General features: G+C 44.0%; 36 protein-coding genes and 8 long non-coding RNA genes across 112 annotated transcripts; 25 read left to right on the top strand and 19 right to left on the bottom strand.

Moving 5' to 3' along the window:
- Positions 1-790: 790 nt before the first annotated feature.
- LOC144082606 (uncharacterized) lies at positions 791-1,893 on the top strand. Its single transcript, XM_077609860.1, has 3 exons — positions 791-978; positions 1,057-1,404; positions 1,535-1,893. Exons 1-3 carry the CDS (start codon positions 930-932, stop codon positions 1,891-1,893), a joined length of 756 nt encoding a protein of 251 aa, XP_077465986.1. The 5' UTR covers positions 791-929.
- Positions 1,894-1,923: 30 nt separating this feature from the next.
- On the top strand, positions 1,924-2,494 carry LOC144081993 (uncharacterized). The gene is made up of 3 exons (XR_013303099.1): positions 1,924-2,063; positions 2,132-2,172; positions 2,247-2,494. It is a non-coding gene; the product is annotated as an uncharacterized LOC144081993 (long non-coding RNA).
- A 4,358-nt stretch (positions 2,495-6,852) lies between these two features.
- On the top strand, positions 6,853-12,170 carry LOC144082518 (uncharacterized). Its single transcript, XM_077609743.1, has 4 exons — positions 6,853-6,955; positions 7,033-7,368; positions 7,873-8,205; positions 10,014-12,170. The coding sequence occupies exons 1-4, from the start codon at positions 6,913-6,915 to the stop codon at positions 10,100-10,102; spliced, it is 801 nt and encodes a 266-aa protein (XP_077465869.1). The 5' UTR covers positions 6,853-6,912; the 3' UTR covers positions 10,103-12,170.
- On the bottom strand, positions 10,560-44,749 carry LOC144082520 (uncharacterized). The gene is made up of 3 exons (XR_013303272.1): positions 44,435-44,749; positions 28,639-28,713; positions 10,560-11,124 (listed from the first exon to the last, which is right to left on the bottom strand). It is a non-coding gene; the product is annotated as an uncharacterized LOC144082520 (long non-coding RNA).
- LOC144082521 (uncharacterized) lies at positions 34,346-35,155 on the top strand. Its single transcript, XR_013303273.1, has 3 exons — positions 34,346-34,435; positions 34,514-34,651; positions 34,786-35,155. It is a non-coding gene; the product is annotated as an uncharacterized LOC144082521 (long non-coding RNA).
- On the top strand, positions 35,784-50,134 carry pcdh10b (protocadherin 10b). Of its 2 annotated transcripts, XM_077609738.1 has the most exons (5): positions 35,788-38,796; positions 40,739-40,797; positions 40,992-41,098; positions 45,162-45,319; positions 48,922-50,134. In XM_077609738.1, the coding sequence occupies exons 1-5, from the start codon at positions 36,241-36,243 to the stop codon at positions 48,973-48,975; spliced, it is 2,934 nt and encodes a 977-aa protein (XP_077465864.1). In that variant the 5' UTR covers positions 35,788-36,240; the 3' UTR covers positions 48,976-50,134. The 2 variants fall into 2 exon arrangements, 1 of the variants encoding a protein (XP_077465864.1); XR_013303270.1 differs by lacking the exons at positions 40,992-41,098; positions 45,162-45,319; positions 48,922-50,134 and having other exon boundaries at positions 35,784-38,631; positions 38,697-38,796.
- A 5,022-nt stretch (positions 50,135-55,156) lies between these two features.
- LOC144082651 (uncharacterized) lies at positions 55,157-64,389 on the top strand. Of its 2 annotated transcripts, XR_013303291.1 has the most exons (5): positions 55,157-55,277; positions 55,641-55,736; positions 61,102-61,179; positions 61,303-61,433; positions 63,740-64,389. It is a non-coding gene; the product is annotated as an uncharacterized LOC144082651 (long non-coding RNA). The 2 variants fall into 2 exon arrangements; XR_013303290.1 differs by lacking the exon at positions 63,740-64,389 and having other exon boundaries at positions 61,303-62,875.
- A 6,602-nt stretch (positions 64,390-70,991) lies between these two features.
- On the top strand, positions 70,992-72,767 carry LOC144082986 (uncharacterized). 6 transcript variants are annotated; one of them, XR_013303430.1, is made up of 8 exons: positions 70,993-71,272; positions 71,841-71,905; positions 71,986-72,064; positions 72,140-72,190; positions 72,269-72,335; positions 72,411-72,435; positions 72,530-72,588; positions 72,664-72,767. It is a non-coding gene; the product is annotated as an uncharacterized LOC144082986 (long non-coding RNA). The 6 variants fall into 6 exon arrangements; XR_013303427.1 differs by having other exon boundaries at positions 70,994-71,272; positions 72,140-72,164; positions 72,411-72,461; XR_013303428.1 differs by having other exon boundaries at positions 70,995-71,272; positions 72,140-72,164.
- A 401-nt stretch (positions 72,768-73,168) lies between these two features.
- Positions 73,169-84,476, bottom strand: LOC144082706 (peptidyl-prolyl cis-trans isomerase FKBP3-like). Of its 14 annotated transcripts, XM_077610018.1 has the most exons (12): positions 84,433-84,476; positions 76,481-76,607; positions 76,200-76,295; positions 75,458-75,532; positions 75,267-75,376; positions 74,924-75,033; positions 74,591-74,690; positions 74,248-74,357; positions 73,915-74,014; positions 73,575-73,684; positions 73,315-73,375; positions 73,169-73,234 (listed from the first exon to the last, which is right to left on the bottom strand). In XM_077610018.1, the coding sequence occupies exons 1-5, from the start codon at positions 84,459-84,461 to the stop codon at positions 75,284-75,286; spliced, it is 420 nt and encodes a 139-aa protein (XP_077466144.1). In that variant the 5' UTR covers positions 84,462-84,476; the 3' UTR covers positions 73,169-73,234; positions 73,315-73,375; positions 73,575-73,684; positions 73,915-74,014; positions 74,248-74,357; positions 74,591-74,690; positions 74,924-75,033; positions 75,267-75,283. The 14 variants fall into 14 exon arrangements, with proteins under 14 accessions (XP_077466144.1, XP_077466145.1, XP_077466133.1 ...); XM_077610019.1 differs by lacking the exon at positions 84,433-84,476 and having other exon boundaries at positions 75,470-75,532; positions 76,481-76,752; XM_077610007.1 differs by lacking the exon at positions 84,433-84,476 and having other exon boundaries at positions 76,481-76,742.
- A 40,314-nt stretch (positions 84,477-124,790) lies between these two features.
- LOC144082705 (peptidyl-prolyl cis-trans isomerase FKBP3-like) lies at positions 124,791-131,276 on the top strand. 7 transcript variants are annotated; one of them, XM_077610005.1, is made up of 9 exons: positions 124,791-124,834; positions 128,497-128,623; positions 128,809-128,904; positions 129,572-129,646; positions 130,071-130,154; positions 130,481-130,513; positions 130,744-130,853; positions 131,053-131,113; positions 131,194-131,276. In XM_077610005.1, the coding sequence occupies exons 1-7, from the start codon at positions 124,806-124,808 to the stop codon at positions 130,834-130,836; spliced, it is 537 nt and encodes a 178-aa protein (XP_077466131.1). In that variant the 5' UTR covers positions 124,791-124,805; the 3' UTR covers positions 130,837-130,853; positions 131,053-131,113; positions 131,194-131,276. The 7 variants fall into 7 exon arrangements, 6 of the variants coding, with proteins under 6 accessions (XP_077466131.1, XP_077466132.1, XP_077466129.1 ...); XM_077610006.1 differs by lacking the exon at positions 124,791-124,834 and having other exon boundaries at positions 128,334-128,623; positions 129,572-129,634; XM_077610003.1 differs by lacking the exon at positions 124,791-124,834 and having other exon boundaries at positions 128,335-128,623; positions 131,076-131,113.
- A 386-nt stretch (positions 131,277-131,662) lies between these two features.
- LOC144082721 (protocadherin-18-like) lies at positions 131,663-155,632 on the bottom strand. Of its 2 annotated transcripts, XM_077610044.1 has the most exons (16): positions 152,992-155,632; positions 152,215-152,270; positions 151,212-151,381; positions 147,747-150,047; positions 147,533-147,622; positions 141,238-141,373; positions 140,252-141,116; positions 140,090-140,164; positions 133,783-133,902; positions 132,525-132,589; positions 132,366-132,444; positions 132,240-132,290; positions 132,095-132,161; positions 131,969-132,019; positions 131,842-131,900; positions 131,663-131,766 (listed from the first exon to the last, which is right to left on the bottom strand). In XM_077610044.1, exons 1-4 carry the CDS (start codon positions 155,440-155,442, stop codon positions 149,122-149,124), a joined length of 3,603 nt encoding a protein of 1,200 aa, XP_077466170.1. In that variant the 5' UTR covers positions 155,443-155,632; the 3' UTR covers positions 131,663-131,766; positions 131,842-131,900; positions 131,969-132,019; positions 132,095-132,161; positions 132,240-132,290; positions 132,366-132,444; positions 132,525-132,589; positions 133,783-133,902; positions 140,090-140,164; positions 140,252-141,116; positions 141,238-141,373; positions 147,533-147,622; positions 147,747-149,121. The 2 variants fall into 2 exon arrangements, 1 of the variants encoding a protein (XP_077466170.1); XR_013303317.1 differs by lacking the exons at positions 133,783-133,902; positions 140,090-140,164; positions 140,252-141,116; ... (4 more) ...; positions 152,215-152,270; positions 152,992-155,632 and adding an exon at positions 133,158-133,437 and having other exon boundaries at positions 132,266-132,290.
- A 14,680-nt stretch (positions 155,633-170,312) lies between these two features.
- Positions 170,313-179,088, bottom strand: slc7a11 (solute carrier family 7 member 11). Its single transcript, XM_077609235.1, has 12 exons — positions 178,744-179,088; positions 176,654-176,780; positions 174,962-175,077; positions 174,671-174,796; positions 173,978-174,077; positions 173,702-173,746; positions 173,236-173,359; positions 172,963-173,066; positions 171,935-172,031; positions 171,537-171,686; positions 170,898-171,075; positions 170,313-170,594 (listed from the first exon to the last, which is right to left on the bottom strand). The coding sequence occupies exons 1-12, from the start codon at positions 178,991-178,993 to the stop codon at positions 170,539-170,541; spliced, it is 1,473 nt and encodes a 490-aa protein (XP_077465361.1). The 5' UTR covers positions 178,994-179,088; the 3' UTR covers positions 170,313-170,538.
- Positions 177,053-181,756, top strand: LOC144082238 (uncharacterized). Its single transcript, XR_013303195.1, has 3 exons — positions 177,053-177,341; positions 180,361-180,456; positions 180,892-181,756. It is a non-coding gene; the product is annotated as an uncharacterized LOC144082238 (long non-coding RNA).
- LOC144082237 (nocturnin-like) lies at positions 179,925-184,793 on the bottom strand. Its single transcript, XM_077609237.1, has 3 exons — positions 184,441-184,793; positions 183,049-183,321; positions 179,925-181,699 (listed from the first exon to the last, which is right to left on the bottom strand). The coding sequence occupies exons 1-3, from the start codon at positions 184,637-184,639 to the stop codon at positions 180,870-180,872; spliced, it is 1,302 nt and encodes a 433-aa protein (XP_077465363.1). The 5' UTR covers positions 184,640-184,793; the 3' UTR covers positions 179,925-180,869.
- Positions 184,794-185,546: 753 nt separating this feature from the next.
- On the bottom strand, positions 185,547-190,493 carry LOC144082753 (ETS-related transcription factor Elf-2-like). 4 transcript variants are annotated; one of them, XM_077610150.1, is made up of 10 exons: positions 190,309-190,492; positions 190,159-190,231; positions 189,145-189,228; positions 188,680-189,001; positions 188,257-188,361; positions 188,040-188,159; positions 187,877-187,960; positions 187,555-187,747; positions 187,247-187,468; positions 185,547-187,110 (listed from the first exon to the last, which is right to left on the bottom strand). In XM_077610150.1, the coding sequence occupies exons 3-10, from the start codon at positions 189,217-189,219 to the stop codon at positions 186,615-186,617; spliced, it is 1,617 nt and encodes a 538-aa protein (XP_077466276.1). In that variant the 5' UTR covers positions 189,220-189,228; positions 190,159-190,231; positions 190,309-190,492; the 3' UTR covers positions 185,547-186,614. The 4 variants fall into 4 exon arrangements, with proteins under 4 accessions (XP_077466276.1, XP_077466277.1, XP_077466278.1 ...); XM_077610151.1 differs by having other exon boundaries at positions 190,382-190,465; XM_077610152.1 differs by having other exon boundaries at positions 188,040-188,156; positions 190,159-190,493.
- Positions 190,494-190,821: 328 nt separating this feature from the next.
- On the bottom strand, positions 190,822-196,543 carry mgarpa (mitochondria localized glutamic acid rich protein a). Of its 2 annotated transcripts, XM_077609514.1 has the most exons (7): positions 196,351-196,543; positions 195,457-195,557; positions 195,147-195,252; positions 193,804-194,034; positions 192,220-193,301; positions 191,917-191,963; positions 190,822-191,745 (listed from the first exon to the last, which is right to left on the bottom strand). In XM_077609514.1, exons 1-6 carry the CDS (start codon positions 196,424-196,426, stop codon positions 191,928-191,930), a joined length of 1,632 nt encoding a protein of 543 aa, XP_077465640.1. In that variant the 5' UTR covers positions 196,427-196,543; the 3' UTR covers positions 190,822-191,745; positions 191,917-191,927. The 2 variants fall into 2 exon arrangements, with proteins under 2 accessions (XP_077465640.1, XP_077465641.1); XM_077609515.1 differs by lacking the exons at positions 190,822-191,745; positions 191,917-191,963; positions 192,220-193,301; positions 193,804-194,034 and adding an exon at positions 194,041-194,848 and having other exon boundaries at positions 196,351-196,525.
- A 389-nt stretch (positions 196,544-196,932) lies between these two features.
- prpf19 (pre-mRNA processing factor 19) lies at positions 196,933-200,925 on the bottom strand. The gene is made up of 16 exons (XM_077609516.1): positions 200,706-200,925; positions 200,385-200,534; positions 199,929-200,005; positions 199,639-199,780; positions 199,492-199,565; positions 199,352-199,417; positions 199,240-199,281; positions 199,091-199,165; positions 198,907-198,982; positions 198,739-198,848; positions 198,505-198,660; positions 198,321-198,390; positions 198,062-198,235; positions 197,874-197,956; positions 197,620-197,725; positions 196,933-197,547 (listed from the first exon to the last, which is right to left on the bottom strand). Exons 1-16 carry the CDS (start codon positions 200,722-200,724, stop codon positions 197,450-197,452), a joined length of 1,518 nt encoding a protein of 505 aa, XP_077465642.1. The 5' UTR covers positions 200,725-200,925; the 3' UTR covers positions 196,933-197,449.
- A 217-nt stretch (positions 200,926-201,142) lies between these two features.
- On the bottom strand, positions 201,143-210,771 carry LOC144082790 (uncharacterized). Of its 10 annotated transcripts, none has more exons than XM_077610194.1 (14): positions 210,475-210,771; positions 209,339-209,431; positions 209,125-209,225; positions 207,378-207,506; positions 204,983-205,040; positions 204,638-204,652; positions 204,418-204,548; positions 204,209-204,344; positions 203,731-204,015; positions 203,334-203,660; positions 202,891-203,084; positions 202,595-202,696; positions 202,396-202,518; positions 201,143-202,032 (listed from the first exon to the last, which is right to left on the bottom strand). In XM_077610194.1, the coding sequence occupies exons 5-14, from the start codon at positions 205,032-205,034 to the stop codon at positions 201,811-201,813; spliced, it is 1,587 nt and encodes a 528-aa protein (XP_077466320.1). In that variant the 5' UTR covers positions 205,035-205,040; positions 207,378-207,506; positions 209,125-209,225; positions 209,339-209,431; positions 210,475-210,771; the 3' UTR covers positions 201,143-201,810. The 10 variants fall into 10 exon arrangements, with proteins under 10 accessions (XP_077466320.1, XP_077466319.1, XP_077466324.1 ...); XM_077610193.1 differs by having other exon boundaries at positions 209,339-209,434; XM_077610198.1 differs by lacking the exon at positions 204,638-204,652 and having other exon boundaries at positions 209,339-209,434.
- Positions 206,489-212,613, top strand: LOC144082791 (uncharacterized). 3 transcript variants are annotated; one of them, XM_077610205.1, is made up of 10 exons: positions 206,489-206,587; positions 207,422-207,558; positions 207,740-207,872; positions 208,435-208,704; positions 208,979-209,287; positions 209,362-209,522; positions 209,595-209,720; positions 210,337-210,387; positions 210,490-210,697; positions 211,145-212,613. In XM_077610205.1, exons 3-9 carry the CDS (start codon positions 207,761-207,763, stop codon positions 210,664-210,666), a joined length of 1,206 nt encoding a protein of 401 aa, XP_077466331.1. In that variant the 5' UTR covers positions 206,489-206,587; positions 207,422-207,558; positions 207,740-207,760; the 3' UTR covers positions 210,667-210,697; positions 211,145-212,613. The 3 variants fall into 3 exon arrangements, with proteins under 3 accessions (XP_077466331.1, XP_077466329.1, XP_077466330.1); XM_077610203.1 differs by having other exon boundaries at positions 206,492-206,722; XM_077610204.1 differs by having other exon boundaries at positions 206,492-206,722; positions 211,813-212,613.
- A 357-nt stretch (positions 212,614-212,970) lies between these two features.
- Positions 212,971-216,401, bottom strand: LOC144082792 (BRI3-binding protein-like). 2 transcript variants are annotated; one of them, XM_077610206.1, is made up of 4 exons: positions 215,501-216,401; positions 214,802-214,861; positions 213,487-213,589; positions 212,971-213,423 (listed from the first exon to the last, which is right to left on the bottom strand). In XM_077610206.1, exons 1-4 carry the CDS (start codon positions 215,753-215,755, stop codon positions 213,056-213,058), a joined length of 786 nt encoding a protein of 261 aa, XP_077466332.1. In that variant the 5' UTR covers positions 215,756-216,401; the 3' UTR covers positions 212,971-213,055. The 2 variants fall into 2 exon arrangements, with proteins under 2 accessions (XP_077466332.1, XP_077466333.1); XM_077610207.1 differs by lacking the exon at positions 214,802-214,861 and having other exon boundaries at positions 215,501-216,396.
- A 416-nt stretch (positions 216,402-216,817) lies between these two features.
- On the bottom strand, positions 216,818-227,109 carry rnf20 (ring finger protein 20, E3 ubiquitin protein ligase). 3 transcript variants are annotated; one of them, XM_077610189.1, is made up of 22 exons: positions 226,969-227,109; positions 224,051-224,237; positions 223,890-223,958; positions 223,690-223,788; positions 223,463-223,610; positions 223,111-223,296; positions 222,919-223,034; positions 222,685-222,831; positions 222,338-222,412; positions 222,151-222,270; positions 221,607-221,786; positions 221,007-221,142; positions 220,818-220,939; positions 220,321-220,477; positions 219,651-219,945; positions 219,451-219,568; positions 219,206-219,355; positions 218,381-218,593; positions 218,141-218,266; positions 217,621-217,761; positions 217,417-217,521; positions 216,818-217,297 (listed from the first exon to the last, which is right to left on the bottom strand). In XM_077610189.1, exons 2-22 carry the CDS (start codon positions 224,225-224,227, stop codon positions 217,121-217,123), a joined length of 3,057 nt encoding a protein of 1,018 aa, XP_077466315.1. In that variant the 5' UTR covers positions 224,228-224,237; positions 226,969-227,109; the 3' UTR covers positions 216,818-217,120. The 3 variants fall into 3 exon arrangements, with proteins under 3 accessions (XP_077466315.1, XP_077466314.1, XP_077466316.1); XM_077610188.1 differs by lacking the exon at positions 226,969-227,109 and adding an exon at positions 224,570-224,697; XM_077610190.1 differs by lacking the exon at positions 226,969-227,109 and adding an exon at positions 224,469-224,536.
- Positions 225,789-229,268, top strand: aldob (aldolase b, fructose-bisphosphate). Its single transcript, XM_077610209.1, has 9 exons — positions 225,789-225,945; positions 226,988-227,100; positions 227,174-227,385; positions 227,520-227,574; positions 227,682-227,842; positions 228,263-228,346; positions 228,423-228,597; positions 228,684-228,883; positions 229,026-229,268. Exons 2-9 carry the CDS (start codon positions 226,989-226,991, stop codon positions 229,119-229,121), a joined length of 1,095 nt encoding a protein of 364 aa, XP_077466335.1. The 5' UTR covers positions 225,789-225,945; position 226,988; the 3' UTR covers positions 229,122-229,268.
- tmco6 (transmembrane and coiled-coil domains 6) lies at positions 228,242-234,773 on the bottom strand. Its single transcript, XM_077610208.1, has 13 exons — positions 233,664-234,773; positions 233,378-233,484; positions 233,198-233,310; positions 232,462-232,645; positions 232,281-232,385; positions 231,685-231,776; positions 231,456-231,572; positions 231,251-231,365; positions 230,938-231,118; positions 230,459-230,553; positions 230,214-230,381; positions 230,026-230,150; positions 228,242-229,404 (listed from the first exon to the last, which is right to left on the bottom strand). The coding sequence occupies exons 1-13, from the start codon at positions 233,752-233,754 to the stop codon at positions 229,299-229,301; spliced, it is 1,599 nt and encodes a 532-aa protein (XP_077466334.1). The 5' UTR covers positions 233,755-234,773; the 3' UTR covers positions 228,242-229,298.
- Positions 234,774-234,825: 52 nt separating this feature from the next.
- On the bottom strand, positions 234,826-238,898 carry LOC144082365 (uncharacterized). 2 transcript variants are annotated; one of them, XM_077609488.1, is made up of 6 exons: positions 238,605-238,898; positions 238,200-238,264; positions 238,062-238,117; positions 236,766-236,815; positions 236,530-236,689; positions 234,826-236,188 (listed from the first exon to the last, which is right to left on the bottom strand). In XM_077609488.1, the coding sequence occupies exons 1-6, from the start codon at positions 238,710-238,712 to the stop codon at positions 235,140-235,142; spliced, it is 1,488 nt and encodes a 495-aa protein (XP_077465614.1). In that variant the 5' UTR covers positions 238,713-238,898; the 3' UTR covers positions 234,826-235,139. The 2 variants fall into 2 exon arrangements, with proteins under 2 accessions (XP_077465614.1, XP_077465615.1); XM_077609489.1 differs by lacking the exon at positions 238,605-238,898 and adding an exon at positions 238,349-238,373.
- Positions 238,899-241,728: 2,830 nt separating this feature from the next.
- LOC144082571 (arylsulfatase I-like) lies at positions 241,729-243,956 on the top strand. Its single transcript, XM_077609815.1, has 2 exons — positions 241,729-242,170; positions 242,499-243,956. The coding sequence occupies exons 1-2, from the start codon at positions 241,854-241,856 to the stop codon at positions 243,898-243,900; spliced, it is 1,719 nt and encodes a 572-aa protein (XP_077465941.1). The 5' UTR covers positions 241,729-241,853; the 3' UTR covers positions 243,901-243,956.
- Positions 243,957-244,472: 516 nt separating this feature from the next.
- Positions 244,473-253,063, top strand: LOC144082669 (uncharacterized). Its single transcript, XM_077609954.1, has 9 exons — positions 244,473-244,704; positions 244,778-245,122; positions 245,678-245,788; positions 245,868-245,944; positions 247,141-247,213; positions 247,654-247,959; positions 251,181-251,495; positions 251,977-252,513; positions 252,589-253,063. Exons 1-9 carry the CDS (start codon positions 244,656-244,658, stop codon positions 252,720-252,722), a joined length of 1,947 nt encoding a protein of 648 aa, XP_077466080.1. The 5' UTR covers positions 244,473-244,655; the 3' UTR covers positions 252,723-253,063.
- LOC144082970 (uncharacterized) lies at positions 247,121-249,517 on the top strand. Its single transcript, XM_077610482.1, has 5 exons — positions 247,121-247,213; positions 247,654-248,279; positions 248,449-248,532; positions 248,608-248,709; positions 249,098-249,517. The coding sequence occupies exons 2-5, from the start codon at positions 248,006-248,008 to the stop codon at positions 249,160-249,162; spliced, it is 525 nt and encodes a 174-aa protein (XP_077466608.1). The 5' UTR covers positions 247,121-247,213; positions 247,654-248,005; the 3' UTR covers positions 249,163-249,517.
- A 1,644-nt stretch (positions 253,064-254,707) lies between the features above and the next one.
- On the bottom strand, positions 254,708-257,429 carry LOC144082670 (homeobox protein CHOX-CAD-like). Its single transcript, XM_077609955.1, is given in 3 exon segments — positions 254,708-254,926; positions 255,334-255,479; positions 257,087-257,429. Coding segments are annotated over 3 exon segments (708 nt in total).
- Positions 257,430-261,964: 4,535 nt separating this feature from the next.
- Positions 261,965-284,178, top strand: pdgfrb (platelet-derived growth factor receptor, beta polypeptide). The gene is made up of 23 exons (XM_077609109.1): positions 261,965-262,114; positions 270,345-270,405; positions 271,029-271,346; positions 271,417-271,674; positions 272,685-272,815; positions 273,138-273,303; positions 274,125-274,305; positions 274,417-274,532; positions 274,640-274,763; positions 274,836-275,047; positions 276,132-276,226; positions 276,305-276,437; positions 276,664-276,768; positions 276,900-277,010; positions 277,533-277,692; positions 277,867-278,033; positions 278,229-278,341; positions 278,723-278,845; positions 279,994-280,105; positions 280,878-280,977; positions 281,060-281,165; positions 281,518-281,759; positions 282,386-284,178. The coding sequence occupies exons 2-23, from the start codon at positions 270,363-270,365 to the stop codon at positions 282,531-282,533; spliced, it is 3,264 nt and encodes a 1,087-aa protein (XP_077465235.1). The 5' UTR covers positions 261,965-262,114; positions 270,345-270,362; the 3' UTR covers positions 282,534-284,178.
- Positions 284,179-284,322: 144 nt separating this feature from the next.
- csf1ra (colony stimulating factor 1 receptor, a) lies at positions 284,323-294,122 on the top strand. The gene is made up of 22 exons (XM_077609110.1): positions 284,323-284,558; positions 285,480-285,603; positions 286,015-286,302; positions 286,386-286,673; positions 286,751-286,887; positions 287,197-287,362; positions 287,466-287,667; positions 287,771-287,886; positions 287,977-288,088; positions 288,639-288,838; positions 289,113-289,204; positions 289,291-289,417; positions 289,664-289,768; positions 289,849-289,959; positions 290,053-290,215; positions 290,284-290,366; positions 290,662-290,765; positions 291,302-291,424; positions 291,521-291,632; positions 291,826-291,925; positions 292,581-292,692; positions 293,011-294,122. The coding sequence occupies exons 2-22, from the start codon at positions 285,522-285,524 to the stop codon at positions 293,200-293,202; spliced, it is 3,015 nt and encodes a 1,004-aa protein (XP_077465236.1). The 5' UTR covers positions 284,323-284,558; positions 285,480-285,521; the 3' UTR covers positions 293,203-294,122.
- Positions 294,123-294,204: 82 nt separating this feature from the next.
- LOC144082024 (uncharacterized) lies at positions 294,205-303,239 on the top strand. The gene is made up of 3 exons (XR_013303113.1): positions 294,205-294,564; positions 299,065-299,278; positions 303,155-303,239. It is a non-coding gene; the product is annotated as an uncharacterized LOC144082024 (long non-coding RNA).
- On the bottom strand, positions 296,197-304,763 carry hmgxb3 (HMG box domain containing 3). Its single transcript, XM_077608722.1, has 21 exons — positions 304,496-304,763; positions 303,852-303,987; positions 303,605-303,779; positions 303,022-303,357; positions 302,824-302,931; positions 302,607-302,741; positions 302,001-302,239; positions 301,857-301,930; positions 301,708-301,779; positions 301,534-301,598; positions 301,002-301,103; positions 300,794-300,928; positions 300,099-300,406; positions 299,870-299,997; positions 299,349-299,480; positions 299,059-299,243; positions 298,626-298,848; positions 298,391-298,524; positions 297,494-297,613; positions 297,188-297,397; positions 296,197-297,036 (listed from the first exon to the last, which is right to left on the bottom strand). Exons 2-21 carry the CDS (start codon positions 303,980-303,982, stop codon positions 296,506-296,508), a joined length of 3,543 nt encoding a protein of 1,180 aa, XP_077464848.1. The 5' UTR covers positions 303,983-303,987; positions 304,496-304,763; the 3' UTR covers positions 296,197-296,505.
- LOC144082020 (SLC35A4 upstream open reading frame protein) lies at positions 304,450-306,022 on the top strand. Of its 2 annotated transcripts, none has more exons than XM_077608721.1 (3): positions 304,450-304,602; positions 305,314-305,412; positions 305,825-306,022. In XM_077608721.1, the coding sequence occupies exons 1-3, from the start codon at positions 304,600-304,602 to the stop codon at positions 306,020-306,022; spliced, it is 300 nt and encodes a 99-aa protein (XP_077464847.1). In that variant the 5' UTR covers positions 304,450-304,599. The 2 variants fall into 2 exon arrangements, with proteins under 2 accessions (XP_077464847.1, XP_077464846.1); XM_077608720.1 differs by lacking the exon at positions 304,450-304,602 and adding an exon at positions 304,758-305,046.
- Positions 306,023-306,136: 114 nt separating this feature from the next.
- On the top strand, positions 306,137-307,240 carry LOC144082018 (putative UDP-sugar transporter protein SLC35A4). The gene has a single exon (XM_077608709.1). It carries the CDS (start codon positions 306,137-306,139, stop codon positions 307,079-307,081), a length of 945 nt encoding a protein of 314 aa, XP_077464835.1. The 3' UTR covers positions 307,082-307,240.
- Positions 307,241-309,007: 1,767 nt separating this feature from the next.
- LOC144082019 (uncharacterized) lies at positions 309,008-313,897 on the top strand. 11 transcript variants are annotated; one of them, XM_077608717.1, is made up of 11 exons: positions 309,008-309,169; positions 310,645-310,697; positions 310,764-310,817; positions 310,912-310,965; positions 311,060-311,113; positions 311,208-311,271; positions 311,348-311,421; positions 311,496-311,630; positions 311,697-311,738; positions 311,836-311,889; positions 313,059-313,897. In XM_077608717.1, exons 2-7 carry the CDS (start codon positions 310,669-310,671, stop codon positions 311,351-311,353), a joined length of 261 nt encoding a protein of 86 aa, XP_077464843.1. In that variant the 5' UTR covers positions 309,008-309,169; positions 310,645-310,668; the 3' UTR covers positions 311,354-311,421; positions 311,496-311,630; positions 311,697-311,738; positions 311,836-311,889; positions 313,059-313,897. The 11 variants fall into 11 exon arrangements, 9 of the variants coding, with proteins under 9 accessions (XP_077464843.1, XP_077464842.1, XP_077464845.1 ...); XM_077608716.1 differs by having other exon boundaries at positions 311,348-311,401; XM_077608719.1 differs by having other exon boundaries at positions 311,208-311,251.
- Positions 311,959-351,900, bottom strand: ndst1b (N-deacetylase/N-sulfotransferase (heparan glucosaminyl) 1b). The gene is made up of 15 exons (XM_077608708.1): positions 351,647-351,900; positions 331,714-332,727; positions 330,205-330,687; positions 328,736-328,823; positions 327,880-328,034; positions 326,999-327,184; positions 325,954-326,082; positions 315,328-315,510; positions 315,082-315,178; positions 314,698-314,821; positions 314,420-314,594; positions 314,155-314,325; positions 313,951-314,060; positions 313,717-313,819; positions 311,959-313,460 (listed from the first exon to the last, which is right to left on the bottom strand). Exons 2-15 carry the CDS (start codon positions 332,263-332,265, stop codon positions 313,341-313,343), a joined length of 2,676 nt encoding a protein of 891 aa, XP_077464834.1. The 5' UTR covers positions 332,266-332,727; positions 351,647-351,900; the 3' UTR covers positions 311,959-313,340.
- A 1,649-nt stretch (positions 351,901-353,549) lies between these two features.
- On the top strand, positions 353,550-356,812 carry rbm22 (RNA binding motif protein 22). The gene is made up of 11 exons (XM_077608573.1): positions 353,550-353,702; positions 354,337-354,390; positions 354,479-354,508; positions 354,597-354,729; positions 354,821-354,921; positions 355,053-355,225; positions 355,317-355,517; positions 355,596-355,760; positions 355,852-355,934; positions 356,100-356,234; positions 356,316-356,812. The coding sequence occupies exons 1-11, from the start codon at positions 353,649-353,651 to the stop codon at positions 356,531-356,533; spliced, it is 1,347 nt and encodes a 448-aa protein (XP_077464699.1). The 5' UTR covers positions 353,550-353,648; the 3' UTR covers positions 356,534-356,812.
- Positions 356,606-371,316, bottom strand: myoz3a (myozenin 3a). 7 transcript variants are annotated; one of them, XM_077608576.1, is made up of 13 exons: positions 370,914-371,316; positions 370,680-370,814; positions 369,711-369,821; positions 368,090-368,267; positions 367,827-367,930; positions 367,604-367,714; positions 365,049-365,136; positions 361,095-361,255; positions 360,624-360,724; positions 359,746-359,909; positions 359,474-359,555; positions 358,817-358,991; positions 356,606-357,370 (listed from the first exon to the last, which is right to left on the bottom strand). In XM_077608576.1, exons 8-13 carry the CDS (start codon positions 361,211-361,213, stop codon positions 357,187-357,189), a joined length of 825 nt encoding a protein of 274 aa, XP_077464702.1. In that variant the 5' UTR covers positions 361,214-361,255; positions 365,049-365,136; positions 367,604-367,714; positions 367,827-367,930; positions 368,090-368,267; positions 369,711-369,821; positions 370,680-370,814; positions 370,914-371,316; the 3' UTR covers positions 356,606-357,186. The 7 variants fall into 7 exon arrangements, with proteins under 7 accessions (XP_077464702.1, XP_077464704.1, XP_077464701.1 ...); XM_077608578.1 differs by having other exon boundaries at positions 367,791-367,930; XM_077608575.1 differs by lacking the exon at positions 367,827-367,930.
- LOC144081960 (soluble guanylate cyclase 88E-like) lies at positions 362,350-370,265 on the top strand. 2 transcript variants are annotated; one of them, XM_077608568.1, is made up of 18 exons: positions 362,350-362,623; positions 362,848-362,988; positions 363,146-363,285; positions 363,519-363,653; positions 363,837-363,960; positions 364,055-364,174; positions 364,296-364,413; positions 364,865-364,951; positions 365,081-365,198; positions 366,052-366,181; positions 366,267-366,413; positions 367,053-367,199; positions 367,258-367,414; positions 367,625-367,734; positions 368,229-368,318; positions 368,999-369,151; positions 369,410-369,547; positions 369,666-370,265. In XM_077608568.1, the coding sequence occupies exons 1-18, from the start codon at positions 362,504-362,506 to the stop codon at positions 369,816-369,818; spliced, it is 2,328 nt and encodes a 775-aa protein (XP_077464694.1). In that variant the 5' UTR covers positions 362,350-362,503; the 3' UTR covers positions 369,819-370,265. The 2 variants fall into 2 exon arrangements, with proteins under 2 accessions (XP_077464694.1, XP_077464695.1); XM_077608569.1 differs by having other exon boundaries at positions 364,296-364,380.
- Positions 371,317-371,469: 153 nt separating the features above from the next.
- Positions 371,470-386,865, bottom strand: LOC144081965 (ADP-ribosylation factor-like protein 3). Its single transcript, XM_077608582.1, has 8 exons — positions 386,677-386,865; positions 384,383-384,543; positions 373,875-375,937; positions 373,130-373,273; positions 372,680-372,796; positions 372,520-372,570; positions 372,169-372,354; positions 371,470-372,064 (listed from the first exon to the last, which is right to left on the bottom strand). The coding sequence occupies exons 3-8, from the start codon at positions 373,914-373,916 to the stop codon at positions 372,017-372,019; spliced, it is 588 nt and encodes a 195-aa protein (XP_077464708.1). The 5' UTR covers positions 373,917-375,937; positions 384,383-384,543; positions 386,677-386,865; the 3' UTR covers positions 371,470-372,016.
- Positions 375,741-383,977, top strand: LOC144081962 (regulator of G-protein signaling 14-like). Of its 3 annotated transcripts, none has more exons than XM_077608572.1 (15): positions 375,741-375,994; positions 377,869-377,890; positions 378,019-378,173; positions 378,260-378,352; positions 379,003-379,146; positions 379,225-379,401; positions 379,543-379,621; positions 379,691-379,782; positions 380,005-380,211; positions 380,331-380,407; positions 380,591-380,717; positions 380,862-380,943; positions 381,514-381,560; positions 382,479-382,572; positions 383,220-383,977. In XM_077608572.1, exons 3-15 carry the CDS (start codon positions 378,027-378,029, stop codon positions 383,477-383,479), a joined length of 1,626 nt encoding a protein of 541 aa, XP_077464698.1. In that variant the 5' UTR covers positions 375,741-375,994; positions 377,869-377,890; positions 378,019-378,026; the 3' UTR covers positions 383,480-383,977. The 3 variants fall into 3 exon arrangements, with proteins under 3 accessions (XP_077464698.1, XP_077464696.1, XP_077464697.1); XM_077608570.1 differs by lacking the exon at positions 375,741-375,994 and adding an exon at positions 377,003-377,141; XM_077608571.1 differs by lacking the exon at positions 375,741-375,994 and adding an exon at positions 377,003-377,141 and having other exon boundaries at positions 380,334-380,407.
- On the top strand, positions 384,448-388,256 carry LOC144081966 (uncharacterized). 2 transcript variants are annotated; one of them, XR_013303076.1, is made up of 5 exons: positions 384,448-384,572; positions 387,631-387,690; positions 387,774-387,851; positions 387,927-387,980; positions 388,040-388,256. It is a non-coding gene; the product is annotated as an uncharacterized LOC144081966 (long non-coding RNA). The 2 variants fall into 2 exon arrangements; XR_013303077.1 differs by having other exon boundaries at positions 384,477-384,572; positions 387,628-387,690.
- Positions 388,257-399,290: 11,034 nt separating this feature from the next.
- On the bottom strand, positions 399,291-401,350 carry LOC144082964 (alpha-2Da adrenergic receptor-like). The gene has a single exon (XM_077610470.1). It carries the CDS (start codon positions 401,073-401,075, stop codon positions 399,774-399,776), a length of 1,302 nt encoding a protein of 433 aa, XP_077466596.1. The 5' UTR covers positions 401,076-401,350; the 3' UTR covers positions 399,291-399,773.
- Positions 401,351-404,751: 3,401 nt separating this feature from the next.
- On the top strand, positions 404,752-415,488 carry cnot6a (CCR4-NOT transcription complex, subunit 6a). 2 transcript variants are annotated; one of them, XM_077609619.1, is made up of 12 exons: positions 404,752-404,876; positions 407,200-407,321; positions 407,855-408,041; positions 408,522-408,607; positions 408,718-408,822; positions 408,933-409,001; positions 409,392-409,549; positions 409,652-409,806; positions 410,046-410,200; positions 410,277-410,510; positions 410,810-411,012; positions 411,876-415,488. In XM_077609619.1, exons 2-12 carry the CDS (start codon positions 407,210-407,212, stop codon positions 412,089-412,091), a joined length of 1,680 nt encoding a protein of 559 aa, XP_077465745.1. In that variant the 5' UTR covers positions 404,752-404,876; positions 407,200-407,209; the 3' UTR covers positions 412,092-415,488. The 2 variants fall into 2 exon arrangements, with proteins under 2 accessions (XP_077465745.1, XP_077465746.1); XM_077609620.1 differs by having other exon boundaries at positions 404,790-404,862.
- Positions 415,489-435,690: the final 20,202 nt, after the last annotated feature.

Genomic DNA, 435,690 nt, shown 5'->3' on the forward strand with positions numbered 1-435,690 from the left:
TTCAGCAACACGCTTATTTATTTATATATTTATTCATGTATTTATTAATTAACTTACTTATTACCTATCTATTTATGTCTAAAATGTCTTTTACTGTGTCTGTATTCTCACCCTCTTGCTACTGTGACAACGAAATTTCCCGAATACGTGATGAATAATGTTATCCAATCCAATCCAATGTCGCGGAAACTGCGCTACTTCAGATCTTGCCCGGACGTGACTTTTTTATATTTTTATATTACTTATTTATGTTTTTACTGGGAAAACGCACTTTGTGGCATCGCACCACCAATTTCGTTATATGCAGCTGTGTATAATGACAGTAAAGGCTTTTGATTTGATTTCAGGAGGTCAGCAACATAAATAATAAACAAAAATTGCCTTAATCGTTTGGTACTCAAACGGTTGGAATGGAAAAACAACGAGAATTTGGAAAAGCAGCCCAGATTTCCAATTGCCGACTGGTTCAGTGACGACCAAGTACATCTATCTGATTTAGGGGAGCAAATCATCATTAGTTGTCGTGTGTCAAAAATTGAAAAGATAACATATGAGAAACTGGAGGCAAAAACATACGGAAATCCAAACATATGGAAGGTACCCCCACCCCTTGTGGACTTAGTGTGTGGCTCCAGTTTCTTGGCTAGGTCTACAATGTCTTGTGTGTCTTGCTACAGCAACCAAGAAATTTCCCCAATACGGGATGAAATCAAATTCAAATCTAATTCCAATCATCTCTCGGTTAAGATCAAAGAATGTAGTAGAAGTGAAAAGAATCTTACTCAGGGCGGCAACTCGCTGAGAAACCAATGATCTTTCCGTCAGCCAAGTAGATCCCTCCCCTTCGCTGCGATTGGATTCCAGTCCATCGACCGTGCGGCGCCGTCCTCCTCCACGGACTGCTCTTCACTCGCCCAAACGGCCACAAAATGCGGCGGATGGCGCGTTGTCTCCTTTTCATCCTCATCCTATATGGAGGCAAGTGCAGATACTTACTTAAAATTGTGCTGTATTTAACACTTGTGAACAGGTTTTTGATGTGTGGTTTTTTTTCAGGGTACGCGGAGCCTCCCAACTTCTCCACAAAGACGGCCGTCGTGGGCCAAAGTGTCCATTTGACGTGCCTCCGAGAAAATGAGCTTGATTTGAAGTCTGATTTGAATATTTTTATCTTTTGGCTTCGACTTTCTTCGGGAACCCTCCCTCAAATGTTCATTCGCAGCGTTAGCGAATCGAATAGCGCGGGCAGCGGGGATCACATCATTGCTGAACATGCCAACGGAATGTTTGTTCTAAGAATCAATCAAGTGCAAAAAAGTGACACGGCCGTCTACTACTGCTTCAAATGGACTAAATTTAAGCCGAGTGTGACTTATTTGTCGGGAACATTTCTGCAGGTGAAAGGTAAATATGACAAGTCACAATATTGAATTAAGAGCAGCCATTTTAAAATACAGAACCTGACCAGTATAGAATATTTTGGAGGATCTTATCACATTTTCAACGACTTGACGGTCGATCTATGTTTTTTTAGATTCACCGGATGCCAAACCGTCCGTCATTAGCGTGACGCGAACCGGTGAGAGCCCGTCTGTGACCTCGCAGTGCTCGGTCCTGCCCCCTCTCGACAAGCAATCGAGCAGGGACGGCGGACACCAGGTTTACTGGTTCCAAACGAGCGCAAACGCCTTGCATCCCAGCTTGATTTACAACCTCCGCCATCAAGGCCAAAATCTTAGCGGTTGCCCAATGCGGAAATGCGCCTTTGTCAACTCCTCCGATTCCCAAAATTATTTATGTGCAGTGGCCACCTGTGGGGAGATTCTAATGGAAAGTGCAACGAAAAGCACCCATGCAGGTATGGCAGAAAAAAAAAAGTCAAAGTCCCAATGACTTGAATTCTTGACGAATGTGCCGTTTTTAAGGTGAAAATTCAGATGGTTGCAAGTGCGCTTCCCAAATATGGACGATGGTGGCTTTGGGTGCTGCTTTGGCTTTAAGCTTCATTCTGATGGCCTTTCTTACGTACAAACTCAAGACAAAACAAAGTGGTTGCTGCCAAGGTAAGACACCCTTTCGGTTAGTTCAAGCCAGTGGTTGTAAAATGGCATTTTCTTCCTTTAATGACCAGCTTGTCCACAAACACAAACACGAGATGAAACATCCAACCGGGTGAGTGGAAAAGTTCCCATGGCCTTTGCTCAAGATCCGCTTTCTTGTCCTTAACGCGGCGACTTGTCTTCCAGAGAGACGAGGGCGCGTTGATTTACTCGGCCCCGACCTTTAGCGCCAAAAAAAGAAGCAAGCGGAACGCGACCGACGGGGAATTTAGCACGTACGCCGACGTCAGACTACGGGAATGCTAACGCCACGAAATTCGTCGCCAATCGTCTCTGGGAAATGTTGTCTTAAAACGATATTCATGTGAGATCTACCGCGAAATCTTGCTTCTCTGGTTTTTTTGTTTTAGTTGATGCGTATCATCGCAAGAAAAATAAAAAAATAAGGCACAAAATGAGGGCTGGATTTGTCTGTTTCGATCAGTTGCGCTTTGAACCCAGTCGGCACTTGGACAGGAAGAACTTTTCTTTCTTTTTCAACCACAACATGGTTTCCACTTTTCGTGCACCATTTCTGGCACCCAGAAATGTGTAGGTGTTTTTTTTTTTTTTTTGGGTGGGGGTGGGGGGGTGTTTTTTCTTAGAATAGTGCTCCTCCCAACTAACAGTTTAAGAGGCCAGAAAGACCAAACACAATGGCACAAAATAATGTCGCAGAACTCTGGCAAAAATCACAAATGGCTCGCGGATGAAAAACCATTGCAAAAACATAACAAACTCAAAAGTCTGAGGGAACAACTGTTTTCATTAGAATGTCACCGTGAATCTCCTGAATACATGTCTTTCATTAAATATGTCGTGGAACCTTCGCTACAAGGCTGGAAGACATTGCCAGCCCTCGTTACCTCAGCAGAGCCAAGAACATCATAGGGGACCCTTACCACCCTGGTCACAATCTGTTCCAGCTGCTGCCCTCTGGCAGGCGCTATAGGTGCCACAAAGCACGGACAAAATGGCTTAAGGACAGTTTTTTCCCCAAATCCATCAGAACTCTAAATTTGTGGTAACATAACACACATTCCCTTCTGAGGTAATATGAAAAGATGTTTGGGTGGTGATCTGCCTCCTACTAGCTGACTGAAGTAAGGTAAGTGAAAGACAGTGAGAGGTAAGCGACCTGTATCCACAACAGCAGAATGCCAAATTACAAGTCCGTAACTTACACTTATTTAGGTCTTTTGCCGAGTAAACGCAGCTTATGGAGAAGCACCACCAATTTCGTCACACGCAGTTTCTGGGTGTGATGACAATTAGGCTTTTTTGTTGTTGATAATGACGACAGGGCCTATGTCCGATTATTATTATTATTATTATTATTATTATTCAGATCTTGCCCGGATGTGACTTTTTATTTTTTTATATTACTTAGTTATGTTTTACTGGGAAAACGCACTCTGTGGCATCGCACCAGCAATTTCGTTATACGCAGCTGTGTATAATGACAATAAAGGCTTTTGATTTGATTTCAGGAGGTCAGCGACATAAATAATAAACAAAAATTGCCTTAATCGTTTGGTACTCAAACGATTGGAATGGAAAAACGACGAGAATTTGGAAAACCAGCCCATTTTTCCAATTGCCGACTGGTTCCGTGACGACCAAGTACATCTATCTGATTTAGGGGAGCAAATCATCATTAGTTCTCGTGTGTCAAAAATTGAAAAGATAACATATGAGAAACTGGAGGCAAAAACATACGGAAATCCAAACATATGGAAGGTACCCCCACCCCTTGTGGACTTAGTGTGTGGCTCCAGTTTCTTAGCTAGGTCTACAATGTCTTTTGTGTCTTGCTACTGCAACCAAGAAATTTCCCCAATACGGGATGAAATCAAATTCAAATCTAATTCCCAATCATCACAAGCATGTAGTAGAAGTGAAAAGAATCTTACTCAGGGCGGCAACCTGCTGAGAAACCAATGATCTTTCCGTCAGTCAAGTAGATCCCTCCCCTTCGCTGCGATTGGATTCCAGTCCATCGACCTTGTGGTGCCGTCATCCTCCACGGACTGCTCTTCACTCGCCCAAACGGCCACAAAATGCGGCGGATGGCACGTTGTCTCCTTTTCATCCTCATCCTATATGGAGGCAAGTGCAGATAATCACTTAATTGTGCTGTATTTAACATTTGTGAACAGGTTTTTGATGTGTTTTTTTTTCAGGGTACGCGGAGCCTCCCAACTTCTCCACAAAGACGGCCGTCGTGGGCCAAAGTGTCCATTTGACGTGCCTCCGAGAAAATGAGAGTCATTTTAAGTTTGATTTGAATATTTTTATTTTTTGGTTTCGACTTTCTTCGGGAACCTTCCCTGCATTGTTCATTGGCAGCAGTAGGAAATGGAATAGCGCTGGCAGCGGGGATCACATCATTGCCGAAGATGCCAACGGAATGTTTGTTCTAAGAATCAATCAAGTGCAAAAAAGTGACACGGCCGTCTACTACTGCTTCAAATGGACTAAATATAGCCCGAATGCGACTTATTTGTCGGGAACATTTCTGCAGGTGAAAGGTAAATATGACAAGTCACAATATGGAATTAAGAGCAGCCGTTTTAAAATACAGAACCTGACCTGGATGGAATATTTTGGAGGATCTTATCACATTTTCAACCACTTGACGGTAAATCTATGTTTTTTAGATTCCCCAGATGCCGAACCGTCCGTCATTAGCGTGATGCGAACCGGCGAAAGCCCGTCCATGACCTCGCAGTGCTCGGTCCTGCCCCCTCTCGACAAGCAATCGAGCAGGGACGACGGACACCAGGTTTACTGGTTCCAAACGAGCGCAAACGCCTCGCATCCCAGCTTCATTTACAACCTCCGCCATCAAGGCCAAAATGTTAGCGGCGGCCCAATGCGGAAATGCGCCTTCGTCAACTCCGCCGACGATTCCCAAAATTATTTATGTGCGGTGGCCACCTGTGGGGAGACTCTACTGGAAAGTGCAACGAAAAGCACCCATGCAGGTATGGCTGAAAAAAAAGTCCAAGTCAAAGTTAAGATAACTTGAATTCTTGACAAATATGCCGTTTTTTTGGTGAAAATTCAGATGGTAGCAGGTGCGCCTCCCAAATGTGGACGACGGTGGCTTTGGGTGCTGCTTTGGCTTTGAGCTTCATTCTGATGGCCTTTCTTATTTACAAACTCAAGACAAAACCAAGTTGTTGCTGTCAAGGTAAAAGACACCCTTTCGGTTAGTTCAAGCCAGTGGTTGTAAAATGGCATTTTCTTCCTTCCATGACCAGCTTGTCCACAAACACAAACACGAGATGAAACATCCAACCGGGTGAGTGGAAAAGTTCCCCTGGCCTTCGCTAAAGATCTGCTTTCTTGTCCTTAACGCGTCAACTTGTCTTCCAGAGAGACGAGGACGCGTTGATTTACTCGGCCCCGATTGTTAGCGCCAAAAAAAGAAGCAAGCGGAACGCGACCGACGGGGAATTTAGCACGTACGCCGACGTCAGACTACGGGAATCCTAACGCCACGAAATTCGTCGCCAATCGTCTCTGGGAAACGTTGTGTTAAAACGATATTCACGTGAGATCTACCGCAAAATCTTGCTTCTCTGTTTTTTCTATTTTAGTTGATGCTTATCACCGCAAGAAAAATAAAAAAAATAAGGCACATTTGTCTGTTTCAATCAGTTGCGCTTTGAACCAAGTCGACACTTGGACAGGAAGAACTCGCAGACTTTTGTTTCTTTTTCCACCACAACGTGGTTTCATTTTTCTAGTCTTAAGTCTGTTTGCGCAGGTGAGGGTTTTTTTGGGGGGTTGGTTGGTTGGTTTTTCTTTGAATAGCGCTCCTTCCAACTAACAGTTTAAGAGGCCAGAAAGGCGAAACACAATGGCACAAAATGTCACAGACTCAAATGTATGAACACAAAATAATGTCGCAGAACTCTGGCAAAAATCACAAATGGCTTGCGGATGAAAAACCATCGCAAAAACATAACAAACTCAAAAGTCTGAGGGAACAACTGTTTTCATTAAAAAGTCACCATAAATCTCCTGAATTTTGGTTTAATTTTAACCAGCTGTATTTTGGCCCAGAAGTGAATACAATCAAGCACGTCTTTCATTAAATATGTCGCGGAAACTGTGCTACTTCAGATCTTGCCCGGACGTGACTTTTTATATGACTTATTTGTGTTTTTACTGGGAAAACGCACTTTGTGGCGTCGCACCACCAATTTGGTTATACGCAGCTGTGTATATTGACAATAAAGGCTTTTGATTTGCTTTGATTTGAGATCTTGCTCCAACACGAAAAAGGCCAGGTCCACCGATAGAGAAAATGCTAGCATCTCAATAAAGCCTTCATCGTAAAACTCCGATGTTGCAACAAGTAGACAAAGTACCGTGACAAGAAATCGACGAGCGCTTAAAAAAAAAAGTCATGGAAAGCAATACAAAAGAAGGAATGGAAACTGCTGTCAGCTTGCAGTTTCGTGCAAGTCAAGTCTAATTGGTGCACAAATAAGCCGTGCGTAGCCCGGATCCAGTCGTCGTTTTTGGAGCGACAAATACGGCGTATATGCGAGGAAATACGGTATTTCCCGAAAAAGCCAAAATTGAATCCACGCCAAATGGACATTTTTCATTGCGGAAATACCAAGGCAACGGAAGAAGGCCCCTTTTGAGGACGATTGCGCTGCCTCGGGGGAAGTGGGTCAAGTCGTTTGTACAGAAAAAAAAAAAAAAAGATGCGGCGGAAGTCCTTTTTCGCCACCCGGTCGCGACAGAGCGGAAAGACGGCAGTCGCGCAGCGCAAGCGGGACGACGCGTCGCGATGACGGCCGGACTCGCCACGCTCTGGCTCCTCAGCACGTTGGGTGAGTATTAACCGGCTCTCTTGTCGTTTTGGATCCATTTTTGGGCCATTCTAAAAGCCACTTCTGATCGACTTCAGCTCCGATCGGAGCGCCGAAGGCGGTGGCGATGGTCACGGCGGAAATGGGCGCCAACGTCACCCTTCTTTGCCCGCACGGCGACAGAATGGGAGAGATTTTTTACTGGTACAAGATGAAGGCGGGGCACAGCATCGAAACCATCGCGCAGGGCTATTTTGGAGATCTTTCCCTTCGAGATGGCTTTAAGGACGGCAAATTCTCCGGTGGGCGGGGGGGCGATGTCTACTTTTTAAACATCACAAGGGTGAGCAAAGAAGACGAAGCCACGTACACCTGCCAGGCCGGGACCTCCTACAACATGAGGTTCATTGACAGCACGCATTTGCTCGTCCAAGGTACGACTATCCTCTGTTCTTATGGACGGGAGAGAAGGATGGGGGTGTGGGGGGGCATCAGTTCAGCCAGAAAAGTCACCAAAATGGTGACTTCAAAGACAGATTTCTGAGAATCAAGTCAGAATTCTGACTTGATTTTCTCCAAGATTTTGATTCTAAAGGAAGAATTCGGAATCGGAAGGGAGAAACATAGCCACATATTTTGTAGCAATAAAAAAAAAGTGGCCAAAATTCTGACTTGAGTCAAAATTCTGACTTGGAACTGAGAAACATGGCCACATCATTTGTGGGAATAAAAAAATGTCACAATTCGAAATGTAAAATTCTCACTCTAATCTCAGTCTCACTTTCAAGTCTGCCAAAACTGTCAACCGTTTGAGAATCAAGTCAGAATTCTGACATTAAATTTCCACATTTGGCCACTTTGCCCCCACCAAATTCTCTTCCCTACTTTTGTATCCCTTTTTGTTGCACCGATTATTCACTAGCGTGGCCTCCGACCAGATCCCACACAGAGGTCCTTCTACGTGAGGCAAAGTCCTTCGTCCGAGAAGGTGGAAGCGGGCCAATCGGTGACGCTCCAATGTCGGATCGTGTCGACCGGCCGGGACGCCGCCGGCTGTCCCGAACGACGCAGAGTGTACTGGTTCAAATCCGGATCGGGGGATTCTTACCTGCACGCCATTTACACGGAGGGAGATGAGGAAAAGGTCAACGGCAGCTGCGTCTACCGTCTGTCCAAAATGGTACGCAACTCCTCGGATACCGGCACGTACTACTGTGCGGTGGCCGCCTGTGGGGCCATCGTCTTTGGACAAGGAACTCACGTGGAGACGCGTAAGTCCTTTAAATCTTTTTTTTTCTTTGACCGTAGCTTGTAGGATTCGAGAGCCGTCGACGTGTTTCATTCAGCGTTTAGCAAGTTAAGGAGCATAAAATGTCATGACACCGTTCGGGAAAAATGCAGAAAAGAAGAAAAATCACCTCCCAGAAATCCCAGATTTTCAGGATGAAACAGCAAAACAGAATGTACGTAAAAACGTGCAATCAAGAGAGAAAAAATAGATATAGAGAGGTAGAGAGAGAGCGGTAGAGAGAGAGCGGTAGAGAGAGAGAGGTAGAGAGAGAGAGAGAGAGAGAGAGAGAGGTAGAGAGAGAGATGTAGAGAGGTAGAGAGAGGTAGAGAGAGAGAGAGGTAGAGAGAGAGAGGTAGAGAGAGAGAGGTAGAGAGAGGTAGAGAGAGGTAGAGAGAGAGAGAGAGAGGTAGAGAGAGAGGTAGAGAGAGAGAGAGAGAGGTAGAGAGAGAGAGAGAGAGAGGTAGAGAGAGAGAGGTAGAGAGAGAGAGAGGTAGAGAGAGAGAGAGATAGAGAGAGAGGTAGAGAGAGAGAGAGGTAGAGAGAGAGAGGTAGAGAGAGAGAGGGGTAGAGAGAGAGGTAGAGAGAGAGAGAGAGGTAGAGAGAGAGGTAGAGAGAGAGAGAGAGAGGTAGAGAGAGAGAGAGAGGTAGAGAGAGAGAGAGGTAGAGAGAGAGAGAGAGGTAGAGAGAGAGAGAGAGGTAGAGAGAGAGAGAGGTAGAGAGAGAGAGAGGTAGAGAGAGAGAGGTAGAGAGAGAGAGGTAGAGAGAGAGAGAGGTAGAGAGAGAGAGGTAGAGAGAGAGAGGTAGAGAGAGAGAGAGGTAGAGAGAGAGAGAGGTAGAGAGAGGTAGAGAGAGAGAGAGAGAGAGAGAGAGGTAGAGAGAGGTAGAGAGAGGTAGAGAGAGGTAGAGAGAGGTAGAGAGAGGTAGAGAGAGGTAGAGAGAGGTAGAGAGAGGGGTAGAGATATATAGATAGATATATTACACTGGTAACAATAACAGAAAGTTATCAGATGAAAAAGTGCCATTTTTCAAGTCACGTTCCTTTGTATTTTTTTTCTTTCACGTTGCTTGGTACTTGATATTTCCTGTTGTGGTCTGACGGCCATTTTGACACATTTTAGGTTCGCCTCTTACCTCAAAACATACTCAAAAAAAACAAGCAGACAATGAGTATAGAACTCATTCCCAACCACTGTGCCGTTAAAAATGTTCTGAGAGAAAAAAAACTTCATAGTATGAGAATAAAATTAAACTTTTACCACATTAAAATAGAAATAATGACCAGTGAATGATAGACTGTATTGTTGCAAGATTCAACTCTGTAAGGAGAAGCGGAAGTTGTTTGGCTTGATGGTCTTCAACTTTTGTCGACACAAAACTGCTTTTTGTGTCATATTATGTGATTGAAGACATTTTCTTGTTTTTACGTGATGTGAACCAGAAGTTTTGGGGTTTCTGGGCCATCAACTTTTGCCAACGAGTACGCATGTTTGCGACATTGCTTTTCACGCCATATTGGGAGATTTCAGTAAGATTGGGAGTAAAAGTCATACAATTATCACTATTAAAACGTTACATTATTTTACGGTCACTTGAACCGGGCGGACGGAGGTTGTTCGGGGTCCGCAGACCTCGACTTTACTGACATTAGATTGGGCTGAAAAATTGGATGATCGATTCATTTGTGGGATTTATTTGATTCCTGTTGACAAAACTAGGATGAGAATGTCTCATTTAGGGGACATTGATTTAAATACATTCAATACATATGTGTGTGTTTTTCGGTTTTAGGTCCAGACCTGAACGGGGTGGTGGGCATCGTACTCGGCGCCCTGTTGGCTTCCTCCTTCATTTTGGCCACGGTTCTTGTACTCTGGTGATTATTCACTCATTTCCCCTTTATTCTATTCACAGACAAATGCTCAGTCAAGTCCAAATATGAAATAGCGTAGAAGAAGAAAAAAAAATGGATGTCTAGGGTTGTAGGTTATGGCTTTCATCTTTTTGTATGGCATCCCCCAAAACTCATTCCCTTGTTTACTTTAAATTTTGGCATCAAGTATTTCCAATTCCCATCCTTCTTTAGCATGACTTTTACGTTCTCCTTACTCAGAAACGTGACTTGTCCTTCAAACCCCATCCATCAAATGAGCATGATTACGTTATGAATAGTCAAAATCACAAGTGATTGAAATTACACTTTTGTGCTTACTTCCTATCTTTATTTAGCATTCTTTATTTCGATGAGATAAGATTCAACTTTATTCATACTACTACTTATAGTCCATATTCAATTTCCCCATGAATTCAAAATGAAGCTGTGCCTTAATCTGCGTAAACGATTTTATTTTTCTGAGAATGTCGGACACGCACGCACGCACGCACGCACCTGCTTGTTGACGCACATACGCACGCACGCACGCACGCACGCACGCACGCACGCACCTGCTCGTTGACGCACATACGCACACAAACACTTGAAACCTCACGCCACAAATGTCAGAATGGAAAATAGAAGGTCTGGGGCGTTTTTGACGTCAAACAAAGTGCGTCCTTCCTGTCCAAGTCATTCTTTCAAGTTGAAACGCGCTTACATTTGGTCTAAAAAATCAGCATGGACGCCAACATTCTTGAAATCACGGCAGCTCCACCAAATGATTGCTGCAAGACTTCATTATTTGCACAACACGAGTTCATTTGAGCAATTTGTAAACAATGTTAACAATGACGACACTCTGAAAGGGAAAAAATAAGGCGAAAGTCTTACCGTCACAAAGTTTGAATCCCACATGTTCCGTCCTCGTCCGTCTCTCGTGAAATGTCCGTCCTTCCATGTGATGGGAAAACGCCAAGTGGATGTCAACTGCAGTGCTATTCTTTACCTGACGGGGGAGTTGTAGCTCTGTGTGAAATTGGAACCAATCAGTTGCATTAAACTACAAGATGAACCCTAATGATCGATCCCATTAGAGAAAGTGAAGGCTATAAAGAACATTTAATAGAGAGGTTCGAAATTAGAACTGATTTTGTCTTTTAAAAAAAGCGACATATCAAGTGTGTGAATTTCCTAATCTGTCTAACCACGTCTAATAAATAAGGCCCTTTCAGATAAACGGATATTTCTCTTATCATATACACGCTAAAATACGAACATGGGTCTTCTTTCAGGTAGTATCATTTTAGCAAAAACACCTTTTGATTTGGGTAAAATTTTACCCAATAAATAAAGTCCAAATGTGTAAACAACAATGTGCATGGCACAAACTTTGAAGCAGAAAAATCTCCGGCACTAACTTGATGTGGAAATGGGGGTTAATAGTGTACACAACTGTCAAGATAGTTAGGGAGTAAAAATAAAAAATGTGTGCGCCCCAAAATGGATGGCGCCTGGGGCTGATTGCCCCAAGCAAAAACCGCCCCTGTCCTTCCCTAAAGGCACTTGGAAAATATATACGAACGTACCTAAAGCTTTGCCTTAAAGGCACTGCGGCAAAAAAAGGAGAGAAGTAGGACGTGATGATGACAATGACCAGATGGAAGAGGGGAAACGGTGGCATGTGTTGGCAGATGGTTAGCTCCAAACAACACAAAGACCGCCACCCAAAAAAAATGGGCTTGGAGGAATGCTCGCTTGCTTCTCAGCTGTCTGGCTTATTGAATCGTTAACCTCTCGGCTCCGTCGCTGATATTACAAAAGAGCCGGTGTTTGCGTACAGGTGCCAACGTGCTCATTATTCCGTTGTTTCGTACGGAGAATTTTCAGGCTCGCTCGGTCGGGTGGCCTGCCCGGAGGCTGCCGCTTTCATTTCTAGGCTCCGCTAGCGTGACTGCCGCCCGCTTTCATAGACGCATTTGCTCAAAGTATACATCCCATTAAATCTTGTTATTATTAAATACCTCGTGATGTGAATTCCCGTTTGTTTTCAAATAAACACGACAACCATTTTATATGTCTGTTTCTTGTTGTTCCTGTTCACTTTGTGGCTTCAAATCTCTTATTTGTACCATGACAATTAAAACTTTCAATCCAATTATTATTTCAAGAGATGGCATCTTTAATTATTTGATTTGTGTGTTTAATTTCAGTTCACTACTTCTTTTTGACTAGGGAAATTATTCATTCCTTCTCCCTTTCGCTGATCCTTGCGAGGTTCGCGGGGGTGCTGGAGCCCATGCCAGTTCACAATGGCCAGCAGGCCGATGTGCTCGCCCCGCCAATGGCATGGCCAAATGAGCCTATTAGCCATTTGGGCTAGCGCGTTCGTTATCGGCGAGGTGGCAAACTTGGCACGGGAAGGTCGTAAGGTCGCCAACCACTTTTTCACCGCAATCATTTTTATTGAAGTATCCCCTCATTTTCAGGGGTGCACCATGTAAGGAGAAATGCCCGATTGGATTGCAATTAGAGTGTTAAAATTAGTGTGACCGCCCCCCTGTTCGCAGTCGCCGCGTGACACACAGAAGATATCCGATTTAGCGAAAAGGAGGAGGCTCGCCGCCTGGCGCTAACGTCGCGTGGCACTGCCGCGTTGGACAGAGCACGCCGGTGCTTGAGATTCCCAGCTTTGTGGCGGAGTTGGCCGCGTAGGTCCGCAGCAGTTGCTTAGCAATTGTTTCAGGGAGGGAGAAAGCAAATGGGCGCCGTGCCAGTGCAAACTTTTACAAGCATCGGGATTATCTGCTTGCATTTCAAACTGTCCTAAAGTCATTTGGAGCGGGATTTGGACCTTACGGTGAGACCTGCGTGTTGCCTCAAATCTGTCCGTAGCATTCCATTCGATCACAATTTGTCCCGGTACGGCACTTTAAGACGATAATTGCAGTTGGAGTGTTTTGTTTGAGTAATACGTAGCCTTGGTCGTAACATTTTCTCAGTTTTTCGTGCACGCTTTATTCGGTGCAAACCATCTGTAGTCCAAATCGATTTAAATGCAGCATTTTAAAAACGTATACAGACGCTCCCCTACTTACGAACGAGTTAGGTTCCGAGCGATTGTTCATAAGTTGAAATTGTTTGCCTATTTCCATGGATAACTCGTGCGTCAAAATTGATTCGGATGGATTTTGAATTGACGCGAGATGAGATTAGAACTTTATTTCATCCCGTATTTGGGAAATTTCCTTGGTTGCAGAGAACCGTGCAATGGGATATCGCAGAACGCATTCTTTTGAAAAACACTTTTACTTACGGTCTTCTTGGCAACTTGCAGAAAGGCCAAGGACAAGACAGAAAAAATCTCTTGTGAAATTGTTCCGAGAAGGCATAAGCGCAAAATGTGTTTTCCCCACAGTTACCAGACAGCTTGGCTACGCACCTGTGATCATTCTTCCGACACAGGAGCCCGTATTTTCTCTCAAAATCAAGCGTGGGAATAAGAAGGAAGCCCTTTCCAATCCCAAATATCTGACGTTCTCCGTCAACCGTCTAAGACGTCACTCAGATGGCAAACTTTGCTTTTCTGCATATACTAGCAAAAGCGAAGCGAAGGGAAGGGAAGGGGGGGACTGTCAGTCCCCGTGTTTTCTGGTCTGTCAGCAACCTGCGGTGTTTTATGATGAGGGGCTGGAATGACCCAGAAACGCAAGAGATTTGCCCGGCTTTTGGAATAAACAGGCGCCGCCGTGGCTTTATGAGGTTCTATTGAAAGCGCATCTCGCAGCTCCCGGTCCATTCCGCCGCACCGTGGAAACCGAGTCTCCCGAGCCTCTTCTGCCTTTGTTCCGTCTTGTTTGATTTACCTGCCAGGGCTATATTAACGTGCGATATTGTGGCGCAAATGGGGAAAATGCCGGGATCGGGATGGCGTTGCTAGCATGCTGCGTGTGTTTGGGCTTTCCACACAAAACACGGCGGATGAAAGGGCCCTGCGTTTTGTTACTGTGTGAAAGCATCAGGTTATTAGGCGTGCTTTCGCTTTATCAGAACATAAATGATAAAAATATTCTTGAGACTGTATCTGTGCGACATTAGAACAAAATCAATGTGTATTGGAACACGAAATCCGATGCTGCATACACGTAAAGAAATGGGCGAACTGTCAAATGTCTTTTTTTTGTCCTTTGGGTTGAGTTTTCTGTTGTTTACTGTTATTTACACTTTGCATATTTTGATATATTTTACTAAGAAGTTATTTTTATGAGCAAAAGCAGTTTTTTAAAATTCTCTATCAAAGCTAAAAGTCATCACAAGTTATAAATGATTTCAATGATTTTTTTTCTTTTCATTGTTTTGAAGAACTCAGTCATTCTCAACTTAACTTCTTTCAGGAAGCTCTTTGAAATTAATGCGAGTGCAAAGTGAAAATAAAAAATAAAAAAAAAAACAACAACAGCATCCCGCATTCTTACATGAGTGGTGGCAAATTATTAAAGAACAATCAACAACATGACGTTATAGTGCTTGACATGTGATACTCGACGCAGCCTGTTGTATGAAATATAAATTGTAACATCTTGTCAAACGTCACGTCTCGCTTCGCTCGCATGGCTGTGAGACACTAAGACCCGCAGACAGAGGTTTTTGTCCCGTGTTTATTAGTAAAGAAGCCAGCGCACCGTTGTCATCAACAAAGCGCAAATGCCATTTGAAATTGGCACTTGAATCAAAGCGATGCAAAACCGCTACCCTGCGAATATCGAAACCGGGATCGAATGGCCCACCCCTCTATTGCACCAATTCCACTATAGGCAGTTCAGGACGTACATTACAGCTGGGAAAGGCTCCGGCACCCCGTCACCCTGGAGGACTAGCCATGTGTGGCTAATGAATGAGCAAATTTAAGAACACAAAGGACAATAAACCCTCCATTCAAGTGTACACACTGTATTTGTTCAAGTCATGTTCAATTTTCTCTTGCCACAATGTGCCTGCAATCTTTCCATTAAAGGTTCATCTTTGGGTGCTGATTAATTTTTGAGTGGAATGAGTTCACATGAGATCAGACAGCCCCCAATGCGTGCATGTCAATGTATATGCCGTTTGTGTGTGGGTGTGTGGGTGTATGTGTGTGTATGTGTGTGTATGTGCGTGTTGCGCCTTTGCTGGAGTAAAGGCGGGCTAACAATGGCTGACAGCCCGCATGAAAGTGAGCCGTTTAATTTTGTACAATGCTCACGCCCCTAATTCACGGATCAAATTGTGCAGCCTCGCGCTGTCGCAGTTCATCCCTCTCAGACAGCCGTGCACTTTTCTCTTCCACTCAGCAAGGCGGCGTTAAAAGCATGTGATGGGTGTAGTCAACCCTATGCTCTTTGATTTTGAACTGCTGTGAAAAGGGTAGAGGGAGTCGACTACGACCGGGATCCGGGCTCAATTCAAGACGGGGAGGGAGGAAGGACGGGATTCCAGTAAGAGAGGCTTTTTGGGATGGAGGGAGGAAGGAAGGAAGGAAGGCTGGGAATGGCTCGCCCAGCCACACGTCCCATTGGTTCTGCTTGGGCAAATAGCCGTGCCTTGGCTAGATTCACCTAAAGTCCCCATTTCCAACATGGGAGCACATCCGTTTGGCTTCTGTCCCCCCACTGCGGTTAGCACGTCCACCTCGCAGTTCTGAGATGGAGGCTTCCGTCCCTGTTTCTGACCTTGCATGCTCTCGTGCGTGGCTGGGGTTTCTACCCGGGCATTTTGGTTTCCTCCCACGCCCCATGGAATATTGGAAATGGTCCCGAGCTGTCATTTGGTCCTTTGTGTCCTTGTGCCCCGCGAGTGGCTGGCGGACAGTTCAGGGCGAGCCCCACCTACTGCCCAGAGTTGGCCGCTATTGGCTTCGGCACCGTGAATCCGAGTACCCTTTGGCACCCCACCCCACGACCCTTGTGAGGATGAGCGGCAAGACAAATGAGATCCGTTTTGTTGTTTAAAAATGTCGCTCACTGGCAAAGGAAATGCGGCACCCCGCTGTCTGAGAAATATGAACTGGAAATACGTATGTTTGCTACTTCTGCCCATGTGACTCCTCCCCTGGCAACCTGGCAACCGGGCAACCGGCATCCAAACCAATTTAGATCTCAGACACAAACTAAAAGGGCAAATTAGAGCAAAACAAAGTGACAGTCAGCTCACTTGACACGATGACATATCATCTCATATTCGTCATCTGTTAGCCTGACGTGAACTCTGTTAAATGCTACCTTTACAGAAAAAAAAATGTTCGGAACAAAAGCGTGAGGTGCGAACACGTAGATCGTCATCGGATCAAGTATTTGGAGGACCCATGAAATCAGTGGCTCATTCGAAATTGAACTCAAAGGAGGAACTTTGCACACGTTAATTGTTTCCAGCGCTAATTCAGTGGTGTCAAACTGGTCGGTTGTCGGGCCACGTCCCGGCCAACCGCGTCGGCCCCCCTAGCGGGCCGCGCGTTTGACTCCCTGGCCTAATTTCTCTAATTCCGCAGCTCATTCTCCAAGCAGAAATAATTAAACGGAGACATGGCCCGCTCCTAATAGACTCCTGCCCCCCTTTCGCAGTCGCCCGATGGAAAGAAAAAAAAACGTGGCGTTCTTTCTAGAATAAGGACGGCCAACTACTCTAAATTCTGGGAGTTACGCTTTGCCGCGGCACCAAGCGGATCGCATCCAGCGGCCATCTGGTGTGGTGGACTGGCACCCTGGGCAAATGTCAAAGTCTATGAAGCTCCTCTCTGGTCCTCGGTCAATTGCGTGGATCCTCTCGGCTGTCAAGTCAGCAAACGGCACATCTGTAATGTGAGCGAGCGAGCGAGCGAGTTGCCCCCTCGACAGCTCCGTCCGTCCCTGTAGACGTCCTTGTCAGCGACAAGTGAAAAATGCTAATCCTTTTGACATTTCAAATATTGCACGGCGCCCTGGAAAATTTGCAGGCCAAACATTTGTCCACACAAAACAAGGTGGTGGGACTTTAACCCTCAACAATTGACTCTGCAACGTGGCGTGTCAGTTGTTTGCTACGTGACTTTCCTCTTTATCTTTGTCTTTTTTAGTGCACCATCAGACCAGATCTGGCCAGGGTCAAAAAAATAAAAGAACACTGCGAATATTAATTGGCAGCCTTGACAGGATCAAATTATAATACAACCTCATATTACTGCATTTTCTGGACTAAAAATCACACTATTTGTCATATTTTGGACTAGCCCGTGACTCATACTCAAGTGCAATTTATCGTATTTTCCCAACTATAGGTCGCACTTATTTTGTAGTTTGGCTGAGCCTGTCACTTAAATGTGTCTTTTATTATTTTTTGTCCATTTTGACCGTCAACTTTTGTTCTTTTTAGGCTCCAGATGATCCAAAAGAAAAATGTGAGTTCCATTAGCATGATATCCGCATCTAATGTCTTTTTCCTTTTTTTTTGTGAGTAGCATCTAACGTTCAAGGTGCGAAGCCTACGTACTAGCAAAGTTGTTACGTAAAGTGTTACGGATGTGTGGCGTCGTACTTGCACGCAAATGCAGGGAAGCAATCGAGGACGTGGATTGGCGAGCTTTTTATAAAACGTGACCAGAGTATTACAAAAATAACAAGGACTTAGCATCAAATAACAAAATCAAGTCAAACAAGGTAGACGATCCGACAGTGACTCGGAAACACACAGGGTTTAAATAGAAACACAAGGGCTGATTACCATGGTAGTACACGAAGCTGGTTACAAGAAGAAGGGAAGCCAGGAGAGACACAAGATGCGAAAAGCAAACAAACCAAGCTAAAACCCCAAGTAACCCTAACAAAAGATGCTATTTTTAATATTAATCTTCCGTTCCGCTTATCCTCGCAAAGATGCGACGATACACCGTAAACGAGCGACTGTCCTGATTATTAAACTTGTGAATACGGAGATAAAGTTGAAACTTGATATATTTTCACGTCCGTTAGCTGAAAAAAAGAGTGATGGAAAGCATCATTTTTCAGCACAAGGACTGGAGATGAATATATTTTAACATCCTTTAGTTTAAAACAAAAGTGACGGGAACAATTACTTACGTCAGAGATTTGGGACGCGTGTGAAGGAAAAGGATGGTGGGGAATAATAAGCCCCGCTGGTAAATACTTGGAGATTGACAGCAAAATCTGTGAGAATGTAATCGACTGGGCTTAAAGGCTTAGGCCTTCTCAGCGAACAATTTGCAGAGTGCACTGGGGTAAAACACAGTTAAAGCGCGCTCTCTCTCGGGGATATACTTGACGGGAGAAAGGTGTGTGGGTGTGTGTGTGTATGTGTGTATGTGTCCATGTGTGTGTGTGTGTGTGTGTCTGTGTGGGAGGGGTCTCGGTACTTGCGCTCCTCTAAACTAATGGAAAGTAGCGGTCGGGGTCCCCAGAATGGAGCAAGCTGCCAAAAGGCTTCTCCGTTTGTTAAAAGAATAATAATCACCCGTTCACCACGTTCCAGTCATTCCATTTTATATTCTGAATCCTTGTCATTTTGTCGGAACATTTATCGGGTCGGCATGCCCTTCTACTCAACAACAAATATTTTATTATATTTAATCATTCTGCCTCCTGCTTTTGAAAATTGGTCGCCAGCAGATTTTAGGAAATGTGTGTCTAGGTGACACGATTAAGTATGTATTTCAGAATTATGTTTCAATCAAGGGATTGAGTCATTTATTTTGGCTAAAAAAAGGCGTGTGCGGTCGTTTTGTCGCCAGTCTTTTGGTCGCCGGACTTTTGGTTACGGTCTTTTGGTCGCCCAGACCCAAACAACGGGCGACCAAAAGACCGGCGCCAAAACAAGGTAAAACAACACGGTCTACGCATGAATAAAAGCCAACAATGGCCATGAGCAGTTTCACTTAGCCAACGTGTGAGTGTAGAAGAGTTTGTATGTACATGCGTTGTCCCTTTAAGAAGCGACGTCCGTCAGGGTCTTAACAAGTTCTCCAACAAAAACAATAAAAGTCCGGGAAATTTGGAGCTTTTCTTTAGCCTAATAATTACTAGGGCATTAAGTATGACTAAATAATAATTCGCAGTTTGTATTTAGGGAATTTGAGCAACGATTTAAATGGTAATTATCAATAACCTTCCGGGCGACCAAAAGACCGGCGACCAAACGACCGAGTACCAAAAAAAGGTCATGGTGCTAGATTGTACTACTAGATAGATAGAATACTGCATAGTGTGAAAAGAATTCAGGCTGGAAGAATATTAAGAAGAAAAAAGAGCTCCTTAAGATAAATGGGGGAACGTTCTAATGAGAACATTTAAGTATTCCAATTGGTGCTGTGAAGATGGATGCAGAGGCCAGAAGCAGCCAGAAAAGATCGATTTCTTAAAGCAACACATGAATGGTCCCTGTTGCTTGCAGAGGATCACGCTTGCCTTTTCAATAGACTTTTTGTATTTTCACAGCATTTTACAAAGTATCATGAGGATCATTCTTGCCCTTTTCTTAGATTGAATGTGGACTTCAAAGTCAGGCGCATATTGCTTGGCTATATTAAAATGAAGTATGCCTCTTTCTTGTTGAAGGATCTCAAATATTACCTCATTTTCTGGACTATAAGTCGCGCTTTTATCATAGTTTGGCTTATATTTTTTGTTCTTTTCCAGCACTCGGGCAACAGCTTATGTTGTCCAAAAACTGTTAATATGCTACATTGTTTTGTCTGTTGTACCATATCATACTATTAGTGTAACATATTTTGTTTTGGTTTCTTATCAATTAAGAGCCTGGAAAAAAAAATCCATTTTTTTCCCCATTTCATTGTGCATTCTTTGTCTCATATATTCCCACATGATTTCTATTCCAAAAAAATACGATATTCTGACTTTTGAAAGTCTCTGCTGTTTTTAAACCTTTAAACTTTCTCCACTGCAAACTTGCGCTTCAATTTATTAGCTGGCACTCTCTCTGGCTATCTTTTTAATCAGCTAAAGAAGAATAGAGACGTATTAAATTGTCTTTTGAATACGGCGCTGAGAAACCATTGGACGGGATTGAATAGACTGGCTTCACTAACTAATCCCCGGCTGCTATGCTAATTTGACTTAACCGGTGGGCGTCAGGTTCCTCCTCTGGGTTATCTAGGGAATCTGTTGCTTTCATTTCGTCAACATTTTGTATCGGAGCGGCCGAGTCTTGTCGGTCATTCTTCGTGTCGGACCGTGACCGGATGATTCGCCTAAAGACGTTTCACCGACGGACGTTTGACAGACGGACAGGTCGGTGACCTGTCAGCGAAACGTCTTTAGACGAATCATCCGAGTACCGTGTCGGACGTGAAAATGATCCCGTGAACGGGTGATTATTTCAACTTTTTTTTACTCCCTTTTTATAATGAATGCTAAGTTCTTGGTTAGTGATGAATTTCAAACATTCATTCTTTGGCGAGCGCGACTCGTGCCCAGCTGGGACGTTTAGTCGGAAAAAAATAGGGTAACGTCGCATCCTGTCCTTCTCTGATTTCGATACAGGGAGCGTTGAAGTATATAAAACAGAATATCACAACCAAGCGTGCATTCGTGCGTGGTTTGAACAATGTGAATATGAAAATGTAATTGGCTTTGACGGGTGGCAGCTGTGTCGGAACGCCACGGTGCACTTGACCTCTGACCTACGCCAGAAGAAAAAGAAGAAAGAATCTTTGGGAAAGAAGCATCTGTTGAGGTACTATTTTAACCTTGCTTTGCCACCAAAAGCTCTTGTCCGCTGAACAGGTGGGCTCGGGAACAGATAAATTCCCTTTATTTATTTTTTTCTCTCTTTGGCCGTGGCACCGGCGGAAATAAAAACAAGGACTGGTGACGCTTGCCGACTGTTTACGAGGGGAACGTGGAAACATTTCACCTCTGGAGTTGTGAAAGACGCAGTTGCAGTTGGTAAAAAAAAAACTCATCAGCATTCAGACATGTGGCTTTTTTTTCTTTTTTTCTTCTCTCCCCGGGGCAAAGAGCCTCATCACTTTGTCATTTGTTTGTTTTTCTGTGTGCAGAGCACAAGGTGTAGCCTGAATGTAGTTATAAAAAAAAGAGGCTTTTTTCTATTTAACAGTTCTTTTCTTGTCAATTCAAAAGTCTACTATATACATATACGTATATGTTTTGGGGGATTTTAAGTCACACTCTTACAAGAATAAAATGATATTTTATGGAATATTTCAAATGAAGGCAGATCGGTGGAGAAGTGGTCATTACGCCTGCCTCACAGTTCTGACATCCAAGGTTTGATCCCAAGTTTAGACCTTTCTATGTGGAAAAGACGAGTTTGACACCCCTGTCTTATGTTATAGTACATAGGTTTAGGCCAAACCATGGCAAAACAATAGCTCATAGGACATTCCACTTTTTAATTTGGAATGAATTAGCATGTCAGACTAACTTTGATTTTAAATGTCTAAAAGTGCCGAATCTTTTGCATGCCTCTTTAACAAAAAGCAAGTCTGATTTAAAGTTGATTTGACAGATTGTCTGAATAATTTAGCAGGCCTAATTATCTAAGCAGAGTTAAACATCAAGTTGTATAGCGCATTAAAATGCGAGAACTTCTCAAGGGCCTTCTTTATTTCGAATGTCTTCCTGCCACATTGGGAAAGAACAATGGCATATTTTAACTCGAGCAAATGTATTTGCATGGAATAAATTGCCTGCTTTTTCACTCACTTTGACCAAGGGCACCAGTCGGCCACCTGGCCCCAGACATTCCAACATATTGTGTTTCAAAGAATGAATGCGGGTGTGTGCGCCCCCGTGTGTGCGCCTGTGTGTGTGTGTGTTCCATATTAATGTATAAACTTGAAATAAATCCAACTAAAATGCAATCTCTGAGGAAACAGCGAGGTCAATTAGGCCGATCACAAGAAAAAGTCCTTTTGGAATGCTAAGGACCGCTTTATCCTCACTAGGGTCCCAGGGGGTGCCGGAGCCTATCCCAACGGAGGACACCCTGAATTGGTGGCCGGCCAATCGCAGGGCACGAGGAGACAAAAACCCATTCACGCTCATATCTAAGGCCAATTTATATTGTCCAAGCAGCCTACCATGCATGTTTTGGGAATGCGGGAGGAAACGGAGTACCCGGAGGAAACCCACGCGGGCCCGGGGAGGACATGCAACCTCCACACAGGTGGACCGACCTGGATTTGAACCCCAGAACTGTGAGACCGAAGCACTAACCACTCATCATCCGCCAGGCCGCAGGTAAGGATTATTATTGTTATTATTTTTCAGAGCAATGGAAACTACTCAATGGGAGTCCTTAACTTGCTCCAAAATGTCACTCAAATTGACGCTAGAATAAGCAAACAAGTCAAAGGTGAAAGAAAGGATGGTCTTAAGTGGTACCCACACAGTAGTGGAATTTCCCCGCCACCCCTGGCCCGGCAAGGCCTCATTATTCTGTTTGTTATTTTTGTCTCTGTTGCATTGACGCCGAGCTAATGAAGTGTGCTTTCACACTGTGGCGACTGCGCTGCATTTATCATTGACTTTGAGTTAAGTTTGCAATGTCTGAATAATTGAATATGTATGAAGAGGGGTTTAGAGCCTATCCCGCTTTGATAATGTATTCCTCCTTGAAGCCTCCCCCGAATCTCGATGAGACAAGTCAGGCCTCCACACTTAGTACATCTATACACATACGACGATGCACGGCGAGCGTATCAACGCAGCTCGTGTGCTTGGCTTGAGTTGGGAAGTCCTCGCATGCATTCCTTCCCCATTCCATTTCCTCACCAGAATTTCAAGTCAATATATACACACATATGGTTCTCGCTGTCTCTTGAACTGCAACGTCTCTTGACCAAACGATCTTGTTTGACATTCTTGCCAAACAGCCTGGATGAAAAACAGAATGTTGGCGTCGGCTAGACTTAACATTCCAATCAGTTGTGTTTGGTTTTGTTTTTTGTGGTGAAATACTATCTCAAGGCTGTCACTTCAATTTTACTCATCTAGAAAAAAAACAACTATAAGCTTCTACGCACGCTCCCCTTTTTTTCGTGTTGTCATTCTCTCCGCCACCACCAACTTCTCCTACCCACCGCCGTCCAAAATGTTTCTCTGCCTCTCCGGTTCACATCCTACCCGGGGGCGATAACGACGACTCGTCCATCACAGAGCACCTTTCATTTAAAGTTTCAAGCTTATCCCTGGGACGCTCTTTTCACCTCGAACACACTTTTAGCCAGCGTGGCTTTTCAAATAAGCCCTATTTCATTCCTCCCTCCCGACATCAGGCCCAGCGTAAATTCATTTCAAACTTGCTTCCTTTCCCCCTGCACACACAGTAAATATATTCTATTCCTCCCGATCGTCACGTCAAGCAACTTTCTAGCTTTTCCTGTCACAGACACCGACATCCAAAGTTGCCATTTTCATCACGCGGGACTTTCTCTTCCTCTTTTCTTTCTGGCGGTGAATCCAAAAATAAAAAGCCTAGTCAACGCAGATGTTAGAGCAGAAATGTATTTGCTATTTACAGCACATCTCCCGATTGCCCTTCGCCGACAAGCATCGGGAAGCGAGAATCCCGCTAACGTATTCTCCAGGGATTAATTAAAAAAAAAATCCTAAAGCCTAATCATTGTTAGCATTTGTTATATCATATTGACTGGGCCTGCTCTACAAGTAAATGAGTCATTAAAAAGAACGAGGGCAACGTGTTTTTCCACTTAATGACTGTATATACAAACAGCTGTGCTCCTATTCTCTCTCTTATTCACTGGCTTGTTGCTTAATTGGAATCTTCTACCGTATTTGGAAAGCACTAATGGAAATGTGCGCGAAATGACGTTTTTGGAAGGCTCAGTACAAACAAGTGACTTCAACAGTTGTGAAGTTAGTTTATGTGTCATTTACGCGGTACACGGTCGATTGGTCGCTAGTCTTTTGGTCGCACGGAAGGTAAGTAATAATTACCATTTAAATCGTTGCTCAAATTTCCTTAACACAAACTGTGAATTACTATTTAGTCATACTTAATGCCCTAGTCATTATCTCAGTGAAACTGCTCATGGCCATTGTTGGCTTTTATTGATAAGTAGACCGTGTTGTTTTACCTTGTTTTGTCGCCGGTCTTTTGGTCGCCCATTGTCGCGGTCGGGGCGACCAAAAGACCGGCGACCAAAAGACCGACGACCAAGAGACTGGCGACCAATCGACCGCACACGCATTTATGCAGCCCCAGTCCTTAAATGAATGACAAAAAAACTAGTAGAGCTTTTTAGTACACATGGGATGAGTCACTTTCTTTCAATTTCGGTCTTTCAAGTTGACCCAGCTAGCGCTGAAAATGTTACCAAAAAAATTGGGATGCTCTTAGTATAAAACGGGAAATGGGCTTTCCTGTTTGAACAGCTGAAAAGGCTGAAAAGCACAGACATCGTAGTTTGAAGCGGTGCTGCTCAATATGTCGATCCCGAAGGTGGTATGTGCTTCTCTCAAATGGCAGGACAAGCGATTTTGTTTTTATTTTACGAAACGCATATCTAGGATTTCCTCTCATGTGTAGCGCCTACAACCTCAACATTATCGAGCTGTGACAGCTGCTCGTTAAGTGATACATTGATCTTGAACACTTCCACCCAAGGTCCCACTCTCCTTTCGCCTGCCAATAGAATCATCACGGGGACTTTTTTCCCGGATCAACCGCAGCCACCCTGACCCCCTTAGCACCCCAGCGCTTGGAACTATTTTTCGACACAGCGGGGCTTACTGAGTCAGCCGCAAAGTCATTCGCCTGTGACAAATCACACTTTGATACTGCCTTGTTAAATGACTAATTGAATGACACGCGCTCGGAAGCCTAGGCGGCCGGCGTTCATTCCATCACTGCAAAAACCAAAGCGTACGGACATGGAAGGAAACGCTTCCGACCGCATTTTAGACTGGCGACGGCTCCGGCGGTTTGCTCGCGGGAATGGGGGCGGTCCGTCGAGAGTGACAGAATTAACCTAGTGAGGATGAGTGGCTGAGGAAATGGATGGATTAGAATAAAATCAGGCAGGGGAAAAAAAAGTGAAAATTGCATTTGCTTCATGATTGATGTGAATAAGTAGCGGATAGCCACCAGGCTCAGAAGCCCTTACATATTGAGTGGGAAGAGAATCCAACACGAGTGTAGGTTTACAAGGATGGAGGATGTAAGTGGGGTTGCAGGAGGCAGCCTGCGTGTGATGGCAGGATTTCTGTTGAAGGAGGAGGTGGCCTTTGGCACATATTTACAGGAAGAGACCAGCTCCACATTGATTTCTTGCTTTCTCACACACTACTTTTCCAGCCGAGTTTAAAACTGCTGGGATAAAAAAAGCTGCCAGGATGGATTTTGACTCGATATTGGAACTGTTTTTTTACCTCGATTTTGCCCCGCTGCATGGTGGTGGAGTGCTTGGCACCACCGCCTCACCAAGACCGGATAGTTTGGTCGCCGGACTTTTGGTCGCCAGACTTTTGGTCGCCGGACTTTTGGTCGCCGGACTTTTGGTCACCAGACTTTCGAGTACCCCGCCTCTTAGTTCTGAGATTGAGGGTTCCGACCTTCCTGTGTGGGTTTTGTCCGGGTGCTCCGGTTTCCTCCCACATCCCCCAAAACGTGCATGCTAGGCTAATTGGGCACTCTTAATTGTCCTTAGCTATAAAAGTAAGCATGAAAGGTCTCTTTGCCATTGGCTGCCACCGGCCCACGGTTGGCTAGGACAAGCTCCAGCACCCCCACCACTCTTGTGAGGATAAGCAAAATGAATGAATGAGCTTTCTTCAAGTTATCCACAGCCACAGCCAATAAAATTGGAAAAGTAAGAAAAGTACATTTGCCCATATTACTATCATAGGGAAATAATCATGTGATTACAGATCATGTGATGGATCAAAATAAAATAAAACAAAAATGAATGAATGATATGGCCTTGCTGAAATAGAAATCATCCACCAATAGCATTTGGGTAGCAGAGAAATTGCTCTCACATCCAATTGGATTTGATTCGCCTGGAAGCCAGAAACAAGGGAAAGGCTTGTGTAAAAGGACTAGTTATGAAACTAGTTTATGTTTTCGTTTCGATGCGACAGCGACGATGGGACGCCGATGTTGCCGGGCCTGCGGGTGACGCCTAAATGTGTACTAATGCACTTTCCTCTAAAGTTGCGCACGATTCATTAATATACATATTTAAAAAAGGAACATTATGCAAATCCTGCTCCAGATGAAATGGCAGAGCTGGTAATTTGGTTTAAAATATAATTCTGCACACATTAATGAGTCACCTTAGGCAAAACGCTACACTTGGACTTGATTTAATCTAATTATAGAGCAAACATTAAAACTCCATTTGGGTTGCCACGCTTCTTTTCTGCGGCAGGGCGGCGGCGGCGGCGGCGGGATGCCAGCCTGCGGAAAGTCGACAAAATCCAGCCACTTAAAAATGATCGCACTTACCTTTGTTGCGCCGTCAATTTGAAATCCCAAAACCTGCCTTGAAAATCATTTGTGGCAATTGCCAAGACTACGACTAACTAACTAACGGGGCTTTTTACAAATAAACGCTGGGCTGCTTTACGCTCCGATAGACCGAGTGGCCTTAAATTGACGTCCTCTGCTATTTAATGATGTTTTTGTTTGTTCTTCCTTTCCCTTTGTCTCCTCGCCTAAACCAATTTCTGTCCGCTGCTTTCTCCTATTAAACCAAATAATATCAACAACCTTAATAGGAGTACAACAAAATGTGGGTCGTTTTTGAAGAATGTTGCACTAATACATTAAAAACAATACAAAAGACCTAAACATACCTGTCAACCTCTGCCGATAACTGCCCTTATAAATGATTATGATTCCCCTTACAAACCCCCCAAAAACCTTACAAACACCGTACGACTCGTACAGTGTTTGTAAGGTTTTCTGAGGGTTTGTAAGGGGAATCATAATCATTTATAAGGGCAGTTATCGGCAGAGGTTGACAGGTATGCAATTTCGTCATGCGCAGTTTCTGGGTGTGATGACAATTCGTTTTTGTTGTTGTTGATGATGACGACAGGGCCTATGTCCGATTATTATATTATATTTTGTTAACAGTTAGATTCTAATCCCATTCCACCAGGTTACTCTTAATTATGACAAGATGTGGAAATGGTCAATCCGTCGGGAGTGGGAGGGATGGCAGCAAGTGAAGGAATGTTCCGTGCAAGACCTGCGTGGGCGAAACTCACATCGCAGTACGACGTGCAATTCTGTGATTTATTTATTTTCAATGCGCATATCTGGCTCTTTTAACGAGGTCTCTGCACGGGAGGCGTCTCAGCTTGCCCCACCTGCCAACTTGGTGCCAAACGAACGACCCAGACCACGAACCCCCCCCACTAGCAATAACTTGGATCCGGGAAAATTAGAATATCTTGCACGCCGATAAAAAAAAAAAAGCAAAGCAATCCAAATAAAGTGTGTGGTGTTGCAAAGTACATGAAAATAAGTGGTAAGAATCAAATATATGGCTAAATCTTTGCGACTTGATCATTTTGGCGTGCTGAAAATATGCTTTAGACCAGGAAATAGAAGCAAGTTAGCACGTGTTGATGAGTCGCTGCGTCCTACTTTAACCATTGCAGCTCAGTGAGGAAATATGCAAAGGAGCAAGCGGCATAAATGTTTCAAAAACAAAGTCCTCCGGGATGAGATTTGTTTCCGAGGTAGACTCCGGAATGAGCGTCTCGTGCTTAAAGCACAGAAGCCACTCAGTTGAGAAGCCGCGCTGCTTTGGAGAGGCTCCCAATCGAGCGGGACTTTGAGGACCACATATGCCTGGCAGCCATATTTCTATTATTTAAGCGTTGACATGTTTAGCGGAAGTAGGAGAAAATGGCGCTGGCCAAACTTTTCTTTTTAGCCCTTTAACACTAAAGATGCGCTTGTGTTTGACCTCATAACAGTATTTTCCAGGTTTTTTTTTTTACCTATAGAAAATCTCGCTTTCCCCAACAACCCATTATTATCCTCAGATGGTTCATAATTGTATGAGAAAATAGGATTGTTCAAGATAACCCCCTTTTTTAGTAATAACTGCTTAACGCAATTGCATACCTGTCAACCTCTGCCGATAACTGCCCTTATAAATGATTATGATTCCCCTTACAAACCCCCCAAAAACCTTACAAACACCGTACGAGTCGTACGGTGTTTGTAAGGTTTTTGGGGGGTTTGTAAGGGGAATCATAATCATTTATAAGGGCAGTTATCGGCAGAGGTTGACAGGTATGCAATTGCGTTAAAATGCCTAAAACGTCAAGGTTATTTCAGATTTTATTTCGTCTCATGGCAAAAGCACGTGTTCTGTTTCATATTTTCATCTCCCGATGACGACTCTTGACGTTTTTGCATGAAAGTACATTTGTAGGTTGAAATGTGACATGGTGGAATTGACTTTGAAATTCAACTTTGAGCAGCAGTGTGAGGGAATCTGACAAACGGGATTAGATGTGCTTCTTGGCCAAAAGCACAAGGAGAATTTCCTACCTTTCTGGGGATGGCTTCTCTTTGATCATCTCCACCGCGCCGGAACGCCCGCAAATCTCGGTTTGTGACGACAACCTGCGAGGAAAAACTTGGTTACACCGCATCTCATCATTTGTCTGCAATTTTAATGGCGTCCACTTTGAGACAGAAATGCCTCCCTGAGAGTGAGCTGGTATATTTAAGACAAAATCATGAAATATTAGACGTGATTGTTTTTGACGGAGATGCTAAACCGGACAAAAAGAGGAGACCCCCCCCCCCAAATACCAGGCATTTAACAGCAGATATACAGGGGGAGTCTGGCGTGCTCTTTGAAGAATAATTCTCATTTGAATATTAATAAAGCTGGGTCATCTGCAGAAGGGCAGCGGGCTTTTTAGTCGGCATGCAGATGGCATCAGATTGAAAATAAAGATCAAAGAAAAGCAAAATCCCATTTGTTCCAGCGGGCGCGTGGTGCCAAGCTTTTAGGAGTCCGTCTCTCTGCCTGCCTCAATCTTTTGGAGGCTGGAAAAGAAGGGCAGAATGTGGAGATGCAGATGGCGGCTGCTGATACCGAGCCAGCCAGATCGGGAACATCCTCTTTGCGAGCTGCTAACTCTCTTAATATATCCCATCTCTTTCCACTCGTTGCTCTAAGAATATGTGCGCAAATGTAAACGTACGTAAGGTGCTTTGTGGCTCCACCAGTCAAGTTTGCTTGCTTCTTCAGCATTCATTTATTATTATTATTTTTTCATTGGATTGAAATTTAGACCTACTTCTGTACTTCATTTCTATTATTTGCATAACTCTAAACAAAAGCTCCTTAAACTGACAAAATCATAGCTGTCAACCTTGGCCAATTGTCCCCCTTATTAATGATTGAAATTGCCCTTCTTAAGCCATAAAAAACATACAAATGCAATGCGGCATATATTTACTCACATAGGGCGCACTTAAAAGTCTCAATTTTTCTCCAAAGTGCCCAAAAGCACTAAATTTTGTAGACGTCGCTGTATGACGCTGACAGCTTGACTGTCTGGGTACATTGCTTGCTGACGCGCTATATAGTGAAAAAGCAGACGTTTGAAAGGAGAATGTGCGTGCGCATAGCATGCTTAAAGTATGGCAATATTAGCAGTCGACGATGACGATTTCGTAAGCTGCCAGTGACCGAGACGATCCGAAATGGGTAAAAATGAGATTACGAGATTAGTTTTACAAAAAACCTTCTTACACAATTTGAAATGATCAAAAAACATAGAAAAGTTTGACAGGTAGGAAAAATTCCTTCATTTTCTGTACTGCTTACAGGGTCGTGGGGGTGCTGGAGCCTATCCCGGCACGCTGGCGGCGGTAGACCTGAATGGGCCGCCAGCCAATCGCAGAGCACGACGAGAAAAACAACCAATCGGGCACTAGAGGAGAACTCGGAGTGTCCGATTCGGCTAGCTTGGCGACGGGGGAGCTCAAATTTCGAGCAGGTCGTCCAAGTCGACTTGGAGCAGGTAGCTCAACGCGCCAGAACGCGCGAGACGCTCAAGGATGGAGACGAGCAGCCAAGCAATCCTCCAAGCAGTGCCAACAGCGGCGCTTGGTGTGCAAATAAACAGCGCCGCGGGGAGCTCTCGGCACACGCCGACCATGCCAATACCAGCGACGCTTTGCCAGGCATCGAGGCCTTCGAGCGCGAGCGCGAAGCCATTCTTCGGGAGCCGACGTTCCCCCGAACGAGCTTCCCCAATTTTCCACGGAGGTCAAATTATCATCTCGTCCTCCTCCTCCTGGAAATGAGAAAAGTGGCGACTTGAACACATTCAAAAGACAACCGACTCCGTTATTTGGTGGTTAGTGGGGCTTTTTTTGTAGCTGAAGAATGCACAATGAAGACAGAAAATAGACAGGACGTCTAATGCCGTCAGTGGCAACCAAGAAGTTGACGTTCTGGCCCAAAAATAGGTACGAGATGGGGTGGCGGTGGAACGCCAAAGCAAAATCTGCCTAAACTGAGAGTCCTGCTGAATGTTTGTAGATGGGAAGAAAGAGATGAAGAGTAAACAAAGGAAAAGGACATGCGATTTAGACCAATGGGAAGTCAGAAGAAGGAAAAGTCTCTTGACGTCTTCCCTGGAAAATGAAAGAACGTCACCCGATGATCCAGATGGCAGCCAACACTTTCTTACCACCTTGACATGAAATATTCAGCCGGCGTTTCAAATCTTTATGCCTGTCTTGAAGACGGAAAGATCATGCGCACAGCTGCTTCTCGTTTGGGGCCGCCGTGCCGTCAAATATTCTCGCTTTGCTTTGGTTTTTATTTGATTTTTTTTCACACTTCCTTTAAATGACACTTGTAGAAATCTGTATATAACATTTTGAATTGTCTATTTCAGATGTTCCTGAAACCCTGACTGAGGACAGTCTGCCTTTTGCCCAAAGTTTGGTGGGATAATCTTTCTGGCACCCCGCCACCCTGACAAAGGTAAGCAATGTTGAAAATCAATTCTTTTTTTAGTAATTAATCATGAAAAGACACTTGTGCAGTTTGGATCGTACCAAACTAGGCATAAAAATATCAGCTATGTTTCTTATATGGACTAAAGTCCTGTTTTGGTACTTATTGTTTCCTAATTACGATTTCTGCAAGAGTCGAGTTCATAGATCGACTCCCGTGTATCGCTTTAAGATTTAACAGTTGTTTAGGACTGACACGCACGCACTCACTCTGAGCTGTTTACGAAATGCACGTTTTCCAAAATAATTAGCGATATATCCGCTGGATGCTTCTCAAAAAAGTGACATTTCTGCCTGCGGCAAATGGAAGGCAAAGATCAATGAGCACGTTTATGTAAAGTAACAGGAAATTTGGGGCATTTCCCCTCAAACTGCCAACCATGCCACACAAAAAGCAGAAGAAGATGGATGGATAGCTGGCATTTTTTGTATTTATCTTGTGTATGGTCAGCATTTCTTGCTAAATGCAATCTTTTTACACACAAAAAATAGGGCAGGTGAAATTTAACCAGCTCAAGTTGTAAGTCTAAATGTTATATTGGACAAAAGCATTTCATTTCTAAAAAAAAAACAATTAAATTGTGACTTGTTTATATGCGGTATTGCCAGAACCTTTTAAAAGAAGTATTTGTAGTACTATTCCGTCCGGGAAAAAGTATTGGCCCAGTACAAAGAATAGCTTTAATTTCTAAATGTCCTAATGACATTGTCACAGACTTCATTTGGAAGAACACAGGGAAGAAAAAAAAAGAAATCTATTCTTTCTCATTTGCTATTCATAATTAAAATGCCTCAGAGGACATGAGCACTTGACTGCCCCATTTCTATGTTCACACACAAAGAAAGGCTTCTTTTTTTCTTTTTTTTCTTCTTGTCAGAAGAAATCACGGCTTTTCTCCTTCATAAATGGTGTCTCGTGATCCCTGCAGAGTTGAACGCGTCTCCAGTGGAGGACATGCTCGGATGAGCCGGGCCACGTTGGCCTGTTTTCGCCGGCTTTCCGGGTTGAGGCCTCCATAATGTTCTTCTGGCGTTCTGCTTTGTGTCTATTCCATTATTTTACGCCTGCATTTCCTGGCTTTACTCCAGGATGTCACTTCAAATAAATATAAACAAAAGAAATCTATTTCACCTGCCAAACTAAAGCCACGGTCGCTTTCCCGTAAGATTTGATTTTTTTTAAAAATGCAGCACTTTTGTGTCTTACTAAAAATGAAACAAAATATTCAGACGACAAAAAAGCCGCTATGGGAAAAATCATTTTGTCCCGACTCACGCAAACATTCCAAGTTAGGAAACGGCAAATAAAATCAAACATCCATACCCTTCCTGTATCCGGTGGGTTTTTTCCCCCTTTTCCATTGGCTATCTCCCAACACCTCACTGGCCTCCCATTGGCTAAGGGGAGCTCCAAACATACATACATACATACATTTAATGAGTAGGAGTAAAGATGGTGGAATGAATTCTTCCAATTTAATGTAAAATATGTCTCGATTTGTGAAAAATCCAAGTCACAAAATTGCTTCTGGAACCAATGAATGTCCCAAGTAGATGAACCACACTATTATATACATTATAATTCCTTTCTTTAAGCTGTCATGAAGATCAGATCAGTTGTTTTCAACCCTTTTTGTTCAAAAGTATCCCCAATGCATATCCTTGAATTTGCCTGATTCATTTGAAATGACTTTTTGATAGATTTATTATTAATACACTTTCAGCAAAACAGGGAGACATCTTTAACATACTCTGGCTACAACTTGCAAGAAAAATCACTCCCAACTCGCCTTCGTCCAAGAGGATTCTGAAGAAACGGCATCCTCCTCTGTCCATTTAGTCGCGCCATACTCAAAACATTTAATGTACTCTGATTCAAACAATTGCATAAGCTAACCGAATAACACCATTAAGGTCAAAAAACAACTGCGATTATCGCCGTCTGCCGGAATCCAAGTCAAAGCAATTTAAGAGTCCCTTGTAGATCTTCATTGCCAACTCAGATCAACAGTCTCGGCCTGGAACATGGTGTCCTGTTCAGTCAATAGTCCTAAAAACATTTTAGTCGGACCGTGAACATGGTGACAACCATCGTTAATAGAGTTGTGGGACAAAGATCTGATGCTGTAATTGGGCCGAAGTGGAGGGCCAAACATCCCTTGTAAAAACAGAATCAAATCAACTTTTCGGTAATAACAATCCACTTGTAAAATGCTGAAATTGGAATGTCTGTTGGAATACTCGGGCCGTTGAATGAATAATTGAAGTGCAAATCCTTCATCATGCTCCTTTGAGCTTGTTATGGTCATTTTATCTCGGCCTTTTGTCTGTCAAGAAGCCAGAGAAAAGGACTTTAAGATCTTCAAAAGACAAATAAAATGGCAAACCTGACGACAGCTCTGGCCTTTTTCAGAGCGTGGCGTGGCATTTTTTTTCATCGGATGCCTCCCAGCCAGTCAACAATCAGAAAATGGAAGAAAACTCATTCCACCAGACGTATTAGGAGCAGATAACGAGGCCCGCGTACGTCAAAACATTCCAAACGCGGGAATTTCATTGCCGGGACTGGCGGGGAAGACGGAGACGGCGACGCCTCGGCCTCATTAGCATAAATATGCCATTAATTAATTTTCCAAATAATTAAAGGAGATATTTCAATGGAATAGGGAGTCAATTAATTAAGGCAGTGGTGGAAGGAATGTGAGTAATTAAGACAGATATTAAGTGTGTTGATAATTAGTAGATTCATCGGGGGGAAAAATGATGAGAACGGGAGCTGGAAAAGAGACAAAAAGAGACGTGGACTAGTTGCAGTATTAATGAGGGACTCTTACTACTAATGGATGCCAATGGATTTGTTTGGAGCCCAGCCATTCCGGCTGAAGACCAATGAATCACCACCGCCTGCTTCTGACCTTCAATCTGTCCCGAGAAACCAAAAAAAAAAAAAAAGAGAGCGATATTGCGCCACCGAGCCGTCATGGCGACCGCGTGTTAATTTGCTTTAAATTTGCTCTTAGGACAAATTGTCATCCGACATTAATTATCTGTACAGTCAATGATGGGACGGCTAATTTGGAGGCATTTGTTTCTCGTCTCTCTCTCTCTCTCTCTCTCTCTCTCTCTCTCTCTCTCTCTCTCTCTCTCTCTTTCTGTCTCCCTCTCTCTTTTCGTGTCTCGACTCTATCTGTCTTCCACTCGTGTCCAAGAAGTGGAAACATAGAAAAGCGGCATGGTACACAAGCACCGGTGCCATGAGACTCCAACACTCGTGCTACTTGACTGCTGACAACGTTAAAGCGTGAGTCCTTTTTTTTCTTCTTTCCTCTACTTTGGCATTTATAGATACAAGAGAAAGTAGCTTTTGTTGTATTTGCAGCTGTGCTACAGAGTTGATTCGACCTTTTCCAGTCCATTTGAGGAGCATTTATGATGCCTCGGTGGGGGGCCGTAATTACGGTCAATACCACTTGGCGGCTACAAGCATAACAACAAATGCTATCTTTTTTCCACAAAAGTAGGAACTCCTTCTTTCTGATGTTACCTTAGCCCGTGGGTTATCACTGGGTTATCATTTGACTTTTTTCTTCAACATGTTTGACAAAATGCATCCTTTCACGCTTTCACGTTTTGTTGGGGTATTCTGTCAAGATCTGCCTCGGGTGCAAAGCAAGAACAGAACTGAGGATGCGAGAAGCGGAGAAAAGGGCAAAGGAAGTGCTGGTGCACAATTTAGGATTTTAATACAAAAATACAATAAACACGACTAAACCGGGGGAGACGCACGCCGATGAAGAGGCAAAATCATGACTTACTACGTGAAGAAGACCAAAAGAAACACTAGGTAATACTCCCACACCAGACGTGTCAGACACAGGGGTCACAAGGAAAAACATTCACACATTCACCCAAAAACCGCAACAAAACGTGACCACACGCAGGCCTCGGCTATGCAGCTCGATGAAAAAAAAGGGCCTGATATAAAGACATTTTAAACAGATTTAGGTATTTTTCAGCCTTACAGTGATGTGGCATTTCAGTTGATTATTATTTTGTATTTTTGGGGAAGAGCAGTTCGTCTCACCGTTCTAAAATTGAACGTTTCAATCCCGATGTGTTCCGATCTTACCATGTGTAGTTTGCATGCTCCCTGTGTGCCTGCGTGGGTTTTCTCCGGCTACTCCGGTTTCCTCCCACAGCCCACAAACATGCATGCTAAGCTAATTGAACCCTCTAAATTTCCCCCAGCTGCGATTGGTCATTTGTCTCCTTGTACGCTGTGATTACCATCTCCTGCCCACAATTGGCTGACCTAGGCTCCAGCACCCCATGACGGAAAATGGATGAATCACAAATGCCAATTTCTTTCCTCACTAGCCCTTCTTGCTTTTGCATATTATTTCTCTAGTGAAAAACCTCACTAAGGTCGAAATGTGCAACTTGCAGATCTATATTTCATCACGGTATGTAGATATAATACATATAATATAGTATATTAGTACGTATTTGAAAGCAAGCCAGCCACAGTTGGATGTAAACCGAGATGGAGAAGTGGGCGGGGGGCATCATGGGTGTGCAATCCAGGCCGACCAATAGGGAGCCATCCCGGAGTGATTTACAACCGCAGAGGCTATGGGGAGGCGTGCGCGTGCGAGGGTGCGCGCGTGTGCGCGTGTGTGCGCGCATGAAGAGGGGAGCAAACAGCAGACAGAAGGCAGAGGACGCCGAGAAAAAGCAGAGTGCAAAGCGGCGAGATGGAGCCACAAAACTAACAGGACAAGTTAGCACTATTTCGGGGGGAAATGACTGACTTTTCTTTTCCTTGAGTGGATTTCCTATTCTTTCGAAGCCGAGACCATTTCCCTTCCATCCTTCAACCGGCTTTTTATTTTTTTTCTTATTTTTTTTTACTGGAATGCGCATGGCAATCATTCCATGACGAAAAGCCACTCGGAAATATCAAACGCATTTTTGTTGTTGTTGTTAAGATGTTCCCCTGTTAATGCGCACCTCGGTCAGATTTGTCCCGACCTTTTGCGCGCTGCCGCGGCGAGTTTTGTGCGCGTTTCCCGCAACGTTTGGTCCGCTTGAGGTTTTTTTTTCCCGATGTTCTCCTCGAGTGCGCTCGGGCCGGCGATGATCGCCTTTTTAATCGCCTTGTGCCTGACGCATGGAGCGCTCGGGCAAATTCGCTACTCCGTGCCGGAGGAGGCGGAGCGCGGCACCTCGGTGGGCAACATCGCCGAGGACCTGGGACTGGACCTCACCAAACTGGCCTCGCGACACTTCCAAGTGGTGGCCGGCTCTCGGACGCCTTACTTGGAGGTGAACACGGAGAACGGCGTGCTGTTCGTCAACGAGAAGATGGACCGGGAGCAGATCTGCAAGCAGAGCGCCAGCTGCCAGCTTCACATGGAGGTGTTTCTGGAGAACCCCCTGGAGCTCTTCCGAGTGGAGATCGAGGTGGTGGACATCAACGACCACCCGCCCAGCTTCCCCGAGACGGACATGACGCTGGAGATCTCGGAGAGCGCCACCCCCGGCACGCGCTTCCCACTGGAGGGCGCCTCGGACCCGGACGCAGGCTCCAACTCGCTGCGGGGCTACGAGCTGACCGCCAACAACTTCTTCCGCCTGGACGTGCAGAGTCAGACGGACGGGAGCAAGTTCGCCGAGCTGGTGCTGGAGAAGCCGCTGGACCGCGAGCGCCAGGCGGCCCACCGCTACGTGCTGACGGCGGCCGACGGCGGCCAGCCCCCGCGCACGGGCACGGCGCTCCTGGTGGTGCGAGTGCTGGACTCCAACGACAACGTGCCCGTCTTCCAGCGGCCCGTCTACGAGGTGACGCTGGCGGAGAACGCGCCGGTCGGCACGACGGTCATCCAACTGAACGCCAGCGACGCCGACGAGGGGCCCAACGGCGAGATCGCCTACTCTTTCAGCAACCACATCTCCAACCGCGTCCGGGACCTGTTCGCCATCGACCAGCGCACGGGTCGCGTGGAGGTGCGCGGCGAGCTGGACTTTGAGGAGAGCGCCCTCTACCAAATTTTCGTCCAGGCCAAGGACATGGGGCCCAACGCCGTGGCGGCCCACTGCAAGGTGCTGGTCACGGTGGCGGACGTCAACGACAACGCCCCGGACGTGGCCTTCAGCACGGTGGCCGAGTCGGTCCGCGAGAACGCCGCCCCCGGCACCGTGGTGGCCCTGCTGAGCGTGACCGACCCGGACGCCCAGGACAACGGGCAGGTGGACGTGGAGATCCTGGGCGACGTCCCCTTCAAATTGAAGTCCTCCTTCAGGAACTACTTCACCATCGTGACGGACGGGCCGCTGAACCGGGAGAAGGCGGAGTCCTACGCCCTGACGGTGGTGGCCCGGGACCGGGGCTCGCCCGCCCTGACCACCAGCAAGTCCATTCAGGTGCGGGTGTCGGACGAGAACGACAACGCCCCCGCCTTCACGCAGAGCGTCTACGACGTGTACGTGACGGAGAACAACGTGCCGGGGGCCTACATCCACGCGCTGAGCGCCGTGGATCCCGACCTGGGGCCCAACGCCCTGGTGGCCTACTCCGTCCTGGAGCGTTCCATCCAGGGCATGTCGGTCAAGACCTACGTGTCCATCAACGAGGAGACGGGCTACCTGTACGCCCTCAGGTCCTTCGACTACGAGCAACTGAAGGATTTCTCCTTCGTGGTGCGGGCTCAGGACGCCGGCACCCCCGAGCTCTCGGCCAACGCCACCGTCAACGTGGTGGTGGTGGACCAGAACGACAACGCCCCGCTGGTGCTGGCCCCCGTGGGGAAGAACGGCACGGCCCGGGAGCCCCTCCCCCGCTCGGCCGAGGCCGGCTACCTGGTGACGCGCGTGGTGGCCACGGACGCCGACGACGGCGAGAACGCCCGCCTCTCCTACAGCATCCGGCGGGGCAACGACAACGGGATGTTCCGGATGGATTGGAGGACGGGCGAACTGCGCACGGCCAGACGAGCCTCGCCCCAGCGGGACCCGCGTCAGTTCTACGAGCTGCTGATCGAGGTCCGGGACCACGGTCAGCCTCCGCTGTCCTCCAGCGCCAGCGTGCTGGTGGCCCTGGTGGACGGGGCGGCGGTCGGGCGCGGCGCCGCCGACCGAGGCAAGACCTCCAAGGCCAAAGACGGCGTCCTGGACCTCACGCTCATCGTGGTGGTGGCCTTGGTCTCCGTCTCGCTGGTCTTCCTCCTGGTGATGATCGTGCTGGCCGTGCGTTTCCGCAAGGAGAAAAAGGTCAACGTTTACACGTGCCTGACCAGCGACTACTGCCTGGGCTGCAGTTCCTGTTGCTCGCGACAAGGCCGCGGCGGCGGAGGCGGCCGGCAGAAAAAGCTCAGCAAATCCGATATCATGCTGGTTCAGAGCGCCGCCAGTGTCGGCGGTTCGGCCACGGCTCAGGTCCCCGTGGAGGAGTCGGGCAATTTTGCCTCGCAGCACCCAAATCAGAAATACTGTTACCAGGTATGTCTGACTCCCGAGTCGGCCAAAACTGACCTCATGTTCCTAAAGCCGTGTAGTCCGTCCAGGAGCGTGGACTCTGACCACAAGCCACGCGGAGCCGTAGTAACGGGCTACTCGGACCGACAGCCCGACATCATATCAAACGGAGCGATCTTATCCAACGAGGTAAGGAACCGGCGTTCGGACCCGTGGCGGTTGGCTTTGCGGCGGACGAAAAGCACCGCGCTATGAAAGCACATGTGATGATTGGGTTTTGGGAGCGCAGAAGATATTCCAAAAATAGCTGTATCAGGAGTATCGGATTGGGACATTGCTACTTGTAGGATAATGACCGTGTTTTGGGACTATAAGTCGCGCTAGCCAAAGAATGCACGTTGAAATGGCAAAAATAGATATCATATGTAAGTCACACTTGAGTATTAGTCGCAGCTAATAGTCCGGAAATGTGCCACTGTCAATAAGGTAAAAATATGTTTGTTTACCTTGATTTCCCCGATTCGTCTTGTGCGGCGTCGGGCGTGGAACGTAGTCGGACTCAAATGCAGGGAAGTGGAGTGCTCGAACAAAAACTTTCCCGACTGGAGCTGGAGGGCCGTTCACGAAAATAACCACGACTCAAATCAAATAACAAAAAGGAAGACATGAGGAAACAAGAAACACTGAGCATGGCGTGGTTACTTGCCATGAAACAAACAAAGCCTAACAAAGGACTGACAAGGGTTGATTACAAATGACACACACCTGATCACATGAGAGAAGGCAAACCATGAGAGACAAAATAGGCCAAAAGCAAACCTTCCAACCAAAACCCCAACTAAACCCAACCAGTTATTCAAAGTGGCCTAATATCACCAAAAGTTGACCCTGAACAACTTCCAATTGGAATGATGCAAAAATAAGTAATGGCATGTTTTTAATCGCCTCATTTTAGGACTTTTGCCCAAATATGACTTCAATCTCCTAACAAATAAATGTTGTGCTCACACAGACTTTACGTAGAAAGCAAACCACTTCCGGTTCATGTTTGAGAAAAATAAGCCACAAAATGACTGTTTCACAATTTGAATCTTGTCATAGTATAATCTTTAATTTACCGTTCATCATATGTTGATTTCAAACTGGTAATAGTTCCTTTTTAATCCCGTTATATTCCGATTTTCTCTCTGAATATTCCATTGTATGAGTGACTTGCTGCAATTTCCCGCGGCACACCTGACCAGTTGCACAGTGGCCTACGTGTTAAAGGCCAACCTTTTTATTTTCTCACGTATTTGCCCTCATTTTGTGCCGTGGCTCTTGTGTGGGAATGGATCATGTGCAAATGAACGGAGCAAAGAGTGGAAAATTGAACTCAAACATTTTTAATGAACTCTTTTCATTTTTATTCATCCATTAAATGAGAAGCCTTTCCTATTTGCATTACCAACAACTTGTGAGCATTTGACTGAAAAGAGCAACAATGATTGGTACATCATTTCTCACTAATCCTTTCTGTATGTTGGGGAAAGATGTGTTTTTTTATGATGGATTCCAGTCTCACTGATATATGATTTATACCAGGGGTCGGGAACCTTTTTGAAAGAGAGAGCCATAAACAATTCATATTTTCAAATATTATTCCTTGAGAGCCATAATCACAATTTAAAAGTCAAAACACATGAAAATGTGCTTTTTTTTTTGTCATTTTACAACTTTTAAAGTACAAAAAGTCTCTTAATTATTTTGATAACATTGTTAAGCTGTTGCTAATCAATGAATGTCAATGAGTTCAATGAGTATCAATGAGAGAATGAATACAGAAGACTAATGGGAAAAAAATCAATGCCACAATGCCAATGTGACGTTCCTATTGGTGCGTTCAAGACTCTTTTCTCTCACCACCGGTTTCCATATTTTAGCTCAGAGCCATATGCACCCATCAAAAGAGCCACATGTGGCTCCCGAGCCATAGGTTCCCAACCCCTGCTTTATACTCTTAGATTTGACTCCCGTAGAAATATGATTGCTTGTATTTTTATTCCCAAAACGGGCTTGATGGGATCTAAAAGCGTGTTTTAGCACCCCATTGCTTTTCATTTGATCCAATTTTGCCCCCCTTTTTTTCCAGAGCAAACATCAGCGAGCAGAGTTAAGCTACATGGTTGACAGGCAAAGACGCGTCAATAGGTAAATAAGCCCAAATACCTGCATTCCTCTCACTCGTCCTCCTGTAATGAAGCGCTTATCTAGCCATAACTCTCGATGATTGCATCGGCGCGCCGGACGACGAGATGCAGCGGGAGAGATAAAAACCTCAGTTGTTTGGATACGTGACGCTAATGAAAAAGCCCAAAGCCAATTAACCCTGCGTGTGCTTCCAGCTCGGCCTTCCAGGAGGCGGATATGGTCAGCTCCAAAGACAGCGGCCATGGAGACAGCGAGCAGGGGGACAGTGACCACGACGCAACTAACAGAGGCCCTTCCTCCGGTAGGAAAATGACGTCTTTTATGATTTTCTCTGGCTTTGCGTGGACCTCGGTTCACGTTCCTGCCGTTTATTTAAGAGCCAAATCAGTGACTGGGTGGCCGCCACTGACGGCGCACGATTAAATTGTATTAATAATGAATCCATCAGAAACCAAACCACAGTGACCTGTTTTACCCAAAAATGATACGGAAGTGACGCAAATCGCCATCATCGACACTGCCGTTGGTTAGCGAGTTCATTTTGCATCACTTCCGTATCATTTTTGGGTAAAAACAGGTCACTGTGGTTTGGTTTCTGATGGATTCATTATTAATACAATTGAATTAACATGGAGACATCTTTAAACATACACTGGTTACAACTTGCAAGGAAAATCACTCCCGATTCGTCTTCATTTAGGATGATTCTGAAAAACGGTATCCTCCTCTGTCCATTTTGTCGCGCCATACTCAAAACATTTAATGTCATCTGATTCAAAACAATAGCATAAGCTAACCGAATAACACCATTAAGGGCAAAAAACAACTGCCACAACAATCTCATATTAGATCGAAACCAAAACAACTGTGTAAGAATTTGCAGAATAAGCATAATATTTTCTTTATAAGGTAAACTGCCGGCGTCCAAGTCAAAGCAATTTATGAGTCTCTTGTAGATCTTCGGCCTGGAACAAGGTGTCCTGTTCAGTCAATAGTCCTGAAAACAATGAACTGGCCTCGAATGCAGCTGTGGGGGAAAGTGTCCTCGTGCTTACTTTGTCCCAACATAAAAAACTAATTAATTTATAGCTTCATTACCTATTAAAATGCTTAATGAACATATTCTGACATCCCAGAATAAACCCAACAGTCTCTGCTCATTTTGGAGGTTTTCTTGTTGGTTTTGGGGCATTTCCAAATGACTTCCTGTTGGTTTGGGGAAATCGAAGGCTCCTTGTTAACTCATTGGCCTTTGTGGAATAGTTTGCCCACCCCTGATCTAACCTGTGGTCAACCTTTGATTGATTTCCTCAGATCGTTGTTATTTGACTAACCCCGCCCTTGAAAAATGGACAACATTCCCATAAAATGAGTGTGTGTGTGTCTTTGTTTTCCCGACGCCACATCGGCGGCTTGAAAATATGCAGGAAAGTTAAGGATGAGGCAGCTCCCCGCGAGCTCAATCACTCGTTGCCAGAGCCGAGCCGACTGGATGTGACGTGCCTTTTAATGAGGCTGCGTCAAGTACACACAATATTGAGCCTTTTGCAAACAAAACGGCCGCTTCATCCGTGCATGAAATGAGTGGTGTGGTCATCGTGGATTTGCCCCACAAAAGCACCGCTTTCCACCATGACTAACTGGCCCAAAAGCTCATTTGTAAAATGCTCCAAACCTTTAAAGGAAGATAATGAGCTTGTACAAAAGACCCATTGTTACCAATTCTGTTTTCTGTCTTTATTTAGTGTTACGCATTATTATTATTATTTAGTGGTGTGCCTTCGGCAGACATAGCTTGTATACCTTCAAGTCATACAGTGTGTCTCTTTAGGACGCCAAGTATATACATCCATTTTTTTGGTGTTTTGTTTTTTGGGAACAAATCCAGAGCATCATTTTTAATTTAAGCCACAGCAGCTGTTGCTTGTCTCCGGACACATCCTGTTTCCTGCGTATTAGCATTTTGAATGTGAGCCCCCTCTGTCGAACAAAAGAGGGAGGCCGGCGCGCCGTGTTCCTAAACACGCCGAGCGGAATTAATTGACTAAATTTAGCAGTCCTTTGAAAATGTGTCATTTTCTGATAAAGGATTCTTATCAGACCATCTATATTCCGCCCGACTCTTTCGATATCATCAAAAGTTGGGGATGAAAATTGGATCACGGAACGAGGTCACGTTTCTCTTCTTTTCGCTTTTATACACATTGATTTAGTTTATTTCCATTTTTATCTCGGCGCCACGTTATCGCGGCCCCCCCTCGCAGTTCGGAGAGCGAGGGTTCGATACCCGGTGGGTTCCGACCTTCCCCGGTTTCCTCCCGCATGGCAAAAACATGCGTGGCAGACTGCTTGAACGCTTGAAATTGTCGACGACAGATAAGCGTGATGGGGTGTTTGGTCTTATTTTATCCTGCCATTGGCTGCCAAAAAAGTCAGTGTTAGCTGTTGAACCCCCCAAAACCATTTTGGGCGTAGGATTTCCATATGGAGAGCCAACTTCCAGTAAAGTACACCACTTGGTGAAAATGAGTAAAGGCTCTTATCTGCGTTTTAGCACGACCAACACTTTCCTCCTAATTTGACTGCCATCTTTCTCCCTCTCTCTCTTTCTCTCTCTCTTTTTCTCCCCTCGGCGCCATTACTAATTCCTCTTTAGAGCCACAGTTCACGTTATCGCCGCGGTAGCAGCTCGCTGATCAGTAATTCATTTTTCAGACCTCTGCATACCAATTACCAAATGAAGGTTATTATCAGGGATTTGCTTTACCCCCGCACCGCCATCACATGGGACGCTAAAACGAGATGAAATTTTAGACCAAACCAGGCTAAGCGCCCCTCCCCGCTATCTTTGCATCGGCCCCTCCGATGGCATACGAGGGAAACATCGGTGTCATCCCAGGACGGACGCTTTTGTCGGCAGCCCGTGCCGCTGCCGCTCTACCCTGAGATAATCGTCGGGACTATTTCATTCTGAGATAAAGGTGGAACCGACCCAAAAATTCATCTTTTTTTTTAAAGCACATGATTTATTAGGATTTCTTCCTCCTGGTTGGCTTGAAAGTGCATGCTGTGCATTTTCCAATTTTACTGAATTGTCAAGAAATATGAAAAAAGCTTTATCTAGCTGTGTGGGTGAGTGGGTGAGTGAGTGGGTGTGGTTGTGCGTGGGAGGGGGCCACACCCTTGAAGCCACTTTAAAGGAGACCCATCGTCCCTCCATTTCATTTGAACGCTAACTATTATAGCTTTGGGATTCACACTTGGAGATATACAGCAATACCTTGAGATACGAGCATTTCGGGACCGAGCTCGTATGTCGATTTACTCGTATCTCAAATTAAATTTTCCCATAGAAATGAACTAAATACAAATTATTTCATCCCCACTCTCTGAAAAAACACCAAAAACAGGATGGAAAAACCTATTTTTATTGGTTCTAACTCCCCATCTACTAACAGAGGTAATCTCGTGGTTATGATTTTCAAAACTAAAATGAGACATTGTTCAGGAGGGGTGTTGAGGCATACCCCAGCCACGCTGAATTGGTTGCCAACCAATCGGAGGGCACAAGGAGATGCTCGCACTCATACCTTTAAAGTGTTTCACATTTACATATTTTATATATATACATACGTACGTGTGGGCAGCGTGGGATGGCTTTCCACTCGATGGCGGTGTGAGTGTCTACCTACTGGCGACCAGTCTCGGGTGCCGTCGGCTGGCATACGATCCAGCTTGCGTTGGGTTTTCTCCGGGTACTCGCCTTCCCTCCTTTCCACCTCACGAAAACACGGCTGGACGGGCAATTAGAAGTAAAATATACAGCAGTTTGTTGCTTCCTCCCCGCGTTTAGTGCCACATTAAAATGCAATGTGATGCATTCAAGCCGTGTTGGTTAATATTTAATAAGGAAACCTTCTTATTAGGGAGCCGGGCTCTTTTCCAAGCTGTTAGCGACGGCAAACTAAATTAATGGGCTTGGTAACAAAGCAAATTCCCCCCTTGCTGACCGCTCCAAACACACACGCACACACACACACACACACACACACACACACACGCTCACGCGCCTACTCGGATGTCAGCGGTTTTAGCTTAATCGGACTGTTTGGGTAGGATTAGCCGCAGATAGCTTGAACTGTAGCGTTCAGATTTTGCTCATAAACAGGGACTCAGACACAAATACAAAGCAAGAGGATTTACGGGGAAAAAAAAGAATAGACAGGTTTTTGACCCAAAAACATGCGCAGTCATAAATAACATTTGTGTATGATTGACTTCCGATCCGTAAAGCAATCCCGCTTGTGATGTTTATTCCAATTTCTTCCACTTTTTGTAACGTCTTTTTTTAAATATTTTGCTAGCTACGGATCTGTTCTCCAACTGCACGGAGGAGTGCAAAGCCTTGGGCCATTCGGATCGCTGCTGGATGCCCAGCTTCGTGCCCACCGACAGGCGGCAAGCCCCTGACTACCGCAGCAACCTCCACGTGCCGGGCATGGACTCGGTTCCGGACACTGAGGTATTTCAAAGTTCCCAGCCGTCATTCTTCACCTTGGGCAAGGAGACACCACCTGTCAATCACCAATACATACTAAACCATCACCATCTTGGTCTCCACCACCATCACCATCACCATCACCTCAGCCACCACCGCCACCATTATGGAACCCCAGAGAGCAAGGGTGTCAGACTCGGTCGGGTTGGTTTGCGGGCCGCTTTAACGTCAACTTGATTTCACGTGGGCCGGACCATTTTAGATAGAACATTTAGATTTTTTTTCTAAATGGATTAAAAGAACTGGATGAAAAGTCCTGAATATTCAGTTTTTTTATAGATCTAAAACAATGTTTATTTGAGCTTTTTTTATATATATTTTTTAGATTTTACAAAATTATTTTTGAACTAAAAACACAGAAAAAATGGATTCAAAAAAGACAATTATTGATTTAAAAGGGGGAAAATCAGGACATTTAATGTATATCTATACTCTTCATTTTAATTTCATCTTAAAACAGAAAGTCGGCACTCATTGACTTTCCCGGGCCACACAAAAGGATGCGGCGGGCCAGATTTGGCCCCCGGGCCGGCACTTTGACACCTGTGCCATAGAGGATCGAGTGGGAAACATTTCTTCCTAGCTCACAATCACCGTATGCCTCAGCAAATATACCAGGGGTGGGGAACAAGTTTGACACAAAGAGGCAAAATTTGAAACTGCGAGAGTAAAAGAGCCACAATTTGCCTTAGAAGCAGCATAAAAAAATTCAATCTGCCAAATTATTTTTTAAATCTGATTTATTATTTGTGTTTAATGGGCCCTGGTGAATTAGAGCAGAGGTGGGCAATCCGGTCCTCCAGGCTTTTTGTTCCAAGCGATCCAAGGCAGACAGAGTTATGGGTTGGAATGAAAACCTGCACCCACTACAGCCCTTTGTGGAATTTATTGTAAAAATAAGAGCAACACCAACCGACACAAAAGGCCACAGGATATACCAGATCCGATAAGAGGCAAAGAGACGCATCAAAAAAATCAATAAAGTGGGCTAGTTGGCACAAATTTGGCTCACCAACCAAACTCATTTGGACTCCCCTTCACAAGGAGGATTAAGAGAATGGCATTTCATCCCTGAATTGGCCAATGGAAACAATTGAAAGTCAAGTCAATTCCTAATCTGACCCACGTCCCGACTTTGGTCTTTTACTAACTCTTCCCTCTCCCTAAATAATCTTTTATTTCTAACCCACCTCCCCAACACATTCCATGCAATACTGTTAGACCGTTTGTCTTTTTCTAGCGACCGTATTTTGCAGACTATAAATGAGTGGCACTTTTTTTTCATAAATAGGCTCAGCCTGGGACTATTAGTCAAGAGCAACTTGTATTTTTTATTCCTCTCTGACCAACAAGAGCCCGTGATGTTGTTGTTTTTAGGCTGTAGTTATTTGAAAAACGCTTCTGTAAACAGACTATTTAGCCCATCTAACTCGTGTCGCTCTCACATGTGTTTGTTCTCGGTTTCAGATGAAATAAAATTTGCCCTCGAAAAAAAATGTGAGTTATACTCCAGTGCAATTTAGATTTTTTTTCCCCTCTTCATTGTTTATTCTTTGGCTGGTGTGATTTATAATCCCAAGAAATTTGGTATATGCCAAAGTACTAAAATAAACGTAAGCCCCTGCGTCAGTCGCCGAGCCGTACGCGAAAAAAAATGTCTTTTTAAAGGGTGGCGAAGCATCTCATTGTCATTCAGTGGTCGTCCGTGGAGCTCGGGAAAAATACAATTAAGAAAGCATCTTCAGACGATTGAGGCTCGGAATAAAAGGTGAGAAAAGGGCACATTTCTATGGAATTGCTGTTTCTAAACTGTCATTCAAAGGCCACAAAGAGATCCAGCCTCAAGAGCTGTAATTATGTGATAATACTAAATTATAATTTTGTCAAGCGGCGACTGAAGAGCCTCCCCCCATGCCCCCCCGCTCCCCCCCTCATCAGCAGACGTAGCTCGCTGGAATTATCAGACTGTCAGACTCCCAACTGTTTTCACAGCGCCATCATTTAAAACCGCCGTCTGCTGTTATAAGAGCCCAGAAAATGTTTTCTTGTTCCCTTTTAATGAATGCCTTTTCCTTCTCCGACATTTTTCAACCTGAATACATTTATTTTCAAAGATAAATAACACTTTTTTCCCCATTTGTTTTGAATGGAAATCATTATATGAGCATTATATTTGTAAGACTAAAAGGGTTCACCGTGAAAACTCACCTATTCACGGTTCAGTATTGAGAGACTCCATTCTTTCATTCATTTTCTTAACCGCTTATCCCCACAAGGGTCGCGGGGTGGCGAGGCGGGGGTGCCGGAGCCTATCCCAGCTGACTTTGGGCACCAATTGCAGGACACGAGGAGACAAAGGACAACTCATCATTATAGCTATAGTTAGGCCATTTTAGAATGTTCAACCAGCTAGCTTAGCATTCTTTTGCAATGTGGGAGGACAGCAGACTACCCGGAGAAAACCCACGCAAGCCCAAGCAGAACATGCAAACGCCACATAGCATTGTCCTTTTTAGGGCCCTAATACCGCCTACGCATTTACTTATTCGGCTATTGTTTTATTTAACGAATGACCCGTAAATATGGGATTCCGTGAGTACGTGGTGAAAGGCTCTCTCGATGGTTGGCCTTTCGAACGTAGGACGGAAAACCCGATGCAAATGAGCGTGGTGGTGGCGGCGGGCCGGAAGAGTGGGACGGCGTGGCACTGGCGCCCATTGTCAAGTGGGGAGGGTAGCCAGAAGTACTATATAGGGGAGGAAGGGAGAGAGAGCATAATGAAACACGGGAACCAATCCCACTAATCTGATCAAGTCACTGATACACAGACTCTTTTGTCCCGGGAGAGACGGGGGTTAGGGGTGCTTGGGGTAAACAGAGTTAGGGCTAGGATGATAGTTTGGAGATTACCATCCTGAAATCCAGACAATATGGAGCCGGGGGGGAGATCCGGGGGAGGGGAGGGGAGGGAGAGGGCTCCAGAAAAGCAAGGGGATACTACGCTGAAAGAGATGTTTTCCACTTTATTTTAGTGGCCCTCTCAAATTGGCGTCCTCCGATAAATTGGCCGTCACCAGCTCGACCCGCCCCCTCCCCCCTCGCCAACACCATTCACATGGCATAATTGCACACTTATTATCCGTGAACCCTTTCACAAGAATGAAAAAAAGCCCTTTGCTAAGGATGCTGGAATGTGACACATCCTAATACTCATTGTGCGTGCGTGTGACCTGTGTGAATGAGGCCATAATTACCGTAATTTCCAAACTATCCCAAAGTGGGACTTGTGTTTTTTTTTCTCTCTAACCCAATGACGATCTGCTATTTTTTTTTAACAGATGCCTATTTAGTCAATTGTTCTCCATTTTACTATTACTACTTTAACTCGACCTACTTTCCCAGTTTCTGATGAAAAAAACTGTTTTCTTTGCCTGACGTATAGTCAGAAAAATACGGTAAATTCTTTCATCTTTGTTTTTCCTCATCTGCCCCAGATTTCACACACAAACCTCTTCTCCACAACATATCACATTTCTAACGTGTGTATTTTTGTATTCTTCTTCTAGAGAGGAAACGAATTCACTAGTTCTTTTCTGGTCGACATTCCGGAGACCGCCTGAATTTGCACAATCGTCGCCCAACGGGACCCCCAAAAAAGGAACCAAACACGAATACCCAAAACAAGGATAGTTTACGTCCTTTTTCATCTGGTGGAATTCATTGAGAAGAAGGCTTCGGGGGAATGCCACCATTTTGCTTACAAGACTTGAAGATGGGACGAGGGTGGGGGGTGTAAATTGCTTGGGGCAGGTGGGTAAACGCCCTTAGTGAGGGGCCCCGTTTGTCTCAGCAGGACTGAGGAACTGCAAATAAACAAATGGCGGCAAACGTTGAAAATGGACGTGTTTTGTTCCCTGTGGTTGAGTCTGTTGACAGCAGCCATGTTTATCTTTGAGGATAATCAAAGCAGGCGTTCACCTGGGGCTCGGAAAGCGCAGCGCTTGTAAACTCACAGTGGCTAAACTGTACAGGAGATTACCACGTGAGTATTTGGACATGCAATGCCATTCTTTTCCTTCCTTTTTTTATTGTGTTTCTATATTTTTTTCAGTGGTCGGGCGTCTTTCCAATCCTTTTTAAATGTGTGGTATAATATTGTTTTTTTTTCAATGACTGTATTCTTATTTAATGTTTTTTTTTTATTGTTTTGAGGTGGATTTTTCACTATTTGGCAAGGGAGCAGGAACAAAAATGGATGTACGTTTTTCTCCACCACTTTTTGGGGTTGGATATCGAGTAGTTTCGATCACTTAGGAGAAGTGTTTACTGTACTCTTTAAAAAAAACTTTAAAAAAATTTAATGCTCTATATATGACTATAGAAATGTGTATTTACTTGTTATGGAGGCGCGTCACCTGTTTTCTGAATTGCCAATTCAGCTTTGACTCTTTCTCTATAGTATATGTAGACATCTATTTTGAAGGACCCTGCCGAAAGCTTCAACGTCCCCGATTGAGACAAATGTCGACTTTCTCAAATCGTTTCATAACTTTTTTCCACTTTTAGATATGAGTCAAAACAGTGTAAAAAAAAAGGGAGACGGTAGTGTAAAGGTCATTTTGTGCTAAGTTTGTGTCATTGTAATCCAAACTAATCATTATTTCATAAAGTAACAGAAAGATGCTAAATATGTTGTACACAACGCAGTTGGATTCAAGCAACATGCTTCTCTTTTAACACGTGAAAACAACACACACACACACGCACACACACACACACGCACACACACACACACACACACGCACATCAGTATGACAACAATAAACTGAGGAAAAAGCAAATGATGGCATTATTTATTTTATATATTTATTGTAGATATCATTTTCCCCACACCTTAAAGAGAAATATGTAAAACATAGTGATGCCATTTTTGACAAAAGGTTCGTTATTTGCCTAAATGTTGTTGTCACTTTTAATTCCAGCAGAAAAACAATTAGTGTGAATTATGAGACATGCTCATAGGCTTAATCCGACTTATAAAAAAACAACAAAAAACAGTGGTAAGTATTATCCGAAACATATGATAAGAAGTGTGACCTCAATAGATTTGGTGTGTTGTATTACAAACCAGGAAAGAAAATCTCCTTTGACACGTGCCATAATCCTCTCATTCCTTTTTTACAACAGTTGTTTGGATTTAGCAAATCTTGTCTTTTCATTCGGAAATGGATGTTGCAATCATAGATTATGGTATTAACAGAACTAATAACTGGAGTCATATCAGATAAAAGCCTAACACACTGGCAAGGGCAATAAAAGTTCAATCCGATTTGACTGGGAGGGCTGGCAGCGACTGTCGTATTCGCGGCCACCGTCATTTTCGCCTTCGCCCTTTTTGTCTGTTTCAAAACCGCGACCAAAAGACCGGCGACAAAAAAGACCGGCGACTAAAAAGACCGGCGACCAAACTTCCGGGCGACCTAAAGACCGCGACCAAAAGACCGGCGACCAATCGACCGTGTACCGGAGCGTGGAATCGAGGAGAAAAATTGTTGAACGAGCTAGCGCGCTGGCTTTTTCCTTTTAAATGTAAGCTGTTATGATGGTACACGGTCGATTGGTCGCCGGTCTTTTGGTCGCGGTCCTTAAGGTCAAGTGACCTCCACTTGAAACAATCAGCAGCCCAAAAGGTTTCAGTCAAACAAAAGACTCTCCTGGTGGAATAGTGGGCCATATTTTGAGAGGACTGACAAATATGGAAGGCTACAGTGTGAGGATTTTTCAGTGAATTGCCAGGATGAAGATGGTGCAAGCGGGCGGGCGGGCGGTTTGGTGGGATTCTGTGATCGTCAGTTTCAAAGTGACTTTCCGCACAAAGGCAAAGCAGATTAAAGGATGTAACTTTCATGTCGGGGGGCTCCTCTGCCAGCTCTGCTGGACGTTACCCCGCATAAAAAGAGCCGGGGCTTTCCATTCCCCGAGGAATAGCAGCGGCAAAGAGTGAGAATTGTGAGCGTGAAGGTTGATGACGAGCTATTGGACGGATGAATGTCCGACTTTGTGGGAAAACAAAGGAGTGTGACGATCGACCTTTGGAGTTGTCATTATCCAAATCCAAGGCCAGAGAATCGACTGACGCATTTTTAGACACCGTTTCATATTTTCTCCATAGAAACAAATCGCTTTGTCTTGTTCTAATTTCCTACACGACACATATTAACCATTTGCTGATAAAACCATGGGGGAAAAGGATTGGCCACTACAGTAATGCAAGTGTTTTTCCATTTTTTTCCATACATAGTAAATCGGGATCCTATAGTTAAAAAATCTGATGAGTTTTGAATCGAATGCTTTTATTGTCATTATAATGGGACTTAAAGCTTTGACAACGTAGTGCACAAATAACAACAACAAACAGGCCAATAAATCATCAATAAATAAGTAGTCCAAGTGAGGCAAGTTGTTGAGCGCACCACAAACACATAGATAATCCGTTTGAGAATTTCAATTTAAATCCATCCATTTGAGAAAGACCGAGGATGGAGGACCCCAAAATGAGTTGGGAACAATTGTCAGATGTCAAATAAAATCACTTTTAGACAACCTGATGCAAGGGGTTAAGGGTTAAACATGCCATCTCAACACTAAACCCTATTAATCCTTTTGGGTTTCTATAGCTAAATGTATTAGCGCATAGAAATTTGAATAGTACAAAATGTTGACAATGAAGCCTTTGCCGGTCTCCACATTGAAACGTTGTAAGAAGCCTCTCTCGCCGCTTGTACGCCACACGTGTACCGACACGCTAGCGCTTAATGGTTCCGAGAACTGGCTTCCCTCACACGGGGCCGCTCATCCATTATTCATTCTCCATCCTTTATCCCGTGCTTTACACTTGAGCTTCAAAGTGTGTAATAGTTAGTTTTACACTACTGTTGAAGAAGTGGGTGAAAAAAAATGAAAAATCCCAAGCTTTTTTTTTCACCGTGATTGTTATAGTTTTACCAGGGTCGCAAACTGTTGACGTGAAGATGGATGTTTGTATTTAACGCTTTTAACAACGTTTTCCTCAGTGTGTCTTGGCCTCGTGATCTCACCTGTGGTGGTCTGGCCCCCCTGGCGTCTCAGCCTATCCGCTGCCTCCCCGTGTCGCCCACCTGGTCCTCATCTCGTTAACTCACATCCGTGTATTTGAACCTCTGTGCCCCGGTCCAAGCCGTGTTCTTGTTTGCGGTAAGTTTTTTTTTCGCTACTCTGGCTTTTGATTTACATTTTGTTTTTGGTCCCCTGCTGATAGGTTTATTAATAGGTATACTTTAATAACATATAAACAATACAAGGTGGACATCAGGCACATCTCTGGCGTTATCTTGCAAGTGAAAATCGTCCTGGCTCGGCCTCGCCACCGAGACATTCTGCAGAAACGGCATCCTCCTCTGTCCATTTAGTTGCGCATAATCAAAACACTTAAGGTAATCTGATTCAAACAATTGCATAAGCGAACCCAATAACACCATTAAGGTAAAAAAACAACTGCCACAACAATTGCATATCAGGTCGGAAACCAAAAACAACTGCGTAAGAATTTGCACAAGCATAATAATTTACATACAAGGTGAACCGAGCGACAGTATTTTTAAACAATACGCGAGTATTTTCGGAAGTTGATTCGATGATCGCCATCTGCCGGAATCCAAGTCAAAGCAATTTAAGAGTCCTTCACAGATCTTCATTGCGAACTCAGATCTACGGTCCTCGGCCCGGAACATGGTGACCTGTCCGGTCAATAGTCCTGAAAACAATTAAATGTCCTCGAAGCCAGCTGTGGGGGGAGGTGTCCTTGTTATATCGAGCCTTCGTCTGCTTCGTAAGAATGATTTAATAATATGCACATATTCCATATGCGCCCCAATATGCACATATATAATAATATCCCAGAATAACCCCAACACCTGTACTCTGCTTTTTTTCAATCTGGACACTTTGATTTAAAAAAATTGCATTGTCACCATCCCTCCTGCCGAGCCTCCCCGTTTTCCCCGCGTTTGTGTCCATCTTTTGGCGCTGGCTCGCCCGCCAGACGCCAAGAGGACGCCACGGACTGGCCCGAGCCGAGGCGAGCGTGGAGGGAGGACGGGGATCGGAGGGAGAACGACAACTAGAACAAAAAGTAGAGAAGAGAGCGGCGCTCAAAGCCAGCGACTTTGGTCTGCGACTCCTCGGAGATGCCGAAGCCGCCACGCTGATTTACAGTCGGCAGTTAATGAGCTGTCACTCACGCAAATGGAAGAAAGGGAGAATTGAATGGAAAAGGAAATTGTCACGGGAGAAAAGGCGTCGTATCGCCGCACAGAAGAGTGACAGCGATGGCACAGATACGCAACGCTTCTGCGACCCAGCCATAACTCGGCGGCGCTAGAATAGCGCAATTCATAGCAAATGTCATTAAGCGCCAAGCTCATGCGTGTCATCTACTTAGTCGTGGCTCTGTTTGGGTTGGCAGACTTGTCGCCTGTCGGGATGTTGTTGGGATTTTTCATCATGGCTGCCTCGACGATTTCAATTAGCAGACTCCGCCCCGTGATCAAACAGAAACGGCCAACCAGCCTTAACGCAGAAAATCTTACAAACTATATCAAATACAGGCTGAATTTCCTTGATCCTTCCTCCCATCAGCTGTCAGGCTCTTTAACAAAATAATGGCTGAGTGTTAAGACCTACCGTATGCATGCATCTATGTGTATGTATGTATATATGTGCTTATGTGAGTATGTATAGGTTTATGTACACGTATGTATATATATATATATATATACTTCAGCGACATGCTTATTTATTTATATATTTATTCATGTATTTATTTATTAACTTACTTATTACCTATCTATTTATGTCTAAAATGCCTTTCCTATTTCTGCATCCTCACTCACCCTCTTGCTACTGTGACAACGAAATTTCCCGAATACGGGATGAATAAAGTTATCCAATCCAATCCAAAAATAATAATAAAATAGACTTTGTGTTTGTAACCATTATCCTAGCAGTCCAAAAACAGTGCAGCCCTCCCATCTTAGTCTCTTTTTACAAGTTGTCAACACAAAAATATATTATTAATAATACTGATCAAATTCAAGGCGAAATACAAACGTAGGTCTTCTTTCACATAGTAATATTTTAGAAAAAAAACATTTTGATCCAGTACACACCCATATTAGAGTGTCCAATCAGTCCAATGCAGGAGGAAACTGGAGTACCCAGAGAAAATCCACACATGCCCAGGGAGACAGGTGGACTGACCTGAAATTGAACCTACAACCCCCACTGTGAAGCCGCCAGGCTGCCTGCACATTGAATGTAGAAATATAGATTTCAAAAGAAATACAATAGTAAAAATTCCTTTTGAGTAGCATCATAATACAGATTTGCTAAGAAGCTCTATTTTGCTCCAAATTTGTCTCGTTGCTCTATTTGTTGTTTTCCACAAAAGGGATTTAACAAGCAGCCATTTAGTTGTAACACGAGCACACGCTTAAAACGAAATAGTCAATAAATGTGAATGAAGTGTACCCATACAAATGAGTGCAACTAATTAGTTGACGTCGGGTCACGACACGAGTTTAAGGAGGCGCTCGTCTCGATCTGCGACTCAGCCGTCGACATGTCATCTCACGGGAGGGTGACAACCTCACATGAATGAACAGAGAATCAGACACTATTTGTCTTTTTTTTCTTTTTTTTTTTGTTCAAATGAAAGGCTCGCCGAACAAGGCTGCGCCGCTTTATTATTCCCACAATGACGAGACGGGCGGTCTTCATCTGCTGGCAGAACAATGGAGTCTTTCATGTGATGTGCTGGAGGGATGCTGCCTTCTTCTCATGGCTCCCTCTCCACGTAATGAGGCTGCATTTACCTCGCAAATAGGTTACAGCGGCATTTTTGTCCTTCAGGGCTTCTGCTTTCCATTCCCAACAACATTCAATCTTTGTGTTGATGTTGTTGTTGTTGTTTTTTTGTGTAACTGTCGAGCAGGTGGTTATTTTATTTATTTATTTTTTTCTCTTGCAAGTTGACACTTGCCTTTTTTGTCAAAGCAAGAGAGTTTGGACTTGATAAATGACGGCGGTGAAGATGTTCCTCCTCTGCTGTTTGCCACGCTCACCTTCTATAAAACAAGAGGGCATTTCTTTGTCATGTTTTGTTGGAGTTTTGATTGCTTGGGTGTGTTCCCTTGTGTGATTGTGTATGACTTTCACCTGCTGTGTCTCTTTTGGCCCTGATTCGCAGGCGACCCAGGTGTTTTGGATTGTCATCAACCCGGCGCATTCACTCTTATGTTGGCCTTTCGTCGGCGTGCGCTTCCCCCGTTTTCATCCTGCCTGGGTAAGTTTGTGTTTTGCTATTTTTTTATTTTTGTTTTTGCCAAAAGAGACCCAGCAGGTGAAACTCGTACACAATCACAGGACACACAAGCAAACACACGCAACCAAGCAAAACTCCAACATAACATGACAATTTCAGTTAGTTTGTTAGAATTGAGTGACCCATTCAAGAAGGAATGAGGGTGCAGTGTTTCTTTTTTTTCTCCATTTTTTTGTTTTTTTTCAGTCTGTCTGATGCAACTCCATATTAAATCACGCTTCAAACCCATTTTACCAACACACAATTGAACCAAAATGGCAGGGCTGCATCCATTATGGATATTAGATCAGTTCAGATTGTGACATGAGTTTTTGGGGGGAAATGGTGGCTTTCAGATTAAACCAACTCGTGCTCTAATGCTTATTAATAACTTAAATAGTAAAAATGGAAGAAAGAATGGAGTCCATTCTTTCATTTAGCAGAGAAAAGAATTCAAAGGCATTTTTTATGGCTCAAGAAAAGTCAGTGGAGAGAAGCAAATCTGGGCTGAAGAAAATGGATGCCTTCTTATTAAATATGCCTGTCGTGATGCTATAAAACACACAAATAGTAATGATTTTGCACACAATGACAAAGATGTACACTCACAAAGCTGCGTTGCCCTTCAGCCAGTTTCTCTCCGTGAACATTCTCAAATGTTAATTAGTTCCTACCATATATTAATGGCGGGACCATGTCGTTGGAAATATTTACTGGCTGATTTAGTCAAGATTTGTAGCCGACCTGTTGCTCCTAATTGCTTGCTGAAAATGGCTTTAATCTTTAAGATGGGGGTTGGCGCTCTCTCTCTTGGGGTCTCCTGAAGACCGCATGAACGCTTCCAGTCGAGCAAGCCCCTGGGGTGTCCTGCTCGGGAGAGGATGTCTTTCCGCCTCTGCTTTTCGCAATGGCCCGTCAGTTTCCAGCGTACTGCGAAACCGGGAGACGGGGCTCATTAAGGTTCCCGTGAATTTTTCACTCCAAGGCCAGCCCTTTCCACTTGAAGCCCAGATGCTCCAAAGCGCCTTCCAGATTTGGCTAATGTTCTTTTAGTGATGCCATCAAACACAAATATCTTACAAATTGTCCACCAATGACGAGAAAGGAACGTCAAAAAAAGTCTGTATGTTTTCCCAAACTCAGTTTAATAATAATCGGACATAGGCCCTGTCGTCATCATCGACAACAAAAGCCTAATTGTCATCACACCCAGAACTGCGTATGACGAAATTGGTAGTGCTTCTCCATAAGGTGCGTTTTCTCGGCAAGAGACCTAAATAAGTGATAGTTTCGGACTTGTAATTTGGCATTCTGCCGTTATGGATACATCGCATCACTTACCTCTCACTGTCTTTCACTTACCTTCAGTCAGCTAGTAGGAGGCAGATCACCACCCAAACATCTTTTCATATCACCTCACCCCGAAGTTATTACACAAAAGGGATTGTGTGTTGTGTTGCCGCAAGTTTAGAGTTCTGATGGATGTGGGGAAAAAACTGTCCTTAAGCCTATTTGTCTATTTGTCCGTACTTTGTGGAACAGTATTTGTTTGCCACCAGGTTTGCTTTTTGGCAAGGACCAAATGTATTTTCGGCGCGGACAAAAATCGGGCCAAATTATGACTCCGGTGAACAGCACCCCCAAACCCCACCGCCCGATCTACTCGAAGCTTTTCCCGCCGCCGACCATAATTCAATGTCGCCTCCCTTGATATTTCAGCGTTTAAGCGTCTTGCCTCGCTCCCTTTTGTCAAATAGTCGGCCTGCATGAGTTTTATTAATTAGTGTAATTAACTCATGAAATGAAGTTCAAGCTTAGATTTTTTTTCTCTCCTTTCTCATGCCGCTTCTCAGTAATTATGCCACACCAAATTAATAATCCTAATTAATAACTCTGACAGTCAAGAAAATTAATCTAAATACTAATTACAGAGCACAGCCATATTCAGGCTGCATTCACGGTGGTCGACGGCTTGGCGCATCAAATGCACATTTTAGAGGTCGCGGGTTCCCATGTGCGGTCGATTGGTCGCCGGTCTTTTGGTCGCCGGTCTTTTGGTTGCCCCGACCGCGACAACGGGCGACCAAAAGACCGGCGACCAAAAGACCGGCGACCAAAAGACCGGCGACCAAAAGACCGGCGACCAATCGACCATGTACCGTGGGTTCCAATCCGCTCTCCGGCTTTCCGTACTTCATCCCTTCATGCCGGGTTGCGTGGGTTTTCTTTGGGCACCGGCATTCCAAATGCATACCTTTTACGATTGGCGCCCCGTGCAATGGACCGGTGGTCAGTTCGATAAGCACCCCGGGTCGATACCTCACCAGTGGTTTCCAAGCCCGCATTTGAGGTCTTTTGTCTTTTTTTGATTCCGAAATGAAGCTAATCATTCCCTTCGGTCTGTTTATAACTTTGCACTTTTTCATCTTCAGCAATTCTACTGAGATAATTGCCTTTTCTCCATATAGAAATGTGAAAGCCTTTTGGAAATGGAGGGTGAAGTCATAGTATTGATGGGGTGCTAAAACAGGGCGTCCAGATGGTCCATTTGCACTGCAGTCTTTTCCTTCTATGGCTGAGAAGATGAAAATATATCACTGTCCACATTTAACCACCAAACACATTACCTAGGATCATTTTTCTGCCCCCCCACAAAAGTTTAAAAAAAAATGTGAGCGAATACTCAGTACCTAGCTTCCCCGAATTCAGCGGGACTCTTTCTCCCGCTCCTCACGGGGGTTACCACCCAATCACAGGCCACCAGACGACAACAACCAATCACTAGCTAGCTAAAATTTAGATTTAAAATGTACTATTTAAGAACCCGGAGAAAACCCACACCGGCAGGCCTGGGAGAACATGCACACTCAGGTCGAATCCAGCCGATATTGAACCCTCGATCTTCGAACTGTAAGGCGGACGTGCTAAGCAATTTTCCCTCCAAATATCCTATATTTATTTACTTTTTTCCTTCGCTGTTTCCTTGCCGTTGCCACAAGTGCAATAAAAAGTCTTTTTTTTTGTGTATTTTTCAAGACAACTATCACTCCCACTTATGTGCGTTGTCTCTATCTCTGCCTTTGGCTGAAATCACTCTGGCTAACGGCGTCCACGCATTCCAACCCTGGAGGCGGCAGTCACTAATGGCCTGAGCGCATCTTTGGCCCAAGGTCTTCTCTTTGTGATCCACTCGCTCTTCTTAAGACTTGTAAAAATGGACCTAGGGTCCTCCGAGTGGAGCTCCGATCACCAGACCGAAGCTTCTTCAAAATTCCCCTTGAACAAACATTTCTACCAGAAAAGCTTCACTTTTGCAAGATCTTTTTAACTCATGGGCCACGGATCGGACACGTATCGCCATCAATGCGACGGCAACGTGGTCGTTTAAATGCATGGGATGTCTATCGGCATGGACGTCGGCCAACGAGTTGATTAAGGTGTAATCCCGGGCAAAGCCATGACTCCTCCACTAAGGTGATTCATCATCGTAATTGAATCAGCGATTGGTAAACGTGCCGTGATGCTTTTTCAAACGGAGCCATTTCCTGGGCATCAATTACCCCCTGTTTTTCGCTGAGGGTGGTTTCATAAATAAAGAAACGCCTGCGGTTATTAAGAGCGAGACCGAGCCAGCGTCGACGAGCGAGAGAGTGAGTGGCTTTTGCCAGATTCCGCGTGTCACAGCACAGCTTGCGTCTAATGTGTGGTGTCTTGGGAAAACTGTCCAAACACTTGGCCCTGCTGTGTCACACGCACGTCACTTCGTCATCTCGCCGACATCTCCTCTAAAAAAAAAAAAAGGAAAAAAGGGACCTCTACTTCCAAACGTCTCGACTCGTGAAATATTCAGATGGGAAAATTCCGTTCCAAGATATGACTCGAAGCCCAAAGTTTCCGTCACCAAAGGGCCTTTGTTGAAAGACTCACTGTGGTTCCGCCGGTCTGCCCAGCGGTTTTTACTTTTGGTGTCATGTGCACTCTCTACGGAAATCGAGCCCTGCGTGTATATATATTAGTGACTTTAAATACTACTTGTCAGGTGAGCGCTTCTTCTTTGAAACCTAGTGGGACTCACTCATGTTTAATTAGCTGACAATCTCCGACTCCGGAATGCGGTGGCATCGGCCTTGTGAAGAGCTCATTAGACAGGCTCTGTTTCTTTTTACACTTTCGCACATGACATCGCCAGAAAAGATGACCTTATCGCAGCGTTTACACGACAATACTGTGCCTTCCTTTATTTTCCGTAGCGCTTGTCGTGACAAGACTTGCAGGGGGTGCTGGAGCCTGTCCCAGCCAACAGTGGGCACCAGGTGGGGGGACCGTGTGAGGTCGATTGGTCGCCGGTCTTTTGGTCGCGGTCTTTTGGTCGCCCCGACCGCGACAACGGGCGACCAAAAGACCGGCGACCAAAAGACCGGCGACCAAAAGACCGACGACCAAAAGACCGACGACTAAAAGACCGACGACCAAAAGACCGACAACCACTCATACCTATGGACCATTTATGTAGAGGACTAAATTAGCCTAGCATGCATGTTTTTTTATGTGGGAGGAAGCAGAGTATCCACAGAAAAACCCACCCAAGCCCAGGGAGAGCATGCAAACTACACGGGAAGATCCGAACCCACTGGGATTCAACCCTTGAACCTAGAACTGCGATGCGGACATGCTAACCAGTCTCACTCCCACTATTTCTACCGTTAATTATCTCAAGCAAATCATGAATGGATCCATTTTCATACCACTTGTCTTTGTTAGTAATCTGTATGGATTTTTGCCCGCAGATAGGGATTTTAAACTTTTAAGCCAAGCTTCAGTAGTAGGCTGGGACACATAAATATAGATAAGCAATCATGGCACGGGTTTTAAATGAGTGGAGAAAAACGACTAGTGGGTTTTGAACTCACAACGGCTTGGCTGTGAGGCGAATGTACAATCCACTCATCGTGCTGCACTTTAAAAGGATCAATTCCTTATAGGCTAGGTCAATTTGGTGCAATATATGGCAGCCCTTAAAACCAATATGTCTGGCACCTTTTGAGATTTATTGCTTGGATCCCAAAGGCTGCACTATGGAGCTAGATATATTTATTTATTTTTCGATTTGATTTTACAAGACAGAAACTTCACAGGATAGGCAACGCGAAAATGGATGGGAATTAATTCCCATCAAACTTCAGCAAGAAGGTGCAGGTATGACAGTGATTTACCCCCCAAAAAAACATTCACCCCAAGGGATGCCGGGCTCTCCAAGTTGCACGACAACGTTTGTGACAAGTCGCCTCCTCCTCTTTGTTTCTCTTCTTTCACCATGTGTGTGTGTGTTTGTGTATTTATATTTCAGCTGATGCAAGATACTGCAAATAGTGATGCAGGCCAAGGTCTCTATGGTCCACTGTAACATCGACTGGGATTTGAAAAGGTAATTGTGCAAGCGAAGGGAGGCGTCGGTTGCTGGCCGTGTTTGCTGACGGGGGAGCGCCGAGGAAAGTATGAATAAAGAGAGATGCGTGGTTCACAAGCGATAATGTCTTGTATTTATCAGGCTGGCAAGCTGGCGTGCCAGGATTGAGTCTTGGGAGACTCGTCTTTTGGCAAGGAAATCTGCTTCCACTGCTGACTGGGAACTTTAATCAGATGTGATGCACTCATCCTTTACCTTACAAAAGGAATCAGGTGGAAAAAATTGTCGTGGCAAATACAATTCTAGCTTGGAAAGGCCAAATCTCAATGGATCAGGAACCCAGAACAAACATATATTAAAGTAACAAGCTAAATAGGCTTTTGTTAACATAACTCTTATTCAAATGACTGCAGCTTTAAAAAAAAGGCTTACGGTGGTCAGAGGAAGGAAAAAAAAACATGAGATGCCCGGTCAAACTCTTTATAGTCCGGAAAATACAGCACAAATTGCATCTAAATTTCTTTGATTTTGTAATCTAAATATGAAACTTCACTGACTAAATTGTAAACTAACACAGTAGTACTCATAGGATCTCCTTTCAGGATTGAGTCTTTTGTCACCTTTTTTGAAGGATTTGGGTCATAAAGATGGTTAGCTCTCATTTTCACGTCACTTGTTGTCGCATTTCGACTTTAAAGGAGTGCAGCATCGTAGAGTTGTCATGCAGGTCCATCCATTTTTTTCTTTATTTCCCGCTTATCTGAGCTTGCAGTTTTATTGATTCTTTTTTTAATTTGGGGAAGTTCCCATTTCAATCCATTTAGAAAATACCACGTGGATTATGCCTTTATCCGCATCCATCTTGGGCAAACCTCCAGATCTGAACACGTTGACTACTTTATAACGGATGTTGTGGCTAGAATATTCCATTTTCGAGTGAAAGAAATGTCCCGGTCTTTGACACCCAATAACATCAATCTATGGCAGATCGCTTGATTTATTCCGCAATCCTACATTAGCGAATGGATGTTGCTATTTGCAGATTAAGTTACATTAATCAGGGCAGCACAGGAAACACACGCGGGAGTAAACAAGCCAGACACTGCCACAGGAATCAATATGCATAATTAAAAGGCTAAAATGGAATGGAGTCATCCATCCGTCGCAACGTTATTTGGGATTTCCACAATAAGATGTAAATCAAGGCGATGGAAATTTAGGACTCCGGACAACAAAAGATGGCTGGAAAGCATTACTCGAGTACTATTACTTTTGCAGTTGCGTGCTCCGTTTACTTCAATGAGATGGAAATGAATTCGGTAGTGTTAAAAAAAAAATAGGTACACGGTCGATTGGTCGCCGGTCTTTTGGTCGCCGATCTTGTGGTCGCCGGTCTTTTGGTCACCCGGAAGGTTATTGATAATTACCATTTAAATGGTTGCTCAAATTCCCTAAATACAAACTGTGAATGACTATTTAGTCATACTTAATGCCCTAGTAATTATTAGGCTAAAGAAAAGCTCCAAATTTCCCGGACTTTTATTGTTTTTGGTTGGAGAACTTGTTAAGACCCTGACTGAACTGACGTCGCTTCTTAAAGGGACAACGCGTGTATACATACAAAGTCTTCTACACTCACACGTCGGCTCAGTGAAACTGCTTATGGCCATTGTTGGCTTTTATTCATGCGTAGACCGTGTTGTTTTACCTTGTTTTGTCGCCGGTCTTTTGGTCGCCCACGGTCGGGGCGACCAAAAGACCGTCGACAAAACAAGGTAAAACAACAACACGGCGACCAAAATACCAGCGACCAATCGACCGCACACGAAAAAAATATAAGATAAAAGCCACACTTGTACTTTTATTTAGCCCTGAAAATTGATGATTTAAACGACGGCGTTGCTTTTCCCAATTGTCTGTCGCACTGGATATCGAGCAGTCCTCCCGTCTTTGCGAGTGTGTCCTGCCAATGACCGAGTCCAGGCTTAAAAGTTGAACGTGGTACGTTTCACCCACGCCGGGCGCCCGTTAACGAGACGTGAGGATTGTATAACGTTGGCTTGGTTGGGTTTCACGTGGCCTTGATTTTTGATCATGTCTCTGCGTCCTTCTGCCTCTTTCATCTTCTTCCCGCTTCTCTCCTCAAGCCCTAAAGTGTCCAGTTGACATCTTTCAAAAAGTAGCTTATTATAAAAAGTCTAAGAGTAGTACTACACGGAGACGGACCCCCGCGCGAACCATCACGCTTCAAAGAATTCACAATCTTTATTCTGTCTGGGGCTAACTAACCGAGACAAGTAACCACGTCAATAAAATAGACTTTGAATTCCCCTTTTTCCACCTCACGGGGTGGGCAGTTGACTCGGATTCGGGCTCGATTCCCGCCGGTATGATCGTGAGTGCGAATGGCCGTTTGTCGTTCTCTGTGCCTCGAATTAGGTTAAATAAGCGTGCAAAAAAAGCAGTTTTAATTCACATTATGACCATTAAACAATGGCGTCGGTCGGCACTGCGTATTGACTCTTTTCTACTTGGCTTTTTTTTTCTCCCTTTTCTATCTGTGCCTGTGATCTTCTAGTTCCTATTCCTTTCGAGTCTGCAAGCCATCCACCCAGCCAGCCAGCCACCCACGCACAGCACGGATGCTCGCAGGCTTGGAGTTGACAGTCCAAGGAACCATTAAAAGTGCTCATTACACTAAGAGAAAAAGAGGATCAAAATCAAAGAGACAGGCACTTTTTCCCTCACGTGTTGTGCTCCTCATATTTTGACTGCCATCCTGCTCCTTGCCTTTAGTACTTGTCTTTGTTGTGGCGCTTCAATTAAGCTTTCCCCTCCAGTGCGCTGCTGTAGCAGGCAAGTCGTGCCATGCGCCTTTGTTTCCTTCTCTCCTACTGGAAAGAAATAACAAATCAACCCAATCAAATAAATAAACCTGCTATCTGTTTGAAAATACACACTTGCCCTGATCGTGCAGCTACCCTTGTTTGCGCGAGACAAAAAAACACACACAGAAATACTTTTCAAAACCAAATATCAAAGTGAATCACTGTTTCAACTCTTATTTGAACACGCACTTTGCATGAGCTGACCTTTTGACCTGTGAGGAGTTTGACGTGTTCTCCCTGGGTGTGCGTGGCTTTTTAAAATAGCGACACCTTATTAAAACCATATACAGTAATCTCTCCAATATCGCAGATCTAGACCAGACATAATCGAAAAACCGCAAAGTAGGATCACTATTATTACTACATACCATACTAGTATCAATTCTTGGCGAGGGCATATCGATCGTACAAGAATCGCGATATATCGGCATTTTCACCGATGATCACCATCCTACCTACTTTGAAATATCTTATTTATTGGTCGTGTATTTTGCTGATTGAATATTTGATTTTTTTTTTCATCATTTGGCTGCAAAAACAGGGGAAAGAAATGAAAATGTGTTGAGTTTGGAGGCTTCACCAAGGCCAAACTTCTTCACGAAGCAATATTGATATTTTCAAGCCGGTCTCGCTGCCGCCATTCCGCTCTCGATGCAAACTTCAACACATTCGCCGGTGATTAGTCTATTTTGTAAAGCAGAGCGCAGTGGGGATGGAAGTAGACAGAGTGTGATCTTTGCAGTAAGCTTGTTAAGGCGCAGGTGAAAAGACGCCAACACTCCACTCCCCCACTGGCCTATTTTTCCCCATTCATTGGGAAGGAAGTGTGATGTCAGGATTGCTATATCTTTAGTCACCGGAAAGCCATCAGTAAAATACTTGGCTGTATGTTTAAGCACCGGCGGCGGAGGAGGAGGAGGAGGAAGACGAGGACGAGGACGAGGAGGAGGAAGGGAAATGGAAAGAACCAGACTTGATGGTGAAAAGACAAGACGGTGAAGAGGCGGGACAGAATTGCTCATCCCTGAAATAAATAGCATTGCACACTGAACAGGCAAAAGAAAAACAGCTGCACTTATTCGAGAAGGGGGGGGGGGGCTAAAAACTAACTCGAAAAGTTAAAGTGTGAAAGTGAGACTCTACTTACAAACTTGTCTATGTACCAAATACGGCGCTACCTCTAAAAACAAAATATTCAGGTTACGAAAGGACTTGATGGTAACATTTTGTTTCAAGATACGAACAAAATTCCAATGATGAAAATACACCTGCATTTAAAATTGGCATTTCGCGACACCTCGCTGGCCTCCCATTGGCTCACGATGAAAACTAGTCAACGGCATTCGTCGTGGAATCGATATTTCAATTCTAAGTTGTATGTGTGTGGTCAAAGTTCAGCTTTAGAAAAAAATGAGTCGACGCAATAACTTTGTTTCGTTCAATTGAAAAAGTGCATGTTTTTCTGTTCATTTTCCTCCACTTTTGACGCATTTTGCAGCGTCTTACTAATCGATGCTAGCATTCTCAATTCAATTCTTTGATTTCTACTCATGGCTGTAACAACACGAGCCAAGAAGAACGATCTTAGAGTTGGAAATAGATGAGATTCTTCCCTGAAAAGAACAGAGATGAAATGAAGGACAGTCAGAGGGTTGTTGTTTTTTTCTTCTTCTTTCATTTCCCCTTCTGGCGCATGGCAGAAGGAGACGCTGGTGACATTCACACCTCGCAGGATGTTTTCCTCTCGGAGGAGACTTTCGATTTTTTCCCTCTGGATATGAAGCTGTGGTGTAAATGACACGCCAGGAAACGCAACGTGACAGCGTTGGCTGCGTGCTCCGAGGTTGGCTGCAATATACGTGCAATAAATTTCATGTTAATGATGTTTTGGAAAGTATGCCCGTGTGTCGTGGGGGCTTTAAGATGCATGTTGTTGTGACACGAGACCCTGATTACCGTTGGAGGCTTTTTAATTGAACGGGGGCCGAGATGTCTAATGGCTACGCTGGCATTCACCATATTACAAACTCATCTCCAAACTAGAAAAATGGGATTGACAACCATTAAGGCCATGGGGGGGACCATTTGAGCGGGACCGTCCGACCAAAATGCTCGTCGTCTTCCATTTTTGAATAAACGAAAGAAAGAAATTGGTTGGTGAGATTTTATTTTATTTTTTTTATGGTGACTGTCCACTCAGAATAGAATGTGCTACTTATGTATCTAATAATAGCATGGTTATAAAAAAATCAATCAAGTGGGTTGATATATTTTTGACAGTTGATTTGTGTGCCATGTTGACAGTTGATGGGAGAAGATATGAATGTATTTTGGTCCAAATTTATATCTTTTTCAACCCTGACCATAAAACACAGTGGCGTCACTATAACTATTTTAGGGGTTTTCAGCACCCGTTTTCATTAAGAAAACACACCATAGATAGTATGGCTTTTATTTATTTTTTTAAAATGACCGTGTATAGTAAGGCTTTTTTTCTTTAAAAAATGATCATGTACAGTAAGGCTTTTTTACAGAAAAAAATTGACTATGTATAGTAAGTCTTTTTTTTTTCTTTAAAAAAATGATCATGTATAGTAAGGCTTTTTTTCTTTAAAAATGATCATGTATAGTAAGGCTTTTATTCTTTAAAAAAATGACCATGTATAGCAAGGCTTTTTAATCTTTTTTTAAATGACCATGTAGAGTAAGGCTTTTTTTCTTTAAAAAATGACCATGTATAGTAAGGCTTTTTTTACAGAAAAAAATTGACAATGTATAGTAAGCCTTTTTTTTCTTTAAAAAAATGACCATGTATAGTAAGGCTTTTTTTACAGAAAAAATTGACAATGTATAGTAAGTCTTTTTTTTTTCTTTAAAAAAATGACCATGTATAGTAAGGCTTTTTTTCTTTTAAAAATGATCATGTATACTAAGGCTTTTATTCTTTAAAAAAATGACCATGTATAGCAAGGCTTTTATTCTTTAAAAAAATGAACATGTATAGCAAGGCTTTTTAATCTTTTTTTAAATGACCATGTAGAGTAAGGCTTTTAAAAAAAGATGACCATACATAGTAAGGCTTGTTTTTCATTAGAAAAGCAGACCAAAGATAGTAAGGCTTTTTTTCTTTAAAAAATGATCATGTACAGTAAGGCTTTTTTACAGAAAAATTTGACAATGTATAGTAAGTCTTTTTTTTATTTAAGAAAATGACCACGTATAGTAAGGCTTTTTTAACAGAAAAAAATGACAATGTATGAAAGTCTTTTTTTTCTTTAAAAAAAATGACCATGTATAGTAAGGCTTTTTTTTCTTTAAAATGATCATGTATAGTAAGGCTTTTATTCTTTTAAAAAATGACCATGTATAGCAAGGCTTTTATTCTTTTAAAAAATGAACATGTATAGCAAGGCTTTTTAATCTTTTTTTAAATGACCATGTAGAGTAAGGCTTTTAAAAAAAGATGACCATACATAGTAAGGCTTGTTTTTCATTAGAAAAGCAGACCATATATAGTAAGGCTTTTTTTCTTTAAAAAATGATCATTACAGTAAGGCTTTTTTTACAGAAAAAATTGACAATGTATAGTAAGTCTTTTTTTTCTTTAAAAAAATGACCATGTATAGTAAGGCTTTTTTTTCTTTAAAAATGATCATGTATAGTAAGGCTTTTATTCTTTAAAAAAAGACCATGTATAGCAAGGCTTTTATTCTTTAAAAAAATGAACATGTATAGGAAGGCTTTGTAATCTTTTTTTAAATGACCATGTAGAGTAAGGCTTTTAAAAAAAGATCATACATAGTAAGGCTTGTTTTTCATTAGAAAAGCAGACCATAGATGGTAAGGCTTTGATTTTTATTTCAAAAATGTCCATGTATAGTAAGGCTTTTTTCTTGAAAATATGCCCATGTATAGTAAAGCTTTTTTATTGAAAAAAAGGACCATGTATAGTAAGGCTTTAAAAAAAAAAGATGCCCATACATAGTAAAGCTTGTTTTTCATTAGAAAAACAGACCATAGATAGTAAGGCTTTGATGTTTATTTCAAAAATGTCCATGTACAGTAAAGCTTTTTTCTTGAAAATATGACCATGTATAGTAAAGCTTTTTTCTTGAAAATATGACCATGTATAGTAAAGCTTTTTATAGAAAAAAGGACCATGTATAGTAAGGCTTTAAAAAAAAAAAGATGACCATGCATGGTAAAGCTTGTTTTTCATTAGCAAAGCAGACCATAGATAGTAAGGCTTTGATTTTTATTTCAAAAATGTCCGTGTATAGTAAGGCTTTTTCCTATAAGGCTAAGGTAGACTTAGACACGCAGCCCTTTTCCCCATCATCGTAGTAACACTGTGGGGTAAAGAAAAATCCTTCATGTTTTATGAAAGACAGCCAACAGGAAATGAAATAGCCCCGGTCCAAAAGATAAATAGAGAAACTGAGGGGGTCTTAGGGGGGAGCCACTGTAGCGGGAAATGTACTTCATGGCTACTGGAGCTATGTGGTCAGGATCCCATATCATCTACCTCCTCTCTTCTCGGGTTGTGCATTTATACTCCGTCTGCGGGGCCTCCATGCTACTTAACAATGTTAATAAGATGAGTTTTGGAGTTTTTTTCTCCCCCCAACAGTCTTTCTCTGTCTACTTATAAAATGTTGTCATCTCTCTGGAGGCAAAAGATTAAAGTGGAGCTTTAAGGGCCAACCCGAGAGCTCGTTTGCAAACGTTACAGAAAAAGCGCCCAAAGCTTGACGTGCCGCCACGCGCAAATACGCGTCAAGAAAATACTAGGAAACAGAGCAGCGGGGATCAGAGAGACTCAAATCTAATGGAAACTGAACAACGACCCGCAGCAAAAGATGAATTTCAACTATAAAATAGAACCTTACGGATTTATTGGGGAGGAGAGCACGTTTTGATGGGCACTCTTCACGCTATTACGGGACCAGCCTACCAAAAGGAGTCCAAAATTGTTGACCAAACTCAGTCTGCTGGGTGGGCTACGTTCATGCTCACCAGATCTCAGGGTTTTTTTCAGCCCTTAATGTTGACTTACTGGTTGCCATTGACTTTTTTATTGAAAAAAAACAACATAGTATAGTGAGGCTTTTTCTTTAAACAATTGACCATGTATAGTAAGCCTCATCTCATCTCATTTTCTGAACCGCTTTATCCTCATCAGGGTAGCGGGGGATGCTGGAGCCAATCCCAGCTGTCTCCAGGCCAGAGGCGGCGGACATCCTGAATCGGTGGCCAGCCGATCTTAGGGTACAAGGAGACGGAAAACCAGGCACACTGTATAGTAAGGCTTTTTTCTTTAAAAACGACATAGTATAGTAAGGCTTTTTTCCTTAAAAATGACCATGTATAGTAAGGCTTTTTTTCTTAGAAAACGACATAGTATAGTAAGGCTTTTTTTTCTTAAAAAAACGACATAGTATAGTAAGGCTTTATTTCTTAAAAACGACATAGTATAGTAAGGCTTTTTTTCTTAAAAAACGACATAGTATAGTAAGGCTTTTTTCTTAAAAAAACGACATAGTATAGTAAGGCTTTTTTCTTAAAAAAACGACATAGTATAGTAAGGCTTTTTTCTTAAAAAAACGACATAGTATAGTAAGGCTTTTTTCTTAAAAAAACGACATAGTATAGTAAGGCTTTTTTCTTAAAAAAAAACGACATAGTATAGTAAGGCTTTTTTTCTTTAAAAACGACATAGTATAGTAAGGCTTTTTTCTTTAAAAAACGACATAGTATAGTAAGGCTTTTTTCCTTAAAAATGACCATGTATAGTAAGGCTTTTTTTCTTTAAAAACGACATAGTATAGTCAGGCTTTTTATCTTAAAAAACGACTTAGTATAATAATGCTTTTTTTTTTCTTAAAAAACGACATAGTATAGTAAGGCTTTTTTTCTTAAAAAACGACATAGTATAGTAAGGCTTTTTTTCTTTAAAAATGACATAGTATAGTAAGGCTTTTTTTCTTAAAAAACGATATAGTATGGTAAGGCTTTTTTTCTTAAAAAACGACATAGTATAGTAAGGCTTTTTTCCTTAAAAAAGGACATAGTATAGTAAGGCTTTTTTCCTTAAAAAACGACATAGTATAGTAAGGCTTTTTTCATAAAAAACACATAGTATAGTAAGGCTTTTTTTTCTTTAAAAAAACCCACATAGTATAGTAAGGCTTTTTTTCTTTTAAAAAACGACATAGTATAGTAAGGCTTTTTTTCTTTAAAAACGACATAGTATAGTAAGGCTTTTTTCTTTAAAAAACGACATAGTATAGTAAGGCTTTTTTCTTTAAAAAAACGACATAGTATAGTAAAGCTTGTTTCTTTAAAAAATGACATAGTATAGTAAGGTTTTTTTCTTTAAAAAACGACATAGTATAGTAAGGCTTTTTCTTTAAACAATTGACCATGTATAGTAAGCCTCATCTCATCTCATTTTCTGAACCGCTTTATCCTCATCAGGGTAGCGGGGGATGCTGGAGCCAATCCCAGCTGTCTCCAGGCCAGAGGCGGCGGACATCCTGAATCGGTGGCCAGCCGATCTTAGGGTACAAGGAGACGGAAAACCAGGCACACTGTATAGTAAGGCTTTTTTCTTTAAAAACGACATAGTATAGTAAGGCTTTTTTCCTTAAAAATGACCATGTATAGTAAGGCTTTTTTTCTTAAAAAACGACATAGTATAGTAAGGCTTTTTTTCTTAAAAAACGACATAGTATAGTAAGGCTTTTTTCCTTAAAAATGACCATGTATAGTAAGGCTTTTTTTCTTTAAAAACGACATAGTATAGTCAGGCTTTTTATCTTAAAAAACGACTTAGTATAATAATGCTTTTTTTTTTCTTAAAAAACGACATAGTATAGTAAGGCTTTTTTTCTTAAAAAACGACATAGTATAGTAAGGCTTTTTTTCTTTAAAAATGACATAGTATAGTAAGGCTTTTTTCTTAAAAAACACATAGTATAGTAAGGCTTTTTTTTCTTTAAAAAAACCCACATAGTATAGTAAGGCTTTTTTTCTTTTAAAAAACGACATAGTATAGTAAGGCTTTTTTTCTTTAAAAAACGACATATTTCCACTTTCAATATGGCGGGGCGATGTGGGCGTGGCCTATCTTCAAGGCAGCGGTATAAATCAAGTACATGCGCAGTGCCTCGTCTTCTCCAACAGCCATGTCCATGCTGATGGCCGTGTAGCACGCCAACGAGGTATTTACTGGCCTACGTGCATTTTTATCACGCTACCGGCAGATTTTTTAGGAATCAATTGAGCAAAACCGCCAACAAATCTGTAAGTTTAATGCCAGGTTGACCGCACCGTCGACGATTTAAGTTTGGGCTCTGTGCCACATGTGACAAGCTATCTTAGCATTAGCGTCACGACAACGCTTTCCATTTGACCACGTCAAGCGTCGTCTTGATGTTAATACTAAGAGATCTACAGTCTGTTTTCTCCATTGTCGAGTCGTGTTTAAAAGACTTTTAGTGGATTCAAACAAAGCCGAGATATGAACGGACAGTTTGTTAGGTAAAGGCTCACTCAAAAATGATGTATGTACTGATAGTTTTCACTGCGAGTGCTAAACAAATCATTTTAATCAAAAATTGTTAAGCCAACTTTTTCCTAGCTGTTAACTTCAGTCTGTATATTTAATCGCCTTGTCTGGAAAAGGGAAATTAGCACGGAGCACTCACTAACTTATTTTCATTCTTTAGCTTGATCATTTATTGTAAGATTTCTCTTGCATGCAATAATTGTTTGTGAACTCCCAAATAGCGTGGTTAAATCAAGATGCAGCTCTTTCCGTGTGCCCCAGGACACTCAAACCCTTGAGGTTACAGGTAAAACTAATCTCATCTGTTGAATCTCCATTCTCTGTATATGACAACTTTTGCTTCTTTTTTTTTTTTGCACACATCAGGTCCATGTCCAGGTGATCTTCCCAGGTTGCCCACTTGAAGATGATGCCTCTCTTGCATGATGTGGCGTCTCTGAACTCTGTAAGATTTCTCTTCCTGTATTAGTTGTTTGGCAACTCCTAAATAGCGTTGTTAAATGAAGTTTTCTCCGTTTAGCATCATCTTTGGTCTTCTCATCAAGGTAAAACTAGATTTAACAACAAAAATGTAAGTCTATTTGTTGAATCTCCAGTGTCTATATATGCTAACTTTTGCTTCTTTTTTTTTTGCACACATCATGTCCAGGTGATCTTCCCAGGTTGCCCACTTGAAGATGATGCCTCTCTTGCATGATGTGGCGTCTCTGAACTCTGTAAGATTTCTCTTCCTGTATTAGTTGTTTGGCAACTCCTAAATAGCGTTGTTAAATGAAATTTTCCCCATTTAGCATCATCTTTGGTCTTCTCATCAAGGTAAAACTAGATTTAACAACAAAAATGTAAGTCTATTTGTTGAATCTCCAGTGTCTATATATGCTAACTTTTGTTTTTTTTTTGCACACATCAGGTCCAGACTTTGGAGGGTCTCCAAGTGATGCCTCATCTCTGAATGCAGTCTTCTGAGAGGTTAGTTTATTGTCGAATATCCAAGTATTTATCCAGATCTATTTTATTGACTAAATTTACTCTCCCTCCTCTTAGGTAAAGTCCAGTTTTCTGGCTCATGGTGACCAGATCCTTAAGGTAAAGAGGATCTCACTTCTTTTCTTCAGTCAGAAATTTTAATAAAAGAGATTTGAGTGTCATTTGTCTTTGTTAAAACACTTGGAGAAAAAAGACCCAAGACCCTCAATGGTCTTTTTTTTCCTTTAATTTTTGGTGGTTATATTCTAAGTCTTTTATAATAAACCAATTTTTTTTTGCCTAAGTGTTATGTTGATTTTTTTATTATAAGTCACGTTGAAATTTTTCTAAGTCTTTTAATTGATTAAATTTTTTTTTGTGACTAAGTGTATGTTGAAATATTTCTAAGTGTTTTAAATTTAAAAAAACTGTTTTTTTTGCCTAAGTGTTAGAAAAATTTCAACATGTTTTACTCTTGTTGATACAAATGTATATTTTTGAATAAAAACTTTCAAATGTCAAGCCACTTGTTTTTTCTTCATATAACTAGCAAAAAAGAATGCAAATGTACATTTCAAGAACTTATTTTTCCACATAAGCCAGCTAGCATTTCAATGTGTTCATGGACAAAGAATCTCTTCTTGGCATTCTGGAAAATAAAAAAAGAGGGTCAACACACAATAGACTAAGTCCAGGATTAGTTAAGTAAAAAAAAAAGTTATGTTTTACCAACATCAGAAAGGCTCTCTTTTCCTCAGTCAGCAGGCCTCCATCACACAATATTAAAGGCCTAGGAGGAAAAAATATTAGGTGACTTAAAAATGTCTTTATAAGAGGGATCTCCAACTGCAGTCCTCAGGGGCCCCAGTCCAGTTTATTTTCCATGTCCTCCATCACACCTTGATCATGTGGTGGGAGATATGGAAAGCATACTGGATAGGGACCCTGAGGACCAGAGTTGGAGACACCTGCTCTATAATGACAAGTACCTGAGGGGATGTTGCTGTCAAAAAGTGTGCCGTCCACCAATGTCACCCTTTTTGGGGAAGTTTGTCTGGTCATCTTTCTTCAGCGTTGATTTGGTCAACTTGGGTGGACACTTTAGAGAAGCAACATACACAATGAGTAGGTTTAGTACCCATTACAAGAAAATAAATAACCAACTGCAGTCCTTGAGGGCCCCAGTCCAGTTTATTTTCCATGTCCTCCATCACACCTTAATCAGGATCTTGATCATTTGATTCAAATGTGGTGGGAGATATGGAAAGCATACTGGATAGGGACCCTGAGGACCAGAGTTGGAGACACCTGCTCTATAATGACAAGTACCTGAGGGGATGTTGCTGTCAAAAAGTGTGCCGTCACCCTTTTTGGGGAAGTTTGTCTGGTCATCTTTCTTCAGCGTTGATTTGGTCAACTTGGGCGGACACTGAAGAGAAGCAAGATACACAATGAGTAGGTTCAGTACACATTACAAGAAAATAAATAACCTCCAACTGCAGTCCTTGAGGGCCCCAGTCCAGTTTATTTTCCATGTCCTCCATCACACCTTAATCAGGATCTTGATCATTTGATTCAAATGTGGTGGGAGATATGGAAAGCATACTGGATAGGGACCCTGAGGACTAGAGTTGGAGACACCTGCTCTATAATGACAAGTACCTGAGGGGAAGTTGCTGTCAAAAAGTGTGCCGTCCACCAATGTCACCCTTTTTGGGGAAGTTTGTCTGGTCATCTTTCTTCAGCGTTGATTTGGTCAACTTGGGTGGACACTGAAAAAAAGCAAGATACACAATGAGTAGGTTCAGTACACATTACAAGAAAATAAATAACCTCCAACTGCAGTCCTTGAGGGCCCCAGTCCAGTTTATTTTCCATGTCCTCCATCACACCTTAATCAGGATCTTGATCATTTGATTCAAATGTGGTGGGAGATATGGAAAGCATACTGGATAGGGACCCTGAGGACCAGAGTTGGAGACACCTGCTCTATAATGACAAGTACCTGAGGGGATGTTGCTGTCAAAAAGTGTGCCGTCACCCTTTTTGGGGAAGTTTGTCTGGTCATCTTTCTTCAGCGTTGATTTGGTCAACTTGGGCGGACACTGAAGAGAAGCAAGATACACAATGAGTAGGTTCAGTACACATTACAAGAAAATAAATAACCTCCAACTGCAGTCCTTGAGGGCCCCAGTCCAGTTTATTTTCCATGTCCTCCATCACACCTTAATCAGGATCTTGATCATTTGATTCAAATGTGGTGGGAGATATGGAAAGCATACTGGATAGGGACCCTGAGGACTAGAGTTGGAGACACCTGCTCTATAATGACAAGTACCTGAGGGGAAGTTGCTGTCAAAAAGTGTGCCGTCCACCAATGTCACCCTTTTTGGGGAAGTTTGTCTGGTCATCTTTCTTCAGCGTTGATTTGGTCAACTTGGGTGGACACTGAAAAAAAGCAAGATACACAATGAGTAGGTTCAGTACACATTACAAGAAAATAAATAACCTCCAACTGCAGTCCTTGAGGGCCCCAGTCCAGTTTATTTTCCATGTCCTCCATCACACCTTAATCAGGATCTTGATCATTTGATTCAAATGTGGTGGGAGATATGGAAAGCATACTGGATAGGGACCCTGAGGACTAGAGTTGGAGACACCTGCTCTATAATGACAAGTACCTGAGGGGATGTTGCTGTCAAAAAGTGTGCCGTCCACCAATGACACCCTTTTTGGGGAAGTTTGTCTGGTCATCTTTCTTCAGCGTTGATTTGGTCAACTTGGGCGGACACTGAAGAGAAGCAAGATACACAATGAGTAGGTTTAGTACACATTACAAGAAAATAAATAACCTGAAACACTTGGGTCCTACATCGTCCACAACCTTTGCCTTGACTTCTTGACAGCTGTCACCTCTTCCACCGTGTACATCCGTGGCTTTAAACCTCTACAAAACACAGCATGATTATAGAATTGCTCATTTAACCAATTTGACCAGTGGTCCGCAAACTATTCCAGAAAGGGCAGTGGAGGGTGCAGGTTTTCATTCCAATCTGGTATCCTAGTAGTACAATCACTGGATTGCATTCAAGTGATTCTTTTTTTCAGCAGAAACCTCATTGGTTAAACTGTTAATGTTGGATCTGTTGGAACCAAAATCTGCACCCACAGGAGCCCTCGAGGACCAGTTTGGAGACCTATAATGAGGGAAAATTGTTATTTTATCATATGTTTAAACTCAAGTGAAAAATGGCCCCTGCACTTTTGTTGACTGAATGCCTCAAACGCATTTAAAATAAATAATAAAAATGAAAAGGTCCAAGCCCTGAGGTCTTCCTTTAAGAAAGTGAAGGGAAATGTCTATATTCTATAAAAGTGTACCGTTTATTCCTTACACTTCCACTGATGGCATTTATGTGGGTGTGAGTTATCCACACAAGTTGTTGCTATTTAAAAAAATAATCAATGCCAAGCCAGTTAGTGTTTTCATTCAAAATTGGAATGTACCATAATGAAAAACAAGCTAATTTAGCAAAGCCGTGAATACCGAACGCTGATTTAATGATTACACGGATATAGTAAATAGAAACTACTATTTAAAAAAAATGACTCACTTTGCTGACAAACAGCTCGTTATGACCAAGTTGCTCCTTTTTGGCTGTTATGGCCCCATTCTTGATGTTTCCCAGCAATCCGTGTTCGTTGAGGAACTGAAACACACAATGGAATGAAACATTAAGAGCTGTAGGTAACGCAATGTAGCCAATTTGTTTGCAAACATTTTACTGTCTGCATCCACGTTGGGCCACATCACGCGATCGAAGCATGCTACTACCGTCATAAAGCACTCTTCAAATGAGAACTGGGGCTTCGAAATCCCCAAATGACAACGTACCGTGTCCTGTGAGAACTTTATCGGGTCTTTCTTCGGTAAATCGTCACTTCTGAGCTGCCTGCAGTCTACCAAAGGACTGGCAGCTGGCTCATTTGCCATTTTGAAGGGTGGAGCCGACCTTTGAACTCTGACATGGGTAATACGTATCAAAAATAGACACATAAAAGTACATTGTTTTCATAATACTAACGTGTATTATGCGACACATATAAAAATGCATCAATAATAACCTCATACAATTGAAATATTATTTAGGAATATAGCCACATTTTACTTACCCAAAATATTTTTTTTTTGTACATAAAATCCATCCACCTTTGTTTCCTTCTACCCTAATGCGGATAAAGCGGTTCAGAAAATGAGATGAAATGAGACTATACATTTACTTATTTTACATGATCATTTAAAAAAAAGTCTTAGTATACATGGTCATTTTTAAAGCCTTACTATACATGGTTTTGTTTTTAAGAAAAAATCCTTACTAATCATGATCATTTTTCATTTTCATACAGTTTTTTTTAAAGAAAAAAGCTTTACACGGTCATTTTTTTAAGAAAAATGACTCACTATACATGGTCTTTAAAAAAAGCCTTACAATACATGGTCATTTAAAAAAAAATCCTTACTATACCTGTTCATTTATTTAAAAAATCACGTCGCCCAATTTCAAATAGCAACAGTTTTACTACCTCATCATCAGCCCAGCATCTCATATCACCCCGATGGCTAGAGATAGAAACAAATTGAGTAACAAGCCACTAACTGAAAGAAATTCCAGTGAAATAAATCACAGCATATCATTGTAAGTCCCTAATAGAATGCTTTGGGACGATTTCACGATCACTAACTCGTTGCTTTTTTACCTGCTGTCGACTTTATTTTTGGTTTTGAACAACAACTCAATGAATACCTAAACTCTATTTTTATTATCATCAATTTGTTGCAATGCTGTCAAAACCAAGCACAACAGTAAAGAAAACCTCTTTGGGGCACAATTACAACAAGTGTAAATGTTAGCCACTCTTGTTTATCCACGTCCGGTCAGAATCAAACAGTTCCAAAATAACTGCAGTGTCTTAAAAAGCCTTACTATACTATGTCGTTTTGTAAGAAAAAAAGCCTTACTATACTATGTCGTTTTTAAAGAAAAATAGCCTTACTATACTATGTCATTTTTAAGGAAAAGAAAGCCTTACTATACTATGTCATTTTGAAGAAAAAAGCCTTACTATACTATGTCGTTTTTTAAGAAAAAAAGCCTTACTATACTATGTCGTTTTTTTTTAAGAAAAAAGCCTTACTATACTATGTCGTTTTTTTAAGAAAAAAGCCTAACTATACTATGTCGTTTTTTTAAGAAAAAAGCCTTACTATACTGTGTCGTTTTTAAGAAATAAAGCCTTACTATACTATGTCGTTTTTTTAAGAAAAAAAAGCCTTACTATACAATATCGTTTTTTAAGAAAAAAAGGCTTCCTCTACTATGTCGTTTTTCAAGAAAAAAAGCCATGCTATACTATGTCGTTTTTTAAGAAAAAAAGCCATACTATACTATGTCGTTTTTAAAAGGAAAAAAGCCATACTATACTATGTCGTTTTTAAAGACAAAAAAGCCTTACTATAAAAAGCCTTACTATACATGGTCTTTTTTAAACAAAAAAGCCTTACTTTACATGGTCTTTTTTGTAAATAAAAAGCCTTACTATACTGTGTCGTCTTAAAAGAAAAAAGCCTATACTATGTTGTTTTTTAAGAAAAAAGCCTTACAATACTATGTCGTTTTTTTTAAGAAAAAAGCCTTACTATACTATGTCGTCTTTTAAGAAAAACGCTTTACTGTACATGGTCGTTTTTTTTAAATAAAAAAGCCTTACTATACATGGTCATTTTTTAATAAAAAACCTTAATATACATGGTCATTTTTAAAGAAAAAAGCCTGACTATATATACATAGTATTTATTTTTTAAACAAATAAAAGCTTTACTTTACATAGACCACTTTTTTAAAAAGAAAAAGCCTTACGATGTCCAGCCATTCAAGTCATTTTGCATGCCAGCTTTACGTTTGTACCAAATCTCGGGGTATTCTTTGCTCAGTTATGAAGCACGTCTAATAAGATGAATAAATATTTGACATTATCGTCGACAAGGAAAAAGAGTGTCTCAAATTGTTTATTGAGGTAATTAAAAGGATAAATATAACTTCCAATCACATCATTTCAGAAGACACTGTGGTCCAGTGGCAAGAACAATGGGTTGAAATTGAAGTTGGACACAAGTTCAAATCTGGAGTGAGTTCAAGTCCACTCTTTGCAATTCTCAAATTGTTTATTGAGGTAATGAAAAGGATAAATATAACTTCCAATCACTTCATTTCAGAAGTCACTGTGGTCCAGTTGCAAAGACAAACGGTCAGAACTGCTGGTGGACTCAAGTTCAAATCAGGAGTGAGTTCAATTCCAGTCTTTGCAATTCTCAAATTGTTTATTGAGGTAATGAAAAGGATAGATATAACTTCCAATCTCATCATTTTAGATTTTGATTTGAACTTGAGTCCACCTGAAGTTCTGACCCATTGTCTTTGCCACTGGACCACAGTGACTTCTAAAATGATGTGATTGGAAGTTATATCTATCCTTTTCATTACCTCAATAAACAATTTGAGAATTGCAAAGAGTGGTATTGAACTCATTCCTGATTTGAACTTGAGTCCACCAGCAGTTCTGACCGTTTGTCTTTGCAACTGGACCACAGTGACTTCTGAAATGAAGTGATTGGAAGTTATATTTATCCTTTTCATTACCTCAATAAACAATTTGAGAATTGCAAAGACTGGAATTGAACTCACTCCTGATTTGAACTTGAGTCCACCAGCAGTTCTGACCATTTGTCTTTGCAACTGGACCACAGTGACTTCTGAAATGAAGTGATTGGAAGTTATATTTATCCTTTTCATTACCTCAATAAACAATTTGAGAATTGCAAAGAGTGGAATTGAACTCACTCCTGATTTGAACTTGAGTCCACCTGGAGTTCTGACCCATTGTCTTTGCCACTGGACCACAGTGACTTCTGAAATGATGTGATTGGAAGTTATATCTATCCTTTTCATTACCTCAATAAACAATTTGAGAATTGCAAAGAGTGGTATTGAACTCATTCCTGATTTGAACTTGAGTCCACCTGGAGTTCTGACCCATTGTCTTTGCCACTGCACCACAGTGAAGTTGGAAGTTGTATTTATCCTTTTCATTACCTCAATAAACAATTTGAGAATTGCAAAGAGTTGAATTGAACTCACTCCTGATTTGAACTTAAGTCCACCAGCAGTTCTGAACATTTGGCTTTGCAACTGGACCACAGTGACTTCTGAAATGAAGTGATTGGAAGTTATATTTATCCTTTTCTTTACCTCAATAAACAATTTGAGAATTGCAAAGAGTGGAATTGAACTCACTCCTGATTTGAACTTGAGTCCACCAGCAGTTCTGACCGTTTGTCTTTGCAACTGGACCACAGTGACTTCTGAAATGAAGTGATTGGAAGTTATATTTATCCTTTTCATTACCTCAATAAACAATTTGAGAATTGCAAAGAGTGGTATTGAACTCATTCCTGATTTGAACTTGAGTCCACCTGAAGTTCTGACCCATTGTCTTTGCCACTGGACCACAGTGACTTCTAAAATGATGTGATTGGAAGTTATATTTATCCTTTTCATTACCTCAATAAACAATTTGAGATTGCAAAGAGTGGAATTGAACTCAGTCCTGATTTGAACTTGAGTCCACCTGGAGTTCTGACCCATTGTCTTTGCCACTGGACCACAGTGACTTCTAAAATGATGAGATTGGAAGTTATATCTATCCTTTTCATTACCTCAATAAACAATTTGAGAATTGCAAAGACTGGAATTGAACTCACTCCTGATTTGAACTTGAGTCCACCAGCAGTTCTGACTGTTTGTCTTTGCAACTGGACCACAGTGACTTCTGAAATGAAGTGATTGGAAGTTATATTTATCCTTTTCATTACCTCAATAAACAATTTGAGAATTGCAAAGAGTGGAATTGAACTCACTCCTGATTTGAACTTGAGTCCACCTGGAGTTCTGACCCATTGTCTTTGCCACTGGACCACAGTGACTTCTGAAATGATGTGATTGGAAGTTATATCTATCCTTTTCATTACCTCAATAAACAATTTGAGAATTGCAAAGAGTGGAATTGAACTCAGTCCTGATTTGAACTTGAGTCCAGCAGTTCTGACCGTTTGTCTTTGCAACTGGACCACAGTGACTTCTGAAATGAAGTGATTGGAAGTTATATTTATCCTTTTCATTACCTCAATAAACAATTTGAGAATTGCAAAGAGTGGAATTGAACTCATTCCTGATTTGAACTTGAGTCCACCTGGAGTTCTGACCCATTGTCTTTGCCACTGGACCACAGTGACTTCTGAAATGATGTGATTGGAAGTTATATCTATCCTTTTCATTACCTAAATAAACAATTTGAGAATTGCAAAGACTGGAATTGAACTCATTCCTGATTTGAACTTGAGTCCACCTGGAGTTCTGACCCATTGTCTTTGCCACTGGACCACAGTGACTTCTGAAATGATGTGATTGGAAGTTATATCTATCCTTTTCATTACCTCAATAAACAATTTGAGAATTGCAAAGAGTGGTATTGAACTCATTCCTGATTTGAACTTGAGTCCACCTGAAGTTCTGACCCATTGTCTTTGCCACTGGACCACAGTGACTTCTGAAATGAAGTGATTGGAAGTTATATCTATCCTTTTCATTACCTCAATAAACAATTTGAGAATTGCAAAGAGTGGAATTGAACTCATTCCTGATTTGAACTTGAGTCCACCAGCAGTTCTGACCGTTTGTCTTTGCAACTGGACCACAGTGACTTCTGAAATGATGTGATTGGAAGTTATATCTATCCTTTTCATTACCTCAATAAACAATTTGAGAATTGCAAAGAGTGGAATTGAACTCACTCCTGATTTGAACTTGAGTCCACCGGCAGTTCTGACCGATTGTCTTTGCAACTGGACCACAGTGACTTCTGAAATGAAGTGATTGGAAGTTATATTTATCCTTTTCATTACCTCAATAAACAATTTGAGAATTGCAAAGAGTGGAATTGAACTCAGTCCTGATTTGAACTTGAGTCCACCTGGAGTTCTGACCCATTGTCTTTGCCACTGGACCACAGTGACTTCTGAAATGAAGTGATTGGAAGTTATATCTATCCTTTTCATTACCTCAATAAACAATTTGAGAATTGCAAAGAGTGGTATTGAACTCATTCCTGATTTGAACTTGAGTCCACCTGAAGTTCTGACCCATTGTCTTTGCCACTGGACCACAGTGACTTCTGAAATGAAGTGATTGGAAGTTATATCTATCCTTTTCATTACCTCAATAAACAATTTGAGAATTGCAAAGAGTGGAATTGAACTCACTCCTGATTTGAACTTGAGTCCACCGGCAGTTCTGACCGATTGTCTTTGCAACTGGACCACAGTGACTTCTGAAATGAAGTGATTGGAAGTTATATTTATCCTTTTCATTACCTCAATAAACAATTTGAGAATTGCAAAGAGTGGAATTGAACTCAGTCCTGATTTGAACTTGAGTCCACCTGGAGTTCTGACCCATTGTCTTTGCCACTGCACCACAGTGAAGTTGGAAGTTGTATTTATCCTTTTCATTACCTCAATAAACAATTTGAGAATTGCAAAGACTGGAATTGAACTCATTCCTGATTTGAACTTGAGTCCTCCAGCAGTTCTGACCGTTTGTCTTTGCAACTGGACCACAGTGACTTCTGAAAAGAGGTGATTGGAAGTTATATTTATCCTTTTCATTAACTCAAAAAACAATTTGAGAATTGCAAAGAGTGGAATTGAACTCATTCCTGATTTGAACTTGAGTCCACCAGCAGTTCTGACCGTTTGTCTTTGCAACTGGACCACAGTGACTTCTGAAATGATGTGATTGGAAGTTATATCTATCCTTTTCATTACCTCAATAAACAATTTGAGAATTGCAAAGAGTGGTATTGAACTCATTCCTGATTTGAACTTGAGTCCACCTGAAGTTCTGACCCATTGTCTTTGCCACTGGACCACAGTGACTTCTGAAATGAAGTGATTGGAAGTTATATCTATCCTTTTCATTACCTCAATAAACAATTTGAGAATTGCAAAGAGTGGAATTGAACTCACTCCTGATTTGAACTTGAGTCCACCGGCAGTTCTGACCGATTGTCTTTGCAACTGGACCACAGTGACTTCTGAAATGAAGTGATTGGAAGTTATATTTATCCTTTTCATTACCTCAATAAACAATTTGAGAATTGCAAAGAGTGGAATTGAACTCAGTCCTGATTTGAACTTGAGTCCACCTGGAGTTCTGACCCATTGTCTTTGCCACTGCACCACAGTGAAGTTGGAAGTTATATTTATCCTTTTCATTACCTCAATAAACAATTTGAGAATTGCAAAGACTGGAATTGAACTCATTCCTGATTTGAACTTGAGTCCTCCAGCAGTTCTGACCGTTTGTCTTTGCAACTGGACCACAGTGACTTCTGAAAAGAGGTGATTGGAAGTTATATTTATCCTTTTCATTAACTCAAAAAACAATTTGAGAATTGCAAAGAGTGGAATTGAACTCATTCCTGATTTGAACTTGAGTCCACCAGCAGTTCTGACCGTTTGTCTTTGCAACTGGACCACAGTGACTTCTGAAATGATGTGATTGGAAGTTATATCTATCCTTTTCATTACCTCAATAAACAATTTGAGAATTGCAAAGAGTGGAATTGAACTCATTCCTGATTTGAACATGAGTCCACCTGAAGTTCTGACCCATTGTCTTTGCCACTGGACCACAGGGACTTCTAAAATGATGAGATTGGAAGTTATATCTATCCTTTTCATTACCTCAATAAACAATTTGAGAATTGCAAAGAGTGGAATTGAACTCACTCCTGATTTGAACTTGAGTCCACCGGCAGTTCTGACCGATTGTCTTTGCAACTGGACCACAGTGACTTCTGAAATGAAGTGATTGGAAGTTATATTTATCCTTTTCATTACCTCAATAAACAATTTGAGAATTGCAAAGAGTAGAATTGAACTCATTCCTGATTTGAACTTGAGTCCACCTGGAGTTCTGACCCATTGTCTTTGCCACTGCACCACAGTGAAGTTGGAAGTTGTATTTATCCTTTTCATTACCTCAATAAACAATTTGAGAATTGCAAAGACTGGAATTGAACTCATTCCTGATTTGAACTTGAGTCCTCCAGCAGTTCTGACCGTTTGTCTTTGCAACTGGACCACAGTGACTTCTGAAAAGAGGTGATTGGAAGTTATATTTATCCTTTTCATTAACTCAAAAAACAATTTGAGAATTGCAAAGAGTGGAATTGAACTCATTCCTGATTTGAACTTGAGTCCACCAGCAGTTCTGACCGTTTGTCTTTTCAACTGGACCACAGTGACTTCTGAAATGATGTGATTGGAAGTTATATCTATCCTTTTCATTACCTCAATAAACAATTTGAGAATTGCAAAGAGTGGAATTGAACTCATTCCTGATTTGAACTTGAGTCCACCTGAAGTTCTGACCCATTGTCTTTGCCACTGCACCACAGTGAAGTTGGAAGTTGTATTTATCCTTTTCATTACCTCAATAAACAATTTGAGAATTGCAACGAGTGGAATTGAACTCACTCCTGAATGCTGTCGAAACGATCTAAATGCTGTCTAAATGCTGTTGAAACTATCTAAATGCTGTCTAAATGCTGTTGAAACGATCTAAATGCTGTCTAAATGCTTGTCAAGTCAACTATGGAGAAGATATGTCTACCCCTCCTCCAGACCAACAGGTGGCAGAAAGGAAAACTCAATCAGACTCTCCTCACCTCATTTCCTGCCTGAGGTCATAGGTCATGAACCAGGATATAAATTCAGTAGGCCAGCCTTGAAAGAAGACAGGCAAAAAAGGTCAGTAGTCCAGCTTTGGAAGAAGACATGCAAAAAAAAAAAAGGAACAAGAACTTACCCTTCAGACCCGAGTTGTTACTGCTGTGAAACGATCGGGGCCCCTTTTCAAGTTTGGGGCAAAATTTGAAGAAAAGTAGAGATAACTTGACAATGCTGTTGAAACGATCTAAATGCTGTTGAAACGATCTAAATGCTGTCTAAATGCTGTCAAAGCGATCTAAATGCTGTCTAAATGCTGTCGAAACCATCTAAATGCTGTCTAAATGCTGTCGAAACGATCTAAATGCTGTCTAAATGCTGTTGAAACGATCTAAATGCTGTCTAAATGCTGTTGAAACGATCTAAATGCTGTCTAAATGCTGTTGAAACGATCTAAATGCTGTCGAAACGATCTAAATGCTGTCGAAACGATCTAAATGCTGTCGAAACGATCTAAATGCTGTCGAAACGATCTAAATGCTGTCGAAACGATCTAAATGCTGTCTAAATGCTGTTGAAACGATCTAAATGCTGTTGAAACGATCTAAATGCTGTTGAAACGATCTAAATGCTGTTGAAACGATCTAAATGCTGTCTAAATGCTGTCAAAGCGATCTAAATGCTGTCTAAATGCTGTCGAAACCATCTAAATGCTGTCTAAATGCTGTCGAAACGATCTAAATGCTGTCTAAATGCTGTTGAAACGATCTAAATGCTGTCTAAATGCTGTTGAAACGATCTAAATGCAGTCTAAATGCTGTTGAAACGATCTAAATGCTGTTGAAACGATCTAAATGCTGTTGAAACGATCTAAATGCTGTCTAAATGCTGTTGAAACGATCTAAATGCTGTTGAAACGATCTAAATGCTGTTGAAACGATCTAAATGCTGTTGAAACGATCTAAATGCTGTTGAAACGATCTAAATGCTGTTGAAACGATTTAAATGCTGTTGAAACGATCTAAATGCTGTCTAAATGCTGTTGAAACGATCTAAATGCTGTCTAAATGCTGTTGAAACGATCTAAATGCTGTTGAAACGATCTAAATGCTGTTGAAACGATCTAAATGCTGTTGAAACGATCTAAATGCTGTTGAAACGATCTAAATGCTGTTGAAACGATCTAAATGCTGTTGAAACGATCTAAATGCTGTTGAAACGATCTAAATGCTGTTGAAACGATCTAAATGCTGTTGAAACGATCTAAATGCTGTTGAAACGATCTAAATGCTGTTGAAACGATCTAAATGCTGTTGAAACGATCTAAATGCTGTTGAAATGATCTAAATGCAGTCTAAATGCTGTTGAAACGATCTAAATGCAGTCTAAATGCTGTTAAATCTAAATGCTGTCTAAATGCTGTTGAAACGATCTAAATGCTGTTGAAATGATCTAACTGCTGTCTAAATGCTATTGAAACGATCTAAATGCTATTGAAACGATCTAAATGCTGTTGAAACGATCTAAATGCTGTTGAAACGATCTAAATGCTGTTGAAACGATCTAAATGCAGTCTAAATGCTGTTGAAACGATCTAAATGCTGTCTAAATGCTGTTGAAACGATCTAAATGCTGTTGAAACGATCTAAATGCTGTCTAAATGCTGTTGAAACGATCTAAATCAGGGGTAGGGAACCTATGGCTCGGGAGCCACATGTGGCTCTTTTGATGGGTGCATCTGGCTCTTGGCAAACCTGTGAGCTAAAATATGGAAATCGCTGGTGACAGAACTGAGATATTACATTTAGAACTGCTTTAATCTTCATTTTTTTGTTTTCATCTTCATTTTTTTGCTTTAATCTTCATTTTTTCTGCTTTAATCTTCATTTTTTCTGCTTTAATCTTCATTTTTTTGCGTTAATCTTCATTTTTTTGCAGTAGACTTCTGGAATGCATCCTCTCATTGATTACCAACAGCATAATAATCTTTTTAAAAATATTCAGTTTTTTCCACTTTAAAAATGGTGAAATTACAAAGAAAATTGAAAAGGCACTCGTTTACATGTATTTTGACTTTTACAATCGTAGTATGGCTCACAAGGAATAATATTGGAAAATATGAGTTGTTTGTGGCTCTCTTCGTCAAAAAGGTTCCCGACCCCTGATCTAAATGCTGTCGAAACGATCTAAATGCTGTTGAAACGATCTAAATGCTGTTGAAACGATCTAAATGCTGTTGAAACAATCTAAATGCTGTTGAAACAATCTAAATGCTGTTGAAACAATCTAAATGCTGTTGAAACAATCTAAATGCTGTTGAAACAATCTAAATGCTGTTGAAACAATCTAAATGCTGTTGAAACGATCTAAATGCTGAAATGATTCAAATGCTGTCTAAATGCTGTTGAAACGATCTAAATGCTGTCGAAACGAACTAAATGCTGTCGAAACGATCTAAATGCTGTTGAAATGATCTAAATGCTGTCTAAATGCTGTTGAAATGATCTAAATGCTGTTGAAACGATCTAAATGCTGTCTAAATGCTGTTGAAACGGTCTAAATGCTGTTGAAACGATCTAAATGCTGTTGAAACGATCTATATGCTGTTGAAACGATCTAAATGCTGTTGAAACGATCTAAATGCTGTTGAAACGATCTAAATGCTGTCTAAATGCTGTTGAAATGATCTAAATGCTGTTGAAACGATCTAAATGCTGTCTAAATGTTATTGAAACGATCTAAATGCTGTCTAAATGCTGTTGAAACGATCTAAATGCTGTCTAAATGCGGTTGAAACGATCTAAATGCAGTCTAAATGCTGTTGAAACGATCTAAATGCTGTCTAAATGCTGTTGAAACTATCTAAATCAGAGCTAGGGAACCTATGGCTCGGGAGCCACATGTGGCTCTTTTGATGGGTGCATCTGGCTCTTCGCAAACCTGTGAACTAAAATATGGAAATCGCTGGTGACAGAACTGAGATATTACATTTAGAACTGCTTTAATCTTCATTTTTTCTGCTTTAATCTTCATTTTTTCTGCTTTAATCTTCATTTTTTTCTGCTTTAATCTTCATTTTTTTGCAGTAGACTTCTGGAATGCATTCTCTCATTGATTACCAACAGCATAATAAACTCTTAAAAAATATTCAGTTTTTTCCACTTTAAAAGTGGTGAAATTACAAAGAAAATTGAAAAGGCACTCGTTTACATTTATTTTGACTTTTACAATCGTAGTATGGCTCACAAGGAATAACATTGGAAAATATGAGTTGTTTGTGGCTTTCTTCGTCAAAAAGGTTCCCGACCCCTGGTCTAAATGCCGTTGAAACGATCTAAATGCTGTCTAAATGCTGTTGAAACGATCTAAATGCTGTCTAAATGCTGTTGAAACGATCTAAATGCTGTCTAAATGCTGTTGAAACGATCTAAATGCTGTCTAAATGCTGTTGAAACGATCTAAATGCTGTCTAAATGCTGTTGAAACGATCTAAATGCTGTCTAAATGCTGTTGAAACGATCTAAATGCTGTCTAAATGCTGTTGAAACGATCTAAATGCTGTCTAAATGCTGTTGAAACGATCTAAATGCTGTCTAAATGCTGTTGAAACGATCTAAATGCTGTCGAAACGATCTAAATGCTGTCTAAATGCTGTTGAAATGATGTAAATGCTGTCTAAATGCTGTTGAAATGATGTAAATGCTGTCTAAATGCTGTAGAAACGATCTAAATGCTGTCTAAATGCTGTTGAAATGATCTAAATGCTGTCTAAATGCTGTTGAAACGCTCAAAATGCTGTCGAAACGCTCTAAATGCTGTCGAAACGATCTAAATGCTGTCGAAACGATCTAAATGCTGTCGAAACGATCAAAATGCTGTCGAAACGATCAAAATGCTGTCGAAACGATCAAAATGCTGTCGAAACGATCAAAATGCTGTCTAAATGCTGTCGAAACGATCAAAATGCTGTCTAAATGCTGTCGAAACGATCTAAATGCTGTCGAAACGATCTAAATGCTGTCGAAACGATCTAAATGCTGTCTAAATGCTGTCGAAACGATCTGAATGCTGTCGAAACGATCTAAATGCTGTCGAAACGATCAAAATGCTGTCTAAATGCTGTTGAAACGATCTAAATGCTGTTGAAACGATCTAAATGCTGTTGAAACGATCTAAATGCTGTTGAAACGATCTAAATGCTGTTGAAACGATCTAAATGCTGTCTAAATGCTGTTGAAATGATCTAAATGCTGTCTAAATGCTTTTGAAATGATCTAAATGCTGTTGAAACGATCTAAATGCTGTTGAAACGATCTAAATGCTGTTGAAACGATCTAAATGCTGTCTAAATGCTGTTGAAACGATCTAAATGCTGTCTAAATGCTGTTGAAACGATCTAAATGCTGTCTAAATGCTGTTGAAACTGTGCTCTGCCCATTTGGCTCTGCCCATTTGCGCTCTGCCCATTTGCGCTCTGCCCATTTGCGCTCTGCCCATTTGCGCTCTGCCCATTTGCGCTCTGCCCATTTGCGCTCTGCCCATTTGCGCTCTGCCCATTTGCGCTCTGCCCATTTGCGCTCTGCCCATTTGCGCTCTGCCCATTTGCGCTCTGCCCATTTGCGCTCTGCCCATTTGCGCTCTGCCCATTTGCGCTCTGCCCATTTGCGCTCTGCCCATTTGCGCTCTGCCCATTTGCGCTCTGCCCATTTGCGCTCTGCCCATTTGCGCTCTGCCCATTTGCGCTCTGCCCATTTGCGCTCTGCCCATTTGCGCTCTGCCCATTTGCGCTCTGCCCATTTGCGCTCTGCCCATTTGCGCTCTGCCCATTTGCGCTCTGCCCATTTGCGCTCTGCCCATTTGCGCTCTGCCCATTTGCGCTCTGCCCATTTGCGCTCTGCCCATTTGCGCTCTGCCCATTTGCGCTCTGCCCATTTGCGCTCTGCCCATTTGCGCTCTGCCCATTTGCGCTCTGCCCATTTGCGCTCTGCCCATTTGCGCTCTGCCCATTTGCGCTCTGCCCATTTGCGCTCTGCCCATTTGCGCTCTGCCCATTTGCGCTCTGCCCATTTGCGCTCTGCCCATTTGCGCTCTGCCCATTTGCGCTCTGCCCATTTGCGCTCTGCCCATTTGCGCTCTGCCCATTTGCGCTCTGCCCATTTGCGCTCTGCCCATTTGCGCTCTGCCCATTTGCGCTCTGCCCATTTGCGCTCTGCCCATTTGCGCTCTGCCCATTTGCGCTCTGCCCATTTGCGCTCTGCCCATTTGCGCTCTGCCCATTTGCGCTCTGCCCATTTGCGCTCTGCCCATTTGCGCTCTGCCCATTTGCGCTCTGCCCATTTGCGCTCTGCCCATTTGCGCTCTGCCCATTTGCGCTCTGCCCATTTGCGCTCTGCCCATTTGCGCTCTGCCCATTTGCGCTCTGCCCATTTGCGCTCTGCCCATTTGCGCTCTGCCCATTTGCGCTCTGCCCATTTGCGCTCTGCCCATTTGCGCTCTGCCCATTTGCGCTCTGCCCATTTGCGCTCTGCCCATTTGCGCTCTGCCCATTTGCGCTCTGCCCATTTGCGCTCTGCCCATTTGCGCTCTGCCCATTTGCGCTCTGCCCATTTGCGCTCTGCCCATTTGCGCTCTGCCCATTTGCGCTCTGCCCATTTGCGCTCTGCCCATTTGCGCTCTGCCCATTTGCGCTCTGCCCATTTGCGCTCTGCCCATTTGCGCTCTGCCCATTTGCGCTCTGCCCATTTGCGCTCTGCCCATTTGCGCTCTGCCCATTTGCGCTCTGCCCATTTGCGCTCTGCCCATTTGCGCTCTGCCCATTTGCGCTCTGCCCATTTGCGCTCTGCCCATTTGCGCTCTGCCCATTTGCGCTCTGCCCATTTGCGCTCTGCCCATTTGCGCTCTGCCCATTTGCGCTCTGCCCATTTGCGCTCTGCCCATTTGCGCTCTGCCCATTTGCGCTCTGCCCATTTGCGCTCTGCCCATTTGCGCTCTGCCCATTTGCGCTCTGCCCATTTGCGCTCTGCCCATTTGCGCTCTGCCCATTTGCGCTCTGCCCATTTGCGCTCTGCCCATTTGCGCTCTGCCCATTTGCGCTCTGCCCATTTGCGCTCTGCCCATTTGCGCTCTGCCCATTTGCGCTCTGCCCATTTGCGCTCTGCCCATTTGCGCTCTGCCCATTTGCGCTCTGCCCATTTGCGCTCTGCCCATTTGCGCTCTGCCCATTTGCGCTCTGCCCATTTGCGCTCTGCCCATTTGCGCTCTGCCCATTTGCGCTCTGCCCATTTGCGCTCTGCCCATTTGCGCTCTGCCCATTTGCGCTCTGCCCATTTGCGCTCTGCCCATTTGCGCTGCATTTGAAATGCTGTCTAAATGCTGTTGAAACGATCTAAATGCTGTCTAAATGCTGTTGAAACGATCTAAATGCTGTCTAAATGCTGTTGAAACGATCTAAATGCTGTCTAAATGCTGTTGAAACGATCTAAATGCTGTCTAAATGCTGTTGAAACGATCTAAATGCTGTCTAAATGCTGTTGAAACGATCTAAATGCTGTCTAAATGCTGTTGAAACGATCTAAATGCTGTCTAAATGCTGTTGAAACGATCTAAATGCTGTCTAAATGCTGTTGAAACGATCTAAATGCTGTCTAAATGCTGTTGAAACGATCTAAATGCTGTCTAAATGCTGTTGAAACGATCTAAATGCTGTCTAAATGCTGTTGAAACTATCTAAATCAGGGGTAGGGAACCTATGGCTCGGGAGCCACATGTGGCTCTTTTGATGGGTGCATCTGGCTCTTCGCAAACCTGTGAGCTAAAATATGGAAATCGCTGGTGACAGAACTGAGATGTTACATTTAGAACTGCTTTAATCTTCATTTTTTTCTGCTTTAATCTTCATTTTTTCTGCTTTAATCTTCATTTTTTTGCAATAGACTTCTGGAATGCATTCTCTCATTGATTACCAACAGCATAATCATCTTTTAAAAAATATTCAGTTTTTTCCACTTTAAAAGTGGTGAAATTACAAAGAAAATTGAAAAGGCACTCGTTTACATGTATTTTGACTTTTACAATCGTAGTATGGCTCACAAGGAATAACATTGGAAAATATGAGTTGTTTGTGGCTCTCCTCGTCAAAAAGGTTCCCGACCCCTGATCTAAATGCTGTCTAAATGCCGTTGAAACGATCTAAATGCTGTCTAAATGCTGTTGAAACGATCTAAATGCTGTCTAAATGCTGTTGAAACGATCTAAATGCTGTCTAAATGCTGTTGAAACGATTTAAATGCTGTTGAAACGATCTAAATCAATCAATCAATCAATCAATCAATCAATTTATTTGGCAAGAAAAAGCACCAGGCTAAGGGCCATGTAACAAGATACAAGAAATGTGCACAAAACGCGGTGTAGTCACTGGTTCACGGCCAAAAAGTCATCCAGAGCCCGCTTGAACTGGGCGACCGTCGGCTTCTCGACCACACCCTGCGGAAGCCGGTTCCAAGGACCGGCGATGCGCACTGAAAAAGCAGCCTTCCGCCGATTCAACCGGAACCCGCGAGGGTACAGCTTCCACGGATGACCCCTCAGACCACGGTCTAAATGCTGTTGAAATGATCTAAATGCTGTCTAAATGCTGTTGAAACGATCTAAATGCTGTCTAAATGCTGTTGAAACGATCTAAATGCTGTCTAAATGCTGTTGAAACGATCTAAATGCTGTCTAAATGCTGTTGAAACGATCTAAATGCAGTCTAAATGCTGTTGAAACGATCTAAATGCTGTCTAAATGCTGTCTAAATGCTGTTGAAACGATCTAAATGCTGTCGAAACTATCTAAATCAGGGGTAGGGAACCTATGGCTCGGGAGCCACATGTGGCTCTTTTGATGGGTGCATCTGGCTCTTCGCAAACCTGTGAGCTAAAATATGGAAATCGCTGGTGACAGAACTGAGATATTACATTTAGAACTGCTTTAATCTTCTTTTTTTGCTTTAATCTTCATTTTTTTGCTTTAATCTTCATTTTTTTGCTTTAATCTTCATTTTTTCTGCTTTAATCTTCATTTTTTTCTGCTTTAATCTTCATTTTTTTTCTGCTTTAATCTTCATTTTTTCTGCTTTAATCTTCATTTTTTCTGCTTTAATCTTCATATTTTTTGCTTTAATCTTCAATTTTTTGCGTTAATCTTCATTTTTTTGCAGTAGACTTCTGGAATGCATCCTCTCATTGATTACCAACAGCATAATAATCTTTTCAAAAATATTCAGTTTTTTCCACTTTAAAAGTGGTGAAATTACAAAAAAAATTGAAAAGGCACTCGTTTACATGTATTTTGACTTTTAAAATCGTAGTATGGCTCACAAGGAATAACATTGGAAAATATGAGTTGTTTGTGGCTCTCTTCGTCAAAAAGGTTCCCGACCCCTGATCTAAATGCTGTCTAAATGCTGTTGAAATGATCTAAATGCTGTCTAAATGCTATTGAAACGATCAAAATGCTGTCTAAATGCTGTTGAAACGATCTAAATGCTGTCTAAATGCCGTTGAAACGATCTAAATGCAGTCTAAATGCTGTTGAAATGATCTAAATGCTGTTGAAATGATCTAAATGCTGTCTAAATGCTGTTGAAACGATCTAAATGCTGTCGAAACTATCTAAATCAGGGGTAGGGAACCTATGGCTCGGGAGCCACATGTGGCTCTTTTGATGGGTGCATCTGGCTCTTCGCAAACCTGTGAGCTAAAATATGGAAATCGCTGGTGACAGAACTTAATCTTCTTTTTTTGCTTTAATCTTCATTTTTTTGCTTTAATCTTCATTTTTTTGCTTTAATCTTCATTTTTTCTGCTTTAATCTTCATTTTTTCTGCTTTAATCTTCATTTTTTCTGCTTTAATCTTCATTTTTTCTGCTTTAATCTTCATTTTTTCTGCTTTAATCTTCATATTTTTTGCTTTAATCTTCAATTTTTTGCGTTAATCTTCATTTTTTTGCAGTAGACTTCTGGAATGCATCCTCTCATTGATTACCAACAGCATAATAATCTTTTCAAAAATATTCAGTTTTTTCCACTTTAAAAGTGGTGAAATTACAAAAAAAATTGAAAAGGCACTCGTTTACATGTATTTTGACTTTTAAAATCGTAGTATGGCTCACAAGGAATAACATTGGAAAATATGAGTTGTTTGTGGCTCTCTTCGTCAAAAAGGTTCCCGACCCCTGATCTAAATGCTGTCTAAATGCTGTTGAAATGATCTAAATGCTGTCTAAATGCTATTGAAACGATCAAAATGCTGTCTAAATGCTGTTGAAACGATCTAAATGCTGTCTAAATGCTGTTGAAACGATCTAAATGCAGTCTAAATGCTGTTGAAATGATCTAAATGCTGTCGAAACGATCTAAATGCTGTCGAAACTATCTAAATCAGGGGTAGGGAACCTATGGCTCGGGAGCCACATGTGGCTCTTTTGATGGGTGCATCTGGCTCTTCGCAAACCTGTGAGCTAAAATATGGAAATCGCTGGTGACAGAACTGAGATATTACATTTAGAACTGCTTTAATCTTCTTTTTTTGCTTTAATCTTCATTTTTTTGCTTTAATCTTCATTTTTTTGCTTTAATCTTCATTTTTTTGCTTTAATCTTCATTTTTTTTGCTTTAATCTTCATTTTTTTGCTTTAATCTTCATTTTTTCTGCTTCAATCTTCATTTTTTCTGCTTTAATCTTCATTTTTTCTGCTTTAATCTTCATTTTTTCTGCTTTAATCTTCATTTTTTCTGCTTTAATCTTCATATTTTTTCTGCTTTAATCTTCATTTTTTTTTGCTTTAATCTTCATTTTTTTTGCTTTAATCTTCAATTTTTTGCGTTAATCTTCATTTTTTTTGCAGTAGACTTCTGGAATGCATCCTCTCATTGATTACCAACAGCATAATAATCTTTTCAAAAATATTCAGTTTTTTCCACTTTAAAAGTGGTGAAATTACAAAAAAAATTGAAAAGGCACTCGTTTACATGTATTTTGACTTTTAAAATCGTAGTATGGCTCACAAGGAATAACATTGGAAAATATGAGTTGTTTGTGGCTCTCTTCGTCAAAAAGGTTCGCGACCCCTGATCTAAATGCTGTCTAAATGCTGTTGAAACGATCTAAATGCTGTCTAAATGCTGTTGAAACGATCTAAATGCTGTCTAAATGCTGTTGAAACGATCTAAATGCTGTCTAAATGCTGTTGAAACGATCTAAATGCTGTCGAAACGATCTAAATGCTGTCGAAACGATCTAAATGCTGTCGAAACGATCTAAATGCTGTCTAAATGCTGTTGAAATGATCTAAATGCTGTCTAAATGCTGTTGAAACGATCTAAATGCTGTTGAAACGGTCAAAATGCTGTTGAAACGATCTAAATGCTGTTGAAACGATCTAAATGCTGTTGAAACGATCTAAATGCTGTCTAAATGCTGTTGAAACGATTTAAATGCTGTTGAAACGATCTAAATGCTGTTGAAACGATCTAAATGCTGTCTAAATGCTGTTGAAACGATCTAAATGCTGTCTAAATGCTGTTGAAACGATCTAAATGCTGTTGAAACGATCTAAATGCAGTCTAAATGCTGTTGAAACGATCTAAATGCTGTCTAAATGCTGTTGAAACGATTTAAATTCTCAAATTGTTTATTGAGGTAATGAAAAGGATAAATATAACTTCCAATCACTTCATTTCAGAAGTCACTGTGGTCCAGTTGCAAAGCCAAATGTTCAGAACTGCTGGTCGACTTCAGTTCAAATCAGGAGTGAGTTCAATTCAACTCTTTGCAATTCTCAAATTGTTTATTGAGGTAATGAAAAGAATAAATACAACTTCCAACTTCACTGTGGTGCAGTGGCAAAGACAATGGGTCAGAACTTCAGGTGGACTCAAGTTCAAATCAGGAATGAGTTCAATTCCACTCTTTGCAATTCTCAAATTGTTTATTGAGGTAATGAAAAGGATAGATATAACTTCCAATCACATGATTTCAGAAGTCACTGTGGTCCAGTGGCAAAGACAAACGGTCAGAACTGCTGGTGGACTCAAGTTCAAATCAGGAGTGAGTTCAATTCCACTCTTTGCAATTCTCAAATTGTTTATTGAGGTAATGAAAAGGATAGATATAACTTCCAATCACATCATTTCAGAAGTCACTGTGGTCCAGTTGCAAAGACAAACGGTCAGAACTGCTGGTGGACTCAAGTTCAAATCAGGAGTGAGTTCAATTCCACTCTTTGCAATTCTCAAATTGTTTATTGAGGTAATGAAAAGGATAAATATAACTTCCAATCACTTTATTTCAGAAGTCACTGTGGTCCAGTTGCAAAGACAAACGGTCAGAACTGCTGGTGGACTCAAGTTCAAATCAGGAGTGAGTTCAATTCCACTCTTCGCAATTCTCAAATTGTTTATTGAGGTAAAGAAAAGGATAAATATAACTTCCAATCGCTTCATTTCAGAAGTCACTGTGGTCCAGTTGCAAAGCCAAATGTTCAGAACTGCTGGTGGACTTAAGTTCAAATCAGGAGTGAGTTCAATTCAACTCTTTGCAATTCTCAAATTGTTTATTGAGGTAATGAAAAGGATAAATACAAATTCCAACTTCACTGTGGTGCAGTGGCAAAGACAATGGGTCAGAACTTCAGGTGGACTCAAGTTCAAATCAGGAATGAGTTCAATTCCACTCTTTGCAATTCTCAAATTGTTTATTGAGGTAATGAAAAGGATAGATATAACTTCCAATCACATCATTTCAGAAGTCACTGTGGTCCAGTGGCAAAGACAATGGGTCAGAACTCCAGGTGGACTCAAGTTCAAATCAGGACTGAGTTCAATTCCACTCTTTGCAATTCTCAAATTGTTTATTGAGGTAATGAAAAGGATAAATATAACTTCCAATCACATCATTTCAGAAGTCACTGTGGTCCAGTGGCAAAGACAATGGGTCAGAACTCCAGGTGGACTCAAGTTCAAATCAGGACTGAGTTCAATTCCACTCTTTGCAATTCTCAAATTGTTTATTGAGGTAATGAAAAGGATAAATATAACTTCCAATCACTTCATTTCAGAAGTCACTGTGGTCCAGTTGCAAAGACAATCGGTCAGAACTGCTGGTGGACTCAAGTTCAAATAAGGAGTGAGTTCAATTCCACTCTTTGCAATTCTCAAATTGTTTATTGAGGTAATGAAAAGGATAGATATAACTTCCAATCACATCATTTCAGAAGTCACTGTGGTCCAGTTGCAAAGACAAACGGTCAGAACTTCAGGTGGACTCAAGTTCAAATCAGGAGTGAGTTCAATTCCAGTCTTTGCAATTCTCAAATTGTTTATTGAGGTAATGAAAAGGATAGATATAACTTCCAATCTCATCATTTTAGAAGTCACTGTGGTCCAGTGGCAAAGACAATGGGTCAGAACTCCAGGTGGACTCAAGTTCAAATCAGGACTGAGTTCAATTCCACTCTTTGCAATCTCAAATTGTTTATTGAGGTAATGAAAAGGATAAATATAACTTCCAATCACTTCATTTCAGAAGTCACTGTGGTCCAGTTTCAAAGACAAACGGTCAGAACTGCCGGTGGACTCAAGTTCAAATCAGGAGTGAGTTCAATTCCACTCTTTGCAATTCTCAAATTGTTTATTGAGGTAATGAAAAGGATAAATATAACTTCCAATCACTTCATTTCAGAAGTCACTGTGGTCCAGTTGCAAAGACAAACGGTCAGAACTGCTGGTGGACTCAAGTTCAAATCAGGAGTGAGTTCAATTCCACTCTTTGCAATTCTCAAATTGTTTATTGAGGTAAAGAAAAGGATAAATATAACTTCCAATCACTTCATTTCAGAAGTCACTGTGGTCCAGTTGCAAAGCCAAATGTTCAGAACTGCTGGTGGACTTAAGTTCAAATCAGGAGTGAGTTCAATTCAACTCTTTGCAATTCTCAAATTGTTTATTGAGGTAATGAAAAGGATAAATACAACTTCCAACTTCACTGTGGTGCAGTGGCAAAGACAATGGGTCAGAACTCCAGGTGGACTCAAGTTCAAATCAGGAATGAGTTCAATTCCACTCTTTGCAATTCTCAAATTGTTTATTGAGGTAATGAAAAGGATAAATATAACTTCCAATCACATCATTTCAGAAGTCACTGTGGTCCAGTTGCAAAGACAAACGGTCAGAACTGCTGGTGGACTCAAGTTCAAATCAGGAATGAGTTCAATTCCACTCTTTGCAATTCTCAAATTGTTTATTGAGGTAATGAAAAGGATAGATATAACTTCCAATCACATCATTTTAGAAGTCACTGTGGTCCAGTGGCAAAGACAATGGGTCAGAACTTCAGGTGGACTCAAGTTCAAATCAGGAATGAGTTCAATACCACTCTTTGCAATTCTCAAATTGTTTATTGAGGTAATGAAAAGGATAGATATAACTTCCAATCACATGATTTCAGAAGTCACTGTGGTCCAGTGGCAAAGACAAACGGTCAGAACTGCTGGTGGACTCAAGTTCAAATCAGGAGTGAGTTCAATTCCACTCTTTGCAATTCTCAAATTGTTTATTGAGGTAATGAAAAGGATAGATATAACTTCCAATCACATCATTTCAGAAGTCACTGTGGTCCAGTTGCAAAGACAAACGGTCAGAACTGCTGGTGGACTCAAGTTCAAATCAGGAGTGAGTTCAATTCCACTCTTTGCAATTCTCAAATTGTTTATTGAGGTAATGAAAAGGATAAATATAACTTCCAATCACTTCATTTCAGAAGTCACTGTGGTCCAGTTGCAAAGACAAACGGTCAGAACTGCTGGTGGACTCAAGTTCAAATCAGGAGTGAGTTCAATTCCACTCTTCGCAATTCTCAAATTGTTTATTGAGGTAAAGAAAAGGATAAATATAACTTCCAATCACTTCATTTCAGAAGTCACTGTGGTCCAGTTGCAAAGCCAAATGTTCAGAACTGCTGGTGGACTTAAGTTCAAATCAGGAGTGAGTTCAATTCAACTCTTTGCAATTCTCAAATTGTTTATTGAGGTAATGAAAAGGATAAATACAAATTCCAACTTCACTGTGGTGCAGTGGCAAAGACAATGGGTCAGAACTTCAGGTGGACTCAAGTTCAAATCAGGAATGAGTTCAATTCCACTCTTTGCAATTCTCAAATTGTTTATTGAGGTAATGAAAAGAATAGATATAACTTCCAATCACATCATTTCAGAAGTCACTGTGGTCCAGTGGCAAAGACAATGGGTCAGAACTCCAGGTGGACTCAAGTTCAAATCAGGACTGAGTTCAATTCCACTCTTTGCAATTCTCAAATTGTTTATTGAGGTAATGAAAAGGATAAATATAACTTCCAATCACTTCATTTCAGAAGTCACTGTGGTCCAGTTGCAAAGACAATCGGTCAGAACTGCTGGTGGACTCAAGTTCAAATCAGGAGTGAGTTCAATTCCACTCTTTGCAATTCTCAAATTGTTTATTGAGGTAATGAAAAGGATAGATATAACTTCCAATCACATCATTTCAGAAGTCACTGTGGTCCAGTTGCAAAGAGAAACGGTCAGAACTTCAGGTGGACTCAAGTTCAAATCAGGAGTGAGTTCAATTCCAGTCTTTGCAATTCTCAAATTGTTTATTGAGGTAATGAAAAGGATAGATATAACTTCCAATCTCATCATTTTAGAAGTCACTGTGGTCCAGTGGCAAAGACAATGGGTCAGAACTCCAGGTGGACTCAAATTCAAATCAGGACTGAGTTCAATTCCACTCTTTGCAATCTCAACTTGTTTATTGAGGTAATGAAAAGGATAAATATAACTTCCAATCACTTCATTTCAGAAGTCACTGTGGTCCAGTTTCAAAGACAAACGGTCAGAACTGCCGGTGGACTCAAGTTCAAATCAGGAGTGAGTTCAATTCCACTCTTTGCAATTCTCAAATTGTTTATTGAGGTAATGAAAAGGATAAATATAACTTCCAATCACTTCATTTCAGAAGTCACTGTGGTCCAGTTGCAAAGACAAACGGTCAGAACTGCTGGTGGACTCAAGTTCAAATCAGGAGTGAGTTCAATTCCACTCTTTGCAATTCTCAAATTGTTTATTGAGGTAAAGAAAAGGATAAATATAACTTCCAATCACTTCATTTCAGAAGTCACTGTGGTCCAGTTGCAAAGCCAAATGTTCAGAACTGCTGGTGGACTTAAGTTCAAATCAGGAGTGAGTTCAATTCAACTCTTTGCAATTCTCAAATTGTTTATTGAGGTAATGAAAAGGATAAATACAACTTCCAACTTCACTGTGGTGCAGTGGCAAAGACAATGGGTCAGAACTCCAGGTGGACTCAAGTTCAAATCAGGAATGAGTTCAATTCCACTCTTTGCAATTCTCAAATTGTTTATTGAGGTAATGAAAAGGATAAATATAACTTCCAATCACATCATTTCAGAAGTCACTGTGGTCCAGTTGCAAAGACAAACGGTCAGAACTGCTGGTGGACTCAAGTTCAAATCAGGAATGAGTTCAATTCCACTCTTTGCAATTCTCAAATTGTTTATTGAGGTAATGAAAAGGATAGATATAACTTCCAATCACATCATTTTAGAAGTCACTGTGGTCCAGTGGCAAAGACAATGGGTCAGAACTTCAGGTGGACTCAAGTTCAAATCAGGAATGAGTTCAATACCACTCTTTGCAATTCTCAAATTGTTTATTGAGGTAATGAAAAGGATAGATATAACTTCCAATCACATGATTTCAGAAGTCACTGTGGTCCAGTGGCAAAGACAGACGGTCAGAACTGCTGGTGGACTCAAGTTCAAATCAGGAGTGAGTTCAATTCCACTCTTTGCAATTCTCAAATTGTTTATTGAGGTAATGAAAAGGATAGATATAACTTCCAATCACATCATTTCAGAAGTCACTGTGGTCCAGTTGCAAAGACAATCGGTCAGAACTGCTGGTGGACTCAAGTTCAAATCAGGAGTGAGTTCAATTCCACTCTTTGCAATTCTCAAATTGTTTATTGAGGTAATGAAAAGGATAAATATAACTTCCAATCACTTCATTTCAGAAGTCACTGTGGTCCAGTTGCAAAGACAAATGGTCAGAACTGCTGGTGGACTCAAGTTCAAATCAGGAGTGAGTTCAATTCCACTCTTCGCAATTCTCAAATTGTTTATTGAGGTAAAGAAAAGGATAAATATAACTTCCAATCACTTCATTTCAGAAGTCACTGTGGTCCAGTTGCAAAGCCAAATGTTCAGAACTGCTGGTGGACTTAAGTTCAAATCAGGAGTGAGTTCAATTCAACTCTTTGCAATTCTCAAATTGTTTATTGAGGTAATGAAAAGGATAAATACAAATTCCAACTTCACTGTGGTGCAGTGGCAAAGACAATTGGTCAGAACTTCAGGTGGACTCAAGTTCAAATCAGGAATGAGTTCAATTCCACTCTTTGCAATTCTCAAATTGTTTATTGAGGTAATGAAAAGAATAGATATAACTTCCAATCACATCATTTCAGAAGTCACTGTGGTCCAGTGGCAAAGACAATGGGTCAGAACTCCAGGTGGACTCAAGTTCAAATCAGGACTGAGTTCAATTCCACTCTTTGCAATTCTCAAATTGTTTATTGAGGTAATGAAAAGGATAAATATAACTTCCAATCACTTCATTTCAGAAGTCACTGTGGTCCAGTTTCAAAGACAAACGGTCAGAACTGCCGGTGGACTCAAGTTCAAATCAGGAGTGAGTTCAATTCCACTCTTTGCAATTCTCAAATTGTTTATTGAGGTAATGAAAAGGATAAATATAACTTCCAATCACTTCATTTCAGAAGTCACTGTGGTCCAGTTGCAAAGACAAACGGTCAGAACTGCTGGTGGACTCAAGTTCAAATCAGGAGTGAGTTCAATTCCACTCTTTGCAATTCTCAAATTGTTTATTGAGGTAAAGAAAAGGATAAATATAACTTCCAATCACTTCATTTCAGAAGTCACTGTGGTCCAGTTGCAAAGCCAAATGTTCAGAACTGCTGGTGGACTTAAGTTCAAATCAGGAGTGAGTTCAATTCAACTCTTTGCAATTCTCAAATTGTTTATTGAGGTAATGAAAAGGATAAATACAACTTCCAACTTCACTGTGGTGCAGTGGCAAAGACAATGGGTCAGAACTCCAGGTGGACTCAAGTTCAAATCAGGAATGAGTTCAATTCCACTCTTTGCAATTCTCAAATTGTTTATTGAGGTAATGAAAAGGATAAATATAACTTCCAATCACTTCATTTCAGAAGTCACTGTGGTCCAGTTGCAAAGACAAATGGTCAGAACTGCTGGTGGACTCAAGTTCAAATCAGGAGTGAGTTCAATTCCAGTCTTTGCAATTCTCAAATTGTTTATTGAGGTAATGAAAAGGATAGATATAACTTCCAATCTCATCATTTTAGAAGTCACTGTGGTCCAGTGGCAAAGACAATGGGTCAGAACTCCAGGTGGACTCAAGTTCAAATCAGGACTGAGTTCAATTCCACTCTTTGCAATCTCAAATTGTTTATTGAGGTAATGAAAAGGATAAATATAACTTCCAATCACATCATTTTAGAAGTCACTGTGGTCCAGTGGCAAAGACAATGGGTCAGAACTTCAGGTGGACTCAAGTTCAAATCAGGAATGAGTTCAATACCACTCTTTGCAATTCTCAAATTGTTTATTGAGGTAATGAAAAGGATAGATATAACTTCCAATCACTTCATTTCAGAAGTCACTGTGGTCCAGTGGCAAAGTCAATGGGTCAGAACTCCAGGTGGACTCAAGTTCAAATCAGGACTGAGTTCAATTCCACTCTTTGCAATTCTCAAATTGTTTATTGAGGTAATGAAAAGGATAAATATAACTTCCAATCACTTCATTTCAGAAGTCACTGTGGTCCAGTTGCAAAGACAATCGGTCAGAACTGCCGGTGGACTCAAGTTCAAATCAGGAGTGAGTTCAATTCCACTCTTTGCAATTCTCAAATTGTTTATTGAGGTAATGAAAAGGATAGATATAACTTCCAATCACATCATTTCAGAAGTCACTGTGGTCCAGTTGCAAAGACAAACGGTCAGAACTGCTGGTGGACTCAAGTTCAAATCAGGAATGAGTTCAATTCCACTCTTTGCAATTCTCAAATTGTTTATTGAGGTAATGAAAAGGATAGATATAACTTCCAATCACTTCATTTCAGAAGTCACTGTGGTCCAGTGGCAAAGACAATGGGTCAGAACTTCAGGTGGACTCAAGTTCAAATCAGGAATGAGTTCAATACCACTCTTTGCAATTCTCAAATTGTTTATTGAGGTAATGAAAAGGATAGATATAACTTCCAATCACATCATTTCAGAAGTCACTGTGGTCCAGTGGCAAAGACAATGGGTCAGAACTCCAGGTGGACTCAAGTTCAAATCAGGAATGAGTTCAATTCCACTCTTTGCAATTCTCAAATTGTTTATTGAGGTAATGAAAAGGATAGATATAACTTCCAATCACTTCATTTCAGAAGTCACTGTGGTCCAGTGGCAAAGACAATGGGTCAGAACTCCAGGTGGACTCAAGTTCAAATCAGGAATGAGTTCAATTCCACTCTTTGCAATTCTCAAATTGTTTATTGAGGTAATGAAAAGGATAAATATAACTTCCAATCACTTCATTTCAGAAGTCACTGTGGTCCAGTTGCAAAGACAAATGGTCAGAACTGCTGGTGGACTCAAGTTCAAATCAGGAGTGAGTTCAATTCCAGTCTTTGCAATTCTCAAATTGTTTATTGAGGTAATGAAAAGGATAGATATAACTTCCAATCTCATCATTTTAGAAGTCACTGTGGTCCAGTGGCAAAGACAATGGGTCAGAACTCCAGGTGGACTCAAGTTCAAATCAGGACTGAGTTCAATTCCACTCTTTGCAATCTCAAATTGTTTATTGAGGTAATGAAAAGGATAAATATAACTTCCAATCACATCATTTTAGAAGTCACATTGGTCCAGTGGCAAAGACAATGGGTCAGAACTTCAGGTGGACTCAAGTTCAAATCAGGAATGAGTTCAATACCACTCTTTGCAATTCTCAAATTGTTTATTGAGGTAATGAAAAGGATAGATATAACTTCCAATCACTTCATTTCAGAAGTCACTGTGGTCCAGTGGCAAAGACAATGGGTCAGAACTCCAGGTGGACTCAAGTTCAAATCAGGACTGAGTTCAATTCCACTCTTTGCAATTCTCAAATTGTTTATTGAGGTAATGAAAAGGATAAATATAACTTCCAATCACTTCATTTCAGAAGTCACTGTGGTCCAGTTGCAAAGACAATCGGTCAGAACTGCCGGTGGACTCAAGTTCAAATCAGGAGTGAGTTCAATTCCACTCTTTGCAATTCTCAAATTGTTTATTGAGGTAATGAAAAGGATAGATATAACTTCCAATCACATCATTTCAGAAGTCACTGTGGTCCAGTTGCAAAGACAAACGGTCAGAACTGCTGGTGGACTCAAGTTCAAATCAGGAATGAGTTCAATTCCACTCTTTGCAATTCTCAAATTGTTTATTGAGGTAATGAAAAGGATAGATATAACTTCCAATCACTTCATTTCAGAAGTCACTGTGGTCCAGTGGCAAAGACAATGGGTCAGAACTTCAGGTGGACTCAAGTTCAAATCAGGAATGAGTTCAATACCACTCTTTGCAATTCTCAAATTGTTTATTGAGGTAATGAAAAGGATAGATATAACTTCCAATCACATCATTTCAGAAGTCACTGTGGTCCAGTGGCAAAGACAATGGGTCAGAACTCCAGGTGGACTCAAGTTCAAATCAGGAATGAGTTCAATTCCACTCTTTGCAATTCTCAAATTGTTTATTTAGGTAATGAAAAGGATAGATATAACTTCCAATCACATCATTTCAGAAGTCACTGTGGTCCAGTGGCAAAGACAATGGGTCAGAACTCCAGGTGGACTCAAGTTCAAATCAGGAATGAGTTCAATTCCACTCTTTGCAATTCTCAAATTGTTTATTGAGGTAATGAAAAGGATAAATATAACTTCCAATCACTTCATTTCAGAAGTCACTGTGGTCCAGTTGCAAAGACAAACGGTCAGAACTGCTGGACTCAAGTTCAAATCAGGACTGAGTTCAATTCCACTCTTTGCAATTCTCAAATTGTTTATTGAGGTAATGAAAAGGATAGATATAACTTCCAATCACATCATTTCAGAAGTCACTGTGGTCCAGTGGCAAAGACAATGGGTCAGAACTCCAGGTGGACCCAAGTTCAAATCAGGAATGAGTTCAATTCCACTCTTTGCAATTCTCAAATTGTTTATTGAGGTAATGAAAAGGATAGATATAACTTCCAATCTCATCATTTTAGAAGTCACTGTGGTCCAGTGGCAAAGACAATGGGTCAGAACTCCAGGTGGACTCAAGTTCAAATCAGGACTGAGTTCAATTCCACTCTTTGCAATCTCAAATTGTTTATTGAGGTAATGAAAAGGATAAATATAACTTCCAATCACTTCATTTCAGAAGTCACTGTGGTCCAGTTTCAAAGACAAACGGTCAGAACTGCCGGTGGACTCAAGTTCACATCAGGAGTGAGTTCAATTCCACTCTTTGCAATTCTCAAATTGTTTATTGAGGTAATGAAAAGGATAAATATAACTTCCAATCACTTCATTTCAGAAGTCACTGTGGTCCAGTTGCAAAGACAAACGGTCAGAACTGCTGGTGGACTCAAGTTCAAATCAGGAGTGAGTTCAATTCCACTCTTTGCAATTCTCAAATTGTTTATTGAGGTAAAGAAAAGGATAAATATAACTTCCAATCACTTCATTTCAGAAGTCACTGTGGTCCAGTTGCAAAGCCAAATGTTCAGAACTGCTGGTGGACTTAAGTTCAAATCAGGAGTGAGTTCAATTCAACTCTTTGCAATTCTCAAATTGTTTATTGAGGTAATGAAAAGGATAAATACAACTTCCAACTTCACTGTGGTGCAGTGGCAAAGACAATGGGTCAGAACTCCAGGTGGACTCAAGTTCAAATCAGGAATGAGTTCAATACCACTCTTTGCAATTCTCAAATTGTTTATTGAGGTAATGAAAAGGATAGATATAACTTCCAGTCACATCATTTCAGAAGTCACTGTGGTCCAGTGGCAAAGACAATGGGTCAGAACTCCAGGTGGACTCAAGTTCAAATCAGGAATGAGTTCAATTCCACTCTTTGCAATTCTCAAATTGTTTATTTAGGTAATGAAAAGGATAAATATAACTTCCAATCATGTATCGGCGGGCCGCCTCGTGGTGTAGTGGGTAAGTCACCTGCCTGCGACGTGGGTGTCGAGGGCTCACGTCCCGGTGTCGCCAGTCAACGACTGTATGGTGTCGGCAGTCGGCCGAAGGCCGACTGTCGAACACCACCAGGAACCACCCCTCCCAACTGTTTTCCGGTCAGCCGAAGGCTGACCGGAAATATTGTTTTGCTGAAAAAAATGACTAAGTCTTTATTTGAATGAAAAAAGGATTACCCATTTACTGAACTACTAGTGTAGTGATTAGTCAAACGAGAGCGGGATTCGAACCCCATCTCCCACATGGCAGTCAAACCCACTAACTTGAGGTCTGTCTGACCCAGTGTCTTTGCCACTGGACCACAGTGACTTCTGAAATTAGATGATTGGAAGTTATATTTATCATTTTCATCACCTCAATAAACAATTTGAGATTTGCAAAGAGTGGACTTGAACTCACTCCAGATTTGAACTTGTGTCCAACTTCAATTTCAACCCATTGTTCTTGCCACTGGACCACAGTGTCTTCTGAAATGATGTGATTGGAAGTTATATTTATCCTTTTCATTACCTCAATAAACAATTTGAGAATTGCAAAGAGTGGTATTGAACTCATTCCTGATTTGAACTTGGGTCCACCTGAAGTTCTGACCCATTGTCTTTGCCACTGGACCACAGTGACTTCTGAAATGATGTGATTGGAAGTTATATCTATCCTTTTCATTACCTCAATAAACAATTTGAGAATTGCAAAGAGTGGTATTGAACTCATTCCTGATTTGAACTTGAGTCCACCTGAAGTTCTGACCCATTGTCTTTGCCACTGGACCACAGTGACTTCTGAAATGAAGTGATTGGAAGTTATATCTATCCTTTTCATTACCTCAATAAACAATTTGAGAATTGCAAAGAGTGGAATTGAACTCATTCCTGATTTGAACTTGAGTCCACCAGCAGTTCTGACCGTTTGTCTTTGCAACTGGACCACAGTGACTTCTGAAATGAAGTGATTGGAAGTTATATTTATCCTTTTCATTACCTCAATAAACAATTTGAGAATTGCAAAGAGTGGAATTGAACTCATTCCTGATTTGAACTTGAGTCCACCTGGAGTTCTGACCCATTGTCTTTGCCACTGGACCACAGTGACTTCTGAAATGATGTGATTGGAAGTTATATCTATCCTTTTCATTACCTAAATAAACAATTTGAGAATTGCAAAGAGTGGAATTGAACTCATTCCTGATTTGAACTTGAGTCCACCAGCAGTTCTGACCGTTTGTCTTTGCAACTGGACCACAGTGACTTCTGAAATGATGTGATTGGAAGTCATATTTATCCTTTTCATTACCTCAATAAACAATTTGAGAATTGCAAAGAGTGGAATTGAACTCATTCCTGATTTGAACTTGAGTCCACCTGGAGTTCTGACCCATTGTCTTTGCCACTGCACCACAGTGAAGTTGGAAGTTGTATTTATCCTTTTCATTACCTCAATAAACAATTTGAGAATTGCAAAGAGTTGAATTGAACTCACTCCTGATTTGAACTTAAGTCCACCAGCAGTTCTGAACATTTGGCTTTGCAACTGGACCACAGTGACTTCTGAAATGAAGTGATTGGAAGTTATATTTATCCTTTTCTTTACCTCAATAAACAATTTGAGAATTGCAAAGAGTGGAATTGAACTCACTCCTGATTTGAACTTGAGTCCACCAGCAGTTCTGACCCTTTGTCTTTGCAACTGGACCACAGTGACTTCTGAAATGAAGTGATTGGAAGTTATATTTATCCTTTTCATTACCTCAATAAACAATTTGAGAATTGCAAAGAGTGGAATTGAACTCACTCCTGATTTGAACTTGAGTCCACCGGCAGTTCTGACCGTTTGTCTTTGAAACTGGACCACAGTGACTTCTGAAATGAAGTGATTGGAAGTTATATTTATCCTTTTCATTACCTCAATAAACAATTTGAGATTGCAAAGAGTGGAATTGAACTCAGTCCTGATTTGAACTTGAGTCCACCTGGAGTTCTGACCCATTGTCTTTGCCACTGGACCACAGTGACTTCTAAAATAATGAGATTGGAAGTTATATCTATCCTTTTCATTACCTCAATAAACAATTTGAGAATTGCAAAGACTGGAATTGAACTCACTCCTGATTTGAACTTGAGTCCACCAGCAGTTCTGACCGTTTGTCTTTGCAACTGGACCACAGTGACTTCTGAAATGAAGTGATTGGAAGTTATATTTATCCTTTTCATTACCTCAATAAACAATTTGAGAATTGCAAAGAGTGGAATTGAACTCACTCCTGATTTGAACTTGAGTCCACCTGGAGTTCTGACCCATTGTCTTTGCCACTGGACCACAGTGACTTCTGAAATGATGTGATTGGAAGTTATATCTATCCTTTTCATTACCTCAATAAACAATTTGAGAATTGTAAAGAGTGGTATTGAACTCATTCCTGATTTGAACTTGAGTCCACCTGAAGTTCTGACCCATTGTCTTTGCCACTGGACCACAGTGACTTCTAAAATGATGTGATTGGAAGTTATATCTATCCTTTTCATTACCTCAATAAACAATTTGAGAATTGCAAAGAGTGGAATTGAACTCATTCCTGATTTGAACTTGAGTCCACCAGCAGTTCTGACCGTTTGTCTTTGCAACTGGACCACAATGACTTCTGAAATGATGTGATTGGAAGTTATATTTATCCTTTTCATTTCCTCAATAAACAATTTGAGAATTGCAAAGAGTGGAATTGAACTCATTCCTGATTTGAACTTGAGTCCACCTGGAGTTCTGACCCATTGTCTTTGCCACTGCACCACAGTGAAGTTGGAAGTTGTATTTATCCTTTTCATTACCTCAATAAACAATTTGAGAATTGCAAAGAGTTGAATTGAACTCACTCCTGATTTGAACTTAAGTCCACCAGCAGTTCTGAACATTTGGCTTTGCAACTGGACCACAGTGACTTCTGAAATGAAGTGATTGGAAGTTATATTTATCCTTTTCTTTACCTCATTAAAAAATTTGAGAATTGCAAAGAGTGGAATTGAACTCACTCCTGATTTGAACTTGAGTCCACCAGCAGTTCTGACCGTTTGTCTTTGCAACTGGACCACAGTGACTTCTGAAATGAAGTGATTGGAAGTTATATTTATCCTTTTCATTACCTCAATAAACAATTTGAGAATTGCAAAGAGTGGAATTGAACTCACTCCTGATTTGAACTTGAGTCCACCGGCAGTTCTGACCGTTTGTCTTTGAAACTGGACCACAGTGACTTCTGAAATGAAGTGATTGGAAGTTATATTTATCCTTTTCATTACCTCAATAAACAATTTGAGATTGCAAAGAGTGGAATTGAACTCAGTCCTGATTTGAACTTGAGTCCACCTGGAGTTCTGACCCATTGTCTTTGCCACTGGACCACAGTGACTTCTAAAATGATGAGATTGGAAGTTATATCTATCCTTTTCATTACCTCAATAAACAATTTGAGAATTGCAAAGACTGGAATTGAACTCACTCCTGATTTGAACTTGAGTCCACCAGCAGTTCTGACCATTTGTCTTTGCAACTGGACCACAGTGACTTCTGAAATGAAGTGATTGGAAGTTATATTTATCCTTTTCATTACCTCAATAAACAATTTGAGAATTGCAAAGAGTGGAATTGAACTCACTCCTGATTTGAACTTGAGTCCACCTGGAGTTCTGACCCATTGTCTTTGCCACTGGACCACAGTGACTTCTGAAATGATGTGATTGGAAGTTATATCTATCCTTTTCATTACCTCAATAAACAATTTGAGAATTGCAAAGAGTGGAATTGAACTCATTCCTGATTTGAACTTGAGTCCACCAGCAGTTCTGACCGTTTGTCTTTGCAACTGGACCACAGTGACTTCTGAAATGATGTGATTGGAAGTTATATCTATCCTTTTCATTACCTCAATAAACAATTTGAGAATTGCAAAGAGTGGTATTGAACTCATTCCTGATTTGAACTTGAGTCCACCTGAAGTTCTGACCCATTGTCTTTGCCACTGGACCACAGTGACTTCTGAAATGAAGTGATTGGAAGTTATATTTATCCTTTTCATTACCTCAATAAACAATTTGAGAATTGCAAAGAGTGGAATTGAACTCAGTCCTGATTTGAACTTGAGTCCAGCAGTTCTGACCGTTTGTCTTTGCAACTGGACCACAGTGACTTCTGAAATGAAGTGATTGGAAGTTATATTTATCCTTTTCATTACCTCAATAAACAATTTGAGAATTGCAAAGAGTGGAATTGAACTCATTCCTGATTTGAACTTGAGTCCACCTGGAGTTCTGACCCATTGTCTTTGCCACTGGACCACAGTGACTTCTGAAATGATGTGATTGGAAGTTATATCTATCCTTTTCATTACCTAAATAAACAATTTGAGAATTGCAAAGAGTGGAAATGAACTCATTCCTAATTTGAACTTGAGTCCACCTGGAGTTCTGACCCATTGTCTTTGCCACTGGACCACAGTGACTTCTGAAATGATGTGATTGGAAGTTATATCTATCCTTTTCATTACCTCAATAAACAATTTGAGAATTGCAAAGAGTGGTATTGAACTCATTCCTGATTTGAACTTGAGTCCACCTGAAGTTCTGACCCATTGTCTTTGCCACTGGACCACAGTGACTTCTGAAATGAAGTGATTGGAAGTTATATTTATCCTTTTCATTACCTCAATAAACAATTTGAGAATTGCAAAGAGTGGAATTCAACTCACTCCTGATTTGAACTTGAGTCCACCTGGAGTTCTGACCGTTTGTCTTTGCCACTGGACCACAGTGACTTCTGAAATGATGTGATTGGAAGTTATATCTATCCTTTTCATTACCTCAATAAACAATTTGAGAATTGCAAAGAGTGGAATTGAACTCATTCCTGATTTGAACTTGAGTCCACCAGCAGTTCTGACCGTTTGTCTTTGCAACTGGACCACAGTGACTTCTGAAATGATGTGATTGGAAGTTTTATCTATCCTTTTCATTACCTAAATAAACAATTTGAGAATTGCAAAGAGTGGAATTGAACTCATTCCTGATTTGAACTTGAGTCCACCTGGAGTTCTGACCCATTGTCTTTGCCACTGGACCACAGTGACTTCTGAAATGATGTGATTGGAAGTTATATCTATCCTTTTCATTACCTCAATAAACAATTTGAGAATTGCAAAGAGTGGTATTGAACTCATTCCTGATTTGAACTTGAGTCCACCTGAAGTTCTGACCCATTGTCTTTGCCACTGGACCACAGTGACTTCTAAAATGATGTGATTGGAAGTTATATCTATCCTTTTCATTACCTCAATAAACAATTCGAGAATTGCAAAGAGTGGAATTGAACTCATTCCTGATTTGAACTTGAGTCCACCAGCAGTTCTGACCGTTTGTCTTTGCAACTGGACCACAGTGACTTCTGAAATGATGTGATTGGAAGTTATATTTATCCTTTTCATTACCTCAATAAACAATTTGAGAATTGCAAAGACTGGAATTGAACTCACTCCTGATTTGAACTTGAGTCCACCAGCAGTTCTGACCATTTGTCTTTGCAACTGGACCACAGTGACTTCTGAAATGAAGTGATTGGAAGTTATATTTATCCTTTTCATTACCTCAATAAACAATTTGAGAATTGCAAAGAGTGGAATTGAACTCACTCCTGATTTGAACTTGAGTCCACCTGGAGTTCTGACCCATTGTCTTTGCCACTGGACCACAGTGACTTCTGAAATGATGTGATTGGAAGTTATATCTATCCTTTTCATTACCTCAATAAACAATTTGAGAATTGCAAAGAGTGGAATTGAACTCATTCCTGATTTGAACTTGAGTCCACCTGGAGTTCTGACCCATTGTCTTTGCCACTGCACCACAGTGAAGTTGGAAGTTGTATTTATCCTTTTCATTACCTCAATAAACAATTTGAGAATTGCAAAGAGTTGAACTTAAGTCCACCAGCAGTTCTGAACATTTGGCTTTGCAACTGGACCACAGTGACTTCTGAAATGAAGTGATTGGAAGTTATATTTATCCTTTTCTTTACCTCAATAAACAATTTGAGAATTGCAAAGAGTGGAATTGAACTCACTCCTGATTTGAACTTGAGTCCACCAGCAGTTCTGACCGTTTGTCTTTGCAACTGGACCACAGTGACTTCTGAAATGAAGTGATTGGAAGTTATATTTATCCTTTTCATTACCTCAATAAACAATTTGAGAATTGCAAAGAGTGGAATTGAACTCACTCCTGATTTGAACTTGAGTCCACCGGCAGTTCTGACCGTTTGTCTTTGAAACTGGACCACAGTGACTTCTGAAATGAAGTGATTGGAAGTTATATTTATCCTTTTCATTACCTCAATAAACAATTTGAGATTGCAAAGAGTGGAATTGAACTCAGTCCTGATTTGAACTTGAGTCCACCTGGAGTTCTGACCCATTGTCTTTGCCACTGGACCACAGTGACTTCTAAAATGATGAGATTGGAAGTTATATCTATTCTTTTCATTACCTCAATAAACAATTTGAGAATTGCAAAGAGTGGAATTGAACTCATTCCTGATTTGAACTTGAGTCCACCTGAAGTTCTGACCCATTGTCTTTGCCACTGCACCACAGTGAAGTTGGACTTTGTATTTATCCTTTTCATTACCTCAATAAACAATTTGAGAATTGCAAAGAGTTGAATTGAACTCACTCCTGATTTGAACTTAAGTCCACCAGCAGTTCTGAACATTTGGCTTTGCAACTGGACCACAGTGACTTCTGAAATGAAGTGATTGGAAGTTATATTTATCCTTTTCTTTACCTCAATAAACAATTTGAGAATTGCGAAGAGTGGAATTGAACTCACTCCTGATTTGAACTTGAGTCCACCAGCAGTTCTGACCGTTTGTCTTTGCAACTGGACCACAGTGACTTCTGAAATGAAGTGATTGGAAGTTATATTTATCCTTTTCATTACCTCAATAAACAATTTGAGAATTGCAAAGAGTGGAATTGAACTCACTCCTGATTTGAACTTGAGTCCACCAGCAGTTCTGACCGATTGTCTTTGCAACTGGACCACAGTGACTTCTGAAATGATGTGATTGGAAGTTATATCTATCCTTTTCATTACCTCAATAAACAATTTGAGAATTGCAAAGAGTGGAATTGAACTCACTCCTGATTTGAACTTGAGTCCACCAGCAGTTCTGACCGTTTGTCTTTGCCACTGGACCACAGTGACTTCTGAAATCATGTGATTGGAAGTTATATCTATCCTTTTAATTACCTCAATAAACAATTTGAGAATTGCAAAGAGTGGTATTGAACTCATTCCTGATTTGAACTTGAGTCCACCTGAAGTTCTGACCCATTGTCTTTGCCACTGGACCACAGTGACTTCTAAAATGATGTGATTGGAAGTTATATCTATCCTTTTCATTACCTCAATAAACAATTTGAGAATTGCAAAGAGTGGAATTGAACTCATTCCTGATTTGAACTTGAGTCCACCAGCAGTTCTGACCGTTTGTCTTTGCAACTGGACCACAGTGACTTCTGAAATGATGTGATTGGAAGTTATATTTATCCTTTTCATTACCTCAATAAACAATTTGAGAATTGCAAAGAGTGGAATTGAACTCATTCCTGATTTGAACTTGAGTCCACCTGGAGTTCTGACCCATTGTCTTTGCCACTGCACCACAGTGAAGTTGGAAGTTGTATTTATCCTTTTCATTACCTCAATAAACAATTTGAGAATTGCAAAGAGTTGAATTGAACTCACTCCTGATTTGAACTTAAGTCCACCAGCAGTTCTGAACATTTGGCTTTGCAACTGGACCACAGTGACTTCTGAAATGAAGTGATTGGAAGTTATATTTATCCTTTTCTTTACCTCAATAAACAATTTGAGAATTGCAAAGAGTGGAATTGAACTCACTCCTGATTTGAACTTGAGTCCACCAGCAGTTCTGACCGTTTGTCTTTGCAACTGGACCACAGTGACTTCTGAAATGAAGTGATTGGAAGTTATATTTATCCTTTTCATTACCTCAATAAACAATTTGAGAATTGCAAAGAGTGGAATTGAACTCACTCCTGATTTGAACTTGAGTCCACCGGCAGTTCTGACCGTTTGTCTTTGAAACTGGACCACAGTGACTTCTGAAATGAAGTGATTGGAAGTTATATTTATCCTTTTCATTACCTCAATAAACAATTTGAGATTGCAAAGAGTGGAATTGAACTCAGTCCTGATTTGAACTTGAGTCCACCTGGAGTTCTGACCCATTGTCTTTGCCACTGGACCACAGTGACTTCTAAAATGATGAGATTGGAAGTTATATCTATCCTTTTCATTACCTCAATAAACAATTTGAGAATTGCAAAGACTGGAATTGAACTCACTCCTGATTTGAACTTGAGTCCACCTGAAGTTCTGACCGTTTGTCTTTGCAACTGGACCACAGTGACTTCTGAAATGATGTGATTGGAAGTTATATCTATCCTTTTCATTACCTCAATAAACAATTTGAGAATTGCAAAGAGTGGAATTGAACTCACTCCTCATTTGAACTTGAGTCCACCAGCAGTTCTGACCGATTGTCTTTGCAACTGGACCACAGTGACTTCTGAAATGAAGTGATTGGAAGTTATATTTATCCTTTTCATTACCTCAATAAACAATTTGAGATTGCAAAGAGTGGAATTGAACTCAGTCCTGATTTGAACTTGAGTCCACCTGGAGTTCTGACCCATTGTCTTTGCCACTGGACCACAGTGACTTCTAAAATGATGAGATTGGAAGTTATATCTATCCTTTTCATTACCTCAATAAACAATTTGAGAATTGCAAAGACTGGAATTGAACTCACTCCTTATTTGAACTTGAGTCCACCAGCAGTTCTGACCGATTGTCTTTGCAACTGGACCACAGTGACTTCTGAAATGAAGTGATTGGAAGTTATATTTATCCTTTTCATTACCTCAATAAACAATTTGAGAATTGCAAAGAGTGGAATTGAACTCAGTCCTGATTTGAACTTGAGTCCACCTGGAGTTCTGACCCATTGTCTTTGCCACTGGACCACAGTGACTTCTGAAATGATGTGATTGGAAGTTATATCTATCCTTTTCATTACCTCAATAAACAATTTGAGAATTGCAAAGAGTGGAATTGAACTCATTCCTGATTTGAACTTGAGTCCACCTGAAGTTCTGACCCATTGTCTTTGCCACTGCACCACAGTGAAGTTGGAATTTATATTTATCCTTTTCATTACCTCAATAAACAATTTGAGAATTGCAAAGAGTTGAATTGAACTCACTCCTGATTTGAACTTAAGTCCACCAGCAGTTCTGAACATTTGGCTTTGCAACTGGACCACAGTGACTTCTGAAATGAAGTGATTGGAAGTTATATTTATCCTTTTCTTTACCTCAATAAACAATTTGAGAATTGCGAAGAGTGGAATTGAACTCACTCCTGATTTGAACTTGAGTCCACCAGCAGTTCTGACCGTTTGTCTTTGCAACTGGACCACAGTGACTTCTGAAATGAAGTGATTGGAAGTTATATTTATCCTTTTCATTACCTCAATAAACAATTTGAGAATTTAAATCGTTTCAACAGCATTTAGACAGCATTTAGATCGTTTCAACAGCATTTAGACTGCATTTAGATCGTTTCAACAGCATTTAGATCGTTTCAACAGCATTTAGACAGCATTTAGATCGTTTCAACAGCATTTAGACAGCATTTAGATCGTTTCAACAGCATTTAGATCGTTTCAACAGCATTTAAATCGTTTCAACAGCATTTAGACAGCATTTAGATCGTTTCAACAGCATTTAGATCGTTTCAACAGCATTTTGACCGTTTCAACAGCATTTAGTTCGTTTCAACAGCATTTAGACAGCATTTAGATCATTTAGACAGCATTTAGATCGTTTCGACAGCATTTAGATCGTTTCGACAGCATTTAGATCGTTTCAACAGCATTTAGACAGCATTTAGATCGTTTCAACAGCATTTAGACAGCATTTAGATCGTTTCAACAGCATTTAGACAGCATTTAGATCGTTTCAACAGCATTTAGACAGCATTTAGATCGTTTCAACAGCATTTAGACAGCATTTAGATCAGGGGTCGCGAACCTTTTTGACGAAGAGAGCCACAAACAACTCATATTTTCCAATGTTATTCCTTGTGAGCCATACTACGATTTTAAAAGTCAAAATACATGTAAACGAGTGCCTTTTCAATTTTTTTTGTAATTTCACCACTTTTAAAGTGGAAAAAAATGAATATTTTTGAAAAGATTATTATGCTGTTGGTAATCAATGAGAGGATGCATTCCAGAAGTCTACTGCAAAAAAAATGAAGATTAACGCAAAAAATTGAAGATTAAAAGCAAAAAAAATGAAGATTAAAGCAAAAAAAAATGAAGATTAAAGCAGAAAAAATGAAGATTAAAGCAGAAAAAATGAAGATTAAAGCAGAAAAAATGAAGATTAAAGCAGAAAAAATGAAGATTGAAGCAGAAAAAATGAAGATTAAAGCAGAAAAAATGAAGATTAAAGCAGAAAAAATGAAGATTAAAGCAGAAAAAATGAAGATTAAAGCAAAAAAATGAAGATTAAAGCAAAAAAATGAAGATTAAAGCAAAAAAAGAAGATTAAGTTCTGTCACCAGCGATTTCCATATTTTAGCTCACAGGTTTGCGAAGAGCCAGATGCACCCATCAAAAGAGCCACATGTGGCTCCCGAGCCATAGGTTCCCTACCCCTGATTTAGATAGTTTCGACAGCATTTAGATCGTTTCAACAGCATTTAGACAGCATTTAGATCATTTCAACAGCATTTAGATCATTTCAACAGCATTTAGACTGCATTTAGATCGTTTCAACGGCATTTAGACAGCATTTAGATCGTTTCAACAGCATTTAGACAGCATTTAGATCGTTTCAACGGCATTTAGACAGCATTTAGATCGTTTCAACAGCATTTAGACAGCATTTAGATCATTTCAACAGCATTTAGACTGCATTTAGATCGTTTCAACAGCATTTAGACAGCATTTAGATCGTTTCAACGGCATTTAGACCAGGGGTCGGGAACCTTTTTGACGAAGAGAGCCACAAACAACTCATATTTTCCAATGTTATTCCTTGTGAGCCATACTACGATTTTAAAAGTCAAAATACATGTAAACGAGTGCCTTTTCAATTTTTTTTGTAATTTCACCACTTTTAAAGTGGAAAAAACTGAATATTTTTGAAAAGATTATTATGCTGTTGGTAATCAATGAGAGGATGCATTCCAGAAGTCTACTGCAAAAAAATGAAGATTAACGCAAAAAATTGAAGATTAAAGCAAAAAATATGAAGATTAAAGCAGAAAAAATGAAGAGTAAAGCAGAAAAAATGAAGATTAAAGCAGAAAAAAATGAAGATTAAAGCAGAAAAAAATGAAGATTAAAGCAGAAAAAATGAAGATTAAAGCAAAAAAATGAAGATTAAAGCAAAAAAATGAAGATTAAAGCAAAAAAAGAAGATTAAAGCAGTTCTAAATGTAATATCTCAGTTCTGTCACCAGCGATTTCCATATTTTAGCTCACAGGTTTGCGAAGAGCCAGATGCACCCATCAAAAGAGCCACATGTGGCTCCCGAGCCATAGGTTCCCTACCCCTGATTTAGATAGTTTCGACAGCATTTAGATCGTTTCAACAGCATTTAGACAGCATTTAGACAGCATTTAGATCGTTTCAACAGCATTTAGACAGCATTTAGATCGTTTCAACAGCATTTAGACAGCATTTAGATCGTTTCAACAGCATTTAGACAGCATTTAGATCATTTCAACAGCATTTAGACCGTGGTCTGAGGGGTCATCCGTGGAAGCTGTACCCTCGCGGGTTCCGGTTGAATCGGCGGAAGGCTGCTTTTTCAGTGCGCATCGCCGGTCCTTGGAACCGGCTTCCGCAGGGTGTGGTCGAGAAGCCGACGGTCGCCCAGTTCAAGCGGGCTCTGGATGACTTTTTGGCCGTGAACCAGTGACTACACCGCGTTTTGTGCACATTTCTTGTATCTTGTTACATGGCCCTTAGCCTGGTGCTTTTTCTTGCCAAATAAATTGATTGATTGATTGATTGATTGATTGATTGATTGATTTAGATCGTTTCAACAGCATTTAAATCGTTTCAACAGCATTTAGACAGCATTTAGATCGTTTCAACAGCATTTAGACAGCATTTAGATCGTTTCAACAGCATTTAGACAGCATTTAGATCGTTTCAACGGCATTTAGACAGCATTTAGATCAGGGGTCGGGAACCTTTTTGACGAGGAGAGCCACAAACAACTCATATTTTCCAATGTTATTCCTTGTGAGCCATACTACGATTGTAAAAGTCAAAATACATGTAAACGAGTGCCTTTTCAATTTTCTTTGTAATTTCACCACTTTTAAAGTGGAAAAAACTGAATATTTTTTAAAAGATGATTATGCTGTTGGTAATCAATGAGAGAATGCATTCCAGAAGTCTACTGCAAAAAAATGAAGATTAAAGCAGAAAAAAATGAAGATTAAAGCAGTTCTAAATGTAACATCTCAGTTCTGTCACCAGCGATTTCCATATTTTAGCTCACAGGTTTGCGAAGAGCCAGATGCACCCATCAAAAGAGCCACATGTGGCTCCCGAGCCATAGGTTCCCTACCCCTGATTTAGATAGTTTCAACAGCATTTAGATCGTTTCAACAGCATTTAGACAGCATTTAGATCATTTCAACAGCATTTAGACAGCATTTAGATCATTTCAACAGCATTTAGACAGCATTTCAAATGCAGCGCAAATGGGCAGAGCGCAAATGGGCAGAGCGCAAATGGGCAGAGCGCAAATGGGCAGAGCGCAAATGGGCAGAGCGCAAATGGGCAGAGCGCAAATGGGCAGAGCGCAAATGGGCAGAGCGCAAATGGGCAGAGCGCAAATGGGCAGAGCGCAAATGGGCAGAGCGCAAATGGGCAGAGCGCAAATGGGCAGAGCGCAAATGGGCAGAGCGCAAATGGGCAGAGCGCAAATGGGCAGAGCGCAAATGGGCAGAGCGCAAATGGGCAGAGCGCAAATGGGCAGAGCGCAAATGGGCAGAGCGCAAATGGGCAGAGCGCAAATGGGCAGAGCGCAAATGGGCAGAGCGCAAATGGGCAGAGCGCAAATGGGCAGAGCGCAAATGGGCAGAGCGCAAATGGGCAGAGCGCAAATGGGCAGAGCGCAAATGGGCAGAGCGCAAATGGGCAGAGCGCAAATGGGCAGAGCGCAAATGGGCAGAGCGCAAATGGGCAGAGCGCAAATGGGCAGAGCGCAAATGGGCAGAGCGCAAATGGGCAGAGCGCAAATGGGCAGAGCGCAAATGGGCAGAGCGCAAATGGGCAGAGCGCAAATGGGCAGAGCGCAAATGGGCAGAGCGCAAATGGGCAGAGCGCAAATGGGCAGAGCGCAAATGGGCAGAGCGCAAATGGGCAGAGCGCAAATGGGCAGAGCGCAAATGGGCAGAGCGCAAATGGGCAGAGCGCAAATGGGCAGAGCGCAAATGGGCAGAGCGCAAATGGGCAGAGCGCAAATGGGCAGAGCGCAAATGGGCAGAGCGCAAATGGGCAGAGCGCAAATGGGCAGAGCGCAAATGGGCAGAGCGCAAATGGGCAGAGCGCAAATGGGCAGAGCGCAAATGGGCAGAGCGCAAATGGGCAGAGCGCAAATGGGCAGAGCGCAAATGGGCAGAGCGCAAATGGGCAGAGCGCAAATGGGCAGAGCGCAAATGGGCAGAGCGCAAATGGGCAGAGCGCAAATGGGCAGAGCGCAAATGGGCAGAGCGCAAATGGGCAGAGCGCAAATGGGCAGAGCGCAAATGGGCAGAGCGCAAATGGGCAGAGCGCAAATGGGCAGAGCGCAAATGGGCAGAGCGCAAATGGGCAGAGCGCAAATGGGCAGAGCGCAAATGGGCAGAGCGCAAATGGGCAGAGCGCAAATGGGCAGAGCGCAAATGGGCAGAGCGCAAATGGGCAGAGCGCAAATGGGCAGAGCGCAAATGGGCAGAGCGCAAATGGGCAGAGCGCAAATGGGCAGAGCGCAAATGGGCAGAGCGCAAATGGGCAGAGCGCAAATGGGCAGAGCGCAAATGGGCAGAGCGCAAATGGGCAGAGCGCAAATGGGCAGAGCGCAAATGGGCAGAGCGCAAATGGGCAGAGCGCAAATGGGCAGAGCGCAAATGGGCAGAGCGCAAATGGGCAGAGCGCAAATGGGCAGAGCGCAAATGGGCAGAGCGCAAATGGGCAGAGCACAAATGGGCAGAGCCAAATGGGCAGAGCACAGTTTCAACAGCATTTAGACAGCATTTAGATCGTTTCAACAGCATTTAGACAGCATTTAGATCGTTTCAACAGCATTTAGACAGCATTTAGATCGTTTCAACAGCATTTAGATCGTTTCAACAGCATTTAGATCGTTTCAACAGCATTTAGATCATTTCAAAAGCATTTAGACAGCATTTAGATCATTTCAACAGCATTTAGACAGCATTTAGATCGTTTCAACAGCATTTAGATCGTTTCAACAGCATTTAGATCGTTTCAACAGCATTTAGATCGTTTCAACAGCATTTAGATCGTTTCAACAGCATTTAGACAGCATTTTGATCGTTTCGACAGCATTTAGATCGTTTCGACAGCATTCAGATCGTTTCGACAGCATTTAGACAGCATTTAGATCGTTTCGACAGCATTTAGATCGTTTCGACAGCATTTAGATCGTTTCGACAGCATTTAGACAGCATTTTGATCGTTTCGACAGCATTTAGACAGCATTTTGATCGTTTCGACAGCATTTTGATCGTTTCGACAGCATTTTGATCGTTTCGACAGCATTTTGATCGTTTCGACAGCATTTAGATCGTTTCGACAGCATTTAGATCGTTTCGACAGCATTTTGAGCGTTTCAACAGCATTTAGACAGCATTTAGATCATTTCAACAGCATTTAGACAGCATTTAGATCGTTTCGACAGCATTTAGATCGTTTCAACAGCATTTAGACAGCATTTAGATCGTTTCAACAGCATTTAGACAGCATTTAGATCGTTTCAACAGCATTTAGACAGCATTTAGATCGTTTCAACAGCATTTAGACAGCATTTAGATCGTTTCAACAGCATTTAGACAGCATTTAGATCGTTTCAACAGCATTTAGACAGCATTTAGATCGTTTCAACAGCATTTAGACAGCATTTAGATCGTTTCAACAGCATTTAGACAGCATTTAGATCGTTTCAACAGCATTTAGACAGCATTTAGATCGTTTCAACAGCATTTAGACAGCATTTAGATCGTTTCAACAGCATTTAGACAGCATTTAGATCGTTTCAACGGCATTTAGACAGCATTTAGATCGTTTCAACGGCATTTAGACCAGGGGTCGGGAACCTTTTTGACGAAGAAAGCCACAAACAACTCATATTTTCCAATGTTATTCCTTGTGAGCCATACTACGATTGTAAAAGTCAAAATAAATGTAAACGAGTGCCTTTTCAATTTTCTTTGTAATTTCACCACTTTTAAAGTGGAAAAAACTGAATATTTTTTAAGAGTTTATTATGCTGTTGGTAATCAATGAGAGAATGCATTCCAGAAGTCTACTGCAAAAAAATGAAGATTAAAGCAGAAAAAATGAAGATTAAAGCAGAAAAAATGAAGATTAAAGCAGAAAAAATGAAGATTAAAGCAGTTCTAAATGTAATATCTCAGTTCTGTCACCAGCGATTTCCATATTTTAGTTCACAGGTTTGCGAAGAGCCAGATGCACCCATCAAAAGAGCCACATGTGGCTCCCGAGCCATAGGTTCCCTAGCCCTGATTTAGATAGTTTCAACAGCATTTAGACAGCATTTAGATCGTTTCAACAGCATTTAGACTGCATTTAGATCGTTTCAACCGCATTTAGACAGCATTTAGATCGTTTCAACAGCATTTAGACAGCATTTAGATCGTTTCAATAACATTTAGACAGCATTTAGATCGTTTCAACAGCATTTAGATCATTTCAACAGCATTTAGACAGCATTTAGATCGTTTCAACAGCATTTAGATCGTTTCAACAGCATTTAGATCGTTTCAACAGCATATAGATCGTTTCAACAGCATTTAGATCGTTTCAACAGCATTTAGACCGTTTCAACAGCATTTAGACAGCATTTAGATCGTTTCAACAGCATTTAGATCATTTCAACAGCATTTAGACAGCATTTAGATCATTTCAACAGCATTTAGATCGTTTCGACAGCATTTAGTTCGTTTCGACAGCATTTAGATCGTTTCAACAGCATTTAGACAGCATTTGAATCATTTCAGCATTTAGATCGTTTCAACAGCATTTAGATTGTTTCAACAGCATTTAGATAGTTTCAACAGCATTTAGATCGTTTCAACAGCATTTAGATCGTTTCGACAGCATTTAGATCAGGGGTCGGGAACCTTTTTGACGAAGAGAGCCACAAACAACTCATATTTTCCAATATTATTCCTTGTGAGCCATACTACGATTGTAAAAGTCAAAATACATGTAAACGAGTGCCTTTTCAATTTTCTTTGTAATTTCACCATTTTTAAAGTGGAAAAAACTGAATATTTTTAAAAAGATTATTATGCTGTTGGTAATCAATGAGAGGATGCATTCCAGAAGTCTACTGCAAAAAAATGAAGATTAACGCAAAAAAATGAAGATTAAAGCAGAAAAAATGAAGATTAAAGCAGAAAAAATGAAGATTAAAGCAAAAAAATGAAGATGAAAACAAAAAAATGAAGATTAAAGCAGTTCTAAATGTAATATCTCAGTTCTGTCACCAGCGATTTCCATATTTTAGCTCACAGGTTTGCCAAGAGCCAGATGCACCCATCAAAAGAGCCACATGTGGCTCCCGAGCCATAGGTTCCCTACCCCTGATTTAGATCGTTTCAACAGCATTTAGACAGCATTTAGATCGTTTCAACAGCATTTAGATCGTTTCAACAGCATTTAGACAGCATTTAGATCGTTTCAACAGCATTTAGACTGCATTTAGATCGTTTCAACAGCATTTAGATCGTTTCAACAGCATTTAGATCGTTTCAACAGCATTTAGATCGTTTCAATAGCATTTAGATCGTTTCAATAGCATTTAGATCGTTTCAATAGCATTTAGACAGCAGTTAGATCATTTCAACAGCATTTAGATCGTTTCAACAGCATTTAGACAGCATTTAGATTTAACAGCATTTAGACAGCATTTAGATTTAACAGCATTTAGACAGCATTTAGATTTAACAGCATTTAGACAGCATTTAGATTTAACAGCATTTAGACAGCATTTAGATTTAACAGCATTTAGACAGCATTTAGATTTAACAGCATTTAGACAGCATTTAGATTTAACAGCATTTAGACAGCATTTAGATTTAACAGCATTTAGACAGCATTTAGATCGTTTCAACAGCATTTAGATCGTTTCAACAGCATTTAGATCGTTTCAACAGCATTTAGATCGTTTCAACAGCATTTAGATCGTTTCAACAGCATTTAGATCGTTTCAACAGCATTTAGATCGTTTCAACAGCATTTAGATCGTTTCAACAGCATTTAGATCGTTTCAACAGCATTTAGATCGTTTCAACAGCATTTAGATCGTTTCAACAGCATTTAGATCGTTTCAACAGCATTTAGATCGTTTCAACAGCATTTAGATCGTTTCAACAGCATTTAGATCGTTTCAACAGCATTTAGATCGTTTCAACAGCATTTAGACAGCATTTAGATCGTTTCAACAGCATTTAGATCGTTTCAACAGCATTTAGATCGTTTCAACAGCATTTAGATCGTTTCAACAGCATTTAGATCGTTTCAACAGCATTTAGATCGTTTCAACAGCATTTAGACAGCATTTAGATCGTTTCAACAGCATTTAGATCGTTTCAACAGCATTTAAATCGTTTCAACAGCATTTAGATCGTTTCAACAGCATTTAGATCGTTTCAACAGCATTTAGATCGTTTCAACAGCATTTAGATCGTTTCAACAGCATTTAGATCGTTTCAACAGCATTTAGACAGCATTTAGATCGTTTCAACAGCATTTAGATCGTTTCAACAGCATTTAGATCGTTTCAACAGCATTTAGACTGCATTTAGATCGTTTCAACAGCATTTAGACAGCATTTAGATCGTTTCGACAGCATTTAGACAGCATTTAGATCGTTTCGACAGCATTTAGACAGCATTTAGATGGTTTCGACAGCATTTAGACAGCATTTAGATCGTTTCAACAGCATTTAGATCGTTTCAACAGCATTTAGATCGTTTCAACAGCATTTAGACAGCATTTAGATCGTTTCGACAGCATTTAGATCGTTTCGACAGCATTTAGATCGTTTCGACAGCATTTAGATCGTTTCGACAGCATTTAGATCGTTTCGACAGCATTTAGATCGTTTCGACAGCATTTAGATCGTTTCAACAGCATTTAGACAGCATTTAGATCGTTTCAACAGCATTTAGACAGCATTTAGATCGTTTCAACAGCATTTAGACAGCATTTAGATCGTTTCGACAGCATTTAGACAGCATTTAGATGGTTTCGACAGCATTTAGACAGCATTTAGATCGCTTTGACAGCATTTAGACAGCATTTAGATCGTTTCAACAGCATTTAGATCGTTTCAACAGCATTGTCAAGTTATCTCTACTTTTCTTCAAATTTTGCCCCAAACTTGAAAAGGGGCCCCGATCGTTTCACAGCAGTAACAACTCGGGTCTGAAGGGTAAGTTCTTGTTCCTTTTTTTTTTTTGCATGTCTTCTTCCAAAGCTGGACTACTGACCTTTTTTGCCTGTCTTCTTTCAAGGCTGGCCTACTGAATTTATATCCTGGTTCATGACCTATGACCTCAGGCAGGAAATGAGGTGAGGAGAGTCTGATTGAGTTTTCCTTTCTGCCACCTGTTGGTCTGGAGGAGGGGTAGACATATCTTCTCCATAGTTGACTTGACAAGCATTTAGACAGCATTTAGATCGTTTCAACAGCATTTAGACAGCATTTAGATAGTTTCAACAGCATTTAGACAGCATTTAGATCGTTTCGACAGCATTCAGGAGTGAGTTCAATTCCACTCGTTGCAATTCTCAAATTGTTTATTGAGGTAATGAAAAGGATAAATACAACTTCCAACTTCACTGTGGTGCAGTGGCAAAGACAATGGGTCAGAACTTCAGGTGGACTCAAGTTCAAATCAGGAATGAGTTCAATTCCACTCTTTGCAATTCTCAAATTGTTTATTGAGGTAATGAAAAGGATAAATATAACTTCCAATCACTTCATTTCAGAAGTCACTGTGGTCCAGTTGCAAAGACAATCGGTCAGAACTGCCGGTGGACTCAAGTTCAAATCAGGAGTGAGTTCAATTCCACTCTTTGCAATTCTCAAATTGTTTATTGAGGTAATGAAAAGGATAGATATAACTTCCAATCACATCATTTCAGAAGTCACTGTGGTCCAGTTGCAAAGACAAACGGTCAGAACTGCTGGTGGACTCAAGTTCAAATCAGGAATGAGTTCAATTCCACTCTTTGCAATTCTCAAATTGTTTATTGAGGTAATGAAAAGGATAGATATAACTTCCAATCACTTCATTTCAGAAGTCACTGTGGTCCAGTGGCAAAGACAATGGGTCAGAACTTCAGGTGGACTCAAGTTCAAATCAGGAGTGAGTTCAATTCCACTCTTTGCAATTCTCAAATTGTTTATTGAGGTAATGAAAAGGATAGATATAACTTCCAATCACATCATTTCAGAAGTCACTGTGGTCCAGTTGCAAAGACAAACGGTCAGAACTGCTGGTGGACTCAAGTTCAAATCAGGAATGAGTTCAATTCCACTCTTTGCAATTCTCAAATTGTTTTTTGAGTTAATGAAAAGGATAAATATAACTTCCAATCACCTCTTTTCAGAAGTCACTGTGGTCCAGTTGCAAAGACAAACGGTCAGAACTGCTGGAGGACTCAAGTTCAAATCAGGAATGAGTTCAATTCCAGTCTTTGCAATTCTCAAATTGTTTATTGAGGTAATGAAAAGGATAAATACAACTTCCAACTTCACTGTGGTGCAGTGGCAAAGACAATGGGTCAGAACTTCAGGTGGACTCAAGTTCAAATCAAAATCTAAAATGATGAGATTGGAAGTTATATCTATCCTTTTCATTACCTCAATAAACAATTTGAGAATTGCAAAGACTGGAATTGAACTCACTCCTGATTTGAACTTGAGTCCACCAGCAGTTCTGACCGTTTGTCTTTGCAACTGGACCACAGTGACTTCTGAAATGAAGTGATTGGAAGTTATATTTATCCTTTTCATTACCTCAATAAACAATTTGAGAATTGCAAAGAGTGGACTTGAACTCACTCCAGATTTGAACTTGTGTCCAACTTCAATTTCAACCCATTGTTCTTGCCACTGGACCACAGTGTCTTCTGAAATGATGTGATTGGAAGTTATATTTATCCTTTTAATTACCTCAATAAACAATTTGAGACACTCTTTTTCCTTGTCGACGATAATGTCAAATATTTATTCATCTTATTAGACGTGCTTCATAACTGAGCAAAGAATACCCCGAGATTTGGTACAAACGTAAAGCTGGCATGCAAAATGACTTGAATGGCTGGACATCGTAAGGCTTTTTCTTTTTAAAAAAGTGGTCTATGTAAAGTAAAGCTTTTATTTGTTTAAAAAATAAATACTATGTATATATAGTCAGGCTTTTTTCTTTAAAAATGACCATGTATATTAAGGTTTTTTATTAAAAAATGACCATGTATAGTAAGGCTTTTTTATTTAAAAAAAACGACCATGTACAGTAAAGCGTTTTTCTTAAAAGACGACATAGTATAGTAAGGCTTTTTTCTTAAAAAAAACGACATAGTATTGTAAGGCTTTTTTCTTAAAAAACAACATAGTATAGGCTTTTTTCTTTTAAGACGACACAGTATAGTAAGGCTTTTTATTTACAAAAAAGACCATGTAAAGTAAGGCTTTTTTGTTTAAAAAAGACCATGTATAGTAAGGCTTTTTATAGTAAGGCTTTTTTGTCTTTAAAAACGACATAGTATAGTATGGCTTTTTTCCTTTTAAAAACGACATAGTATAGTATGGCTTTTTTTCTTAAAAAACGACATAGTATAGCATGGCTTTTTTTCTTGAAAAACGACATAGTAGAGGAAGCCTTTTTTTCTTAAAAAACGATATTGTATAGTAAGGCTTTTTTTTCTTAAAAAAACGACATAGTATAGTAAGGCTTTATTTCTTAAAAACGACACAGTATAGTAAGGCTTTTTTCTTAAAAAAACGACATAGTATAGTTAGGCTTTTTTCTTAAAAAAACGACATAGTATAGTAAGGCTTTTTTCTTAAAAAAAAACGACATAGTATAGTAAGGCTTTTTTTCTTAAAAAACGACATAGTATAGTAAGGCTTTTTTCTTCAAAATGACATAGTATAGTAAGGCTTTCTTTTCCTTAAAAATGACATAGTATAGTAAGGCTATTTTTCTTTAAAAACGACATAGTATAGTAAGGCTTTTTTTCTTACAAAACGACATAGTATAGTAAGGCTTTTTAAGACACTGCAGTTATTTTGGAACTGTTTGATTCTGACCGGACGTGGATAAACAAGAGTGGCTAACATTTACACTTGTTGTAATTGTGCCCCAAAGAGGTTTTCTTTACTGTTGTGCTTGGTTTTGACAGCATTGCAACAAATTGATGATAATAAAAATAGAGTTTAGGTATTCATTGAGTTGTTGTTCAAAACCAAAAATAAAGTCGACAGCAGGTAAAAAAGCAACGAGTTAGTGATCGTGAAATCGTCCCAAAGCATTCTATTAGGGACTTACAATGATATGCTGTGATTTATTTCACTGGAATTTCTTTCAGTTAGTGGCTTGTTACTCAATTTGTTTCTATCTCTAGCCATCGGGGTGATATGAGATGCTGGGCTGATGATGAGGTAGTAAAACTGTTGCTATTTGAAATTGGGCGACGTGATTTTTTAAATAAATGAACAGGTATAGTAAGGATTTTTTTTTAAATGACCATGTATTGTAAGGCTTTTTTTAAAGACCATGTATAGTGAGTCATTTTTCTTAAAAAAATGACCGTGTAAAGCTTTTTTCTTTAAAAAAAACTGTATGAAAATGAAAAATGATCATGATTAGTAAGGATTTTTTCTTAAAAACAAAACCATGTATAGTAAGGCTTTAAAAATGACCATGTATACTAAGACTTTTTTTTAAATGATCATGTAAAATAAGTAAATGTATAGTCTCATTTCATCTCATTTTCTGAACCGCTTTATCCGCATTAGGGTAGAAGGAAACAAAGGTGGATGGATTTTATGTACAAAAAAAAAATATTTTGGGTAAGTAAAATGTGGCTATATTCCTAAATAATATTTCAATTGTATGAGGTTATTATTGATGCATTTTTATATGTGTCGCATAATACACGTTAGTATTATGAAAACAATGTACTTTTATGTGTCTATTTTTGATACGTATTACCCATGTCAGAGTTCAAAGGTCGGCTCCACCCTTCAAAATGGCAAATGAGCCAGCTGCCAGTCCTTTGGTAGACTGCAGGCAGCTCAGAAGTGACGATTTACCGAAGAAAGACCCGATAAAGTTCTCACAGGACACGGTACGTTGTCATTTGGGGATTTCGAAGCCCCAGTTCTCATTTGAAGAGTGCTTTATGACGGTAGTAGCATGCTTCGATCGCGTGATGTGGCCCAACGTGGATGCAGACAGTAAAATGTTTGCAAACAAATTGGCTACATTGCGTTACCTACAGCTCTTAATGTTTCATTCCATTGTGTGTTTCAGTTCCTCAACGAACACGGATTGCTGGGAAACATCAAGAATGGGGCCATAACAGCCAAAAAGGAGCAACTTGGTCATAACGAGCTGTTTGTCAGCAAAGTGAGTCATTTTTTTTAAATAGTAGTTTCTATTTACTATATCCGTGTAATCATTAAATCAGCGTTCGGTATTCACGGCTTTGCTAAATTAGCTTGTTTTTCATTATGGTACATTCCAATTTTGAATGAAAACACTAACTGGCTTGGCATTGATTATTTTTTTAAATAGCAACAACTTGTGTGGATAACTCACACCCACATAAATGCCATCAGTGGAAGTGTAAGGAATAAACGGTACACTTTTATAGAATATAGACATTTCCCTTCACTTTCTTAAAGGAAGACCTCAGGGCTTGGACCTTTTCATTTTTATTATTTATTTTAAATGCGTTTGAGGCATTCAGTCAACAAAAGTGCAGGGGCCATTTTTCACTTGAGTTTAAACATATGATAAAATAACAATTTTCCCTCATTATAGGTCTCCAAACTGGTCCTCGAGGGCTCCTGTGGGTGCAGATTTTGGTTCCAACAGATCCAACATTAACAGTTTAACCAATGAGGTTTCTGCTGAAAAAAAGAATCACTTGAATGCAATCCAGTGATTGTACTACTAGGATACCAGATTGGAATGAAAACCTGCACCCTCCACTGCCCTTTCTGGAATAGTTTGCGGACCACTGGTCAAATTGGTTAAATGAGCAATTCTATAATCATGCTGTGTTTTGTAGAGGTTTAAAGCCACGGATGTACACGGTGGAAGAGGTGACAGCTGTCAAGAAGTCAAGGCAAAGGTTGTGGACGATGTAGGACCCAAGTGTTTCAGGTTATTTATTTTCTTGTAATGTGTACTAAACCTACTCATTGTGTATCTTGCTTCTCTTCAGTGTCCGCCCAAGTTGACCAAATCAACGCTGAAGAAAGATGACCAGACAAACTTCCCCAAAAAGGGTGTCATTGGTGGACGGCACACTTTTTGACAGCAACATCCCCTCAGGTACTTGTCATTATAGAGCAGGTGTCTCCAACTCTAGTCCTCAGGGTCCCTATCCAGTATGCTTTCCATATCTCCCACCACATTTGAATCAAATGATCAAGATCCTGATTAAGGTGTGATGGAGGACATGGAAAATAAACTGGACTGGGGCCCTCAAGGACTGCAGTTGGAGGTTATTTATTTTCTTGTAATGTGTACTGAACCTACTCATTGTGTATCTTGCTTTTTTTCAGTGTCCACCCAAGTTGACCAAATCAACGCTGAAGAAAGATGACCAGACAAACTTCCCCAAAAAGGGTGACATTGGTGGACGGCACACTTTTTGACAGCAACTTCCCCTCAGGTACTTGTCATTATAGAGCAGGTGTCTCCAACTCTAGTCCTCAGGGTCCCTATCCAGTATGCTTTCCATATCTCCCACCACATTTGAATCAAATGATCAAGATCCTGATTAAGGTGTGATGGAGGACATGGAAAATAAACTGGACTGGGGCCCTCAAGGACTGCAGTTGGAGGTTATTTATTTTCTTGTAATGTGTACTGAACCTACTCATTGTGTATCTTGCTTCTCTTCAGTGTCCGCCCAAGTTGACCAAATCAACGCTGAAGAAAGATGACCAGACAAACTTCCCCAAAAAGGGTGACGGCACACTTTTTGACAGCAACATCCCCTCAGGTACTTGTCATTATAGAGCAGGTGTCTCCAACTCTGGTCCTCAGGGTCCCTATCCAGTATGCTTTCCATATCTCCCACCACATTTGAATCAAATGATCAAGATCCTGATTAAGGTGTGATGGAGGACATGGAAAATAAACTGGACTGGGGCCCTCAAGGACTGCAGTTGGTTATTTATTTTCTTGTAATGGGTACTAAACCTACTCATTGTGTATGTTGCTTCTCTAAAGTGTCCACCCAAGTTGACCAAATCAACGCTGAAGAAAGATGACCAGACAAACTTCCCCAAAAAGGGTGACATTGGTGGACGGCACACTTTTTGACAGCAACATCCCCTCAGGTACTTGTCATTATAGAGCAGGTGTCTCCAACTCTGGTCCTCAGGGTCCCTATCCAGTATGCTTTCCATATCTCCCACCACATGATCAAGGTGTGATGGAGGACATGGAAAATAAACTGGACTGGGGCCCCTGAGGACTGCAGTTGGAGATCCCTCTTATAAAGACATTTTTAAGTCACCTAATATTTTTTCCTCCTAGGCCTTTAATATTGTGTGATGGAGGCCTGCTGACTGAGGAAAAGAGAGCCTTTCTGATGTTGGTAAAACATAACTTTTTTTTTTACTTAACTAATCCTGGACTTAGTCTATTGTGTGTTGACCCTCTTTTTTTATTTTCCAGAATGCCAAGAAGAGATTCTTTGTCCATGAACACATTGAAATGCTAGCTGGCTTATGTGGAAAAATAAAAGTTCTTGAAATGTACATTTGCATTCTTTTTTGCTAGTTATATGAAGAAAAAACAAGTGGCTTGACATTTGAAAGTTTTTATTCAAAAATATACATTTGTATCAACAAGAGTAAAACATGTTGAAATTTTTCTAACACTTAGGCAAAAAAAACAGTTTTTTAAAATTTAAAACACTTAGAAATATTTCAACATACACTTAGTCACAAAAAAAAATTTAATCAATTAAAAGACTTAGAAAAATTTCAACGTGACTTATAATAAAAAAATCAACATAACACTTAGGCAAAAAAAAATTGGTTTATTATAAAAGACTTAGAATATAACCACCAAAAATTAAAGGAAAAAAAAGACCATTGAGGGTCTTGGGTCTTTTTTCTCCAAGTGTTTTAACAAAGACAAATGACACTCAAATCTCTTTTATTAAAATTTCTGACTGAAGAAAAGAAGTGAGATCCTCTTTACCTTAAGGATCTGGTCACCATGAGCCAGAAAACTGGACTTTACCTAAGAGGAGGGAGAGTAAATTTAGTCAATAAAATAGATCTGGATAAATACTTGGATATTCGACAATAAACTAACCTCTCAGAAGACTGCATTCAGAGATGAGGCATCACTTGGAGACCCTCCAAAGTCTGGACCTGATGTGTGCAAAAAAAAAACAAAAGTTAGCATATATAGACACTGGAGATTCAACAAATAGACTTACATTTTTGTTGTTAAATCTAGTTTTACCTTGATGAGAAGACCAAAGATGATGCTAAATGGGGAAAATTTCATTTAACAACGCTATTTAGGAGTTGCCAAACAACTAATACAGGAAGAGAAATCTTACAGAGTTCAGAGACGCCACATCATGCAAGAGAGGCATCATCTTCAAGTGGGCAACCTGGGAAGATCACCTGGACATGATGTGTGCAAAAAAAAAAGAAGCAAAAGTTAGCATATATAGACACTGGAGATTCAACAAATAGACTTACATTTTTGTTGTTAAATCTAGTTTTACCTTGATGAGAAGACCAAAGATGATGCTAAACGGAGAAAACTTCATTTAACAACGCTATTTAGGAGTTGCCAAACAACTAATACAGGAAGAGAAATCTTACAGAGTTCAGAGACGCCACATCATGCAAGAGAGGCATCATCTTCAAGTGGGCAACCTGGGAAGATCACCTGGACATGGACCTGATGTGTGCAAAAAAAAAAAAGAAGCAAAAGTTGTCATATACAGAGAATGGAGATTCAACAGATGAGATTAGTTTTACCTGTAACCTCAAGGGTTTGAGTGTCCTGGGGCACACGGAAAGAGCTGCATCTTGATTTAACCACGCTATTTGGGAGTTCACAAACAATTATTGCATGCAAGAGAAATCTTACAATAAATGATCAAGCTAAAGAATGAAAATAAGTTAGTGAGTGCTCCGTGCTAATTTCCCTTTTCCAGACAAGGCGATTAAATATACAGACTGAAGTTAACAGCTAGGAAAAAGTTGGCTTAACAATTTTTGATTAAAATGATTTGTTTAGCACTCGCAGTGAAAACTATCAGTACATACATCATTTTTGAGTGAGCCTTTACCTAACAAACTGTCCGTTCATATCTCGGCTTTGTTTGAATCCACTAAAAGTCTTTTAAACACGACTCGACAATGGAGAAAACAGACTGTAGATCTCTTAGTATTAACATCAAGACGACGCTTGACGTGGTCAAATGGAAAGCGTTGTCGTGACGCTAATGCTAAGATAGCTTGTCACATGTGGCACAGAGCCCAAACTTAAATCGTCGACGGTGCGGTCAACCTGGCATTAAACTTACAGATTTGTTGGCGGTTTTGCTCAATTGATTCCTAAAAAATCTGCCGGTAGCGTGATAAAAATGCACGTAGGCCAGTAAATACCTCGTTGGCGTGCTACACGGCCATCAGCATGGACATGGCTGTTGGAGAAGACGAGGCACTGCGCATGTACTTGATTTATACCGCTGCCTTGAAGATAGGCCACGCCCACATCGCCCCGCCATATTGAAAGTGGAAATATGTCGTTTTTTAAAGAAAAAAAGCCTTACTATACTATGTCGTTTTTTAAAAGAAAAAAAGCCTTACTATACTATGTGGGTTTTTTTAAAGAAAAAAAAGCCTTACTATACTATGTGTTTTTTAAGAAAAAAGCCTTACTATACTATGTCATTTTTAAAGAAAAAAAGCCTTACTATACTATGTCGTTTTTTAAGAAAAAAAGCCTTACTATACTATGTCGTTTTTTAAGAAAAAAAAAGCATTATTATACTAAGTCGTTTTTTAAGATAAAAAGCCTGACTATACTATGTCGTTTTTAAAGAAAAAAAGCCTTACTATACATGGTCATTTTTAAGGAAAAAAGCCTTACTATACTATGTCGTTTTTTAAGAAAAAAAGCCTTACTATACTATGTCGTTTTTTAAGAAAAAAAGCCTTACTATACATGGTCATTTTTAAGGAAAAAAGCCTTACTATACTATGTCGTTTTTAAAGAAAAAAGCCTTACTATACAGTGTGCCTGGTTTTCCGTCTCCTTGTACCCTAAGATCGGCTGGCCACCGATTCAGGATGTCCGCCGCCTCTGGCCTGGAGACAGCTGGGATTGGCTCCAGCATCCCCCGCTACCCTGATGAGGATAAAGCGGTTCAGAAAATGAGATGAGATGAGGCTTACTATACATGGTCAATTGTTTAAAGAAAAAGCCTTACTATACTATGTCGTTTTTTAAAGAAAAAAACCTTACTATACTATGTCATTTTTTAAAGAAACAAGCTTTACTATACTATGTCGTTTTTTTAAAGAAAAAAGCCTTACTATACTATGTCGTTTTTTAAAGAAAAAAGCCTTACTATACTATGTCGTTTTTAAAGAAAAAAAGCCTTACTATACTATGTCGTTTTTTTTTAAGAAAAAAGCCTTACTATACTATGTCGTTTTTTTAAGAAAAAAGCCTTACTATACTATGTCGTTTTTTTAAGAAAAAAGCCTTACTATACTATGTCGTTTTTTGAGAAAAAAAAGCCTTACTACACTATGTCGTTTTTTAAGAAAAAAAGCCTTACTATACTATGTCGTTTTTTAAGAAAAAAAAGCCTTACTATGCTATATCGTTTTTTAAGAAAAAAGCCTTACTAAATATACTATGTCGTTTTTTAAAGAAAAAACCCATAGTATAGTAAGGGTTTTTCCTTTAAAAAAACGACATATTATAGTTAGGCTTTTTTCTTAAAAAAACGACACAGTATAGTAAGGCTTTTTCTTAAAAAAACGACATAGTATCGTAAGGCTTTGGATTGGATTGGATTGGATAACTTTATTCATCCCGTATTCGGGAAATTTCGTTGTTCCAGTGGCAAGAGGGTGAGGATGCAGGAATAGGAAAGGCATTTTAGACATAAATAGATAGGTAATAAGTAGGTCAAGAAATAAATACATGAATAAATATATAATTAAATAAGCGTGTTTCTTAGCACATATATACATACATACACATAAATGTACATGCATGCATACGGTAGGTCTTAACTTTTTTCAAAATAAAAAAATGACATAGTATAGTAAGGCTTTTTTCTTAAAAAAAACAACATAGTATAGTAAGGCTTTTTTCTTTTAAAAAGTGACAGTATAGTAAGGCTTTTTTCTTAAAAAATGACATAGTATAGTAAGGCTTTTTTTCTTTAAAAAAAACGACCATGTATAGATGCAAATTTTGACAAAGTTTTCCTCTTATGGCAGAAATAATAAGCAGCGAGAAGATAGATCCATTTGTGTTCATCTCTTTCCAAAGCTAATAATAGCCAAATCAATAGAAACTGCCACGTTGTAAAGGTATTCTAAAAACAAAAAACAAAACAATGATTACTCCAGGACAAATTTGCACCCCGCATTTCTTCCGGCGTAGGCCTGGCAGAGCTCTGGAAGGCGGCACAGACATCTAATTAATTGCTTGTCGCGTGAAAAGCTTCGTCTTTTGTCTCCTCGGATTAAGGGGAGATCAACGCGCAAGTACACGGCGAGAAAGGCTGGGGAGACAAATGAGCAGGAATACCTGCGTGCCAAAGAGGGCTTTGTGGCAAGTCGCAGCATTCCTCGCCTCGCCTGGAGTACCGAGTTTACAAACAAATGGCAAATATTTCAAAGAGTCATCTGACATTTACAGAATGGAACGCACAACGTGCCATGCTTTCAAGTTCCAGTTGGAGCGAGAAGTTGTCGTTAAGTTTTAATTCCTTTCTGTATCTAAAATGGGGAATTGATGTTTTTGGTGCACTGAATTAGATGGTTTTTTTTTTTAAATTTTAATCAGCATCCAATTGCATTTTTCTGTTTGTGTGTTTCTTCGGTTTTGTCTGTCAATCATTTCTGGGAGATATTGCTTTATTTTGAAAACACCTCATTTACTGTAGCTGCGTAAAAGAGTGAAAATATATGTAACATACTTAGGATTTTGAAGTACTTTATCTACTTGTATACCTCTAATAACATGATGCAGTGGTACCTCTACTTATGAATATCTACGAGTCGTACGGTGTTTGTAAGGTTTTTGGGGGGTTTGTAAGGGGAATCAATAATCATTTATAAGGGCAGTTATCGGCAGAGGTTGACAGGTATGCAATTGTATGAGGTTATTATTGATGATTTTTTTATGTGTCGCAGCTGTAGCTGCTGTAGAGGTTTTATAGGCATAAAATAGTTGAGGGTTGGATTGATTCCGATAGAAGGCGCTACCCCAAAATGCACGGACCGCCACTGGTTTCAAGATACAAAAGAAATGCAAATTCTCCCCAAAATCAAAGTTCCCTCAAAACTTAAATAGAAGAAGAATTGGAATTATGGGATTTCCCGCTCTGAACACGCCTTAAGAGAGAACGCCCAAGACGGATGCTCGCCGACCGTCTGTCTCCGACTCAATGGCATCAGGTGACGCCTGGACTTGAATAAATAACTCGCGTTCACTAAACGTCCCGTTCTCTTCCCGTTAGCGTCGTATTTAAGGTGCACTTTGAGGACAAATGCATCCGACACGACGTCCTCCTGCATTTTTAAATAGCGGGGGGAACTTAACGGAGGTTGGCCTTCGTGAATAAATGACAAACAAAGTCCGTTTACGTGTCGACGTGTCCGCGAGCACGGGGTGCCGGCGAGACCAGACCATGCGTGGCTAAAACCCAAACAATGTCTCTCTGTTTCCAGGTTGCATAATTCAGAGCCCATCCTGTTGCGTGTTGTCTTCCACTCGACTTCACCGTGGTTTTAAAGACACTTAGCGCGTCACCCGCGATCAACGCATGGTCGTAGAGCCGACGAGACCGTGGGGGGCGATGGAGCCGCTTTTGTCGGGGCAAATCACGGTTTCATGTTTACTGCATGGCCGCCGTTTCAGATTCTTTTCCCAAAACACGCTGCATTTTAATGAAAGCCTGCCCCGCATCCTCGGCGCACATTAAGCCGGTTCTGCGGGGTCCGATCGCCGTTAAATGAGGCGCTGCTCCTGAAATTTTAAAATAAACAAATGCTAAAAAGCTTGAGTGGCTCTGGAAAACAGCGCGCCTTTGAGGAGAGGCTCCTATTGACTTCAATTTAAGTGTTTGGAGAGGATGCCACTGTTGGTTGGGGAACGTTTGATGCAGATGGAGTGCAGCGCACTAGAAAGGAAGCTTTGGATCAAGCACATCACACTAGAAAGAATCTTCTTCAACAATATGACCCCCTTCCCAAAAAAAAAACGCTGCAGTTCATTTTGAGGACGTTATATAAGTGGGGGAAAAGCCAATATTTTGAGAAAATAGACAATGGCTGTGAGCAGACCATTTAAAATGCCAGAACGGTTTTAGCCTATGAAATACCAGCATTTCTGTGATGTCAGTTGTACCCAAAATGGCATGCTTGCATGCCATTCGTCGTTGAAATAGTGGCCTTTTGTCACCTGGATATTTCGTAAGTGGGGGTAGAACTGTATTCACATGGAAACTTTTGAGGCATTTTAATCTTGCGTCGATACTTTGGAAATGACACAAATTAACTTGCCGTTTAGAAGCAACGTTGTGTGGATGGTTGTTTAACCTACATTTGATCTATCTTCCCCCCTAAAAACAATAATAATAATAAAAAAACAAGTCCTATTTGAACATTACATGCATGACCTTTTGATCACCCCATTTTGTACTTTCACAGAAGTTCCTCCCAGCCTGAGCGCACGCAAGCATTTCTATTATTTTGGCATTCCCCCTCTCATTATTCTTGCGGCGAGCGATTTCATTATAAATGGCCGTCATTGCGCTCGATCCTTTGATTTGATTAGATGAGCTTTCATTACAGTAATGGTGGATCAAGAACAAAGTACTTGGACTTATCAGAGGGGATCTATTTTGCTGCTAAACATGGATTTGGATGTTCTACTTTCAAGCTCGCAAATGCCAAATAGCACAAATTCTTGGGGGTGTTTTCAGGCATATTTGGACCGGATTGTCTTCATATTTGTTATGAAAAAAAACACTCGTTTGCCTAAATTGGAGCAAAAAATATCCTCTTTGTTCACGGCGTATATATCATAACTGGAATTATGACTGCAAAAGGAAAATTCAAACTCTTGCTCAATAGGAGCCAGTCAACATTTTCTTGCCTTTAATCAATGAATGCAATTTAGTAATAAAATCAGATAATACTCAAATGCAATTGTGAAATTGCCCTCAGAATCCAAATTGAGGATTGCAGGTAAATTCTCTCAAATGGCATTTGGTTTTGATCAGATTATGGATTAAAATAATCCCATGAACACAGTGCGTTTGTTATGCATGTGGATACAAATATGCAGTACTCAATCACTGAATTCAAACAAAGTAGAACAAAGGCTTAAGTAGAACAATTGCTGAAATGGAATATTCACGTCGGGTAGGCTCCAGCACCCCCACCTCAAGCTAAGCGGCTCAGACTATATATAATAAAAATGTTGCTAAATTAGAAGACGCAATATGAAAACAATGCTGGACAAAGCATTCGGTCTTTTTTCTGCTGTAGGATTTTTTTTTTCTAGTATATGTATTCCAAGATTCATACAGCAAATAGAGACAAAATTAACCATTTTGGCTGATTGCGCAGCTCGTTATTTCTCAATTTCCCCCGAAAGATAGATGCGGGTGACCTCGTCAAATCCGTGCCTCCCAATAATTGCTGCTTTGAAAGAGTAAATAAACCAGTGAACGTTCCGGGCCGTCCTTTAACGGAGCATCAACTCCGCCCGCCATCGGGCCCCGGGCGTCCGCGGGGTCGAGCGCAGTGCGGCGCTGCGGCAAAATGAGCTACGGTCTGGGCAAACAACAAAAGGCAAGGTCAGGAGCAAAAAGGCTATCAAGTTTAGTGGAGCAGAAAAGAGGGGAGCTTGCCAATTACAGATGGGTCCAGAAGGCAACCTTGTTGTTCAAATGATATTTAGGAAGGAAGCGCATCTTGATCGATGGATTCATTCATATTCAACGACACACAGAGATGCTTATGCTGGCGGATTCCCTTTACAGCCTAAATTAAAGAAAAGCTCATCACGTAAAAGCAAACACTTGCACACGGGGCTCCGATGTACCATAAAGTAGATCACGTATTACATGATTAAAATACTATACCGGACTTTGTTTACAGTGCCAGAACACCGTTATCGCTTGCAAATCTGGTTTAATGCGAGATACGCTGGCCGCGGTATCATATTTTTTATTGTAATTTGTCTTTGGGGGGCGAAAAAAAGGAAGATATTCTGTTTGGGTTTCATGAATATACAGCAATTAGAGTTTACTCTGTTAACCATTATGAGGGGAAGAAACAAGCCATGTCTGTTGTTTTTTTTTTTTCATCATTATTTTGCTTCCTTTTGTTTGTTTTGAACACTAACAAGACAACATTCTTAAAAGGGCAATGGTGCCGCGTGCCTTTTTGGAATGTGGCAAACTACAGTGCAAACTAGGATCCATCAAATCCAATACGTACACTGCAACTGGTCAAAAATGGCTCATTTTTTCCCCCATTTTAATCCAAAATGGATGACTTCCTGGTGGACTTTGGATATGGCTGAAAGAGATTTTCTTGTGCAGTTCGGCACGAGGGATCGATTCGCTAAATTTCATAGCAGTCTGTTGAAAAAACTGAATGGAGACGCCATTTTAAAGGTTGTGAGGGGGCGCTGTTGATGGTTAGGGTTTTTGAAGGTTTTTTGAGAGACTGTAAAATGTTCCAATTTTTCACCAAGCTCTATAGGTCTGCAAGTTTTGGTCCATATTTCAGCATGTTAGGCCCTTTAGATTTGCTGGAGACAAAACAGCAAACTTTACTGCATGACTTGAACATTTTAAAATATACTGCATTTTCTAGTTGAGTAATAAATTAAGAAAAAAGGGTGTAGGATTATTTTTTCCTGATCTCAGTTAGTTGTATCTGAATATCGGAGACATATATAGTATTGAAAATATGACAGGCAGATCTCCAACTTTGATTCCTATTCAACCTCAACTTAAAAGCGCTTTGATTTTGCCTTCTTTGTACATCTTGTTTCTGATTTACCATAAATATAGACGTGTCTCTTGGTTCAGTTTGAAATCAAAGTTTTCTTCTTTGGTTCTCAACAAAACAGAAAAAATATTTTTTTTTCTTCTCCGCTTTAAACTTGCGTTTTTGATACGCTGTCACTCGTCTGATATTGCGAATTAGCTTTTCTTCCACATTGGAGAAAATATCGTGTCAAGCTACATTCCTTCTCATGCTATCCGCCCATCTTTGCGTCTGGAAAATCCAACCGTAAATGCCCATTGAATGTCAAAAAGTTAACTTACCCTGCCATTGTCATCCAGCAGCGTCAATGGCACTGAACGATGAGCACCCACAGCCTGTCTTATTGAATTGGACATCTATATTTGTCAATGGCAGGCAATGAGTCACTTTCTTGTTATTTTAGGGTACTTACAGGTCACTTTTTGTAAATTTTAGATTCTTACCTATTGGTTTTGGGAAGTTTCCGGGCTGCTTCCTGTTTATTGGTTGATTTTGGGCCATTTCCAGGTGATTTCCTGTTCGTTTGGGGCATTCTAAGGTTCTTCGTTAACTCGGTGGCTGCTGTTGACGTGCTGTGTTGACTGAAATTAATAGAAATTGAGATAAGGGCAGTAGAGCGTGACTCTGGTTTCAAGTGCCCTTGTAAAAATCAAATGAAAGTATGTATACGTATATTACGAATAAGCGACAATGTGCTTGTCCGGCGGAAAAACCTCGCGAACCCCAACGTCAGACCTAGCGAGCCACCGCTAGCCCGCCGGCCGTAGATTGGCCATCCCGGCTTTAAAAGGCACAAACGCTTGATGGCGGGATAAAACAGAAGCAGGGGCAAAGGTGATGAGGAAGACGCATTTTCTCGCCGCCACCCGCTGCATCCGGGGCCCCGGTTCAAAGGCGGAGCAACTAAAGAATCGGGATAATGGATCCCCAGGGTTTCTACATATGTATTGGGCCTATCATTATAAATGGATTGAAATGGCTTTTGATCGGGGACGACAGCGAGCGGTCGACCTGCTGTGGGCCAGGAGCACGGATGAACCCGCCCGCCCGCCTCTGATCAAACCGCCAAAGGCACCATCACCGTAGAAAAGCTGCAAAATCGAAATGGTGTTGTTATTGGCTCGGACACACGAGTGGAGCCGGGGATCGGCGGCGACACATCATCAGCGGCGGGCTACTTGAGGGTGCTGGCAAAAACTATTTCCCACTCATTGACACTTAAAAAGAAGGCAAAATGCTGTTGGTGCCGGCTGTCCGTCATACTGCAGGCGCTCGTTAACGTTGATGCTGGTGACTATTCCCGTGATCCTGTTTCATAATACAAATCAGGCACGAATGCAGACCATTTAGATCGGGGGTGGACAAAATAAAAAAGGCCAAAGTGAATGTGGCTTTTCCTTCCAAGCCATAAAGAAGACACTGTTCTTACCAATGTGGAATCAAGTGGATTGCAGTCAGGTGCTTCTTGTTTCAGCACAAGCCCCGTCGCTTCAACGGTCCGGCTTGGATCGCTTGGGACAAAATCCTGCACTCAGGATCCATGGCTTTGTCCACCCCAGCTGCATCTAATTTGGGATTTATTTTGAAAAAACAATGGTGTATATTTTCCCTCAGCACAATGTCATCAGTGAGAACGTACTTTTGCACAAAAGCCCATTTCTGTTAAGGAAGGGAAGCACTGAGTATGATGTCAAATTCATTTCCAAAGGCCACCATTTTTTTCCACCTTTCCCAACCCAATATTTCACTTTCATACTGATTCCGTAGCACCATCAAGCGTGGCTGTATTGTAAATTAATCTACGTATATCATAACTATCCGGCTACGCTGTACGCTGGAATCCATAGTATGTGTATGCATGTACAATGACAATAAAGCTTTCAATTGAGTTGAATATAGCTGCTGTCTTTCCAAATACAGAGACATTGCTAAGTGAGGTGACTCGTATCCACGCCTTTGATGAAGGCAGGCGCTTTAGAAATTGGCTCCATGAAAAGTTGTCATGTTTTTTCCTGCTTCTCGTGTGCGGTAACGACGCTCTCCCGTTAGCGAGCGCTTCGGGTCTGGCCCGAAAACAAACGCTGCATCTTTTGCATTTACGTTCTGTCACTGCGCAAGCACGGGGGCCCGTGGGGGCCCGCGGGGGCCCGTGGGGGCTGGAGGGGGGGCCAATGAACAAGGACTTGACTAATTGAATGTGATGAACACTAACTGGGAACAAGAAAGCATGGAAGAAATGTCCATTTCAAGAGGAGACAGAATGAGGGCAATGAATTAGACATACAGGAGGGGATAAGCTGTCCGGATAAATCAGCGCTTCGCAAATACCTTCGATATGGCACTTGAGAGAAACAAAAATGCAAATGCCTTACCGCTAGAAAGCTAGTTTACATTCCGACGCTATTGTACATTTAAAGGCCATACAAATATTGGGATTTAGCTTTGACATGAATAAACAGTGTCTCCATATTCGCTTGGTTTTCTGAATGACAAATGAATTCACTGCAAACAGAAGAATACACGTATAAAGTTAATTCATTCATGCCATGCCTACATGATGCATAGAAAGTGTATAAAAATAGATAATGTAGTCATTGCTGTTAAATGTCTCTTTGTCACCAAATAAAAGAAACGAAGAGGGTCGGTTTTTGCGATGTCACATTTTATGACACACACACACATTCCTATTTAGAGATGGTAATAATAAACCAATCAGCAGACCAAAAATTTAATATAATACATATGCCTTGTTGTTTTTTAAAAAAAATAGCATATAATGTTTGTACTGCCAAAACAGATGGAGAAAAGCAAGCAACTCGATTTATCCTAAATATATGTACTATAATCTTCCATTCCAACTTGTGTCATGTCCAAATAATTCATAGACAAGACGACAACGTCTAAAATAATTGGTGATTTACATTTTTTTTAATGAGGAGCTGTTTTAAAAGCGCCCCAAAAAATGGTTGTCTTCCCTAAATGTTGACAGGCTTTCATCATCCTTTTTCAGTGTTCTGACAGGGCTTTGTGGGAATCTTGTCACCTCCCATCTGTCTCTTCCAGCTCTTTTCCACCCAGAGTCCACCGCACACTTGGCTACGACTTAAAAAGCGGCTAATAATTCATAGAAGATAGGACGGGATGGCGTAGGAGACACGGGAAACATGACAGACAGCACGTGCTTTCTAGTGGCTGACAGCCACGAGTCCGACTGACGTCGTAATTGATCGTTAGCGCCGAGCGCTGACTGACACTAATCCTTGCTGATAGCCTTTTCCTTTCAGGTTTGTCGTAACCTCATTTTGCCAATCAACGGCGAGAAGCTGCAAAGCAGGGGCGGCAAACTCACTTTTCAGCATTCACGCCAACTCCATCTCATGTTAGATATTAAAAAAAACCACAAACGGCTGACCTGGGACGACACTACAGTATTGCATTTTTAACATGCAGATGCCACCTTACTTTACAAAATCTTCCGTCACGTAGCTCCTCCTCTACGGCGAGATTTTGTACCAAAAAATTCCAACACATCAACAAGGGCTGGCTCTAGAGGTGACTGTGTAGTTCCCTTTAAAAAAAATGAGTGCATTCAGCCAAAGCCTCACATACATGGAACTCGATAGCAAATACGTTCCATACGTCAACTCCCGTCTTTGAGACCATGAATATGGAGGTGAAAATTGTGAATCACGGGGCGTCTTATACGAGAGAAATTGTCAAATTCAACTTTTGTCAGGCAATTTTAAGTGTACGGCTTATACGCGGAGGCGGCTTATATGCGAGAAAATACGGTAAGCGGGGCCCGTTTGTGATGAAATCAAAACAAGCCGTTTCCTTCCTGCCGGCCCTCCTTGGAGTCCGAGTTAGCAAGCGCGATCGGATTTTCTACAAGTTCAGTCCAGTCAAGCGGCCTAAGAGGATTTGAGCTCCGATATCAATTGATTGGGCTTTAGTGAATGAAGTAAGCGGCGTTGTGGGTCCCACAGGGATTTCCACGGGGCTCCGCTGGAAACGTATACGCTTTAAATCCGCAGCGCCAAACACCCCGTCGCGTGCTGTCGGACTTTTTATGTAGAACAGGCCAAAGAAGAAGACGCCGGGAGTGTTAAAATATTATAAACTTCACTCTGCCGCCAGTAAGCCACGCCGAGTATTTTCACTTTTACTTCAGAATACTTGCATCATTGATTTTCGGTACTGCTTTTCCTCACAAGGGATATCAAATGAAAGAGAATCAAATAAAATATGAACATGGGAGGAATAAAAGATGTCTTTTTGTAATGCATTTTCATACTAGCTGGAGAAAAAAAGGGTTTTAACATGTTTAAAAATGAGAACGGCAATTTAGTCATTCTGTCCGATATATATTTGCGACATTAATATGATACAATGGTCGTCAAGTGCGACTTATGTTTGGGTTTTTCTCTCTGGCTTATGTTTTTTTAGTCTATAGTTATCCAAAAATTGTTAATATGCTACATTGCTTTGTCTGTTGTTCTCTGTTTTACCATTACTTTAATGTTGCTCTTGGTTTTTGATCAATGAAAATACAAGAATGCAACTTGTGATTTGCATCTTTTTCCCTGTTACATTGCGCATTCTTTGGCTAGTCCAAAAAATACAGCATCTCTCCAAACAAATTTTGCAAAAGCGTGCGCCTCATCTATCTCAGCCCCTTTACGGGCTCTCCCGGGCGGGGTCTGTTTGATCATTCATCGCGAGATGATGTTATGGCATAAGATTAAGTTCCAAGAGAGCAGCCATCCCAGGTGTGTCTTTTTGCGCCCTAAGAGGCTTACGCGAGAAATCCGTCCACGGTGGTTAACAGCTCATATTTGGAGCTTATCTTTAAAGAAACAATCAGATTTCCCTAACCCGTCTCAACCTCCAAAACCTTGTGATGCAGACAGAAACGTCATGTAATGTGTTTGAAGACGGCGCCGCGGCGTTGGCATAAGTATGACAACACCACAGTAGACAGGCTTTGCACCGCCACAGGGGTGTCAATCCCTTATTTGTGTAAATCTTGGATTTGGCCTCAATATCATTTTAAGCCTCTCTCGCTCTCTCCATAGTGTTCTACCTGCGTGCAGCTTTTTTATGACTAGCATATTTTCTGGACTATAAATTGCACTTTTTACCAGAGTTCGGTGGGCCGGCGACTAATACCCAAGTGCCATTTTTATGGGTTTTGGGGTTTTTTTGTCCCTCTCTCGCTGTCTGCTATGCTATTTTTTAGGCTATAGTTATCTGGAAAACGGTGATGTTAACAGATGTCCATTTTACTATTGTTACTTTAACCTGAACTTGTGAAATGAATTTCTTCCGAAAGTTGTTTCGGAACGTGGATTTTGAGACGCATTTTACATTGAATTAGCCTCATTTGTCCCAAAAATGTTCAATACAAGACCCTAAACTCCTTTAAAAATAATCAACGTCAACCAATGTTATATGAAATACGAACAAAACATATTCTGTTGTTGTTGAAGTCGAGTTAGGAAGAGGAGGAGTCAAATGTTTGGTAACTGAGAAAACATATGCACGTCAACACACAACTTAACAATTTCAAATGAAGGCCCAAAATGAAAACGAAATAATAAAGTGACTTTAAGCACACTGGGAAAAACTGCTAAATCTTAACAATGACAAACGGGAGTCAAAGGCACACAAAAAATATTCATGATCTTCTAGCCAATGGGTGAGCAATTCTATCACGCCAAATTCAAAATAAAATGCAGGAAGTGCGTTTACGTTTTAGGTAGATGTTTGATTTTTTTTTTTTGCATACGTTTAGGTACCTTGACTTTCTTTCATATCTTGGAACAAAATGTTCCCTTTGGTTTCTTTCTGCGATCACATGTTCTCCACGGCGGAAGCGACACCACCGCCGAGCCACGGAACCCGCCCCCACCCCTATTAAGGGGCCCACTTTGATCAAACGACGGCTGACGAACGAAAGTGGGGGGGGGGGAAAGGGAAACTTTTTCCCTTCAACCTATCCAGGGAGTTGCTTTGTTTACCTGTGTGGGCTCATTACTCGCTGCAAGATAAGCATGTGTAGAAAAATCTGCCACATAAAAGTGAAGTGGCGCTTTATTCTCAGCCAGAATCATTCACCTCCTTCCCTTTTAAAATGTAGAATAAAAGTGCGCACAGTTTGTTGATGCTCAGGTTTATTTATCTGTTAAACAGCCTGCCATATTAGCTTTTATTCCTTTGTGGTTTGGCTGTGGTTTAAATAATTGAAGTGATTTGTATTCTTCTAAAGACGCTCGCTCTCAAGAGGACCTGAGGGAACGTTCGCGATTGAAAAGACACCGGGCCCAAAGTCTCCTGCCATCTATAATAGCCCTTCTTTTTTGTTGTGGCTGCTGTTTAAGTATCTCGTCTGAGGTTTGCTTAAGTAGCAAAATGCCATAAGATGAGCCCCAGAAATAAATGACATGTTGTTCTTGCCGTGCGCCAGATGAAAAGCCCTTGATAAACATTTGCAGTAAAAATAAACCCACTTTCCTTTGACTCTAAATATAGAGATTACTGTTTTGAAGTCATCCTCTGCTAATTGTATACGGAGCTGTGACAGGGTTTTGAAAGTAGTAAATACTAATAAGAAATAAATACTATTTATTTGTGTTGAATTTTATGATCTGAAAAGGGTTATGTTAACAGATGCCTGTTTAGCCTGTTGTTCTCCATTGTACTATTGTTACTTTAACCTATGTTGTTCTTGGTTTCTGCACAAAGAAGTGTTAGATTCTGCAAGTACGGTAAGAATGAGCAACAAAGTGGTTGTCGGGCAGAACAACCTCAGGATTGGATGGGAAAACCCAAGCGCAGGGGTGCCCAACGGCGGTCCTGGACCTGAATTAAATAATCAGGTCATCAGCAAGCTATCCAGAATCTTGATCACTATCCTAATCATTTGATTCAGGTGTGTTGTTGCAGGGAGAAAAGAGTTATTGTAACAGCTTGCTGTCGAAAAGAGTGGATAACCAAAAAAAGGGGCAAAAGTTATGCACCCCTGACCTTGCGGGCCGTTTTTATTTTCTTATTTGAAATCAGAATGGGATGGAGTGGGAAAATCCAGTTTAATAGGCTGTAATTTTGAGACTTTGATTATTTTCCCCCAACTAGGTTTTGGATTTGCATAGAAAAAATCAATCTGAAGGAATTGAAGAACGTCGTGGGCATAAAAAAGAAGGTAGAAGAGTCATAAAACCACTGAGGTTGATTTTGTGTCAATACGACGAATGTTTCTGGTCCGCTACTGCCACACACTGGCCAAATGGAGGACGTGCACATGAAAAACATACTATTTTGGAGCCCCCAATCCGGAAAATGGGTAAATTCATAAATATTTTGGCCGTTTATTATCAAGATAAGGTCAAACAGTAGTTAGCTCCCCCATTTCACAAAAATAGAAGTATGCTAATGACAATATTAAATAAATAAATGAATTAGGGCATGCCTAAAAAGTACTACAATCACCCAGCTTTTTTTTCTAATGAATGTAGTTGCATTTTATTAACTAAGTAGCAATAGTTTTATTCCATTCTATGAAGTAATTCGAAACGCCACTAGATGACAGTGCAGCTTCACAATGCACAAGTCTTGTGGGGAAGAATTTGGATGCAATTTTTCAGGATATTGCATCCAGACATGGTGCAAATAAATGTTTGTTTTCATTCGAAACACGTGTGTATGCGGCAAGAAGCTTGACTCACGTGATGCGAATCCATTTGCCCTCAACTTGCTTTGTCTTTATATAGTGGGGTTGGGGGAGCAGGGTCTTGGTCACCACATTTCATTTTGAACTGGAAAAAAAAAATCAGAGAAGAGTGATCAAGTCATGAGCAGCTGCATCTAATTTGGGATTTATTTTGAAAAAAACAATGGTGTATATTTTCCCTCAGCACAATGTCATCAGTGAGAACTCACTTTTGCACAAAAGCCCATTTCTGTTAAGGAAGGGAAGCACTGAGTATGATGTCAAATTCATTTCAAAACAAAAGCATTGGTGTCGGAAATCACGAAGTAACAAATAAAAGTGCAGAGTTATGGCAATGCCAGGCAGGTATTGCAGAGCTAATGAGGAACAGGTGTGGGACGCCAGAGGCGGGGATTGGCTGAGGGCGGACCGCCACAGTCACGTGATGACCACGGCGACGTCTCATTGGTGGTGAAGGTGCAATCGAATGCCAATCAAATGAAACAATTGTTTAGGCAGGAAATTCATTAATTTAGGGCATTTTATTTGCAGGACGTCTCTTTTTTTTTCCACAGGCTGCACAATGACAAAAAGTAATACATTCTCGTATAGATAATATCACAATATATTAAGAAGGAAAATAAATTGCAGTACAAAAACCGTTTAAATAAGCAGAATGTCCATCACAGGTTAATCTTGATTCGATGCTATTGGCCGAACATGCATTCCATATATAGAAATAGATTTGATTAAATGTATTTACATGTTTTGTATAAATAAGTTACAAATGTATTTTTAAAATACAAAGATAAATACGGTGGAATGATGTACATTGTGTACCATCCAATAATTACAAACATTTTTGGGATCTTTAGCATTCAAACATTGGAAATTCAACTTGTACAACAATTCTATTTCTCTTTTCCTTATTATATCTCAAATAAAACACTTCCCGCAGCTCTTTCGTCGAAGGCAAGGGTGTCAAACTCAGTTGGGTTGGTGGGCGCTATTCGGGCCAACTAGATCTTGCACCACTTGATTTTGGGCCCAGAAAGTTCACTTCGTGGCCATTCCATTGACGGCACTAGACGTCAAAACCATCCATGGCCTGTTTAAGTCACTTGGACATCTATCTTTGTCAATGGCAGGCATTTTTCACTCCGTCCTTGTTATTTTAGAATACTTACAGATAACTTCTTGCCAATTTTGGATCATTTGGGGGGATTTCTGGGCCATTTCTTATAGATGACTCGCTTTGGGCTGACTTCCAGGCCTTTCCAGGTGACTTTCTGTTGGTTTTGGGGCATTTCAAGGTTCCTTGTTAACTCATTAGCTGGCATTGAAGACGCCATTTTGACGCCGAGCGGGATGAACAACAAATAGGACTGTGGATAGGAAACGGGTGCACACCCTCGATCACACAACTCACAAAATTCTGTTTTTATCGGCATCCGTGTCCAAGTATTAAAAGCATGTATGTACAGTAAGAACGAGCGACAAAGTCCTTGTCAGGCAGAAGGACCCTGGGGCCGCTCGACACCCCTGGTCTAGGATTAAAGATAGCCACGGGTGTCCAGCAGATTTCCACGCCAAACGGGAGGGGGTCTAGCTCTGCCGAACTTCCTGGAGAAGTTTATTGATCTCGGCCACCAGCTCGCTGGCGTCCACCGGCTCGTTGGGTTTTCCCTGCAGATGGCTCAGCGCACAGTCAAAATCATCCTCTTCGTGGTTTTCCGGGATTTCCTCCATGGCGGGGAGCCACTTGGAGGCCGGGATTGGCACGGGACCCTGGGAAGGCTGCATCGCGGCGGGCCCGGCGCCCACTGAGCCGCCGCCGCCGTGAGATTTAGGGTTGTGGTTGTCGTTCATCTGCGGCCCGGCTTTCGCGGCCTGCGAGTTGTTGGGACAGCCCAGCTTGGTGCCGGGCTTTAGCGTGTGGTATCCCGGATGCTGACCCGGTGGAATGACGCCGCTTCCCGGGTTCTGGAAGTGGGTGTTGGCGGCCCAGGCCGCCACGCCTTGCTGGTGGGCGGACAGGTTGGCCTTGCCCGGAAGATGAGCCCTCCTTCGGTCTAAAGATCCGGTCATGGGCACGCCGATGGGACCCGGGGAAGCCACCTTGCGCTCGTCCTCCACTTGGACGTACGAGTCCAAAGCCCGGGGCAGGAGACGCTGAAAAACCCCGCTCATCTCCGAGAGCAACGACGTGCTTCCGCAGAGGTCGTCGTCGTCGTTGTCGTCTCCGGCCTCGCGGCGACCCCCGTCGTCTCGGGCGTCCCCCTCTCCGCCGCCGGCGCCTTTTCCGAAGGTGGAAAAACTCCGGTTGCGGCCGCGGCCGTTTCGGGCGCACGGCCGGGGAGCCGGCTCGGGAGGCTCCTCGGCGTGGCGATCCTCCGGGATGTACAGGTTGCTTCGATAGTCGGAGGAAGAGGAGGAGGAGGAGGGCGACGAAGCCGGGCGAGCGCCGGGGGGCATCCAGCATTTGTCGGAATGGCCCAGCACGCGACACTCCTCCGTGCACAGTCTCATTCCTGGAAATACAGTGGCAAATATTTGGAACAAATCCGGAAATGTGGCATATTTTACAAGTCGTCATCGAGCACAAGTTACGCCGGCCCAAGAATACACAAAATGGGAGCGCCATTTTGTATTTGAATAGAAAGCAAGAACAAATATGCATTCAAGTACCAATGGTAAAATGGACAACAAGGGGCTAACTCCACAATATTTAACAGTAAAGCCTTAAAAAAACATAGGCTGTCGGTGTTCAGAAAAAAACAAACAAAGTTACACTTAACTACTCTCTGGCCCAGCCAAGCTATGAAATAAAATACAACTTTTAGTTGGGAAAATACGGTAACTGAAATATACGAACAGTACAGTACTTCAGGACTATAGTGTTCCACTCTTGTCATTTATTTAACGATGAAATCTTTTGAAGAAGTATTAAAAAGCAATTCGAAATACTGACACAGATCCATGGCCATTAAAATTGAGTATTCCAATATTTTGGGAGCAAAAACACGCACAATCTCAAGGGTTCGCGTCCATTGAAGCCCTTTGCAATCTTTCTGCTGATTATGGGCTATGTTAATAAACATAACGTGACTCAATACTTTGCTCTTGTCAGGTATTTTGTCGAAATCTTATCTCATTAGACTAATAGCCAGCCCTGTTTAGAGACGCTTAACATGGTTGTTCAACGCTCATTAGCCATTCAAAGTTAAAAGCATCGCGCTTTTATGTCAGCCTTTTAAATAATACATCGAACGGAAAATATCAGAAGAATACATTAGACAAATCAAATATGCCAAGTGAAAGCCCTCATTAAAGCGTGTGCTCTTCTCACTTCTGCCTTGGAGGCTTTCATTATTCCCTTATTAACATGAAATACACATTTATTATACATCTTAGGGCGGAAAAGTGCAAGGCAAGTCTCAGTGTGCCCATCTGAAATATTCAAAATCAATGATTTTTGTTTTGCAACGCAGTGACCGAGGGGGGGGGGTGCCTTTGTTATCCTAGTCACAACATCTCCTTTTCATCACAATGTCGTCTTAAAGCCAAAAAATGCAAATGAATAATGAGTATCAGATGTGTATCTATATTGCGGTCATGGGTAAATAAATAATAGAAGTAGAAAATTTGACAAGAGAGAATAAAATTGCATGGCGAGTTGGGGTGAAAGAGTGTACCTGCATGTACTCTATGATGGACGTCGGGGTGATAAAGCTCGGCCAATCCCTCGCCAAGGAGTCGATCCAGAGGCGAGTCTCTGCCAGCCTCGTAGTCGCTGTCACCGGCGTCGCTGTCGCCGCGACCGCTGTCTTTCAGACTGAATTTATCCATCTCGTTCAGAGCATATCTGGGTTAAACAAAAAAACCAAATGTTCATATTTGGGGACTTTTGTGCATTCCTCACCAGCAATTAACATTTTTATTCCAGGTTGGGTACCAATGGCAGAACCTTAAACCCAAACACCGACAGGCTTCTGAAACGACCACCAAATATATTTCCAATTCATTTGTTTATTTTTGATGCCTAGTCAGGGTTGGGGATATACTTTTTTTATCAGAAACCCAGAACATGTTAAAGTAATAGTAAAAAAAGGGAAAATTAGACAAAAAGGCACCTGTTAGTGTAACATTAGCTATTGTTTGGATAACTCTAGCCCAGGGGTAGGGAACCTATGGCTCGTGAGCCACATGTGGCTCTTTTGATGGGTGCATCTGGCTCTTTGCTAACCTGTGAGGTAAAATATGGAAATCGCTGTTGACAGAACTGAGATATTACATTTAGAACTGCTTTAATCTTCATTTTTTTGCTTTAATCTTCATTTTTTTGCAGTAGACTCTTCTGGAATGCACCCTCTCATTGATTAGCAACAGCATAAGACTCTTTTAGAAAGTATTCAGTTTTTTCCACTTTAAAAGTGGTGAAATTACCCGCAAAAATTGAAAAGGCACTCGTTTACATGTATGTATTTTGACTTTTAAATTGGTAGTATGGCTCACAAGGAATAACATTTGGAAATATGAATTGTTTGTGGCTCTCTTCGTCAAAAAGGTTCCCGACCCCTGCTCTAGCCTAAAAAAAACGGTGGGAAAAACGTACATAAGTCGAACTTGAGTCACAGGCCTGAAAAAAGTGCCACTTAAAGTGAGCAAAATACGGCACGTTAAATGTTTGTGTATTACCTGTAGCTCCTTGTGTATTTGTTGCCTCTGAAGCTTGGCCGTGGCTGGTACTGGCCCTGATGGAGCATGGACAGAAGCTGTGAAACTTGCTACAATCCCCCGACAACAAACAAGGACAAACAAAACAGAACAAAAAGAAAGGAAAAAAATGAAGAGGGACAAATGAATGGAGTCACACAAGCAAGGCCACATGACAATGTTACATGAAGGTGCGGGACAAAAAAGGGGGGAAGGCTCGTGACTGGATGAACGGCGGGCGGGCGGGCGGGCGGTGGGGAGGTTAAGACAATGGCTACGTTTGAGTCCGTCTGTCTGCGCGGAAGACGGCTCGAGATATAGCACCTTTTTAACTTTAACTCAACTCAAATACTCGGCAATGATTATATCTCGTCTCATTTTTCCAACCGCTTTATCCGCATTAGGGTCGCGGGGGGTGCTGGAGCCTATTCCAGCTGTCTCCGGGCCAGAGGCGGGGGACACCCTGAATCGGTGGCCAGCCGATCACAGCTTATTATATGGCATTTTTCATATATGGCTCGAGAGCCATAGGGTCCCTACCCCTGATTTAGCATGTTCAATCAGCCAAGCATGTTTTGGGATGTGTGGAACCCAGAGTGCCCGGAGAAAACCCACACGGGTCCGGGGAGAACGCAGCGAGGTCATGACCCAACGGGATTCAAACCCTCGATCTCAGAACGTTAAGGCGAGTGCGCTAACCACTCACTCGCGTTATTAAAAGACTGAGGTCGACGTGAAAAAAGTAGTGGCATTCCCTACCTCCACGGGAGGCGTGGCGTGCGCCAACTCCAGGGCAAAACTCTCCGGCGCGTGATTGGAGGAAATGGTGACCAGGCTGTTAAGCGACTGGCGGCTGTGGTGGCTGGGCGCGCTCCCCAGGGCGGGGGAGGCCGGCGGTGAGCGCGGGTGAGACTGCGCCGCTAGAATCCCGTTGACGGTGGGAACCAGGGTGATGTCCGCCTTGTGAATATGCCGCGTGGGCATCTTGGGGTGTTTCTCGTAGCTGTTTTCCGCCACTCGGCAATTGTAGTTACGCTTGGGGTCTTTCCTTTCCTGGCCGCAACGCGCCATGGCGAACGCCACCATCACCATCAGCAGCAGGGTGCATATCGCCCCCAGGGAGATGATGATGATGAGGGAGACATCGCCAGAGGTGGGGCTGCTGCCCGACGGGTGCGGGGGCGGGACAATGTCCGCCGTCTCCCGCAGAGTCAGCTTGAGGAAGGCCCAGGCGCTCAGCGGAGGGACGCCCCGGTCGCGGACTTCCAGGACCATCTCTACGGCCTCCCCCGGCGCTCCCTCCAAGCTGCCGTTGGTCCGAAGCTCGCAGCGCCGGGCATCCACGGCGAACAGGCCGTCTTCGTTCCCGCTCGCGATGGAGCAGACGACTTCGCCGTTGGCGCCGGAGTCACGGTCGGTGACCCCGAGCGTGACGACGGACCGGCCGGGGGGCGCATACCTCCACACGGGGATTTCGGCGGAGCGGTTCCGGAGGGGCGGGGAGCGGATGACGGGCGGGTTGTCGTTCTCGTCCAGGACCGTGAGCAGGACGCTGGTGTTGGCCGACAGGGGAGGGGTCCCGCCGTCCGAGGCCCGCACGGTAAAGGCGATGCGGCCGACGTCTTCGTGGTCCAGGCTCCTCAAAGCGTAGATGGCCCCGTTGGAGGGGTCGACGGTCACGTAGGTGGAGACGGGGCTCCCGTTCACCGGAGCCTCCACCAGGGCGTACGTCAGCTGGCCGTTGGCGCCCAGGTCGGGATCGGAGGCCGCCGCCGTCATCAGGTAGGCGCCCGGGGAGTTGTTCTCCGACTTGAACACCTCGTAGCGCTCCTTCTGGAAACGCGGAGGGTTGTCGTTTTCGTCCAGCACCTGGACGGAAAAGTGTTTGATGGTGGAGAGGCTCGGCGAGCCGCGGTCCTCGGCGATGACCGTCAGGCTGTACTCGGATCGCTTCTCGCGGTCCAGCGAACCGTTGGTCAGGATGGCGTAGTTGTTCTCGTAGGTCCTCCGGAGTCGGAAGTGACCGTGACCGTGCAGTCGGCACGTCACTTCGCCGTTGAGGCCCGCGTCGCCGTCGTCCACGCGCACCAGCGCCACGAAGGTGTCGGCGGCCGCGCCCTCCGAGACGTAGGCCACCTCCTCCTTGCCGGGGGTCATCAGGTCCACGTTGATCTCCGGCTTGTTGTCGTTGACGTCCACCACTCGGACCACGATTTTGCACAGACCCGGGATGGAATTGGGCCCCAGGTCCTGCGCCTGAACGTCCAGCTCGTAGGACGACGCCGATTCGTAGTCCACCTTCTCGATCAGCGTGACGCGGCCGTCGTCCGGGTCGATCCGGAAGGCGTCCGAGACCTTGGCCGGGATGTGACTGCTGAAAGAGTACACCACTTTCCCGTTGGGGCCCTCGTCCGGGTCGGTGGCGTTCAGGTCCACCAGGAGGGTCCCCGGGGGCGCGTTTTCCGGCAAGTCGATCACGTACGCCTGCTCCCCGAACGCCGGGCTGTTGTCGTTGGAGTCGCCGATGCTGATTTTCAGCAAGGTGGAGCCGGACCTGGGCGGGGCGCCGTTGTCCGAGGCGGTCAGCTGCAGCTGGTAGCCGGGCTGGACCTCCCGGTCCAACTCGCGCGTGACCACCAGCTCGGCGTACTTGGCCCCGTCGGTCCTGGTCCGGACGTCGATCTCGAAGAAGCGGTTGGGGCTGAGGGCGTAGGCGTGCAGCGAGTTGTCGCCCACGTCGGCGTCCGCCGCGCCGTCCAGCGGGATCCGCGTCCCCACGGCGGCGCTCTCGGAGATCTCCACGGGCACGATGGCCCGCGAGAAGCGGGGCGAATGGTCGTTGATGTCCAGCACCTCCACGGCCACGTGGAAGAGTCGCAGGTGCTCGGTGGGCAGCGTCACCACGTCGAACTCGATGGAGCAGTTGACGTTCTGCTGGCACAGCGCCTCGCGGTCGATCTTGGAGGAGATGCTGATCTCGCCGTCCTCCTCCCGGACGGACAGAAAGGGGGCGCTCCCCCGCTGCATCGCTCGGAAGCGCAGGGGAACCGAGCTCGGAACTCGGGATAAAACTTCAGCCGCGTCGTCCCGTAAGCGTGCGATCACCGTGCCGAGTCGCTCTTCTTCGTAGACTTGGTACTTGAGGGTATTCCCGTGGAGGCACTTGAAGACCGACAGGAGAAGAAAGAGTTGCGCCAGCGCCAGCAGCATATTTGCCTTTCTGGGGTGGGTGGGCAAGAGGGGGGGAAAAAAAAGAAGAAATCCTCGTTCATTAAGCGAGTAACATCTTGGATAATCCTCGTACTGTCCTCTAAAAGTCGGACGCGTAGAGGAAAAAGGGAAATCTTTCCAAAACGGGAGAAAGGCGAGCGTCCTATCGCACCGTGCGCTCCTCGCCGCTGGCTGAGTGGGAGTGAATCCGAGGGACACCAAAAAAGAGGAGCCGAGTGAAAGCGAGGGCGCGTGCGCGCGTGCGCTCCTTCCAGCCAGCAGCCACCCAAGCGTCGCCCCCCTCCAAACCCTCCCCCCGCTCCACGAAATGGCGTACTATATAGTACTACAAGCGTGCGAGGACGCCCCCTCCTCCTAAAATAGGCAGCATTAAAAGTGTGCCACAACAATGGAGGAGCAAAAGAAGGGTTCCGGGGGCTCAGACACGTCTCAGACAAACGCTTATTCGCGACGTGTGCCACCACAACAACCGGGGGGGTGCTTTGCTTCTCAATGCATGCGTGTGCCCTCCAAATAACTTTGTTGGGTGTCACTCAGTCTTTGTATAACGAGGCGACAAACTTGAATGTTAACCACCACTATGATACCAGGATTTGTTTGGAATAGGACCAATATAACCGCAACTATTTGGGCAACCCGCAAACCTATTTTCAGATTTAAAACAGCTTTACAGACATTCCACGTTATATCGTTATACAAAACATCCGGAATGTACATTCCATATTTCAGATGTAGAAAAACACTGGAAAGAAGTGTTGACACGATGGTACCAAAGCGGTAAACAAAATGATACCTTACACATTTCCACATATAAGTCGCACCCGAGTATAAGCCGCACTAGCCAAAGAATGCAAAATGAAGAAGGAAAATGTCTATAATATATCAATCGTACTGGGGTATAAGTTGCATTTTGTAATTGATCAGAAACCAAGATTTTATACGTTAAAGTACCAGTAACATTTGGAGCAACAGACAAAATAAGCACCTGGTAATGTTAAGATATGAACTGCTTTTTATAACCATAGCCTAAAAAACACAACATCATTTTCTCTTTGCAAAAAAATGGAAATCCTAAAGAGAATTTAGAAAGACTAAAATTTACATCACCAAATGACCGATCATCTTGAATTTTGATTCATTTTTTAAAATGACTATACTGACATTGAGGTCTCAATCACTAATAGAGATCTTTTGTGCGGTCTTTATGTCGTCGTCACTAATTAGAATCCAATTATTAATTACATTCTCAGATTCACTTTGGAAAGCTTCCATTTAATTCCAGCAAATCAGCTTCTTTTGGGGGTGTGAGTCCCATCTGTGAACACCTGTTCTTATTGCTCTCCGCTGGGTAAATAATTGGGGGTCTTCATCTCTTAACCCGTCTTTACTGTGATGGATTTTTGGGGGAAGTTTTTATCTTATTTGTAGAATTTCTACCCTTCTTTATGGGAGCCTCTGAGGAAACACACACGTGGGATGCTTCACAAAATACCTTTTAAAAAAAACCATCAAAACAAGTCATGTTTTTAGCTCAGACAAGAGTTTGAAGCCACCTTTGTTTTTCTTTTCAAACCCGCGCCATGAAAAATAGTCTAAATAGAAGGTATAGTCTGACGGAGTACATTTGTTTCTGCGTTAATAATATCACAAAGTGTTGGAGACGACAAAGAGGGTGGCGGGGAAGTGAAGCTGCCCCGGGGGGAGCACCAAATTACAAAGAAGAGCTCCAGGGAGTGGGGGGTGTCGCATGAAGGCCTCAGAAACTTTGTCATTGAAATTAGGCAGGAGATCTGATGACAAAGGAAGCCTAGCAGGTGGAGAGGCGGCGCGAGGAGCCCCTAACCAACCCCCCTCACCCCTAAGAGAATCTGTGCAGACTAGGTTGACGCCAATGGAGGAGTCATGTCGGAATTTGAGAACCGTGCAGCACGCTTCGTTGGCAAAAAAAGAAAAAGAAAACGGGAGTACGTTCATGTGACCGAATCATTGGCGCAGTCGTTCCCATAGCCTACACTATATCCATTTTCTATTTATTGCTTTAGGAGGCAGGGGCCCATGGAGAATGTAAAGGCACGTGAGCGTCCGTCACCCTCAAATTGCCATTGGCTTCTGGGAGATGGGAGGGAAGCGGGGGGCTTTAATGGAGCGTGCTCAGTCAGGCAAATACAAAATGCCAGCCCGACTCGCATTGGAGCGTGCAAACTATTTGGAAAAATGCTTCCTTCAGGCTCAAAGTCAAGTGGCAAAAAGTGGAAAACAATCAAGGATAAATGCCCTGCAGCGTAGCGCCTATACATACGAAATTAACGGCTTGCGCAAGTTTCGTAACTTGAATTTGTCAACAGTAGAAGCATATTTTAGATGGAATTAGCTTCATTTGTTCCAGCATTGTTAATACTCACCCTTAAATCCTTGTAAAAGTATGTGCATTTTGTATTAAATAGAGAGGTATGCAAAAAGGAAGCCCCTAACCCTAACCCAAAGAAAAACAGAAGGAGGATTTGTTAATCCATTAAACTGAATAAGAACTGCAAAGACCTTTTATTTTTTATTTTTTTGGCTAATGCTGTAATGAGGGAAGGCTGTTCTTTTCTTCTCCTTTTTTTCTGTTGCCTGAACTCATGTGAGTGCTTTTGTACATTTTCCACAGTGAAGAGAAGCCATTTTCAAAGTCCAAAGCAGCATTTTTCTTGGCCGAAAGCAAACGGCACAAGCGGGTCAATCCCCAAATGTTGACACCACAACTCAAAAGCGGAGAAAGATACGAACGGAAAAGAATCTCCAGTTCGGCCTTTTTGGAAAACGTTCAAAATACTTGCTACGCTCTTTGGAATGTGTGTTTTTGCATGTGTGTGTGTGTGTGCGTGCATGTCTGTCGCTCTCTCGCCCACCGCGCGTTGCATAAAACCCAGGTGTCAAAGCAATTCCACCATGTGCCGATTTTTGTTCCATTTTTGTTCCAGCCCACCAAGACGGCACTTTTTCAAGCAATCCGATCTTGTTGCCAGAGAAATCGCTCAGGTGCCGCTTATTCATGACTTCAACGATCCGCTCCGAGCCAAAATGGGGACACTCTTGCCCCTTTTCTGGAATTGCTTTGACACCCCTGCTCCAAAAAATATGACAATATGTCTTTTAAATAAGCCGCGGCGACGCCCTCCTCTTCAACGGACACACGTGTGGCATCTGCCGTGTCGATACCTGATACCGCTTGTTATTGGGGCGACACAATAGCATATCCTGGCTGTTTTTTGGGCCGCACAATCGCGCGTCCTTGCTGCCGCGATCTGGTCATAACGGCAGAAAGACAAAAGAAGCCAGCCATCGCCCGTTGCCACGCCGAACGACATGTGTCGCAATGTTACGGGATTAAAACGGTCATAAAATGGCTCATTTTGAGGTGACGTGAATCGGAAGTTGTTTGGCTTGACCAAATGCTTCTCTTGCTTTTTGTTTGATTTCTTAAAGGCAAAAAGCTGGTAGCACTTCTGGAAGCCATTCTTTTCGAAAGTTGAGGGATCACTGCATTTTGGAACAAGAACTTTCTCCATTTCCTCCAAAATGGCACGTCTAAATCAATGTCCTCCAGAAGGGGCAATTCCCTAACTTTTGCCAGATTTGGTGCTTTTCCATTAAAAAAACATCTGCTAGCTTCCAGTGTTGCTGCTGCAAAATGTTGTGAATATAACCGCCAGTGAAAAATCTGTGTTTTGTACAAAGCAGAAACAGAACTATAACTGCTTTCCATTAAGAGAAAAAAAATCAGAATTTGAGGTCGTCAGCAAGAGAGAGAGCCAAAGGAGTTTGTATCAGCTCACTTAGCGAGGTGGCAAACAAAGGGCGAGTTGAACATGGACTAGCACAGACAAATGGCAGGCCGGCATGGTGACATATTTTTGGGGAGCGCACGATCATTAGACTGATTTCACCCCGCCTGAGCCACTGAGCCACTGAGCCACTGAGCCACTGCGCCACTGCTCCACCCACCCGCCATCCCACCGCCATCCCACCGCCATCCCACCGCCATCCCCCACTCCTTTCTTTCTGTTTTCCTTGGCAGATGTGAGACAGGCGCTGGCTGGCTGGCCTTTCTTTCTTTTTATTTTCCTTTTGAGCGTGGGGGTAGTGGAGCTTTTTGCTTTTTGCTTTTTGCGTTTGCCGGAGACGACGCAGCGCCACGTGTTTTGCATTTTGCTGCCATTGGTGTGGGAACGCCGCTAAGCTCCCTGGCTCGACTTTTGGAGCCCCTTTCCGTGGGCTCCTTTATTTTTATCCCCAGCGCTATTTCCTTTTCGTTCCCACATTAGAAGAAAAAAAGTCACCACCTAAAACATGTGCATGAGGCACTTCAATAGTTTGTGGTCTGCTTTAAAAAAAAGAAAAATGACACATATGCAACAATAACAATTGAGCGCAAATAAATACCAGCGCGGGAGTCCAACATTCTTGTTTACAGAACTTTTGACTTTTGAGGCCCACGCAACTTTTTAGACGGGCGCAATGTAGGGCAGTTTCGGATCCAGGATAAACAAAAAAATACCGCGTGACGCCGAGGCAATTTTGCATTTGATAAGCAAATAACGGGCGGACGAGTGGTTAGCGTGTCGGCTCACAGTTCTCCGGTCTTGGGTTCAATCCCAGGTTGGTCCTCGTTTGTGGACTTTGCGTGTTCTCATTGGGAGTGCGTGGGTTTTCTCCGGGTACTCCGGTTTCCTCCCACATCCCCTAAGCAGGCATGCTTGGTTAGCTGGTTTAAAGCTTTAAATTGCCTAACCTTAACTATGACTGGTTGTCCTTTGTCTCCTCGTGCCCCGCAATTGGTTGGCCACCGATTCAGGGGATCGTCCGAAGTCAGCCGGGATAGGCTCCAGCACCCTCTGCGACAACACAGTAAAGTATTTGAAATATTTTCCGTGTAAAAACAGCGCCCGGGTCAAGCATTTGTTCAAAACATGTGTTAGTTATGCTAGCAAAAACCATCCATTGAATCAGTGTAATCTGTTCAGCATTCATTTTTGCAATAAAGGGAAAACCAAGGAAGAATTTGGAAGACATGTGGCAGCAATAAATAAAGGTCGCAGTGGTGTAAAAGTGAAGAAAAAAATAAAGCCTTTTTTAAGGCAGCTAAAAAAGCAGGCATTTACAAGCTGGTGATCAGCAGACATCCACGCGAAAACATTGAGGAAGCCAGTCCAAGAATGTAGATGAAAAAGAGAAAAAAGAAAGGACGGCAGAAATGAGGTGTCCAAAAAGCTGCCTGCTGGATCAGTGTTCACATTTTGCTTGAAAAATCTCAAACGTGGACCAGAGTACGTGCAATGGATTTCAATGATTTGTTGACGGGAAGGAACTCGTTAAAAGCTTTCACAGTTTTGCCAGAGTCTATCTCCAGTCAGTGCAATATAGCATATGAATTACCATATTTTCCGGATTATAAATCGCAATTTATTCACAGCTTGGTTGGGCCTGCAACTAATACTCAAGTGTTTTTTTTGTTTTTCTAACCACCGGCAGCCTGTTATGTTGTTCTTCTATGTAGGCTATTATACAAAATAAATATTGATTCGATCAGAAACCAAGAATAAATACATGTTAGTGCCAAAATACTTACTAAATAAAAGTGTCATCGTTCGATAGTACGTATCACAGACTAGACAAGGTCCTCCCCAAATGAATGGATTGAGGTTTACGCAGATGGAAAATAGCCTTAGCAAGCAAATTTGCCAAAGGTTAACAAGATGGACTGCTCTTGGCCATCTACAGATGTCCGGCACCCCCACCTTGCCATCAGGACTTCCCGCCCACTGTGGGATAAGTGTCACTATGTCGGGATCTACAGATGCTCTCCTATCATTGTTGGAAGGACGGCAGCCCGGCAGCCCGGCAGCCCGGCAGGCAGGCAGGCAGGCGGGCCTGCGTTAATTAACCTCCTTCTTGGCATCCCCCAATCCACGGCCATTTTTCTTTCTTTTTAGGGCGTGGTGTCCCTTTTAAAAGGCAAAATGACCCCTGACCTCATCTTTTTTTTTCCTCTGCGGGGAACACAAAAAGCGGCAGCCAGAGTCACAAATGTTAACAGGTCATGAGAACACACATTTTGACACTCGTACGTCAACATTCATTGAAAATTGTCCTTTTGGCGTCACTCTCTCTTGGGTCTAGATCAGGGGTGGCGAACAAGAGGCTAAATTTGAAACCGGGAGAGCCAAATCCAATCTGCCAAATTATTTTTTTATATTAGTTGTGATTTCTTTTGAATGGGCCATGATGAATTTGAGTGTGTTTTAAGAAGGAATGAAAATAAGAGAGATATGAATCGAGGCAAAAAGTATATAGAAGCAAATAGCCACATTCATTTTGGCAGGGAGCCGCATGTGGCTCGAGAGCCACGTGTTCGCCAACCCTGCTCTAGATGAAAGACAAAGGTTCGTCTAAACTGGGATTTTTTTGACGTGTGCGTACATATTTTATTTTCCAATATAGTCGGGTGGTCCACACTCAACGGCCGTTTGATTAGGAACACCTCGCACAATTTTTTTTCTGGTGAACAAATTCTTTTGCTGGCAACAATTAATTTTTGCGAGCGCAAAGCGTCTGGCGTGATTTTGACCCCGTTCTCGCATGATTCATAAACCCCGTCCGCTTTGCAGAGTAGAGCACAACATGCGGCCCTTCGCTATGCACTTATTATTTATGACAAATAAAGATCTTGAGTGGTGGAAAAGGAACGGCGAGCTTTTCTGCTGCTGCTGCGGCGTTGTTTACATTTCTTTTCTTATTTATGAGTCCCTAACGTAAGCCTCAATGTTTTTTTTTTCTTCAGAACTGACATTTGAGGGGGGAGCAGTGAAAATATGTCTATGGGTGCATCGCATAGGAGTATTTTCTGTAAAGTCTGAAAAGTTGAGGCATTATTTACTAACATAAAGGGAAATATTCCCAGTTCTTTCTTATTATTTAGACGGACACCGCAACCAACGTGAAGGACGTGGCTTTTAGATGACGGAAAGGTAAAATTCGGACTCTCCAAAATGTACAATATGAACAAAGACCAGTCAAAAAAGCATATTTGTCAACTGGTCCCATATTTTCTATTTCATTTTAGTGCCTTTTTGGTGATATCAAGTCAAGATTTGGCTAAGTTATTGCAAAAAACATTGCCTAAAGTGATGTTAGTGATTCAAAATTTGGAGTGTTGACTGCAAAATATGCATTTTTCTTGATGAAATATCTTTTTAGGGCAATGTACCTTCTCCCAAGATCTTTTCTTTTCCACACAAAATGAAAATAACACATTAGTCTTATAGAACGTATTTTGATAGCTGAACCCTACTTCATCACCACATGTGTCTTTAATCACGCTTTATGTTTATCTACATTTTTTTTCCAATGCATGTTTGAGGTGACCAGCAGAAAGAATGGTATTTATTTTGGCAAATTCATTCTCTCCACCTTTCTGCTGTCCCAAAACCCCTCCTAACGGCTTGAAATATAATATCCGCTCCATCTAATAGCTTCCATTTTCCGACAAAACAAAGGGATCTTTATACGCCCCGTGTGTGTGTGTGTGTTCAGACACCAGACGGCTCTTTACTCTGAATATTTAGATTTGAATACACACGCAAACAAGCCATATATTTACCAAAATAAACGTTAAAACCGGCATGGCATTCATACATTCATTTTTTTTCTTCAAGTTGCATCGTGTGCAAACAAGTGGAACGTATTCTCACGCACGTGTACTACACTCATTTTAGCAACATACGACACACATGGCACAGAAGGATGGCTAAAATGTGAACGGAGACCGCCCGCGAGCTCCCAATCATTCTTGAAAAGCGGTCAGGTTTTGATTAGTCCCGGATTTTGCCGGTGCGCTGGCCCCCAATTTTTGTCTCCCTCTTCAATCCCTTCATTTTGTGCGATCCATCTTAATCCCCACATCTAGCGTCCCTACTTCCGTTGGCGTTCTGACACCACGTTAACGGCTCCAGACCGCAAATTAGACGCAGAGAAAAGGGAAAGACGTGCAGCAAAGTCACACCCTGGCTTGGCAGTTGGAGCGCAACAAAATGAAATACAAATGGGAATGTCTGGCTCTGCTATTCAAATCTCCAACCGCAATATTTCTTCAAACTAGACAGCGTAGCACTCCATACCAAATGAATTGCTTCAAGAACTCGTTTCGTAAATAGAGACACATTTTACACATAAAATCCTTAAACCGTTCCAGTACTCCCGACGAAAGCTTTTAAAAATGATCAAAGTGCAGCGGTTTTGCATGAAATATGTGCAAGATATGAGAAAAAAGAAGAAAATAAAACAATGTATTAAGCCCTTCAAATGACTATCAAACACGTTCTACTGTTGAAGACGGTGGCAGCTGAGAACACACACGCACATAAACACACAACTTGACAACGTTCAAAATGAAAACTAAAGATAACGCATTCAAAAAAGACTGACGACGAATGTCAATCTAAGGCCCAAAAAACATGGGAAGAGACCCATGCGGATCCCACCTAGCCCGTGACCGGACGTTTGGTCGCCCGGACGTTTGGTCGCCCGGACGTTTGGTCGCCCAGACGTTTGGTTGCCGAATGTTTGGTCGCGGACATTTGGTCGCCCGGACGTTTGGTAGAACGGACGTTTGGTAGTTTGGTAGAGCAGGTTCAAATTATGACAGAGAGAGGGAGAGTTTAATATCTAAATACTGTATTATAGCCAATAGGAGGCCAGCCAGGTGTTGGGAGAGCAACTCTATCATGGCGATTCCAAAATATGATACAGGAAGAATCTCTTTACGTTTGGGGGGATTTTGCCTTTGGTCACTTGAATTTCTTTTGTAGCCAAACGTTCACCTTGTAGGCCTTTCGGAAGCTGAACATTTTGTATCTACGTATGGTTGGGGGACGCTAAGAACTTGAACATCCATTTTGGAATGTGCCAAACAACAATCTGGACATTAGAAGTGAGGGTTTAGCTTGATATTTTTAGGCCGAGAACGGTGCCAGTGCCAGTGCCAGGGTCTCCCTCTGGCATTTGTTGATAAAGAAAGCGGAGAGCGAGAAAATCCCGCAAACGCCTCGACTGGGGAGCCCTTAAGAAGGGCTCATTTTACTCCCGCCAATCCCTCTTTGTCTGGGACTGCAGGGGGAAATATGGTATTTAAAAAGTGGGGACGTCGTATTTAAAGTTGACACCAGCGCAGGGGGTTGATTTGCTTCTTAATGGCTTCCAGACACTTGGAAAGAAAGATGTTGCCCAGATGCTGAAAATAGAAAATAGGAGGGCTTGTTTTTTCAGTGTGCGGGGTTTCCTTCTTTCATCTCAACCAAAGGAAAAGACTTCCAGCTGAAAAGATACTTTCAAAGTCAACTCTTGGATCCAGCAAACACTCCACCATCGCAAACATCAACCCATATGCTACTTTTTTTTTTTTTAATCAACTGACGGAGTGGTTAACTTGAAAGGATAGAGATAGATGATTTGCACTTTGCTTCTTTTTTTTCTAGATGAGGATTCACTTCAAATAAAGGAACCTACTTTAAAAATCCCCTATTTTCCGTGAGAGACCTTCTTCTTTATTTTTCATTTGGAACGTTGGGAAGTTGTGTGTTTTTGTCAGTTGGCGACCGTTTACTTCCTTCTCTCTCGCCTAAGCTCTTCAACAATAATAGAATGTGTTTGATAGTCATTTTAATGGCTTAATACAGGGGTAGGGAACCTATGGCTCGGGAGCCATATGTGGCTCTTCTGATGGGTGCATGTGGCTCTTCGCTAACCTGTGTGAGGTAAAATATGTATTCAAACTGCTGGTGACAGAGCCGAGTCCCGAATGCACCAATAGGAGCGTCACGTCGGCACTATGGCGCTGACACTTCCTCTAACATCAATCCTCTTTTTTTTAATTAGACTTTTCTGCATGCATATTTTCATTGATTAGCAACTGGGTAACAGTGTTGTCAAAATAATTCATTTATAGTACTTTAAAAGTGGTAAAATTACCCCCAAAAATCACATTTCATTTTCACATTTTTACTTTTTGAGTATGGCTCTCAAGGAATAAAATTTTAAAATAGGAATTGTTTATTGCTCTATGTGTCAAAAAGGTTCCCGACCCCTGGCTTAATACATCTGGACGACAAGTCGCACTTTTTCATCCTTAGATCTATAGTTTCCCCCCCAAAAAAAATCTGAAAAATCGGTATACGGTAGACATACATGGTCTACCAAGAAGTTTGCACGGCATCTTTTAGCTTTTCCAATTGGCTTGTTTCATTTTTGATAAAGACGTGCAGAACTATTTCAGACAAGAATTCCTTCCGAATAGTTATGTCGACATTTATCCTATTTTATTTTGATCTTTTGGCATGTCAAGTGTCCTTGGCTGTCTGGTAAGGCGCTTCCAATTGAAATGTAAAATCCTAACGTTTGGAAGTAAAGCAATACAAATCATGAGAGAAGGTATTCAATGAACTTCTATTCATTTCAAACAAATCACTTGATTTTCTGTGCCTGGAAGAATTTTTCATTTTGCATTGAGCGAGTGGCACAGCAGTTATGTCTTTACAAATATGTCAAAAATGCATACCTGTCAACCTCTGCCGATAACTGCCCTCATAAATGATTACAATTCCCCTTACAAACCCCCCAAAAACCTTACAAACACCGTACGAGTCGTACGGTGTTTGTAAGGTTTTTGGGGGGTTTGTAAGGGGAATCATAATCATTTATAAGGGCAGTTATCGGCAGAGGTTGACAGGTATGAAAATGCAAACAATTATAAATCCCTAATTTGAAGTTTTCTTTTCTGTTTTCAAAGCACTGGAGGCCAACCATGGAGCAATGAACCCTGCCAGCCTTCCCACTTCACATGAACTAGTATCCGGTATATTCACCCAAAGATTGTTATTATTTTTTTGCACCATTTAATGTCACACTCTCTCCACGCCCCACTCGCCGTGGCACCCTGACACGAGCGTAGACGAGAGCCCGCGGCCATTTTGCCACGGCCCCGACCTCCCCGGGACGGACGGCGCGCGTCGGTGCCGAGGGGGAGGGGCCCGCTTTCCCAGCGCGTGGGCTCCGGCGAAAGTGGCAGACGGCGGCTGGGGGAGCAAAAGAAAAAGGCGGCAGATGCCTCTTTTTGCAGCCCGCCCGCCCGCCGAGGTTTCGACGGCAATTGGGGAGGTCAAAGGTCCTTTTCAATGCAATTCGTGCGATGGAGCAGATGCCAGGACCATCCGACCGTGAGTGACTTTTACTAGAAAACATCATGGCGGACACGCACAGGTGGGTGACATACAAAAAAAAAGAAGACGAATTGAGCCTTGAATGTGGAAAAATAAAGCAAGGCCTCAAGGAAAATCAAAATACACTCATACCTTGAGATACGCGCTTACTGCGTTGTGGGACCGAGCTCGTATGTCAAGTTACTCGTATCTCAAATGAATTTTTCGCATAGAAAATAACTCAATATAAATTAATCCGTTCCCAGCCTCTGAAAAAAACTGCTAAAAACAGGATATTACAATGGAAAAACATGTTTTTAATTGTTCTAACACACTTTTGTGACACGACGTGACATAACAGAAACTTTCAATTGAACTTGAACTTTGCTTACTATACACATACTTAAAAATGGATGTAGCCTTGTTGTGCTATAACCGAGGCAAAGGTGTTAATGTATTCCGCCGCAACGATTTAAATGGTAATTATCAATAACCTTCCAGGCGACCAAAAGACCGGCGACCAAACGACCGAGTAGCATCAAAATATCTCACCCCACTTACAATAAGAAACCATCCCTTGAGGAGTGAAAAATCCCTAAGATACGACTAAGCGAGTGATTTTTAACCTTGCTAAAGATACCGAAGGGATCAATGGGCGGGGATTTGCCTCGGTCAGTCCGCCCATTTACACGTTAGCGTGGAAAGATAAGCAATATGGAGCTTTTTGGGCGAGGGGGCTCACATGACTCCATTTATTTTTAGCTGCTAAACTGGGGGGAAGATGGCAGAGTTGTCATTGGAGAAATGCTTTTGGAGATAAAAGAGCCACAATGAGAAGCTTCTGGGCTGCAAACGCCAAATGAGGACAAAAATGGGGAGGGGGAGGCCAAGGAAGGCAAAGAGAGAGAAGAGAGCTATTCAAAGCGATGGAGTGTGTCAGCTCCGGGTGTTTCTTGTCTCTCCCAATGATATGGAAATGGCCCGTGTAACGCTGCCAGTCAAAACGCGGAGGGAGGCGCCACGTGATCGCCGTGATGGATTTCAAGCGGCGCACTGAGCCCCTTTTTCTCGTAATGCCCCTTTCTGGTCAGGGCCCATGATTGGGTGGACTTCTTGCTTCCGTCGCGGCCGCTCTTCGCTGCCAACTCCCTCTTTTTATCTGCCAATTGCTCAGTCAATGGAATCGAGCGCTCTCTCCGCCAGCTTGCTCTTCAAATGCCCAACTGCCCCCCCCCCCCCCCCCCCCACTTTCATTTCATTTCTTGCCATTTTTGGAGGGTTTTTGTCTCCCCTACAATCTTGTCTGTCTTTTACTATGAACTTACTACAGTTGTACCTCGTCATACGACCGCTCGTCATACAAAAAAAAAACGTGTTTTTTCAGAGGGCTGGAACGAATTCATTTGTTTTCCATTCATTTCAATGGAAAACGTCCGCTCGAGTGACGAGAATCTCGTCATACGATCTCAGTCTCGGAACTGATTACCGTCGTATGTCGAGGTACCACTGTACTTCAATGGATGTAAGATTGGAGAACCTGTTGTCAAATAAGGAGTTCTCTGTTAAAAATGTAAGCTGAGCCCTTCCAATATTTTCGATGGATCTAAATGTGAGCTCAGAATTCGGAAAATTCAACCAATGACCATTTTGACCACATTTTTTGCCATTTTGAAAATGGTTTGTTATTCACAAGAGTGCATTCTAAGTCTTTTCTATCGGAAGCGAACACATCTGTGCAACGGTTAATGGCTTGAAAAGGAGGCTGCCATTTGCATTTAGAGAAAAAACAGGCACGCACACGGTCTACTAAACCTTGTTACAAAAAGGGGAATTGTCTCAAAGGATGGAGAAATGTCGTAGAGGTGGACCTGAAGGGGACTTGTCAAAAAGGATCTCCATCCATGTTGAGGAGCACCCAAGTGTTGATGAAATGTCAGAAGAAGGTGAATTCCCGGGGCCATTTTTGATAACAAACATTGCGAGCGAGCGTCCTCACCTTTGAATGGGTTGAAAGCCGGCCAATCGGTGACAACAACCTGCGGGTTCCAAAGGAGAATTCATGCACAAAGAATTTTTCCTGTTGAGAGAAAACATTACCATTTGTTGTTGTTTTTGACATTGCTTTGTTTGGATTTCCCTGCTTCCAATTGGTTTTGCACATCAATACAACCAGCATTGTAACAACAACAAAACAATGGACTCCTCATTAGGCCACAGCAATATATTAAAATTCAACCCCTTAATTATTAAATAAATAAAACAGCTGTGCATTGGTTACCGCTACGCAAGTTGTTTTGATTTTAAACATTAACCAAATCGTATCCCTTTTTTGGAGCGATATGATATCGAATTGGACCGATTCCATACACAACCGGATCCTGATCAAACCGTTATGGCTTAAAAACGCAGAATTTGTTTACAGAAAGTTGTCGGCAAATATATACACACATCTTTTTGGTGCATTTTTTCCCCATCAGATCTGTCAAAGCACTTGGAGAAAGGCATTGTGGGAACCTCATAAAGTCAGAAAGCAAACTTGAAAGCAAATTTGAATTGGAAGTTCTCAAGAATGTGTTTTGCCGATGAAAAAAGGCCCAACGTTCCTCGTATTAAACATTGGAGATGGTAAACATGCAGTTGAAATTGTTTTCCTGACAATAGATTGATTCCTTTTTGATGTTCTCTGTCCCTTTTTTGTCTTCCCACAACAGCGAGGAATGGGAACGGGAATCCAAAGTTTGGGGTCAGAGAGGTAGCGGCGTCTTCAAAGACCCGATTGTGTCACGCGCCATTTGAAGAGACGTCTTGCGTGGCGGCGACGGCGGCGGCGGCGGCGTCACCCGCATCTGCTCCACATCTTTCTTTCACTTGCTCTTTGATTAGCGCGCCACTGGAAGGAAGGAAGGAAGGAAGACTTTTTCACTCAAGCTACTCTGATGGTCTTCAAGGGAGACTTTTTCAATCTGGTCTTCCTCGCCACTTCTTTCTCAGCTTGAGAGGAGATCCAGTTTCTCCCTCGGCGCTCCGCCACGTCTTTTTCCAATTTGCCGCGCCGTCGTCGTCGTCGAATAAAGATAGCGCCTCGGTTGCCACGGGGACGGCAGATTAGCAGCAAAATCTAGCCCGCCGTGTGAAGCGTTCCTTTCTTAATGAGGACATTCTTGCCGCTTGCTGGAGATTGGCCTTATTTTAGCAACGGCTCAATTTGACACAATAATGATCTTCTGTCTATTGTTTGCGCATTTTTCACAAAGAGAGAGAGCGACTTTTAACTTTTATTTCAGTTTTCTCTGGTCGATTGTCATCTGAAAAATGGTGATGTTGACAGATGCCTATTTTGCCTTTTGGACGATTGTTACTATTATTCATGTTTGTTGTTGGTCTCCCAAAAATGCGACTTATATTCCAGTGTGACTAATGTGTTATTTTTTAAAAACAGGCTAAATGTTAACATAAGATGTTTACAGGTTTCTAGACGTTTGTGGTCAAGGCGACAATAACTAAAAGATAAATGGTACGCTCAGTCAACCGATGAAAAAATGATGACTAATATAAATACGGTGCATTTACTAATTATTCACGAAGAGTGCTTCATGTATTTAAACTCAGCGCACAGAAATTAAGATGTTTTTTAATTCATATAGGAAGAAAAAAGAACAAAAAACATCCGACAAAATACAATAGTAGTACCTTATTTCCATCAGACTATTGCAGATGTGTTTTTAAAAAATGCCATTCTTGCCGCCTGCTGGTTGTGGACGAAAAGTAGAACTATATGACACAGACAGCAGACTAATTGTAATAAGTCATGTGACTAAAAAATGATGGGATGCTGGTAGACTTATTGTTCAACAGGAACCACTTCCAGAAGAATCTGCAAGCTTCTGTTCATAGAATCTACAAGAGAGAGGAAGAAAAACTGCTTGAGCCTGTGCTGTGTGTGAACAGGGGTGCTAGACTCTAGACTCCTAGAGGGATCCTATCCAGTCTCTTTTCCATGCCCCCCCCCCCCCCCCCCCCATCAACACACCTGAATCCCATCATCAGGATCGTTATCAAGTTCCTGGACGGCTTGCTGATGAGTTGATCATTTGGTTTAGGTGCGTTGGAGAAGGTAGACGTGGAAAAGAGACTGGATGGATGGGGACCAGAGTTTGGCACCCCCGCCTTAAAACTTAGTGGTAGGCAGGCACTTATTACCTAAAGCCTTTTGTAACCATTTGGGCCTCCAATTGTCGTACACAAAGACGTAGTAGGCCGGGATGCCCGTCAGGGAAATGGCAAATCCGATGCCCGTGTTGACCGGGTCGGAGTACAGCGAGAGGAAGACCATGAAGAAACAGGTCAGGCTGAACACCAGCGGGATGAAGATGGGCACCTGGACGGGGAGCGCACAACCAAAAGGCTCACGTCAACCACCGGGTCGTATTGACAATTTTGTATTTCGTGCCGTCTTTCTCGTCGTTGGGGACCCTAACCCAAACCCTTCCCATACTATACGATATGTATTCGAAAAGGAAAAGTAGAACATATGTATTGTCCTAACAGGCTGCCAAATACAATAGTGTCGAAAGCAAAAGTTCCAAAAAGTGTCACCCGTCATGTTGGAGCTTATTTCTACCCTCTGATAACAATGTGGATAAAATATCACAAATTGTGTCAATAATTTTAAAAGTGTGTGTGTGTGCGTGTGTGTGTGTGTGTGTGTGTCATCATTTACCTTCAACCTGTACTAGGGACTAAAAATGGAAATGAGCCCTCGGCTACAATCTTACATATTTACATATGTTGATTAATATGTAGTGTGACTTATTCAATAAATCAAAGTCAAATACTAACCTTGAAGGGACGCGGGAGGTCGGGTCGGGTGTATCGAAGATAGACCAGACCAAGTACCACGACGCCAATAGATAGCCAACGTAGAAAGCTCATGAAGTTGAGCAGGCTATAGATGTCCCCCAGAAACAGCTGGAGCATGGTCATGGGGTACTGCACGCAGATTTTGGAAAAACATTTTAGGGCAAACCCGCTTTTGGGCCGGGATTTTATCCGCTTTGTTTGGTTTTGAGGCTCATTTTCCTTCCCATTTTCATACCCTCGGCCAATTGCTCCCCTTATAGATCATTCCCTTTATTAAGCCATAACAAAAACGTACAAATGCAAAGCGGCACATAGGGTTAGCACGTCCGCTTCACGGACTAGAAATGCAAGTTTGAATCCCCGCAGGGTGAACTGACCAGTATGAGGACGGCAGGAATCGGAGTGTTTCTGCGGACGTGAATCATGGAGTAAACTTGGGGTAGTTGTCCTTCACGTGATGCCACCAAGAACATTCTGGACAACGACAACAACAAAAACATGCATGGGCAAGTCATCCAACGGATTTGTTTACTTTCTGCACAAGCGGAATGCAACATGAACGGACGCTATTATACTCCAGTTTGAATTCCATTCAGGAGAGCCAATGCTTATCGAAACTTGCCCGATGGCGTGGCGCAAAGCCATTTCAAGGCCTGACATTGTTTGTCAGGGATTATTTGGTCAACGCCTACTAAATGGCAAGTCCATTCCAATCAGATCATTAAAAAAAGATGGTGTTGGATTTATTCTGGGATGTTTTTCTATGTTCATTAGGCATTTTAATTGTATTAATGCTATAAATTAATTTGTGCTTTATGTTGGGACCAAATAAGACACTTTCCCCCACAGCTGCTTTCGAGGCCAGTTCATTGTTTTCAGGACTATTGACTTAACAGAAACACCTTGTTCCAGGCCAAGGATGCTGATCTACAAGGGACTCATAAATTGCTTTGACTGGGACGCCGGCAGTTTACCTTATAAAGAAATTATTATGCTTATACTGCAAATTCTTACTCAGGTGTTTTGGTTTCGATCTAATGTGAGCAGTTGTTTTTTGACCTTAATGGTGTTATTCGGTTAGCTTATGCAATTGTTTTGAATCAGATTACATTAAATGTTTTGAGTATGTCGCGACTAAATGGACAGAGGAGGATACCGTTTTTCAGAATCCTCCTGGATGAAGACCAATCGGGAGTGATTTTCCTTGCAAGTTGTAATCAGTGTATGTTAAAGATGTCTTCCATGTTAATTAAATTGTATTAATGATTAATCCATCAGATGGGTTCCTAAGAATCATTGGGCCAATCGTCCTTGCTTGTTGACAGAAAGAAGGCAGGTGGTGAAAAGTTTATGGATCCACCGATTGATGAGTGCACGAGAGCAAGAAAGGTTAAGGAAAAGGTACCTGGAAATGACCAAGAGGCAACCGTTCATGGAGCCGTAGCACGACAAGGCCACAAAGACTGGCACTGCAAAGGAAAAATTCCCCATCAACTTCTTTGCAAACGTCTGCGAATAAGGAAACCACGTTGAAACGGGGAAATCCTTCATCGCCGCTCCTTTCCGCCGGCCCTTTCCGAGCGCGCCACTTTGATCGACGGGAAGTCGAAAGCGACCGGAGTCGTCGAACGTCCGCTGACGTACGAGCAAGTACGGGTCTGGAAGATGGTTTTATTACCACAGCCACCGCTTCAGAGGCCAGGATCTCCTCCACGGACATGACGGTGTGATAGGCGACGTTGGTCAGCACGTAGCAGACGGATACAATCGCCATGGAGATGCAGATAGCCAAGGGAACCGTCCTGGAATAAAAGAGCGTGTTCTTAGAGCCGTGCATCCAATTGGACCTGGACGCATCCATTTTTAAGTCTTGGATAGATCTTTTGCTCAGATTCCCCACATGCGGAGAAGAAGAAGAAAAAGCTGGCCTTTAAAACAAAGGAAACCTCAAATTATAAATGAGGTTGTGAAAAAAAAATAGCAGCTCAGAGAAGCTAAATATGCAAATCACGAACTTCCGAGAACAGAGAAAGGAAATGACTGACATTTTCTACATACGGATATGTGCTAAAAACTTTAGAAGAATTCTGAATGAATTGAAAATAATGATGCAGCATGTATAAAAAGGTGGGAGTTAAACTCACCTCTCCGAGCGATCCACTTCCTCTGTGACAAAATTGAGGTAGAACCTGCAAAAGACACGAGTTTTAAACCCAAAAGCACATCTGCTCAACCCCATACAAATCAAATGGACACAAATTGGGATGACGACATGATGCAAACTTCCTTTGGATTTTCAGATTTTAATTTTAGACCATTTGTAAAAAAAGAGTCTATGACAGAAACCTTGCACCTTCTACGCAGCTCAACGTTTTGGGGAAAAATCCCTCGAAGAATTCTTTCGGTATTTTGGAACCTACCAGCCGGAGTACGCGTACATCCCAGAGTACAAGGCCAGAGGTAAAGTTGACACCTTCACGTCGCTGAGCTCAAAGGAACTCTCAAAGTTGTGCGTCTCCCCTAGACACATAGAAGAAATCAATCCAATCTACTATATTTCAAAGACGTAAGAAAAATAATGCCGACGGAAAGGGTACTCGGATGATTCGCCTAAAGACATTTCGCCGACGCACGTTTGACAGACGGACAGGTCGCCGAATGGACGCTCCGCCGAACGTTCATTCGGACGAACGGCCGTTCGGCCGAATACGTATTTACACAGCATTTTTACTTGGAAAAACAACAAAGAGGCCAATTTGAACGATAAACGTGGCCCTCCTCAAACGGCAGCAAAAATGATCACACGGTTGCTAATTTTGCCCAAAATCAATCATTTGGGGGATTTTTGCAAAGTAGGATTAAAAAAGAATCATCCGGTCACGGACGGGGTCGGAAAGCGACAATGGAACCCCCACAACTCTAAGAAAATCCAAAGAACAATTGGACCTCTTGGAAGAAGTCAAACCTTGTACATTCCCAATCATCTACTAGAGGACACGTCTAGAAGGTCCGCACCTGAGAGCTTTCAGGTGCGACGGCCCCTCAAGGGACGGGACAAAAGTAGACGGGACGCGAGTACGCCGTGCTCTGAAACTTGCCGAAACTTGGCCTACCTTTGAACAACTGGTAGAGTCCGGGAACGATGATGGTGGCGATGGCCAGCAGCTTGGAGATGGTGAAGAAGATTTGAATGCGCGCCGTCCACGTCACGCTCATGCTGTTGGTGAACATGACGGAAGCTAGGGAAATGACAAAAGAGTCAGGTGACGTCCGAGCGCCCGCGAACGCCAGCGGATTGCTCGAAAGCTCGATGGTGTTTGGGTCTGGGTTTGTCTGCCGTCGCCGAGCAAAGCGATGTATCTACAGTTATTTTGATATTGTGAAATGTTGAATAGCATACATACTGAGACCAATGGCTGTTACCAGTTTGACAGCAGCAGGTGAAACATCACAGGGCATGAAGAAGGGTTCCAGAATGTATTGTCCGAAAGCCAGACTGATGACTGCCATCCCGGCAGGCCTGTTTGTACGCAAAATGGGCGGAGCCATATCAATAGGATGGTTACTAATGTCATCAGATTTAAAAACTCTTGCACACGGACGGACGAAGACATGTTAAAACAACTTCCATCCATCCATGGTCAAGGTTGAGGGGTGCTGGAGCCCTAAACTAGTAATTAGGATCTCTGCAGTCATCTTTACAATATTTATATATACCGTATTTTTCAAACTTTGCTGAGCCTGCCACTAATACTGTGACGCCCCCAGGCTATAGGCTATATATATACATACATATATATATACATATATATACATATATACATATATACATATAAATATACATATATACACATATATATACATATACATATATATACATATACATATATATACATATATGTATACATATATACACATATATATATATATATATATATATATATATATATATATATATATATATATATATATATATATATATATATACATATACAGGCTATATATCTGAAAATGCTAAAAGCCTTGCATTATTTTCTATTTTCCTATTCTTACCTGAACCTTTGTTTGTTCTTGATTTCTAATTAAAAACAATTAAAATGCCCTACCAAAAATGCTGCATACTCCAATGCAGCTTTTTTTCCTCCTCTTATTGTAATTGGCTGGTGCGACTTAAAGTCCGAAAAATATGTTGTATAGTTCGACAAATGTAACTGACTAATATTAAATCACAGATTGATGATGGATTGGATTACAAAGAAAATGACAGGGAAAAAGTTACCATGACCTTAGCTCGCTTGACCTATAGAAAAGTCTATCTATCAACCCAAAATACATTTTTACCACGTATGGAGCCGTGTTCTTCACGAGGCTCCTCTTTGTTTTCGTCGCCGTCGTTTGTTTTGCCTGCTTTTTTATTGAACGAAGATAGCCCGATTCTAGCAAAAAGCGGCTGACTGGAGTATTCCGACAAGGGTGTTTATACAGCTTGGTCACGCATAGACACGCATACGACACGGAGCCTACAAAACGGATGAATCCGTGTCAGTCAAGGTCCACTGCTCCAGAAAGCGGGAGGAAAAGGGGGGGGTGGAGGGAGAAACAAACATTGGGATGAAAAGATGGCGGGGGGACGGCTGTTGCCATTTAAATAAGATTGGAGTTGGAGTGCAAATGATTTCATGAAGGGACCAAACTATACATTTAAATAGAATGTAAGATTATAGCAAAAGGCTCATTTCCATCTTGACTTCACTTGGGCAGGTTGATGTTAAAAACACAACATCAATAAAGCAACAGTTGGGAGGAAAAAAAGAAGATAAAACAGGGCAAAAGACTAGAAAACAGCATAGAACTTTGTGGAGAAGCACCACCAATTTGGTCATACGCAGCTGGGTATGATGACAATTAGGCTTTTGTCAAGTCAATGATGATGACAAAGCCTATGTCTGATTATTATTATTATTATTAGAAATGATGAGATATACACAAATATTACAGGTCTAGGCAGTGTTGGGATGATTTTTTTTTTAAAACCCTTGAGGACAATGACCTTTCTGCCAATTAAATGAATGGCAAACTGGATGAAATATTAGTACCTGATAGCGATGAGATCCGTCCATAGTTTAATAAAAGCCAAATGTGGACCGAAAGCCTCCAGTAAGTATGTATAATGTCCACCGGATTTCTTGATGCAAGTTCCCAGTTCAGCATAGGACAAGGCTCCTACAGGAAAAACATTGCATCCAGGTGAGCAAAACGACTTTTCCCCACACATAGTACATATTTGCTTTTTATGGCCATAAAGTGGATACATTCATAATTACAACGCTGTTTTAAAAATCAGTATCGTGCCTTCATTTCATTTCATTAAAATGAAACAGGGAAAAAATCTATAGTATGTAACTTTTTTCCCTGTATCATTTGAATTCGTAATACATTGAGTGGCAGGTGTCCAGCCAATCATTGGATACGATGCATCCACGCTACGCAGCCAATCACAGCATTGACAATGTTTGTGCATGAGGCTAAAGCTAACTCGGCTAACGTGTACGTGTTTCGTCGACTCCCGAAGCCAGCGTTAAAGAGAACGGTGCATCTTTTAAGTTAGAATGGCTGTCGGAGTATGTGCAAATACAAGAACAAGCGTTCCAACTGGGAGGCATCTTTTGTTTTTCGAGTGAGAAAGTTTTCTTCTGCAAAACGTGCAGCGAAGCTAAAGTTGTGAGCGAGTTTTCTGGACTCAATGGTTGCCAGACTTCCTCTAGGACAGACGTGACAAATAAGGTAAGTCAATTTGTGCATATTCTAGTGCCATCTATTAAGATGTTTTATGTATGGTTATTAATCATTAAGGCGGCCCGACAGATGGGTGGTTAGCGCGTCGGGCTCACAGTTCTGGGTTCGAATCCAGGTCGGTGCACGTTTGTGGAGCCTGCATGTTCCCCCCGGGCCTGGGTGGGTTTTCTCCAGGTACTCCGGTTCCCTCCCACATTCCAAAAACATTTATGGTAGGCTGATTGGACACTCTAAATTGCCCCTAGCTATGAGTGATTGGTTGTTTGTCTCATTGTCCCTATTGAAGTTCGAACAACAAATACTCTGGCCCGAAATCAGCTGGGATAGGCTCCAGCACCCCCACAACCCTAAACTTGGTGATACTGCTGAGTGGCCATAGCGAGCACTTCTGATGTTGCTCACAACAGGTGGGTTGTCTTTATGCCCAGATATATGAAAAAAAATAGAGGGAACATTGGGGCAAAAAAGAAAAAATGGATTTTTGTATTTAAACTAGGCTTTAGGCTCGAGTCTCGTTTTTAACTTTATACTGCCTCCTTGTGGCCAAAGAGGAACTTGCGTGCATAATGCGTTCATCCGCCTGATTTGAAATAAATAAATAATCGATAAATAGAGCTCCATGCTACGTCGCTATCAGGTTTAATGATTAATGATACATGTTTAATGAATGACAGAGAAGTAGAACTTTAAAGTAAAGAGTCAACAAGAACATCAACAAACCCAGTGCTGATTGTAAATATCTGTAAAAGGTGTGTTATAAAAATAAACCACCGCCACAGGTATCAGAAAATAAATTTTCAAAATTGTTACTGCCCAAAAAAATCATTTTGTCATTTTTTTGTGACGTGCCTAAATGTTGTAAAACTTACCGTAGGCTCTAGATTGCATTATGAAAAACACAAAAGAAAAAAATACATAGATAAGGCATGAGAGTATAAATTAGATTTTTTGGGGTGGGGGCAGTTTTTTTAATTGATCAGAAACTAAGAATTATTAATTATCCATCACCATCTAAGTCATAGCAAAATAGAGAACAAGGTCCAAAAAAAGGCACCTGTTCATGTCACATACTCACATTTTTTTCAGATAAGGATAGCCCCACGCCAAAAAAACATCACAAGCTGTTGGAAGTCAAATTGAAAACAAAAAAAAGACAAATCTAAAAGTGGAGCGTAGGTCGCAAATGTGCGACCTCCTGCTGCTGACTACACAACAGCAAAAGGTTGCATCATGATTTCCCCGATGAAAGAAGGGAGAGATTTTTCTGAATGAAAGTCATTAGAAATTTGAAAAGGCCTCTCTTGGCTGGTGATCTGACGACCGACTTCACGACGCTCCTCCGTTGGAACCCGGGAGAGCGCGGTGACGTCGTCCGACCGGTGCCACTTACCAAAAAGCGAGAGCACGCCGCAAACGATCCACACGATGAGAGACATTCCGACGCTGCCCGAGTTCTTCAGGATCCCTTTGGGAGAAATGAAGATCCCGGCGCCGATAATGGTCCCCACGATGACAGAAGTCCCCGAAAGTAGCGTGACTTTCTTCCCCAGTTGAACTCTTTTCTCCTTTCTCTCCCCCGGGGGAAGCTCGCGGCATCCATACTCGTCTTCCCTGGCGTCCCCGGCGGCCGAGCGCTTCATCTTTCAATGGCAAGTCTCTTTTGGTGAGAGGACTTGGTTTTTTCCAAGACACTTAGTCACTCACGCAAACAAGTTGAGGCATTCGCTTTGCGACCATGCTGTTACAAAAGCGCATGGAAATTCCAGGGAGGGCGGGGGCAAGTACTGCCCCCACACTCCCCCTTTACTGCGAGCACATTATCATTCATGCCAGCTTGCCATTATGTGCCGTGACGCCTGCCGTGCATGCTTAGGCAGGCTTTATTACGGCGGAAAAGGCTTCCCTGTCCATTACGAGTATTGGTCCTGAAAAAGAAGGGTTTTCTTAGCAGTTGGTGGAATGACAAGGATAAAAGGTCATCCATCACATCATCAAAAAAGTAATGTTTCTTTGTCGTCATTAAGAAGAAAAAAAAAGAGTAGCTCCTTTTGCTTCCTGACAATTTGTTAATGATTCAATTTTATGACTCCTAGTTTTCATATCCAAATGAAGGCGTGCATTCGTGAACGGGTGCATAACAGTAATACTTTGTTTATCCCGGTTAATAGGTTCCAAGCATCCCAGGTGAATAACAAAGGATATAGGGTCCATGTTTTTATGGTGTCTATTTATGATTATTTGGACTTTTAAAACTGTGTACTAGTATTTAAAAGACTTTTTATGTATATATATTTATCGGATCAAGCCGCCATGTGGTGAATCCGCAAAGTGGCGAGGTATTACTGCCACTTCCGTTTTTCACTCTAATTCAGGCGTCAATCAGGAAAACTCATATGGGCCATATTTATTATGATAACGATTGGCCCACCGGGTCTGTCATTTGAAGTTTTTTTTTTTTTAAATGTATATTGCCTGCCCTCCGCTGGCCAAAATAATTTGGCAATTCATCTGCCCTGAAGAACCCAACACTACTGCAACATGGATGGCAAAAATAGAGAAGCAGAACAGAGATTGAATTTAAGACCAAAGTTTGACTTTATTCCAGGATGGAAATAGTGCTTACTTTTGTACAATATGTATTCAAATGAACACATCATGCAAGAGAGAATGAAGGCTCAATTTTTTCCTATGACCGATTACAAATCGGAAACAGAAAATGATTGGTCCCCGTTTTTCTCATAGCCAACAAAAATAAATAAGACTCGTTTTTTTTTTTAATTTCCCGAACCTAGAAGAAAACTAGATGGCAAAAATGTCCATACACCCTCTTTTGTAGTGAACGCTAATACGTGACTTTGTTATAAGATAAACATTTTCCAATGGCAGATCCACGTGTAGAACAGCAAAACAGAGTACAAAATTTAAATTTAAATATGACATTAAACTGAAATTTCAATATGACATTTCTAAACTCATCTTATTTTCTGAACCACTTTATTCTCTTTAGGGTTGCAGAGGGTGCTGGAGCCAATCCTAGCTGTCCCCAGGTGGGGGACGCCCTGAATCGGTGGCCAGCCGATCGCAGACTTAAACTGAAATTTAAGTATGACATTTTTTTAACTGAAATTTAAGTATGACATTTTTTAAACTGAAATTTAAGTATGACATTTTTTAAACTGAAATTTAAGTATGACATTTTTCAACTGGAATTTAAGTATGACATTTTTAAACTGGAATTTAAGTGACATTTTAAAACTGAAATTTAAATATTACATTTTTTAAAAGAAACCAGGCGGCCACATGTGAGAGAATCCAGCTATTCGCAGAGGTATGTATAAATAACGAACAAAATAGCTCGAAGAAAATAAAGGACAAATAAAATTAATGTGAGATTTAAAAATTAAGGGGTTGGGGAGAAGAAGAAGAAAAAAAGCCAAATTTGATTTTTAGCCAGCCAAATTCTGGTTTCTGGCGGGCGGCTTCCGGCCCACGGGCTTTAGGTTTGTTAACCCCCCCCTATCTTATGCTCTCTCCCCAGAAGCTGATGTCACAAATGAGCGACAAATGATCGGAAGGGTAGTGAAAGGAAGGTAGTCGGTCGGGACCTATCTGCTCTTCGCCGGGAATGTCCAGCAGGCCGTCCACCCTCAAGGCGCCCCGGCTGTACCAGATGTAGTCCAGGGTGCCGCGGCTCTCGCCGCTGGGGCGGATCTTCCAGCTGGTGTAAGGCGGCTCCGTCCGTCCGTCGGCGCTCAGCAGTTTGTACGCCGAGTGCAGGCCGAGCGGCGAGGCTCGGAAGCGCCGGTGGACATCCTCGGAGGGCTCGGCGTTGAAGTCCCCGCACACCACCAGGGGGTGAGTCCTGGCCGCCGACAGGCCCCCCAGGCGCCGCAGCAGGTCGGCGCCCTGCGCGCTGCGCAGCCTCTCCCAGCCGCTTCGGGCTTTCAGGTGCGTGACGGCCACGCACAGCTGCCGCCCCGTCAGCCGGCACTGGAGCACCTGCGCGATGGCCACCTGGTTGGTGGGGATGGCGGCGGCCGACAGGCGCAGGTGGGCGTGGCTGCGCGGGGAGAAGCGCGAGCGTCGGTAGAACAGGGCGCAGCCGTCCGGCCCGTTGTTCTTCTCCACGTCCAGGCAGGGCGAGCGGGGCTTGGCCAAGAAGCTCCCGTGGTAACCCAGGCCGGCCATCACGGGCTGGAAGGTGTCGTAGTAATGGTCCACTTCCTGGAGACAAACCACGTCGGGGCGGCGGGTGAGGATCTCCTCCAGGATCAGGTACTTCCTCTCCTTCCAGTTGAGGGCCTCCAGAGGACACCGGACGAATCCGTCCTTCCCTTCGCCGAGTGCTGTTAAATGGGAGAATGCTGTAATATTTAATAAATATACACTTTTTGATAATTGTACTTGTGTACTTGTATTTCTGTATAGGCGCGAAAACACGTATTGTGCTAGTCACAATGGCGGTGATCCTACTTGCCGGTTTTTCATTTATCGCGGTGTGTGTCATATTCATTATTGCCACAAGAGGGCAGAGCATTCTCCCGATTCAAGAAAACTAAATTCGCTACTTTCCAAACATTACAACACCACAGTAATGATCATCAAAGCAGCAAAATTGAATTTGAAACTTTCTAATTAAATGCCTGGTAGTAGTATGACTGGTTATATTTGTGTGCAATATTCATTGTTGCCACAAGAGGGCAGAGCATCTTCCCGATTCAAGAAAACAAAATTCACCACTTTCCAAACATTACAACACCACACTAATGATCATCAAAGCAGCAAAATTGAATTTGAAACTTTCGAATCAAATGCCTGGTAGTAGTATGACTGGTTATATTATGTGCAATATTCATTGTTGCCACAAGAGGGCAGAGCATCTTCCCGATTCAAGAAAACTAAATTCACCACTTTCCAAACATTACAACACCACACTAATGATCATCAAAGCAGCAAAATATATTTTGAAACTTTTTCTAATCAAGTGCCTGGTAGCAGTATGATTGATTATATTTATGTGCAATATTCATTGTTGCCACAAGAGGGCAGAGCATCTTCCCGATTCAAGAAAACAAAATTCACCACTTTCCAAACATTACAACACCACACTAATGATCATCAAAGCAGCAAAATTGAATTTGAAACTTTCTAATCAAATGCCTGGTAGTAGTATGACTGGTTATATTTATGTGCAATATTCATTGTTGCCACAAGAGGGCAGAGCATCTTCCCGATTCAAGAAAACTAAATTCACCACTTTCCAAACATTACAACACCACACTAATGATCATCAAAGCAGCATAATATATTTTGAAACTTTTTTTCTAATCAAGTGCCTGGTAGCAGTATGATTGGTTATATTTATGTGCAATATTCATTGTTGCCACAAGAGGGCAAAGCATCTTCCCGATTCAAGAAAACTAAATTCTCCACTTTCCAAACAACATTACAGCACCACACGAATGATCATAAAAGCAGCAAAATTGAATGGTGAAGCTTTTTTTTCTAACCGAATGCCTCAACTTAACGGATGATTCGTTGCAGGCCAAAGTATACCGTACACTTGCCGAAGAATCGTATCTTGCCTCGCTCTCGCCAAATGCACTAAAGCGAATTATTCAGAGGTGGAAAAAAAAATTGGAGCGACACATCTCTCCATACATTGCTAAAAGTGATTTGACAGGCGATTGATTACCTTGCGCAAGTATGTTCCACTGCATTATTCGAACGGAGGGGCCGAGCCGGTGGCCGGAGGAGGATGGGTCTTCCTCGGGACGGATCAGATTTCTGCGGGGCCTGGTCGGACGACTCTGTAGGACCTCCTGGCACTCTCTGAGCAGCTGGTCTGGGTCAAGCACGCTCAGGTCCTCCTGCTCCAGATGCTCCACTCTTTGCTCCAAGGTGCTGCTGCTCAGAGTCTGGGCCAAGGCACTAAACGGCCTGCTGCTCTTGGCACCCATTGGACAGGCTAAAGAACAAATGAATATGTAGACACAGATGTTTTTAGTCGTGGTTTTTAGCAGGAACCCGGTTATGAAAGTCCTTGATTGCCTAACCACAAAATTATCCTAATAAAAGCCTTCTATATGTCGACACATTGAAATTCAATGTTTTACTTTGCTACTGTATATACAATGGCACACACACACACACCAAAACAGAGTATACAATACAACACACTAATAATTAAGGTCATGTGTGGTCAACGTCTCAATTGTTAAAGGTTTCAAATTGCTAAATAAGACTTTTCCCCCCAGCTTATTTAATTTAAGGACTTGAATGTTACACATCAGCTTAAATCTGTTGCGTAGAAGCGTCCATTGTGTCAGGAGATTCTCATTACATAAGAATTTCCACAAAGTGCCATTAAAAAAACACCACTGATAACTAAATTACTTACTTGTATACTTGGCCATATATCTGGCATCTTAGTTGTAGGTTGTCTCTTTTATTGACATTATGTTATTCTTCTAACATACATTGGGTGGTCAAGTTTAAAATAGCAAAACCTATCAAACTGTTTTTTGATCTAAACATATAGATGCAAAATCCTATTTTTCTCCTGTTTTTCACAGGCTTCACACCTGATCCAATGTTTACTGTTTTTCTATTAGCAGTGAATAGGAAAACCAATTTCAGACTTTTATAATTCAATTTGGATCGCAAGAAGAGTATAATTTACCTTGGTGGAGACTATTGGATCCTACCAAATAAAAATGTAACTTTCATGAAATCATGTCTGAATAGTGTAATAATTATGTGAACTGCAAAGTTAAAAAAAAAAAAAAAGTAATCCGGGTACAAGCAGTAAAATAGTAGCATACACATCATCTATGTACAAGTCACGTGAAGTGGACGGCCCCAATAATTACTCTGCTTATAAAAACAAAATCCTTCAGGCACTTCAAGTTGAAAAATAAATACATTTTCCCCAACAATAAAGAAGTTTTTCTCCATTCCTTCAGCTGCAAAAAAATACGAGCATATCCAATAACACCATGTGGAATTTGAGTCCAAAATAGTCTTGGCAATATCTTTATAAATACAATTCTTTTAAAAGAAACAAATATTGGCAAGGACAAATTACCTGACACAACTCCCGTAATGGATGTCCCAGCCGACTTGACTTGTAAAGCACTTTTGTCCACTCCCAGGTTATCACGCCGGATCTCCGCGGCAGGTTTGACGGCAGGAGCCGGTGAAAATGCTCTTCTGCTCGGACTTCCCTCCAGCGATGACATACACATTTGGTTCAGAAGAGTTGAATACCGCCGAGTTAAATTCATGATTCAATCAACTTTGTCAGACAACTGACACAATGACAGCGTGTCACGTTCTAGCGAGAGAACAATTTAGCGATTCAAGCCCCAAATGACGTGCGTTCCCCAAATTACCTGTTGACTCATGATTATGACAAAGTTCGACAGAAAGCCGGCGAGTGTTACATCATATAGGGCGAACGGAAGCTCGGGGGGGCCCAAACGAAATCGGAAATCCGATTTAGAGTTTTAAATTGGCAAATAAATCATTTTAAAGTCACCATTGGTCGCAGGGCCTCGTGTTGTAGTCCGTCATTATTTTTTACATTGTGTTCGATTCGCATATTTTATTTCAAACAACGTTTGCAACAACGGAGTTCCCCTCCGCGACATGTTGGAATGAACCATAATGACGCAGGCTGGGGGGGCGGGACCTTCGTCACGCGGAACAGTCAACTGCAACGTCTCGCCGTTGTGGCAGAGCCAATTAGAAAGAGAGTTAGGACACTCCCATAGAGACCAGTTAGAATACGATTTTACTTCCGGGTTATGGAGCCTCGAATAGCTCAAAATATGGCTTCGTTCATATAGATAATATTTGATACAGATGATTAGAGGGAGAAATGAAAAAAATCTCCTCTATTCCTTATATGTGAAATATGAGTTACTCTGTTACTGCCAAGTTTGACCATATATTGGCTATTACAGGGACTATGCCTAAATGATGTCAAAGGTCAAGTGCTCAGGTCATAGGTCAAGTACGTGAGATTCAGGCAATAGAAGTTTATGTACTAAACATTCGAGTTAAGACATAGATTGATATGTGACTTCAAAAAATGAGTCCACCACATTAATATTTCATACCGCTTATCCTCACAAGGGTGACCACATGTTCTCGTTCACCGATGACACCAATCATTAAATAAACAAGTGATTTCTTCAGTCAGTCGTTTATTTGTTCTGCCAGGACTTCCCGTTTGCGCACTAAACAAATAATTAACGAATGAAGCTGCTTTCAGTCAGCCAGTGATCGGTGGTTCTGCCAACCTTCCCATTCCCGCATGAGCCGCCCAATGAAAGAGTTTTTTCACTCAAGTCATTGTCTGCCATCTTAGAGACTTTCCATGGCGTCTTTTCTCCCCCGTGCTAATAGCTAATATGGAAGCAAACCACAAAAAAAGCATAAAGATGTAAAATAAAGTTAAATAGAAAAATATGTTATTTCAAAAAGGTAGGCGTCTCTAAGCATAAGGACACATACGCATAGCATTAGAAGGATTCGGTGAACTTCTATTTTATACAAATCTTTTAGTGATCGTAGCCTGGCTAGCATAGACTTGAGTCTTCATTATCCGAGCGGGCCGAGGTTGTTGAAATGTTGTCCAGCGGAAGGGGCCATTGAACTTGACAAAGTCTCATTCATATATTCAAAACCAATCCATTATTGTTTATCTAAAAACTCCGCTGCACAATCCATAACGGCTTCACCCACATTTTGCCGCTGTGATGATAAGGCGAAAGCCAATTCATTTCATCAAAGCACTTTTTTTTGTTTGAAATTGTACAAGAAGTAACATAAGTATGTTTGAAATGTGGTGCACAAATCTCTATTTTTGTGGGGGGTATAAATGTCTTGAGTCCCTTTTCAGTTGCAGCTTTAAAAAAGCAACATTTTTAATAGTGCAGGGGAAAAGGCAGAAGTCTCGGGAAAGGAATAAACGTGTAAAAGAAAGATGATGTCAAAAGAACAAACTCAACCTAAAAGAAACATACCTGTGTATCAAAATGCTTTGTACATTTCCATTTACAGTCTTAAGTTGATATGGCGTGTTCACCGCCAACGCCACTTGATTCATTTGCATTCTAAGGCTGCCCTTCTTACCGGAGCTCCCGTCGTCTATTCACCTCATAATTTCGCCAGTGCGACAGGTAGGGTAGGGAGGGATCTAGGTAAGCTCCTGCAGCATTTACAGTCTGTCACTAGAGTTCAGGCTCCTCCTCCTCACGAAGCCGGGCTTTCGTCCGCCACCGCCGCCGGGAGACCGGGGAGGGACGTCGCCTCCGACGAAGTCGCTTGCGCCTGACTAGCGGACCACTTCTTGAGCTGGGTGGGACTTTGGATAGGTTTAGCCAGGATGAGCTGCGGCAGCGGCGCACCCGTCGCTAGGCGGACAGCGGGGGCGCCGGTGGACTTTGCCAGAGTCTGAGCTAATTGCGTGGCCACGGGTTTGGCATGGATCAGCTGGGTCAGCTGGCCCGACGAGTTGGCCTGCATGAGCGTGGCCAGCTGGTTGGCCGGGATGGTGATGATTGTTATTTTCTCACCTGCTTTGGAAGCAGACGGGAGCATGGTGGGCAGGGTCTGGATGACCAATTTCTGCGGCGCACCAGCCAGTGTGACGGGGGCTCCGCCGGCGGCGCTGGTTAGGATGGAGGAGGAGTTTAATGTCACTTGGCCCAGAGAGTTAGTCATGACCATGGGCATGGCGCGGATGGGCCTGTCGGAGAAGGAAAAAAAGAAGACTCAGTGCAAAGATAGCCAGCGCTAACGACTTTGCTCTTTTTCAATATGCATGCATAGAAGCTTATAATGGTGGGTTTTTTTGGCTCCATTTTTTTTCAGAAGAGCGAGACCTGGCAGTGCTGCTGTTTGGGATGATAGTGACGTAGGTTTGCTGAGTTTGGAAGGCGGCGACCGGGTTGGCGCCCAGGATCTCAGAAGCGTGCTGGCCGGACAGCACGTCTTCCCCTTCGTCGTCATCCTCGATGACCCGAATGTTCTTTGGCATGTCTTTGAATTGGTAGGCCAACCTCTGACCCTCCACCTTTGCCAGGATGCCGCGCTGGTAATAATACCTGCACGTGAACACACTGGGTTTACTCCAACGTATCCCGCGCGCTGGCCGGGTATCGGGCTTTTAGGTGGCGTCGCGTTGGCTGACCTCAGGGCTCGGCCCATTGTTTCGTAATTCATATCGGGCTTATTCTTGTGTTTTCCCCAAAGTTTGGATACGGCTTTGGAGTCCACCAACTTGAAGATGCCTTTTTCCCTCTGCATCCACTTAATGTACTTCGGACATGTGTTCTTGTCCTGCAACAGCTCCAGCAAAAACTCCCACAGGTAAGTGGTGTTGCCTAGGAGAAAAACATAGCGGCTCACATTTGGAAAAGCACCCACAAAGTTGCCACAAACGTAAATATTTTGATGGTAAACAATAAAGACAGACGGGAAGTCATCAAAACAGAAACACCATTTTTTTTTACCTTTCCCTTCCCTTTGTCTCTTTTTAATCCCCAGTTCAAAGGAGCCATTGGATGTAGGTTGGTGCATCTTTGTTTTTCGTCCACCTAGTATTAAAAGAAAAAAAGAAAATAATAATTTAACAGACAATTCCACTGCAGGAGCAGAAAAGTGGTGGACACTGACCTCCTCTCTTCTTTTTGGAAACAGGTTCACAATCAGGCGGGATGGGGAAGGGTTCTTCCTCCTCTATGGGCCCACACTCTGTAGAAACCTCCACCACAGTCTCCATCATCACGTCCTCTGCTGGAGGCAATTCAAATAATATTCCTCATCGTCACGGATAAATGCAGTCACGTGAAACTAGTCACGCTAACAGCTAACGTAATGCGAGTGTTGTTACCGGTGTTGCGGTCTTGCAAGCCTCCCGGAGACTCCATATGCAGAAGAGCTTCCGCTGCTTCAAATGTTTTATCAAAACACACCATGTCCTGACTAGAAATCTCCACTAAAAAAAAGACAAGAGGATGTGGCATTTCAGAGAACTTCATCCAACTACCAGACCTGAAACACTCAAACACACTCCTGTTATCGTATTTTTCAGACTGCTAATCGCACCTGGGCTAAAGAATACGCAAGGCGGAGTAAAAAAAAATAAGTACAAAGTGCATTTTTGTCAGGGCCATTTTATGATTTGACTGACTTACTGCCATTAAAATAAAGCATTTAGACCCAACACGCCGTGCATTCCAGAATATGGGCACAGCGATGTAATATTAAGAAGCTAAATGAGTTGGAAATGGCTTATTTTGCAATACGATCTCACCCGTCTCCGTGACAACCTCCTGCTCCTCGGCCACATCCTGCATCAGGTAGGTGTCGTCGTCGTACACCAGCACCTGCGCAGAGTAGCACTCCTCCACTTGGGCGCTGGCCACCTCCTCCACAATGACGGCAGGAGAGCCATCCTCCTGGATGGCCACTTCCGTCTCGTGACCTCCTTCCACAATCACCGCCTCCACCTGCTGCTGAATGACCTCCTCCTGCTGCTGAATGACCTCCTCCTCACCTTCTCCCACGATCACCGTCTCTATCTCCTGCTGAATGACTTCGCCATCTTCCTCTTCCTCGGTAGCCTGCTGCTCACACTGCAAGTTGGTGAGATTGAAAAAAATGGTGGTTTCCTTGCTCGACTTCAACGTGACATTTATGCACACAATTAACAAGACTTATTGGTTTAACTAGTGCGTTTTCCAGCCCTATAACGCAAAAACGCTGAGGAATGTCATACTTGTTGAGGCTCCTCCACCATGGTGACATACTCCACTATATTTCCTCCTCCATCTGACACCACCACAGAAGTCATCACTCATTCCTTGGAAAATAAAAGTTAATGAATAGCACAATTCATCACTCAACCGTAACATCGGTATAGCCTAATTTAAGATTTAAATACATAGACAAAGAAAAATGTCAATATTTTCCAGGATTTTGGCGTGGCCAGTGGCTCAACCAAATAATGTGGGATTGGTTGACAACATGGCAACTTTACCGAATTTTCATTATTTCATTATATAAAGTGGATAAAAACATAGATAAATAGATGAATAGAGCAAACGTCAATTAAATGGTAACTCCCCATAAATATATACAGCTAGCGCAGGGGGGAAATAAGTAAAAAGATTTGGATTATTTGCGTTTGTGCATATAATTTGATAGTAGCTACCACGTTCATACACGTTACTTCATCATTAAGCAATAACAATAATGACCATAATTCTATGAATTGCACTTTTTGGACGCCCATCACAAATGCATACATACAGCGGAAGACCCCATGACGGGTGAACGGTGTTTATTTAAATAAAAAATTCACATTTGTCGACGGAGGAGTTGATTTATTAAGAATTACGTACGATCACAAGTCCACAAGCTCCGTATCAGATAGTTCCGAGTGCGTCGCAGGCTAATGTTTACTTTCTGTGCGCGGTATTGCAACGCGACACTGAGCCAAAATGAGAAAATACTTTGTCCACGAAAATGTTTTGTCCACTAAGATACGATTGCTAAAAAACGGCATTTGTTGGCTGAAACATTTGAGAAAAGACGCGTGTATTAGTTAGGTCTGCAATTGCATTGACAGGAAAAAGTAGCTCATGTAGCATTAGCCAACTAGCTGCACTCTAGGAGAGTTACCGTTACATAGGGATAAAGGTTCTTGATTCCCAAGGGTAACAAAATACTTTATTTGTGGAATGAAGACAAATGATTGCAAGCCACTGATGTGCATTTAGTTTCATCTTACCTTGCTTTTCGGTGCAGTCAAATACGACGCGCCACGGCTAATGCTAGCTGGGCCTGATTTAGCCGTAACTTGACTGGTCAAAAAAGGAAGAGTTGGGAGGAAGAAAACCAATTGCACGTTTCCAAAACAATAATTTGTAAATCCAGTCACCGTCAAAACAGTTCGCTGCTGACTCTTCAAATCGTGTTTGAGTCCCGATTATAAAGTCGCGTGCATGCCGTACGTGTGTTTTGATCTGGGTCGATTGTAAGCTAGCTAGCTAGCATGTAGCTTTCCGGCGCGCAGTCTCGTAAACTACACGGAAACTGCGGGTCAAAGCGTCGACCGCTATGACGTTACCCGGACGCGATATTAGAATACAAATGCAAATGATAGCAGTCCCTATGTGCAGAAATGTACAGAAAAGCTCCCGAAATGGGAGCTGGGGAAAAAAACCAATTTAAATGTAAAAAATAATAGCTGCGACAGTAAATTAACTATCAATTAAATACATACAGGGGAGACCAGGGCATGTTGTCACAATTTTTATATTATATATAACTGGAAAAAGCTCACACACACATGAATATATGTTTTATATATAACGTGGTATTTACCCTCTCCGAAATCGCGTTGCCCCTGACAAGGATAAGTGGTGTTGAAAATGAATGAGCAAAGACAAAATATTTATACATAGCTCTTTTTAATGTCATATGACCCAATTTAAATTATATTAGTGGCCTAATGTTTTGCTTAGTCAACATACTGTATCTTAAATGTCTAGAATGAAAACAGGAGAAACAATTGAGGTAGTTGTCTGCTACTGGGTCGAACTGTTTTCCCTTTCTTCTACACTGCATTGTTGCTTCTAATAAAGGTAAAAAGAAAGGTAACATCTGGATAGGAATGGTACAGTAAAACAAGAACACTGCTGTGACAATAAAGTGAAATTCTGATGGTGTATATCGTGTAAACGTCCCGCCCAGAATGAATACTTTATCATTTTAAACATGTATCACTGTTTAAAAAACAAAAATGCAGCCGATCTGACTAAAGTGGGCTGCCAAGCGAATGAAGCAATGCATCTACAACGAATTGGAGTGGTTCAACTAAGAGTTGATGCGTGCGAGTGGATGTGAGGGTGAGCTTTGAAAGCTAAGCAAGCCATTTCTACAGCATTAACAAATCCCAAACTGTTAACAGTGCCGAAATATGACAGTGAAGAGACGCACATTTGACCTAAAGACAGCACAATGCTCCTGAGGTTTCAATTCCCTGACAGATACAAAACATCCTATACATGTAGTAAGTAGTATGTACTTTTTGTTTGCAGAGATGACTTGTGTATAAAAATAAAAGCTCCAATTTAGTGTCCTATTCTCCCAGATGGTTTGTGACTATTCACTAGGTATTTGAGCCTATTATTCTTAGGCTGTGTTTGAGATATATAATAATAATAATAACGATTGCATATGGCGTAGTGTAGTGTTGTCCTCAGAATGGTCAATGGAGAACACCCCTCTATCCCATTTGTGCATTTTATGGATAAAAAAGGCACATTCCTCTTCTCCTGCTCGTACACAGGAGCCATCATTCCGAGACCATTTGCTGTGATGGAGGAGACAAATACAGAGATGAATATTTTCCAGCTTGTATAAGTACGATATAATTCCTTATTACCACTACGACGCAAGGTATCATTCCAAAAACAAACAATTTTTCAATCAGGTCTTACTTAGACCAAGCCAATGTATGAAAAAAGTGTCCTTTGTACAGTACCTTGTTTGAATTTACTGCATTTGGATCCTAAGAACATGTCGATTATCCTGCGGAGCACAATGTCAACATTGCCGTTAGTTTACATTGACCAAATGGCAGTGACTGATTTTTTTCCCATTAAATTGCAAGCCATTCATCACAGCATTGATTCTCGAGTGCCATTTATCGTTTTACTCAACACTAGAATCGTTCAGTTTGATGTATTTTTTTAAAGTCCCGATGAGCTTCAATTTTGGTGAAAACACAAACAAATGACGGCATCGAATCTTACTTTCAACAATCAATGCAATATCCAGTAAGTACCTCATCTTCTGGTCCAGGGATGATTCTTCCACTCAACGGCGCCACTCCGAGCACTTTGGGAGACTTATCCGCCTTGGGTGTTCCTTCCAAAACCACAACAATGTACTCTTGCTTGGGATCTTTTTGCACACTTTCCTCTACCGGTGAGGGAGCAGGCTCCAGATTTGCTTCTTCTGTTGGAGGAACATCCTCAACTACCGCTTGGACTTCAACCACGGGAGCAATCTCTGCAAGGACTGCGACATCTTGAACCACTACTGTAGGAACAGTTGGGGACTCTTCGCTTGCCGACAAACACTCTACACGCGCCGGGGCCTCTTCGGGTGTCGGTTCTTCCACCACTGGTGCAGCTTCTACAACCGCCAGGGCCTCCTCAACCACTGGTACAAGCTCCAGTGGGACCTCTTCCATTGGTGTTGAGGCCTCCTCCGCTGGCAATGGGTTTAGCGCCGTAAGTTCTACTTGTATTGGGTCATCCACCGCCGTTGCCGGAGCCTCCAAAGATGCCGGGGCCTCCTCGACCGGTGGGGCTGCCTCTGCAGATACCAAGGTCTCCTCACCTGCGACAGTTGAGAGCACTGGCTCAACAACTGGCGACTCCTCTACTGCTGGGACCGCTTCTACCGGTGTTGATGCCTCTTCCACTAGCTGCGAGTTTATGACCTCCAAAGATGCTGAGGCCTCCTCAACCGGTGGGATTTCCTCTGCAGATACCAAGATCTCCTCAACAGGTGGGGCTGCTTCTCCAGATACCAAGGTCTCGTCAACTGCTACAGCTATGAGCACTTTATCAACAAGCGCTAGCTCCTCTACTGGTATTGGGATATCTTCAACCCCTGGTGCAATGTCCCCTAGTTCTAGACACTCCTCATCTGCTCCTGGGGCCTCTTCCACGGGTGGTGCAACCTGCGACGGTGTCGGGGCCTCCTCCTCCAGCGGTGCAACCTCTGGAGGAGGCTCAACTGCCTGCTCGACCACGGGTAAAGCTACTATTAGCGTCGCTAGGGCTGCTTCCTCATCCACCGTCGCCACTTCTTCGTGAACTTCCGTTATCTCCGGCAGAGGGCAAGGGGTCGGCACCACTGCAACATAAAATCCAGCCACCCCAACATCAATGACGCTCACGTTCTAGATCGTCGTGTTCGGCTCATTGGAGATTGCTAGCCGAGGTGAGAGCCTATCATTCATTTTGCGTGGTGGCTGGAACCCAGGGGTGCTGGAGCACGTTTAACTCTGAAATTTGGACCACAGCTACCTCTGACGCCGCGGCACGAAGGCAATTTCGACAAATTGATGACAATGGTAAGCATTGATGAGATAGCAGCTTTATTTCCAATCCAATATACAGTAAGTGTTCACAGTTACAAGGATAATTCTCAGCATGGAAGTACTGTTGTTAGCTACGACCATATCCAAGGAATTGACGCAATTTTTGCACTCCCCATAGACCTTTCAGCAGGCGTTAAGTTCAATTTAGAGCCATCTTTTTACGAACGTGTGCGTGTGTGTGTGTGTCCCTTGAGAATGGGAAAGGACCCGAGGCCTCGGAGGTAGCTGTGGCCTCCTAATCGGAGGAAGTCATACCGTTGCTTTCGGGGTCCTCGGGAGCAACTTGTTCCTCTGCGGCTCCGGCGCTCTCCTCAACAACTTGGACCACTTCTTGGGCAACCATCTCCACTTCCCTCTCCTCCGCCACCTCGGCGACGACCTCGTCGCCCTCGACAACCGATTCCAAAACCGCGTCCGACACGCTATCGGCGGCTATTTCGGCAGCAACTTCCTCGCTGGCTTCTTCCGCTGATCCCTCTTCATCCCCTACGACACAAGGACCAGATTACATCACGGAATGCCGTGCCGATTGATAAACGGACATTTGCGCTAGTGCCGGGCAACACGGAACGAACGGAAGTGAGCGAAGATCGGCCGGATCGTGCTAACCGTTAGCCACGGTGTACATTTTTAATGATTTGCCGAAAAGATTAGAAAACGGTTCACGACAGCTTTTTTGTTTTGAATTGTCCTGTCATCCATGTAAATGTCATCAAGAATTACATAAAGACAATATCATATGTAAACAGTCGTAGAATGAAATTTGGGCACAAGTATAGAAATATCTACTAGCTTCGTACATAGTAAAAGTCTCTTACTATTCAGCCGTGTCACCCGTACAGAGATATAAAAATACAAATATCAGGTTGTTGGTAAACGATATCGCCCAGCACTAACCAAACCGGCCTCAGTGAAGAGACAGTTGGTTTAAACCTTGAATCTGGACATGCGGGGTTCAAAAACAGCCTGTAACGCAATGAACAAAGCCACATGCTCATGACTATTTTCAAATCAAATAATTGTGAAAGTGCTATTAGGAAGAATGTTCTTCCTATTTAACTTTTCAGAACTGAATGTGAAAGGTGGTGTGAAGCTGAGCCCGTTGCAAATCAAAAAATACACTTTTCAAACTCCAAAATAACCTCAGTAAAAACAGATTTCACAACATAAAGCGCATGCAAGCATAATGGAGACAAGGCAAGAAAGAACAAAAGGAAAGTATAGTATTTGCTCAATGAATGACAAAGTGGGATAGTTGAATATAGTTTCTTACCATTCCATTTTCAAGCTATCGGGATTTCTGGAAGTGGTGAAGGATTAGTGAGGACAAACACTCAGAGGAGTAATTGTGGAGGGATGGGGAGGGGGGGTCTTTGGTCCAACACACACTTAATAATCCAAGCTTGCCACCACAACTCCCCAATATCATGCCATCATATTTTAAAAATCATTCTTATTGATTAAAAGCACAATAATGTGGTCTACTTTTGCAGTCAAACGCAGGTCTGTGAATATATAAATGAGTATGTATCTCAGTTTTGGTGGTGCAGTTTAGTTGGGTGTCCCCAATTGTAGTATGTACGCTATATAGTACTTACCCTGAGGGGGCCATGGTTTAGGCGTCCATTCTTGCCTGGGCCTGGCTTTGATTTCATTAATGCGATCATTGAACCTGGCACTGTCAGTAGACACGGTATTGACGGCCTATGGAGACAAATCACACTGCGTTAGTGCGCTGTCATTTTGACCAAAACATTTATTTTCACAAATACATGGAGCACATTTACAATTATTACAAGGACAACTCGCCCCACTTTTTTTGACTGACATGCAACGGAGTCGAACAGATGACCCTCCATTGTGGCCAATTGGATTAAAAATAGCGAAATTGAAAATTCTACAACTCACATATGCCACAGCACCAACGAAAGCTCCTCCGCACAGCACAGCATAGACTATGTTTTCCCCAGAACCACCAGGCATTGATGACATGGGCCTCCTTTGCAAGCCTGGAAAAGCAGGGGAAAAGGGTTAAAAAATTAATTAATAAACAAAACAATAACATAAAACTACAATACCAAAGGCACGGACAGACGACTCTCAATCCACTGGTCACCAAGTCAACAATGCAAATCTTGTTAAGCGCTACAAGGCAAACTAAGACGAGTGACCTTGCCATAAAGCAACATGCACCAATGAGAAGTTGAAGAGTAGCTTTCTCATCATCCGATTGGTTATTTTCCTCGGCCACGGAGCTCATTTTTTTTCAACGATGTCATCATCCGTGCAATTTGGTGGGCTGAGCTAGGACATGGCACGCATGTTATTCGTAAAGCTGCTATAATCTCCCCTTCCTCCTCGAAATGAGAAAAGTCATGGATGTCTTCTGCAACACTCTTATTTTATTTAGTACACATATTTGTCTAGAAACAAGAAAAATGTGCTTAAAATGGGGAAAACCTAATTTTGGAGCCATCAGGTCAACGTAGGTTTCATTAACCTTGGAGCATGAAAAATAAACATTGGGCTCCAGTCACGCACATGTACCACGTGACCCTTGGTGGCCATCGTTTCTATAGCGTTGGGGTCAAGGTCAAGTAGAAACCAAGCGAATTTTACCTGACCCTTTAAATGACCTCGTAAATATTGTAAGCGTGCCAAAACAATCATATTATAGAACATGTCATCATCAGTGCTGTGGACGGGGATTCCTCCGGAACAACGTGTACTATTTCAACGGCGGCACGACACGCGTCCAAAACGACCGATTTAGTTTCGCTTTAGCTGCTTTAATGGGCTCACCATCCCGAGGCAACTTGAACGCCGTTCTCCTGGCTAGAGTTCCGCACCTTTGCCACACGGACCTGCAGGCAAACATCTCCGCGTTGCGTGATGTGGTGGATGGAGGGTGACTTTCTCGCAAGTGTCTTCCTTGGCTGCACGGCAACGTGACAAGGGGGCGGGGCTTCGCTCGTCCTCTTCTTCTTCTTCCTTGCATTTCCGGCAGACTCGACATCCGTGTGGCGTAACGCTGCCTTTCCCTGACATTGGTTTCGCTTTCCCTCAATTCTTCAGTTCATATTCGGCGCTTTGTTTCCAATTGGTCTATTTTAAAAGACTGTTTGATCAAATATTGGGCTACTTCGGACAGAATTTGGACAGTTTTTGTCGGGAAGCGTTTTGATTAGTTTGAAAGGAGCAAAATGGAAGACCGGTGGATAAATTTGGTACTGCAGCAAGGATTATTCAAGAGCTTTGGGTTGCCAGATAAGTGGTTCACAGTGGAGAATCATTGTGCGTGATCTGAACCGCAAGGGTAGCAGGGGGGTGTTGGAGACTATCCCAGCTGTCTTCAAAACTTAATGATAACACGGCGAGATCGGGTAAATGGGATAAAAAAGATATTTTATTGTAAAAATGCACAGTTTCAATAGGTAAAATAAAACATGGTGGGTGTTTTGTTTATTTTGATTAGACAGCCATTAAGAAAAGGGAACAAATTCCCAATGGAAACAAAGTGGGAAGGACAAGAATTTCTCTGTGAATGTGTTCCTGCAGATGAACATTCATTAAAACAATTTCAACTTTCAGAGGCAGAATGAACACAATCATGCCCCACCTTCCAACGGTTACACATAAATTGAAAATACAACTAATAATGATGCTAGATAGAAAAAAACATGGCAAGATGTTGCTTATGTGCCTCATTTCACAATGATTGGAAAAAAAGGGTGAAATCATGCTTTCAAAGATATTTTACAGACTTGTTTCACGCACACAAGCACTACCAAATGAAGAAGCTGACGTTTTATTTATACTACAAATTATTTTGATGCCAAGTCTGTAGCCTTTGTCTTGGACGAACCTACGCGAATAGACTCCCTCGAATGTTGACGTGGTTTTACAGGCTGTAAAATTTGAGACTTCGATCCATTCCCGCAGAGCTGAGGAAACGAGCGTTCTCGCCGAAGGCCACCCCGCTCACCAAACCTGTGTGGTCTACAAACGCAATTCATGAACGACTGTCCCAAACGTCAGACGTCGGCCAAAGCGTCCAAAGCGGCCTCTCACCTGTGAAATTGAGGACCTCGGACCACTGTTTGCAGATGTAGACGCGGATGTCGGACCCTCCTACAGCCAGGTACGTACCACTCTGGTCAAAGACCAGGGATTTCACCTGGAAGAGCGAGAAAAGGTGAACTGTGGTCATCGGCCCAACATGACGTGGACGTCGCCGGTCCTCTTTCATGACAAAATTCCATTGAGAAATTTTGAAATAAAAGAAAGCAATGCCTTCATGACTGAAGTTCTTTTGTGCTTTCTACCTCATAGTTGTTGTCCAGTGTAATAGTCTTGAAGTTTTTCAATTTCCTCAAATCCCAGAGTTTTAGAGAGCTATCCTGTGCACCTAAGATCACAGCAAAAGAGGACAAAATATCATTTTTTAAATCAATTTTGGAGAATAAAACTGATGAGCATTTGAGGGAGGGGAAAAAACAGAAGTGGTGTTCACCAGTAGCCAGATAGTATCCGTTCTCCGAGAAAGCGATGGAGGTGACGGGACCAGAGTGACCGGGGAAGTTGGCCACGTTGGTGCGCTCCTTCAGGTCCCAGATCTTGATCTGAGAGTCAGCGGTTCCGGTACCAAAGATGAGACCGTCAGGGTGGAATTGAGCACAGGTGAGGGCTGTGAAAAATGGGAAAGTTAATACCCGTTGAAAAAAATAAAGACATTTTTTTTAAATGCTCGATTCAGAATGGCCAACACTCACCACAACCCGCACTTTCGTCCGTGACCTTTGTAAGGACTCGGCCAGTCTGGATGTCAGAAAAGGCCCAATACTGGAAAACAACAACAAGCCATTCTTTCATCCTGGCAATGAACATTTGCGCCCTCACTATATTTCACACATTATTCCATCCCGGCTACAAAGTCCGTGCTGCCCGTGAAAATACCTGATCCTCAGAGGAGCTGAGCAGGTAGTCCCCAGTGGCATGCAGGGACAATCCGGTGACGCCCGCCTCATGGGCACGCACCACTTGGACGCAGTTGCCCCCAGCGACCGACCACACGCGGATGGTGGTGTCGGGAGATGCGGAGAACACCACGGACTGACAGAGGGAAAGCACAACTCCGATAAATACGCCAGAGCGATCCCTCCAGATGTGGAAAAAGAAGACGGTAGCAACCTGAGATGGATGGTAGATGACAGATGTGACCTTCTTGGTGTGACCCTTCAGCGTGGCCACAATCTGCTCCTCGTTCTTGTCGAACACCACCACGTTCTTGTCGGCGCCGCCTAGGGAACCGCGGCGTCAGATCTTTGTTTTCCCGCAACCGAGCGAAGACCGTCTTACCGGTGAGCACTTTGTTGGTGTCTGAAGGACACAGATCCATTGCGAGAATCCCTGGCACGCTAGCACTGTGAAGACCCTGAAAGCGGGAAAAGCGCACACCTCCGTCTCAGGTTGGAAGACTTGGCCACGTGGGCAAATATTCTATCGGCGTCCAAACGGATGAATTTCACCGACGGGGACTTACGGCGTGAGAGGCCACTTGGCGGTATTTGCCCAGGTCTTCTGATCTAACCAGTTCCTCTGGAACAGTTTTTCCTCTCTGGAGAAAAAGATCATCGACGAGTTGAGACCACAACTTGACAATGATTTCCATGGCCATATTGTGCACCTTACCTTCTTTCTCTCTGTGGTGAGAATGGTGGCTTTGTCTTGAAGCTGGAAAAGCACCACAGCACTTCAGTCAAATATACCCGTCGAATCGGGGGAGGAGCCTTGACGAAATTACCTTCTGAATGATCTCTGGAGTCATGCCCACTTGCTCCCTTATCTCCATAGGTTCTCCAGCAGCACCCTGGCATGCAAAAGCGACACAAAAACAATCCGTGAGGGGGAATTTTAGCGCACGCCGCAAAATTGTTGACTCACCACGACGGCGGGTTGAGAGGCGGGCGCTGCTTGAGGCGTAATTAAACCGGCCTGAGGTTTGAGCGTGGCAAGAGCTGCGAGGGTGCGACAAATGGCGGTCACTTTTCATAAGAACGCGAGGGAACGCGCGGCTCAGGCGAAAGCTACCTTCTCTGGCCGCCGTGACCTCTTTGGTGAGTCGGGCGATGACTCTGCACGCCGCGTCGTGTTGGTAGAGGGCGTGCGACAGCTCTTGGCGAGTGGTCTGCAGCTGCTGCCTTAGGGTGAAGCTGTGGAGCATGACGGCATCCTAAAAGAGGGCACAAAGTGAGGCCGTTTCATTCAATTGCACTCTAATGACAATGTTAACGAGAAACTTTCGGGGAGTGTGGCTTGGGAGAGGATCAAATGAACAAAAGGTGACGTGTCATAAGTGAAAAGTCTTTCAAAACACATACCCATTCGTCTTGGAGGGATTTTAGAATGGCAGGAATGCTTGTTGCCGATGGTGCCTTTGGTCGGATTGGATGGGACACTGGGAGAAACGTTTCACAATGTCAGAAATCGTAACAAATAAAAAATATATCTATATACGTAGGCTTCTTATTATTCTCATCAATATTGCCACCCGGGGAAAATGTTGTCAATTGCTGTTTCCATGTAAATTCCCTTCTTTTATTAGCCACCACAAAACTGCCAGTTAATGAGTTAAGCTAAGGCTAACTTTTGAATAGAGGTCCACGGTAGCGATCGCTGTCCCCGAAAGGGTTAAATATTCCTTTCTATTCTGTGGCAAAACCTATAAGTGCCACATAGTTTTAATTACACGGCAAGGCGCAAACCAGTATCAGATGGATAACTATACCAAATTTGACCGAAAAACGGATGATCCCGAAATTTGAAGCTATGTTTACCTTTGATATCGACAAGTTGTTCCTCCGACAGCGGTTGTCCATTCATCGGGTCGGTCCCATTCTCTACGATGTACTTCTCGATGAGCCGGCGTTCAAACACTTGGCTGGAAACCGGAGAGACGCACGGGTGCTCCGGCACCTCGTTTGAAACTGAAAATGCAAGCCATTCACCATTTTGTCACTATTTGGAACCCACGACCAAAATGAACGCGGCCCATGTTGGAGTTTCGGCAACACTGCATGGCCGCTAGCCTCGGCTAATTTAGCTACTAGCCTTAGCACGGTCGCACAGTAAGCTTTTGAATACTTGCGTCAACTTACTTGCGCAAACCAACGACATTCTCCCGGTGAAGTCTTTCAAATCCCGTGTGATGAAGGTTTGGGGTGCGTTTGGTTAGTAGAATGCCGTGCGGGGCTCTTAATGTTGCGAATACTATATTTTGTGCAAGTTGGAGTTAGCACGCTCTTCTTTCATTGCCGCTCCGACCGCAACTTCTTCGGGTTGGATATCCTTGTGATTTAGGTGCTGCACTGCCACCCTGTGGTTGGGCGTAAAAACGAGGTCAAAGAAAAGCAACAACATTGGCCTGCATGAATGTACGTTCATAAAATTTCAAGATATTTATAGTGTAGCACTGATATATGAATTTTCGTGAATTCTCGAGTCTTATACATGTTAAATCTACTAATTCAAAGATACAAAGTAAAATAAGGACATTGGTTGATGTGCTAGACAAAATAATCAGTTGTGAAAGTGGTAACTTGTAGTACATATTTATTTTAAAAGGAATGATACCAGATGTCATTTTGCAAAAATAGGACAGGTTCAGCCATTTTTATCATTCGGAGGGATTTGGTGATCAGTAGTTTGTTCTTGGTTTACAGGTTACAGCATTTGGTGTGATTTCCATCCAACATTAAAACAGTTGTACATTGGCTCAAGAATGATGATAAAATCACATTGTCACATCACAGCCATTTACTGATTATTCATTGCAGTTAGACGAAAAGAACAACTTTCTTTCCTAAATTAGTAGTCAGTCAATGTTCTCTTTTGCAAGCACATATCAAATGGCCTAATAACTACTGACTACAGTCCCGTATGTACATATATAAATATCGATACGCAGCGAGCTGTGCGCGCACGCAAACACTTGGACAGATTCGGCAAATTTACAGTAACACAGTGCATATCAGGGTGGTCCTGAGGGTCTGGAGGTAGATCGCGGCGGAGAATCTCTGGCTGGAGAAACGTGTGGAACGGGAAGGATAGATAATACAGTATTCAGCTCATGCTGCAAAAAAATAAAAAAAAATACCATTCACTGACAAATAATGGCATGCGATATGGATGTCAAACCACTGGAGGTACGATGTAGGTTTTGTGGTGAAAGGCACAGGTGAGTATTTTTCTTCTCTGCCACCATCAGAAGTTGAGCTTGTGGGAAGTGTAGGTGCTGCAGGTTTCCGACGCGTCTTCGTCCAGCGGCAGCGCGCTCAAACATTGGTCGCTCCTTTTCCCATCCTTCTGGATGTGAAATTGAACGCAATCCTCGGAGGAGCGCAGGCAATCGGACGCTCCGGCCACCGGGAACAAAATCTTCCTCTCGTCCTCCTTAGACGTTTCCTGCCAAAAAGCCAATACCATCTTGGCCCGAATATAAGACGATAGGTTTTTTTTGCATTGAAATAAGACTGAATGAGAGGCAGTCGTCCTAAAATCGGGGTCTAGACGTTGTACCCATTCACAACACTATATGGTGCTAGAAACCTTTAAAGTGAATGCTGACCACTTTGATGGTTAATTAAATTGAATATCATGCTGATATTGTCATTATACAAGTATAAGTCGATTTAAAGCTTCACCATGAAGTGCACACATAAATAATCCATAAATAAGTATTTTTTTCAAACTTGAGTCTTGAAAAAGAGGTGGTCGTCTTATCATCGGGCTCGTCTTATATTCGGGCCAATACGGTAGTTGATTGGTTGCAGAAAATATCTGCATTACCTGAGTGGTGGAATTGCGACCAGGGGAGCTCAAAGTCGCCGATCTTTGCCCGTCGTTATTTTCAGCTCTGGCGTGAGCGGGAGAAAGCCGGGCTGGAGTTCCTACCACGACGGGAGAGTAACCCTGGAGAAACGACCGGCCATGAGGGGAAAAAATAATAATAATGTCGGGTTGAAAGTACGTATAAACCTCTCCTTACAGAGTGAAGCGGACTGGCCCTCGGTGTCCATTTGCTGGGGGTCCCCAGCTGCTGCCCGTGATTATAATATCCTGCGGGCTGAGGGCTCGGCGGGCTGTAGTTCTAAAAACAATAATCAGGTGAAATATGCTTGAGAAAAGAGAAAGAGAAAGATCTCCAAATAAGAAGCAAAGACTTTCAAGTGGGCCGTATTCTCATTTCGCTTCACAAATGGTGCCTCAATTGGAAGGAAATATTGAAGGAGAGGAAAGAATGGGGTTGAATGTCAGCCACCTGGCTTGCGGCTGTCGGCCCACCTGGATGTTGACGCTCTGGGCTTGGGCTTGGCCTTGGCCTTGGGGGGTGCGCTTGGCCCTCAGGCAGGCGATGATCTGGGACAGGCTGCAGTTGGGGTAGCGCTTCATGAACAGGATGAAACCAGCCAGCGACACAAACATGCCAGAGGGGACCGTGATGGACTTGAGAAGAGCTCGCCATTTGCCTCCCCTTTCTGCTCAAATCACAGAGACGCACGCCAGAGTTAGCCAAAGAGCCTTGGAGTGGAGCCTTTCGTAAATCAAAGATGAAAAGGGTCATGAACGGGTGGCTCCATGGAGTCATTTCAGCATTAGAGGGTGGAAATCAGGTGGAAAACACATTTTTCATGTTCATTGTAATGATCGAAATCTGGCAGATCCGGGTTCAAAAAACACGTAAGAAAGAAAGATTTGTACGACGAGCCACGTGGCGCGCTACTCACCGATCACCTGCAACAAGGTGGTGGACACCAGGTTGCCGTTATCGTCTCGGATCTCGTAGACGCCGTCGTGTCTGGAGCTCAGCCGGGCGACGACCACCTCGTGGACCGAGCCGTTCCCGCCCAGGGTGACCAGGCCCCGGTACCGCGCGTCGTGGTCGGTGATGTGGCCCTGGCGCATGAGCTGCACGGGGCCGCGCGGAGGCCTGGACTCAAACGATTCGTCCGAGTGTCGGGCGGGGGTAAAGATCAGGTAGGCGCGTGGCGTGGGCAGGAAGAGGGCCAGCTTCAGGGACTCTTTGGTGTAGCGGGTCACGTTGAAAGTGTACCCTGTGCGGGAAGAAGAAGAAGAAGGTGGTTCAAAGCGGGCGGCTTAACGGGCTCGCGGGCCGTCTCTCACCGCGGACGGTGAGCGTGCTGCGGGACAAGACTTTCCCCTCGGCGTCCCTCACGGTGTAGTTGCCCTGGTCGGCTTGCGTCACGCCGTCGGCCAGCCACACCTTCTTCTCCGGCAGCAGCCGGCCCCGACCGGCGGCGCCGTGACCGGCGTCGGTGCGGTTCCACAGGACGATGGGCATGGCCTCGGAGGGGGCGCCGTGGGGAGCGAACTCCAACACGAATCCGTCGTCGGGGATGCCGTGTTCGTAGGTCTCTCCGTAGCGTCGGTGGTAGGACTTGATGCATTCTGAGGGGTGATGGGAAAGAAGAAGTAGGCCTCACTGCCTGTGCGTTCTTCATGAAAACGGAAAGATGATTTGACTGAGGGGGTAAAAAAAAGAAGGCAAATTTCTCGACCAAAAAGATGCCCTATAAGCCCTAACTTGGACCAGAAGGTATTGCGCATTTTGTTCAAACTCCGATAACGAAAAGTGTCCAACCTGAAACTGTCAGACGAACCGTCTCGTAGGTGAATCCAGAAGACAGCTTGATGGAATAAAGACCCTGGTCGGCGTGGGTGACATTTTTCAGGACCAGCATCTTATCTTTGGTCCATTCAAATCGAGGGTCATTCACCTAGAAAGACGCAAGTTTATTTTCTGCGTTCACCAGAACAAAAAGAGAAACTGCAACTCCGTCCGGCTCTCACAACGGTCTTCTCCAGGAGGACCCGCCTCGGTCCCGCCGAGTTCTGCGTGAAAGTCACGGTCCTAGACGTGGAGAAGACCGGCAGACGGAATTCCTTTCCGGCACAAACCATCTGGACATCTTCTCGGTCACCTGCCAGAGTGGAGAAGGACGTCACAAACGGGCTTTGCGGATTTCCTGCTAGAAAAAGTGAAATATGGTGACATTTTGTGTGGGCTCACCCAGTACCACCCAACCTGAAAAAAAAAACAAAATGAGGTTTACTGTTTAATGATGTTTTCCATGCGCCGTCATTCAGCATACATGCAAAAATGTGGTTCTTCACTGACTCTTAATCCATTTCCCAAACCTTATTGAGCCAAACCACCTTAAAAATGACCATGGTGTTCCATGATGTTCTTAAAGTCACTATAAATCCTAAAATATTATAGCGTGACAGGGAGTCCATCATCTCGAGCAATTTATTAATGAGCGAAATCTGAATTCCACTAGAGGAGAAGCAAACGCTAACAGGTGCACAATGTGAGCCCCCTTGTGCAGACAAGATGATTTTTAGGAGAACTCACCAAGAGCGAGGGGGACGCCGCAGAGCCCTGCGAGAAGGACGCAGGGAGACATCTCCACCTATAGGACAAACAAAGAATGCCTTCAAAGATGCAGCGATGCATGGCATGGATGCAAAAGACCACGGGACGCATCCCTTCATCATCGAGCAAGGTGAAGCCACCATGTCTAACGGGCGTGAGTGACGTGCCGGCCCGATGGCTGATGACGCCCCGCTTACACAAACCACGTCCACCGACCATCCCGGACGATGACTTTTCGATGATCCATAATTCAAAACAGTTGGCACCCACCTGCAGAATACGCTGGTAGCGAAGCCTCGGGAATTTTTCCACATGAATAGTAAGGAGAAAAGAAATGTGTAAGGTTGATACGATGCGCGCATGCGCAATGGCTCGCTCCTGTTATTTACGGCGACGTGTCGCTTGTATTCTCCAAAAGTTTGTACGCTAAAAGAACCGAGCAATTCGTGACGGCGTTTGAATGAATTACGCAGCTTGCGTAAATACGGATTCACGGCGCGGCGTACTCATAGAGTATATATCACCACATCAATAGCAAAACAACAACAACAAATCAAATCATCCTAAAATATCATACAAAATACTCATATCCGGACATTCAGACCAACAAAAGCCCCATATTTACAAACAGGGGAATCGAGAGTATGCCCCCAAGCCTGGATAAAACAGTGGGCGAATTTACAATGCATGAAAGGCATAAATGTGAAGTTATTGAATTGAATGCTTTTATTGTCATCATACAAGTATAATGACATTGCTGTACAAATAATGTGCTATTTGGTTTTTAGCAAGCATTTACAGTCTGAGCTGATACTAAAGGCTGAAGCCTGCCCTCTATTATTATTATTCTTTTAAAAATTATATTACAATAAACTACAAGCGATCGATAACGTAAAACACCCAGCTTGTGAAACAGATTCTAAAATAGGTATACTACGTATATTGTTCCGATTCAAGATGGCATTACGACCAAGCCTTGCGAAATGCAGTAAATATTGTTCATTTTAACCGAAAAGGTGAAGCACGACATAAATTACGCAGCGGCTCATTCAGCTACATTATCCGTCATAATATTTAAAAATTCATAGTACTATTCCCCAATCTTTCTTTGGCTGTAATACTCCCTCCCTCATAAGAAAACTGAAATTGAACACACAACACTCACTTTACGGGCCACACAAACTGATGTGGCGGTCAGGATTTGGCCCGCGGGCCGTAGTTTTGATCTAGGATTTGAGCATTTAATTTGTGCCTGTTACGACACGTTACTAATAAAAGAACAGGCATATACTACACATTATTTAACAGTGTAATTTAATAAACAATGAGATAAAATGAGGTCATTTTGTCGAAATGTACCATACATATAAAGTGATATCATTAATGCATCTCTAGATATAATCACAAGAATGATCCTCATCTGATTCACATATTAATAATAATTGTGTCGTGTGCAGTTTGCGCATGTTTTTACGCAGACGTGACCACGCCCATAGAAGAAAAAAGCCTCGCCCAATTGTTTTTTCCTGACTGTAAAAATCCATTTGATTCGGATCGCAAAAGGCGTACGTATGGCATAACCGAGTACAAGTTGGAGTCCAATTGCCCAATTTGACTGGCCCTTTTTGTCCGCCTGCATTGAATGAAGTCCGAGTCGCCGTGTTGTTTCTCTCAAGGTCATGTTTCTCGCATTCCTTCTCCTACCATGTTTTCTCTGTGGTGAGTTAAAGCAGCTGTCTCACACACACACAGACACACACAGACCACTACGACTGCATCACGACTAGTTCTACAATTGTCGTTGTGATATGAATGTACGTATACGTCAAAGGTGGAGTTGCTTCGTCCCACAAGTGGCCTTATGTCATAACTGTGCATGACACACACTTTCTAGTTGGTGTTTTGGGTTTAGCGAGCTAGCAGCATAAAAATGCCTACTAGTTAGTATGGAAAAAAATCCAGATACATATACGCAAAAAAAGTCGTGGTACAGTTGAAAAAAAACAAGTTTAAAACGGAATTATTCTACCACTAGCTCTCTCTGCTGGCTAAATTGGATCGCGCAGGCAACCGTAAAAAATAATAATGGAATTAATTGAATTTAGTCAGTATATAAATGCAGGCAACCGTAAAGTTAATTAATATAATTACTAAAAGTTAGTATGAAAAAAATCCATATATGCAAAAAAGTCGTGTTAGAGTTTAAAAAAACACGTTTAAAAAGGAACCATAGCACCAACTAAGTCCCTCTGCTGGCTAACTCGGAACGTGCAGGCAACCGTAAAGTTCATGGATGGAATTAATAGTCAGAATTTAAAAAAAATCAATATGTAAATAACAATAATCATCGGTATATAAAGGCGTTAGGGCTTACGTGTTGACGTTCCGACTTGACCGTCCTTTTGTTTCCAATTGCAGGCACCTTGGCGTATGAAGTGTGCTACGGTGAAGCACTTCGCTTTCCACGGCAATATTCCACCGATGTATTCAAAGGGAAGCTTTACTTCACTCCCAAGAATGGTCAAGGAAAGAGACTGGTGTTAGAAAATGGCACGGTGGGGATTTTAAGACCATGTCAGATTTCAAAACATTGAAAAGTCACGTAAAGCACCCCAAAAATACAATTTAGGTCACTTTTTGCCGCAGTCTCAATTCAGCGATACGCTAATGATCCAAATTGCATTTAGGAAAAGTGAAAGAAAAAGAAAAACGATGTAAAGTGTCTTTGTTTTTCAGCCTCTCGAGCCACGACTGAAAATGAACTCCGGAAGTCTCACTTTGTTTCACCTGACGGAAAAGGACAGCGGATATTTTACCGTTCCGTTCAGCACCATCATATATATAGGACGTCTCACACTGAAGGTTTTAGGTAAGCTCCGCCCACATTGACACTATCTGTTTAACAGAAAAAATACCTTTCTGCTACCTACTGTGCAAATAAGTCAACACATTTGTAATGACCATATTTTTGGACTATAAGTCGCACTAGCCAGATATAAACAATATCTACGAGTCACACTGGAGTACAAGTTGCAATTTTGGGGGGCACCTTTTTTTCAATCAGAAACCAAGAACAAATATTATACATTTTTTCCACAACTCTTGCCAAAAAAAGACACAACGTGACAAGCTGTTGGCAGTCATAGTGAGAAAAAAAATCAAAGATACAACCAAACTATGAAAAAGTGCAACTTATAGTCCAGAAAATACGGTGTGTAAATGCCCACAAGAGGGTCTTTATGGCTAAATTTTAACCCAGATGGCGCTAGAATGAAAAGTGCAATGGTCAAGGTATTTTCGGCCAAAAGTTTTTTTATTAAGAGACGGAAACGGCAAACAACAATGGCGGCTGCTCACAGTTGTGGCAAAAATCAATGTTTTTTTCTGGGTGGGTGATACTAGACTAACAGTTGTTTCCCATCTTCCATTAGAATGCGCCGATGATGTACAGATGCTTTACCACCATAAGTATCGCCTCAATCTTCCTAGCCACGCGGAAATCGTGGAATTTTACAAGATTGAGCCGGCGGCGGACCAAGCCGTGACCCTTTGGAATCGGAGCGACCCCCAAAGCTCGTCCAGGGGCCAGGTCAACGAATACGGCTGGGAGATGTCCGACCTGACGCAGGCTGACAACGGCTACTACAACATTCGGAAAAAAGACCACACTTTGCTGATGAGGAAAAAGATCACGGTGCAAGGTGGCTATCGCTAGCAGACATTTACAGTAATACCTCGCTTACGGTGGTGAAAACGCAGTTTCCCAGACCTGCCGCCATAGGCCGATGACCGGGTGTTTGTGGGGTCGATTTCATATTATTTGGACTTTTAAAGCCCTCTCTGCGTTATTATTTAACCCTCGAAGGTAGACAACGCCCCCTATCGGCGGCTGAAATTCTCTCCGACGGCGACTTGCCCTTCGTTGCTCGTATTATCGTTCCTGACCCGACTCCTTCCCTTCTCTATCCCGCGCAGAGCACACCAAAACCTTCCACCCCCCGGAGGAAACTCATTTCAAGATGCATTTCCCAGTGGTCTTCATGCCGTGGGATGTCAGCTTCGAACCCATCGTGGACGATTACGACGAACCCAAATATCTCATGCACGGCGGACGTGCTCACCAAAACAGGGATCTACGGTCCGCCTCTTCACTGGAGGAAAGATTATTCTTCGAATACGACCGCCTGGAGATCGTTCCGGTGAAGCTCGGCGATTCCGGCGTCTACAAATTCCGAGACGCCGAGGGAAACATGGCGTTTCGGGCCAACGTGCAAGTGGAAGAGGGTGAGAGTCCGCCCGGGTTTTTCCCCTTCCCTCCGGCGCGACTGGACTCACCGGACGCGGCTCCGTTTCGACAGTACCGACGCCGGCGTACGTCTACGTGGTGATCGTGGGGGTTGTGGTTGCCGCCGTGGCCATCTGCTGTTGCTGCTGCAGGAAATGCTGCTGTAAAAAGAAATCGGCCAAAACTCCCGCCGCGGCGCAGGAAGGGGCGCCGGCGCCGGCCACGTATTACCACGTAAGGTGCACGTAGCGGTCGCGTCGCACGGGCTCTGCTGTGGCTTTTTAAAAGTCCCCCTTTTCACGGCAGGGCACGGATCCGGCGACGGGACCATCTTACTCGGCGCCCCCACCCGCCGTCACGTACTCGTACCAGCCCGCCAACCCCGTCTTACCGAGGGAACCCTCCCCCGCGCCCCCATCTTTTGGAGCTCCCGTAAGGTTTTTTGGGTTGCAGCACCATGTGACGTACTGGCTTTTTCTGGGTTTTGGGCTTCAAAGAAAATAAGCCTTTAGGTCACATGCCTCGAAGCGATTCCGCCGAGGGCCGCAGTGGGTCCTGGTCTTTGTTCCAACCGATCCAGTGCCGACATTTTAACCAATCAGGTGTCTTCTAAAATAAGTAGCACCTGACTTCAATGCATACCTGTCGACCTCTGCCGATAACTGCCCTTATAAATGATTATGATTCCCCTTACAAACCCCCCAAAAACCTTACAAACACCGTACGACTCGTACACTGTTGACAGGTATGTTAATGTACTGATTACACTTGCAAAAGGTATCCTCTTGTTGGAATGAAAACCTGCACCCACTGCGGACCTTTAAGGACCGGTTTGACAGCCCTGCTTTAGGTCATAATCTAGCAGGTAACCTTTTGTACCGCAAAATGATTGACATACTTGTCAGAGTGACAGGCTTGCAAAAAAAGTTGCAACGGCATCTACTCAAGCCGAATACTTCAAGGAAAGCATTTTAAGAGATTGACTAAAAAAACAAGTATTTTCTTCCCCTAAACACTCCTTAACACACACATTCTCTTTGACTTACAGGCATACAACAGAGTGGATGTCCATCCCGACCCAACCCCCACACAGCTGGAGGTAAACACCCACTGGACACGTGGCCATTTTGTTTTGTCCAAATCTAATTTGTCGACAAATGGTGAGCTATTGTTCAGTGGTACTTACATTTTGTCTTCCCAGGCGGCTCCGGCTCCGAATCCCACTTGGACTCCGTCGGCAGCGCCGGCTTTGCCCCCCGCGGACGTCGACGACGGCCCCAAGTTTGAACTGAAAGGTCTTCGCTTCTTTTCGGCTCCTCCGCTCTCGGACGATTCCACCTTCGTCAGTGTTTACACCTCCAATAAACTCAACTTCTGAGGAGCGTGCCACGTCCACGGCACTACTGCAGGTACGTACTGTACTGTACCGCACGCACGCCCCGGAGAGCGGTGCAAGAAAATTCCCATTTGAGTGTTGTTGAGGTTTTTGCCTTTGTGTCACTTGTCCGTGTGATTAGCCATTCATTTCACCTGGTGTCACCCAGCTGTGCTTCATTGTCTTGTCAAAAGCTGCCTCGTTAAGTACGCTCAATTCCAGTCACCGTCTCTCTTAGTGCGCTAAATATGCTTTTTTTTTTACAATATACCTCAGGATTGCGTCGTCGTACGTAGCCCTTAAGTCAAATCCATTTCAAGTGTAAAAGCTGGCATGTTTCAGCGCCATTGACGGCCATGGACGTCCCCTCGGGTTGGATTTGGACTTTGATCAATGGCAGCCTGAGCTAGTACTTCAAAACAAATGACTGCGGTACATCTGGAGTGAGCAGAGCCTCACGTCCGTTGCTTTCTTTGGACAGGGGAAAACGAGGCGTCAATTTGGCGGAGCCCCGACGGATGAAAAGCATGGAAAGGAACGCCGCCCGTGGCCTTTGTATGGTCCATCCCGCAAACTCATCTCACGGATGCAGAACACAATTCCTGCGCATGTTCCATCAGAAAATAGATTAAGAAATCATTCGCAAATGATCGCCCCGTGAGAAAGGAAAGAGAAAATCGGCCCCAAATTGAGATTCCGACGGTATTAAAAGGTGCTGCAAAATGGCGACCGCGTCCCCAAAAAATGCACGGGTCTAAGTTTAACCGTAGAGGACCAATTTAGCACTTAAAGCGGCTTCCTTTTGCCATTTGCTCGTTATTCCACTCAAAACAATGCACGCGGGAACGCCCACTTTTTCCCAGTCATTCTGGTTGTGACATCACAACGACAACCAGTGTTTACAGAATGTCCGATCACGTGGCAATAACAGAATTGTTGGAAGCGACCCAATGTGCTGATGACACCCAAACAAAATTGCTCATTAAGCCTTTTCTGTCACGTTTTGGGATGAAATATGGTCCCAATATTTCATTTCAAGTCTTTCTGTCCATGGTTTGGAAGGATTTGCATCCAAAATATGGCCTCCTATCATTTGAAAGTCACTCATTGTCACGCTGTTTTTTATATTATTTTTTTTTTTTAACACAGCTAAAGGCATCAGTTGACTCCAAGTCATTCTGCGTCATTGACGTTTGAAGCTGTCGACGGCTGGGGACGCTTAAGATCAAAATGGCGACGAGCCAGTGTAATCACGTTACCGTTAAGTGTTGCTTCGTGTCGGCATGTAAGACGCGCTCTTGTTCACGTGGCGAGGCCTCAGGTCACATTCGCCCAGGCCAAAATGGCCTCGGCGCTCGGGGAACGTCGCACGTCGCGTCTCGCTAACTTCATCTAGATTAGAATATAAGAATATGCACGGCGTTTGATGTATGCTGTTACTAATGCTCTTTCATAACTCAGCTTTAAATGAGTCATTTTAGAACCAATGTCAAATGGTGTCTGAATTGTGTCATTGTTACTGGTTTTGATGTCAAAGGCAAACTCCGATCACAGGACCAATCATAAGGCAAAAAAAAAAAAAAAAATCAAGCAAAACAACACTTCTTGTGCCTATCATTTTAGAAAGCAAAAAATAAATAAAATGTAGCCGATAGCTTTTTCGAGTCCTCCTGTCGCATTGAATGGACCCAAGAATCTTTAAACAGAAGCTCAAATCACCCATTTTAAGGTCAGGGTGAACATACTACCTCATTTTTTGGACAAGCTTAGCGCTGTTTTTTCGTTGAAATCCAAGCCAAAACTCACACCGTACTGCCTTTTCATAACCGGTGTTGTATGTTATGTTAAATCTTCCTGCACTTGTCTTTTCTTTTCCTTTGCATTTTTTGTGGAAATGGAAAATTGTTGCATCTAACTCCAGTGTACATTAAAGCCACTAATGCCTGTTGACTTCTCGCCATTCTTTTTGACATGATTCAACCCTATTTTATTCTATTCACTCGCTTAACTGGTTGACAGGGTAGGCCTTTTTCAAAAATATTTGGAGCTGACGCCACAATGAATTCACTGGATTTGCATGAGTGGAATTATACCAGAATTTGGAGAGTAAACGTGGGCCGTCCTAAGAGCGAGAATGCCAAGTGGGCTCGTCTTTGCTGCATTTTTAGGTCAACTCGAGCGCTCGCGCTGTCCAAACAACAGCGGCCGCAGCGGGGTCACGCCGACCTAAACGTCCGCGCCGGTTGCTATTAAGCTGACGATGCCGGAATCTACGGAATCGCGAAAGGCACTCACTCACTTGTGAACTCGTGATGGGAAATCCACTTTATTGCCCACAAGGCCACGGGATGGCGTCGGAGCTGGCTCCGTTTTTTTCCCCTCGCCGACGACTTCAGTTGCTCTTCTTCTTTTCCACCGCCCTGACTCGGCCCTCCAGGTTCTTGAGGCGATGCTCCACGGCGGAGGCGACCTTGACGCCGCGGTCCGAGCCGGAGGTGAACATGCCCACCAGGACGTAGCCCAGCACCAGGGCGCCCAGCCGCACGGCCGTCAGGTCGGAGCCGGCGCCGGCGTCGCCGACGATGGCCAGGAAGAGCCACAGCGCCGCCGCCATTTTCACCAACCAGAAGACGTGGCGCAGCGTGTCGAAGGCCAGGCGCAGGAGGACGTTCAGGAACCAGTAGGCCAGGAGGGCCAGGACCCCCCACTGGGCCGCCGACGTCACGCCCTCCGGCGTGAAGCGAGGAAGCGCCGAGGCCGCTGAAAGGTCAAGAGGTCAGCGGCACACGTTGGGGACGGAAGGGCCGTCGGTCGGCGGCTCACCGTCAAATCCCGCCACCCTGAGGATCTCGGCCACGTACACGGCGATGACGTTGAGGCCGGCGGCCACTCCTTCGGCCAGAAAGCGGACCACCGTGCCCAGGAACTGAAAAAAAAAAAGATCCTTTTAGCTCCACCTGGATATCATTCATCAAAGCGTTAACGATAACCATTTATTTTGAACCAATTGAGGGGACTCATTTGGCTCCCATTGCTGGAGATGTCCAATCCGCTTTGAACGGGAAGGGCGAAAGAGCACCCGCTATTCGCCCTTCCCACTCAAAATATGAATATTTTCAAAGCAACGGAGTTTGAAGAAGCAAGACGCGTCGACTTGGGCCAACAGCTGTGCTTGTTCGGAGTGAAAACAGCTGCCGCCATCTATTCCTGTTCTCACACGCCGTCGCCGTCACACACACACACACACGCACACACACACTCAGGGAAGTGGCATTGCTCAAGGTCAAGGCTAGCTAGCTAGCTAGCCTTGAACCGCTTCCACTTCCATAAGTCAACTTCAATTCCCCCAAAAAACATGTTTTTCTTTTTTCTTTTTGACTATTCTCCTTAGCATGAAGCTAAACAAAGTTTAACATTAGGATCAAACTGTTGTGTAGCATATGAATCCCAATTTGCGACTTAAGGCCAAGCGTTTGCTCCATGTTGTTCTCCAGTAGTCGGCTGCTATCTGATACTTGCGTCCCTCTCACGGCTAAGAACACCATGTGGTGACAAGGTGCCCTTGCTCAAAATTAAAGCCAGAAGCCCCCCGGAAAATACCATATACTATACACGTCTTTAAAATACTCTATAAACAGAAGGACAAGTGAGGCCTTCGTTTAGCAATCATATCCTACGCCACAACGTTCCCCGACAAAAAAACACAAGAGGAACAAAACAAAGAGCTTTAAGGGAACCAAAAAATAGATATGTAGCCTATTTAAATGTCATTGATATGTAAGAAAACATTTCTCCCTTATATCAATATGACGTCCCATTAACTAAATGGCGCCTTAGGCAACCGCCTAGCTTGCGTATGCTATTCACTCTTTCACAAGGTCGGTCGGGGCAGCCACATGGCGAGGAATAATGCCTGGGTCGGATTTCAAATTTAGATGTGATCGGAAATGTTCTGTCTTGTCATGAACGTATCGAGTGGCATAAAAATAAAAAATAAACGGAATGGCGTCACCTGAGCCTGCGGTGTGAACATAGCCTAATTGTGTGTCCAATTGAAAAGCACTATCCAAATCCAAGTCAGTATTAACCTGTTAATGAGCACAGATGCTCAAGTGGAAGCCAGTAGGAGGATTCTTACCATGGCCACAGAATTGACGTTCTCCTGACCCAGAAGTGACACTAGAGACAACAGTGCACGCTGGGAATGGAGTGCGGTGCAGTGAGTAGATGAGAAAGAGAACCCAAGTGAGGAGGAGGAGAAGGGGAGAACAAAAAACAAAAGGGAAAAAAAAAACAAGCACGTTGCACAGGACACATGAAAGAGGTCTGATTAGTGATCAGGTGAGCTGGCATCCAACAAGAGGAGCCTCAGAGCCGGCCAAAGGAGCACAAGATAACATTTTAGGCACAAACTAACGGGATCTTTAAACCTCGGATGAAATATTAACTTAAGTCTAGTCATTTTTGCTTGACAAGTTAAAGCAACAAATAAATGAAGTGAGGCCAAAAGTCTTGAAACAAATGGGGCGGCGTGCAAAAGATGGTTGAAGATGGAAGACCCCTGTCCAATATGAACGTCAGCAGTTAAAGAATCAAGCAAGCAAATAAACTTGCTGCTTAAAAAGGGCAAATGCAATAGTTGGACTTTTGGAAAGCAAAGCGTACGTATCATTTTTGGATTTTTGATGCCAAATACCGTTGAGAAGGGGCATTTTTTTTCTCGGGCCGGCTCTGTGGCACAAGTTAGTTAGTTCCTTATTAGTTAGTTAGTACAACGGAGTTGATTAAAAACCAAAGAATGAGCAGACATATTTGCTAAAGTAGCTGGTCCTTTTACCTCTGCGGTTGATCGGACGACGCCAATTCCAACGAGGGACTCCGCGTACCGGTGGAACTCCTGGCTGCTTCCGTGGAGGATTCCCCGCAGGCTGGCCGTCATCGGTCGGCTCTCTTTTCCAGTCCCCCCCGCCGACGCCGACGACGACGACTCCGACTTGTGCTCGGCTCCGACATGGACGATCGCCGAAGCCACGAGAAGTAGGATGCAATACGGCCGCAAAGAAGGGAGCGCAAGGCGGACAAGAGACGTCATCTTCGCTCAGTTTTCCAGCAGGAAAATGAGTTATGAAGATGCCAAATGGAAAAGATGCAGAGCCGGTCGAGCGGGCTGTGTGACTCAAGTCGAACCCGACCCAGGCATACAAAGTTGCAAAGCAAAAATATATATATTAAGCAACGGTCGAAAGCAGTCAAGAACACAAGGGAAGTTTGTGTCTTGAAATAATGCGTGTTTAAGAGTCGCCTATTTAATTTTAAACCTTGGCGACGTTGCAGATATCCTAGCTTACTTCTAACCGCTAAGCGCCCGCTTATTTGGGGTTAGAGAACTTTCTATTTTGGGGCAAACCTAAACAAAAAAAACAAAAAAAAGACTCAAGTTGGCTGATTTATGTTTCAAAAGTCTTGCCGAAAACGACGCCAAAGGGAAAAATAGCCGTGGCTCGGAGCTGACCACGAGTCTACTAAATGTGATTTTAGCTCGGAGCCGATAAGAATAGTAAAACAAAAAAATCAAAATGAAGCTGCTGAGATATGAAGTAAAGCGGCAGCTCCAGTAAAGTCGAGTATATTCCAACCGTGGCTGCGGTGGTTAGCCGTTTAATCACACGAAACGAAGGCGACGTGTGACTCCTCGAAGCCCAAGGATTGACACAGAGGTGCATTGTGGGACTTGCAGTCTGTATTGCGAACTCATCTTCCGGCCACGTATCATGACGTCATTTATTACGTTGACAAGCAAGTCGGAAACTTCTTTTCAATTGCAATTATGTACTCCGCAACAAAGTTTGTTGGGAAATTTTATCTGCAAGATTAACCGGGCCATAAAGACATGTTTTTTTCTTTTAAAGCTAAATCTTCCTTTGAGAAAATAATTGGAATTCGGAGCAATTGTTACACCCAACTACGCTTGAGTCTATAGTAACAGTTATAGATATTAGTGCCAGAAAAATGACGGCGCCCATGTTTCGCTGTTTTTGTTAACGTTGTTTAAACGCGACTTTCTTCAGTATCAAAGATCTAAGAAATACGCACTCCTAAATAGGCAGCCTTTTTTGTGTTGCCTTGTCTTTTAATAACCAGGGACAACAGTCACTTGAGTTTCAGCAGTTTTCAATTTTTAAAAAACAGACAGCGACAAAATAGACACAAAGACATGACAGACGGTTAACTTTGTAAAGAGGAATAAATCCGGCTGGTCTTTTCGAGGGTGCCGTACACGCCGAGCATTCGAGCGTTCGTTCGTCCATCCTTGCGGGGGTGCCGCGGCCTATCCAGCAAGGGGGGGCGGGGTCCGCCCCGAAGCGGTTGCTGGCCAATTGCACGGCAACGTAGTCAGTTAAAAATAAGAAGAGCAAAAGTGGTCTCTGCTCCGCCCAGAGCGCGCGGTCCATCCAGCTTAGCCAATGTAAATGCGATGGAAGTCGTTGGCCCCGAAGGCGGCGTTGCACTTGGGGCACTTCCTCTGCCGTGTGTCGTAGCGCGTTTTCACGCACTCGAAGCAGAAAACGTGGAAGCACTTGGTGAGGACGGCGTCCTTCACCCGGGAGTTGCAACAGGGACACGTTAGCCGAGCCTGGGGGTCAGAAGACAAGACGACGGGGGAGGTTTTTGCTCTGCGTGGAAATCCGGGGCACACCGCTTCCACCCACCCAGAAAGGAAGACACCGGCTCGTTCGGACGCCATCGACTCACCTTGTACTCGCTAATTTCTTCGTTTAGGATTTCGTCTCCGTTGCTGATCTTCTCGGCCGGTTTCTTGGCCTTCTCAATTTTCCTCCTCAATTTGGAAATGTCCTCCTGGAACGACACGACGGAGCGATTTTGGAGACGGCGGTCTGGCTGTTTGAGCGTCTGGGCGGCTTGGCCCCTGGGCCTCCGGACCACTGGGCCTTCTACCTGCGCTCGGCGGGAGTTGAACGACTCCTTCTCCCTGGAGATGCTGTTCTCTACCACCTCCTGTCGAACCACCACCAGTCTCTGCTGAACCTGCTCCAGCTGAATTCGCGCGTCTTCTGACAACAGCGTCGACTCCTGAGCCTGCCAGGTAGACAGAGGGATATCATGTGTCTCCCAACTATCAATTCCATGCTTAACTGACTCAAACATCTATTATTAAATGAATCAACATTTTTGATAGGGAGTTTTCAAAGTATTTTAACAAACATTGAACTAAAAATGTGCAAATCATCTTTTTGGGGGGCTAATTTTGGAAAGCCAAACATAAAACAATAAAGACTTGAAGTCACTTAAATGGTGGCCAAAAAGCGTGAAATAATGAAGTGCACCATTATCATCAAAGTCCAGTTGAAATAGACTGGACGTCAATAGCAATGAGTATAAAAACAAAACCCAAACCAAAATGTGCATGAACCGTAGCTCCAATGTGCCCATTGTTTTTGCAAAATGCGCTCGCTACCTTGCGTTTGTTCATGTCCAACGCTTGCGTCCTCAACGTCAACTCTCTCTCCGCAGTGCTGATGGTGCCCTGCAGGAGGCGCTCCTTCTCCTCAAGCTTCCTCACCACCTGTAGCTGGGCATCCACCTAACCAACAGAAGGCCAAAAAGAAAAAAAAACACTTGGCACTCGGCGTCATGGCGGTAGGAAGGAACATTTTGTCGAGTTCCTTCGGCTGGCGAGACGAGACGGGATGCTCGCCTGCGTTTTTAAAGTCAGCAGCTGATCGGACAACTCCTCCTTCTCCTCTTTCAGGAGCTTGTGGATCTGGTTGGACTTGATGCGCTCGCTCATCAGCTTAAAGTTGGCGTCGTCCTTTTCCCGCAGCTGCTGCATCAGGCGGATGTTTTGCTCCTGCATGTCCTCGAAGGCCTGTCCCGTCACGTCCATCTCGCTTAGCAAGGCGTCCTCCTCCTGCCCAGAGATGGAAGCCAGCTCAAGTTTTAAAAAAAAGGTGCCGAGTGTGGAAAAGAGTGACAATGACTGCACTGGTGTACTTTTACAAGCAGAAAACCAATTTGGCACTTCAATCTGGCTACTTTTTTGTTGAAAGCAGGAATGCCCACTTTTTTTCCACCAATTCTGGTTGAGGAGTCGCAGCCGGACGGAATTGACATTCACTACTTTTAGCTTTTTACTACTCGTTGTCGGAACGGTCACCAAGCAACGCTGGTCCTGTTCTGTTTTTCACGTCTCCTTCCTCCAACACACCACAATCAATTCATCAGGCTAAAAGGACAAGCTTGCGGATGAGATGATCATTTGATTCAGGTGTGGTCAGACATGGAAACTAGACTAGCTAACAGTGGCTAGCATGTAAATTCTGAGTGGAGAGTTTAGTGTCAGTGGCCAAGGCAGCTTCGACTAATTAGGACCAAATTTTCTGATTGAGGCTCGTTTGGGTGGATGTTTGGAGCCCAAAATAGGGTCCGCCCGCTCTCATCTTCTCAAGACGCTTGCTCTAGTTCAAGCGCTTTGCGCCCACGTGAAGGAAGGAAGGCACGCCTTCCTTCTTGACAAACCTACCTGTTTGGCTATAGACAGCTTCTTGTTGAGGACGTCGATCTGCTCCTCGACGGAGCGAATCTTTCTCAGGGCTTCCTCGTCGGCCATTTTTTTGCCCTCCCTCCTCTCCCGCTCCTCCAGCTCCCTCATTCTCTGACGCAGCTCTTCCGACTGCAACGGGGAAAGAAACAAAACAAAGGAAAACGTCGGCGGAGCGCCGGGCGAAAAAGATCTGGGGGCCGTTTCTCGGGGCGAGGCGGTCTCACCTCCGACTTGGCCTTCTTCTCGGCCGCCATCAGCTGCACTTTGTCCCTCTGCTCCTTGGGGGCCGAGCGATACATGTCCAAGAGGAGCTTCATCTCCCTCTGCGACTCTTGCGCTTTCCTGCGGGGGGGTCAAGGGAGGGGACGGCTCAACGGGAGCGAGCACGAAGCGGGAAGACCAGGCAGGCGAGAGGCCCACTCACTTGAGTTCCACTTTGACCACCTTCAGCTGCTCCATCTCTTTCCTCTTGGGCCCCCCCGCCGCCGAAAGGCGTTCCCCGGACGACTCCTCGCCTTGGTGGCCGCCTGCCGCTTTGTCCTTTTCTTCTTTTGTCCCGCCGCGGCTGGGCCTCTCCCTTTCCTTTTCCCTTTCGCGCTCTCTCTCGTCTTTCTTGGCCTCCTTTTCCTTCTTCTCCTCCCGTTCCTTCTTCTCTTCCTTTTCCTCCTCCTTGACCGTGACCTCGGGATCCGCTCCCGGTTCGGCTTTGCCGGAGGTTCCTTGACGAGGGGATAGTGACATATTGAACGCTATTTTCACCTTTGGGAATTTCATCACCGAGTCTGGCCCTGGTTCGATGGTAAACACTTGATTAAATTAGAGGACGCCGAAGTCAAACTCGACAATTTTACTCGGATAAGGAAGACACAATGGTGGGTAGAGCATAGTTCGTGTTTGATGAAGATAGGGCTTCACACGTGCACAAAAGAGAGGATCTTCGAACCAGTTAAAAATGAAGACGATTTATGGATTAGTTGAAGCGTTCCTCCCACAGAATGTTTTGAACGAATGGGGCCTCCTTGCATCTAAAGCCGCGCTGGATGCAACATTGCTCCGAGATTGCCCAGGTTAACGGGAAACGGACGGTTGGTTACCGGTGCTGTTGGGGGCAGAAGCGTCTTCGTGAGGTTCCGACTTGATCGGCGGATCCCCGGAGACGGCCGGCGTCGCGGGAGACGTCGTCTCCTCCTTCACCTCCGTCTCCGAGCTCGACTGAGTTTGCAAGATGGCGCTTCCCTTGGAAATGCGAATCTAGAAGAAAAGCAGAAAACCTCAACGCTAGCATTCCGCCACTACTTCATATCCACTCGGGTTGCGCAAACTTTTCACCCTTTTTTTTCCTCTGGTCTTTATTTACAATTTAACATCTTTTAATCTAAACCTAGTCGAGTTTCTCAACTTTTTGTATGAAGATATTTTAAAGCACCCACCTAGGCACAAAATGACTGCACATCAAGTGCAAGGACAAAAATACAGTAATCCCTCAATTACCGCGAATTCACTACTTGGCCATTTTTTCCACTATGAATTCTTTTTAACTAGGACTTGCAACTCGGGTCGACGCCGGCGTGGAGGCTCTCCGCAATCGCACCTGGTTGAGCTCCGCCTGCGTCTCCCTCAGCCTCAGCTTGTATTTCACCACCTCCCCCTTCATCTGCTGGTTGTGAGTTTGCAGGGTGCTGATCAGATGCCGCATCTCCCGATTGATGGGGCCTGAAAGGAGAAAGCGGACCAAAGAGCAAAAAAGGTTTCCGCCTCCGGACCGGGCGCAAATCCTCACCTGCCTGTTCGTTGGCGGCGAGCGTCTGTTCGAATTCGATACGTAGCATTTCGTACTCCTTCCTGACTTGAGCCAAGGTGTCTTCCAGCTGAAAGACTTCGGTGCGAACCTTCCTCTGCAGGGTCACCTCGTCGTTCTGCGCATTAAATGGAATCAACGACTGGCCACGCCCATCGTGGGATTGTAAAATGGGGCCCCATCGCATGAGTGAAAAAATTCAGGTAGCATTTTTTTAAATTGGTTTGTTTTGAAGGATTCACCCTTTGGCTGCGATAGACGCCCAGTTCCTTTGGACTGGGATGTCAAATTGGATTGGATTGGACGTCTATCGTCGTCAACGGCAGTTAAAGATAATCGTGCAATGCTAGCCATCGGAAATCCCAGCACGTCGTTTTCAGAAGATGGGAATCAGGTGAAAAAGATGGCTACAAAGAAACTAAAGGATCTTTTCGAAGGAAACACAAATGTATGTTTGGGGATAAATTCATGAGCCAGGCATCGAGAGGTCTTCAAAATCAAGTGACCTGCACTCGAACTCGGGAGCAAAAAGATGCGATCGGGAAAAACACAAGACTGGAGGAACGGGCGTCACCAGCTGACCTCCATGTGCTCCAGCTGCCGAAGGCGCGCCGTGCGAGTGGTGTTGAGGCGGGCGCGCGTTTCGTCCAACTGGGCCTTGAGGATCAGCGACTCGTTGTAGAGCACGGAAAACTGCGACTGCAGACAGCGATACTCCGACGTATCCTTCACCAGGCCTTCCGCGCGACTCAGCAGCTCCGTCTGAAACAGTCCAAGAGTGCGCTGCCGTTGGGCCCGATTAAATAATGGGACAACATGCTACCGTATTTTCTGGCATATTAGCCGGCTCCGCGTATAAGCCGTACCCTTAAAATGGCCTTAAAATGGTTGAATTTGACCATTTCTCTGGTATAACATGCCCCCGGATTCACCATTTTCATCTCCATATTCATGGTTTTAATAGAAATCGATTGCTGGACGGCACATTCCGAAAGGGTGTTGCCTGCACGTGGACAAATACGGCGTATATGCGAGAAAATACGGTCATTGGAATGAGAAAGTCTTTAGGGGTGAGGTAAGGCCGGCACAGTGAAGAAATATTAGCTAGGTTAGATCTTAGCAATACCTTCATGTTGTTGTTCTCCTGGAGCACGTTCTGCAGGTCCTGCTGGAGCTTCTGCATCTCGGTGAGGCGATTGTCGGCCAGGTCCTGGTTCTCTTCTAGTTCGCTGTTCATTTCCTCAAACTGCGCATAAAGCAAGTCACTTAATGGACACGTCGTGATTAAAAACCAGCCAAATCAATGCTTTTACCTTCCTCTTGTTGATAGTGATGGTTCCACATACACTGCTGGCTTCTCCACACACTTTGTAGCCTTTGCTGTTCACCTGGGGTACAGGAACCGTGAACTTTTTTAATTTTATCCAAGCCACTTTGAAGGTGATGTGAAATAGAACAGGTGACTTTCAAATGATAGAAGTCCCTATTTTGGACACAAAGCCATTCATAAAAGCGAAAAAAGAAAACATTTACGCGGCCCTTTGAATTTTTCTCCACATGGTCACCACTTGATGGCATCTTTAACAGGAAAGGGCTAGCGAGCTAGCTAAGCCAAATATGACCGTGAGAGCACGGTATGGGCCACAAACAAGTCCCTTACTCTTTCTAGTATCTCGCTCATGTGCGCGTTGAGGCGATTTTCCCGCCGCCGGATCTTCTCCATGTCCCACTGCAGCTCTTCACTCAGAACCTGCAGCTCGCTAACACGCTGGTCGGCCTTGTTGGCCGCGCGGCCCAGAGGTCGGCACTGCGCCGGGGAGGAAGACGCCACAACAGCGGTGAGCTTTGTTCGACGACGATGACGAGTCGACGTGAAAACGGCGCCTTGGCCTACCTCGCCGGTCATGTGACCGTGTTTCTGCTTGAGATCCTCCGACAACTGTTGAAGACGCTCATTTTCACTGGTCAGCAGCGTGTTTATTTTGCCAGCCAGGTGGAAAAAACGCCCCGCTGAGACACAACACGGCCGCCGTTAGCGTGGACGTTTGGGGAAAAACGGGGGTGCTCTCGTTCGTCGGTAACTCACCAATTCCGGCGTCCATTTCTGCCTTGAGTTGGTCCACTGTGCCCTTTAGACACTTGTAGATGTCCCTAACGCGAGAAGCTTGCGTCTGGCTGGACTGCACCCGTTCCTGGAGCTCCGCCTCCATCTCCTCGCTGGTGCTGCTGGCCAAGGTGGCCAGGAAGGAGTTGGACGTCTCACCCTGGTGTCCTGTGCGACAATGGCGGAAAGTCTTTTGGTTTGATTTCAAAAGAGCTCTCGCTCTTAAAACAAACCGCTAACTAAAAGCAATCCAAATTACTCCAATGTAGTCCAATTCACAATGTTGCATTCAAGTGCTTTCCATACATTGTGCCTTCATTTATTCCCCCATCACCTCTGTCCTTGGCCCTCTCCTGGTTGGAATCTCCATCAGGCTCTGGGGTTTCCGGCTTCAGGTTCCTTCCCTCGCCCGTAGGAGACGTTTCTGCTTCACTCGCCGATTGGTCATAAAGTCTGATGAACAGCTTGATATTTTCATCGAGCTGAAAGCAAAAGAGGGGGCCGCCGTGACATTTCAAGCGAGTCTTGCTACTAAGCCGGCCGGTAGCAAAGAGAGCTCACCTGGTTCCAGTATCTATTGAGGATCAGCAAACTGGCATCGTCGGTGGCCTGGCGGGTCTCCAGTCGTTCGATTCGCTCTCTCAGTTCATCTTCGATTCCCTGCACACCAGCAAAGCTTCTTACATCCATCCCCGTCACGTATACCTTTACTTATGTCTAGCGCCGTCCCGATTGGGTACTCCGCATCGGTATCTATTTACCTGTCTTTGATCTAAAGATTCTCCCAGTTTCCGGTTCTTCGCCTGGAGAGCTTTGATATCTTGCTCTTCCTGAAAACACAATAAATGACATGTTCAATTGACACGCACGACTGGTTTTCTTCCTTCTAATGAAGTCGAGGGAGCATATAAACCGAGCTAACCGAGTTGGAAACCCCTCCGAGTTTAATGACGGTCTCCACCGCCGTGCTCCCACCGGCAGCCGCAGCACTGACACCGGGACCCGGTTCCTCTCCATCCCGCTCCCTTCGCTTCTCCGGGTGCACACCAGAGGACGAGGAAGGGCCGCTGGGGTCTGCGGGACGCTTCTGCCCTGACATCCCGAGACACCTATATCCACAAACCATGTAGGAATAACAGTGAGATATACACTTCTCTAATGTGGCTATAAGGCAAGTAAATGTAAGGCAATAAGGAAGTAAAACGCTTGCTGCCCGGCGCCTGGACTTGACATCATTGAAATTTAGCAACAATCCGCACATACATTACAAAGACAGACTTCGTAAATAGCATCAAGCTAACATTGTGCTAATATTTGTCAAATGCTAATATGTGCGTTACCGTGCCCAATAAAGAGTAAAGATTTGACCAAAATTAAGGTCTAAGCCTGCTTAATGACATTAGGATTTGGTCAACACGAGTATGACTTGAAGGAACCATACCGGGTTAAGATGAATAACAGTAATAAAAATAAGAATTTAATCGAACAAATGTTGTTAGCGCGGCTTCTTCCTTCCCAGAAACGGAAACATGCAGCGAGGTAAAAGGCGTTCAACGCGAGTTACACCATCTGGTGTTACGGAGGTGCATTACAGTCCGTGGCGCTTTCAGAATCAGAATTTTCTAAAATTGTTTGTTAAGCAACAGTTTTAATATCGGACAAAAATCTTATAATGTACCACCTTTAAAAAATACAAAATATATACCAACAGCAAAAATAATGATCTGTGGGGACAGTGGGGCCCTCAGGGCCCTTGTATGCCACACACACGAAAAAAATAATTTGTACAACGTATTCAAATCACAATGGCGTAACTATTGGAAAAAAAAACTTTCCAAATGCTCTCAGCATGGTTTCAGACTAAAACTTCTTTGGGTTCCCAGTCCAAAAACGGGCTGTAGTACTTCCCTCCCACTCTTCTTCATTCCTTACATAAAGCGACTCATGGACCCTTAAGTGAACTCTGATCAGCAATCCCGAAGCGAATCGGTCCAGAGTCCGAGTTGAGTAAAAACTGGTTCTTGAGAGTCAACAGATTATATCGCTATGTTTGCACCAACTTAACCCTGATGCAGTTACTCTAAGTTGTGATGTACTCATTCCATTTTTAGTGTGTTATTTGTTCTTGTTGTAGACTCCACATACAGCATGTCCGCACGACCATTGCTAACATTAATATGATATTCTTTGTTCGCCACTGTGTTGAATGAAATGCAATATAGATACGCTAACTCAGCACGATTCTCCATTTCGACGCACTTATCTGGCAACCCAGGGCCTAAGTAACCATTGTGCGCTTCAATACTTGGTTGCACTACCATTCTTGGCCACCAGTCTTACAAATTGCTCCTTTCAAAAAAAGCTAAACAGAGGTGGGTTATCAAATATATTGACGTGGCGATTGCGACAGTTTTAGCCGTGCAGACAATGGATAATCTGACAAAGACGACAAACGGGAACAAGACGCTCGCAGGGAACCTGCGTGCAATTTCCTAAATTTGCATCAGCAAAAAAAAAACCTGTATTGCGACATTGCGTTCAATCGGAGTGTCAACTTATTGCTCAGAATCAGATAACACATAATGATCCTTCTGATTGTTTTCACTTCAGGCCACGCCCACCCTGACCTCAAAGTCCACACAGGAGGACTATTGATGCCACCTTAACCCCGCCCATGTCCGCCCGCTTTGAGCCAATTGCATTTCCGGGGTGAAGCACCGCCCCCTCCTCTCGCTTAAAAACACCTTTGGGTGCAGTCATCCCATCGGCCCCCGCTTTCAGGTTTTAACACCAACGCTACTTCTTTCCTGCTGTCAAGTAAGTGTGATGATAATGCACTTTTTTTTCCTTCCGTGGTCCAACGATAAAAAGTCTATTTTTTATAGGGTTCGCAATAGTGGGGGTGTTTCTTTCTCTCCACATTTTATAAAGCTCTTTCGACGTTGTACAACAACTCTTCCAAACTCGCCTTTTTTTTTGACTGAATCAACAATTCGGGCGAGTGCTGACGCGTCAGGGCGAGTTTAAATCGGTCAGTCGATTTCGCGTTTTGGTGCTGGAAAAAAATCGACTCCAAGTTGGGAAAGTGAGCAGCCGATGCTAATTTCGATTAGAAGTCGTGCATTCGAGTAAAATTCCTATCGTGCGTTAAAAGTCATGCTTGTGTGTGTGTTTAAAACAACAAACTTTGAAATGTATCGAAATGGGGAAAATGAAATGGATTTGCCACGAGCCATTCTTAGAGCCAACACTTTTTAACCCCTTTATTGCGGATGAAAGATGTTATTAAGCATGATTGTATTTAAAATATACGATTTATAGATGTTTTGGGGGAAAAATTGAACTTTCCTTGGTAATTAAATAGAATAAGATGTGATTATGGCGTTCAGTAACAGTTTTATTTTTTTTTAACTTCATTGTAATCGATGCATTGCCTATCGTTGACAACGATAGACGTCCGATTCATTTAAACTGGCTTTGAAAACTCGTTTTTCAATGATGTCGAGTGTGGTTTGGGTTGGGGATCATTCACTGCCGGCCTCTCCCAGTCTAAATAGGTTGGACGCCACTGCAACCAATGAGTAAAATCACTGTCTAAATAGAAGTCGAATGTCTGTTTTAAGTATTGCCATCATCTAAACGCATTGTAGAAAGGATATATATTCTTTTTTTAAAAGGGAGTCTAGTATACTATTTTTTTTGTCCCACCACTGGTTGAACGTCAGAGAGGAAATGAGGCAATGACATTTCAATATTTGCAAAGGTGACACAAGAGGCAAAGGCCAAACTTCTTCCTCATACCTTGAGTAGAAGTTTTGTAACGGATATCCGTCAAATAACCTGTTTGTCCCCCTTCAAGGATGGCTCGGCAATTTCCATCTCTCTCTCCTGCTCAGAAGAAGGAACTCTCTGAAATCGCCCAGAGGATCGTGGCCCCGGGGAAGGGAATCCTGGCGGCGGACGAGTCAACCGGTCTGTTGGAAAGGAGGAAACAAAAGTCATTGGGAGTCAATGACTGATTTGCCCCGCCCCCTTTTCTTTCAAGGCACCATGGGAAAGCGTCTCCAAAAGATCAACGTGGAAAACACGGAGGAAAACCGCCGATGCTTCCGCGACCTCCTTTTCACCTCGGCCGACCCCGTCCCTGACGCAATTGGGGGGGTCATCCTGTTCCACGAGACGCTTTACCAGAAGTCAGACGCTGGGAAGCCCTTCCCCCAACTCATCAAGGAAAGGGGCATCGTTGTCGGCATCAAGGTGAGGGAGCGCGCTCCAGTATGGATATATATCATTTGCAATCTTTGGGGAGTGCGACTTATAGTCCGAAAAATACGGTTTCATTCATTTGGACTCAGTAGTTGTTTGATTTAAACATCCGTTTCCCCTTTCAGGTGGACAAGGGCACCGCCGCTTTAAACGGAACAGACGGGGAGACGACAACACAAGGTGACCACGATCCCCCAATGCTTGCGTGCTTGCGTGCGTGCATGCGTGTTTGCAGCAAACGTCTTCCGTAGCGGATTGATTATTATATATTTTTCACCCCCATTCAGGTCTGGACGGCCTGTCGGAGCGCTGCGCCCAGTATAAGAAGGACGGCTGCGACTTTGCCAAGTGGAGGTGTGTCCTCAAGATCTCCGACAGCTGCCCCACGGCCCTGGCCATCGCCGAGAATGCCAACGTGCTGGCCAGATATGCCAGCATCTGCCAACAGGTCAGGGTGCTGGAGCTTATCCCCGCAGAGTACACACCCTAGATGGGTTGCCAGTAGGCAGGGGAGAGCCTTGATATGCTGCAAGCCCATCGCAGGGCAAGATGAGACCACCAATAAATTAGCCTCCTAGCATGCGTTTTTGGGATGCACGGGGAAAACTCGGGCAAAAAAATCCAACCATCCATCTTAGAACTGTAATGCTGGCATGCTAACCAATGGACGGCCACGTAAAATTGATGTAACTACCAGTAAATGACAAATGAGCTAGTATTTTGTATTAAAATGAGCGCTACTGGTACCACTATTTACAAATATTACACAATGCTGTTACTATTAGATCATTAGCCAGTGTAAACTATGTTGCAAACTGTTATTTTCCGTGAAAGGAGGTTCAGAATGCTAACAAAACTCTCTTACCAGAACGGACTGGTGCCCATCGTGGAGCCGGAGATCCTCCCCGACGGAGCCCACGACTTGCAGCGATGCCAGTACGTCACCGAAAAGGTGGGTATTGAGTTGGCCTTTTTCCCCTGAGGATCACACGGTTGTTAAAGCGGCGCTCACGCGCGCTCGTCTTCAGGTTCTGGCCGCCGTGTACAAGGCGCTGTCCGACCACCACGTGTACCTGGAGGGAACGCTGCTGAAGCCCAACATGGTCACCGCCGGACACTCCTGCACCCAGAAGTTTACGCCGCAGGAGGTCGGCATGGCCACCGTGACGGCCCTGAGGCGCACCGTCCCGGTCGCCGTGCCGGGTGAGTGTTTTCCGCCGGCCGACTCCCCGGGGACGCCGCGGCCGCCTCCTGCTTTGCCAGCGTGGCTTACCTTTTTGTCCTCGCAGGCATCTGCTTCCTGTCGGGCGGCCAGAGCGAGGAGGAAGCCTCGCTCAACCTGAACGCCATCAATCAGGTGGCGCTCGCCCGCCCCTGGAAGCTGACCTTCTCGTACGGCCGGGCGCTGCAGGCGTCCACCCTGGCAGCCTGGCAGGGCAAAGCGGCCAACAAGGCGGCCGCGCAGGAAGTTTTCTGCAAAAGGGCTAAGGTGAGTTGGCCTGGGCAAATAAACACAGCGCCCTGGTGGACTATTAATCCAGTTATCTAACGTTTAATTCTGGCGGGTAAATGATCGCTGCCAAGTTGTTTGTCAGCCGGCTGGCCGGCGGCTAATGATTAACCGTCCTCAGATCAACGGCCTGGCCTCCAAGGGAAAGTACGAGGCCACCGGCTCGGCCGACCAGGCCGCCACCAAGTCCCTGCACACCGGCAACTACGTCTATTAAGTATGCTCGGACCTCAAAGTGATGAACGCCATCGCTCGCCGGGACCAAATTTAGACGAGCTCAGAAAGGCCTCTGGGAGATGGAACATGTTGAGAGGGGGAAAATTGTCTTTTTCACATTAAACCGCTGTTTGCCTCCATGAAAAAAGTGTTTCTCTTACTTACCTTATTTTACGGACTATAAGTCGCACTTTTTTAAGGAGTTTGGCAGGGCCTGCCACTTGTAATCAAGTGTGACTTTAAATGTTTCACTGATTCCCCACAGCTCATTGTTGTCTTTCAGGCTATAGTTAAAAAAAAAAAGTTGTTGTCCCTATTTTACTATGTTAGTTTCTGATTTATTTTTTTGAAGACAAACAGAAAAAAATAGCACTGATCATCTAGTTGTGATAAAACACCCATAAGTGACCAATTATATAGTAGAATGTTTCAGACTCTCAGTTTAAAAAAAAATCAACTTTGCAGTTGGTTTATTCCATAAAAGATTCCGTTGTTATAAAAAAAATCCTGATACAGGTAACCTCATAAAAGTACATATTAAAAAGTACATGCTTCCTCCACATTCATGATGACTCAATCATAATTTGAAATTTTGTACTCTAAATAAATCTGCCCTTTATGTACGAGCCAAAAAACTACAGCGAAAAGACAACTTGACCAACATGATTCCCCAAGCGGACTTAAAAATGGCAAAATAGCAACTACATTATTAGAGTATAGATATTAACAGTAAAAAGTCCAATTTGGCTACAAAAAGTGCTTCAAGTACACGACAAGAGTATGAGTCTTCTATGTGTTTGTTTTTAATGTTGCACTGCCTTTGCCTGTCCAAGAAGGCAGATTGCAGCAACATTAAAAAAGGCCGATTATAAATCATAGGGCGAACAATATAGTGAAAATTTTACGGTGTCAGGTGCGGAAGATGACGCTCCAGGAGATATGCCGCCCTTCGTCTCACGTTTTCTTGGCCGGAGTATTGGAACGTTTCCAAAACTGAAAGGCCACCTTGGCTCACAAAGGCTTCTACCACCTAAGGAAGAAGATGGGATGCGGTATGAAGACGAAACTGGGTCGCAATCGAGATTTGACTTACTTGGGGACCGCTAGATAAGAGCATGAAAAGGATTTCCAGACTGAGAGGAATGGCTTCTTGCTGTGCCGTTTTGAGCGTGGCCATGAGGGAAGAAATCAATCCAAGCTCAGCCAACTTGACACGCAACTCCTTGTTCGTGTGGGCCACGTTGGCTAGAATTCTCAGGATCTGGGGATGAAATCACATAGTGGAAGTGGTGATGGTAAAATAATAGGAAAAAAATGCCTTTCAGTTCTTGCTCAGACCATGGCGTCGGTGGTCCGAGAGGATGGCAGGAGCTGGATTAACATCGGGACCAAATTCAGAGCAGTCATGGTGGAACAGAAGAAATGAGATTGCGCTACACAATCAAAGAGAGGAAAAAAAAAACAGTCAATTTTCTTTGAATAAACATCACGGAAACTCAAAATGAGATACTACAGTTCTATACATCCGTTTTTGATTCCCACTCTTTTCCAATAGCTCTGCCCATTACAGGAATAAATCTTGATTCTGTTTATGGGCAAGCATATTTGGATGATGCACCTATAAAATGATCCCAATAATCCCAGTAATATTCAATTTGATAACTGCGACATTAATCGCAGCTACCGTATTGTCCGGACTATAAGCCGCCCGTTTTTTTGACTGGGCCTGCGACTAATACACAAGTGCGACATATTTTTCAAGTTTAATTTGAAATATTGGATCTGTCTTCCCACAAAACATGTGTAGAATGAAGTACCTGTGAGATTGTTGAGGACCCAGGCACTTTCTCTGGCCAAATAGGGTCGAGTGTGGACGTACGCCCGAAGCAAAGCGCACAGAGCGGGCGCTAGCCCCATCTCGCTCAGAGGAGCGGTCATCTCCGCCGGTGGGCCGCAGGACAGGAGGTTCCCGACGCACCTCAGTAGAGGACAGACGAGCTGACAAAGTAGAACCCAAAGAAAAAAATGACTGGACACTCTGGTAGGTCAGCCTATCAAAAATAGCGTACTGTTGAAGGCAAGTGGGAATTCTTATAGAGCAGAATCAACTTTGACAATACGGCAACCCACCAGCTCGAGCCCCTCGTCTTCGTTTCCTTGCGCCACAGCGACGCCCAGGGACACTAGCAAAGTACTGCACTGCAGCAGGACCCCGCCATCCAACGGCACTCGATCATTCTGCCCGCTGAGGAGAGTTGGATGATTACCAATTCCAACCCGAGGTCAGACACCGCCCAAGACGGATGTCGTCGGGTGCGAGGCGGCCGGCGCTCACCTGCACGTCAGATAGTGAAGACACCACGCGCACTCAATGGCGGGGCCCAAGGAAAAATCCTGGTTGGGAGTCAGGGCCGTTAAAAGTTGTGATGGCAAATTGAAGGCCAGAACCAACCTGCAAACCGCGAGAGAGCCCGTGAGCGGGTCGACATTTCATTGTTCGCCGTTAGCTACTCGGTAGCACACTCGTGCCACGATGGACGCACGTGGTCGTCGGGGGCGCTTACGGGATTATTTTCGACGACGCCTCTTTGGTTTGGAGCAGCTGGGAAAGCGCAAAGCCGACGGCTTCCACCACTGCCGCGTCGTATTGTTGATTCTGAAGAAATGCATGGCGTTCAAAGCGCCTTCTCGTAGGACATACCGTTGTGGCCGGAATATAAGACGTTTTTTTTGCATTGAAATAAGGCTGAAAAAGTGTCCGTTGTTTTGAAATCGGGGGCTAGACATTGTACCAATTCAAACTAGATGGCGCTTCAAGCGAAAGCTGAACACTGACGGTTAATTGAATTGAATGCCTTTGTCATTATACAAGTATAGTTAGATTTAAAGCTTCACCATGAAGTTCACAGATAAATAATTAAAAGTCAACATAACAAGTGGTCACATAATTACGTTGTCAAGTACAAAAACTGACATGCGTTTTTGTCTCCAATATATTGTTGTAATCATTTGTTTGAGATGGACTGTCATTATTTTCTGTATGTATAAAAATGGAATTTGGTGTTTTTTTTCTTCAAAATTGAGTCGTGAAAAAGAGGGGGTTCGTCTTATATTCAGGCCAATGCGGCATTCATCCACCGTATCTGTCAACGGACCATACCTCTAAGCAGGCGGCCAGTGCCGGGATGATTCCCTGAGCCACAAGTTTCTCTCTCATGACGTCACTGTCCGGACACAGGTTTCCGAGCGTGTAAAGACAAAGCCCCTGGGCCAAAAGAGTACGTGTCAAATGAGAGACGGCTCTGTTGCGTTGCAAACGTTTGAGGAAAATGGCTACCGACGGTGAATCTGGGGCTCTGTCCGGACAGGTAGGTCAGTAGGTAGGAGGTCGCGGGCAGGCAGGCTGCGGCCACCCTTGGCTGAGGAGACTGAGACAGTTGGTGGAGACAGCGGACGGACTGCAGGCGACACCGAGTGTCGGATCCCGTGAGGAGGGTGACCAGAACGTGAACGCTGTTCTCCACCCTTGACAGAAAACGTGTGGCGTTAGGCACAAGAAGGAGGAGGAAGCAGCCCCTCAGTGGCCAAGTAGAAAGAAGATATACAACTTTTGATTCTTACAGGTAATTCTAGTCATCCGTAGTTACAAAATACCAAACTGTGGGTTCAGTTTACTAATAAAAAGTAGTCATCTGTGTGTACAATTGACATTTTCCTCATCTTCTGGGGGCTCAGGTGTCAACTAAAAAGGTAGATAGTTTACATGTAGTATTACTCTCAACTCCATAAACAAGTATAGCCATTGGAAAACAGCTGAAAATATTAAAACTGATTTGTCCAAGAAGTCATCAGTAAAATATTAACTTTTATTCTGTATTTATACCTGTTGTCTTTTTAAATCAGCAATGCAGATTACTATAAATTGTGGGTACATATTTGTCAACTGCACTCACAGATTATTATACTGTGGGTACACACTTTTTTCCTCCCTAAACCTGGCTCCAAATAGAATTAGTTGTGCAAAAAGCTTCATTATAGAGAAACATTAATATATATTTAAGTATACAAGGGCCATACTTGATGAAGACAAGCTGAGCCAACGGATCATGGAGACGTGTGCTTAAAGTTCTAAGGTGAGCTTCCTTTTCTGGACCACCGTGCTGGAGTTTGTGGATCAAACTGACAATATCCTGCAGGGCAGAGGACGAATTCCAATTAAATTAAACATCATTTAAACAGACTTTAGCTGTCCCTCACCGTGTCCTCTGGACAAGTGTCCACGTTAGATTCTTGTTGGCCATCATCTTCATTCAGCAAAAGTCTCTTGCTCACCAGTTGTTTATCTCGGCGTGCTTGACGAAGAACTACGGCGGACAAAAGTAACATTAGCACCTAGTTGATAGGGGCCAAAAATCACGTTTCACCTAGTTGATAGGGGCCCAAAACACATTTGACCTAGCTGATAGCTGCTTTTTACCATTTTGACAGTTAAGCTATCGACAAAATTGGAGTCGAATGGGTCACAAAATTGCAAAATGAGTACCTTTTTCGTGTTCTTGCCTCTTTAGACGGAACTCGTCCAGGTTCTTGGCGCCTCGGGCGGCTTTATGGCGAACTCTACTCAACCTCCACATGAGGTTTGTTTAAAATTAAGCGCAGGGAAGAAAAATAACAACAAATGCCAAGCAACGTGACTTCTTCGTATTTAGCGGAGTGTGAGCGTCAGCCATTTTCCGCTTTATCGCCACCTAGAGTCAGGAGGGAGTCACAATATGTTGACGAGCTTCAAAGTGATCCGATCAGGGACACATTTTACAGAGGCGGATTAGTTCCATCCACTGAAGAAAAACAGGTGGCAAATATTTTAACTTTAAAGCCAGAATCCTTCAAATTCTGCCCGATTGCAAAAAAATGATAAAACATAGGGGTAACTTTTAATGCTATCGGAAGACTTCAAAATTGTCCTTGAAAGACCTTAACAAAAGGTGCGACCCCCATTTCAAGTCAGGATTCTGATTCTTTGCAAATTCTTAGCCAGAATCTTGGCCGCCTCTTGTTTCCTTTAGCGGTCCTTATTCTGCAATTAAGCAGAAGAACAGTGATCCTCTCTCAAACTCACGTGGGTGATGATAAGGTGGACCTGCTTCGTAGACCTTGACAACGTCGAGAAGGATCCAAAAAAGGAGCTGCGGCGTCACCGGGTGGCAGAGAAAGCCGGCGTCGCATGACTTTGGAGAGGAGGTTCAGCTTAAAAGACATCTTTTGTGATATTATTCCATTTTAAACCCAGCCAAGACTTTTCAATCAGACCAGCAAGTTTTAAAAATCACTTTTCACTTTAATTTTACATTTGAAAAGTGTATTGTAAAACAGGATGTAAAAATGTTTGTTTTTTTACAATGTTTTGATTTCTATATAAAAAAAAAAGAAATTCCATGGCCTCCCTCAAAAATGAAAATCTCTCAAAAGCAATTGGGGAGATCATGGAGTCTCCTTGGGGTAAACATATTAAAATGAGACAAGGGTTAACATAGTAGCCAAATATATCTTCTTAAAATGCCAACAGATATCAGATCAAGGTGACAAACCAATCACGTCATTGCATGACCAATGCGATACCTCCACATCCTCCTGGTTTTAGGACGGCGTTTTAGGACGGCGTTTTAGGACGGCGTTTTAGGACGGCGTTTTAGGACGGCGTTTTAGGACGGCGTTTCCGGAAGGTGGTCACGAGGCACAAGGTCTTTCTCTGCGGAAAAAGCGACAAAAACTTTGTTGTATTTTCTGGAGCAAAAGTGGCACTTTTTTCATCGTTGAGCTGGCCCTGCGACAAACACTCATGTGCAACTTGTTTTTTTTTCCGTCCGACAACCCGGGCAGCCACAGTTAGCTTGTTCTTCTCCTTTGTTTGTTTTTGGTTTCTGTTTTTTTTTTTTAAATGGCCATCCCAATGATGCACCATATTATTTTTTCCCTCTTTATTGCGACTTATGATGGGGAAAAATACAGTTGTTACTATCTACTTACTTTTCCTTTTCTGCGGTGAAGGACTCGGCGTCTCCAGGGAAAACAAAGGTAGCGCATTGGTTGAGCCGAGCTTTTTCTTCTTCTTTTTGTCTGTATTGGGATTGGCTTTGTCGTCTATGTAAATGTTGGTATTTTCATCTTTAACAGCGCTGTCCCCTTTTCTCTTCTTTTTCTTCACTTCCTCGGGATGAGCTTTTCTCTTTTTCACCCTTTCAACCACTTGTGGAGGAGCTTCCACACCGGGAAGACTTTTTCTCATTTTCTTCTTTGCTTTCTTTTCAGAAACATCTGCGGTGCTCATCTGGTGGCCGTCATCATCGATGGAGTCTGGATTTCTCCTGGTCGATGGTTGCTGATCATCTTCTACAGGGTCAAGAGACATTTGGATTTTCTGGACTTCCTCAGCTAACCGCTCAAAGATTTTCTCATTAACGTCACTTTTCTTCTTCTTTTTGGGGGGTTTGACCGCATTGTCCGAAATATTCAGGTGATGGGAACCCCGCTTTCCCTTTTTCTCACCTTTTTGGTCTTTGATAAGAGACTTGGTGACCTTCTTCTCCGTTTTCTTGCCTTTCTTTTTTCTTTTCACCTCCTCCATAGGCGGCTCTTCTTGGGGTTCAGAGTTCAGTTTAGCGCCATTGGTGGCATCTTGCACGGGTTGTCCCAGAACTTTGTTTTCCCAGCTGCCGGTTTCAATCCCATTCTCTTGCTTTTCGCCTTGGGAAGATTCTCTTTTTTTCCTCCTATTGTCCCTTTTCATCGTTTGTTGGTCTAGAAACGACGACAACCCTTGCGCCGGAGGCGGCGTGCCGTTTAAGGTAGCCGAGGGGGTCTCGGGTTTAGCCTTTTCTAGGGTCTTCTTTTTGGAGGAACTTGACTTGGTTTCTTTCCCCGAGGTCCCCCTTTTTTTTGCTGACTGTTTTAAAGGTGTGCTCGCTTTAGGCTTGGCCTGGGGTTTTCTCACACTCTTCTTAACACATTTGGCTGAGCTCGAGCTAAACTCCAAAGCGTTGATGGTATCCATTTTCATAACGTTGACATCTGTAGACAAAAAAAATGTACTGTTAAAACAAAAATGCGGCATTTTGTTGTATTTGATGTTTTAGTAACCCTAGTGTGTCGCTCCTAAATACCTACGTTGTGTACAGGGTTAAATGTAAACAACTGCAACTGGCTAGCCAAACATATTCCAGGTGGCTGTTGTTGGCTGGGATAGGCTCCAGCACCCCCACCAGCCTTGTGAGGATAAGTGGAACGGAAAGTGACTGAATGTCAATAACCAGATTGCAATATGTGCCATTTATGCATTTCTTGGTGTGGGGAAAAAAATGATTCCATTCCAAAAATACTATTGTTTGTCACCCGCAAACAGAAACACTTACCGGTCATCTGAAAAAGCAATTTTTGCCATTTCTCAACATCCAAGCTGCTGTCAGAATCCGACTCGGCGGCGGCGGCGGCGGCGGCGGGGGCCACATTTTGTTGCTTCTCCTTTTTGACACTTTCTGACCATTTCGCATCTTTTTTGTTGATTTTAGGTGACTGAAAAATACAAATTATGGTCACTCCAGTACGGCAGTTCATTGATTGAATGTTTTCCGGCCAGGTGAAAACTCACTTTGGTCTTGTGCGCTTTCTTTGCAGTTCTTTTCTCCTTCTTTGAAACAGCTGGGTAAAGACAAATGAAACAACACGCCACTGCAATTAGCATTTTTGCCACTACGTAAATGACGCTAACTAGAAATGTTGTTCCATCTTAAACTGTCCTGAAAGTTGCTCAGAAAATTAAAAAAAGGCCATTGCGAGGGGAAAGTTCATCTGCTGTCTTTTGAATTTGTGGTACATTTGTAGCGTGAATAAGCAATGCTAGTGTGACATGCTAAAGTGTTTATCGGTATTCGATTATTGATGCCTTGATCCACATGGCAAGTGTGATGTGTTAAAGTGTATGTCGGTGTTTCAAGGTATGCTGGTTGTTGTAGAGGCCGGTTGAGTTTGTGGTTTGCAATATACACTGTTTAGCGTGTGAGAGAGAAGATAATGTTTAGTAATGTTTATTTACTTTTGAATGTGCGAGTCCTGGGTCATGCACATGTATGTAACATTTAGTACGCTACCTTCGGCCGCCATTACAGTTACCATTATTAGTAGATTGTCTATGACGGTCATAGCAAGGAATTTATGTTATTGATATTCCATTGTTTACCCTGTTGAATAGCTGAGAAGGACTTCATATAGATAGCTAGATAGATAGCTATATATATGGGTATAATTGTATATTATATTAATAATAATAATCGGACATAGGCCCTGTCGTCATCATCAACAACAAAAGCCTACTTGTCATCACACCTAGAAACTGCGTATGACGAAATTGGTAGTGCTTCTCCGTAAGGTGCGTTTACTCGGCAAAAGACCTAAATAAGTGATAGTTACGGACTTGTAATTTGGCATTCTGCTGTTATGGATACAGGTCACTTAAAGATACCAGTAATGCTGGATTTGAATAAGCAACAACAAATCACTATTGTGTTGATTTCTCCCTGTGTTTCAAGATAAAATGCAGGGTGCAACACTAGCAACCGTGGCTAGCATGTCCTTATTTTACAGTAAATGCGCACACAAGCGCTAAATTGGGCGTGCAGCTTTTAACATTACGAATTTGAAAATTGGATTGGATTGGATAACTTTATTCATCCCGTATTCGGGAAATTTCGTTGTTCCAGTGGCAAGAGGGTGAGGATGCAGGAATAGGAAAGGCATTTTAGACATAAATAGATAGGTAATAGATAGGTAATAAGTAGGTCAAGAAATAAATACATGAATAAATATATAATTAAATAAGCGTGTTGCTTAGGACATATATACATACATACAAATGACACTTCAATGTTTATTGTTCCTCATTAGATACCTTGAATTGGAGTTGAGACTCGTCCATTGGATGTAGGGTGCTTGTTCTTGGACTTTCTGCCAGGAATAAAACTATTTAATATTCACAAGGTATTTGGGAACCCAAAAAGTCACGTACAACATAGTAGGTACTACTCACTTTAACCAGGAACTGTAGATGTCCACTAATGATGACGATAACGCTGCGGTTCCCATCTCGGACCCCTGAAATTGAGTCATAGTTTCATTTTCCTTCCAATTTGACCACATTCCAAATGTAACAATGAGAATACACATCATTACACGTACCTAAGTATAGATGTTTCCTGTATACGAATGAAAGCATTTGAGTAATTATTTTTCTGACAACCTTTTAAGCTTACTACCTATACATTTGAGTCCTTAAACCATTATTAACAAGGCTAGTTACCTTTTTAACCTCCATGAACGAAAACACAATGCAAATGAAGTCATGTCAAATGTGTATTATATATATACAATACGGTATTGGCAACACATGGAAAGTTTGAGCTTGTTTTATTCTGGGTGTCCGTGTGTTGCTCACCTGTGGGCTCTGTTTAAGAAGCTCCTCCGCAGCCGAGTGGAAGCCATTCTCCTTCAAATGGCGAATAATGAGCACAATGAGCTCCTTTTGGGACGCGTTCACAGACATGTTCTCGGCTCCACGCACAACAGCAAACGCAAGCAGAAACGTGCTTTTCCTTGCATTAAGGTGTCATTTAAACGGCCATTACGCCTAAGTCAATGATAAACTCATTTTAAAAAAATCCCACATGTTTTTTTATTCAACTTCACGTGTAGCGCGGTGTATCACGGGAAGGATTGTATTGTACTTACTTCCGCTTTGTCACTGCCTGATCATGACCGTCAGTAGCTAGGAACAGGATCGTGACTTTTGTGACTGCGCATGTGCGTCACGTCCTCTCGAGAGCGACAATTTAGCATTAGAATGACATTTTTCACTGTACACATGAAAAGGACACCGTGGCACTTTATTTTAATAATAAATAAGTCTTATTTGGGCTCCAATGATTTCTGCACATGCGGGTGTTGCGCCGTCGTTTTAGGTCAATAAACGATAATCTAATAGTATTCTAATTTACTTAGTAATTACATATGTATATAAAATATTCCGTTATAAATCTAAATATGACCTCTGACCAATTATTATTATTGTTTTGAGCAGCAATAAACGAACAGAAATGCTAATACTAGTATACAGCAAATTCTCGAAACAAGAGCATCTTTGTGTGGAATTAGGCCGACAAGTTTTTAAAAAAGGCTTTCTTTTCAGAGTTTTGGCACCAAGCTGCTGAGCAGAAAAAGCGACCACATCCATCAAGTTCCCAGATTAGAAAATGGGGGGAAGCAGTGGGCTAATATGTGCAGGTTTACTGGCAGAGCTGTGCTGATTAGAAAGGAGCCAGTGTTTGTGGTGCAGGAGAGAGAGCAGCCATATTGAGTAACAGTGCCACTTCCTTCAGCCAAAACCGAAACATCTGCTACTCACCGCTGCAAAATATTTGTACCTCAAATTTGAGCTCTCAGGAAATAACAATGCAACCGTGCAAAAGTGGTTCATTCATCAGTCAAGGACGACTAAACCGACTTGACCCGAAGTTCCTTTGGTCAATTCACCGGTTTGGATGAGTCGTCGTGTGTTCATAGATTTATTTATGGAGAGTGTTTGGAGTCATTGGTCTCCATTGAAATGGGGATTTTTGTGTTGCGGTGAACAGCACGGTTGAGACATCCTGATCATTTTCCCCAGAGTTAAACCCCAATTCCAGGGAACCCCTCTTACTCTTTGACCCACTTCAAACTAGGGATGCTGAGTCCTATAATCCAAAGAAAAAGCCGCATTGGGCCCTGGTACCGAGTATCATCAGTATACTTTAAACCAGGGCGCTCTACCTGGCACCGCGCCCGTGCCGGCCGGGTATGTATGCCTCCATTGCTCAGCAAACAGCCGCAGCGGCATTTTCCTGCTCTTTACGGGAGGCTCATTAACTGGCCGGCAGTTTTCATAGCCGCAAGTTTTCCCGTTGCCAACATCAACACGAGCAAGGCGAGATATGTTTTGCATTGAATATTTCTGCCAACCGCTCGACATTAGCATTTATGCTCAAAGGCTCATCATCATGAAATTTACATGAATGGCAATACGGCATAAAGAAATCAGTTCTAAATGGCGACTAAACTTGTTATAAAGAGAAACATACACATACGTTAGTGACTTAGTCTACACAATAAATCTTGACAACAATTTTGGCTGGTAACTGCGTCGCCATTTGACATCTTTTAACGGTTAGCGATGGTTTCTTGACACAGTGAAGGCCTACATCGGGGGTTAACGGGGCTCTTTATCCGTACGGGAGCTGCAAACTGGAGTCGCATAGTCCCGTCATGTTATGTTGATTTGATGGAGGATTTGTAAAGTGGCTTTTTTGAGGCCCGCTTGGGCACGTTCGCTGAAACCGTGCAAGTATGTTCTGTCTCGCCATTACAGTCACTACAGAAATAGCAGTAATATTAAGGGAACATTTGTGAGAGCCACGCAGTCCGTGTGTGGAACAGGGTCTGCCAGTGTGTCTGTCCAACCCCGCGACTGGAGATTTCCTGACTGAGGGTCTGTCTCTGGAATATAGCCAGTCCCGAGCAGTGTTTTTCTTTGCTTTGCTTTCTAGATATGGGACAAGTTGGAAATGTGGGTCACTGGGATCAGGTTAAAAAGAACAGAAAACAGCCTTGTAATGTTCATCCTTGTTCAATAAATAAGGGGGGGAAACACATAATTGACTATTTATGATGGGTAAAAGTAGAGAAAACATCAATAAAGGCTAATATTTCTGGGAGGTAGCCATCCTTGGCGTGGGCACACATTTCATCTAAGCTGATAGTATTTAACCAATCAAATGCGAGTATCTCAGTTTGCCCACCCATAATCGTGATGTCATTAGTACTCGTCCTAATAACGTCCTGCACCTGTGCGCAACTCTGTCAGTGTTCACCCGTCATAAAAAAGGTTGCGTTTTTAAGGGTTGTTTTGGCGCATGCGTAGGTTTCCAAAAAGCCCGGATCGAATCTATTTTGCTCCGAACCAAAGAAAGCCAACAATGGACTTTGGTCTGGTTTGAATCCGCCCTTGGTCTATGGTCAAATCCGGTCCTCGACAGCCCCTATCCGGTCTCTTTTCCCCATCCCCCTCCTCTAGGACACCAAAATCAAATGATCAACTCATCAGCAAGCTGTCCACAAGCTTCATACCAATCCCGATGGTTTGATTCACGTGTGTTGTTGTTGGAGGGAGATAAATGGTGTCTAACAAACCCAACTCGTGATTAATGACCCCAATCAATAAAAAATGTGGCCCAAAAATGGGATACATTTGAACATGGAAATAAATTCAACTGCCCTTTTACCTGTTTACAAGAATGTTAAAGTCTCAAAGCTGGAATGTGATCTGCCTTCACGAGTCCCACTTGGCTGGAGTAGAAACATTACTGTGTGTATGTGTGTGTGTGTGTGCTTAAAGGTGGTAGGAAGCTAATGTTTTTTTAGTAGCCAAGTTGCAAGGTAAATGGGCGGCGTTTACGGGACCACTAGGGGAAGGAAAATGTTTCTCCAAGGAGCTTTGAAAGCTTTTTCGGAGTGCCAGTCTACTCGAATGAACGTATGGCCGAGGCTCACACACATCCCCATCAGGCTGGCAAATTGGAGAAATTGGAGAAACCGTAAAATGCTTGGCTGACCTCACCTCTTCGGACCGGATTACTTGGTCTCGAGACGGAGAATGATGGCCGCCACGGCACTGGCAAGATTCTCTGTGATGAGTCTTCTCAGCCTGGGATACCTCGCCTGGGATTCCAACGGTCCCAACCAGGTGGAGACAGAGGCGGGTCAGACTTTTGGCGGAGGCTCCGTTGGCCCCAAGCCTCCTCACATCATCTTCATCATGACCGACGATCAGGGATTCAACGATATTGGCTACCACAGCTCGGATATCAAGACCCCCGTGCTGGATAAGATGGCCGCCGATGGAGTCAAGTTGGAAAATTATTACATCCAGCCCATCTGCACGCCGTCTCGAAGCCAACTCATTACTGGGAGGTAGGGTGGAGCCGCGAGTGGGTCTTTTGCAAAAAAAAGCGAAATCCTGGTTTTGAATGGGCAATTTAACATTGGTTATTTGCGTACCTAACTCAAAAAACCAACACTTTCTTTTGCTGTATTTTGTAATGCAATTAGAATACTTGCACAAAGCTCAAGGACATTTAAGTGAATTCATAGGTACTTATTCTCTAAGTGTGTAACTACCAGTAGCTCAGAATCAGGCATAATTCATATGTAATGAATAAGTGACTGATCAAAATCAGTCAATATTTGTGTGCTTGATATTTAGTTCCGCTTCTAAAAAGGTGTCCCGGTGTTCCCGCAGGTACCAGATTCACACCGGCCTCCAGCACTCCATCATCCGACCCCGGCAGCCCAATTGCCTCCCCTTGAACCACGTCACCCTCCCCCAGAGACTGCGGGAGCTGGGCTACTCCACCCACATGGTGGGCAAATGGCACTTGGGTTTTTACAAGAAAGAGTGCCTGCCCACACGCCGCGGCTTCGATACCTACTTTGGCTCCCTGACCGGCAGCGTCAACTACTACACCTACAACTCCTGCGACGGTCCAGGCGCGTGCGGGTTCGACCTCCACGAAGGCGAAACGCCGGCCTGGGATCAGAGGGGGAAATACTCCACCCATTTGTACGCGCAGAGGGTCCGGCGGATCCTGGCGAGGCACGATCCCGGCGCCCGGCCGCTCTTCATCTACCTCTCCTTTCAAGCGGTTCACACTCCCTTGCAGTCCCCGCGCGAGTACATCTACCCGTACCGGGGCCTGGCCAACGTCCCGAGGAGGAAGTACGCCGCCATGGTCTCGGCGGTGGACCAGGCGGTCCGGAACGTGACCTACGCCCTCCGAAAGTACGGCTACTACCAGAACAGCGTGGTCATCTTCTCCACGGACAACGGTGGACAGCCGTCGTCCGGCGGCAACAACTGGCCGCTTCGGGGGCGCAAGGGCACCTACTGGGAAGGCGGAGTCCGGGGCCTGGGATTCGTCCACAGCCCTCTTTTGAGAAAGAAGAGACGAGTGAGCAGAGCCCTGGTGCACATCACCGACTGGTATCCCACCCTGGTGGGCCTGGCAGGTGGCAACCGGTCCCTCACCGAGGGCGTGGACGGGTACGACGTCTGGGGAGCCATCAGCGAGGGCAAGGAGTCTCCCCGCTTTGAAATCTTACACAACATCGACCCTCTCTACAACCGCGCCCGTAGCGGCTCCCTGCAGAAGGGACACGGGATCTGGAACACGGCCGTGCAGGCCTCCATCCGAGCCGGGGACTGGAAACTGCTGACGGGGGATCCCGGTTACGGGGACTGGACGCCGCCGCAGGTTCTGGCCAGCTTCCCCGCCGGCTGGTGGAACCTGGAGAGGCATGCCCAGGCCAAGAAATCGCTGTGGCTTTTCAACATCTCCGGAGACCCCAACGAACGTTTGGACCTGGCCGAGCGGAGACCCGACGTGGTCAAAGAGCTGCTGGCCAGGCTGGCGTACTACAACCGTACGGCCGTCCCGGTACGGTATCCGATAGAGGACCCGCGAGCCGACCCGGGCCTGAACGGGGGCGCTTGGGTTCCTTGGGTGCCGGACGAGGAAGAGGACAGCCGGGACACCTTCTATCCCAAGAAGGAGAAATGGGCCTGGAAGAAGAAGCTGAAAGCCTCTCACGGACGATCGTTTTTCAGGAGACTCAACAAGAGGATCATGTCCAACAGGATATGAAAACTATATTCACCAGACATTTGCCCGTTCCTCACCGGGATCCGCAATGCCCTGAGTGTTTGATACAAATGCTAATCGATTTGCTCTTTTTGTACATTTGAGACAATGATTTGATTGTGTTTTAAAGCAGTGGTTGCAAAGCACAGGACCTCGGCCCGGTACTGTTCCTCGGGCATTTGTCAGCGGGCCGGACAAAAAGTTTGATTGCAATAAAAAAAAGTGTTTTATTTGAATAACAGTTGGATTTCTTTTCGCACGGTGGTTAGCACGTTTGCCTCACAGTTTGGAGGTCACTCTTGGGCTCCGGCTTTCCTGCGTAGGTACTCCTTCCCTTGTGGTTGGTCAACAAAGGTACGTGACAGCAAGTACTTACAGTTGAAGCAACCACCAGTATGTATTTTTAAGATGATCATCCAAGTTTCATTTTTTGTTTTTGTTGCCCTCTCGCAGAGGCGCACCGAGACCAACCACAGCCGTGCCCGAGATATTTCGAAACCAGCAGACAAGTCACCCGCCGTTTGAGTTCCGGGAAATGAAGAGCTGGTGCTCACAGACTCGACGTTAAAGAGGCTTCCACCACGTAGCATTTTATTTAATTTATCGAAGGTGATGGCAGACGCCCACCTTTGGACGACAGACGGCGCTTCAAAGGAGAAGTGACACTTGACTCAACTTCCTTCCTCTTGGTCTGTTTCCTGTTAAATTGCGGAGATTTGGACTCTCTCTTGGTAGACCTTACTATATAAGGCAGGCATATGGAGCCGACTTGTTTTCTTCTTCTTCTCTTTGGCGGAACCGCTCATGGTAAGGTTGGCTTCAGAAGTCATGCGGGAATCATAATCCTCAATGTTTTGCTGCCACCCCCCCTTTTTTTTAGCTTTGCTCCCTTCAGGTGAATCCGTCTGCAATGGGACCCAGGAGAAGTCTCGGTTCTCCGTCACCCTCGGAGCGACCGTTTCCATCCAAGTGATGGCCAACGCGAGTGGCCATCGGGTGCAATGCAAGAAAGTGCACCCCGGCGAACCCGTTCTGGTGTTCACCGTGAAAAGAGAAAAGGTGCTGATGGAGGAACCCTACGGGAACAGAGCCAACTTCTTCATCAGCAACGGGACTTTGACATTTTCCAGCGTGGAGAAGACCGACTCGGGCCAATATATCCTGGAAATCTTTAATTCCATTGGGTGCAGTGTCAAAAACCTTGCGGTAGAACTGGATGTGCAGGGTAAGTGGTGAAGAATTTTTCGGGGGAAGGGAGGATTTGACTCTAGAGATATATTGAATAAATGGATGGAACCCGGTGGACCAGTGGTTAGTGCGTCAGCCTCACAGTTCTGGGGTCGTGGGTTCCGTGCCAGATCTGTCCTCACTGTGGGGAGTTGGAATGTTCACTCCGGGCTAGCGTGGGTACTCCGGGTTTCCTCCCACATCCTCAAATCATGCATGCTAGGCTACTTGTGAGCTAAATTATCCCTAGCTATGTGTGATTGGCTGTTTGTCTCCTTGCCTCAAGGACTATCAAATAATATGTAGTACCTACAAACTTATAGAAAGCCCTTCCAAAGGAGAAAGTTGTCCCATTGACTGCACAGCCATTTAGTATCTAGCCATCGTCCTTGCTGCTGTTATCCCGTCAACCCAGTGGGAAAAACACGGGTGAGGCTTTTCCAGGGATTAACACGAACCCATACTGACCTCAGGAACTTCCATAAAAAGATATTTCTTGATGTTTTTAACATTGGAGGTGACACCATTTGTAATTGTCGTCTACTCTTTTCAGAAAGCCGTTTTTCCATCCTCATTCCGGTTTGTTCCGCACTGGCTGCCTTACTGGTCATCGTGGTCTTGTCTTTATGCTTGTGTAGGAAAAGGAGGCGGAGCGGAAGGTCAGGTATGACGGGCACGAAAAGGCGCAAATCAGCCATTGTCATGAAAATTGTAACCATTTTGATTCTCTGACTTTTGCCAAGGTTCTGCTAAATCCAGGAACAAAAAGACGGCAGTCGAATTTTGGCAGACGAGCGATGATCGTACGCAAGATACTTTACATTACGGACCGAATTAAACCAGCAATTCTCATCGAGGTGATTTTAATCATTCATTTTATATCGCTGTATGACGTCTTCATAGTTTGTATCACAAATGTTGGCGAAGTTTAATGTGGAAATAAAACCGATATTGTGACTCGAGTGTTTATTGAATTGAAAATAGGAAGAGTGATGATCAAATGAGTGTTATCTTTTTTTCACAAATGTCATCCTGTTAATTATGCAGATGCCACCTCAGTCTCGAAAATCTTCTGTAACAAAGCCCCTTCTCCCCTGCAAGATTTTGTACCAAATCATTCCAAGGCATCAACAAGGGCTGGCTCTAGAGGTGACTGTGTAGTTCCTTTGAAAAAGAGTGCTCAATTAGTCAAAGCACCTTCTCTCTTCATATCTGGAATGGAAAATGAATGAAGAAATACAGACGCTCCCCTACTTACGAACATACGACTTACGAACAACGGTACATACGAACATGTCTGCAAATTGCGTTTATGTCGAAAAATGTTCGTAAGTTCGATTTTGTTGCGTAAGTGCGTGACGTATCGCGGAGTGCGCACCCCAAAAACCTTACAAACACCGTACGAGTCGTACGGTGTTTGTAAGGTTTTGGGGGGGTTTGTAAGGGGAATCATAATCATTTATAAGGGCAGTTATCGGCAGAGGTTGACAGGTATGCAACTTGTGCAATAGCGTACGCGGGAAGAGTTGCGCAAGGGGAGCCGATTCTCTCATCTGTCACCATCTCCACCTCGTCCATCCGTCCGTTTGTCCCCGTTTGGGGTTCTTTACACTTCCTGAAGTGCAAAATGCTGACTTTGAGACGGAGGACAAGGCTGATGGCGGCAGGCCACACTGAAATGTGTTCCACCTCAACTCTGTAAGATGTTTTCTTCAGAGGTGAGAGGGGCTCCGGCACCCCCCGGTGAAGATGAGCCAAAGGGAAAATGAATGGACGGAAGCTAAAGCTCTCCTTTCGGGGTTGCTATTTGAATCATTCATTTTGCGAAAGGGCTTTCGTCCGATATTTCTTCTCAGCTGGAAGGAAGCCGCGATACGAAGGCCTTCCATCGACTTGAAGCTTAGGCCCCTCCCTTTTTCTTTCCTATCTGTTATCAGTCGTGAAATAAATATCGACAGAGTGCTCACACACACACACAAAGGTCTTTTTCTTTTTATCACATTCGTTGCTTTGCAGCTGAGCGGCTGGCTCATCAGAGACATGCGAGCGACAGCTGGACTTGTTCTGTTGCTCGTCACAGTGGGTCAAGGTCAGGCTTTTCCACGTCTAAACGGCAAAAAGAACAAAAAAAAACCGCTTATCTTGAAGCCATATGGCTCCATTTCTCTTTAAAATGAAAGATTTCCAGGAGTAGAAAAAAAATGTAAATGTGTAGCAGCTAAAGGGATGAATATAAAATGCCATATTGACCGACAAATATTCAGCAAAACAATTTTAGATTTAATGATCATTTTCTATCATTTAATGATCCTTTCCCATGATTTAATGAACATTTTCTATTATTTCATGAACCTTTTCTATGATTTAATGAACATCTTCTATGATTTAATGAAACTTTTCTATGATTTAATGAACATTTTCTATGATTTCATGATCATTTTCTAAGATTTAATGAACATTCTCTATTATTTAATGAACCTTTTCTATGATTTAATGAACATTTTCTATGATTTCATGATCCTTTTGTAGGTGCGAGCAAGCTTTGCGATGGAAGAAACGATGGAGCGCGCTGTTACGCACGGCTGTCTGGAGAAATAAATATCCACTTAGTGGACACCCCGCCCTACTTGTATTACTGGAAGAAAGGACGGGAAACCATATTTTATGGCAGGGGCAGGCTTTTCCAGGAGAGTATCTCGGGAAGAACGCGCTTGGATTCGGACAGCGGGGTGATGACCATGGTCAACGTGACCAAGACTGACGGCGGAAACTATACTCTGGAATTCAGGGAGGGACAATACACCCTGTATCACACACTCCAATTGCTGGTTGAAGGTGAACATGGCCAACATGATTAGCTTTAGCATGATTAGCTTCAACAATGTATGTATATGTCCAAGCTCCCGTGGCCGCCATCCATCTTGTCTCCGAGTGTCTGCCCCAAGGAGAGCAGCTGGTGTCTTGCTCCTCCGTGGGCGGAGACAACCTTCAATACGGGTGGAGCCTGAACCAAAGACCGTTGCAAGACGAGGATCTGGTGCACGGAGAGCTTTGGGAAAGCAAGGTCACCCTTAGACGCAACATCTCGGGACGGATCGTCTGCTCCGTTCGAAATAACGTCAGTGAAGGAGAGCAAGAAATCTGTCTGACCTGCGGTGGGTAAGAAAATGGTGGACATGCAAAGTCCAGTCTAAAAGTGGCCATTTTTTGGCTCACCCCGTACAAATGAAACATGAGTTTTGAAACGAGCATATCTTGGAAGTCAATGTGTTTTCAAGCCATGTTTTCCCGCCCTCCTCCTCCTCCTCCTCCTCCTTGGTGTAGCTCTTCCAATTCCCGACTGCTGTTTTAATGGGACTCGTCCAATCGGATGCCGAGTCTCCGCGCGCTGGGACGCCAGCTTTCAAGGTGAACGGACGCTTGGGAATGGCCGCCACGTGACGTGACGTGACGCCTAGCATTTCTTTTTTCCTAATTGCTCAGATTTGGTGCTGATAATCCGTACTGGCGTTTTGGCTGGGAGCCTTCTCCTATTGGTCGGCGTTGTACTCTACACTTTGAGGAAAAGCCACCACACACATGCAGGTCAACAACTTTTATTCTTGTTATTTGACAGTTTCTAGCTTGCTTTTGCCTTTCAAAGCCAACGTTCTTAATTTAAAAAAATGATTCCGGTTATGATTTATATTATATTAATGACACTAAACAAAAATTCTGATGTGACTTATGCATCTCCAAACAATCAAATATTTCTTTTCATTTGTCAAGGAAAGGACATCTTTCTTAAAACTATGTGATGTCTACTCTAATTTGTACTTTGGGAAATGATGGAAAACCTTGTTTTTCATCAGAATACAAATGTGTTGTATTTATATTCAATTCCAAATGCTCTTCACATATTTATATGCAATGAAATTTGGAGTAGTTTATTCATATGAAAAATGAATCCATTTCTATTCCTTTGTCTTTACAGTTGTGGACGAGCAGGAATTAACGTACGTGAATTTACCAAGACAAAATGATGCAACAGAGAGATGACAAAATGAAGTTGTTTTTTTTAAATGATGAGAATAGTACAAAAAAATGGAAGACAACATGGCTGCACTGATGATATCAAATAAACAGCGGCATGTTTTTTTTTATTTTTTATTTTTGTAATTTACATTTGCACTTTTCCAAATGCCCCAAAAATGTTCTGCTTGGTGCATTAACTCTGTGAGTGCCATTTTCATGACGGTATAAACAATCAGTAAAAAAATAAAAAAAAGAAGTGATTTGACACTCAAGTTCATTTTAGTGTCATTTAATTTTGTATCCGTCCATGTAAGCACACCCCACAAAAGATGGCGCTCAAGCTCCTTGGACTGAAGCTTCACTTTTCTCTATTTTTCCACTCCTCATTTCATCTTTTATAGCGTATTTTCTGGCCTAACATGCTCATGTATAAAAGTACAATAATAAAGGTTCATATGCATGACATTGCGGCAAGAGAAAAAATATTTAGGGCGCGTTAAACATCTGAACGTGGTATTAAGAGACACAATCCAAAAGTTCTTTTTTGATTTGAATACCATTGTAAAGTTGCCTGCAATGAATGAGCCCATTCTGGCTATCGGACTGCTTTTTGTTCTTTGAAACTGGGAGGAATACACAAGAAATACAAAAGCGTTCAAGCCCTCAACTTCACGAAAGAAGAAGTAACGTCCATTGCCGTTTCCTCTTTGTCATTTTTCTATAAAAAGAAGAAGGAGAAGAAGAAGAAGAAGAAAGAACTTATCGTTCTTTCTGGACACCGGCGGGAACGCTCGGGGTCTTTCAAGATGGTGGGCCGTCGTCGCGTGGCCTCTTGACGCTTGCCCTGAAAAGTCACAAGAGAGGCGTTTCAAAGCTCGATGATGTTTTGATCTGATTGCTTCTACATTGACAAAAAGAAGAAGTGCAACTTCCCTTTCCGTCGTGGAAATAAAAAGAGAAAGAAATTCTTAAAGCATCCGATACTGGCGTCATGAGAGCCGCGGCCGGACTGGTGCTTTTGCTGGTGCTTTTGCTGGCGGCGCTTTCTCCAGGTCAGTTCTTTTGGCGCTCTGGCGGGGAAAAATCGTCAGAAGACGCTGGCGTTATTTCGCCCGAGTCGCTCTTTCAAAATCTCCGCTATTGAAATGCTTTCTTTTGATCGCATTGAAAATTGAATGGAGCGGGCGTCCAATCAAGCCCCGTGCGACAGACCGGGGTCACCCATTGATCCGTTATTTGCCGACATTGGGCGGCGTTCCCTCGCCACCCGTCATGCTGTATGGTTTGAGTCGAGAAAGCCTTTGAGAGCGTCCACCACAGTGAGATGGCTTTTCCAAAACAGTACACAATTGTTAACGGCAAATGAGATTGACCTGAAGTTGCTTTTTCAGACGATGAATGTACAAAGAAGAGGGGGGGGGATAAAAGCCGCTTTTTCAGGAGGGCCATTTTTGATGTTATCAAAAATCAAGAACGAACATACATCGGTCGAAGTAACAATGGTTAAAATGGAGAACATCGGGCTAAATAGGCCTCTCTTAACATAATCATTTTTTATAACTATAGCCTAGGGGGAAAAAGTTATAAAAAATCAAATCAAATTGACCTTAAGTTGCATTACTTATTCTATTTTTCAGACGATGAATGTACAAAGAAGAGGGGGGGAAAAATAAAAATCACTTTTTAGGAGGGCCATTTTTTATGTTATCAGAAATCAAGAACAAACATACGTCAGTTTTTTGGGGATAACTATAGCCTATGAAAACAAGTGAACAGGCTGCGGGTGGTCAGAGAAAAAAACATCACAAATTGCACTTGAGTATTGGTCGCAGGCCCAGCCAAAATACCAAAACAGTGCGACTTATACGCCAGAAAATACAGTACGCTAAAGTTGTTGTTTTTTACCGCCGTAAGACAGAGCAAAAATGAATAGTCTAATAATGGATAGCAAAATTCGTGATTTGACAATTTCCCTTTCACCTGGTTTTGAAAAATGGCTCTTGGAAATGGCTGATTTCAAATGTTTGATTCTTGGATTTCAGGTGCCGGTAAGCCTTGTGACGCCACCAAAGAAGAGGCTCGCTGTTATGGACGACTGGGTGGAGAAATTGAAATTCAATTGGTCAACAGCGGTCAAAATAGCTTTAACTGGAAGCGCGACAAGAACATTTATATAGTGTATAGGAATGGTGTAATTATCAATACTAGTGTTCCAAGAGTAAGCTTTAGCCCAAACAATGGGACGGCAAAGATAGTCCAGCTGAAGAAGACCGATGCTGGGAACTACAGTCTTATTTCCTATGACAGCGACACGGGACAGAGAATCAGCAACAGGACGATGCAACTCCTCATTGAAGGTCAATTGATCTCATTTTTTGCTTTTATCTGTATCATATATACTATACACAAACATCTCTACAATACTCAAATGCTTGCGCCTTTGTGCGTTTTCTTTGAACTCTTCCATTTTGGTGCTATATACCTGCTTCGACGTCGGCCAAAGACTCCATTTGAACCACGGCGCTAACGCCGGGTCTCGGTCTAGGCGTTTGTTTTCCTGCAAAAAGAGCCAAAGGTGCGCACCGACCAATTTTTAGGGGTTAAGGTTAACGCCAAAAACACACCTACATGCTAGGCTAGCTGGTTGAAAGGTCTAAATTTCCTAACCCTATCTATGATTGGTCTCCTCGTGCCCTGCGATTGGCCGGCCGGCCGGCCACCCCTCGGGGATGGTGCCCACGGTTAGCCGGGGTAGACGAAAGAATGAATTTAGCCGCGGATAACGTTAGCCACACATACGGGTGCTTGGCATTGACACGGGGTGTTTCCCTCCCTCAGCTCCCATCACCGCCGTCGACCTGGAGGCCAAATGCGAGGACGGAGGACGGCAGTCGGTGTTCTGCACCTCCGACGGGGACGATCTCCAATACGGCTGGCGGTTAAACGGTCGAGCCGTGGAGCAGGCCCAGCTGCTCCACGGCCACGTGGACCAAAGCAACATCACTCTGAAGCCGAACGTCTCGGGACTCTTAGTTTGCTCCGTGAACAATCAGGTGACCCAAGTCCGGCGGGAAGTCGACGTATCTTGCGGTGAGAACCCACCCGGCGACGCATTGGTGGGACGGTCGACCTCAGCCTGCTCTTTTTCTTTCTTTCTAGTCTTGTTTAACTGCAGCTCCAATGGGACGTTCCGATACGGGTGGATGTCCAAAGCCGATCGAGCCCTGTGCGACAACCCCGACGGGGAAAATGAGGATCGCCGGTCCGTCCCTTATCTGCCGATATTGGGCGGCGTTCTCTCGGCGCTCGTCATGCTCTTGGTGATCGCATTGGCGGTGACCTACCTGCGCAAGAAAAAGGCCGGCGGGGGCGACGGTAAGGGTTTGAGTGGGCGCGCTTTGCCCTGGTGGCCGTTTTGATTCATTCTGGCGTTTCCGTTCCCCATGGCAGATGAACGGGAATTGACGTACGCCGAAGTCAGGATGGTCCGGCAGCCGAGGGCTTCCATAAGAGTCAACCAAGATTTGGAGGTGACGTACGGCCAGGTGAAGATTCCCCAGCGAGGCCGTGCGGAGGTCAAATAGGCGCTTTATTTCCAAATCCGTATAAAAAGATGATTGAAAAAAATGTTTGTTTTTTGTACTTTCAAACGGACTATGGGCCTCCTGATCTCTTCATGGATGAATATTTATTGAATGTATTTTCTAATGAAAACATGATGGATTAGATGAGATGATTTGAGGCTATGGATTAGCAAAAGCAAAAATGTTTTCTCTAGAAATAGGAGTGCAATTCAAGTTCATTTGTCATGTATGACTTCAAGCTTTTGCGGCAGTTCCCTTTTTTAGGTCATGTGACCATGATTGCACAAGCCTTCCATGTTTCAAAGACTCGATTGCAAAGAAAAATAAAGGAATCCAAATGAGTTGGACGCCTATCTGTTCTACCTGTGGGCGTGGCCTAACCTTTGATCTTGATGGCATGACAGACTCAGCTCTGTATCGCTCTTTGCATAACGACCCGCGATAAAGACTTACGCAATGTGTTTGTGGGAATTATAATAAGGCCTATGCCAAATCTTAAAAGTAGGACAGAAAAAAAAAAACAAGCCGAAAACGAGCTCCATTCGGTTTTGGCTTTGACTTTTCAACTGGATTGATCCGGTTGGGGGTGAAAGGTCAACAACCCGGGTCAAGCGTTTAGCGCAACGGCCGCCCCATCAAACATGTTTATGGTCCGTCACGGTTGTGGTGTCCTCAAACACCCACCCGAGATTATTTTTAACCCAACGCTCTCTGTTGAACCTTTGACTGACATAATCGGTCGGCCCAGCAAATCATTGATAACGCCACGCCGGCGTCGTAAAGCGGTTTGGATGGAGCTGGCCCCCTTTTATCTCGCTCTCTCGCTCTCTCGCTATTTTGCCTTAAATCCACTCCTTTCGTTTGGGCCCTCATATTCCAATACCCGTAAATTGTGATTTTTTTTCCATGTTCAATCTGTAAAACTTTCGACTCCCAGGCAATGAAATACATGTTAGCTGGCATTGTGACACGTTCATGTGACCAGATTCGGCATGCCAAAGATATAAAACCATAAAAGACGCTTCTCCCAGAAGCTGTAATCTTTGCTAACGGGAAATGTCGTCCGACGGAAAAAAAATCACATTTGTCAACGGCATGACCGAGTGAGTATCTTTCGATAAGCGATTGACTACGCGCCGGAAAAGTCCTCCTCGTCGGCGTCCCATCCGCTTTGACCGGGAGGGTCGGCAGCGATGGAAAGTTCGTTCAATGATACTTCACTCACTTTTAGGATCACTGGGAAAAACGGCGTGTTAAATGAACGAACGCTTCTAAACAAATGAAAACAATGACATTGTGTACATTTTTTTAATTATTATTAGGAAAAGCCAGAGCCTTCAACATGTCAAGGCCAATTTTGCGAAAGTCTCATTACAAGGAAAGGCATTCAAATGTGAAACTTTTGACTTCCTCTTTTCAACCGAAAGATGAGAAGAAGGTCTGAAGAGAAGTCTGCTTGCGGTACAGACCTCCCCGAGAAAAAAGAGAAGAAAAAAAAAAGTAAGTGAAGAAACAACTCTTTTTTTACAGAATATAGTTTTTGTGTACGTGCGTGATTAAGTGTGAAGGTCACGTGCCACTCACAACCTGTTAAGCAATTTGCAGCCATTCATGCCAAAGCTGGGATAGGCTCCGGCACCCCCGCCACCCCAACGGGGTTAAGCGCAGCGTCAAATTAATGAATAAAAAAATAGGACTTTTCTTCCTTCCAAAAGAGAGCCCAGACATGATGTACGATACATATTTAGCATCAAGCCAAGAGGGGAAAGTCTTTGTACAACAACATGTAAAAAGGTATTATATACACACGAGCACAATTTTCAAGTCTTTTTTCTTCCCGTGGACCGTGGTTCCAAATGAAGGAACGTTCCCAGTTCAAAGCTGTGGGCAAAAAGAGTTCATCCGATCCCGTGAGCGGCTCACGGAAATTCAGCCATTGGCCGATCGTTGGCTTCATTTTGTTCGCGACGAACAAACCTTTGCCGTCACAGGAAATCCATCTTGTATTCCTCCGACAGGGCGCCGGATAGAATATGGCCGCCCGGGCTGCCGGCGTTGCGGCTGTCGGCCGATCCGCAGGACGCGGCGGCGGCGGCGGCCACCGGTGGGGTGGAGCTGGACGTGGAGGGCTGCTGGGAATCTTGCAGCTTTTTCTTGTTGAGTTTCCTCTCTTTAGCGCGTCGATTCTGAAACCAAATCTTCACCTGGCCAAGAGAGCAAAGATTTGACTGGGGGAATCGCAAACTCTTCAACAATTAAAAAAGGGATAAGGCCTTTTTTCAGACTGGACAAATGAGCAATTATCCAAGCAAGTTTTATTGCTACATATGTTTCTCGTACAGGCCACGCCAATTTCTTACTCGTGGAGCCGACCACCTTGCCAAACACATGCCCATGAAGCGATACATTGATCGCGGACACTTCAAATGTAGGCCCCAATTGGGAGCCCACATGTGATCTACTGTAAGTCATAACAATGTTTTAAGATGCAACAGGAGGGTTTTACAAGTAGTTGAGCAAGCCCAAATTGGGTTCTTTTTTTTTTCTAAAGCGGCCATCTTGAACGTGAGAATGACTTTGCCTTGAAAAGAAATGGCGCTGGAAGCCTCACCTGTCTTTCGGAGAGGCTCAGCGCGGCGGACAGCTCCGATTTGCGCCTCATGGTGATGTAGCGGTTGAATTGAAACTCGTTTTCCAGCTCCTGCCGCTGGTGGTCTGTGTACACCACCCTGTATTTTTCCTTTGTCCGCGTCTTTCCTGTTTTAAAGAAGAAAACAAAATCCAATTATCGCTCAGAATTCAAATTGCTTTTGGAGCCATTGACACCAACTCATCAAAATCATGCATGCTAGGCTAATTGAATGCTAACTTGTTCCGTCGTCCTTTGTCTCGCCCTGGCCTGCGATTGGCCGTCCACCGATCTGGCGTGTCCGGCACCCCCCGCGACCCAGAAAATGAATGAATGTAAAATAAAACCGCTTTTACAAATACTTTGTGCGGGCCAACCAAAGGTAACCAAAACAGTAGTAATAGGAGCCAAGTTTATGAATAACGATGGCGCAAAAAAAACTACACTCCTCCAGTGACTCACGCGTCACTTTCGACGTTTGTCTGGTGCCACGTTCAAGTTCAGGCGCCACTTAGAGACCCTTTGCTTCTATTAATCAAAGGGAACTAAATCTAACGTCAAGACTCTCCTGCGAGGCGGCCCGGGCGGCCTTTTCTTATCGCGCTGACTTTTTGTTGACGCAGGGGGCAGCTATTCATTGACACACATTCACAGAACAGGGCGAGTCAGTCGGCCATCGACCGGGAAATCTCCGCCGTGGGTGACCACATCCATTCCCAGTCCGGGCCCCGGGGAACCGGGGGGGGGGGGGGCCTCCGGCGACGCCCGCCGGGTGCACGGGAAGGGTGAGGAACCACCCCCCAAGGGGGGAGACTCCGACCCCTGCTTTGTTAGCTCGCCGTCGACGTCCCGCGCAAGCTTGCGGAAGGGAGAGGCCAAAAGCTTGATGGATGTGTGTGTGCACTTGTGTGTGTGTGTGTGTGTGTATGTGCGTACGTGCGTGTGTGTGCGCAGTCACTCTGACTTAACTTGAAGAGCTCGGTGATTAGCTTGTCATGTCGTCAAATAATGTCCCGGCCTCAAGCTTCGATTAAATCAGCAAATTTAGCAAAAGTAAATATTGGAGATGCTAAGCTAGTATTTTTTGCAAACTTTTTTTTAAAAATGACATTATGCCCTACGCTAGAGTTGTCCCGATCATATTCTATATTGACCACACGTGTATGTACATAGACGTCCCATCCATCTGAAGTGGCTGGGAGGGTTGACACTGAATGAACATAGTTTTTTTTCCCAGCCCTCCCAGTTCAAATCAATGAGTCAAATGCGGTCAAAGAAAACTGGGTTGCTATTTTTCAAAAATTGGAAGCGATGGAAACAAACACACATCATTTTGGGATTCTACCGCTAAAAATGTCAACAAAAAATAAAAAAAAGGCTTACGTTTTCTGACAAGGAAATAACAAGATACGTATTGCAGATAAATGATTGTCAAAAGTGACAATTTGACATACTTGATGCCATTGTGTAGAATTTGAAATACTATTCGTGTCAAAAATCACGTATATGTTCCAAAAAAACATAATTGAAAGACGCTTCTTTTGGCCTCGTTTTGGACTTTCTTAATTAATTTTCCAACGACGATGATTAGAAAACACAACCATTTTTTTGCTCTTGTGTGTTTCTGCCTCGACATAACGGTAAGACTTGAGATCAAATTCAAAATGGTGGGAAGTGACTGTTGCCTGTTCGGAAAAGAATCATAATAAGAAAGACGAACGTTCTGACGACCGACCATTCTAACCTGACGGCGCGGTCAGCTTGGCGGGCTCTTGGGGTCTCCTCCGGGAGCCGAAGGGGTCCTGACCCGGGAACAGATTGTAGGGGACGAGGCCTTCTCCGCCGGGGACGCCGTGCGCGCCGGGGACGCCGGGCACGCCGGGCACGCCGCCGGGGTCCACCGGGCCAAAGTTTCCGGCCACGGGGCCGGAACCCGGAAAGCCGAAAGAGTAGTCCTCGCGGTAAACGGGGTTCCAGGCGCTCCCGGACGGGTCGGCCAGTCCCGCCATGTGATGGTAGGGCGCAAAGTCGTACGGGGGCGCCATGTATTGGCTGTTGATGGTCGGCTGGGGGTACATGCTGGCGGCCGTCTCTCGGGTGAGCCGCTCAAAGTTCCCGGAGCATGGTCGCTCTTTATTCCGCCAACGTTTTGGCCGCGCCGTGTCCACGCGCGAACGAACGACGGCAGGCAGGCAGGCAGGCAGGCAGGCTCGCTGGCTGGCTGGCTGGCCGGCTACCTGAGCAGCAAGTACACACCTTTGTGGATTTACAGCCCAGGAGGTCGAAAGTACCGCGGTGACGTCACGCCTTACCTGAGACTCACCTGGCTTGCGCTCGTAAACGGCGCCGGTGGGAGCGCACGGACCTTATCTTGGTAGGAGCACCTGCCGCTTATTTTGCACCGGTGTTTTGGTGTTGGTCCTTTAAAGTGGCGGAGGATGGCGATTGGTTCAGACCGAGAGCCGAGTGAACGATAAGACGCCGCTGACCGCCACGCCACTCCAGAGGTCGGCGCAAGCTAGGACCACCAGAGAAGCCACATTGGTGCCTTCGAAGGCCAAACGCCGATGACTAGAGAGCAATAAAAGTCGATGATTTCTATCGCGTGTGCTAAGAGCCAATCCGTAAAGAGAGGGCATAGATTGGATATGGAGAAGGTCCACACACCCCTGTCCAAATGCCATCTTAATGTGATAAGAAAATCCGAAGGTGATATGAATCGGGAAGTTACAAATATGACTCTGTGTGGCTTCTAGAAGTAGAAAGAATCACCGTATTTTACAGACAATAAATCACACCAGAAGAGGAAAAGTAGACTTTTTTTTCCTCACAAACCAAGAATAAACATATGTTGAAGTAACAATAGTAAAAAGGAGAACAAGTGGATAAATAGACATTTGTTAACCGTTTTTCAGATAACTATAGCCTTACAAAGTCATAGGCATAGGTAAAAAAAAAAGTGCGACTTATAGTCCGGAAAATACGATAAAAACAAATAAAAGAAAAATTGTGGTTGAGTCATTTGCAATAAAGCCGTATCTAGTTTGAAAGATGCGTCAGCCAAATTGATTGTTTATTTATCTTTGAGTTCCACAGGTTATACACTTATACATTTTTTCCATGTCGAAACCTAATGCATGTAAATACTATGAAGTAAAATTGGATTTTCAAGGCACTACAAACATTAGCAGATTTTATGACATTGATACAGCAGTCTTGTAAAGTATGGAAAAAGTGTGATTTGCTGCCTAGGCGGAGCAACTCATTCCAATTTGATTTGAGTTGAAGTGGGCAAAAGTGAAAGTAAAATGACAGCAGCCCCCCTGTGCCATATAGTTCTGGTGGCTGATAGTCACTTTTATTGTGCCTATAGTTAAAGTGTCGTGATCATAAACTGGAGTTTGTATGCATAATATAACCACTTTGACCTACACATCCGATCTAACCCCGAGCAATTAAACACAGCTACTGTTCAGGGGGCAAAATAAATCAAATCCATTCACTTAACCTAAATGGGATTAAAATGGAGATTCTTTCCATGAAAAACCTTGTTGCCAAATACACATTACTCAGGCTAATAACAATAATAAAAGCCAAAAGGAATACAGTAGGATTTAAAAAAAGGCGAATCGTTTAAAATCCAGACGGTAGGGGGCAGCAGAAGCAAATCTTTAATCCTGCTGAAGGCTGGGAGGCCTTTTTTTAATCACAGCGTTCCCTTTAAACTGCACGCGTGCCCAATTAAACATATGCAGCGTACAAAATAAAATCCAACCTGAATTGTGAAACGGTAATTACGGATAAAATTAGCACTAACACTGTTTCCAGCCAATGATATGAAGCCGTTCATGTCACGTGTGTTTGCCTTCCCAGCATGGGTAAATTTTAACAACATTGATTGGGTGCGTTCCTTGGGCCTTATTCGCAGGTGCCTTTGATTCGCCGGTTAGCTTAAAGCTAACGGTTCGGTGGCGCTGCTGCCAAGCCTTTATCATGGCGAAACGAGACAAAATAAAAGAGAAATGCGGTTCTTTTAAGATGGAAAGGCAGTCGGAGAATGTGCAAATAGAAGAACAAGCGTTGAAACTGGGGGACATATTTTGTTTTTCGGGTGAGAAAGGTCAAAACATGTAGCGAAGCTAAAGTTGTGAGCGAGTTTGTTTACCTATGGAAAAATATAGACTCACTGGAAGAAAAAAATACCTCAAGGACAGACGTGAAAAATAAGGTAAGTCAGATTTTTGCAATTCCTAGTGCCATTTATTAAGATGTTTTATGTATGGATATTGTTAGCGTTTGTTTCTTTTCGACCGAGTACTCACAACGCCACATTCTCTTTTTTTTTTGTCTAGGAGGATTTATTGAATAAAGACACGGAAAACAGAAATGGGATCCCAGGTCAGTTCTCAATACATTGTTTATTTGCTAGAGAAAATACAGCCTCTCGAGTTCTGAAAGCAGTTTTTAAACTCTCCCGTTGTTTTGAATATTACTGGTAGGTGTGTTTCAGTACCTATTTGAACCACTAGAGTGAAATAGTGAGTAGACTTTATGTTTCAAGACAAGTGTGGAGTGTGTAACAAATACATACTACAAGACTTTATATGTATATAAATCATAATATATGTGCATCTGTAGTTAGTAACCATTTATTCCATATTGATGTTGTGGTTGGCACACTTGCAATCCTTAAGACATTTTGTCATAATGGCGTCGCTCGCAAGAGCAAAATTCACGTAGTAAAAACGGCCTCATCAAAGACAACTTGACATCATACCGCTGTTAAATAAACACACCGTGCTAAAAATATATGAATGTACTTGAGCACGACAGCTGCTCCACTCCACACTTTGAGCACTTCAAATACTTTATCAGTTTTATGATTCAAGTACTACTATTTTCTGGTCATATAAACCTATTGCTTTAATGTCTATAAAAATTCAATATTTATCTGAGCCCTCTTATACTCTGTTATTTCTGTTTGTCAAATGCACACTTAAATACGACCCTCTCGTTTCATTTGATATTTTTTTTTCAAAAGATTTCATTTTGACCCAATAAAAGAGTCCACATGTGCCAACATATAAACACCAATGTAAATGTATACATAAATGGCACTAGCTCAGATTGGATGCAGTGACACTTTACTGACGCCAGTAGGTGACAAATCCCGCTCTGCAAACTGTGCGGAGACAGGCCATCTACGCCACTATGTTGAAGTGGAAATGAGGCATAATAGTCTAGACAACTAGTAATATAATTGAAAACAAATTTTTGGGGCATGGCTCTCGTGTGCCCCCAAATTTAATGGTGCCCCTGGGCCGTCGCCCACATTGCCCGTAGCATGACTCAAGCTTTAGCAGTGGTGTAAAAACTGTCCTCTGATCTGTTTCAAGGCCGCTTCTAGTGCACGGGAGGGGAACTCATAAGCGGTTGCTGTTTTCCTTTGACAACATTCAAGAGCTTCCATGTGTTGGATAGCAGCTGGAATTTGACAAGAAACATCCGGCGTAATCCTCCACGTCACCTTTGCCTCCGCCGCCCACCGAAGGCCGGCCGACATTAAACACTTAACGGCCATTACGGGGCACGGCCTCCAATCTTAATGTACATATCGCTTTTATTGATTTATTTCCCGGTCTTTGGGATTCGTCCAATCGCGTAACTCCGCATAAATACATTGGTGGACCTAAAGGGCATCAGAAGAACGGTTCAGAATGCGGTTTTGTGTTTATTGCAGACATTTCCTTCTGATTTTAAGCCAGAAGTGAGGTACACAAAGTCACCCGGACGTAGCACCCGTAAAAAAGCCACACGGGTACGAGGAGAACGTGGAAACTCAATCTCGTAACTGTGAGGTCATGTTAAATATTGCGCAGATGATTTAGCATTTTGTAAGACCTGTGTCACTATTTGTGCGTGATGGTCCTTTTTGGAAGAAGGTGTTGTTTTGAAATTGGAAGCGGCTCTTTTCCCTTTGAAACGGCGACGTGGATGTTTGTTTCCCAAGCAGGCCAGCACAAACTCTGCCAAGCCCTTTTCTCCCCCCTTGTGGACCTCTTTCTTTCACCCTCTCCCCCCTCTCCTCTCCCCTTGCCATTGTGTTTGTTGTTTTATGGAGGGCTTGATGCGGTCCAGATTGTTGTTGCCAACTGAGACTGTCTCACTTGTTCTCCGGCTTCTCGTCATGGCAAACAAAGGCTTTGCAATCCACTCTCTCTCTCTCTCTCTCTCTCTCTCTCTCAATTGGCTTCTTTCACTTTTTTAAAAGTTCCCTCTCTGGCTTTGAGCCCCACTCGCACTGCCTCCCCGTGGCAGCGACCTCCCTCCCTCCCTCCCAGTCCTCCCCCTCCTCCCCCGCCTCTTCTAGCTCCAGCAGGACCAGACCACTGACAGTCTCCCCTCTCGTGTGAACGTGTCTAGGAAAAAGGTTGTGTGTGACTACCTCCATTGAGAACATTTTTTTTTTTTTTTACAGAAGAGAGGAACCCCCACCCCGAACCCCATCCCTCTGTTTTGCTGTTGTTTGACAATCCAAACAGCCTGCTCCAGAGGTATCCATCCTCCAGCAGACTCCCAGGACAGCAGGGATTAACCTCCGAGCCCCCCGGGGTCGGAACATCTGAGACGTCTCCACCTCTGAAGCGACGCTCTCATTCGAGAAGACTAGCTGGAAGCCTTTGCTCTCATTTCAAGGGGAGGAGAACCAGAAGAGCACATCTGGAGACACAAGACAACACGGACAAGCAGAGATCTTTGCAAGGTGAGCACTGTCATGCTTGTTTCCAAGGTGTAATATGTCTTTAACTGTAAGTAAGCAAGTCCGTCTCACAGTTTTGAGCTGGCGCGTTTAGTTGCGACCTTCCCGGGCGCACTTTGCAAGTTCTCCCCGGGCCTGCGTGGGTTTTCTGCGGGTACTTTGCTATTCTCTCCCATCCAGAAAAACGGTTATCACTCTAAATTGTTTTCTTTGGACAAACTGGAGTCAAAGTCAAACTCTTTTGGCCGTTGCTTGCCAGCTAGTTAGGACAGCGGTCGTCACGGGCGCTATTTGCTACCCACGTATTTGTGAGCGAGTCTTACGAGGCAACCTGTTCAAACGTCAGCACGCCGTCTCTTTGCACAGACGTCCCCGTTTCGCAGCCATCCTTTGAAAGGGTGTTTGTCTTCTGCTTTCTCAAGGCGTCCTTTGCGTTTTGTCACTTTTGTGTCTCTCCTCCCAAGCGTTTGTTTGCGCAAACACTCCTCGCTCACCCCCCGTGAACCCGCAATCCTCCACGTTTTCTGGACAGTGGCCTTTCCCGGATAACGAGCCGTACGGAAGATGATAGAAACAAACGCTAATCAACGCTAATCAAAGCTAACCTACCATTTTGGAGAACATCTAGCCTGTGTTTATCTCAGAGGAAGACTTGGAAATTGGAGCCCTTTGATGGCCCGGGACGCACATGCTTGCCACTCCACAGATGTTTTGCACCTGAGAAGAGTTAGTCGCAAAACGCCACGTCCGTTTTGCGTATGGCGATGACCTTTTTTCGCCCTCTCCCGTTTTTTTTTTTTGTAGTTGCATATACGATAGTGAGGATTCATCACGCTGGCATGCGCCTGTCTCCCCCTCCTCGCCACTTTTGGAATTTCCTTTGGATGATCTGTGCCTGGTGAATGCAGAGGGCTCTTGGGAGAGTTTAGCTCCTGGCATTTTCTAGTAGCTTTTGGAGAATTACTTTCATGTCATTCCACTTTTACAATGGACGGTCAGGTGGATTTGTACTATTCAGCAATGAATCGTATTTTCGTAGTTATGGAGAGGCTAAAAAAAAGAGTTTGTCTTTTGCTCAAAACATGGGATGGTGATGTGCAAGGCGGTCCTTCCGATTCGACCGACCGACCGACCGACCGGGTCGGGCGGGGTCTAATCCTTGGTCATCAGCTGTTTCCCGGCCCTCGCCGCTCGCCGCTCGCCACATGCTCTGTGGAAATATGCTTCACATTCCCTTGGTGTAAAGAACACACCAGCGGGCTGATTCGACTCCGTCATGCATACGTGTCATCCAACAATTCCCGTTGTTAGTTGGACGCTACTTCAATTCTCCAAGTAAAAAAGGAATACTACATTGTTGATTTGGGGGAAAGTCCAGATTGTTGTCAATGAACCTGACAAATTTGAATGAACAATAGAAATAAATAAAAAAGTGGAGAAAAATGGCTTGCCCTGTCTGTGCCAGGATTCCATAGAAGTGTTCGTGCCAACTGTCAATCATACGGCCACGCCGTTCTGAAGGGAGAAGACGGCGCTACAAAAAGTAGCTCAAATCTGACCACCAGAGGTACCTCAGAGCTTTTGCACTTACTTGTGCCCGTGTTTTCTAACAGATGGCATGTAGCATTTAGATGGAAACTATCCTAATGGCCTCACAGCATTCTTGAACATGATTGACCAGCACATTCATAGCAGTGTTTTTAATCAAATACGGCTACTCGGCGACTGGCGGCGAGGCATTCCGTTCCTGGCTTATTCATTATTAATCACTACTTTTAAAGAGAACGTGGCCTTCATTAGTCACTGCTTCTTTAATGCCGCACTTAGAGACTTATTATTTGGAAGCTATCTCAGTCGAAGAGCTCTAAGTGTTGCGTCCGTGCGGCGTCCCGCGTCCGTCCCCCTGGCGAGGCAGCGGCTCCTCGTCGAACGCGGCCTCTCCCGCGGGTCGCCGCGAGGAGGAAACGTTTCCGTCGTGACTTGCGACGCTTCGCTTTTGGATCCAGCGAGTGACGCGTTTGCCTGTACCAGCTGACAAATTCAGGAAAAGAAAAAAAAAACTTTTCTCTTAGTGTTGTCAAGTGGGATTTCACGGGGCGTTTAGACAAAAACACACCGGATACGCGATGCAAATGCGACTGGTCTTCCTCCAGTAATCTTGACTAAAAGTTTGCCAGTTTTAAGAGCTAGATTTTAACACCCTGGGTGGCACATGAGAAGTGTGGTTTAGTACATCCGCCCAAAGGAGGTTCCCACCTTCTTGTGTGGGGTTGCCATATATATATTTTTTTTAATGCAGAAACTTTGCTTTTTTCCTCACATGTCATGAAAAAATGCGTGTTAGCAAGACTATCGGCGACCATTCTTCCCACCAGATGGGATAGACTCGAGTTCACCTACGGCCTCAGTGAACTTAAGCATTATCTTTTATTTTTTTTACATTGAATGGCCCTATAGTGTTTTAATGTATACCATTAAACTGATGCCTGATGCATTTTTAAAATCACATTAAGCCCATTTTTAAAACATGATCAATCCGAATAAATCAGAGCCAATAAAAAAATAGATACATAATTCAAGGTGCTATGGAAACACCACAATAAATAACTTAGAAGACCACAAATCTACCCAAAAAGGTGACAGAAAAGTATGTGTAATGAAAATAAATCCTAATTAGCAATCTTTTTTTTCTCAGCTGCTTTGGCCCCGCCCCCACAGACACAAAAAAATCTCCTAACAGATGATGATGTCACAACCAGAATGAGCTGCAGATTTTCGCAAACTGCTAGCATGCTATTCATAGCCTTTCTATTCTATTGGACTAGTACTACTATAAATGTACTAGCTAGCGTGAGGTTCATTATCTGATTATTTTGGATGAAATATAACTATGAAATGATAAAAGACTGCTAGTGCAGTCATTTGACATTTTTGTACATGTTCACCATGACCTGGGAATTTTAATATATTTAGTGACAACATTTCTTTTGTTTGCGTGTGTGTGTGTGTGTGTGTGTGTATCTGTGTGAGCCAGCAGAAACAAGAAAAACATCGGGTTGCTTTTCCATGATCAAAATATTATGTAGATGTCTCCACATTGGTTAAACCAAGCCCATCTGTGTTAGTTTTTTGGGCCATATCTCAAGACTGTTGACTTGGACTGATTCCGTTTTAACTAAAAGTGGACAAAAAAGTCCAAAACCGTGACTCTTCCCTGCCATTCTTTACAAGATGGTCCTGTTTAAGAAAAAGAGTGGGATGTAGACACTTGGTTTTAATTGTACACAGCTGTTTTTAGTTTTTGAGGGGTGTGTAAGAGCCCAGGGACTTTCGTGTGTGTGTGTGTTGACTTCCTCCCCTCCTTATGAGGCAGACTGAGAAGCTTGAACCCATCAGTGTCCAAAAAAAAGGGAAGGTGGGATGATTGCAACAATATTTAATATCCATCTATCCCCATGTGAGCTGAAATAGTTTGAGTCGTGGGTGGGACTTGTGATTGGCTGAAAAGAGGCCCAACTGTTGACAAAGAAAAGGAGTTATGGCTCAAGTCCAACCAGAACACGAACATCGTTCCGGTCGCAACACGTGTTTCAGCTTTAATGCGTTTCCTCTGGAGTTGAGAGCGAAATCCGTTAAAAGGGATATCAAACGCCAGCCCAGTCCAAACCTGTCATTGTTGCTCTTAGCGCCAGCGCCAGCGCCAGCGTCATGTCCTACCGTCGCCACTACAAACGGGCTTTACGGCGCCTTTGGTGGCGGAAACCGCAAAAACAGCAGTTTCAAGAGCGTGTGGTGCGTGTGGGACCGCTCGCTGGCTTCACTAAGTCACTTCAAGCTTCGGCCTCAAGCTCATATCAGGTTGATTTATTTCTTTTTCTATTACAAAACAGATTGGACATCTACTAAAATGTATTATAGCCAACCAACTTACAGCCCATAATTGGCTGGGATAAGCTCCAGCACCCTTTGTGAGGATAAGTGGAATGGAAAATGAGGGAATAAACCACACTTTTCTAAGGCGGCATGGTGGAAAGTGGTTAGCACAGCCGCCACGCAATTCTGAGCTCGAGGGTTCAATCATGTTTTTTAGACTATAGGTCGCGCGCCCCAAAAAAATGCACAACTAAGGGAAAAAAAATACTGATATTAATTGTACTGGACTGTGTTTTTGTGGACTAGTTTTTATGTTTATCAGAAAAAAGGAACAACATTATACCTTTTTAAAATCATTGTAAAATAGAGAATAACAGACCAAATAATCACCTTGTTTTGGGTCGCCATAGCTTCAAAAAGATAAGATAACTAACTGTTGGCGGTCAGATTGTAAATGAAAAAGACGGATAGAAGTATAAGTCGCCAGCCCAGGAAAAATAGGGAAAAAGTAAGACTTTTAGTGCCAAAAATACGGTAGTATGGTGCAGAAAAAGAGGGGGTAAATGGGAGGTGGCTTTCTTCACATAAAACTTAACAGCTGACTTGGCGGTAGGAGCAGAGGTTGGCCCTCAGTGGGGATTTGGCCGGGTGATAAAAATGAAGGTTTGTTTGGACAAAGACGCACGGGGTCATCATTTTCCCACGGCGCCAGTCCGCCATTCGCACTCTGACGAGCGTCAACTTATAAGGCTCGAGTGGCTTGTGATGATTGCAGTCTTCAAAAATAATTTGACCTTCTGTTGGGAGCTCAGGCCATTTGCCTTCAAGATTGCCACTTCCTCTAACAATCCACGTGCCACGGAGGGCTTCGGCTGTTGTTTTTCTTTCCAGTATTTTTGCGCCCTCGCCCGGTCCTCCCACTTTGTTCGCCGTAAGTTTCTGGTCGGGGATTTGGTCAGTCTGATTCACCCCCGTCCTAAATCCAGGAGACATTCCCGCACAGGAAGTGAGACTCCTCCAGCTGTGTCTCACAAGGCTTTTTTTTTGGTGTGTTTCTCGGAATAAATCAACGACAGAATTGAAGTTTACGAGCGTGTGTTAGTGTTAGAGTCCATTAATGAAGGTGTACTTCATCAAGTAGCAATTCAATGTCAAGTCAAATGTATCCTTCTATTTTAAAAGTGCAATACATCACCCCCCGGGACGCACTCGGTCGGGCAGAGGCGCTTCTAAGTAATGTGACATAAATCTCGCCCCCACACAAATGTAGGTCTTCTTTTATTTTGTCAAATTGTAGAAAAAAACGAGTCTTTTAATAAATTGTATTATAAATGTATAGATTGAAGCTAAAACTTGACTTTTCTGGGCTTCTGTGACCCACATCATGAAAAACTCGTTCCCGTAGGATTTTTTTTTAAACTGCCCCACTCTAGACTGGATGCAGTGACACTTTACTGACATTAGGGGGAGATCGTGCACCCTCGGCAAACTACGCCGCAAAATGGACGGGGAAAGGAGGGATGATAGTTCACACAACTGGTCATAGAATTGAATTTTTTGACGAGGGAGGGCTGTTGTGCGCCCCCAAAGAAGATTGCACCCCAGGCGGTCGCCCAAATTGCCCATGACGAAAATCGACCCTGCACTCGAGCAAAGATAGGAACGGCGAAGCTTTTCCCACCTCCCCTGGTTGGGCTTTTCGTTATCATTGCCAGATGTTTAAGAGAATCTTGGCGTTACAGCGTGTCAAGATGAGCGCGGGGGCGGGCTTACAAGTCGCCCGGGATGCTGGCGAACGCCGTTTTAGCATCCTCCCACCCTAACGGGTGACACTTTAAGTGCAGCGCCTGTTGTTTGTTTTGTTTGGGAGCGGAAAGGGTCACCCTGTCACTGGATTCCCAGCATCTGGGAGAAAAGTCACGCCAGGCCGGATAACAGTACATCCGTCATGACCATCATTCTACCATGGCTTCAATAAACAGCAGAGATCAGGCCAGTTTTCCATGTCCAAGATTAACAATATTTTTTGCCAAGTTGTCCACTCTTGATAAGATTCGCAGAGAAAAGTAGATGCTTGCTTACCTTTTATTCCATCAACACCTCAACTAAACCCGTTTTATTGTCCGTAAAAAGAATAAGCTGCCTACACATCTTGTACTTTGTTCGCTTTTCTATTTGTTAGCCACACTTTGCTCCTCTAGTGGTACCAGGAATTGAACAGGACAGGAAATGGAATAACAAACATGTTTTTCCCCAGTGCTATTTTTTTTTGCAGAGAACATGACATTTCATGGCTTAAATGACGACGCTGATGACTTGAAACTTGCCATTTTGTCCAGCTGATTACAGTCTGCAGTCAGGGTCAAGCTCATATGTCAGTGCAACAATATCCAGTTTCAAACATGAAATAGCATCCAAAAAGACATTTAATATGCGGAGCTCGTTCCTCAGAAAGCTTGTTGAACTCAAATGCGCCATCGCCCAGAGATTTGTCGCCACTCGCCATTCGGGTGCCCGAGTGGACGCTCTCTCTCTCCCTTTTTTTTCCCGTCCCGAAAGGGGTGACGGCGACCCCTCCACTTCGTCATCATGGCCAGAAGGCTCCCAAGTGTATCCGCGGTCCTGGGAAAGTTCTGCGGAAATACTGTGGGAACGTCGGCCCCGCACACACCAGAGACAAACAAGGGGCAAAGTGTTATTTCTGTGTGTGTGTGTTTGTGTGTGTGTGTGTGTGTGTGTGTGTGTGTGTTCCTGTGGTTGTGTAAAACAACACCATATTTTTCGGGCTATAAGTCGCACTAGCCAAATAATGCACATTTTAACCGGAAAATGTATCCTACATAAATCACACGAGTGTTAGGTGCAGTTTTTTGTGTTGAAATTTTAATCAAAAAACAAGATTTTATACGTTGAAATCCTAGTAAAATAGGGAACAACAGACAAAATAGGCAGTTGCTAATGTTACATAACAGTTTTTAGAGATATAACGATAGTGTTGGTGGTCAGACTGGAAAAAAATACATATATAAGTCGCACTTGAGAAGAAGTCTCTGGACCAGGCAAAATATGAAGAAAAAAAAGAGCGACTTATAGTCCAGAAAACACGGTAAGCATTCCCTATTCGCAGAAACAAAAAAGTAGGAGTAGTGTTTGTTAGTCTTTCACCTATTTTTATAAGAAATAGGCGGAACAGGAAATGGAGGAGTCATTTTTTGGGGGGGAGCTGCTCAAGACTTTTTCATTTTTGGGACTGGAAGTACCAACAACGCCAGTCCATTTAATTTGATTTTTTTAGTATCAACCGGATGTCATTTCATTGTCAAATTCAGACAATTTGGATCAGTTAGACTTCTATTTTCTGGGGTGGACGATTGCATGTTCTCCCCTAAAACATTCTCGGAAATACTTCCGCTGTTTAATCTTAGCAGAGGGGTCTGGTTTGAGTTGGAAACTCTTGCGTTTAAATCACGTTCGACGGATGAATCCATAATACATGACCCAAGTGAGCAATGTAGATGTTTTGAAAGATATCAGTCTTTTTTTTTTTGGACTCGCACGTCCACCCTCGCTCTTCCCAAGATCTCTCTTCCGGCCTGCCTCTCTTTCCCACCCTCTTGCGTAAACGTTAGCAGCGATGCTCCCTTAACCATTTCCAGACGTCAAATATTCCGTCCAAACTCATCAACGAGCCTCCTCCGCTTTCGAAATTTACAAGTGGGACCTTCGAGTCCTCCAATCTGGGAGAAGAATCACCTCAATAGAGAAAATCCCCGGTCCGATTCAAGAGTTGCGCAACGGGTGAGCGACTCCAGAGCCTGACGTTCCTGTCCAAGTATTGCAAAAAGCCTTTTGAGGTGGCGACCTGCTCATGCCAATGCCCTCCGTTTCACTTTTGTTTCCAATTAATGGCTCAGCGTGGCGTCAGGAGAGCCGGGGCCTAGCATTGTCGCTAGCCTGCGCGTTGCAGACACGCACGCGGTGACCCGTTTGCGGGTGGTCCAAACGCAGGAGAAAGAGGAAGCAGACATTGGCGCTCTGTTCCGGTGCAGCCAGGCATCAAACGGCACCAGACGCGGACCCACGAATGGAAAAAAAAAAAAAGGAAAGAACAAAACACCTCAAATGGTCACGAGGCAACACAGAGATGCGAGCTTCGTGTCAATGCATATTCACTCGTAGCTCAAATCAAGAGGAGGGCAAAAGGGCAATTGGGGTGAACACCAAGCAGATTTTCCTGCTGGGTTGACCGCTTTGAGGACAAGCTATTTTTTTCTTTATTTTCACAACGCGACTTGTGCGGTCTTTTCGGGTGTCAACGTTGATGTGTGCAATTCAAACCGCGTATCTTTTTTGTTTGCAGAACGTCGGCCGTTTGACCATGAGGGGCGCCACCGTCTTCATCCTCCGTTGGGCGGTCACAGGTGAGAACCTAAAAAAGTCAACGTTTTGTCACGCCAGCGGTCGCCGAGCATGACAATACTAACAACGGGACATCCAGTTCACGGTTTTACTCAGGAAAAATTTGTTTGGGAGAGCTGAATCGACGCCAAATATAGGTTTTCGGCCTACTTGAATCTTTTTTTTTTTTTCCCCTGACGGAAAATACCTCCACATTCTAAGTTAGCGTTGCACCGACACTTTGCTGCACTAAAATTCCGTCGTGTCGGAGCACTCCGAAATAAGGCCATTTTAGGGGTACGGCTTATACACAGAGGCGGCTAATATGCAAGAAAATACGGAATACTCAGAAAACGAAAAATACGGTGTCTGCATTTCATTTTTTAATCTTCCACGGAATATGAACATGTTGCCAAACGCAGCTCACGTGCGTCAAGCACAGCAGCGCGCGGCACCCCCCCCTGACCTTTGGCCATTCTAATAGACACGTCATTAACGAGGCGTCGTCATATCCTCTCCACGCCAGTCGTATCCGTCAACACGCTAAGGCGGAACGGGATCCGGCGCGTCGTGTCGATTTAACCTCTGACCCCGTGCGTCTCCGTCTCCTTGACCCCCTGGCTGACCTCCGCCCTCGTTGTGTCAGTTCTCCTGCGTCTCCACGGTTACGCCAGCTGCCTGGAGGTGTGGCCGCACGACGGCGAGCTGGTCCTGGCCGCCGGCTCCGATGTCACGCTCACCTGCTCCGGATCCGGGAACGCCGCTTGGAAGTTCAAGAGGGACGACGTTCCTTATTTCCAAGTAGAAGTGGGCCCCGACGGCGCCGGGAGCCTCCAAATAGCGCCAAACGCCGCAAACTCCAGCGCCTTGAGCCTGTGGAACGTGAGCTGGAAGCACACCGGCGTGTACCTGTGCGCCGATCCGTTGACCGGAGAAAAGAAGGAGGTCAAGGTGTTCGTCCCAGGTCCGGACGTGACCCCCCGTCCCGACCGTTTCGGATCGAGCGGCAAAGCGTAATCCCATCCTTCCCGCAGATCCCGAGGTGTGGTTCGTGGAGAGCGCTCACGGCATGCTAAGCAAGACCAGCGAGCTGACCACCATCCCCTGCGTGGTGACCAACCCGGAGATCCGAGTGTCCCTGTACGAAAAGCACAGCGAGCTGCCGGTCAAAGGGAACTACGTACCCGGCGAGGGCTACACCGCCGCCTTGGAGGACCGGACATACGTCTGTCGAGGGGAGATGAACGGAGAGGTGAAAGAATCGCAGGCTTTCTTCGTCTTCAGTATCCTCGGTAAGTCGCCACCTCGTTCAACCCGCCCGACGCATTATGTTTATTTTTGACTTGGCTTTTATGTCGGGGTAGAAAATGAAGGAAGTGAGAAATTAGAAACATTTTTCGGGATGATGCCGATGTCTCAAATAGGACCGTTTTTTTCTGGACTCATTTAAGTTGCACTTTTTTTCAGAGTTGGTCTGGACTTGCGACCAATACTCTAATGCAGGGGTCGGGAACCTTTTTGATGGAAAGAGCCATAAACAATTCATATTTTTTTATGAAGTGACATATATGAAAAAGTGTGCCTTTTTTAGTCACTTCACCACTTTTAGGGTACAAAAAGTCTCTGAATTCTTTTGACAACATTGTTACGTTGTTGTTAATCAATGAGTATCAATGAGAATATCCATACAGAAGAGTGTAATGGAAAAAAAATATGATTATAAGGCGCTGGAGGTAGTAACGTAACGCTCCTATTCCTGCACTTTCTCACCAGGAGTTCCCATATTTTACCTCACGTTAGCGTAGAGCCATATGCACCCATCAAAAGAGCCATATGTGGCTCCCGAGCCAATATACTACTGCACGGCAGAATGCTCAGGAACAAAGGCGCGTTGTGAGTGTATTCTCCTTGCAAGTTGTAATCAGTTATGTGAACGATGTCTTCCAGTTTTAATTAAATTTTACTAATAATCATTATTCCAACAGTTCCCTACCCCTGCTCTAATGCGACTAATCTTATTTTTAGTGTGTCGTTATGCCTGTTTTGCTTGATGTCCTCCATTTTACTTTGGTTACTTTATCATGTTTGGTCCCCAAAATGTGTTTTATACCCCATTTTTATTTTTTCATTGTGTATTTTTGAGCCGGTGCGACTTATAGTCTGAAAATTCCAGTACTTGAGTTCGACCCCATCCGAGTAGAACAGTATGCTCTTTTAGCGCAGCTGTACGTGCTCTGGCCACGGTTGAATTCACTCGTCAAATTCCCCCATTTTCTCTTCCCTTCCCTTCCCTTCCCTTCAGTCCCGGAGGCCATCGACGCCTACGTCAACTCATCAAAAACGGTGCTGAAGCAAGGCGAGCCCCTGACGGTCAACTGCACCGTCCACGGAGCCGAACTGGTCTTTTTTGCCTGGGACGTCCCCGACGGGGAGGTGAGTGGGAGGCCGGCCCAAAGAGCTTTTGTTCCACGTTTGCGCTTCTCGCGCCCGTCGTGTCCGAGACCCGGCGGCCACCGGGGGAGCCCGGATCGGATCAAGGTGTACAAACGTATTTCCATCACGCGTCCGTTCCACTGAAAGCTAGCATCGACGACTTTTACCTAGAAAAATGCTTCTTGGTATAGTATTGGATGATGCAAATCGTGTAACCCACCCGTAAAGTGGAAAGAAATATGACGGCGCAGAGGTCCTCCTTCTCCACGTGTTGGGGGTGCCGTTGCTAAAGCCCCCCGAGCCAATGAAATGTCCCCCGCAGGCCGCCGACGTGGAACCGCTGACCGACGTCCTGTCCCCCACGAGCATGAGATCCTGCCTCATCTTTCCTCGGGTCACGCCGGCCCACGGCGGCAACTACGTGTGCCACGTCCACGAGGGGGTGCAGGACCAGATGGCCTCCGCCGGCGTCAACATCACCGTACTGGGTAAGCCACGCCCACCGATAATAAACTCCAACGCTCCAGATTATTATTGTGGTGGAGTGTCCAATAGCAGAGTGCTTATTATGGCAACGCTTTGCGAGGTCAGGCGAAAAAAATGAAGTTTTGTTTTTGTTTTTGGAGAAAAGGAATACCTAGAGGAGTTATTAGTGGAACTCCAAGAAGTCAAGGTGTCAAATCCACCTCGTGCATGTTGTCTTCAGGTTCGTGTGGGTTTTCTCCGGGTACTCCGGTTCCCTCCCACATCCCAAAAACATGCATGCTAGCTAGGCTAGCTGGTTGCACACTCTAAATTGCATAACCCTTGCTGTGATTGGTTGTCCTCTGCCTCCTCTTGCCCTGCGATTGGCCGGCCACCGATTCAGGGTGTCCCCCGACTGGTGCCCGAAGTCGGCCGGGATAGGCTTCGGCACCCCCCCGCCACCCTTAGCGGATCAGAAAATGAACGATATGATTGCATAACGTGCCTAAGCCTATCCCAATCCATATACTAAAGGGTTCCCTTGTTCTGGGTGTTGGCTCTAGCAGACGCTTATTCTGTCTTCAGCGAGGCGTGTCGTGTTTATAACATCTTCAAATGTCTCCGACGTTCACGATTCGTCGTGGCGCTGCCGGTCGTGTTTAGATTTGCTCCGACAAATCGTCTCGCTCGCTCGGAGAACGCGGTTAAACAACCCATCCGTTAAGTGAGCTCGATGAGTAACTGCTTCGTCCTTCTCTTATTTATCTATTTTTAACATCATCTGGACCTTTTTTTTTCTCTTATTTATCTATTTTTAACATCATCTGGACCTTTTTTCTCCCAGAACGCGGCTTTGTGAAAATACAGCCGGCCGAGGATAGCCACGTTCGGGCCCGTCTGCAGGAGAACGTGGAGCTGAGGGTGGAAGTGGAAGCCTATCCCGCGCCTCAGGTCAGCTGGAGCAAAGACGGCACTGCCATCTCGGGAGACAAAATCATCATAAACAGACAAGAACGTGAAATCGGGTAAGCGGCGCTCGGGACCTTTTTAAGCGATCCGCTTCCTCCCAGGTGGAGTTTGCACGTTGAACGTGTCGTTAGCAGCCAAGTGCATTGACCCGTGTGACTCCTTGGCAGATACGTCAGCGTCCTCATGTTGGTGCGGGTGAGGCCCGAGCAGAAAGGCCACTACACGGCCCGGGTCACCAACGGGGATGATGCCAAGGATGTGACCTTTGACCTGGAAGTCCAAGGTTGGGATTCTTTGAAACGGCCTACGGCGTTCAAAAGCCAGAGGAGCTTCTCGGAACTGGCTGGACTGGGCCGAGATTAACGAGCCGGCGCCGGTTTGTGTGCGTAGTTCCCTCTCAGATTCGAAATCTCACCGATCGCCACCTTCCCGGGCAACGGCACCTGGTGACCTGCGTCGCCGAGGGCGTCCCCGCCCCGACCGTTCGCTGGTACAGCTGCGACGGCACGCTCAAGTAAGGCCGAGCGGAAAGGACCGGCGCCGCCGCCGCGGGACGTCCGTGAACCGGTGTCGTTTGCCGTGGCAGGTGCAACAACAAGAGCGCCGTGTGGCAAGCGCTGGCGCCGGAAGCCGGCGTGCTGAGCGTCCAGACCAACGTCACTCGCAGCGAGAGGCGTCAAACCCATCAGGTGTGGAGCCGGCTGACCTTCCACAAGCCGCAGCACGTCACCGTCCGCTGCGAGTCCACCAACCAGTTGGGGATGGTGGACAGAAGAGACGTCAAACTGGTGTCCAGCAGTAAGTGTGCTTTTCGTGGGGAGGGCCAAGGGCAACCTGTGTATTGTTTTTTTTAATTTTTATTTTGCCAAAATCTATTTTGTAGGCTTGTTTATACGCCTCCTATGCGACTAGTATCGCGATTCACAGGTCATAATTCCGATTTACGGGTGGCAATTCGTTTCAATTCTGATTCATTGCAATATTAAGACAATTATTGTGTCAACAAATGGCCTTCATGGTGACATTTTTTTTCAGTTTTTAGTACGAACCTGCTTCCATGCAGCCTTCTAAATATGAAGAAAAAAACATTCTAAAGTATGTATAGCACTCCATCATGCACATGAAATGGATATGACAGCAACAAAAATGGTGACTTTTTTAACACGGCACAGTACTTAAATACAGACATTTTATTGTTATACAATAAATGTCATGAAAGAAAAAACATGCCATAAAATGAGGGGGAGCTATACAAACACACCACATCTCGGTACTAAAAACTTCAGCTCGCCAGATGAATTCCGCCAACGTTTATGTTTTCGCGACGTGGTGGGCAGTTTCGTCAAATCGGGACACTTGATCTTGCACTAAATATAGTTTTTCTCTCGTGCTGACGTTCCTCCGTGGAGATTTGCTGCATGTTGAGATGGCAAAAGACTTGACTAATAGCAGAAATATGATTTTTTTTTTTTTAAGTGAGTTGCTGACAACTTTATGCTTGAAGTACAGCTAGTGACATTGTAAAATTGTGCTAGCTAGTTAAGAGATCAAGCGCTTCAGTAGTCGCAAACAGATGTTAACGGGAACACACAGTATCATGTAGTACTTGTTTATCTTCTGTTTGGCTAATGCGCTAGTGTCCAAACGATCACTTTTTATCTTGTGCTGAGCGTCGTTCAACCGCTCACCTCTTCTTGGTATTTCAATGCAAAATGTCAACATTCAGCCATTTTGAAAAAGGAAAATGTAAAAATGAGTGCATTTAAGTTTCAGGGGATAAAAGTTAAATGAAAAAAAACTTGAACACTGATTAAATAGAAGCATTTGCCACATTGTTCCTTTTGATATTTCCATCCTCGTAATCACCTTCCCTGCCCTGCAGCTCTGTTCTCCCAGGTGGCGGTGTTGGCAGCAGTCCTGGCCTTGGTGGTCGTCATCATCCTGTCCGTCATCATCCTCGTCGCGCTGTGGAGGAAGGTGAGACTTCCCGCGCAGATGCCTCACCTGGCTGGCGGCAGAGTCCATCGCTAAACTGCTCGCGTGGGTTCCGGTTAGAAACCTCGCTACGAGATCCGCTGGAAGGTCATCGAATCGGTGAGCCAGGACGGCCACGAGTACATCTACGTGGATCCCATTCATTTGCCTTACGACCTCACCTGGGAGATGCCCAGAGACAAGCTGGTGTTGGGTGAGTCCCCCCGTAAAGTTCTATCTCCATATCTCCAGAAGTCAATGGCCTTGAAATCCCTTTTTTAAACGGAATATTCGCTTAAACCGAAAGGGAAAAAAAAACAGACATATAAAAACTTATGTACTTAGTTTGTACGTTCTTTTTTTATTGTAACAGTCACATTTGTATGGTTTTACAAGACTTTTATTGACTTTTTTTGACTGATTCTTTCATGATGTTTCAGGCCGCACACTCGGTTCGGGAGCTTTCGGCAGAGTGGTGGAAGCCACGGCCTATGGTCTCGCCCATTCGCGATCCAGCACAAAAGTGGCCGTGAAAATGCTGAAATGTACGTAACAAATGCGTTTTAAATTCCCCGCCAACCTGCCGTGAGATGGAGCCACCATGCCAGTGAGACGTGTTGGCGTCCTGTTTCCAAATCCGAAATTGAAACTCTTTCCCCCCTTTGTCTCCCTCTAGCGACAGCCAGAAGGAGCGAGACTCAAGCCTTGATGTCAGAGTTGAAGATAATGAGTCACCTGGGTCCTCATCTCAATGTCGTCAACTTACTGGGAGCGTGCACCAAACAAGGTGAGCAGTGTCGTGTGTTGGGCATCAATTCAACATTGTACTGACACACGACCTAATTTCACTTCAAATATCGGTGCAACAAAAAAAAACAGGCATTAGACTAAAATGCTACCGGGGAATTTCCCTTTGGTTTTTCTATTTAAGTCGCCGATAACATATTCCTCGTTTCCCCAAATCCAAAATAGCACAGACAGGCCAGCTAGAATATGAGTCAGCAGTGGGAGGCACCAACGCGCCGTCACTTTGAAGAGGTTATGTAGGGTGGTGGAGAGAATTTTGACGCTGCGACAACCCCACTCCCCCACCACCAAAGGGCGCCAAATTGAAGCATATCATTGGGGCACACATTTGAAGTGTCCAAGATCAATGTATCACCTCATGGGCAGTTTTCTAGATCAATGTCGGGGGCCCATTCCTATTCCTCGCCCCGCTCCGATTCGTTTGTTTGTTTCTCTGTGACTTGCTCCAAAAATGTCACGGCTTCATCCGATCCCCTATTTTTCCCTTGCCTCAACCAATCAGGTCCCCTCTACCTGGTGACGGAGTACTGTCGCTATGGCGACTTGGTGGACTACCTGCACAGGAACAAATACACGTTCTTGCAGTATTACGCTGAGAAGAACCAGGAGGACGACGACTACTTGATCTCCGGGGGAAGCAGTCCGCTCAGTCAAAGGAAAGGGTGAGAAGAAAGAACACAAACACCCTTTTTACAGTCTTCAGCGAACTTTTGGCCCGCCAACCCAACTGGGTTTGACGCCATTGGCGTAAATCGATGCAAATGAGCGATCTGCGCAAAACGGGCGAAGGACCCGGCACCCCGATCGCACGCTGAGCCCAATTCTCTTCCGCGCAGCTACGTGTCCTTCGGAAGCGAGAGCGACGGCGGTTACATGGACATGAGCAAAGACGAGCCCTCCATCTACGTGCCCATGCAAGAGCAAACGGATTCCGTCAAGTACGCCGACATCCAGCCGTCTCCGTACGAGTCCGCCTACCAGCGGGACCTCTACCAGGAACAAGGTCTGAATGCAGCCGTGACATCTTCTTCTGCTCAAGTACTTTTTTGGACTCCTGGTGGTAGTGGCAGAAATTTGACATGTGACGTTCGCTATCGACGGATGTGCTTAGATCGCGTCAGTCAACGCGGGTCGATTTGATGCTGTTTAGTGGACAGCCATTTTCATGTTTCCTGGCTCATCTTCTATTATGGTTTAGTGGACAGCAGACTGGAGCTGGTCATCAGCACCTCGTCCACGCTCACCTATGACGACCTACTGGGTTTCAGCTACCAAGTAGCCAAAGGCATGGAGTTCCTGGCCTCCAAGAATGTAAGACTTTGACTACGTTTGATCTGCTCTATTTTACCACCCTTCTCTAGACTATTATTCCTGCTTTCCATTTCAATTGTGTAGCGTAAACTTTCGTTTGCAGAGAGGGCATTGCTTCTCCCTAGCGTCAGTAGGGCGTCACTGCATCCACCCTGAAATGGGGCAATATTTATTTTTTCTGATTGTAACACATTTCCTATGATGTCGTTGATGATTTTACATCTCAGAGGGCCCGAAAAGTCATGTTTTAGGATCCATCCAATCATCCACAACACCCTAATGGCAAATCTAAAAAGGATGAAAGACGGCTAAAACATCTTCTACAGTTTGTCTGAGCAGCGAATTGAAACGACGTACTAAATGATTTGTAATATCTTACAGTGCGTCCATCGTGATCTGGCTGCCAGGAACGTCTTGATCTGCGAGGGCAAACTCGTGAAGATTTGCGACTTTGGGCTGGCGAGAGACATCATGCACGACTCCAACTACATCTCCAAAGGCAGCGTGAGTGGAAGGAAGGCACACTTGAACACCTCAAATCAACTAAAAAGAGCAAATGTGGAAGTTTTGATCTCCCATCGTGAAGCGTTATTCAATTTCGACTCTGAATCTGCGTATGCAAGTTCACACATGAACCGTACAGTGGTCCCATTTACGATAATAACATGACGGCCATTGACTAAGATATACGCAGCAGAACCAAATCGATCAGTGTAATGGATCTGTTATCGACTATTATACACATGACTGGTTGGACGGCAGTTTCCTGTGGTCTATACGCGCGCGCACATGATAGCGTCTTGGACTTCCGTCACATTTCCAAAATGCTCTTTGATTATGATCTGCTGACTGCAGATACCATTGGCGTACAGTCCAATCATTGTTGCGTGGAGCAAACCGTTTTATTTGGGATTTGTGACAGTGCGGAACATCCAGCGCATAGGGGAAAGCATTCATTATGGGACGCTTTTCTCATCATTCCAGGGAGTCGTTAATACTCAAATCATACTCCAGGGATCAAGTCCACCCAAAGTGTGACGGGAAATTGTCCCGCCGCCGCCGCCACCACGTTATTTATTTATTTTTATGGTTAAGAGCACGCACAGACTGAGAGGAGAAAAACAAGACTTTTTATCATAGTGGTGCACACTAAGAAGATTGTTTTTTTTACACAAAGACCTATGGAAAAATACAGAAATTGATAAAGCGCGTGGTGAGAACTTTGGGCGACAAAAAAAACAAAAAAATCTTTCACTTCTCTCTCTCTTTTTCAACGTTCCTGCAATAGCACAAGTTTCCACAAGAAATAAAAGTTATTGTTGGACACAACATTGAACTGTGAAAATTTCCGAATATTTCGTGACATCTGCGCTCTTCATAGGAGCAATATTTATATCTTTTTTTCCTCCCCCTTTTACAAACATAACCAAGATGTGAATACTTAGAGACCGTGAAACGCTTTGGCATTCAAAGGAAGTTATTTATAAAGTGTTATTTTTAGTAAAGCTTGTGTAGTCGCCAAGTGTTTTGAACAGCTCGACAATTGCCGTGAAAAGTGCTGCTCGCTCAAAAACACACTGAAGGACTTTTTGCCTTTGGGGCTTCCATTTTCTAAGACTAATTTTTTCTTTCTTTCTTATTTTGTTGTGCAGACTTTTCTGCCCCTCAAGTGGATGGCGCCAGAAAGTATTTTCCACAATCTCTATACAACCCTGAGCGATGTGTGGTCCTACGGAATTCTTCTCTGGGAAATTTTCACACTGGGTAAGCCCAATCGCAATCGCGTCAATCATCTTAACGTTTGTCTTAACCAGGGATTGACAGTTGGAGTTTTGAGTGGCGCAGTAGAGTTGGCGCTGTCATTTCAATGCCAACATTTGCGTCTTCTTTTTTTTTAACCACTTGAACAATTACAAATTGAATATCGACAATGAAATCACACAAATGTTTGTTTCTGCAATTACCGTAATCATGCCAACCTACCGTTATTCTTACATATCCTCTCGGAACAAACGAGGTCAAAATCGTTGGGTTTTCCAATTAGCGCTCTCTGGCTCTGGACATGGTCAGCCAGCCTATTATTTGCTTTCATGAATGTTTGATTCTTTTTAAAAGTTTTTCCCATGGCTTTTTTTCTTCGGACGAGCAATAAACAAATAAGGCTCAAGTTTATAGGTTTGTTGATAGTATCTCGCGCCCCCCGAGGCGTGACCCATAAACGGAGTTTGTGCGAGTTCGTAAGCCGCCATTGTTCCTTCGGTCTTCATCCAATCAATTCAACTCTTATGTGGGTTAACAGAAACGCTATTTTTAAGAGGAAACTCGGCCAGTGTGTCCACGTAAAATGTAATGAACCAAGCCAGCTGATACTACCGCGGTACAATCGCCTGACTCGGTGCGGGCAGCTTGGGATCGATTCCCAATCGGGGGTTTTACGACTGTGTGCCCTACGATTGATTGCCGACCGCTCTATGGTGTCGTCGGTCCACCTTTCGGAGCTTGGATAAACTATCCAATTGTGGCACACTTTGTTCAGGAGGAACCCCATACCCGGATCTACCCATGAACGAAATGTTCTACAGCGCCCTGAAGCGAGGCTACAGAATGGGCAAACCCGCGCACGCTTGCGAACAAGTGTAAGTTTGACCGTCTCTTCGGCGTCGAAAACAAACGTAGCGTGAGTCGGTGCAAATGTCGGTCTTTTCTTTTACATTTCAGATACGAGATTATGAAGACGTGCTGGGATGAAAAGTTTGAGAAGAGACCCGAGTTCTCCTTTTTAGTTCATAGCATGGGCAACATGCTAACTGAAAGTTATAAAAAGGTAATACATATAGGTATATGTTTTTGTGATGCAGGGTTCAATCCCCGCTGGGTGGGTTCCCACCTTCCTGTATGTGTTTGCATGCCCTCCACGTGCCTTTGTGGCTCTTCTCCAGGTACTCCCACATCTGGAAAATGCATGGTAGGCTAATTGAACACTCTGAATTATCCCTGGCTATCTGCGATGGGTTGTCCTTTGTCTCCTTGTGCCCTGCAATTGGCTGACAACCCACTCAGGGTGTCCATAGTTGGCTGAGCTAGGCTCCAGCACCCCACGCCCCCCGGATAAGAGTGCGGAAAACCAATGAAGCTAAAAGCTCGGGAGCTAATCCGTTGTCGTACCTTTTGAACAGAAATACAGCCAAGTCAACGAAAGCTTCCTGAAGAGCGACCACCCGGCCGTGGCCCGCACGAAGCCCCGCCCCGCTCTCCCGGGAGCCGACCCGACTTTGGGCGGCCCGGAGCCCGGCAGTGGGGGTTCGGGCTCGGTGACCTCTCGGGAGCTCCTCCCTTCGTACAACGACTACATCATCCCCATCCCGGACCCCAAGCCCGAGGACGCCTTCGCCGGCACGGCGTCGGAAAGCCCCTCCAGGTACGGACGGTCGCATTGCCTCCCCTCGTCGGGGGCGCCGGAGTAAAAGTGCTTTCCGCACCCGCAAGCCAATGGGTTACCAAAGTCTGTTTTAGCATTACGCCAATAGATTTGAAACCAATTTGAAGCCAAGTGCAATTGGGCATAGTGGGCAAATCAATTATTCATATTTTGACTGGACGCTTGAATGTTTTGATTCGATTTCTTCCAGAGAGAAAAGCGGCGAGGCTTGAAACACTGTGACATAACCCATAAATAAAAAGCTCTCTCCCAAATTTCATTTGCAAATTTTCCATTCACTTCGTCGTGTCTGTTCTTTGTGTCTGTAATGCGATTCATTTGAAATCAGCAACATAACAGACACGTGTCCTGTTTGGGTCCATCCAATCCTTTTATGTGCGCTTGCTCTAAACATTTTCAAGGTAAAATAGTCTGATTCAAGATTTTTTCAAAATACAACAATAGAGGCCTCACCCAATAGGTCTATAAATCCCCCCCCAAAATGCAGTAAAGTGCTACTTTGCACTAAAAATGGAAAGGCGTTCCACTCCCCAAGCCTAGAGCGATCATTTCCAAAAAAAAAGGTGCGATCGCATGGTAACTAAGCCCTTGTTTGTCTTTGGAAGGTCTCTGGTTTTGGAGGAGGAGACGGACTCGGCGTCCCAGGACACGGCTGATACGCTCCCGGAGGAAGAACGTCTGGAGAGGACCAGCGAGAGAGACGCCTTGCTGGGCTTCTCGGGGACGCCGGAGGTACAGGACAGCTTTCTTTAGTTCCGCTAAAGCCAAAATGGGGGCTAAGAAAAGCTTTCCCGGTGACGAAAGTAGAATGTAGCCACGCGGAGGCAAAAAGGAGCTTTTCTACGTCCGTTCTAGCACCCCAGACACTTTGTCCTTCATGGATCTGAGCACATTATTGGTTCCTTCTGACAGACAGTCCGTGAAATCATGCAACTTCATCATTGGAAGAATTGTGTGATGACACAGATAGGCTGCACTCCTCAAAACATTCTTATGTCACTGCATGTAATCCATCAATTATTTAGGAGGTATTAGCCTTATGTCACTCTTTTTTTTTGTTACAGTGTTTGTTAAATTTGTGAATATATTCAAATGCACACAGATAGCCAGGAATTACATACAAGCATAACAACAAACTCATTTTCTATGCACTGTTTTGTAATAATATAGCTGGTTTTAGTTGAACAAGCTCAAGTCATGTCATTGTTTTGCTGTTAATCTAAATTTTTTTTTTTTTTGTAGATGCTTTCATTCCAGGTTCTGTGTCAGATTTGCACTTTATGTAGGAAATGCATGGATGTTCATGGTAGGTTACTTTTGACTTGTATATCCTCGCTGGCATAATTTAGAAAGCTCAAAATATTGACATGTACGCATGACTTTGCTGACATACCTTCGTCACCTTGAACACTAAACGAAAAAAACGGTGAACTGAATAAGACAATCCTTTGGAAAATCTTACCCATTTTGTACATTACTTGCGTACTAAACAGCCGGTGAAGAGTTTATCCCAAAAAGTTCAAAACAGACAAAAAGAGATGAAGCTGCCGTCTGCCAGTGAGGATTTCTGGTTGTTACACTGAGAAGAAGAATAAATAGAATGGTACCGCTACTTACGAAATTAATTGCTTCCAGAAGTGCTTTCGTCACTTGGATTTTATTGTAAGTAGAAGCATATTTTACATTGGATCAGCATATACATCCTAAATCCCCTTAACTCTTTAAATGATTCAATATTTTGTATGAAATGTGTACAAATGTATATATGCAACAAAAAAAGATTTAATAAGCCACTGAAACGAATATAGGAAGCACATTTTAGTTTAAGGGGATATTTCATTCGTAACTTGAATTTTTTTTTTGTATCTTGGGACACAATGGTTATGGTTGCCATCCACTCCTTATGGCAACCCGAACGTTTCTCACGTTGGAGCATTTGTACGTAGAGGTACCACTGTACTGCGTATCACTGCCTTTGGGGGTTTTCTTTTGTATTTTGGCACAAAATGGTTCCCATCGAGCCGTATCGTAACCCGAATGTTTCTTAGGCCTGTAACATTTGTACGTAGAGGTACCACTGTACAGCCAATCACTGCCTTCCGCGCCGTACGAAACAACGAGTGCCTTTCTTTTGTACGCTGTATTATGGTTATGTATGAGCAGAATTTGAGCAATTGTACGCTGTATTATGGTTATGTATGAGCAGAATTTGAGCAAATTGCTCACAATGAAGGGCTTCTGTGCGCCCATGGAAGGCGCGCAGCCGCAACCGTCATGTGTCCGACGCTTTGTCCACTATGTACTAGTCTAACCACACGCTATGGTACCAAAGCTCAATGTGAAGTGGGCTATCATGTACTCTCTTTTTAATGTGACAATAAATGCGTATCTGCAGACAGACAGGCTCCCGGTTCATACATACACGCATGTGATTGGTCGGTGCATGTGAATGGCCGTTCGGCGTTTGACTTCCCGCAGCTGGAAGAGCCCGCGGGCCACCCGGATCGGTCACACCTTCTCCACCTCCCCCGTCTCGGCACGACTCGGCCAATCGGAGACGGCGCGGTAATTGGCGGAGCCTCATTTGCGGAACCGCCCCTCGCGCGGCCGCGCCGTCCACTTGTCTTGGCCAACTGCTTGTTTTTTGTTGTGTGACATGAGTGGCGGAGGAAGCGGGAAGGAGAAGAAGAAGAAGAAGAAGAAGAAGGAGACTACTCCTGATGCTCAAACTGGGAGACTTGCATTTTGGCCATCTTCTCTGCTAGGAAACCACCACAAGTGAGTCATTTTTTTCTATTATGGCAAGAGGATGTCAACACGGCTTCAAGGGGGAACCTTTGACATTTGTTTATGACCTTTAACGCCTTATTAAGCATCTATTTATGGAAATATATGGACCCAATTGGAAAAGACGGTTACCTTTTTTCTAAAGCTTGCTCTTCTACTTTTGCGTACTTTTGCATTTTGGGGGGAAACCCCAATCAACCCTCCTGTCATAGGTCAAATAATGATAAATGAAAACAAATATACCTTAAATGTTTGTCCACTTTTTATTTTAATTTACCATGTTAAGCACAAATTAGGTATACTTAAATATGTGGACTTAGTTTTTCTACGGCGTTTCAAATGTCTTTTTTTCAGTGAGTAGTTGTGCTTGTTCTCTAATTACATTTTAATTCCTCTACTAACTGTATATTACTGTAATATTACTGGGGGGGAAAAATGAAATGAAGCCATTGTCTTTTATTGTACTCTTTATTGTAGTGTAGCAAAACACGACAAATCCAGCCTTTCCTTGGCCCGTAGTGCAAAAAAAGAATGTCTGCAAGAAATGCCGCACATCTGCCATGCTGATGTTTAGACGCAAAAAGTATCCAAACATTTTTTTTACAAATGCTACTAATATCGAACATGAAACAAGAATTAATATTTCTCACAGTTAGGTTATGCAATACAGTAACTAAAGACTGCCTCATCTTTTCCAATGGTGTTGGCAAAAAGCTATTTTACTACACCTTTCATTCCACCACCACCACAGTTAGGAAGAGAGACTTCCTTTAAGATTTGACACTTGTTGGCACGTGACGGAAAATACAGGATAGCCTCTGTAACGGAGCCAGAAAACAAAAAAACAAGTTTGGAATAGCGATGAGTCAAATTTCTGCTTTTGATGTGGTTTGCCTGTCTCGCACGCTACAGATTTGGAAAGAGCGTCGCGGCGTCCAACTCCCGCACATCCCGATGGAATCGCTGCGTTGGATATCATTCGGGATGCCGTCTCTCCTCACTCTACTGCTGGGATCTGTAGTCACTGTCGCCTCAGGTAAGCTTGGCAATTGAAGAAATGATACGCTACTTAACAACGTCTTTCTGGAATCTTTCCTTCCTTCAATTCAGCCATTGTTTCCGTCTTATCATAAAACTGGGGTGAATGAGATTGTGAGGCGCTCCACTCCTAATTGCAATTTCATGTTTTTAGCATTAGCACACAAGCGCCTCTATGATGTCGGGCTCATTCCGACGAACTCGATTGGTTTTGCGTTCCACCGCATTACTTTAGAATGTGGAGATGAGTGGCTCCACACAAGTTTGGCTGGGAAAGGAAGAGCGTTACCGTTGAAATAGAGCTTCGTTTTCCTGTTAAAAACACAAGATCCCCACTTGATTGCAATTGGACTTGGAATAAACAAGATGGCGTGCGGGAACCTTGTCTCATCGAACTCTGCTTTCCCAGCCGAGTGGAGGCGTCCGGCCATCCGATTAAACTCCAGGCTGGTGTCGGGTACCGAGGTCGTGGTCAAATCCGGCACCCCGCTGGATCTCAAGTGCCAGGGCGACGCGCCTGTGAACTGGCAACCCAGGCTGGCCAAACACAAACGCTACACGTCCCGAGGTAAAGGCAACGTCTGCACCCTGAAGGTGTTGCGCCCCTCGGCCGAATTCACCGGCACCTACAAGTGTTATTACGTCGGCGGGACGTCGCATCGAAATCTGACCTCGTCGGTTCACGTCTTTGTCAAAGGTGAGCTCGCCTACGTGGGCCGGGTCGGCCACGTCGCCTTGCGCTCAAATCCCCTTTGCGATCCTTTGCTTCCCCCGTGCCAGACCCGAACCGCGTCTTCTGGACCAGCAGCACTTTGCTGAGGGTTGTGAAAAAAGAGGGTGAAGTTTACTTACTGCCGTGCCTCCTGACCGACCCGGCCGCCACCGACATGAGTCTGCGCATGGAGAACGGCACCAGCGTTCCGCCGGGGATGAATTTCACCGTCTATCGACACCGCGGCATCCTCATCCATGGCCTCCACCCGAGCTTCAACGCCGACTACGTGTGCACGGCCAAGGTGGACGGAGTGGAGCGCACCTCCAAAGCCTTCTCCATCAACGTCATCCAGAGTAAGACCGGCGCGGGGGCGACGTACGTTCGGTCAATACCCGCAGCTTATTTTCATGACCACTCGGACCTTCTTTAGAGCTCCGCTTCCCTCCTTACGTCTTTCTGGAGACGGAAGAATACATCCGTATCGCCGGGGAGGAAGTCAAGATTTTCTGCTCCACGCACAATCCCAACTTCAACTACAACGTCACCTGGATCTACACCACCAAATCGGTCCGTACAGTCGAATCCAGGGGTGGGAAAAAGCGGTCCTCCGGGGCCCGCTGTGGGTGCTGGTTTTTCTTCCAACCCATCCTGCCCAGACACTTTGACCAATGAGATTTCTGCACAAAACGAGAAGCGCCTGACTGGACTTGTAGAACACCAGATTAGTGAAAAGGTGTCCTCTTTCTGGGTTGGAATGAAAACCCGCACCGACCGCGCCCCACCGTGGAATAGTTTGTCCACGCCTCTAATGGTTACGTACAGTTTCTGGTTATTTGTGTCTGGCAAAACTCTTGTTTTGTTCCAACGTACCTTTAGAAACCCACGATCGAAGAGAGGGTCCGCTCCAGTGGGGAAAACCGCCTGGATATTCAGAGCATCTTAACCATCCCCGCCGTGGACCTGGCAGACACCAGCAACATTTCCTGCGTCGGCACCAACGAGGCGGGCTTGAACAGTTCCACAACGTACTTGCTGGTTGTCGGTAAGAATTTTCCATCCCTCCAAGCCGAACCTTCTGGTCTGGGGATGAAAGACGTGTACGTGTAAAAGCTCGGAGTGATCTGATCGGGAATGAATTCTTCCAGACAAGCCGTACATCCGCCTGTTGCCGCAAATTCCCCCCAAGCTGACCCACAAGGGTCTCGCCATCGAGGTTAACGAAGGAGAAGATCTGGAGCTCACGGTGCTCGTGGAGGCGTACCCTCAGATCGTGGAGCACAGCTGGCAAACGCCGACGTCTCCCAGCACGTCGGCGCAGGAGAACAAACTCGTCCGCTATAATAACAGGTGACCTTGGATTTCCTACTGATTTCCTTCCATTCATTTGGCCAGGAAATTGTGAAGACGGGTGACCAGGACATGTAATATTCTCCTCTTCCCCCCCAATCAGATATCACGCTACCTTGCAATTGAAGAGAATGAATTCCCAGGAGCAAGGCCAGTACACCTTTACCGCCAGAAGCAATTTGGCCAACGCTTCCGTCACCTTCCAAGTCCAGATGTATCGTAAGTGACGTGGTCAAGCGCTTTTGTTGAACTCGCCGCTCCCGATGAAGCGCTTTATGTTGATCGCCACTGTTTTCTTCTCAACGGCAGAGAGACCGGTCGCCATGGTGCGATGGGAAAACGTCACCACTCTGACTTGCACGTCCTTTGGCTATCCGGCCCCCAGGATCATCTGGTACCAATGTTTCGGGATACGTCCCACGTGAGTGTCCTCGCCCATCGAAAAAAAAAAAGCAATGCAAAATGTTTTACGTCATGGACGGCGGGCGGCAGACACGCTGTGGAAATGCCACTTATTTTTGGTGGGAATGAGCGGTAGGGGTCGATCGGAAAGGAATGTTGTTTTGGAAAAAAATGTTCACAATTTGACTCCAACTATGGACCAAAAAAAAAGACAAGCAGAGAGCTGTGGATAAGATTCGACATTGCCTTCTGACTGAGTTTTTCTAGTACACTGGTACCACTGTTTACCAAATGAATTTGTTCCAGAAGTGGTTTGGTGGATATTTCCCAAGTAGAGACATATTCTACTAGTACCAGATCCAGGAAATGTATTTACGTTTTTGTTTGACGCTTTGTGACTTGGATTTATTGGTATCCTGGGACAAACAAGCCTTTTCTTAACCTGAATATTTCATAAGTAGAGGTATGACTCGATGATCTGTTAATGACTCCATAACCTGTGCTACCTACCCCCTCAATGACACACTGTTTCTAGTTCAAAATCTAACTTATTACCTGCATGGAGGCAGGTGTAACGAAAGCAATACGGGGATGCAACTGGCCACGCCCCTGCAAGCTCTGACGGTGGAGGTCCAGAGGGAAGAGTACGGGGCGGTGGCGGTGGAGAGCGTTCTGACCGTGGGACCCTCCAGCCGGAGGATGACGGTGGAGTGCGTGGCCTTTAACCTCGTCGGAGTCAGCAGCGACACATTCGCCATGGAAGTTTCTGGTGAATAGCCTATCGGAATTGCCGTTTTCAACTTGTGACTTTTTATTGATTGATTTTTGGCTTGGTCACAAGGACGTGACTTAAACCGCATGTTATGTTCTGCACCAAAATCCCTGTTTTCCTCACAGCCGGCTGCTTTTACCGCAGAGCTTAATGTTGGTATAGTTGGAAGCCCTCTTAAATTTGATCACATGTCTTATGGGTCCATACGTAATCACGGGAACGTCTTTTCCAAACATCACCACCACTTCCTGATCTTTCTCCGCCCACGTAGACAAACTCTTCACCTCCACCTTGACCGGATCTGCAGGCATCCTGTCCATCCTCCTCCTGCTTCTGGTCTTTCTCTTTTACAAATATAAGCAGGTAGGAAAGCAAAAATGATCCAAAAAGATGAGCGTTTCAATGTGGCTTAACCGGATGACGCTCTTCCACGTCCCCCCCTTAACCAGAAACCCAGGTACGAGATCCGTTGGAAGATCATTGACGCCAGGGACGGAAACAACTACACCTTCGTTGACCCGTCGCAACTGCCGTACAACGACAAATGGGAGTTCCCACGGGACAAACTCAAGCTGGGTCGGTAGCACGTTTTTACCCCGCCCCGTATGTTTGAGATCAAATTGTAGAGAGCGTGTGCTACATGCAGATCCAAAAGTTCTACCTTGATCTCTTCAGTTTTCCACCGTCCCAAGAGTTGCCCCTTTAGGTTTCGTCATCCTCGACTGAAAAGCATTGCTAAATGATGGCTAAAGGAGGCAATTCGCTGTAAATGCAAACGATGATCATCGTCCGCCATTAAATCCAACGAAATCCCATTTGCAGGCAAGATCTTGGGCGCGGGAGCTTTTGGAAAAGTGGTGGAGGCCACCGCCATTGGCCTGGGAGAGCAAGACAACGTGATGCGCGTGGCTGTGAAAATGCTAAAAGGTGGCTGTCCCCCAAATGGCGATACATTTTTTACGCGCCGGGGACGTGAAGTTGCCTAATGCGTCCTTTCCCCTTTCAAGCCAGCGCCCACTCGGATGAACGAGAAGCGCTGATGTCAGAGCTGAAGATCTTGAGTCACCTGGGACATCACACCAACATTGTCAATCTACTGGGAGCTTGCACCTATGGAGGTAGCCGTGAGAGAGATTGAAGCCCACCTCCTCACGAAGGAACACACACACTCGTGTTTTGGTGGACGTCATTGCTGATTTGTTCCTTCTCAGGGCCCGTCCTGGTCATCACCGAGTACTGCAGCCTGGGGGACCTCCTCAATTTCCTGCGCCAGAAGGCGGAAACCTTTAGGTGCGTTGTCACAAATATGGCCGAGCTAACGGAGAACTCCAGCGACTATAAGAACGTCGGCAATCAGAAACTTTTTATAAGAAGGTATGCCACCAAACGCTGTTTGAATCTGAGCTTTGTCCACCAAATTTACCGGCTTCTTCTTACCACAGCGACAGCGGGATCTCCAGCGCGTCGTCCAGTAGCTACTTGGAGATGAGGCCATGCCAGCTGCCAAACAACGAGCCGCCCCCAAGTAACGTTGGCACTCGGCCTATTTTGCGGACTCAAAGTCACACAAAAATGCACATTGAAAGCCAAAAAAGACGGAAATATGTCGCACTGGTGTATAAGTCGCATTTTTTTGCGGGGCAGTTTTTTCATCTTATCAGAAACCAGGAACAACGGTCAGATTCTAAATTAAAATGCGACCTATATCATGAAAAAAATGTGACTTACGGTCCGCAAAATAAGCTATTTTACAAGTCATTGTTACCCCAACGAATGGAGATGGCTTGACTGGCGGCTAACACGACGGGATCCGTGTCTAGACGGCGTGCACGTGGAACACGGAGAATGGCCTTTGGACTTGGACGACATGTTGAGGTTTTCTTATCAAGTGGCTCAAGGCTTGGACTTTTTGGCTGCCAAGAATGTGAGTTTTGCTTCACTCTCCATGATATGATTGGACAACGCACCATTGGCTTCCTGCTACACTTTCAAAACATCACATCTAGTTTAGGCGGTACTCGGACGTTTCGTCGAAAGACGTTTGGTCCCCGGACGTTTGGTCGGCCGGACATTTGGTCGACCGGACATTTGGTCGACTGGACGTTTGGTAGAACGGACGTTTGGTAGAACGGACTTTTGGTCGCCGGGTTGTTACTGTTGAAACCAGCTCTCAAAATTATAATCATGAGAGAGAGAGAGTTTAATATCTAAATATCTAATATCAAAATATCAACAGTAAACTCTCTGTCATAATTTGACAGCGAGGGAACCCGGCGACCGAACGTCCGTTCTACCAAACGTCCGGTCGACCAAACGTCCGGGGACCAAACGTCTTTCGACGAAACGTCCGGTCACGAGTTTAGGCCATGCTGCAATCCGCTTTTTAAATCCTCTTTGTGAACGCGTTCCAACATGAAAAAAATGGCATTTCCAAGACGAGAGCTACTTTGTTGTGCGCAGTGTATCCACCGAGACGTGGCCGCTCGAAACGTGCTTTTGACGGACCACCGAGTGGCCAAGATCTGCGACTTTGGCCTGGCCCGGGACATCATGAACGACTCCAACTACGTGGTGAAGGGCAACGTGAGCACCCGCCCGCCCGCTTGCTCGTGCGTTGGCGCTCACCCGCGTACGTACCCATGGAACGCGCCGTGTGTGTGTGTGTGTGTGTGTTTACAGGCCCGTTTGCCCGTCAAGTGGATGGCGCCGGAGAGCATCTTCGAGTGCGTGTACACCGTTCAAAGTGACGTCTGGTCCTACGGAATCCTCCTCTGGGAGATTTTCTCTCTGGGTGGGTGAGAAGACGCCGTATTCACATTCCGTGCAAAGTTTTGTCTTAAAACACCCCAGGATAACTTTTTGGGAATCAAAAGTATGGCCATTTGGATATATTGCTACAGCTCGAATCAGAATCAATCACAGACAAATAGACATCCATTCTCTTTTTTGTTGTTGACCTTCCTGGATCATTTGTGTTCCTTTAGGTAAGAGCCCTTATCCAAGCATGGGAGTGGACTCCAAGTTCTACAAGATGCTAAAACGGGGCTACCAGATGTGTCAGCCAGACTTTGCCCCACCTGAGATGTAAGCCAACCGCCAATGAAATGGGAAAACAAAGCAGGGTGGCGTTTTCCTATCGAGCGAGCGCGTATACTTATTTGCAGCGGCCCGGAATAATTTTGCCACGGAAACGACAGAGACTGGTTGTGAGTCAGTTCCCCAAAGTCGGCTGTCCTTGCGTGAGTCAGGCAGGCAGGCGTCGGTTCTGCCTCTTAGCCACATGACCGCCGTGCTGGTGGGCCGTGGAAGCGCTATTTCACGCCGGCCAAAAAACACACTCAGACGGGGAACAAGTCTCTCTTGTCTAAGCGTGTCAACATTTCCTTGTAAGTTCTGCATGAAATGGCGGCCGCATTAACCCTCCCTCGTGGACTGCGTATGCCGTTTGGGGGGGCTGCTCAAGTTAAACGGTCTAACATGCTCTGTTCAATTCTTCTCGGATCTCCGTTTTTTTGTACATTATTGGTGACAAAAAAAACCTGGGAGAGAGCACGCAGGCCTCACTTTTGAGAAGCTCTATGGAAATACTTAATTTTTTTCACGGCACTTTACAGATGACACGTGATGGATCACGCAGCCTTGGTCAAGGCACTCATAATATACAAAGCAGCACCTTTAGAGTAGGAATTTAATAAATTGTCAAAAAGTGACCCTCCTTCTTTTGGCTCTATTACGCCAGCTACCACATCATGAAGACGTGCTGGAATCTGGAGCCCACCCAACGTCCCACTTTCAGCAAAATCACTCAGCTGATCCAAAGGCAACTCGGCCAACAAGAGGAGCAGGAACAGGTGAGCCGCCACCGCAACTTTGCCTACGGGGGCGACTACGCTTCCTCGCCATGTCACCGCTTTGAGGTGGAGGGTTCAAATCCGGGCTCTGCTAGGATAAACTACTATCTGGAAAATGTACGGCTGGCCACCGTGACCCATCCAGACTAACCAATTGGTCTGATCTAATCACGCGTTCTGTCAATCCGATGCGATGACTCCCTTCCTCTTTGAAATGGCATCGTGTCCGACCGTTTTCTTCCGGACCGACAAATGTGCCGATCTCTTTGTTCTTTCTTGACTTTCAAGTTAAGCGCCTGCATTGTGTTGCTCCCACAGCTTATTTACCAGAACGTGGAGCAGGAGGAGGAGGAGGAGGAGGAGGAACAAGCGGCAGGAGATCATCGGCAGGTCACGGAAGCCGACGACCGTGACCGGCCCAAGCGCCGTGACGGACCCTGCGACCAGTCCTGTGACTCCGAGGAGGAGGAGCAGCCTTTAATCAAGGCCAACAACTACCAGTTTTGTTAAAAACCACATCGCCGACAAAAAAAATCCCGTCAAACTTGCCGGAAAACCATCATTGCCCAAACCCTACTCTATCATTCTTCAGGAGTTGATCAAAAAAAGACATTTCTGCGTTCCAATCCTGCTGTTGACGCTCTATTCATTCATTTTTAAATGGACGTTCATGCCGTAGTTTTTTTCGCAGCGGAATAGCAAACCCGCCCGCCTCGGACGTCAGCAACGGCGTCTTCAAAATTTAGGAATAGGCTCGGAATATATTGCCCATGTGAACGTGGAAAAGCTAACGAGTGTAAAAAGCGCTGTAGATACGGGAGTTTTTCTTCTCCGATCACTGTAATTGAGCGACCTGTTTTTTTGTTGCTGTGTGTTTTCTGCCAATGGAGACTGTGAAGAAGGCAAAGAATGACAACGTTGTTTTTTTGCCCGTCACGCTTCGGCGGCGGGCGGGGATCTTGTGACACCGTTACAGTGACCGTGGCGACATGTGATTGGGTGCGACGCTTCCATTAAATCCATTTTCCACAGGTTCGCGACCATATAAGAGCCATTCCGACGGGTATGGAGGACGGATAGATAGGCAATCCAATACTTACTAGTGTTTTCTGCTTGACAATGTGAATGTTTTTGTATGTGTTCCATATAGTAAACGTGACTTTTGATATGTAGCGGTCAGCCTTCACTGCCGAGGACGTATGAAACGATGCTAACTGTGAGCGCTGTTTCCCCACAATGCATTGCAAAGCAGCTTCCCCATTATGTATATTTCTCCTGGTGTATATTGAGAAGCATCTTTATTTTCAGGGTTCAGGAGAGGTCGTCTGGATTGTGATGAATGCAGAGTTCCTGGTTGGTTTGGTGTGTGTGAGAGAGACAATCTTTAAATAAGCTGCATATTTGATTCCAATAAAAGCTTTACAATAAAACTTTGGTGTGTGTTTTTTTTTTGACTCCCCTGACCAATGTTCCAAACAAAGTGCGCAATTGACACTGTCCTAGCCGGCACAGTGAACGCACTGCAAAGGTGTCCAGCCAATCATTGGTTACGATGCAATCACGCTACGCAGCCAATCACGGCATTGACAGTACTTGCGCATGAGGCTAATGCTAACTAGCTAGCTCAGCTAACGTGAATGTGGTACGTCGACTCCCCAAGCTAGCGTTAAAAAGAACGGTGTATCTTTTAAGTTGGAATGGCTGTCGTAGAATGTGCAAATAGAAGAACAAGCGTTGAAACCGGGGCACATCTTTTGTTTTTCGAGTGAGAAAGGTTTGTTGTGGAAAACGTGCAGCGAAGCTAAAGTTGTGAGCGAGTTTTCTGGACTCAATGGATGCCGGACTACCTCAAGGACAGACGTGAAAAATAAGGTAAGTCAGATTTGTGCAGCTTCTAGTGCCATTTATTAAGATGTTTTATGTATTGATATTAAGAATTAAATGTTGTGGCTAGATCATTTATGGGTAGTAAAAATCCACCTGGTGATGCATATCTGTCAACCTCGGCCAACTGCTACCCTTACTAATGATTGCAATTCCCCTTTTTAAGCGTTAACAAACCCTACAAATGCACCGGGGCACATATTTACTCCCATAGGTCGCACTTAAGTCTTAAAATTTTATCCAAAGTGAAAAATATTTCTAAAGTGAAAAGGCGGACGGGTCAAAGAGGAATGCGCATGCGCATATCATGCTTGAAGCATGACAACATTAGCAGTCGACGTTGCTGTTTTCCTCTGCTGACAGTCACAGAAACCATCCGGATTAGAGGCGAAATGGGTAAAACGAGATCGGTTTGACAAAAAAACGTAATTAAAAAAAAAGGTTTCTTCCCGTACAAAAGCTGTTATACGGCGTACACAAGTGGAAATGATAAAACAAGTATAAAATATGACAAAACGTATAAGTTGACAGGTATGTTGATGGCAGTTGTGATACTGGTGTGTGGCTAACTTCTGGCAATAAATAAATTACTTCCCTCCTTATTCAAATATGAAAGTAATTGTTACCTTACTTTATAAGAAAAGAGGTATTTTTGTCATTCTGTTGTGTAATATAAATAAGAAAACTCCCTCCTTACACTATGAAAAGTAAAGAATAAAACCTGCAGAAATTTTGACAAGCGTCTTTATTTTTATCAATTGACCTTCAAATCAAAAGTTCCTGTGCAACATGAAATAAATAATAGATAAAATGATTAACTGAAGACATCATCACCACTGGCAAGCAGACTATTTTCCGCTTCACAAAAAGAAACTGTACATTTTCCTCACACAGGGCTTTTTACAAAAAAACAAACAAAAAAAACAATTGAACATTTTAACCAAAGAGAAATGTTTGATTTGATTTTTGCCAGAGGGCAGCAGCTGGAACAGATTGTGACCCATACCACCCTGGTCACAATCTGTTCCAGCTGCTGCCCTCTGGCAGACGCTATAGGTCCCACAAAGTACAAACAAATAGGCTTAAGGACAGTTTTTTTCCCCACATCCATCAGAACTTGCGGTAACACAACACACAATCCCTTTTGTGTAATAACTTCGGGGTGAGGTAATATGAAAAGATGTTTGGGTGGTCATCTGCCTCCTACTGGCTGACTGAAGGTAAGTGAAAGACAGTGAGAGGTAAGTGATGCGATGTATCCATAACGGCAGAATGCCAAATTACGAGTCCGAAACTATCACTTATTAGGTCTTTCGCCGAGAAAACGCACCTTATGGAGAAGCACTACCAATTTTGTCATACGCAGTTTCTGGGTGTGATGTCAATTAGGCTTTTGTTGTTGATGATGATGATGACGACAGGGCCTATGTCCGATTATTATTATAGAACAAAATATTACAAGATTAAATTAGTTTTTATTTGCGCTGTGTACTGGAAACAAACCAAAACAATTTAAACCAAATGTAAAAAAGGTTGACATCAAGTACAAGTATTTGCCTTTAAGTACCCTTTGGATCAGTCATTTATAATTTAAAAAAAGTTCCATATTTCATTTATGTAAACTGACTGTTTTGTGATCAAAAGAACATTCACCCTATGTTAAAATTCATTCAAATATATTTTTTAAATGTGTACTCCAGCATGAGTTTATTGACTGCAAACAACGCAGCCGTTGAATTCCAAGATATATCATGTATATAATGTAGATATAATCATGTTTTTAACCGATCCGCTTGACCTGAAATGAAAATAAGTGCCATTTGAGGATGACTGACAACCTTCTATAATATTCAAATTCCCACAGTGTCCCATTGGACAGAACTTTTCCTACTTTTGTATTCCCGTCACGTTGGAAATTCACGTCGGCTTTCACTCGGGCAGCACCACTTGGTACGCCATCTCCGTCCCTCCCCGGACCTCCTCCGCCCCACTTTTTGGCTCTCCTTCTTGGGCCAGGTCCACGTTGGCCACGCCCAGCCGGTACAGCGCGTCCCGGACCACCACTTCTCCGGGCCGGCACGCCTTCAGCGCCCGCTCGATCTGCTCGTTGACGATGTCCCGACTGGAGAGAAAATCCAGCAGGCGGTTGTAGAGGTAGTAGTGCGCCGGGTTGTGGAACAGCACGCGCTGCGTCCTCAAACGGGCCCGTGGACTTTCTCTCCCGTCCGATCCGCCGTGGGTGATTTGCGTCACGGCGCCGACCAGGTGCTCCAGGTCTTTGCACAGGGCCATGGAGTGGTGGTCCGGGGGAGCCGTCTCGTGGCTACCGGACGGCGCCGGGGGGTGCGCCAGACGACGCCAGGGAGATCCGGTCCGGGGGTGAACGGCCCCGCCGTCGTCCTTGGTCGCAGACGGCTCGACGTCGTGCGCCGTCTCTCCGAGCTCGGGGCACGACACCGTCTGGGGAGCCGAGACGGCAAAAGGCAAAAAGGTGGTCTTAGACGCAAATGCAGAACTGAGAACCCGGCTCGAGTCCCAAAGTGCTTTTGTAACTTTTTGAACTGGGACTGGGAGTCAGGAAATTGAAACCCAACTTAAATTGTCGACCCACCTCCGGCTTCTGGAAAGGCTCGGAGAAGCAGCCCTGATTTCTGCCCCACATCCCGGCGGCCGTTCCCGGGTACTGCATGTCCGTACAGAGCGCCACTTGTCGGGCGCAGTCGCCCACGTAAACCGGGGGCCAGAAACGGGAGGACAGCAGCAGGTCCACGTGGTCCCGAGCCGTCTCTCCTCTCACCAAGCACTTGGAGCCGCACACCACCTGCCCATTAAAAGGAGGCGGAGACCCGGGGGGGGCCCGTCAGCCCCGTCGGCGGCTCGGCGCGTGACGCAAACGCGCACGCCGGCCGGCTTTTACCTCGTGGGGGCAAACCTTGCACAGCTTGCCGGCCGTCAGGTGCCCGGGGGGTCGGGGGCCCGTGGGGAGGCCGCTTTGAACGTGCGTGCACATGGAGACCAGGGAAGACATCAGCTCGTTCTAATAGGTGGAGGAGGTAGGGAGGGGTTATTACGGGGTGGACAATACTCTGTCCTCTTTTTTTTTCTCTCTTCATTGTCAAAAGCTGTTTCAAACTAGTACAGTAATACCTTGAGATATGAGCTTAAAGCATTCAGGGACCCGAGCTCGTATGTCAAATCAATGTTTCCCATATAAACTGCTCCACGATTCCAAAATAGTTTGGCGGTGGGTTTTTGTTGGAAAATGACCGAGGCGGGGGATATCCCCTTTTTCAAATGAATGCTCTCGATTCAAAGTCGGAGAGACAATTTGCCATTCTGTATGTCAGAGCCCTACTGATCAAGAAGGAATCAGGAAACAAGATGCTGGAGGGAGGAGCATTGACAAAAAGGCAACTGTCCAGCCGTCCCGTTTCCTTTTTCCCTTCCGGCAGCCATCCAAAAAGAAGAAACTCTTACAACGGGAGTATCTTGACACAATCAACAACTGTTATTGGAAAGCTTTGGGATCTTTTCACTTTATTTTCTATATGGACCGTAATTGTTTTGACATGTCTAATCGGATGTTCAGAATGTGTTTAAGATTTCATAGAAAATGGGATGATGATGGGGAGCACGCTAAAGCTAATGTTCATGTTTCTACAACATCTTGCCACTTCTACTACTAACGATTCTAAGCAAAAGTCAACTGACGGGCTGTTTTGCTTCAAACAAAGGCCAATTGAATCCATATATCACGAGCAATGGTTTCAAAGAGAAAGCAAAAATCCCGCCGGTATATCGGCGGAAAACCCACCTTGGTGGAGGCCGGAGCGACGCTCAACCCGCAGCGCTCTAGGACCGTTCTCAGTTCGTCCTCGCCGAGGTGTTCCATCTCGTCGGGCCTCAACTCGCCGTCGTGAATGAGCCTTACCAATATGGACGGAGCTCCTGAAAGGGGAGGGAAAAAAATAATCACTCATCCTTCGTGCTCTCGTCGGTTTGTGTGGGGGCAGTCGTCGTGCCTGCCTTCTAAAAAAAGCAAAATGTACCTGTGGGCAGCTGTGCTTGTGACGTGAGCTTGTCCTTCTCCGTGTTGATAACCGCGGGGCTCCTCATCAACGGGGGGATGAAGGGCGCAATGATGGAAGCGTCCACCCGGGTGATGGGGATTTCCGCGGGGAAAGCGGCCTGCTCGATGGCCTCGGTCTCCATGGTCAGCCAGAAGTCGTCCGGGTTCACTTCGTCCGACACGGAAGTCTCGGGCCAGGTGAACTGGGGAGAGAGGCGGAATTAGCATGCAAAAACCACAAGAGTGTGCACCATATTGGCCCGAATATAAGATGGTGTTTTTTGCATTGAAATAAGACTGAAAAAGTGAGTGGGAGTCGTCTTACATTCGGGGTCTAGACATTATAACCATTCACAATGCTAATTAAAATTGAAATCTGTTATTTATTTTTAAATTTTTTTTCCTCATCTCACCTCTAGGTTCTTGAGCTCCAGCACATTGTCAGCGTATCGCCTGGAAACCTCCAACACGGGCGCCACGCCACAAATGCCGCAGATCATATCATTGTAGTCTCTCAGTGTTAGGCTCTCAAAGGCCCAGTAGCCCACCAGGAGAAAGTCTTCAATTTGGGACGATTCTTCTGGACTCAACGCATGGACTGAAGATGCCGACGCGGAGGAGACGCGTCATTTGGTAAGAAACGCAAACCTGCTTTTTCATTTGAACGTAAACCTCCCGTGGATCTGCTGATGTCATACGTTACCGGGGTGAGTGGAGATGTGCTCAAATAAGGTCCGGACAGCCTGGGTGGGTTGATGGCCCAATCCGATTTGGCCTCTGATTTTCAGAAAGAGATCGATGCTAACCAGTAGTCTGTTTCCAATGTTGAACAAACCTGCAAAGAATTCCAAAGAAAAATACTACTTCTGTGGTTCTAGAGAAGGGGGAGGGAGCAATTGAGGACATTGGTTTTTCACAAACACTAGAGCTTTGATGCGTGACCACATGGCAAAAAACAGGAGATGAGAACAAATTGAGGCCCTATTTTGAAAGGGTCAAATGATTCTCATTTGTTTTGAGACTGACTTGTGGGATTGTGGCTCAGAAACGGGACCACAGACATGAAATATTGAGAAAAGTGCAAAGAGTTATGTGAGGACCTTCCTTTTGTCCCGTTTACCCTCATCCCCACTCATAACCCACGCTGGGTCACATCGGTAGCTTTTAAAAGCGCCGTTGTTGTGAAACTAGCGAGCACGGAGGATGACCCCATAGGTGAGTTACCTGGATGTAGGTCGGTGAAGCTGTGCAGGGCTAGACAACGGGCATTCAGACACACTTTGAGCTGCAGAGACGCGGTCTGGATCAACATCTCGGTAAGCAACCAGCACTCCTCTTGTCCGGCGATCGTGCTGGGTTTGCAAAGTTAAGTGTTAAGTTAAGTGAGACCGAGGCAGGAGAAGCACAAATGAAGAAGAGCTCTTAAATGGCACCCTGGTTTGCATTGGGTCACCTCTGATCTCCTTTGTAAAGAGGCTTTCCACACAGGACGCATTGGGTGGCCGACGATTCATAGAACTGAGGCCATCCCGATTCCACCAGGGTCTTGGTTTGGACGGCGCCGTCCTGCTTTTCCTCGCCTGGTTGAACTAAGACGATCTGAAGACTGTTGAGATCCTGGATGAGGGCCAGGGTTTCCTGGAGCTCTGCTTCGCCCTCTGGGATTTGCAGGGAATGGCGAATAAGCTGCAAGGTGGATTGCCGCTGGAGATCTTTCTGAGAAGGACTTAGGGGCTGGCAGGGATCCACCACTCGGACAGACTAAAGACAAAAACATCAAGTACGTCAACCAGAACTTTAGTACTTTGAGCCATCTACTTGCCCTACAAGGTAAATCTGCTTCTCTTTAAAAACTAACTAAGCACCTTGTAGTATTTGTAAACAGCGTTCCTTGACACAATGTCATGTATCTTTCACATGGCCATATAAAAAGACTTGGTCTCATCTGTTTTTGTTTCTAAACCAAACTGTGACCAAAGGAAGCCTTGTAAAAGGGCACAAGTCAGGGCAAAGGCAAGAAAGAAATACCCTAGGGGTCTTGACGGAGCACGATGTGACATTGGGGTTTTCCAGAAAATACTGAAACCCTTTTTTGTGCGGCCCAACCTTCAAGTGGGAAGTATACTACGAGAGGCGGGCAGCTTTCACCTTGGGCTTCTTTCCCTGGGTCAGCTCACAACCACATTTTGGACACACGGGCGGTTTGTGCCTGTTCTTGTACATGTAGTCACAGAACTTGTTCTTGCAGTGTCCCCGCCCTCGTGCCGTGGACAGTCCCAGGTCCTTTGGGGGGGAAACAATTCACATGTCCCATCTTGAAGCCTAGATTACATTATTTGTGGAAATGTATACTTACAAAGCTGTCTACGTTGACGTGCTTAAAAGGCACCACCGACACAATGGCCATGCCCGGCTGAGATAATGAAGAAACGGACTGGCTCGTCGTGACCGGAGAGTCCTAGAAAAAAATGGAGAGAGTTTTGGAAGAACACCTAACACATTCAAAGTCATTATTAGACCGTATTGGGTCTAGTGGCTACATCTTAGCGCTGTAACTCTCATCTGACCTTGAGATAGAGGCAAGGTACACCAAGCAAGCTACAAATGACTCGGCAAAAATACTGGTTAGCAAGTGACAATTGGGATTTTATTGATTTATTTTTTTACAAAACCGATGAGTGTTGTTTCAATGCCCGGAGGGTTCTCAAATTCCTGTGTGGTGTTTGCATCTTTCCTCTGAGCCCGTGTGGGTTTTTTCCCCCCGGGTATGCTGGCTTCCACCTACGACCCAAAAACATGCTAAGCTATTTGTACACTAAACTGTCCCTAGTTCCGAGTCATCGGGGGGGGAATGAATGAATATTGCAAAGGTTTTAGGGTAGCCTGACCTGTTTGAATTGTTCAAGCTGTTTTAGGGTGCCGTCTTTGAGACCTGAGAATCTTTCTGGTAGCTCTGTGTTGGAAACAAAAATAGCGTCCCTATACTTCAGTAAAATAACTTCCCGTTGAGTAACCCCGACTCGGTAAGGTACCTCATTAACCAGAATGGGAACGGGACGTACCGCTGAGTGGTTTGTTGGTTTGTGTTTTTCTGTTCAGTGTAGGGACAGTGAAGACCTGGAACAAACCTGAATCTGGAAAAAAACACGGAAATAATCAGTGTAATATTAGCAGATGTCTATATTTGAGAACATTTGTGCTTTCTCTTCACCTCTGTTGCAGTACGAGGGTAAGATGGGTCTGACAGGCCTCCCCTGAAGGTTGCACATCTTCAGACTGACGTGCCTTCTCGAGACGGGGACGCCGGGATAAGCGGCGTTAGGAAAAACAAAGGGAGCGTCAAAAATGGACTCACCTTATTTGCGGCTGCAGGGACACACACATTTTGGTTGGTGTTTTGATGCTGCCCTCTGCTGGTTCGGCTTGTTTCCTTGTGTGGATCTTTTTCAAGCCTGTTTGTCTTTTACTCGCACTGGCTTTGCCTTCGCCGGAATCGGCGCGCTCCTTCTGCGTCGTCTTTTGGCAGCTTGACGTGGACTTGCCATCTGACAACGACGTGGAAACGTGGCCGTCTTTTTTCGGGGATTTCTTTTCCTGTGGGCAAACATGTGAACATTTAGAAAATGCCAAGTAAAAAAAATACATGGCTTGACTCTTAAGTTTTCCGACTAGAAGTCGTACCCAAGTATTAGTTAACCGGCCCAAGAATACGCAATGAAGAGGGGAAAAAAGATTTTGTATATATAGTCACATTTTTATGACTAATAATCACAGGCCAAGCCAAAGTATGAAAAAAATGGATTATGACTACTTACATGGTACATGTAAATCTTTAAAAAAGAAAAGCGTACATTGTTTTGTTGGGTGTAGAAATCTAATGATTACTTCAGCACTACAAAAGGGATGACAGCATTCTGCTAATTATTCGGGCTTATTAAATTGGTTAAAAAGCAAAACTCACAGCGGGTATCCATTTTCCACCCAGGTGACTTCCACATTCGGGGCATTTTATTGGCTTGTGGCGTGTGACGTACACAAAAGAACACCCGGGGTTCACACACCTACCGCGACCTCTTCTGGTGTACGTCTTCACAGCCTAGAAAAAAATTATATGACGTGCAAGTGAAGATTTAACCTGCTTGCGTTCACAGGAAGTTCTAAATGTGGGAGTGCTTTACCATCTTGTACGGTGCCTCACTACTTTGCTTTTCTTTGGCTGCTATGGGGACCATCATTAAGGGCCCCAACGTGCTGACCGCCGCCAAAGCTTTGGGCTCAAGCTGGTTCTGAAAATGAAAAAAATAAAATAATAATAATATAATTCACAATGAGTCCAACAAATACAGAATGCTTGATGGATTTGAAGGCATCATCACCTGGTTGGGGATGATGGCAACCATGTGTGTCGCTTCTCTTTGGGTTTGCTCTGACAAAGACATTTCTTTGGAAGCCGGAGACCCGCACGGACTTGTAATTGCTGACAAAACTTCTCCTGTGTCTTTCTCATAGTTATTATTTAGAAGCGGGACTCGGGCCTTTCTCGGCTCTTGACTCAACGCCGGAAAGGACGCGTTTCCATCCAACGGAGGATTGAGACATTCTGCCAGAGAGCTTCCGGCCTGAAGATCGTCCGCCAGGACCAGGTAACTACGGGTAGCTCTTGGGAGAATCTTACGGAAGCCGGGAAGGTCTTTGGAGGTGCTAAAGGATAACTGGAAGAAAAAAATGATCAATATTGAACAATTGTCATTTTTTTCCCCCCAGTCATTCTTTTGGGGCAATAATCAGCAAGTGTGTTCATAAATGATGTTGTGTTCCAAGCCAGTTTTTTTTGCACCATCTGAGCGGAGCTCAGAATCCTCACTATTCTGATACCTTCGTCACCGTGACCGATTGACCGCTTCGGAGAATCCCAAACTTTTCCCCAGAAGTGCGACTACATGAAATGAATTGACTTACCCGATCCGAGCCCTCCTTTTCCGAGTCGGCTTTCTCCAGATAATAGCGTTTCTCTGCCACGCTGAGCCGTTTCCAGCTCTCGCTGATTCGCTTGTTAATCTCCGACTGGGGTTGATTGGGCCTCTCGTGTTGCATCGTTTGATGAACGTCAAAGTAGTACAGCAGGTAGGCTGACCTGCCAGATATTTCTTTGGTTTTTTTTTCCCCGTTCTTCGAGGACAGGATGTTGTGAGTGTATGAATATTACCTGGGTTTCTTGGCTCTACCTTCACCCTCTTCTTGACTTTTGCGCTTTCGTTTTTTGGAGGTAAGCACTTCAACTTGGTTGTTGGTGCTTTCCACCTCCTCCGTCAGCTTCACCACCTCATATGGCTCCATCTTCTCTTAAGATCAGAGAACAATTGGATAACATAGCTGACAAAAATTCCCCTAGTACTTGACCTGATGTTACCTCTTGCTTTCTATGTATTTGGATTTGTTTTACACAAGTTAAATATTAGTAAATAGTCCACTTGAGAGATGAGCATGACATTTTTAAATAGAAAGGTTAAGAAAGAAATACACGACTTACATACTTTGTCAATTTCTACCACTTTAATTGTTTTTTCCTTGTTTTTTTAGACTCACTTGTCGTTAAAAAGAAAAATCAGGGAACATCATTTAATGTACTGTACAGATGGATTTGTGAATTTAGTGCATACTCCCATGTCGCCAAGTAAAAATGTTGGGGTTAAACACTCGGCTAGCTTATCAATGACAATCGGGCAATACGCTGGTAAACATATTCAGGTCAACGATCGGGACTATCGGGGCGGTGACAAACGTAAAATACCGGCATTTAGGGTTTAAAGCAGCGTTAATGGCCTGACTGCTATACTGCCAGCAACTCACAGCGTTGTCCAATGAAATGGCTCCTTGTTGAAGTCTTGCTTCTGTGAGCCGAAGCGCTTCACGGTCCTCCGAAAACGACCTTAAATACAACAATACGGGTGGACATGGTAAATAAGATCGAATTTAGTGTTATTCACTAAACGCCATAATCAAAGAGTTGGGTTCGTATAAGATAATTGTATGCATAAGTCTCTTCTTTTCACACCGTCTGTCAAAAAAAGAACATGGCGATTTTCGCAGCCAGGGGTGTACACCAATCGGAGACATAAAAACAGAAACGCGAGCCAATCACGGTCGATGTTTTTGACACGTGAAGGTGACTTCAAAATTTCTGTGGAAGTCGCGTCTTTTCGATCGAACAAGAAATGCAAATAGAGTGTGAAAGTGAAATGAGGAATATATTGATCCAAATTTCTTTTATTTTTAGTTTTTCCAAATACATTCCATATCTCGGGCAAAGTTACTCAGACCTAACTAATCGCAACGTTTCGGGTCGAGGTTAGCGAATCGAACGTTGATTAAATCGATGAGGAAAAATGGCGAATGGCAAGGTGAGCGAAGCCCTCATGCATTCATTCGAATTAAAACGTTCTATAGTGAAAATACGGAGTGTACAATTGTAAATAGGCTACGTTTCTGAACGAAGTTACTTGATACCGGTAGCGGTCTCAATAAAGTGATGTTAAACTCTGTTTGCAGTAAAAACGGTTAATGACTCGTGTCTTGCACATGCTGTGGCTGTTTGCATATATACTAAGAACACTAAGAATCAGGAGGATTTGTACTTTTACTGAAACCTTGATATGCTTATTTTTTAGGATCCCCTGAAGCAGTTGAAAGACCTGACCGAGTTGAAAAAGCAGTTAGAGGAGGTCCAAAAGCGAGTAGAAAACGAAATCGCCATTGGAGTTCCTCAGGTATGGTCATTTCTAATTTACTCTATTTTAGGATGATACCCCCCAACCCAGTTTTTCCCTCACGTTGTCATAAGGCCTATATTTTGATTCTCTGATGCTGTATTATTGTTTAAAATGAACTATATTCGGGTTTTCAACAATTGACCCTTACAGAAAAAACACTAATTTAAAAAAACAACAACAACAAAGTAGCGGGGTGTTTGGAGAGCAACTCCAGCATGACAATTTCAACCAAAAATACATAATACAGAAAGTGTATTGACGTTTGGCGTAATTTTGGGGAGATTTAGCGCATAGTTTTTTTCGTATCTTGGAACAAAAATGTCCCCATCAAGGCTTTTTGGAACGTAAATACTTGGCAAGTAGCGTTAGCGCTTTCTATCCATTTTTACATGCGGTGGTCTTCTTTTAGGGCGGCTCGCTGTTGGGCTCGCCGTTCCTCAAGGGCTTCCTGGCAGGTTACGTAGCGGCCAAACTCCGTTCTTCCGCCATCTTTGGGATACTTCTGGGGAGCGTCGCCGGCATGTACGCAGCACAGAACTATCAAGTGCCCAACGTGGAGAGGACCCTCAAAGAGTTTTTCAGCAATTTGAAAAAGGGCTCCAAGTAATTCGGACGTGCCGACAGCAGCCCCACGCTACTTCTCCTTTTCAAAGGCGGCTTTTTATTTATAGCGTTAGACTTTGTGTTGCGTTCCAGTTCCATAAGAATAGTGTTACCGACGATGATCGTGATCCATAACGAGGGGGCGAGGTACAGGAGGCGGTGGCTGCCCCGGCTCAAATGGGGGGCCCTCTTGTGCGCCATGGTCCTCATTTACGGCTCCCACGCGCCGCTAATCGCCCTGAGCAAAGTGGACGGCCGCGTCCCTTTCGACCCTTCCTCCTGCGTGCTTATGATCGAGGTGGTCAAGCTCCTGGCGTCTTTGACCACGCTCCTCGCCACCCAGGGCAGGCGGGTCCCCCTGGCCCCGTCCTCGCCGTTCACGGTGGCCGCCTACGCCGTCCCCGCCGCGCTCTACGCCCTCAACAACAACCTGGTGGTCGTCATGCAGGCCGACATGGACCCCAGCTCTTTCCAGGTTCTCGGCAACCTGAAGATCGCCGCCACGGCGGCGCTCTACTCGGCGTGCCTGGGCAAGAAGCTGCGCCGGGGTCAGTGGTTGGGTCTGGGGCTCCTGATGGCGGCGGGAGCGTGCCACGGCTACTCCAGCCTGGACTGGGCGCAGCCGGGGGATAAGCTTCACGTCACCCCGCGGGGGCTGGTCCTCGTGCTGGCCTACTGCTTGATCTCCGGCCTGGCGGCCGTTTACACCGAGAAGATGCTGAAGAGCCAGCGGCTGCCGCTCAGCCTGCAAAACGTCTACCTCTATATTTTCGGCGCGCTGCTCAACGGGCTGGCCCGTTTCTCCGCCCTCACCGGAGAGAAGAGCTTACTGGAAGGATACTCGTGGACGGTGTGGGCTATCGTGGCGGGACAGGCGGCCAACGGCCTCTCCATGTCGCTGGTGTTGAAACACGGAAGCGGCGTCACGCGGCTCTTTGTCATATCCTGCTCCCTGTTGGTCAACGCGGTCCTGTCGTGGGCTCTTTTAGGGCTGCAGCTGACCACCTTCTTCCTACTACCCGTCGCCATGGTGGCTCTCGCTGCCTATCTTTACTATAAGTAGCGGAGTTTTCACCAATAACTTGGCTAACAACTGCTTTTTTTGTGGTCGTTTGTCACAAATCAGACTCCCCCCGGGATTGTAGGACAATTGTATTTGTTTTGAAAGTTGTGTTTTCTCATGTCCATTTCAAATAATTCCAATAAATGTCATGTTCAGGAATCACGCTCATTTATTGTTTTTCCACACCATTTCTTGAGTCATTTTTTGGGGGTGGCCTTGAGGTCACCTTGCTTGGTTAGCGTATCCTTCAGCTCTCCCACCGCTGTGAAACAAAGAACGATTTCCACTCTTAGTAATATTTCCCTGGCCACTAGAGAACAGTGTCTACTTACTGTTAACCAATAGCAAAGGAATGGTTTTAAGATTCCAAATAATATTGAAGGAACAGCATAAAAAGACTCCCTCTACCTTTGGGGCAGGTCTCAGAACCCACCAATGACCGCAGAGCTAAATGCACCTTTGCGAAGTTGGTTGTTGTCCGCTCGCAGGCGCTGGTTCTGAGCAGACAATTTAACGGCGTCGTGGATTGCCTCCAGAAGGACGCTTTTGTATCCGGCCTCCGACACCCGTCTCTGATCCCCTCTGGATTCTTGAAAGCTCCCGAATACCTTCAACCATGAAAGTTGTCGTTCCAAATCAACGGAAAATTTGTATTTTCTTGCACATTAGCCTTATTTTCTTGAATTTCATTCATAGACGTCAACGTAAATTTGTCTTGCGTTATGGCAAAGTGTAATTTGTGCCCGTATGAGCCCTACCCTTGATCCAGTCATTTTTTGAGCGACAAATACAGCATATAATACGGTATTTGTTATGTCGCTGAAACACACCGGGAGACCGTCTTCCCGCCAACGTCGCAGCTCCGATTGGTGCTTGCGACGCTCCTGGCGGGCTTCTTCTCGCAGAGCCTCCATCTGGAGAACCAGAATCTTCCTCTCTGTGCTCAGCTCTAGCAGTTCCCTCTCCGTTCCCTAAAGCGCATTCCAATGGATCACGTGGTAAAATGGTCCCTCAATCCTCTCCCAAAGCAAATGACCAGCTGAATGACACCAAATCCACCCGTTAGGCCCATCCCCTGATCTGCTTATCTTACCAGTAGCTGCTCCCTGGCCAAGTCTCTCTCCATTTTCTCCACTTCCTCCCTAATTAAGCTCCCGCTGAGCTCCTTTATTTGGTCTTCAAACAGATACTCATCATTTAGCTGTAAAGAAAAAGCCGTGTCGTACGTACGGAAAAAGCGTAAAATGATTGAAAGGCGTGTGGGAAGTGAGCCGACGTGCGTTACTTGGAGACAGAGGTCACATTTCTCCGCAGCGGCGTCCCGTGTGGATGGTGGTCCTTGTTTGAGAGCGTCCCTCAACTTGAGGATCCTTGCGATGCTCTCCTGGACTTTTTCCAAGCACCCTCGGTCTGCTGTGCAAAAATCCCACTCACTTGCCGCACTCAAATTTAAATGTGTACACAATTTATGGGCTATTCCAAACACTTACTCCAAATCAATTTGATAATAGTATTTTCTGATGATAAATTGGGGTTTAATCATTTAATATCATTAATGGGGAAAATGGTGTTCTTCATATAGGTTACATGAGGAAAGACATTAGAATAAGGCCGTGTAGACTGCATGCACTTTACATAGGTAGATTCTTTTTTCAATTCAGCTTGTATTGGTGTAGTGAAATGTCTTGTTACCTGTCAGATGCGCCTCCATTTCCCGCCTCAACTCTTCCTCCACGAGTTTGGCAGCGTCCCAAGTCCCTTTGCGATGGATGCTTTCACCCCCAGATAAATCTATTTGAGCTGCGCGCACTTGCGCAACCTACACACAAAACGTAGTGGTTGGCAATAGATGTTACCTTTTTTTTTTTAATTACATAAGCTGTTGCTCATGTTGTCGTGTTCTTCTTTTTTTGTCTTTTTCAGCGACTGGATATCTCCAAATTCACCTGTTTGACGAGAACTTCATCAAGGAGGGGGCCGGCGTTTTCCACGGACGCCGCGCACATGAGCAGTGAACCGCAGTAACCTTGACACGCGCACTCGGCCAGCGGCTGGAGGAGGTCTCCGTGGAAGCTCTGTCGGCGTCAGGTGGGTTTCAACTCCTTTTTAATCTCTGGTCATGCCAAGGCAGAGGTGCTCCAACTTTTGTTTTTTTGCTCAAGATCGACGTTTTCAAGAGCCAAACTCCAGCAATCTAGTACCTTTTCCCCCCCGAGCCACCGACAAAGCGCACCAGTTCTGTAAGTTTAGGGGTGCGCACACTTTTTCACCACATAAGCCACTAAAGAAATGATTCAAAAATAGTCAAATTCGCTCGGCACCGACTTGGCGGGAGACATTTGCCATCCCATCACCACCAAAGGGCGCCGAAATGGAGCGTAAGATTGTGGCGCACGGTTGAAGTGTCCAAGATCAATGTATCACTTGGCATGCTTACGTTTACGTTAGGCCAGGCTGTCGCTCGCTTCCGCACAAAAGTTGTTGTTAGCAGAGAGCTTGATATGCTCATTAAAAAGGCAGCAAACATCTAGTGAATAAAAGTATTGCAATGAATTGGTTGGGTACTTCACGCCTAAAGGAAACCAACTGACCAGATCTAATCTTAGTCAAACTCATTAAGAGTCGATTGGTGCTCAACTGGCAGACGGTTGAGCACCGCTGTGCCAAAATGTATTAACCCAGGGGTGGCCAAGTGCGGTCCTGTAGAGCCCCCGTCATCCAGTCTGTTTTCCATATCTCCCTCCTCTACCACACCTGAATCAAATCATCGGGATCGGGATCAGTATCAAGGTTGTGGACAGCTTGCTGATGACTTGATCATTTGATTCAGGTGTGCTAGAGGAGGGAGATATGGAAAACAGATTGGATGACAGGGGCTCTCCAGGACCGCACTTGGCCACCCACCATTTACCTGCATGCTGTCCGCAGTGGCGGCGTGGTCGAATGTCAAGCGCTGCAGTTGCTGTCGAGATAGATAAATGTTGGGCGATATTAAGCGCGTGGGAGACCACGTCAAATGGCCAGAGCACCTGGTCTTTTGAAATGTAGTCCAAACTTTGTCCATCCTCGTGAATGAAAACGCAGCTTTGAGCTTGCCAGAGAAAAATGAATCATTGATCCAGTTACAACTTCCCTCACGTTCCGAAGCGGCAATTGACATCGATATTCTCCTCACGAGCCTGACCTGGTATGGCGTTTAACACAACTCCCACTTTCACTGCTTCGCCATCCCTCATTAACGTCTGTCCAGAAACAAAAGGTTACTGGAAAATTACAGGTATAATAAAAAAAATGTGTCGTTGAGCCCCAAAAAATGTCGGACTCACCGCGTCTTTCATGCTTACAGAGACCATCGTGTGCGGGTTGGATGACACGCGAGTAAATTATTAAGGATGTCGAATCCACTTTCACGACTGATCAGGGTATGCTTACCAAAATGCCCCCCCCCCCAAAAAAAAGCTGGAGTTTAGTGAGTCTAAAATGAGCCCAGTTGATTTCATTTGCCTCGTCTCAAAATCACCCTTGGCACAAATATTAAGAAATGGCTATGTTTCCCATTACAGGTGTAAAGTGACAAGTTGGAGGACATGGAATTCGATCCAGCTGCCTTTGCATGGTAAGCCAAGTGCCCAAGCCACCTCCCTACTTCGTCACAGGCTGGCTAACTATTTTTCCATTTCAGCTGTAAAGTGACAAGTTGGAGAATGCAGGATTCGATCTTGCTACCTTTCGCATGGTATGTCGTCGCTCTCCCTGTTGAGCTAAGTGCCCAACCCACCTCCCTACTTTGTCACGGGCCGGCTAACTATTTTCCGGCTATCTTTTTACAGGTGTAAAGTGACAAGTTGGAGAATGCGGGATTCGATCTTGCTACCTTTCGCATGGTATGTCGTCGCTCTCCCTGTTGAGCTAAGTGCCCAACCCACCTCCCTACTTTGTCACGGGCCGGCTAACTATTTTCCGGCTATTTTTTTACAGGTGTAAAGTGACAAGTTGGAGAATGTGGGATTCGATCTTGCTACCTTTCGCATGGTATGTCGTCGCTCTCCCTGTTGAGCTAAGTGCCCAACCCACCTCCCTACTTTGTCACGGGCCGGCTAACTATTTTCCGGCTATTTTTTTACAGGTGTAAAGTGACAAGTTGGATTCGATCTTGCTACCTTTCGCATGGTATGTCGTCGCTCTCCCTGGTGAGCTAAGTGCCCAAACCACCTCCCTGCTTCGTCACGGGCTGGCTAACTATTTTCCGGCTATTTTTTTTTACAGGTGTAAAGTAACAAGTTGGAGAACGTGGGATTCGATCTTGCTACCTTTCGCATGGTATGTCGTCACTCTCCCTGGTGAGCTAAGTGCCCAACCCACCTCCCTACTTCATCACGGGCTGGCTAACTATTTTCCGGCTATTTTTTTACAGGTGTAAAGTGACAAGCTGGATTCGATCTTGCTACCTTTCGCATCGTATGTCGTCGCTCTCCTTGGTGAGCTAAGTGCCCAACCCACCTCCCTTCGATCTTGCTACCTTTCGCATCGTATGTCGTCGCTCTCCTTGGTGAGCTAAGTGCCCAACCCACCTCCCTACTTCGTCGCGGGCTTGCTAACTATTTTTCTGTTACAGCTGTAAAGTGGCATGGGATTCTATTCAGCTACCTTTCACATGGTAAGTGGGCACTCTTCCTCGTGAGCTAAGTGCCCAACCCACCTCCCTACTACGTCGCGGGCGGGCTAACTATTTGCTAACTACTTTTCCATTACAGCTGTAAAGTGACAACTTGGAAGATGAGGTCATCGAACAAACGGCCCCTCACAAGGTAAGCAGATGTTTTCCCATTTAAGCTAAATAGCTAAGTACCCAACCCAACCAAAAAATCACAATAAAAAAAAATACAGTGGTGTTTTATTTGCAAATTAAAAAGCACCGACAATATTAGTTACACTGTAAAAATTATTGACAACAATTACAAATCTTTATCATACAGTCCAGGATATAATTAGTACCATCGTCGCTGTTATGTGTTATCACGTTAATACTTAATACGTCGTGACAACAGTTGGCAGTGTGAGGAACGGAGAGCCCACATTTTTTCCCACGTAGCACTGATGTCGCGTCGCGCGCCCCACCCGACACATTCAAATAATTTAGGTCTACCCAAGGGGAGCCGCTTATGTACAGGAACAAAGTCGAGAAATCCAAATTGCTTTTTTTTTCTCGTACGTTACAAAACTATTGCAGGAGGAGCAGCTTTTTTTTTCTTATCTAGCATTTGTGACATCAAGTTGCGACGCCTACACCTTCAAACCGTAAAACTAAACGCGTCCGGTGCGGCGTCGCTTGCCGGGGCAAGGTCGGCTGGACCTTTTTTTTCCCCCCCATCCCGGCCGGCACGGACTAATTGAGGACATGAAAAGAAAGGGTAAAGGAAAAGTGTGCCAAATGTCGCTCTTCCAGCCATCAACAGTCCAGAAAAAAAACAGCTAGCTTATGGTCTTCTCACATGACGTATATTCTCAACCAAATGCTTGTGTGCTATCCAGTTAAATGTACGTCGAGTACCGTGAAATCTTGTGCTTTTGACGCGAGTCCATCCGCGGCTTCCTGCCTTTGTTTTGCCAGTTCAGTGGTCCGATGACGGCACGCGACTGTTTGACACCCCCTGCAGGAAGAATCTGATGTTTAGTGTCCGTACATTCTACAGAGCAATGTCTCAAAAATGAACTTGTCTAAGGGTTTGTCCACCAAAGTCCACCAAATGGTAACGTTTTACTGGGATTGGTTCCTGGCATTTTCAAATAAAAAGTCTAGCAAGGCCTATCAAACAAAGAAACAAAAAAAGGCTGCCACATGCAGCCAGCTGTCCAATCGTCCTCAGGTTTTGAAAGGCATTTACAGCTAATGTCTTTTTTTTTGTCCTTCAGCCCAAAAGTTCAGTGCTTTCGGCCACTCTCCGAATCTGAAGAAGTCTTCGCTCTTTTCTTTCAGTTCCAGCGAGGACTTTCGGAGTTCCCGACTCGCCGTGTCCAAGAGTGCGGTGAGATGTCCCAAAGTCGGCGCGAGAGGCGCCCCCAACTCGCCTGCCGGGGATCCTCCGACAGATCGCAGAATGAAGACGTGATGGTTTTGACTCGTGGTCAGATCCTCCCGGAACGCCGGTCGATCACCTTGGACGCTGCGGCGGTGTGATCTCGGCCGTAGAAGTCGCTCATCTCCCCGCCGTCCGTTTGTCCGTCCGTGCGTCCCCCTGCCCCCTTCCCGGGTGGGCTGCTACCTGCTGTGGACCAGCTCTTCTCGGAGCCAGCTGGGGAGCGGTTGGCCCATTCTGTACAGCAGTTTGGACAGCTCGATGTTATGATCCCTGTAGTATTCCCGGAGGAACGCCAAAGACTGAAGGAGAAAGAGAGAGAGAGGAGGGGATCACTTTAGGAATCCAACCGCAACATTGCCATGCTTTTGCATCTTTTATTAGGTATTTTTTTGCCAAACTGTCTCTCCACTGAAAATGTAAACTGCCCCCTATTTTAATCTAGGTCAGGGGTGCTCATCACGTCGATGGCCAAGCTACTACCGGGACGAGGGTAAGATTTCGACTAAGTGTGAGCACCCCTGATCTATGTCAATGGCAAAGGTAGAATGAGCCTACCTGAGGGTCCATGTCCGGATACCTGCGCCCTTTACTTTTGCCCAAACACTTTGTCTTTCCGCCTTCTAGCAGCTGGCACCAGAAACCTTTCTTGGGGTCAAAGCTGTAAATCACAAATCACAAAAAAATGAAATCAAATGTATGATGCATTTCAAAATAAAATGGCATGATATTAAAGTGATGCTTTGACATAATGCCTTTAGTCATTCCGGTTTCCATCGGCGCAAAACTTACGCTAGAATCTTGTGGTAGTTGATGATGTTGGTCAAGCCCAAGAACTTTTGGATTTTATCCATCACCGAGGCAGGCTCCGTCTTCAGCATCTGTCCATCCAAGACCAGCAGCTGGGGAGAGCAGATGAGGCAAAATGTTGACTAACCGTCGCGGGAACCGGCCCGTGCGTCTGGCCTTCGGGTCGACGACAGCGCAAACGCCAACCTGGCTGGCGTGGTAGTAGTTGAGCCAGCGCTCCAGGTGCATGGCGTACCAGCCCGGCATCAGACAGCGATTCTGGAGTACCCGCAGCTTGGCCGGACCGTCGTGACCGGCCGTGATCACGTCGTGAAACGAGTACTTCAACGCCGCCTGGTCGTCGTGGGCTCTTTGGTGCTGTCCGGGTCACACGGGTCACCGTTTACGTTAGACAGAGAGTCGGCGAGCGGGATCTGACGAGGCCGAGGAGTCGGCCAGCGCCGCCACCCACCTGGTACCACGAGTACGCTCTGTCGGCCGGGTTGATGAGGATGGTGACGATCTTGGCTTTGGGCAGGAGCGCCGCGGCCCGCTGGGCGGCCACCTCCGAGTCAAAGTAGTTTGCACTCTTCTCAAAGTAGTAGTCTGAGCTGGCATTGGAGGGCAGCGGGAAATACTCCATGTACCTGAGCAAACGGTTCATATTTTTTAGCTTCAAAAAGGCTTTTTCAACTAAAAACGACACCATTTTAGATTTCAAAAATGCAATTCTTCGACGGGCTTTCTTACCAATCGATGCCTCTGTGGTAGTTGTGACCATTGAAGAACTGGATCTCCTCAAAGGTCTCCTTGCTGGGATAGTTACTGGTCAGGTCCGGGTGCATGCTGAGGAACAGGTAGAGCGCCGTCGTGCCTGAGGACGGCGGGGAGGATATCAAGCAAGTGTTGCAAAAGAGGATCAAGTCAGGAGCCATCCAATGACTTTGTAGCTCATACAGCAAACACAGACACTCGCGTCACCGACCGCTAACACGTTGATAACAAGCCACAGCGAGTCCAATTTCCCGAGAGCTAATCGGACTTTTTGGGGGGGAGCAAAGCAAAAACGACGTGGAACGGAATGGCGTCGTGTTTACTATGGTCTGCAGGGGGCGGTGAAGCGCAGCTTCTCACCTGTCTTCTGAGGCCCGATGACGAGGAGCTTGGGGAAGCGGTCACACGTTTTTTCTTTCGACCAAATGTCTTTGTGCCTTTTGTCCTCACATGGATCCTGTAGCCACCGCAAGCCAAAGAAATATATTTGAATTTCGATGCAGTCAACTCACCACCCATTGATGAAAATGAGGGTGTCGTAGAAATCACCGACGGAAACGACTTGGTTAAAAAAAAAAAAAAAAGTGGTCTGGTTCTGACTCTCACCTGCCAGAGCGGATCTCTCTCCGTGGGGAAAAGGCTAAAGTATTTCTGAGCCAACTGCACGGGCGGGAGGGTCTGCATCTTCAGATTGGTCCAGGTCTTGACAAACATCATCAAGCTTTTAAAAGTGTACAGGCCCAGACGGTCGTTCCCGTAGTTAGATAAATGGGTCATGAAGATGCTGATCTGTTGGGAGAAAAGCCAAAAATGAAAAAAATTATAATAAATAGTGTCGTTTTTTTTTTAAGAAAAAAAGCCTTACTGTACTATGTCATTTAAAAAAAAGCCTTACTGTACTATGTCTTCTTTTAAAGAAAAAAGCCTTACTATACTATGCCGTTTTTTAAAGAAAAAAGCCTTACTGTACTATGTCATTTAAAAAAAAGCCTTACTGTACTATGTCTTCTTTTAAAGAAAAAAGCCTTACTATACTATGCCGTTTTTTAAAGAAAAAAGCCTTACTATACTATGTTGTTTTTTTAAAGGAAAAAAGCCTTACTATACTATGTTGTTTTTTTAAAGGAAAAAAAGCCTTACTATACTATGTTGTTTTTTTAAAGAAAAAAAGCCTTACTATACTATGTTTAAATAAAGAAAAAAGCCTTACTATACTATGTCGTTTTTTTTAAGAAAAAAGCCTTACTATACTATGTCGTTTTTTTTAAGAAAAAAGCCTTACTATACTATGTCGTTTTTTTAAGAAAAAAGCCTTACTATACTATGTCGTTTTTTTTAAGAAAAAAGCCTTACTATACTATGTCGTTTTTTTAAGAAAAAAGCCTTACTATACTATGTCGTTTTTTTAAGAAAAAAGCCTTACTATACTATGTCGTTTTTTTTAAAGAAAAAAGCCTTACTATACTATGTCGTTTTTTTTAAGAAAAAAGCCTTACTATACTATGTCGTTTTTTAAAGAAAAAAGCCTTACTATACTATGTCGTTTTTGTAAGAAAAAAGCCTTACTATACTATGTCGTTTTTTTTAAGAAAAAAGCCTTACTATACTATGTCGTTTTTTTAAGAAAAAAGCCTTACTATACTATGTCGTTTTTTTAAGAAAAAAGCCTTACTATACTATGTCGTTTTTTTAAGAAAAAAGCCTTACTATACTATGTCGTTTTTTTTTAAGAAAAAAGCCTTACTATACTATGTCGTTTTTTTAAGAAAAAAGCCTTACTATACTATGTCGTTTTTTTAAGAAAAAAGCCTTACTATACTATGTCGTTTTTTTTAAGAAAAAAGCCTTACTATACTATGTCGTTTTTTTTAAGAAAAAAGCCTTACTATACTATGTCGTTTTTTTTTAAGAAAAAAGGCTTACTATACTATGTTGTTTTTTTAAAGGAAAAAAGCCTTACAATACTATGTTGTTTTTTTAAAGGAAAAAAAGCCTTACTATACTATGTTGTTTTTTAAAGAAAAAAAAGCCTTACTATACTATGTTTAAATAAAGAAAAAAGCCTTACTATTCTATGTCGTTTTTTTTAAGAAAAAAGCCTTACTATACTATGTCGTTTTTTTAAGAAAAAAGCCTTACTATACTATGTCGTTTTTTTAAGAAAAAAGCCTTACTATACTATGTCGTTTTTTAAAAAAAAAAGCCTTACTATACTATGTCGTTTTTTTAAGAAAAAAGCCTTACTATACTATGTCGTTTTTTTAAGAAAAAAGCCTTACTATACTATGTCGTTTTTTTAAAGAAAAAAGCCTTACTATACTATGTCGTTTTTTTAAGAAAAAAGCCTTACTATACTATGTCGTTTTTTTAAGAAAAAAGCCTTACTATACTATGTCGTTTTTTTAAGAAAAAACCCTTACTATACTATGTCGTTTTTTTAAGAAAAAAGCCTTACTATACTATGTCGTTTTTTTAAAAGAAAAAAGCCTTACTATACTATGTCGTTTTTTTAAGAAAAAACCCTTACTATACTATGTCGTTTTTTTTTAAGAAAAAAGCCTTACTATACTATGTCGTTTTTTTTTAAAGAAAAAAGCCTTACTATACTATGTCGTTTTTTTTTAAAGAAAAAAGCCTTACTATACTATGTCATTTTTTTTAAGAAAAAAGCCTTACTATACTATGTCGTTTTTTAAAGAAAAAAGCCTTACTATACTATGTCGTTTTTTTTAAGAAAAAAGCCTTACTATACTATGTCGTTTTTTTAAGAAAAAAGCCTTACTATACTATGTAGTTTTTTTAAGAAAAAAAGCCTTACTATACTATGTCGTTTTTTTAAGAAAAAAGCCTTACTATACTATGTCGTTTTTTTTAAGAAAAAAGCCTTACTATACTATGTCGTTTTTTTAAGAAAAAAGCCTTACTATACTATGTCGTTTTTTTAAGAAAAAAGCCTTACTATACTATGTCGTTTTTTAAGAAAAAAAGCCTTACTATACTATGTCGTTTTTTTAAGAAAAAAGCCTTACTATACTATGTCGTTTTTTTAAGAAAAAAGCCTTACTATACTATGTCGTTTTTTTTAAGAAAAAAGCCTTACTATACTATGTCGTTTTTTTAAGAAAAAAGCCTTACTATACTATGTTGTTTTTTTAAAGAAAAAAGCCTTACTATACTGTCGTTTTTTTAAGAAAAAACCCTTACTATACTATGTCGTTTTTTTAAGAAAAAAGCCTTACTATACTATGTCGTTTTTTTAAAAGAAAAAAGCCTTACTATACTATGTCGTTTTTTTAAGAAAAAAGCCTTACTATACTATGTCGTTTTTTTAAGAAAAAAGGCTTACTATACTATGTCGTTTTTTTTTTAAGAAAAAAGCCTTACTATACTATGTCGTTTTTTTAAAGAAAAAAGCCTTACTATACTATGTCGTTTTTTTAAGAAAAAACACTTACTATACTATGTCGTTTTTTTTAAAGAAAAAAGCCTTACTATACTATGTCGTTTTTTTAAGAAAAAAGCCTTACTATACTATGTCGTTTTTTTAAGAAAAAAGCCTTACTATACTATGTCGTTTTTTTTAAAGAAAAAAGCCTTACTATACTATGTCGTTTTTTTAAGAAAAAAGCCTTACTATACTATGTCGTTTTTTTTTAAAGAAAAAAGCCTTACTATACTATGTTGTTTTTTTAAGAAAAAAGCCTTACTATACTATGTCGTTTTTTTAAGAAAAAAGCCTTACTATACTATGTCGTTTTTTTTTAAAGAAAAAAGCCTTACTATACTATGTTGTTTTTTTAAGAAAAAAGCCTTACTATACTATGTCGTTTTTTTAAGAAAAAAGCCTTACTATACTATGTCGTTTTTTTAAAGGAAAAAAGCCTTACTATACTATGTTGTTTTTTTAAAGGAAAAAAGCCTTACTATACTATGTTTAAATAAAGAAAAAAGCCTTACTATACTATGTCGTTTTTTTAAGAAAAAAGCCTTACTATACTATGTCGTTTTTTTAAGAAAAAAGCCTTACTATACTATGTCGTTTTTTTAAGAAAAAAGCCTTACTATACTATGTCGTTTTTTTAAGAAAAAAGCCTTACTATACTATGTCGTTTTTTTTAAGAAAAAAGCCTTACTATACTATGTCGTTTTTTTAAGAAAAAAGCCTTACTATACTATGTTGTTTTTTTTAAAGAAAAAAGCCTTACTATACTATGTCGTTTTTTTAAGAAAAAACCCTTACTATACTATGTCGTTTTTTTAAGAAAAAAGCCTTACTATACTATGTCGTTTTTTTAAAAGAAAAAAGCCTTACTATACTATGTCGTTTTTTTAAGAAAAAAGCCTTACTATACTGTCGTTTTTTTAAGAAAAAAGGCTTACTATACTATGTCGTTTTTTTTTTAAGAAAAAAGCCTTACTATACTATGTCGTTTTTTTAAAGAAAAAAGCCTTACTATACTATGTCGTTTTTTTAAGAAAAAACACTTACTATACTATGTCGTTTTTTTTAAAGAAAAAAGCCTTACTATACTATGTCGTTTTTTTAAGAAAAAAGCCTTACTATACTATGTCGTTTTTTTAAGAAAAAAGCCTTACTATACTATGTCGTTTTTTTTAAAGAAAAAAGCCTTACTATACTATGTCGTTTTTTTAAGAAAAAAGCCTTACTATACTATGTCGTTTTTTTTTAAAGAAAAAAGCCTTACTATACTATGTTGTTTTTTTAAGAAAAAAGCCTTACTATACTATGTCGTTTTTTTAAGAAAAAAGCCTTACTATACTATGTCGTTTTTTTTAAAGAAAAAAGCCTTACTATACTATGTTGTTTTTTTAAGAAAAAAGCCTTACTATACTATGTCGTTTTTTTAAGAAAAAAGCCTTACTATACTATGTCGTTTTTTTAAAGGAAAAAAGCCTTACTATACTATGTTGTTTTTTTAAAGGAAAAAAGCCTTACTATACTATGTTTAAATAAAGAAAAAAGCCTTACTATACTATGTCGTTTTTTTAAGAAAAAAGGCTTACTATACTATGTCGTTTTTTTAAGAAAAAAGCCTTACTATACTATGTCGTTTTTTTTAAAGGAAAAAAGCCTTACTATACTGTCGTTTTTTTAAGAAAAAAGCCTTACTATACTATGTCGTTTTTTTAAGAAAAAAGCCTTACTATACTATGTAGTTTTTTTAAGAAAAAAGCCTTACTATACTATGTCGTTTTTTTAAGAAAAAAGCCTTACTATACTATGTCGTTTTTTAAGAAAAAAAGCCTTACTATACTATGTCGTTTTTTTAAGAAAAAAGCCTTACTATACTATGTCGTTTTTTTAAGAAAAAAGCCTTACTATACTATGTCGTTTTTTTTAAGAAAAAAGCCTTACTATACTATGTCGTTTTTTTTAAGAAAAAAGCCTTACTATACTATGTCGTTTTTTTAAGAAAAAAGCCTTACTATACTATGTCGTTTTTTTTTAAAGAAAAAACCCTTACTATACTATGTCGTTTTTTTAAGAAAAAAGCCTTACTATACTATGTCGTTTTTTTTAAAGAAAAAAGCCTTACTATACTATGTCGTTTTTTTAAGAAAAAAGCCTTACTATACTATGTCGTTTTTTTAAGAAAAAAGCCTTACTATACTATGTCGGTTTTTTTTAAAGAAAAAAGCCTTACTATACTATGTCGTTTTTTTAAAGAAAAAACCCTTACTATACCATGTCGTTTTTTTAAGAAAAAACCCTTACTATACTATGTCGTTTTTTTTTAAAGAAAAAAGCCTTACTATACTATGTCGTTTTTTTTTTAAAGAAAAAAGCCTTACTATACTATGTCGTTTTTTTAAGAAAAAAGCCTTACTATACTATGTCGTTTTTTTAAGAAAAAGCCTTACTATACTATGTCGTTTTTTTAAGAAAAAAGCCTTACTATACTATGTCGTTTTTTTAAGAAAAAAGCCTTACTATACTATGTCGTTTTTTTAAGAAAAAAGCCTTACTATACTATGTCGTTTTTTTTTAAGAAAAAAGCCTTACTATACTATGTCGTTTTTTTTAAAGAAAAAAGCCTTACTATACTATGTCGTTTTTTTAAGAAAAAAGCCTTACTATACTATGTCATTATTTTTAAGAAAAAAGGCTTACTATACTATGTCGTTTTTTTAAGAAAAAAGCCTTACTATACTATGTCGTTTTTTTTAAAGAAAAAAGGCTTACTGTACTATGTCGTTTTTTTAAGAAAAAAGGCTTACTATACTATGTCGTTTTTTAAAGGAAAAAAGGCTTACTATACTATGTCGTTTTTTAAGAAAAAAGCCTTACTATACTATGTCGTTTTTTTAAGAAAAAAGCCTTACTATACTATGTCGTTTTTTTAAGAAAAAAGCCTTACTATACTATGTCGTTTTTTTTAAGAAAAAAGCCTTACTATACTATGTCGTTTTTTAAGAAAAAAAGCCTTACTATACTATGTCGTTTTTTTAAGAAAAAAGCCTTACTATACTATGTCGTTTTTTTAAGAAAAAAGCCTTACTATACTATGTCGTTTTTTTTAAGAAAAAAGCCTTACTATACTATGTCGTTTTTTTAAGAAAAAAGCCTTACTATACTATGTCGTTTTTTTTTAAAGAAAAAAGCCTTACTATACTATGTCGTTTTTTTAAAGAAAAAAGCCTTACTATACTATGTCGTTTTTTTAAGAAAAAACCCTTACTATACTATGTTGTTTTTTTTAAAGAAAAAAGCCTTACTATACTATGTCGTTTTTTTAAGAAAAAAGCCTTACTATACTATGTCGTTTTTTTAAGAAAAAAGCCTTACTATACTATGTCGTTTTTTTAAGAAAAAAGCCTTACTATACTATGTCGTTTTTTTTAAAGAAAAAAGCCTTACTATACTATGTCGTTTTTTTAAGAAAAAAGCCTTACTATACTATGTCGTTTTTTTAAGAAAAAAGCCTTACTATACTATGTCGTTTTTTTAAGAAAAAAGCCTTACTATACTATGTCGTTTTTTTTTTAAGAAAAAAGCCCTACTATACTATGTCGTTTTTTTAAGAAAAAAGCCTTACTATACTATGTCGTTTTTTTAAGAAAAAAGCCTTACTATACTATGTCGTTTTTTTAAGAAAAAAGCCTTACTATACCATGTCATTTTTTTAAGAAAAAAGCCTTACTATACTATGTCGTTTTTTTAAGAAAAAAGCCTTATTATACTATGTCGTTTTTTTAAGAAAAAAGCCTTACTATACTATGTCGTTTTTTTAAGAAAAAAGCCTTACTATACTATGTCGTTTTTTAAGAAAAAAAGCCTTACTATACTATGTCGTTTTTTTAAGAAAAAAGCCTTACTATACTATGTCGTTTTTTTAAGAAAAAAGCCTTACTATACTATGTCGTTTTTTTAAAGAAAAAAGCCTTACTATACTATGTCGTTTTTTTAAGAAAAAAGCCTTACTATACTATGTCGTTTTTTTAAGAAAAAAGCCTTACTATACTATGTCGTTTTTTTAAGAAAAAAGCCTTACTATACTATGTCGTTTTTTTAAGAAAAAAGCCTTACTATACTATGTCGTTTTTTAAGAAAAAAAGCCTTACTATACTATGTCGTTTTTTTAAGAAAAAAGCCTTACTATACTATGTCGTTTTTTTAAGAAAAAAGCCTTACTATACTATGTCGTTTTTTTTAAGAAAAAAGCCTTACTATACTATGTCGTTTTTTTAAGAAAAAAGCCTTACTATACTATGTCGTTTTTTTAAAGAAAAAAGCCTTACTATACTATGTCGTTTTTTTAAGAAAAAACCCTTACTATACTATGTCGTTTTTTTAAGAAAAAAGCCTTACTATACTATGTTGTTTTTTTTAAAGAAAAAAGCCTTACTATACTATGTCGTTTTTTTTAAGAAAAAAGCCTTACTATACTATGTCGTTTTTTTAAGAAAAAAGCCTTACTATACTATGTCGTTTTTTTTAAAGAAAAAAGCCTTACTATACTATGTCGTTTTTTAAAGAAAAAAGCCTTACTATACTATGTCGTTTTTTTAAGAAAAAAACCCTTACTATACTATGTCGTTTTTTTTTAAAGAAAAAAGCCTTACTATACTATGTCGTTTTTTTTAGAAAAAAGCCTTACTATACTATGTCGTTTTTTTAAGAAAAAAGCCTTACTATACTGTGTCGTTTTTTTTGAAGAAAAAAGCCTTACTATACTATGTCGTTTTTTTTTGAAGAAAAAAGCCTTACTATACTATGTTGTTTTTTTAAGAAAAAAGCTTTACTATACTATGTCGTTTTTTTAAGAAAAAAGCCTTACTATACTATGTCGTTTTTTTTAAGAAAAAAGCCTTACTATACTATGTCGTTTTTTTAAGAAAAAAGCCTTACTATACTATGTCGTTTTTTTAAGAAAAAAGGCTTACTATACTATGTTGTTTTTTTAAAGGAAAAAAGCCTTACTATACTATGTTGTTTTTTTAAAGGAAAAAAGCCTTACTATACTATGTTTAAATAAAGAAAAAAGCCTTACTATACTATGTCGTTTTTTTAAGAAAAAAGCCTTACTATACTATGTCGTTTTTTTAAGAAAAAAGCCTTACTATACTATGTCGTTTTTTTTAAGAAAAAAGCCTTATTATACTATGTCGTTTTTTTAAGAAAAAAGCCTTACTATACTATGTCGTTTTTTTAAGAAAAAAGCCTTACTATACTATGTCGTTTTTTAAAGAAAAAAGCCTTACTATACTATGTCGTTTTTTTAAGAAAAAAGCCTTACTATACTATGTCGTTTTTTAAAGGAAAAAAGGCTTACTATACTATGTCGTTTTTTAAGAAAAAAGCCTTACTATACTATGTCGTTTTTTTAAGAAAAAAGCCTTACTATACTATGTCGTTTTTTTTAAGAAAAAAGCCTTACTATACTATGTCGTTTTTTTTAAAGAAAAAAGCCTTACTATACTATGTCGTTTTTTTAAGAAAAAAGCCTTACTATACTATGTCGTTTTTTTAAAAGAAAAAAGCCTTACTATACTATGTCGTTTTTTTTAAAGAAAAAAGCCTTACTATACTATGTCGTTTTTTTTTAAAGAAAAAAGCCTTACAATACTATGTTGTTTTTTTTAAGAAAAAAGCCTTGCTATACTATGTCGTTTTTTTTTAAGAAAAAAGCCTTACTATGTCGTTTTTTTTAAGAAAAAAGCCTTACTATACTATGTCGTTTTTTTTAAGAAAAAAGCCTTACTATACTATGTCGTTTTTTTTTAAAGAAAAAAGCCTTACTATACTATGTCGTTTTTTTAAGAAAAAAGCCTTACTATACTATGTCGTTTTTTTAAGAAAAAAGCCTTACTATACTATGTCGTTTTTTTAAGAAAAAAGGCTTACTATACTATGTCGTTTTTTAAAGGAAAAAAGGCTTACTATATTATGTCGTTTTTTAAGAAAAAAGCCTTACTATACTATGTCGTTTTTTTAAGAAAAAAGCCTTACTATACTATGTCGTTTTTTTTAAGAAAAAAGGCTTACTATACTGTCGTTTTTTTAAAGAAAAAAGCCTTACTATACTATGTCGTTTTTTTTAAGAAAAAAGGCTTACTATACTATGTCGTTTTTTAAAGGAAAAAAGGCTTACTATACTATGTTGTTTTTTTTAAGAAAAAAGCCTTACTATACTATGTCGTTTTTTTTTAAAGAAAAAAGCCTTACTATACTATGTCGTTTTTTTAAGAAAAAAGCCTTACTATACTATGTCGTTTTTTTTAAAGAAAAAAGCCTTACTATACTATGTCGTTTTTTTTAAGAAAAAAGGCTTACTATACTATGTTGTTTTTTTAAAGGAAAAAAGCCTTACTATACTATGTCGTTTTTTTAAAGGAAAAAAGCCTTACTATACTATGTCGTTTTTTTAAAGAAAAAAAGCCTTACTATACTATGTTTAAATAAAAAAAAACGCCTTACTACACTATGTTGTTTTTTAAAGAAAAAAGCCTTACTATACTATGTCGTTTTTTAAGAAAACAGCCTTACTATACTATGTCTTTTTTTTCAGAAAAAAAGCCTTACTACACTATGCCGTTTTTTAAAGAAAAAAGCCTTACTATACTATGTCGTTTTTTTTAAGAAAAAAGCCTTACTATACTATGTCGTTTTTTTAAAGAAAAAAGCCTTACTATACTATGTCGTTTTTTTTAAGAAAAAAGGCTTACTATACTATGTCGTTTTTTTAAAGGAAAAAAGCCTTACTATACTATGTTGTTTTTTTTAAAGAAAAAAAGCCTTACTATACTATGTTTAAATAAAAAAAACGCCTTACTACACTATGTTGTTTTTTAAAGAAAAAAGCCTTACTATACTATATCGTTTTTTAAGAAAACAGCCTTACTATACTATGTCTTTTTTTTCAGAAAAAAAGCCTTACTACACTATGCCGTTTTTTAAAGAAAAAAGCCTTACTATACTATGTCGTTTTTTTAAGAAAAAAGCCTTACTATACTATGTCGTTTTATTGAAGAAAAAAGCCTTACTATACTATGTTGTTGTTTTTTTAATTAAAAAAAGCCTAACTGTACTATGTCGTTTTTTTAAGAAAAAAGCCTTACTATAGTATGTATTTTTTTTAAAAGAAAAAAGCCTTACTATACTGTGTCGTTTTTTTGAAACAATGACATTTTTTATAGCTTTGAGAGCGTTCATTTTTTAATTTGAGCCAATCTTTGGAAAATACGCCACGCGTCGTTGGACACGGCTTCGGTGTATAATAGTTCATGCGGAGAATAGAAAATGAAATCAATTACGGGCAGAGGACTCTGAATGGCGGCCGGACGGACGAAGGAAGGAGGGAGGGAGGGAGATGCCACAAGGACACGGAATGGAATTCATTTTCCAATGACGTATGGCTGCTGAATGCCAAACAGCTGGAAGGCCTGCCATCCAGATAGTAAGACGGCTAAATACGCTTTTACCCCGAGCACGACATTTTGTGTCTTGGCGAAAGCACGGTACGTACGGTGGTGCCTCAGCTGAGGAAATTCATTGGAGCGACGGAGACATTTTTTCCGAGGGGCAGCTCGGTAAACACACATGTTCAAATGACGCTTGGAATTGGAAGCACGCACGCACGCAAGTGGGCGCTCTCCCCAAAAAGTGGCCACGTGACTCATCAGCCGGCGAGTCATCTGACTTAAATTCACGTTAACATCGGCGGTTAAGATGAAAGGTTGTCAGACCCAGGCGGCGTTTGACTCACTCACCGGGTTCAGCAGAACGGTGAGGAAGAGTTCTCCCCCGTTGATCAGCTTGTCCAGCTCGTTGGGGCTGCCGGGGTAGTCTTTGTAGAAGATGGTGTGCGTGAAAAGGCCGCACGTCTGCCTGGGCAGCACCTGCCAGGGAGGACACGCGTCAAGTCAACTCACGGTCGCTTGAAATGGAACAAGCACATAACGCTAAGAACTGTCAATCGGCAGAAGCACGGGCAGCGCGACGGCGCCGTGCCGCGTCAACCTCCGCCAGATATCCCCCATATGGTTCACGTGCCAGAACATATCAAGGACGGCCAGGAACACGGCGCAAAGACCACACGGGCGGGCCCCGTCAATGCCAAGACTACAAAGAAACCGGATTGAGGCTGCACGGTTTTCTATCCGCTATCAAGGTCAGCCCGGGAGAGAAGATAAGATTTTTGTTTTGTTTTTGGGAATCCATTGAATATAAAGTATCTAATGCCACTTGGGAACTTTCAATCCAGCAGATTCCAGCATATCCGCAGCTCAAACTTTTGTTTCACTTGACTTCTGCCACACTCACTCATAGGATAGGCAAGTGGAAAATGCACTTTCAATGACCATAACTTAACAGTTGTTCTTTTCACAATCGACCAACCCGCTTTGAGGGGAAGCTCAATTCTACGCCATGTACCTACCGCACGCGTATCGGTGGGGAAAGGGGTCAACTCTCGTCAAGGACGATGACGGAGATTTAGCACATCTCTCTCGGCCAGCTGGCCACGTGGAGACACCGATATTAGTTATTTTGGACAAGTGCGCTCCGGGCAGATGTTTCACGCCAGGCTACGCCGTCCGTCATAAAGAATATAGCCAGATTTATTGGCGGCCGAGGGGGAGGTGAATGCAAAAAGCACCGGAGGTGGTGGGGAAGGAGACCTTTAATGAAGGGAGGACGGCCAGGCAGAATGCCGATGTTTGGGGGGGGTGGGGGGGGGGGGGGGGGGGGGGGTCGCCACGGGTAACGAGTTAATGAGGCCCGGTAGACGTCCAGACGGAGGAAAAGCGCTCTTACGCTGATGCCGCTGTGGATGAAACCTCGCCGAAAGCGGGCCGGCTTCAGGTGCGGGTATTCCTCCGTGCTGGTCACCTTGATGCTCCAGACCTTCTTCCAGGCGTCGTACAACTGCAAGTGGACCGGGTAGACGCCCGAGTGGTGCGGCGCCACCGCGTAGCCCATGTTGATGGGGATGCCGTGCTCCTGGCGGCGGAAGGCGGACAAACACAAATGGCTTTTACTGCCACGTTCAAGTTGCCATTGGAATAAACAATTCAATTGCTAATCATTGCGCTCCACTTGACCACTTCCTTCTGCATCTAATCATAACAGCTATTTATTTTTAGCAGAGGAGCCCAATTCAAATAATCGTGCAAGTCCTTTTTTCCCCTCAGGAAATACAAAAAAAAACATTGGATCCATGTTTATAGTATTTACAAACATTTTGGAGGATATTTGCAAACAATGATATGAGCAATTATTTGAAGGAGGATGAAAGAATGAACGGATTCCTTCCTCTAAGTGATCTTTAACCAAATAAAAATAGAGCTCATCTGAATCCAAAAATATTTGATATCATATTTTAAAAATAGTGAAGACTAAAGCTTCCAACCTTCCCGTTATAATGTTTAATTTGGATGGGCCTTGTGTTGTTAACAGAAAGTCATGGCAGGCTATGTAAACTTCTTCAGAAAGCGGAATATACTACTATTCATATTTTGAAATGGAACCCAATTTTTAAAAGGCTAAATGTGGCCAATGATGAGTGTTAGTAGCATTGAAGGATTGAACATAAAAATGGCTTTTGGGGCACACCAAAAATATCTCATTGGACGTCCATTAAAATCAGGTCAAGGTTGTCTAATGAGATAAAGAAAAGTAAAGCATCTTGCGCTCACCAAGGCAAACTTTTTGTTGAGCAGCATCTGCTCGGCCAGCACCGACTGGTTGTGGAAGAGATGGGGCTGCATGTGGCTCCACATATGAGGGAACCACCAAAACTCCTTCACGTAGGAAAGCAGCAGGTCGTCGCCCAGATCCTCCTCATCCGACCCTAGAAGGAAAAAGCCCAGAAGGGGTGTGTGAGAGCCTGGAAGATGCTCAGCTCTTTTAACATCAAAACTAATGGAAAAAAAAGATGGTCAAATGGGTGGAAGTACAATGATAAGAGTGGTTTCATCAATATTGAGATTTTTCGGAAGTAGAGATGCATTTTACATGGAGTTAGCATCATTTGTTCCACAATCTTTCATACTACCCAAAATGATGTGTATGGGAAAAAAGATAAAATGATGTATAAAGCCATTCAAATGAATAAGAAATGTAAAAGCATTTCCCAAAGGACGCATGGCAGCTGAGTGTAAACACACAACTTGACAATTTCAGATGTTATGCTTACTGCGCGCTTCCTCCTAGCCAATGGAGGCCAGCGAGGGGTTGCGAGATAGCCAATGGGAAAGCAACTCTACTACCGCAATTTAAAAAAAAAAAATTAAAAAGGTGAATTTCCATTTTTGATTTCGCAACTTATTTTTCGTATTTTGGAACAAAGGGTATCGCATGAAGACTTTTCGTAACCGGAATATTTAGCATATAGAGGTACCAAAGACTAGAGTTCAAATATTAGCATGGTAAAAAGTCAAAATATGACCACTACCTGGTCAGGGCAACATCGCGAGCTAAAAAATTGGTGGTGGAACGTAAGTGTTATTTGATGGGGTGTCATGCACGCGCTCATCTTGTTTTGCTCCTCACCAGCGTGAAAGAATTTCCCTGAGAATCCCAGATTGAAGGTGAAGTTGGGAACGTGGCTGCGCATCTCCCTCTGCGTCTCCAGCAGGGCCTGAACACACGGTGGGAGGAAATGGAGAGTCAATGGAGAGCGTCAGTGGGCACACGCTGCGCTTCGGCTTCCACGCCGGCGCAATAACGAGCGAGCGAGCGCCGAGACCGAGCCGCGTGCATATTTCATCCCGTAGCTGGCGCTCGCTAAACATCCAGCGTGCACGGCGGCTTCACTTCTCTCCATCAATCCGTTTGATATTTTGTCGCTCCTCTGATTGGCGGCGTTTGCCGCATTTGATCTGCTCGGCGGTTGGGACTCCCTATCTTGTCACGCCGTCGTGTATTCCTAAAACTTTGCTGGCGGCGACGCACGGCGAGGAAGCTTTGACGCATCCGTTCCCCGGAACTTTTGCGACATCCTCCGCTCGCTGACGCAAGTAAGGAGCGTCGCGACGTTCTTTTTCTACACGGGTCTCGGCGCCCCTGAAATATTGATGGCCGCGGAGCCACGTCGGGTGGGGCCCGTCGGCTTTGAGCGGCCCACGGGGACAAAAGCCTTCAAAAGGAAAACGTGGGGGGAGAAGACGAGGAGCGTCTGAGCGACTGCGGACAACTTTCCATGACGACAAAACAGTCGACAAGTGCTCTTTGATACGTTTTGACACATCCCAAGTTCCAAAAAAAGAATCATTTGAGCTTTCATGGATAAACCATAGCAAATCCCACAAGCACACGTTAAAGCCACACTTTTTGTTATTGATAGACTGAGAATAATCATTTGAGAACAAATCCCTATATTATTTGTGAATAAATGAATGATGAATTGAATGTCACCTTTTTTTAGCCTTCATTTACCGTATTTTCACGAGTATAAGGCGCACTGCATTATAAGGCGCACCCTCAATGAATGCCACATTTTATTTTATTTTTCCATATATAAAGCACACTGGATTATAAGGCGCCCTGTCTATTTTGGAGAAAATTTAAGACTTTTAAATGCGCCTTATAGTCGTGAAAATACGGTACTTATAACTTTTTCTATGATGATAGCAAGCTTGGTCCTCCAGTTTTTGATAGAATTTCCTCCTTTAACTGTGATTTTGTTTTTAATCTCTGTCTGTTCAGTTGTAAAATGCCTTTTGATGTTTTCCTTTATTTTGGGGCCATCTCTAACCTAGAGAAATAAAATGGAGGTGATGGCATATGGAAATTTAGCCTATCTCGCTTGATTGACATTGTTTTTTCGGCCATTGTTCCACCAAGTACGCCTTGCCACGGTGCTAACATTCTTCATCTGAACTCTAAATATGGATTCATTCAAGACTATTCTGCTAGCAAGCCAGTTGATTGCTGCCCCGACGAATAACCTCGGCGCCGGTCGCAGAGTAAAGCTCCCCGAAAGCTCCCGAAAGCTCCCCGAAAGCTCCCCGAAAGCTCACCTTGACGTCGGGAACCTTCATGCGGGTGCCTTCTTTTCCCACAAAGATGTCATCCACGTCCACCAGGACGTAACGCTCCAGAGACAAGGAGAGCCTCTTGCCGGTGAGGAAGGCCACGGCGTCCACGAACACCAGCTTGTGAAGCCAGAAGACCAAGTTGTTGCCAAAGAGGACCCTCTGGATGCCGTCGTGAAGGCCCAGGTCCTGCACCACCGACGGGAGCAGGGCGGCGTTCTGGCCCGCGGACGGGATGCTCTCGGCCGACTGCGTCTTGGCCAGCAACACCGGCTCGTACGTGGAGTGGTTGGACTGGAAGACGGTCCAGTCGTCCCCGGGCAGCGGACCGGGCAGGGGCTGCCCCGATCGGGTGATGAAGAGCAGGGGGGACTTGGAGTTGACCGAGCAGTCCTTCAGACCCAAGTTGGAGTGGAGAAAGAGAGGGAATCCCTTCAGCTGGGCGCTCAGCAGACTGTTCTCGTTGGCCTAACGGAACGGACACGGAGAAAAATCACAGCCGTTGGTCGCGGGTTGAACTCCCATCGCTTGGGAAATAAACAATGTCAGCCGCCGGGGCCTACTCAAATGGCTTCTAGCGCAATCTGCTCTGATCGGAGACCGAAAACAAAGTCAAGAAACGCCCTCCTGCCGTTTCCATTAAAGACAGAGGCGATTGGCAATTTTTCATTCAAATCTCCCCCACCTAAAAATCCTAATTTGCCAGTTTTTCTCGACGTGGCATCAAATATTCCACTAACGGACGTACCTGGAGTGAATCCGTTTGAGTGAGAGGAGTGGAGGCTATTGCTTGCTTTGTATTATTGCTGTGGGTATATCAATGAAATATTGACTAGGCACTTCTTGGAAATGTTATTCTGTTTAAAAAAATGAAAAGCCTGACTTGTGAAGAAGCACTTGTGCATTTCTCTTCTGGTATTTTTTAGATCATGCCATTCCTAGCGGGCGAGAAAAACGCTAACACGCAACTGAAGATCTCAAGTGTAATTGTTTCCATTCCGGTCTCATTCTAATAGCAAAACATTATAGGTAAACCTATTCAAATATTCAGACTTTTCCGTTTCAAACATCAGCTCATCATGAAAATGCGGCTTGTTTATCACATTGCCCACAATATAATGAAAAGATGTCATTGCATTTGTTGTATTGTGCTATTCTTGGGATGCATGCTCTCCTCCTCTTTTACTCAATCCCAACATCCCCTTTGCATCATTACACCGCCGTCCCTTCATCTCCCACTCGCTATAAATTCGTGCCTTGCCTAAGAAATGGTCCAAAAATAATAATAATAATAATAAACTAATGGCTAATGGGTTCTTGGGATCAGAGGAAAGCATGAGATGAGGAAAGAAAGAGCTGCATTTTGGGACAAAGTAGTGCTAAAACATGAGAAGGCACGAAAGAGGAGCAAACAGATGTTGAGGACCCCATCTGCTTTGAGATGGCGGAGGGGGGGTTGGGTGAAAAACGTGAAGCGAGGCGATGCGTGCTAACCTTGAAGAAGCCGATGATGCCCACTCCGTATTCCACGCAGTACTTATCCAGCAGCTCCCGGTTCCAGGCGTCCAGGTTGACGTACTTGAGAATGTTCTCGTAAATGACCAGCGTGAAACGTCCTCTCTCCTTGTCCGTCAAGGTGGGCATGTCCCCCTTCCCGGGCGAGATCTCCGTCCGGTACTGGAAGCGCCCCGACTCCAAGATGGCCACGATCTCCTGACCCAGTTGCGAGTACTGACTCTCCACAAAGACCAAGACCACGGGATCCGTCCTGGCCCCCGCCGGGTCGGCGCCGCCGCCGGGGCCTCCCGAGACGCTCCGCGGGGGCAAGAGCCGAGAGGGCGTGACCCTGGAGTCGTCCGAGTCGGCCGACGCCCCCTCCGCCCCCGACACGCCCCCTCCCGACGGCTCCAGCTCCCGCTTGACGCCGTAGAGGAAGTAGGCCGAGATGAAGACGCTGACCGTGCAGAAGAGAAAGAGGAGGAGGAGGGACGTCTGCAGCGGGAGGAGACGCACCAGCCGACGCAGGGGGGTCACGCATCCCAGCATCGTCTCTCGCCGCGACGCTCCCCCCGCGGGAGGCTCCGAAATGACCGGCTGCTGCGACCGCTCGCCAAGGAGGAAAAAAAACAGTCTTTTTTTGTGGCGAGCGCCCGCTCAAGGCGCGGAGACGGCAGCTAGCGGCGAAAGCGACGAGATGCTTTGGCGTTGGCTCTCCCTCATATTGCAATGGCGCTTATGTCACCATGGCAGAGGAGTGGGAGGAGTGGGAGGCCTGGGATCGCTGGGACGGACGCACTTCTGCGCTCGGAGGGGAAGGCGACCGGCGGGGCGGGGCGGGACGGGATGGGACCGGACCGGTCGCTGGCGGGGAAACGTGATGGAAGACTCCGTCACCTGCCCATTATTGGAGCTTCCCAAGCGTGGAGGTTTGGATTAATCTTTGGGACGGGGGAGATGGATCTCAGCAGGCAAACGAGGTCACAAGAGGCATCTTGGATCACAGAATTCCTGCAAAACGAGACAAAATAAACATGAATGGTGTTTTGGAAAAGGAAAAAAAAAAGACATCCCAATATGACATCGCAAAATTCTACAGTCGGTTCAAACTCCATCTGAAACGAACTTGACGGTGGAAATAGGTGTCTGCACTTCACTTAAAAACGGTTCCCTATTGAGTGCGATATACTCTTTCAGATGTATTTTCCATATCAAGTATCCCAAGTTTGCGCAAAAACTGGAGAAAATATTATAGTGATAAGCATGCGTTAGCATAAAAATGACAGGATTGGCACCGTTTTCTCGTGTGGATTTATAGAGGTTTACGCTGCCTCTGCCGGCGTTTAAAAGGTTCCTTCCAAAGTACACTGATTGTTTGCACCTCCGCAAAAAAGGAATTGATTCCAACCCCCCCTACACAAACCCACCCAAGCTGTGTGCACTAAAGTAAACACCCACAACAATGCAGGCAGGCTTCCCTGAATTAGCGTGCAGAGTGTGACCAAAAGATTAGCGTGCGGAAAGATCATTTTCTCATCTCAGAGGCCGATCCGAAAGTGAAACTATGCATCAGGGCTTCACAATTGTAACAGGCGAACATATTTTCAGTTCACGGCAAAAGTGGAACTTCATTTCCCGGAACTTTCGCCGCGATTAAAGTTTACCTGGTGGTGTTTTGTGTTAAAAAGCCGACAGAGACGCACCACAATGTGACCAGTCAACAACAATCAATGATTTGATTTTGCCAGCACCAAGTAGAGTAAGACATGACAGGAATCTATATCTGGTTATTGGTTCATCTATCATTTTATACAGCCTATTGGACAAGGCAATGTGCTGTGGACAGTTTCTCTTGAAGGTGGCCAAGGTTAACCGACATGTTCTTTGTTTTTTTTTTTATCTCCCTGAAGTCTGGCAGCTGAGCTCAAGACCAGGTCTGCAACTGAGCTGGGGGAACTTTCATTTGCACTTGCAGAGAGATGATTGTTCTCCAAGCGCAATAACACGTCCCCGCTTCAGTTTAGGTTTGAATTTCTCCACAGTAAAAGTCAACACAATGCTGCGAAAGCGGTTCTTTAGAGTCAATGAGGCTTTGGAGCGCAACCATTCGGTTACAAATACCATCCAGGTGGCTTAAACACAACCATTGTCCGTATGACGACACCAAAAACACGCTGCAAAAATGTTTGACTAGAGACAGATGAAAACATGCATTATTTATGCTAGCCAGTAGACATATCCATAAGTTGAAGAGCAGCCAAAAAATGGTGCGGAGAGAGAGAGAGAGAGAGAGCAGTGTTTAGGCTGCCAGAGAGCGACAATGTCTTAAATCATGCATAAAGAAGAGACAGACGGCACACCAGCCAGTCGCCATTTTGCTTCTCCAAAGACGCAAAGAGAGCTCATCAATACGAACGAGCCCAGCAATAATACACCTGGAGTGACACTTTCCATATATAGAGACGTCAAGTCGATTACAATGAAAGCTGGCTCTGAGAAATGGGCCTACGTCGGTGGGGCAGGGAGGGAGGGAGGGCCGTTCAGGTTGAGGAAGCTCATCACGTGACTTCTTTGGATGGCAGGCCAGTGGAACCTGCACCCCCCAACTCTTTGGAAGTAGGCCAGGGCTGCACAGCTCGCTAGATTAATGAGAGGGGATGGGGAACAGCGAGATGAAGTCTGGTCCTCATCTCTAACAACTCCCACGATAAATATATGAAATAATGCTGGCGTTGGCCAGATGCACTCTGCAACCTCCTCGCCAACCGCTTGCTTATCCTTCCTTCCAGACCCGGTTTGAGCGCAACTTTCAACAGGTGAAATTGAATGCTTTTTTAAGAGCACTTGGAAAAGAATTTAAATGGCAGAAATATTTCTCAGCCAATCTCACCTCCCAAAAAAATGGGAAACGACTCAAATGTTTTTACGGATAATTTCACGTGGAGTACTTCAGCTTATCAGTTGAAGAAAAAAAGTTCCTGGTGAAAAATGTTACAGTTTGTGAAAGATTGGGTGTCATCATTTTTGTCTTGTTTTGTTATTGTTTCCAACATTTTGTTTCTCAATATTTTCTATGACATTTTTGGGACAATATGACCCGCAAAAATATGCTAAACTTCTAAGCTCCTATGGATCAAAATGGCCTACTCCCTTCTCGCTTTCTGTTAGCCAATCAGACCTCTGAAAGACAAAATAAAATGAACTACCACGTTCCCTCGCCACATGGCATGGCAACCATGGCAACACGGGAGTTATGCGGCGGTGTTCCGGGGCGAGGACAATCGGGCGGGCCGTAGTGGTGCAAAGAACAGTCGAGTTGGATGGAGAAAGCTTAGCGTTTGTTTGCTAGCCTTTCCAAAGAGACAACACCACACAAAAGTGTGCACGAGGGTCAAGGTTAAAGAGCTAAGAATGGTGTGAACCCTAATCACTAATCCTTTTAATCTTGACACGGTAAACGGTAACAAAAGTATGCCAGCTCTGCAATTAAACAACTTGCCTTGAAAGGATTAGCGCACCCAGAAATAGAGGAAAGGAATTTGGAGGCGCAGTGGTCGACGTACGTACAAAAACGGCTATCATGAATCATTTTTTAAAAAGTAATAGCGATAATTGTGCGTTAGCTTTTTTACTGTAAACCAGCCTTGGCATACATCAATATGGAGTCAATTTGGGAAGCTGCCTTCCATTTTGTGCGTTCATTGGAAGGCTCGGGCCCGTGAAACATGGCAACAAACCAACACGCCGGACTCCTACGTACATCTCTTGGACAATCTCAATGCGCCAGTCAATATCTTCAGTTAACAGGCAATATACGCACACCCTCGCCGCTTTGGCAATGAACACAACGGTATTGACTTTCACATCAACGGCCATAGAAATCACAATCATTTTACGTGAGCGATTGAGGACAAACCTGCGCAAAACCAGAGAATCGTCTCCGGAAAGTAGCACGGACAAAATGCATATGAGATTGGATCCTGTCGGATCCCGTGACCGTCAAAGTCACCTGAAAGAAAACATCACCGTTTGAGACGCTGCTACGTTTTGACGCTTGAAAGCCCAAATAAACAGCCCGGTCATTATCTGCGACACAAATGACCCAAATATCGGTAATCTTGTCCTTGTGATTACACAGAGGAAGCAATATCACATACACAAAGAAAGAACGCACTGAAAGAAAAGGAGAAATCATTGAGCCCATTTTAAAAGTAGCGCACTCCATTGAATCTTTGGAGTGGCAACATGTCATTTGCTTCTCTCGTTCATTTTCAAAGTTGAAATTCATGCATGCGGACGGATGGATGGATGGATGGATGGATGGATGGATGGATGGCCTCGCCTGGCTGAATTTACACCAACGACATGTTTATGCGTGGAAATTAAAAGATGAGCTGCCGGCAATAAATTGCGCGCCGCCTCGAGAATTAAAATGTACGCTTCTTACAAATGGCGCATGTTGGATTGTCTGAAGGGGGAAATAAGCTTGTACTCTGGGGGACGCACGGAGAGGTTGTGCCAGGGGAGGGGGGGGTTCATTTATCATTTTTGTCACTTGTGGTGCAGAGGGAGAGGTGGCTTCGTATAAATTGGGTGGGGGTAGAAGTGGCGTGGCAAAAAAAAAGAAAACAAGAAAAAAAAGCCAGCAGCATCGAGGGAGTTGGATCAATGTTGGTGGGAGTGACCGTTTGTTCCCGTTGTTTATCCACTGTCAAGCGACGGGGCCGGCCGGGCGAAGGACAAAGAGCGAGCGCGCCTACCGACACAAAGTCTCCGTCGGGGTTTTAAATGCTTCTCGCCCTGTAAACAGTACGGAGACATTACTCAGAAGTCCAAGTCGTACAGTAGGTGGACAGAAAAAATGGCTGAGGCGCTACAGTAATACCTCGTTTATCACGGTGAATAGGTTCAAGACTGGCCGCGATAGGGGAATAACAGTGATGTATGGACTCCAATATTATTTGGACTTAACTCATCCATTGCAACCGTTTTATACTATTTGTGAACTATAAAAAATGTTAAGACATGAAGATAGGAGTACTGCAAGTTGTTCTTTGGGTAGTCGGCTAGCCCTATGGCCAACCAAAGCAGCTTCCATAAAGACCATATTCTTTTTTTTTTTTGTCAATGTCACAACCCTGTAAAAGTAATGGAAGATATCATCCAAAACGTTAGCCTCATCTTTGCTGATGAAGCCGAGATTCTATCAGTCCAAAGTGACAAGCGATGTTAGACACTGCCCCCTTGTGGCCGGTGAATTGCTTTCCAATCGCAACTTGCCCGTTTACCCGATTTTGTATTTTTCCTTCCTACGCTCTAAACTTTTCATTTACATTTGTCGGATCCGCAACGGTCGACCCGCAGAGTGACGAGGCATTACCCGGCGGGGCCTCGGCGATCCAATCAAAAGTCAATTTAGCTAAGAAGCAGCACAGAAGCATTTTATCACAAGCAACACCTGCAGCGAAACGGCAATACACATTTGCGGGGATGCTATCAGAACCAAGATCTCCGGATGACCGCAGATAAATGAAAGCCAAACGCATAATTGAGTCCCCGGGGCATGGTAAAACTAAACAAAAAAAACAGAAAAAGGACAAATCTCTGCCATCAAAATTGGATAGAAAAGGGGAGAACGTGTAGCAAAGAATTCAAGAGCGCCGGCGCAATCGGGACCGTGCCGCTTCCAAAAATGATATGGAGGCCGCCCGGGAGATTTTGGTATTATTCCATGGTGAGGAAACATCCTTCCCTCATTCCAGATAAGAAGTGGCCCGCACTGATGGGACTGATTTGCACAGCAGAAAAGCCTTCCCATGAGAATAGCGTGTTGCGCTGGAAGAGCTGACACAGGAGAGGGCGTTCGCTCGCGCTGCTGCCCGTACGTATTCTTGCCCCAGATCAAACTGATCTTTTTTTTTTTCTCCCCTCGGGCTTGAAAACCTGCGCATCATTACGTACGTATCTGCCTGTTTTCAATCTCAAAAATGAGGAGGCTTTATGTAAACAAGGGACAGGAGTCTACTTTGTATATTGCTGGAAACTAAATAAGGGAAATGACCATAAAGCAGTATACTGTATTTTCATGTGTTAAAAAAAAATTCCAGTTCTGCTGCCAACTTCTAACTGATGTTTCATCTCATGTTTAAAATATATATGACCAGAGTCATTAGCATTTTCCATTTATCGTATCAGTTGCTAAAAAATATAAAGTGGTGCCTGTGAAGTGTCTGCCCGCCGCAGGAAAGCAAGCGTGACGTCAATCATTGGTGGCCACCAGAAGGACAGAAGGTCACGATATCTTCAAAGAAACGTCACGTCGCGCCGTGATCGCCAGGGACGACTGACGTTTGGCGGCGCACGCCGGTCATTGGAATGATATTCAGAGGAGGCAGCTTTGCTAAAGAAATGGATCTTCTATCAAAAGGATACCATAAATTGGAATCAGTGCGCAGACTTTGTGAGCTCAAACGGCTCTCTCGATTGGAGGCCTGATTTCGCTAAATTTCAAGGAGCCCTTTGTGATTCTGCCAAGGTAAATAGAGTGTCGCAATTGGCCGTTTTCAATATTTTTAGCTCTCACCGAGTCTGGATACTGATCTTTTCTGGTGTACAGAAAATGTAAACAGTGATCACACGCACACCTAAAAGTAGTTCAAGATGATTTAAAAAAACACAAAACAATCAAAACAGAATGAATACTCAGCTATGTACGGCATGAGAATTTGACATGAAGTGTCAATCTAACACAGGGGTGGCCAAGTCCGGTCCTGGGGGGCCTCTATCCGGTCCATTATCCACATCTCCCTCTTCTAGCACACCCGAATTAAATGATCAACTCATCGGCAAGCTGTCCACAAACTTCATACCGATCCCAATGATTTGATTCAGATGCATTGGTGGAGGGAGATATGGAAAAGAGACTGAATAGGGGCTCTCCAGGACCGTCCTCGGAGTCGGCCACCACCCCTGATCTAACATCAGTGATAAAAGCAGCTCATTTGAGTTGGACCAAGCCGACTTTAAATAAATAAATACTGTTTGCGTGCCCTTTTGGCTCCCCAGCCAGCCTTCAAATCAGCGAACGAGGAAGGGTATGCATTCATTGGCGTCACGGCGCAAGTCCAAACACGTGCCAAAGCGCGAGCTGCGTAAAAGCTCAAATCTTCCAAAAGGGGCCGACAGCTGCCGGTGTCATTTGTCACCGTAAAGCCATTTTTCTTTCACCGGACGGGGCTCCTCCGGACATTTGCCGAGCGCAAGGTCCGCTTCTCTCGCTACGCACGACGAATTGGCTTGGACACACACACACACACACACACACACACACACCAGCTCTTTCACGCGAGCGGAGCGCCAACTCGTTGGAGCTCCCCTTGGCCGTGACAGGTGTGGTCGCTAGCGGAAGTGGGGGTAGCGAGTTGTAAGATGATCCGGGGGCCATCGACACCCACTTCTCAACATCCATTCCTTATCCACTAATGCAAATACGTATATCCTTATCGTGCCTACTGACCATTAAGGGTTTTAGGGGGAGGGGGATCCATTCTGCGATATCAACTCGGACATTTCTCATATCCATTGAAAATCTCTGTGAAACGATAGCTGCATTTTTGGCACAAAAGCTAATGTGATTGAAATTGGCAAGACGCCCAAGGCTACTGCGGCTGCAGATTGGATCCAATTGGTCGGTAGCCACTTCTAGAGACCAAGGGCTAGCGTAGCACGCCACAGCGAATCACTGCCGACAGAGGTAAAAGTCCCAAAACAAATGCAAAGCCGCGAATCTTTCATCCCTATAGCCAGTGAAAATACTATGAGGAGCCTAAGACACTTTCACTTCGATCAATTATGAATCGTGACCTTGTCAAACCATTAAATTTTACATCTACGTTAGGACTAACAAAGCGGAGGGTGTCGCTTACAAAGGCAATGACAAAAAAATAACGACAAAGGTGGGCTTTTGACTTTAGCCGACGTTGACGGAAGCAGAAGAGGACGCGGTCGCCTGGCCTTCTTCAGCCATCGTTTGCGTGTCTGACACGGCCAGCCAGTGATCAGGGATCAAAGGGTTAACTGGATGCGTGGCCCATGGCCCCACGCCGCCCTACGCCGCTCCCTGCTTCTATTATTCAACAGCTTGTTAGGACGGCCCGCTCCCTGATCTCCGACGCTGGGAGACAGAAACGGAGACTCCGGAGGGGGGACGTTCGCCGGATTAAGAAAAAAAGGGATGACGAGAGGGAAGATAATAGAACCAGGGGAGGACCTGAGGGAGAGAAAAAAAAAAGAAAGAAAAAACGCTGAGGTGTGCAAAAAGAAAAAGAAAAAAAAAAGCGAGAGCCTCCATGGGATGAAAAGATGCATTGAGCAAAGAGAGGGATGAAAAAGTGGTGAAAGAGCGAGCCGACCGACGCAGGTGCGACAGAGACGTGGATATCTGTCAAAGCCCAGGGAGACCATCATTAAATATTGACATTTGGGTTGGGTTTTTTTTTCTCCCCAACACAGTTTATCATCATCTCAGATTAAAGTCGCTTAGCTAAATGGTCGCATCATTTCAGAGAGTGTTCAAACAGCGGAAAAGAGAGAGTATGAGCAACAATGAATTGCTACTGCTATTCTTCCACTAGTTTTTAATTCCATTTTCTTTATCATAATAGTTTGGATGCGTATTAAAGCTACTCCACAAAGTGCACTTTCCCGGTCGGTACAAGACCAAAAAGAAGTCATCTAGAAATATAAGAGTCACATCCCACGTAAAGGATATGACTCTTATATTTCTAGATTACTTATTACTAAATTGCTAGATGACTAAATTGGTGGGGCTACTCCACAAAGTGCGCTTTCCCGGTACAAGACCAAAAATAAGTCATATAGAAATATAAGAGTCACATCCTACGTACAGGAAATGGCACTTTGTGGAGCAGCCCCACCAATTTCGTCATACGCAGCGGTGTATGATGACAATAGGATTTTGATGATTGGATGATGATGATAAAGATAAAGCCTATGTCTGAACAGAACAGTAACAGTAAAGCTGATATGAATTTATTTTTCGGACTATAAATTGCATCTGGGTAAAAAGTCGGCCCAAGAATACACAATAAAGAATGGATAAATGGTTATGTTTTTGGGAGAGCAATTTTTTTAATTAATCAGAACTGCAGAATAAAAATACGATTAAAAAACATTAGTATAATGCAGAACAAGAGGCTAAATAGGTGTCTGCTGACAATTATAGCCTAAAAAGATGACAGTTTTTAAAATAAATGCTAAGCTGTATTTTATTTTAAAGCTATTTTTTTCAAAGGATTGAAGATGTCATTGTTTTCACTAGTGATTTTATTCCTATTTATTTAGGCAACATTGCGATAAAACTGATAAGCATGCTCATTTTGTCCTATTTCATTTGTAGACTGAAATGGCGTTCATGCTTCAAATGTTGGCATTCTCTTTCCGAATGAAGGTACGAGCTTCTTTCTCATCGTGGCGCTTACTTAGTCTTATCAAAAAGCTAATAACGCACTAATTGGCTTTGGACAAAGATAAAACGGAGGCACAAGGAACCAAAAAGTGACATTTGATGATGGTGACCACGTTTTTGGACTTGTAGCGCCCCTTTGTTCATTAATTGATTGGCCTCCCCTGCTGGGCCCCAGTAACTAGGTTAACGCAGATCTATGAGGAAAAAAACCTGGGGGGGTTGGCTTTCCACGGTGGAAGGCAAAGGATAACAAAAAAAAAAAGGTAGAGGACGCCAAGACGGAGATGGCAAGTGTTAATACAACTAATGGAGTGTAGCAGAGAAGCTTTATTGAGCGGGCCCTCATCTAATTAGAGGAAGAAGCTGATGAGAGCCCAGATGGACACCACAAAAGGTGGAATTTCATCACCAAGAGATGATGTCACTCTTGAATCAAGTGAAGGGCAAGGCACAGTTATAGTAGACGCATAACAGGGGTGGCAAAAAAGAGCCAACATTTGAAAAACTATGAGAGTCAAAGAGCCACACCTTACGACCAAAGCTGCATAAAAAAATCCAAAATGCCAATTAAAAAATAATAAACAAATGAAATTATTGTTTTTAATGGACCCTGATGAACTTGTGTGTTTTAAGAAAGAATAAAAATAAGAGAATACATACAAAATATGATAAGGCGCAAAGAGCCGAATTTCTTTTGGCCAAGAGCCACGTGTCCGCCACCCCTGGTATATACCTTCAGGATGCTGCATTCAATCCAGCAATTACTAACTAAATGCTATTAATATCACCTAGACGAGTGTGGGTGCCAGTAACACCGACACACACACACAAAATAAATGAAAGAAATAAAAATATTACCCAGGGCGGCCTCAGAGCATGACTCGGCGAAACATTTTTAGCGCCACGGCTCTTCTAAGGTTGTGACAGCAGGCGACGTGAAGCTACTACAATATTTGATCCCCGTGCCTCCAAGCCACGCAGACATTTTGCATTGGCGACTCCATTGAGGCTAATGCCGTTTGGCCCTCCTTCCAGATAACGTTCTCCGGTCACCGGGAGAAAGCTATCGTGGCCTGGGCTGAGCTCATTTATATGGCTAGTCGTGGGAAAGAGAAAGGCCAATGTCCTACACAGTCCTGTTTAAAAAAAAGCCACCAGACTATACAACAGCTTTTCTTTGTTAGCTAGCTGCTCTTCACAACTCATTTAATTTAAAAGGCAACTGTAAACAACATTAAATCCCTTCATATCTGGTAAACAATATCTCACAAACCTTCCAAACGGCTAGCAAACAACAACGTACTTGGCTATTTGTAGCAAAGATAGAGCACAATGATTTCAATCAAGATATTGGCTTGAAATAAAAGCACGGTTCACATCGTACGGATACACAAAACGATGACAAAATTGTTTTTTTTTTTTTCATTTAAAATGATCATTTGTTCAATTTTGTCACAATCAAGGATGGTCACTTACTATTGCGGTTATCACGCAAAGATACGCAACACTCGTAAACAATGAAACTGCGACGGACGGCTAAGAATATTGATTGACGACGAGTGCCCCTAAATTTTTAATGACAGTAGAGTTACATTGCTTTCCCAGTACAAACAAAACAACAACTTGGTTTGTAATATTAGCAAGTGTCTTTTGTCATTTTTGCATTATATTTATCTAATTAGCTAGACTTGTTCCCTCGACGGCTGCCATTTCCTCCGCCGCTGGTTATTTGGTTTCCACAACGGCGGTAATATCGGTTTCAGGGCAAATATCCGCCCGCGGCTGGTTGGCCACCCAAACGGTGACTCGACAACAGAGGAGAACGCCGCATTTGCAGGTGGTGCCGTGTACTTAGCCACCCCACCTGTTGCCATGGGACACCGTTACAACTTGTTCCAGATAATGCAGACAGGTTTATTGTGTGAAAGGGGGATATAAAAAGAAGCCCAAAGGTCACCTGAAATTGAAAAGAGCTTCCAGTATCTCTGGCGTAGCTCACTTGCCATCGGAAAAATACTAATCACTTGATTATTAAACTGGATTTCAATTCACAAGGCGAGACTTGACGTAGACGCGGGTGGCTTCAAAGAATGAAAATGCTTGATCATTTACTGTCGTCAAGGCATCGAGATTCCGACGTCGAAAGGATGCCTGCTTAAAGTATCTCCATAACACTTTTATTTGAAAGAGATGACTCGAAGTGTTGCTTATTTAAATGAGCGCTATGCAGCTTATCTAAAGGGCTGTCAGCAAGATGGATCTTAGATCTTGATGAACAAGTCTGCACACCTTAGTTGCGGCTAATAGATTGAACATTTTCACAGGTTGGGTCGATCCATATCATATCGGGACCAAATACCAATCCTGGATCGGATCAGCCCCATCTATAATTGGCGGCGTAATACTTAAAAGCAAGACAACTACTTACTTAAGCTTGGAACAGTCGTCAACTGATATTGAAACGTGCCAATATTTACATCTGTGCACAAAATAAAGTCCAAATGAATCGGGATTTACTGTAGAACGTTGAAAGACAACAGTCCATTAATTCAGATGCAGAAAATCACATGGTCACTCCCACCTTTAGTGGTGCATTTAAATGGAGAAATGGCCAGAGCCGATGGAAGAGAACAAACAACAAATGACAAGAAGAACTTACTCCGACCCCCGACACAACACGGCCCGTAATTGTGTTGTGCAGGAGCGACCCGAGCGAGCAAGCTGAAGCCGGCAGGCCTGGCATGATGAATGGGCCCAGCGCCGACTAGCTCCCTCTTACCCTGTTTGTTCCTCTTCACCAGACCCCCCCCACGCCGCCACCACCACCACCACCACTATTAGCCCTCCCTCGCCCACAACCCAACAGTGGCCATTCAACTGCTGCCTTTCTTTGCACATGATTAATTTGCATTTAGTGCACTCGTATTCTACTCCAACACAATGACAAATTATAGCGTACAGCTCACATATTAAACATAGAATGGCTTTTGAGGGTCACGCATCATTGCAATGTGCCAATAGGGGCACAATATTGTGCGCCCCAGAAAGAACAATGCCTTGGACAGAGTTTCTGCCACTCAAGTCACTGCACCGTTATTAAAGGAACAGTTAGATAACCTCCATGATTGATTCACTAGACCCAAACTAATAAACTAGGTCAGTGTCGTGCATGGAAGAAAGAGAAAGGGTCTCAAGTCAGGATATATAGAATTACAATCAAGGCAAGGCTGGGAAATTTAGAAAGAAGTAGCATTAAAAACTTTCTACCGGAAAGACACATTGCATAGGAGACCGGGTTTTTTTTAAATGTTTTTTTGCCATTGCTTGCCTCAGTTCACCCAGCCATCGCCACAACATCCGAAGGGAGCAAACAAAGGGGAGAGATTTTAATTTGCTACACCGTCTCTTGCTATTACCCTTTGCGCCTCGGGGTGAAAGAAATGGATTGTGAAATTCTAAAAGGATAGGGAGGAGGGGGGGAAAAAAGACAAGAAAATCGGGGCGATGCCGAGAAGGTACTGGAGACAATTGCACAAAGGGCGTCGGAGAGAAGCGACGACAACGTTTGCGGCAAACAAGGAAATCTGGGACTTTATGTGGACGACATAGTATGTGCTTCTCATTAACCTGCTCTGAAGACGGCCATCTGGAGGAGTGACGGGGGTTAGTAAAATAAGGACACAAGAGGCTGTCCATCGTCTAAAGATGGGAGGGTTCCGGGGAGCCATTACCGCAAGCCGTTTCGTTTCCCTACACGTATGCCGTTGCGGTGGCTCACTTCGGTCTTCTTCGGAAGCCAAAGAATAGCTTTGGGGCGCTTCTCAACAAAAGAGCTCTACACCAGTGACCTCACCGGGGAGAGAAACCAGGGCGTGGAGGACCGAGGACGGAGCCGGCCGGGAAAGGCCGCCAACGACCACGTGGGAGTCGCGTTACTGCCCCGCGGCTCTTCAATACCTGCCACACAAAGCGCTTTGAGGACTCGCCGGTAAGCCCGCACACTTGACAACTTGAAACACCGGCTTTGCAGGGCCAGATCAGACCAACGGTTGGATCATGGAAAAATATCAGAAGGGGGGCGGGGGGAATCTCAGAAACCGTTGGATTTTGCTCCGCGCACAAGCCCGACATTGTGTTGTCAGGTGTCGTGGATTTCGCCATCGCATCCAAATCCACGCCCCGTTCGAAAGAGGACAAAAAGAGAGGGTGGACCCCACGTAGCCAATGAGCGTGGATCCAGTTGCCGCAACAGAAGGCAAACGCTTTTAACAGCATTGGCCCGGCCGGCCGCCACCCGCGTTCCGTTCACCAAGTATTCTATCCGGCCACGGGAAGGCAACAATGTGTTTTGGGGCTTGCGCGTTACCTCTGCTTCTATTCTTGAATACGCTTATAAAGCGGATTGGAAGAGCATTCAGCTTTAACGCATTCAGCTTTAGCGCATCCCACTGTGAGCGACCGGCTGGAACCCTCACACAAACCACTGTGGTCAGAGCTCCTGAACACAAATGGAAAAACAAAGCGCAGACATTTGCGGGCTCCAACAGCCCAGTCGGGGTGCCACAGACATTTCCGTAAGGAGCCCGTGGGGCCGCCCACACCTGTCCTGTCCAAATGGACGCTCGGGCACACATGCAACAATCAGGGGAAAAGTAGCTAGCAGCGGGGTGGAGAGAAGCTCTTTGCTTATTGCTTCACGACTGATTTAAAACAATGTTTCAATGACAGGACAGAACAATTCCATTGGAAATGGATCATTTTACTTTGGGTTTGCAAGGCATCAGGCCCAGCTATTTTTTTTTTTTTTTTTTTTTTTTACACACCTTGAGCTTTAGCCACTATCCAAAAACCAAAGATTTGACTCTATTAGTTGCAGTCAAGACCACTCACATACTACAGCGTGTGTGTGTGTGTGTCTTTTATTTTTTCCTTTTTGGTTGGAGGGAATTATAGCCAAATTTCATGAGTGCAGCCTGGGCAGAGAGACAGGGAAGAGGGGGCACTGGGCACCTAGGAAAGTTTACTCAGTCCTGGTGGGAGGCCATGACGCCCTGACCTGATATGGCGGACTCATACCAGACTACCGAATAGCGATTGGAGAGTTTTTAATGCTGCACGGATGTTGTGCCAGTCTATTATCTCTGAATAATGAGGTACAACTAGAACCCTTGAGAGAGCTCGTGTAAGTGTTGGCTCTTCATTTTCCTCAGTGTCGAGCGCCCATCGTCGCAACACTGTAAATACCCACGCGCCTCTAATTGGTCTAGAGCCAACACGTTGTCCCCGTGCCAAGAGGTCAGAGCGCGGTTCCCGTTTCCAGCGGAAAGCAACCATCCAGATTTGGCGTCATGATGCAATCTGTGGTGGAATAGCCATCTGACTGCTGGAGAATCCAGCAGCGCCCGAGTGGAAATGAGCCATAAAGCTAGCTAAGGGCTGCTCTCAGGCTCCACCCACATTTACAAAACGTTTATTTTTAAGTGACGCCGTTGGGAAGCTAGGGATGCCAAGCATTATTACTGACGACATGAGGTGAGGGAATGGGTGGTCTCGGCCAGGACCACCAGACAACTGGATAAATATGCGCCCCCACCCCCCCCAGACCCCCAAGTCATATCCACCTGTCTGCTCTCCGCGATCACATTCGTCACACCAATCACTAGACCGAAATGAAAAGATGGGCAAAAGGGAGTCAAGAAGGAAGAAAACTTTCAAGCTGTCTATTCCACCAAAGCACAGATTCAACGGATTCTACTTACGAAAAGAATTGGTTCCAGAACTTTTTGCCAAGTTGGATTTTTCCTAAGTAGAGCAGTAGTTCCTATGTAAATTCTGCAATTCGTACCCTGGTACTAAAAAAACTACCAACTAAACTCTTTAAAAATGATCCGTGTCCCACTTTTGTATGAAAGATGTAAGAAAGAGCCCAAGAAGAAAATTATAAAGTTATTCGTGGTTTAAAATGAATAACAAGCATGCCAATACAGGTTCTATTCGTGCAGTAGTATAGTACTGGAAGGAGGAAGCTAACGTTGGCACACAAACATGCACATAAAGCCACAATTAAACAACTTCACTCTCGTTTGCATATCTAAGGGTTTCGTCACCTGAAAATTGGGTACCTAGAGGTCCGACTATTTCTTTGCAGGAAGACAAAATGTGTGTGCAGCAACTCCGCACGCCACGCAAAGCCAGGGCCAAGAGTCTGAGAAGTGGATAAACGCAGCCAAAAGGGGAAACTAAATCTAATGATAGCCGTTGACTGATCGGCACTTATGATGAGTACGGGGTTTGAATATCCTGCAGTCAAGTGGTGCGTTCGTATCAGGACCGGTCTCCATTGCGGAAAATGGCTTCCTTATCCGGACGGAGCTCGCCAAAACAATGAGCCCACTGCACCTTAAGTGGCCATCCCAATGGCTCACCGACATCCAGTCAAATACCTTAACACTTATTTATAGAACGCACCAAGGCAAGTTAGCACAACATCAAGTTAGTAACGTGCGAGATGGATAAAATCTCAATCAATGCCGGTTGGAAGGTTACAAAGTGTTTTTTTGGTAGCGGCTAAGAAAATCCCAGTAAAAAAATGTGTGCGTGCATTTTTTAAACAAACCATATCTAAATAGAACAACAATTTCTGGCCATTTCATTGGGTCCATATAACACCTTGCCATTTGAAAAACATCTGAACGCATCCAGGGTAACGCGCACACGCTGACAACGGCAACCACCGAAACTGGAAGCCAGGAAAGAGAAATTCTCTTTAGTGGGGAAAAAATGGTGTCGGAACACTAGAAATGAATCAACCTCATTGCGAGGAAGACAACAATTCCATAATCAATAATGCCTAGCGACAAATCAATGGCAGGATTTACATTCGAGTACATGAGAACAATCACATTTGGTGGACATTACGATGACGAGGAGGGGAGAAAAATACAATTGAAAAAGATATTTTCTGTGGAGCTCCAAACGTATCAGGCAGCAGCAGGGGGGTGACTGACACAACAACTTTTGAACTAGCGTACGTTTTCCCTCTTTTCTCAGCAATCACAATCCAATCATGTGCCATCTGATGAAATACGACACCCTTGTCACACTTCTTCATCTGGATACAGGAACCTTTGGAATGCATCAGATTCCAGCCTCAGGGGGGTTATGCACCTTGGAAATCTCCACAAGCTAACCTCTCCTAGAAAACTCCATTCTTCCCGTCCCCATCGGTCAAAGCCACCGAATTCAACTGAATTCCAGCGCCAGCGAGCCCATCCCACACATATTTTGCGTGTCACAATGGAAAAGCCAGAGGAGTTTCCCGTTTCCGCCGGCACGTTTATGTCAAAAGGGTAAAGGCTAACCTCCAGTGACCATCAAGCAATTGGTCAAGACGCTTTCCGCTGACTTCAAAACGGCACACTTTGCAGCTTGAACAATGGTCAAGCACTCAAAGAGTCGCAGCGTCCAATCCTAGGGCACACGGTGTTAAGTATCGCCGACTGGCCGCCTAATTGGGTCTTGGGAATTATGACGGTGGAAAAATCATTTCTCCGGGACAGGCGGTCGTGGCTAATGGTTCAGTAATCTGACCTGCCCCAATGCCCAAGCATTCAGCCGCCGCATCTCTAGCTTGACCGGCACGTGTGCGCACCCTCATTATTTTTTCATCCGGGGGAGAGCGGGGTTGGTTGTCAAAGGGGTTGGTTTTTGCACACAAGTTTATCGATTGCTTCAGGGGTCTGGTTATAAACGACCAGGTTTTGTTTATTGTTTGTTGGGGTAAATAGGGTAGTTTTCAAACTTGCTCTATTTTGTCCACGAGAAGTTTTTGTTACGCAGAAGCAGTATTGAAATGATCATAATCCTGCCTAGAAAAAAACAGCATGCTTTACACGTCACTTTGAGGAAAGAGACAATTACTTAGGGCCAATTAAAAAAAAAGCAAGATAGTTACTATTCTTTTCATGGAATGTTTCACAATAAGTTTCTAGTCGTAAAAATTTGACCAGCAAAAAATATAAAAAGGCAAAGCTACAATTTTGAGAACGTGCAAATTCCGTAACGCTAAAAACTATGAAGCACACATGCTAACGGCCACTTCTAAACTATTTTTTATTGTCCACGTAGATGGCAGAGTGAAAGTATGACTTCATAACATTGTTACTCGACGCGTTTAGACTTAATAAACTCGAGTCCAGAGACTTGAGACTTGCTTGAGACGCGCCAAATGACTCACTTGTGACTCAGATCAGAGAGACCGGCCAGTCGGTCGCTGCAACTTGCACCAAGAAAGGCCAGAAAATGAGACCTTTCAGTAAACAACATTCTAGCATGGCAAATTAGCTCAGTTTATGCAACATGGCCGCTCTGTGCACTTTACCTCATTTTATCTAAAGGTTTCATTGTATGGGTTTACTATTAATGGTGACTCAAAGATATGGCAAAGGGAGAAAACTGCCTTTTTACATAGCACTGCCCGTACTTTTTTTCTTTCTTTTCAGTACCAGCAGGAAACAGGGGCTCAAAGTTCAACCATCCGAGTTGCAACAGAGGTGGGACAACATCTGTTGGTAAGGATATTTTGCAATCCCTGCACATGGCAGTTTTGAACTCTTGCTATATGAAAATGTGCACAGTAACGTCCTGTCGCGCTCACTTTTGCGTAAATGTCCCAAATCCTGAAACTTCCATGATGTCAACTTTGAAGCTTCTCCGTAAAAGAGACTACAGTCAGCTACAAAACACTGTTTATACTCAGTGGAGTGTGTTGAAGGGGTATTCCAATAGGAGGATTGGAAAAATGCCTAGCTTTCCCCCCACACTTTTTATTTTTATTTTTTTGAAACGAGGTCTTCCCTAAGCACACAGCGTGGCAACAAGGAACGATGACATGGAAAAATACAGCAGCGCTTTTAGGCACTGCGACGTCATATACAAGATTTAATTTCATGTATTCATTGTTCCTGAAAAAAAAAGGAAAGGACACATGAAAAGTGACATCAAACAAGAAGGAGCCGTTTTCTTAGATCGACTCTCCGAGATGACAATGTCACTATTTGATCAGATCCTGTCACGCTTTGGATGCTTTACAAGGCGTAAGCGTTGTGCCACTAAGGAGTCGCAGATTTTCGCACGTGCATCCAAATAAAAAGAGTAAAAAAAGGATCGTGAAGAGACGTGCTTGAGCACGGCAAGTTTTGCTCGCAAAGGAACGTTAGAACCACCGCACAAATATTTGGCGTGGAGAAAACGTTGGTTTGGAATCATCAATATTCCAAATCCAAAAGGTGTACTGTAAAATCCATTTAAAAAATACAAAGCTGTAGTGAAATGGGGAAGAATGGCAGAGAAATTCCTTGGGACTATTTGGCAAGACACCCCGACCGACCGAGCGACCGAGTATGACTCATTGCTCCTCAGAAATCCTGCTTCTTCATGCACGTTTGGACGGCCTGGTTAGAGCTCTGATCTCAATGTCATTTTCCAATTCCGATGGATCACAAGAAGCTCCTCGAAATTTGAGGCGGACATTTGCTAGGTCCTCACTAGGATTCCGACAAAACAAAGCAGACCAAAAGTATTTGGACAGTGGAAAAAAATCATCCAATATATTGCACAATACTTCATCTGAGACAAATGTTAGGATACATAAAGACGCAATCTTTGCGAGTTAATTCCAAAAATGCACTAGGTAAATGGGATTCAATGTGACTGTTCAATTCCTACAGGTTCCTTCAAAATAGTCTGATCCATCAACACGGTCACAAAAGCTGCTCATGAGGATTTGTCGTGTGGGGAAATGAAATTTTTAAAAAAGCAGCCGCTCGTCCCAATGTCGACCTTTACAACATTTCCAGTCATTTGCACGCAAACGGATATGCTATTTGAAAACAAAATCACACATTACACGGTGACATTTGTAGGTCAATTGCGACCCTGATTGAGCTAATTTACCGCTATGGTCTCGCGGCCGTGTAGTAAACCGCAGCAGCAGCAGCAGCAGCAGACGCTGCTTACAAAGTTGGGGGCGAAAAAAAACAAACCAAAAAAACAACTAAGTTCCCGTTGCTGCTGGCGAATCGGCTACATTACGGGATAAAGAGGACTAAATCCCACTAGGCGAGCGCGAGCGCATCGCGGCGCCTCTTAATCCGACCACAAACTTCGACAATACGGCTCGCCCTTTGCGCTCGCTCGCCTAATGGAGTCGCATCCATCGAGGAGGGGAATCGAATCAATCGCTAGCCCACCGGGGCTCGCTGTTTTCCAGCCTGGGCAAGCCGGAGAGGCCGAGGGCTGGCCTCGTTCGCCGCCTGCGCCAACAACACTACTACGAGTACTTAGCCTAGCATGGAGGGGAGAGCGAGCAAGCAAGCGAGCAAACAAGCCAGCAGGGCGAACATGTGCGATAAAAACGCCGCGACGACGACGCGATGTACTCACCTCAATGTAGCGGCCCACCTGGGCCGGTTTCGATCATGGCGGTGGAGTCCGGGCGAGCGAGGAGCCTAGCGTAGCGTGCCGTGTTGTCCCCCCCTTTCGCCTCGGATCGGCGCGGTGATGTGGAAGCGTCGGAGCGGCTGGGAGAAGTCGGGAAATCTGAGACCGAATGCCCCCTCTCTCTCTGCAGCTCTGTGCACCCGCAGTGTTCCATAACTGTCGCTAGAGGACGCTGTGGTAGAGATTTCGTTTGGCCCCGGTGGTGCACACGCGCACACAATCAGGCACGCACACACGCGCGCCTGTTCCTGTTGTGGACGAGTGTGCATCTTCCGAACAGGGTTTTACGTGAATTTCTGGACTTTCATCGTGAGATTAGAGTGGTTGCGGTGAACTGTGTCCGTGTCCGTGTCCGTGTGCGTGTATATCTATCCCCACTACACGAAAATGAGCGTGCGGTATTACTGGGATTAGCCCATTTTTTTCATGCTTCTTAACGGCTCTTTTACCAAAACACACCAAGATGACTCTTTCGCTCACTTCCACGTCATTGAATTTGATAAATTAAAGCTAATGTGCGTTTGACATTTGAACTCAATTACTGTGTTCGTACTGGAATAATAAATAGTACATGCACACATCCAACGGTGTGGGTAGTCCAGGGCTGGTTCTTGCTCTGGGCAATGTGGTTGAGGACCTGGGGCGCCTGATTCACATTTTATAAAATCATTTAACATGTTTATAACATTATTGTCGTTATTTTTCTATAGATATAAACCTTTAACCTGGCACCTTTGAAATTACCGCAATCGAACAAAGTGGTGTACACAAGAAAAAACAAATATCAAATCAAAAGCATTATATAACAAAAACAAGGACATAGGGATGAACTAAAAATGTCCAAATTGTCCAGGCAACCACATTGCTCAATTGGTGTTTGGAGCAGCAACGTGAGGTTGTTCTAAATTGGAAACAAAGCCGGCCTTCAAAACAGCTTTGGTTGTCTGGTCCACATCACATGACAAGAAGAGACCATCACACGACTCGTTCAAACCAAGTTACGCATGTATGTCCCGCAAATGTTGGGGATCTAGCCTTTGAACGAGGTCCGTCGCTGGCCTCCGTCCACCGACAGAAACGGGAACGGGCTTAGATTCCATTATCCGTTTGTCATTGAAATGCAACCATGGCAGTGGCCTGTAAACAGAGGGGCCATTTCTTAATTATGGCCTGAATGTCAAGACAGCTACGCTGAGAAATAGATCCTCCCTCTAATCCTCATCCTTTTGACTCCACAACCTGGGCCTGAACTTAACTAAACATTAGGGGCTTACTGCCAATCCGATGTGGCAATCATCCCGTGCCCCACTAATTGGAGAAGCACGCAGCAAAGACACCCTGACCTGAAGTGAACAGGTGGCTAGATCAACTGTAAGCGTACACAGCACATGAAAAAAAAATCACTCACCCACAATGCACTCCTTCTCAGAACTGGCGTATGTTGACCTCATCAGAGACTACACATTCTGTAGGTTTACATGATTATTGCTATCATTAATGTGTTAGCATTTTTATTGTAGGCGTCTGTATTTTGATCCTGGTTGCAGTAACATTTTTGGCCACCAGTTTTACATATTAGTCATTTAACATGCTGCTTATTCTCACGAGACCTTTGGGGGTGCCGGGGCCTATCCCAGCTAAAGCGAGGTATACTACACCTTAATTGGTTCCCAATTCCAAATTAGTTCTCAATGAGCCTAGCATGCATTTTTCTTGGGCAGAGCACTGAAACTCCACACAGGAAAGGCTTGAAGCCTTGATCTTAGAACTGTAAGGCGGCCATGTAACCACTCACCCCAATCTTACATACAATTGCTCCTATAGTAGTTAGTATAATGGCTTTTCTTGGTCTACTTTGGAAGCGATTTTGAAAAGTGTGCCCCCCTCTGGTGAAACAAGGCATTTCTGCATTGAATCGTGGCCTGACGTCATCACACTTCGCAAAATGGCGACGTCCCTCGGCTCCAACACTTACAATAGACAGAACTGGGAAGACGCGGTACGTTTTACTTTGATTGTTTTAAGAACCGGAAACGCTGTCTTTGGGACATTTATTCCCCGCATAACATTACCAGAAAAATAAGCCGCTCTTTCACCGCGAATATATCCCTTCTTCGCCTGGATGGTTAGCATTAGCAATCTAGCTCAACGTGGGTCCTAGCTTTTTTTTCTTCCTAAAGTGAACATCAAGACTATTTTTCCTCTCATTTTGAATGACTAAAGCCACAAACGACTTGGTTAAAACCTTTGCGATCTACCGATTGATGGCCACCCGATGGGGATATAATGGCTAATTCACTATTAGATCTTGAATGGTGCGAAGACTAAACGACGCAGCAGTATCATCATTTGAACGTAAACGAGATTCGAATCGGGTTCCAATCAGATCATCTCTCCCGGTAATGTCGAATGAAACCCTCTGCAAAAACTATTTTAAAAGAAACATGACTCTATAACGCTAGGTCCTACTTGCACTCCATTGTGCCATATAACTAAGTACAGTTATTAATGATGGGATGTTTGGAATACAAAATGAACACTGGCAGCTGAATAAAGTCAAGAAAAATCCAATACTTCTACTTCCTACCTTTGCTGACTAATGATGTCCTGTTCTAATCACATTTGCTTCACAGGATTTCCCAATTCTCTGTCAAACATGCTTAGGAGAAAACCCTTACATTCGAATGGTGAGTCAGCGTGTGATGTCATCAAGTATTCAGTTTTTGTAATCTATTCCCTGCTTGACATTTTTTTGCCATCATGCTGTTCTCACAGACCAAAGAAAAGTATGGAAAAGAATGCAAGGTAGGCTCCCATCCTCCAAAGTAGGCAAGGGCAAAGCCATTCAACTTGACGCTCGCTATTCATTGGCGACTGACAATGTTTCCATCAGATCTGTGCTCGACCATTCACCGTTTTCCGCTGGTGTCCCGGAACGCGGATGCGTTTTAAGAAGACCGAGGTCTGTCAGACATGCAGCAAAATGAAGAATGTGTGTCAGACGTGCCTGTTGGATTTGGAATATGGTAAGTCTTTGCAAATATATTTCTCTTTGATAAATGTTTGCAACATCCAAAATAGAGTACCACGGATATATATCTTAACGCGTGTCCTCAGGTTTACCCATCCAGGTTCGAGATACCGGGATGTCCATAAAAGACGACATTCCCCGCTCGGATGTGAACAAAGAATACTTTACGCAGAATATGGAGCGAGAGGTCGGTCTTAAATAATACCAACATGACTATATTTTCTGGCGGTGTGACGTACCTGCTGATGTTCTATAACTCTTGCCAACAACAGCTCTATAATTTTTGTTTTTTCATTGGAATCAACTCTTTGCTCACAGTTAACCGATTCGGAGGGCACGCGGCCACCCGGTCAGATCGGAAAGGCCACCAGCTCCAGTGACATGTTGCTGAAACTGGCCCGCACCACACCATACTACAAGAGGAACCGTCCACACATCTGCTCCTTTTGGGTTAAGGGAGAGTGCCGGAGAGGGGAAGAGTGTCCCTACAGGTGAGTGGCAGAGTGGATGAAAGGGGCTCTCCGGGACCGGACTTGGCCATCGTTGACAGACCATGCGTAACGAACGTATGCCCTGCCGCAGACACGAAAAGCCCACCGATCCCGACGACCCCCTGGCCGACCAGAACATCAAGGATCGCTACTACGGAATTAACGATCCGGTGGCCGACAAGCTGCTGAAGCGGGCCTCCACCATGCCTCGACTGGACCCGCCGGATGACAAGTCCATCACCACCCTCTACATCGGGGGTCTCGGCGAATCGGTCACGGACGGAGACCTCAAGTAAGTGGATCTGCTTTTCTTGACGTTTTGACAAGGCCATCTTCACGGATTCTTGATCTTTCTTTTTTTTTTTTTTAGGGGTTTCTTTTACCAGTTTGGAGAAATCCGAACAATCACAATTGTGCAGAGGCAACAGTGCGCCTTTATTCAGTTCGCCACCAGGCAGGCTGCCGAGATGGCCGCCGAAAAGTCTTTCAACAAGCTGATCGTGAACGGTCAGAGGCTCACCGTCAAGTGGGGAAGGTAGGAGGACCAACGCGCATGCATGCGTGGGTGCGTGGAGGGGAAGAAGGAAATGGCCTGGTCCTCAAATGTGCCCGCTCAAATGTTTTAGGTCTCAGGCGGCCAGAGGAAAGGAGGGTGAAGGCCTTTCGGAGATGGGCACCAGATTGGATCCTGTGCCGGGATTGCCGGGAGGTGAGTCCAATTGTGTTTTTGACCAGCGTCTGGAACCACTTTTAGACCCTCTTTGGACAGAGCAAATTGGTATTTGGGCAAGGCTTGTTTCCTAACGACGGTCTTGTGCAATTGATCATCTTCATCATTGCTGACGTTGTGTCGTGTGACGTGTCGTCTCTGCAGCACTTCCTCCGCCGCCACCTATCGACGAAGAGGCCCCGGCTAATTATTTTAACCTTGACGCCGGTAGCTCTCCGGCTGTCATGAATCTCAATCTCACTCTGCCGCCACCCCCGGGCCTCAACCCGCCGCCCCCAGGTGAACCCTCAAGCCAAGCTTCTGTATCTCTAAATTTAGGAATCTGAATGGCTCCTAAAGGTTGCTTCTTTTTTCCTCAAGGTTTCGGTCCCCCGATGTTTCACCCCATGGCTCCGCCGATGGCTCCGCCGATGGCTCCACCCATGGCTCCACCCATGGCCCCACCCATGGCTCCACCCATGCCCCCACCGATGCCCCCAACGATGAGCATGAGACCCCCAGGTCAAATCCACTACCCCTCCCAGGATCCCCTGCGGATGGGCGCTCACGCCGCGCACGTGGCACGCCACGGTGATTAGCGACGACTTGGCTAAAGCTGCGCTGCGATTGGCCGTTCTCCCCGTAACCTGGATGCAAACACAAAAGCAATGTGACACAGGATATTTGATTTATTCACGTTTGTAATATCGCATACAAAGCGAAACAGTGCTGTATGTGAAAGATTTATCAGTATGCCTATTTTTTTTCCTTTCTTTTTGGATTAAAACAATGTTATCATTCCACTGTTAACGGATTGAGCATAGCCATAGGCCTTTTGAATTTTTCTTTCTTGCATTAAAAAGCTCACATTTTCCAAAGTCTCCAGTATATTTAGAAGGATGCTATAATATGACTACGAGAAAAAACGGAGAAAGTCAAGAACACGTGTTGATATGAGATCAAATTTTGCTATAGAATTATGACTGGCCAATTTGACCAATTATACAGCTCCGTTTGCTAACAAGAAATGCTTCCCGCTACAAATACTTCCAGATTTCCGCAATGGAGGAAACGAGTCTCGGCCGTGACGGATCAACTTTATGACTCCTGCTAATCTTTTGACTTGACCGTGAAAATCCATTTCAATATCCTGACTTTCCCTCAGCTGCTGATATGGAGCCACTAATCGCTTTATCTTTGTTTTTTCCCCTAACTAACAGAGAAAATAGTGTCTTAACCAGTGGCGTTAGTATCACAGTTCATTTGATTCGGGGCAAAGAAGACCCGCCCATCCCCTGGGCGCTCGGTTGAAATTGGGCCGATGACACATGCGCTCCAAAGCCACGTCCGGCAGGTTTTGGGATTCCTGGGCCTCAAAGCTCATAATGGGGATCACCCTCTTGCCTGAGAGTGCGCCCCCAAAAGGCATGGGAGACCTGCAAGGGAAGAAAAACAGAAAAAAAGCAGACATTGATCACTTTATGGCCTTGTGTGCCTCACACAAACACACTCGATGCGATCCCTTCTGGTCACACTTCTGATTAGGTCTGATTTAGTGATGGATAGTCCGCATGGAATTCAGGATGACTTAACGTGTTCATCAGCAGCTGCTCTATCTATTAGCGGAGCTCTGACTTAACGATGGTTCCGTCCAAATTTCGGGGCTGCCATCGGATCCCTTCGTCGGTGCGGGGGACTGACTCCTTTTCGCTGTGGCTTCTAGAATGTGTGTCGTCGTAGGGGCAAATTTGAGGCCCACCCAAGCTCAATTTTGGCTGAAAATCCACGCAAATTGCTTTCACTTTTTTTAAATCTTGACAAACACTTTCAGTCACGACCATGGAAGAGAATAAAATGGAATAGAAAAGAATCCTCTGTCAACATGGTGGTGACTCACGTGTGCAGTTAAAATGCGTTTACGGGTTATTGCATGTGGCGCGTGATTGCGCTCCCCCGCCGGGACTAATAAAGTGGCTCTTATTTGCCTCACACGATGCGATCCGTTTGAAGAATGCGGGAAATTGGCACCGTTTAGATTGGCCGTCGTTACCACGTCGAATCGGCATCTTGAAAGGAAAAAAGACTAACATTCTGCTTTTATGTGATATGATGAGGTGATAAACGACTTTTCATATTCCTTCCTAATGGCCCGAGTGAAATCCTATCCTAGCCATCGCCAAATTGCTATGAAATGGAGGGTGGATTTTAAAGCCACCTTTTCAAGGAATAATATTCTCTAATCATGCGGTATAAATCCAATCTCAACTGGAGAAACTAGTAGGCCAATGTCATTGCGTTTTAAGAGTTTGGGAATGCTAAATTTAGGTTTATGGCTCACGTGGGACGACGGGCGCCGTTTCATTCAGTGAATGGATGGTCGACAGAAAATGCATTCCTGTAGCAATGGCTTTCTCGTCACAAGCTACGGCCCGTCATTCCGTTAAAAAAGGCCATGTCGAAACTGCAAAAAACATCAATTCAAGTGAGGAAATCCTCGAAACACAAACAGCCGTCGCCCAGGAAAAGAAAAGAAACGCTTGCTTCATAAAACGTGTGCTGACTTGTTGGCTTAGCATGTGCCAAGGGGCAACATTTGTCTTTCCTCACTGCGCGGGTGCCTTTCCCTCGGTCCGTGGTTTCAATTTTCAGTCTCTTGCGAGCGCTTTGAAAAGTCAGCCCTGGCGGGCCATCTCCGGTGTCTCACATTGAAAATAACTAGCGGCGGCGGCGACAGTTCAAGGCGACGCACGATATTTAAATTGCGGAAAGATGGACGGGAGCCCAGATGGTCGTGGCGCTTCCATCACCCATTGGCCCTCAAAGACCATCGAGTCGTTGAATGACTTCTAAGCAAAATGCAACCAAAAGGTACTTGAGTTTACCTGTTGAAGCACCTGTAGTCGGCCAACTGCCGTCTTTGCGGTGAGGGCAGCTTGGCATCCAGGCCTTCCAGAAGCTCCTCGTCGTGGCGCAGAGCTTCTCTCCACGGAGACCAGAAGGGAATCACGCTTTTGTTGAACTTTTCGTGGGGAATCTCCTTCAGGGGGGCAGAGTAGCCTGGGGAAAAGAAGAAAAAAAATCATTACAGGCTTGACTTAGTTCGGATGTGGAAATCTGCATTTTCAAGCTAGGGGGCGCATGCCCGTGTTTGGCCGCGCAAAGGTCAAGCAAGTTTCTTGAAATGGTGACCTTGAGATTCGAGGCGGATCGAGTGAAAATTGGGCAACATATGTGTATAGATTTTTCCATCAGCTTCACTCTACCTTGTGACAACATAGACAACTATTAGCAGCAATAAGAGCAACGCTTAGACATTCTCCGTGTTAAGAACACGCTCGCCATACACTATAGTTCTAGAAAGCAGCCACCAAAACAACAACAAGAAAGGCTACTACGAGCTTCGGCTTGGTCCCGCCCCCCCCAGCGTTAGGCCAAACTAGCCGCGTTGCCATCCTTCCTCCGTTTACCTGGAGCCAGGACATGGGGACTGCCCTTGTTTGCTATAGTCTTCTGAAGGTCGCTCAGGAGACTACGCTTACCGGCCATGGAGAACGCTTGGTTCTCTTTTCCTCCCTGAGGCTGTCGGGTCATTTGCGGGGGAGGGACAGCCACCGGATAGCTCTGGAGGGAAAAAAAGGCACGGTTAGAGTCAAAGTCGAGTCCAAGGCTTTTAGGAGTTTGTTTGAATCGTAGCGCTAAGCTAAAGGCAGCAGAGTTCTTGAGATTTTCGGCGAAAGGCACGGTCAGACAATTCTTTGGTCCGTTTCACTTTCCCCAATATCATTGGCAACCACACGAACGTCTGCCTCACAGTCACGGCGTCTTGAGCGGGGCCGGCCGCCTTCTCCAGCGTGAATCTGTCAGCCCGCCTCTGCCTTTCTTGAAACATGCGAGAGCCTCGGTTGGACGGGAGGGCCAGCTCCTCCATCATCACGTCTTTGGGAACGCTGACCTTCTTCCCCAGATTCATGCCCCCTGTCGTCACGTCAACACAAACAAAAACAACCACTCATAGCGAGGCACAATGTGCAGTGTTCAAAGAGCGTGCGTTTTTGGGACGTGGACTACCCGGAGAAAAGCCACGCAGACACGGAGAGATAATGCAAAGTCCACGCAGGCAGGCCGGGGATCGAACACTCCATCTCAGAACAGTGAGGCGGAAGTGCTCACCACCTCAATGAACTGATGGGAATAAAGTTGTAAGTACGGCTCATTTAAGAGGCCTAACCGAGTCCAATTCCCCCGGGAATTGCGCGCAAGTCTTTGTGTGCTATCGTAACACGCCAGAGACCCGGAAATAGCCCCCAAATAGCCCCCAGATGATGTTTGTTGCTGTCCGCCGTCGTGCGGGTAACCGGGCATATAAATAGGAATCCCGAGATGAAAGGCAATCCCAATCAAAGGATGCCATTATTTCCCACGCTCCAGACGTGTTTGGAGAAGCGGGTGTATTCTGATGAACAGCCCGGCCGGCCACGTCACCCTCTGGTGGGTGTCACATTATGCTGAGGTTAAGGGGATTCTCTTCCCGAGCTTAGCCGGCCGGGAACAACAAAAAAACTACGAAAAAAAGGCATTGGGAGAGCCTACGGGTGGTGCGGTTGGGATTTCAAGGTCCACTTTTTTCTGCCCCTAGGACAGTAAGTATCATGTTTACACGAGAGGCATTTGTGAACGTCCCTGGCTTACCTCCTTGGGCTTCTTGAGACAGCATCCGAGCCTGTAACATTCTCCGCTTGCTGGCGTCATCCATGCCTCTGTGCGTGAACATGACTGATGACGGGCTGATCCTAACAGAAATACATTCATTCACGCATGGAAAGGTTCTCAGCAACTTCTAAAGTCGGCTCGTCAATATAAAAAAAAACTCAATAATGTGTATTGCTGTTATTTAGAAAAGTAATGGTTCGGAGGACGTGTCCTCATTTCCAAAAGGCAGCATAACTTGAGGCTTACATGTGATGAATTGAAAGTTGCAGAGCAGAGCAGGGCTCATTTTGAGCCCCGGGTCCTCACAAAGCACCCACAGCTCAGTCCCCCACCCCGCCCCAAAAGCGGCCCTGTTAGCAATCAACGTCAAAAGTGTCGTAGTGCGCTTTGCAGGTGAGAAATGAGTTAGCGTGCGGGCCGTGAGCACGAATCTGGCGTCCGCCTCCTTACCTGGACACGCTGCTGTCCGTGGGGCGTCGGGAGGCGATCCGGGCGGCTGCGGGGTTTATCCTGCATGGCCGATGGGACCCTCCCCAAACTGGAGAAGGAACAGCCCGTGTGGAAGTCATCCCAGAATGCCAGGGGCTCTTAGCTCACCGGCTTATTTTAACCTGAGTGTGGACGGATGGACGGATGGATTACGGCATAGGATAATGACTCATAAAATCATTTTTACCTCTAGTCAAACTTGAAAACGGGTCAGTCTCGACATGAAAACCATTTAGTGCAAAGGTTTAGCAATTTCAGGCTGAGCCGGAATTGCACAAATTCACATTCATTCAGTCTTCAGCATGACACGCAATTCAAGTATTTATGAACATGAAAAAACAATTCTATGCCAATACGCTCTCTTTTATATCCGCCATAAAACCAGCAGTCGCTATAAACCTATTTGTAATTTTTACTCAACCTTATCCGAGAAGGATGGTTTAATCGATAGCCTTTGACTTTTATTCTAAAGCCTTCTCACCACTTTGTGGAATCCTGTTGGTCTGCCAGCTAGATTTTATAGACTCCCCGGATTGATTCACGGAGGACGGCAGACGTCTCGGAGGATAGCCTATTTTTCTTTTTTTTTTTATCTCTGTTGAGATTAGATATTGATTTTGTACCTTCCCGGCTTTACAAAGCCGCCACCCCTTATGAGAAAGCCTCACGGAGAAAATGTGGTGTCATTCCAGCCGGAAAAAAAATAGATACATATATATCGGGAGCCTAACCGTAAAATAAGAAGCTTTGTTGCCCTTGTTGTGCACGTTGTGCCGGATACTCTAACTCGGGGTTGTGCGATGATACATCGATCGCGTGACAATAAAATGTCATCCAGTAAGTTGAATTCCATTAGCCCCGTACATTTTTTTACGTGTGGAGCCCTGCAGCCTTCCTTAACAGCCGCTCGGTAAATGCCACATTGATCTTGGACACTTCAAACGTGTGCCGCAATGATATGGTTCAGATGGACATAAATGGCAAGAATCAAGAAATTGAGATGGTTTTGACTTGGTCATCTCTGAAGTAGCCGGCGTGCTCAAAGTGCCCATTTTCTTTCTCCCCACGTCACCTGCGTTTGAGCGATAGCCCCGGTGGCGTGTCACGTCGGGCTGCCTCTCCGGCCACCCGGTGCTGACAGCTGACAGCAGAACAATGCGCACCCGTCCGCGGCAAGGCACTCGTGCGACGAGGGGCCCTTTAAGAGGGCCGGCGCCGTCGGCCCTCGGATGAAAGCCCGGCGGGACGTCTGACCCGATCAAGCGCCGAGCCCCACGGGAAAAATTGCTTTATCACGGTGCCGTTAAACGAGCCGGGGTTTTCTCGTCAACTTTCCGCCCTATTGACTTTGGGTCTCCGGCGCGGCGGTCATGTACGGGCTGCTGTGCGAGAGTCTGCACGACTTCATCAAGGAGTCGTACGGGGACGACGTGTGGAAGCTGGTCCGCGAGAGGGCCGATGTTCGGCTGCACTCCTTTGTCACCCATCAGGTATCTGTCCCGCAAAATCTATCGTCCCAAAACGTCGTCCGCTTGAATGTCATCTCTCGCTCAAAGTTTGGAGTGCTTCTTTCTTTAGCCATTCTGCCCTTCAAGATTAGCGTAGACACAATCGGAACTCCCTTGGCTACGTTTGACGTCTTACCCATTGGAAATGTGCTTTGTGAAAAATAAATACTATACATCTGTTGACGGGTATGATTGCGCACCCGTAGGTGTACAGTGAAAGCGTGATCCCCCGAATTGCAAAGGCAGCCAGCGGGGTGACGGGAACACCCTACAATGAGCTGATGAACTCCTGGGGGGTCTATTTCCTGGGCTTTGTGGGAAAGTATGGCTACGACAGGATCCTTAAGGTAATCCTTCGCCTCCCATCAAAAGTGTTTGTCTGCTGGAAAGAAAAACAATCCACAGAATAGGGGCTTATTTACGTGGCTGAATCAAACCAATCGGGATCTACGGACGGTCGGTCTCAAAAGGGACTCGTTTCGTTGACAGCCTTTGCGCTTGCAGGTGCTGGGTCGCCACGTCCGTGACTTTGTCAACGGCCTGGACAACCTTCACGAGTACCTTCGTTTCAGCTACCCCAAGGTGCAGCCGCCCACCTTCTTCTGCCAGGAGGAATCGGCCACGGGAGTCACCCTCCACTACAGGTCTGGCAATTGTTTGCAATTCTTGGCCATGTCATCTCTCTCTGTGTCTGCGTGGAAGCTAATGGAGAGTACAGATCACAGACAATAGTCTGGACAAATGCCAATAGAATTGGGGCCTTTTCTGTGGCCCCCAAATAGATTGTGCCCCGGGCGGTCGCCCACATTGCCCGTAGCAAAAACCGGCCCCGTTTTTCAAAGATTGACTGAATGTTGGCGCCCACTGTGGTCGACAGGAGTAAACGCAAAGGCTACCTTCACTATGCCATGGGTCAACTCAGGCAGATGGGCAAGCAGTTCTACGACACGGACATTCACGTGGAGGTCTTGTCCGAGCAGATGGTGGGAGAATACTCCCACGTCACCATGAGGTACGGGGCCGCCACAAAAACCAACGGGTGGGGGAGCAGATTCAGACGCCAACGCGTCCCAGCAGAAAAATTGGGCGGAGAACATCATGATGTGCTGGAAAGAAAAATCTTTCTGCCACATCTCATCGGCTCATTTGGACAATTTGGTGGATGAGCAAAAGAAATCCTTTTGTGTCAACGCAGGCTGAATTTTGACAACTCTGCATACCGCTACATCATGAAGGGAGATGAGGAAGAGCAGGAGATTTTGCCAATTACCTCCGATTTCTTCTTTGAGGTCTTTCCCTTCAACATTGTCTTCAGACAGGTGACATAAAGTCGGCCAGCGCACATGCCTACTTGGGACCACGCGGTCTAAGAGTCGACCACGCGGTCTAAGAGTCGACCACGTGTTCTTCCAGGACCTGGTGGTTCACAACGTCGGCTCGGGACTGTCTACCGTCTTCCCAGATTTGGACGGAAAGAAGATCAACGACGCCTTCTTACTGGCCCGCCCCCTGGTGGAGTTCACGTGGAACATGGTGACTGACGTAACTCTTGGCGCGTTCTCCTCCCGAACTCGGCGGTGCGTCTCGTGGACCAGAGAGCGCCAACGCGCAATGACCCTGGCGTGTTGTCCACGCGCGTGTGGTGTGTTTCCAGATCATCTCCCATCCCAACAACTTGTTTGAGATGATGTCCATGGAACCGGTGAAAAGAGAGCGGAATCTCCACAACCGAGTCCAGAGTAAGACTGGAAGCCATGTAAACAGTCGCAGGGGTGTGTGTCTATTGGGCCAAGGCTCATTTAGATCTGGTTTTCCCCCCCAGCCCACCTTAGCGTGTACTAGATGCCGCACCACGGAAGCCGGGTAAACGAGTCGAGGTCCATCTTCATTTGAAACGTTGAAAAGTATTTTGGTAACTACGAGGGTGGTCTGGTCCCAGTTTGGAAGACATCACAGAAGAGGCTAGGCTTGATTGTTCGCCTGCCTTCTAACGAAATTTGAGTTGTAAACTCTCCAGAAATTTGGCTCAACCAACCCCAGAAACTTTGGCAAATGGCAGCCGCCAAGCCTAATTTTTGTCGTAACGAAGATCTTCGCTTCATTTCAACATTGTTCTCGGGCATCGATCATTTTCTGGATGCAGAAAGTGTGCGATATGTCACAGTTTTGTAATCACAAGGCTTTCGATTTTTTGGGGTTGATGATCAATCTTGCATTCGACAGATTCCGACTACGAAAACGCCAATCGGACCGCCGACGTGGACGTGGAGCTCATGGCTTTTCAATCGATTATCGGGGACGATTACAAAGGTTTCGACCTCACTGTTGGACACCAAGCGAGGGCACACACACACACACACACACACATGGAAATCATTTTAAAGTAAAAGAGCATTGGGCCCAGTACCTGTTTTTTTTCAACGCTCCTTTTTCTTTTAGACGGGAACAGCGCCAACGCCATGGAGAGCTGGGGCGACGGGAGCCGCTGCCTCAGACTGAAAGGACAAATGAGATACATGCCTGAATGGGAGTCCATCATCTTTCTGGGAACACCGGTGTAAGAATTGCGTCAACATTCACACGCACACAAAAACACGGCGGGGACAACAAAAGGCCCGGTGAATGCGTCTGAGCTGCAAAAGCTAATCATTAAGCCCAAGGAGAGCAAATAAAGGCTTGGGTAGTGAGTGAATGGGTTTTTTTTTGGAGGGAGGGGGGGTCCCATTTTCCAGAGGCTCCTTCCATGCATGAAATGAACTGCTAATTAGCTTGTAATCAGACAGTGCAGCTCTTGTGAGCCTAATGGGAACCCATTTGCAAGTTTGCAAGAGAGAGAGTGTTTTCCCTCAGAAAACATCAGCCACACACCCCCAACTTTTCTATAAAAGGCCCAATTTTGGGATGGAGTGCACTCATGCCTAAAGTAATGTGCATCATACGAGTTGAAGGCTTTTTAGGGGACACATCGCTTTACTTTCTGATTCCTCTCCGTCTTGTTTTTAGCAAACGAGCAAAAGGAGAGTTAGATATTCTTCCTCATTATTTGCGTTTTATCGAATCTTTCCCCGAATGATACTTCACGGTGTGAATTTGATTTATTTAAGAGGGACAACACATATTAATGAACATATATTTTGTTTGTCTTTTAGCCAGGCTTTAAGATGATTGGCCAAGAGGTTCAGAGACGGGAATGTTAATTGGTATTGGGTTCCAGGTATGAAGAGAGAAGGTCCTTTGGCTAATTGAGCACTCTTTTTGAAGGGAACTACACAGTCACCTCTCGAGGCAGCCCTTGTTAACGTGTTGGAACTTTGGGGTTGAAAATGGGGGAAATCCTGTACAAAATCGGGACCAATTGTAGGAGTTGAGCACGAGATGTGCTTTTCCCTTTTGTTTGTCTGCACACGCAGAATGGAGAGCCTGAGCGCCATGTTCAGAACCGGACTGTACATCAACGACCTGAGCATGCACGATTCCAGTCGGGATTTGGTGCTGGCGGGCACGCAGCAGTCGGAGGAGCTGAAAAGAGCGCTCATTCAGGTGAACTCCTTTTCCAAAACATTCACAGTCGCTTGCGTCTCCGTTGCTGCCGGCGCCAAACCCTAACGACAACATTTGAACGCAGGAGCAAAAGAAGTCCAGCAAGCTGGAAGAGAGCATGAAGATGCTGGATTATGAAATGAAGAAGACGGACGACCTTCTTTACAGAATGATTCCTAAGCCGGTGGCAAAGAGGCTGCGCAAAGGAGAGCCGGCTGTAAACACTTGCGAGGTGAGGGAGGAGCGGCCGGCCGGCCGGCATAAAGAGCGCCTTGTTGCCAGACACTCCACTTTTCATGTCAACATCCAGGCCATGACGCACGCTCCAGTCATTTGCTCACAACTAAAAATGAATCAACGTAGTCGTTCGTATTGGTGAGTAAATCCTACATTCACATGCTAGCGCCAATGGCTAACAATGGAGGTGGCAATGTACCAGAAGGCGTCATCACAAGAGTCCGCTGGCTAAATAAAGATAAGAAGATCTCATTTAGCATCTGTCACTTTGGCCAGATACTTTCCAGTACAGTAACAGGCCACAACGTTAGGTACACCACCACATCTACTGATCTACGCTAGTGGCGGAACAAATCCCATCCGGGTCCGGGTGCCATTCCCCTTAGGGCAGTGGTGTCAAACCTAAGGCCCGTGGTCCGGAGGTGGGCCGCTGGGGGGTGTTCTGTCTGACTGGCAGCTCATTCCTAGTCAAAGGCCTTATTCATTCACTCACCCACTGCTTCCCGTCAAAATGGATCTACTAGCTGGGAACTAAAGGGCGTTTGACACCCCTGCCTCAGAGCCAAAATGGCCGAGGGAGGGAGCTATAAGTAGCCCACGTGTCAGCGATAAAGCAGAAAAATGTTCCTTCCAGGTGTTTCCCGACGTGACCATCCTGTTCAGTGACGTGGTGGGATTCACCCGCATTTGCAGCCACATCACCCCCATGCAGGTGGTGTCCATGCTCAACACCATGTACACCTTGTTCGACACGCTGAGCGAGAAGCACCGCGTCTTTAAGGTGGGTCAGGCAATACGCCAGTGTTTTTGGCGCCAATCCAAACGTCTGGACTCGCCAGGTGGAAACCATCGGGGACGCCTACATGGTGGTGGCGGGCACTCCGGAGAAGACCAAGTATCACGCCCATAACATCTGCGACATGGCCTTGGACATGGTGCGCTCCATCGACCACTTGAAGGACCCCTCAAACGGAAACAACATCCAGATTCGTGTCGGTGCGTTGGACGCCGAGCAGCGCTAACGTTTCGACCGCCAATGTATTTCACTTGGCTTTAAAAGTACGACGCTAATCATGCGACGTGGTCTCCGGTCTCGTCACTTTTGGGGCTACTTAACGAGGAAAACGACGACACGTTGCGGCTCAGTCGAGTCCAATCATCCAATTCAAAAGTGTCTCGTCTTACCGTGTTTTGTGATGAACGCAGGCATCCACTCCGGGATGGTGGTGGCGGGCGTGGTCGGACACAAGATGCCCCGTTACGGTCTGCACGGCGACACGGTCCACACGGCGTCCGCTATGGAGAGCAACGGAAAGGTGAGAGAGGAAAAATGGCCGCTGCTTACAAACTAACCTCGCCTATATACGGTCACCTATTGACAAAAGCGAAAAGAAGGCGGCCCGGCTACCATTGCTTGCCCTTTGTCTCCTGGTGCCCTGCGATTGGCTGGCCACCGATTCAAGGCCCGGTGCCTGAAGTCAGCTAGGATAGGCTCCAGCACCCTCGGCGACCCTCGTGAGGATAAAGCGGTTCAGAAAAAACAAAAAAACAAAAAAAAAGATATTGCCTCTGGATGAAACCCTGACAGGCCACAAGATGAAAGCAAAGCCATGACTGGAAGAAAAGTAGTCATTTTTGCACCTTTACTGTATATGTGTAGCAGGAGCTAACCTGAGGTCATTCTGAAGAAAGGTGTCTCAGTTGTTGTTGTTGTTGTCGTCGTTGTCTGCATTCCAAGAATGAGAAAAAGTCCTGGCAAAGCAGCAATTTGTCAGGAATGCCTTTGACGTGTCTTATCTCTCTGGATCAGGAAATGCACATCCAGCTCAGCAGCGCCACCTACGAGCACCTGAAAGGAAGCCACTTCATTTTTGAGAGGAGGGGCACCATTACCATCAAGGTCAGAGTCCAAACAACACCGCGTCGGCTTTTTACCACATCATCGATGGCTGCGGGACGTGCGACTAATAAGCGGAATAATGCGGGCACAGTAAATAAATGTTATCTGCTTACACAAAAGCTTCCCCAGCCCGAGGCCCCCCAAGATGGCAAGGCAGAGAAAGACACGAGCGAGTTTGGAGCAATAAAAATGTTTGGGCTGCGGGCAGAAGACACGTTTAGCATTCCGACTGGGACTCCTTGGTTGTGGGCTGCGTTTGTTGATAATGCCACCAAAGTTTTCCCCGAAGCGGTCGAATGGGATGAAAAAAGACTTTGTGTCACGCGCCGAGTTGTGCTGGGAATATTGGAAATATGGACGGACACGCTAAAGGTCGTTCTAGGAAGGAAGCTTTTTTTTTGGGGGGGGGGGGGGAGAGATCAAATCAGACAACAGTTGCTAAACATCTTTAATTTTGATTGTCAACCCATTAGCAAACTTCAAATATATCATTTGGAATTGAGTTTAAGATGTAAAAGGTTCATTTTTTCATAAAAAGGGAGCTGCGGACATATTAAATGCATTGACTAAACTTGTAATGAGCCAAAGGGTTGTTTTTATGATATTATGGGCTTCATTTTAGACAAAGGATTGATTGCATTGGCCAAGCATTTTTTTGGGGGTTTGTCTTTCCCCTTTAGGGCAACGTGGAGATTGAGACCTACTGGCTGAAAGGAAAGCGAGACAAAGATGGAAACGCCCAAGCAGCCTGTCCCCAGTTCGAGACCCAAACCATCAGCGAGGCCATCAGCAAGGCCACCATCACCGAAGTCGCGGGGGACGAACAAGGCCTGGTAGGATTCAATGTCCTTCTTCAAATGCTTCAGTACGCTCCAATCAAAAGGCCAAACAGTCTAGGGGTGTGCAAAGCACAGCCACCTATTGTTTCTTTCCACCACAAACACAAACACACACACACACACACACCTATGGTTTCAGACAGATTTGGAATGGATAGGAGAATTGTCCGACAAAATGTTGCGTGAAGCACAATTGATTTTTTTTAACACTCTAGATAGGCAGACACCATTTTGGCCTTTTTCTCCTTCCAGATTTTCCCGCTGGTGGCGGGCGAGGAAGAGGACGACGTCAAGTCTATTCCCTCCCACCGCATCAAAATGGAGATTTCGGGACATTCTCTGGAGGAGTCCACTGAGGAGTGTCGGGCGGAGGAGATGTCGCTTCACAAGGTACGTACGTTCCCAGTGACAAAAGAGTGGACTGCTCACTCAAAGTAACAAGGTGGCCAGAAAAAGGCCGGCTACGTTCAACTCGTGGCTAAAAGCAATGAGCTGGCCGTCTTTTCAGTCCCACTACAAAGACGCTTTACACGAGTGCTTGGAGGACGCCCACCTGGATCTGGGCTCGCCGGAGTCCGACGGCGGGGATTCCATCGCCGACTCGCACGACAGCTCCTGCGACTCGCCTTCCTCCAAGAGCGCCATGTGCTCCGTGTCCTGAGGGCTAAAAGAGAAAAGTCAATCAGATGCGAGAGCCACTCATGGATTCTGTTTTCATTGTAGAGAGCTTTGAAGAAAAAACAAAAACAAAAACAAAAAAAAAGCAACCACACCTTTGAAGTTGAGCTTGTTGATGCTAGCGCAGATCATCTTCAGCCGTGGCTAAATCGTTTGGGATTTACAATAAAAGTAAGAATAATTATTGCAGTGATGATCTTATAATCCTTTAAAGCGTGTGCAAGTTTTACTAGCCCAGCGGGAGTGGATGTTTTACTTTACACATCATTATTATTCTTATTATTCTTTTTTTTTTGCACAAAAAGTGTTTCATGCTTCAGTTGATCACACGTGTATTTCACGACGTCGTGCAGTGTTGCACTGACAATAGGCTTTGTCGTTTTTCAAAACATGTCAGGTCATTGGAAATAAAGAAAGGTGTCACAAAGTGTGTGTGCTGACCTGATTTGTTCATCCTGACAATCCATATTTAGCAAAGTGCGACCGTTATGGAAAATTGGAAAAACTGTAGCGTCTGAAGAGAAAAAAATGCAGTAAGTTTGCTGTTTTGAAATGGGTTGGGTCCAAATGAGATCAGGTTGCCACCAATGTGAGTTTGCAAGTTTTTTTTTTTTTTTTTTTACTAAAGTCATGGTTTATTGGACAATCATCCGACTTAGGCACGATTGCCAACGGACAGCACGTCCGTGGAGGTGCACCCGACGGTGACGTCCTCGCCATCGAGCTGGCCGGGGATTCCCACGCGGCTCTTGGGCTCTGCCGGCGTGGAAGACACGGAGCAGCGGAAGAACAAGACGTAGAGGAACGCCAGGAGGAGCAGTAGGCAAACGGCGCAAAAGATCACCACAATCACCACGCCTTCCCACGGACGCGGGGGCGTGGTTGCCGTCAAGGGTCGAAAGGTCGTCCGTGTGGCGTCGAGACCGCTCGCTGGGGTGGCAATGGCCGTCAGGTGGCTGACTTCCGCCATGACGGGGGCCTCGGGGAAAAAAAATGTGCCGATTAAGGATAAGCAGCCCGTTGAAGATTCCTACGCAGAATAAAATTGGCAATTTCAAAGCATAGCTTTGGAGCCTACCTGGGCGTCGGCGCTAGACCAGTCTGTCCGGGCGTCTTCTTTCGACGGGAGCTATGATGAAGTGACAGATGTACAAAGGGAGGAAGGAAGAGGGGGCGCCTGGAGAACACAGTAAGCTGACAGATGGAGAATAACAGGCATTGTTGCCCTGGAAACCCACGGGACACCGTGACATCACGCCAGCGTTCAATTCATTCCTCGTTGGTTTGCAAACGCACGGTGATCACCCATCGGATCGTGGCTAAAGGCGGGAGGACCCGAATTGAGACTTGTGCGCTGCCTCGTGTCTGCCGATTCAATTCGAGCCCAACGAATCCCCATATTTTACCACGATGAGTGCCATTTTGGATTTGGCTTTGGAAAAAAAAACGGTCAAAATGAACATAAAAGAAGAATTGTATCAATTCATTTCTGAAAGCGAATTTTTAAAAATTTTGAATGTTTTCTCAGTTTCTAAGGCCGAGTTACTTTAGCGCAAACCAGTTTTAGTCCGAACCTGTTTATTAAACGTAGGATCGTGAATATGGAAAAAAATAAAAATAAACTTAAAGCAAAAGATGACTGAAAATTTTATTGTCAAAAATCTCCTAATACACATAACACCATGGGTGTCCAAACTATTCTACAAAGGGCCGCAGTGGGTACGGCTTTTCATTGAGCTTTCCACAAATATTGTATGTTGCAAGTGCAATCAGTGGATTGCAGTCAGGTGCTTGTCGTTGTCGCACAACCCCCGCTCCTTCAAGTTTGTCTGGCCTGGATGGCTTGGAACAAAAAGCAAAAAGCTGCACCCGCAGCGGCCCTCCCTCCCCTCCAGGACCGCTTTGGCCACACCCACAACCTACTAGCGTTTGACTGGTAGAGAAGTTCTAAAATACGTAGTTATCTGGTATAGTGCCACAGTATCAACATAAGATGATTTTTGGGATCAAGGGACGTAAACATAAAGCAATGATAGAGTAAAAATAGCAAGAACCTAGTTGAATTAATGTCCCCTAAATATGACTCGTGCGACAAACGGTCAAAAGAAAAAGATTTAAATCCGTATTGCGCGTTTTGTTGTGACAAGGATATATATATTTATATAAGTGGCCGGTTCTGGATCACTTTTTCCTATTCATGATATTGTTGCAAATCCAGTTCATGCCATCCTGTCAGGGAAGAAGAAAAAAAAGAAAGAAAGAAAAATCCCACCTAAGTTCCAGGGCTTCCATTAGGAGAGAAATAGCAAGCACGGACGGGCGAGCGAGCTGACCTGAACTCCTTCCCCAGACACCGCCGAGCAGGCCTGAATCTGCCACTCGCGGTCCCTGTACGTGTGGAGGTTGAGCCCTTCGGCGATCTCGCTGGCCGGCGACGCCGTGGCCAGATCTTGCTTGTTGGCAAAGATGAGCACCGGCACGCCCTTCAGATTCTCCTCGTCGATCAGCTCCGACAATTCCTGCCCAAAAACACGTCTTTAAAAGACCTGGGATTATAAATCCTGGGGGGATTTCTGGGAAGAACACTCCAAATATTTCAGATGAGATGCTTTGGGGAGTTCCAATCTCGCTTTTGGAGCAACTCGCATGAGATGAGTGTTCCAAAATGTCAAAATCCAACTCACCAGTCCGGTTTCCTCAAATCGCTTTTTGTCTGCGCTGTCAATAACATAAATCTGAAAAGAACGGAAGACAGCGCCGTTGAGGTCGTTCGTTTCAGACGGAGAACTTGTGATGAAGGACTGACTCTTTGACGATTTGGAAAAAAAACAAATGGTTGCTTACCAGCAGATCCGTGTTCTCCAGATACTTTTTCCAGAAAGTTCTGATCTTCCTTTGCCCTCCAATATCCCAAACGTTAAGTTTCATGCCATGAGAAGCCACACTTTTGATATTGAAGCCCTGAAAAGAAAGATAGTGCTTGCTATGGATATTCACTTTTGACCAACACTACTTGTGTCATTCACAAGTCCTATTCAAAATTCCATTGAAATGTACCACTGAAAGTACAAAAACCACGTCACGTAGTAAAGAAGATTATAGGTCCAGTAAGTCATTCAGTCCCAATGATACGCGGAAAAAAGCTAAGGCGTTAGCTTAATTTACGACTGATAAATACTACATACAAGTGTCCATTCCATCCATATACCAAGTAAAAGTAGGTAATCAAGTCGGTGTCATCGTTCACTCGCTGTTGCCCAAATGGTGGCGATAAAGCATTTTATCGCCACTCACCTGTGTAGGTGTTATGGTGTTAACATCCTCAGAGGCAAGGCTCTTGAGCAGAGTGGTTTTGCCGGCATTATCCAGGCCCAGAAGAACAATTCGAACTTCCCGCTCGCTACTCCCCTTCAATTTCTCAATGACGGAGAGTAAGCCCTGCCAAGGAAAAAAAAACACACAAAAAAAGAGCCGGGCTTTGAGTCATGTCTGGTGGTGGCAGTTCATAATATAGTATGAGAAATACCATCATTTCATACTTGGTTAGTCTGTTAACAAGAGAGATGCAGTGAAAAGTGGCTTCTTTAACACGGAAACTTTAGTAATGTCATTCGTTGCCACACTTCATTAGAAAGTAGAACATTGTAATTACTTCATGACTTTTTCGCCTGAAACGCGCTAAGATTTTTTCTGACTTGCTCCTCCCAAGTTCAAAGTTCCTCTGACACACAGAGCTGCCACGTACTAATCTAAGCCCCGTTTGGTAAGACATAATCGGAGGCTCCATTTAGCCTAGCACCTTCATTCATGTAATAGTGCAGCATGTAACATGATTAGCCCATTAGCACGGCTGAGCTCCTAAAAAGTCGTGTTCAATTTTAATCAACTGAAAATCGAGGCATAAGCAATGAAGCGCTTTTCCATTTTTTTTCCCAAACCACGTAGGCTATCAAGTGTTACAAATGTAGAGAAAAAAATACATAATATTGAATTGAACTGAATTAAACACGCAGAAACAAGACCAAAAAAGTTGTCCCACCTTTGGTTGGATGGCTCCGCTGACCTTCTGCGCTTCTCCCATGGCGGCGGCGTGCGTGCGTGCGTGCGTGCGTGTAGGCTTGAGCTTGTCTCGGAGGCCGATGCTACATTCTCCAACGGGGCTCGCTCAATGCGCGTTACGCAAAGGAAAACCAGCCTCGATTCTTCTCGCGCTAAAGTCAAGGCTGTGCGGCCGGGCGACCTGGCAATGGACGGCTCCAAACCATCGGTGTGGACGTGGCAAGCGGGAAGAGGGAAGAGGGAAAGAGGGGGAGGGCGGACGGCAGTAGGATTAGGGGGCCACAATTAGTCCTAGGTGTCCATACTCGATCCATTTGGCCACCCCCTTCCTATCTCCAATCTCCACTTGGCAGCGGCTTTACCTGGATTATCTCCTTAGCCACCTGCCACCTCTAGGAGGAACCCTCACCGTCTCACACACGCATTATCTATGGCACACTCGGTCGGGAGAGTGGGCCATATGGCAGAGGGCGCAACGCCGCTAATGCAGAGAAGCAAAGATGAGGCTCCGAGTCTGACGCTTTTCAGTCTCAAAAAGATGACGTCAGTCCGAGCGCCGACTCGCGACTCCTTCCCGAATCCGAGCCTCTCTCGTAGGGCAGTTTATATCGCCCTCGGCTCGTTGGTCTTTTCTGCCAATGCCCGTCTAAAGATCCACCGTGCCTATTACCGAGCGACCATTCGGCAGGATTAGGCTGAGAAATCTTTTCGCCGAAAGGGTCAGGCCTGTGTTGTACGACAAAAACGTCTACTATGCTCTGTCTAAACTAAAAAACTCAACTCAACTCCACGAAAATAATTGCGTCTAAAACAGAGCCAACTAAGCGAAAGTACACTAAAGTCAACTCCACTAAACAAGCTTTTGCTCCGTGAATCCAGGATTCCGTGAAAAATGGAGAAAAGAGAAATGGCTGCGTTCTAGGTGTGTCGTGCAATTTCTAGACTGTCTAGACTAATTAAATTAAGGGGCGGTTGAGCATCCAACAATTGCATTTTTAGCCCATAATAAAAGGAGCCAAGTGTTTGAGCGCTTCTCAGACAGACCTTCATATTTATTTATCTTGTCTTTTTCCCCCAAACCTCCTCTTGGCATCCCAAAACACCGCAAAACCCCAAGATAATGAATTCCCTGTTCTGGTTTGTCACCAGAACCGATGATAGACGCTGATACACGTGCACATTTTCAGTCAGGGCTGAGCTTTTTTTGTGCGTTGGGAGTCATGGCGATGGATGGGAATTCATTATGGCTCTTTTGCTGCGAGTCATGTTTTCTTTGTGCGCAGGGACGTAAAAGACAAAAACAAGTCGCACCATGTAAATCCGGAAGATATATGGATACGTCCCGTCAACCATCCACGAGGGAAATTCACTTTGAAATAGAAGTAGGCCACGCCGTGCTTTTTGCGCAGCAAATGACACGTGGACTGCAACAAAATGTCTTCTTTTAATCAGGTCATGCGAGTGCCTCCCGCGCACTATTTCTTGCCACAATGCCCAGCAGAGCTCTGCTGCTCTTCAGCCTCAGACATGAGCAATTTTCACTAATGTGCGCCGCCATGGGGCTGATTATTGAACTTCACTGTGTGCACCTCCCACCACCCTAGTGAGGATAAAGCCGCTCAGAAAATGAATGAATAACTCATTCACCCTCCGCCATTTTTCACCAGCCACGTTCTAAAAATACTATCAACTTGTCTTGTCTGTCCCTTTAAGGAAATGCCTACTCCTATATTTATTGTGCTTATTGTGGTATCTCTCATTTTACTCATAGTCAAACGTGCCCAGAAGAATAACAGTCCAGTGACTTCAACAGAATATATACAGGTCGCCCCCAGGGGACGCCATTGCACCGCCTGACAAACAGTCTGAACTCACCTGCCGCGGGCCACGCCAGTGCGCATGTCAGCTTTGATTGATGCCAATCAGGAGAATGAAAAGCAGTCAATGGACTCCCTGGTGCTGCTTTCTGTCCAGTTCCCACTCAAATTCACCATGGTGGCTTGGAAGGGTCTTTATCGCCAGTTCTCTCGCCTGACCAAAGTTCTGGAGCACAAGCAAATAAGAAGATATGACAAGTGACAAGATGTGGTGAGGGAAAAGGTAAGACAATTTATGATGCAGACTGAAATTGTTGAATTTATGTAGCTAGCATTAAACCAAATTCCAGAATAACTTAGTTCTGTGATAAAAAAAAAGAAGAAAAATCATGAGTGTACTATATTAAGTGACTGATGGGGAAATAAGTCACTTTTGACTCATTTTTGTCAGCAAGAAAAAATATGAAGTCATAAAAGTAAATTAAATGTCAGAAAATGTATTGGTACGGTTGGAGAAGTTACTACTTGTGTTTTGTTATATTTGCTTGTGTTATATTTTGGGGGCAAAAAGATCCCATTAAGTCAGGAAGCCTGAATTATACACTCGTTTTTGGGTCAAATTAAAACTGAAAGCTAAAATTGGTATAAATCTTGAGATTTACAAATGAGTTTAATGGGAATTTACAATGAATAGTTGTCAAGCATGGGATTGGTATTTGTTGTTTGGAGTCTTTTCAAACATTAAATGAGACACTTAGATTTTTTGAAGGAATATAGTAGTATTGTGTTCCAGGACTAGTCCAAATACTGGACTCTTTCACTCATGTTTTGTTAGTAGGTAAGATTCAAGGAGTAAAATAGTTGACCAATTTCAGTCAAAATGACCACCAGCTGCCACAGGATGTAACAATGTAGATGCTGTTAACTAACATCTAAAGGATGACGTTAGGTCTATTTGACCAAATTGAAATAGGCCAACGTGGCCAAAAGACATTGGTAAGTCGTATCCGTTGCCAATTCATCTAAGGAACATGTAAGTTGCATGTTTGATCTCCTCTAGGGCAAATAAGTGACTAAAATAGTGGCAGAATTCTCAAGTTAAGCGGTGCTACGGTTGTGTCTTGACATTTGACGCTGAATTAAAAGTCCACACTTTGCTTGAATGTCTTGTTTCTCAAGATGAGAACTGTGTGATGTGATCACAGTGACTTTACTTCCTCATTTGTGGCCTGTTGCTATGGTAAGACTTCCCGGCAGGAAGTGAGCGGGGAACCTAAGAAGTGTGCAGGGTAAAAATTGAGCTAAGCCGAGGACTTCATTGCGTCTTCGGCCAACGTGGGCATCGGCTTGTATTCCACTGTGGTGTGGTGGTCCCTTCGGATACCATGGCAAAGAATTTCAATTCCAGAGGAACTCCTGTTGGCCACGTGGTGAGTTAATGGACCGCCAAGGGGCTTTTTGCTTCGGATTGTTCAAATGTAGCCGTTTGAGGAGCCCATTGATTGGAGCCATGTTCAAGGTTTGGAAAGTAATATTGGAGTCGAAATAGGGAGTTTGGAACTTGTTTTGATAAGATGTCTGTTGAGCTCTTTCTCTGCAACTATAAAATGGAGAGAAGAGTTGAAGACATCAAACGTTGGCCAATCTGTCGGGTCCTGTGTGACTGATGGTGTATTTCTGCAATGGCGTGTGTCCTCAATGTGTTTCCAAGACACTAGCATCTCCTCATCTGAAACTGTGACTGTCAGGAAGGACCAGAAAAATGGTCTAATTGCCCAAGTCATTCCGTCAGCGTAAATCAAGTTTTTCCTCCGTACATAAAAGCTAGTTAACCAGAGCAAACAATTGTCATGGCCATGGCTTGCTATGCCCTGCTTCATGCTACTTACTGCAAAGGAGATCAAGGTGTTTAACGTCGTTTTTCACTTCTACGTACAGTACGAACGAACAGGCCAGAATATTGCAGGGTTAAATTAAACTTGCGGGTTAAATTTGGTTCACTGAAGAAAATGTATTACCATCTCAGTCTCCAATATGGAGCACAACATGTTTGAGTAGCTGAATTATTTTAGCCAAAGGTAGGCGAGTGTCGTTTGCCGTTTTGCATGGGACTCTACTTAACTTTTTATTTTGTGTTCTTTGGCTTTCTCTCCGCAGAACCTCGCGGCGTCAGACGGAGGTGAGCACGAAGCGGGGCGGCCTGGAACAAGTCGCCGCACGACACGAAAAGATATCTGATTTAGCCTCGTTCTTGGTTCCGCTTTGACTTTGTGGTAAAATGGGTGTGCACCGTGTGAATGTGCGCAGAGTTGAATATGTTCACACGCAGCTGTGCGGCCAGCAGTAGTTCCAGCCTCCCCGGAACCCCGGGCGGAGAAGCCTACCCTGCTAACAATGTGCTGAGCTGGGCGCTCTCCTTTGAGAAGCTGCTGGAAGACCCCAGCGGCGTCAACTACTTTACCGTCAGTTGAAATCTAGCGGCACCTTGAGGATTTTGCAAAAGCCGCTTTGAGAAAGCCTTCGTTTGCTTGCCAATCTTTCCGTGCAGGCCTTCCTGAAATCGGAGGTGAGCGAGGAGAACATATTGTTCTGGCAAGCCTGCCAAGAGTTCAAGAAGATCCCGGCCACATCATTGGAACAAGTATGCCGGCCGGCCGGCCGGCCGGCCGGCCGGCTTTCCCTTCTTCTATGCTAATGAGCTTTGAAGGATCAAGTTGCAGCAAAGCAATTCTTGATTGAGTTCACGAGTTCCGATGACATTGAAGATTTTGTAAACTAAGGTGCCATCTGCGTATTTAACTATATTGTTCCAGTTCAGGCGTTTGAGTTTTTTTAATTTCTGACAGTGGTGGTTTGTTTTTGGCTTTCTGTCCAATCATGTCAAAGCTTGCTTAGAAATGATGCTCTCTTATCAAGAATAGCAATTTCCACAGAAACAAATCTTAACATCACAAAAAGAACAGGGAAGGAGAGCGTGAAGATATGCTGCGTTCAGACCAAAGTTTAACCCACTCCTCGCTCGTCGCCCAATGTCATTCTCTAGTCACGCAGACCTTAGGTCACTGGCGGTAAAAGTCAAACAACTTGCGGTTTCACTTAACCTAAAAATAAGAAGACTGCTTCGCGTGGCAATGTGGACGGGTTGTCTTTACGGAGCCGTCTCTAAACGCACCACGTGTCTGACTGGCAGGAGAGAGGGCGCAGTAGTCATTGCTCATTTAGTTCAATTGGAGGGGACAAGGGGCTTAAACATGTTATTCTGTCCCTTGGGTGGATCTTTTGCATTTATAGCTGAGAGCAGCATCTCGCTCCATCTATGAAACCTACCTACGTGAGAGCGCTCCTCACTCAATCAACATCGATGATACGGCCAAGAAAGAAGAAAAAGACTTGGAAGAGCCCACGCCTGATATGTTTAACAAAGCTCAAGCGCAGGTTTGTTTGTGCAACTCCACACCATTCCCCTATCCGCCCGCCTCCATCGACAACCCTTCCGTCTCCTGTGTATGGTAGATCTTTAAGTTGATGAAGCTGGACAGCTACAGACGCTTCGTGCGTTCTCCTCTCTACCAGAGCTGCACTTTTGCGAGCGTAGCAGGCCAATGTTTACCTCAACTCTCCATGGAACCGTTACGCACAGTATCCTGGGAGGACGTGAGCGCCCGGAGCTCGGACCTATGTGACAAAAAGGTAGCGCCGGCCGGGCAGGGGAAGATGAATAAAAAGTCAGTGCATTGCTTTGCCGAAGCGATCCGGCCGGGCGGGTGCGTGGTCTTGCTTTTGTTTGTTTTTTTGACAGTCTCGTCATGGCGTTTTTACTCTTTGGAACAGAGCAAGAAGTCCGAAGGCAGCGCTTTGTTCTCGGCTTCTAATAGCGACAAACGGCGACAGAAAAGAGGATCCTGGGGAGGTGGGCATCTTTTACTTCTATCCTTCCATCCATCTCTCATTGTGTTCTTTTTCTTCTGATTGGTTTTAGATGCATCCATTTCACGTTCTGCCAGAGACGATAATAAAGCACTCAAGTCTAGCAGCAACGTGGAGCTCGACTCCCTCTACAGGCTAGCAGAGGTCGGTGTGATTTTTTTAAATCAGTCTTTCCCCAATCATGATAGAAATTTGCTTCATTTCAATGGCGATGCAGCCTTCATGAAAACTCATTGCGACTAGTTGGTGAAAATTTCTAGTAAAAAGCCCCAAAGGACCCCATGGAGTTCAGGGATTGCTGAAATTGAGGATTTATAGTATATAAGTTATTGATGGCAAATTGACAGATGCCCCCCAAATCTTAAGAATAGCCAATCGGGCCCTCGCTCAATGGAGCAAAGCGGCGTCTCTGGGATGGAGGGCGGCTACTGCTGCGTCTACTTGCCCGACGGAAGCGCTTCCCTGGCGCCGACCCCTACCGGCCTGCCCATCAGAGACATGCTGGCTGGCCTGTGTGAGAAGAGAGGCATTTCCCTCAAAGATGTCATCATCTACCTTCAAGGCAAGGACAAGGTGAGGACGCCGTAGCTGGTGCGACTGACTCCATCCGAGATCATTACCGTCTTGCAAGTCCAACCCCAGTAGGAAGAACGCCATTTTTAACGGCGGCCCAATTTTTGTCCGTTTCCTAGCAGCCGCTATCGTTGGACCAAGACTGCTCTGTACTCAGAGATCAGCAAGTTTTGCTGGAGCTTCGGCTGATGTTTATGTGAGTCAATGTTCTTGGCTAATTGGCTAATGGCCGGTCTTTGTCTTGTATTTCTCATTTCTGTCACAATTGTAAATTGTGAAGAAGAGCTCTTCAGTGACCGTGCCTTCACTTGACTAGAACAGGGGGGGCTTACATCTTTTGTAGCTGCTTTTAACCTAACGTTAGCTGACTGGTTTTCAGACTGGAAAATGCAATTACTGGAAAGACTGGCGGGATCATGGCTAAGTCCAGCAAGACGCTACAGGAAGCCCTTTCCATGCTTTTACAGAAACATTGTCTGAAGGCTCAAGACGTCCAGGTTACCATTGTGAGTATTCTGATCTGCTTGCTGCTTGCTATTCATTCCAACCTTTTTGTAGCCATTTTAAAATCCAAGATGTCCCTGCCTCTGCCAAGCTGTTCCATCAGAGTGCTTATTAATAAATCTCCTCCACATGTCATTGCATTTCAGGTTGGGAGTGACGAGGCTGTCGCCATGAACACCACGGTGTTCAGGCTGGCCAATAAGATGTTGCGCCTTGACAAAGCTAGAGGTGAGAATGCCAACAGTAGAAAAAAAAGAGATTATTGTCAGTAGTTGTCCAAGCACTTTTTCCTTTTAGGTTAATGTCACGTTGTGTGTTTGACATGCCCATCCTCAGACATCGTTTCCTGTTGGTTGCCTGATTTCTTCAATGCTTTTCAGTCTTTGTCACCATCCACTGGATTGTCCTACTTTTTCTCCTGTCATCTTTCTCTTGCTTTGGTCCTCTAAGAGCGCTTCTCTTTCTCCCAAGCTAGAATGTCCAAGTTTATTTGGTTTGTTGACCGTCATTCACCAGACATAACTTCGCATAGAATCTCCGTCCTCTCCCTCAACTTCACACACTTCATTTTCATAGACTCATTTAAGGGAAACACTTTCAACACTGGCTTTTTCGTGGAAACTGTGCTCCCACCAACTTATCGTATTTTCTCGCATATACGCCGTATTTGTCGCCCAAAAAAATGATGACTGAATCGATGGTATGGATTGTATGCGCATAAATTAGACTTGACATGCATTTCAACGTGATCGTCTTGTTTTCTCATATTGGAAAGCCACTAAAGTTGTTTCATTTAAGCAGGCAGAGAACAAAGCAACAACCCCAGAGCCGGCGCTGCAACACAGGTTAGACCATTTTCCGCATGCTTTAGCATCGTTCCCCAGCTATTGGCGGGGAATACCGCTCAACGAAAACCTTTAGAGCAGGGGTGCTAAGACTTTTTTTTGCTCAAAGATCTACTTTAAGAAACCAACCTCACGCAGTCTACCTTTAGCAAAGCTTAGCAGTTAAGTACACTTGGCGCATTGACGGTAAATCAATCCGTTGGACTAAGGTGTGGCCGTGTAGTATTAGGGCATGGAGGCACAATGGTGCTGTTTACCAGCCCAAGTCCCATAACAACTTTACTACTAAACTTATTCAATAGCCAGATCAAATCTTACTGATTCATCAATTGAAACTCGGGGATCGACGTATTAATAACCTCTGCTTTAAAGTATTTATGTTGAAGTGATTAATTTCCTATAAATACCACACAATGGCAGAAATGTACTTTTCCCCCTGGCCTGGCTAAATAAGGGAAGAAGCCCCCCCACCCCATTTAAATTTGCAATAGTTTGTAAGCATTGATTTTGATGGAAATCTTCTGTGTGCTCATATAACACCTGAAATGTCCCCCCTGAGCTTCTGGAGAGATAATCTTATTATTGTTTTCATTATTTTTACAATGAACTTATCTTCGCTTTGGCCTGAGTCATAAAATGGGAAATAGATGGGGATTTTCAACTCCCAAGGAGGTTATGGCACAAGCTTCCAAAATTAAATTAGGCAATTCACAAATAGCTAATTGCTAAAATGCATGGGTGTTCCTGCAGTGAATATAACAGTTAAATGAAGTCATTAAACATTTGTAGACTCCATTACGTTGGTCCTAAAAACGATTTGGACGTAACGTCAATAAATAGCTGAACTCTTTAGTCGCTGTGCAAATGTTTGTGTATATACTATACGGCAAAAAAAATGAATGATCCGACTTGATCCAGGCAGGTTCGGGCGCTCCGGAGTCCCGGCTGTCTCTTCAGATCGACAAAGTCAAGACGCCGCCGCCAAAGCCCAGTAAGAACCCCGACATCGATGGTAGGACTCCTTGCTTAGGATGCGCTGGGTGATTGTAAACAGGGGTGCACGTCCACAAGTTCAGTGGAAGATTGGAGACTATTCCGTGAGGCATTTTAGGTATGTTTACAGACTCCAACCCCCCTACCCGATGACTGGCATGTGCAACTGCCCAAGGCCGCTGAGACAAAAACAGGCCACACTCAAACTGGCTTGACTCAGAAGAGTCTGCTTAAAAAAATGCTGTGGCTCACTTCAAATGATGTCTTAAGACGTATGTTTGGACCAAACCCAACAAGTCGCTGGTGTGAAGACAAACCAGCCAACTCTGATGGGTCCGAGACCTTGTTGTTTGGCTAGCAGTACGCTGGCTAACACGCATCGGGTTCGACGAGAAGCCGAAATGGCAAAATTAGCGTTATGTTGGGACCCTCTGACTGGTCAAATGCCTAGTAAACAATTGCCCTCTGGTGATCCATAACAATATGGTGGAAGCTGGTGCTTCGCGAGGGTTTACTTCTGAATTTTACTCCGCCCGGTTTTGTCCAATGATTGGCCGATGTTTGTTGTCAAAGTCCGGACCAAAGATGGCGAAAGATGGACTGGTGATAATTTTTCCTCCAGGTGTAATTGTTGCCATTTTGGATTTTGTGTGATCTTAAAATTAGGGCTCCTGGACATGCTGAGCAGGGCTCAGTGCTGCAGGGTTGCAGACCAGCGGGGTCTTCTCACCAAAGAACAGCTGGAGGTTCCTTTGTTCCTGCAGCTGCCACAGTCGTGGGAAGAGTCGAGCACTGCTACGACTACTATTACTACTACTACAACAACAACAACAACAACAACTATTTCTACTGCAAATCCAGACAAGGTTACTGACAGTGCCCCGGCTGAACCTGAGGAGCAAAACTTGCGAGAAACATCTGTGTAAAAGACTTTCCGGGGGGTGGGATAATGGATGTAAAGAAAATTCTTAACGCTCGTCAGGTCGGAAGTTTTTGTATGGCACTTTTTAGTCGTTGTTGACAAATAAGCTCACAGGTAGCGTTATGCTGCTACTTCTACTGAAGCTCCATTTTGACCTTCTTGAAAATAAAGGCAAATTTGGCAAACACGACACTTACCTGTGAGTAGGGCGTATCCCATGAAATTGTTTTATTTGACCAGAATCAAAGCACCTAACAGTTATGGAGTTGGTTTCAAGGTGGATTGGAGCTATTATAGGACGTTATTGTTTTGTCTGCTGTGTTTCCTGTTTGTGTATTTTTCCAGAGTGTGTTTTGTTTGCTGTGAAGATACTTTGAAAAGTCCTGCTCTGCGTCCACCTCCCTTTTAATGAAAGTCATTCTCAGGTTTATCAAATTACTTTTGGGTTGCAGGGATTCCATTTTTAGGCATGTAAAAAAAATTAAAAGCTTGCCAATTGCAATTCTGGCTGTCTAGTTTTTATTTTGCATCGAATATATTGTCATTTTCGGGCTACAAACGATAGTTTTTCCCCCCTTGTACTCCTGGGATAGACTCCAGCTACAACACATTACTGCAAAGGGTTGAATACTTTTGAATTTTATGAACATAAAAAGGTGTCTTACTACTACACTATAGTAGTATATATTAGTATAATTGACTGTAGCTGTGAAATCCATTACACACAACAGAAATAGTCTACATAACTGGTACTGGTAAAAGCCTTGTGCTTCCCTTATGAAATTAACACAGCGGCAGAGAATCGATTAAAAAAAAAAAGGAATCCATGAATCAATGAGCTTTTAGTGAGTGCTCATGTTCTCCATTTCCTACTAAGACGCATACATTAAAATGGTGTTTGGCATACCAGGTGTCCAGCATTAGCGCGCTCTGCCCATCGGCGTGCACGTGCGTGCGCATGTAGCCGTCCATCCGAGCGTGACCGGCGTGTCGGCGCAGCGCTGATTGGGCAGGGGAGGAGGCGTGTGCTCACACAGACGCCAAAGCAGCATCTCCTCGGCTGGACGTCTGTACGGGGAGAAGAGGACCATAAGCAGGTGTGTTTTCCGTCTTTATCTGCCCCATAGAATAGATGACAATGCTCATTCCTTCCTTTTTTTCATCTAAAAAAAGCTCAGGTTGTTGTGGTTTCCCCAGAATTGGGGGTGATAACCGTTTCTAAATCTCTCATTTTGCCTGGCGTACTTTGACACCAGTGTTACGAGATGAAGAAAACGGATTGTAGGAGATGAATAGATGAACATCCTCGTCTTTTAACAGCGAGACATTCCGTCGGCGTGTGCTTGGCTCGCAGGGGCAACCCCCCAAACGTGCGAGACAATATAAATGATATGATAATTATTGCCGGTGGGCATTGGAAAATCTTTCCCAGGATTCTGCACGTATTACTTACTGCTCATGTTTTTTAGAGATGGTATAGAAACTTAATATGATGATCACTAATTTTGAATGTCGTATTCCCATTATTTATTTGATCTGAGAAAGGATTCTTGGTGTGTTGGCCACTTTCTGGTCTATTGAGCACATTAAACACCTTTTTGTACTAAGCCATGGATTGAACGATCGCTACCAGTAGGCCTGTCGCGATACCAAATTTCAGCGAGCAATATCATCCATCATAAGTTATTGCCAAAATGCGATTTTTTTTTTAACCGATTGAAGCCCTAATGTGACAGCGTATTCTAATAAACCGCCCGTTCTGATGCAATAAATGGTCATACTTCAATAAATCGCGCAAAGTACACCAAAAACTAATATTTTTTAATCCATTCATAGAACGCCATTTGAAAGCTAGTTTAGGATGAAATAAGAAAGGTGTCATTTATATTGGGTTGTTTTATTAGAGCCAATCAGGCAAACTATATTAAAATGAAAATTAAAGTGATCATCACCTTTATTTGAGCAGCCTAACAGGCCTGGTTGACTCAGTTGACTAGAGTTGAGCAATCTGCCTTCTCTGGCCTTGCCTCCCCAAAAGCCTCACTTACCTGTCCAACTGCAAACTTGTCCTTTCTGTCAAGCAACCTCATTTATCTGCTGCGAGACAATCTGGCCTCTCAGTCCTGACTCTGCATTTTAGGACTAATGCACTCTTACATATGTACAATCCCTAAAGTATGCGTACCACTGCGAGGCAACATTTTGTGTTTGCCCAGCCTTGCAGAAGGAGTCGTGCATTAGCTTTTAAGGCTCCCGTCTGTTGCTTTTGTCGTCGTCTTCGCCCTCGTGCACGCTATTCTTCGTGAGCACGGACGGGTGAGCCTGCTCGTGGCTGCGAGGTCCTTTTCACCATGTGAGAAGAAGCATTAGATTTTACCTGCTGAAAATGTATTCCATTTTTTTTTCTCAGCGAGCTTGTCAGGGATTCATTCGGTCGTCCCGCGCAGATTCTCCAAAGCCTCGTCGGTGTGTCGTGTACTTTTTCCTGCTAAGTGCACTGACGCGAGTGTGTCAAGTGAAGCGGCTCGGCGTGTCCGTCACGGGCCTGACGCGTGAGGGCTGCTGGGAGTCTGCCACTGGGTCCTTCAGTGGGTTTACTGGGCGCTAAGGACACGTCGAACTGGAACTATGCAATTGGCGAATTGACAGCACAAAATGGTGGTGGTGCGTCATAATGAATGAGTGAGGAGGATAAGTGGCCGAGTGATGGAGGTCCAGCAACACGCATTAGTCTCTTTGAGATGATTGGTTCTTGTGAGGCGTAGTAGTGCCAAGGATAGGAAAGTTTATGAGCACAAGCAAGGGCATGGCATGACATGACAAAAACAACAACAACAATATTGTTGTCGACCGATACTCAAACGTTTTCGTCTGTGAAAATGTAAAGGTTTTCATAAAAAAGAATAAAAAGGTTTCCAAGAATTTTGAATAAACATTGACAAAGGGTTACACTTCTCGCTAGTCCAAGTAAAGTTAAATAACGTGCTTCTGCGTTCTCAAAATATGCCCAAATATTCTTCCAGTAACACAACACGTTGACGTTAGCATGTAGCACAAACAAGCTAATATGTTAGCCTGAACTCGGCGCTCGATTTAAACAAACAAAAAACAAAAAAAACACGATATTAAAACAATACCTGTCTTATATTCAGGGGCAAAATGTATCTTTATGAAATGTTGAAATGACTTGTTACAACTTACCTTCGAATAAATATCTGCGTGGCGAACTTTCAGGTGCCCCCTCCGATAAGTGGCATTGTTGCAACTTGCCTCCGCGGTCTGTTTGCCTCGCCACCCGGACAAATTCTCTCCTTCTTTTGGTATGATACTATTTCATATGTTGCCACCGTTATCTTCTTCTTTTGGTATGATAATATTTCATATGTTGCAGCCGTTGTTCATCAACCGTCAACTCGGGTAGGTCGGCGCTGCGTTCGTTACGTGCCACGGACCGAACACGACTAGCTGGCATCAGGTTCAGGCTGACTAATTACACGCACATTAGGCAAATATAGCCCTAATTGTGAGCATACGGCGGAAAACTGACAATTGTCCCGTTAAAGAATCCCCATCCGAGACACGTTTTTATCATCTTCTCCATATATTCAATATTTTCGTTATCGTTAAAGAAAACAACTACTTGAGATACATTATTATTTCTGATAGTTATAGTTCTTTCTTTGGTATTGATTGGGTAGTACTTGTATGGTAATATTCTGTTATCAATAATAATCCGTGCAGTAATGACACATTTGTATTGCCGTATTACCCTACTGTATACAAAGGTGGAAAAATGTACAATCATATTATTTTTCTTTTTAAAAAGTGTTCCCTACAGTGGACATTGGGGAATTTGCTTCCAATTCTTCTGGCGACCAGTAGTTCAAATTGGTGTTTATCTCCTACCTATTACAATAGAATAAATATAATAAAATAAAATAAATTCATTTGGAAAAATTGGCTTTTTTAAGGTCAATGCAATAAGCTTCCGTAACATATAAATGTATTATCTATACTTTTCTGTTTTACATTATAAAAAAAAAATAGCTCAAGCTATTCCGGCATGTGAATTCTATTTAGAGTTGGTTTAACTAATGCAAAAGGGTTGCATTTTTTTGATTAATATTTCTTAAATCTTGTCTTGTCTCAAAGCAGTTTTCCAATTGAAATCATCCCTCATCACAGAAGTAAGCCATGGAGCAGAAGACAAATGAGGTCTATATTCCCACTGTGAGATTTATAATGATGAGTCTGTAGTAGTACTGCAATAAAGACAACTTTTATCATTTTGTTTCAAGTGCTCCACCAGCACCTCCCCTCAAAAACGCATGAAGAACCGCTCCAAGTCCATCGAGGAGTCGCAACAGTCCAAAAGAGTAAGCGCGGCGCTTCGAGTCCTGGCGCCCAAACGAAGGCAAATAAGAATGGGCTCATTGTTTCTTTCTTTACAGGCCTTTTCTTCACAGAAATCCCTCCCAGGACGACCAGAGCTGGACAGAGTAAAGGTGAACTCAACATGTTCTCTTGCAAAGTGCCTCTTTTTGACAATATTTGTGTGTTGCAGGAGTGCCTTGAAGGTTCAGAAACAGCTTCATCCTCCACTGAAGACCTGAAGGGATAAACTAATAAAGTTGTTGTTAAATATAAAGATGTACGATATAAGATAAGTGACACAATTGTAATGTAAAGCGATGTGACTTCAATACTGTAACCTGGTAAATTATAATGTGCATGCATGTAAAAAAAAAAAAACTGCAATATAAAAAGTCATTTTAAAAATGGTTTATTAGTTTTAGTTTGAATGCTACAACTTCTGAAATGACAAAAGGTGGGGACATCATCATGTTTTCATCCGTTTAATAAGCTTTGGAATTGCTTTATCTTTGTTTTTTCAAAAGCAATTTTCCAAAAACATTCAAACAAATTTTGGGTAGGAGGGGTAAATTCTTAGCTAATGACTGAAGAGTTTGCACGCATTGGACCATGGAGGGTAATTTGACTGACATAGCACTATCTTCACTTCACCTTCACTTTAGCTGCATGAGGAGCTTTTGTTCTCTCAAAGTCCCAAAAGTCATCACTGCCTGGAAAACAATTGGTTGGAGGGAATTGGGATTTATTAAGTTGAATTTCTCTGAGGTGCACACGTTGAGCTCATAGTAGTATGTTTGATAGCATTGCTGATATGACTAAACTGCCAATAGAGTAATTAACAACATAACTGCTGTGTTGTACTTCTGCTCTACTTCGACAACTATTCATACACAAGGCATGTTTCATAACTGAGATACTTCCAAACAGTGTTTGGAAGTATCTCAGTTATGAAACAAAAAACACAGTATATACTGTGTTTGGCAAACACAGTATATACTGTGTATTTTTTTAAGTACTATATATATATTTGGGAGAAGGCTTTTCTTTACCTAAAATCCCATGTGGGCCCAAACGGATCTTTGAAAATAGAATCAATGTCTTTCTGGAACTGAATACACATCACAGCATATCACAGCAGTTTTTTTGTGTGGTTATTATTCATATACTGCTTGTGAAATCATTCTAAACACGTACGGTTGACTGGTTGAAAACTCCGCCGCTAGAGGACAGTGTCCCACTTTTGTTCACCATATCATGCGACCAGGGGCCTATTAGTTTATTAGTGATTTATTTCACAACATTCCTCATAAATTCTCATAATCAGCCCCGGAATAAGAATTTATGGCCAAGTGTTAATTAAATACCTGATGGAAAACTCACCATATGTATATATCAAGAATGCAAAAACGCTAATGATTAACAATAGGATGAAGATGTTAATAAATATAAATGATGTGCATCCTCTATGTTTCATTTTAATCTTTTTACTTAAACATTGTCTACACGCAAGAAAGTTAAGCATTAAGCCGCTGACCCAAAGCGAACATTAAACATCCATTTTTGGGGCCTGCTACTGCAAATATATGTATATGTCTGTGGGTGGGTGTGTGTATGTCTATATATATATATATATATATATATATATATATATATATATATATATATATATATATATATATATATATATATATATATATATATATATATATATATATATATATGTGTATGTATATATATATATATATATATATATATATATATATATATATATATATATATATAGCCTATCCCAGCTAATTATGGGCAGTAGACAGGGCACAACTTGAATGGGTTGCCAGCCTATCGCCGGGCAGGAGAGACAAACAACCAATCACTCATAGCCAAGGAGCATTTAAAGTGTTTCAACCAGTCTACCATGTATGTTTTTGGCATGTGGGCGCAAAGCGGAGTACCCAGAGAAAACCCACACAGGCATGCAAACTCCACACAGGAAGGTCAGAACCCACAGGGCATCCAACCCTGCATCTCAGAACTGTGAGGCCAACAGGGACTGGTCTTTTCAGCCAATCCCATTTCAAATTGAAATTGAAATGGAAATTGGTTGCTCAGACCAAAGTGCTCCGTAAAAGCGAACGACCCCCAGGCACGGCAGGTCGATGGACCGACCTACCCCGCCAAGGAACCTGTCTTTGAATTCAGAGGTTGACCCCGCGGCTTCCTTCGTCCGGCAGCTAAAAGCCAGCGGAGGGAGGGGACAGGTACGGCGCCGAGCTCCACCGGGACGCCGCGTGGGGCGATAATGACGGCGCCGAAAGTAATGACTGTAATTCCGGCTGGCGTAATGAGTCAACTCGCTCGCATCCCCCATTGCTTTTGAGAGATAGGCAAGCGAGCACCTCCTCCTTCCAAATGCAGAGAAGTGGCAGAGATGACAAGGGGAAGAAATGACTTCTTGACGACCCCCCACCCCCAAGCATCAGCCTTTGAATGGCGTCGCTCCTCGCAAAGAGCTCCGCCGGCTCGCCGCAGCTGCAGGAAGCGTCTCATAAGAGGAGACGTTCAAAGGCCGCTAATGTTTCCTTATTGCGACTGACTGAGTGTTTACCGGCGGAGAGGCTCGGCAGCGTACGGCGTTTCAAAAGCGGGAGCCTGCGTGGGCCGCTTTTGTGGCGCTAAGCGTCTTTTTCCTGCTCCCGGGGCCTGATCACGACATTCATTGGCATCCTGACTTTTTCCTCCGGCGTACCGCGACCTGCGCAAAGGTTTGGCCAACTTTTGGAGGACACGGAGAATGTTGACGAGCACTCTTCAGAGAGCCGCTTCAATCAAACTCCTGCGTGTTTTGCTAGCTTAAAAAAAGTGAGAACCCAAACAACGCGTTTGGAGCAATTTGTAGAGTGGGGAAACGCAAACCGTTCCTTCTTCATAAGGGTTCCGGATTTCCTCATGCGGGGCATTAAATCATGTACGTTTAGGGCTTTTGTTTGGCTGTTTGTGCGCTTGATGCGATGGCTCATACGTGGTGTGATTAATGGAAATAATAACATAGATGCAACAGATATTCAAATGAAATAAATGGAATCCATTTAGAATTGTACAAAGAAAAAACAATTGAAGCATGAAAGGGATTTATTTATCCTGATTTGCGAGTCATTGACTTTGTCAAAGTGGCCCCCTGAAGACCTTCTGGATTTTTCCACGGCTTCCTGTCGTGGACCACTTTGTCCGTATTTGTTTATTTTCTGATCAAGTCGCTTTAATGAGACTAAAACACAGCTCAAATGAATCATTAAATTACTAACAGGGAGGAAGTTTCCTGCATGCACCAGTTCATACACACACACACACACACACACACACTAAACACAGATGTCAAATTTTTTAAGACTTGAACCCGGTTTACAGAAAACTTGGACAAAATGCTATTATTTTTCCGATCCAGAAACACATTTAAGCAATAAATAGGGTGTTCATTAACTTGATGGCGACCTTGCATTGAATTTCCTTTTAATATGACTAAGTTAGGTCACAATGGGTGAGCTCATTAGAAGTTTGTCATCTTTTTTGCCTTGTAATTAGATTGCAATCGCTTTTGTAAATCAAAGTATTCTGCAAACGAGCCTTATTACGCAATTAGCAGCCCACTTTGTACGCACTTCCTCTCAGGAGGACAAAGTGACCCATTTTACCGTATTTATCCCCATTTCCGCACACGGTGTGCACCTTTCCATAATAATCATAAAAAAAGTTCATCATCTTTTAATTTGTCTGTAAGGGAGCCATTTTATCCTAATTTCAACATTCCATTCCATGCACGGTTAAAGTCAGGAAAGGGCAATTCATTTGTATATAACCAATTGAACATCTGCTCTGGAAGGAGGCCATTTGGTGCCCTCGTCTTTTTTCTGTCGTCCTAAAGTTACCCAAATAAAACCTGTTTTGCCTGGTATGGTTCAGACGATTTGAACCTTTCAACGTCAATCCAAAAAATTGACAGACAAGTTGTCACGCACACCAAGTTGAGAGGTAAGTGTGCCGCCATAAATAGGCATTATGACAGACTGCCCAAGAATACAAACAGATGGACAGAGAGAATATTTTAATGCATTTTTTTAGGTCACACTCTCCTTGTGGTCGGCACTTTTTATGCCGTAGCACGAAGCCAGGAAATGTCATTCATGGAACTCAAAAACTTTGACACAAAGAGGACACTGTGATGTGTTGTTTTAATAGCATTCATTCATTCATTTTGCATTCCGTCATTTATTATATAATATGGCCACGTCACGGCTAATAGTGTACCCGCTGCCCAGGATTCTCCTCCAAAACATCGTAGAATATCCAGAAAGCCATTCCAGTCATACAAGACTGTCGGAAGCGATTGATTTATCCGCGCGTGCGAGTGCCAGATTAGCGTCATCCATCATTGGAATGAACGCCGTGCCTGCCAAACGCTAAGAATGTGACAAAAGGCTCGGTGGCGGACAGGTTGCTATGACGATTCTGGCTCCAGTCATTTCCACCGAGCGCAACTTTGCCCCAAAAAGTCTGCTCGTCCCCGTCGACAACTTGCATTGCCTTTCTACGTTTGAGGGGGCTCTATTGTTTCCCTTTTTTTGTCCTCGCCTCCCGTCATGCTAGCTTTGAGTTTGATTTATTTCATTTAATAAAGGGACAGTACATATTAATGAACATATTCATGTTAATGAACAAATATATGTAAATAAGTAAGATTATAGCCCAGGGCAAATTTCCATCTTTAGTGCCTCGTGCAGGTTGAAGGTAAATGATGACACATACACACACAAACACACGCACACAAGTACGTAGCACCATTTTAGACAGCATTGCGATGGCAATTTTGTGGGTCTAACAGCCAGGCTTGAAGTTGATTGGCCAAGATTCAGAGACGGGAGTTGACGTATGCTAATTGCTATTGAATTCTAGGTATGTGCGTCACGGACAGAGAAGCCGCTTTGGCTAATTTAGCATTCTTTCTGACGGGAAGTACACAGTCACCTCTAGAGCCATCTCTTGTGGATCTGTTGGTATTTCTTTTTCAATTAAATTCTTGCAGTGCCTCTATTTTAATTGGCAGCATGGCCGGATTGGATGCAAAGTGTAAAGCCCGGGCGGAAAGGGCTGCCCGCTTTGCATTAGTACAATAAGAAAATGCTAGTGGCAGCTACTAACTACTTCATTGCTTTAATCCCAGGTGTGGCTATGAATTCATAATAACGCTTCCTCATGAGAACCAAATGAGCAAAGCTGAATGCCCGCCAATGTCATCATACATGTTTGTGTGGGTGGTTGTGTGTGTGTGTGTGTGTGTGTGTATGTGTGTGTGTGGACAAAATGGTCTCTGATGGTGCAATGATGCTGTCAATAATGAAAGGTGATCATGGAAAGGTGGTTATCATGTACGTGTCTGGGATTGTAGGTTCGATCCCCTGTGGGTTCCCGGGTGGTCTTCCTCCGGGTGCTCGGGTCAGTTTCCACGCAAAACATGCTCGCAAGCCTGCTCGAAAACTCTCTAAATTGTCCCTACACATGTGCGTGATTGGTTGTTCGTCTCATTGTGCCCAGGCGATCGGCTGGTGACCAAATCAGGCTGTTCCCTCCCCTGCCTACTACCCACGGTCGGCTGGGATAGTCCCCGTCACCCCCGCGCCTTTTGCGAGGCAGACCGGTACGTAAAATGAGCAAACAAAGCAACGTGTTCTAGCCGAGTGTCAAAATAAAGGAGGCTTGAATACGAGAAATGGAACTGATTTGATATCAAAAGAGCCGATGACCACGTTACCACGCCAGTGGTGTAAGAATCGTGCAATGCGTTGCGCGCCTCAAGAGTAAAGAGAAGGATTTGCATGATTCACCCACATAAAAGATTCATCTGATATGGGCAGGCTTAGGGAAAGGGAGATCAGAGTGCTGGAAGCCCCTCCACAAAATGGATCTCCTTTCAAACGCCGGCTGTTTTTGATCCTTCCTTATGGTGCTCGTACACAGGTGAGGGGACGAGCTTTGGACGCTCGGTGTCCTCTGACGGCCCCTCCACCTATCAAGATGCTGTTCTTCCAATTCCAAATTGGTTCCCATTCGCTCATTTTGTCCCCGTTCGGCTTCAGATGGGAAGTTTGATTGGGCAACTGGCATTGTTTTCTCTAGCTTTTTGTTGGCCAAATAGCTTACAGATGATTTCCTCCAACCGTGGAAGTCTACGGAAGTTCTGAGATTTTTTTTTTTTTGGACTACGAGGCCTGCTGTGAAGGCACGAATAGTGATTTTCATCGTTTTTGCTCGGTGTGTAGAATTGATGCAACTACCGCTTATCCACTGTGATTGGCCATTGGTTTCACCTGCTCTCGCCCGCCCCAATTTGCGCCTTCTGATGTCACGCACCTGTTCCTGATTGTCTTGTCAACCCCCGTCTGTCTATTTCCACCTTTTTTCCTTGTCTGTGCAGTCCATGAGTTGCCTTTTATGTTTGCTTCTTACTTTTTTCCCTGCGTTTTGTCCTACGGTTATTTTGGTACATGATTTTCTGTTATTAAGTCCATGTACACAAACGGAATTTTGAGTCAGCACGGACTGAGGCGCGCTTTTAGTGTTGTCGAGGCTCCTTCTGGTGTAAGTAACTCTGCACAGCAACGTTACCATGGCGACCAGGTGGCGACGGAATCGGCTTTGTCACGCCAGAAATTTGATGTTGAAGATGAAGGTACTTTGCAGACTCTTCACTCGGTTCCACCTTGCTCGCCTTGCCGCACTCCACGAGAATATGTCCAAAAGTGAACACGCTAATGTAGGTATATAGCGGGGGTGGCGAACAAGGTACACACAAAGGGCCAAAATTTGAAACTGTCAAAGAGCCACACCTTATGTCAGAAGCAGCATGCAAAAAAATCAAATTGAAGCCAAATTATTTTTCAAATATCATTTATTATTTGTTTTCAACGGACTCTGATGCATTGCAGTGTCCTTTAAGAGAGAATCCAAATAAGAGAAACGTGCTGCTGTATGCTGCTGGGCCTTGGGAAAAAATGGTTTCACTTAAAAGGTTTGGGTAGCCACAAATGAAATATCGTCCGTTTGGATGACGCTTGCTTATGTGAGCGTCGAGACCTCAAGTTGAGGAATAGTTTTATATGCGTCGGAGCCATGATTAAGCGTATTTTCCACTCATTTCTGCCTGAGAGCCGAAATGAATTGTTTATGAGACAAGGGGCCACGTTGAAGCGCCGGGGTCAGAGGTCAATCATACTAACTTTTGAATAGGGTTAGTCTTGCTCGGGATCCCGCAGGAAAATCCACGCAGTCATTTTGGGACTGTGAGTCGGTCGCACCAGCCCAGAAAGTCACATTTTTGGGAGGGTATTATTTTTATGTTGTTAGAAACCAAGAACAGACAACAGACATACGTCAAAGTAACAATAGTAAACAACAGGCTAAATGGAAATCTGTTACCCAAAGGGTTTTTCAGATAACTAGTGCCTCACAAAACAAGCTAGCGGGTGGTCCAAGAGGAAAAATAAACACATAAGTGGCACTTGAGTAGGAAAAAAAGTGCCACTTTTAGTCCGAAAAATACGGTAATAGCTCCAGATTGCCGTGTTTTTTCGGTGGAGGGAATCGTGACAAATCCATATGATTTTTCCTCGTAGGTGAGCGCTTTGACGGCCGCACGTAGCGTTCCTTAAATGCTTCCTTTTGTCATCGGGTGGCTGAAGTTCATCCCGTCATTTGACAAAATGCAGCGTTGGTGTGTGGAGCAATGACCGCTCGCCCCATTGTTTGGGTTCAACAAGAGTTCGGGCCAGATAAAGGGAAAGGAAGTCCAAATGCTCAAAGGTTATGAGAATAGTTGGAAGGATTGGTCGAGGCCCAGTGCTAGTTAGCGGCGAGATAAAGAGCAGTCAAAAATGACAGAAAGAGAGAGAAAATTTGCCACGAAAAGAGTCCAGGGAGTGAGACCGTTAAAAAAAAAGGGGGGGGAGAATTGTTATCATTCAAACATTCCTTGTTTTCGTGAGCTTGGTGATTTTGCTTCCGGCCTTATTTTGGCCTTGAAAAATGTTTTTTTGGATGTTTTATCTAAATATTGTTGGACACAAATGAGATCCCCTGATTTTTCAGCTCTTCAAAGCCATCGGGAAAGTGGCCCGATTTCCCGCGGCAGCTTCAAGTGGTGCCGAGGTTGTTTGTGGCTCTGCCGCGCTTGTTTGGACATGGCGGGGCGCCACTTGGGCTAATGACACAATAGCTCTTCTCCTCCTCCCGAAAGGCGGCTTCCCGGAATCCACGCCACGGGCTTTGCCGCCTCTCCTGTTAGGGACAATTGAAAAAGCAATTACTAGCTACAGAAGCCGTGCCATCAGCGGGTGGGAGAAGCTTTCATCCGGAGGAAAAAAAACAACAACTTTGAAGGCCAATCTCACCTGGCCAGCCTCGCCAGGTGCCAAACCTTGATAGTCTTCAAGCACAATCTTGGAGCCAAAGCACCGGTACGCGGCTCGGACCTGTTGCAACTGCTTTTAGAAGATCCAAATAAAGGTTTTTTTTTTTCCACATCGGGGAGTGTTTTGGCTTTGTTGTTCTCATTAGTCTTGAAGATTTCACGTGGTGAAAGGTCACTTTGTCTCTATTTTTGCTTGGTTTGAAGTCGCGCGGAAAGAATAAACCGTCCGCCCGAGGAGAAGGGGACCGGCTCGGCTGCCACCAGATGGCGCTGTAACGAAATACTCAGGTTGCACAAATGGCTCATTTGTTGGCAATTTGTATATTTATTTTCCCTTTTCTGTCACCAACGAGGCACAAACTAACGAGTGAGACGAATGTTAATACCAGATTCAAAGTGAGAAAAACAACTCATGGCGTCATTCTGGAAGGACATGTTGATTGCAAAGATAATCGAGTCAATTTTGGGCCTGGCGCGTCTCCGTGGACCATACTAATATGATGTCTCTATTTGTGGAAATATTTTCACTGTGCTTGAGCTTGATGACTCTCCCTCTCTGGAGAAATGAAGCCCCACGTAACATGTTCAACGTTCAGTGAGTTGACGTCCATCCCTCCGTGAGATGGCTATTTTTGAAGTTGAAATGATAGTGTTTCCATATTTCAGATTTCAGTCCATTTCAACCTTCCCTACCTGGCAAAAGAATCTTTTCTCCTTCCCAAACGCCTCATTTTAAGACAACATGGACTGGAGTTTTTACAATTTTTTTAAGGTGACGCCCTCAAAATGCAGCCTTTGGCTTGGCGCCAGAAGCAGTGGGAGACATTCTTAGAAGGATATAAAGAGTGGCACGTACACCCGAACACACGCAAATACAGCTTCTTAGCTTAGGTCGCTAATCTTTTACACTTTTTTTTTTACAACATCACGCGTGTTTTTTGCTTTCTAGGTTAAGCTCCGTCTCACGCGTTGTTTGTTTACTCGTGATTCAGACGCCGGCGTCCCGATAACGCCACTCTAGGCGCCTCTTGACTGGCTCGTACATAATCAGCATGAATCACATCATTTCATTTCCAGCGACTGTGTTTTTTTTCCAAGAGAAATCGCACCTGAGTGTGAGTTGCGCCAGACAAAAATATGCAACGAAGAGGGAAAAAAACAACCTCAAATTGGCATTTCTGGGAGCTCAAAATCAACAGAAAATGAACTGGAATTGTCCTCAGATGAACCGGAAGTGACTTGGAAGTACCCTGAAAAAACGTCCGAGCGGATTGGACGCTGCCTCCGTCAATGGCAGCCAACGTGTTAACAAACACGGGTTGCTAACAACCTGTTGCTTCCAACGGTGACAACTTTTTAATCGCTTTTATATAGGGATCACTTTATTCACATACGGTCACAGCGTGAGACGGTGGCACGGTGGCCTCTGCGTCCGAGTCGGTGGTTGTCCATCTGGCTTTTGTCGAGATCACACTTTGATTAAAATAAAGACAAAGGTTCCCTGTTTTTCCGACAGTGCCGCTATTGTGAAATTCCGAGGTCGTGACCCGGGGGCCCCGCGACAATAGGCGGTCATGCGGTGCAAGAAAGCATGCTCACTTACTTCCTGACTCACTCTTTGTCTTTTTATGCTTTTATAATGATGATATACAAGTGTTTTTAATCCAAATATTGACCATCATGATGACATTTTATGCTTCTAAATTGCACACAATGAATGGAGGATCATTTTGTCACGCGGCAAAGACCAAACGCCTCGCCGGCGCGTCTTGGTTTTGTTTTATAACGATGGTCGCCAGTGTTTTTAATACAAATATTTATGCCAGTCTGAACATTTTTAGAATTGGGAACGCACTGTGAGATCTGCATTATGTATGAATTGGACATTCATGTCCACTCCGGAATTGAAGGCGGCCCGGCGGGTGAGCGGTTAGCGCGTCGGCCTCACAGATTGGGGTCCTGGGTTCAAATCCAGGTCAGTTCACCTGTGTGGAGTTTGCGTGCTCTCCCCGGGCCGGGTGGGTTTTCTCCGGGCACTCCGGTTTCTTTACACACCCCCAAAACATGCATGCTAGGCTAAGGTAGCGCTCTAAATTGTCCCTCGCTACGAGTGATTGGTTGTTTGTCTCCTCGTGGCCTGCGATTGGCTGGCCAGGGTGGCCCTCAGTCAGCTGGGATAGGCTCCAGCACCCCCGTGAGGATAAAGTGGTTCCGAAAATCAATGTACAATTGGAATACCACTGGATAGTAACAAAAAGAAAAAAGAAAGACGGACTCCAAGCAAAAGTCAGCCGGGATAGGGAGGCTTCTTCTATAACGCTCGAGAGGAAGCCAAAATAAAAAGTGAGCCAACACACTTTGGCTATGGCGTGATCTTACTTAGAGTAAGCATAGTATTTGCATTCGAGCAAAAGGGACGTCACGTGCTTTGAATGTTTGCACAAATAATAGCGTGCATACGCGTGGACTGGACTTATCCAGCAGCGTTCACGCCTCCATTCTGCTCCGCCGCCGCCGCCTGACAATGAAACCTCGGAGACGGCAAATTCCGCTTCTCCGGTCGCACGCTGGCAGAAAATAAAAAGATGGAAGCCCGTGCCAGCGCTGTATTTCAAAATAAATAATCCTTCATTTTCTGGACCGCCTCTCCTCACAATGGCGGCTCGCCGGAGTTGGACGGCAGCCAATTACGGCTCGGCAGCCGGCGGGTCACGCTCTAAATTGGTTGCCAGTCAATCCAGGGGTTGCAATGAGCCTAAGGACAATTTAGAGCACTACATTAGCCCGGCGTGCATGTTTTGGGGGGATGTGGGAGGAAAGCGCAGCGCCCGGAGAAAAGCCATCGAGATGGCGCTAACTCCAGATGGGAAGGTCGGAGCCTCGCGGGGATTGAACCCGCGATCTGGGAAGCCAGTAAGCACCCTCCGTGGGCCCGCTTTAAAAACAAACTTGCTTTTTGGAAATTCCCAACTGGGCCATCTGATAAAAAATAAAACATTTATTGTGAGTCAGAACGATGAGTTTACAAAGACCAGGATTAACACAAGGGTTGTTCTGTGACCGTGACGTGTCAAAATGAATACGTACACACACATATTAATTCGATAACAATTTGTGTCTCTCATCTTTGAATTTGCATTCGATGACATCACCTCTCGTATTAAAACAAATACGGCAACACGTGAGACGTACAGTCGGCGAGAGAGGCGTGGATGAGAGACGCGTTTAATACTCGGACCATGCACATTCCGGATGGCTATTTACCGTATTTTTCTACTTGGCTATGTTCAAAATGGGAGGGAGGCAAGTCGATGCTTCGTAGACAACAATCAATGTTCGCTTTTGAGGGAAATCACCCTCATCAGCTCCAAAAGCCCAGTTCTGTTTATGTATGTGCCCAAATTCCTTCCTAGGCGAAAGCCCTTGGGCCCGACCCCGAGCCCGAGCCCGACCCCACCCCTCGCGTTTACGGGCGCTTGGCGGCGGGCCAAATGATTTTCTTGAAGGCTCTCCTGAAATCCCTGTTGAAAATGGTGTAAATGACGGGGTTGACGGAGCTGTTGCAGTAGCCGATCCAAAAGAAAAGGTCGAAGAGCGTGCCGGGGATGACGCAGCTCTCCCGGCAGATGGCGTGCAGGCTGTAGGTGAAGAAGAAGGGGAACCAGCACAGCACAAACACGCCCATGACCACGGCCAGGACGAAAGTGAAGCGCTTCTCCCGCATCTGGGCCACTTTGGTCTTGTTCAGGGCGGCCTGCCGGCGAACGCCGGGCTCCGAGTAGAGCTGAGAGGCGCGGGACGAGGCCCAGGAAACGCCGGCTTGGCGCGTTGAAGCCCGCTCCTCCGCCCGCGCCTTGGCCTTCCCTCGACGGGCGTCGCGCGCGTTGACCCCGGAGGGAGCGCAGCTCTCCTCCAGGTCGATGTCGTCCAGCTCGCCCCGCCTGGGCGGTCCGCCCCCGCCCCCGCCACCACCGCCGCCACCGCCCGAACTCTGGCTGCTGGGGCTCTCCGTGTCAAAGCGGTCCTCGCGGACGAAGCAGGTCTCGGACTGCGAGGGCTGGCGTTCCAGCCCGTTCTTGGCCACGAAGACGGTGGAGGAGCGCTGCTTGGCCACCTTGTAGATCTTGCAGTAGACCAGGATCATGACCAGGCCCGGCGCAAAGAAGGAGGCCAGGCACGAGGACAGGATGTACCAGGTCTCGTCGTTGATCAGGCACTCGCGTTCGTCGTGCTTGGTCATGAGCAGGGGCGGGAAGGAGACCAGCGCCGACACGGCCCACACCAGGGCGATGGTGGACTTGATGCGCTTGGGCGTCCTCTTCAGGTTGTAGCTCACCGCCTTGGTGACCGACCAGTAGCGGTCCAGGCTGATGGCGCACAGGTGCACGATGGACGAGGTGCAGAAGAGCACGTCCAGGGCCAGGTAGAAGGCGCACCACGTGCTGCCAAAGTACCAGTAGCCCATCACCTCGTTGGCCAGCGAGAAGGGGATGACCAGGGTGGCCACCAGGATGTCGGCCGACGCCAGGGACACCAGGAAGAGGTTCTGCGGGGCGCGCAGAGCCCGGCTGGTCAGCACGGCCACGATCACCAGCACGTTGCCCACGATGGTGACCGAGATGACGGCGGCCACCGCCGAGACGATCAGCGCCGCCGTCGGCAAGGCGTGGGGCCAACCCGGCAGGGGGGGCAGCGGCGGGGTGGTCTGCGTTGCTCCCTCCGTGCCGTTCACGTCCTGAGAGGAGGCGTTCACCTGGCCCGGATGCATCGCGGCGGCTCCGATGTGGGCTCCGATCTGGCCATCATGCTGAGACGCGCAGCCCGAGCGTGCGTAAAGCTGGCGAGCCGAAGCCGAAGCCGAGCCCCAGCCGCAACCACAACCGCAACCGCAATCGCAAGCGCAATCGCTCCCGCTCGCTGTCCGCAAAAGTCCCGGTGCGCCCACAAGCTTCTTCCCAAGGCATCGTCCCCCAGATTCCGTGCGTAATAGTGCCTCTTGCGCTCGGGTTCCGAGCGAGCGAGCGAGCGAGCGCCTCTAACGGAGACGCACGCCCGCCTGTGGTTGGACGCCCGTTGGAGAGGGAGGGAGGGCGAGAGTTTGGTGACATCACTCCGAGTACTCCCAGCCCGTTTCCCCCCCTCACTTAAAACGAGGAAAGTGGGAGAGTGAACTAGACACAGAGTTGGCGAGCGGCTGTTTTGGGGCAAGTATTTTCTCTTCCTACTCTTCCAGGGTGCCCTTGGTGAATGCTTGATATCACCCCCGTCGGACCAAAACACACACAATGCACGGTGTAATTGACACTTTTGGACTGCCAAACGAGGAGAAACATTGGTAAGAAAATCACCTCAAGCAAGATGTATGAAAACTGCCCCTCAAGAACAGGGCCGGCTTTTGCCATAAGCAATATGGGTGGTTGCTCAAGGGGCACGCGAGAGACCACCGCCATTTGTTTTCAATGATATCAACGATTTATTCTCCCATATTTCCAGGTCGGATTAGTGGCGGAAGCCGTCTGCTACGCGTTTGCAGAGGAGGTATTGCCCCTCCCCCTAACAACTGCTGCATCTAGATTGTTCATTTATTTTCAAGTATTTGTTATTGAAATCAGGGTGGCTGTCCACCTAGGGCGTGAAAGCAGCCACAACCGCCTCAGGACTCGTCCAATTGTTTCCATCCGTGACCATCAGCCACCTTCATCAAAATCTGCCAGTTTTTTTTTAATTGAAATCAGTTGAAAAGAAAATGATTCTTTAATAAACAGCAAGGGGCAGCATTCCACTACTTGGTTCAGACCATGGAGGTTTTGTGCCCAGAACCCCGTGTCGTTATATAATATTCCAATAATAAATGGCCTTGGGTGCCTCATGAAGACCTCTTCTGAGGCTGCTTTGTAGAGGTCATCGTTTCTTCTGGGATTCTCGCTTGCAAACATCTTTTGATACCTCCATTCTTGGAGAGCCGCTCTTGTTTACGGGCCAGTCTCTGAGTCTATGATCGATGTTTGGAGGAGACAGCGTGGGAGAAGGTTCAGAGGGCGAGTGTGTCGGCTGGCCACTCATTCCACGGAGAAACAAAAAATGCAATACGTACATATATAAGAATATATATATATATATATATATATATATATATATATATATATATATATATATATATTCTTCTTTTTTTTTCTCCAGACATGTTGCCACATCTAATCAGCTTTTCATATTGGAGATAAATACATGACTGGTGACCTTTTGCGATCTAAACAAACAAGATTTCTCCCCTGCATTTTCCCACAGTTTAGGGCAAAACCCCAGTGGAAATTCAGCATGCTAGCAAATTAATGAAGATTTGAAGGTCACCCTTGTCAGCTGTTTAAAAAAGTAGTTGGTCTCCTACATTATAATTGGTTTGTATACATATGGCTTGTGGATTGCTCTATTTAATGTAGTATATTTCTCTTCATTTTTTCCCCCCGTGACTGTTATATATTTTTGTTTCCTTCTTCCATCATGAAAGACGACCAATGATTTAGCTATGTGCGAAGCTTTGGCGCATTGGGACGCAAACATGCATTCCTTGCAACTGGAAAGTCCTTTGAAAGGAAAATAAACAGGCTTTGGTGGAGAAATGTCGCAATGCAGACTTCATTAACTGAGCGAAAACGGACAATGTTCATTTTCACTTGAGCTTGAATGCATTCCTGCCTGTGTTATGCATGTGTCTTTTACACATTAGTATTCCAATATTTGACTCCTCGCATTACCCTCTAATGATTGTGGGCAATTTATATATATTCTATTATATCCTATATAAAAATGCAACACTCATGGTCTGCTGCTCATTTGAAAAAACAAAAACAAAATGAATTCAAAGCTCACCTTTTAATTTCAATGTACAGCCACTAAAAAACAATGATATGCGTGACTCTTTGGAAAATCAACATTTAAACGTACATATGGAGTAGCGTATATGTTATAATTGAATCGAATTGAATGCCTTTATAGTCATTATACAAGTAAAATGAGATTTAAAACTTTAACATAAAGTGCACACATTAATGAATAGTCCTGAAAAGATTTATATACAATTAAAATGGCGTGAGGTAAAAAAAAGGGGCTAAAATGGCTAGCATCACCTGATAGACGTGGAATGGTTTTTTCCCCCCTCTGAAAACAGAAATCAGCACTTTAAGAGGAAAGCAGCATAGCTTCAGAAAACAGCTGTTGACATTGACAAATCATTTTCAAAGAGGTTCTGATAAAACATTCATGATATGGCTACGTATTTTGCTGTAGATTTCACAGTCAACCCCAGTACACACATTTTTAGTTTGTTTGTCTTGGCAGGGAAGCTGTAGAGAAAGGAAGTTTATTTTTAAGCCATCCATCTGTTTCCTGTTTATTGGCAACTTGCATTAAAAAAAAAAAACTATATATGTATATATATATATATATATATATATATATATATATATATATATATATACACACATATATATGTATGTGTGTGTATATATATATATGTATTTATATTTATATATACATACATACATACATATATATATATATATATATATATATATATATATATATATATATATATATATATATATATATATATATATGACTTCTAAGTTGATGTCTTTGTCTATTAACACTTTTGAGAGGCCGACCATTGGCAAATGTGATCATTTTTTTAGCATCTTGCCCTGAAGGCAAGGTTTATGGGATACTATTTGTTTATGCCACATCAGATATGTTTGCAAAGCATAAGCGCTCTCTGGTGGCGATTATGAAACTGACCATGAGTGAAATTTTATAGCAATGAAGAAGAAAACATGGAACATTGAATACAATATACCAAGTATTTAGCTAGTGGTATGAATAAAGTGAAAGTTTTTAGAATTAAAAATGTAACGACTTCTTTCAACGAGGCAACATTCTCGTGTGTTAACAAGAGTCATTTGCTCAATTTACAACCAATTGATTTTACATATCGTTATAGATGTAATAAATAACCGCACACGACAACAGTATTGAAGTCACTGCCTGCCATTGACGATAATAGACTTCCAATCCATATTAAGTGAAAATCTATGTTGCTTGGGAGGGTTGGCAGCGAAAAAACAAAACAGATTGGCAACCAAACAGTTCAACGACTGACCTCAACAGGGTCAAGAGTGTTTACTTATCATTAACCAGACACTTTGGGATTCCAAGTCCGAACTCCTGCCTGTCAAAATCCACGAGTTTGGTCAAAAGCATCTCGCGAGCGTGTCTTTGCCTCTCGGAAAGTGATCAAGCATCCGAAGAGGTAAGAAGGAAATGATTCGACGTCTTTTATTAATAGTAATAATAATAATAATTATTATTATTATTATAGCGTTCACCGGTTTTATTTTGATTCAACAGCTGTTCGAGCCCAGCTAGCCGCGGACCAATAGGAGCGCTCGCCGTTATCAGCCGAAGGAAAAAAATCCCCACGGTCGCCATAATACAGCAGCAGCGGAAACGGCTGAGAAGTGGCTAGAAAACAAAAGAGAGCACGCAGTCGTCCTCGCCATTTGGTATGCTCTTGCAGGTACATACGCCACTCTTGACACCCATCTGACCCGTTTACACTTATTTTAAACCGAGTCGGAATTCGAAAACGCGTCGGTGAATTTTTTTCCGCTCTCCGATGCGAGACTTAGGAAAATAGCAAGTCGCTCAGCTCCGAATAATTGGATCTGTTAGCTCGTAGCTAGCTAGCTAGCAAGCTTGCTCGCAGGCGCTAAAGCTAATATAGCTGGAAATGAATTGCACGTTAGGTAATTGGACGCTTTTATAATCCGGTGGGTCGGAATCAAAGAGACATGGTCGTGGTGGCTTCCGTGATATTTGCTAGTCGCTAATAGCTAGCTGCTACGATGATTCTTGGCCTAGTGTTATTCACTAGGCAGTGCAAGGCTGTTATGTAAACAATTGTGCTGTATCTTTTCCGAAATTACACTGCGCGTGTTTGATGAAGCCAGCGGGGCCAGGCTTACATTATACGGGCCCCTTTTTTTAACCCACTTAGTGACTCCATTTCCTATTCAGTCTGCGAGGAAGTGTGTCCGTGTTAACGCTAGCAGTGTGCCGTATGTGTGTTATGTATAGTTTGGTGGCCAACAAATGCCTATTTAGGTTAAGCTTGGCTAATCAGCTATCGTCAATGGGGGAAAAAAGATCAACTCATCACTAGCCTGTTTCTGACATTGTTGCCAATATTTACTACTTGTCTTAGGGACTTGCTGTCATCTTCGTATATTATTGTAATAGAGTTTGTGAGCTTGATACGGGACATTTTCATTACTCTACTTAATAAAGGCACACATCGTCAAATAGCCAAAAATGCTCAATCTTATTGTGGGCTTTTAGGTTGTAGGTACTGCTATACCACTCACTCCGTTTATATATAATTATGTTGTAATTAGTATAATACATTAGATGTATTTTTAGTACTGGTATCTTGAAGGCTGTACTTCTTGAGAGTACTGTATACGGTTTGATAAATGCTAAACAATTCCCCAAATAAGTGACAAAACATGATTGCTTTTTCTCTGTTCAGTGAAAACAAAAACATCATTTTGTTTAATAGCTGAACTGCTTTGTCAATCTTTTTTCCAAAGGGAATTATAGGACAGAAACCTAAATGCTAATAAAAAGTGGTGACCCATTCTAATAAGACTAGTAGGAACTTTGGTCAAAATTGAAACAAAAAACATGTTTTTGTATTCTTCTCCTCCCTTAGGATTGACTTTCAAAAATTGCAAAGATGTTTGAAATATCGTTACACATTCAAATGTTTTTCGCCGATAATTACCAAATAAGATGTTTACTCAAAAGTTCCTCAGCATCCATACAATGTATTTGCAATGATTTTGGTTGGTCTTTCAAGCGCCACTGCTTTAATCTATGGTTATGTGAACACACAATTTGCAAAAACTAAAGATTCAAGTCCCACCTTTCATCTTAAAAAAGGTTTTGTGCCCGCTCTTTCTTCAGTTATGAGCCGTTGAACATCATAAACAACATTCTTGATACATAACGCAAGGGTTCCAAGAAAAAAAACAACAACATGGGAGGGAATAAGTTGTTGGTGGTGAATGAGTTAAAATTCTTAGAGGGTCTTCCAATAAATGGACTGGAGGGCTTTACAAAATAGCAACAAAAGACCCTTTTTATATTGTCCTCATGAAAAATACAGAATGTTGTGTGAATAACTCAACACTATACCATAACATTTAGCATATGTGAAAAACTGGCGTATTGCATTTAACATCTGATAATTATTAAATACAGTGAAACTCCTTCAAAATTGGCAACATACAATTCTAGATCTTCTCTCTATGCTTATGATGGGTCAAAAGAACATTCAGACAGTTTTAGGAAGCCAACCACCAAGTGAAAGTTTCCCAGGTGAGGGTTTATTCACAAATAACTTTGTAACTATGTTGAGAACATTCTTAGGAAGCGTGCTAGTATTGAAGAGGGATAATTGAATCATTCACAAGATTCAACTTGGCTTAAGCAATGATTTTATTTATTTATGAAAATGTCATTATAATAAAGACAAGAAACTAGGTTGGAGTACAACACAATCTAGAGGGAGACATATCTCTGTTTGATACTGAAAGGAAGTGTCTTCTTTTGGTGGAGCCATTGGCATTTTCCACAAATTCCTACTTTTGGTCTATTTGCATTGTGACAACCTGGCGCCTCTAGTCGTGGTTTATTTTGGTTTGGAAAAATTCTCTAGGTCAATTTGTTTCCTAATCACCAGGCGCAGACCTATTTCTTTTGATGATAACGTTTTCCGCTGAATGACAGAATTTGCCGACTCTTTCCAGCCACCCCCAACACCATTGATCTGTCTCTAGTGTTACAGGAATGCCCAAGGAAAAATATGACCCGCCAGATCCCCGGCGGATGTACACAATAATGTCCAGCGAGGAGGCAGCCAATGGGAAGAAGTCATACTGGGCTGAGCTGGAAATTAGTGGTACGTAGAATTTCAGCGCTCTTGGATGCAATATGTTTATTTTTTGGAGGGGGGGGGGATTAATTCACAGTATTGGCCACATGGGTGTTCAAATTTATTTACAGAATCCTCATTAAAAAAGGGACGTCTTGCTCTATATCTCCTGATAATACAGTCATACCTCTACTTACAAATGCCTCTAGGTATGAAATATTCAGTTTACGAAAGCTTTTCATATGCAAATGAGTGCCTCGCGATACGGAAAAGTGTTTGGAACAAATGATTTATATGTCATTGGTGTATTGCTTCAATTAGTTTGGCCTTCATAATGAAAGGATTAAAACGTGTCACTTTAAGGGGCAGGTCACGGTATTGGTCAGATGGCTGTTGAGAAAAATGAATCCACAATCTTTCTCCAAAAAAGTGTTCCATCTTGATCTATGATTCCTATAGCCTCTAAGGAGGAATGATCCAATTTTTTTTGACTTGACATAGTGAAACGCGTTTGACTTTTGTACTGCGCAAATCTCACGGCAAGGCCCTCTTGATTTTAGGTCGGGTACGGAGTCTGAGCACGGCCCTTTGGTCACTCACCCACCTCACTGCCCTGCACCTCAGCGACAATTCGTTGTCGCGCATCCCGCCGGACATTGCCAAACTTCATAATTTGGTCTACCTGGATCTTTCGTCCAACAAGATCAGGAGCCTGCCGGCAGAGCTTGGCAACATGGTGTCTCTCAGGTTGGCCGTCGCCGATCATTTGGGCTCTTCCATATGCAATGACTGTTTTTTCCGGACTATAAGTCGCACCCTTTTTCGTAGTTTGGCTGGAACTGCCACTAATAGTCGTGTAGCTTATGTTTAATTTTCTCTCGGAGCTTGTTATGTTGTTGTTTTTTAGACTGTATTTGTCTGAAAAACTGTCATGCCTATTTAGCCCATTGTACTCCATTTCAGTTGGTTTGTTCTTGCTTTCTGATCCAATCAAAAATTGCCCTCCCTAAAATGTCACATTTTCCTCTTGGTTGCGTATTTCTTTGGCTGGTGCGACTTGTAGTCCGAAAAATATGAGACATTTTTATGCAGGCTATCAAAATGTACTTACAGTGAAGTAGCTTTTTATCTGAACAGTCTTTTTTTTATTCTCTCCTGTTGAATACATGAAATACTTGAGAGCGAATATTCCTTCGTGTTGATGAAAGCTCCCTTTTTTCTTCGCAGGGAACTGCTTTTAAATAACAACCAGTTGCGGGTTCTGCCTTTTGAATTGGGAAAACTGTTTCAGTTACAAACACTGGGGTTAAAAGGTGCGTCATCACTCGATCATTGACTGTCATTTCAATTTCATTGTAGTACTTGTCAATAAAGGCACTGGATTCAATTCAGCGACGGTAAACCTTTGTTAAACCCTCTTCAGGAAACCCACTTGCACAAGAAATCATGAGCCTCTACCAGGAACCCGATGGTACACGAAGACTGCTCAACTACTTGTTAGACAATCTGGCGGGGGCCATCAAGCGCTGTGAGTGGCCTCCGCGCATGCAAACTGCAATCGTCACAACATGCATGTTGCCAAAGGAATAGAGCCCAAATCCCAAAGCTAATAAATACCATTTTACTCTGCCCTTCCAGTACCAACCGAGCAGCCCCCAGCCCGGTCGTGGATCTCCCTCCAAGAACCAGACCGAGCCCGGCCATCAGGTATTTCCACCGTAGTCGTGATAGTACGGCATATACGGTAGCGTACCTGTCAATCTGTTCCCCTTATTGTTGATTGCAATTCCCCTTATGATGCCATGATAAACCGTACAAATGCAACGCGGCACATATTCACTCACACGGGGTTAAAAGTCTAAAAATGTTCCCCAAAGTGGAGTACAGGGTGCCCAATCAGTAAAAAAAAACAGAAAAATTCCCATACAAAAGTTGTTGTACGGCGTACACCATTTGAAATGATCAAAAAATGTATCAAATATGGGGAAAAGATATACGTTGACAGGTATGCAGTAGATTGACTACCAATTGAGCATTGGTTTTAACAAAAGTCATCTTAGTGGAACTAAGCTGTTTTGTGTATTCCCCCTCGCGCAGCACTCTTCTCTGTCATGTGCTACAACGTGTTGTGCGACAAGTACGCCACGAGGCAGCTGTACGGCTACTGCCCGTCTTGGGCGCTGAACTGGGAGTACAGGAAGAAGTCCATCATGCAAGAGATTATGGGTTGCAATGCCGACATCATCAGTTTGCAGGTGAGACTGGTTTTAGACCAGCGCGCCGTCTCACATTTTTGCCTCTGTTATTCAAGCGTCTGGCAACGTACCCGCGCTCAACTTTGCTTCACGCCAAAACAGGAAGTGGAGACGGAGCAGTACTACAATTTTTTCCTGCCCGAGCTGAAAGAGCAGGGTTACGACGGCTTCTTCAGTCCAAAGTCGCGAGCGAGGACCATGTCGGAGTCGGACCGTAAACACGTGGATGGATGCGCCGTTTTCTACAAGACGGAAAAGTACGTATTCTAAACGCAACAGTGATTGAAACGAGGCCAGCTAGCGTACGTCGTTAGCCTAGTTAGAAATGGCCAATATCAGTATGTTGGACTTGATGCCTGGTTTGGGTGGGTTTCTGAATGTTTTCACCTTCATTGATTGTCAGCAGACTTTGTTTACCTCTTAACTTGTAACTCAAGTGACGAGCGTCTCACGCACATTTTGGTTTCTTTTCGCCCTTTTCTCCCCATCTCTTCAGGTTCAGTGCTGTCCAGAAGCACACCGTGGAGTTCAACCAGCTGGCAATGGCTAACTCCGAGGGTTCGGAGGCCATGTTGAATCGCGTCATGACCAAGGACAACATCGGCGTCGCCGTACTGCTAGAAGTCCGCAAAGAGATGATGGAGGTCTCCTGTGAGTTGTTGTGGCGTGGACCGTCCTTCTTTAGCTCCACTGCCACCGTCTCACTTTCTGCTTGCTAACTTTTCAGCCGGGAAGTCGCTGCACGGCATGGAGAAGCAGCTGCTGCTGATCGCCAACGCCCACATGCACTGGGACCCGGAATATTCTGACGTGAAGCTAGTGCAGACCATGATGTTCCTGTCGGAAGTCAAGAGCATCGTGGACAAGGCCACGCGCAGCCTCAAGTTGTCCTCCATCTCCGGTGAAACCAACGGCATTCCGCTGGTGCTCTGCGCTGACCTCAACTCCTTGCCCGATTCTGGTATGTCAGGCGGACGGTGCTCACGTCCGCTCGCTACGTCCACTCAATTTGCCAGCTGAAACTTTAGTTTGTCACGGTCTTCTACCACGGTAAAGGTCTGTGGCTTTTCCCATTTAGAAAGGAGCGAAACCTTACTCTATTGCCTCTAATATGCGCCTTTCCGCAAGACCGTAAGTCGGTGAATGTAGACCAGACATGGCCGCGATAATGGAAAAAATCACAAAGTACCCGCGTCCTTTTAGCGGTATGGGGGTCTCCGTTACGGAGAGTTTTTTTAGTTTGTCCTTTTGTCAATTCAGGCGTGGTGGAGTACCTCAGTACAGGCGGCGTGGACTGCACCCACAAGGACTTCAAGGAGCTTCGCTACAGCGACAGCCTAACCAAATTCAACTGCAACGGCAAGAGCAGCACGTCCAACGGCAGGATCACCCACGGCTTCAAACTGAAGAGCGCTTACGAGAACGGCCTGATGCCTTACACCAACTACACGTTTGACTTCAAGGTAACCAACCGCATACCCTGCGCTGCATTGAGAGTCGAGCTGACTTGGCGGCAGTGTTGATCAATTTCCTAGTCAGTCATTGGACAGACTGGATCAGGAACAAATCCAAATGAGTCATTGAGAATGCAAATTGCCTCAATGGGGTGGCGACCACTCGAGTCCGGAACCAGTAGACTTTGCTCAGGAAATGCGAGCATTTTGACTTCCGTTGTGACCATTTGACACGGGTGCTGCCTGTTGAATCATGAATCTGTTCACATCTAGAACCATTAGATCCAAATTTATCTGTACTTTGGAGTGCACTCAAATTTTTCATAGTCTGGGCAGAAATTTGAAGAAAAAAAAAGGAGTATTTTATTTTCCATCTGTAAGACACATCAGAGTATAAGTCACACCAGCCAAAGATTTCAGTGAACAGGAATAAAAAAATCACAATTTTGGAAGGGCCATTTTTTTATAGTAACAGAAACCAAAAGCAAACATATGGTAACAACAAACAAACATAAAATGGAAACTATCAAGCTAAATAGGCATCCATTAACATGACTGTTCCCCCCCCCCCCAGATATCAATAGCCTAAAAATGACAACATAACAAGCTGTGTCAATTGTGAGAGAAGAGGAAAAAAAACAACAGTCGCATCCCCAACCAAGTGCAACTTATAGTCCGACATATATAGCCAACACTGAGTTGGTATCACGTATCCATACGGATTGAAATGACACCAGTAGCGTATTGTCAAAAAAATGCTGTCATCTTCAAGAATCACTGGTTTACGTGATGTGCGGTCGCTAAAGTAATTTGGATTGGTGAGTTGGTTGCACAAAATGGGTCCTGATTTCTGGCACTTTGATTTTTTTCAGGGCGTGATTGACTACATTTTCTACTCCAAGCCTCACCTGAACGTCCTGGGCATCCTGGGCCCCCTGGACTCTCATTGGCTGGTCGAGAACAATGTCAGCGGTTGCCCGCACCCTCACATCCCCTCCGACCACTTCAGTCTCTTCACCCAGTTGGAGCTGCTCCTGCCCAACACGCCCCACCAGGTCAACGGTCTCCATCTGCCCGCACGCAGGTAGTGAGTCCTTGCCACTCCACCGGGGGGAGGATCGGGATCGGGGGGGGACGGCGGGGCCTGTTCCTTTAATCCTCCCTCTCGACCGAGCGCCGCCCCCGGAGGAGGAAGGCAAAAAAAAAAAAAAAAACGAAAAGGAAAAAAATAAGAAACACAACCTGTAAAATATTCGTACAGTGAGATCTGGCCAACAGGGATTTCGTATGATGTTATAGATATTCTATATATTTTTTTTCCTTCCTTCTTTTCTCTCTTTGGTTTTTTTAACTGCTCAATTCAGTCCAATTTTCGTATCACCGTCTGTCTTTGGGTTCCTCTTTGATATATTCGCATCAGCCACACGGGGCGCTAGTTGATCCCCGCGTTTTTCGACGCGAGGGGGGCGGGGCCGCGTTTTGGCTCCCCGGCGTGTCGCGGGCCTGCCCGTCTGTCCTGTATAAATCTGAAAAACCAGCAAAGACGACGGACACGTCACTCGAAACGCCGCCGCCGCCGCGCGCGGTGGGGTGGGGGTGAGGGTGAGGGCGAGGCTCGGGGCTCGGGGTCGACAAGTAAGCGTTTTCCGCGGTCACCTTTGGCCACCTCCTGTGGTGCTACGCCTACGACCAGGGGCCGGAATTCCGACTGTTTTGGGGGTGCCGTCGATGCCGTCTCTCGTGCTACACGCCGCTCTCAGCCAGCATTCGGTTTTTGGGGAAGGGACTCCATTAGTTTTTAGTCGTGGTGGTGGTGTTGCTAGCATTCCTCTCACTGTCCAACTCTATACACAAACACACACACTTTGGATCCGTAGCACCGTCTCTCCATGGCCAGTAGTGATGTCCCCATGTCCGTCGGTCCGACACACCCGTGCGAAATCAGTCTTTTCGTTCGTCTTTTTTTTTTCTCCCCCCTCCTCTGCAAGTGTTTGTACAGAATCAAAAAAAATGTAGAGTCAGTCTTGACATGATTGTATATGAACCACAGAAGACTCGTTTTCTGGCATTTTTTTTGTACCGAGCGTAAATTATGATCCCATTTGAGACGATTGTATATCAACTTAAAGCTAAATTTTTATCCCGTCGGCGTCGCGAGGAAATTGACGAGCAGCTGGTACAAACGACGCGAGGAGAACGAGCTTGTTCGTGGCGTTTTTGTCCCCACTCGGCGCTCCCTCGTCGACGGAGCCCCGCATCGTTTTGGTCGTCCGCGCCGTCGCCCCGATTTGTCCGTCGACGGCACGTAGAGCGCGTGCGGCAGAAACGACTCCCCGGAACCACCCCACCCTCCCCTATAAGAACCCCCACGCATCCGAGCAAACATCGTGCCTCATCGTAGCAGTCGTTGTCTTTGCACTAAACATTTCGACCGACGCCTGAACAAGCTTTTCTGCTTTTATTTTTAAGTCCACCTTTTGTGAAGATTTTATGCCCTTTTGTTAACATTCTCGACCCCCCCACACCCCCCGCCCCTTTTTTTTTTTTTTTTACAATCCGTGACAATGTTCATGATCTTGTGTATACTGGTTTTCTGTGAGCCCCCTTAGTAATCAGGTGTGTGTGACCCCACCCCCGCTCACTTGTCTTTTATGCAGTCATTCTTGTACATAAGCACAGTCAGTTCTGCTACTTTGCTTTCACAACCAGATCATCTCAGCATTTTTACAAAGTCCCAGCGCCCCCCCCCCCCCACCCCCCATGCTAGAACCGCCCCTTAAATTGCCCCCCACACCTTTAACTTGGTTTTGTCGAGCCGTGTCTTTTTAAACGCCCTTTTGAGCATCCACTTTGTATTATCATCGTTTGAGCGGCGCGGCGGCAGCTACCGTGCCATCCGTGGACCCCCCCCCCCCCAGAAAAGCTCGACGAGCACTTAACACGAGCCCGCCCGCCCGCCCACGTGCGTCACGGCCACCGTCGTTTTTAATCCAGGCAGGGATGAAAAGAAATAGGAAGGCTCAACGCGGTCGTCCCGGGCCTTTGTTTTTAACTTAAAAAGCAACCGTGCCACTTTTCTTTTCCCCCCAATGGCATTAGTATTGCAGTCGATTCTAAGTCTAGCTTTTCTTTTTTTTGTAAAGTGTGAATAAAAGATGTATCTCATGGTTCCTTTCTAAAATGATGTTGAATAGTGTTGGTGTATAAAAAAAACGACTTGTACGATGGTATCCTTTGCTACTTTTTCATACTTTGCCATCAACGCACGCGCTTCTTCCCGCCGCAAATGAAATCCTTGTGGGGGAGTCCAAGGTTGTTTGTTTGGGTAGGTGGCGTTCGTTGGTCTTTAGAGGAAAATCTGCCCCCCCACCCATCTTTTTTTGTTTAAATTTGTGGTTTTGTTACCTTTTTGAGCTTTATTGCAGATCTATTTTTTTGCCTGGCACTAGCTGGACAGTTCTAGTGCCTGAAGGGGAGGGAAGGATGGAGGGAGGGAGGGAGGGCAGCAGAGCTGACCTGGCGGCTTCCAACGGTCGCCCGAGTGCTCCCGCGATCGTATTTGTTGCTTTTATTTTGAAATGCGACGCGGCTCTATTGGACGCGCTCGCCCGCCCGCCGAAGGTAGACCGTCACCTTCCTGGGCCAAAGCGGTGCGATCATGTTGTGCTTTGTGCTTTTGTGTTGTGTGCTCCTTTTTAGAAGTTGTGAGCTTTTTTTTCCTCTTCTTCTTGTTTTTGTTCTTCTTTTGTTGTTACCGTGCACCAAAGCTGCTTGTAGTTGCCTATTAATAATGGACACCCCCACCCCGCCCACATAACCCCCAAAGTCGGGTTGACGTCATTGAACTTTGGCATTAGCGATTGCATCCCTTTGGGGAAAAATGGCAATAATACTCTTAACGTTCACTGTTTTTTTTTCTTTTAGGCATTTTACGTGGACACTAATGTAGCTTGTTTGATTAACGGCGCACTCGCTACTTTTTTTTTTTTTTCTTTTTAAAGCTTCCTTCCACCTGTATATTTGCCCATTTTCTTGCCTCGCTGACCTCGTGCTAGTTGTTCAATGATCAGGATTGTCTATCTGTAGTCAGCCGAGTACATTTTATTGATCTGTCACTGTGTTTATGCACTGGACCAACTATTGTTTACCATTCATAAATACCAGCAAAAAAAAAGAAAGAATAAATTAATAACTGATGACAAAATACTTGCACAATGTTATAGAATGTTCATTAACCAAGACTAGAAATCAAGGCAGCTCTTTTCAAATCAACATTTATTGTTTGAAAACTGAACTGAATGGTAAACAATGTTTTCTGTTGTACACTTAGCCGTCCTCTCAATTCTCTTTGGACTAGTTTTGTACCTTTTTTGTTGTTGTTTTTGTTCGTTTTGTTTCATTGACTACAGGTTCTGCTTGTTTCCTTTTCACCTACCTATGTATTTTCCTACTTGTTCAGAATAAATTCTATATTATCTGTTTGAAGACATGTGTATGTTCATTTAATGAGGAGGCTGCCATTGACACAAATTGAAAATGATTATTTGCATTATTAACACACCTGCTAAATAATTAGCAGATAATGAGGTAGATAGTGTCAGTTATTTTTGGTTAATTGGTGCCCAAAACTTAAAATATACATGTACAGTATAAAATATTGTTATCAGTTCTTAAATTGAGATGATCTATTGATGGATTTCAGTGTATAATCCTGTCTTAATTATTGGAACTTTTCAGAACACATTTGCATAAAACATTTTAGCTTGAAGAATGACAAAAAATCCAAATAATTTTTCTAATCAACACTTATTCTTTTTAACCACTAGATGACAGTATAGATTCGCATGTTTGCGTGAGAATAAACGAGTCAAACATCGAGGTGGTTGCAAAAGCAGGGGATTAAATTGCACTCCAAAGTACTCCATTAACTGCTTGACATCAGAAAAAAAAAACGAAAAAATTAACTGTCAATAATTTATCTGGCTATGAAATGGGTTTTAACGAAGAGTGAATTAACACTGATATTACAGAGAGAGAGAGAGAGAGAGAAAACAACCAATCCAAATGACAGGAAATCAATGCGTTAGGGTTTGAGCTGCCCTTGTATTTGCCTGTTGAGTCCACCTGTTGTTCCTGCTCCTTGTGTGTCGGCCAATCAAGTCACCCCACCTGTTCCGTTCCTCATTGCGTCGTGAGCAGACAAACCCTAACCCATTTTTGTTTGGATCCTATAATCCTGTCCCATCGCCCATCGTCCATCATCCGCATGCGTCACGTTTCCCCACCTGAGTGAGTTTCTTTGGATTTTTGTAACTTTGTGCTTGCAAGTTTTTGGGAGATCTGACATGAATGCTTTGTACGTTTTTCAAATGTTCAGCTGATTCTGCTTCGTCAAACTTGCTCGCTCAGCCGCTGTTTTTCATTTGTCATTTGTGATCATGTCCCCGTTTGTGAGTACGTGACCCTGAGAGAGAGAGAGAGAGAGAGAGAGAGAGAGAGAGAGAGAGAGCGAGAGAGCGAGAGAGCGAGAGAGGAAGGATGTGTCCTCAGACCGACGCATTCTTCACGATACTGTTCCTCATCGCGTCTGTTGTGTAGACGTGGCAGCGCCATTGGAAGGCCTGCCAAATCCTCTCTTCCAATTTTTGCTCTCGTTTTCACCCAAATTGAACCAAAATACGGATGTGTCGCCCATTTGGAGGAAAGTAACGTTGGCTGCACTTTAATTCAAGTGGGGAGGGAGCTTAGGGGGGCGTGTTGTGGCCAATGATTGATGGAGCCAGTCCAAAATGGAGTGTGACCCTAGTGCAGGGGTAGGGAACCTATGGCTCGGGAGCCATATGTGGCTCTTTTGATGGGTGTTTATGGCTCTCCGCTAACCTGTGGTAAAATATGTGAACCACTGGTGAGAGACCTAAGTCCAGGAACACGCCAATGGGAGCGTCACGCCGGCAATGTGGCGCCGACACTATCTCTAGCACCTTTCTAATCATAATTTTTCTTCATTAGACTCCTCTGCATCCTCTGATTGATACTCATTGATTAGCAACAGTGAAAAAATGTACTCAAAAGAATTCAGACTTTTTTTTACTTCCAAAGTGGTGAAATGATTAATAAATTGCACACATTTCATGTATTTTTACTTTTAAATTCTTAGTATGGCTCTCAAGGAATAAAGTTTGAAAATATGAATTGTTTATGGCTCTCTTCGTCAAAAAGGTTCCCGACCCCTCCCCTAGTGGGAGCTACGCTGCCCTCTAGTGGTCGGTAAAATACACTCCAAATGTGACTTGCCCCCTATTTCGCCTTTGTATTCTTGTTCCTACTCTAGTATAAACTTTTCATTTCCTGCCGCCTTGTGGTCCATCCGCAATAGTCGCTTGTCATAGCTATATTTGGAGAGTGTTGCTGAAGATGAAAGCCAGGGAGCCAAAACAAAGGGCCCAAAATGACAGGTTGGTCAAAGCTGCAGGGAACATTGCAGGTGCAAAATCTCTCGGGGGAGGCGTGGATCACGTCGGGCCGCCGTAGGGTCACCAGATGTCACCCGGTACCGCGAGCGCTCGTCCCCGCTGGCTTTCTCGGTCTAATTGTTCTCGGGGCAGAGAAGCCTTTGGCCCTTTGTATCTGGTGTGTCTTCAAACGCCGTGACCTGCAGCCCAGCCCAGCCCAGCCCAGCCCAGCCCAGCGCATTTTCTGCTACAAACCAACACGCCAGCGACATTGGCGGATGTGTTTGAAGGGCTCGCGCATTTTGCTCGAGTTGAGCCAACGTATACGTACGCTGCTCAGGCGACCCTATTTTTGGAATTGCTCCAAATGCTGGAGGACATCAATGTGTATTTTTAAAATATCACTGCTGTTTCAATGACATGATCATTGTTCACAATGACGGTTAAAGATATTTGAAATAGAAGTTGAATTATTTTGGAATAACATTGAATGATGTCCGTTTCAATGAAAAGTCAACATTAGATTTGCTTTTTGTATGTCCCAAAATGGCCCGTAAATGGACTAAAGTATACTATATTTGGTCAACGTCTCCCAGGGGAGGTTGCAGTTGCGTGTGTGCGTGTGTGTGTGTGTCTTTGTGTGTGTGCGTTTATGAGTGAGTGTGTGTGTGTGTGTGTGTGTGTGTGTGTGTGTGTTTGCAAAGAGCAAAATGAAATAATGACAAAAGAAGTGAAGAGCAGTGTTTATAGCAAGCCTATTTACTGGACTGTAGTCCCAAGCACCATTGCGTTTATTTTTCATTCTTGCACAAAAAAGCCGCCATTTTCTGATTTGACGGAGATGGTAACCGCCGCCAAAAGCCCTTTGGTGGTTTCGAGGACAACGCGGATGTCTCAGATGGACTTTCTGAGCGTCCCGAAACTCGGGAAAAGCTTCCGAAAGCGCGTTCAACGTCCACAATGAGGCTTTGGCTTGTTTGAAAAGGCCTTTGTGTTGGAGCGGATATGCTACGCTATGCTACGCGTGGTGCAGATTGCGATATTCATCGCACCCCTGGAGGGAAATAGCATTTTTGCCAGCATGCTCGTCAATAGTCACGCGTGGACACGTCTGCTTTTGTTGCTTATGTACGTCAACTAATAAGTCAATCTTGGCACGGGATAGCATGGCTTAGCATAGCAGTGAGCTGAGCTACCATGACTTTGGTCCAAACTGTGGGTTCAGTTCGCGCACATTTTTTTGAACCCGCAGTATGGGCTATCAATATAGTAGCGGAGCAAATATTAAGTGCAGTGAAGACGAGTGACCCGGGTTAGCGGACTGGCAAACCAATGAGTTTGACTTTAATTTATTGGAGTCATCCAAAGCGTGATGGCAGAGTTGGACGTTTGCCGTTGTCACACTTTTGCTTGGTGTCTGTGGTCTGCTCGTGACCAGCCAATAGTTTCCGGTTGGCGACAGACAGCCGGCTGACTAACCGACCGGCCGGCCGGCCGGCTGTCTGGCGAGCCGGCCGACTGCGGTTTGCTTCTTTTGAAGTCCCGTTTAGAGCGTCGTGTTCCGAGGCCGAGCGCCGGCCGGCCGGCCGGCCCAGTCTCGCGCCCACCGCATAAGCACGATGGATGCAATCCGTGGCCGCCGTTCCAAACAACTTTGATTTCTCTCCTCGTCACCGTGGAAGTGTCTCGTCTTTCATCCGGCGCTGTCCCACTCATTTTTGTCGTGGCTGCTAGCTAGTAAGCTTTTATTCAGAGGGCCGTTAGGTCGAATGAATTGGTTGCTTTTCTAAGAGGTTGTTCCAATGTGTCCAAATCATCCTTTTGAGTGTCTTTAATAGCAAGTATTCCCGTTTTATCTAAAAAGTTCATTCATCTCATGAAACCCTTTAAATAGGGGGGAAAACAGTTCTACATATATGTGTCATCTTGATTTGAATGGGCTCCTGAATCACAAAGTGGACATTCTCCACGGGCCGCACAAGATGCCGCGGCTGGCCCAATGTGGCCCCCGGGCCGCCGCATCGACACCGGCGGTCCGCGGCGGTCCCTTCGGCCGCATTTTTTTTTTCTTCTTTTCATTCCCCGCCGTCGGAGAGACCCGGGCCGAGGCCGAGGTCTCCTATTTAACATGCGGAGAGAGACGGACCCCGGGAATGTTCTTTCATCAAACTTAATTATACGCACGTCGTTTCCCCGACCGGGCCCCTCGCAGGTCCTTGTTAATCCCGGCTTTCGGTTCAAAAGTTCACCGAGGTTTGTTCAGGCGGCGAGAAGGAGGCGAGTGTGGGGGGGCACGGTTGGGGGGGGGAGCGCTTTGGCTGGACGCTGCTCCCTCGACGTGGAGCTTCTGGTTTGCGCTCCCACACGTCAACGGACGCTCACTGAAAATAATGACCTGAAAATACCAACCCCACTTTTGGCTACATTCTAAACCTGTGCATTTCAAGTCGGGTGGCGCGGCAAAGGAGTGGTTAGTGCGTCGGCCTCATAGTTCTGGGGTCCTGTGTTCGATCCCAGGTTTGCATGTTCTCCCCGGGCTTGCGTGGGTTTTCCGGTTTCCTCCCACCTTCCAAAAACACGCGTGCTAGGCTAGCTGGTTAAACACTCCAAATTGCCCCTAGATATGATTGCTTGTTTGTCTCTTGGTGCCCAGCGATTGGCTGGCCACCAATTCAGGGTGTCCCCTACCTGGTGCCCCAAATCAGCTGGGTAGGGCTCCAGCACCCCCCATGACCCTTCTTAGGATAAGCGGTTCATAAAATGAATGAATGTATATAGGTTTCAGAAATACTTGTATTGATTTTTTTGGGAACAAAGGTTTTCTCACGCTAGCGTTTTGTAAGTGGAATCTTTCGTAAATGGAGGTAGCGCCCGTATGGGAAATGCTAAAGTAGCAATCGTGTGGACAAAATGAGGGCGAGTCTGCAAGAATGTTCCGCGACGTTGCGGGCGCCAGCGTATATTTTGTTTGTTTGCATACAGCGCCAGCTAATGAGGGCCGATCGGCGGTCGGAGGGCGCGCACGTACATTCATTCTCATTCCAGGTGCGAAGCCCCCGTCTGTCCGTCCGTCCGTCCGCGTGCCCTCGGAACGCCCGGGAAGAATTTTAATCCGGGGTCCGAAAAGGGCCGCCGAGACCGAGGGAGTCTTTCTGAATATGGATCGGCATCGAGCGCAGCCGTCCGTCCGTCTCGGGGCGGCGCGCTAATGACAGCCGCTGCTTCTTGCTCGCATTTCATTATGCAGTCTGCGGCGGCGCTTTCTCGGTCCCGAGCGAGCTAGCGTGGCGGACTCACCTTTGCGCCCTAGACTTTGCCATTCGGGAACAGCCGAATCCGGCAGATGGCGCTCTCGGGTGAACCTAAGATCATTTTTGGGGGAGCGACAAATACGCCGTAAATACGGTATGTGGCCTCTCCTCGTTAGAATTTCCCAAGACGAGCCATTGAATTGAAGTTGCCGTAGCAGAGCTTAAAAAAAAAAAAAAAAAAGAAATCGCGGGTTTCATGTCATTATGTTTCTATTTTGTTTCACATTTGGAACATCTGCTCATCTTGCAGCCATGACTCATTTCCTCCATCAACTTCATTCTTAAAACAAGCTGAAAAGGAGGAATGTGATATGGTTCTTGTTGTTTGACTTCACCTTGAAGTTAGCTTAACCAATCAATTTGCACCTCCGAGGGCGCCATTTTTTTACCACAAAAAGATGAGTTGGCAAGCCAGGGCGCGTCCTGGAGAATCAAAGCAAATAAAGCGGTCGTGAGTCACGACCTCGCGGGTTCCGTCGGCGTGGGCTGTTTGGGAAATCTGGAACGATTGGAAAAAAAAAAAAGGAAAAAAAAATCCTGAATCGATTTGGGCCGCTTGGAATTTTTCAACAGAGCGTCCATTAAAAATTCACAGTAAGCCCACTTCTGTCGCATGTAAATGCATCATTAGGATGGCAGAAGCCCATGAAGGCTGCTTATGCGCCGGATCTTTGACATTGCCGTTAAATACTTGCTAAAGATGACCACCAAGTACCGTTAAGCACGCCGTAGATCTTTGCCTTTTTCTAAACCAGACAAGGTGAAAAAAGAAAGAAGTCTATTAGGGAAAAGCACCCTTTTTAAACGAATGTAACACATCGCGCAGGCAAACACTTGCAAAACCTCCCTGGTTTCCATGGATACCGGCGGTGAAGTAACCCATCTCAAGGACAGGTATGTTTGCAAAAGAAAAATCTTTGTCTATCCTATGATACGGATGGTTATTATCAGTCGTGTCATCTCCCGGCAATCATTTAAACTAAAGAGTCCGTTGGAAATATTTCAAGATGTGCCCCAAAAATACGGTGCAAGAAATTGACTGCAATTGTCAGAAGAAGCCGTCTAATCAGTGTACGGATTTTGCAGACTACAAGTCTTCCCTTCAGGCTGACTTGTGAAAAACTCCTGGAATTTCCAATCTCGCCTCAAGTGCTATTATTGTGGCTGTCGGTGTGCTTAAAAAAATAAAAATAAAAATAAAAAAACAAGTCGCAGGCCAAGCCCACATATGAAAAAAAATGGTGATTAAAAAGGTTGAAACGTGATTGAATTGTGCTACTCGGACCAATTTCTTGTTCCTGTTGTTTGAGTCCCTGTATTTAAGATGGCTCTTTCTTTTGTTTTCAATTGGAAAGTTGTAAGTTCAAGCAGACTACTCCTGGAATAGACGCCACTTTGCTTGGCTTGGCTTCCAAGAATTCACGCTGGAATATTTTCCACGTTTCCTGGAAGAAAGACGCTGCTCTCACTGCACTGAAGGAAGGAAAAAATGCAAAACAAAAGAAAACTTTACGCTTGCAACGATATTCACCAGAACAAAATCTTTGCTAAATATCCTACATTGACCGGCCTTGACTCGACATTTGACCCAATTTTCTGCTTTACGGTAACCCCTTGGTTATGGTGGTCCATCGGTACCGGACCTACCGCAGTAGTTGAATAACTGCCATGTCGGAACATTAATATTTGGACCCTCTCTGTACCGTTATTTGACTCCCAAAGTTAGACACGGCCCCCTTGCGGCCCGTGAAATACTCGCCAATTGTGAATTGAGCCCATTTCACGCTTGTATTATTGTTCCTACACTCGAAACATTTCTTCTAGCGCTTCAGCCGTTTGTGTGCGTTGTCACTTGGTCCTGACTTTCTTGCTTCTGTCCGCCCAATTCAAGCGTCAGAAAGGAAAAACAAGTCCCGCTACGTGTTCCCCTTTCCAACGTAAATCAGACGTTGTTTTTCTGCCGGCCCTTTTGGTCCTTTTGCCGCGGTGGCCGCTCTGCGCCGTTCTGCGCCGCTCTCCGCCGCTTCCCGCCGAGACACGTGTCGGGTCTTGGCAGAGTGGCACGCTTCCATATGGAAGCGTTCGGGAGATGATATGGAACATATGTGACCCCAGCTCACGCGCTGTCATTAGTGGTGCGGCGACACCGCTTCTCGGGAGAAAGAAAAAGACGGATAGAATTATGCCGGCTTCCTTACGTAAGAGGCGGCACGGGCAAAAGATGGCGGTGAGGAGATTGAGCGTGTGTTTTGTGGCCCGGAAACTGTCTGTTCATGACTGCGCTATTTGGATTGGAAGGAGGCCGCCTGGTCAAAATGCCCAAAAAGTCAAAGTATGGAGATATATCGCCATTTGGATTAATGCGATGTCAAGCATTCCCGGCTTTGAATTCTTTGCGCAACGCCGAGGGTCGGGCCTTCATTTTCCATGTAAAAGGAAGTCTGGGAAACACGGTCGTCTGCGTGCCCGGCCCCCCTCCTGCCCCCGGCCGCCCAAAAGCTAGCGGGGAAGCCACTTGTCAAAAATGACTGCAAAGTCTGACCAAGCGGAGAGGGAGAGGGAGAGGGAGAGAAAGGCCATCTGAGCCACAGACAGAGCTTGTTTTCTGGACCATCGATTGAGGGCCCCTCCCCAGAGGCCGTGTCTACCGTTGACCAATTTGTGTCTTTCCCTTACTCTCGTCCTCCCCTCCGCCCATCTTCCCCGTCCATCCGTCCGTCTCCGGCAGATCATTCGTCGGGAACAAACAGTGCCGCTCCGGAACATCGGACCCTCGGTTGCCCGGCAACCGCGCAGCGACTCCACATAGCCGAGGCAACTTGTTGGGCCCTCGCGACGACGATATCCCAGTTGTTTTTCCACCAAAGTCCCGATCATGCCGATAGTTGGTGTTATGAGTACAAGTATTTTTACAGACTAAAATAAGGGGGAAAAAACTGAAAACATTGCCACAAGGTTCAAATGGAGAGAAAAAACTAGCGAAAAGTCTGCTTCCGAAGTATTGAACGGAATTGAAATGTTTGACAAAATGTAGCGGCTCACTTGCTATTATTGAAACTTCGTCCGTCCGTCCGTCCGTCCGTCCTGTATTTTTCTCAATCTTATTAAAGACGACCAAGTGACGTGTTTTGAGGGCGCTCCGTTATTTTCTTTTATGAGCGAAGCGGCGCTTAGTGTAGTATTTGCTCACTCCTCCCTCCTCAAGTGTGGCTTTGATAATAACAGAGACTATTAATTAAATGGGTGGTGGGGGTGGGGTGGATTCAACCCACCGTGGCACTCTTTAATTCAGCACTACGCTCACTAGATGGACGCTTCCGCAAAGCTAACAACATGTGGAAAAGGAAAATGTAGTATGCACTGATTTAGACACTTTAAACTTATGCCAACCATTAAAAATGGAAAGAAAGATAAACAACATTGAACTTTGCCTCATCACTGGAAGCCGTCATATCCATATGTCCTCCCAGAATTCTTGATAAACGGATGGGAAAGAGGTGATGAGGTCAAATACAAAGCTTTGAATTTGACATGCTAATGCTAAATGCTTACTCTGAGGGAAATGCTTCAAAGTGGCCTTGCATTATTTCCATTGTTTTTGATGTCATTTGGTCTGATTTGCAAGGCATTAGCAAAAATCAATTCATCACAAGTTTTGCAGACCTTTTTACACCCAAAGTGCACCCCCACATTTTGCTCTCTAATTAGCACCGTCATAAACTAACATTATAAAAGAGCCTACTCTTAATACGATCATTTTCTGTGTCAACATCCAGACGGCACTCAAAAGAACAGAAAATCAAGGTGAAAATGTAGTTCTCATGAAAAGGAATGATAAGCCAAAACAGAATAAAGTTGCAAAGAAAGCCTACAAGTTAAATACAACAGAACACATACGCATTGATTGTATTTTGTAGCATGGGAGGGCGCCGCGCCAGCGCTCTCTGTTCATTGCAATCTTAATGAATTGCATTTTGATTGCGACTGCCGAGCGAAATACAGCGCCGCGTGCGTGTAAAACCAATGACGCGTGTGCTGTACATGGCGGTGAAAATGTTAAGAAACAGCCCCGGCACTCATTTGGCTCGCTAACGCGACGGATTTACGGTAACGAGTGCCGAGTTTAACGAGCCGACTCGCGCTGTTTTGGCCCGAGGGCTGGCGGAAAGACAATTAAAAGCACTTTAAAGCCGCCACCATCGCCGCCGCCGCCGCCGCCTCCTTGCGAGCCGGAGAGCGATGGGCGCCATTTGGCTCCACCGACACCAACGGCCGTCGGTGACCCTTAAAGCAACGCTAACTAACTAACTAACTGACGGCTAGTGAATAGGCGCTTGTAAATCCAATGAGAAGAGAAAATGTGGAAAAAACAAAAGAGAGCCCGGCTGTAGTGGCCAATACGCCGCCGTATCATATTTGGACACGACGCTTCCCAGCCAGACGGCAAAGTCTGCTGATTGCGCCCTACACCGTGGCTATTATGGGCTTTGTGGTCTTCCGTAGTGCTTTGAAAATGGGGTCAATAGAGTTGCTGAGAGAAAAAAAACAACCACAAAAAAAAGAGACAAATGGACATAAAAAGCAAGGCTTGCCAGCTAGAGCACAAACTCATCTCGCGTGGAACACGGTGCAGATATTGGAAAGGTTCGTCTAATCCTTGTGTCTGAATCTTTGGAATTTAACAAACAAGACAGAGATGCGTATATACTTGGCTTCACATAGATTGGTTGAAGGGCAGGGCCTGTTTTATCACCACAAGCCTTTTTGCCAAGCGAACTTGCGTACCATCCCGTCCAAAAAAAGAGTCAAACGGCATTCCGGTAACTCTGAAACCCTAACGCTTACTTTTCAAAATGCAGTGGCACCTCTGCTTTGGAAATGAAATGGCGCCAGAAGTGCTTCTTCACTCCAATTTGCCAGATTTGGCCCCCGGGCCGCCACTTTGGCTGGCTGACAAAAAGCATTATGTATTGAATTGAATGCGTTTATTGGCATGATACAAGTAGAATGCGATTTAAAGTCCAGCCAATGGAAGACCAGCAAGGTGTTGGGAGATAGCCAATAAGAGAGAGAGTAAGTCACTCTATCACGACCATTTCAAAATACAATACAGCAAGTGTATTTAAGTTTGATTTTCTTTTATTTTGTGGGATTTTGCGTTGGGTAACTAACAATTTGTTTTTGCATCTAGCAACCAAATTTCCCCCTTGAGGCTTTTGCTAAGCCAAATATTTCCCAAGTAGAGCTCGCCCTGTTCCATTCAAAGACTTTCCCAGACAAGGCACTTTGTTATTTTCCCTCACTGATGACCTAAGTACGAATCATGATGACATATTTGTAACAAGACGTAAGAAGAATTTTTCCCTTGGACATGGTCAGCTTTCTGGTCACTTTCCCTTTGGCCCCGCCTTCCTTTTCCAAGCGTGGCGGCGTGGCGGCGCATCCGGCAACGGATTTGGCCCCGAATGACTTTCTGGGATGAAAGAATACTTGACTGACAGCTCAGTGTTTTGGAGTCCTGAAAATAAGCCAATGCTAATATTTCTTTTTCCACTCTCTCTCTCTCTATTTCCCACTTTTCAACCATCAAATGTCTGCTGTGAACGCTGCTGCCTATTAGCCCAGTTTTACAAAGCAAAAAGACGTCCAATGGGGGTCATTACGGCAACTAACGTATTTTCTGGCTGTATTTGTCGCTCCAAAAAATGATGACTGAATCCAGGGTAGTACGGCTTATATGGGCACAAATTCGACTTGACGTGCGCCAAACTGCAAGGTGACAAATACGAAGGGGCAATAACACAACATTTATTTCAAAATAGAGAAAAGATCAACAGATAAAAGGCTCATATGCCAGAAAAGAGGCTATCTATTATACGAGGCGGCGTATGCGCCAGGTAAGACCGAAAGCGCTTCATTGCCAATCCGCCGTTTGCTCTGTGAATGGTGGAAGGCGCCTGGGGGAGAGGAAAAGCTTCCCCGTGCGGGGGCGGCAAAGCCACACAAGGCAAACTTCAGGGGCAGGGGAAGTGGCTTCTGTTGTATATTCGCAATCGATGGCGCTTGCATAACTCCAGGTCGGCCACTTATCTAACCGGCCGGCTTTTCCTTCTTTTTTCTTTTTTTTATACCCCACTCCGGAGGTACGGACCGTTCATCTGTGATGGGCGCTAACCAATCACATGGCAGGGCCAACTCCAACCGCGCTCATTCACGCATGAGCCGTCTCCTGATTGGCAACCGGAACGACGGGCGCTTCACTCTGCCATCTAATTAACAGATGCAATTGAATAATTGAAAGGATCGAGGAGGGAGGGCGTGGGCCCGGCCGTTGCCGTGGGTTAGGATGATTAAAAAAAAAGACAAAATATTGAGATTTTTCAGTTTTCGGGTGAAAAGGCAATTTTCTCCCCAATCCGGAGGAAACTTGCTCTTCTTGTGTCACCTTGTCAGTTTGTGCGCTGGGCTCGGCAGAGTCACACCGTCTTTTTCTGTACCGCCGATCCTCCCGGGGGGTGCCGGAGCCTATCCCGAGGACACCCTGTACTGGTTGACAGCCAATGGCGGGGCGCCAAGAGACAAACGACCAGTCGTTCGTAGCCAAGACGACTCAGCGTGCTATATTAGCCTAGCATACGTGTTTTTGGGAGGAAACATGCAAACCACTTTTCCATCGCGCCGTTCTAGTTAATAGAGATGAAGATAATCATTTGAGAGATCCTTTTGAATACAAGACTGAAATGAATTTTCATGAAAATGCCATTGAACTTTTCCCAGCACTATCTGTATTGAATAACCCGCACATTTTGTTTGGAGATCCAAGCACATGTGATGACCTCCCATATTTATTGGCCGCCCCAAAACATTCCCCCCTTCTACAGAGTTCACATTTGCTAGCCATGTGTCATGTTTGGGCCAGAGAAAATTCAGGAGTAACTTGTTTAGTTCTACATTCTTAACATATTTTCAAAAGGAAGAAGTCAGCCATCTACTTTGGAGACCACACCTCCAGAAAACGCTTCATTTTTCTTGAAATGTTTTCTTCCACGTGTTGCTGTCTTTTTTTTCCCTTTTCTTTTCTTTTCCAACTGACAATAGCATATTATTATAGGAAGATGATGGATGGGAATGGGGATGGAGTGGACTTTTTTTGCAGCTGGATTATATTGCATCTTGGAATCCAAAAGATCCTGGCCTTACGATATAAATAGATGGCGCCGATGGCACGCAGGGCAAGTTCTATTTGACGCTCAATAGCACGCACTGTGTACAAAAAGCCACAACCACAGGCAACTAAAGCCTATCAAATGGACCTTCGATTCTCACAATGCACGGCGTACCTATTTCATTTTGGACCATGGATACACTTTAATGTGCTATTCCGTATGATTTGTAAAGTGTAGCCTCCGTAGTTGTTGAAAAAAAAAAAAAAGTTAAAAGCATGGTATCATCTACGGGTCGGGAACCTTTTTGACCAAGAGAGCCATAAACTATTCATATTTCTAAATGGAATTCCTCGAGAGCCATAACCAGAATTTAAAAGTAAAAATACATGCATGTATTTTTTTTGCTCATTCCAACACTTTTAAAGTGGAAATGAACCAAGTACAGTGGTACCTCGACATACGATCTTGATCCGTTCAGGGACTGAGCTCGTATGTCGAACTTCTCGTAACTCCAGCGAACGTTTCCCATTGAAATGAACTAAAAACAAATTAATTCGTTCCAAACCTCTGAAAAAATACCAAAAACAGGATATTGGATTGGAAAAAATGTTTTATTTCTTCTATTTCGCCATATATTGGCAAAGTAACAAATAACAAGTGGTTTAATAGATATAAAATATGTTTAATAGAACTATAAAATTAGACGCGGAGGATACACAGACGGACATACAGATAGAAGCAGTCGGGGGGGGGGGATGGTTATCGTGGGGACTTTATCCACGGCAACGCACTCGTAACCGAACAAACACATTTAAATGAACTTGGATTAATATATACAGACACACTCAAACATACGTTTAATGTAACTTCACACAAAACTGAATTCTAGTTTTGTTAAAAAAAAAAACCTTTGTTCTGGGCGGGTTAGCTGTTTGCCACACCTCCACCCTCACGTTCGCTATCGGTGGGCTGTTTGCTGTTGCATTCCCTTCAAAATATTCCAAAAATGATGAAATATTCCAAAAAAGCTGCTCGTAGGTCGAGGTACCACTGTACTGTGATAACAGAACCATTTTTTTATTATTAGTTTATCTGCTTGAAAGAGATCTGGCGCCATCTAGCGTTGCGAAAGGTTATAATGTCTAGACCCCGAATTTAAGACGACCGACACTTTTTCAATGCAAAAATCCACCGTCTTATATCGGGGCCAATCCGAAAGAAAAGAAAAACAAAAGCAAACATGGCTTCCAAAGGTGAGCAGATTTGGTGTTGAAAAGCCAAGAAAGCCAAACAACCCCCATTTGGTGTAAACAATGATGAGCAAAGACAACGCGAATACAAGTACAGCAGAAAATCACCTGAGTTGGCGCCTTGGCAACTGTTTTCTTCTTTTTAATTAGAGCAAAAGATCACAGAAATACCAAGTGTCAATACCACAGAGGAAGACAATATGGCAACGGCGACCTTTGAGAGCTCCTTGATCTTTTAGAATGTCAGCCGTGCGGCATGGCCTTCGTTGCCGTGGCGCTTTGATTCCGCACGCGCCCTCGTATGGAAAAGGAGAGAATTGCAACATTCCATCCATCAATACCTATCGACAGGAGTAGCACAATCTCGGGGATGTGCTCAATCATTGCTGGTGGATGGATGGATGAGTGCTTGGGACCAGCGCCTCTTGGTTGGGGTTGCCGTGCTAACCACTCATCCACCGCTATTTAAAAAAAAAAATCCCCGCCCTACAAAATGTGCAATCTTACGAATTTGGTCGAAAACCTGTTCTCTCTGGTTGAAAAGAATGGCGAATCTGGTTTTCGGGTGCAAGTCCTAGCGCTAAGCGTCATAAAAATCCTAAATATAGCACAGTGGAAGAATATTGGAAGGGCGTTTGCAAGGGATGGCATTTCTCAGGCCTCCTGCTTGGGATCTTTCATCACAATTCAACCCTCGCCTTTCTAGGCCAGAAGGGCGGGCGCCGTTAGCTGGCGTGTTACCCTTCGGGCCACGCAAAGGCTTTTTTTATGCGCTGGCCGTGCGTCCCTCCTAATCCGTCTGTATAAATGGCCAGCGTTTATGTTGTCAGTCGAGCGCAAAACAAAGGCCGGAGCCAGCCCCCGTAAAACGCCGCCCATGATGAATGACCTCTTCGCCGTGGCGGACTCCGGCGGGGAAAGGGCTCCAAATGAAAGTCGCTCAACTCTGCCACCCTCATCAATTGTGCTCGTAGCCCCCTCGTACCCCCCTCGTAGCCCGATCGTAGCCCGCGGGCTTGTTCTGCCGCAAGGGAACTTTGGACCTCATTCATACAGAGATCGAAGGCTTTTATATATATATATATATTTTTTACACATTGGCGCCGTAAAAGCTACATTTTGTGAGTTGCGTGACCGCTAATTGCACATATTGCATGATGGGTCATTTTGTGGCTTGTTGTCTTAACTCATTAAATCCGTCAGGTCCTCAGAATGACATCTCGGCTCACCCCACGAAGCGGCGCTTGACGCTCGCCGGCGTCGAACAAAACGGCGCGTTGGGTGGAATGGCTCCACGACCAATTTTCTGGCATGGCAGGTATTAGTAATAATAATAATCGGACATAGGCCATGTCGTCATTACCACAACACAAAAAAGCCTACTTGTCATCACACGCAGAAACTGCGTGTGACGAAATTGATGGTGCTTCTCCATAAGCTACGTTTAATCGGCACAAGACCTAAATAAGTGTAAGTTACGGACTTGTAATTTGTCATTCCGCTGTTGTGAATACAGGTCGCTTACCTCTCGATTACATACAGGTCGCTTACCTCTCGATTACCGCACACTGTCTGCCACTTACCTTCCTTCAAGTCAGCTAGGAGGCGGCAGATCAGCAACCAAACATCTAATCATATGCCGCAGAAGGGAATGTGTGTATGTTAGCGCGAGTTTAGATGTCTGATGGTGGTAATGACGACATGGCCTATGTCCGATTATTATTATTATTATTATTATTATTTACCCGCCCGCGTGGAGCGGAAAATCCAATCAAGGAAATCCACCCACTCCCGCGTAATAGAAAAGTTGTATTAACGTTAACGCGGTTATCGGCGCCGCCGTTGTTTCAATTATGCAATGCTGTGTTCTCCGATTCATCCATATTTATTTTTAAGTGTTGAATTTGAAATGGGGATCCTATTATGCATCCACGCCAATTATTCGGCGTGCTCGGGCGTCGCGAGCGGGCGTGTCAGACACTCTCCTTCCACTGCCAGGAAGTTGCAATTATATCTTTAATTATATGTGCCGTTCCGTGTGGGAAGGCTGAGATGAATCCAAATGAAATTGTGTCGGCGGCCGAGAACGAACACGCGTACGCTGACGTGCGACGCCAGGGGAAGGATAAGCGCTTGGACGGCGTTGCGTGAGGCTAACGTGTTTGTTTTTGTTAAAAAAATGATGACAAACGATTGTGCTCTCAGGTACGATGATCTCAGGGTACGGCGATACAGAAATGATCGCTTAGAGGGCCTATTCCTTTCAAAGATTTTCGGTCACTTCCTGTTGATTTTGGTGCATTTCTGGGAGGGCTTCCCGTTGGTTAGGGGCCATACGGATCAGCTGCTGTTCATTTTGGGTTAGGGAACAGGAAGTGACTCCAAACCAAGAGAAAATGACCTGTCATTTCCCTAAAATGAACCGGAAGTAACCTGTAATTGCCCTAAAATAAAGAAGGAAGTGAACTATAAATTAGGGCAACGACAGGTTATTTTCTGTTGATTTGGAGTCTATTTGAGTCTCTGCTTTTATGCATTGTAAGCATCAAAGTGTGTGCGTGTGTGATTCCTGCTATTTTGATGTGCCTACAAACCATGTGATGTTTTTAATTAGGATTAGAAGTGATTATGTCTTAACATTATAACAGTGATAGTGACGCGCTTTTACGTTTAGCCAAATTAATCCCATTCTAAGTGATTGAGACAAATATAAAATATTGAATTAGCATCTTCATTTTTATTTGTGTGTGTGTGTGTGTTTTTGTAATTTGTTGCAGTCTTTTTTTTCTCCCATTTAATTTTTCATCCTTCTCACGCGCTATGGCCTACATGCCTGCTGAAATATGTTTTCATTGTTTTTGCCAGAATCTGCTCATAAGCCCGTTGCCATTTATTTCCAGCCAGTCATGGTGAATTGAATCAAACTACTGACAAATGAAACCCAAAGAACACGTTTCCTTCAAACGGAGCACATTTTGAATGCACTTTTATTTTAGTTTTAGCGGCTTTCTAATGAAGCCTGGCCTGGTCTTGAAAGTTGGACTGTCCAAACAGTTGAGGAAAATGGACCACTTGGCCTCTCGGGCTGACTTTCATGTTTCGTTTGCTTGTTAAATAGAAGCTGTGCCCGCTCGGGGGTGGGGGGGGGGGACATCCTGTCATCATTCGGCAAACATTTTGGTGGAGAATAGATCAAGATTTTAAAATTGACTGTCGTCATCAACTTGCTTGGCATATAATGGTAAATATTGGAAAATGGGCTACCGGCGACATGACGCCGCCGCTTCATTGGTAGAAGACCCAAGAAGTGATCTTTGAAGACGGATAGATTTGTAGTGGTCGTCTGGCCAGCGACATCTTGGCACAATGTGCTCCACGCTGGCCACGCTGCCTTTTGTTGTGCCCGCTCTGACCCCAGACTTTTGAAAGCAGTCGCTTTTTACCCTTCAATCTTCCCTTTTGCTTCCTTCCTTCCGCTGGCTTAAAAACACATTCTTTCCCGCAAGAAGATTATAGAGCTACAGAACGGCTCTATCCCGTCGTCGGGTTCAATTGGGCGGCCGTCTTGCCCGCCCCTGAAGTCGCGGAATGTCTCCTCCGCTGGTAAACGGCTGGAAATCCTCCCCTTGGTTGCCAGGTCAAAGATGAACATTGAAAAAAAACCATGACCGATAAACAGTGAGCATACCTGTCAACCCCGGCCAATTGATCCCCTTATTAATGGTTGCAGTTGCTCTTTTTATCTGCTAATACAAATACAAATGCAACGGGGGGCACATATTTACTCACCTAGGTTGCATTTTGAAATGATCAACAACAAGAAAAAACCCTGTATAAAATACAGGAAAAGCGTTGAAAAAAGTTGACAGGTATGAGTGAGACACACGGATGGGCAAGTTAGCATTTGATACAAAAAGGAATGTTGAGGTTTGGGCTGATGGGGAAAAAAATACTAAGCAAAATGCACTTTTTTGCACCTTAGAATGAGATGGCGGCGCCGCCGCCGCCGCCACCTTACATGCTTGAAGAAGTCAGCCGTCAAGGGAAAATGGGCCACGGGCCCCCATGGAGCTCTTAGATAACACACATGTGCATGAGCAGTCAATGCAACGGCGGAGAGCGAGCGGCGCGGCTGGCTTCCTCCACGGCTAAGTAAAAAGCCCAGGGTGGTCCCGTCCCGCAGCGCGTGGCGGCGTATCGGTCCGGCCGGGTAAGAAGTAAAGGTACTATTGACCTGCGGGTCAAACTCCACGGGATTTCATAGTTCTTCACTCGATCAAAAGTATCGACCAAACCACGCGGCAAGTCTTACTGTGAAGCTACAATAACGGGCAGAAAAATAATAAGTTGCGTGTCGCCGTGCACTACCTGGAAATATTTGGGAGCGCCGTATCTTTGAATAGGGCTAAATGCCAGCGGGCAAGTTGGGACTTTTTCCAGCAAATAAATACCACCGTCAGAATTTCTCCATCTGATTCTGGTTGCTGCGCTGGTCAATATTTGGTTTTTCATTTTTGGTCTTGACAAAAATGGGATCACCCTTTTTGGGGGGGGGGGTCTTTTTGAATAAGATTTATAAACTTTTTCCACTCCCTTTGCTCATTGGCACGATTAACCATGTTCAGTATTTGTTTTAAAATGTGATGACCGTATTTTCTGGCATATTAGCCGCCTCCGCGTATATTTTTACAATGCGCCTGGTTCCATTGTTGACGCCACCAATAGCGGCTACTTCAAATGTTTTGTTATCATTTCCATCCCCCTCATATCGCCCAATCGCATTAGGGGTAGAATTTTTCCCAACCGATGGGCTGTCGATGAATTTTGACTCCTTGGCATTCCCGAGGCGGCCCCCGGGTTCACGGCCGTCAAAGCCCGATGTGCCGTCATCGGGCTTTGACGTCGGCTCGCGTCACCTCGGGAAGACGTCGCCAACACCTGTCCCGGTCGGCGTCAGGAATGCTAATGCGTGCGGACGCGAGGTGGCCCGCTGCCCGACCTTGCTGGGACGGCAGGAGTCGTTGGAGACGGGCCACCGCCACTCGGCGGGACGCCGTACGGCATATGCTCGGCGGCTCCAGCCCTAAACACGCGCAACGTCCCACGGCTGGTCGAACGGTCGCGGAAAGCCGAGGCGAACCGAGAAAAGCGGAAAAACAAAATGTTTGTTCTGGGTTCAATTTTTTTGAAATGCCCCTCCAAAAATCTTATACTCCATTGCGACTTGTATCTATTTCTATTTATGCATTCTTTGCCTAGCGCGGCTTATAGTTCGAAAAATACGGCACAAACAGAAAAACGCAATTAGAAGTAACAGGATTATTTTTGTTGTTGTTGTTTTCCGCCGCTCTTTTCTGCCCATCCAGCTCGTTTCCGTCACACTCTGTTTGCACGCGCACTGACGGTGGACGCGGGAACGGGCCCCTCCCAGAACAATACACAACTCCGCTCGCCGCCGCCTCCGCCAGCGCCGCCGCGCAGACATCCTCCTCGCCACACGCGGCTATAATAACCTCGGCAAATACACAAGCCATGTGTTTGTCTGGGGGAAAGGGGATATTATTGTCTTTCTCGCTCTCCCTCCCCAGCTCCTTCAAAGTGCACTTTTCAAGGTGCGGGGCTTGGTATCGCCATGGCAACAGCTTAGCGACCAGGATCAGTAGGTGGGTGGTGGGCGACAGGGAAGGAAGGAGGGAGGGAAGGAACGGAGAGGCGACGGGGCGGCTGTGGGTGGAGGAGGGCTACGCCGACTCGGAGAACATTGTGACATTTCCCGGAGTGGCGATGGCGGCCGCAAAGAGGGCGGCTCATTGGTCCAAAGGCGTGCGTTTGTATAGCGCTCTCTGTGGGGGCGTGTTCCCAAATAGCCGTGTTCTGACCTACGCTCGGAGAGCCCAGGTGCCATCTCCTCGCTCGCTGAAATATGACCCGTCTATGAATAACGCGTAAACACGGTGTCAGCCTTTGTATACTAAGCGGTGTTCCGTTCCAAGAATGTTGACGTTTACGGCCCAAAGGCGGCATCCCTTTTGCTACTTTCACAACTTATTTTTTAACCTACGAATCTAGCAACACTCTTTCTAAGATGTAGTATTTTTTTGATAGCCACGTTCCAATAGGAGCAAAAATGCGCCGATCAAATAGCGTCAAGGCCATCAAGTTCATTGATCCATAAGGCGCCCTGCCAATGTTTGAATAAAGTACAATCCGACAAAGTCCCATCCATGTTTAGAAGAGCAAATATTTTGGCTCAACTAGAAATAGCGGCCGTCTGGAGCAGTTTTCCAAATTTCCCTGACCTCATGTTTTGACAAAAGGAAAATGCGCGTGAAACTTAATTAGGATTTTCTTTGGTGTTTTCACTCTGTTGAGAAGCAAATTTAAGATGAAGCTCAAGATTCGAATGAAACCTGTTTGTGGTTTAAAATGTATCATGCAGCGATACGAGGCTTTATGGAAGTTTTCTTCATTATAAAACACACTATTATTGTGTGAAAGATCATCAGCA

This window comes from Stigmatopora argus, chromosome 9 (genome assembly GCF_051989625.1).
Source record: "Stigmatopora argus isolate UIUO_Sarg chromosome 9, RoL_Sarg_1.0, whole genome shotgun sequence".
Classification (NCBI taxonomy): domain Eukaryota; kingdom Metazoa; phylum Chordata; class Actinopteri; order Syngnathiformes; family Syngnathidae; genus Stigmatopora; species Stigmatopora argus.

What these genes read in the sequence shown, in the direction of transcription:
- LOC144082606 (XM_077609860.1), top strand. Translation starts at nt 930, where the DNA reads ATGCGGCGGATGGCGCGTTGTCTCCTTTTCATCCTCATCCTATATGGA. An exon ending in CATCCTCATCCTATATGGAG is followed by an intron (nt 979 to 1,056) that starts GCAAGTGCAGAT and finishes GTTTTTTTTCAG; the next exon opens with GGTACGCGGAGCCTCCCAAC. An exon ending in AACATTTCTGCAGGTGAAAG is followed by an intron (nt 1,405 to 1,534) that starts GTAAATATGACA and finishes ATGTTTTTTTAG; the next exon opens with ATTCACCGGATGCCAAACCG.
- LOC144082518 (XM_077609743.1), top strand. Translation starts at nt 6,913, where the DNA reads ATGACGGCCGGACTCGCCACGCTCTGGCTCCTCAGCACGTTGG. An exon ending in CTGGCTCCTCAGCACGTTGG is followed by an intron (nt 6,956 to 7,032) that starts GTGAGTATTAAC and finishes GATCGACTTCAG; the next exon opens with CTCCGATCGGAGCGCCGAAG. An exon ending in CACGCATTTGCTCGTCCAAG is followed by an intron (nt 7,369 to 7,872) that starts GTACGACTATCC and finishes GCCTCCGACCAG; the next exon opens with ATCCCACACAGAGGTCCTTC.
- pcdh10b (XM_077609738.1), top strand. Translation starts at nt 36,241, where the DNA reads ATGTTCTCCTCGAGTGCGCTCGGGCCGGCGATGATCGCCTTTTTAATC. An exon ending in GAGCGATCTTATCCAACGAG is followed by an intron (nt 38,797 to 40,738) that starts GTAAGGAACCGG and finishes CTTTTTTTCCAG; the next exon opens with AGCAAACATCAGCGAGCAGA. An exon ending in ACTCGGTTCCGGACACTGAG is followed by an intron (nt 45,320 to 48,921) that starts GTATTTCAAAGT and finishes TTCTTCTTCTAG; the next exon opens with AGAGGAAACGAATTCACTAG.
- LOC144082706 (XM_077610017.1), bottom strand. Translation starts at nt 76,642, where the DNA reads ATGTGTCTATTTTTGATACGTATTACCCATGTCAGAGTTCAAAGGTCG. An exon ending in ACGAGCTGTTTGTCAGCAAA is followed by an intron (nt 75,533 to 76,199) that starts GTGAGTCATTTT and finishes TGTGTTTTGTAG; the next exon opens with AGGTTTAAAGCCACGGATGT. An exon ending in AGGCAAAGGTTGTGGACGAT is followed by an intron (nt 75,034 to 75,457) that starts GTAGGACCCAAG and finishes GCTTTTTTTCAG; the next exon opens with TGTCCACCCAAGTTGACCAA.
- LOC144082705 (XM_077610003.1), top strand. Translation starts at nt 128,462, where the DNA reads ATGTGTCTATTTTTGATACGTATTACCCATGTCAGAGTTCAAAGGTCG. An exon ending in ACGAGCTGTTTGTCAGCAAA is followed by an intron (nt 128,905 to 129,571) that starts GTGAGTCATTTT and finishes TGTGTTTTGTAG; the next exon opens with AGGTTTAAAGCCACGGATGT. An exon ending in TGACAGCAACATCCCCTCAG is followed by an intron (nt 130,514 to 130,743) that starts GTACTTGTCATT and finishes GCTTCTCTAAAG; the next exon opens with TGTCCACCCAAGTTGACCAA.
- LOC144082721 (XM_077610044.1), bottom strand. Translation starts at nt 155,442, where the DNA reads ATGCTGCTGGCGCTGGCGCAACTCTTTCTTCTCCTGTCGGTCTTCAAG. An exon ending in AAATACACAAGGAGCTACAG is followed by an intron (nt 151,382 to 152,214) that starts GTAATACACAAA and finishes TGTTTAACCCAG; the next exon opens with ATATGCTCTGAACGAGATGG. An exon ending in CCATCATAGAGTACATGCAG is followed by an intron (nt 150,048 to 151,211) that starts GTACACTCTTTC and finishes CTGTATTTCCAG; the next exon opens with GAATGAGACTGTGCACGGAG.
- slc7a11 (XM_077609235.1), bottom strand. Translation starts at nt 178,993, where the DNA reads ATGAAGCGCTCGGCCGCCGGGGACGCCAGGGAAGACGAGTATGGATGC. An exon ending in CGGCGTGCTCTCGCTTTTTG is followed by an intron (nt 176,781 to 178,743) that starts GTAAGTGGCACC and finishes TTTTTCCTGTAG; the next exon opens with GAGCCTTGTCCTATGCTGAA. An exon ending in GAAGTGGATCGCTCGGAGAG is followed by an intron (nt 173,360 to 173,701) that starts GTGAGTTTAACT and finishes CTTTTATTCCAG; the next exon opens with GACGGTTCCCTTGGCTATCT.
- LOC144082237 (XM_077609237.1), bottom strand. Translation starts at nt 184,639, where the DNA reads ATGAATTTAACTCGGCGGTATTCAACTCTTCTGAACCAAATGTGTATG. An exon ending in CATTACGGGAGTTGTGTCAG is followed by an intron (nt 183,322 to 184,440) that starts GTAATTTGTCCT and finishes TTTGTTCTTTAG; the next exon opens with CCTGTCCAATGGGTGCCAAG. An exon ending in GTGGAACATACTTGCGCAAG is followed by an intron (nt 181,700 to 183,048) that starts GTAATCAATCGC and finishes CCCATTTAACAG; the next exon opens with CACTCGGCGAAGGGAAGGAC.
- LOC144082753 (XM_077610150.1), bottom strand. Translation starts at nt 189,219, where the DNA reads ATGACTTCTGTGGTGGTGTCAGATGGAGGAGGAAATATAGTGGAGTAT. An exon ending in GAGACAAAGGGAAGGGAAAG is followed by an intron (nt 187,748 to 187,876) that starts GTAAAAAAAAAT and finishes TTTTTCTCCTAG; the next exon opens with GCAACACCACTTACCTGTGG. An exon ending in CCAAACAGCAGCACTGCCAG is followed by an intron (nt 187,111 to 187,246) that starts GTCTCGCTCTTC and finishes CTTCTCCGACAG; the next exon opens with GCCCATCCGCGCCATGCCCA.
- mgarpa (XM_077609514.1), bottom strand. Translation starts at nt 196,426, where the DNA reads ATGTTTGCCTGCAGGTCCGTGTGGCAAAGGTGCGGAACTCTAGCCAGG. An exon ending in TAAACCATGGCCCCCTCAGG is followed by an intron (nt 194,035 to 195,146) that starts GTAAGTACTATA and finishes CTTGTGTCGTAG; the next exon opens with GGGATGAAGAGGGATCAGCG. An exon ending in CGAGGACCCCGAAAGCAACG is followed by an intron (nt 193,302 to 193,803) that starts GTATGACTTCCT and finishes TTTATGTTGCAG; the next exon opens with TGGTGCCGACCCCTTGCCCT.
- prpf19 (XM_077609516.1), bottom strand. An exon ending in GGTCACGGCGGCCAGAGAAG is followed by an intron (nt 199,566 to 199,638) that starts GTAGCTTTCGCC and finishes GCACCCTCGCAG; the next exon opens with CTCTTGCCACGCTCAAACCT. An exon ending in TCACCACAGAGAGAAAGAAG is followed by an intron (nt 199,166 to 199,239) that starts GTAAGGTGCACA and finishes CTTTTTCTCCAG; the next exon opens with AGAGGAAAAACTGTTCCAGA.
- LOC144082790 (XM_077610195.1), bottom strand. Translation starts at nt 205,034, where the DNA reads ATGTCTCCCTGCGTCCTTCTCGCAGGGCTCTGCGGCGTCCCCCTCGCT. An exon ending in CCCAGAGCGTCAACATCCAG is followed by an intron (nt 202,697 to 202,890) that starts GTGGGCCGACAG and finishes TATTGTTTTTAG; the next exon opens with AACTACAGCCCGCCGAGCCC. An exon ending in GGGCCAGTCCGCTTCACTCT is followed by an intron (nt 202,519 to 202,594) that starts GTAAGGAGAGGT and finishes TCGTTTCTCCAG; the next exon opens with GGTTACTCTCCCGTCGTGGT.
- LOC144082791 (XM_077610203.1), top strand. Translation starts at nt 206,683, where the DNA reads ATGTTTCTCGCATTCCTTCTCCTACCATGTTTTCTCTGTG. An exon ending in CCTACCATGTTTTCTCTGTG is followed by an intron (nt 206,723 to 207,421) that starts GTGAGTTAAAGC and finishes TTCCAATTGCAG; the next exon opens with GCACCTTGGCGTATGAAGTG. An exon ending in GAAAAAGATCACGGTGCAAG is followed by an intron (nt 208,705 to 208,978) that starts GTGGCTATCGCT and finishes TATCCCGCGCAG; the next exon opens with AGCACACCAAAACCTTCCAC.
- LOC144082792 (XM_077610206.1), bottom strand. Translation starts at nt 215,755, where the DNA reads ATGACGTCTCTTGTCCGCCTTGCGCTCCCTTCTTTGCGGCCGTATTGC. An exon ending in ACGTCAATTCTGTGGCCATG is followed by an intron (nt 213,590 to 214,801) that starts GTAAGAATCCTC and finishes TTTTTTTTTCAG; the next exon opens with TTCCTGGGCACGGTGGTCCG. An exon ending in CAGGGTGGCGGGATTTGACG is followed by an intron (nt 213,424 to 213,486) that starts GTGAGCCGCCGA and finishes TTGACCTTTCAG; the next exon opens with CGGCCTCGGCGCTTCCTCGC.
- rnf20 (XM_077610189.1), bottom strand. Translation starts at nt 224,227, where the DNA reads ATGTCAGGGCAGAAGCGTCCCGCAGACCCCAGCGGCCCTTCCTCGTCC. An exon ending in CGCAGGCGGAGCTCAACCAG is followed by an intron (nt 220,478 to 220,817) that starts GTGCGATTGCGG and finishes CTTTTCTTCTAG; the next exon opens with ATTCGCATTTCCAAGGGAAG. An exon ending in TTCTGCCCCCAACAGCACCG is followed by an intron (nt 219,946 to 220,320) that starts GTAACCAACCGT and finishes CCCCTCGTCAAG; the next exon opens with GAACCTCCGGCAAAGCCGAA.
- aldob (XM_077610209.1), top strand. Translation starts at nt 226,989, where the DNA reads ATGGCTCGGCAATTTCCATCTCTCTCTCCTGCTCAGAAGAAGGAACTC. An exon ending in GCATCGTTGTCGGCATCAAG is followed by an intron (nt 227,386 to 227,519) that starts GTGAGGGAGCGC and finishes TTCCCCTTTCAG; the next exon opens with GTGGACAAGGGCACCGCCGC. An exon ending in ATGCCAGCATCTGCCAACAG is followed by an intron (nt 227,843 to 228,262) that starts GTCAGGGTGCTG and finishes CTCTCTTACCAG; the next exon opens with AACGGACTGGTGCCCATCGT.
- tmco6 (XM_077610208.1), bottom strand. Translation starts at nt 233,754, where the DNA reads ATGTGGAGGTTGAGTAGAGTTCGCCATAAAGCCGCCCGAGGCGCCAAG. An exon ending in GCTCAGCTTGTCTTCATCAA is followed by an intron (nt 232,646 to 233,197) that starts GTATGGCCCTTG and finishes TTTTCTGTCAAG; the next exon opens with GGTGGAGAACAGCGTTCACG. An exon ending in CTCGGACCACCGACGCCATG is followed by an intron (nt 230,382 to 230,458) that starts GTCTGAGCAAGA and finishes TTTCATCCCCAG; the next exon opens with ATCCTGAGAATTCTAGCCAA.
- LOC144082365 (XM_077609488.1), bottom strand. Translation starts at nt 238,712, where the DNA reads ATGTCTGTGAACGCGTCCCAAAAGGAGCTCATTGTGCTCATTATTCGC. An exon ending in AGTCTCAACTCCAATTCAAG is followed by an intron (nt 236,816 to 238,061) that starts GTATCTAATGAG and finishes GTCTTTACCCAG; the next exon opens with CTGTTTCAAAGAAGGAGAAA. An exon ending in AGAAAGCGCACAAGACCAAA is followed by an intron (nt 236,690 to 236,765) that starts GTGAGTTTTCAC and finishes TGTATTTTTCAG; the next exon opens with TCACCTAAAATCAACAAAAA.
- LOC144082571 (XM_077609815.1), top strand. Translation starts at nt 241,854, where the DNA reads ATGATGGCCGCCACGGCACTGGCAAGATTCTCTGTGATGAGTCTTCTC. An exon ending in AGCCAACTCATTACTGGGAG is followed by an intron (nt 242,171 to 242,498) that starts GTAGGGTGGAGC and finishes GTGTTCCCGCAG; the next exon opens with GTACCAGATTCACACCGGCC.
- LOC144082669 (XM_077609954.1), top strand. Translation starts at nt 244,656, where the DNA reads ATGGAGCCGACTTGTTTTCTTCTTCTTCTCTTTGGCGGAACCGCTCAT. An exon ending in ATCGTACGCAAGATACTTTA is followed by an intron (nt 245,945 to 247,140) that starts CATTACGGACCG and finishes GTTGCTTTGCAG; the next exon opens with CTGAGCGGCTGGCTCATCAG. An exon ending in AAAGGCCGGCGGGGGCGACG is followed by an intron (nt 252,514 to 252,588) that starts GTAAGGGTTTGA and finishes TCCCCATGGCAG; the next exon opens with ATGAACGGGAATTGACGTAC.
- LOC144082970 (XM_077610482.1), top strand. Translation starts at nt 248,006, where the DNA reads ATGTATGTATATGTCCAAGCTCCCGTGGCCGCCATCCATCTTGTCTCC. An exon ending in AGAAATCTGTCTGACCTGCG is followed by an intron (nt 248,280 to 248,448) that starts GTGGGTAAGAAA and finishes TCCTTGGTGTAG; the next exon opens with CTCTTCCAATTCCCGACTGC. An exon ending in AAGCCACCACACACATGCAG is followed by an intron (nt 248,710 to 249,097) that starts GTCAACAACTTT and finishes TTGTCTTTACAG; the next exon opens with TTGTGGACGAGCAGGAATTA.
- pdgfrb (XM_077609109.1), top strand. Translation starts at nt 270,363, where the DNA reads ATGAGGGGCGCCACCGTCTTCATCCTCCGTTGGGCGGTCACAG. An exon ending in CGTCAAACTGGTGTCCAGCA is followed by an intron (nt 275,048 to 276,131) that starts GTAAGTGTGCTT and finishes CCTGCCCTGCAG; the next exon opens with CTCTGTTCTCCCAGGTGGCG. An exon ending in GCGTCGGAAAGCCCCTCCAG is followed by an intron (nt 281,760 to 282,385) that starts GTACGGACGGTC and finishes TGTCTTTGGAAG; the next exon opens with GTCTCTGGTTTTGGAGGAGG.
- csf1ra (XM_077609110.1), top strand. Translation starts at nt 285,522, where the DNA reads ATGGAATCGCTGCGTTGGATATCATTCGGGATGCCGTCTCTCCTCACT. An exon ending in TGTAGTCACTGTCGCCTCAG is followed by an intron (nt 285,604 to 286,014) that starts GTAAGCTTGGCA and finishes CTGCTTTCCCAG; the next exon opens with CCGAGTGGAGGCGTCCGGCC. An exon ending in AACAAGAGGAGCAGGAACAG is followed by an intron (nt 292,693 to 293,010) that starts GTGAGCCGCCAC and finishes TTGCTCCCACAG; the next exon opens with CTTATTTACCAGAACGTGGA.
- hmgxb3 (XM_077608722.1), bottom strand. Translation starts at nt 303,982, where the DNA reads ATGGAGCCATATGAGGTGGTGAAGCTGACGGAGGAGGTGGAAAGCACC. An exon ending in ACCCTCGTACTGCAACAGAG is followed by an intron (nt 301,780 to 301,856) that starts GTGAAGAGAAAG and finishes GTTTTTTTCCAG; the next exon opens with ATTCAGGTTTGTTCCAGGTC. An exon ending in CCCAGGGAAAGAAGCCCAAG is followed by an intron (nt 300,407 to 300,793) that starts GTGAAAGCTGCC and finishes TTTTGTCTTTAG; the next exon opens with TCTGTCCGAGTGGTGGATCC.
- LOC144082020 (XM_077608720.1), top strand. An exon ending in TCGCCATTGGAGTTCCTCAG is followed by an intron (nt 305,413 to 305,824) that starts GTATGGTCATTT and finishes GTCTTCTTTTAG; the next exon opens with GGCGGCTCGCTGTTGGGCTC.
- LOC144082018 (XM_077608709.1), top strand. Translation starts at nt 306,137, where the DNA reads ATGATCGTGATCCATAACGAGGGGGCGAGGTACAGGAGGCGGTGGCTG.
- LOC144082019 (XM_077608710.1), top strand. Translation starts at nt 310,669, where the DNA reads ATGGAATTCGATCCAGCTGCCTTTGCATG. An exon ending in ATCTTGCTACCTTTCGCATG is followed by an intron (nt 310,818 to 310,911) that starts GTATGTCGTCGC and finishes ATCTTTTTACAG; the next exon opens with GTGTAAAGTGACAAGTTGGA. An exon ending in ATCTTGCTACCTTTCGCATG is followed by an intron (nt 310,966 to 311,059) that starts GTATGTCGTCGC and finishes ATTTTTTTACAG; the next exon opens with GTGTAAAGTGACAAGTTGGA.
- ndst1b (XM_077608708.1), bottom strand. Translation starts at nt 332,265, where the DNA reads ATGCTGGGATGCGTGACCCCCCTGCGTCGGCTGGTGCGTCTCCTCCCG. An exon ending in GCATCATCGGCTTCTTCAAG is followed by an intron (nt 330,688 to 331,713) that starts GTTAGCACGCAT and finishes CCGTTCCGTTAG; the next exon opens with GCCAACGAGAACAGTCTGCT. An exon ending in ACTACTACCACGCCAGCCAG is followed by an intron (nt 314,061 to 314,154) that starts GTTGGCGTTTGC and finishes TGCTCTCCCCAG; the next exon opens with CTGCTGGTCTTGGATGGACA.
- rbm22 (XM_077608573.1), top strand. Translation starts at nt 353,649, where the DNA reads ATGGCGACGTCCCTCGGCTCCAACACTTACAATAGACAGAACTGGGAA. An exon ending in CCTGTTGGATTTGGAATATG is followed by an intron (nt 354,730 to 354,820) that starts GTAAGTCTTTGC and finishes GCGTGTCCTCAG; the next exon opens with GTTTACCCATCCAGGTTCGA. An exon ending in GTCACGGACGGAGACCTCAA is followed by an intron (nt 355,518 to 355,595) that starts GTAAGTGGATCT and finishes TTTTTTTTTTAG; the next exon opens with GGGTTTCTTTTACCAGTTTG.
- myoz3a (XM_077608575.1), bottom strand. Translation starts at nt 361,213, where the DNA reads ATGACTTCCACACGGGCTGTTCCTTCTCCAGTTTGGGGAGGGTCCCAT. An exon ending in ACGGACAGCAGCGTGTCCAG is followed by an intron (nt 360,725 to 361,094) that starts GTAAGGAGGCGG and finishes TATTTCTGTTAG; the next exon opens with GATCAGCCCGTCATCAGTCA. An exon ending in GACTACAGGTGCTTCAACAG is followed by an intron (nt 357,371 to 358,816) that starts GTAAACTCAAGT and finishes CTTCCCTTGCAG; the next exon opens with GTCTCCCATGCCTTTTGGGG.
- LOC144081960 (XM_077608568.1), top strand. Translation starts at nt 362,504, where the DNA reads ATGTACGGGCTGCTGTGCGAGAGTCTGCACGACTTCATCAAGGAGTCG. An exon ending in TCAACATTGTCTTCAGACAG is followed by an intron (nt 363,961 to 364,054) that starts GTGACATAAAGT and finishes GTGTTCTTCCAG; the next exon opens with GACCTGGTGGTTCACAACGT. An exon ending in TATCGGGGACGATTACAAAG is followed by an intron (nt 364,952 to 365,080) that starts GTTTCGACCTCA and finishes TTTTTCTTTTAG; the next exon opens with ACGGGAACAGCGCCAACGCC.
- LOC144081965 (XM_077608582.1), bottom strand. Translation starts at nt 373,916, where the DNA reads ATGGGAGAAGCGCAGAAGGTCAGCGGAGCCATCCAACCAAAG. An exon ending in GCGGAGCCATCCAACCAAAG is followed by an intron (nt 373,274 to 373,874) that starts GTGGGACAACTT and finishes TTTCCTTGGCAG; the next exon opens with GGCTTACTCTCCGTCATTGA. An exon ending in GATTTGAGGAAACCGGACTG is followed by an intron (nt 372,355 to 372,519) that starts GTGAGTTGGATT and finishes GTTTTTGGGCAG; the next exon opens with GAATTGTCGGAGCTGATCGA.
- LOC144081962 (XM_077608570.1), top strand. Translation starts at nt 377,097, where the DNA reads ATGGCAAAGAATTTCAATTCCAGAGGAACTCCTGTTGGCCACGTG. An exon ending in CCCTCTACAGGCTAGCAGAG is followed by an intron (nt 379,783 to 380,004) that starts GTCGGTGTGATT and finishes CCAAATCTTAAG; the next exon opens with AATAGCCAATCGGGCCCTCG. An exon ending in GAGCCGGCGCTGCAACACAG is followed by an intron (nt 381,561 to 382,478) that starts GTTAGACCATTT and finishes GACTTGATCCAG; the next exon opens with GCAGGTTCGGGCGCTCCGGA.
- LOC144082964 (XM_077610470.1), bottom strand. Translation starts at nt 401,075, where the DNA reads ATGCATCCGGGCCAGGTGAACGCCTCCTCTCAGGACGTGAACGGCACG.
- cnot6a (XM_077609619.1), top strand. Translation starts at nt 407,210, where the DNA reads ATGCCCAAGGAAAAATATGACCCGCCAGATCCCCGGCGGATGTACACA. An exon ending in CCGACATCATCAGTTTGCAG is followed by an intron (nt 409,550 to 409,651) that starts GTGAGACTGGTT and finishes ACGCCAAAACAG; the next exon opens with GAAGTGGAGACGGAGCAGTA. An exon ending in GTTTTCTACAAGACGGAAAA is followed by an intron (nt 409,807 to 410,045) that starts GTACGTATTCTA and finishes CCATCTCTTCAG; the next exon opens with GTTCAGTGCTGTCCAGAAGC.